At 44.1% G+C, this 493757-nt stretch overlaps 6 protein-coding genes, 6 long non-coding RNA genes and 1 pseudogene across 25 annotated transcripts; 6 read left to right on the top strand and 7 right to left on the bottom strand.

Moving 5' to 3' along the window:
- Positions 1-47229: 47229 nt before the first annotated feature.
- LOC311431158 lies at positions 47230-61183 on the bottom strand. Its single transcript, XR_014689290.1, has 4 exons — positions 60148-61183; positions 59732-59799; positions 48585-48687; positions 47230-47643 (listed from the first exon to the last, which is right to left on the bottom strand). It is a non-coding gene; the product is annotated as an uncharacterized lncRNA (long non-coding RNA).
- LOC311431208 lies at positions 51746-54619 on the bottom strand. Its single transcript, XR_014689310.1, has 3 exons — positions 54444-54619; positions 53612-54366; positions 51746-52741 (listed from the first exon to the last, which is right to left on the bottom strand). It is a non-coding gene; the product is annotated as an uncharacterized lncRNA (long non-coding RNA).
- A 2212-nt stretch (positions 61184-63395) lies between the features above and the next one.
- LOC311429706 lies at positions 63396-64840 on the bottom strand. The gene is made up of 3 exons (XR_014688358.1): positions 64723-64840; positions 63662-63730; positions 63396-63512 (listed from the first exon to the last, which is right to left on the bottom strand). It is a non-coding gene; the product is annotated as an uncharacterized lncRNA (long non-coding RNA).
- Positions 64841-92780: 27940 nt separating this feature from the next.
- On the bottom strand, positions 92781-98429 carry ALG10 (ALG10 alpha-1,2-glucosyltransferase). The gene is made up of 3 exons (XM_084510373.1): positions 98183-98429; positions 97527-97724; positions 92781-94944 (listed from the first exon to the last, which is right to left on the bottom strand). Exons 1-3 carry the CDS (start codon positions 98345-98347, stop codon positions 93889-93891), a joined length of 1419 nt encoding a protein of 472 aa, XP_084366499.1. The 5' UTR covers positions 98348-98429; the 3' UTR covers positions 92781-93888.
- On the top strand, positions 98421-101931 carry TPRKB (TP53RK binding protein). The gene is made up of 4 exons (XM_084510377.1): positions 98421-98809; positions 99482-99604; positions 99897-100073; positions 100498-101931. The coding sequence occupies exons 1-4, from the start codon at positions 98645-98647 to the stop codon at positions 100579-100581; spliced, it is 549 nt and encodes a 182-aa protein (XP_084366503.1). The 5' UTR covers positions 98421-98644; the 3' UTR covers positions 100582-101931.
- Positions 101932-106361: 4430 nt separating this feature from the next.
- LOC311432172 lies at positions 106362-108911 on the bottom strand. The gene is made up of 2 exons (XR_014689866.1): positions 108514-108911; positions 106362-107189 (listed from the first exon to the last, which is right to left on the bottom strand). It is a non-coding gene; the product is annotated as an uncharacterized lncRNA (long non-coding RNA).
- A 3251-nt stretch (positions 108912-112162) lies between these two features.
- GTSE1 (G2 and S-phase expressed 1) lies at positions 112163-123704 on the top strand. 4 transcript variants are annotated; one of them, XM_084510333.1, is made up of 12 exons: positions 112163-112215; positions 113347-113430; positions 114142-114205; positions 114287-114902; positions 116094-116255; positions 117279-117411; positions 118575-118952; positions 119143-119215; positions 119615-119860; positions 120890-121064; positions 122185-122325; positions 123305-123704. In XM_084510333.1, the coding sequence occupies exons 2-12, from the start codon at positions 113352-113354 to the stop codon at positions 123386-123388; spliced, it is 2151 nt and encodes a 716-aa protein (XP_084366459.1). In that variant the 5' UTR covers positions 112163-112215; positions 113347-113351; the 3' UTR covers positions 123389-123704. The 4 variants fall into 4 exon arrangements, with proteins under 4 accessions (XP_084366459.1, XP_084366461.1, XP_084366460.1 ...); XM_084510334.1 differs by lacking the exon at positions 112163-112215 and adding an exon at positions 112371-112533; XM_084510332.1 differs by lacking the exon at positions 112163-112215 and adding an exon at positions 113090-113263.
- Positions 123705-125363: 1659 nt separating this feature from the next.
- Positions 125364-137763, top strand: TRMU (tRNA mitochondrial 2-thiouridylase). Its single transcript, XM_084510326.1, has 11 exons — positions 125364-125489; positions 125814-125979; positions 127806-127912; positions 128387-128509; positions 130373-130545; positions 131750-131803; positions 132275-132341; positions 132839-132939; positions 134397-134541; positions 134805-134887; positions 135992-137763. The coding sequence occupies exons 1-11, from the start codon at positions 125399-125401 to the stop codon at positions 136136-136138; spliced, it is 1257 nt and encodes a 418-aa protein (XP_084366452.1). The 5' UTR covers positions 125364-125398; the 3' UTR covers positions 136139-137763.
- Positions 137764-147417: 9654 nt separating this feature from the next.
- On the bottom strand, positions 147418-308427 carry CELSR1 (cadherin EGF LAG seven-pass G-type receptor 1). 5 transcript variants are annotated; one of them, XM_084506384.1, is made up of 35 exons: positions 304950-308427; positions 241233-241871; positions 221510-221732; positions 216663-216778; positions 213230-213318; positions 194659-194816; positions 193407-193570; positions 191979-192104; positions 190235-190401; positions 189580-189765; positions 189167-189280; positions 188627-188801; positions 187699-187840; positions 185815-185935; positions 184405-184588; positions 183503-183604; positions 181646-181740; positions 180652-180861; positions 177859-178042; positions 175472-175615; positions 174110-174311; positions 173614-173781; positions 170977-171103; positions 170417-170617; positions 165608-165782; positions 160807-160919; positions 159410-159489; positions 157968-158094; positions 155958-156083; positions 154278-154414; positions 153669-153772; positions 152684-152851; positions 151731-151973; positions 151174-151438; positions 147418-149535 (listed from the first exon to the last, which is right to left on the bottom strand). In XM_084506384.1, the coding sequence occupies exons 1-35, from the start codon at positions 308137-308139 to the stop codon at positions 149511-149513; spliced, it is 8790 nt and encodes a 2929-aa protein (XP_084362510.1). In that variant the 5' UTR covers positions 308140-308427; the 3' UTR covers positions 147418-149510. The 5 variants fall into 5 exon arrangements, with proteins under 5 accessions (XP_084362510.1, XP_084362512.1, XP_084362514.1 ...); XM_084506386.1 differs by having other exon boundaries at positions 147418-149502; XM_084506388.1 differs by having other exon boundaries at positions 151731-151931.
- Positions 308428-308775: 348 nt separating this feature from the next.
- Positions 308776-315044, top strand: LOC311430006. Its single transcript, XR_014688495.1, has 3 exons — positions 308776-309127; positions 311166-311213; positions 312610-315044. It is a non-coding gene; the product is annotated as an uncharacterized lncRNA (long non-coding RNA).
- Positions 315045-329576: 14532 nt separating this feature from the next.
- LOC311423456 (histone H2B 5 pseudogene) lies at positions 329577-347271 on the bottom strand (annotated as a pseudogene). 2 transcript variants are annotated; one of them, XR_014698874.1, is made up of 2 exons: positions 347172-347271; positions 329577-333689 (listed from the first exon to the last, which is right to left on the bottom strand). The product of XR_014698874.1 is annotated as a histone H2B 5 pseudogene (transcript). The 2 variants fall into 2 exon arrangements; XR_014698875.1 differs by lacking the exon at positions 347172-347271 and adding an exon at positions 345787-345938.
- Positions 346113-424305, top strand: GRAMD4 (GRAM domain containing 4). Of its 5 annotated transcripts, none has more exons than XM_084497367.1 (20): positions 346113-346269; positions 370162-370372; positions 378139-378259; positions 392585-392705; positions 400749-400810; positions 402965-403097; positions 403610-403635; positions 405651-405742; positions 407044-407135; positions 408496-408544; positions 409366-409437; positions 410915-410958; positions 411074-411183; positions 412430-412584; positions 414873-414908; positions 416301-416448; positions 416921-417014; positions 418104-418188; positions 419734-419802; positions 420829-424305. In XM_084497367.1, the coding sequence occupies exons 1-20, from the start codon at positions 346241-346243 to the stop codon at positions 420928-420930; spliced, it is 1851 nt and encodes a 616-aa protein (XP_084353493.1). In that variant the 5' UTR covers positions 346113-346240; the 3' UTR covers positions 420931-424305. The 5 variants fall into 5 exon arrangements, with proteins under 5 accessions (XP_084353493.1, XP_084353495.1, XP_084353497.1 ...); XM_084497371.1 differs by lacking the exon at positions 346113-346269 and adding an exon at positions 353330-353432; XM_084497368.1 differs by lacking the exon at positions 346113-346269 and adding an exon at positions 365194-365343.
- A 42963-nt stretch (positions 424306-467268) lies between these two features.
- On the top strand, positions 467269-469749 carry LOC311420538. The gene is made up of 3 exons (XR_014684360.1): positions 467269-467335; positions 467654-467811; positions 468758-469749. It is a non-coding gene; the product is annotated as an uncharacterized lncRNA (long non-coding RNA).
- The last annotated feature ends 24008 nt before the right edge of the window (positions 469750-493757 follow it).

Here is a 493757-nt window from a genome sequence, read left to right as displayed (position 1 = left end):
AGTAAATCTAGAGAAAACTGAAATGCTAGATGTCTCTTTTTCCTTCATTCATCACAGAAGAGGAATAATCATTGAATTAAGTGGCCAATTCCTCTCTCCATCCTTCCCCCCAAAAAGTTATCTAGACCTAGGTTTTCAGCTACCAATAAAAACGTGTTAAAAATGCATACTTTTGAAATGATTGTCCTGAAAAGCAATATAATAAGCTTCAGGATAAAAGAAAGAAACAGCTGCCATGTAATTGTATTAAAGCTTTTAAATTACATTTTAAAGGCAAAGAGGGAGATAATGGCTTCATTTGAAGGGCTATGAAATACTACAAAATTGGTTAGGCTGTGTTCAGAAAAATGCTAGCAGGCTTTCATCGTCCAACAGGAAAAATGTATTCATTGGTCTTCCCTAGGGACCGGACTTGCTTTTGGTACTGTTTGGTCGTTGCCACTGATGATGTGATATGTAAAAGGGTTTTATTAAATTAGCAGGTTATATCAACTGGAGATGATTCAAACACTTTCAAATACGGGCTTAAAACTCAAACATATGTTTGTGAATTAGAAAAAATACCTGTAAGAGAAGCAAATTCAGTGAGTTCAGATAAGAGTACTTAAGTAGCACCCAACTGCAGTATTTTCTGGCTATGTAGCAATTCTGCAGAGAAGCGTCTGAGTTTTATCCTGGTTTGGGCTGGGATAGAGTTATTTTTCTTCATAATACCTGGTATGGTGCTGTGTTTTGGGTTTAGGATGAAGATAATGTCATTAACACCGATGTTTTCATTGTTACTGGACAGTGCTTAGACTGAGTCAGGGACTTTTGGCTGCTTGTGCTGCCCTGCCAGCGAGGGGGCTGGGGATGTGCAGGGAGCTGGGAGGGGACAGAACCAGGACAGCCGGCCCAGACTGGCCAAAGGGATGTGCCATGCCACGTGGTGTCATTCCAGGCAATAAACTGGGGGCTGCTGTTGCTCGGAGATCGTCTGGACATTGGTTGGCTGGTGTTGAGTAACTGTGCTGTTGTTTTTAATCCTTGTTTTATTTTTCTTCTCCCTTTCTTATTAAAATGCCCTTATCTCAACCCACCAGTTCTTGCACTTTTACCTTTTTTCAGTTCTCTGCCCCATCTCGCTTGAGGGAGACTAAGCAAGGGGCTGCATGACAGGCGATGGTGGATGGCAGAACAGACACTGGGCAGGAGATGTGGTGGGACATCCTGAGTATAGACTGCCTGAAATAATCCTTTCACCATTCTCAAAATATTGAGGCCTCAATTAGCCTACCGGGTCCAAGTTTTGAGACTTCAAATAAGACGTGGATCAGTTTGAAGAAGTCAGAGAGGGCTGTCGGAGTGAGCTAGGCACATGGCCAGGGAAGGTTTGAGTGTGGCTGGCCTCCCTGCCAGAGCTGGGCTGTAATATTTTTTGTTGTTGTTGATCGCAGTAAACTTCCACAGCAAGGGTCAGCGTGAGGCCACAACTTGCCCTACTGATGTGGGAGAGCAGATGGACGTAAGCATGGCAGAAATATTTTCAGGAAGGACTGGCCATGACCATTTAGACCGTTAGGTTGTTGCCTGATACTGCTCATTTCTCACATGAAGTATGCTCTTACTTCTTTCAGAATGCTTCATGGCAATACTACGTTTTTTTTTCTTCCACCACTCCATGACAGATGATTGTTTCTTTGCCACTCCTTTGATATGGCATGATTTCATGTTTATTCCAAGCCAGCCTTTTGCATTGATGCCCATTGCTGTTGGAGTGGTGTCTTGCCTCACCTGGCTGGCGGTGACTGCTGTATCAAGTTGGCCCTCTACACAAAGGGAATAGATGTTTCTGAGCACGTGCTTACTGCCAAACACTAAACATTAATAAATTTCATCACTGGGATTTGTATTTGGTGATTTTTTTTAGCAAAGGCATTGAACCAACTGAGCATTCATATAAATACACCATGGACAGAAGGCGTACAAATGCTGTGAGATACCTGCCCTGCACCTATGGTGCCACCACTGTGACTTCCACGGGTGGCAGTACAACCTTCTGCAGCCACCGCCAGCTGTGGCCATGCACTGAGTAATTTCATCACGTCTGTATTGGTCTGTTCCTGAGGGAGCAAAAATCCTACCAGCCTGGAGAGGAACATGATTGTCCTATTAACAGGGTGGACGTGTGTGTCCCCTTGCCACAGGCTGTTATCCGTGGTTTGGTTTCCTTTGGGCTGCTCGGGAAATCAGAGAAATAGGCTGCGTGTGCAAAGTGATTAGCAATGAAGGCTGTGTCTTAACTGAGTGGGCCATCAGGATGCAATCACCAGAGAAAGGGAAGGCGCTGGGAAGCGAATTGGCTGGCTTCTGTGAGCACAGAAGTTCTGGGCAACTTCTCTGTGGAGAATAATGGAGTAAATAATCCCCTCACGATGTCATTAAATACTTCCACTGGCAAAAAGCCCCCAAAAGTATGGACTCAAGAACACAGCCTTGACTGATTACTTTCTGTGAGCAGGGGGGAATAGAAAATACCAATAGGCTGTCAAACCTGGAGGAAAGAAGGGAGTTCTGTAGGAGTCTCTCACGTCTATTGCTGGTAAATATTGTCATTAATGCTATTAACAAGGGATTAAAGGCTACATTTATAAAACCAATGAATGTGTCAGCTCACCAGGGCTGCAGGCTGGGAGGCTTGATTAGAATTCAAAAATGTTTCTGATAAATGAGAGGGAAGGTCAGGAATCAGTAAGATAAACTGCTGTGAAAAAGAAGTGGAAAGTGCTGCATTCAAGAGAGGAATAAATAAACACAAATGAAATGAAAAATACCTGGATAAGCAGCAACACTGGAGTTAATAATCTGCAGATTACAGCTGTGCTCCAAACAGAATATGAATCAAATTGAGATACCTAAAAAGCAACGATCACTCTGGAAGATGTTAACAGCAGTAGTGGCTGCATGAGATGGAGATGATTATTGCTCACCACCGAGCAGTGCTGAGCCTGGCACTGGGTCTGGACCACGCTTTAAGGAAGATATGGACAACTTTGAAAGAGTCCAGAAGAGAAGAAGAGCAGGTGTTTTTTAATTATTGAGGAAAAAAATAAAAGTGGTTGGTTATGTTTTGTATGCAAATGACCAGGGGATCCATGCTAACTCTGTGTGCAAAGAGGTGCTGTAATGAGCTGTCCTCAGAGGTCAAAGTGATGGCAACTGAAGTTATCATTTTTGGCAGCAAGGAGGGCTTCTACAGGATGATGGACAAAACTTCCTAACTAACTGCAGGGCACTGTCTAGTATATCTCAGGGACTCTGGGTAATCTGTGTCTTAGAAATTGTTCAGAACAGGCTGGACAGCCATTAGGGATGGCCTCCCTCTGAGCAGGGAAATAGTACATGAAGTAGTTAAACATCCTCCTGATGTCCTGCTTGTCAGCCCTGCAGATGCAGCAGCCATATGAAGAGAGCGCAAAGAGCAATACGGCTGGAGAGGAGGCAGAGGACTGGAGTGAGGCATGTACTCAGCGGCTAATTATGATTTCCTTTACTAAATTGGTCTCTTCAACTGGAAAAGAGCAAGGGAAAGAGCATCGTCTACCACAAAGTACTCAAGCACCCAGTGTGGTATGGTCATGGAAAAGGGCAAATGGCACCTTGGAGCAGCTCGGGGAGGGCAGCTTGGGTAGGTGGGTAGGAAGGCAGCAGGCGAACGATGGAGGGCTCTGGTGAGATGTCACCCAAAATGTGTATGCTTGTATGTGTACCCAGTCACCCATTTTAGAAGAGATTGATTCAGGTGGGCCGGTGAAGAGGATATTCCCCTCTGACAGACAGGTCTCTGTGTGTGTGACCAAAGGCCGAGAGCAAAGCTCTTTGCTTCGATGACGGTGAACATCAGGGGAAGGGTGGATGTGCCATGTGAGCTGGTGCCAAAGCACAGCGAGATGGAAGTCTCTGTGTGCAGATCCCAGGTTTCTAAGCAGGACTGCAACTAGATGCTGCAACAGCAGTGCCTGTAGCTTGATTGAGGGAGAAACTTAATGTGTGTATGACAGAGGTGACAGCACGTTGCTGCTTGCAACATCTGGGAACTGAATTCCCCGCTGTTCCAGGTGGCAGGCAGACATGGAGGGGGACAACCGACCTCTTTGGCCTGTGTCAGAGAAAAAAGGAATCAGAGTACTTGGTCAAATGAGTTGATTCCTACTTCTCATCTCCGCAGACCTCATTGCCTCGAGGGGCCTTGAGGTGTGTGAGGAGCGTGGCCATCATGGTGCTCTGCGGCCTTCTCCTTGGGCCTTCTCCTTCAGCCCTTGGCCAGGCCTGCTCCTCTAGCAAGGGCGTCTCCAGAGGGGATGGAAGAACAGGAGGCAGCAAGGGACCCTCTAAAGCTCCCCTCCTCAAACCTCATAGCCCCCTCCCCTGCTCCAGGGACCTTCTGTTTTTCAGAGAAGAGCAGAGAGCCTCAGAAATGTGCTTGAAGTGAGGAGAACCTGTGTCCTGTGTGGCCTCCAGCATGGTGCTGGCTACTCATCATCTACTATAAAAGCTGCTGGAAAGCCAGGTCATGAACCGGGCACCAAAATCTCTGCGTGCTTCAGATGGTAATGTCAGCATCCCACGTTTCCCACTGATAAATTGGTAGAGTCAATTTTACTGATGCTCTCAGGCAGCTGTGGTTACCTGTCATTGAACAAAGGAACATCACACGTTACTGTGACTGATGCGTAATAGCTCGGGAGCTGGAAATTATATTTTAAGCATGTGGGCTGGTGGGGAAAAAAAAGAAATCAACAGAAATATTTCCTACAATTCCTTTACAGGGAGGGACATCGGATATGGAGTTACATCCTCGGGATTCATAACACCAGGCGATACTGAAACACTATTTCTTCAGTAACAAGATATTTTCCTCACATCTCGAACTCACTCATCAGTAACAGAGGATTAAGGCTCATGATAAAAGAATTGAAGCAGCACTTGAGAGATATTGGAATAAAGCCATAATTGGACTAACATTATCAGGTGCCTTTAAATCTGTGCTTTGCTTGTTCGTCATGCAAAGCTTCAAAGATAAATGCCTTTTTGGTGTAGAGGGAGAAACATTTTATGGTGCGAGTGGTTTGTTAATAATACCGTCCCCCACTGGCCTTCTTTGGAGCTAATGGTTTGCTCCTCCAGTTGGAGTTGCAGACATCCTTTTGTTGCAACCGTGACAAATATTTGACAAAAGAAACCCCACTGGCTTTAAAACTGAGTCATCCTCATTTTCTGCTATCTGGGCCTCCTCTAAAGCTGTCACCTTTCTGTAACTTAGACCTGTACAAATCTCCTGTGCAAATGTCACTTTGGCAGCCCTTTAAAAAGCTTAGAACAAAATTCCATTTTTTTTTAGCATTTTACTCAGCAGAATTCGCAGTGTGGAGAAATTACACCTGCTAATGAAATTAGCTATTTACCCCTCACTAAATTCCCTTCGGCGTGAGAATAGGCGTTGCAGCAGATAAAGCCTTAAAAAAAAAATAAAAACCCAAGTCAATTGCAGACAGACTGCAATTGCTTCTGAAGTTATTTTTCTCATCTTGATAAGCCTCTTGGAGGAATACAAATGGGAAGAAGGTGATGCCATTGTGAGTGAGGAAAACCACTGAATCGCAGCATTTCATTACTGGAGAGAGGCTGTCAGCTGCACTGCAACATTTCCCACTGCCCTGGAAGAATTAGCGAGAAAAGAGAGACACGTTTCATGCACACCCACAGCATTAGCGAGGTTCTTTCTGGCACTGCTAGATATTTAACAGCACAGGGAGATTTCAAATGCTCGCTGATGCATGCACTGTGTCATTATCAATAGATGTGTCTATTACTTGTCATTCCAAGGAAGTATCAGGTTTCCAAAAACTCTTCCTAACAACGGCAAAATAAGCTGAATGGTGCTGAGTTTGAAACCTGTTAGACTGAAATAGGAACAAGAGGATATTTAAGGTATTGCTGCGCTCCGTGGGCAGATGCTCCCTTCCTCTCGCAGTAAATGCACCCTGGGCATCATGCACCGGTGTGGCTCTGCTTTGGGAAGGGAAGGACAGCACTCAGGTCTGAGAATATTCACGTGAGTATTGCAGCAAATGAGGTAACTGCTAACTGTTTAGGACTATTTCCTATTGGGAGAATGCCATGCTGAAGCAGTGAGGTCATCAGTGGATCAAGAAAGCTTTAGGAAGCGAGGGGCAAATACCCACCATTACAAGCAAACACATGCTACCACTAAATATGACACTCACTGATTTATTTTTTAATTTAGGGTGAGAACTAAATGAGAGAGACTGGCTGTGATTACCAGAGAACGAGATATTCATCCAGGTTTGTAAAGGGAAAGGATGGAGCAAGAAGGGAAGCATGATTCCCAGAGCACCCAGGACACCAGAGCTGGCACCCTGCAGCACCATCTGCCCTGGCATTGCTGGGGACCTCCCTGGGGAGCAGTGACAAGTGCAGGCTGTAACGGGAAGGCCCACACAGCACCTGAGCAGAAGGCAGTGAGGGCTGCTGCTGAACTGACCCCAGTAACACCTGGAGCCACCCAGGGAGAGCAGGCTGGTGCAGGTCTGAGTTTAGGATATCGTTGCCAACAGCTCTTTGGTTTCACATTGTCTGCAGAAACGAAAATTACTGCCAGAGTAATGGAAGGCAGAGGAAAATGCTACTGAAGTGCAGCGTACATGGGTATTTTGTGAGGAAGCTTCAAACACGTGGGGGTTAGGGGGAAGGTGACACCAGCTGAATGCAAACTGAATGTAGATTCAGGAGGAAAATGCAAAGAAGCAAAGAGTTGTCCTTGGGCACTGCTCCCGCAGCAATAGCGTATTTGCAAAACATCTAGATGAGAACACACTGCTCAGGGCAGCACAGAAGGCACTTTCTTCATTTTGCCATGAGGGCTGCAGGTAAACCTACCTACGAAATACGAAAGCGGGTGCCTGTGCAGGTGAAACTTCCAGGGCCAAAGGCAGCACTGCACTGCACGAACCCGGTATTTCAAGGTGGAGACATGGGATTGCCCCTGCCCTTGGTGAAGCCCCAGGAGGAAGAGACCTTGGAGAAATGAGGGGACCAAAGCCATTGCAGCTTGTACTGGGGGTTGGTTCAATAGCTCCTTCTCTCTTGTGTGTGTGGTTTGCTTGGTTGGTGGGTTTTGTTAGTTTGTTTGCTTTATAGTGACTGAGCCGTTATGTAAAAATTCTGTCTTATGGACAACATGTTTTGAGATGTAATGGCCTTCCTTACCCAAAGCAGCCAGTTGTACCTAAAGTCAGACCCAGCAGGAGCTTGAGTAGCACAGCTGTCCAGAGCCACAAAAGGGAAGCACTATTTTGAGGAAAACATGTCTTTTCTCCATTATTTCCACTATTTCCACCCAGCAGGGCCAGAGTGGCTGACTCAAAGGGTGCATGGATGCTGCAGAGAGCCCCCAGCCAGGCGACAGGGACAGGTCTTGCCCCAGCAGTGGCTGCAGACAGCCCTGGAGGGGCAGGTGGTGACCTCCAAGCTTTGGGGGCTAAAGCTCCTCATAGGAGTGGTCTCCAACACCCCTGGTCCCAGGCGCTGCCTCCCAGGAGCCAGCAGCTTGCACCAGAGCAAAAGAGCATGTGAGATGAGCTGGAGTACTGAGTGAGTCAGGTGTTAATCTGTTTCTGCTTCACGCCTGCATAATTGCAGACAAAACTTCAGTTAAACCCATGCAGAACCTGAATTTCAGGCTGCCCACAGAGGCTGTGGGGTCTCCTCCTTGGGGATCTTCAGAAGCCGCCTGGACGTGGTCCTGGGCAGCCTGCTCTGGGTGTCCCTGCTTGGGCAGGGGTTGGAGCAGCTGGCACCAGAGGGCCCTGCCAGCCTCAGCTTTCTGCCTCTGGGAATAAAATGAGGGCAGATTCAGAACCTTGATGGTCTTTGAAAAGTCACCTGTCCCACAAGGAAGCCACTATTTTCCCTGCTAGGTGGGAGCAACCAGGAGGCGATGCAGTAATGCATCATGCCATGCCAAAGGGTGGTGATGAGCCCGCTGGTGGGCTCGCACCTGATGCTCCCCCAGCATCAGGACAGGCTGTCTGAGGACACAGGCCTCGGCAGAGCGGGGTTTCAGCAGCTCCGAGGGCGGCAGCATCCCAACATAAAATTTTCCCTTCGCCTCCTCACTGCTCATTTTCCCTTTGCTCCGGAATCACTCCTTTCAGATTCATTTATTAAAAGGAGGAAATGGGTGGGCCCGGCTGGCTTTGTAGCAAAGGTCTGTGCGAAAAGATGATACAGGCATGTCTGGAAAAAAAACTTTTCTTCTGTCTTTTATCCTTGGGGGGCTGCTCCATGCCTGGACACCACTGACAAGCCCTCTAGGCTCATGACACTTGGCCAAAGCTGCCTCTGCCCTGAGCCACGTAAGCCCCCGGGAGCGGGAAGGAATAAGGAGGTGAATAAGGAGCCAAAAATACACGGGTGATTCACGCTCCTCAGGAGCATCAGCTCGTCCCTGAGTGACACCCAGTATGACAGCTGGGTCACGAGTGCCACCCCACACAGCCGCATCTCAAAGCCTGATGTTAAAGGTTTTGTGGTGGACCCTCCGAGCAGAGGGTGCAGGAATGGGGTCACACCATGGAGTGACACCAAGAGTTGTCTACCACCGGTGCTTCATGGCCAGGGCCTCCACCCTGCCCTGCCCTGAGCCAGCCCCCACTTGCTTCCCCTGGCCAAAAAGGGGAACCAGCAGATGCTACGAGCTGAGAAAGCCATGTCCTGTGGTGTTTCTAGCCTGCTGCCCCTGGCTTTGCTGGTGGGACGTGCAGCCAGGCAAGTCCTCAGCCAGGTGTAGGCCCCTTCCCGCGGCCCTAATTGGGTGAAGCACTTATAGCCATCTGGTTCTGGCTAATAGGTCTGCAATCCGCAGAGATCTGAAAGGACCGCTTAATTCCAGGAAACCTTTTCGTCCTTTGATGTGAAACACTCCAGATTTGTCAGACGCCAAGGCTGCTGTCCTAGCACAGCAGGCCCTTGGAACAGCAGATTCGCTCCCCCCACAGCCAGCAGAGCTTTCTTGAGGCAGGTGGCAGCTTGGCATCTCTGCTGGCCAGCTCAGGGAGACACAGGCAGCTCCACACACCTCCAGCAGCCACAGCAGCATCGGCACCACAGATACTCCTGCCCCACTTGCTCATTACCATGGCATTGAGACATTTCTATGAGGGAAAAAAAAAAGGGGGGGGGGGCCTGGTCTGGAACTGACATAATTTTCTGCTGGGTGTCTCACATCTGGATGGGAAATGCTGAGTTATGTTTCTTCAGAGCACAGCAGAAAAGCAGACAGGCTTCGGGGGCTGCCTAAAGCTCTGCCAGGCTCTCACAGACATGAACTTGGGATCCGGGAAGAAAAGAGTGGGGAGAAAGGCTGGAGGTAGCACACAGCAAGCGACGGGGCCTCAGAGCTGTGCAGCCCAGCAAGGAGCCCCAGGGCATTTTGGAAGCAGCAGCAGCAGCAGCATTCAGTCCCTGTGACAGGAGGCTCTGCCTGGAGCCTCCACCAATGTCTGGCTGTCGCTGGAGGACCCAGGAGCAATTTCACACAGGGCTCTGGCCTCCAAGGAGCCTCTCCAAGGGAGTCACTAGGGATTAAGTTCAACAGAAACACTGGATCTCTGTGACGCTCATGAAAATCCCCTCTCACAGTACCACAGAAGGGTTGAGGTCAACCTCCTTTCAGTGGTTTGTGGGGACAGGACAAGGGGCAATGGCCACAAAATGGAGCCCAGGAAGTTCCGCACCAACATGTGAAAGAACTTCTTCACGGTGAGGGTGACGGAGCACTGGGACAGGCTGCCCAAGGAAGTTGTGGGGTCTCCTCTGGAGATATTCAAGGCCCATCTGGATGCCTACCTGGGCAACCTGCTCTAGGGAACCTGCTTTGGTGGGGGGTTGGACCCAATGATCTCTGGAGGTCCCTTCCAACCCTACAGTTCTGTGATTCTGTGATATGTCCAGGTGGCTTTTGAGCATCTCCAATGATTTCAGAGTTTGGGCAGGTGCCTGGTCAGAGGGGGACAAGGGTCGCAGGGATGTGGGGTGGGTGCTCCTGTGTAGAGGAACCAACACAGCACCACAAGAGCAGCTTAAAGGGGTTCCCTCAGGGGAGCCTGCAAAGGCATTAGTGCCTAATTCTGCGAAGTGACAGGGAAAGAAATAGAGCACAGCGCCAGCTCCCCAAAGGGATAACAATGCCACGGAGAGCTGTGAGGAGAATATTAAAGTGAGAAAACTGATGAATTGTTGCTGACCTAAAAGCAGTGGTGGGAAAGCCACTGTAAAATTGGATCCTTCTCGTGGTGTCCGGCCAGGGACATGCTCCTGCTGCACGGGCAGGAGACAGCCCAGCTGAGAAGCAGATGGCTTGGGAAGACCAAGGAGCTCTTCAAGGAGATTTTAATACCAATTTAACCATATCTTTCCTATTTTCTCTCTTTTGACATAGTAATTAATGTTTTGCTGAAATCAATACTAGTCTCAAAGAAGTCTCAGTGTATTAATGACATATAGTTTATATATTAGTCTATAAAAGCAAACAGTGATAAGCTGCTTTAATAAGTGCATTTTCAGTTGTCCAAGGTTCAGCAAGTCAGCAGTTGGCATTTATCACATTGATCATGTCAGTGCCACTTATCTTTTATAACCAGATCTGAAAGGAAGATTGTGTGCAAGACATTTCCCCTGGCAGCATTGCTTGCTCCTGCCTAGGAGGGAAAAGGCTGTGCTGCTCTTGTGCAACAAGTTTAGGCATTTTCTTAATTAAGAATAAATCAAAAAAAAAAAAAAAAAAAAATCCTTCTTTCATGTGATTAAGTAGATAATATAAATACAGACTACCCTTAAGCACTATCACTGATGAAACATTTGGATGCTGAACAAACAGGCCAAAGAAAAAAAATAGTGTATAAAAGAAAGACTTATCTACTAAGTAGCCAAAAAACTATCATTGGTGGGGAAGAATGCACAAGGAAAAACAGAGACGGAAGGGGAAAACTCATCTTTTCCACAAACAGCATCTGATGCAAGGGTGAGGGGGCTGGGTGCAGGTGGCTGGGGCTGAGGACAGGCCTCCGGCGCTGTGAGCTCTGCACCACGCAAGCCCTTGGTGGGGTGAGGGATTTTCTTCATCACTAATTTCCCCCTAAGTGTAGTGTGAGCTTGTGTTGCGTGCTGTGGGGTTTCCAGCTCACTGGAGAGATGTGTTAAACCCTACAAACCAAAGTTCTCTGTTGTATCGATCCACCTGAGGCATTTTCATTCACCCAGAAGTGCTAAATGGACTCGGGTGCACCGACAAGGCCTTTGCCCTGTTCCTGGCAGTGTTGTTTCATTTCCCAGCTCTGGTTCCCATCCCTGCCCAGCCTTTGGATCCTGCTGTTCTGTTTTTAAGACGCACAGGCTGTGACAGATGCTCCAGACTCCCTCAGCCGCCATCCCGATGCGGACGGCAGTAACTGCAGCACCGAGCGGCGGGGGATGGAGGGGATGGATCCCAGCCCGTGACAGCACTGCCATGAATCACACAGGACAGTGATGGATCCAAGAGCAGCCACCCCAGTGGCCCAGCCAGAGGGGTGCAGATCAAAGCCTTCAGCATCCACAGACACGTGCCCAGGTGGAGACAAGGCTCAGCTCGCGTCTAGCTGGATGCAAAGCAGCATCCCGTGCTTCCAGGGGCTGGGATAACAGCATTAGTTTTCTTTTCAATTACTAAGTGTATATTTTTGTTCTTTTAATGACTGTGCTTAAACAGGAAAAGCCTTAGAGGGTGTGGGATAACTGAGCAGATATAAACCCAAGCCAACGATTTTTCCTTAATTTCTTCTACAGCATGTCTTCAAGGACATTAGCCAGAACAGATCAGTTGGGAAAACTTTATTTGTCACCTGGGCAACAGCTAACGTCCCCCAAAGAAAACACTGTCTTGTTCCCCTCTGGATATTATGTCTCTTAATTAGTGTAATCTATTTAATCTGCTCTGTTTGATCTTCTTCTGCCCATGGAGGCTGAGAAGCATCTGCTCTTAAACTTGGACTTGTCACTGTCTCCTCTCTCTTGCGCTTAAATACTTCAGAGCCTTTCTGTTAACAAGTGGTTATGCCTACATCAAAGGCACAGAGATGCAGCGTGTAACATCCAGTTCCCTTGTGTCTTGAAATTCCTCTTCACTCGGGAGAAGCAGTGGTGTAAGAGCTGCTGCCATTCCCACCTGGCTCTGTGCCTTCGTGGCCCACCTCTCCCCGGCACACAAAACCCACTTCATGAGAGACGTCTCTGCATGAAACAGTCTGCCTTGTCCATACAACTTCCAGTGCTGCTAAAAAAGTTGTTAAAAGAAACTAAATGTCTTTTGAGTGCCTTTCACCCTTCGTGTTCCCTTCACTTCTTGTACACGTCCCTCTCGTGCTTCACCTGCCTGCCATGACCTATGTCAGCTCGCGGCTCTGCTGCCTCTTCCCTCCTCTCTCACCTTTATCTGTTCATCTGCAGTAAGAACATCCTTGTTCTGAGGTTAGATCTCTCTTTTTAGGGCTGCTTATGTGGGTTGAAAGTATTTCAACCAGAGGAGACAGCCTGGATGGCCTCAGAGGCTCTCAGGCCGTGCGTGGAAGTGGGCTGGCAGCACAGAGCAGTGCAGGTGGTGCAGACACAACTGGAGCTCTGCTCTGCACCAGTGCCCCCCGACCACAACCCTCTACATCAGGGTCCCTCCTCCAGGCCAGCCCAAACCCCGAGTGTTTTGCCTAAAGGAGGGAGGATTTCCCCTGAAGAGAGAGGGTATTTCCCTCAGAATTATGATGTGTTCCCAATGAGGGTGGCCCTGGGATTCCCATTGGAAAAATGACTGGGATATTTCATAGCTCCAGCATACTCCTCATCCCCAGAATAGTTTTTGTCTGTGGAGATGGATATCTGTATGGGGACCATGGCTGCTCACACAGGTTTCTCTCCTGTGCTGGCTGTGTTACAGCCCTAGCAGCCAAGGTCCCATCTGTGCCACACCACCCCTGGTGTTTTGCCCCCCCAGGAGGGGAGGCAGGTTTAGGATGGAGCCGTGGGGTCCAAGACCACACTACCACATCACCTGCACATGCCATAGCAGCAGCATCGGCCTCTTCCAGACTGGGGAAAGATCTTCTTCCATGCTTCTTCCATGCTCTTGAGAAAATCTGCTTGCCTGGCAGTGGCTAAGGAAGCAGGGGGTTGATAGTGGAGATTGTTCCGTGTTTATCAGCCAAAAACAAGGACCCCTAAAGGCATACATTCGTGCCACTGCAGTTATCTCCCTCCCCTAGCCAGCTTTTCAGCAGGGATCTGGACCTGCTGAAGGCACGCCTGGCACCACCACGACATGAATGAGGGCTGGGCTGGAGGTGGCTCTGAGATAAGGACATGATTTCCCAAAGCAAGCTCCAGCTGCACTTGTTCAGGGCAAAATGCAGGGCTGATCAATGCCTGTTTGTATGCAGCTGGGCAAGCTGAGTGATCTCCGTGCTGCAGTGTGTCTCAGTGTCTGTACATCATGCCTGTACAGCACGGACCTCAGCCAGCTCTTGGTTTCTTTTGCTCCCTGTCACAGGACGTAGGCCAAGCAGTGGGCAAGCTGAGCACTGCGGTGGGATCAGCTGGCTGGACACAGAGACCAGATGCAAATCCACTGCCTGTCTTCTCTGCTTCTGTAACCATACTAACACTGTATATTTCATCTAGTGAATCCCACAGTTAGAAATTTGTTATTGCTTTTTCCAGTATATATGGCAAAATTCACACGTGGTACTGTGTACACTTTGGAGTTTCAACTGGGATGAAAAATACATCAAGTCAGCAAACCTGGGGTGCAAAAAGGTTGAAAAATATAAATCCTTGTCCACCCAGACAATGGAGATGGGACACAGCAGATGCATTGGGTCCAGATGCACCTTGCTGCCTTCTTCATTGGGTTTTGTGGGCAATCCTGCATCACCGGAGTGAGCAGGATTATTTGTAATGCTTTTGAGACTGAATTTCAGAGGCATTGCTTCTCTGTTCTTCTAAATCCTGAATACTTGCAAACAAGTATCCGAGCGCTTGCGAGAAGGTTGCAGAGGTGTTAGTTGCATTATTTATTTAGAAAGTGACTTTGGGAAAAAAAAAAAAAATGAGAAGAAAGGGAACTGCTCTAGCAGTAACCCTTGAAACATTTCAACTGTCTTGCTTAGGCTTTGTTGTTTCTTTTTTTTTTTTTTTTTTTTTTAATGTTATAAAAATGGCCTTTTGTTCTTTCGCCTTTCTGTTCCCTCCCTGTCAGGTTTACTCAGATTACAAGTCAAAACAAGCCTTTTTCTTCTATTCCACAGCGTGGATTTACTGTCAGAGAAGAATAGGCCTTTCCCTCTGTTATAAATATCATAATAGACAACAGACAGCTGGTAATAAACCATGTTCCATTTCCAGTGAATTACTGGAGTGGCGAGAGCTCATAGATCTGTCTGGAGAGCAAGGAGTCAGCCAGGAGTGAAAAGGTTTCAAGTGCGACACCTCACTTGGCTGCGCTGGGCTCGGCCACCACCGTATATTTCTGGTGACAGCCGGTTCTTGGCTCATTTGCTGAGCCTCGTGGGCCAGCCCAGGTTCCACCACACAGGTTTTAATCTCACTGAATGCTGGGAAGGACTTGGAAGTTATTTATTTTTCACCACTCAGCAGATGCTTTGCTCCATTTTGCTGTTTGGAGGATGCTTTTGCTGCCGTGCAGCAGCACGAGCCCTCCCCACCAACACCTCAGCTGGAGCATGGTGCATTTTCTTGTCTTCCTTCCACCCCTGGTATCATCTGCCAGGAGCCACTGTAAGAGATGTTAATGCAGGCTCTCCAGGCTCCCACAGATCTGCTCCTTTGGCTTGAGGAGGAGCCCTTTGGTGGAGGACATGCGAAATGCCCATCTGACGGACCTGGTACAGGCTCATGTGTCTTCTCCTGCAAAGCACCTTCCCTGCCAGAGACACTGCCAAGCAAACATTTCCTCAAGGGCATGGAAGAGAGTTTGGGAACACATCATTTCCTTGAAGCTGTGAAAAACCTGGGCTAGAAACAGCCTCAGGAGGCCACCAGGGCTGTGACCCTGTGCCTTTGCTGCAGCTGTTCCCAGCAGAGGTTTGTCTGACCTGTCAGGAATAACTGAGTGTTAGTTAAAGTCCAGGTCTGCTCCATGTAGTTTCTTTCAAACTGTGGGCAGAGAAGGGCACCAGGCTCGGGCTGTGTCCTCTCCAGCTAGCACCACGGCTGGCACATTTCGCTGTGTGTCTCCAACTTCTTCAGCAGGAGCACATCAAACGCCAGGTGAGCTCTCTGGGGATGCTGGCAAACACCTATACTGAGCAGGTGGGGGGCTCCTGGGCCAGCACTGCCCGAGTTTGGCCACACACACAGCAAGCAGGAAGGCACATCCATTAGCATCTGGCCTTGCAGACCAACCTTTAATCAATTTAAGGGCCAGAAGATAAAGTATTTCATGCCTCTGGAGAGGGACACCTGATCTTCAGTGTATGCAGAATATATTCCATTGTCCCAACCCATCCATTTTACTTATCAATTACCCTGCTGAAAGTCTTTATTTTCCTGCTACCTTAAAGTTACCAGGGATTATCTTCCAGTCACTGCAGCCCCACTTTAATGCCATTGTATGAATGGATAGTACCTGCCTTCTAGATTATTGGACCTCAGTCCTCCCCCTGGATCTCAAAGCTTTGCCCAAATACAATTTGTTCTCATTAGCAACACCTTGGGACTGCCAAGTGAAGGGACCGAGAAGGCTGGAGCTGTTAGGCTTTAGCTAAGACAAAGAAGGGAGACGCAATGGTAGGCACAAACCAGTAAATGCTAGAGGGAAGATAAATCAGGTGCTTCTCTGAGTCTTTTCCCCAAAGAGCAGGGTGATACAGTGAAGGAGCGCAATGCAACCCCTGTGTAAATTAAAACTGATGAAAGAAAATAGGCCTTGCTGGCTAGATAATAAATCTTCACAGCTCTCTGTTCCCAATGTGCTATCAAGACTTTGTCTGCAACCAGGAGCCCCACTGTCCCAGCAGGGTGGCCCCTGCCAGTCCCCTCCCTGCTGCAGGATGTCCCCAATGAGCCATCAAACCCCACGGGCTGCCAATGGCACTGCGCATGGGGCTCCTTTAATCTTGGATTTTCTTCTGCAGGCTGCAAGATTTGGTCCTGGATCCTGTCAGGCTCCGAGTACGGCACTAAATGATCTATTCCAGTCCTACCTCCGTGCCACAAGTCAACTGTGAAGACAATTTTCGTGCTTGCGGTCAGCCGTGGACAGGGCGGCTTTTCCTTCATCTCTCAAGTCTGTCTTTAATTACTGATGGAATCTATTTTGATTCTCTCTTCTGTGATCCCAAGGCCTTGAAAATTTCTTTCCAGTTGTCATGGGTCGAGGAGCACAGACCACTTCCTCTGAGTGATGACTGCTAAGCCATTTTCTAAAGAGCTTGCATCACATACCGTGTACTTTGTTCTCTCCCTCAGCTTCCCATCCCATCATGTCCCACTATTCTCACCAGCAGCCCCACATCCAGGGAGAAAAACCCCACAGCTGCTAGAGAACCACAGGTCCTGCCCTTACCTAATGTCCTTCTGGACAAATCTGAAAGCCAGCAAACAGTGGAAGGCAACAAAAGTATAGGGCAGAGCTTGTGCGAGCAGGATAATCCGCTGTACTGAGACACTGCCTCTTTAAAGAGAAGTCTTTCGCTGGGATGTTCAGAGCATGAACACTTTTAAAAGATCATTAATACCATTCTTAGTGTTCATTAGGCTCCAACTCCCAGAGGAGGTGAAGCCTGCTTCTGCTCCTGCTTAAGCAGCCTCAATTTTCAGGGCAATCGACAAGTTTTGCAGACCCCGCACCCCTCCAAAGATCGATTTCTTTGATCGCGAAGCCATTTGCATGTCTGAAGCATAGGAGAAATCAATGACTGCTAATAACAGGAGCAAGGGGCCACTTCTGGACTCTGTGGCAGGAGACAGGCTGCAAATTAGCACAACTATGCCAAAATTATCCATTTACAAGGCCTCTAAATATTGACAGGTTTTCATCTCCTCTCATTTCATCTGAGTCTATTTGCTATATCAAGAGGGTATGGTTCATTTTTGATCAATTTTGTTTGTTCTTTTCCTGAGGAAGCTTATCTTGTAAGTCATACAATACTTCTGAAGACAGGGAAAAAATACACATAGAGGCAGGTGTTGGAACTGAAGCCAGCTGCAGAGGAATCAAAGGATTCATCTGCCTTAATATTAGATGTCTGCAGTACAAATATCTATAGATGATCCCATCACCCCGCACTCCTTTCTAGTGAAAAGCGAGAGATGGGCTCTTGCAGGGTGCGACTTAGCTGGACTATTTTAGGCGACTTCGTTAGGATGAAATGAATGTTCACACAAGCTGTGCCTGCTTCTCTCTGCTGACTCTGAAGGAAGTCCAGCTCAGATGTGGGTATTTGCGCATGCAGACTGGTGGCCCGCTGACACCTCGGGGACTTTCATCCCTGTGGAGGCAGCCAGCACCCTCCGCTTTCATCACAACTTTTAGTGCAGATGCAGCCACTCTTAAAACTCACCAGCCTGATAATGCAGGATGGAGGAGGCTCAAAGCTTCCCCAGGGGTGCATGGGGACGCAGGCTGTGCTGCAGGGACAAGGGCCCAGGAAAAATCGGGATGCTGCCTGTGCCTGCAGTGCTGGACCCCCTCCTAGTGCTGCCCAGCGGGCTCTATCCCTGCCTGCACGCACTGCTGGTCCCAGGCACTGTGGGAAGCTGGAGGCAAGAGGCATGGAAAACAAAGTCAACCACTTTTAAATAGTTTAACCCAAGACTTCTGCCACTCCCAATTGTTCAAATACCATTTTCTTTTCATATTAGCAACTCATTCACTCTCCAGTCTTGCAGTAAAATATGACTTGCATGATCTGATTATACGTGCACACGCCTTAAGAGTACACACACGCCTTGTGAAAATCAATTACAAAATCTCCAAAGGACAATGAAGGACTAAAAATAACAAAAACAGCAGGAAGCATTGTACCCTTGTGGGTGACATTAAAAAAAAAAGATGCTGACTTGATAATGAAGCAGCAGTGGTATGGTTTCTTTCCCTTCCAGGCCATCTTTAAAGATGATTTAGTTGTGTTTAATCAATTGAAATTGAGTGAAGTCACAAATTTAAGCAAGAAAATATGTTGTGTTGAAGACCTTAATAGGGGATAATTATTTAATACAGGAGGCAGAAGTTTGCAATATTCCTTCAGTAAATCTCCTTTCAGTATATGGCTGCCTCTACAACTTTTCCTTGTGAGCTTTGTTTCGCTCATATGTTACTTTTACTTACCCATTTATTTATTTATTTGTTTGTTTTTTTAACACTTCGGTAATAGTTTTCAGCCCCCAGAAGCTCTGTTTTTCAATCGGCACATCTCTGTGGAAAATACTGTGATTTTCTCTGCTGCAGATGGGTCCCAGGGACAGAGAGCTGCTGAGGGGCATTCACATTTCTGGGGCAGGACAATGTTCCTCTGCCTTCCCCCTCTTCATCCACCAAGGAAAATAACCGATCTCCAGCCTTGATCGCATAAAGGCATGACTTATGTCATTACAAAGCACAAACCCTAAAATCTGCTGAACAAATTGTATCATTCAACTACAATACAGCCGTAAGTAAAGGGCCTATGAACATGTTAATAGACTTAAAAGCATTGCGAGGCAATTTGACATATTTTCAGGGGAAACCAGCAGTGTTAACACATAAGCATCAGAGAAGATAAGGTAAGATATTTTGCCATGGTTACAAATACAAGGACAATAAATATGTCTGATCCTTTTCCAAGAACACAGGAGAAAAATAACTGGCAAGGTGCCTGCTTGTAAAAGCAATTTCATTGTATAAAGGGGCCTGCAAAAAAGAGTCCTGACTAGTACACTGCCAGGCAGGAAGAAGGAGAAACCATTTCTGTATGTTAGAGGCATGGAAAGCATAACCAGAAATAAAATAATACTTCCTTTTGAACTTTTCAAAAGTGGGACCAGACTAATAAAACCGATAAACTAATAAAACCCTCTCTGGTTTCAGCACCTGGCATGCCAGACAGCATCTTTTCTTCTTGCTGATAGCCAGGAGGGGCTCTGAGGATGCGAGGATTAAGTAGATAAAGCAGTCAAGGGAATTTTTCCCTCTGACCTCCAATCTGTGTTTTGTATCACTGGCAAATTCCTTTGCCACCACCCAGGAGCAGCTTCACTGTCATTGTGGCCTGGAAATTGTAACTTTGGTCACCTCGCTCCCTCCAGGTCAGGAGGCAGGCTGCTGGGAGCACGTTTCTCCCAAGGAGCCAGCGGGACTTCTCTGAAGAGGCTGGATTTAATTCCCATCAAGAGATGCTTACAACAAGGCTATCTGTAGAGGCAGGTCAGGCAGGTCCTTTGCAGTTTCTCTATGCTACGTGGTGAGATTAGTGTAACTGTGTCACGTCAAGCTGGCACACTTACTAGCATAGAGCCCCACACACGCAGCTCTCGAACCTATAGATAGCCCTTGCCCCACATGCTGTTTTCAGTCACCTGCCCTCAGTTCAAGCCCAAAAGTGCCTATTTCCTGCACATTCCCTGATCCCTCTGAAGTAATGGCTGTAATTCTCCCTGAGGCATTCAATCTGATCTGCCCCAGCACATTAGGGACAGTTTAATACACTTAGCATCCAGGAAGGAGCACGACAGCCTCTCCAACCCTCTCAGCTCAGCTTTTGCCACACAGCTGTACTTATCATTTAGTACCCTACAAGTTGGACACCTCCCCAGGCTTTTGGACACCCCTAGCTGGTGCTTCCAGCTGTCTGCGGACTCTGGGGGACAATGCTATGTTTTTCAGAATACTCCACGTTTCCTTTGCAGACAAAAAGCTCTACAAGCACCATTATTCTTATGCAAAACATGTGGGAAGAGATTTCCCCAGCCACTTATGACAGCTGTGTGAATGACACCCATTTTTATCAAGGGAGAAAAAAAGAATAATGAATTTTGTCTTCAGATTCCCCAGTCAAGCACTATGGGACAGGCACAGCTAACAGGTACTGTAGGCCCTCTTAGATGTGGTAGTTAAAGTAACTCAAAATAGCACCTGTGATGGGTATAGATCATGGTGGCCTCTAGATCTGAACAGGATCCTGCCAACAGGTGTGTGTATTGGGTTTACGTGGGGAGGGTTTTGTCACAGGGGGCTGCAGGGGTGGCCTCTGTGAGAAGAGCCCAGCAGCTGCCTCATGTCAGATAAGGGCCAGTTTCAGCCAACTCCAAAGGGACCCACTGGCCGGAGCTAAGCCAGTGAATGATATTGGTTGTACCTCAGTAAGGGCAGATACACGAAAGGAGAGAAAAAAAAATGCTGCACAAAAACAGTTGGGAGAGAGAGGAGTGAGAAGCAGCCCTGTAGCCCCCCAGGTGAGTGCAGCAGCAGGGCAGGAGGTGCTCCAGGCAGGCAGCAGCAGTTCCCCTGTGGCCTGTGGAGAGGCCCCTGGTGGAGCAGGCTGTCCCCCTGCAGCCCATGGGTCCCACATGGAGCAGATCTCCACGCTGCAGCCCCCCCAGGGGTGGAGGAGCCCCCGGTGGAGCAGGTGGATGTGGCCTGGAGGAGGCTGCGGCCCATGGAGAGCCTCCGCAGGAGCAGGCCCCAGGCTGGAGCTCCATGTTTTGTTGTTTTTCAGTTTCTCGCTGCTCTAGCTTGTTAGTAACAGGTAATAAATTACATTAATATCCCTATGCTGAGTCTGCTTTGCCTGTGATGATAACTGTTGAGTGATTTCCCTGTCCTTATCTCAACCCTCAAGCTCTTTTCATCATGTTTTCTGCCCCTTTCCCTTTGAGGAAGGGGAGTGAGGGAGCGGTTGTAGGGGAACTCAGCTGCCCAGCTGAGCAAAATCATGACAAAGTCATACTTCCCCACTGCAAAGGCAGAAAATAGATGGGTTTCTAAGAAGTCCTGCCCTTAACAATTCTGTGCTGTGCAGGTGACCAAGCACTGGCACAGGCTGCCCCGAGAGGTGGTGGATAGTCTCTGTCCTTGGAGACTTTCAGAAGCTGCCTGGACATGGTCCTGGGCAGCCTGCTCTGGGTGTCCCTGCTTGGGCAGGGGTGGGAGCAGCTGGCTCCAGAGGGCCCTGCCAGCCTCAGCAGTTCTGTGATTCTGTGCATCTTTCCTTTTAACTTGAGCAGCTGATTCCCATCAGGGGTATTGGGAAGCCCTTCCCCAGCAGCACTGGTTACAGAGGGCAGTGTAGAGAATGAACCCCAAATCCCAATTCTGCATTCAGTTGCCACAAATATATATATATATATTCTAGACATATTAAAATGGTGGGTTACAATTTTTTTTATATATTAGTTTCCCATCGACAAATCTCCTAGCTTGCACAGCAAACCTGGGGTGAGGTTCATCATCTGACTTGTGACAAGGAGGACAGTCCCGGGGTTTTTTGACTAAGTGCCAGATACCAGTGTAGGTGGGAACGTGAACCTCAGTTGCTTGTGTGCACTCATTTGTGGTCATAAATAATGCAGCACCTGGAAGCAGTTCAGAAGAGTGCTGCAGAGGGGTAGCCTCTGTATCACCTGCTCAGTGCCAGAGACACAGCGACAGTGGGAGGGTGCTCAGAGCAGCTGGGATGAGAACCACTGCAATTCCTCTGCGAGTGAAAGCGCACGTCCTTGCTGGTCCTGCTTCTTTCCTGTTATCCACAGATCTTAAATATGTCGCATATCTGACCCCTTTTACATATGCATCTCTCCCAGCAATAATTCCCCAACATTGAGTGCGAGATTGTGTTTTCTGAGGTCAAGAGAAGCAAGGTAGTAATTACAGAGATAATTGCTTTTAATGCATTTTTCACCTACAGAGCCCCATTAAAATGTTCTTTGCAGAAGAACAGAAAGGAACAATGTTTTAATGTTAGACAAAGAAAGGTTTACAAGAAACACTTTCTTTCTCCTTTATTATATCCAAGTTCCTTGACAGCGATCATGAATTAATTTTCACACAGCAAAGACATTTATTGTGGAGCAGGCTCTGCTAGCTGCATCTGAATAAAGAAACTTGGAAAGCACTGACAGTATTGATAATAATTAAAATCAGCTGAAGGACACTGATCAGTACTCCCTAGCCAGGGTTAAATTACTCATGTGTCTTTTAAAAATCTGCTAGAAAGAAAAGGACAATGCATTAAGACCTGTTGGAGCAGGAAGCATGTAAACCATATTTTCCTCCATCCTTACACTGATGGTGTTTGACAACGATCTGAATTAATCCCTGTGTGTCCTGCAACACCTTCTGGCTCAGTGTCGCTTACTTTCACACTGAACTGCTCATCTTTTACTTGTCCCGTTTAGCATCTCAAGGAACAAAACTGCTCAGGCCACCTGCAAATAAGATCCCCTTTGTCCCCAGATAAGAGCAGAAGGGAAGCTGCTCCTCCTGCTCCTGCTTGAGCAGGCGGTGGGAGAGCCATGGGTGGCTGCCGTGGTCGAGACCAGGATATGAACATCCCCGGGGCACCTGTGGGTGGTGGTGCAGAGGGACTGCCAACAGGGAACTGGCCCCTTTGAAGTCACTCTCACATCAGCTGGCAAAGAGATCAAACAGCTGCCACCAGCCCCGACTGATGTCTTGGGAATAAAACCTCCATGGGGGAAGTGCCTGGGGCTGAATTTGGGTTATCACAGGCAGGGGAAGCATCTTGGTGGGTCCAAGCCCATTCCCACACTTGCTGACAAGCTGGGGCATGCAGCGGGGGTGATGCTGGTGCAATCCATTGCCACCACCCGTCCCTCCTGGCAATGGCCCCACATCCCCAGCAGCCTCCCCATGCAGCACACTACTGCTGGCTTCTCCTCCGCTTGGTCCTTCTCAGCCCTACAGCCTTCTCTGCAGGACTGCCACCTACCCAGGATCATCCCCCATCCATCTGTGCAGTTGACCAGATCTACCCAGACACAGGACTTCCCTTTTGTTGAATTGATTTTAATGTTTCAGGTCAATTCACAGTCTGCACAGATAACACCATAACACCTTCTTTTGGTGTGTTTGTAGCTCTTCCACCTCTGTACAGTTTTGAAAATCTAATGTACAAACTGTCTAGTCACCCAAGCCATGGGTGAAAATGCTGATGGGTCCCCAGTCCCAGTGTGAACCCCCCAAAAAGGCAGCTGATCTGTGTTTTCCTTTGGGCAGTGACCCACTGACAGTCTCTGACCTGCACAACAGACCAGTGCTCACCCTCTACGCTTTCCTAGGAATTATCTGTCTAGCTTGCTAACAAGAATCTCATGTGAGATGGCATCAAAACTTTATTATAATCTAGCTGTGTGTCATACGCTGCTAATTACCCTGTCACAGAAGCAGATTAGATTGCCTTGACGTTATTAGCATATGACAAATCTACAGTGGCTATTACTTGTATATTTGTTATTTCTGAAGTGCTTGCAAATAGGATGTTTATTTGTTCCAGTACTTCTTCTGGGAATCAGAATTAAGCTGAATGATGTGCATTTACCAGAGCCCCCTTCTGCCTCTCTTTAGAGAAAAATACAATTTTCTTTTATGGAGTTTCTTGGTTCCTCAGTTCTCCTACTCTAAAATTGCTCAGCCAGCTTTCAAAGTGTCCTTGGAGAGCATCCAACTTTCAAATTTCATCAGGCTCCAACAATTTCAAAATATTTTAAGTATTGCTGTTCTTTCTAACATATTTCAATTTCCTGTACTTTCCTTTTAGCCTGAGTTTGCACCATTTCCCCTCTGTTTGATCACTACAGATGTCTCAGTGAAAACTGAGTCAAAAAAGACATTCTGCAGTTCAGCCTCCTCAGTATCATTTGCCATTATCTTTTCTTCCACAGTGAGTAGTGGACCGATGTGTCTTCTGATTTATCTCTTTCCATTAATGCCTCCATAGACTGCATTTTTTGCCATCCTTTATTTCTTTTTTTTTCACTTGAATTTGATTTTCTCCCTCCAGCGCATGCTGTCCTTTGATATTCATCCTCACTCACTTGACCTCATGACCATTTTCTCTGTACTCCTTTCTGTATGAGCTCACTGAGGAGCTGGAATTTAGCCAGACTGGTCTCTTGCTGCAATCTCCAGCCTGCCTACCTGCTGATAGTTTCCAGCTCTATCAAAACATCATCCTTTACAAGGAACGGACAATTGTACGGAGCTATTTATTCTTTTAAATTATTTTCCAACTATTTTCTACTACATCTCTTTTGTTACTGAAATCTGTTTCTTGAAGCCCATTGACTTAATTCTGTTTTGTTTCATTTTGTTCTCCCGCTTTTTCCTAAGAGATCTTAACTGTACCATTTTTGGTCTCTGTCACTTACATTATCCTCATTTCATTTTCTTCTGCAAGCTCATGTCACTCTTTGATCATCATCCTTAATTATTTGACCTAATGCCCAGTCTTTGTGCTTCATTCTTGTATCAGAGATTGTCAGCGCTCCAACAGCAGCTGGATGCGTGCCCCACTACCCTCAACTTGGGGATGGCCCAAGGGAAGGTTATGTTTGCTCTCACAGTGCTGCCCTCAGAGGTCTGCCCTCCATTTGGGGGATATTTGAGGGAAAGGTATCCAGATGAGCAGGACCAAAAGACACTGAGAACCGTTTGCTTCTGAAGGGCAGCTGTGGGCCAGAAGTGATGCCTCAGGGCATCTCTCACAGCACCGGTTGTCTGAGTTTGAGCCCTTCCAATCTCTTGTCATCATCAGCTGCAAATAATTTCCATAGGAATTAACAGAAGAACATCATAGCAAGACTCCTTGGACTTTTGCCTTGTTCCAGATCATAAGACCATGACAGACATTTCAATATAAAAACCCTTGAAAATGCACAGGAGAAATCTGCCGTATTGAATCATTACAGCTATCTGCGTGGCTAGAGGCCAGGCAGACTGCAGACTGAAAATAAAACCAGGTTAGGGCATGTTTGAAAACCTCCATTTGATATCCTGATGTCCAGCATAATTCGTTTGATGGCAGAAGTGTCTCTGTAGTGATAGGTCTACCTGGTGTCCTCTATACAATGCATGTGTAGAAGGCATCACAAGGCAACACTGCTTCACAGCTAGCACACCTCTGTCTGCTTCGGCTTACATTGTGTGTGGAGAACAGGATAAAACAGAGACTTCATGGTCTATCCTGTAGTAGTTAGCATCAGCCTGTCAGCTGTACTCTGAGGATGCCTTAAGAGCGCTAGGAGGGAGGTGGCAACGCAGTAAGCAGCTAAAGTCAGCCGTGAAAACAGACATATTAATTTGAATCCTAAAAAGAGAAGCTAAAAATTGTCAAAGGACCCGACCCATTAGCTGACCTCCCACATGTATCTTGGCTGTATGTGGTGGTTCATAATGCACTTTCTCTTCTTGACATTTCACTGACACAGCAGGAGCCAAATTAAAAGTTAACCTACCTGCACAAGAGATATATTCAGGTAATTAGTGGTAGCAGCTGCAGCTTTAACTTCTACTGACATTAAAAAAAAAAAGGAAAAGGTGAGGTAGTAGCTGTAGACTGTGTCCAAGAGCTGCACCTCCCTGCAGCAGTGCACAACAGTTTTAGCAATCCAACCCTAGGGGGGTTTAGATAAACCCTAGGGGATGACACAGCCAGAGCCCTCCATGGAGTAACCCCACCTCCACGCTGGCAGCAGCACACCAGCCCTGTGGGGGCCCTGCTGTCTCCAGCAGAAGAGGCTGGGGAAGCACCATCCATGGACATCCATGGAGGTTCTCAAGATTCAGATAGATGACAAGATGACCATGTCTTGCTTGAATTCTTGAGGCCGGGCCAATCACCTCCAGAAGTCCTTTCCATCCCGCATGCTTGTGAAGCTCCAAAGCCAGTTTCCCACCCTCACCAAGCCAAAACAAGACTGGGATCCAAGCAGAGAGATGGTCCAGGTAGCTCCTTCCCTCAGGAAATAGTAGCAGGTACTGGAGGGGAACTGGGCTGCCAAGTACTCAGAGAGGGGATGTGTTTGCCTTTTGGGGTTAAATCATACTTCCAAAACTGGAGTGAGGCTGTGGTGCTTCCTACCCCTCCATGCACAATCTTGCTTGTTTAAGCAAGAAATTGAAAGTTTGAAAATTCTGAAATGTAATGTTCACCAATGATGTGTGATTTTGTAGTTGAGGTTTCTGGAGATTAACTTTTTTGAGATGGTCCCCTACAAATGGAGCGTGGTCTGAGCTGTCACTGACCAGAGCTTAGCAGAGAGGTGATACGTGCAGGTAATGTGGTTCGAGCAAGGGCAGGATTGCACCCAGACACTGAGAAACATCTCTGGGAAGTCAAGGCCTTTCTAATCACCTTCCAAAGACATTCCTCATCTGCCACGGACAATTTGATCCCAGCCCTTTTCCATTCCTTAAACCAATTCCTGTTCGAATTGGCAGGCGGCAGACAGAACCATTGTTTGGAAGAGTGCTGTCATTAACTCACTGAATATTAAATGGCATCAAAGCTCTGTAGATAAAATTATTTCAAGGACTAATTACTACCAACCCTTCTGGCTTTAATTCTAGACCTGAAATATTGCGGTGTTAATAAAATAGGATTCATAGTACATGAGACATGTGAGAGAAAATTCAATTTGTAATGATAATTTGAAACATTTTAATAGGATTTCACCAGCAATATGAAGATTGGCAGTTTAATAATTTGTGGAAGCGAAGAAGAAAAGCTCTGACAACATATACAGGGCCTTACTGAAACACCCAGAAGACAGAACAAAAAAACACTAGAGATCCTGGTGCAGAATAAGCCAAATATCTGGTAAATTCCTGATCTGCGTTTCCAGAGAGACATGTTCCCACACCAGCACTGCAGCTCTGGCTGCAAGAGCTCAGTGCCTGAAGCTGATGGGGAAACGAATTTTAAGCTTAAACTGTCCAAATTCTGTTTACCAAAACCTTAACAATACCTTCAGTTGTGCCATCTTTGCAGCAGACGTTTTAAGCTGGTGTTTTGAGGAGCAGCTTCAGGGCTGGACTGAAAACCTTACAGCAGATGGGAAGGAGATCTCCATAAGGACACCCTTGGTTCAACAAAAAACATCACAGTAACAACCTGGGCTTGCAAGAGCAGTGCCTTGGAGAGCCTTTAGTGTAAGAAGAAACTTTAAAAACTGCATGTGAGGAATAAACCATGCCCTGCTGCTTTATCCTGCCCTCCCAGAAGTCCTGTGTGTCCCCCTGGCTGGCTGCAGGCTACTCACAGAGTGCTTGTGCTCTCAGGAGGGATCCTTCGTGGTTCCCTTCCACTTGTAGATAGAAAGAGGGAAGAGGATTTCTTCTCCATTTAGCCAAATCAGGACACTGTCTGCAGAGCAAAGAGGTGTGAGCACCAGCTCTGCCCTGCCAGCCGGGCACTCGAGCTGGACAGCAGGGGATGGTGGCACCCGGGGCATCAGCAGCAGCAGGAGCATCTTTAACATGACCCTAGGCACCAGTGGTCACCCAGCTCCTGCTAACCCATATTTTCTGTTCTCAACCATGGATGGACAAGGGGAGGCCAGAAAGAGAGCACAACCCGATTTTGTGCCGTACGTACCATTAAAAGGTCACAGCAGCTTTTTGTCCGTATGGTGTCAAAAGACACAGATGAAAGGGACAGGTTGGATCTGTCAGAGATTGAGCAGAAGTACATGGCATGCCTCTGCTGCTGTAAAAGGATATTATTTTGTCAGAGCAGAAGCAGGCATTTGAATAAACCCCCCAACTCTCCTGCTGTACTTTGCCAATCAAAGGGATGACAATACCGTGTGAGGGAGAACGTGGCTCAGGCAGTGATACAGGCTTTTAGGAAAGAAAAGGAAAGAAATCACTGAAAATAAAATTGCTAGGAAGTTAAGCGAGAAGTTTGATGGGGAGACAGACTCCATGCTGCTCCTCTGGTCCCTGTGGGCTTGGTAAATTTGCTGGGAGGGAGAAGGTTTCATCTGTCTGTTTAGACATTTTCTAAAAGTGACTGTAACAAAATTATAGTCTTGCAGAAATGCATCCACCACCTTTCAGTTCTGGCTTTTCAAACCACATGACATGAAAGACACTTGGCTTAATTTATGCAAAACACCCAGCGTGAAGGTATATGTTGGTACCGAAAAGTATCCTTACATAGGAAACTGTATTTTCTGATTAGTTTCTCAGATATCATTGATGTTAATTAAGAGCACATGTGCAGCTGGAGGACAAGAAACACCAAAAAGAAGTGCCCATTTTTGAGAACCAGGAGGAAAGACTTTGCTGTGTATCGGGCTTAGCTGGGGTGTGCCAGGATGCTCGTGCTGAGCACATATTCGCACCCCACCAGTTATGGGATCAGATTAGGAGCTTTGTGTCTGCAGCCGACAATAACTCAGCAGCAGGTCTGTGAGAGCCACCATCCCCATCAGACACCCGGATACGTCCCCTCTGTTCGAGGAGGGGTGGAAAGCAGGCGGGCACCCCGCAGAGGGCTGCCGAGACTCGGTGTTTGCACCAGAGGCTTTGAGAAGGATGGGGCTGTGATTTCTGTTGTAAACCTAATCAGATAGCAAAATAAAAGCAGGGAATCAGCATAATTAATTCAAATCCATGCCTGGCACACAGGTTCTCTGTATGAGCCATCTTTCAAGTCAGCATAAATTGAAGGTTAAGCTGGCCTGCCCTGTTGTAATCAAAGCAACCCATGGGCGGCTTAATTTTAATTACAGCTCCTGGGGACCGTTTAGGTGCTACTCTGGATGCTGCCGAGGCTTTATAAAGAAGATTATTAAAGTTGTCAGTCACAGATCATGAAAGTTCATAAGCGCAGAAAGAATGGGTTGGTACCGGTTTGTCCCCAAGCAGAGCGCAGGGAGGATTAAATAAAAAGCAATGTAAATAGCCATCTCGGATCTGGAAGGCATTTTACACTTCTTCTCCCTGAAAGTTGCTACATCAATGCAAGTGATTATTCCTGATTTGACTGAATGAAGGAGAAGAATGCTTGGAAATGAGGCACTAAAAATATTGTGTTTCAGATGGGGAGGTTAAATGGCAAGAGTAGGTTTTCCTTCACTCGTGTGGCCCCATCACCATGCAAAGCCAGCAAACGTAATGGCAGGGGCTACCCTGGGGGGTGTGGGCTGCCCTCTTCACAACTTAGACACCAGAAATGAAAGCTGGGCATCTCTTAGGAGCTAGTCACTTAAATTCTCCCTACTATCAGTGAGAAAGAAGGGAGAGGAGCTCAGCGCATCTATTTGTTAGCTGCTCAGCTGCCTCTGGGTGGTCAGCTGGTGCCCAGCTGGGATGAAGGAGGGCCCTAGGTAAGCAAATTAAGAAGACACCTGAACCGTAGGGGAATAAACATCTACTGAGCCCTGCCCATGTCTTGGGATCCCCAGCAACTGGCAGAGGAATCTCCTGTTGGGGATAGGAGTGGGGCAGGGGAGTCCTGCCCTGTCCCTGTGCCCAGCCCTGCACGGTGGGATGGGGACTTCCCTTTCCCAGCCCCATCAAAGCCTGTTCAGAGGAAAACCCAAGACTGCTGCATTGTTGCTGGAGGGAAATATTTCTATAGGAGCAAGGGCATTAACACACAACTGAGGGCTGCAAGATTTGCCCCTCCGTACAGCCTGAAATCAGTTATTGGTGGCAAACAGGAATCTGATAATGTATATAACATGCAGTACGTATGAAGAGCTGTACACACACGAGAAGGAAAATGGCTAATGTTTGTGATTCTTAAGAAAGATGATTGCCTGGTGCTCTCGTTTGACATTTCAGTGTTTTTGCAAAGCCCTCCGAAGGGAGGAGGCTGTTTATTCTTTGTGCCTCAAGGAGAGGTGAGGAACATTTTTCAGATACTTTCTGCTCACTGGGTTTCCTCACGAATTTCAGACACTCAATAATTTCAGGTTAATAGGAAGCAATAACTCAGAGCCCAAGTCATTCCTCTTGCAAATGCTAATGTTAATCTATAAATAAAACATACATTGTAAAGCAACAACTCCTGCGTGGCGGTGGGTAGCAGCCAGCCTGCTCTTAAATCTTCAGAGCTGGAGTTTTATGCAGCATGAAACCCTTGGGGGGTGATTGGCATGGCAAGAGTGCCCATGGTGTTTGCCAAACACCCCGACCCCTTATCCAGGCAACTATTATGGCCAAGGTGGGTAGAGGAGGTGGAAAGAGATTCCCAAAGGTGTTTTCCTCCACTTCCCCAGTGTCAGCTGGGTCCTCTTTTGGTGCCCAATACATGGATGTCCTGGTGGAAAGAGTGTGCACTGGTGGTGGGCGAGGACAGGGGCACTGCCAGCAGAAGGGAGAGATGAGGATTTTCACATTTTTCCTAGTGTTGAGCAGTAGAGGCACTCAGACACCAGCTTGTAAAGCAGCTTGGGGCTGGTCTCTTACCTTTTCAGGTCAGCTTTAAAAGATTCACCAAAAGCAAGGAAAATGTAGGTAGCAAAATGTAAGGCCCATGATAAATTGATGAGAACCAGTTCTGAGAAGGAGCAAAGTGATAAATGTTTAAAGAATACACAGACATTATTAAATGAAGCTTGCTTTTTTTTTTTTTTTTTTGCTTTTTTTTTTTCTTTAACCACAAAACAGAAATTTGCATTACTGCCTTTCCTCTACTGGCCGCAGAGATGGTGGGGAATGAAATAAGCAGTTTCAGCTCCAACAGCAGATCATAGCTTTCACGTACTACTACTGAGGAGAAAATAGCATCCGAGAGCTTTAGCTGCTCAGAGCGTGAGTCACCCTTACATAAGCATCTTCGCTGGTACAGAAAAGCTAAGAGCTGGCTTTGGACCTGAGCATCGCACCATGGGTGGACATAGCCCTATTAATAAAATATTCATAAAATATTTGGAGCGATTTTGACACACAGCACTCCAGAAGCCATTAGGTTACTGTTGTTGAGTGATGAAACAGCCCTTTGGGAGCAGTTTCCTGGTGGGAGATGTCTGGGGGTGCAGATGGCATGGAAATGTTGTGGGGTGGAGGTTTCCCATTGAAAAGTGAGGGCCAGGGCTGTCTTCCCATCCCAGAAACTGCAAAGAGGAACCCAGGAGCTGCAGGCAGAGCTCACCCTGGCACCAGTGATGAGTCCAGGTCCTGCTGCCTGCTCCCTGCCCTCAGGGTTTCCCCTTGTGGGCTTCAGGAAATTGCTCAGAGAGAGGAAAGGCTCCCAGCCAGGAGGGCAGAGAGGGAGGTGGAAAACCTCCCAGCGAAGCAGGAACCGAGAACATCCAAAGGGAAATTACTGTCTTCATGCAACACTGCTCGTCTCCGTGCTCATTTTATTGCTTTATGGAAACATCTGTCAGGCAATAAGCCTTGATTTTCATGTTGGCAGTGCTGCAGGAGGAAGGTGGAGCTTTATCACTTGGAGACCTAGGCTCTGCTCTCCTCAGCTTTTGGCATAACTTTCAAGCAGCTTGGGGCAGGGATTGCCTGTGTTGTGTCTTCCCCAGCAGGGACCCATTCCATGCCTCCGCTGTTAGGAGCTATGATAATGAAAAGAATTAATAACAATAATAAAATGACATGTCTTTCCCTCCATGGCTGGCTCCGTAGGTTCGCCATTAACCTTTCAGAAAGCACAGCAAGCAGCCAGCAGCCAGAGACACGGAAAGCCGAGCACGGTGGGCACATCCCCGCTCCCGTGCTCCCACTTCAAGCAGCGATCAAGGGGGCTATATTTTAGGAGCACCATTATATCCTTCATGGGAAATTACCGAGATTTCAATTTGGAAATGAAATCATCACCTACGGCCTCAGTAGTTAGCAGGAGGGACCTTCAGTGCTGAGACAACGTTGCTTAAAAGCACAGCATTTAGTAGTTATTTGAGTACAGTCGTAGTGCATTAACTGTATTGTATATTTATTAATTAAGCTGGGAGACGTGATAACTGGATAATTGGAGGCCTTGGTTCCAAAATCATTTGGGCAACACCTCTATGATACAAGGTTCACCTGTGAGCCCAGCTCTGGAGCTTAGCGCTGTCAGTGGTGTTCCTACAGTGATTTATGTCACTTGGCTGCTCACATGGAGATGTTTTCTGTCGTGTCGCAGTCCCTCCTCACCTGCCAGTGACACACTAGTGCTGTCAGTCACCTTCAGGACGTCACAGGAGGGCATCAGAGAACCAGCAATAAAGCAAGTGCCTCAGTGGTGGGGACGGAGCGGGGCTGGGCGCGGGGATGAACACAGAGAGGAAGCATGGCAGGGTACATCTAAATTAAGAAACGCACTGACACGGAGGCTGACTCATTCATGTGACAGTGAAACAGCCTCCAGCCCATACCCTGCCTGGGGCCTGCAGTGGTGAGCGTCATGTGGTGATTTGTCACCTCTTGCCGAGGTCTGCAGGGGTGGGCCTGGTCACCACTGGGGCCAGAAAGCCCCAGAGTTGCAGGCAGCATCAGAGTCAGCAGCAACCACAGAATCACAGAAACACAACCATTTGGGTTGGGAGAGACCTTAAAGACCATCCAATTCCACCCCCCTGCCATGGGCAGGGACACCTCCCACCAGCCCAGGTTGCCCAAGGCCCCATCCAGCCTGGCCTTGGACACCTCCTAGGATGGGTCAGTGCAGGGTCCCGGCTCACCCAGGGGTGACTGACAGGCCGTGTCACTGGATAATTCATTGCAAGCAAATGGGGCCAAGTTCAGCTGTGGAGCACTTTCTCCCTGTCACCTGCGCTTTGTGCTCTATAATTTGAATAGGGAAAGTAATGCTCAGCTCATTTTTCTCCCACCTACTTTGGAGCTTCAGAGCATGCATGTTCTGCAGCAGCTGCTGCTCTCCATCCTTCTGAGGAGGGCACGGTGACTTTCCTGGGGCAGAGAGCCATGTGTAACAACTTGTAAAAAGTTAAAAATACAACCAAAACATAAGATGTTTTCTTGTTAAAGTTAGTAGTTAGCCCCATCTGATGAACAGAAGTGTTCACTAGACCTTTTGACCGTGCCAACTCATTTGGTACACTTGTAACACTTTAATGCAGATAAAATATATTTAGCATTGGATAATATGCATCACTTCTGCAGGGAAAAAAGCCCTTTGGGAAGCAGGTAAGATCGCTCATAGGGCAGGTGTGTGTGCCTGCCCTGACCTAGGGAAGGGGAACAGGCACAGTTCTCATGCACCAGGTATGGCCCATCCACCAGAGATGTGTGCTGCCGCTGATACCTGCTTCAGCACTTTTAAAAGGCTGCTGGACAGTTGCAAATATCCTAAGAACAGCTATAAAACTGGTATATTAAACTGGCATATTAAGTTCAATTAAAAAAAAAAAATCTAATGTAAGGTTAAGGATGAACACGTTCATCTTAGTCTATTTAGACTTGAGGACTTCTCCATAATGCCTGGCAGGTGGTGTCAAAGAGACAAAGCTTCATCCAAATCCCTGGAGAAGCCAAGGTAGTCCTGAGATGGGACAGCACTGGTGCCTGCTCCCAAAAGAGCCTTCAAACCATGAGTGTTGGGGCACAAGAGAAATTCTCCCTAGCTCGCCAAAACCAATGAGTGGAGTGGAAGGGCCAAGGAGCAGTGACATCCCCGGAGCACTCTGATCAGTCACCTTTCTGTGGGTACCTTGTTCCTGGCCTCAGCATCAGAAATTTCCACTGAAAATATTGCCACAGCCTCAGGCAAGACACCATGTGTAAACCTTGAGGTGAAAATAATTAGCCACTGGAAACATGTACCTAGGAATACAGCAACATCTCCTGTCAGCAGAGATCTTTAAATCAAAATTACCTGCCTGGAAGACATTTTATAGTGCAGTGAGGGACACAGAGTGGATGCAGGAATGATTTGGTGGAGCCCCACGTCTGCATGTGAAGAGGGTTGCTCATGGTAATGATGGTCCCTTGTGGCCCTGAAGGATGCGATTTCTTCAGGACCAAGTGCTAAAAATCAAGCAACATGACATGAATAGTGCTGGAGGGAAGGAACTAAGTTTGGTGTCTGACAAGCTCATGGTGTGTTACTTCCCCTGTCTGCTATGCCAGAGTCAGATCAGCCTTCAAAAAGGGGGCAGTGAACCTCTCAGTCCAACAGTGCAGGTGACAGAGTGGTTGAGATGCCTGAGAGCTTTCAAGGCTTCCAAAAGTCTCAGAAGAGAAACTTTGCAGATGAAAATTGTTGTGTGTGCAATAACTTTATTCTCAAAGCTATTTCAATGACAAGAAAAATAATTTCATTCGACGACAGATGTTAAAAGTTATTTAGCATCTGAAGAGGCAGTGAAACTCTTTGTGTTACATTTTAAGAATTAAATATTTTAGGTGCCTGAAATCCTGCAGATTCACTAGTCCACTCTCAAGAGGAGAGCCAAAGCAAGCAAGCCATCAGATGAGTCTGAGCCTGATGTTTAAGGACACACAGGGTGCAAGCTGTGTTATCCAATGGACTAACTAGGACTGTCAGAAAGGGAATAAAATCACTGCAGAAGGAAAGTTACAGTGTGGCTCCCAAACAAAAGGGAGAGCAGGCAGCACAAGCGCTGATGTTCACCTAACAAAAACTGAGGACAGAACCAAGGCTGAACACACGGCCAGGTCCAGAAGCAGCAAATATGGCAACGATCATGGTAAGACCCAAAAGTACTCAGCACGGGGGATGAATTCTTATCTTTGCAATCATAGCAATTCACTTTACTGGAGGGTGACACTCCTACCGTTGGAAAAAAAGTAAGACACAAAGATAACAGCAGGACAAAGCTCTCACGAGGAGCATTATCTCAATAAAGTTGCAAAGCAATGTTCAGCAAGAGATTGGTTTGTGACACAGGAAATAAATGAACTAATATTGTGTTTCAAAACAGATACTGGAAATGAGGACGATGTAATCATAGCAAACACATATAAAAACAATTAGTGACAGCCTGATGTTAAGGCAGAAAATTCAGCTTGCTTAATACAGTGGGCACATCAGAAGTTGATCTACCAGAGTGATATTAGCATGTAGGTATAAAAACCATTACTTCTGAGTGGGATTTTAAATAGCAGGAGAATTCTTCTGTGCTCTGGGGTCGAGAACAGCCTACAAATGATGATACACAAATGGGTATATCTTCTGAGTAGAAGGCAAAAGGCGTTCTTACAAAATGAATTAAGTTACTTAATGAGCTGAGATACATTAGGGAGATAGCACATCACATTGATATTAATCCCATGAAAATACACATCATGTGAAATCCCATAGCGTTGAGAGAGAAAATAAAAAGCAGAGCTGGATGGTAAACTTAGTTGTTACTGAGCAACTTTTGCTAAGCAATATGCTCACTGAAATAAAACCAAATATATTCTGATGTGAGAGGTTTGTATGTGAGCAGTGCCCCAGAAGGACAGCCGTGCCTGGCTTCAAAAATCCAGTAATTCTGACCTTAAGGCAAAGGTTATGCAAAGTGGAGCATCTTCAATTCCCTGCTCAGAAGGCAGATGTCTGGGATTGTCCCAGCACTCGGCACGGCTGCCACAGCCCCGTCTGCGAGGTCCTAGAGGGAAAGGGGAGAAGCAGGAGGTGATCTGGTGACTCAAGCCCTGCATAAAATGTTGGCACATTTCAGGGAAACATTTTTGATCTGGAAGAATAATCCCAGACAGATGACCAGAAGAAAAAAAAAAAAAAAAGAAGAAGAAAGAAGGGGGAAAAAAAAAAAAAAAAAAGAAAAGAAAAAAAAAAAAAGAAGAAAGAAAAAAAGCAGATACACATAAATATAATATTTTAGAATTGACAACAATGTTTCACACGATGTAATTCTGGGCTAGGTACCTTCTGCCACACTACAGAGCACAGAAGCAGAGGTGCACTGTGCAGGCTCACCCTCCCTGGATGTTGGTAAGAAGTCACGATTCTAAGCATGGCTAAGAATGAAGGTTTCAAAACTCAAACCCTCATAAAGTGCTGAAAAGCAGAACATCCTGGCATCCAAGCAACCTCACTCCAAGAGGTGCTCCTTGGCTTGGCCTCCATCAGTGGATGGCCTGATGGTGATTAGCTACAGAGCAGGAAGAATAATTTTGTGCACTGATGGCACTGAATAGAATTGTGTCAACTAAAAATTAGGTTAACTGACTTCACAGTCATCCCTCCTGTCCCTAAATTTATAATGCTGTTGCATCCAATTCACAAATCCATTAAATCCCTCTTCCCTTGACCATTGACTATAGCAGAAACCAGTGGGACGTGCTGCTGTTTTGGCCTTTAAAGCCCAGCGATAACACGGTCGCTGTGCAGCACACAGTAAATCACTGCCCATAGCACTGCAGGGTCAGAAATGTGGAGCCCATGGCTTGAGAGCATTTTGTCTTTTAGGTGCACGTCAGGGCTTCACAGAGCATCGCCAAACAGGCTGGCAGAAAAATGAGCGCAATGCATAGCTCGGTTTGAGGAAAAAGTCCACACGATGAGTCACCCTTTTTGTCATTCTGAGTCATGTCTCGTGACGGAGTGCAGAGAGAAAAGCCACTCTGGGCTTCATGTTGTGTCACCAAAAAAAAGGACCTGATCTTGTAAAAAGTGTGCTCAGCTGTGCCCTGGAGCAGACGGGCCTTCCTCTTCACTTGTAGGGTGAGCGAGAGAGAGCCCTCCACTGATCCTCTTCACCTCCCCTGTCTTTTCCACGCAGGACTGACATCCCTTTGTAAAGCTTTTGCAATGCATTAAGGAGCAAACTCCACAGAATTTCATCACACATCTTCTCAACTGCATTACCTGTAATTCTTCAGCAGCTTTTTAGTGGTGTTTTGTTTGGTTTTGGTTCTGGTTTTGCTTTTTTCACCATAGCCTCACCATCTTGTCCAGCTTCTGGGTCTTGTCTATCTTTTTATCAGAATGATGCATTTAGGCTTTTCTCACTTCTGCAGGATGAAATGTTTTGCTAGGCAAACTGAATCATGGAGGGACTCAGAATGGTGCTCTGTGGTAGAAGATTAGTACTATGAAATCTCTTATTAAAATTAGTATCTGTATACACGTATTTCTGTGGGGATGCTTGAATTAAAATGTGTGAATTTCTGCTTACAAGAAGAAAATATTAGTCTTTTGAAGAAATGACACAAAAATAATCCCCCTTTTATCATAATAAATCCTCTCATATTGGTACTGTTTTCATTCCAAATTATAAGTGGAGAATCAATGCTCAAACATTCCTGAATTTATTTTTTTTATGCTGACCAGGACACACTGTTTTGATTCTGGTTTATCATATTGAATAAGTCATATTCGGGGATCTCATACTCCTCTCACTCCCCTTTGGCCCTGGCATGTTACAGGTTTAGCTCTCTCTTGTCCCATTTCAGTTTCTTCCAGTTGCTGGGACACTGCAGTGGGAGGGGAATGAATCAAGAATATTTCAGGTTAAATGATCAAAGGATTTTATTTTCCACTAGAATATTACGGAGAAAAAAAAAAATCATCTGGAAAATGTCAGTTTCAGTGAAACACTTTCAAACATCTTCTCTATTACAGCACTTAATTTCTACATTTTGCTTAAGATTTATTTTTTTTTATATTCATTAACTGTAACTCTTGATGGAAACACATCACAGAAACCAAGAGCTGTGCAGTGCTTTCCAGCATCTCACGCACAGGGAGAAGAGCAGGCTTGTGCCGGCTCCTGCCCGTCTCCTCTGGCATCCGTGCCAGCTCAATCTGCAGGATCGTGGCATTTTTCATACTCAGTTATCCCCACTGTTTGACATTTTTGTCCCTTCCTCAACTGCTCTGCCATCACGTTAATTAACAGTTAAGACATTAGCACTGCCTACATTTTCATGACAGCCCCCAGGGCTGGAAGCAATTAGTTCAATACAAAACTACTACAAATATCACCAAGTGAAGGGAGAGACAGACCAGCTCTAAGACAGGAAATAATAATGCCAAGTAAGTTTCATCCTTCCTCCTTTCCAATGGTGTTGACAAATTTGTTTTTATGTGCACTTTTTCTTTTCTTCCAAATAATGATCTTCCTGAGGGAACACTACTGATTTAAGTTTCATATTCTGCTTCAATTCATATTCAATTCATATTTTTATATCCTGCTTCATATTCATATTTGCAAGAACAAGAACTTCAAGTCAGCCTTCTCAGCTTTTCCTTCTGAGCCTTGGCAAACAAATGATTTTATTTCCAGAAGTGCTGAGCACCCAGTGCTCCAGCTGAAGTCAGCAAAAGATATGAGATGCTTTACAGCTCTGAAAACCACATCATTTATTTACTGACATCTTAAAGATTTAAGAGAGAAAGTTAGTTTCCCGTTTCTTCTTGACCTTAAATGATAGAGCTGCAAAACTCTTTGGAGCTTGTTCTATTGGTGATTCTCTGTAGTTCTGAAAAGTTCTCCAAATACTTGAGCACAAAGGGAACCTCCCTGAACTCACTGCTCAACGCCATTTCTGAACATGCTTTTGCAACTTCTTCAGCTGCTGCATTTGGCTGAGGACTGCTCTGATGCTCTTACCTGCTTCCCCTGAGCATCCCCTTGCTCTGGAGACCTGGAGGATTCCTTTATGCCGTGGACATTAGAGTCAGAGTCACAGAATGGTTTGGGTTGGAAGGAACCTTAAAGTCCATCTCATTCCAACCCCCTGCCATGGGCAGGGACACCTCCCACCAAACCAGGTTGCCCAAAGCCCCATCCAGCCTGGCCTTGAGCACCTCCAGGGATGGGGCATCCACAGCTTCTCTGGGCAGCCTGTGCCAGGGCCTCACATTCATCTTGTTCCTAGAAATTCAAGGGAAAACACCTTATTTGCCTGCAAGTTTTAGCTTCCCAAAGAACCATTTGCATCCTTCACTGTTGCCAAGTAGAGAACTAAAATCTTAGCTTCCTGAATGGCACATTGGTATGAAAGATATGCTGTGGCTTTTTGGCCTCTGTTTGCATTTGTGCAGCACATGCAGGACTTCCTCCTCCCTCTGCAGATGAGCTTCTTTCATCTGCCCTCGTGTTCCTGATCTGCCACCAGTATTTTTCCCAGCTCCCCGTTTGCCCAGCAGTGCCATGGTGTGGATGAAGGGGATGGAGCTGCCATGGGTGGACCCTGCAGCCACGCTGGCAGCACAGGGCAGCAGCTCAGCCCCTCCCTTAGTGTATGAGTTTCTCTTCCCTTGGGTTCAAGTCCTAGCTAGGAGGAGAGAGACAGGAAAAAGTGCCATTTGGGAAAGCACACAAAAGAAGATAGCCTTCAGGATGCCTGGGTGGCTTCAGGGCTTGCCTCGCGCCCGGGCGTTCAGGTATCAGGAGTCCTGTGCTGGGCATTTCTCATTAGGACAAGAAAATGTCATGTTTCAGTCTGTCACTGAGGAAGCTGTGCCTCACTGGGAACATGAAAACTGAGAAGGGGAGAGACACTCGTGGTTACAGCACACCGCAGAGCATCACTGTGGGGCTGCCTCCCCTGCTGACGAGGCTCGAAAGGGAGGTGCGTGGTATGTAATCCTAGAGCTGGGGAGGTTGTTATCTTGTCAATGATGATTAAAAATTGGATTCCAGCAAAAGTTTGGTTATGTTGCATGGTACTTATCTTGGGAACTAAGATAGGGGTGGACTGAACCTCCAAATTTCATTTAAAGCATGAATAAATTTTCTAGACTTCTGTTGCACCAGAGGCTTGTTATGCACGCGCTTCAGTCTTTCATTCCTCCAGTGCTTCTTAACCCTACATATACATCCAAATAAAATGGGTAAAACACAGTTAAATCCATAACACTGAGTTGTGGCAGTGTTTAAGACAGTAAGGTAAGAAAAAGAAAAGGGGATATTTTTGTCTTTCCCATTGCTGCAATCACCAACCCTTTCATTTAACAGATTTCTTAGCACCTTGTGCTAAGAGGGGGAACAAGGAGATGAAGAATCTGAGTGACAGAAAAGAGGACTCGAGTACCCACAGCATCCTGCATTTTACCTCCAAAGCCCTCCCCTATCTCTGCAGCAGCACAAATGTACTAAACTGGGCAGGTGGCGAGATGGAAATCTGAATGCTCCGGCACAGTGGAAGTGAGAAAATGCAGGAAAAACATCCGTGGCCTCTCTTCAAGTCTCTCTAGAGCTCATAGAATCCATGACCAAGGTGATCCATGCCCAAACTCAGTAACTGAGATGCCATGTCACAGCACCAGCCATCTCCTGTGAGAGCAGCCACCAGTAATACCTACTCAGCCCCTAAGACATCACTGGGTTTAAAGCCAGACCGTGAATCAGATGAGCCTAACTGTTGCTAAAGTACAAAAATTGGGTAGAAGAGCTCACCAGGGAGGGTTTTGCTGTTTATGTCTTTTCATTCTGATTTTTGGAACCATGCCTGTCAATATTTCCTGGCTCCCACTGAGACCACCGGCTGCACTCACTCTTTACAAAAGGTCTTTTGCAAAAATAGTTTTGTCATTTTAATCCAAAATGCCACTTGCTGATACTTCCTTCAGACCTAGAATCTGCTAGTTTAAGGGAAGCACCGCACTGCCTTGGATGCAAGCACTGACATTTCAGGGGTGAGATTCTGCCTTCACCATCCTGAGGAGTCAACTGTGCCTCTCTGGGCAGCACTCCCAGCACCAGCTTCCAAAGAGACTCTTTGTCCTGCAGACCCCACCGTCATCTGCCACGCTTCCATCCCCCAAACCAAGAGCCCGTGATGGCCACGGCATCACTCCCACCACCGCTATCCCCTCTGCAGCTCAGCCACATGCCCTATGAGCGGTGTGTGGGTGATGGACAGGGCTTTGTGCACACCTTAAGGGAAACCCACACACGAAGGGCAGATGGAGAGGTCAGGATCCTGGTCACAACCACACAGCTGGTCTGGAGCACTGAGGCTTCCCCCAGGGCAACCACAGGAACACACAAAACGCTGTGCTTTGGAAGTGGCCAAACCTGCCCAGCACTAGGGGCATCACCTCTGCCCGCTTACCTGCCTGATACGGAGTGCAAAAAATGGTTTGAACTGATTCCTCAGCTCCCTTACCTTCAGTTTCTGTCCTTCGTGTTCCTACTTTGTAGAAACAACAGCATCAGCTTATTTTTCCTCGTGGCCAAGTTTCTTCCAAGCCTGATGGGCATAATAAGCATGAGAACATATTTATCTGGTGCTGGAATCACAGCTTATGTGCTGTTGGATGTTCTCTTATGTTGCAAATTGCTTTATTTGGTACAACTGTCTGGGGCCTGGTGTTATTTCAGGCACACTGGAGATTTATATCCAGACTTCTGAAGGCACAGGCTTTACTTATTTTAGTAGGAGTTATTAATATTAAGAACATTGGTGTGTGACCTGAAGGTGAAACAGCTAAGAAATTATGGTCCTTTTCTGGCTCTTGGTCTGGACCAGCCTCCAATTACTCCCTAGCATATGATTAACATACTGATTGTTATTATCATCACCATGGCTATTACTGTTCAAGATCCCTCTATATAGTGTGGAATTTAACCACTATAGGATAAGAAATAAGATATTTTTTTTCCTACAGTTTTTACAACATCTGGCCAGATGAAAGGTCAGCATCACCTCCCTCTGAAAACCTGCCAGCTGGCTTTGGATTTCCACAGGTACCACAAGCATCGAGCATCCCACAGAATACATCTTTGACTACCCATCTACCACAGTGTTTTCCCTGTAACTGTGCATCATAACCCCTATGGGGGAGAAATAACAGAAAGATCCAGAGGATGCTATATTACAGATCAGCAAGAAAAGGAGAAGCAACAGTTCGGGAAAAATGTACTAACTCGTGGTTTTACATTTACAGACCTTAACTGCTGGCAAGAGCTCAGCTGCAAGAAGTCAATGTGCAAGCAGCAGTGGCCGCCCATCCTTGCCCTGCCTTCCTGGAGAGGTGATGCTGCCACACATCCAAAGGCACAGAATAATTAGACCCTACCAAGTACTGGGGGAACGTCCTGGGGCAGCCAGCCAAAGTACTAATTTGTAATCCTCTACTTGACTGAAGAATAGCTAAGCAAAGTAAGGACCCATGTTTACTAATGTTTAATGATATAAATGGTTCCTCCATGCAGTAGACCTCTGCTTTATTAAAGCACTCATTCTTTCTCACTCGGTCATTTGTATATTTTGATGTTTCTTTCATTTTACCAGCCATTTCACTGTCCATAAAGAAATATAGCATTTGTTCAGCAAATGAGTTATTCCAGTTTTGTTGCTGATTATTGTTTTGCAACAAAACCAGAGGCTCCCCTAGCAATATTTTTCAAGCAAATATTTTTCTCACTGACAGAGCTAGAAAATCTGGAGGGTCTGAAGCCAAAGAAATATATGTAAAGTTAATTTCAGCACAATTTTAGCTGTTCCACTGCACACCTTGAGCAGCTGTCTCCCAGCAGTGGCGTGAGGCAGCACGGCACAATGCAGACCGCTGCCTCGGTGGCGATTTCATTACATGGGGCTGGAGAGCAGAAAGGAAAGCAGAGCTCGCAGTTTACAAATGCAATTGGTTTTTGCCGATCAATAATGACTTCCTTTGGAGTCAAAACCTTTTCCCTGCAAAATAAAGTAAGGAGCCAGCTCATTTATATTGGTGTATTTATTAATATAAATTAATGTATTTATGTTGATGCAGGATATTGTGCTCCTCCATGTAACAGGGGATGGACTGTTTTGTGTACTGCTAGTACTATAGTTTCTGCACTTTAAAACTTCTTCAGAGGCCTCTCTGAAAAAGTCCTCCAATATCCTAAGGAGCAAAGCAAATCCCTAGGGAGCAGAAGCCTTAAAAAGCCTGACCCAGGGGTCTTCAAAGCAGTTTAAACCAGTCTGATAAGGGAACTGGAATTAAATCATTGGTTATGGCAGAAATGGTGTCCCACTGGGAATCCTCCAAACCATCCCCAATTTCTGGGGCAGACCCCATGCTTTCTGCTAGGGATGTCCTGAGCTCCTGAGAAGTTGCCATGGGACATCTTGAGACCTCTTGAGACCCCTTGAGACCAGGCAGTTTCATCATTTTCTAAAACACCTTTTCACAACAGTATTTGAGATCTTGTATGGGCACACCACTTATTGACATCTGTGTGTTGTGATATATTCTGACAAGACATGGTACTTAGTTTGCCATGTAAACAAGATTTGGCTTACAGGAGCCAACGTTATGCCAAGGAAGATGTGTGGCACCCAGCTAAGATAACATGAAAGGTAAATGAAAATACATTGCACCATTTGGGTTTTGACTTCTGGGTCTCTGCTATGAATTTGGGTCCATCTCCTTGTTTTGCCTCAAAGTAGCTTATAGTAAAGGTGCTAGCTGGCATAAAGGTGGCATGGTGGTATGGCTGGGAGAGGAGCATCCACTGACCTCAGTCCTTACAGTGATAGCAGCCAGGTGAGCAAAAGGGATTCCAAGAAACCTTGGTTGTGATCCACATCCCCCACACTGTGTAAAGAGAAAGGGATAAAACAATAATTTTTATCCTGTTTGCATGTAAAATTCTGAAAATATTTAACTGTTAAAGTTGTGATCTGCTTGCCCACACAAAGGTAATCACACCGTGTAAGAGGCATATGCTGCCTCGGCACACACAGTCAACCGAAGAAGAAATAAATTGATCCATTTCGGTGGGGAAGAGGGAGAGCATATGTCACTCTTCAAATTAAGAAAACATTGTATTATTTATTAAGGTCAAACTCAAGATTCCTGATTCCTGAGCAGAGTAGCTGCTTGTAATCTGTCAGCACAAAAATGAATCTTTTAAAATTAATTACAGTGAAAGCAAGCCATTTGTTTAAAAAGTCAACATGTTTCTAATGGCAAAATGTCCTGAAGTGGTTGGAAATCTGTTAGCATTTTCATTCTTGTAATTACATTTTGAGATGACTGGAAGAAGAAGAAAAAAAATGTTTTTCAACAGCTTTATGCCCAGAACAGAGGCAAATTTCTGAGAAAATTGGAATTCCCAGTCCAGAGAAACACATAGTAATATTTGCTCTCAACTTACTAAAAGCTGACAGCAAGCTGTGCATTCCTGTTTTAATTTGTCTTGATTAAGCATTTAGTACAGAGTCACGGGTCAGATACTGTAGGCTGCTTTCTTTGTTGTTCAGTATCAGACTTCTCTTTCAAATGCATCTTGACAAGTTCCCTTCAGCTTGTGGGATATATTTAGCACACAGATTTATTTTTAGGAACACCATTTATACTCCCACAGAAATAGGCACTGGTCCTTTGGTATCAAATTCTTACTTTGGGGGTTTGGGATGGAAAAGACAGGAAAATTACAAATATTTATATAACTCCTAGGTTTTAGGAAACCTCTTGCTAGCATTTTTGCATAAGAGGAAATCTGTTTTCCACAGCACAATGTACAAGAAGCCCTCGAGGCACATATCTCTGGTAATATGCACTACTGAGCATATGAGCTGCTTGTAATGTTTTCACTAAGGGTGGGTATTGCTAGTGGCCATCTGAATGACATATTTCCCCTAATACAGACTAGGCATAGCCATGGATTTTAATCAAGTGCTCAATGTTACCTTTCTCAAAACTGTGGTTTGTAAGGGATAAATCTTCTTACTCTGAACTGAAATATCAACGAACAGATGCAGTATGACTTCTGGACGCGGGGACTCCCCCCCTGAGCCCACCTCTGAACACTCAGCATCACACACCTGAATCCTGGTGGTGCTTTTTGACCAAGGGATGGCTACCACAAGGAGCAGCACCACTAATAGTGGGGGATAAAAAACATGCCACTGCTGGACCTGCACGAACAGAGCTGGTCCCACACAGCTGAGCTTTCTGTGCTGAGCCTTGGGCAGCCCTACAACTATTGCTCCAGGGCAGCCCTGTCCCCTTTTGTTTGCACTGCACGGCTCTGTTGCACCCTTCAGAGAGCAAGGCGAGGTGGCCTACACATTGTAAGCTGCTTGTTCACTTATCCTCCCTCCAGAAGAGAAGCATGAACTGTGAAATAATGTTTCAGTTTAAGTCGTTGGTTTGGTTTGTTGGGCTGTTTATTTTTCATTTGCTTGTTGATGGTATTCATTATTGCTGTTGTTATTTGCATATGTTCTACACTTATCCTAAGAGAGGGACGGGTCTAAGAAGCGTGCCCTGAATTGATAATGGCAAGCAATGTGATCAGCATTGTATTTTCCACTTTCCAGCAGTCTCTGAAAAATTGTATTTAGTTCCGCGATAAGCTTTATCCTCCCTACACAGAGCAGGATTGTCTAAATGACTGATTTTTTAGGTCAGTATTGGAAACTTAACACTAAAAAAAAAAAAAAAAGTTCAAGGCAACTACAGATTGAAATCTTTCAAAGTTTGCATCACATCTAGAAAGTTTGTTCCAGGCTGGCTTGGGAATTTGTGACTGATTTAAATTTGCTAAGAAATTCCTGAGAAAAGAAGGCAGCTTGTCAGGAAGAGCAGAGCCCAGATCTTATTCCTTGAGCTGCTGGCAGTGACATCTTCGCAGTGGAGGAGCAGGTCCAGGAGCATGCCTCCCTGCTGGCTGGGTACATACAGGGGTGACAGCCCCCTCCTGGGCTACGGGGCTCCCAGGGCAGGGTTTGGGGTAGGAGAGGTGCCTGAGCACTTCCCTTACCTCAATGCTGCAACCCCAGTGCTCAGCTGGTGGTGTGGCCACCATCGCGTGTTCCGGCTGATGTGCCTTCAGCATAACCTGTGGAGACACAGATCAATGGGAACGGGATGGAGGCACAGCACCTGCCAGGCCATGCCCCACGCACAGGACTCTGTCTGGCAACACCACACTTTGCAGTGCATGCTGGCATGAGCAGGCCTTGGCCACAGGTCATGTTGCAGGAGAAGACTGGCAAAAATCTTCATCCTGATGTAAAACCAGGAATCAGCCAGAGTAGGTGCACCCATGCAGGAGCGAGGGAGGGAAGGTGCTGAGCCTGCCTGTGCATTGAGGCCAGGAGAAGCTCAGCAGGACTTGGCCAGGAGAGCTCTAAGCATGGTGAGGCTGACCTAGCTGGTTATAAGGCATCACAGAACGATTTGCTCAGCTAGGACCATTCTCATATTTCTCCCCATCCTCCAGCACACTAATGACCCTTCCCAGCTTTCTGCTATTTTGAAAGTTGAATGAATGTGGTTCTTGGTTTATCCTCCAAGTCATCAACAAAAATATTGAGTCACACAGAGTCCAGGGGAGGTGGCTGTGGGAATCACAACTGCTGCATCCTCACTGGCAGCACAGTTCTGAGCAGCAGCTCCCAGCTCAGGGTCCCACAGACAGCTCGGCCCCCACTGGGTGGCTGTTCAGAAACTTATCCTGAACCAAAACCCTTCTGAAACTTCGGTCTATACCTCCTTCCATGTGGCCTATCATATTGGCATGAATGAAAATGACCTTTGTTAAAACACATTCCTGTTAAATCTGTGCTAGCTGCTACTAGTTTCGATATTGGCTGGTTTTTTTACCAATGGTTCAGTTATTTTTTCCCCAGAACAACAAATTCACCCTGTTCCCCACTGTAAAGATAAACTGGCTCCTAACCTAACCCATCCTCCCCAGTTTTCAGTGATAAGCCTCTAATTGCTCTCAGATTGCTTCATCTGATTTTCAAAATTCCCTGTAGAATTTTATTAGCTCCAGAGAATTCAGGTGGAAAAAAATGTAACTTACCGATTTGTGCTCTCAACTGGTTTTCTTTCTCCTAACCCGATTCATACCCATTCTCAATGACCCTGCCAGGGAATGCTGAAGCAAAAAGAAAAAAAAAATACTTCAGTCTGCTCAATATCATTTATAAATAGCTTTTCTTCCCTCTGAGCAGAAGACCAAATCCTCCTTTTATAATCCTCTCACTACTAATCTAAATTTAGACTATTTTCTTGTTACCTTTCGTGTCCCTTGCTGGCTGTATGACATTTTATGCATGGGCTTTCTAATTTCATCCTTATATATGCTTGTGCTATTCTTGTGTGCAGCTCCCTAGACATGTGACCTAATATCAATTGCTGTATACTTTCAATATGCCGTCTATATGAGATCACAGAAAAGCTTACTATTGAATCTCATTGTCTTTATGATGCTTTCTATTTCTCATCCCATTTTTTTATTAAGTAGATTTTTCCATCTCCCTGATTAGTATACACATACTCACATTAAGTCTTTGCTAAAATATGGGCCAAGATAGATTTAATAGTCATCTGAGCAGAGTACAAACTGTTTACACAAAGGTAAATATGCTAACAAGGTCATCAGAGTGGTAAATATGAACATCTGCTAAAAAAGTGAGTAATTGAGAGAACATTTCCAAGGATTATGCAGTGCCTGTATGATAAGGATGGGATATGAGCATGTAGATATGAGGGCACTTCAGGTACAAACTACAGGATAATTTGAGAGAGAAAGGAATTATGTTACTTGTTTCATTCAATGTGTAATAAGGCGGTGAAAAGCTTCATAAATTTGTATGGATCATGGAGACAATATTTTGTGGAGATACTGACATCCAAATGATGTTTGCATGGCATCTGCGTGGTTCTTGGTCATCTTGATGGCTCTGTGGCATTGCAGTAAGATCTGGAAGTACAAGGACAGCATCACATGTAGCCATGTATATTACGGCCCCCAAATGTGCAATGTGTCAATTAAACAATCAAACTGGTTTCAAATGAAGACGTCAATGCCTCCCATCCATTCCTCAGTGTGCCAACAGCTCCAATGCTAGCACCAAGCCTTCTCCCACTGCCTCCTCCCATGAGCTTGGTGAGAACAGCTCCTCGTGTCCTGGTTAACAAACCCTGCTGTGGCCCTCATCTGTTCACACCCACGGCAGAACATCTCCACTCCCAGAAGAAGGTGCAGAAGAAAACGTGAAGGAGGAATAAACTCATCTTCTTTAGCCTTAGTCCTGTAGTTCTAACTACTAGTTATAGTCATTAGTTGCAACTGCTATACATATATGTATAATATAAATTTTATATTTATATATATATATAAATTGTATATATTACATATGAATATATATGTAACATATATTTATATGTATGCACCTCCTATGTCTGGTTATGCTCTGCAAACTCATTCCCCACATACAGTAGAGTGAAGCAAGGTGCCAGGCTGAGGACAGGACACCACACCAGGATCTAGATATATTGAAATTGACATTGGTCAAATTCATTAATAAGTTATGATCCCCCAGCTAATGGAAAAATAATCAAAATGTTTGATTCATCTTCGTTCACCAGTTGGATAAATCCACAACAGAAAAAATGGTCGTCTATACTTCATATATGAGCCATTCACTGCACCACCTAAAATCAGCAAAGTGATTAATTTATTGTCATTTTCTCAGGTAACTGAAATGCATTATTCTGTTACTTTGCTGTAAGCAAAATAAAGCTTTAAAAATCCCACGTCCCCTTATCCATTATTATGCCTTGTCACCATTAAATTGTACTCAATAAAAGGGGCTAAGCAGGATAATATTGATGCTTCCTACTATGCTGAAGTTATCTGACCTTCGGTTCAGCTCAGCAGAAAGAAATCTTGGAAGGAAAGCTCCTTGAGACTATTAACTGTATTCATTATTCAGCTCACTTCCATTACTCCCTAAGTGAAGACCTAAAGTAACAGAAAGAAATGCAGAATAAGAGTACTGAGAAGTTTCTGTCTGGCTTTTTAATGGTATCCTGTCATTATGAATCTGCTCATTTAATTAGATGGTGGCTTACTGGCTCAGTGGGTTTTATGTGTTATGTTCCATTACATTTTTAAGGATTTCCCATGCCATCTAGCAGTAGATACAGATAATAAGATCTCCCTCTCTCTCTCTCTCTCTCTCTTTTTTTAGCATTTAAAATTATCTTCAAATATTCTTAAAACATCTTAGGAACAAGAACATGGGTTAAAATTCAAATTTATGTCCATATCTTTCTTTTAAGTAGACACAACTTCTGTTTATTTAAAGAGAAAAGGCATTATGTGCGTAATAGAATTCAGAGATTATAGAGGATGTGAAAAGGTTTGTATAGAGGTTTGTCTCAAAACTTACAGAATAGAGTAGAAAACAGGACATCATCTTTGCAACCATCTTTGAAACTGTCTAAAACAGATGAAAATACTAACAAGTCTATCATCTACTACATCATACAGAGCTTTTCTGTAAGATCAGTAAGTGAAACTGTGATGCCTTTAACGCTGTTGCCAATCAGATACAAACCAATCAATGGCCATGCTTCACTGCATTCCCCTGTAAAACTGGCATGTGTTTCATCCTCACACAGGATTTTAGGCTTCTGTCTCCTATTAGGGCAAAGTCTTTTGTCTTACAAACCCAGATGACTAGGAACCTGGTCGCACACTGTCCAACACAACTCAAACACAAGAGTATATCATCTCCATAGTCTCATTCTCTAGGAATTCAGCTTCTTCAGTCTGAGACACTAAATCTTAGGCAGAACCATAATCCCCAAAATCCATTGTGTCCAGTTTACCTAAGAAGAAGGGATACGAAGGAAATAGTCCTGTGCTTAGTATTAGACCAATATTTATTGCAAAATTTATACAACTCTCAAAAAGACAAGCAGATGGATTGTCTAAAGTAAAGAATAATACCAGGTGATTAATTAAAAAGTCAATTAAATTCAATGGAAGATGTCCTTTGGAAAGCCACTTCTATTCCAGCAACTCACGATGTATTTAATCTATTTACTTCCATCCAGACTTGCACCTCCACTGATCTCTTTCGCGAGAGTCAAGCAGGTTGTGTGGTTTAGAGAGACAGGTTTTGGTGTGTGGTATAGAATCTTTGGTTTACAACAGAAAAAGTACATTCGTAGACCAAGACCAAGAACCAGGAAATTCAAATAAAGCACGCAGTGTCAGCTGGCCACACAGCCACTTTTCTAGCCTTTCCAAGACTGGCTCAACCACAGGCATTTGAGCATTTCCAGATTCCTGGAAAACCTGTTATTCTTATTAAATGCCTCTCTACCAAAACATCTCCTCCCTGGAGTCACAAGCACACTTATTGCCTTTGCTCATTTATCCTGAAGCACTGACAAGGCGTAGGAGTGCAGTTTTATATTCATTGATAGAAAGAATATGCATTTTCCCAGCTTTTAATTTGAAAATATTTCAGCCAAAATTAAGGTTAAGATTGGTATTAACCTTAATCATCTAACAGATTTTCCCTGATTTTTTGTGTCAGTCTTAAGGCTCAGCATTATGGCTTCAATATTTGAATCCAGCTCGACGAATTTGGACCTCAAATTTCAGAGGGCTTGCAGTGTCCACAACTGTTGTGAGAAAGGTTGGATTTACAAGCTGGGGACAAATTAAAAATGCAAGACAATAAACTGGAAAAAAAAAATCCAGAAAAATAAACGAAGTCTGTATTGGGTGCTAGGAGACTTGCCAGGATGTTTTGAATTTGTGGAAGAGACTCGTTGTATCATTCTGTATCTTCTCTACTTATCCCTTCTGTCCTGCACAGTCTCTTAGGATTTTATCAGACTGTCATGAATTTAGGTAAATTTGCACCTGCTGCAGCCATGTGCATCCTTACACAGCCACACTTCCCTTCACCTAGGTGGAAATAGCCATGGGATGGACGAACAGTGCCTGGGTAACAGCCCTGCAGAGAAGGGTCCAGGGTTGTAGTGAATCACAGTGAGCATGAGCCAGTCGTGCTGAGCCCAGGCCAAAATGGCAAACACCCTGTGGGGATGGACAGATGACGTGGCCTGCAAGGTTGAAGCAGGACAGGCAGTCACAAACTTTCCTTGAAGAAGAGCTGTTTGGGGTTGATATTGGGATACCTTCCCAACACTAAGGAGAGCGAAGCACTAGGTCAGACTGCCTGGGGAAGAGACACATTCTTCATCAGTGAATAGCAGAGCTGGAAGATGTCTTGCAAAGCCAGCAAACCTCCATTCAATGGTAATTGCTGCCAAATTCCAAACAGCTGACAACATAATGACACAGCACCTTCTTCTCCCCTGATAATCTGATTTTCAGCCAGAATGTGACCTGGCATCTGAATTTCCAGAGCAGGCACTCCTCTTCTGGAGGGAAGGAGCACAGCCTCAAACGGAGAGCAGGCTGCTGGGTGTTTACAGGCTGCCAGCTGTGCCACAGTTTGGGGCAGATACAAAATTAAACTTGCTGCTATTCTGGCTGGAAACAGAAGGAAGAAGGTTTAGACAATCTGTTATTGAAAGAAGATTGTGTGAAAATAACCACTGAAAAAAAAAATATATGTGTAAGGTGAGTCTGAGTGATATGTATAAAATTTAACAATTTAACACGGTGATTAGATATATTCTTATATAATATGCATATTATTACAAGGCACTTATTTTTTGCATTAAATGTTATATGCCAGTTGGAACTTCACAGAAAAACTATCAGATATTTATGTTATTTTAAATTGAATAAAGGATAGTATCTGTCACCAAGATGGTATTTCTTGTACAGCTTTGGGAAGTTGCACAGATGAAAAACAGCAGTTAAAATTACATATATATATATATATATATGTACTATATAGACCAAGAGAGAGAAATACAAAAGGGAACTATGTGTCCCTTTGATAAATCAGAATTCACAATGAGACTCCGAAGAAAACATTAAAGCAAGGCTTGGATTCTCAGTTCACTTCTCCCCATTTTTTCCACCAGCAGCGTGGGAGCTGGGGCTATCACTTTTCTATACAGTCCCAGAGTTACATAGTCATTACTGGAGCTGACATTTGCTCTCCTTCCATCCAATTCCTTAAGATTATGAACGTCAAACAAAAAGTCGGCAGTACACGGATGATCCTTGACCTTCGCTCATGTTCCCATGGAGCAGGCTCCTTTTTCAGCAGCTCCAGCCCCTGCTTCCTTCTGTGAGTCACCCAGCAAAGAAACACTTGTGTTACTAAAGTTATCTTTCAGATCACACCGCGATGATCGTTTCTGTGGCATATTGTTTGCTCCTCTCTGCTTCTAATTATCTCCTGGAATAGCTGTGTCTGAGGTGCGGCATCTGATTGCTTGACACTCAAATAATTAAAACACTTTTGGTTTGGGGAGAATTGGTGAGAAATGACTGAGATCAATTTATTCTCATGGATTTGCAAAATTCACATACTGACTTCACATTGCTAGGGATCAAACCTGCTCCCGCTTGAGCGAACAGGGATTTCGGTGTGTTCATTCCCCGCATTGCTGATATTGCTTTGATAGGACCGGGAGGCTGAAATGCAACTGGGAATGAGTTATGGGTGTGCTTTTTGTTCAAATGATCCATGCAGATGCCTGAGTAAACAAACACATCTCAATAGGAGCCTTGTTTCAGTGGTTAGTTTGGGCTGTCCATCAGTTGTCTCAGGAGATCATAGACAGTTCAGCAAGATTAAAGGTCCAGTCGAGCCCTTAAAAGCATCAGTATTTTCTGAGCCCACCCTGCAACACATTTTAATTTTTAATTTTGATTTTTTTTCTGTGCTTAGTCACACAGTCTGAATGGCACAGGGTCAGCCTAGTCCAAAGCTTTCTGAACACGCATCGGACTGGGATTTGTTTACTTACCCATAAAGTTATCACAGAAAATACCTTACTGTTTTTGAAACAATTTGCACAGTACACCATGTATTTCACTGTATACCCCACTAAAAAAGCAGTCTTTAAAGCTGTCAGGGGAATCAGTAGTGAACAGAACCAAATGATTTGATCCCTGAATTTCCCCCCATCTCATTGGTAGCCATTTGCAAGCAGGGCTGATGCACAACATGATGGAAGAGGCATGTACCCAGCTCCTACATGCTGAGACCACCTTGGGTCTTTCTTGCTTTTTGTTCTAAGTGTAATAACAAAAATAAAGCATTCAAACAAGAAATATACGGGCTTTTATTTAGGAAAACAGAAGAGATAACTCAAAGTGAGGTGTAAGTACCACTGAAAATACCCTCCCAGAGGAGACCGGAGCCAGTGCTGAATGTGGCCACTCACGCCAAATATTAGAGTATGAATTATAGGCGACCTGTGATCCATGAAAGTTCACCTGGAGAGTCTTTATGTAACTCCTTTGTGTGTCACACCAGTATGAGGTCAGCAGGACTTGTAGTTGAACCAGAAGAAAAGGAAGGAGTGTAGCATCAGATGCCTGACATGTTGCTGGTGGAATCAAGTGGCCTTGAGACGAGCAGAGGAGTACTGAGTGATGGGGAACCACTGATGGCAGCAGGACACACCAATACCAACACCTTGTCCCTCAGGAAGCAGCTTTCTGTGAAAAGATGGGGCAGATGTATGGGATATGCAGAACATTCCCCAGCTGAATAACCAAGTATCTCCCAGGTGCTTGGTGCTGCTGACCCTCCTGCTGGGATTTACCTTTTTGTTCTGCTTATGGAGTCCCAGGCAGGCTGACATACCTGTGATCTTTTCCTAATAACCAGCAGGAAATGATGATACTTTTAGATTTTTTTGGATACTTTTACATACTTTTACATTTTTCTTCAGCTCAGGGTGAGGTTCTGGGAGTTATTTTTCACTTTTACATTTTATATTGGTATAGAAACGCTTTCCCTTTGCAATCACATCTTCCAAGGACCAGCTGTTGCCTGGAGGGCTGAGAGAAAGAAGAGAGAGTAAAATTTTTAAATCCCAGAAAGCAGGCTTGTAAGCAGCCAAATCAGTGGCACATATTTTCCTACAAATACAAAACCTCAATTCCCTAAACTTCTTCCTTCAATAACCTCTGCTCCTCCCTTTGTCCTCTATGACATTCCCACTTGGCAGGACACATCACATGTTGTGGTAGATCCAAAACGAAGCGGGTGCTATGGCCTGGCAGCCTGCATGTGCTGCTTGGTTGGCTAGGAGCCAACAAGCTATCAGTAATAAGGTTTTCTGTGCTCTTTTCTTGGTTAAAGTCACAGCCTAACGTCAAAGAGGGACCAAAAAAATGCCTACAGGTGAGGCACACTGCACCTCGTGTTCATCTAGGAGAGCTTGGATGCTGTAGACCAGGGAGCATTGGCACTGTCCATGGATGGAAACCAAACTGAGGGTTGCTGGCAACAAAATCATGGACCTCAGTAACTCGGTGATGCACACATATTTAAGGTGTGGATTTCTGGATTTCCATGAAACATATAATAGCATAGCATCAAAATAATAAATTAGTTAAATAAAATAATCACTAAGTGAAAAGACAATTAACTGCAGTAATACACAGGGTCTTTCTCCCTCCTGGATGTTCGTCAGTGCAGAGCCCTTTCAAATCATTTGCACAGTAGGTCAGCTTGTCTCCCTACAAAGAAAGAAAAAATAATAATTAAAAAAAAAAAAAAATGCTTGCAGTATGAAGTGAAGGGCACAGTGACTCACGTTGTACCACAGTGGAAGCAAATTCCAGAGCCGCGGGCCTTTCATCAAGAGCTGGGACCTTCCAGGTGAACAAGGTAGCCTCGTTTCAGATGCAGCAGCTCCTCTTCATTTGCTGCTTGTTGAAAGAAAACATTCCATTTTCCTGATCATTTACTAGGCCAACTCCACTCCAGGCAATGCCTGGGCATGTTTTTTTGTATGGGGGCAGTGGGGCATGGTAGGAAATGGTTTACAGGTGGTTCTATTTACCTCTGCAACTCAAGCTCTGAGATCACAAATAAATCTTTCTCCAGTGAACATAAGCGGCTATTTCAGAGTCATTTTCTGCTGTATGCCTCACAGTGTAGCAGGCAGGTCATTTTTCAATTTGTTTAGATTCAGTTGGCAGTGCTAAATGAAATGTGGTTGATGATTTCAGCCTCCCTTTTGGGTGGCGTTCCAAAACCCTGCAATGAGATGCAATGGGTAGTCCAAGTGCAAAGGAACTGCCGTGATTAAGGCAGCATATTGACTGAATTTCCCATTACCCTTCAGGCAGGTAAAAACGAGCATGTACATGGTACAGACTGTAGAAAAGCTCAGGCTTTGGCACTTGCGCTGTGTTTGTCTGGCTGTCTGCTGTAATAGTCTCTTGGCTTTTGTGGAACAAATATTTTCCCAATTTGTCATTTTCTCCCATGAGCTGTGAACACATGCAAAATTAAGATAAACATCAGAGGGCAAAGCAAATTCTCTTTGCATGCTGCAGCACAACGTAGACTAAAAACCATATAGCTCCCAGCCTCAGAGGAGCTTCTGTTTGTGCAGCACTGACCATGGTTCACTTCACCCTACACCAAAAAACCTGCAGGCTCTGGCTAACACCCCGACTGCCACATGGCGTGAGCTGTCACCTGCTGAAAGATCCACTTCTGGCATCAGCATTTCCAGTGGGATCTGTATTGTTCCTCGCTTCTCTGTACAGATATGTGTAACAAGTCAGCCAATCTATCAAAGGTCCCTGCAGCCGAGCAGCAAAACACTTTACTAACAACTCTGTGTTTGTTTCAGGATACCGTAGCACGTCTTCATGCTGGTGGGAGCTCAGCTGGCTCCTTGGTAGACCAGGATGGTGGTTGTTCTCCTGTCCCCAGGATGATCACAGCCCCTACATCCCTCCTGAGCACTGGGATCTCCCTTCCCAGGATGCACTACCTGGATTATAGCTGTCTTTCAAAGTCTCTTTTTTAATTTTTATTTATTTATTTTTATGATACTCCTGGGCTACTCATCTGGGCTGTCCCCTTGGAGCAATTTACTCTGATGCAATGTTCAGCAGATGTCCCACTACCTCTTCGGTCCTAGATTTTTACCCATTTTTCCTACTAAATTTTCCCTTTCTCAGCACAGAGACACATCACTGATCTTGCCCCCTCCCGATGTTTTCTATACCAAGAAAATGAGAAGGCATTTGCCTTTTTCTCAGTCCCAGATCTCTCCCTATGGTGCTCCCTTGCCCCATCTCCCACGATGGCAGAGGACAGAAATATTTAGTCCAGCTGTATCTTCTGCACAGGTTCTTACTTTGGTTATTCTCATTGCAGTATTCAGTCACCTTCCAGAAATACACAAAGCAAAGTGACTGGCACCTGTCACATCTTTGCACTTTCCTCTTCTCCCCTAGGGAAGAAGTGTGAGCAAAGGAGTATCTTGGCTTTGAGCCTGTATATTTTAAGCTTGTTTTTCATAAAACAGGGCATATGCGTGTCATTTCCCCACCCCAGAGACTACCAGACCATCTGCTCACTTTCAATCTAACTTGACAGGGGGACGGTGGTCTTGAAGACAAGGTGTTATGGTGAAGGCGAGGCAGAAGAGAGACGGGTCCCATCAGCAGGAGAACCTGCAGCAGCGTCTCATCCCTGTTCAGATGTCTAAGAGGATGGGTCCTTGGCTCCAGAGCACCAGTTCTTTGGAAAGAAGGCTTTGTAGGTTTCCCCACTGAAGTCTGTGGCAGCCCTCTTTCAGCCCTTGAAAGAGGAGCATGCTATTCCTAGGCATTGCTACAGAGCTGGACATTGACACTGAATGTGAGAGAAGTGGTACAGCTGAGACTCATGCCGTGAGTGTGAATCTTCAGAAGAAGGCACCGTGTGTAAATCGATTTCTTTCAAAACACTGCCCTATGCCTACTGCTACTGCCACCTCCATCCCACTCAGATCTCAGAGAAGGAGGATCAGATTGCATTGGAGAGCCATCTCTCAAGACTTAAGCAACCCACTTAAGTGACTCAAGACCTTCAAGCCTTTCTCCACAACCCTAAGAAACAGAAACACATTGCTGAAAGTAAAGCTGAGGCATGGAGCTCGTCACAGAGCTCATTCAGAAATGCACCCAGTCCTGGGTGGCTACTTGAAATAATGGGATTTGCCACACTGTGTGCACTGTTTCAGGGGTGCCCTCAAAGCAGAAGTGCTGCAGAGGTAACTGGGTGTCTCTGTCAGCGCAGGACACAATCCTGGGACATCTTTCTCACACTGCATTTTTGGCTGCCAAACCACAGACCAGGAGCATCGCTAAGAGGACCATCAGCCAAGGTAGCCCTCTTATCAGCCAGAGGTGTTCTTACAGCAGGTGGAGGTTGCATGAGTGGGGCCGGAGAGTGACGTCTCACCTTGCTTAGCCCTGGTGTAAAGCAGCTATGTCTCCTTTCCCCAGCCTGGGCTGGTTGCAGAAGACCTGCAGAACTTAGCCAAATGTTTTCTCTCGAATCTGTTCTCCATTCCAAGCATGACTTCTGTCAGGAAGGATTAATGAAGCATTTCATTTATGAAATGGGAGCATTTGGCTGCAGTGAACTCATCTGGTTGTTTACTGTTTTCTTTTATGAACATTTGTTTTTGACAAATGTTTCTGTTTTAATCTGTACCTTTGCTATAATCTCTTCCTTTACCCAGACATTTTTCAAAGTTAACAGCATTAATAATCATTTGTATACCACATGCTGAACAAAAACACCTGCCCACAAACACTATTTACTTAATTTGCTTAAGCCAGTATTTATTTACCTGGCATCCAGCTAAAAGGGATAGCAGACAGCTTTCTAGCTTAATACTGTGTTGGTAAAAAGTATTGTCTTTAGAATTGTACATAACACAATCATCAGCAGAGAAAAGCAGCTCTCTTAAATTATTCTGAGCCTCTGAATACCTTATCTCACACTTGACCATTTATTTTCTGATTTTTTGACTTTTTTTGTTTGTTTGTTTGTTTGTAGTGAAAGCAGAGAGAGGGAAAAAAAAAAAAAAAAAAAGAATCTTTAAAACTTTTACCAGATTTTAAAGAACACTTAAAATGTGTTTGGTTTTTCTTCTGATCTTCTTAAAAGCTATTGAGAAAATATGAAAGTTAATTTATTGGATACAGAGGACTGTGAATACTTGCCTGTGTCTGATTTAAACAGGTACAGCTTGTACTGCTTATGCAAGCAGACTAAGAGAGGGCTTGAGATGACAACTGATTAGTCACCTTTGTACCCCCCATTTGTTACTTGTTTTGATTTAGGCTTTCATTTTTCTTTCACTGTCTTTCAAAACAGATGATTTTAGGAGCTTCAGATATTTGAAATAATTGTCTGGTGTCCACTCCAAATGGACATTTCTCAAGGAAGCAAAGTATTCTTTGCCACATGGATGTGTTGGTCCTGAATGTTTTATTAAATATAATAATAATGTGAGATATGTTCATCTGATTCATGTCAATATAGAACAATGCTAGGGCCGCATGGTATGATGAATGTGACCTTCTGTCTTACATGCCCTTGTATAACCACAAGTCTAAGAAAAACAGAGTGGTTAATGTATATAATTCTTGTATCCTGCAAAGGAATGTTTTAGCAATTCGTGTCAATAGAGAGCTTTGAAGGGAAATGTATTTGTAGGCTTTTCCTAGAAGTCTCTGATATCTGGGGGGTTTCAGAATAACTGCTAACTATTATGACTATTGCATGGGACACTGTGCAAGTCTCTGGCCAGGAGATTAAGGAGACTGGGAGAGCTGAAGAATAACTAAAAGACAAAGCTTGTAGGGGACGTTGCACAAGTCTCTGACATACAGCCAAGTTGGACAAAGGAGAACGACAAGAGGGAGGAAGACTATGAGCCTTCAGCACGAGAGACCCCCAGAGGGACTACCAGAGAGTGATACGCATGCTCCAGTAGGAGGGTTTGGATTCCGGAAACTAATTATAATAACCCTGGTTTTTTAGAAGTAGTAAAGAATATGTATCAGCCTAGGAGCATAAAAATCAGCTGCTTGATGTAACTGGTGTGCGTCTTGGTGGAGCAGAGACTCCTGGCACACCCAGCGCTGTTTGCTTACCTCTATTCCTTTAATAAATTGTAAACTTTGATTATAGTCCTATTTTCAAGACTGAGCCATTTATTACAATAATAATAATCCTACAAAAATAGGTAGGAGATATATAAAAATGAAAATAAAGGTGGGTGTCTGTACTGTACAGCCAAGGTGAGGTTCTGGGAGAAGATAAGGTCCTAGATGTGAGATGCAGTAGGACGCCACCTGTATTATTTGGAAACATCTGGCAACATCTTGCTCGGCTGCAAAACACCATTTGTCTCTGAAGTTCTGATTGTTTCTGGCCCCTGCCTTCAAGACTGTTTATGCATTTTCTATTTCACATTAAAAACAAGGCAGCTACTAACTGAGGAACCAAGAGTGAAGCTCAGGTCTCCTCCCTCCCATTGAGGTCTGCAGTTGATGAGGGTGAAGTTTTACTCCTCATCTTCTCCCATTGCACTTCATATTGCTGGACATATAACTGGCCCTTCTGAGACTTTCAGGTCACTGCAGTTTTCCCTTTGGAGTTGTGTCATAAGCAGAGCATAGACAGGGAGCCTGACTTCATCTCTCTGAATTACCTTGCTGTGCATAGTTTCACACAGAGGCTTAGTGGACAGCACAAAAATATTGCAATTCATATGCAGGGAAAAAGGCCTCTGTAATAGAATGTGTTTTGACTATGTGTCTCATGCGGTTTGCCTCTCAGCAGCAATGTAGAAAGCACTTACTCTTCTTTCTTTTCCATAATATGAAGGTGCCTAAAGCTTTCAAGTGAAAATCAGAGCTGCTCTGAACTGGTCATCACAGAAATAGCCAAAAGACCAGTCTTACCAGAAGGACCTGGGCAGCACAAGGATGGAGCATGAGAGGGAGACAAGACAGGGGAAACATCAAAAAGAATTAATTAAAAAAAAAAAAAAAAAAGGGACAAGAGAAAGTTTCTTACCTTTTGTATGAGAAGAGGGGGAGGACAGGTCCAGCAAAGTCACGTTGTGAGCCATGCACACATATTGCCTGTCAAAGAGTTGGAGCTGAACAGAAGCAGGGAATGGATTCAATCCACCCTCAAATTTGTCACCTGTTTCCACAGCATGAGAATCCTTTTTATGTCAAATAGTAAATTCATCAAAACATCCTAACTCTTTTTTTTTCTTTTTTTTTTTTTTTTTTCATATGGGACTTGGTATAGCCAGACTAAACCCTTAAAAAATAACCGTTTTGTTTCTTTTTGTTTGCTCCAATATATTCTAAATTTCATTAGAGCATGACATTCCCACTCCAGCGATGACCCAAGGTTTCAAAAAACCCTTAAGAGATTCAGTCCTCCAAAAACAAACATTGTTTCTGATGGGGTTAACTCACTATTTGCACAGTTCTGGACCCGAATCCTGCTGACAGCTCCTGAACACAGGTGATACTGGCTGGCATCTGCCAGATGAAAACTTTCCATAATGGTCTGATTCACTCACACTGACAGTTTCATGCTTGAAATTCCAGTGTTAAAGATTATTTTAATTGGCTTATGTTTTCCCACCATCTATTGCCTCAGACCAGAACTGCCCTTGTCTAAGAGTGAACTTCTGAAATATTTGTTCTCTGAACCCTTTTTATGCAAATATCCTTCCATTTTAAATTAAAATTTGTTTCAAGGGGAGATTAGGACACTGTTTTAGAAATGCGTTGGTTTGTTTTAACAAACTGTGCCATCTGGCGAGGTAATATGTCCCTGTCATTGTGCTTTTAGCTTTATTGCATTAAAAACTTTCCCAGTATCAATGACTGAGTTTGTGTTGTGTATTAATCTGTGCGTATTAATTAATTGCCAAGCTTTAAACATACATCTTCGTATGATGGCAATTATTTCTGTAGATCCTAAATGTGGATTTGAATGAATGGATTGATAATGAGTTACTTCACACTGACATTGAGTGGTGTCTCTTCAGTCAACACGCACCAGCCCAGCTGCCATAAGCCGCAACCAGCTCAGCACTGGCACAGCAGCGAGGCCCCACTTGCAGTGCTGTTTCCAGCTCTGGGGATGGTAGTGTGGGTCCAGAGGGGGGCCATGAGGATGATCAGAGGGCTGGAGCTCCTCTCCTGTGAAGAAAGATTGAGAGAGCTGGGGTTGTTCAGCCTGGAGAAGAGAAGGCTGCAGGGAGACCTTACAGCGGCCTTCCAGTGCCTAAAGGGGGCCTGCAGGAAAGCTGGGGAGGGACTCCTTGTCAGGGGGTGTGGTGATAGGACAAAGGGGAATGGCTTTAAACTAAAGGAGGGGAGATTTAGATTAGACACGTGGAAGAAATTCTTCACTCTGAGGGTGGTAAAGCCCTGGCACAGGCTGCCCAGAGAAGCTGTGGATGCCCCATCCCTGGAGGTGCTCAAGGCCAGGCTGGATGGGGCTTTGGGCAACCTGGTCTGGTGGGAGGTGTCCCAGCCCATGGCAGGGGGTTGGAATTAGAAGGTCTGAAATGTCTCTTTAATGTCCCTTCCAACGCAAACTCACAGAATCCTTGTATATGTCAAGGTCCAGCCATTCATTTCACACAGCTGCATTGCTTGTTGGGTTGAGAAACACAACAAACTTCTCCATGTAGGCACCCCTGCAGCTCCCACCATTCCTGCAAATCCCCCCCCATTGTGGCTCCTGCCATGGCCAGGACTGCTCAGCAGGCATTAAGACAAATTGGCTGTTGTCTTCAGACACAAGACAGCTGGTACCTTGCAAAACCACACTCCCTGCTTTGTTGTTTTTCCCTCAATGTGATTTGTGTGCAACTGGAGATATTCAGGCTGAGATAATTTCCCCAGCTGGCTGACGTGCTGCGGGCAGGTCCCTGCGCGGCAGGCTAGGGGGCAGCGCAGAGGTGGCTAATGAGGGTTTAACCAAAGGATGCTTTGCTGGTTTTGAAGGCCTCTCACAGCTGACAGTTCTCCTCCCGTTTGGCTTCAGCCACAAGGCAGGCAGGAGGGTTTAAAGCCCTGTTAGAAGTGACAGAAACGTGCTCAGCTGGAGGGATGAGGCTCTCGGAAAGCCGTGACTCAGCCAGCCCCTGGCACGCAACTGCCTCGCGCACACAACGCTCCCTTCCGCCGTGCGCTTAGCCAGCCTCATTAAAGCCCAACATAAAACTAAAATCATTCATCATCCGTGATTAAATTAGTGCCCCCATAAAACTTTAATATGTTCTCTGAAAATTAGCCACATTCAGAAAGCGCTCTCCTAAATATTTCATCAAAAGCTTCCCACCACAGAGGCTGTGCGGCACATTTTTTTTTTTTATTTACAAGGACAATGTTTGAGTTTAATTGCAGTGTTTAAAGACAATGCGAGTTCTCCTCTGAATTGCCCATTGCACTGCTGCTCGGGGCCCGCAGCCCACCCCTGCCTTCCGACGGCTGAGCACAGCTTCTGTACAGAATGTGCCTCATTGTGTTCCAAAACATACATCATTTCTTATGCAAAGATTCATAATTTGGGGAAGTTATTTTAAGTAGGCCGAACAAGAAACTATGGGAGCAGCGTGGGGAAGGATGATTAAATGCATTTGTGCATTGCACAATGCCGTTGTTGAGGCACATCAGGCAGTCACTCAGCTTGCAGCATAGACTATGTAGGAGGACATAATTCCTCTCTGTGTGTCGTAATGACTGGGATTCGTGGTTTAAAGCCAGGGTAGGGTCTGCGGTGCAGCTCAATGCAGACAGAAGCATAAAGTCTTCATTAGTGCAGGAGTACGATTGTTATCATTAGTGCTATTTGTTAAGCATTAATTATATTCTAGGCTTAATACAAGCCATGAAATCACAGCTCCTGCTCTGAACTGTTTACAGACCTGGCGGTCTCTGCAGCATCAGGTGGTGGGGTCCTGGCTGGCAGGGGCCCTCCACGCTCCTGCTGTGGGGTTTGCCCTGCTTGGTGCTTGTGGCTGAGCCCCATGCCTGCCATGCCTTGTGTGAGGGAGAAGTTGCTTCTTCAGCAGAAACTTGGTAAGAGACAGGAGAGATTTGGAGCTGGGGCTTTCATGTGCTGCATAAATACCATCAGAAGCAAATTCATGGGCAATTTTAGAATGAGGGTGTCAGTTTTCTTATCAAATTGTAGAGGGCCCTCAATTCATCCCCATGAGGAAGGGAAATTGCAGTATTATTAATTTGCAGTAATTAGGGAGGACTCCGGTAAAGCAAACCTTGATGTGCTTTTACTGTAACTGCCGATAAACCAAGAAACAGAGCAGAGAATATGTAGGGGAGGGCGTAGGAACAATGTTGTAGAGCTCTTTGTTAAGCTGGTAACAGCATCCATCACTGGGTTTTATCAACCAGGATATTCCCCAGGGTGTTGCGTTACGTTCCAGCCCTCTTAAGAGCTAGTTATTCCTTCAGGAATGACTTTGAAATCTCAAACACTTTCACACTTTTTCTTGCCTAAAATTATTTTTAAAAAGGGCTCCCTTCCTGGGAAAAAAAAAAAATGCTGTCTCCTGAAAGCTTCACTATTTGTTATGCTCAGGAAAATACAAGTGCTTTCTGATTCATTTTTTCTCTGGGGAACTCATTTACAGAACTCGATAATGAGAGAAACTTTTTAATCTTTTAATATAAATAGGATTCTTTTATTAATATAAATAGATGGCAGGTTTTAATGTATATAAATAGACGTGCTCAAGACACCAGTGAATCCTTCAGCAGACATCACTACTGTCAGCTTTACAGGAGGGACAGGCTCTCTGTTAAAGGCAAAACCATATTAGCATTCATGACACACACAGCACTTGCATTTTTAGGTGAGGGGAATGTGTGCCACATCCCAGGTTGTTGCCTAGGCTTGGCAGGGGGATGAAAAAGCCATTCACAGTCTCTGTTTTCTAATTCTTACCAAAATGTTCTCAGGTTGCCAGTTTCTCCTCTCACCATCAGAAGAGGTTTCAGACAAGATGTACCACATCTAAGAGGAGGGAGAAACCACACGCTGTTTTATGGGTGACAAATCTTGGCTGATCCTTCAGATGAGGGTTGACCCAGAGGATTTGTGTTTACCCAGGACAAATTCCAGCCCCAGCCTCAGCCATGGGCCATGTGCACATGTTCAGAGCCCAGTGCCCCACTGCAAGCAATGGGTTTGCCATGCTGCAGGACCCCCAGCAGCCCTGGCTCCATTCCCATGTGCCCATCACTGAACATTGCATAGTGGTATTGACAGATAACTGGCATAAAAGCAGGCTGGGAAAGTAACCCCAAACCTCCTTCCAGTGTCATTCCAGACCCAGTGGCCACCTTGGAGGAACAGGGAAATATGTGCCCACAAGCAGAAAGTTTTCGGAAAGCTCTATATATTCACAGTGGTGGTGCGCTGCTGGGTGTTGGTGAGTGATGAGACACAGGTTCAAAGAGTATAGAAACATCACAACATGCTCTTGCAGAAAAAGAATTGCTTTTGGGTGGTATTGTGTAAAAAGAGCATGGTAGCAATAACTCTGAGAAGGAAGAAAGCATTAGGGAGCTGACAAAACAGGCTGTAGGGACCCATAACTCAGGGAGCAGAACATACTTTCCATCAGAAGGAAGAGGATTTGTGAAGTGCTGATAGCACTGCTTAGAGACAAGGTGCTGGAGAGAGGCAGTGGCTCCAGATTTTCCTTGTTGCTCCAGCTGTTACCGTTTGGGCACCAGCAATAAAAAGAACAAAATTAATAGTGCAAAATGCTGTAAAATAGGTCATCCAGATTCTGAATATTCTGCAATGGAAAATGTTGAACGAGGAGCAGTTCCTCATCATCATAAAACTTGCTAACCCAGAGGCAGTAGGAATGAATGATCTTGCAACAAGAATGGCCACATCTTTGAAGTTACATAAACACAGCAGATAGGAGCTTAGACCACAAAAGATCATCATGCATGACAGTAAGGAAAAATGTTTCTGGTAAGCCAACAACTTACCATTTCTGTGAATAACTGATGAGCTTCAGCCAGTGATCACCAGGTGCTGACAGCTGACCTGCAAGCAGCCAACAGCCCAGCCATCATGCAGACCAGGCTGCAGGTGAGGAAACCTCCACACAGGAGGCTGGAGCCTCAAGACTTGATCAACACACCTCCTTCAGGCAGGTGCTTCTTTTGTATAATTTCAACAATACAGAAAGAAAATTATGATCATTACTTAGGGTGAAATAACTGATAAAATACTCTGACAAGTATTCTTACTCCATATATCTTCATCGAAATCTTGTTTAGATCTTGTGTGTTTTGAAGGCATCAACAGCTAGCATGGATCTTATTCACATCCTAGATAAACTGGGAGACTGCATGCTTTGTTCAGTTCCTGAAGAAACAGGCAATGCCCTTTTCTTCTAACAGTTAAAATGAGCCTCACTACATGACGTTTTCCTGCCAGGAAAGATTCACTCCTACATCAACTAGTCTTATCTGGGGAAACATTAATGGAAAAGTGAAAAAAGATTTTCTGCATCATGTGAATGGAACTATCCATCAGGCTGCTCTCATTGAATCACAGGAAGGTGACTGAGCATCTACCATGTGAAGGAGAACAGTCTGGTGTGGATTTACTGTATTTAAACACCAAACTAAATTCCCACAGGATTAGGTTTAATCTTCTCAGAGACCTTGGAGACCTGCCTGCAGTTTGGTCCCCTTACAAAAAAAATCTGCACCCAAGGAGATGTTGCAAATCAGTCATTGCAGATGGTAGCAATACAAGAGTTCTCAAAACACTGAGAGGGAGTTGGCCAGCCTAAACCAACACAGTGATTTATTGCTGTTATCCAGGCTCCCACTCCTTGCCCCACAGAATCACAGAATCATCTAGGTTGGAAGAGACCTCCAAGATCACCAAGTCCAACCTCTGACCTAACACTGACAAGTTCTCCACTAAACCGTATCACTAAGCTCTACATCTAAACGTCTTTTAAAGACCTCCAGGGATCAGCCATGTCCTTCATCCTTCTCCTCTGCACTGACATTTGCATGGCTAGAGATGAACCCCACCATAAACCTGCTAGATCCGAGACACGGATGAGCCCCATGCACCAGCTCAACTGCCTGAGCAAGGGAAGGGCCACATTTCTAGGGCCAAGGTGTAGGACAACAAAAGGATGTTGTAGCCTTGCCCAAGAGCTATCAAATAGATGATGAAGGAGCATCATCACCATCCTAACTGTGCTGTAGAGCTCCACAAGGTTGCTTATGAGGCCCTTCATGCATTAACATGAAAAGCATGACTTCAGTGGCAATGGGATAATTATGCTGCCAAGTGTCCTATCACCGCTTGCTGCAAGAAGTGTTTAAGTATTTCAGCAATGTTTGTGACAACATCTGCCAGGCACAATTCAACTCAATCCCCTTTAATGATTCATTTCCATGAATTGTACATCTATTTTAAGTGCACTGCAGTTACTTCAGAGAGAATAGTAATGAAAACTTAACGTTTTGGGTGTCTTACACTGACATGGTAATCACAAGATGCAGACCATTGCAGTCAAACCAGGCTAAGTGCCTTACCAGAGCTCTAATGTTCTTTCTTGGAAAATGATCCAGATTATTTATGGCATAATTAAGGGAAGAATACATATTTGTAATTCTTCATTTGCAGGAAGGATCTCTTTTTGATTAGTAAATATGTAAAGCTTAAATGCTATTATGTAAAAATACACCAGGCAAACGGTGTCATCATTAAGCATGTAATTACAAATCTGTAATTATAGAAAAATTTATGTAGGCAAAGTTTAGAGATAAAGACATCTTCAGAAAAAAAAAAAAAACTCATCACTGCTGAGGGGCACAAACAGTTGAATTGGGTCCCAAGCACTGCATGCCCATCAGGAGCTGGGGATGGCACGGGGCACACCAGTGTGGTTCACCTCCCCGTGACAGCCACCCTCTGAACTTCTTGGTGGAAACTGGCTGTGAAGTAGGTCTAAAACAGAAGGAGAAAGAGGATTGTCTGCTTGGAGAGTTTGCCTTGCAGATTGTGTAGTGATTTACGTCCTGCATTGGGCAAACAAAATTGGTGAAAACTGCATCTTCTCCAGGCAGGTCACATTTCAGAGTAATTCTGCCCTCCTTCTAGAGCCATAAATCATCACAAGGCATACAAAACAGTAGAAAAACAATCTCTGGCTGTTTCATTTAAATTCTCAGGGTCACATTTTTTCCTTGCTAAGGTCGGTGTTGAAGGTGAGCTGCAGAGCGTGGGACAGGCAGTTGGGATAGAAATGTCAGGTGCCAGACCGTCCATCACTGTACCACACTGAAATGCTTCTCCTCCCCCTTTTACTGCATACTGTTTGGTACTTGTTTAGTGTATGCTACTAGTATAGCTGTATAATAACCTGCTTAAGCCATTTTGACCTGAAAATTGGACTTCAGACACTTTTTGGAAAAATAACCTTTAAATGCTGAAACCTAGACATAAGAGGATTACCAAATAAAAGGCACTGGCTGCTCTGCCAAGCCTTCCAGAGGTTTCTGACACTCCTTTTTTACATTTTGTCCATCCAGTCCCGCTATTCACAAGGCAGCAGGGATGAAAACCATAAATAAAGCCCACAGTGCGTGATCTGCATCTTTAGCTGGAAGCTATGACACAAAGGATCACTCCAACTTCTCTGGATAATATCGCAGAGCGCCATGCACGTGACTAGTGGTAACAAATGTGCACACTCCCCTCATTTCGCAGAGCACACAATTTATGTGAGTGTTCATGCAGCATTGTGAAGGATCAATTTCTATGCAAACTTTGTCAGCTTGTAACGGGGCTCCTCCAATTAGTGTAGGTAGTGAATATTTGTTCTTGTGTCGCAAGTGTTCAGTCCAGATATAAACCTTTCAAGGAACTATTGAGAATAAATTCTCATTTGCTCTCTGCTTTTCAAGGCTTCTCTAGCAAAGCTGCTCTGATTCCTGCAGGTACTGAAGAATATAGCCCAATAAAACTAAAAAAAAAAAAAAAAAAAAAAAAAAAAAACACAGCAGAAATGTCACTCTGAGGGAAAGGTCTGAAGCATGCCTGAGGATGCGTGGTCTCGGCAATGAGCACTCAGAGATGTTCATTTGTAGGCCAGTTTCTTGTAAAACCTTGCCCGTTGCTTTTATACACATAATATAAGATGCTTCCCAAGCAGTGGGCATTAGACCAAATGTCCAATAAATATTTAAATTGGTGTCAAGCAACCTCTCCAAAGAGCTGGCTGGAGCAGCAGCTGCTGTGGAAGCAGATGCATCAGCTCAACCAAAAGGAGCTGCAGAGCAGAGGACAGCCAGGGGAGCCACGGGCTCGATCAGCATCAGACCTCCCCCAGCAGAGGCTGCAAATGAACTGCAATAAATTTCCACCACCTTCCCGTGTCTCTCCCCAAGGAGAAATTTGTAGCACTGCAGCTTAGATGGAGTTACAGAATCACAGAATCACAGAGAGCTGAGGCTGGCGGGACCCTCTGGAGGCCGGCTGCTCCACCCCTGCCCAAGCAGGGACACCCAGAGCAGGCTGCCCAGGACCACGTCCAGGCAACTTCTGAAGGTCTACAAGGAGGAGACCCCACAGCCTCTGTGGGCAGCCTGTGCCAGTGCTCAGTCACCCACACAGTGCAGAAGTGCTCCTGGTGGTCAGACAGAGCCTCCTGTGTCCCAGGTTGTGCCCACCACCTCTTCTCCCAGCAACGGGCACCACTGAAATGAGGCTGGCTTTGACTTCATCACATCCTCCCTTCAAGTATTTACATACATTGATGAGATATCCCCTTAGCCTTGTCTTCTCCAGACTAAAAAGCACCAACAGTCTTAGCCTTTTCTCATCAGAGAGATCCCAGTCCCTTCATCACCTTTGTGGCCCTACGCTGGACTTTTTCCAGTGTGTCCATGTTGCCCGTACTGGGTTTTCTGTCTTGTACTCAAGTGTTTCTGCACATCTATGCTAGCAAGGCTTTCACCCACATCACCTGTTCTTCTGCCAGCCAAAATGTGCATCATCCACCATTCCTGAGTGCACAATGAATTGCTCCCAGCACCTCCAGTGGGGAACTTCTGGTGCACAGCATGAGGCCCAGTGGTCCCAGCTACCTTCTACAACTCCCTGGTGTCTTGCTGCAGCTGGGGATGAGCATTACTTCATCATCTGAAATGCCAAGCAAATACATTTTAATTTGATTCAGAGTTGATCATAATATTGATTAAAGCTGGAAGATAGCCTGTGCTTTTCTGTGCATGCAGGCAAGACATATTTGAATGAAGAGGAGCCATTTACAGCTACCCAAGGGAGAATAATTCTAGCTATAAATGATGTTTGCCAAAATACATTACCTAGCATTATAGACAGAGGGTATAAATTAATATCATGATTACCTTTTTTAAATCTGCTAAGTTATCCAGGGCTTGCAGTGCGGATTCCTTTATGCTCAGTCTGTGTAAATGAGCTGAAAGATATATAGCCTTTGCCCAAGTCCTTATAGCTGAGCAATGTCCCTGAAGTCTAGTCCCAGTGTATGCCTTTAGCAGGTGTTTGTTTTTTTTTTTTTTAAATATTTTTTTCATTCTAGGGCTATATTTAGGAGCATGTAAGAAACAGAGCTGAATTTTCTTGCTCTCATTTTAAGTGAGAACAAATCTGGTGTAGCTGCTATTGATGTATATTGATACAAGGCTCTGGAAATGATGGGTGGATGAGAGGAGATGGGTTTCTCCCACATAATTAACAAGCAAAACAAACACATTCTCAGTGCTGATCTTATGGGAACAACAAATTTCCTCTGACATTGCAGCTATAAATTCTATAAATTCTGAAGTTGTTTTTTTTTTTCATCAGAAGTTTAAGGAAACTGAGAAAAGTTTAAGTTTATTATACCCTACCAGATGGTTAAAAGCTCTGTGTGCAGGAGCACCATATATTAGAAGTTATCCACTCTTTCAGGGGAGAAATAATGTCAGAGTTGAAGCTATCAGTCACCACTTACCTGTTTTATCAACTAGCAGCCAGACTTGGACTTCATCAACACTGGGACTGATCCTGACAAGCTCAGTTTGACTGTAGGTAAGCTAATATTACGGGAGGAAATGTGAGTACCAAATCAGTCTCAGAATGCAGGTTCTTCTGGGTGTATTTAGCCTGGCTGACAAATATCTGGGGCTGGGAAGAGAGGGGATTGTCAATGACATTTACAAGCATGAGGTGGGCTTCATCTCACCCCATTCAAGCTTCTGAAGCTGTGAGGACACATCTCTATTGCTAAATAAAAGCAGGTCTGATTCCTGCCTCTGCAGCCAGGTGATTGTCTCAATTCATTTGTGTGAGGGCAGGATCTTCTAGGGCCATGTCAGCTCCACGGGACCCCAAGACTTGAGTCTCTGCTGGACTCGGTGTGATGCACCTGTAGACCTAAAATGTCATTGTTCTTGTGTGTGTGTTCCTTTTCAGTTCAAAGGCTCTGAAATGACATGAGGGCTGTGCTGCTGCCTGCCGTGCTTGTGTTGTTACATCCCAGTTGTATCAATGCATGTTGCATGCTGTGGGGATGCTGTGAGACATATGCAGGGTACTCGAGGTCACAATTTCTGCACAGATAACACTGGCAAAGAGAGGAAGGTAGAGGGAGTCAGACCTGATTCTTTTCCTGGAGGGAATTATCCAGCAACCATGGCTACGTTTTCCAGGAAAGGGCTGGCAGGGATGGCCCAAGGCAGAGCCAGAGAACGAGCCAGCAGGTCAAGGAACGTTCTTAATAGTTTTTAAGTTTGTGATTCCTTTTAGAGTTGTAAAATAATCAAATACGTATGTGTAAAGATACATGTTTGTACTTTATCTATCTATATATATGTATACATAAGTACTGTGTCTATTATCCTAGATAAGTAGGTATCTAAGTAAGCAATAATAAAGCATATTGTAGGATACCCAACTGGCAAGCATGGGAGCTACCAAAATATCTGGAAGTCTTCCAGATTATGCTAATTTATACAAAAGAAAAAGCAGCTCCATACATTCAAAGAAAAAACAGATTTTCTTACTATTTTTTGAGCACTGACAGTGTGCTCATCTCTGAAAACCTTATCTCCAAGCATCTTACCAGTGAAGGACTGTAATCAGATCCTGATCCGCTATATGAGAATTGAGTCACAGGGCTAAGCAGTAGTTAGACATCACCCTTAAAATGTGAATATTATTATTAATTTTAATATAAAGACTGCTATGCATCATTATTTCTTGCTTTCTGTGTTTATTGTTTAATATTCACCTGTTCATCACAGCTTTTTTCTCTGATGCAATATTTTTGAACAGTAAATAACACTTCAAAATGTGTGCACATTTCTGAAATAAAATAAGAAAATAGTGTATTTGAACAGATTTCATTTTGCTTTAAATCTGCAGAATCCTTCAACACGGTCTTTTTCCAGGTCAGCCTGGGGTACGCCTTCTGTTCATTTTGGTTTATTAATTAGTCTCCTATGCTCTTCTGGAAATCAGGATACACAGTTGTCTGATTTTGATGTAAGACAAAGCCTGAAAAAAAATGATATTTCCTTAGTTCGTTTCTCTTCATTTAAATTAAATGTAATTTAAATAGCATCTGAAATAAAGGTATGCAACTGGCTGGGTGTAGGTCATGATTCATATGCCTTTCATAAACAGCAGGGAAATAATAGCTATTCTGACTGCTATTGCATATATTTTTGGCTTCAGAAACCCATCTACCATGTCAGTTAATAGTCACTATTTGAGCCAAAAATAACTGTCACTTTTTCATTTTTAATTACTGCATCTGTTATCCTATTTAATCTTGGCATAATAACACAATAGGACATTGCCAAAAATAATGCCACAAATTATTTCCAGGCTCACGAAGAAACCACCGGTGGATTTGCATAGCAAGAAGGCAGACCCACAGAAAGGGTTGCAGCAGTAAACACTGCTTTTTCGGGTGCAGAAATGTTCCTAGTTAACAACCAGGTGCTTCTCTAACTGAATATGCCTTGGTGGCATCTCTGACTTGTGGCACTCACCAGGGATGCTCTGGTCCATGAGAGGAGGTGGGATGGGAGCTGATGATGTGCCCAAGCAGTACGTGGTACTAGAGCCACAGTGCTGTCTCCCTCCACTAACTAAAGTCATTAATGACACCCATGGGATCGCCCAGTCCTCTCCAGGCTCTCCAGCAGGAATTGGTTCCATTTTGGGTCCCTTTTGATCATGCTGTGTTGAGTGGATGTGGAGATGGGCTAGAAAAGTGGGGGGATGCAGGTGATGCTGAGAGTCCAACCTGGCCCCTGGGACCGGTCACTAGTGGAGTCCCCCAGGGCTCAGTACTGGGGCCAGTTCTCTTTAATATCTTTATTTGTTTTAATGGAATAATTTTAGCATAGGGCTAGAGTGGAGAGAGAATTCATAACCAAAATGGGCGGTTAAGCTGGTTTCTCTGATTTCTCTACAAAGCTGCTATTGATGTTCTTTCTATTCAAGGAAAGTTAAGGAAACCTTTTCTTTTGGTCTCCAGTGTATGAAGATGTAGCAGTGTACATGTGAAGTCTAGTGGCTGTCTTCCCCAGCAAATTGAAATGTATTTTGACAAAGCAACTAGCAAAAGCACTGTAAAATTTTCTAAGTATGGTTTAGGTTATCAGTAGTTGCTGGGTCCTGCTTGGATTATTATTGTCATTTTAAATGAAAATATCTGTAGAATGATTTATGACACTTACGTTTTGTTTTCATCTGCCTTGGGAGTTTTGGAAGTTAATAAAATCAACCTGCATATCTCAGTAATTTTGTTTACAGAAAGCTAGTCTTTAAATTCAGATTTTTTGCTTAATATTGTAAGATTACTGTCTTCAATTGCTCAATTAGCCATTCTAAGCATTTTCTTTTTGCTGGAAACTTCAAATAAGTTAACAGATTTATCTGCACATATCAAGTATATAAGATACAGTGTTTATTTTCCCTCCTTTTAGGATAATAACGTCTGTGGGGAATGCTGGAAGCTGTTTTTTAAGATGTTGCAGAGCAGAAGCAGTGAGAGGGGAGAAAGCAAAGCATTGAGAACACAGAAAGAGAGAGAAAGAGACTGAGCTTTATTCAAATAATTGGCTCCCGGTGGCAAAAAAAAAAAAAAAAAAAAAAAAAAAAAAAAAATCAGAACCCCATTGCTGACAATTTAGAGGTAAAAGCTTTGAGAGAGTTGTGCCTTCATTTAATCTCAATGTCAGTCCCTGCATGCTGAAGCCAGCTGAATTACACAGCCATATCCTTCACACGAGCAGCACAGCTGTATCTTTTGCTGAGTAGTGAGCTGTAACAGGTTGATGTTGTGTTTGAATGGGCGGCTCTAAGGTGGCAACATCACAAGAAGATAAAACATCCGCTAGCAGCCAAGACTAGTAGGTCTGACCCAATCGTGCTTTTATAAATATTCTCCAGAAATTCTGGGCTTGATTTACAGTGATTTGAAAGCTGCGTTTTCTAGTCATCAAATGAAATTATCAGAAGGAAACTACTTCAGATAAATACATCACTTGAAATGCTGATGAGTGCATTTCTGGCATTTAGGGAGCATTTCAATCAGCAATAACAACATACCCCTTTTGGGTATATTACAGGACAGATTACGAAACTCCTCTAGCATGCCATACCAAGAAGATAACTAATATAAACTGGATCATCTTTGAGGGTGCCAGCAATAATGTTATGGACTGGAGATTAACCATGAAAAACATATTCAGTAAATGCTAGAAACTGTGCTTGTCTCATGAGAGAGAATATCTTAGGAAAAAAAAAAAAAAAGAGGATGTATTATGGAAACAAGATGAAAATGATGTTCTTTTAAGTTAAAGTGATTGCCTGCTGCATTGTACAGTACATGACTGGAAATCCTTTTCATAAATTCATCCATTTTGATTAGACAGTGTTTCCAGACTTTGGAGAGCTGTATGTGTTTGACCTCATGGCTACACCTAATGGGATCACGGTGAGTGCACCCAAGCACCCATGTGTATAAATACCATACACATTGTCACTCCTGCTCCCCTGGTCTCCCGCTTCATCTTCATTCAGAATCCCATCCTCAACCAACATCATGTGAATGCGGTATGGACCTGTGCATACACAAACTTCTCCCAGTTTTCATTTCTAAGATTTTTTTTCACCTACTTCAGGCTTTCAGAAAATCTTACAAAGCATTTCTCGGGTACTGCGTCTTGTTCTTAGCAGTAAGGACAAGGTTTGACTAACCTGAGCAGTGTGGGGGTTAGTTCTGAGAGAAGCTCTGGAGGTCCTGCCTCAGCCCCAGGAGAGATGGTTTGCTCTGTCCTCCTGGGGCCAGGAGAAGATCAACCTTTGCAGTTAAGCCAGAGTCCTCCTTGGGACTTGTGTCCCTTGTCATGCTGGCCATGGGGTCATCTGGTTCTGCAGAGCTGCTCTGTAGACCTCATCCTGGCCCGGTTGAGAGCTAGGGCAGTTGTGCAGTTCATTTAGCAAACCAGGAGTTTCCCTCATTTCCTTCCTCGGGCTGGGTACCAGCACCCTACAGCATTGCTGGGATGGAGGCTGGTCTGAAATGGGGCCCTGGGCCCTGGGCAAGGCCCAGGGCAGGTGGGCAGGGACATGAGTGCCCTCAGGGCCCTGCCATAGCCAGAGGCCTGCCTGTCATCACGGGGTGATAAAAACAGGGCTATAGAAAACATGATCTGCTGTCTTTACCACGGAATAAGCAATACTTTCTCTTACATTCAGGACATGATAAATACAGAGAATTATGGAGCATTTTGCCATGATGCTACCTGACTACCTCTGTGATTTTTTTCTCTAGGTGATCCCTTTTTAAGTTACTACATTTCACTGAGACATCTTCACAATTCTGTTCTTGCCTAAATCTGCTCTTTGTCGTGTCCTGCTGCTTCCTTTCTTCCTCCTTGGTTGGACTGTCTGATCCATTACCCTAACAGCTCAAATCACAGGCTGCTTTGTAGCATCTGAGTTGAGAGCATTCCTGCTCACAGAAAAAAAGTCTTTGCTGGGCTTTATCCATCCCTGGAAGCTGTTATTCTTTTCTTCTTTGCTTGCCCGTCTATTGAAGAAAGATTTTTCATCTGTTGCTTTCCTAGAGCTACATAACGGTTACTAATCCTAATCCATTTCCTACACGGAAAAATGCAGGAAAGTAATAAGACTTTTAAAGCTGCTTCTGAAGCCTTTGAGGGGTCATCAGAGACCCCTCAAAAATTAAAAATTACACACACACAAACAAAAGCCAACTAACAGTCTGAGGAATAAGGAGGCAATGATTTTCTTTCCATAAAATATTTAAAGAAATTCTTCTGTACTCAAAAGCTCAAAAGACTCTTAACATGCTAAATTTCTGTTGTAACCTTATCAAGGACCTACAGCATAAATGTTCTGATTACTTATAGGCTGGTATTTATTTTCTGGGAGCAAATTCAAACTTGCTAGGAAATTTTTTATGAAATTGCAAAAAAGTTCCCCATATTACAAGGTACAACAGCACCAGTAAAAATCCATTTACTATTGCTGTTAATATAAAATAGTTGAAATGGTGGTGTTATGAGGTACAGGTGTAGCTAAGCTCTACTACAAAGAGAATTAAATTGGGTTTTAGAAGCAGCCAGACTAGAGGGCCCATGCCTAGATGACTTCATTCAAGTCCCAAGACACGTCTTCCTGGTCATTTGGTCATCACATGTTTTAACAAAAGGATTCTGATAGAGTTTAGGTAGAGCAGAAAGAAATTAAAAGCAATAAAAGGAAAGGAGGCAAGGCAATACAAGACTGCCAATCAAAACATTGATCCCTGTCCATACAAGTGTATCAATATGAGTCAACTTTTTGATTTTTCAAGCCAGTGGGTCAAATCAAGTTAAATTATTCCATCTTGTTGCATGTTCCAGAACTGAATACAAAGGCAATTTTAAGATTTCTTGGACAGATCCAGTGGACAGGTTTTCAATTTGTTTTAGCACAAGGCACTTGCTATAAGGCTTATTAAACTTTTGCATTCTGTACAAACTTGCTTAAAGGAACTCCTTTCTTCTGTAGAAACATGTTTGTAGTCTTGGAAATAAAGGTCCATCAGTTTGTATGAAAAGTACTTGCACAACCAATGTTCAGACAGTCTTGGAACTAGTACAGTGCAGGATATGACAACTTTGGAAGTCAGTTTTGAGTCACTAAGAGCCCCATGTGTCCTAACCACCTGTGACTCTTTGGGTAGCAAATTCACTGTAGGGAGCAGATTACAGGAACCAAAGTGACCCTTTAGTTCTCAGCTATGCCCCAAGGCAGCCAGATATTTGTACACATTCACACCACGAGCAGCTGCTCAGGGGAGCACACAGAGTGCAGCACACTCAGGTTTTGCAGGGTGAAACACCTGCACTGCATCAGAAAGGTGAGGGGGCAGCATCTCCGTGTGCTCCGCAAGCTTTCTGCAACTTCAGGATGCTGTGCTCAGCTCCGAAAGTAAATTTTAGACAGATCTGGTAAACTTGAAACCTGTCAGTGACAGATGGCTTTCTTTCAGGACAAAAGAGCCAGCTCCCAGGACTCAAAGCCACCAAAGCAGCCTGGTCAAATACAGAGGGATCTGCTTTAAAGCATTTGTGGTAGGAGAAGCTCTTAGGAGGAGACGCTAAGCAAGTACAAAGGAAATATGAAGGGATGGAAGGAGTACGTATTTCTGTCACACAAAGCACAGTTTGTCTCTTACAAAAGTCTTCGGTTATTTGTAATAAGAGATTAAACCTATGTTTAAGAAGTGATTTCTAAATTGATGGCTCTACAATCCTTCTCCTGCTGCATGTACATAAACAATACCGAGTACCAACATTAGCAGGAATAAGTTTGTTTCCCTGGTCTTCTCAGTAGAAGATCTTCACTGGAATAGTAATGAATGTCCCATTAGCCTCTTCAGCCTTCCCTTCCCCCTGTTACCTTGAAATCTGATGTCCCCCTTCAATTTGTTTGTGTTTTACGGGACGACATGTAGCCTTTGACTCTAACCCAAAGAGATGCATTTCACTACAGATCAAAGGAAGGCTGGTTTCAGAGGGCTTATTTTAGATTCACGACCACAGGCTTAACTAAGGCAAAGCAAGAGCAGGAGGCTATAGCCTGCCTTGTGGTGGGTATCTCATCCAGGGTGCTCAGCTGAGCGTGGAGATCAGGCTACGTGTACCACCGCTGGCATGAAGGCAGCCAGAAAACAGCAGATGTTCACCATGACCCAGACAGACTGGCTTAAAAATGACATATCCATGTACTCAAACATGCATTCCCGAGGTCTGGAATTTGCTGTAGGCCACTTAGATATGGCTGACGAGGTTCCTGGCCAGAGCTGATCTCATTTCTCAGGTTTGCAGAAGAGGGAACCATTCCCAAATGCAGGCTGCCCTGCAAGATCTGTTTATTTCCTCTTTTCCATCCAAATCCTGCAGTAAAACACCACTTTTAACCTTTGTAATAATCCAGAAGCACAGTCACTGACTTGAGTGTCCTGGACTTCCCAAGGAGGGTCTGCTCTTTCACTGGTGACCATGCTGGAGCCCACCAAGACCAGCTTTCCATCTCCTTCCATGGTTTGGGAGCCTCAGGACAGACAGCATGGAGCCCCTCTTTTCTGTGCTCTACACTCACACAAGGTGTTAACTCATTTTCCTAAATGAGGGATAAATATGCGAGTGGGTGTTCTTTCTGACCTATTTCTCCTGTCAGTTTACTGTTTGTCACCATATTTTCAAGGCAGTGCCTGGGGTCGTGGCTGCGTTATCCCTGCTTGAGCCGACGGAGAGCACGAGGCAGCCTTTGGAAATGCAGCAGCTCAAGTGCCAACATCAACACAGACTGATTTCATTAAGCTGCATAAGCTGTCTGATGCTATTTAAAGCTCTCTTCAGCAAGACCTATGGACAACGGGCATGCTTGTGAAGGGAGGTTATTTAAAAATACACCAACTTTTTTTCACCTGGCAGCATACCCTGCCTTGCCATCCAAGGAAAGCTCCTGCATCGCTCTCCAGCAAGGAACAAGGTGTCTGTCCCCACAGGGCAATGCCAACACTGTCCTCATAGTGCTCGGATGAAGGCCAGGAGGGACCCTGAGTCCTGGCAGAGCCTTTTGGCACATCTCCCCAAGTCCTTTTTCTTTCCCAGTCCAAACCTTGCAGGGAGCACTGCTGGGGTGATGGGTCGCACCTCCTGCAGCCTGAGGGGCAACCAAGGTGCTCAGCAGCTGAATTCTCATTAGCAATGAATTAAAATGAAAGGCAAACCCTTATGGCCAAGATTAGGAAACTGAAATACAAATTTCAGGTCTCTGTGGTACAGCTTTCTACCTTACTCATGCATCTTCCTCAAAGCCGAGTCTGTTTTTCTCCGTTTCATGCTGTTAAAAATAGCTCTGAGAATGTGGCTTTTAAGTGCTATAGAGATGATGACACGATACAATACAGGGCACTTTTTTCACTGTTTTGTAGCTGATTAAAATAGATCGAAAGTGCTACTTACTATAATATTAATCTCCTACACAAAGACTATTTATCCCTCCTCCCCCAAAGTAAATTGCAGGCTTCGTTACTAAAATAGTGAATCAATTTGTAGACATGCCCGAGTCATTGATAACTTTGCAATCTTCTAACCCAGCTAGGATTATTTAGGGTATATTTTGGCTCCCAATTACCAGAAAGCATTTATATATGAGTTCATATTCCTTGCAAGTCTTCACTATTTTATATCAAGAATAGAATTATCCAAGCCCTCCTCTGGGATCCTGATGCTACAGGCAAATTCTTCATTATTTTGGGGAAGGTGTGCTCTGTAGAAAGAGAATGCCCCATCAAAGTTTTAGCATGCATTATAGTAAAGAGAAGTTATGGTTTTAAAGGAGAAATAAAAATGAAAATCCAATTATTTTTTAATTCTAGAATATGGAGTTTCTTGTTGCACTGTGATTGGTACTAGATTTATGGGTCAAGTAAGAATTTACAATAAAGTAGATAAATTAGAATTAAATACGTTTTGGGCCAGATACTGCAATATCCTGTGAACCCTTACAGGCTAGCAATCAACAAATTGATTGTGATGGATGCTGGTAACATTAACGGGGAAACGTTATGACTGTTGATCACCAAGTGTGTCATCATCAGCTTCAATTACAATAATTTGTCTCTAGTCAGGTAGATCAAAATCTGAGTGATTTTCGCTATGAAAAATGCACATGCCTTCAACTAACTGTTAAAGACATCCTAATTAAATCCGCGTGGCTCAAATCAGACTACATTGTTTTGGTTTAAATCTCAGGGGATCAGAAGGCTCTTTCTCCCTGAGCTAAATCACAGCAGTTATTTATGAGAGACTGATGCACTGATATAGAGAACTGCTTCTGATCCATTACTAGGTCTAAAATATCAGAGGAAGAACTAAACACAAGGACAAAGGATGAAGTTAAATTTTCCTTTAAGATGAATGTCTTTTGGAAATTTTGGCTTTTTGGAAACTAGTTAAGTCATCAGCTATTACCTCTGCCTGGATTCTGACCACAAGAACATGACAGACTTATTTTCTTTGCATCTTGTTTAATTAACGTGCCTTCAGAGGAGCAGTGGCAGTGGCAGCACGGCCCACCCCTGACACTCACTGAATTCCAATCAGCATCTTCTGTCCTCCTGCAGACAGCCTTTATTTGACAAGCTCTTTCTGGCTGACTAATGCGCCTTGGGTCATGCTCATGGTTAGCATAGATACTTGTAGAGCAGATATGACTTATTACAACATGTGCCACTTGTAATGAAAATCTCATACTCTCTAGGAGAGGGGAAAAAAAAAAAAAAAAAAAAAAGAAACAAGCAACAGCTTTATAAAGGAATGTCTTTTGAGCTGTTATGTTTAGGCAACACCTAATTCCACGCATACCAGCATTTTATTTTCATTCAGACAAAAAATAATTACTTTTGGAAGCAGGATTGCTTTGTGTTAGAGAAATGCTGTTTTAAAATGCATTACGTTTCTAGAAATGCCAGGGATTAAAGAGAAATACAGCACCATTTGCAATGAACTGGAAAACTAACATGAAAGAGGCAGTGCTAAGGCCTCTGCTTTTTCCTTATTATCAGTGTTGTACAGTAATAGGTGAGGTGAAGAGCGAAAAATGTCAGTGTTTGAATCAGGAGCGCCCAGAGCTGTGGCTTTCATCAGTAGGTCACCTACTTGCTCTCAAGTTTTAAATCATCAGCAATTATTTTAAAGTTTCCATGAGGGAAAATTGTCCCAGATAATCACAGAACAGGAAAACTTTACATTTGCTAACACTGCACTATACAGTTTTGTGTGTTTCTTGGACTCACTTTGACATCAGATTTATGTCATCACTGCACAGCTATTACAAGGACAATTGGAAGAGCATCCTCTTTCTCCCGGGTTAATACTAGGCTAAATAAAACCTTGAGCTGCACAGTAAGTCGTGCACCAGTGAGCATAAGCAGAGGCATGGCCACTTCTCCCCCCATCCAGCGACACCGATTGCCATGTCTCTGTGCTGCTTTTCAGGCAGAAGCACGTGTGTTTGTGCTTTGCTGTGTGAGGGTATAAACCTGGCGTGCCTGAGATGCTCCCGACTGGCTGCCTGTGTGCGGTGAGGCTGATCTGCACACAGGACTGAGTTCACTTGGAAATCCTACCCAAGTTTTTCAAATCCTCTAACACTATGTGAGCGAGACTTTCAGCTGGAGAAAGAGGATGTTCCTAGGAAAACAAAGGCATGTGCTCTGTCTCCATATCCATCTGGGCTCCTGCACAGCATCAAAACCTTCCAAAAACGTTTGATTTTCTCTCCTGTGCAATGATTTGTGAGGTGCACGGAGATAATAGGTAGCTACAGCCACCCACAGAGCAGGTGCAGGGGTAGCTCCAGCACCTCCATGGAGAAGATGTGTGCTTTTAACAGTGTGCAGCCAATGTGCTCTGAGAGCTGCACTTCAGGGGCTACTGCAGCATTTTTAGGTGATCACTGCAAGTCTGTGCCAGAGCTTATAACCGCAGTGAGTTTTTAACAGGGAAAGATAGGGAAACAAGTGCTATAGGAAAGGAGGAGCGCGGGAGGGAGCAGGATGTGCTTCTCTTCTCAGGCTGCCACCAGCAGCCCCAGCAACATCTGGTTCAAACCACAGTGCTGCCAGTTTCCCAAGCAGCTAGTGCTCCTTTTCCTTCCCTTTTTCTTGTAAATATTCAGGGGCTTATGAGCTCTGGTTACCGCTGTATCACCCCTGGTGTTTCTAATTGCTACAACAGTCGCTCACCCTGCAGCAGGTTGTTGTGGGTTGGGGCTGGGGCTGGGGCTCCTCCCTTGGCTGCAGGATACTTGTCAGATGCTCTGACATTCACAGCAACAGCACCAACTTCATTACCTATCATTGCCTTTTGAACTCATGTTTGGCCTTGTTATACATCTGTTTGTCTCTTGGTGCAAGGACTTTCATCCCCGTGGTTATTTATATAGTACATTTTATATATATCTTCATTACAGTGTTAGTAAGAATATTCATTGCCCATTTTAACTATCATTTCAGCAAGTCCAAATCCAAGCCTTGAAGGTGTTGTCCTTTTAGTAATGTCCATTAGGCATTTTTATGTATTTTTTAACTTTTTATAGACATTCCTTTAACAAACCTGAATGCTGTGGGCTCTCATTCATGACTTTAAGAAGTACTTTAACTTCTAACAGTCAAATCCTGGTTTACTGTCTGCCATTACTACAACAGGCATGTCATCCTAGTAAATACAAATTTCATTCTTGAAAGTCCTCATTTACCAGAGTATTTTCTAGCAATGTTATTTCTGAAAAGTAACGATCTGGTATAACTCTACTTCTCTGTTAAAAAAAAAATAAATATAAATATAAAAATAAATCCATGTTAGCTTTGTGTCTGATATATCTGGAATTCCCACCAGAGGCTATATTCCTTTTCAGTAGCTTCATTTGCCTACAGATATGGCATAAAGCTTGATTGAACCTTTCCAGTCATGTCCTGCACCTGTTACCATTCCCAGCTGCTGCAAAGCCCTGTTATAAGCCCCAGTCATTTATGACCCCAGCCAGTGGCTTCTTTGCTGGTTTTGCCCCAGTTCCAGTAGCAGATTTTGCTATTCACCATCGCTTAGCTATGATGGCATAAAATGCCAAAATAGATCAGAAGAAATAGCTACTATAAAAATGCCAAATGGCAGTTTCCCCTGAACCAGGGTGAGGAGAGAGCAAGCTTATAATGAGAAAAGCCAAAATCTGGGCTCAGCTGGTGGGAGGTCAGCTCTCCAGGAAACACAGAAAGTATTGCAATGGGTGTGTGGACTTCTTGCACACTATCACAGCACCCCTGCTCACTCCTGTGAAGGACCTCTTCAGATGGCAGGAAATAACCTTATTAGAAGTTTGGAAACTCAAAGATCTGTTAACAGCCAACACTACTTAACACCCTGGTTTCTCTTCATTTACCCATTATTTTTTTTTAATTGTCCAGAAGCATTATTTTTATGTATATGTATCATTTGCAAATTATTTTTTTAAGGGGACCAACAAAGAGAAGGTTTTATAGGAGCAGCAGAGATTAGAGGATATTGACTCCTGCCGTCCAAGAGGAGAATAATACCAGTCTGTGCCTTGTGAGAGGAGCCAAAACATGAAGGTCAGCTTTTACAACCCCACTATTTCCAAACAAAGTCTCTTTTATCATTAGTGATAAAAGATAAGTCTTCAGTCTAATGTTTTTCCTTCAGTGAGGATTTTTTTTAATCCACAAAGGAAGAAAACTATACAATATATTTCCTTTAAAAAGCACTAGTTATAAGTCTTTGTTGGGTTATATGTATCCTAAACAGATTTTAAATATTGCAAATTAAAAATAAATAAAAAAGGAATGAGAGAACAACACAGTTCTACCTAATTAACTCTTATCTTCACTTTATACTAAAACATTTTTTTGCCATAAGATAAAGGAAAAAATAAAAAGTAACACAAAATTGGAAAAAATATCCTTCTCCAGTAAGAGGAAAGACAACGAGACTAGTTTGCCACATATCACAGATGAAATACAAAAAGAAGAAAGCAACTAGAAATGAAAGAAAACAAGTCATTTCCAAATGCCACTTATCCTCTAACAGCAGCTGCACTCATGCATTTTGAAGAACATCAAACTATAATGGGCCACCGAGAGAATCTGTCTCACCAGAAAAAAATAAAAAAAAAAAATAAAAAAGTAAGATTTTCTAATCTTTTACAGGGATACATGTGCATGGAGAGCAATGAAAAGTGAATTTTATTCTGTAGGCATATTTCTAGTGAAGAAATATCCTTTTGTGCATTATCTCATTCTGTCTCGACTACCTCCGGTGGGACACTGCACAGAACAAAAAGGAACACCACTGAAAAAGTGTTACAAGGTCATCTGGCATACTTCAGTTTTCCACATCCATGGATATTTCCATATCCATGCCACTTTTAGCAAAACTACATTTAGTGAATCTCTGAGTCTGAGAGATTAAGAACACCTGACAGAAATTGTCCTTTCCTTTAATTTTGAGCCACAGGATTTCTGGAACTTGAATCATAATAATTCAGTGCTTGCGACTGGCAGGTATGTATTTGTGTCTTTGAAGTCATCTTCCAGCAGTGGTTTAGTGACACAGTTTACACTAGCTCCAGTCCGAGTTAAACCATTAGCAAGTTCTGAAAACACTGAAATGCAGCCCCTGGATCTTGGGTTGCTCAAGAGCTACACATCTCCAGGACGAGTAGGTTGGGACACCACAGCACCTCAGACGAGGAAGCCTAAGGGCTAACAAGTTGCTGGTAATTTTGGGGCTGTCTGTAACACTTGTTGAGGGTGGAGCAATGCAATCTGCTGAGCTCGGCCACTTTGTAGCTGCCATTTTAGGACTAAGGAGAAAGGGCTTTCAGCTCCTCCCAGCTAAAATGGCACAATCATCTGGAGAGGCCTGTGAAAATCAAGACCAGCAAAGCCTCCCTCTGCAAATTTTGCTTCTGACAGCTAGGCAGGATCATCACGCACTCCTTTCCCCAGGCAAATCTTTTCCTATCGAGGTGCCATCCCACCACGCTGATGATAAGTACAGCCTACGTTCAGATTTCTTGAAGTCCTTGCCAGAAGGAGCTCTGGATTCTGTTTTTCAGTAGCAAAAATGATGGTAGGGGATGGCCTCAGGTTGCCAGGTGGTCAGTATGAAGTCAGTATGACTGCAGATGGCCTGTGGCATGTGCTTATGTGAAGAAGAGAAAGTTGCACCAAAGGAGGAACAGTCAAGCAGCTGCAGGAGGTGTAGGGGCTAAGATGTGGAGAGACAGGGCAAGAGATGGGGATCTCCAGAAGAGGGGGATTTAGGAATATGAAAGAGAATTGAGAGCTTGAGGAATTTGTGCCATGGAAGCCAGCAATAGGAGGCCTGGGGAGCTCTGCTTAAGGTGATAAAAAATGCAGGAATTTGCTCAGTTGCTGAAGGTGGATGGCAGGAATGATGGGTCCTTGGGTCAGGCAAAGATAGGCCTGAGGTGGGAAAAAGAGGGATGGCCTATGACGGGAGGAATGGGTTCATCCTGCAGAGGGATGAAACTGGATGCTGAGGGGCCAGGGTTGCCATTACCACAGAATATATTCCTGGCCCAAACTCTCTGCAGACACATACACGATTATTTTCATCTTTCTTCTCTTCCATGGGACCACCAGGCACAGCCCTCACTTTATTCTCTTATTTGTTAACAAAATACAGAAGTCCTAATGACGGTTCAAAGAAAAAGATCAGATTTGTTAAGGTATTTAGGTCCACATAAATGGTGATGAGCACCTGCACTATGAGGTCCTACTTTTTTAGATTCAATCCACATCTGTTTTCTACCTTATCAGAGCTGACGATAGAAAAACTGTTTCAAAAAAAAAAAAAAAAAAAAAAAAAAAAGTCTTTTCAGCTTATTTCCCTATATATTATGATTGTTTTAAATATTAAATGGTACCTTGCATAAAAAAAAAGCAGTCACTGCTGTGAGTTTTACTTCATTTTTTTGTATCATTTCGTATTTTACTAAATAGACCAAATCCAAAAATCTTCCAAGGTCTTCATGACTGCTTTTTCAGTTTGTAAGACTGAGAGTATGTGGCTGAAGTGTTTGAAGAAGGCATTATTATTTCTTTAGTGTGCAAGTTCCTGTTGATTTAGATCCTCCAGATAGTGTCCTTGGAGAATGCGGTATTGAAATGAAAATAGATCCATCTCATGAAGTTGTACTTACAACAATTTCAATTAACTTAGTGTGTGAGTAATGGAAAAGAGAGTTAGATTGTAATTATCTTCCTCAACTCTGCCTCAGAAGTATATGTTCAAAGCACCCAAAAAAATTGTCAATATCCATACACTTTCAGAGTAACATTAAAGGTTAAATCTGATTCCCAATTATTCTGCTTACTTTATGTTAGATGTAATGAGAAAATAAAGTATTGAATGTAGGCTGTCAACAAGTGCCACTGCCTGCGTTTTGATTACAGCGTATAGGTCCGTTTCTAACTCTGGCATTAACATTGCAGCAGCACTGCAAAGGCAGTAGGGATCTTTCTCAATGTTCCTTGTAACTTTGAATAACTACCTCGGTGTCATGTAATTAAACATCTTACCACAGATGCTGATGCTATAGACTGCAAGTTCCTAGCTGTTAAAAATGTGTGCAGAACCACTCGCTCACTTATGTATACTCTCCTTTACCTTTACCTTAGTTAAAAAGACCCCCAAATCAGGTGTTCATCTAAGAGCTAATAAAGCCAAATACTGCAAAAAGGATCCTACAAAAAGAAAAAACAAAAAGGGCTGAAGAGCATTTACCCTGAGATCCATCACAGCAAAAACTACCAGAAATCTTTTAGTGCTGCTTACAGAAAGAGAGGTGTTGACTACCAGCTGATTTTGACATGCTATTTTTTTCCCCGAGTAACTGCAGACTATCAAGATTTTATAGCTGACTTTAAAGCTTTTTTTTGTTTGTTTGCTTACTCTCTGGCAAAATGATGGGCAAGAAAATTCAAGAGCATCAAGTCCTCTATTATGTATGACTTAAATAGCAAGTTGGAATCTTTGCAAGTGTTTAACATCTTTGACTCAGATTCAGTCACAAACAACTTACGTTAACTGATCTGTACCATAATTGTATGCCAAGGTTTATAGAAGCCTTAATTGCTGGCAAGATTGACATTTATTTTACAGAAAGGCTCCCTATTCACAAAGTTTTAATTATAAAGCTAGGATTTGAAAACGCAAGAGGAATGTGCCCACGAGTTTTGGTGGCAGAGTTAATTTGGTTTTAGAAATCAAAGGTTTCTTGCCAAGTTAAAATGAATAAAACAAAGCCATAAACCCTCAAGTGGACTGGCTTCATGGTTAAAGAGTAGTTAGAGCCCCATCAGGGCAATTGCAATTTGACTTAATCAAGCTAAGGAAAAGGAAAGGTGGTCTTCCAGAGCCACCCAATCATCTGGATACCTCTACTTCACACTGGACAGGAAACAAAAAATGATATGCTCAAATTCCACAAAGAAATCATATCTTGAGGCAAATATAAGAAGCTTCTCAATACAACAGCAAGCTACTCAAGGTAGCCCTGGCTCTACAGACCAAGACAGCAGACGGTCTACCCAATTTACCTCCCTAAGCATTTAAGGAGTTCTAGGGGAGGGGAAACAGCCAAATCATTAGCTGCTTGGCCAAACCTCACATGCTGTTCCCCTTTCTCTAGCCACAGCAAAGCAGTTGTTATGGGACTTGTTAGCAAGTCTAAGTTGTATTTTCTGGTATTTTTCCATTACCATGACCTTAGAAGTCCAAAAGCAATGCTTCACCTACAAGATAATGGGCACGCTGTTCAAACTAAGGGTATACATACAAGGTGCCATGGAGCTTGCCTTGCCTAAGTAGAGCAAGCTGTATGTATGCCTAGGTTGATGATACTGCTTCTATACAAAACAGAACAAAACAAAACAAAACCAAGAAAATAAAAATGAAGAAAATAGAAGAACAGAAGAGGTCAAAAGTGTTGTTCTGACATCAATTCTGGTGACCATATTTGTTCACATGTTGGGAAGAAAAAAAAAAAAAAAAGAAAAAAAACCACACAAAGCCAGAGGAAGAACTATCTGGAAGGAAAGAGTCCTCATGGTTTTGTGGGTCAGTAGGTTAAGACATTGGTGGGTTGTGATCTGCATGTAGCAGCATAAATGGAAGCGAGCATATCCAGAGGTACAAGAGGAAAATGGGGAGATCTATCTGTCTGCACACAGATGTAGCATAAAGCCAATAACCAGAGGAAAAAAGCTTTTTTTTTTTTTCCTAGTAAAAGTTATTATATCTTTGAAAAAGCTTGTCAAAGGGCATAGCGAATTCATCACTACTTGATGGCATTAAATAGAGTGTGTTTTCAGAAGATGTGCTCCATTTCAGCCACAAGATATTAAACTCTACAGGACTCATAATTTGGAAGCTAATTCCCTCTCAGTGGAAGTTGCTGGATGAAGTTCGATGGCCTACTGCCATGCATCAGCTGGATTGGGTCATTACAACGCTGCCTCCTCCGCCGCCCCCTCCAAAATTTAAGCAGCGTATATTGTACAAGCAGCAAAGGAGGGAGGTGGGAAATTAATAGTATTTATCTTGGAGGCAAACTTAAAGCTCCCTCCAGACATCAGAGAGCCCCAAAATCCCAAACATTATTTCTTCTTAATTCTTTAGGAAAGTGCAAGTTTTTCTTTTGGCTTTTAAGCAATGAGCTATCACTCTTCCCCATTTCAGAAAAGAATGCAGAAAATGTTTCCATCTTAGTGATAATTAACTGAACAAAACTCACTGTTGTTGAAGCAAATCTGTACCAGTATATTTTTAGCACAGACACATCCAACTCCATGCTGATTATAGTAATAATCAGCAAATAAATTCCTTTTCCTTTGACAGGCTGCTGGTTCTTCTGTAGGAGGGGAACTGGACAGGGCAAGTTATTCCCCAACTTTTCTTGAGACTTTAAAAACAAGCTAACATTTCACACTGAGCTGAAAGTTTCCACGTTTAGCCAGCAGAGTGGCTATCGGGGAAATCAGCTCAAACCTTGGTCCTTCTGGCCTAACTGCTGGCTGTGGGGGCCTCCCCAGCTCACAATACACTGCCAAAACACACCGGGCTCTGGAAAGTAGGTGCCAGCAGCAGGTAGCTTTGGCAAGACGCCTGACAGATGAATTCCTACCTTCATAGCTATCTCAGTTGACCACTGCCATAAAATCATCTCCTTGGTAATGAGAAGCATACAGTGTTTTTTTAACAGTGCACAAGTGCACAGAGTAAGGAATCCTATCTGAAACAAAGAAAATGTTAGATAAAAGGCAGCCAGGCTGCTCCTGGCCAGCACTACCGTTCTGAAGTGCCTCCTCCCACCCAGCACCAATGCTGTGGCATTTGCTCAGCACTGACCCAGAGGGCAAAATGCTCTCTCTGAAATCAGTAATATTCCTGGGCGTCTCTCCTTTGTTCTTTTCGAGCTTGTCATTTAGATTCCAATTCAACCAGGCAGTGTTTTGTTTGAGATTCGACGGGAACCCAGGAAAATGCAGCACGAGTTACGTGTCTGAAATGTGCAGGTCTGAAGCAGTGCCCTAAAATTAGAGACTCTTGTCAGCGATAATCACCATAAACATTCCTTTTGCGCTGTGCAGGCACAAGATTATTTCTATGACAATACTTCTAGGACAGTTGATACGAAAACATGGAAACGTAATCTCGTTAGAGAAGATCTGAAGGTAGCTAAGGACACAAACTTCTGCAATTACATCTTTGAGAAGATATAGTGCTACCACTAATACCAATTCATACTGATTCCAGTCAAATGCACTGTGTATTAATCTACATCTGCGTAGATCCAGGAAATAAAGCACATGCAAAGACTGTTTTCAAAGTTTATTTTTTTAAGATATGAGATTTTTTTGCTTTATAAATACAGCAGAGTATCTGGACAACAAATGATCTGAAAACAAAAGCAACCCCTTCCCCACTACTGACACAGGGGTGCAATTCAAGTAGGCTCACATTTCTTGAAAACCTTAAAGTTATAGATCCACATCTACGTAGCAGAAACATCGTTTGATAAACCAATTAATTGCCAGGTTTACCAAGACCGTTCTACCAGTGATCAGGCAAGCTCCAGCAACAGGCAGCCTCTCCTTCATGTGGAGAAGACATTTTCCCTCGGGCATGGCAAACCCCTCTCCCACACCACCACACGCTTAACCAAGCTACAGAGCACTGCTCAGTGCAGCAGTGCCCCAGTGCATCCCATCCATGTCTGCTGCTGGTCGTGTTGCAACAACAATTGGCTGTAGCAATCCTTTCCCTTTTGCTTCCTGCTCCTGAAATTCCAACTTTCCCCGGAGCTAAGGAACAGCATGAGGTCCTGAGCACACTCTGAGATTAAGCACAAAGCCCAGTGACAAAAACTCACAAATTAAGGACATTTTAGCTACAGGTTGCCAGCTAGGTTAGCATTTCTGTCTCATGGACAGATTCCTTTTGTCTGCAAAACGATGTTTGCTAGTAAAAAACAGTTCTCTGGATTCATCTAAAGCATACTTTTAAGAGTTTTGTTTGTTTGTTTGTTTGTTTCCTATAAAAGACATCTCAGCTGACGTACAAATGTCACTGACTCAAAAATAAAAGGTGTATACAAACCAACAAGGAAAGCAAAGCTTTTTTAAGGAAAGAAAAAAAAAAAAAAACAGGGCAGTGAATAGAAACACAGAATTTGAGGTAATTGGAAGCAGATATTTTCATGGACTCTGGCTACAGACTTTTTCATTACACAAAAAGCAGATGATGCATATAAAATGCTGTGTGTCAGCTACTACAGGGCTAACAGACATTTGAACATTTGTATTTTGTATGCGCATCATCTAACAAAAAGAGCGAATACTTCAGAAAATCACCATGTGTCAGTCTCAAAAGTATAATTACTTTGCTTTCCTCAGTTTGTCCTCCAATGTATTTTTCTTATTTTAAATGGCAATTAATGGACCATATGAAGGAAATAACAATCTGTGAAAGTCCGTAATAAAATAGCAGAAGGAAATCTAACTTTCTAAGCAACTGTAGTGTTTAAAGTATTGACATCATGTCAAGAATAAGCTTTCAAATCTCATTTTTGTTATCTAAGACCTGACATGAAAACTTGATAAACAAAAATATCAAATAAAAATATCAAATACATTTTAAAGATGAGCAAAACCAGTGCTTCTTCTAAAACTTATCATACACTCTAAATTGATAATTAAAAACATGAACGTTTTAGCTAAACCAGTTACTGAAACAAGCACTCAGCCATGACAGAACTCGAAGTTTTCTAATTCTCAGGAAATAGCCAAGCTAAGAAACCTGATGCTGTGATTTCAAGCAGCATTGCATTAAGCAGTTGGTCACCCCAACAGGATGGCACAAGGCTGCCACCTTGTGAAAAAATGCAAACCAGCATTGAGAGAGCAAAAATCAACAGTCTTGTCTCTAGGCTATAGAAGACTTTTTCCTACAGTATTTTAACAGAAGTAATCCTTCTGGTTTACCTACTTGCAATCAAAGTAACAGGTAAAAAAAAATCTTTCAGCATGCACATATTGCTTTTGGTGTAAAATTCATACTAATTTTGAACACAAACATGTTGTCAAAGGACTTTAGAGGAACAAAACCAATATAGAATACTCACAAATAACAGAAAATACAGGTTACTGTTTACAAACAATCTACCTACCTTCCCAAATAACCACCTATATGTAACTTCAAAAGTTTTCCATTACTTTCCTTGTGTTTTTCACCTCAAAACAATTCAGCCACACTGTGGCTGTTCAGTTCTCTGCTTGGGTTCTTCTGAGAATGATTGAAAAATCGCCTTCTTTCTGTCTCAGGAAAACTGAACCTGAGCCTTTATTTTTCAATGGCAATTATAAAATTGTTAGCTGCATTTTCTTTTAATCTCAGACATTACATTTCAACGAATTACTGCAGCTTTTTTCTCTAAATGGATAGCTGATTAATAAAATTTACAGTGATAATTGTTTTAATGCTGTTGGAAGTAATTTCATTGCCAATTTACACCAGCGCAGGAATTAACCAGAAGTAATTCCTCCTGAAGCTAGAAGACCATGGCAACAAAACCAGGATAAACACAGCCCTTTCTGCATGTCTCTGCACCGAATGGGTCATGCATTACAAACAGCCACAATGGAAATATTGCAGAAGCAAAATACTAAGATGAATTTTCCAAGAGATGCTCCAAGATTATCCAAGTACGTTAAACGAATTCTTATATCTAGATTTTAAAACTGCCACTGCTACTGATACTTCTGAAATGTCTAGGAAACACTTTCTTTGTGATTAATCATAATGTAATTACAACCATCTTGATTTATGAAACTGAATCAGACTAATACCTGTAAAGTCCCTCTGGCTCATCAGCAAAAGTGAAAATACAGCTTTACTCCAAAAACAAATTTCTTCTTTCATGTTTTAATAATTCATGGATTTTCATATTTCTTATTATAACTTGTAACTTATTTCAACTCAGCTTGATTTAACTTTGCAAAAAACATTGAGAAGAATTGTACAGTTACATTAAAATATACAAGTACATTGGTGAATCCCATTATAAAATATTATGCTGTCTTACAACGTTCTTAAAAAACAAACTAATAAAACAGCTCACAGAAACCTCTCTCTATATAATTTTTCCAGTATCTTTTAACATGGTCATTAGTCATTATCATGGTCATTTGTGGGTCTTTTACATTCACTTTTGTTTTTGAAATAAATGTTTAGTTGCATTAAATAGCATTTATCTAAACTAATTTCTTTTCACTGGAAACATGGCTGCTATCTCAGTTGAGGGTAAGTTTGAAGCATAAGCACTCTCATCATTAACAGATGATTACAGGCATTCAAATACCAACATGGATAGACATCATGGACAAAATAAAACAGCCGTGCCCTATAGAAGTACAGGAATGTTTTCATTTTGTTGAGGAAATGAACAACAGCTCCTCTATATAAGCCAAAAAAATCAAAGAGATCTTGAAGACAGGTCAAAGTAGTGTCCAGGGCCCCATCACTTCCCACGTTACCCTTCCAACTCATTCAGTACCACAAGTTGAGGACACAAATGCAGTTGCACTGAAACATGCATATATGCTCTTTACCTTGTTTACATTTTTGTAATGTTATAGAAAAGCAAAACTGGATGCAGAAGGCATGCAAGACTTCCCCCCAAACCCATCATAATAAAATCACTGCACAGCATCCTGGCTTCTGCAAGAACCATGCTGGATGCTTGAAAAGCAAGCCAATTCAGGCTTCTCTTGGCCTGTCAGCTTGATACAAAGCCAAACAGGGAGTGATGGAAAATTGCTTTCCCTATTGTACGCACGTTGTCAGCAAATTACCATACTGGCAACAGGGCAAAAAGAAAGCAGTGACCTGGCAAATGTTTCAAATGCAATATAAATAAACCTACTCATTGAGTAGCTTTAAGGTTTCCTTAGAAGAAACAGGGTTGCAAAGACAGTGGACAGGAGAATCTGAGCCAAGCACACTCTTCATGGTGTTAGTACAGAGAAGGGCTCAGAGCCAGAACATTGATCTGTATACTATAAAGAAAACACAAAATAACAGCACTGCTGCGAGTACTGACCTTTCGAAGCGCAATTCCATTTCAGAGTGACTGGAGTGGCAATAAGATAATATGTTTGCATAGATGTGACTGCAGTATTTTCATTACAGGGCAAGAAAGACCTTAGAGATGTTAAACAGTATGTGAAGCTTTGCATCTCCCCAGCACATAATTTAGTTATATTTATAAAACTGTTCAACTGTTAACTTGAGGTGATCAAATATTTTTTAGTCTAATTAAAGACATTTACTGACAGGAACCATTACAGTACTCAAACTTCTTTTATTCTGAAGATAATGTGCTAGATGCTTTAAAAAAATCACATACATTGTATTTTACCTTTGTAAAACAAAATATATACTCCCTTGTTCCATTAGATTTGTACATATAAGAAAAACATTTAAAAGAACAATTCAGTAATGCCATTAGTGCTTATTTAAGATTGCACGGCAAAGATCTTAGAAACACCGAGTTCAACTTGGGAGTGTACTCATATCCTACACTTCAATACAAATCTGCAAGCACAGAACTTCAGGACATAAAAGCCTTATTATTTGGAAGGGTATTCATTATACCGCATTCCACTGTGTAACGACACATTTCAGTCTGACACACATAAATTGCTCCCCTTCTAATAGGCCACATTATCAACTGCAATTTATCTTTTGTTGTACAATAACATTTATTCCCCCAACGAAGGTAGATGCATACATCTTCCACTGTATTTTCTAAATATCAGTTGGAAGTAAAATTTTCCAAATGTCCTAATCATTAAAGAGCCTACATTCTGTTTGCAAAACTAATGTAAGCATTTATTGACAAAAAAACTCATGAAAATTCAGTGGGACGTAGGTGTTTTTGCAAACATTATACTTTAGCAGTGTTTCATACCTTGACCTTTAGCAGCCGTAGATGGAAGCGGCCTGTTCCAGTGAGTAAACATGCACCCAGAAGTAACAAGGAGGTTAAACACTTAGGTACTCTGTTTTAAAGAGAAGCCTCTGAAACATCAACTGTCATATCTTCAAGTACATTACAGAATATATTATAATGTGAAATGACTGTAAACATCCCCCATATTTCACATTAATTACTGGAAAGTGTTCTCAAATTTCCTCTCCTACTGAATTTGTTAATTCCAGGAGCTCAGAAATTCAATATTTATAATACCTTCACTTTACGAGATACCAGACCTCACATTCAGTTCCAAGAACATAAGCAACTTCCTTCCTTCCCCAATCCCCACTGGGGCATAAATGTTCATACATAATGCAAAACACAGTACTTCATTCCAGAGTGCACAGCCTTGAAATGGTACTGGCTTTTCCTCAAGGTATGAAGGTTAAAAAAAAATAAATAAAAATAAAAAGTCACCACATAAACCTCTGGACTTCCACGCTATTTGGCCATTGAAATGTTTTGTTTAGAAAAAGAAAAAAAGCTACCACGTTCACAGCAATATAAAAAGCCAACTCAAGGAGTTGTCTGGAAAGAGAGGGAAATGGAATATTGAGCCTGTATACTAAGAATGGTAAAATAAAGTAACGAAATTCTAGCAGCTTTTGAGGAACGGTGACTGCTAATAAGCACACAAAATACATTAAGGTCCAGAATACTGGTTTTGTTTTTAGGGTATCAAAAAAACTCCAGCCAGCAAATATATAGGCTGGAACTAATGCATATTTAACAAGTTCGTGCCTTTGGAAGATTTTTCTCCAGACATAGAACGTGTAATGTCTGTTATCTGCTAGTAAATACTTATGAACGTAGGTAAATTTCCAAACCAGGAATAAAGAGATGATGGTGATTAAGCCGTATTGCACAGGGTGTTTCCGCAACGACAGAAGGAATTTGCTGATTTTAGTAGGGGTCAGTAAGTGAGGGAAGGAAAAAAAGACAGTAAAGGACAGAAAATAGAACAGCTGAGGAAAGTGCAGACAGGCTTCGTGGCTACTTCTGTCACCAACAACTATCCCACCATTGACGAAGACAAAAACAAAGAACGCAGTGACTAATATGATATACGGCCAAGTTAAAGCAACAAGCGTAACTAAGTTTTTAGGTGATGTAAGATATTCAATAAGAAACTTCAATACTCTGATCAGATCTGGAAACGATCCTTTCATGGCAGAGATCTTTTCATCTTTCTTTTTCAGTAACTCTGTCTTCCAGGCTTCATTCAGCTTCTCTGCAACAACATTTCCAGCACAAAAAACTGTCCACACAATATTTGTCTGGCGAAACATGAAGCCACAAAATCCGAGCAGAGCTGAAGCTTTATGGTTACCATAAAGGCACATTAAATATGCAAAGAGAGTAAAAAATACTGATCCCGGGTCCGTATAATAAAGGAATGTAAAAAAATAAAGGGTGGGAAATATTGCAAGAGTCAATGCAGACAAAATTCTCTGGAAACCAGACACAGCCTAGAGAAAAAGCAGAAAAATGTGATTAGTAACATCCAATAAATTTATATATTATTTGTGAGAATTCAATTACCACAATATAGCATCTCTAATGCTCTTTGATTCCATTGCTGCACGAGCACACACGCTAGTTTTGTTAAGCTCCTGCTATGTTAATATAGAGTGCTGGATGATACAATGGTAAAAGACAAACGAGAACATGGCACGTTATTGCTGGTGAGATAAAATATGGCGAAGAAAATGCACCAACTCCTTTCATAAGTCAAGTGTTCACAGATTTGTGGTATCAAAATTATTATGGGAGTATAACTGCTCCCATACCTAGGATAAAAGAACTGTAACAGACAAAATAAAGAGGGAAAAAAAATCAGTTCTTCACCAGGTTCTGTTTGTGAGACAGCAGAACACATCATTCTGTGCTTTTACTATTGCATCTTTTGAGGCCAGCACACGAAACAGTCAGTTCAAGTTTCTAATCTTTGGTGCAGCTTTTGTTTTTTATTTTCATTATAATCCACAAATTAAAAAAAAAAAAAAAGAAACTTTAAAGAAGGTAGGAGATCATACAGTTAAAAACTCCTCCCAAGTATGCCACTCACTACATGACATGATGCAACTCACAGTGTTAAAAAATGCTGCGTGTTCCTGAAGGATGTAGTCTGAGATGAAACAGACGGTCACCACCAAACAGAAAGGAGAATACAGAAAACGCTCAGAGCTCAAAGAAGTGGCAACAACACAAGCACATTTTCTCACACTTATACTACTATCAAGAAACTTTTTGTTTGCTTATATTTATATTCCCACTTCCAAACATAAACTTATTTGTACCAAAAAAAGAAACAATGTATTGAATTTGACCTAATTCTGTGTCTTATCCTGTGCTTAAGCATGAAGAGTTTTCTGTATGATAACACATCAGAGGAAGTTTTCTTTACAGTAGTGGAATCCTTGAATTAACAGAGAGCAAGAAAAAACGTTCTTATGGTTAAAAGAGAAACAAAAGAACTTTCACTAAGGCAAAAGGTTTTGAATAGTCCATTAACCACTGTAACAATTTACCTACAAGAGTGGTAGATACTCCATCATTTTAAAAATACAATAGTCTTCTATCCAAGTTGGAATGTTATGTTCTGGATGGGTGGATAGCTACACAGGTAAAAAATTGGCTGGATCAGTGTACCTAAAGATTACAAGAATATTGCAGAGATCTGTACTAGTATCTGTCCTGTTTAACATTAACATTTGTTGATGATCTGAAACAACAGAGTACAACTTCATCACGTTTGTAGGTGATGCTGACCTATGGGGACTTGAGCAGTATGCTCAAGGGAAGGGCTGCCACCCAGAGTGACCTGCATGGGCCAGAGGAAGGGTGCAACAGAAATCTTATGAAATTCAACAAGGGCCTATAGTAAATGCCAATATCTGGGAAAGCAAACCCCCTACAATGATACAACCTGAGCATGGATGGAGTAGCTGAGGATCTCTGGAAATTGACCTGGGGTTCTCAGCAGGCAGCAAGGTGAACATGAGCTAGAAGGATGCACTGGCAGCAAAGGAATAGCAACAACCTCTTGAGCTGCTTTAACAATAGGGTAGCAGCAGATCAAGGAAAGTGACTATCCCTTTTTACTCCGTATTTGTCAAGCTGCATTTAGCATACTGTGTCCAGTTTCGTGCTCCACGATACAAAAAAGCCATCACTAAACTGGAAGAAGTTTAAGGCTACCTACAAGCAAAGGGCTACCAGGAGAGACAAGGGCTGAAGCACCTGGCCTGGGAGGAGAGGCTGAGAGGGCTGGCCTTGTTCAGCCTGGAAAACAGATGGATTTGGGGTGTCTGAACAGCAGCCTACCAGTACCTATCGGGAAGGTAAGATAAAGCGAGGTAAATGGAGCCAGGATCCTCAAATGGTGCATGGTGGGAGAACAAGAGACAACAGGTATAAACTGAAATGAGATGTTCAGACTGGATGTAAAAATAAATAAATAAATAAATAAATGAAAACCCCCACACACACTCCTTTTCCACCACAAGGACAGTCAGGCAGTGGAACACGTTGCCCAGTGCGGTTGTGCAGTCACTCTCCATCCTTGGAGATTTTTCCAGTCCCCACCCTGAGCAACCTGGTCTGATCTCAGGGCTTGCCTGCTTTGTGCTAGAGACCTCATGAGATCCCTTCTAATTTGGATTATTCTCCAGTTCTAAATATTGACATCAAAAGTGGTATATCTCTAAAGAACACATTTTGGTTCACACACAGCTTACAGGGCTGCATTCAGGATTCGGTGGTTAAAAGTTTTGTGGAGAATCTTAACCAACTAGATGAGTTAGTATCTAATAATTTTATATGTGCATTTCAATGGGACTACTTATAGGTATGCGTAACGCCGAAGTTTTAGAGGATCACACCCTGACAGAGAAAAAATACTACGTTTTTAAAAGAAAAGGAACGACAAAAGTGGTAGGAGTACCTGCAGTTATTTAAAACTGACAGTAGTTCATATATGCAGTGAAGTAAACACACAGTCAAGAAGTTGTTTGTACTAGTGCATAAAATAACCCAACTTTGACCGTACCTTATTTTTCTGGTGGATCTTTAGGAGCAGTAAATAGAGCAGGTAGAAGTTGCCAGCACTGAAGAGGAGGTTGATAAAGCGGAGCATTCCCGTGGAGCACACGATGGGGCCCGTCCACCCAAAGAGCCAGGCCACAGGTTTCACCACGCCGACCGACAGCAGGTACAGACCCGGCAGGGTCGTGATCATGGGGTCCCACTGGAGGACGGGGACAAGCAGAGAGGGGGGTCAAAGATGTGTGACAGAGACCTGAGACGTGCAGCAGGGTTAGGATATGCAATGCCAATCCCCGCTCTGTTTCATCGTGTGGGTCAGGGAGTTATTATGGTTGGAGAAGCCCTCAAAGCCCACCTGGTCCAACCACCCCCTGCCACCAATGCCAGCACTACCCCATGTCCCCAAGCACCACGTCCAACCTCTCCTTGAACACCCCCAGGGACGGTGACTCCACCACCTCCCTGGGCAACCCGTCCCGATGTCTGAGCACTGTTTCTGAGCAGAAAATGCCGTTTTGTTGGACTTGAGGCGTTCTTAGCCCGAGATCTCCTTCTGGGTTGACCTCGCGTCCCACCGCCCTCGCTCGCCCCACCCGCGGCAACAAGCGGGCAGGGCTCGGGGAGCAGCCGAGCCCGGGGGAGAGGAGGGAGCCGGGGCACCTGCAGGAAGCTGCCATGGCAGTAAGCTTGTGCCTGGGGGACGTGGAAGACCTCGTCCATGTAGGGCTCCCGCAGGCGGCGGTTGAACGCCGCGAAGAGCAGGGAGGAGACGAGGAAGGCGCCGCTCATGGCGGCGGAGAAGCCGTACGCCTCCACGCCCTCCATGCTGCCGGCCGGGGAGGGCAGGACGGACAGGGGGAAGGAAGAATGGACGGAGGAAGAGGAGGAGAAAGAGGAGGAGGAAAAGGAGGAGCCAGGCGCAGGCTCCCGCTGCTGTGCAGGAAGGAGCGAGGGGTGCTGCAGGCGGATCGGGGGTTTTTAGGGGTGCCGCAGCCGGTTTTTCCCCCTTCACCAGCACCCCTAGGCGGGTGCATGCAGCGAGGGCTCTGTTTGCTGTGAGAAAAGGGCGAAAGGGTCCCACAGCCCTGCGGGCAGCAGCCCCCCGGCCGCCCAGCCTCGGGCATGGAGGCGCCCCGTGAGGCGGGGCTGGAGCTGCAGCAGGAGCTGGAGCTCTTCCCCGGCCGCAGCGTCGCCCTCCTCCTCTTCACCGGCGTGCAAAACGCGGCCGCCCTGCGGAGGAAAGCCATGGAGGGGGCCGTGGAAGGAGCGCTCCTCAACCCCGCCATGGTGAGGGGGGCCCGGTGCTAGCGGGGGGCGGTGCGGAGGGGCCGCCGGGCGCCCCCCTGCAGGCGCCATGGCGGGGCCGCCACGGGGCCGCTGCCCCCGCGGGGCCCTTCAGCGTCGTGCGAGGGTTTCTGTGTAAAACATGCTGCCAGGGAAGGATGAGAGGCATAAAAAGGTGTCTTCTTGGTTCCCGTGGCATCTGATTTCCTGGAGTTATTTAAATGTAGCGCCACCTGCGGAATGTATTATGAGCTGTGCGCTGCTCTTGTCAAAAATCAGTGGTGTGCGGAGCCTTAGTGCTCGTGTAAACTCCTAACTACTTGCTGAACCGATTGTTTGTTGTCACTAGAATTAGCAAAGCAGTAGTCATGAAGGAAAACAAGATTTGAATCTGTCAACTTACCCATAGGAGATTTATTAACGCGATTATTTTTCATAAGATTCCAGTAATCTGACTGAGAGTGTAATCATTGTTTTTACATCAAGCATTGCCCCTCTCAGTAAGCCATCCCATTCGCTTTGGAAGAACAAGAATTTTTAAAAACATAAAGTACACTTAATTGCTCACTCTTAAAATTACAGACTCAAGCCATCGAAGTTATTTGGTCAGGTGTTTTTTTTCAGAGTTCAGAATATTATGTTGAATTTCTGTTTAATTTATGTCATATTTTACAGATCATAGATCCTTTTCAAGTTCTTGTGGCAGCCAACAAAGCAGTTCATCTACAAACGATAGGTAAAATGAAGACCAGATCTCTCAACGCAGAAATTATTTTCAGCCTTTCACCAAACAACAATGTAAGATTTACTGATCAAATATCATTTTTGCCAAAAAAGCTTGCTAATAGCCCTGCAGCCAGACTAAATACAGGTATCCACCTAACAGTTTACCTGGCATACTAATAAAAGTTACTGTTATTTTTATTAACACTAATATGCTGTTATTTCTTGTAAACTCATCAGAATTCCATTATCATAAAATGTTTGTTAATTTATACTTCGGGTTTATTTGATCCAGTAGCTGAAAAGATTGTTTAGATGTAGTGAGAAAATGACTTGCAGTATTTTGATCAGTTCCATCTTTTCTTAGATTTCAGATGCATTTAAAAAGTTTGGCATTTCAGACAGCGACACAGCAGTACTCATTGTTCTGGTTGTAGACAGAGAAAAACCTCTAAATCTGGAGGATATAGCATCTCATGTAGAAGGCCAACAGGTTGCTCTAGATGAACTTTCCCAACTGACAGACACTGCCAAAGTTAAAAAGGTATGTAAACAAAAGAGGTGACTGGGGTAGAGAAAAGAAATAAATTACATAATTGTCTATTTATATGCTTCAATTTACATAATTCACATAGGGTTTGTTTTTCTTTAGTAAGACTGAAAACTTGTTTTACATGCAACTTTTTCTTATAATGCTTTTTTACTCTGGAAAAAAAGTTGTAGTCCTAATGGTCTGATATCACAAATTTTAAGTTATCAAATTCTTAATGTTGTCAGAAAATTGAAACATAAAAAATGAATTCCAGATTCATTTTGATTTTCTAGGGGGAAGTCTTTGTGTGTGTGTACTTTTTTTAAATGTATGCAATGGACTTTTCTTCCTGCCACAGCTTTCATGTTTTTCTTTCTTTTTTTTTTTTTTTTGTTTGTTTTTTTTTGTTTGTTTGTTTGTTTTTGTTTTCCTGCAGATGTACAAGATTACTCCACAGGAAGAAAAAATGGGCACCTTATTAGACAGTATTGTTTGCAGAATGTCAACAAAAGATGTTTAGCAAAAATGTGGAAATAAATTTATTTTGAAGGAAAAAGTGGACTTCTGAAGGTGTAAAAACACTTTGCAACTCTGTATCTCAAGACAGTATGGTGTAGTACTGAGTTGTTGGTTACATCTGAGCTTTAACTGAGTCAGCTTGGATGTGGGGGTTATCCGGGCTGTATTCTAAGCACAGAGATTAGTTTGGCTGTGCTAAGCAGAATTTGCCATTGACAAATTGTCCATTTTCCTAATGATAAAATATGACTTTTGCCAGAACCTTAAGCTGATCATAAACAGAAAGTTTGGAAATTTGTACTTACTTTTTTTTTTTTTCAGCAAATGTTCTGTTATCCCTCCACAGGTTTCAGATATTTTTTATCAACCCTACCTTGATTTGATACCTGAATTTGATGGACAATATCATTTTAATGATACTACTTCCAGATTTTTCTGTCTCTGTAGTGTGAAGTATTGCTGATGGCCTAGGAAAATGGAAAGTTTCTATAAACTGTCTTCAGTACTGTCTTTCTACTAATGGGACAGTCATTGTCCAGCATTTGGGAAAAGGAATGGGGGTGCATCATGGCACCCAGCAATGTGTGCAGAGGTGCAATGTGGAGCAGGGGTTTCAGTGATGTGCTGAGGAATGATTAAGGTCAGTATGGATGGTGTTAGCACCAGACAATCTGATGTCATCGGATGCAGTGTAGTGCTGAAATACTGCTGTATTGCTGAGTTATTTTAGTGTTAGGTTTAAAGGATAATGAGAGCTTCTTTTACTGTATAACACCAAGCGGCAGTGCTGACATCTGAAAGCTTGGTTCCAGGTACAGAATTCACAGAGAAGTTTGCACCGTAGATTTACTCACTTTACATTGTGGATATAATTTACGTGGCATTCCAAAAGAATTGTTGAAATAATTTTGCTTGGCAGAACCACTGTTAGGAAGGAGCATCAAAGGCAGCTAAAGAGAATGCTGATTTCCAGCAGTCACCAGGTCTGAGTGCCCTGAGTATCATTTGATCACAGGCACCCTGATTAAGACAAATGACTGTCCTAATTAGGTAGCAGTCTTTAGTTTACTGTTATGCTTTATTGTTTTTCTGGGACATGTATAAAACTGTATATTTCTCTGCATTTTTTTCCCGATGTTCTGAGTTGTTAGGTTTTTTGTACTGTAGCCCTGTGATGGAAGCATTCTTAGGACATTATTATGGGTTCAAATCCTTCTTCTGGATTGTTGCAATTAGAGATCTTAAAGAATTGATTAGAGGTCCTTTGCAGCCATTTTTTCTAGGATATAGCCAATACTTAGCAAATGCTAAGGGAATGGCAAGGTTTATCAAAATAAAATATTCAAGAGAAGTGGGTGTGCTGATTTCTTGATATGAAAATGGTTTTACAGAATGTGTTATCCTTTCTAAAGGAAATGTGAGGCATTATTAAGAGATGGAGCTTAGGCAAGGCTTGAGTCTTCCTGACATAAAATGTGAGTTACATCAGCATGGCAGAATGACTGTGGAAAATAAAAGACTTGTTTTTATTTTATGACAGTCCAGTTGGTACATGGAGTATGTCATCAGATTTGCTGGCTCCACTGCTGACATCGGTTTGAGTAGTTTAGAATAACAGCAGACAGGTATGCTTAAACCACAGCCTTTTTTGAACATGTGTAAATCATCAGTCTGGTCTGGTTAATATAAAAGAAATATTAATGAAAAGATCACTGTGTAATAACCGATACACACATTCCAAACGTGGGTTCTCAGTTTTTAATTCTAGTGAGGTTACTTCATTGGTGTAGAACCCATAAGTAGTTTGTTACTGTTGTCATGTATTCCGAGTTAGATTATGAAAGTGATTTACTGTGGGAGCTGTTTTCCTGGGTGGATTTACAGGGAATGATTTCAAGAGCTGTAGACTCCATAACATTCGGTCAGAGAGGTGATTTGGATCTGTTGACAGAGAGGGACTGTGCCATCACCCTACTTGACCACATTTTTCCCCTACCCATGACTGCGTTATCAACTTATTTACAAAAATAAAAACAGTAATAAATGTAGATTCTGTTGACCCTGCAAATTTCTGTTTGTCTTTCTGAATACATTAAATATTAGTGAGTTTATTCCTATAATTTAACTGTTAGTCAACTACCCCTTCTATCCAGCAAGGCAAAAGTTTGAGAAAAAATATTTAACACTTTGTAACTTACAGTATTGATGCATCCAAGCCAGCCTAGATACATTTAACAGCTTAAGATACTATTTGATGGTACAGGTAAGCCAGTCTAAGAGTCCACTCTTGCTGGAAGGCCGTGGTCTGATTTCCCCTTTGATTCACGTTCTCACAATTTTCCTCGTTTGTCCCAGCATGCGTTGGACTAGCTACGTCAAGTCAATTTGCAGAACAGTAATCCAAAAAAGAAGTGGGTTGCTTTCTGCCACATTAACGTGCCAAGTCAGGAGAGCCAGCATGGGAGCAGTGAAAGGGTACGTCTAGAGAGAAAGAACACCCCAGCTGTCCCAACATTTCCACGGCTGTTCCCAGTACTGCCTTAGCCATCAAGTGCGACTCTGCTTCTTTGTCAAAAAACGTGGCTAGCCACTGGGGCAAAAGTGAGCCACCAGTTACCGTGTTCTCTCTCAGGGTGGTGCCATTTATTCTGCTAGTAATCTTTAATATGACTTCTTTGTTCCATTTCACAGAATCACAGAAAGGCTGAGGTTGGCAGGGCCCTCTGGAGGCCAGCTGCTCTAACCCCTGCCCAAGCAGGGACACCCAGAGAAGCCTGTCCAGGACCATGTCCAGATGGCTTTTAAGTATCTCCAGGAAGGGAGACTCCACAGCCTCTCTGGGCAGTTGAATTTCATTTATTAGGAAACTTAATTCAGTACAGTCTTTCACACACAAAGAAATCTTACAAGTACACCTGTCCTACCTCTGAAAAGTACAGTACTAGATTGCTTTCAGAGTCCTCAGTATAACTGAGAGTACTTTTCCACAAAGCTCAATGATGAAGTCTGAGATATGATTATGGAGGAATCTGAAAGAGACGTCTTGTGATCAACATCAGTGCAGCAAGTGATTATTCCCCACTCTCCTGCTGCATTGCAATCCTTAGCTAAGGAGAGTGGGGAAAAATCATGAACACAATCTTTTTATAAGGAGGCTGTGAAAGGTACATTCTGCTTTCTCAACTTCATGGTGACCCCTGCTCCCCTTTTTTTTGGTGGTATCTCAAATTCCAGATACCTTTATGTATTCTTCAAGAAAATAGAGATTTTTTTTAATGAAGATGAAAATTTGGTGGTTTTCAAACCATTGAACTTTCTGCTATGTCCTCTGAACTTTCATGTTTTCTTCTCCTCTATCATAAGGTGAGAGAGAGGAAACAACCATTTTCAATACCCTATTTGGGTCTCCAGTGCTTCACAGGCAGGAATATATCTGCAGTATTTACAAAATCAGTGAATAAATCCTAACCTCTGATGTGCAGCCAATTGCTCTAGCCTTGTGTGTGTGGTGTGCAGCCAAATCTTCCAGCTCTGTTAGTGTGTGTGTGTGGTGGTGGTTCTTTTTGTTTGTGCCGCCCTTTCACTATTAGGCCTGTACATGACATGGATTGAACAAAACCAGCAGCCTGTGCTTCTAAAAGTCAATGACTAAAACCTCCTGTTGAACTCACTTTCCTGATTAAATGCTTTGCAATACACGAGTTTCTTGGAGGGGGACTATGTAGCAGAATACACAAAGCTGTATTTTACAATGAGTTTATAGTTCTTGCTAAAGCCAGCAAATCATTACTGTTTGAGTTAAAGATGATGCCAAGCTTTCAGCCTAGGCAGATCTGAGACACGACACATCTGAACTACTGGCCAGTCCATCATGTAACAGGTGTATATAACCACCTCTGGGCACGTGGTGGATATATACTTCAGGAAAACCTCATGCTCTCATGGCTGAGGCAGTCGTCCTCCCCTCAGGGGGCTGCAGACAGCCTTCACCTGTGGGATGGTGAAGGATCAGAAGTATACCCACCACATGGCTGGAGAAATGTACGTTTTGGCATAAGATGTGAGAGGTTCTTGAAGGAAAAAATCTGATGACAGATTCTTCAAGGAAAGAGAGAAGCAGAGAGTAGGCTGCCTGCACATCCAACCAATTCCACCTGATTGTGCTCTGGCCATATCCAAAAGCAACTGTGAAGAACATAGCACATAAAACATAGCATAGAACATAGATTACTTTTTCTCCAGTCCAGTTTATGAGCTGCAGCCTGTGCACCTCTGAACTATGTGTTTAATACCAACGAAATGTGTGTTTCTTAAAGCTGTGTATGTAGCTTATGATTCTGTACATCAGGTTCTTAGAACAAGCAGCCAATCTGATGTACAAAATCTTAAGCAAAGGAAAAAAGTGCTTCAGCCCTTGGTTAAGAGTTCAGCAAGTTAATTCCCTTCACCTTTGAGTGTGCCTGCTCCTTCTCTGTTCAGTGGCTTCCTCTCTTGTCATCCTAAGCCTCAATTGCCTGGTTTTACTTCCCGAGCCCTTCACGGTTTACATCTGTCTCCTCAAGCATAAGCTTGTTCTCTTGCTTAGTTATGTTTTCAAAGCAGCAGCGTCAGGCCTCCTTCTGTGCCTACTTAAGCCAGGGGAAACTCTCTTCATCACTTTCAAAATAGGTGATTACAGAGGACCACTCCTTGACCTCTTGTCATAACCATCTCTCTCTCTCTCCTATAAAAGCTGTGATGATGGTAAACGTCCAGAGTGCTGAGCCCGGCGCCCATCTCACAGCCCTAGTAGCCTGTTTGTTTTCACACTGTTGTCAGGACATATAAATCCTTCTGTCTCCTCTTGTACTTAAAAGGTACATTAACAAGGGAAGGGACGGTGCTTGTGCTCTCACTTGTAATATTAATTCATCATCCGTGCTTTATGACTGGACCCGTGTGTTCTATGGCAATGTATTTAATACACCAAGCATCTGTTTTCTTATTCCCATGTGTGCTGCTCTTCAGGCAGCATTATCAAAGCTCAGCTCTCATCACAAACCACGAAGAGATGCTGCCTTACCCAGGGTGTTTACCTGGGGCTGCAGGAGCACTGATTCCACACTGGCCTGCTTACAGCCGACTTGGGTCTCTGCTCGGGGCTGCACTGAGCTTTGTGAATACTCCTTGGGGTGACTCATGTAGGCCTTCTCAGAAACATCTTTGTTTCCATACCCCTCCTGGTTATGCATAGATAGCAGAATAAAGTACATTGTGCTTACAGGAATTGTGTGAATACAGTGGTAGCTTAATCTCAATTTCCAATATCCTCTTTTTACACATCCAACAATCACAAACCCTATTGGCTCTAGTAGCACACTCAGAGCTCACATTGAGTTGTTGTCTGCTATAACAGCCAAAGCTTTGGGTGGTTTTTGTTTGTTTCCTTTGTATTGCTACTTCCTAGGACAGAATCCTCTGTCCTTTAATATGACTTAAGCATTCTCCAGACAAGCGTACCATCTGCCCAGATTCCAAGGAGGAATGCAGCTACTACTTAATTAAAAACATGTATCTATCCCTAAATATTAAAGATGTCTTGCAGTTCTTTAGTTATTGGAATATTATTTGTTAGTTTAGGCAATGCTGAAATCTAGAAACTAAGCTAAGTTTGAGCTCCAAAGGATCAGACTCTGTTCCCAACAGCCGCTGCCCTTCAGAGCTGCCAATCAACCTGAGCTCATCAGGGCTAGGTTACCATGCAAAGCTGAAGACTGAGCCACATGGTCCTGCAACAAAGGATGCTTAGAAATACAGTTTATTTCATGGGTTCATTCCTGAGGTTACACCAGAAGTTGAACGCATGCAGATGCAAGCCCCGTCATCCATATAAACTCCCTTCAGCAACTGAGATGAGAAAATGATTTGTTCAGAAGTCCTTTGTCTGCAGGATAGCTGTTTTTATTGATTGATTAATTAATCTATGTTGTTGTGGCAAGGCAGATAGTTGCCTGTTCATAAAGCATGTTTTACCATGGATTTGGACAGGTAATCTTAGCAGAGGTAGAGACTGGACAACGTAAGATTAGAAAATGGAAAACTGCTTTGATATACAAAACACTGACAGATAAAAATACATGTATTAGTTGAACTCTTCTTCCCAAGAGTGTATTATGCTTAGAATGTTTCATATACATGCAAAAGGTACTACAAACAAGTTTATATGTTATATACAAACAGTTATGTTATTCACAACGTTATGTTCTGTACATTGCCTATTAAATCGCTTCACAGCTTCAGTTCCACAAGTAGCAGTAGTCTAAGCAGTTTCAAGTACACCGTAATAGGCAGGGACCATTCTTTGTGTACCTCCTGGGTACAAATAATCAATACAAGTATTTTTTTTAATATTTGACTAAGAAAGCGTACTGCTACTACTATATGTATGAATCCTTCCTTGTCCAGGCTCCCCAGATTGCCATCAGAAGGACCATGACGATCACTGTGTAAAGCGTAAGGACTGTAGCAAGCTCATCTCCACGCTGTCGCTTGAACCCAGAGGTACTGTGCCAGTTCTCATGTGTGTTGGCATTGTTTCTCTGTCTGTTGTGAGCACGGAGCGAATGTATCCTACCACCAAAAAAAAAAAAAAAAAAAAAAAAAAAAAAAAAAAAGATAAAAACAAAACCGATTCTGTTTATTAACAGTTCAATAGTGTTTATAACGAGTCCAGAGTGTGTGTTGAATCACAGGCTAGATTTGGGAAAGAGCTCTTCAAAGTGGATGGGGCTAATAAAGGAATTTCCATAATTGGAAACGCAGAACATTTACTGGCCGTTTGGTATATCTCTCCCACTGACACGCAGAGAGATTGGACACAGGCTTCTGAGAGGATGCACAGTGCTCTTATTCTCTGCTGTTGATACAGGTCAGTTTTATGAGAAAAAACACACCCTTATGTTTGGCAATATTATGCAAGTGGCACGGTGAAAAAGAAAACAAACAAACAAACAAAAAACACAACAATTTCTAAAGCTTTAATCCATGGGAATAAGCACAGCATATACTGTGAGAGTTTCCCATTCCGCTCTGATGATGGGTTTTTAGAAGGGATTTTCTCTCTCTGCTTTTTAGAAGGGATTACCCCCAGTGATCAATGTCACCGTATTCTTTAGCCAGCGATACCAGTCAGGAGCAAATACACAAACAGTATCTCCAGTGTTCTCTGAAGTAACATTTTATTCTCTCTGATTCGGATTCTACATTGCTTTGCCACCTTTCCCAAATGGTTTGAAAGTGGAAGTGCTAGTCTAGAGTAAGTGACCTCCAGCTATTGTTATCTCATCTGAAAAATTGCCTGTTAAGCTCCAGTGAATCTGCTTTCTATTTATTTATTTATTTATTTATTTATTTTTAGAGAGAAAAATGTTAAATGCCCGCAGTTCCTCTTAAATGGAACGCCAAAGGGAGATCAATCAGCCTGTGACTTTGCTGTATCTTAGGAAGGGGTCTGAGGAGTATTAGACGCATTACAGCTCTGGTTCATGCATTTTTCTGCTGTCATTATCACAAAAGAGTAGGAGTTACCAAGAAAAATGTTATGGCAGATACAGCCTATAAATAAAGAGCTTTAAATACAAACTATATTTAGATACCTATGCACTCTTGGAAGAGAGCTGTAAGAACAGAAAGAATGAAAAATGAGGAAGTGCAATCTGCAAAGGTAATTCATCAATAAAAGAGAAGTTCTGCAGCTGAGATTTTACAGGAATTTGTTTTAGAATAAGAAATGCACATTTATCAATGGTATAAGGACAAGGGCTACCTTCTGTGTAATCAAAAACTAGGTAACATAGATCATGATTATCTGGCAGCATTATGTTAAGACTGCGAGGTGAATGTTGTCAATATTTTGCTTTCCCATTTCTACCTGCCTGAGGTGAATGCAGCTTACCTCCTGCAAGCATTCATGGTATCGTAGTGATTGTGTTCCCAATGAATCGGATTTCTTCTCGCAGAGAGGAAGAAGTAGTCCTTGTTTATCCTCTTCTCTCCTTTCACAAAAGAGGAAAATCTTCACTCTACCAGCAAAAAGAATCTTTCTTCTGAGCGCACCAATTTGACCAACGCTGGTCTGGGAGTGCCTGATATGTGTCCATCAAAGCTCTCAAATTGCTGGTCTTCTAAAGCTAATTTTGACACAATTCTTCAAGAAATTCCCTGGAGCAGCTCACCAGGCAAGTGATGAGTAATCCCAATGACTGACTTCTAGCTGCTGGGATCCCTTCTTATAAACAGTGGCTAGCTGCTAACATGCTGCCAGATTCATAGCAACAGAAGTAACGCACAGATGGAGGGTGCTGCTGGTGAAACATGCAGGATGAGCTGTAACTCAGAACTTTCTATTAGATCACAGGCTATTTTTGCGTAAAACTTAGTTCCTTTCTATAATTGTAATTGGGTTTAACTTGCCTAGAGTGAAATTTCAAGCTACCACCACTTAGATGTACTCTAATATTCAAACATTTTTATGAAAAATATGAATCTTCTTTAATAATTTGTTGATTTTTATAAGACAATCATATTCTGTAAGCAGTCAATAGCCAGTATATCAGCACGAAACAAAATATTTGGGCATTTAGGATTAATAAATAAATCACATACATCCTATTCTTCCCTGCTCACCAGAAACCATCATTGACAAGAGACTGTGCTAATAGAAAAGTTCTCCCAAAAATTGTGTATTGCATCATTAGCTGGGTTTATGATGGTTTAAACATAATAAGTCAAACAGACCAGCAAGCATTTGTAGGGCTCATTAATAGAGGGGATTTAAATTTGTAGTTTGGAGAAACAGCCAAAAGCCTTTCTTTCCCAAAAGAAAATCTGAACATCATGCATCATCTTTAAAATGCCACACAAATAAAATAACCTTACTACTTATTTAAATGTTACTATAACTTTATTGTCACATTTAATTGCTGTTGACTTAAGACAATTCCAAACTTGTACTTCTGGTACGTGTGTAAAGGTTTTTGCCGTTCTCTCCCATGGCGTTTTTGTATAAATCATATTTGATTCCTTTAGTTTTACTAAAATCATTACCAATGCCCAAATATCTCTTGGGATATCACTTACACTCTAGAAAGTCTGTTAGATAAAATTTAAAATACAAAATAAATGTTCAAGTTTACAGAATTAAATGCTTTAAATCTTGAGACTGAGCTTGTTTACTCATGCTCTCATCTGTCTTAAAACTCTATTCCGTGAATACCATTTGTAAAAAAGGGCTATTTTGTTCTCATCAAGACTGTACCGGTTTAATAGAAACTGCTTGGAGTCTCCATTTCCTCTAAATTAAGGCATTCCACCTATAAAGGCAGTACATCAGTGTGCACTTCTACAGGCGTGCATGTGCCCTTTACATCTAACAGCTATGTGAGGAGCAACACAGTGTCCCTGTAACCAGTGGAGTTACTGAAGATATCATATTTTTCATTATTGAGAATATTTTAAGCATAGAATAACAGAAATATTACAGTGACTTCAAGGTAGAAATGTAGACATCAGTAAAAAATTATAGGCTTCCACTGATTTTAATCAGTTATAGCTTTTACAGATCTTGTTCTGAGGATATAGACAGTTACAACTTCTGGATTCTGCAAAAAGAGCTGGATGCCTGTATGCTTAAACAATATATGCACAGGGGTAGATGCCACAATAAAAGCTGTACGTTATTTTTTTTCTGTATATTTTTAGTTTTCATCATTGTTTTTTGTTTTTGTTTTTTTTTTTGTTTTGTTTTGTTTTGTTTTGTTTTTCCTACTTTAGTCCTAAGATCTATACCACTTACTGCCTACTTGTCCCTTTCTCCATTAGTTTCATCTCATTTTTCTGCTTCTTTTTGATCATTTCACTTTTTGACTGAACTAAGCAAAAATAAGTAGGTGGAAGCCTAATGTTAGAAGTGTGAGATTGATGATTTTTGAACATGCAATAAACTTTTGAGATCTCCCAAATTTTCTTCTTCTTCTCTCTCTCTCTGTCTCTATCTCTCTCTGTCTCTTTCCCATCCGGTATCATAATTTTCTGTGGGGAGTATTATCCTTTATAGTGCACATGGCCCAGTTTTGTTAATACAGGCATGGATGCTTGCTCATTTTTACTGAAAAATAATCATTATTGAGCTGTTGGTGAAACATTCTCTAGGCTAAAGCAATGCAAGAGAAGAAAGGTAAAAGCATAGAATTGAAATGGTTACATCAGTAATAGTAATTCAGGGACCCATGAGAAAAACACAAAAGGGAGCAGCTATAAAATCCTGAGAGAAAAAGCCAGAAGTTGAAAGATAGCAATTCTTAATTAGCAAAGATTTGTCCTTTTTACAAGCAACAAAACCAGACAATTCCCACCTCACTGACAAGCGCCTGCCAGGAGAGACTCAGGTACTTTTGCTGGGTGATGGGGAGAGAGGGAGAGATGGAGGGACGTGAGCATGTTAATTTTCAGCCTGGTAGCCTATTAGTCCCATTCATTTACTGTTGATAAGACAAGAAATAGGACATTTGTAATAACACTCAAGTTGCATATATACTGCTTTGAAGTCTCCATCAACAGTGAAAGACACCAGAATTGGTGGCCAGATAGAGATAGAGTTACACAATATTTTCTTTGCCTATATGAAAATCTGCAGGTCATGATTAATTATTGTCATTCAGCTCCTAAATTCCAATCCAATGATTTAGATAGTCATACTCGAACGCTCAGAAAAGAATACACCACTTGACTTTTATTTCTGAAACAATGTAAACTCATGTATATCTTAGGAGACAACCCTGAGCGCTGTGTACCACAGGATTATATGTCAAGAGGTAATGGGCACAACACAGGGCGTGCTGCCTGAACATCAGGAAGCACTTCTTTATCATGTGGGTGACTGAGCACTGGCACAGGTTGCCCTGAGACGTGGTGTATAGTCTCTGTCCTTGGAGACCTTCAGAAGCTGCCTGGACGTGGTCCTGGGCAGCCTGCTCTGGGTGTCCCTGCTTGGGCAGGGCTTGGAGCAGCTGGCTCCAGAGGGCCCTGCCAGCCTCAGCCATGCTGCGATTTGGTTAGAACTGTTGAAAAGCGGCATTGTCCTGGTGTTTCTTAGTGGCATTATTCTAAATCTACCGCATTGATCAGACAGCCCATTTCAGCTGGCGCTGACAGGGATTGACATCCAGGAACGTCACCGCTCCTTGTAACCTCCCTGCACGGGATTTTTCCCTTGTGTGCATGCTGCCGGGGTCAGGCAGGTGAACAAGAAGCGGGGATGACATTTCGAGCCCCTGAACTTGAGGGGTGTCAAGTGTTGAGGGGCGGCCAGGTGTGTGCGCCCAAGTGGAGCAGGAGGAGCCACCGCCTTGGGCATGTGCGCCACAGCAGCCCCCGGTGACCCTGTGACTCTCCAGGGGAGCCATCCTAATTGCAGGTGACTAATGGCGTGTGTTTAATTTGTTAAAAACTGGCCGCTGTGGGAGCCGCCGGGGTCCCGCGGCCAACTACAACCCCCACAATGCCCCGAGGCGAAGCCGTATCGTTCGAACGGGCCAATGAGGGCGCGCGGGGGGCGTCACGTGAGGGGGCCGCCATTTCAAACGGCAGCCCCGCGGAGGTGAGGCGGCTGAGGGGGGACGGGTGGGCGCCGTGTGGGGAAGGGCCCGCTGAGGGTGGCTGGGCTTTATTATTATTATTATTTTAAATATATATTCCGGCTGATTTATTTTTAATTTAGAGCTGTGGAAGGTGCTCGTAGCCTTGGGGGCGGTGGGGTTCTGGTACAGGGCTCTAGGAGCGTTGCCCACCTCAGTTGTGTGAGTCTAGCTGTAGAGGTTCGAAGTTCTTAAGGAATTTCGTTTAAGGAATTAAGGAATTTCATGAGTCTTAGGCATCGCTGCCATGTTTGAAGGCTTTTTATAAAGGTTGCAGAACCGTATGTATCTATATGGTCTATATCTATCCACATGTATTCATATGGATATATATCTATATGTTTAAACGTGTGTATATATATATAATCAGATAATTCAATACTTCATTTCAAAAGAGTGTGGTGAGATCTTTCTTGTAAGCCATGTTTATGTGGCTGTCACTCACCATTACATATAGGATTGTGTGATGGTTTTACCCAGCTGAGCTCTGCCACTCTCACCCCTCAAAGGGAAAAGGGGAGAAAATCTGATGGAAGGGGCTCCACAGGCCGCAGGGAAGCTTCAGATGAAGCTTAAGAAACTTCATGGTGGAGTTGGACTCAATGATCCTTATGGGTCCCTTCCAACTTGGGATATTCCATGATTCTATGATTCTGCTCTGGCACCTGGAGCACCTCCTGCCCTCCTTCTGCACTGACCTTGGTGTCTGCAGGGCTGTTCCTCACTCCTCTCTCCCAGCAGCTGTTGCGTAGCAGTTTTTTTTTTTTTTTTTTTTTTTTTTTCCCCTGCTGTTAAATCTGCCCTCACAGAGGCACAACCATCATCACTTACTGGCTCTGCTCTGGCCAGCAGTGGGCCCCTTTGGAGCTGGCTGGAACTGGCCTGTATCTGACATGGGGCAGCTGCTGAGCACGTCTCACAGAGGCCACTCCTGCAACCCCCCTGCTATCAAAACCTTGCTACGTAAACCCAATACAGGATCTTCAAACAGAATGTTCACCTCCTTACTAAGTTGGTGATAACAAAAAAAAAAAATCTGTGACCTAATTGTTGCTTTTAAAACCCAACTGCATAGGTAATTCTTTGTTTTTTAGACGTTATGGAGGAAGGAAAGGAAACGGTATCACGTCACTCAAGTTGTGTGATTGAAGAAAAACTGGGTATTTGCATGAGCGATGGTAGGTGGAAGAGATAATGGGATATTTTCTAGCTATTCCTCATTAAAAATTAAGACAGTTCAGATTGTTAGACCTCTTGTAATTGCTTAGCATCTTGTTCTGTGTACTTCTTTTCTTCGTTACCGGTTTCAGGCTTAAATGTCCTCAAGATGTTGTGGAACTCTGGTTTTTAGAGTATGCAGTGATGTGGGTGACACGAGGTCATCAACTTTTCTCCTATATATCCAGTCTGAGTTCTTCTCTTTTCCTTATCTGCCTGCTGCTGATTCAATTAGTATTCAGTGTATATATTAGTTAACAGGAAAACTTCTTCTCATTGCCTCGTCTTAATGTTATGTAGCGGTCTCAACTGGAAGAGAACTGACTGACTGGATGTCTGGCTTGTCATCTAGCTTTTGATTATGTATTCTCAATTTTCTTGATTGGGGGCTGCTGATAACCCTTTCCCACAGTCAGATCCCATGCGCCTGGTATGGATGCTTAGAAGTTACTGTCTAGATCTTTCATGATGTTTGGGAATCTGTCACAATTATGATCATATTTGCAGCTGTACCTTTAAAATAATAAAAAACATGTTCAAAGAAGTTACATAAACCTGACAACTAAAATGTCCTTTGCCATCTGACATTGGCTTCACAGAGTTACAAAAACACAATGTAGTAATTTTTATTGAAAATCTACACAGACAGAATTCTAATGAAGTTGTTGTAGTTTCAGACATTCCTCTTCTGACTGATGAGAAGTTTGATTTTGACCTTTCACTCTCTCCTGCGAGGTATGTTAAGTGCATACAGGTAAATAAACCTTTTAACACATACATAACATAAGCTCTTGATTGATTTATTTTTCTTTATAGTGGAAATGAAGATGAAGTTTTTGTTGGACCTTTGGGACACAAAGAAAAATGTATTGCTGTCAGTATTGAAGCAAAAAAATGCACTGAAAGGAGTGAACCTGCTTCTGATGAGAAACTCATGTGGAGCCCACTGACAGGAGAGAAATTTGTGCAAATTTTCAAAGAAGCTCACTTGTTAGCTCTGCAAATAGAAAGAGGAAGTAAGACTGAACAGGATAAAATAAGCCAGGCAGAAGAACAGGAAAAGCAGACTATAGAAAAATTTGTTGAGGACTCAAAATCAAAGCTAAAAATACTGAGAAATGAAAATATAGAGCAAAGTCCCAGGGCTGTTAAGAGGGAGACGTACTGCGTGTGGGATAGCCCAGCATCAAATCTGCCGCCTGTTTTTCAGAAGGGATCAGATAAACTTTTGTCAGGTAACGAAACGTACGTTCTTCATACTCCTTCAGACAGAAGCCCCGTCAAAATTCATTTATCTCCTGCAAAAATCACTGGCACCCCTCTGACCCAAGAACAGAAAACTAAAGAAGAAAATAAGAAAGCAGCTGGCAAACTGCCAATGGCTAAACCTTCAGCTACTCTTGGAAAGAGCATTATGTTGACTGTAGAAAAGGTAAAGACATATCTGGGTAATGATGTTTTCCTTAAACATGCCCTTTTTTACAGGAACACTTAAACTGCCTATGAGGTTTTTATTTTTATAAGTTAACTTTAATCTTCTGGGGTTTTTCTACTTCTTAAAATCCTCAGACAGGAAATTTGCATGTTCAAAAGGAAAGTGGGCAGGTAGTATAGTTCAGAAGCCAGCTAGTATACCTATTATGGTGATGTAGAGTAACTGCTGGCAAACTTCTTTTCCATTGTATTCTGTTTTGGGGAATACCTTTATTCCTGGCTTCTGTTTAAATGCTGTTGTTTGGTGGTTTGTTTCTGCTTGTAAAATTACTGTCTGTTCTTCGCAACTTACTGTGCAAAAATGGCTTACCTCCTCGTCAAGGGAGCTAAGGAAAAATGCAAATTATTTTGATATGACAGGATTTTTTTTAGTTCTGGATCTTGTCCATATCTCTTCTCCAATTGTGGGAAGGACTGATGAGTGGTATAAGATTTAGCTTGTGGCTATGGGACAAACTGAAAATAGAATCCTAGGAAAAATTATCAGAATTGTAAGGGAACAGGTGTTTGCTAGTGACCTTGTGCATACAAATCCCAGTCTAGTATACCTTCTGGATTTTAATGCTCTGTGTTTTATGACTTAGGTTCCATTATGTAATCCAGATTTTACTGAAAATGGGAAATTTCCATCACCTATAAAAATGGAAGATTTTTTTTTTCAGGTGCTTTAAGAAAAAGCACAGACTTAATGCTTTAAGTAGCCAAATTTTACACTATTGCCAGCCTAAATAGGCACTTCAGATAATGTGATCTACTATTATAGTCTCATCCTTTGCAAGTTTAGAGTAAAGCAGAAGAGTACGCATTAAATGGAGATCTTAGAGGTGTAAAAAACAGCCATTACAGCATACAGGTAAACATGATTACATGAAGTGTGTTGATGACAGTTGCAGAACTGTCATTTGGTTGATTTCTAATCTGTTCAAGGCTGTTCTAATAACTTACCAAATATACTTGCTAGTCTAAGATAAACTATATTAGCCTAAAGACTAAGTAAGGGCTTGACTGGATTCAACGGTTGTTTTATTGTCTATTGTCTTGGTTTCTTAACAAAACAGCCTGAGCAAAAACTTTATATCGGTTTCTAGAAACACTTGCGGCTTTTAAAATGTTGTGTTGAAATTTGCAGCCCAAACAAGGAAAACCTAGTACTTCTGCAAAAAGAGATGTGACCAGCATGGGATCATCTGAAGATCTAACTTCTGATAAATCAAGTGCTGCTTCAGATGTCTTTGAGTCTTCGTTCAGTTCCTCAGTGCAAGGCAAAAAAGTCCTTCCTGCACCAAGTAAGGTAATGGCAAGCATTCTTAATATGAAATTTGTCTTTCTGATGCTCCTGTAAGATGAGAAAACTGAATCTAGCTTGCTTTCTTATTTAAACCTGTATTTCTGCATGTGATGGGTTCAAGGAAAGGTAGCTCCTATGCTGTAATTGTCATCTTGACTGTGTCTTCTATGTCAATAACACAATGAACATACTTGAGAGCAACTAAAATGCATTGGAGTAGTAAGCACTGCCTTTGTTTTTAAAGCATGAGCTGCGGATAAGGGATTGGCAGTTTGCTGTAAGCAGCAGTGTGTAGTACTACCTGAAAAGGCTGCCGTAACTTCCTAGAAGGAAGGAAACCTATAGCTGTCATTTCATTTGCAGCTGTAGACATCTGCTTAGCCCTGGGTGCCACTACTCTGCTGCTTTACAGTTCTTCCAGTATGGTGCTGCAGTTTCCTTGAGGATGGTGTGGGTGGTGTAGAAAGGTAGAAGGAAGAAGGCATGAGATGTGTAGCAGAAGACAGATCAGTGGAACTTGGTGTTGGGTTTGGCTCGTGTGCACTTGTGGGGACTGGTTGCCATCTAGTTGGCCTTTCTGTAAGTGGCAGTAGCTTGCTTGCTTCTAAGTAGATGGCAGTGTATTTAACAGAAGGTATTTGTTCACCCTCACATGACAGCATAGCCCTATGGTCCTGAAAAATTACTCAGTGTTGTGGCATCTACTTAATTAAAATAATGCAGAGAAGTTTGTAGGAGTCCTGTATAATATTTACAAGAGGATAAGTAAGATACAGAAAGTCCTTTTAAGTCTACACTTAGGTTTCTGGCAGAAATAGAAATCATGTTCCTAAATCTTGTATTCCAGTTCTATATAACGACCCAGTTATAATGAACTGTTTCCACGAAAATTCACTTTTTAAATTGTAATTTGAGGAAAGAATTTTTCCAATGGTCACTAGCAAATTACTGTAATGCCCAGCAGAAGCATAGCAGAGTAATGTGTTGAATAATCTTTCTGCTCACAAATGATATCTTCTGATTCAGCCTGATCTCAAGAAAACACATCTGAAACTTCCTGGTGTTGCCAGTCGACTCCCATGGAAAACTAGTTCCTCGTCATCTTTGTCAGTTTCCAGCCTGAACTCAAGTTTGCCCATTTCTCCCATAGGAAAGAATGGTAAATGCTCTTACTACAGAAATCAATTCTGAAGTAGATAAGTGTCTCTTGGCCTGTGGGTTTGAATGTTTTTAATGGTGTCTAGTACATCCAAGCAGTAAGAAATGTTTTGAGTGGAGAATAATATTTTTTAGGCTACCCAAATAAATCCCTGTGGACTAAAGATAAAATTTTAAGCTTCTATTGCTGGTGATAAATAGATTCAGGTATGCATGATACCTGCATGTGAGTGACACAGCTAGAAAGTAAGCAATGCCTCAGGAAACCAGCTTTTGTTGTGTGCTATCTTTTATTATAGCCAAGCGTGTGAGCTTCTGAATGTTGTAAGCTTATCCAACTTTGAATTTAAAAAAGAAAACAACCAATACAAAACACCTGGAACTACAGAAGTGAGATGGAAAGCCTAGTTCCAGGTACTGAGTTTCTGTAAGACTAATAAAAATTCAAGCAGATTGAAAAGACTCTGGAGATAATCCTCTTGGTTGTATTCAGTTTTTTATTCCTTACTGTAGTAAGGATATTAATTTGACCCTTACAGTAAGCCTCAGAGGATCAAGAAAAAAGTCTCCTAAAAGCACTGACAGATGTCACCACACTTCTTGTAGATGTAGCAATATGCCAAATTACAGCAAATTTTTATCATGTACTTTTTCTGGACAGACTATAAGGTATCAGTAGAAGTTAAGCCTTGGTAAGAATTTTTATGAGAGGAAGTATATAGTCAAGATTCATCCTAGTCTGTAAGTTACTTTCTGTAGAAGAAGTAAGAACCATGCTGAAAACTGAAAAAGCACCTATGGGGTAGTTCAGGTTGTGCTGTTAATCAGCATAACTTAAAGCATTAACCACTAAATGTCTGTTTAAGGGAATGATCCCAACTCTGCAGAGCAAAAATGCTGAAAATGTAACTTGGATCTGCTAGCTGTTTTGGCGTTCTTTGAAGAGTATTATTTGACTTAATTGCAGTAATTCGGGTAGTTGGTGAGAAGAGTTTCCAAAGCAAACAACACTGAGTGTTCAGGGAGTAAGTTTTCAACAGTTGTATATTTTGTCTTTAAACCTGAGTTGTTTGAATATAAATTGCTGTTTTCCTGTGTGAGCTTAATCATTTTGATTAGCCAAAAACTTGTTATTTCTGAATCATTGCTTGTTGTCTATTTCAGGAAAATCAAGCACATCTTCAAAAGCTAGCGTGAGTGGCTCTAAACTTTCAACTGGTACAAATAGGCTGGCCCTGGTCAGACCTACTAGGGTGTCATCTCTGCAGTCTGTCAGTACTGAGAGATCCAGCAAGCAAGAAAGATCAGCTAGTACTCCCAAACAATCTAGTGCTGTAAGCCTGGCTAAACCTTCAGCTTCTGCAATGTCATCTGATACTGTAGGCAGTGGAATTCAGAGGATGAGCTCTCTTCCCAATCTGCGTAAGCTATGCCAACAAAGTAAGGATGGAAGTGCAATAAAAGGAAGCCTGTTTCAGAAGCCCAAGTCTAGAGTTCTGTCTGTTCTTCCAAGTCAAAATAAGGGTCCAGTGAAAGCTGGAGGTAAGCATATGCTTTACATGGCCTGTCTTCTACTGACTTGGCTGTTAAATGTTCCTTTGATTGCTTGTTGTTCATTTCACCATACTTCTATCTACCTCTTGGTAGAAACAGGTATTTAAATCGAAAGGTATCCGTAGCTATAAAAAACAATATGAATGTGAATAGCAATTAACAAAGTGTTTCTTTTTAGATACAACACCAAACAAGTTGGCACCAAAAGTTGCACCATCTCTTGGATTAACGTTTTGTGGCACAATTGGAAGGTAGGTCCAGGTTGAATGTACCAAAGTATACTTAGAATGCAACATGGACAGTTGTTGCAACAATCTTTAAAAGTTCTAACTACTTTGAAAGAAACTTCCTCTAGCCCCTTAAGACCCTCCAGGTTAGGCTGTGTTAATGGTTATAGGAACCAATTTCAAAATTAAAAAAACACTACAACCAAAGCACTTGAGAAAGAGGGTCACTTTTGTAGGGCTAAACTAGAGTTGTTCATGGAAGGATTGTGAAGTCCCTATAGTAATGTAGTTATTGACTTCACAATATTGCCATTCTTTTATTGAACAAAGGCTAATTGATTTCTATTGTCTGGTTTAAAAAAAAATTTTTTTTGAATAAAACTGTTTCTAGGAGCTTTTGGTTAGCATGTGTTCCTTTCTTAGTGCCATGGCAGTCAGCACTCCCGTGAAAGCTTCAGAAGATGGGATATTTCAGAATTCTGGTGTTCGTGAGAGGTCCGTCTCCATGACTCCTGCCAGTCTGAAACAGTCTGCCTTACCCACACCTGTCCGTCGTATCTCGGGATTTCCAGCAGCGACTCCTAGAACTGCACCAAGAATGGCATCTTCTCCATGTGTTGCATCTATTCAAAGCTCTAGCTTTTCTACCAAGAAGACGCATACAAATGGGTAAGGAACACCACCACCATCCCCCCAAAACTAAGTATTGTAGGCAAACTGCCTCTGAATAAAGTTTAATGACTTCCAGGCTTCAGGGTTCTCAGCTAAATGTGAGAATATAGCACTTGAGCATTTAGATGCTGTATAGGACAAGTGTGTGTGTGTGTATCTTGTGATTAGTAAAATACTGTCAGCCTTCAGATAAACCAACATTAAAGAACTATAGGAATTACTTGTATTTCTTGAGCTAGTGGGCAACTTAAAACTTGTGTCTGATGCTTTGACTGAAAACCAGATTTTTAGCTGGTGTTTTTTTTTTGCTATTGTCTTTTGTTGAAGAGAATTAAGTAGATAAAATTAATTTTGCCCCATGCTGTCGCTAATGGTTCTGTAAAATTCCTTGGAAGCATCAGTCAAAAGGTCAAGGATTTAGTTGACAGCTTCAGTTTGAGATTTCCATTGATGTAATGGCTTGTACAAAGGGGGAATCCTATGCAGGTAGTTAGCAACAGCAGGTTTTCTGTGAGGAGAATGTTATTGCCGCCTTATTAACTCAGCATCTTCTCACAAGTGCCATATATACACTTGCAGGCTTGCTTCAGGTTTGGTGGTGGTGAACACTAAGAGATCAGGCATCATTCCTACTTTGTCATGTTACTTAAGCTAAACGTCCCAAATAGTCTTTTTCTCTCAACGAAACAAAATTTCTGTAATCTTCAAGATTACAATTCCTTACAAAAACCGATGTGTGAAACAGACAGCGTGTATATGTCAATTTAAGATTAAAGTCTTCACCATCCTAGCTCACTTCTTTGCTATAGGCTATAAATTTATTGCAGCACAAGATATTTTGTGTTTTTCAATTAACTAGCATGCTTTTGGATCAAAATATGGGAAGCTGTATAGCCATTAAAACTTGGGGTGAAGAAAAAGAGAAAATGAAGTTAGAGTGCTGCAGCTTTTCTGGAACAGTTTGACTTTATCTGTCTTTCATATTTCCTGCTGAGTAAAGAACTCAGCCCATGTTCTTCTCCCTAGTTCTAAACAGGTGAAGGATGCACAAATATCTTCCTCAGAAGATGATATATCTCCTCCACCCGTGCTGCCTCTTATGCTTGACTTCTCACCAGAAAAACCTGCAACAGAAATAGAAGAAAAATCAAAAGAGGCTGAAGTACAAAATCAGCTGGCTGAAGAGAAACAAACTAAGGAGGTAAGAAATGAGAATCCGTTTTTCTACAGAACTAAAACTGCTTGAAAATAAATTAATTCAAGCCAAGGGATAAGTAGGAAAAAACACTTCAGTACACACCATTAAAAATGGGTTAGCTTGAAGTGTGCACCCTCTAGTGCCTACTTCTAGTACTGAACATTTAGGTTTATACACTGTTTAATCCTGTGTCAAAGCCAAGTCGTCACATACTTGCAGGTTGCAGTGCTTATCTAGAAGTTTAATTCTACAAAGTCTTTGGATTCGGTTAGGGAAGCAGTGTCACAGGGTGGCTCCTAACACAAAGCTCAAGCTTTTTAGAGGAAAAAAATGCACTGAAGTAGAGAAATACAGTTGCTTAGCAGCAATGCAAATCTACATACAATGCTTAAGGATTAAACCCCAAAGTTCATGTAGCAATAAACTTAGTTAACTGTCACCTACTTAGTCCAGCAAATGCTGTGTTATCCCCACTGTCAGTAAAATTAATCTGACTTCATGTTGAAAGCTGGCACTCAACAGGTATTAAGGAAAAAATCTTTCAGATGTACCAGTTCAGACCTATTAACCTGTCAAAATGTGGCTATAGGTTTCCAAGTATTCAGGCGTAGAATAAAAGCTGTAGATGAATTACATGTTATTGTGTCAGTTTCTTACTGCATTAGCTTGACCTACTGACAGACTTGTATCTGTTACAGAATTACTTAGTACATGGATAGAGAAGCTAAGCCAGACAAAATGTAACAAAGTCTGGAGCTCTTCAGATTTTGTTTAAATATTTTAATTGGCTAAGTAACATTGTGCAACTGTAGTCAAGTCTTAAATATTTTTATTACTCTTATGTTCTAAATTTGACTTAATTTACAAGGAAAAAAAATGTTTTATGTTCCAGATTTCTTTTGCTTTGCCTTACTGTAACTTCCCTATTTGTGGTGCTAGCCATTGGCAGAACAAAAGCTGAGTTTTCGTAATGTGTGCAAACAATCCTGCAAGAAAAATACCCAAACTTTAAACTAAACCTGTCCTGTGATTATTATAGCTGTGTAAACCAAATTGACTGTATAAGTGCTTATGAAGGAAGCATGGAAAACAGAAGAAAACCTTGAACTATTTTTTTTTTCAGGTGTTACTGATAGATATTGAAGTAGATAAATCTCCCCCAGAAGCTTTGGAATGTGAAAGTAGACCTCTGATTGATCTTTCCAATACACCTGAGTTCAATAAGATTATTCCCCTAAAGCCTACTTTCTCAGGGCAGGTAAAGGTAAGTTGTATTCATGTCCTCTGGAGAAAAAAATAACAAACTGGTGCAGATATGCTAGCAGAAAAACGTCAGGTGGCTGCATATGCTTGTCTGCAGAGCAGCTCTACAGTAGTGTAGGAATTAATACCAGCTCAATATGTTCAGTATGATGCCGGATGTTAATCTGCTCTTCAGTAAAGAACATAATGTTTAAAATCTATGTGCACTGAACTAGAGCTGAGTGAACAGTTTGCAAATAAGAAAGAGGAGGAGGCTGGAGAAGAGCCTAATGCTTAAAGTATTTGTTAAAGAATGAAACTGTTCCTGAAGCAGGAAGTGAATTCTGTCTTCAGTAGAGTAGGCATGGTGACTACAAGTCTGTCTCTCCTGTGTAACTCCTCTCCTAAACCCCTCCTCATCTGGAAGATGTGTTGGAACCCAGTCTAAATTTGACAAGAATTTCTTGGCTTTTTTTTTTGTACAAAAGTGGCTTGAAGGTGCATTCCTCCAGATGCTTTCAGATGAATGGTGGTAACTATGAGGATGTAGCCTCTGACATTAGATGTACTTGAGATCAATTTAATATCAGGCACTTTAAAACTTCAAAGCATCCTCAAAAGAGGATCACAGAAGTCTGACTTCATATGATGTTTGGGGCTATGTTTAGAGGAGTTCAGAAATGCTCTGCCCTGCCTGGATGATAGTGTCACTTGAATATGCATAGTAGTGAAACCTAAAAGCATTTTAGGTTTTTAAAGGTAAGCATGGGGGAATATCTACCTTGTAAGAAGCTTTGAGAAGCTTGTGCTTGTCTAAGAATGAGCTAGATCTTTTTTTTTTTAAAAAAAATACTAATCTGAACCTTAATGCTTGAGCACAGTGCTTGTATCTGTACTTTGGATACTAATAGGAATTCTAAACGAAAATTTAGAATGTTAATAGAGACTAGCTCTTTGTACGTTATTAGTGGTGTTAAACTTTATCGTTTATTTTCTTTCAGTTAATTGATTTGAGTTCTCCTCTTATCACTCTGAGTCCTGATGTAAACAAAGAAAATCTGGATTCCCCTCTGCTGAAGTTCTGAACTTGGACTGCAATGAAGAGTTCCTAGTATCTGTGATTTTTAAAGTCTTAGGTGCTACTCTTCACTCACACAGCTTTATGAAGATGAATGATGAAATGGTGTAGCAATAGAATTCTAACAGTCCTTATACAGTAAAACTCAATCTGACATGGTATATCCATGAGGAAAACCTTAACAGCGTATTTAAACTTAAGTCAGGGATAGTCTCTGTATTGGAAGCCTGCCTTTTTTAAAGTTTCCTACTAGTTGTCCTTTGCCTCTATTTCCTATGTGCAATGAAGATGTAATTTAAAAATAAATCGGTTTAACTAACAAACTTTTGTACAAAATAGGAACCTTTTATTACAGGATTTGGTCAGACTATTTTAGCATTTCACTAAAATCTTAAAATGCAGGTGAAACTAGTGGATTTCAGTTTTTAATGCAAAACTATTGCAAGTCAGGAAATAAATTCTTTACTGTTGAATTAGTGGAATATACTAATGTTATTAGCTGAATGGTTGTATGATTCAAAGAAGAAAGCAACAGCATGTTATTGCCAGATGGCTTGGTCTTGACATTTGAAGACTTAAATTTCTCCCTTTCAAACAGCAAAAAAAAATAGAGTTTGCAACACTTTCATGATATGTGGAAACTTTAAATACAGAGAGGTGAGTGGAAATGAAAATGTATGCAATAGTAGCATAACTGTTGAAGTGAGATACCTGTTTTGGAGACCAGAAGCTTCTGCTGTGCATATATTAGCTTAGTATGTCAATGTATAAAAGGTAATCAGCTTCTGGAAATATTCTACCCATGGATAACTTTGAGACCAACGGTCTAAATAGGAGAAAGTGTTTAGGGAAGTTTGGTAAACACTCATGTTGAACAAGGCTGCTTTAGCTGGAGGTACTTTACTTTTTACCTTTCCTGTGGTTGCTGCAGTGTCAGACTTGTGAACCAAGACTTTGGCAAGGTTGTGAAGACATTCTGAGTCAGAGGGAACAACCATGCCACCTCCTCCTACTAAGTGTGACCCACAGTCATGTAGAATGTGTATACTTTTTTTTTTGGTTGTTCCTGCTTTCCCTCTGCAAAAAATGAGATGGATGACCAAGGCATTTATTAAACTTTCACTTATGAGTCAGTGCTGCTCAGTTAAAGCAATACTCAAACCATGTCTTTATATAACCTTTAAGCAGGGACCAGAAATCAGTTCTTTGTACAGTTCCAAATGAAAACAAAGAGAGAGACTTGAAAAACAAAAACAACCACCAAGGAACTGCCACACACACTCTTTCTCACCTTATTGGTGTATTCATGATTTTCTTTCAAATCAGGTTATGCCCTATTTCAGAAACAGTGACAATCAACTGTTACGGTCATGCACCACAACTGTGCTTAACTGACACCTAACAATAACTATTTTACTGGCAATTCTCAGTGGGCTGTGTCAGCTGCACTGCAAGGTCCTAAAGCAGGCATCTGGATAGCTGAATAGTTTTGGGATTCCCTGAGAGCTGAAGGAGAGCTAGGCATGTAGATATATCCATCCCACTTGCCCAAACTTCACAGTGATTAGTCCAGAATGGGGGTGGGCTGCCCTGACCTGCAGACCTGCAGCCTGTGGCACAGCTCCTGGCTCATTAAATAGTGACGAACGTGAAGCAGTCGATCCTAGACATTAATATTTTCACCGGGTGTAACCGGGGCTTGGTTTGTCCGGTACAACTGGAGTCCTGCTGCCGGTGAGCAGCTGGCAGGGGTGGCTCCCACTGACTGCGTAGGGGGTCAAGGGCAGCAAATTCAGGCAACCTCCTCTAACTTTCACACCTTAATTACCTTAATAACACCTCCTCCACCCACCTCAGATAACCCCCGGTGCCCAAAAAACCTCCCCGGGCTCGCCAGCAGCGGCCAAGCCCCACTCCCCTCACGCCAATCCCGCCCCCGGGGCCATGGCGGCGGAAGGGGCGGGCGGCGGGGAGGAAGGGGCGGTGGAGCCGGGCCGGGCCGATCGTGGCCGTGGCGATGCTGAGGGCGGCGGGGGGTCGCCATGTCGCCTGCGCCGTGTCCGGCGGGGTGGACAGCGCCGTGGCAGCGCTGCTGCTGAGGCGCCGAGGTGCGAGAGGGCGGCCGGGGCCCCGCCGGGTCCCCCCGGGGCTGAGGGGGAGAGCGGGAGGCAGGGCGGGGGGAGCCGGAGCGACTCCGCGTTGTGTGGTGTCACCGTGAGGGGTTTCATAAACGGCTGATCTGGGTGCCAGCCATCGCTCTGCCCTCAGCAAAAATAATATGTAGTAGCACTGCTGCGGAACTCCTGACAGGCTGCATGCGTAATGCGGGGTTTCTCACGTATGAAGGACGCGGTTGCCTTGAAAAACACAATTTGAAAGCCCACCCCATAAGAGTTTGAGTTTATCAGTCACTCCCTGCCTTCCCTTGGTAGGCTACCAAGTGACGGGCGTCTTCATGAAGAACTGGGACCCTCTGGATGAGCAGGGAGCTTGCTCCGTCGACAGAGACTGTGAAGATGCTTACCGGGTCTGCCAGAAGCTCGACATCCCTTTCCACCAGGTTTCCTACGTGAAGGAGTACTGGAACGAAGTGTTCAGGTAGAAACCCACTGAAACAGGTGGTCTTTCGGAAATAGATGAACGTAGTGCCCTGTTCCTGTGAAAAGTGAGGATGGCAAAGGCAGCTTATTGCGGTGTTATTGGTGCTAAAAGGAAGTACTGATGCTCCTTAAACGCAGAATTGTGTCCTCGTTCATGTTTAACATCACATGAATGAGAGAAATACTGGTTTTAATGTACTCATTAATTTTGAAATTAATAGGTTTATCCACAGTTATTACAAATGTGTAGTAATTCCATTGTTGCAGCTCATTTCTTTTTCCTATGTACTGGCCCAACCTTATCGTAAGCTTGAGGAAAAATTATGTTATGGGATGCTATTACCCTTGTTTGTTTTATGTAATTTATGCAGTGCATTGTACATTATATTAATATATACTGAATCCAGTTTACCACAGAGCAATCATGACTTAGCCTTATTAAAATTTCTGACAAATTTGAAGTTGTTCTTTAAAGTGGATGTTCAAATTTGCTCTTCCTATGGCTTTGTTCCACTGTAATGGAAGAAAGTTACGCATGGAGAAAGCAGAAAGATTTTATTGGAAGGGAGAAAAAGGGAAATATTGGTGTAACAACCAAGTTTCTCTTCTACTTACTCAACATAAGTTCATCTTCATCCTTCTTTAAGTAGTGCTGTTGTTACCTTGTCTTAGAAGAAACTAAGGAGTAACCTGGTTGTTCTATTTCTGTGCCACATTGCAGTGGCATCAAGTTAAGCACAAAACTTTTACAGTCAGTGAAGAAAATGGTCCTGATCTGGGAAAGCTCACTCTATTTTCCTTCTTGGTGCGACAGAATGAATGAATGGTATCAAAACTCATGTGGGGTGCAGGATGGCTGTAAATGATGAATCAAAGATCACAGAAGATCAGCTTTCCTTTTTTGCTTCTCATCATTTATTAGTACAGCATTTTGGTTTGTTCCAGAAGCCTTTTTTCCTTACTGTCATCGTTGAGCTTGAATTTGTTCCCTGAAGTTTCTCTTTAAAGGATTATTCAGTAAAAAATACCTTTTATCAAGAGAGGTATCAGGTGTTGTCTTTCCCATGGTTTGTACAGAGTCTGTTCTATGTCTTTGCATCAGAGAGATTCAGCAGGTCTTTTAAATACAGGTAAAGATGGTTTACCACGCTCTGCCCTTCATCCCTCTTGACTTGAGTGACCACCAAGGGCAAGCAAAATAAAGCAAACATTGGGCCTTCTGCTCTGTGCATCACTGTATGCTAGTTTAATTTTATTAGTAATTAAATGTTTTCAAGCAAACAACGCTAAGCAGTTTAGTTGCATGAAAGTGTAAAAACTAGAACTCGGCTATGAGAAACTGTACTTATTTTTTGAGGTGGGGGGAAGCAGGAAAAATGTCTATGAAAGTTAAGGCAAGGTCCCATGGCTGCTTATCATATGCTCTTACAGATTAAGCTAGTGTCCTTGCAGATGAAACACAATATCTTCTGGTGCATGCTGCACTGCTATGCTGCTTTGAAAAATTGATTAAGCTTGTTTAATTCTGAAAAGTACTTTGTAAGGGATGAGTAGGATGTGCACAGTGCATAGCCATGTCTCCCCCGAGTAATGGTAGTTTAATAAATCAGCTGTACAGTACAAGATTGTGAGTTAGATTTTGACCATGCCCTCAGTCTGTAGCGTTGTTTTTTATAGGTTAAAAGCTAATGGATATTTTATCTCTTGCATAAAATGCTTCATATGACTGGGTCTCAAGTTTTCATGTTTAGCAGATCTTCCAGTCTTGGAGAGTATTATGTGATGTTAATAATGTTAATATACGCGTGACTCTTTATTTTACAGTGACTTCTTAAAAGAATATGAATTGGGAAGGACGCCTAATCCTGATATTGTGTGTAACAAGCATATAAAATTCAACTACTTTCTTCACTATGCTATGGATAACCTAGGTAAGGCTTTTTGAAGTGTGTCAGTACACAGCGTATGTGGGGGATGTGCTAAGATGGTAGCAGCTTTTGGAAAGGTGGGGAAAAACAGGAATTCACTTGTATGCATAAATTGTGCATCTCTGTAGCAGTATTTCAATATTTGCAAAGTATTTGGGATTGAATTTACTATTATATATGTAGGAATAGGTTTAAATCAGGGATGCATATTGACCTGAGCATTAAATTTTACATTCTTAGGTGTTCCTTAAAGTACAAAAACACAAGTTTCAACATGCTGATGAACAGTTCATGTTGATTAAATAGCAGGACTGTGATGCCTGTCAGTATAAGACTTCTTAGTATTAGACTTAGGCTTCTTCCTTCATTGTTTTCTGCTTTTTTCCTAGATGTTTGTAGCCCTGCTTTACGCTGTGAATTTCAAATATGTGCCTTTGTGAGCTTTTGTTTATGTTTTGCCTTTTTTTTCCTTGCTAGGAGCTGATGCAATTGCTACTGGGCATTACGCTAGGACCTCACTGGAGGATGAGGAAGTTTTTAAACAGAAATATACTAAAAGACCACAAGGGCTTTTCCGAAACCGGTTTGAAGTTAGAAATAGTAAGTGGTTTTATATTTCATCCCAGGTATCAAAGAGAAATTTAAACTATATTTTGTGTCACATAATGGGGGAAGTGAGCAACTTCACATGTGCTGATTACTGTTTAAACCCCAGCCTCTAGAAGGCTGATTGGGCAAAAACAGGAGATTTGCCTCACTGAGAATTATACTGACCAGTCAAGTGTTATGTTTGCTAATCCAGGTGCAGAGGGGTAAGAATAAGCATTTCAGGAGTAATCAGCATTCTGGAGGAGCTGTAACATGGATTAAGGAGACAGGGCTATCTTCCACACCCTGGAGAAGTATTTCAGGAAATCTTTGTCAAGTTTTTCAGTGACTTGTGTAAAAATTACTCGATGTGTTTCTTCTATTTTCATGAATGCTTTCTTTGGCTATTCAGTATATAGCATAGATAAACCTTATCGTGGGGATATGCTTAGGTAGTATCTTCAGATTTAAGACCTTTGAAACATTAAAATTAATAACATTGTTTTATACGGTAATTGGACTCTGTATTATTTTACTGGGGGGAAAAAAGAATCTTTCATTCAGTGCCTTCTCCATTCTCCTGTAGAAGCCAGATTTTCCCAGGCAGATTAAGGTTCTGCCTACGCTGAAATTGGAAGGTACAAGTGCAGCACGTGTAGATGTTTTTAAGGCTGCAATTCCCAGCTCAGCAAAGGTACTAACAGCAGCAGCAGGTTTTGCTCTTCACTTTAATAGGCTGCCTGTGGCTGTACATAATCAGAAGTTGATACCTGCACCGCAGTGGTTCTGTTGTTACCAGTACCTGAGCCAGCTTGATTAATGCTGTTCTGGGTCTGACTCTGCATGGAACTATTGCGGTTTGGATGGCAATGTGGGCATCTCCCAAACAGCTCTGCTGTGGGCCGTAAGGCAGGAAAATAACTCAGCTGAAGCTCTGATGAAGCGCATAGCACACCCAAAGGGAAAGAAACCTGCAGACTACCTCTCTTGCAAACCTGCCACAGTGATGTTTGTATATTACAGCTTCTTGACTTCCGTTCCTTTGTTCTGGACTTAAGGGGCTTTATATGTTTCGTTGTTTTGGATTTTATTTCTGGGAAGTTGAAACAGCTCCAGTGGGACCAATGGTCTGTCCTTGTGGCAGCCTGATTCAGTTGTAATATCTTGTAATATTCTAAGCAGGCTTCCTGCCCTGTTACTGAGAATTTGTAACAGTTGTGACTGAGCTACTGGCCTGTAGTAAGTGTTCACTTGAGCTGAGAAATGCATCAGTAGAGTTTGTACCTCCCCAGAGGTATGAGCTCTTAAAGAAAGTGAACAGAACATGACTGAAAAACTGCACTGAATTTATTTCATCTGGGTTATCAGGAGGCTTCATTTACTGTTCCCTTTTTATATGAAAGAAGGAAGTCAAACTCCTCTCCTTAGATCATCTATTGGAAATAGCTGTGATGGCTGTTCAAATCACTGAGTTATAGCAGTGTGATTTCTGTGCAAAAAATTGATTTATTTTAAGAACAGGATGCTCTAGCATGTTTCAATATTCATTCTCCCTTTCACATGAAACATGAAAGCTGTTTTCATCTTCCATACTGTTGATGTCCTTGCAAGAGAAACTTGCAGTAGTGTAATAGATCAGGCAGTGTAAGGCTTTCAGATTCTGCGTTGTACAAGATCAGAATGTTTCTGTATCTTTTCAGGAGTGAGGAAATGCTCAAACATTTTCAATTAGATTTTGAAAATCCTGAACAATGCTGTCTCTCACATGTATTTGAAAATAATAAAAATTAGTGTTGATTACTGAATGAAATGCTAAAGGAAGTTGAGATATTAAAGGCAGTTACTGAATTGTTTTTTGTGTTTTGTGCTTTGCAGCTGTAAAACTTCTTCAAGGAGCTGACCTCTTTAAAGACCAGACCTTCTTTCTAAGTCAGGTCTCCCAGGATGCTTTGAGGAAAACCATTTTTCCTTTAGGGGATTTAACAAAAAGCTTCGTAAAGAAGATAGCATCGGAACATGGCCTTCATCATGTGCTAAAGAAAAAAGAGGCATGGTAACACTTAAACTCTTTTGATTTGTATTTCTCTCTGAAATGGACTTTTCTGAATTTCCTGAACCTTAATCTCTGAGAAATCAGCTGTTTAAGCAAACAATAATAGAATAGGTTGGGAAGCAGTTTTATAGTTGTCTGCCTGCTTAAAAGTACTTTTATGAGCTTGCGGTTAGTTCTGTGTTTTAGCTAGCAGATAATTTGTGTGCCATTGTGTCTGAGAAGAGCTAAGGTGGGAGTGAGTGTGAGAGGAAGCTGTAAGCCTTAAAGAAAGTGTTCTCTGTTACAGCAGGTGAGAAGCCTTGATGTTTATTTCCTGTAGCTTTCAAGGGCTTCTGCACTAGAAGTGTTTCTGAATATGCCTTCACAGAGACTGGGTCATACTGTTCTTCAGTCACTTTGTCTAAATAAATAAATAAATAAATAAATCTGTTTCCCTGGCTAAGAGCTTACACTTCATGATTTGATCCTAACAAACATAATGCAGGCAGCAATTGTAGGTTGATATGGTCTTGACTGCTCAAAATGTTCATATTTCTCCACGTAAATGGTTATCTGAAGAATGTAGGCAGTAACTGAAAGGAAAATCTGTTTGTTTACAGAATCACAGAATCACAGAATTTCTAGGTTGGAAGAGACCTCAGGATCATCGAGTCCAACCTCTACCTAACGCTAACAATCCCCACTAAACCATATCCCTAAGCTCTACGTCTAAACGTCTTTTAAAGACTTCCAGGGATGGTGACTCCACCACTTCCCTGGGCAGCCTGTTCCAATGCCACACAACCCTTTCGGTAAAGAAGTTCTTCCTAACATCTAACCTAAAACTCCCCTGGCGCAGTTGACTTTGGTGACTAGCTGACTTTGGTATTTCAGACAATTCTTATTTAAGTTTTACTTCAAGACATAGACTGAGTCTACATAATTTGTCAGTTTTGTATGTTATCTGAAAGAGACTTATGTTTATAATATATCTACGACGTAGTCACCAATGTTTTAACCTATGCCTTTACTGAACAAGTTCTAAATATTATTTCTCTTCTGTGCTCGTGGCTCTCACTGATACTGTATAGGAGTTGTTTACATATGTTGGAGAAGATGTTGTGGGTTTGTTCTTTTTATGAGATTACATAAGTGATATGCGTTACTTCCAGTGTTTTTCTCTGCTTTTCTATGGATTCAGTACCGCATTTCCTTTTCAGAGTATGGGAGTTTGTTTCATTGGTGAAAGAAACTTCAAGAAATTCCTTCTTGAGGTGAGTAACATTAAACCTACGGCAATGTCTGTGTTCTGTTCTGGTTCTGTCTACAGAAGAATCTCTGCCAGCTGGTGGCTGGCACTTTGTAGCATCTCCCTTGGCAGTCCCAAGCCTACCAGAAGCTAACACTAGCAGCCTGTATGAGGAAGCTCGCCCCTGCCCCTCCACCTGTGCATAGCTGCTAGGCTCTGACATGCGACTGGGATACGAGAGGGGCAAATGGTTGAAACCTGCTGTTCCCTGCCATAGATGAGGATGGGGGGAGTGAAGCACAGAATTAGTGCTGATAGAGACTGCCCCTCCTGCTTTTCTCCCTCAGGCAGCTTGAGGGAAGAAGCAGCAAGCTGCTTGAACGGTGCTTGCTTGTTGAACAGCTGTTTTCCAACTCCAAGAGAGCTCAATGACAGAACTTGAATCACATTTTGTTTGGAGATCATCTTGTGACTTAAATCTCTTCCTATTTGGTAGTATTTAGAACCTCGACCAGGGAACTTTGTTTCCATTGAGGATAAGAAGGTGCTGGGAACACACAAAGGTAATTGGCTAACCCACCTTGATAACTGCTGTTAGAGAAATATTGCTTACATTTAGGAGAACAAAGTTTTTGTGAAATTCCAAAGATTTATTCTAGTTTGATTTCTCTAATAATCATGGAAAACTTGCTCTGTACAGCATGTACAACCTTGAAACCCCTAGTAAGGGGAAATACTAAGACTGAAAGATAGCAAAACCACAAGTTGAAACTGAAATAGAGAAATGTTTGTCTTTTGTAAGAGTACCACAATAGAAATGGATTAGTTTGAAATCGTGTGCTTCAGGTACAGATAGAAACTTTCAGGTAGATGTTGTCTTAACTTGTGATTGGCACACTTCTCTAAAGCACTTGGTTCTTTATTCTTTGCTTAGTGGTAAAGCTTTGGCTTTTAATATATTAAAAAAAAAAAAAAGCTTTGTTCTGAATACATTTTAAATTATTTTTTGAAAGTAAAAGATTAAAAGATGCTAGCAACCCTCCATTTTCCTGTTTTTTAGGTTGGTTCCTCTACACAATAGGCCAGAGGGCTGGGCTAACAAATGTGAAGGATGCTTGGTTTGTTGTAGATAAAGATGTCAGCACTGGAGATATCTTTGTGGTGAGTTAATTAACACTGGTGTTGTGAATGCCTCATGCAAGCATTTCATGACTCCTGCTGTACGGAATGTGATCTGAGTTTGGGCAGAATTCCTGGCTCTGCTACTGGGGGAAACAAGTGCCAGCTAGCGCCGCATCTGCGGGTTTCAAACACCTTGTCCAGACTGGCTGCTGGTGAGTGGAAGATTGCCTTAGATGTTGGCAGCAAGCTTTTTCCAGTTAAATGGCAAACACCGGAAAAACTCAACCAGCCTACTGAGCTCTCATTTTTTACTCCAAAAATAAGAGTTTTCTGTAATAATTGTGACACAGTACATAAAATGTGTATTGTCTTGGTTCACTATGTTTTGCTATTTTGTTTTTTGGGTAAAGGAGGTAGCAGACAATAATAAAGTTTTATCATTTTGAAAACTGAGGCAGAATATAATATTGTGAATCATTGGCGTTTTAATGACTAATCATAGGAGATGATTGGAGCTCTGCACCTCACCAGCTTCGTTAATGTTTCCTGCTGTTCTTAAAGTTGTGATTTTGATACTGACATGATTATAATGAGGTGTGTTGCTACTTGCAGACTTGCCTGAGGGGGAAAAAAATTGTAATCAAAACAGAGGTGAGAGGAAGCAGACAGGACCACTAAGAATTTAAGGCTGTGTGTGTGCAACACCTTCCCAACAAAGGAGTGACTGGGGCTTGGCAGGCCACCCTTTATACAGACTTTGATTTCGTTCAGTAATGATGTACAAAATATGAGATTTACCCTTGTTTTCACACAGTGCTTCTCCCTGCTTTTTCCCATTGTGAGAAACGACTCGAAGGTTTTAAATTCTGCTTTTCTACAAGGCACATCCTCTTGATTTCAGTGAAGATGTCTGACTTGCATCTTCAATTTTATTTCTCATATGACAGCAGTAGGTTTTGGAGGGTAAAAAAAAAAAAAAAAGTATGAGGGATTGCATTTATAATGTTCTTTCCTCAGTTCTAAGGACAGTCCCTGTCCAGAAGTGGGATACTGAAGATTTGATTTGTAGCGTAGCCTATATTATAAACATATACTGTCTTGTGTATTTTTTCTGCCAAATGAAAGAGCTTCTTCATTATATTGCAGCACTAGAAATACACTTTTTGCTTCTAGAACGAAAGGAAGAGTGTTACAAATCAACAAGGGATCTGAACTCAGCCTGAAGAAGGCAGAAATAGGACTGGAGAAAAAAATATAAGTGACATAGCTCTTGAGATGTAGAGGACTGACAAATAATTCAGGCTTGCTTTAGCATATTATTTCATTAAAGGCTTCCACCTGGAAGCTGGTAAATGCTAATAAATTCTTGATTTTGTACTCATTTTGCCTTTATTTTGTTGTAGCTTGATGCTGCTTCTATATTTCATGCTTTACTTCACAGCAGTCCTAGGCTCTTTGGCAAAAACATCACCACTGAGTGAACGTTGTATTTGCAGGCACCATCAACAAATCACCCTGCTCTGTACAGAGACCTGTTGCGGACAAATCGAGTGCACTGGATAGCAGAGGAACCTCCCGCAGAGCTCGTTAGGGATAAAATGATGGAATGTCATTTCAGGTTTCAGCACCAGATGGCACTGGGTAATCAAACCTTGTTCTGTTTTTCTTGTGGCTTTTTTTATTTTTTTAATTCATTTTTTTTAATCTAGTATTGTGTTCAGTGTAGTTTTGCAGAAACAGCTGAAATGTTTGGTTTGCCTTTCTGTTTCTGTAGTAGCTTTATCAAACAATTCTGTGTGGTGGTGTGTTGACTTAGATCTGTTTAACCTGGTGATGAAAGTTGGTTTTGTTTTAATGTGAACATAAGGATTAACTGGCAGGTGTTTGGCCATTTTCTGCTCCAGTGCCTTGTGTGCTGACTCTGAACCAAGATGGGAGTGTGTGGGTGACACTGGTGAAGCCAACAAGAGCTCTCACACCTGGGCAGGTGAGTTATTAAAGTGACTTTCTTTCCATTTTGGGGTGTTAAAATAGAGTAACTAGTAAAACAGAGAAGTGTTTTTAATAGCTGGAGCAAAATAGGTGATTTATTTGCATGTGAGAGCAGTTAGTTTTATTTTGGTTATTCATCCACTACTTTACAAGATGTTTGTTTCCAGCTTAAGGTAATTTTAGAAGTATACGAAAAGATTTTGGATAATCAGTTTTATATGCAGAAATGGTATCTGTTGTCCTCAAGAAATAGATTTTAGAAGTCGTTAGGTTGTGTCATGTGGGTTTAGTGTTCAAATTTGTTTAGTGAGGGTCTGTGTTCAGCAAACCTCGTTTTCCAGGGTGGGTTATGTGCAGTGATGCCTCTCAGCACCACTGATAGAAGGGTATGCTCCGTCCCATTATGAATTAAAGGTTTTCAAACATCCCCTGCATGCCCCAAAACTGGGCCTCTGTGGGATACATCCTGAGGCCAATTGTCTGAGGGCTGTTTGTAACAGAGAGGGACGAAGTAAGAGAAGCGAGCTGAGCTGTGAAGACTCCTGCCAGAACGGATGGTAGGTTTGAGAAACCCCTGAGTGCCTGGAGCCTGTAACTGTTTTTTTTTCCTCCGAGGGACAGGCCGGGAGGTCTGTGCTCCTCCTCTCCTGCACAAACCTGCACATGAGTCCCAGCTGCTTCCTCCAGGTGGATTGCCTCAGTAGTCCTTAACAGCAGGCTACCTTGGTCCCCTCCTTTTTTGAGAAGTGCCGTGGTAGCCTGGGCAGAGTTGTCAAAGGAAAGTCCAGTGAAAATGCAGGTGAATTTATGTGTGTCATCTCCCCTGGGAAAGGAAGCTTTTTGGAACAAAACATTCCACCACAGTAACTGAAGAGTTTTCAGATAATCTTGCAGAAGTTCATGAGGGAATTCCTACTAACATACTGACATTTAGACTCTTGTGAGTCGGCAATTCCTGTACATTTTTCTTTTTTTTTTTTTTTTTTTTCTTGAGATTTGGCTAGAACAAACATAAATGCATACAGTCACTGTCCAGCAGGCATTGCACAGCCTGCAGTTGCAGAAGCTGAAAAATACTTTCCCTGTGTTCATCTCCTAGTTTGCTGTGTTCTACAAGGGCGATGAATGCCTCGGCAGTGGGAAGATCCTAAGGCTGGGCCCATCGGTGTTCACCCTGCAACAGGGCAAAAACCGAGAGGAGGGTGCAAAGAAGGAAGACATTGATACAGTAGAACCTGCAACATAGCGTCTGCGTTTGCTTATTGAAGGACTTTGAAAAAAATGCTGCCTGAGAATGAGAAAAACAATAATAAAAATATTTTTATTGATCTGTATGTTCTGAAGGTCAGTTGACTATCTAGTCCCAGCTCTTGACTGTTAGCACTGAAGAGGCTTAAAACAAAAGCTTTGGTACAATGTTATTGAACTGGGTGGTGATATTTATGTTAATACATATCAAGGAATATCTTAAAGTTGTTTGGTAATAGTAGTTGCAAATACAAGAATTTTAATATAAAAAGAATCATGGCTGAAATTGCGAACTTATATTTTATGTATAAGTGAGATATTTTTTTTCTTGAAGATACCTGGTTTCTAGGTAAAGTCTGTGGGTTTTACAGTAAATGTGTGCTCATGCATTGAACTCTGGGAAGGGAATGAATGATGCGTAAGTCCAGTATTTTGCCTGAAGACTGAGCAACAGATATTTATTTTTAATCTGATATAGTTTTATAAAGAATGTTCTAGATTCTTAAACTGTACTAAGTAATGTTTTAAAACATTTGCTATTCAGAAATAGAGATCTAGGAGCTTTAAAACAGTCTTAATATTTATTTTTTTCACATGATTGACTAATTTTCTGTTAACGACTGAGAGCAGAGGCTGTTTTCTGTCCTGGAAGAGAGAATATGTTGTTGTGCTTCAGAAAAATGCAATTTCGTATGCATTTCTTTATTATATAGCTAACTTAATATAGATCAGATAATAATTCAATCTTTGATTGTGCCAGGTGTCAAAATGGAGTGGTTATTAGGAAGAACCAAATACCTCTGTCCAAATTATGCACAGGACTGAGTGTATATCGCAAACACCCTACACTTTCAATAAAACTTCATTATAGCAAGTCAACAAAAATAAATTCCTATATTTCCACACAGTAGTAGAAGGTAACTCATTAAAGTGCATCTATGCAGGAGCAAGATTTATTAAATGGGTGTAGAATTTTGAAATTGCATCCAATTTGGCCAGTAGGAAAGCTCTAACATGAATAGATCTCTTCAGTAGATTTGAAAGCTTGGGTTACAAATCACCTCCTGTCCTTTTCTGGTGTTTTATTTTTTTCTAAGAATTCCTTTTAGTCCTTCTTGTGAGAAAAGTTACAAGTAATCACTTTTCTCCAAAGTGTGGAAATAAAAGTGGGCAAAGACATTTTTCTGTGTTCAGCTGCTAACCTGGCAAAGTTAAACACACAATTCAGTTCAGGGAGCATTGTGGGGGGAAGAAGAAAACAGGACTGTTAAAATTTTTGATATTTGTTTGACAACAAAAGATCTGTTTGAGAGCAGGAAAAAGCCATCCTTTTTCACTGGTGCTGAAATCGATCTAATTTAAGTCTGTGTTCAGAGTGCCTGGCCATGTGCAGGCTGACAGTAAAGACTGTTGATGCTTCATGTCAGCTCTTGACTTGTGTTAGGGTAGTCATGTTACGGGTCTTGGTCATGATTGTGTTTTCCCAGTATTCCCCTCATCTTTCCTGAATTTTTTCTTCGCAAAATGCGTCATTAATTGCTAATGTGTTAATGCTCTGTGTTTTCCTCATCTGAATTTTCCAGTCAATGTCCCCATTAAAATCTTCGGAGATGTTTTGTGTAATACTGGTGTGGTTTTCATTGTTACTTCCTCTTACATCACTCACAGGTGTGTTTGTTACTTGATACATCCCTGGTAGAGATAGCTTTGGCTTTAACTGTGAGTACAAGAAAAAGGACACAGATATTTCCGTGTCTTCAAAATTCACTTTCTTTAAAATTCACAGGACTGCAGAAGTTAGAAGGGACCTCTGGAGAACATGTAGTCCAACTCCTCTACTCAAAGCAGGGGCAGCTAGAGCTGATTGCTTAGGACCATATCGTCAGGTTTTGAGTATCTCCAAGGATGGAGACTCCACAAACCTTCATTGATAAGATCCCTCTAACCCTTCCTTTCTAAAGGCTGGGTAGTCACAGCTTCTTGATGTCTGACAGATGCTCCAATCCCCCCTCATCGGCTCTTCCGTATCTGTGTCAGAAAGTTATCATCAACACTCCAGAGACCTCCTGGTGCCTTAGTGCTGTCCCTCCAGCAACTATCGGGGTGGTTGAAGTCCACTATGGGGAGCAGGGCCTGTAAACACGAGACTTCTTCCAGTTGGCTGAAGAAGGCCTCACCTAGTTCTTCCTGATTATGCAGTCTGTAGCAGACATGCACAGCAACGTCACCCTTGTAGGTCAGGCCCCTAATCCTAATACATAACCCCGAGGTAGCTCCCTGCCCACCCCCAGGCAGAGCTCCACGCCTTCCTGCTGCTCTGTAACGTCCTAGGAGGCAAGCACAGCAAAAAAACACTGAGGTGTGTTCGCTTGGCTAAGGCACAGTTGATGCAGAAGTCACGAGTGCGTTCAACATCTGTGTGAGGACTTCAGCAGTTCTGGCAGGGAGATCCCACTTCTGCTCATGGCAGGAGAGTTTCCCAGAGCTTCTTGTAGTGCAGCTACATTAGGGGGGAGGTGTGCTTCCCTGCTTTTCTTTAAACATTCTTAAAACTGGATACAGCAGCAATCCAGGATGGCCAGTGTAGAAAAGTAAGTAGAAATTCGTTGTTTAAAGAATGGAGGCTGCAGTTTCGGTGCAGTTTAGCCCTCGTGCCCTGGTGATGAGCAAAGAGCTTTGACACAGTAAAGCAGCTGCTGATACTGCTCACAGTGAATCTCACTGTACCTCTGAGAGAAATAAATCAGCAGGCATCTGTGAAATTCACATTGCATGGGGTGTTTTACAACAGGTTGCACACTTTGAGCAACATGAGGTTGCATGTTTAAAGCTCAGCGTTTCCAAATAGCTTGCACTGTTTGAAGGGGACAGTACCATTTCTCTTTCCTTCCCACACATTTCTCCCAGGTAAGGATCTTGACTGCTCCTTGCTCCTCTCCCACGTAGGCTCTCTGGCGCAGTGAATTTTATTTTCTGAGGCACATTTCTAACACTGAACCTAGGCTGTGATACAGAAGCTGACTGCATTTGTGCAGAGAGGGGTGGTTTCAGTGCTAGCAGGCAGCGCCGAGATGAGGATTCAGTGGCCTGAATCCTGCCCAGCCCTGAGGCCTGCAACCCGGCCAGGCCTGTTGTGAAATGGTGGTGAAAATGGTGAAGAAACAGCTGTAACACACCTTGGCAGCACCAAGGAAAGAGTTCAGTGCTTGAGGGCTTGGCCACCACGATGGCAGTGCCTGTGGGGCAGCCGGGCCTGGTGCTGAGCCACCACGGTCTCCTCAATGGCAGCCCCTGTGGGGCAGCCGGCCTGGTGCTGATGCTGTCTCTCACAGGAAACCTTTGTCAAGGCTGGAACTTGGCTTGGTTTAGATCAAATTTGATAGGAACGGGCTGGCTGGCATGTGAATTTTCATTTTGCTCTCCTGTGGAAGTCCTCAAGTAGATCACCTTCAAGTTGTCATTAGGCTTTTTAGGTCTTGAAATACTTGGCTTCAGCGGCTTAACTGAGTGGCTATTTTAAAAGGACTTTTCCCTTCCAGAGCAGAGAAAAGGATAACAAGATTTGGGTCGCGGAACTGAAAAACCATGACTTATTCCAGCTAACTGAATAGAAATTGCTCTTGTACCCCGTGAGCATGTTTAAAACCCGTGTTGCTGAGTGTATAATGTCTGAAAACTTGCACCCCGAGTGCAGTCTTTTTTCTAAAAGTGTTTGTGTTAAAGCTGGCTTCATGGCTCTCCTGGCTTTCCTCCTTCTCCAGTCAAGGGACACTGTGGCGGCACCCCCGCCTGTGGCTGGCCCTGCAGAGCTGCAGGACGGGGATGTTCCCACAGGCATTACAATCAAGAGTCTCCTCTAACTTTTTTCACCTGAGCAGCTTTTTAGAAAGGTGAGGCATCTCTCAGGAGTTGTGAAGGGCTTAATTCACACTGCAGCAGCTCAGTATTTGGGGTCTGGCCATAAAAGCACTGGCTCCTGGTGTTCAAATGAGCTTGTAGGGGTGGAAGCAGCTTTCATCTCTCTGCTTCAAAATTAAATTAGCTGGAAACCACCACAGGGAACAAAGCTAAAATTTTATTTTTATAAAGCTTTTTTTTTTTTTTTTTTTCCCTTTTTGGGATAGATCTATCTTTTCAGCATATTTGTAACAACAAAAAAAATAACAGCTTTGGATCTGGTGTCAACATTTGGATTTGTACATCTATATTGAGATTCATCCCTTGTGGACAGAGCTGAGCTCTCCTTGGGATCTGGAGCGTAGTAACAGGGCACAAGGCAATAGTTTAGACTAAAAGGGGAGATTTAGATGAGATGTTAGGAGGAAATTCTTCACTCAGAGGGTGGGGAGGCCCTGGCACAGGCTGCCCAGAGAAGCTGTGGATGCCCCATCCCTGGAGGTGTCCAAAGCCAGGCTGGACGGGGCTTTGGGCAACCTGGTCTGGTGGGAGGTGTCCCTGCCCATGGCAGGGGGTTGCAGTTAGATGACCTTTAAGGTTCCTTCCACCCCAAAGCATTCTGTGATTCTATGTTGCAGCCACCTCACTGCAGCAGGTGAGGGGAAGGACCACTGTGAAGATTCACATGGGTTTCAGGGTCCTGCCCTTTCAGATTTAAGCATACAACCTCCTCCTCCTCCACCTTTATTTCCAAAACTGTATTTTCACATCCCTTTTCATTTGCCCCAACAAACAAACCCATTTTCAGCTTGGACACTCCAGCACAGGAAGGTGCAGTGAAGGACTGTGCTGCCACTTTCCTATGTGGGAAGTCTTTGGGTTCTGTAGCAAGGGACAGCAGAATAAGCTACAAAGGCCTCTCTGTGTTACCAAACAGCCTCTGGGGCAGGCAAATCTGTAAAGCAGGCCATGGCAAGCGTGCAGCACCATCTGCTCTGCAGGGATGCCTTCCTCAGGCTGGATCCCCTTTAAAGGATGGAACTGCTACCAGGAGATGGAGCCTTTCCATCTCCCACCTGCTGGTCCTGATGCTGATGAGCATTTCTTCAGCTTCTCCAGAGGTCTGGTGAGCTGGAGACCAGGGAATCACTTCTGAATGAAGGAGGCTGTTCAAGGGAAGGGGGCTTATAAGAAAAGCTGGTGTGGAGGGAGGCTAAGGTGTGTGAGCTTGGAGGTTTGGGGCCAGCTGATAGCTCCGTCAGTCAGTACGAGCATGGGTGGAAGAAGTCAGGTTGAAACTGCAGATTTTTCTGAATTTTTCTGAATGCAGGTTTTTCTGAACCCAGCCTTAGGTGCTGGGTTCCTTAACTAAAGCCAGATTGTTCAATTTCTCCAAGCAAAGCAGATCAGACAGCCCTGGATACTCCCAAACCCTCTGCACCACCACTGCAATACCACCAGAAAACTAAACCTCAAGCCCAACCAGTTATATAAATGAAAAAGTTAGGCTACGTGCCCATAACGAAGCAGGTTTTCCAGTTTTTAGATTTTGCTGAGCCAGCCATTTCTGTGCATTAAAACCTTTTCTGATTTTAACAGAATTTGGCCAGGACAGCAGTGAGAGGTTCATCTAAATCCTCTGGGAGAGGGAACGAAGCTGCCCACGTGGTCCTCTCCCCTGCGGTAGGTGCAGGGAAGGTCCCTGTCTCTGTCTCCCAGTCTGTTGCATGCTCCAGGGCTGATGCATGCCAGCACAGCAGGGAAATCCTGGGCTGGCCGCTGCTCACTGCAACACACGAGGGTTTCAGCAAGAGATGTAAGGGTTGAACCATCCCTGTAACATTTCATTTCTTATTTCAAGCAGTTCAGGGAGATTTCCATCTGGAAATGAGTTAGTAGCACAGATCTCTGACCACCCGCACGCCTTGAAGGATGAGTCCCCAGTCCTGCTGCAGCTCCTGCCCGATGGCAATGCTCAGCCACCCTGGTGCAGGTTTGTGCTGCTGGGTGAGGAGCTATATAAAATTGTAAACATCAAAGAAGGGTGGATTATAAATGCAAAAAAAAAAGACAGCAACGTGCCATAACTAGATATGATGAGGCATCTGGTGGATTTAAGTTTGGTGCTGGATTAAAGGTAGATTTTATTTTAATCTAGTTACTTAAGGTGGAAGGTTTTTTTTTTCCTGCACACACATTTATCTATCGCTCCTCCCTAGGAGTACATAAGGACTCTGCAGGTCGTGTCATGCCAGCCAGCTCCATGGCAGAGGAACTCAGCGAATTTGCTGTGTGCAGTGAAAACATGCAATTCATTTATTTCGAGGCTGAAAGGTTTGGCAATAAAGACATGGCTTTAAAACTGGAGATCAATTTTTTATTACACAGAAACAAACAAAGAAAAAATAGACATATATAGAGAGATAAATGTTGCAAAAATGATAGAATAAGAATAGCCTACACTGGTTTAAAATACTAAAGGAGGTGATTTTATGGTAAAAGATTTTAACACTGAACAAGTTTTGCACCTAGCTTTTACAGGAGGAGATAACAGAAGAAAAATCTCTGTGAACTGGTTTGCAGCTGGGTGTTAAACTGTATTTAGGTAACATGGCCATTTCATGGAGCAGAGACCAGCCACGCTTGGTGTGTGTTGTCTGCACTCAAGGCTAACACCTGTGTTTGAAATGCAGAAAAGAGAATGCGCTCCTTAGAGGGGATGTTTGGAGAGGTGAGGGCTTTAAGGTAGTTCTGTGCCAGTTTGCTCCTTATTTTTCCTGAACCTTTCTATCCGCAACCTCTCCACCCCAAAATGTGTTCCCTGTGCAGCTGGAAGGGAAGGAGTTAACCATCCAAGGTTTCTTATTTGGTTTGTCCAGTGAATTGAAATGCATAATAAAATTTTTGGATTTTTCTCCAAGTGAAGGTGTGTTGTGCAAGGATGATTTACTGCTTCGCCTGGAAAACTGTCCGCTTCGCTTGCTCTCCAGCACAGCTGGGGCTGCCTCCTACCAGATTTGGTGGGATGTTCCTCACCTGAAGGGAATGAATTCAGGTAAGAGGGATATTTATTTCCTTTAAAGCCAGGTATTCTTCACCCGCTTTGAACATGCAGGCCTTTCAGGAGCTGCTTTTATAACGAATGAAGTTACTGCCCTAGGTTCCTTTTATAAAAAAAAAAAAAAAAAAGAAATCTGATGAGCAGGCTCTAGAAGTGCAGCTGTTCTGATTGAAGAGCATTCTCATCTCTGTACCTTCAGGGTGCTTGCTCCATCAGAGCTATTTTATGATGGGTGGCTTACCATGTGCTGTCAACGTGTTCTTCCTTCTTTTTCTTTCCGAGTAATCACGCCATGGCAGAATCTGCCTGACTTTCTATTGCAGACCTCTTGGGCAGATTTGTACCTCGCCCACTAGTGCTGAAGGTTTTGCTGCTTCTGAGCGATTTTATGGGAACCCCTCCTTGCTGGTGTGCTGGCTGGTTGAGAATAACGTAGGGCATCGCGCACACCTAACCTCTGCATTTCTCTCACCCTTTTATTCCTGATGCAGGGGATGCTCTTCCAAGCTCCACCAGGGCAGTTGCAGCACCCTCAGCTGTGGTCCGTGTGCATCCCTCACCCTGCATGGCCCTGGAGTCACTCCCAGGCTATAAATCCTTTCACTGCATTAAAAAAATAAAAGTTTATATGTGCACAGAACTTCACATGCTCATTATTTTTTTGAGTCTGTTGATATCTAACAAAAGGATTCTTTTAAAAACTAAGTTCTTTACTTGGGAAGTGCTATAGCCTTAAAACATAAACAAGATTATTAAAGACATACATATGAAGAGTTGCTGTTAAATGACCGAAAGCAAGAGGTTTTCCTACATGCTAGCCAAAGAGGCTGGCATTTTTGCAAGCTGTTATATTTGTAGGGGGAAAAAAAATGACAAAACAACCCTATAAGAAATTAATTCTGGAAACAACCCAGCTGGACACACAGCAACTATTTTAATGAAAGAGAGTGGCAGCACCTGGAAAGCTCCAGCTTTGAGTTCATTTCTGTTTCCCGAGTGGATCTGACTTAAAATATTGGCTTTGCACAGGTCCAGATGGGCTCCTGAAGCTGTAGCCTGTGTGGATGGGAGGAGGGGTCCCACTTTTCTGTCTTTTCATTTCTTTTCCTTGCCCTGGCAGCCTTTCAGGGCTTGCCGCAGAGGATTTGCTCTCGGGTGGGTTTCCACCCCGATTTCCAGCAGCCCATCGGTGGCACTGGGTTTTCCCAGCTGGGCTCCCTGCTGAGCACCCAAATGGAGGTGGCTGGGCCCAGCTCTACCTGTGCCACATCTCCTGGCTCAGCTCCAGGCCTTGGCTGCCTTCACCAGCTCACACAGGCACCAGGCACCCTTCAGGTACAGAAAATATGCTCAGAATACATCAGAATTGTGGCCAGCAGGGCGAGGGAGGGGATTGTCCTCTCTGCTCTGCTCTCCTGAGACCCCACCTGGAGCCCTGTGCTCAGCTCTGGGGCCTCCAGCACAAGAAGGACATGGATGGATTGGAACAAGTCCAGAGGAGGGCCATGGGGATGCTCAGAGGGCTGGAGCACCTCTCCTGTGAAGAGAGGCTGAGGGAGTTGGGGTTGTTCAGCATGGAGAAGGCTCTGGGGAGACCTTACAGCGGCCTGCCAGTGCCTAAAGGGGGCCTGCGGGAAAGCTGAGGAGGGACTCTTTGTCAGGGGTGTACGGATAGGACAAGGGGGAATGGCTTTAAACTAAAAAAGGGCAGACTTAGATTAGGTGTTTGGAAGAAATTCTTCACTGTGAGGGTGGTGAGGCCCTGGCACAGGCTGCCCAGAGAAGCTGTGGGTGCCCCATCCCTGGAGGTGCTCAAGGCCAGGCTGGATGGGGCTTTGGGCAGCCTGGGCTGGTGGGAGGTGTCCCTGCCCATGGCAGGGAGGTGGAATTGGATGATCTTTAAGGTCCCATCCATCCCAAACCATTCTGTGATTTGAAGTAATATTTGGGTATGAGGAGCAGATACCCCAGGTGACTCCAGGCCCCACCAGAGGACCTGCAGCAGCTGCTGGCTCTGGCCAAGAGGACAGACACAGGCCTGGCACAGAGCCCCAGAGGGGCCCTAGGGACACTTAGAAATACTTTGTATTTCCAAGCCACTAATGAGTTAACGTGGGCTCTGCAACACACATCAGACTAATCTAATTTTCTTCTTTCCTGCGGTGCCTGGCGTGTTGGATAAAGGAGCAGCAGCAGATGGGACACGTCTTCAAGGAAAGTCTTTGATACTGCCCGGCACCATGTTCCCTCACACCAAACACAGGCAGTGAGGGCCGATGTTATTCGATATGAGGTAGGTGCAAAATTCTCTGGGCAAGAGGGGATGTTTTACAAGATCCCTCTTGGGCTTGGTTTTATGTGGTATTTTCATTCACGGGCTGGAAGATGAAATGGAAGGTAGCCTGTAAAATCTGCAGATGTTGCCAAAGGACTCCAGGCATCCTCACAGACAGGATTAAGATTCAAAACGAGTATGAGAAAATGGAGAATGGATCCAAAATCAAGAGGCTGAAATGGAAAATGAGAACAGTGCGAATTGCTTCTTACGGGGAGGGAAGGCGAACTGCCTAAGTGCAAACTGGGCCATAAAGGCGAGGCAGGAGAACATCATTAGGGCCGCGGGGCCCAAATGCATCCTGGCCTGGCCCTGGCTCTGCTGGCTATTGGCAGATATATTGGGATTGTCATTTAGGACTTTTAAGAACGTGTTAGACAAATCCACATGTGCATTTGATTCTGGATTGTTGGAGGGGGCTGAGCTATGTCAGCTCTTAGGTTACTTCAGCCTTATCGTGCCATGTTGCTGTCACTGGTGCATCTTCCAGACTCTTTCTTCCTGCACTTAGGGCAAATCTATTTTTTTGGCTGTTGGTAGGCCCGTCTCTTGCATTTTGTGGGCAGCTCTGATCTCTTTTGTCTCCCTTCTATCTCAAAAAAGGATGCTTTAGACCTGGGAAGAGATGGAAGAAGGGCAAGAAGGAAGGCTGAACACGAGTTAAGACCATTTCCTTGCTGCTTGTGACTGAATCAGGCAAGCCATTGTGCACCAGAAGTCTGCATGGGTCCAAAAGCAGTAAGACAAATTATTGAGAGCTTCAGTGCTGCAACTTGCTGGGGGCTCGGCCCCTGCTGGGGACTGTGGACCCTGCGGGGCCACCTCACTGTGTAACAGCGCTGTGATATTCCTCTTTTCCTAAACATCTGCTGTTAGTTGGTACTGGAGACAGGACCCTGGGCTGTCTCATACCAGTCCTGCTGATGTGAAAGCCTGGGTCTTTTGTAATGTTCTTCTGCAGAAAAGTGGGCTTTGTGTAAATGAGACCAAACAAGTCCACCAAAAGTCAACTTGTATAATAAAATCTAAAAACGGTTTCCCTTTGGGCTAATTGCTTGGGTTTGTTTAGTGGTTTGCAAATCAAAGCTCCCCATCTTTGATTTTGCCCCTAAATCATTCCAGTAACCAGTCTTTCGCCTCCTGACCTCACACGCTGCCAGGTTATTGCCTAATGTTTAGGAACACTTACAAAAAAGCTGGATGATATTGGGAAATACTTTATTTCCAGAACGCTGGCAGACGCTTGCAGGTCCCTGCTGTGCCTTTAACGAAGAAGACCTGCACAACAGCCTAAAAAGTACAGCATGAGCAGCATGAGCAAGACCCTGGCTTAGTGCTAGCTGGGCTAAGAAAGCCAAGAACGGAGCCAACGAAGTCAGAAAATGTTCTTCTCATCGCAGGCTTTCATTGGCTCCCCTACCCTGACCAAACTCAGGGTCTGCCATATCATGGGATGTTTGCAAGCAGATTTTTCCCCTCCATGGAAAATGGGTGAACAGGAAGCCGAGGTTTGGATTGCATGGATGTCAACGCACCGGTGTCCTGGGGTTTCATCAGTGCAAATTTTGCAGGAACAAGGAATATGCTTGGTAAAAGAACAAAAAACAAACCCCAAAGAAAACAGAAGCCCCCAAACCCAGCCTTCCTCCCAAACTAAGACTCAGCCTCATGGTGAACTTAGAGCATCTGCGAAAGAGGACTACAAAGGCTTTTCCAGAACCATGTGCTTAATGCCTGTCTGACCCAGAGCAGAGCCTTCTGTGGTGCTTCAGGAAGGATGGGACAGAGGCTCTGCTCCTCGCAGCCCAAACCTGATGCCTGGTGCACATCAGGGGCACCTGATTGTAAAGGAGTGGTGGGGGTGAAGCTTTCAGCCTCTGCTTCCTTGGGAAGATCAATGGGTACCAGCCCATCTCCCCTCCTGCTACTTTGTAAATCCCTAAAAATGCCCCTTGGGCCCTCAGCATCCATTCGGCACTGAAAATAAACTCCAGAAGTTCAAAAAAAAAAATCTTAATTTATTGTAAATTCTCCTTTCATCTGTGCTGCAATTCCAGTGTTCTGCACATTAATAAATACACATTTGTTAAAAAAAAAAAAAAAAAAAAAAACAAAACCAAAAAACCTCCAGTGTCTAATCTGCCATAAAGCTTTAAAAAAGTCATAAAAATAGGTTTTAATTTTTTTTGTCATTAACACAACTGACCCTCCTTTACTGCAACAATTCTGATCAAAATAAGAACTACCTACATCTCACTGGGACAAAATATACATACACAGATGTGAAAACAACTAGCAGGGGTTATACACAACGCCTGAGCACACAGCCAAGTGTCAGGCACCTAAAACATTCAGAACTTTTTTGTCAGCCAGAAAATTTCACACAGCATGTTGCAGAATTTGTACAGGACCAGTACCCTTCCTCCCCCTCCCTTCCCAAAGACATTCCTAAATGCATTTAAAGGTGCATAGGGATGCGACAAAACCCAGATTGCTCTATACTTGCCTTTAGTTTAGTTTTGTTTTTCTTGATCTCCTGCATTCTATTTAGGGTGATTTTCTGTACCTTCCCTTTCACATATGCACTCATACATGAGCTGGTATTTTCCCAAAGGGCTGCTCTGGAGCGCGGGGAGCTCCTGAGAGCCCTGGTGGTCACGGCCGTACCATTGAACGTGAAACCTGAACCCTTCCATGTGCTTTTGGACACACCAGGAAGGCCAGGGATTTCTCAGAGAGCTGGGAAATGAAGCCTGGCCATCCTTCCAGCCTCGTGTTTCTGCTTTGATTAGCAACGTGCTGACTCCAGAGGGAGAGAAAGCAGCAGTAAACTAAAATGCCTGCTCCTCGTGCAGAACCTGGGAGGAGGACCCTCTTCTCAGGAGGCTGTTTTGTCCCTGAGCCAGACCAGCAGTGTCCGAGAAACCCACTCCACAGCTACACCACTTGTTTTCCTCTTCTTGCTGTGGGAAATATTGGTTTAACTTCTTCCACGCAAGGACTGTGTTGAAATCTTAAGACTAAGACACAACTTATTTTTAGCCCTGAAGTTCAGTTTCTGAACATTTCAATGCACTTGAGAGAAGAGGCCAAAACACCAAAAAAAAATTAAAAAAAAAAACATTTTTTTTCTTTAGTTTTAGAAGAGGTTACGAAAAAACATACTGTGTCCTTAAAGTCTTCCAAAATCTGTCAACAAAGCTTATAAATTATGTTCCTGGATTTAGAAATAATCTTTACCATCTTATTTTGAAAACTGCATTGCATCTGAAGGTGGTTTCCATGCAAAGTTACTTTAAATGCCAGTTACTTTATCAAATGCCAAATTCAAGTAAGATTGTGCAATGTTTATATAAAAAATATCAAAAACTCTTTTAATTGATTTCCTATTATCAAATTGAGAAGATCAGTATAAATGTAAAATATACAAAGGAACTTTTTCTTTAGCATCACCATACAAAATATATAAAAGTATCTACACTTTATATATATATATATATATAAAGGATTTTTATTTTTATTTTCTGAAGACGATGTGTTCATGGGGGTTTGGAGAGAGATGCTGGCATAGAAACTAAAGGACACTTGTTGGGATATTCCTCCCCAGAGCCCAGCACGCCGAATGGTTCACGCTGTAGCTGGAGAAAAGTTCGCGAGAGGCATCTCCTGGTGCTTGCCTTGAGGCGGACGGGTTGTCTTCCTGTAGGTCCACTGCAGTAGCTTGTTTTTTTCTCCCCAGCAGCTGAGCAGCTCCTGCAGCACTGTCCACACTGCAAGAAGGAACTCAATCCTTTCTAGGAATCCTTGTGGGAATCCTTGGGGCCATTTCCATGCTTTTTGGCACAGGTTCGCGTCACGTGTGGCATGATCACAGAGCGGCCCCATCACGGGCAGCTGGGCACCGTGCCTCCACTGCGAGCAGCCAGGAGTCTGCCAGAGCATGAAACCACGCGGGAGTCAGAGCCACCTTCGTCCTCCTGGCTGTGCGGAGACGCTGGAGAAATCCGAGGCGGCCAGGCAGTGACCCTGCGGTGAGGAGTCCAGAGCTCGCAGCAGCGCTCATGGTTTCCTGATGGTTCAAATTGAAGTTTCGTTACTGCCTCTGTTAGTGGGAAGAAGCAATCATGCAGGCTTGGGGTTAGACAGGCACAGGCAAACAACTCTGCCCCAATCTACCTCATCCCTTTTCGTAAGGGCTCGTGCTCTGTGAAATGACCAAACATCCGCAGGGGATGCTGCCCTTGAGGAGCGTTATTTACAGGCGGTACCCAAGAGATGCACTATTTAGAGAGAACTTTACTGAGTGCTTGTGTTTGGCTAACGCTTAGGTGAAGATGTGAGGTTCACATGAAACCTTGCAAGCTGTTAGAAGCCTGGTCTTTCAGGCAGGTTCATGCATTCTGCTGTCAAACAGTTTTACCGTATGCAAAAGGTGCAGAGAACAGAAGAGTTGTTTAGGACACCAAGCTGGCTCGCTTTTCCCCAGTACAGAACCTATTACCTGGTGGCAGCAAGCAGTTATTGCTTGTTAAAGACACCTCTGTTTCCTGGCTAACCAGGAGATATTCAACAGCCAGTCCCCAGCAATCCAAATTTTTGTAGCGAGCTGAAAATGGTCTGCACACCCTAGAACAGCAATGGGTGTCTAAAGCCTGATGGTAGAGTTAAAGATGGGTGAGAAATTTTCTCTGTGTTTGGAGAAGGAGTGAGCCTATTATTTGTACTAATAAAGGGAAGACTGTGTGTGTAAAATGTTTACACAGATTTACTTAAGGCCGTCCTCGCTTTGAATGTGAAAACTGCGATGAGTAATGAGGTTTCTGAGGACACCCGTTGGTTGGAAGCTTGCTCAGCCTTTCGTTGGTGTTTGATTTCATTTGGAACAGCAAATACTCACTCTGTGCAGTGGGTGGGAATCACACACCTGCTAATTTAGGGTTAGTGGCTCGACACGACACTTCTCTCTGCAGCCACTGGATCTCACACCCAGGTAACACCCCCCCCTGCTTGGCTGGATCTCCCCATGTCCCCCCCAGGCTCACCCCACAAAATGCTGAGCTTCCTCCAGGTCCTGCTCACTCGTGTCTTGCCCCTGCCTGCCTTCCTCCAGCTGCCTGCTGGAAACCCACTGCACCTCTTGCTGGACACGCACTGAGAAATGCTGCTCTGTGTTTGCCCTGCTCTGATCCTCCTCCTAGGGTGCCTGCTCCTGGCCACGTTATCATTAATTGCACCCCATTAGTGACAGATCCCTAATGGCCCCAAACACCCTCCTTGCTACAAAATGGGAGAATTGGTGAAAAAGAGGGGAAAAGAATGCTCCATTGGTCCAAGGCGTGTGAAGGTGAGAGGCTGGGAGCACAGAGGTGGAAGCAAGAGGCAGCCCTGAGCAAAGCACCCCTGAGCAAACCCCACACCAAGGAGCTGGGGCAGAGCTACGTTCCTCATGCCACTGTGCCAGTAACAATCCAGTTTGCAAGTTCAGAGCACACCAAGGTGACTGGTGACAGGTTTCTATCATGGCACCTTGCCTGTGATATCTGTTTTTGGCCTTCTTGTCAGTAAAACACTGTGGTGTGGGGACGTGGTGTGGGCAAACAATCAGCAAGGCCACTGGTGAAGGACTCCAGTGCAGTCCCCAGGTAAAATCCTTGGTCATGTGGGATTTTGGGGCTGGAAGGTGGACGGAGAGACCAGACCCACGGGAGCTCTGCCAGGGCATCCTACTCGTGGTACTTACTCTGAGTCTGAGGTCTCAGCATGTCCCGTTCCCACATGGACGTTCATGGCCATGCCGTTGAGCTGGTCTCGAGACTGCTCCCTCCGAGCGTTTTTTACTGTCACCCCCGAGTCCGAAGGAGAGCGGACCCCATCGTTGGTCCCCAGGGAAGTAGTCCTGGATGAGATCGTGGTCTGGTTATAATCCGACAGCTTTTCCCGCAGGCGATTCTTCATATTCTTGTCCATAAGAGGGGGAGGGTAGGTGACTTTGTTCTTTAAGATGCCTTTTAGAGAAGAGAGGGAAGAATCAGAATTTTGAAACTTATCAGTAAATTCATTTACCAAGCTGAGCACATGCAAAAAGTGACATTTTATAGTTCTTAATCAGAATTCCGCTTTGCCACTTTATTTTGAAACCAAAAGATTAGACTTCACCAGCTGCCTACTGGCTTTAGTTCGTTACACAGGTTGAAGCCATTTGGAGATTGCTCTTTCCCCGTGCAGCTGCTGCATTAACTGATGCTCATTAACGCCCCAGCCCCCCAGTGTGCTGTGACGTGGTGCTGGCCACCTTACCTTTCCTCTGCTCTGGCTGCTGGTTATTCTGGTGGGACAGGGGCCTGTTCTCCTTCTGCTGCCCTTCGTTCTCTTTGTCCTGCGGCGCTTCGTTGTTGTGGTTCATCTGGTTTTCCCTGTGGAGCTCCACGTTGACCTTGGTCTCCACTTTGAGTTTCTGCTTGCCGCTGGGGTCCTCGCTGTCGCTGGCCGTTATGCACTCTGTGGGCCAATAGGGTTTCACATGATTGGGAAGGGTATCGACTGCAATGCAAAAAAACACTAGCTCGAAAACCACTGTTTGATAGGTTTTCTCAACCACTGCCCAGCCTGTCTCATCTCCTGCAGCTGGGGAGTGGCTGTGTGCCACACCAGAGCAATGCTTCCGATGATCTTCGCTGGACTACGCTACTCTGGGGTGCAGCAAACCCCCCAAAACATTTTTGTCAGGATGAGAGGGTGTCCCTGCGAGGCTGCTGGCAATCTGAGAGGTGTGAGACCAATCTGCCCTCCCAGCTGTCCAGGGATGGCAATCCCTCGGGCTCCCTGGGGATGGTGGTTTTTTAGGGATGAGGGCACCTGAGGAACTTTGTGCTGTGTCTGTGCAGAGCACACAGCTCGGACACCCCCTTACCCCTTTGTCTAAGCTAACTAACCTTCCGAAGACAAACTGCACCTAGGAATGGCCATACCCTGCCACACAGCGCTGGTACTGGTGGCCAGTGCTTTGGTTCCGCGATCTCTCCTGACCCTGCTGAATCCACAAGCATCTGCTGCATGAAGAGAGGCAGGTATTTCTTCCTCCTGCCTTCAAAAGAAGCAGCAAAATAACCCTTCTTCCTTCATGTGAGATTTTGCTGGCTGTGTAACACCATTTCCAAACGTTGTATGCTAGCCTGATAAATTCGTTCCACCTACTCTAAAGCTATTTTAAATAAGATACACCCATTGCTGTTCCCTCCCACCAGGAGTACCTTTAGGTGTGCTGTGGAGAGGGCCACGCTCATTATTTTTGGAAGTGGATGTGTTCCACTTTTTCTCCGGCTCAAGCCCATCTTCCTCGCTGTCTGATGAATGGGAGGAGGCGTAGGAGCTGCTGTGTTCGTCGAGGGACAGCTCACTGTCAGAGTCCGAATCATGCTCTACAGACATGGAAAGGGGAAATAGAGCAATGAGAGGGTGAGCAGGAGCTGGACACGTCCGTCTGATTGCATGAACACAAAGACAAGGCAGGCGTCTGGTTTAGGGCATGCCAGGGAAGAGCACTTCCAGCCACAGGTGTTCTCAGGATTAACTCACAAGGACTGTGGCATCCACCTAAGGAATTATGGAAGCACACTGCTCTGCTCAGCTAATGGGCAGGACCCTTTTTTTCTTCAAGGGGGCTGCAGAACAGAATGGGGATGCTTTTTTCACTAGTCAATACACAGAACAGCAGCTCCACAGCATCTCAGCCAACACAACACGCAGGCAGAGGTACCTAAAAATATCAGGAAATCTGCAAATGCACTCTTAAACACTGCTACAAGGCAACAAAATTTAATATCAAGACCCCAAATGAAAGGAAACCAGCCAAGAGACAGTTCTCATTTTCTTGTACAAAACACATAGCTGTAAAAGAGGATATTGCCTCAAGGTCTCAAACATGAAAAGATGTCCAATTAAAAATCAAGAGCAGCAGCGCATAATTCGTGAGAAAGAAGAGGGACGCCAGAAACCATCAACAGTTGTGACAGCTGTCAGCTTAAAACTGAGCCATCACAAGAAGCAGAAAGATCATTCCATTCCAGAATTCCCTGGTAAGGCAACCACTGCACAGCTCGTTATGCCAACAGCACAAGGGGAACGAGGCACACCGAGTCGAAGTAACTGCTCCTCCTCTTACAGAAGCCTTTGAAAAAAGTGCTGAGAAGGATAAAGGTTCACAACTGGGTCAAAGCATTTTAAAGAAATTCTTACCGTTGGATTTAGAAGGATTCCTATGAAAAATGGAGGAATCCGCTTCAGTCTGACCAGCCCTTGCTTGACTTGAGGATCCACTGAGCTTATGAGCAGCATCATCCCTTAGAGAATAAAAACGGGACAACTTTCTTGGTCACTTCACTGTTCTAACAACAAGGCAGACATGCAGATGAGATTCTTCTGGTCACAGACAGCTGCAGCACATGCTAATTAACCTGCGCTTAACTGATTTTCAGAGTAGGTACTTTCACAGCAAGACAGGTTATGTCTGCCTTTGGAGACATGAATTGCACCCTGAAAAAGCCTGATGTTAATAAGCTAAGTCCCACTCCTTGAGACACATCTGTATTTTACCAGGCAAGCAGCACAGCCCAAATAGTTAACAAAATAGCCACGTTAACCACTGCACTAGTGGAAGTCCCCACTGAAGATGCATGCAAAAGAAAACACACAAAAGTAAATGACAGTCACAAGAAGCAGAACGGTTACAACATAAAACAAGATGCACTTGAACCAAAACATTTCTGTTTGGCTTTTTCTTTTCCACAAGAGGAATGAAAAGGGAAAGGCAAGCACCTGAAAGCCATGCACCTGCCACCTGATTACCTGAGAATATAAGCAAGGTAGCTATTGTGGCTCTTGGCTGACCTGACGGTGCTTTCTAGGGAGACAGTGGATTCTCCAAGGGTCGTGCGATACATATTTGGCTCTTCTATGTACGTGTTGTTACAGTTCAGAGATCGCTGAAGGAGAAAAAGACACAAAGGAGTAGTGAATGACAAGAAGAACTTGTTTAAGCAGCATAATGCAGTGGATTCCTAACCTTCCCAGGCAGACCTCTCTGTTCAGCAGGGCACACTAACAGGGACAGAGGGCAATGCACAGCACTGATGCAGAAGCTTGAGCCTGAGATCTGTAATTGATTTTCTTTCTTCAGAAATTTTGTTCAAAAGACTCAGACCACCCTTCCTTACATCTTCTCTCCTACAATTGATGTAACCAACTGTAGAGTGTCATGCCTGAGAAATGGAGTTGGTGATGGTCTCCTTCAGCTTATTGCTTCTGGTGGCCGGCTGGGCACTGGGCACTGTGTGCCTTTATGGCAGAAAGATTTGAAACGTGACTTGAGACTCTGCTATGAGCCATTGAGGACATTGGAGAGAAAGCCTGCTAATTTTTGCATTGTTTAACTCGAGTCCACATGTCTCATTAACATTACTGCAAGCAGATGGGTAATCAGATCAAAGCAAGATTTTTTTTTATCTTTTTAGTGTTTTTCACCAGGGTCTGTGGGCAGAGACCTGGTTATTCAGCGCAGTGCTCTGAATGCCCATGACTTGTGAAACCCAGGCTCACAGGCCCTGCTCATCAAAGGAGTGTCGGTGCCTCACTTCCACTGAAACCAACTGCTTAAAAACCATTGCAGAACTAGGCCTTAATACCTCTTCCTCAATTTCCCACCTGATAATAAAATCTAAGTATGAAGGACTTAACATTTCCTTGTTAAAATAGATTTAAGCAATGTCTGTGTTGTAAACCAGATGAGCAAAGGCTTGTTCTCTGTTTTGAGAGTAAATTGCAGTGCATAGCACAACTCTAGTCTGCATTACTGAACTTTTTTTTCCTCCCCAAAACAAGATTGCCAAATCCACGTTGCCTCTTTGGAAACATTCCTTGGCCCACGCTGGCCTCTCTCATCCCCAGCCATCCCTATACTCTGGGAGATTAGCTGCAAGCTGGCACAGCCAGAACCATGTCAGGGGATGCACTCACAGTTAAATCTCATGGACAGCTGCAGGCCAGGGCTCAAGCCCATGATCTGATCCTATTTACTGGTGTAGATGCCACCAGGTTTGCAATAAAGTTGGAGGGGTAACCAATTACTTCAATTTACAAGTTTCAGACTGTCCATCATATAAGTCAACAGGACTATAACCAGAACAGTGCAAGGACCAAGGTGGTTCAGCACACCCCATATACACTTTCTGTCTTTGAATTTTGCAAGAATAAAAAATAATCAATTCCTACTGAAAGTCCACGTTACCCATCAAAAGCCTCAAAGGAACCAAGTGGTTTTTGATGCCAAGGAAAAAAAAATCCCTCTCAGATGTTTTAATTGAAGCAGTAATCAAAACTTTTGAGAGAAGCCATCAGTAATCTTTGTAAAAGTCACTTAAATAAATCAGACAATTTGCTTAGTTATGGACAAGCCACCTGCAAGTGCATTTTTGGTAACTTCTACCAGCATGAAGGAAGTTTTTTTCCTTTTTTTTTTTTTTTCCTTACAGTTAATAATGTAGCTCTTGTGGCAGTGGAATCATCTGGAAGAGGTTTCTTGCCAGTTAAAGTGTTCTTCAAATGCTTCCTGACTTCTTTGTTAAACACGCAGTGGAAGAAGAAAATGAACAGCCCCTGGATCATTTCAGAGAAAGGAAGAACAAATATAAATGATTCAATACTACCAAACTGCAGATACAAATAGGTATTAGAGCACAGTCGTTTTGAACCAACCCCTGAATTCTAGGTCACAGTCAGTGATTTCAATAGCAATAACTATTTCCTGCCTTTGACTGAAATAGCATTGACTGATCTCCTAGGGCTTCTTCAATATTTGCTTCCAAGTTTAAATGTGCATCAAGGGCCTTGGAAAATATATACAATGATGTATTCCTCCAGGATTTACAGAGCAGAGCTCATGGTAGGTCTCACTCTGCCCCATAGTTTGGGAAGAAACATTCTTCTCAATATGTCCAGTGAGGACCTCAGTGTCCCACTGATGGACATTCCAGGGAGTTTCAGGGCTGTACATGCATTAAGATTTTAGAGCTTTTAACACTGATGATGAGACAAAATCAATAGCAACACATCAAAAATGAAAACCTCTGGCAATGGGGAACTTCTGTGGTAGGTGTCCTTATTGCTGTTGCTAAGAGAACCTGAGAAAGCTTTGTAAGACATGGAGAGGTACTGGTGGCACAGAGGTCCCAACTTTTGTCCCCATGTTCATCCATTCAGCAATATCTCAAGGAGGGAAAACTGCCCAAATCCCCAGGACTGGGCAGCTATTGGCCCACCAGGAACACCCAACGATAACTTTCTTTGGGGGTGGGGGACATGCACGTGTATGTTTTCAGATGTATTTGCTCTGAAGGAATTCATGCAGCTGCCAAATGGTTATCAATTCTGGTAGGAGATACAGTTTATAGAAGCCAATCACTCATGAAGTTGCAGCTGTACCAACATCACACGATGCCTGCATTTCATGACTTCAGCCAAAGCAATTGACTTAGAGTAACTTTAAACTTCAAGTTCACTTTCTAAACATTCAATCAAATGCAATCTTAGTTGGCATTAGCACTTGGGGATTATTCATTAATAAAACTCACATAAATGTCTCTTTAAGTTCAAAGAAGGTAATGACGTGAAACGCCACATACCACGGTGCCTCTCTGGGCAAATTTGGAGAATTCCAGCTGCTGGCTTTCCTCCCTCTCATTGGGTTTATATTTAATTTAATTTTATCCTAGGCTTGTGGAAGCCTGGTTTTACAGCCTAAGTGGGTATCTTTATTTCAGTTGCAGTGGCAAAATATCCTTCCTCCAGGCTGGTCCATCTGATGTGCTTCCAGGGCATGGACAGGCATGGGAGAAGACCTACCAGGCTTCTTTTCCTTCTTGGTTGCCATTTGTGGCTGTTGTGCTGCAACCAACAGGAATGGCCTGCTAGCAGCAGCTGTTTGAATATTGCAGGCACTTGCCAGGACAGTTTCTGCCATCCTTGGTCACTTTCAAGTCGTGACTACATGACTTTGTGTCTACTTCCATGCCAGGTCTCCTACAAAAACTGTTCTGCATCTGTAGTCAACAACTGTGCTCACCGGGACAAGTGATCCAGTAAATCCTTAATACGAGTTGAGTTTGGAGATCATTATTTGACTCATTTTCTTAAACAGTAACTTCCTTTGTGGAAGCAACAGGATGACTGTTAACTGTAAGCATGCAGAAGACAGTAGCAAAGATTTTCCCTCTGGGAAGACAGAGGTATAATTGCCTACTGTTATTTGTCTGTCACAGGTTACAATATTAGAGCACTTATCTTAGAATGACTGAAAGTGAGAGATGAAATTACTGAAAGCAATGACTTTGATGAAAAGAACCCTCCCTTTGAGAAAAGAGACCAAAAATTGTACTTAACATCTTAACAACATCTCAGTTACCAAGTTAGCCAATGTTTATCCGTTTTGGGGGCACAGCAGTGCACTCAGTGAGGTTTGCCGCTGGCAAAATGCTAACTTACCTGCAGGCAGCTGAAGATGGCAAAGAGATAGTGAAACGTCATGACATCGCTGTTCACTGCCATCAGCCCCAGCAGCCACGTGGCGCTGATGAGCAGCAGGAGCAGGAATGCCGTCCGCAGCACGGAGCTGTAAAGCACACAAGGGGGTTGCAGCATGAGAGGAGACATGAGGAAAGCCCAGCTTCCCAACAGGGGTGGGACCACGTGGAAGTTCAAGTGCCCTTTCCTCCCTGAGAGCACACACAGACATGGTGAGGAGCACGCCTACAATTTGGGATCTAGAAGGGCCCTTTGGGCAGTGCCCACCAGCCCCCTGTTCCCAACTCCCTCCTTATGCTACTCAGTGACTCTGAACATTCGGGTGATAAAAAAGGTGATTTCTTTTCAAGTCTGCTTCCAAGGTTTCCTTCAAACAAACACGGCTGTTTGCCAAGCCCTACGGTTCAGCCTTGTTGACTGTGAGGAAGAGATGTGTGGGGTGAATGGTCAGGTCCATCTCATTTCTGCTTGTTGAGTCCACCTTCACATTCTTTCTCCATGTTACAGCCCACGGCTCTGGATTGAGAGCACTCAGGGGAGTATTTGTTTGCCGAAAAGCATTATTTCCACAGGCAATTGCAAAGGTTGGTCACAATTCCAGTGGCAAAAGTTTTGTGTTATGAGTAAAATAGCTGCTATTAAGTAGCAATTACACTCCATTTGTTTAGGAACGTTTAAAAAAGAAACTGAAAAAAAATCACCTGACAGCCGATGCTGAGTAAATAGCTTGAAGAAGCCTTTTGTAATCTCATTCAGCTACCTGTTTGGAAACAGGGGCTGTCTTGCCACTAGCTAATCGCATTATAGCTCACATGTAAATTCTGAGCTTTGGGCAAAATCAGAGTTAATGGGAACAGGCTGCCAGGACAGCCTGGAAAGGCGGCAGGTTTCGGCTTGTGGGCTTTCTGCTCATCCCACGGGGAGCAGGCTGAGGGTGGAGGCTGGTCCTCACCACAGGAGCCTCAGTGCGTCCCTGCCTGACACAGCTGGTCATCCTGGCGTTCATCAGGGAGAGCTTTCTGAGCCATGGGTGGCCACAGGGAGACCCAGAATTATACCTACCAGGAAATGCCAGGGTTGAGGTTAAGGGACAGTGTAGTAGGGAGTATGATGAAAGACCTGGAAGACTGTAATGACACCACACAGAGACTGATCCTTTCTCTCTTCCCTCTCTTCTCCTGCCTACACTTGTCAGCAGTGCATAGCACTGTGGTGGTTTTACACCAAGGGTACCCAGGGATAGGTGCTGGTAAAGAAACTCCAATCGCCTCTGCCAATGCAGACCGGCTCCTTCTCCAAATATCTTACTTATTCCAACCCTGATGCCTGCTTTTGAGCAATTCTGTCCCTTTGTTATTCTTGACCAGATTTATTTTTCTACAGGTTTTTGAACGCCAACTTACATGACTCCAGTTTTTTCAAATGAACGTTGCCTTCGTCTGCACGATGCTTTCATTGCTAGTATGAAGATGACAGTGTTTATCTGGAAGGGAAATTGAAATAACAGCATGGGTTCTTTCTCTTATTTTGTCAGAGCTCAGTTTTCAATGACAATAGAATTTTTATCTTAACATGGTTTGTGGTGCTAAGAATATTTTTCCTTTAATTTACATGTCTCTTCCAGTTCCAAAATTCATCCTGTTTCAAGCCCACATCAGTCAAGAATGTCCTGGGACTCAGCCTGGATGAAACACAGCAGTAAGATTGCTTGAAGGCTTGAATGAAACAAAACCTCAAGAATAAACTCAAGAATGGCTGTTCCTGTCCAGACCAGAGTCCACTCGCCCAGCATCTTGTTTCAGCTGGGGCCAAAGCAGAATATAAGAATTTAATAACAGGGTTTGGTGATAATTCCTCAGAAAGCCCCTCCAGCCTCTGCTGATTTCCAGAGGTGGGATATACTCGGTGGGATGTTTGTACTTAATCACTCATTATGAATAGTGATGCTGTGAGTTTGTTCAGTCACTCACTTCCTGAAACCACACAGAGCTCCACCATTGCTGTCATCTGGTTTCTGGGAGTTTCTAACTCACCTCCCTGTGGAGTGATCCTGTTTGCTCTGAACCTGCCACCTCCTGCTACTATTTGTGTTAGAAAAGGCAAAGCTGGCTCCTCAGTTACATTTTCCAGACTACTACACTATTACAGACTTCTCCCTGTCCCCTTCTCTGCAGCCTTCTTCTCTTAAGGCTGAAGGTTCTGGTCCACTTAGATGCTCCTCCAGCAGGGGCTGTCCCCTGTCTCTGATAACTCACAACCCCAATCCACACTGCTTCCAGGTCTACTTCATACTTTTTCTGTTGAGGAGACCAGAACTGCACTTGGTATACAAGATACAGTCACATGCATATTTATCTTCTGGTGATCTGTTACTGAGAGAAGTTTTGAGGGAGACAAACTCCAGCCAATTCTTTAGAGTTCCTGACTTACGACTTACTTAATATTTCTTTAGGACCTCTGGATGAAGTGACTTGTTACAGCTCATTCTATTGACTTGTTTTATAAGCTCCCTGACCAACAATTCAAATATGGAACAAGGCAAATGTGAAAAAATAAGCATCTTTCTAGCCACAGAGATATCTATCAACAATCTTTGCACTGGCAAGCAGCCCTCTAATTTCCAAGAGCTTAGTTTAGCTCCTATCTTATTTCTTTAAGCAGAAGATGCAAACTTGAGCATGTTGGCTTCAAACGTAAAGAATACTGCTGCTTTGGGTTGTGACTACTGGTTGACAAAACATAAAGGAAGAGGTAGTAGTAAGGAACAGACAGTTCAGGATGCCAACTGTACCATACTTACAACTACAACGATTACGATGGGTCCCGCAAAACTCCAGATCAGGGTGTCATGAACAGACAACCAGCAGAAATCAGGGTTCCCATAGCCTTGTGGATCCAGACCAACGGCAAGCCCTGGGTCACAAGATGGGGAAAAAGGACATCAGAAATGCGCTGGTGAGATCTTTTATACAAGCAGGCACAGCAGTAACATTTTGAAATCACTGTCCAACAAACAGAAGGATAGTGGCAAGATGTGTTCAGTAGGACAGTCTGGGAAGTCAAAGTCAAGACAAGCATCGAAATAAAACTTTTGTAAACCAAAACCTTTACACTGGTCATCCCATACCAAATGACACATCCCACATCAGATGAGTTTTGCCTATCAGAATAAAGCTCAGCTACATAAAAACTGCAGTAAATGCAGGTCCCAAGTTAATTCTGTTCCAGCACAATTTTATAGTCATATTCACACAGAGCGATGAAGCCTTCAGGGTGAATGACAAGCAGAGGAATTTCAATAAGCCTGTGCAGTAGAATGACATGAATCATAACCGAGGAGATGTCTATACTACAAAAAAAAGTGCATTCTTAACTGCTGTGAGCTTACTGTCACTAAAATAACACCAGAGACAAAGGAACTTGGGAACTCACGGGATTTAACTGCTTGAGCTCAGGAGCGGAGGCTGAGACTCCCTCTGAGCCAGGTGAGTGCTCACCTCACCTTGCTTTCAGCACTGCTTGAAATGGAGTTTGGTGATGCCCCCAAGGCAATTGAGTTAAGAACACACCTTTTATTGTTTTGTTTTTCAAAGCCTGGATATTTCCTGGGGATTCTCAGTCCAACCTCCACCTACTGGTTTGCTGTGCCCTCTGATTTTGTGACCTACACCTTGTGCCCATATGGCAACAGGCCAGGATTTCTGCCTTTGACTGCAAAATACTGCAGAGTTCCTCCTTCTTCAAGAGGCAGAAATTGATCCCTGTGAAGCCTTTGGCCAATGCCATATGGTAAATGGCTGCAGCACGTTGTTTGGGCACTGGGGCACCTACTGAGCTGAGCGTATGCCCTGCCTCAAGCAGGCGTCCAAGGTTCACGGCAGTGCCCTTCTCCATAAAGAGGATTCATGCGTATTAATAAACACCTTTTGGAACTGAAGCCTGTGTACTTTGACAAAAAGACACCAAAAAAAAAAAAAAAGGGAGAGGTAGTGGTGTTTCACCCTCTCTGCATAAAACTGGCCCACAGCCAGTACTCACATCTGGTACGGGCCCATGGTCTATGAAAATTAAACTGGCTCTTTGGCAAAGCGGTGGATATCGGATCTGTTTTCTCTGAAGTGTGGAATGAGATGGGCTGGTCTCTCCCTCTGCTCCCATTGGCCCTTCCACCACTGCCTTCAGCAGTTGCCATCCAGAAAGAATTAGCCATAAATGATTAAGGGACCATAAAGTATTTTATACCGATGTAATTCTATAGACACAGGCTGTTTCCCAGGACTTGATTTCCCCATTAGTGGGACTTAAACTACGGTTCGACCAAACATCTGGCTCGGAGAGTAACTGGCACACTGCAACATTTTTTCACTCCCCAAATCCGACCCTAAAGTTCTCCATTAAGCAAATAGGGCAAATTTCGGTCTTCAGGTAGGCGGTTCAGATTTTACTGGACTCAACAATATGTGAAATAACACTTCACCCAAAGGCAGAATTAAGCCAATGGCAATTTAATATAAAGAACCATTCTGGCACACTGATTAAATGCTCCAGGCTTTAAGGACTAGACCGAGTGTGCAGGCTGCACGACAGCTCACTGGTGCTCACGGGAACCAGGGCTGAGCCCAGCAGCCTGTGGGGACCAGCACCTATTCCAGCAGCATGCCAGGAGCACACCGTGGGGGCATGCTTTGACTCTTCTGAGCTCCTGCAGGCTCTGCAGCAACTGCACATCAGCCTTGCCTTTTTCCTGATTCATCACCTTGCTTAGTATTTATAGCAAATTTGGAAAATGCCATTATTTGGGGTATACTGATGTTAGGGTGACATAAGAACCTGTTTTAACATGAGCACACCCCATGGCAAGCAGTTACTGCATGTATATGCCAACTAGTTAGCGTGTTGCCACGAAGAGGGGTCTTGCTCAGTGCCAAATCCAGCCCTTTGCTTCTGAGGCAAGGAAGTCATAAAATCCCTTTCCTAGATGGATCAAGCTACATCTTAAAATGAGCCAGCTTAAAGCGAATTTAATTTGCTTTAAGCAAATTCCACTATTGCTCCCCGTGGAGGAATATTCCAGATCCTTACGCTTTTCATGGCTGTAAGCCTTCTCTCAACTCCATCCTACATTTATTCGCAGCAATTTGCTTTTGTATGGTGTGATTAAATGGGGGTCTTCACCACTGGAGTATTCTCTAGGTAAACATTTTGCTAAGATTTTTTCTTCCCGAAGTTCAAGGTTCCTGTTTTTAAGCAGCCTGGTCCCATCGCAGACCCCTTAGACTACATCCCAGTCTGAAGTGAATGTCATTTTGAGCATGGAAAATAGGAAAAAAATGAACAAAACAGGGTAAATCAACTGCTACTATCAGTTCATTTTTTTTCAGGAGAGCTGTAATAGAGATATATAGGGCTAAGTATCTTTTAAATAAAATTATAAAGCCATTTGGATGCCCAAGACTAAAATTCTTTCCCATATCTAGACTTTTCCATTATTGAGAAATATACACAATCCTTCTTTCATAAAAAAAATAAATTAAAGAAATCATGTTTGAGATGCGTATTAAAGAAGTTGGAACCTTCTTATTCTTTAGATATTAAACTTTAAAATGTATAAAAGAAGCTTATTTGAAATACATACAGTAACAAAGCTATCCAGGGGCAAGAAATACCACATTGTGCTTTTTATGATGAAAGATTTTTCTCTTCAGGTGATTTCTAAACCTGGAAGGGCAAGCTAATGGCTTAGCTTTCTTCACTCTTCATTCAACAAAATCCTCTGACTTTCTCAGTAACAGAGACCTGACATTTTATTTAAGTGAACTGTCAATCAGTAGATTCAGAGTTCATGGTACAGGAGACAAACTGGAACCACAATTCATAATGTATGCATGATTTTAATACTGAAAAACAGTTCCATATTACAGAGAACAATATCTGATTAGAAAAATGTAAAAATGGGTAATATTGTAATATTCATGTTGCATAATACTGCTGTTGAGAAAGTCCCAATTCATTTAAAATTCGGGAGAAACCAAACGTGAAATAGAAAATCCTTCAGATGAAACAACTGAAGAGTTATGTGTTCTGAAATGCAAATTGTTTACTTCCTTTAAAAATATTACTTCTTTTCTACCCGAAATGATGCTGCCAATTATCTCATGACACTTAATATTCCTGAGTGCATTGCAGTAGTCTTGTGGGTACTGATAACAGTTACGCAGGTCTGAAATGCTAGAGAAAACAAAGACAATTTCTATCTGAACTGTCAGGAGTATGTCCAGAGTGGCAGAGCCTTCTGAGCTGCATCTTCTGGTGTGTCCTGGATAAACTGATATAATTGGAAAATATTTATGCACAACTTGATATGGAAAAACTTACCACCTCTCCAGAAAGGACACCCTTTCTCACCTATGCTATGTTTTTGTATTACTCTTCCTTATGTCAAACAGAAAAAAACAAAACAAAACAAAACAAAACAAAAAAAAAACAACAAAACTCATGTAATTGCAGAAGTCTAACTTGTTCCATAATATTTTTGCAAGCGTACATGATTGATAGCTATTTATTTGATCTGAGAGACATCTAAATCTCTGTCATTGCTGACGGTATGTTGTTATCTGCAAAAATAAAAGCAACTGGGTAAAAGTTAACTGTCTGCCTATGATTTGATTTCCCATATGGCAACAGATACATGCTGAAATAGCTGAAGCAAAAAACCCCACTCCAACTGTTCTGCGAAGCACGCTTCCCAAGGAGCTGTCTGCCTGCATTAACGCAGCACCATGTGCTTGGGTATCACTGGAAATGTCTGACTGCAAAAATAGCCACGGCGAGGGCGGAGATAGATGTGCTCCTGTGGATCACCCTGGAACAGTTTAAAAGATTACTGCCTCCAGCTTTTCATTACTTTTCCACAACTGAAAGTTATTGCCTTTGTATCTGAAATGATGTAAAAGGCTGCTTGAGTATTCCCAGCTCATTTTCATGCCAAGTAAAACAGAGCTGCTGAAAACCCCTTCAGGGAGCGTTTACTGTTGGTCAGGGGTTCTGCAGTGGGAATGTCCAGGGAGGGGAATACAATGTCCTGTGGGAGCATCACTTCTGAAGCCGCTGGAGCTACCTCTCCTGGGACTGTGTGTCCATATCCTGGGGCTAACAGCACAGGGAAGGAAAACTTACAAAGACTACAAGCAAAGTTGTTAAAATAAAAACACTCTTGTTCCCAAGCAATGTTAACAATTCCTGTTTTAATCTGGGTGCAATTATGTTTGTAAAACCCTCAGTATCATTTCAGCTGGCACTACAGACATTTGGTGTGCAGATCTGCCAAATTCAGGCTGACTTTCTGCTAATTGTGACTTGGTGATGCCCTCATGCAGGAAAGCACTCAAGTAACAGCAGTAGTGGAGTGCATCCATAGCTGGATGGGGTAACTTTTATGGTTTAGTGGAGGACTTGTGTGTGGTAGGTCAGAGGTTGGACTAGGTGATCTTGGAGATCTCTTCCAACCAAGATGGTTCTGTGATTCTGTCAACTTTCCTGTATCTGGCCAGCGGAGATGACAGGGAAAGCAAACAAAGCAGTGTGTGGGCAGCTGAGGGTACCTGTTATAATGGCAGGAATGCCCCAGCCAACGACGTAGTAGAATCGCATGTGCCCAAAGTTGATGTTCCTCACTTCTGTCAGCATCCGGTAGATGTGGAGCTGCTCCACGAACATCCATGCAAAGGTGCTCATGTAGAAGTAATGCAGGAGGATGGCAATCACCGTGCACACAAACTGCAGAAGGGAAAGGGCATGGAAATTAAAATTGCTCTTCTGAATCATGCAGCCTGGTGAGTCACCAGCCCCCAAGAGCAGATAAAAAAACGTGTAATAAAAAGGTTTTGGCAGAAAGAACATACTACCGTTAATTTACGTTTCTGTCATTTCTTCAGAGTTTCAGAAAAGCTGTTCATATTGTGAAAGCCATATATTTTTATATTGTTACGTGGCCTGTTCTGAGTCTGGCTTGGCTTTACCCTATTGGTTCAATGTGCTGTCGGTTGCTGCCCTTGCCCTTGCCCTCCAGGTTCTGTGCTTAATTTCTCTGTGCATATTTGCTGCCCAGGTGACAATTTTGGCTCTTCTGACTGAATTCCTTCTGCTCACAGGCAGGACAGGGCTGGCAGAGCTCCCGGCTCTTTCTCCTGATGTGGAGCAGGAGGTGAGGATGCCGCTATGGAGGCTGCAGACCCTCTGCCCTACCTCATGCACAACTCCCTCATGTGTAACACCACTCCAGCAAATTCTGCAACAGCGTGTTTAACTGCATCAGCTAACCCAGCCTCACTGCAAAGGCAACAAATTGCTCCTGAGAACTGTCATCCACATCTCTATACTGACTTGGTGTCACCTGTTTCCACATCAAGGGCCAGACTATAGGTTTTCTGTTACTTTTCCAGTGAGAGAGCTATTTCTCCAAGGAATTGTGCTTAATTTGGTACAATTTTGTTTTGTTTTAAATTAGACAATGTGTTGTGCTTGATATTAGTAAAGAAAAGTACATGGAAACTCTGCTTTTTTTTGGCAAAGGTAGACAGGAGGTGAGAGAGAGAGCTTAGATTTTCAGTTCAGGACCTCCTTGCCCTAAAAAAACTTAATTTCTGGGGAGAGAAACTGATGCAGTTTCAGACCAGGAAGAGTGAGCATGCTGAACGTGAGCAATAGAAATTTTCTTACTAGTTAAATGAAATGTCTCTCACAAATAGGCAGAATTTGATGTGATCTTACGTGTTACTTGCCATGGCAGTAACTCAGGAATGAGCACTGACAGAAATGATATGAAAAGGAGACAGTGAAGTTGCATTAATATGAACATAAATAGGTAGGCATGAGACTGTTTGGCCATGCTATTATTATTCTCAAAGCTGGAATAAAAATGAACAAGAAGGGTGATGATTTTCATTTGGAAAGGGATAGCAAGATAAAGGTCTGTTTCATTTACAGTCTACAGGAAGTCTTTAAAAAAACTTGAGAAGCAAAGGCATGGACACATCCACAGGCTAAAGCAGTGGCTATCGCAATGACATCGTGACAGTCCCAGGTCAGGATTTGATTTTTATGCCACACCAGCAGTACAATGAGGACCACTCAGCTCTGCCAGCTGGAGAGCTGCAAAAATTAAGGACCTGCTGAAGCCAAAGGAACTGGGTCCTCAAAAGGAACTGGGTCCTAAGAGAAACAGCAACAGTGGGCAAACTGGCAGCTGAAGTCAACTTTGTGGCCAAATGGACACCCTGAACCATCTGATTTTCACAGATTTGCATTTTGGCAATATCTGCCAACCAAGTTTTTCTCCCAACTAAATAGTTTGATAGCTGAAAATAGGAATGACCACAAGATTCCTACAGATGAGATAAAATCTATTCATTAACCTCCTTTCAAAAACAAAGCAAAGGATTCTGCCAAGGATCTGTTGATAATCTTGAATTAAGACCACTTTGAGAAACCACACAATTTTTGTTTCAAAGTATTTTACATAGTGTTTTTGATTTCAGTGTTCCTTTTTAGCATTACTTTTGGTGTTACTTGTGTTCTTCCATGCCATAACACTCAAAACCTTAATCCATGCTTCTCTGTTAAATTTTACTGAATAAGGGAATCATATAAAGATCGCCAGCTTTCTGAATTCACTCACTGTATCAGCTTTATTCCAACATCAAGTGTAAAAGTGTAGCTCACCAAACAGAAGACCTTTCCTCCCTCTGTGTAAGCAGGGCTTTTGTTATTTCTACCTGCACATGTATATGAGTAGGCTGTTGCCCTGAACATTACCTTTTTCAGGTAATGGCAAAAGAGACAAAAAAAAAAAAAAAAAAAAAAAGAAATCACTTTCTATCAATAGTCCAGGGAAAGATTAAAACCTCACCCAGAAATGTGACTGTTAATTTACAGAAACCCATAAAAGCCAGGCTGGATGCCAAGTAGCACAGCATTATTTGTGCTCCAGCATTCTTTCCCTCTTTATGTTCATCAGTGCATGACTCGTTAGACAACTCTCATTCCATACAGACAGATGAATAATTGTCTCAAGTAGACATGGTTTATGGCCCTTCTAACTTCTCAAATTGACTAGGTAGGCTGTAAGGAGCGGCTTTTTGCTCTATGAAATATATTCTGCAACTTAAAAGAACTTTATAAGTGGGTTAAGGGTTTGGGGCATTTCGCTAAGTCCTGGTAACAGCATAGGACAGGATCACACCAGGAGCCCTGAAACATGAAAATGTTCTCAGAAGAGAACAACCTCACAAAGTACAACCATCAGTAGTTGTGGTACTGCTGAAGTGAACTGTTTTGCTGTTCATAAGCATTTGCTTGGTACTTCATGCTATTAGAAAAGGAATCTGGAAATGAGCAGCCATCACTTACTACCTGACTTTTGGTAAGATGCTTCAGGGATGTGGGCTTGTCCCCCTGCTCCATGGTATTCATGTCAAAGAACTGAAAGTATATAAACTTCCTGTAGTGAAAGGCAATGAAAAATGGGTGTTGTGCTCAAGAAGGCATGGGAAAGGTCAAGTTACACAGAGTGCCGTGGATCAATTGGCAAGGTGAGTTCGTTTGAGCAAGTTATTTTAAGATGCAAACTCATATATTATGAAACAAAGACAATGCAGGTCAAACATGATATGAGACCATATCCCAAGGGGCAGGTCATTGCAAAAAACCTGACTGTAATAGCAGCTAAGGGACTGGAGTTCCTGGTGCAGGTAAATATCTGAATACGGGACTGAAAGCAGCACTGTGAGCTGAAAAGTTTTGTCCAGTTTAGTGCTGACAATCTTCCAAAAGGTAAAGTGGAGGAAAAAAGCCCAGAAAAAAAAGGCATGAAAGAAAAAAAAAAACTGAAGAAATTAAGCAGCTCACTTTTACTTAGTTTTCCAAATGAAATACTGTTGATTAGAGGCTTCTTGGGAAGACAGTTTTTATAACAGAGGTCTTTCAAATCCATTATGAAAAGGTCTTGACAGCATCCAGGTATTGGAAGCTGAAATTAGACAAAATCCGGCAGAATCTTTAACTGGGATGAGACACTCTGGCACCTTAAACTAACAGAAGTAAGGAACTCTGCCATCCCATCAAATCTCTAAGTCAAGATACTTTCTAAAATATATGTTACAACGCACATGAATATCAGAATCCAGGGTGATATTTTAGGCTTAAGTTACACAGAAAGTGAGACTACATGGTTAGGCATATTGGTGTCATTACCATAACAGTACTGAAACTCATGGAGTGTAGGCATTTTCTCCCATTTCTGTTGCTTGGACAATGTGGAATCAGCAGGGTTCATTTATTTTTTTATGTGTGTTTTCATCTTAAGATTGTGCTTCCCTTTCAAGATTTAGATTAAAACATGTACAGTAAAGGACTTCTAGAAGATACATATTCTGTAGGGTGTTCAGATGATCCCTATGCTGATATTTTGCATATTTTTCATATCTGTAAAAACAAACTTGTATAATTTCACATGCTCTTTCTTGCATCTCATCTCCTGTATGTCTGCTGATTGTTTGGTAAAGGAGCCTGAGAAGCTTGGAAGTTCTGGAACCCTTGCCTGCTTGTCTCCTACCAATCTGCATGGCAATGATGACTTTTGAGATGTCTACTCCTAAGAATTAAGAGCAATACTACATATAAGACTACATAACTAAGATAGCAATGAGGTCCTAGGTAAAGAACACACTTCGTGTGTGCTGTATATCTCATATTCCGTTCATTCATGGCTTGTGTTTCTTGACTTGCACAATGCTGGAGGTGTCTGCACTAAGCTTTGGCAAAAGGTATGATGAGCTGAAGCCAACGGTCACTGTGGCTGGAAATCACAAAACAAGGTGACAGGTTTCCTATTGATTCTTGGATGTAGCAAGCTGTCCCCTGCCTGGCAAGTGGCTTCTCCAGCATGGCCATGATGGGTGTGAGACATGCATACAAACACCTGCACAGCAGTGCCTCACTGACAACCTACCAGGAGCCAACACCAGAAGCTGTTTGGGCTTGTGGGGTACCTGCTGCAGGAGAAATTGGAGAGCCTTCTACTGGACAGACAAAGCAAGACAGAAAGCATTCTGATGGAAAGGAAGGAAGAAATCGGTATTCAGGGTTCATTTCCTGGGATAAGCCTTCAACAGGGCTGCTGTCATGTTTTTCCTCTGAAAACAGCCCATAGATCTATATCCTGGCATTGCTATTTATCACACAAAATACAAAAGAAGATAATCAAACTGTGATGTTTTTCAAAAGACTGTTTAAGCCAAGCAGAAGTAAAAAAGAAGAGAAAGTGAAACAGATGGGAGCAGATAAAAGTCACAATATGAGCCCCTAATTAAAGCTTGACAACACTCTAGCAAAAAGGATGAAGTAACTCTTACCGGGTTATCAGTCTGGTTGATTCCAATGAGAAAGACAAGCTCGGAGAAGAAAAGGGCAGCCACCAGGTTTTTGTGGATGCTGTGCAAGTTGGAGCGCAGCGTGCGGATCAGGACCAGCAGGATGAAGGTGATCAGCAAAGCCACCAGCGAGATGGAAACGGTTGTGTAAGTGACAATCTTCAGGGGAAGCACCTCCCCATTCTGCAGACAGACAGATTGACACAGCCTCTGTGAGTTTTTCCTTTCTTTTCCTCCAATCAACTCTATGTGCTTTCATTACTACTGAGTCAATCTAGAGATCTGCTTTAGGACCAAGAGGAGTGGGTCATGCCATCTCTTGAGTCACTCAACATTTTGAGAGTGTATGAGCCGTACCCAGAGGGAGCAGGGTTAAGCAAGAATCCCAGTGAATTTGAGGCTGGATTGCCCATGTTGAGGCTGCCTTGAGATGCTGAAAACCTGACGGTGTTTATGTCCTTGTTCATGCCATTGTAATGCTAGATGTACCTAATAAGCCCTTGAAGACTAAAGGCCTTGAAAATCAGGCTGGGATCACCCACCTCTCGTTTTGAAATGTCCATCAGGACGGCAAAGCTGGTCAGGTGGCTGCACTGGCACGCAATATGGCTCTGGTTTCTGGAAAACAGCTCGCATCCCCGGGAGGACCAGGCACCTGTTCCGCCAATCCTGGGGGGAAAAAAGGCATTTCTGGGAGCCATCCTCTGCTCTCGCCCGTGCCTCCTGCTGCGATTACTCTCCAAGACAGTTCTTGCTCCACTACCAGAGAGGAATGTAAGTACCAAGACAGAAATATTTGTAGCTGTCACCTGCTTGAAAATGTCATCAACTTAAAAAACCTTGAATTGATGTATTTTCTGATGTGACACCTGACTTTGCCTGCCAGCCTTTGTGTTTTTGTAACCTTCTGGTTTGAGTTTAAAATAATCTTTTGAAAAATTCACTTTTGTGTCAGTGACCACACAAGCAAGATGAGGAAGCAACTGCACAGAGCAAACTGACCATAACAGGGTGCTGCCACCTCTATGAGGTAAAAAATACCCAAAACACAGACATATTTTTCAGTCATCTCTATTTCCCTAGACTTAGACATTGCTTGTAAAGCTCTTACGTGAAATACATTTCTGCAGAAATATGATTTTGTCATGAAGTTTCTCTAGAAAGAAGACAAGAAGTTAAAAACAATAAATAATATTTTGTATCTAGAAATCTCTTGTATTAACATAATGGAGGAACTGCTCCCTTAAAAATTCTTTCCTTTTCAGCCTTGTGTAACTCCAGTGATGGCAGAAATGATTTTGTATCAATGTTAATTATTCTATTCTGAGGTTAATGAGTAATAAAAACAATGTTGTAGTTACTGAAGGAGTTTTTCTCTTTCAGATATATCACAGTGATCTTCTCCATTCAGGAATAAAACACTTGTAAAACAGCTTTAATATCACTTTCTCTTGAAAAGTACTCACTTTAAAAAAAAAAAAAAAAAAAAAAAAAAGCTCTTTTATTATGTTTAAAAGCTGCTTTATAATTGTGGCTGTAAGAAATCACAGACAACAATGCCACTGAAGTTGCCAGCAAATAGCAAATGGATGAATCATGTTTGAGCTAATGAGTTCTTCAAGCCTATACGATGTTTAAAAATTTATGAAAAAGGACTTGCCATTCCCTCATAATTGGCAGAATCATCTATACCTACAAGCAAATAGCACATCAAGAAATTGCTTATCTAACCTTTGTCCTGATATCATCTCAGACTACTTTACATGCAGGCAAGTGGAGTAGTTTATTATTGCTAAGATAATAGATTTCTGTTGCCTCTTCAATCCTTTTAATGATATAATCTTCTTAAGCGTTTGACTAGGAGGCAAACATTTCCTAGGCTAGTGTGCTCTTTTATTTCCAGCACAGGATATTGCCTTTTAGTGAAATTTTCCATAGGTTTACTAGAGTTTTGGGGTCATTAGGACGTGAGTAACAGCTCTTCCTCCTAGCATGGGCTGATAATATCATCTTCTCACTATATACCTGGTTTTATGATTATATATGTAACATTTAAAATATTAAATCTTTACTTGCAGAACATGTAGCCACCTCTGGACACACTTTCTTTTGTTTTATCCACACTCCTGAAATATCTCCAACAGGACTATGCTGCTTCCACAATCCCATAAACTCAACAAAACACTCATGAGAATATACAATTCTTCACATTTTGTAGATCTTCAAGAACTATATGTCTGTATTTTTAACTTTACTAAGTACAAGAGACCTAAATGAACTATTTTTGAATATTTCATCTCCTCACTCACACTTCCTTCCTAGAGTCAAACACCCTCTGCTTATGTTTGCTGTCCTGTATCAAAACTGCTTTCTAACAACAGCAAGAGGTCTAAGGTCCCAAAGAAGGTATTTTCTTCCAGTTTTCACTAATATAAATAAAAACAAATACTTAATGGATGATGGAAGGAAAGGTAAGTTGCTTATCAGTGTCACTTTCTTTGGGTTGACTTTTGATTCAAAAATGATCTTTCAGATTTATAACCTTTAATCTTATCATTTTATCTGCAAAGCCTCAGTTCCTTTTACCAATGTGAAGGCTCATTTGTTTGTTTGTTTGTTTTAATATTTTTTGCACTGGCCCCAGCTGAGGCATCAAGGGTGAGTGCCTGTTTGCCTTGCACTCTGTCCATAGTCACTAGGGTGTGATAGAAGATGCAGCCTATATACAAGCTGAATCATCTTCTGGAGATGACCTCTTAAGAGGAGGGCACGGGGCAGTTAGAGTCCTGACTTAAGAACCTCAGCTAAGTCATGAATCCAGGCACTGGAGCTAGACCACAATGAAGCTAGGTACAAATTCGTGGGCAAAAAGAGTGAGCAAACATATGAAGATTGTGAGATTTATTATTGCTGGGTGAAAACAAACCCTAGAAAGACATGATGGCACTGCGTCTGTTAGAAACCACATGGCCAGCCATTTCTTTGAAGAGTTATGGTGATTATTTTTATTTTTCTCAGGTTGATGGGAAGGGAGTACTTGGCTCCATTCCACCAGGAACTAGTTGCCACTTGAATAAACTAAGTGAAAAAGGTTTTCCTCCAGAATTATCCTCCTAGCCAGGACTTCTCTGCTACCGAGACAGTTGCCTTGCACAGCCTTAGAGAAAGCAGAGACATACGTGATGGAGTGATTCCAGAAGACACAGACAGGCTTCGTTCTCTCCTCCGTTTCCAGCATGGCATACTCCACTATGATGGGCTTTTCCACCAGATTGGGAGGAAGCTCCCTGTCACTGTGAATGGCTGTGCTCACTACGGGTGTATTGATAATAGGGCGGTTTGGTAATCTGCAGAAGGAGAAAAAAATCACAAAAATGAGCTAAACGTTAAGATGCAAAGCACAGATTTGGTAGGTTCTGTAAATAAAAGATTTCCAGTTGCTTCAGCTCAGACAGAGAGGTAGTTGCACCATCAGCCTTTCACATAGCTGTGTTTCCAAGGCCTGTTGGCTCTACTGTTGCAGTTGGGCTCCTACAAGGTGCCAGAGGAGGACAAGAGACAGCACTGCAGTGAGAACTGCAGCACAGATGACATTTGGTTCATATAAAAGCAGCTCTGACTTCTCTGCATGCTCAGAGAAAGGCTGGACAATTCACAAAAAGGTTTAAAGCTCACCTCAAGCTCCTTCGGTCGGGATCATAATTTTCTGGCAGGAGATGTCCTAGGGACCGGTAGATAATGACCATGGCAACAGTATGATGGCTTGAGTCATCTGGGTGTCGCTTCCTTCTCTTTGCAAATGTGCTCTCAGGGCTTAGTGCATCACTGTTCACCTTGGAGGATAATTTTTGATTTGAAGGCTTCATTGTAGGTACTGCTATGGAATTAACACAAATATTAAATTCCTTCCACACAACATCAAAGCTATCACTGAAACTGGTAATTTTGCTTTGCAAAGATTCAGAAATATTTCCATTGTTATAATGCTAAGTTTACAGCGCTGAGCATGCTCCTAATGTCACATTCTGTATTTTAATAACATTTTAACACATTTCATGGTTATAAAACTAAATCAAATATCCATTGAACCGTGAATAAGCATTTTGCCTGACTACAAAATAAGCCATTTCTAAGCTAGAAGATCTGTAAGTACATAAATAATCTGTGCATGATTTAGGGAGAACACTGAAACAACATCCATGTCATTATATTGCACATATTTATGACAGAACTAATGATAGTTACAAATACAATAGGTCACACAGGATTGCTGTGTGCTAATTCTTTTGTATAGTGAGCATCCAGTTTTGGCAAGAATCTCTTAAAATTCACATTCCTTTTTTTGTTACAGAAAGGATACTCCATGCAAGCAGGTGCCTCATTTCTGAGGAAGAAGACATACAGATGTACAAGTTTACTCATTATCGTGTGTTATTTGCAAAAATGTTATTATTTCCCAATTCCAAGGATATTCAGCCACGGTACTTGTATAATTACTGCAGAATTACTCTCTATTGTCCCTTGTCCAAGATGCTGTGGTTTCCTCTCAACCATCTCCAGGTACTTCAGACGCATGGCAGGTACCCCATGGACTCCACAACGTGCCCCCCGTCCCCCTGCCCTACTCAGGACCTTTTTATTCACTTTCAGGCTGCGACAGCACAGCTCTGCTCCCAGCTGGGGATCCCCCACCTCCCACGCCCCCTCCTTCCATCTCTGCAGGGACCAGGGAAGGTGGCCGCGGGGGGAACGTCTTGGTGGGAACGGAGGCAGCGCATTTCTCTTGCCTCGACACGGCGGTTCGAGGGGCCGCCAGCGGGACCCGACAGACGAGTACAGCCAGTCACGCAGCCCCCCGCGCTCCCCTCGCTGCCAGCAGGCAAAATGCCTCAGAGGTATGCACAGCTGCTCCGGCCCTAAATAATGTTCGCTTGTGCAGGCAATCGCCCCGCTCTCACCCCTGTTCCACCACGACCAACCACGTGTCCTTGGGAGCTGGTCAAAGTTGCCACCCGAATGTCAGCAGAAGGATTTTACCTTTCCGGTCTGAAGGTCTGAACAGCGTATCTGGGAAGATAACAGATGATTCCAGATCTTTTGGATAATCTTCCTTAATCTCATGAAATCGTGGTATTCTAGCTCCCGTAAAATTAGACTTGTCAAAGATGTCAACAGCAATAACTGAAGGAAAAAAAAAAAAAAGTTTGACATAAAACTCACTTTAATTCTTTCAAATGTAATATTGCAACAAAACGGAACATGACTGAAGGGGTAAAATATCTCCACAACACAGAGAAGGGATTTAAAACCCGCAATATAGAGTCAAATCTCTCTCAATTAATGCTTTGAATGACAACTAAAAGTCTGTGTGTCACCATTGATAAATTTATAAAATCACTAATTTATATGGATTGTGTAGGCAAAGAAAAGGCATGTACAGCCCAGTACTGCAAACATTGGAAATAAAAGTGGTATGTTCCAATATCAGACTTGCTTCTGCGAGGAAGGCCAGATCTGCTGCTTCAGGAATATACTTTTTCTACATCTGCTTATCTGATTTTGCAGTTTAAAGAAAACAGCCTGGATTTTACCTGCGAATACTCCTTAGTCCTCCAGCTCCCTTTCCTCTACGCTAACAGTTATTCTCTGGCTCACCTCATCAGCTCTGGCTGCTGTCTAACTGCCAAAATATTTAAATGCGGCTGAGTTGGCTTGAACTTTCCCATTTATGAAAAGTCACCGAGTGCCAATTTAGATGTTATAATAAAAGTGAGAAGCTGGAAGTCCTGGGGGTAACCCTACACCAATAGCTGTGATCCATAGCAAGTTCCTATATGAAGAAATATCCAAGTTAAGATCTGCAAATTCCCATTCCTTTCCTAGTCCCTAAATAACTCCCAGATGAGCCATTAGGAAACTCCATTAACACCAAGTTCACCTGGAAAAACTGTTCAAACGAAAACAGAACCCTTTCAGTGCAGGGTTGCCTCATCCCTCCCAAGCTCATGACTTTTTACACAGGAAGAGCTGGTCAAAGAAATCAGGGTTTACAACCTGCAAGAAATTCTGGGGTTTGTTTTCATCTCAGTTCAGTTAAAACACTGAACACATGTTTTTCTGAATGTGAAGATAAAACCATTTTGATTCCGATACTCCTAAATGAAAAGGAAATCTTTTGCTTTGGTTTATCAAAGAGAATCAAAGTATTTGAATTTGGCTCAGTTCAACAACAATCCTTCTCCCCTGGAGTCGATGCAGGACTTTATCATAAACTTTGTAGTTTGACTGCCTCATGCCTCTGCTTTCCTCTGGAAGCTGGGATACGCTGACTCCCATGCTGAGCTCTGCCCATGTGTGGACACAAAGCCCTCAGGCCAAGGTTTGTAGGCAAAGGTGAATTTGCTTCCTATATCAACTGGTGTAGTTGGGAAAATCAGGCAAGCTTTTGCTCTTTCTTCAGGACTGAAAACACAAGCTGAGGTTGATAATAATTCAGACCACCTGTGAAAGAAAAACAGAACTGCAGAGCCATGGAAATGCTGCTTGGGAGTGACCTCTGAAGGTCATCCAGCCCAGTCTCTTAGAGCAGAGCTGTCACCAACACCCAACCAGCTCAGACTGTTGGTGCCTGGGGAGAAAATGGAATAGAGAGGGAACAGGAGAAGGGGAAAGAGGCAGACCAGGCTGTGATTGCTGTGTTTCACTTGCAGATGTACTGTGGGGACATCTGTGAAGTATGTTACAGCCCTGAAAGTGCAGGTACTGCTATTAGGGGAGGCATTTACTGTGATCGGTAGGGAAAGAGTCTTGGTATGTCTGATGTTTACTTCTCAGTTGAGACCCATTGAGGATTTATTGGACCCCAAGGATCTTGCTCTGGTGATGGGTTTTGCAAGGCTAGGAGGGGTGTTTGAAAGCTTGGATGGATGATTCTGAGAAAATATCTTTCAGCACAGGAACTTCTACAGAACATGAGTTTGTGGATAGGTTTCAGGTTGGTAATGTGGTATATGATCAATAGCAGATTTTCATTTGTTTGTTTTTGCAGAGTAGTAATTCTTCAGGAGGTGGTGTGATGATTCTTAGAAACACATGACCCAGTACGTTCAACTGTAGCAGGTGGTCTCAAAAGGCATCACCTTTACTTACAAACTTTGTCCACCCTATCGTCTGGAAACCATTGTGCCAGGCAGAGTAGTGGCACAGCCCAAATGGAAAGCAGATGAGACATCTCCCAGAAAGCCCCCACGGCAACTGAGAGGTATGGATCAAGGCTCAATTGACTTGAAACGAATGCACTGATTAAATCAGAAAGTTCAACGTTTTTGTTTCTCAGTGGGTACTATTAAAAATAGTTAGTACTTCTGTCTAGAACACTTTTAAAGCACTAATACAAAACAGGCATTTTCAACACAGATACTTACTCATGTTAGTAGCAACGATGACAAAAGGTCTCATGTAGGTTTTCTTCATGTTCTGGGCCACGTTGTTGAAATAATCCTCGTAGTGTCTCAGCAGGTGAGCTGTGCCACCCTCTGTTCGCTGAATGTGTTCCCACTGCTCCTTATTGCTGGGATCCAGTAGGGCACTGCCCACTTTGATAATGTTCTGAGAAGCAAAGGACAAACGTAAATTATGAGGCAAACAAAGCACTGGATTCTGAGTAAGGAATATTGAAAATGATTGGCATTACTGCCCCAGGCGAGTGTATAATGAAATATTTTAATGTAGGCACATTTTTCTTGCTCTTGACCATGTCCAAGTGGCTTCTAAAGATCTCCATGGAGGAGACCCCACAGCCTCTCTGGGCAGCCTGTGCCATGCTCAGTCACCCACACAGCACAGAAGTGCTCCTGGTGTTTATACGGAACCTCCTGTGTTCCACATTGTGCCGATTGTCTCAGAGAGATGAGAGACAAGAAAAGCAGAGTGCTTGGTATGTACACTACAGAACTCACCTAGGGAATTGAAAATAATGGGATGTTAAAACCAAAAAAAAAAAAAAAAAAAAGCCACTGATAGAAGTACTGTTTCCTCTTCTATTGTTTTCTAATTTATTGACTGGATTCTTGGATAATTATGTGAATTTCCATGAAGAATAACAAAAGCAAATATTAACTTGCATTTACACATAAGACAAATTATGTTGTTCTCCCCCTGTATTTACATTTCTCCCCCATGTTTATGTTTCTTACAAACGTGTTTAATAAGGAGGTCCTAGATGAGGACCTGCAGCTTCTGCTCTTTGTTACGAGAATATTCAAAGGAAGCCTAAAGAAGAATGGAAGAACAAGACAACAAGAACCCCCAAAATAGTGTTAAGTGGCTTAAATGGGAAAGGTACAGGGTTTAAATGGGAAAGGAGCAGTATTTAATCTTGGTATACACATGGACTACATTGTTGTGTTAAAATCCAATTCCTAACTAAGGTAAAATTAATTAATTGTCATCAATAAATGATGATAGAATTAATCACCTCAAGCTCTACAGTAGCAGAGGTAAGTATCTGGATGTACATAACCCTTCATTTAGAAGCAGACAGGGAAAGTGCTGTATTCCCTAAGTATTCCCTGAAGCTGCAAGCTTGTATTTTGGATAAAAAAGGCTGCCTTTATCTAGGATGAGAAGCTCTACATGGTTCCCCAGGAACAAGGAGACACATGCTGTACTTGGTACCAGGCCTCCTCACCGCTTGTGAATGTTATTTATGTTTTTTGGATCTGTTATATTTTTCAGGCTTCTTCCAAAGACTATTAAAAAAAATCCTTTTTCTCATGAGCATTACTGATTAGTTTTCAAATTCTTGACCTACCCTAAAAATATTTAGGGAGTTTTTGAAAACATCATCCGTATGCATTTTAGTGCCAAGTGCAGAGAATAATAAATTAAAGCAGCCTCCTTTTTTACTTTTGTTCTTATTTTTTCTTAAGAAAGCATGTTAAAAACTCAGTTCCTTCTCAAGATCTGAATAGGGGAGTTCATTCACCCCGGAGCCAACAGTTTGTCAGCAAACAGTCTCCTTATGGAAGGAAACATGGAATCTCTTTAAACCTGGTTTATCTAAGATGATAAATGTTTTCGAAGTTCTTCATTATCTGTTGACTGCACAGCCCAAGACACCAAGGGATTTTCTTAGCCATGTTCCCATCTACTCCCACCTCACGGGGAGGTGGCGCAGCTCCTTGGCTTCCTGGTGCATCCTGGTTCTGCACAAGGTCTCCGAGTTCACCCTAACATCTGCCAGAGCTGGCTGGTTCCACTGGAGCCCCTGGAGTGGTGAGCTAGGTGTAGCACGCCTTTGGAGGGAGCCAGACCACCTCTGGCTGGCGCGAAGGCTGGTCTTAGCCTAAGGAGGGTTGCTCCAGCATCCCTATGCTGGCACAATTCCAGCTTGGGCTCTGTATTGTGCCACGGTTGGGATCTTGGGAGCAGCATTGCCAAATGTGGGCAGCAATATCCCGTACTGCATGCGGGATTGAGGGGAGCTCTGCCAGGCTGAGCACGGGACATCTCACCTGGTCACAGAAAAAACACAACTTCCTCCATGTCTGACATTTTTCCACCACAACAACAGGTTCCCCCTGTCAAAGAGGGTGCTACAGCTTGTTCTCTACACCTCACCAGGTCTTTGGTAATAACTGGGTCTTTCATGAAGGTACTGACTAGCAGAAGCCTTCTGGCATGCATTTCCAGTATTTGCATGTGCCTGTATCACTTAAAATTTCAATATAGTTTGGAGTCTCTTTCAGCATACCAACTGCTTAACAGATATGATTCGAGTGTTTCCAAAGTTGAATTGTAAAAAAACTTCAGAGTCAGTAGCTGGCTCAGATTTCACTACATATTTAAATGAAAATGATCAAATTAGGCAGGTTTTCCAACAAAATTAAATACAGTAGACAAAACCAGGAATATCCAGGAATAGTACATCAACTTGATTATTTTTTAATTTGAGGAATTTTACTTTTGGATGTTAATATGATGCAATTTATTGTAACAGTGCTTTCTACACATGATGTGCTTTCTTCACACATGATGCATAACCAACTTCCCACTCTAAATTGAGAAGACTGACTCATTTGTGAGACAGGTTAGAGCAATTACATAACATTCACTCCTTCTTGGTCCAAGACAAATTCAATTATCAATTTTGAATTCTCACACAGCTTTTCAGGGGAACTGTAAAGGCTCAGCACAGCAGATAGTATCTCTCTTACCTCATTGAATTCCACATCCCTCGTGGCCGCCAGGTCAAACCCTTGCTGCTGGCTCTCATACTTTAGGACCCGGATCATCATCTGGTAAGCTGTCCTCACATCATTGCCATACAAGCTGTGGGTGTATTTGGTGGCGTTCTGCAACACTCTCACAATCCGTATGGTTTTGTCTCCATCCAGCTTGGTCTCATTGCGGTGTAACTTCTCATTCTGAACCAGAGACAAGAATGAAGGAAAAAAAAAAACAACAATGTGTGATTTATGTATGTATGTATTTATTTATTTACACTCTAGTTACAGAGACATTCGTCATTTAGGGAACTTCGACACAAAAGTGTCATCTGATCCAAATGGTGCTTGTCTTGAGGAAGGGTTGGTAGGGCAGCTCAATGGAAAATGTAACTCAAGAGCCAGAAAAGCACAAAGGTCCAGATGGGAAATGAGAGGGTCAAGGATTTGGTCAAAGGATGGAGTTCAGGGACTTCAAACTGGAGTCTTACAGATGATCATTTATAAAATAAAGACAGAAACTATAGGATGTCTTATGAAGTGTAAATATTAAAAACATGTTTATTAGTGCTGAGAAAAATTAAGCAACAGGAGAGCAACTAGAAACAAGGTAAAACAAGAAAATAAAGAAATGTCTTTAAATTTAAGGAAAAATTACAATGGATCACCGGAAAAAAAATGATCATTGTGCTGGATTATTATCTATGTAAATCAACGCTGTCCATATGAAGTCAATGACAACATGAAAATTCATATCAAATAGGGATTTGGACTACAGTGTCAATACTCACTGGATGCTACAGTGCACACCTCAAAATATGGTTATGAGGTTATCAAGAATAAATATATCCTTTCTAGACTTAACTGGATTGGAGAAACTGTAGATTTCATAGTGTTCTGGGTGTGTTCATTATATGCAAACACTGCTGGGTCCTGACAGGCTGGTCAGACTCTGGAGGACTAAACACAAGAAAACACAGCTTACCATGATTTTAAGATCCACAAAAGTGTTGGTGGTACAGTTGAAAAGCTCAGGAGGCAGCCAGCCTTTCTCAATGTTACAGTGGCGAACGGCATTTCCTGAAGGAGACAATGCATGAATAGTAAATAACATCCTGAATTGCTCTGGATAAACCTTCATAGATTTCTATTTTCAGATTTCTTAGCGATATACACATACTTCCCTTCCCAAACTGGCATTCCTTCCTGAGAAAAGTTAAAAGTTAGACAAGCTTCAGATCCACCCAACCACTCTCAGCCACCCTGCCCCAATGTTCTGTAACAAATTCACCAATTTATTTATATCAAACATGAGAATGACTGTGCATTTCCTAAATATTTATGAAAACATAACCCTGCTCAGATTTCTGCGCAATAGCCTGTATAGGAAGACCACCCCAATAAATGCTATTTTCATGTCAAAACATGCTGGTGCCTTCACACACAGCGCGCAGTAGACACTTCAGCCAACACAAATAATTTCCTTTTGCCACTTGTGAGTGGTTTGTGAGCGGCCTGCTGTTTAACCTACTATATTTTACTATTTGTCAAATCATTTTAAAAGGTGATTCTTGGCTGTGAATCCTTCAAAACGAATCACAAGTTATCAAATTCAAAACTAACATTGTGCTAGTTAACTTTGGATACACATTGCATGTGTCTAAGCAATGTAATTACTACTATCTAAATAACAGAACTGTAACTGATAGAACAATATCTAACTATATTAATTCTTTTCCATGAATACACATTCAAGCCTCAAATTCCTAATTGAATATTCATTATTATAAAGCTGACTTTCTTTGAATTCACTGTAAAACATATTCTGTAAAATTCACTTAAAATGTGCATCCTAAGAGCATCCCTGACTGCTATTTGCTAGAAGAGACACTGGCGTCAACCACAGGAACAGTGCGCATTTAGTGAGAAAGCTTATTTTAATTCAACTTTAAGGTGTTTAGCAATGCAAATACTGTCTAATTAAAAAAAAAAAAAAAGTGTGGGGAGAATTTTACATCTTAAAATCTTCAGAAGTGGAACTTGGGTGACCATGACTGTTCTGAACTTCTGCATCCTCCCAAGTAATAATTGGAAAAGTTACACAGTCATTGTAATTCATTGAACCTGAAGAGTGCAGGTAAGAGTTCCTGGGTCTAGAAATTAGACAGAATTTTGTTTCTGACAGAAGAGCCTTAGGAAAAGATTGTGAACACTTGTTTTCAAAAATCTGCTTTGGTTTTCTGTAAGATAAATGTTTTCAGGGACATGCATGAAAAAACAGATTGCTATTCATTCACAGTACAAAATGACACAGCTCATATGCTCGGTAAAATACGTCTTTCAGGCATGTGAATTATGGTTTGCAGAAAAGATATCTGGCAGAAATACGCAAGTTCTGCTGTACCTCTTAGCACTGCTAGCCTGCAATGCCAATAAAGTGATCACCATGCAAACATTTTTCATCATTTTATCTTTGCCCAGAGGAGCTGTGTTGCTGGAGATGATGTGTAAGTCACTAGAAACTAAAAGTTACATTGGTAAGAAGTGTTTGAACAACAGTAACCAGAATATTGGACTGTGCTTTTCTGAAAATACGGATACAGAATTTCTGTTCTTTGTGTGTGTTTACCTGCTGCACTTTCGTATTTATATTTTGGATATTTCAAATGTATTTTAACAGTTCTTGAGTTTCAGCTAAAGTTTTGTCCTTGTGACATGCATAAGCTATGTGGTAATCTCTAGACTCAATGAATTAACACCATTCCCTATGCACACATTTTTTGCTGTTCCCCCTGTGCCCACATGTAGATAAAGCAGTTAATGTTTTACCCAGGGAACTTACCCACTGATCCCTTAGGACACGGCACGGCAGCTGGCTGGCCAAACTTGGTCTGTGGCCACCAAATACCAGCCTCGAAAGCTTTGGGACACCCATTATAAATTACTGAAAGCAGAAGAAGAAATGATGCAATTTTTTGAGAAATTAAAATCACAGAGGAACAACTAGAAGGTATTCCAGATTGCCAAAGGGACCTTCCAACTGTTTCCAAGCCCCAATAGGATGCTTGCTCTTTGCAGCGCCTCCCAACCTTTAGCCCATCACCTGCTCCTGGTTCAGCAGCACAGTTGGACAGGTACAGGCATAGGAGACCTCAGGGTGATTATGGGGCTCTGCATCTTGGTTCTGCATCTCTCTGCCTGATCCTTTATTGTGGGAACACATTTCCCCATCATTTCACCCACACGCTGCGGTGAGATGACTGCTGCAGCAGCTTTGTGCTGATTGCAGGTGGAGGGTGGGCGGGTGAGAGGACAGGCAGGACAGGCAAGGCAGGGAAGAAAGGCAGCTGGAGTGTGGCACAGGACGTGAGGGCTCTCACCCACCCCGTCAGCTGTGGCACAGCCACATTATTCTGTACTGGTAGATGAAGTCAGGCTTCTTGCAAAATTAGGATTAGGGTGTTTTGCTGTTTCCCTCTAAGCTAGCTATATTTCCACTTGATGGAAATATGAATTATTTTTTCCTTTTTTTCCCCAGCCCCTGTGAGTCATACTGGCACAAATTTAGGAGAAGGGGTGCAGATTTAGGCTACTGCACCCCTATTGCCCTGCTAGAGCCACCCCACTGGCCTCACAGGCACCCCAGCAGGCAGCAGCACACCCAGCACTGCGCTCCCCACATCTCCCCACTGCCCTCAGCTCCAATCCTGCAGCCCCAGCCCGGCACTGCTGGACGGGGTGTACCTTCACAGCCCTTCAGGGTGACTTCGGCAAAGGGGTTGTCGCAGCGGTTGCACTGCCGCCCTATGACTCCGGGTTTGCAGGGACACTGCCCCGTCTCCATGTCGCAGGTGCGCGTGTGGGAGCCCGAGGGGAAGCAGTCGCAGGGATAGCAGGTGTCGCTGCTCTGTGGCCGGTAGTAATTCGCCTAGAGAAGCAGAAAAGGACAGACGACGAGGTATTTTACTTGTATCCCAAATATAAGCATTTGCTCGTGTTTCTGAAATGCTGGTCTAGCAGCACGTGCTTCATAAAAGGGCTCATTGAGCCGAGCACAGGATAATGATGGTGTTGCAATTAACAGAAAACATAACGTTTGACCATTCTTTCTGCTAGCCCATAGTTATCTCACTGTGTTGGGCAGACTGAGCACAGCAGGGGTTGCTGGGCTGCCCAGACCCAGGGCACAGGCTGCTGATTGCAGTGGGGGCACAGGGCCCACATCTCTCATTATGTACTTGCTGCCTGTGCCCAGCGACAACATTCTTGAAGGATCTGCAGTTTTCTCTGCTTTGCAGTTCGACTCCTGCCTAGCATGGAGAAGCCAGGAAGAAAACTTCTTGCGCTGTCCATTTATGTCGCATGTACAGGGCAGGGAGAAATCAATGATCGTGTATTCAAATTGCATCTGCAACTGCTTTTGATCTGCGGAGTTACACGATTACACGAGACAATGGTGCTGGCACCCCGCTGACTCGATTTAACGCAACAGTTGCTGTGTGTCCTGCTGGCATTTAGGAAAGAAGTGCTGGGCCAGATTCGCTGCTGCTGGTTCAAATAGGCAGGACTTCTCCGAGGTCATGCAAATCTATTGTAAAACCTATTGTGGACAGCCCATTGTAAAACCTCCAGGAGGGAGGCGCCTCCCTTCCCCACTCTCTGCTCCGTCCCCATATGTCTGCAAAAAGCCTTGAGAGAGCAGTCCCTGAGGAAAGCGTTCAACCTCTTATTTTATTCAACTCTTCCAAGCTGCGAGGTCTTTGCTGACCTGCTGCAGACGACAGCTTCATCCAGCCAGCCCAAGCTGCTGCCCGGAGATCGCTTGCTTGTGACACAAAACCCACCACCAGCATTCCTCTCCGCCCAGGTCTGATCTCCCCCAGTAAATCAGGCTGCACTTCAGAGAGAGATCAGAGCCAGGCTTTCCTTCTCTCCGTTTTGCTTTACAAAGGCAAATAAGATAAGGGCTGCACAGTATGATTTGGTGAAGGGCAGTGCCAGCAAAATGTTTTAGGTAAACATTAACTGTGGTGTGCACATATAGGATACAAAGCACAGCTCTGTATACTTTGTCTGGGTTGCTGCAGTTATTAGTGATGTAGTTACTTTTTAAGCTAAAGAATTTTTTACTTCAGACTGCTGCTTTTTGCTTACCTTGCAGTGGCATTCCCCATTGGTCTTATTGCAATCAGGATCAAACCCTTTACTCGTCTCACAATTACACGGGCCGCAGATAGGATTTCCCCACCAGCCTCTGGGACAAGGCAAGTCAATCCTATAAAAGAAAATCACATCCAGAGAAAGTTCTTTTAAGATTCCTCTTAAAAGGTGGGAAAAAAGAGCTTTGGGCCAAATCTGCACTCAACTCCACCAGCTTATAGGGTGCAACGTACCTCACTGCAGCAGCCAACACTTTATATATGTGTGCGTGTGTGTGTTCACTGTAATAATAAAGATAAAGAATATCAGTTCTACAAAAGCCTAGCGGGAATACTTCTCTAAAAGGTTTCAGGACCGGCTCATCTTTTTAAGGGGTATACATCTATAAGAGCAAACTGTTCCTTCCTCTAGGAGAGGGTGATGGCACCCACGTTGCCTCCTGGAAGCAGTCCCTGGTCCCAGCAGCCCCATGGCTGGGCGCTGATGGGGTCAGCACTGGCTGGGGCAGGCTGGACAGCCCATGCCAGGCTGTGCTAACCCTCCAGCATCCCATGCCCTGTCCCTAACTTACCCATCACCACCAGCACAACCTCAGGCTGTGTTTCCCCAATGCTTTACATCTACGTGAGGGCTGCTGTCTGGTTCTGTCCCCTCCCTATGCATTCCTGCCCCATGGTGCAGGAAAAAGCAGGTACAGCAAGCCAGAGGCTGGGCATCAACCCAAAAGCTGAAACATATCCCTTGGTTTTGCTGGTTCTTTTTCTCCAGAATAAACTTCTGAGCAGGTTTGTCCCACAGCCACTGCTGCCAAGGATGCCCTGGGGTGGGATGAGGTAGTGATCAAGGGAGCCTGATGGCTGGAAGTGCATCAAGATGTAGCCTGAAGGATGATGCTGCCGAGGCTGCCCTCAGCAATAATGCAGAAAGGAATCCCTTCCCTGCTGTTCACCTACAGGGAGAAAAGCTGCTTGCTGTCTGTTCCAAAGACCACACTGAATTTTGTTTATGGTAATTGCTTGCCTTGTACTTCTATGCTTTATAATACAGGAAAAAAATCAGCAATGCTTCACTTGACATGAAATCAGCAGATAATGACAAGGGACTACTTCTCTTTGTTGCTAATCCAGAGGAGTAACAGACAAATCTGGCAACAGCAATGTCAGTGTTTGCAAGCCCACACAACAAAAGGCGGAGGAAGAAGCTTGCAGTTTTCAAAGGGAAGGAAACAACATCACATGAGCTATTCCTAAATGTGTAGACAAATGCCCTCAAATGAATGATGTGCATTCATTTGCACATCATGAATGGCCCACATTAGAGCAAATCAAAATGCCATCTTGGGGATAGGGCTGGTTGCTGAATGCTTATCTGAGACCAGGAAGCTGCTGATGAGGGAATCTGCACGTTTCCACCACACAGAGACAGGGCACAGACCTCCTAGGCTGTCCAGAAGACATGGATTTTTGCCAGCCCAGGGTCCAGACCCAATCTCCAAAGCCATTTTATGTGGCCAGGCCACTAAGTGGGTGCATTGATCTCTGAGTGTGTTGGGGCAGCTGAAGGGGAAGCTCAGAGCCAGCTTTGGCCAAGCCTACCAAAAGGTACAGGTTAGAGGCCATGCTGTGTAATGCAGCACAATTAGCCTAGCCCCTGAACTGCTTGTGAAGGAAAGTGGCCCCTGAGTGTATGGAAGTTTGTCTGGTATCTGGGAAGAGAGCTTGGGAGCACAGAAGGACAGGGGGCCTGCAAATACCATCTACTAGGAACATGTGAAGTAGAACAGGAAAGCTAACTGAAGCATAAAAGAAATTGATGGACTGCTCCCTTAGGAGGAGAGGCAGCTGGGAGGATCAAGGAACCAAAGAATAATTCTCCTACTTGCTCTCGCAGTACTGCCCGTAGTAGCTCTGTCCACATTCGCAGGTGTAGCCATGGGATGAGCTAGGTTTGTGCACACACGTGGAGACATGCTCACATGGGTTCAGGTTACATACATCAACACAGTCTCTTCCAAAGTACCCTGGGGAGACAAGGTCATAAAATTACAGCAACCATTGTAATTTACGATTTGCATGTCTCTAAACGACCATCTATTTTATGCTCATACACTAATAACACATCTTCAATAATCAGTAGATTCTCCCTGAGATACTGTCAGAAGAAGGTACTCTTTTCCCTCTCAGCCAAAAATATAGTGGGCTGTTCTTTTCGACAGCCTGTTAACATGCTTCAGGCACCCTTGTGTCTCTGGTTCCCAATTTTATATTCAGGGCATGTGTTACAAATAGTTTTGTATTCTCTCCCTGCACGTACGGGAGGTGACTGTGCTGGGTGCTGACAGCATGTGCTGGCTACATGCACCAAAACAGAGAAAACATTCAAAGTATCTCGATTAGGATGCAGGCTGTGAGACTGACATCCAACAGCAGAAAATGCTGGGAAAGAAAAAGGGAGAAAAGAAAAAGAAAAGAGAAGAGAAAGAAAAAGAAAACAGAAGAAAAGAAGAAAAGGGGAAGTGCACAGAAAGAGCCCTTTGGACCAGAAACTGTCTTTCTGTTTGGTTGACACATTTCCTAGAACAAATGATCCTTAGCCCGTGACTGTAGTTGCAAGGGTGGTACAGTAGGGCAAAGAAGGATTGGATGCTGATTGGAAGAAGAAGCACTAGATGAGCACCACCACCAGCAGCAGGAGGCTTGCAAAGTGCTTGCAAAACATCCTGCCACAGTGGCTGCTTCTCTTCTGATGAGCTCAGGGAGATGGGCTCCAGCTCCTGTCTGAGTGCATGGGGCGGTCAGTGGGTTACCTGGGTCACACACACAGGAGTAGCTGTCCCAGTCGTCGCTGCAGTAGCTGTGCTGGGGACACGGGTTGGAGTCGCAGGGGTTATCCACTTCACAGCCCTCCTTCACGTTGATCTTGATAGCCTGTTTCATGTTGAGTGTGGCTATATTTGTAGACGTCTCTCCCATTCTTACTCCCTGGTGACAAAAGACAATTATTTTTAATTTAGAGTCCTCATTCTGGATACAGTACGATGTGTTTCACTACTTCCATTAATCCTTGAGGCTGCATTTTACAGAAACATCACCTGATCAGTCAAAACCAGATTTTTTTCAAATGCTTGTCTCTGATTAAATCAAATAAGCAAAAGAAAAGGGATGTTGCTGTGTGAGAGCAGATTTGTACCTGGGAAAGTGGGCAGACTTTACTATTTTGATTCTAAGGTATTTTGATGGAGGAAACAGAAATATTTGGGGAAGGATTAAAAAAGAAAAAATATGCATTTTCATATGGGTATTTTCTTAGAAGATCAACATTTGCCTCTATTATTCTCATTTCCTACCTGCATACAGCCATAAAACCCCTGCTGAACAGAGATTTGGTCACCAGAGACACCTCCCACAATGATGCTTTTCATTTTTAGTCCGGGTAGTTGATTTCCAATTTGCACAGTGCTCTGTTGAGGAAAAGGACAGTTGATTAGCAGCACTATCATCCTCTGCAACACAGACAGCTACTTTCTCTAGTGATGGGGTCAAGCAGTAGCCGACTGTACATCACGGAAAAAAATATTGAAGAAGTGAGGAGCTTGGATATCTGCATTTGTTCACAAGATGTATTATCATTAGGTTTAATATATAACTTCTTTAGGCACTAGTCACTGCAGAACATTTCTCAGAGCATAAGTATTTGTCTACAGTCTCCTTAAAAAATATTTCTGTAGTGCTTAGTGGCAAAGTTATAATGCTGCCGTACCTGGTACATCCCATAGTCCAAGGACATGACGGCCAGGTACTTGATGTCTTTTCCATCTTTAGCACTCTTTAACTCGATTAATAAATGATGCCATTCCCCATCACTGACTCGTGTCTGGGTCATCTTCAAACTAGCAACCTGGCTCAGGCCACTGTACACTTCAAACTGCACATAGTTGTTCAGTATCTGTTGGGAAAAAAAATCATGTCTATTCTTTGTGACATGGTTAGATTTAGTGGGACAGAAGACAAAATAAAAAACATTTCCTTAGAAAACCCCAAAGGAAAAGAATACAATAAAAAAAAAAAAAAAAAAAAAAAAAAAAAAAAAAAAAAGAGAATACTTGCAATAACTCCTTGTATAATTTCAGACATTCAGTTTCAAACTTACCCTACTGGGGGGTGAGGGAGAAGACAACAGAGACATTCTTTTCATTTGTATTAATGCACACTACTAACTTTGTTTAGGAAACCTTAAACCACAGAATTTCAAGTTTAGAATGATCAAAAGTAGAAGGCTGAAGAAATCATTTGTATTTACTGATGTGCCTTTAGCAGAGTGGATGAAGCTGTGTAGTTCATGTGGCCGTATCCACTGATAGGGATGGGGGAGAATCTCTTAATACTTTTCTAAGCATAAAAGGCCACATTTCTACCTGGATGTTGATCTTGGATGCAGCTCCAGCATTTGCTTGCATTAACATGCCATTGACTTTCCGGGTTCTGAACATCAGCCCAATGTACCACGGCACAGAGATGGTAATGTCAAGGTCGCTCCAAATGATGATGCTCTCTCCACTGAAACGCTGAGGAGAAGGCATTACTGTAAAACAAAAAAACATGACAGAAACACTTTATATCCTTCAGGACAGAGGTTAAGAGTAGAAATAACGTGGTATCACGGTGGTGGCACGAGGCAGCACCTCCACACTGCTACTGCATTATAGAGGTGAGAGACGTTCCTAGAAAGGCAAGCTTTGGGATCTCTGCTGATAGATTTCTGCTGGTGAGTGGGTGGACAAAGCAGGAAACGCGAGGCCAAAACTTGCTGCAGATGCTTTCAACATATCCTTGATTACCTGCTTCTAATTAACAGATTAAACGCAGAGGAAAAGGCTCTGAGGCAACAGGAAATATAAATTAATTATAAATAAGCCGGGGCCAAATTATTCAGCTGTCTCAGCTATGTGGTCTTTTTGCAGGGAGAAAGCTCGTGAGGAGTCACCAGAGCCGTCTGCCTTAGACATCTCGAGCCGATAGCTGAAGTGTTGCCCTGATGTCTAACCCTGCATGAGCATGTGGTGGCTTTGGTGTGGGATCTGCAGCCAGGCAGCTCCTGAGTGATGTCCTCGCTTCCAGCAATGGTGCAGCAGCTTTTTCCAAGTGGAAGCTGGCCCCTTCACCCAGGGATAGGTGCAGGAAGCCTCAAGGAACACCTGCTCAGGCTTCCACAAACACTAGCAGGGGCATGGGGTGGGACAACTAAAGCATGGCCTGGTCTTGAAATCCACAGAGCAATTTAAAAGTTATCCATTGTACATAGACCACAGAGTCACAGAGGGGGGGCAGGGCACACCTTCCCCTGCTTCTAAAACAGAAATCTCTGTCCCCCAGAGCTTTGGCCTCTGGCATCCCCCCACCTCCGGCCCTTCCCCATGCCTGGGACTGAGGGGCTGCAGGTGCCAGTGCCCCCAGATGGGACCTGATCAGCCCTGCCACCTCAGGGAGGGGGACACGTGCTTCAGAGCATCCTCCTGCCACCAGCAAGGCAGTGATGCAGCAATGCGAGCTGTCTGCTCAGGGCTTGTCACTTTGAAGTGCTGCCTGTGTATCTACATAGACATTAAGAGACTCCTACATTTTAAAGGTCAACAGAGAGGGGGACCTTGGAAACACGCTGCCAACACACACCACACACACACACACACGCAATGTGTTCAATCAAAGAAAAACCCAGCAAAACTGAAAGTGCTGGTGCTCAGCAGAGGCTGCCTTCTTGCCAAGGAAGTGGTGATTAAAAATGCACATTCAACCCCGGTCTGAGTCAAAGCCTAATAAAATCAGCAGGATTCTTTCCAGTGATTTAAGGGGGCTTAGGATCAGGCATTTTTACTATAAACAAATTACTAAATACTGCCAAGTTCTGTGGAACTCCTTTGGTCTCGTAAATAAATCAATGAAAGCTGCTGTTACTCATGACAGTAAGTCGGCTATCATATTTACTCTAGAGGTGATCTCACGATCATTTCAAATAGATGAGAGGTGATTTTTAGTCTCAGTTGCAATCTTCTGTTACCTATCCCTTAAACATCACAGCGGGACATACATGCTCTGGGATGTCAATGGCTGGTAACGAGACGTGCACAGATGACTTCACACCAAGGGGCCCCTGCGTCCTACCTTGCTCGCAGTTTTTGCCCCCGTACCGTATGGGGCACTCGCAGATGTAGGTGTTCCACTTGTTGACACACGTGCCTCCGTTCTGGCACCAGTTGGCTTCGCAATAGTTCCTCTGTGCTGCACAGCCTGGAAGTCAGGAAAACGGTCACTTTGCGTGGCTTTAGCAAAAAAAAAGGGCTCTGGATAACTGACTGTGTCTGAGTTTCTTTGCAAAAAGCAGACACAAACACTACAGTATTTTATTTTTTTTTTTTAATATACTTGAAGTCAGTGAAGCAAAATGTGGATGGCAAATGTTTTCATGAGCTGGGCAAGTGTCACATTCATAAAGACAAATCTATCAATGGCAATTCAATACAGTCACCAAGCTGTAAATCTCTGGGTGGTAAGAGAAAATTTGGGGCACATATCTGGCAGCCACTGCTGCAGACAGCCAGATAGACCAGCGCTGTGACTCAGCAGCGTGGTTCTCAGTGTACTGTCATGTAACCAAGGAACCAACGTGTAGTGTTACGCAGAGTAGTAACACTATTGTAGGTCAATGTTTTAAACCATGTGGGAACATGCTTTGAAATGAGGAAAAGAAATCCATCCTAAAGAAAACATTTCTTTTATCATGCCCTTCCTGATGTGTATTTCCACAAGATAAAAACTTGTGTTTAATTAACATTAGAGATGTGAATGTTAAAAAAATGCTCCAAAACAAAATTGTAAATTTAAGCTTATGCCACCACTTCCTTCTTAATCCATGATCTGTGCCAAGATCATACATATAAGAACCAAAATTTAGGTCTTACATGGAGCTTCAGCAGGGTGGGAGGAAAGGACTTGCCATTCTTCTGCGTAAGAGACATTTCTATGTTGATGGAGCACTTTGTATATGAGCTAACCCTCATCATTGATCCAGGGACTAGAAACCAAACCAGAAACTCCAACAGGCTGCTGCATGAAGCAGGCTTCGGATTTGAAGGACTGCAAAATTTGTCTTACAGGATAACCTTAATTTATGAAAAAAATCATTACATACTTTGCCTTTTTCATGAACTAATCCCATTGGCTTTCAGAGCAAAGTAACATTGAAAAGGTAATTTAAAAAAAAAGAAAAAAAAAAAAGCCTAAGAGGAGGAGTAAATTCCCTGTGCAAATTCCTGGGTGAAACTCATAATGATGCAGAAGGTTTAAACAAGCCCAGTTCTTTTCTGCATGGCACTTAATCCTTTAAGTGTGCACCTTGCCACAGGCTACCGTGTGTGTCCTTGGCACAGGCACTGACCGCACCCTGATCAAACAAACGAGGTGTGTTGAGCAGGTCTGGCTGCAGCTATGCCAGCGAGGGGGCCCCTTGAAATGCTGAAATGCTTTTTTTTATATACAGCTATGGCAGAGAGTTTTCTACTGCTGATTTTTTAGGTTTTTGGTTGTTCATACCTGGCAGCGTCCCATTATTGGCGATGTAGCTGGCCATGTCGATCGGCTTGCTGTCAATAGAGAGGTTCCTCATGCAGCCGATAAACTGTCTATTGTGCACTGGGAAATCTTCTGGCAAGTTTGGGACCCCGCCAAGCAAAAGAGGGCCAGTCAGGTCCAAAGATCTGAAGAAACAAAGAAATAGTCACTATTTCCTGCACACAATTTGTTTGTTTTTCTTCCTTATCCTACTGTTTCCATAAGCACATCGGAGATGTTGAGTTTACTCGTGTTGCCACACAACTCCCTCTGCTACATCAGTGCTTTCAGAGCTCATAATCAAGTGACTTTCTGGTAAAACAGCTGATCTCAGTGTGCAGAAACACCATAATCTGTAATTTAGGAGTTGATGGATCCATACAAAATTCAATGACCTGTCTCTGTGGCTTATAGATGGCTTACAGTCTGCAACAAAAGGGTTGAGGTGCTGTAGTTTTTAATACAGTGACTTCATTACTCTACAGTGCCAGCCCTTTTTAAATCTTCTGAAGATCTTAGTCTTCATAACATTTGGTGGAAGTAGGTTCTGCTGATCGACTCCATGCTGTATGAAAAGTTTATCATTTGGTCAGTTTGAATTAGCCTTAATTTTTATGATGTGCCCTCCTCTTGGGATTTTAGAACAGCACATGCCTATCAATGGCCTTTCTGCTATCAGTCATTATTTTATACGCCTACCGTGTTGCTTGCTATCCATCTCCTCTTTAAACTCAACAGTAATAATCTTTTTTGGTCTTTCCTCATGGGAAAGCTTTTTCTTTTTTCTTTTTTTTTTTTTTTTTTTTAACACTAAATGATTTTTTCCATGCCCTTTGAAGATAGGACTGTTAACTTAAATTATGTAAGTAATAAGCTCTTCAGCAGTCCCCTTCCTAATAACTTGTAACATTTTATTTGCCCTGCTCTCTAAATGTTCATACTGAGTAGATAGTGTTGGGATGCCATCTGCAATGTTTTCCAGTTCTTTTTGTTGCATTTTACAAGCAATTTAGGCACATGTCTGTATCTATGTGAAATTGTGCATTCCACCCAGTGTGACAACACTTGCAGTAGCCTCCACCAAATTTCATTTGCTGAACTAAAACTTGTAATTTTTTCTTGTTAAGTTGTATCCCTTTTTCTAACTTAATTTGTTTGGCAGTTAACCTAGTATTGTTGACTCTCCCCTGGAAGAAGAGAACGACTGGAAAACACAGATAGAGGAAATCCTTACTTCTTTGAGCCAGTCTGAGTCCCCTGGGCAGCACAGGTGTAGTTCCCAATGAGACTCCCGAAGCGCACGGCCACCGCTGTGTCACAGTCATCCACGGTCACCACTGCCACCTTCTCCCCCGAAGGCCCGTGGGGAATTCCTAAACGCCCAATGTTGGGCTTCAAAGAGTAAATGGCACATGTCACACAACACTGTATACACACAGGATTTAAACGCTGGTTCAGCCAGCTCAACAACATCTTCCTCTCAAAAAGGGACTCAAATAGGATGTGTAAATGAAGTAGCAGAAGCTAAGTTGACCTATGAAACTGAGGCAAGAAAATAAACCAACAGATGGATGACTTTATAGGGTTCATACACGCCCCAGCTGATACACAGCATGGTCAGAAGTGGCCTCAGTCTTTGCCACTGCTGAACCACTTTGGTGATTGCAACAGAAAGGGATGCCTATGGGACCGAGAATCCAGACCCAATCACCTCCACCACAAGCACATCCTTCATCTCTGGTACGTGTCCCTTAATTTCCCAGTGGAGGGGCACAAGCTTTACCCCAGCGTGGCTGACGGGAGAGCACATCTGCTACACAGAAGCTCAACAGCTGCCACCTCTCTGGTGGAGGGATGCACCACTATGGTTAAAAAAGGGACCACGTATACATGTCAGCGTAATAGCCTTGGTGAAGACATAAGAAATTGTATAAGGAAATTCTTTTTCCTGTTTAGTGTTTGTAGAGAGCTGCAGAGTCCTAATCGACCACTGGTACTGGATCTCTGAGGATGTTTTAGGCGAAAGAGAAGCAATGAGCTGAACTTCCCTGGCTTTGCTGCTGCTCCTCTATGGGCAAAGGGACACCTCACAGGAGGGAATTCACGAAGATCTGACCCAAACGTGTAGCATAACTGAAAGCCAAGAGATATTTTTATAATGTGTTGATCAACAAGGCTTGTAACCATATGAAAATGGAAGATGGCTGGGCGTTACACCCTAGTTTGCTGTACACTTTAAAACAAATATAGCTCAATTGTGTACCAAAATCCCTATTATTATTAAATAAAATTTCTAGAGCAAACAGGGAAGCAGCATGGGGATAAAAGCCTATTCTTACTGCTTCAGTTGTACAGACATAAATTTATTAAAATACTTAAAATCGTATCACCATATGTAAAGAGATACAGATTAATTTTTAAGGGTAATTATCCTAATGTATAAAAAAAATTAAAAGGATATTTCCTGGTGTCGATTCCAGTTAGAAAGTATTTTCCATTTCCTCTACCTAACGTGAACACACAGTCTGGCCGTTATACAGTATAAGGTTTTGACCTCTCCTAATTGATATTAAGGCAGATTTTATTTTTCCAATACTCCATTTGTTGCTGCCTAGCTTGGAAAGACAGGAAGCAGACACAGTTGCACTGCTGAAAATATTGTATGCAATGATGGAAATGTTAGAGAGCAGCTTTTCAAAGCAAATGAAAAAATACTTAAAAAATAAACTAGCCGACGGGCAAACTTTCCCTTCCAAAATTAAAATGTTTACATTCTGGGTGCTACTTCTATTCATTCGGAGGAATGATTTGATTAACATTCATGTTCTCTTGCTTCACTGAAATAATCTATTGTTTCTTACATGGGAGCCCTGACAAAGGGAGGGTATTTATTCTCGCAGCAGGGGGGATCTGCCCAACGTTAATCAAGACTGCAACCTGATGAGACTCATCAGTTTGCAGCTGCTCCTTCACAGTCAAGTAGTTGCAGTGGCAAATGGAGTTTTTTGTTTTTTTTTTTTTTTTCTACTTTTATTTAACATCGAAATTGCAAGGCTTTTCTCTAGATGTTGACTGGTAACTGCAGTGCGGGCCTCTGGCATCTGATGACCACACAGAACCACAAGATGAAGCAAAGTAAATGGATTATTCAAGTGGACAAAAACAAACCTGCATGCAGTTCAAACTCTTAGTTCAAACGTCTCTTCCAACCTAGAAATTCTGTGATTCTGTGATTCTGTGATAATTTTCTGACCACATTAAAATACTCATTTGATAGAAAAGGCTAGAAATTCAAGAATATGTTGCTGGGAAAGGAAAGAGATTCTCTGAGTGATTTCATGTGAGCTGGATTTCTTTTTTTCTTTTCTGTGTCACAAGTACTACACCACTCATCTTTTCAGCCCCTAGCTTAGGGAATACTTTATAACTGAAGTAATGTGAACAAAAATAAAAAGCTGGAATGGAGGGAGCCTAAATTAGGAGTTCATGCAGAACTGAATCATGAAACTGATTTTATTCATTTAATATTTTGATTAATAATATTATTATTTTTTTGGTAACTGAAAGGGCATTTAGAGTATCATGCATTATTAAAAAAAAAAGATTCACTTTATATATCTGAGTCCTAGAAAGAGAATTAATCACACAATATGAAACTTGGGATCCAATGACAAGAATTTCTACTGTAAGCTTAGAGATTGTCAGCCAAAAATGATGAAAAGTATGGAAGAATTAACCGTATTAGCCATGGCTACAAAACAATTACGAAGCATGGTGTGATTAAAATGTAAAATTGGCAATGCAATAGCGGGTTGTTGCAAGGATGGGTATTAGGCAAATTTTATGACAATGAATAGCATAAATGTTGTGGACAAATTTGAGTTCATTTATTAAAAATAACTTCAAACCAGAGCAGATGCACAAAAGTACAGCCAAGGCAATGTAGAGCTTACCTTATCAATCAGACTAAAAAGTTTCAGCATGTTTAGGCTAGCAAGGTAAAAGGCTGAGGAAGGGTTTTGGAACTGAGAAGACTATCACTGCAATGGACACATTACAAGAACAATTGGGTAGAAGATGCCTGTGAGTTACATAGGCTGGAAATCACAAGGTGATGCCCAGCCATCAGAAGGGTCATCTTTGGGAAAGTAGCAGGGGCAAAAATGATAAAAAAGAACTTAATTTATTGGTGGTTATAGGAGCTGCTGTTAGCAGAGAACTGACCTATGTTCTTAAGAAAATAAATCTAAGTAATTAATACTTGGAAAATGCACTAGAAAGTGAATTCCCAACACTAAATGACAGTACAAACATCTACATTTCAGGCACGAGCTTTGCTTCTGTGCAATACAACTGGAGCAAGACTGATCCCTAACAGTAGGAACAGCTAACACAAACCAGCATTAATTCACACTATTATTTTCTGGAAATATGTTCAAGGAATTAAAAGCCAGACTTTCATCTGGGTACTTAGCAGTCCTTTCTGCCTGTCAGACTCATCTCCTGAAGCACCATGCTACCAAAAAGGCAAGTTTCATTAGCTGTGCCAATTCTGCACTCATGAGTAAATGTTCAGTGTGGTGTACAGGAATTTACCAGCATGACCCCCATTAATGGCAATGCAAGTCATGTAACTAAGTTCCTGCTCATGGAGCTGAAAATTTACCTTGCGCTGCCTACCCCTAAAGACTGCCTTTTAATTTAGCGCTTGTCCAGAAAGAGGTTGGGATTCAGACTTCAAAGACCACATGCTGTAAAAGCGAGTAGCAAGCAGAGGAACCAAACAGTGCCAGAGAGCGCACTGGGTCTCATTTAAACAAACTATGAAAGAAATGTACTCCTCCTAGACTGGGGGGGGGAATATTCTGAGTGTTGCAGAATTTTATCACCATCATGTATGTAATGATTCTTCAAACATTCAGTGTATAGAATCATAGAATCACAGAATATCCTTGTGGGAAGGGGCAGAGAGTCCAACTCCTGGGCCCGCATGTGTCCAAGACCGTTGTCCTAATGTTTCTTGAACTCCATCAGGCTCGGTGCCATGTCCACTGCCCTGGGGAGCCTGTCCCAATGCCTGACCATCCTCTGGGTGCAGACCCTTTCCCTAACACTCAGCCTGACCCTCCCCTGTCCCAGCTCCATGCTGTTCCCTCAGGTCCTGTCGCTGTCCCCAGAGAGCAGAGCTCAGCGCCTGCCCCTCCGCTCCCCTCGTGAGGGAGCTGCAGGCCACCACGAGGCCTCCCCTCAGCCTGCTCTGCTCTGGGCTGAGCAAACCCAGGGACTTCAGCTGCTCCTCATGCATCTTGCTCTCTAGGCCCATCTGTATGCATAGCCAGGGCATCCCATATTAAAATCTGCTGCACTGACATCTATGCTTGCTTGTCAGAACTACATACAGAGTCTTTTGTCAAAGTGAAAGAAGCAGGGCCCTGACACATGAAGGAAGCCCCTATATTTCTCTTTTTCTTTAAAACAAGATGAATGATATTTATGTTTCTCAAATAATGGCAATAAGTATAAAAAATAGTAAATAGTGACATGAAACTTAAGTTGATCTCTCCAAGTTTGCAGGAAGGAGATTAGAAGTTTTGATCTATGGGTGGATAATCTCAGATTTCAGGTCTAATGCATGGCATTCTCCCTGGCCCAGACAAAGTCACAGGAATGGCAGTGTCCCAGGAGGGCTTGAAAACCGCAGCATCCTTCCCAACCAGAGCAGAACTAATACTGAGATGTCCCACACATCTACTGTCCTCAGTGGTGACCTGGAGGGACGACCTTCTCAAGCTGCGAAGGTGATACAAGTCCCTTGGCAGCCGACATGGCCACAGGCCACCTGGGTGATTTCCTGTGGTCTCGGTGGTGGAGCGAGAGAACGCCACCCCAAAGATATTTCACTAGAGATGCCAAATCTGATTTTAGTGAAACCCAAGGACGGAACAATGAACTGTTTTGACTTTCCCCCACAATTTCAACAGAAAGAAACACGTGGAGATTCTCACAGGTGCATGTTAAATGCTGGGAAGCTTCATCTGTGAACTTGCTTTGTATAAATGGAGACTGGAGAGAGGAGAGAAGGTCATCAAAACACATCTGTTTATAGTTTGCATATCTACTGCACAAATCTACTCCCATTCCACTTAAAATATCACAGAGATATTCTGATGCATCTCAGTTTCATTTAGATCCTCTGTTATGTTAAAGTAAATATTTAAACTGCTGGAACCCACAGAGTTACTTATTAAGGATACAGATGATCTAATAATGCATAGGGAATGGAAAAGACATACAGATTAATGGATAATGGAAGCCTTTTCTTATATACTTAACTATCTTATTTTTACATTAGAAATAATAGTTTCCAAAGTCATAATGCAAAATGTTGGAGAGGTTTAAGCAAACAGTCGATTTATTTTTAATTAAGCCAGACTAGATGCTGTAGATGTAAAAATATTACAAAGTGCAAATGTTTGTTTAGTTAATCGGCTGCAGCAATGAGGATTAGGTGTCTGGATCTCACCCCATATTAGTTAATCCGCAAGATACCAGGGCTTTTCCAAGGGTCTCACAAATGTCTACTCCATCAGGAACATCTTCCAAATTCCTAGTTCCAGTCTCATATTAAAAAAAAAAAGTCATTTGATTTTTTGCAGGGATGGGAAGAGGGATACTCTTGCATTTTTGTCACCTACAGGAGAGTGTTCCAACTTCACGGATATTTCCTGTACTCAGACTCAAAGCTGTGCTCTTCAGTCCGAGCCTCGGCCACGATTACTTCCGTCTGCTTCAGCCACCCCATTGAGACTATTGAAGGAGCTGACAGCAGAGGAGAGGACTCAGTAGCAATCTGTAAATGTGGCCAAGAATTTGAGAACACAATGGGAACTCTCGAAAGCGAGACCCCATTGATCTAGCAATGCTTGGCATCAGGAGACTTGTTTTTCTCAGAGGACAGATATGTCCCCATGCTGTAAGCACTGCCCTTCCTCAGCTCACTGTACACATAAAAAAAAAATCTGTTTTAGAAAGCTGGTCTTTTATCCAAATGCTTTGTGTGCCATGGCTTAATATGCAGAGCTTGCCTTGTTTGTCTTTAAATAAGTCCAAATCTGTAAAAAGAAAAGCCATCCTGAAGTCAGTGCCAGCCTTTTAGTGTTTCCAAGAGTTTGCTTACTGGACAATAAGTTACCCTTCTGTTTTTGTTAATCAGTAGCTAATGATTTATTGACTGTTAGGAGTGGTTAAAGGTTAAAAAGAATCTGTTTCCTAGCTATTTTTAATACAAAACAACACTCCTCTGCATTGCTAACGTGCCAGTTCAGCCCCCAAAACCCCGTGGTGCTCAGTGCAGAGCACCTCACCCTCACACCCTCTGGGGCTCTTTTCTTCCCAGCTCCTCCAGCTAGGGCGATAATGGGGGAAAATGGAGCCAGTGCAGGAGGGATGCTGCTGTCGGGGTCTGTCCCCCCTCGCTGGCTCCCTGGAGCTCATTAGGCAGCCTGCCAGCCCCCCCAGCTCCTTCATTAACCCCCCGGCCCCTGCTCCACTATCCAGCGCCTGTAAGGGAGCGAAGCTCTCTGATTCCCAGGCGATGCCGTGCTGCTTCAGTGGTCAAAAAGCTCATTAACCGCCTGCCGCCATGGCCTGCCTGGGCCAGCGGCCTGAGTCCAGCCCCCACAAGGACGATAAATAAATAAACAAGGAGGAAAAAAACCAAATGCATCAGCCAGCAGCAGGCAATGCAGGGAGGAGAGGCTAGGAAATGCCACAGGAGCTTAGTGCCGGGATGTGAACTTTTCTGATCAGTCGGGAAACTCCAAATTAGGCTAGATTAAGAGACACCATTAATGTTAATCTCTGCCTTTTTTCGAGTTTCCCCCTAGAGATTTCCAAAGCAACTTTAAAATTAGCTGGTGTGAAGAACAGAAAATCTCTTACACACATCCACTGGATCCCTCCTGATTAGTCACCAGGGAAAAGCGGGCTGCATCATTTCACATAAAACCCTTCTTCCTTTGATGTATGTATCCCCTTTACTCCCTGAATATTTTAATGGCATTTCTTTATACAAACTTGGCTCGAGCCTGTAGAGAAACATGAGAGCCTGTGACAGTGAAAAGGAAAACCCCAAAGCTTCCCATCAGTGAGTCAAAAATGCAAATCCTGAAAAGCCACCAGACCAGTTCCTTTTCCTAGACAAACTCCCTGCAACACCGCAGGGTTGCAGGGAGTCCGGATCCAGGCTGGGCAACAAAGCCGAGCGAGTTTTGCTACTGATTTGTTATCTCCTGCCTGGCTGCATCCAGAAGCTAAGCTTTCGACACAGCCAGGAGATGTGGCACGTGGCAGCAGTGGTGCCCAACGAGCTGCTGCTCTCCTGGTGGTACAGCAGGGACGGGGAGCAGCCTTCCCATCCCACCAGGAGTGTCCCACCATGTGGAAATGGCATGGTGCTTCATGACAAAGCTGTGAAAAGCCACGGGTACCTGCACACGGCATCCAGCAGTGCACCTTTAGTCCACGGTGTAACCTTCACAAAGAGCATACAGCTCCTGCCAGGGGCAAGCTCTTGGATTTGACTCTTTTTGGCCATGTCAGCTATAGTGCTGATGGGAAGAAGGAGACTTCCCTGCCTGAAAGGGAAATTTTATTCCCTATTTGTATTATTAGATGCTCCTCAGCTCTTTGATGCTGAATCAGCGAGGCAGCAAGAAGGACTTGTTTTGGCTGCCAGGAGACCTTGCCCACCCCTCTGACAACATCCAGCTTGCCGCGTGGAGGACACCAAGCACACTGTTGCTCTGCTGCAGGACCCCTTGTCTGCCCTCCATGGCCCTTTCCTCCTCCCTGGGCTGCCCCTGTGGCTGTGCTCCTTTTCTCTGCCCCCTCCTGCCCTCTGAACCCTTTTTCTGCCTTTTTTTGCTTCCTCCCTCCCTTCCACATGCTATTCTTTTGCATGCTCTCCTCTCCCACTTCAGCAAACCCTTCATCATTCCCCACTTGTCCCTATGCCAGAACACTACTCCCAAACATTTTTGGCTTTATATAGATACAGCATTTTTTATATCTTAATTTTGCATCCAGGACACAAATGTTATTGCTCTCAGAGTGCAGGAAACACCTAGAAATAATAGCACGACATACCAGCCAACTCCTTCTCCTTAACCTAGTCCCTGGGGACACCTTGCCAAGTGTGCTGAAGCTCGGTGTGGGTGATGGGGACACAGCTGGGTCCATCCCAGGGGTCCCACACTGCTGCATGGGCTGCCCCCAGCTCTTGGCGAGGGTCTCCCAGACCCCTGAATGCCCAGGTAATTGCAAAGCCCTGCTTCCCCTCCTTCCACAGACAGAAGCAAAATACCTGAAAAGTTCCCCATGAATCAGCGAGTTACTGTAGATTTAGTGTGTGATTAAAGGGAGATAGCAGTGCACTTCAAAGCCCTTGCACCAAATTCCTGAGGTGCCATTTCAATGACTCTGCTAGAAGCAGCGTGCCATGCTAAATCGGCGATTCACCCCCACCAAAAGAGAAGAGAGGGTGAAAACACTCCTTTGCCACAATAAAAGGCACAGGGCATTTTCTGAAAGAACTGCATACTTGCTCTGAAATGGAAGAGCACAAAACGGTGTTTGGGGACGGGAAATGGTTGTAAATGCAGGTGGAACTCTACTGGCAGGAGCACAAACCTGTCAAACCTGAAGGAAATGATGCAGTGCCACAGCGCCAGTGAAACCAGAACCAAGTGCCCCCACCGCTGGATGTCACTTGGTACCCCTGCCACATGTCCCCTGTCCCCAGCTGGCTTTGCAGGAGAGCTCAGCTCGCCAGCCTGCACAGCAAGCTTTTCAGCACACTCTTCAAGACCTGATGATTAAAGACCCTTCAGGCTGTGCCACCCTCCCACCTCCTCAGTTTTCGGAGGAGCTGAAAATCACCGTTTGGGGAGGTGCCCCTGAACCTCTGAGTTGTGTGGTGTGGAGGTGGCAGGCAGCTTGAGCTAAGCAGGCTGACGGAGGGCTGCCTGCTACCAGCTCCCATGGGTCCAGAAAGCCCAAAGCCCTGGGTGAAGCCTCACAGCCGAGACCCAGCCAGGAGAATGGACCCAGGCCTTGAGCTCTGCTTGGTTGTGGCTTGCAGGCCTGGTCCATGATGCCAATCCTCTGCGTGAAGACCCTGGGGAGCGCTTCTGAAAAAGTCCTTTTTATATGCAAATTGCTGCTAAAACAGGTATTTTCAGGTGTTGTGTGCAAATTCCGCAGCAATAACACTTCAAAAAGCAGACAGGGGAGAAAAAGACGGGAAAGCCTTCGGTACTGGCCTGGTGTGCTGCTTCCCTAGCAGTGCAGGGGACTCCTCCGAGCTGTTACAGATAGCTGAGTGATCCGGGGCTGGGGAGCAGGACACGCTCTGCATCTCAATGACCTCCGAGTGACTTTCACTGCTTTACACTTTCATTTCCTGAGACACAGATTTAGAGGCCTGTTATTTGTTATTTTGTGTCAAGACAATGGAATGTCGCTCTGCAGCCAAGCCCCGGTTTCCTTTCTCAGGTATTAATCACTTTTCACTTACCCTTTACCAGAAAAAAATAAAAAATAAATAAAAAATCAACAAAAACAATTACTACTAACCGAAATCTGAACGAATAAATATCCTGTTCTGCAAGGGCAGATGGGATACCCCCTGTTATATCCCCCAAAACCTTCAAAGGCTCTGCATCCACGTCAGAGCAGGACCAAAAAAAAGCAAATATCAGCCAGGCGGCCCTGTGGTGATTTTTAGGAAGTGTTGGGTGTGTAGGAAAGGTTGCCACCAGCCAGCCCAAGTCCTGCTGAGGGAGCGTTAGGTGCACGTGGAGGAGCACAAGGCCAGCACAACCCTACAGGGACGTTTCTCCTGCCTTCCCGGCTCTTGCCTTTCCCACCTGCAGCACTGCAGGTGGAGCTCTGGATGGGTTTGCACAGAATTTTATGGATGAAAGGGACTAATTTGATTAGCTTCTCGTGCTTTTGGCTTCTACAACCACAGAACCGGTGAGTCCTGCCTCAACAACGTGGCTTCACCTGAGCTAAAATATTCCCCGAGAAAGGGAAATGCTGACTCCATTTAATGACTTCAAAGGCTGGTAAAACCGCCAGAACTTGGGCAGATAACCCTGCGGATTATATTCCTTCACCGTTAATGACATTGTGTGGTATTTCTGATCAGAATTTGTCAAAGGCTTTAGTTTCTCTATATCAAATTTATGATCTCATCCAGACTAGGACTTCCGTTGATGATCCTCAGGATTTGGGTGGGAGATGATGAGTTGGGCCTCAGCAAGGATGGGAGGCTCGAAATCTTCAGCCAGGATGCCAGGAAATGACTCAGAAACTGAACTATTTCTGCAGAGATTACCTTTTCACATGGCAATTTAAAAGTTGGGTTTTGAGCACGTAGGAAACGACATGTTTTGCATTCAGACATTGGGAACATTTTATGTGTTTGACTGGAACAGCATTTTGAACTTTAAATGTAAAATCTTGGCATGCACTCAGCAACGGGAAATCTAATTTCTTTCCCTTCCTCTAGATGCTTGTAATTTTAATTGCTACAATTTTATTTATTTTTTTTCAAACAGCCGTGCCCACTAGCATCAAAATACATAATGGTATAAAGATAAATGCAAGATAAATAACACAAGTGCATAGAGACAAATTCCTCTCATTAACAGGTCATACCCCATAACATGCAGGTGCCTCCAGCACTAGCTACTGTCATGCTTCATAAGCATACAACTCTGTCCACCAAAAGGCACAAAAATCCACTGATGCAGTAACTTTGATTCTTTTAAGAAAGTTGTCAAAAAATTATCATGATGGGATCTGACTACAATATTGGTAAATCTGTAAAAACTTCTTTACCTCTTAAGTTGGAAAGTAAATTAAACACGCATGCCCCTCAGTACACTGTTAAAAATTCTGGCCCTGGATAGCAAAGCAAGTGATTTTTTCAGTGAAATTGCTTTTCTTCCTTGTATAACAGAAGAAACTCCTTTCTCTTTGAAAAGGAGGCCCCATCCTTTTCCAGGTAACCACAGACAAATCGCTGCCAAGACCAGAGGTAACGACTCGGCTACAGTCCCATTCCCAGTGCCCTACAAACTGCCCCATACCTAAGCCATGCAAGAACTTCTGACCCCATGAAAACTCTGGAGAAGGAAGGCATCCAGCACAAAGCGATGATCTCTTAGTTTCTTAGAGATGTTATAGATTTAGCTTTGGAAATGCAGATTTGAAAAAAAAAAAAACCTTCTGGAAAAAAAAATGCCCAGAGAAGTGGTTTGTCCCTAGCTGAATGACTTTTCTAGTGTTCGTAGCACCCCTCCCCGTCCCCACCCCCCAGTATTTGCTTAATATTGCGATTAATGCTCTGCATTTTTCTCCTCCAGGCAATGCCAAGAACTGCGAGGGCAGGGCCGAGCTGACCACGGCTGCTGCAGGCACAGCGAGTCACTCTGAGCCAGCAGAAGTCAAACTCTGATCAACAGTGGCATTATCATAACCTTCAACAACCGCTTTGTTTATTTAGAAAATCTCTCTCAATCCTTCAACAAATTAGTTTGGAAGCCACCGGGAGGATTAACTTCAGAAATTCTCCCTCAGATCGGAATTATGTCTGCTCAGATGTCACGAGTGATAGACATTTACATAAGCCGTATCCAATCTTTATTGCAAATTACATTTCCAATCATTTGACTTGTGTTGGGATCTGTCTCTTCCAAGAGAGCTCCAAAAAAATGACAGAGGGAAGGGAGGGGAAGCCTCAGCAGGTGCTCCCCAGCACAAGCTGTAATACCCAATACCTACCGAAGAATTTCCTTCTCAGGTGCTTCTTCTGACTGTTCAAACGATACTGGGTGACATCCTGGATCCTTTTGGGGCAAAATCTTTCACCCAGGGTCCAATGACTAAACGTTATGCCTAGCTGGTGGCAGCTCCGTGGCTTTTGTCCAAGGAGCTGGTAATCTCTATTCAGCTGCAGGCATGTGCCTGCCTCGTAAATCACCGGGGCTGCTGGCAGCCTCGCTGGCTGGAGGGGAAACCAAGGGCTGGGCAAGCAATGCCTTCGAGCCCAACGGGGACAGGGGACAGGCAGTGGTGGGGACACAAGGAAGGCTGTGCTGAGCCCCTGTGCCATCCCTAGCCCATGGCAGGGGGTTGGCACTAGGTGATCTTTGAGGTCCCTTCCAACCCAAGCTGTTCTGCAACTCTAATTCAGCCTGTGTTGAAGAAATGGAGTAGAAGTGGAGCCTTGCCCAAACACTGCTGCTAGCCCTGCTGCACAGAGCTCCCATGCAACTTTCTTCTTTAACCCCAACTCATTCTCTAAAGAATCAAGTGAAGCCCTGACCTGGCTTGTGGCTGCCTTTTTCTTCCTGATTTTACCTTCTTGCCCCTGTCCTTCTACTTCATCCCGAGTCCCAAGCAAGTGCAGACAGGATTTGTTCCTCTGCCCAGAGGCCCCCCACCTCCACCACCGATGCTGACGCTCCATGGTGCGTGCGACTCGTGGGCACAGACCCCAGATCACTCATTCTGCTGATGCTGTGTCGCAGCCGTACAGGCACAGTTAAATCACCACTCGGGATCAGCCAGGCTGGCCAAGCATGACATGAGAGCTGCAACATGCACCCAAGGTGCGGAAAATCAATTACAGCATGGGTCTTGGCACTGCAGCGGAGGGGATTTTGGCACCAGGAACCAGCCTTCAGTTGAGGGATAGGTGCAAGCTCTCCAGGAAGGAAAGGCACTGGCAAATTCTAGCCCTGGAGTGGGCTGAGAGCTAAATCTCTGCAGCATGAGCTCAGTCATCGGCAGCGCTCAAGCTCCAGCTTGCCCCAGCTGAAGGCCAGCTAACTCCATCGCGCACCACAGGCAGGAGGTTTTTGAAAGCATGTGCAGCTCTGATTTAGAGCAGCTCACGCACTGCGCTTTGAATTCACGGCACGCTGAAGATCAGCCCGGAGCAGCTCTCGTTTCTTTCAAGTTTATCTCCAGCTGAAGAATTTGCCTGTTTTCTCCGGAGGCTGTCTCCAGGCGAGGCGCAGGTCTGGGCTCTGCCGGCTGGGAGCACACAGCGGTGGAAAGCAGCAGGTCCCTGCTACCTGTAACCGCTGCGAAAGGGGGGGTACTCCCCAGGCAGTCAAGGATCTGAATTAACAGCCTCAGTGCTCCCCAGCAGCCTCAGGGAATGCAAGGAAGGAGTTAAAAAAAGGCACCTTGCTATCTGTTGGCACAGGTGAGAAGAAACCTTGGTCCAGTTATGTAAAAAACATGATGTTTGTCCCCAGTATCTCCTTGCAAGGAGGTGGAGGCTTGAGTGACCAGTACAGCCAGGACTCCAAAATGCCTGGCACCTCTGGGCTGTGGAGGAGCATCTCACACATGCTGCCCCATCTCAGTCCCATATCTCAGTGTTTCTTCTGTGAGTCACTCCGTGAGTCATCTAGGGATTTGTTATCCCCTCCTCCACAACTGCTACTGCACATCGGCCACCCTGTGATAGCTTGTTTCTCTCTGCCCTGCTCAGGTTTTCCGTCATTTAGGTAAAATTTTCCTGTGCTCCTTTAAACAGGAGCAGAAGGAGCTTCTGCCTACAGAAGAGTAACGTCCTTAAGCGACTTTGATGTCATGTATATGTAAGTAATATATGAGATACACAGTACATAAATATACATGTACATGCCCTCTATAATTAAAGGAACATGTCCATACGTAAAACATTTTTATCTTGTGCCAAATGATGAATTCTACCCTGAGGTGATGAGTCAGGTAAAACATTAACATAAATTTGATGGAGTATCTTAAATTCTGAACAAAATTGTGTTTCTATCAGAAGTTTGGGAGAACAGCTTGAAGTTTTCACTTAATTAAAAACATCACCCACTACCCAGGCTGAAGAGAACCCCCCAGACCGGGCACATCCTACATTGATACGTGTCCCTGGTGCTGTATGTGCAGTGAACAGCAGCTCCTTGCTGTGATATCACTGATACTGAGCATCGCTACCATCAAACGTCCCGGTGGTTTTGGTCATATTCCAAACTGACAAATGCCAGCATCATCAAACCTATTGACTGTCGTTCACCCCAATAGGCTCAGGAGAGCCACAGGACTGAATAAAGATCAAACTCTCTCTCTTTCTCTCTCTGATGTGCTCTCCACTGATAGGAATCAGGCCACCAAGGCAAAGAGAGCAGCTCGTTTCACTGCTGCCCCTTACACCAGTTGTCCTGTGAGCAAGCAGCAAGTTACTTCTATTTCTCATCAATGTTTTGTTTGTCAGGTTCATAATCTTCCCCTTTCTCCCACCTTTCCTTCCAAACTAACAACAATATCCCATTTCTTCTTATTTTCTTGTAGATATATCTACCTCTCAAGAAAGCAGGTCGTGCAGGTCACCCTTAATTCCATGCCACCCGTTGATTTTACTGGCTGCAGGATCAGGATCCCAGAAGTTAACGTGTTTTAGCTAACAGACGTGGTGAATGGCTGTCCTCCCTGCCTTCCCCCCAGCTGTCAGCAAACAGCTATAATTGCAGAAACCACCACTAACAGGTAAACTGATACCTTGCTACTGGGGAGCTGACAAGACTTTTAATATAGAACTGAAACTAGAGAACAGTTATAAAACACTCCTTTAGCTCTTATAGCTACTAATTCTTTCCCCTTGGTGTTTTGCCTCCCAGAAACCCAATACAGAGCCAACACTTACTTAGTGAGACATCTATTTGACTCCCTTAGGCATTTCCACTGAAACCAAGTGTGGCAACGGGAAGCATCCATTTCCATCACTGTACGCTGCATGAAACAACGCTGCTTCCTGTCTTCTTCTGATATAGCCTGGTTTGTTTCTGCAGTGTGTCACAGTGCCTGCACATGCTTGTTTTTTGGGAGAAAGCACCAAGTACTTGGTCTGGTACAGAACTGCTTTGCTGCTTCTCCGCAAACACCACCATGAGTGGATGGGGTTGGATGAGAAATTGCAGTGGGCATTGCCTACTGGTCAGAGATCAAAGAATCATAGAATGGCTTGGGTTGGAAGGGACCTTAAACATCACCTAATTCAACCCCACCACCACAGGCAGGGATGCCACCCACTAGATTAGATTAGTCAAAGCCCCATCCAGCCTGGCCTCGAGCACCTCCAGGGATGGGGCATCCACAGCTTCTCTGAGCAGCCTGTGCCAGGGCCTCACCACCCTCAGAGTGAAGAATTTCCTCCTAATGTCTAGTCCAAATCTCCCCTCTTTTAGATTAAGACCATTTCCCCTTGTCCTATCATTATTTACCTGAGTAAAAAGTCCTTCTCCATCTTTTTCATAAGACCCTTTTAAGTATTGAAAGGCCAGAAGGAGATTTCCCTGGAGCCTTCTCTTCTTCAGGTTGAACATCTTTAGCTCTCTCAGCATGTCTTCACAGGAGAGATCAGCCCTCTGATCATCTTCGTGTCCCTCCTCTGGACCCCTTCTAACAGCCCCACATCCTTCTTGTGCTGGAGGTCCCAGACCTGGATGCAGGGCTCCAGGTGGGGCCTCATGAGGGCAGGATAAAAGGGGACACTCACCTCCCTCACCCTGATGGTCACACATCTTTTAATGCAGCCCAGGACGCAGTTGGCCTTCTGGGCTGCAGGCACACACTGCTGGCTCATGTCAAGTCTTTCGACCACCAGAGCCCCCAAGTCCTTCTCTGCAGGGCTGCTCTGTGGAGCAATGCCCGTGACCGGCTGCAGTGGGCCTACCTCTGTTTTTTCTGACTTGCACTCTGTATTCAAAAGGGCATCTAGCCACAAGAGAGACTTGCTGCAAGAATAACATTTATTTGTGTGAAGAAGGGCAGGCACAGACTGTCAGTGACAGGTCTGAGAGGGGTCTTGACTGACCTTTTCTTACTGAGTCCAAAACATTTGTCCCTCAGGGGTAGGAGTCCCATACAATGAGGAGTTAATTATAAAACAACATTTTTTAGAGAGCTCTTAAGGTATCTTTAATTTTACCAAGCACACTTCTGAGTTGAGCAGAGAAAATAATCTGCAGCAGTCACTTCTACACTTACTCCATGTTTAATTATCTTTATTACCAAGCTGACCCTGCAGCAAGGCACCAGCTCCAGGGTGGCAGCATCATGTTGCAGGACCGCGGGCTGTGCTAAGGAAATAGCTGCTGCAGAGGTTTCCTGCCAGGGTTACCCCCTGCGTCCAAGTCACCCCCTCCTGGAATCCAAATTTCAGTGACACTCAGCAAAATATCATCCACAGAGCTGCAGATGCCAAAAACCATTCAAACTTTGCTCGTATCCAGCCGCAACCAACTCAGGTTTCAAGAACAGCTTTCAGAGCTGTGAAAACTCATCTATAAAAATTTGCTTTGGACTGAAGTGATCCATATTATGTGTCAAAGCCTGTTAGCCCCTCTCCTCAAAAACTTCAGATGAAAAATTAACCTCAGCTGTGAAGAAACCTAATACTGCTTCTGAGAAGTGCAGCAGTATCCGGAAGCTCCACACAAGGCTGGGCACCTTTTTTTATATTACATGTATAAATGCAGAAAGAGGGAAATAACCTGAACGGTTTCTAGCTTTAAAGAAGTTTAACAGGAAAAAGGAACTGAGGTAGAAGGATGAAGCTAAGAGTACTGCTGCTCGGGGTGGCTGTGCTGTGCCTCAGCAGGGGAAAGGGGCAGAAGCAGCAATGGAACGAGGATCTGCCACTGTGCAGTAGGATTTTGGGAACAGTGGAAGGATGCATCACCTCCAAAACAATAAGAGAGCAGGACACGGTGCAACCCGTGTCCTGCCCCTGCCAGCCTGCAAGCTGTGTGTAATTTAAGCCAAGTCATGAGTTTTGGGCCCTCTCAAACATGTCTTAGCTACATCAAGTTTAGACGCAGCATCCCATTTAACTTGGCACAACACAACCCCCTAAATTATCTCTGCCTTCAGCCTCCTCGCAGGGATTTTTCTTCCAAGTTGGTTAAAACACGAAGTAGCCAGGGAACTGCTCTGCAAACAACTAGCAGCTGGCACCAAGGACACCAAGCCCCACAGGGCTGCCTCCGCTGCATCTTTCACCACTGGTGTGGAAAGGTGGTGAGATCAGTGGTGGTTCTCCCCCTGCTCTCCCTTTCTCCCCTGAATTTCCCCTTGTGCAATGGGGACCGATTCATTCTCCTTGAAAGAGGAAGAATTCGTTCTCCTTGGGCTGAGGAAGAAAATGATGACAGGGCGTCCGTGTTAACGCCAGGAAAACACCATTCCCTGCACCGCTAGCACAGCTCACCTACCAGTCCGGCTGAAAATGAGGCAGGGGGTTATTTTTAACACCCGTGTCAGTTCTCTTTGCCTTTTAAAGAGTATCCCAGGCCCCTTATCTGCTTGACAGCGTGCCAGCAAGCTGCTCCAGTGGCCGTGCTGCAGCCATCACCTCCTTGCCCCCTGGGGAGCCCGAGAGCTGGAGCATCTCTCCACCAACTCTGCAAGTGCTGTTTGCTCTTCATTAAGGAAAATGCAGGGAATGGGAATGCATTTTGCACTCTGTAAGAAAGGCCTCGTGGTGTCCACAGATGCAAGCACGGTGACACACCAAGCTTCACTTCTCTGTGTCTCAGACAGTACAGAGCTAAAAGTATATTGGTTTTAAGCAAAATATATATATATATTTATTTCCTCAGTAAAATATCCTTCAGCTAGGAGACCCTTTGGACCAGGAGTCCAAATAAAACTGTAATCCTTGCATTCAATCTGCCGTACAAACTGTGATGAAAGGATGCAGCAGTGGGAAATCAAGAACTTGCTGATCATATTAATCCTTCATCTTCCATTCAGCTTCCCACATTAGTATCCTGTTTCCTTTTTAACAGCCAACAATGCTGCTCTATTTCCTTATGTAATCCCTCATAGTGCTATCACAGCAGACTTAAAAGCAGCGCTCCTTGGGAACTAAACAAATTCTCTAATTTTTGCTATAGATGACAAGCTTTGACATCTCTCTGCACACAGTGACACTGCACACCCTAAAAGCCTGCACTTTGCTCTTCCTGAAGTGGCTGGTTTGCACAAATCCCCATCCAGTCAAACCAAACCTACGTGTGACAGCTTCCAAGAGAGCAGATGTGTGACCGGGTCCTCTGGGGACTGCACCTCTGAGTGCCCTGATGGCATGGAGCAATGCTTGCTGCTTTTCTCTTGTACATCTTCTCACAGAGCAGACAAAATTGATGTAGTAAAACAGCTCCTGATTACTGAAAAGTGTCAAACATTTCACAACCAAATTTTTCAAACCACATAAGCTGGCACTAACTAAACAGGTTATTTTATGCAAGAAAAGAGAGTTATATGGAGAAATTTTGTTTTGCCTCAGAAAATTCTGTGTCAGTGGCTTGTAGTTACTGTGCTGAAGGCTCCTGCACTGTACAATTCTTCAGAAACATCCAAGTCAGTGCATCAGTCATTTTAGATACATTGACACTTGAAAGGGTTTGAAGAAATGAAAACTAAAGGAGTTGCAGGTACCTGGAGGTATGCCTGGTGGTATTTCTGGGGAGGACACACTAGGTCAGATTTTGCCTTCTTGAGACAATGCTCAAAAGCCCTCAAAAGGATTTTTTGATCCAGGCAAGGTGAGTGAGACCAGCACCATTTTTGCAGAGCTGGTTAAATAAATAAAACTCGGGCCAACTGCATACATCAGTAGAGCCCAATGACCCATGCCTCTATTACTTTACAAATCATAGGGGCATCGCCGACGTGATTTCTCTTACCTTGTTGTAGTACTGCACCTGGACCGAGTGCCACCGACCATCACTGACCCCTCCAGGAACGAATGGTGCCACTGTCGTGGTTGTCTCCCCTGCAAGGACAGGTAGAAGAAAAAAATCAGTCAGTGCAACTGCAAGCTCCACTTCACCCTAGACTGCAACATGGAGTGACCCGCATCAGGCACAGGATGTGGTGGTCTTAACTCGTCATGGAGGAATTCGTGTTTTTGTCTCGTGAGGAGGCAACTTATCACTACAAGAAGGACACTGAGGTGCTCGAGAGAGTCCAGAGAAGGGCAACGAAGCTGGTGAGGGGTCTGGAGAACAAGTCCTACGAGGAGTGGCTGAGGGAGCCGGGATTGTTCAGCCTGGAGAAGAGGAGGCTCAGGGGCGACCTTATCGCTCTCTACAGGTACCTTAAAGGAAGCTGTAGCGAGGTGGGGGTTGGTCTGTTCTCCCACGTGCCTGGTGACAGGACGAGGGGGAATGGGCTAAAGTTGCACCAGGGGAGCTTTAGGTTGGATGTTAGGAAGAACTTCTTTACTGAAAGGGTTGTGAGGCATTGGAACAAGCTGCCCAGGGAAGTGGTGGAGTCACCATCCCTGCAGGTCTTTAAAAGACATTTAGATGTAGAGCTTAGGGATATGGTGTAGTGGAGGACTTGTTAGTGTTAGGTCAGAGGTTGGACTCAGTGATCTTGAGGTCTCTTCCAACCTAGATGATTCTGTGATTCTGTAAAATCCTCAGTTTCATGGAAATAGTTTGGTGCACAAACACAGAAATAGTTTCTGACCTGTTCTGGTGAACTGTGTTACTTTCTGTTAGGCTTTTGCAGAGTGCTGAAGCATCGGGTAGATACAGCCACAGCTGCAACAGCGCTGCAACAGCCAACAGGAGTTTTTCTACATGTCTGACAAAAGCAGCATGTTGGAGTTTTTAAATATGAGGAGTATCACGCTGGGATATTTGTCAGGGAGGGAAGCCTGCTTCTAGGCAGCGGGGAGGAATTGAAATGCGACTGTGCTCCCTATTAGACAGGTACGTGTATTAAACATGTGGACAGGAACTTTAGGTCTTGGCAAAATTTTACTAGTAATTTATGAAATTATTGGCGGCCTTTCAGTATTTAAATTAGAAAGCGAGTTCTTCACATTGCAATTGTAAAGCAGAAGCCTTCAAATCAGGCCTGAATCAGCACAAGCAGCTCAGTAACCAGGCATATCTGTGCCGAGGTAGCAACAAAATAAACATTCGTGTTGAAAGGACATAAAAGGCCTGGCACGGAGAGCAGATTGCTAGGCTTTGTCTTTTTTTTTTTTTTTCCTTTCTTTTTCTTTTTTTAAAAAACAGTTGGAAAATTCAACATCATAAACCACAGGAAAATAACTCTCTTCCATAAGCCAACATTATTGCTGCGCTTAAAACATACTCTTTATTTACAACTAATGCTTTATCCTGCGTGAAGCATTATTCCTATGTCCTCTGCTTTCCTTTAGCTCTTGTCTTATATAATTCTGTTAATTAAAAACCACAGATTTCAGTTTAACACATTGCTGAGATTTTTTTTTTTATATAATTTACTGATAAAAAAAATATGCGGTTAAAAATATTTTTGTTATTCAGTTAGAAAGCTTCCCCAAAAGGAAGCTCCTGGGTCTCCAGTCCTTTTGCTTTGCTTTCTGTGAAAAAGTTGTTGCGACAAGTAGAGCAGTCAGATCGGATGTCCAAAAATTGCATTGTTCGTTAAATGCCACTTAAAACTATAAAACATAAACCATTCCCCTTCCAAAGAAAATACCATTTGTAACGTGCAGGACCAGACCTGCTCTCAGGTGCAGTAGTGCAAATCTAAATTTAGTTTCCTGTATTTTAAAGGAGTTCCTCCACATTTAAATGCATATAAGTGCAAGTAGATTTTTTTTCCCCCCTCATTCATCCTCAGGGTGCCTGCCTAGTGATTTGGTTCAAGTTTAGACAGGTGGAGCACAGAAAGCAAATCTCTCCACCGGCAGCATGCTACTTCATTACACTAATCCATTCAAAAGCCTACGTCAAAATCTAATTTGTGCATCTTCTGGTTAATAAAGGAGAAACGAAAGCAGAGTATCTTTAACCCAAAGGGCCCAAATATGCACTTATGCATCACTGGTAAATCAGTGGGGTCACATGGGATTTCCTGTGGGGTCTGATGGCCATGGGCTCTGGTTCTTGGGCTCTACCTCCATGCTTCCTTGACTGTACAACAAGAACATGTAGGGACAACAGCCCTTCCCAGTTATTTGTTTCTGTCCCAATGGAAAACATCCCCTAAACCTGTGCCAACTAGAGGTTGCTTGCCCTAATGAGATTTAGCAAAGCTACCGAAGTCTCCACACCGAACTCCCAACTGGGCTAATGCAGGAATGCGAGAGGTTTACCAAGAGCATCAGCAATCCTGCTGTAGTCTGGAGGATCATTTCTGGTGGCTTCAATGTGCTTCAGCTGCATGCTTCAGAAGCTGACAGCTTCTTGTGCTACCCCTACTGTGGAAACTAGCGTTGCTGGTCATGATTTCTTGATGGAACTAGTTTATTGGCTTTGTTTGTTTTTAAACCCAGAAAACATCCCTTTGTTAAGGCTGGATGAGGAAGAGCTCGTTGTAATTGTGCATTCATCAGGAGAAAGGTTGTCACTGCCAGGACTGATTTTCTGGAGCAAACCTCTCCCCTGGGAGAAGGCCACAGTGACAGTGACATGGTCCGTCCTGAGTATCATTTATTGGCCTTCCACTCTCCCTGCTCCTGGAAGCACTAAAAGATGCCAAGTTTGTCCTTAAGCAGAAAGAAAGAAAATGCCAAAGCCTCCAGTCTGTGTCTTCTAGCCCACCCTGGCAATGAGAGGGCAGCTTTGTTCTCATAAATACACTGTGGCTTGCATGAAGGAGAGCTGCTGTCAGAGGGCATCAGCGGATTCCAGCGATGCATTGCTTGTCATGAGGCAATAAAGAACAGCAGGCATTTTTCTTTTGTCTGTTAGCTTGTCCTTTGGCTCAAGTGTGTTTTTTAGACAAGTTATGCACCTAGTTTTACTGATAGTGTAGTTTAAAAGCGCATAAACACACAAGATTTATCACAGCATCATAAAATGAAGATTCATTTACACAAACATTGGCTGTCAGACTAGTGCCAATCTTTTATAGTCCTCATAAACTCTGGGTTTTATAACTGGTACGTTGACAAGCTCCTGCCTATGACAGCGAGTGTTACTACCACAAACTGCTACAATCTGGATTATTTTGCAAAACCCTCCATCAGTTATAAACCGTACAACGTCAGCCAGTTACTCAATTAATGAGGCAGCAAATAGCTGTATAAAGACATGGAAGCACATTTCCAACCAGACTGAGACGATCTCAGGACCCAAAGTAGAAGTGGGTGACACTGGGGTGACAGCTCACCTGCAGAGAACGTGAGCTGTATCTGCTCCTCGATGATCTCCAGTGCAATGAAGTCGTGCTTCTCGTTGAAACGCCCATTGTAGAGGAGGAGGGCATTCCTTTCCCTGGTGGCGAACCTGGAACACAGAGACCAGTAGTCAGGTAACGCTCCCAGAAATGCAAGACTTTGACTCCTTCTTTAGACAGAAAATTATACAATTAATTAAGAGAGAGGTCAAATACTTTATTTCACAACCAACAGAGGCAGCATGATGGAAATTAGGGGAATCTCTGCAGAGATCTGCTGTGGATGCTGGCCCTAACGAAAGGTAAAATGATGCAGAGACACAACTCAGAGTGAGTATCTGACTCTGCCCAAACAGTAGCAGTTATTACGCTTTGCAGGGTTGGAAAGCCAGAAAGCATTTTGACATCAAAGGCAGGGTACTTGCTGCCTGCTTACTGTCTACTTGCTGCATGCTACAAGGAGAGTCATAAACTGATCAAAAAGAACTGCTGGGGAGGCAAGGGGAAAAGAAAGATAAGAGGCATTTTAATAATGCCGTGCAGATAATCAGGGTTCCTCAATCAACAGATAAGTCACTTGGAGGGAGGAAAATAAACACTTTAATGAGTCCAGCTCCAATGGGTGGTTTTTTGTTCCTATTTTTCTTGTGTTTCCAATATGGGATGTATCACACCTTTCCTGCAAAAATAGAGGCAAATCCACTTTCAGAAAAGCCTGCTTTTTGGTCAGCACAGAACATTTTTTGACAATTTCTGTGTGTTCTGTGCATTTTATAATTTTGAATTGAATCCTGTTATCTTTGGGGATTTACAGACAGCTCTCATCTATTTACAAAAGCAAAAATTTGTGACACATCAGATAAACACTTTCACGAAGATTAATATATAAAGGGGGAAAGACAGGGAAACCATGGGAGTTTCTTGTGTTTCCAAATGGCAGCGTAGTTTGATTTTGTATTTTGAACTTCAGGAAATATGCCTGATTTAAATTAACCCACTTTTCCCACAAATGAATCAACTGCTGAGCACAGCCAGTGAAAACTGCTTTCCGCAGACAGAAGAAATTACTCTTGTGCGTGTCAAGAAATATCTGCTAGCAAGGCTGTCATGCAGTGCAACAAAAACTGCATTCAGAGATTATGAAAAAACATCGAGATCTGGTATTTGAAGTAAATTTTTTCAAGACCAAAGAACATTTTTAAACAAAAATTGATTGTCAGACATATGTATGCAGTGGATCACACAGAGTGGAGATCTGTCAGAACTACGGGCCTGAATTTCGGCTACATGGAAATAGGAATTTTTTGGTCTATAAAATGTATTATTTTGAAGGAGGAGAATTAATTGGTCTGGTTCAAAACATACAAGTCAAATTCTTGAAATTTCCAATAAAGTAAAAATTGAAAAGAATATGCATTATATTCAATCAAAATATTATATTACCATTTTGGCTACTTTTAACCATTTAAAATACATATATTTATTTCTAAATATATTTAACAATATAAAATAATACTTAAAGAAGTAAAAGTTAAACTAAATGAATTAAGACAATACAGCTGAAATATTTCAATAGTATCAAAATACTGATTTAGATTTTACTTTTCACAGTCAAGTCTTTCATCCAAAGCAGTAAATCCCTGTAAAACATTTCACAAGAACTGCATTTTTCAGTGGATATCTGCTTCATCAAAGCTGTTTTGATCAGATCTAACTGGAATATGTCTATATGCAAAAGAAATGGGAAATGTATGAGTAATGCTTCCTTAGTGGGCAGAAAGAGTTATTTTAACCAGCAATAACAGGATCTTTACTTCTGTTTGAAAATATTTTGTTGGATATGCTTACAACTGTCTGCCATCATTTTAACTTGAAAAAGGCAAAGTATCTTTCTACTTCTCTACCTGTTAACTGCGTGTGTATTCAGTTCCACTCTTTGCCACTAGCCCAAGGCACCTTTTGCATCGTGCTATTAACTCAGCGCTGCTGCTTTTGAACTTGCTGAGGTGTCACCAGCCGGGGAATAAAAATATTTTTTTTTTAGTAGAAGGGATCTTTTTAAACTCAGGACATAGGAAATGAAAGACAAACTTTCTGGAAGGGTTTTGAATAAATGGTGAGAAAACATCTCCACTGACTGTGTCTCAGAGTGAAGAAGGAGTAGCAGCTGCTGGGAGGAGGCAGGGAAGAGGTACAGTGCTGGGAGCAGAAAGACATGCCTGGTCAGTACCCGACATAACCGCATGACACAGCAAACAGGAAAAGTGTTTGGGGTAAATGTGCTCACGTGTTTTTGCTCTTCTACCCCTTTCATTAGGAATATTGTGGCATTTATCCTGCTAGCAGCACCACATGCTATATAAAATCCATGTGCCCCAAACCATTTTTGCACTGGAGGTGTTCGCTGCTCTGCTAAGCTCGTAACAATTATATGGACTTCAAAGAAAGAGCAACATATATTAGTTATGGTACTGGAGTACACAAACATGCTGCTTTTTGTCAGGAGCAGGTTGCGAGTCTCTGGAGGCTGAAGGAAGCTGGACACCCTGTCATATGAAGAATACTCCCGAATCACAAAATATGAAGTGGCAAATTCTTTGCCTAATCAAACCACTGATTCTTGCTTATCCTCATGTTTTCCACCTGCACTGAAGGATAATAAAAGCCAGAGAAATAACAAGTGTGAAAAAAGTGAACTGCAGGTATGAAAAGCTAAATGTGTCCCCATCCTGGACAGCGTGGGATGAAGCCCTGGATGACCAAGGCTTTTTATAATCACACTGCCTGGACTGTGCAGTGTTTAGCTCGGGACTAAATATGCCATCTTGGTTTAAAGACGGTGAAGAAATCCCAGTGCAAGCACTGCCATGTGAAGGCAGCTCGCCGTTTCTCAATAACCCCCACGCAGAGAATTTGAGTCACTTTAACTTGAAGCACCCTACACATCAAAGATCTCTTCCCGAAAGCCTGAAAAATGACACCATGTGGCTGCGGGGACAATCCAAGGGTAGTGCAGGTAATTTATGCTGGCAGCCAGCCTAGACCGCTCCTTTGTTTGCACTTACTGTGGGTCTGACAAGTCCAACGGAGCCTTTTGCTTCTCAGCTTTTCCCGGTGCTTAGATCTAAACCGAACTTCTCAGGCGAAATTCGTCCCTGCCTTGGCTTGCAAGCAAACCGTGTCTGCACATCCTGATTTAACCAAAATTTCAAGAGTCCATAACATTTCTGGCCAGAAATTGCCCATCCCCTGCCAGGTGTAAAACACCAAACAGCTGCTGGTTAAAGGATGGGACAGGTGCCTGATTTTGCCTGTCCTGAGCACTTTCTCTAGACGGACACACAAACATGTCTGTTGTTCTACCGACCAACAAACCCCTGACCTTGCCCTCCGGGGTGAGGGCTAACACGTTTTGTGCTATTTGCTCAAAGTCAGCCCTGAGGGACAACCAAAGGTCAATCCTGACCAGATAAGCCATGGGAAAGCTGCAAGCCTGCACCCTCTCCAGAGGAAACACCAGTGTCCATCCGGAGCTCTGACTCCACGGAGGATAAGCCCTATGCATGGCCTGAGCAAAGAAGTCTTCTCCAGAACATTTTTTTTTAAACCTTGGGAAGTTTGAAGGGGGGAAGGAGAGCCCTGTTGCACACAGTGTGGCTGCCACCATCACTCCCCTCACCCCAGAGCTCCTCGATTGTCCCTATGGGAAAAGTGACAGATATTCCCAGAAAAATCTGTCCAAAGAGGATCTGTCAGGGCAGACAGGACAGGTATGAGGCTGCTCACACCTGGGAGCCAAGATGGGACCAGAAGCAGCAGGAGCTGGTCATGAAGGCCAGATGGAGCGAGGTGCGGAGTTGGGACAGTCAGGGTTGTCCCAGGCGTGAGGCTGGGAACCAGAAGAGAGCAAGGACCTGAGGAGCACCAGGCTGCGCTCAGCCATGGCCTGACCAGACCTCGTCCTCTCACAGGCTGGTAAACAGGGGAGGGGAAGAATGCTCCCAAATAAGCAGCATGGATTCTCTGGGTCTGCAGCTGACCTGAGGGTCATGAGACCCAAAATGCCTCCTAGAAAAATGCCTGACATGCTCTAGAGGAGGCAAACCCAGCACCCGCCCTCATACCTCTCAGAACAAGGGCTGCTGAGACGTGGCCAGAGGTTGTGGCCCGGCAACACCCCATGGCCTGGGAAGGCTCCGGGGTCCCCCCTCCCCACATTGCACAACCCACTGAGAGCACTGAAGCAGAGGAAGGTCAGGAGGACACAGGCAGCCCAGCTCCCTCCCTGAGAACCAGCACAGTCCCAAAACCAAGCAGGCAGGGACTGGACCCTCAGTAGGACACACTGCTCTGGTGGTGTCTCCTGAGCTGTGGTATCAGCTGCTGTCCAGATACCATCACTGCTGCTGGTCCCCCCCAAACCTGTGAGGGTTGAGAGGAGTCCTCTCAGCTGTGTGCAGCACCTGGCAGCTCTTCACCAAGAAAGGACTATGCATACCCAAAATCTCCAAAGAAGAGGAGGTGAATAAACTGATTATTTTCAGTAAGGAAGTTTTTAGTAAAGGTCTGTAGTAAAAGAGGCTGTTAGCATCTCAACAGCATCCTCAGCAGGGCGGAATGATTTCAAGTAAGACAATTTTGCCCCACTTGAAGGAATCAATGCCATAAATCCCTCATGGTGACCTCTACACACAGATAATTTGTTGAATGTAATGAAATTTAATGAATATGCCCCAAGCTGGAGCAGAGAAGCCACCAGACCCAGACATGTGCCACGACCCTTCCATATGGGGACAAACAGGGAGGCCAGGGACTTACAAACAGGGAGACCAGGGACTTACATGAGGGAGACGGTGAAGTGGAAGCGCTGCCGCAGCCCCTTGAAGGTGATGAAGGACTGTGGGGGGAAGCTCCTGGTGGTCATCTCGCAGTAGGGCCGCTCGTATTCTCCCGGGGGGCACTCGCACTTGAACCCCCCGATCAGCAGGTTGACGCAGGTTCCTCCGTTCTTACACACCCCTGGGGCGCAGCGGCCGGAGCGGGAATTCACCTCGCAGTACTCCCCTGGAAGGGCAGAAGGAGACATCAGGGAAGGCAATATCCCACCCAAGCAGCAAGATGCAGGAGACGTCGGGACCCCAGTGCTTGTGGGACCCCCAACGCTAGAACTTCAGCTGCTTTCCAACATCTGTACTCAGCCCCATCTGCAACCGAGGCACAAATCCGCAGTTGCAAGGGACAAAGGATGCTGCATTGTCTTTCAAGTCTGAATTCTCAGGGTGGTTGAGAATATAATCCTCTTCCAAATATTTGGCAGTGTTGGCCCTAGTTTTCAGATTCCTTGGCCGCTTTCACAGCTGGTGATAAATATAAAGCTGGTGATAGATAGATCTGTATGGGAGAAGGTAGCACTACCATTTAAAAACTTGCACACTCCCTCTCAGCCGAAATATGCGTAAATTGTTCCAGCATTTCACTGCGGGTAGGAAATTGTGTAAACAGATAAGTGTTTGCACTTCAGCTCGGCTGGAATTCGGCTTTGCTGCCCATGTCAGCGGCAGGGTGCGGCAGAGCCTGTGACAACGCTTGCAAAGCATTTATAGAAAGAATGAGCAGGGTGCCGATGACATATGTATTGCTTCCATATTTCCAGCACATCCTGCAGGTGACAGTGATTTTCTGAACAGTTCAGCGATGGGCACATTAATCTATGCAGAATTTAAGGATTATGTGTACCACTTGCTGTAGCTGTTCCCCCCCCCTCAAATGTTTCATCTTGTTTCTATTCAGAAGTCTGTATTAAGATGAACACATCTTAATGAACACATCTTAATACTGAAAAATCAGGTATCTTACATTGTATGTACACTATAATCTTTCTGGCATTTTCCCTAAATCTGAATGTGGATTGTAGTTTAAAAAAAAAAAAATCAATTTGCAATACATGGTTCGTAATGTACAGAGGACATTTAAAAAATCTGCTGTGGTTGGGACAAAAGCAGTTGCTCAATTAATCATTGTACAGAAATGTGGCCCTCTGTGTGAGTTAATTAGTTAACATTTATGCTTTGGCATGTGTCTTCCTAAGGTAACTGTGTGATGCTCTATTGCGTGTTCAGGTCCTGCCTGTAAAGCTGTTCACAGAAATTGGAGATGACTTGTAGAGATGAATTTTACTCGGTAAGTACAGTCTGACAACTAAACGCTACAGAGCACCAGTACCCAAGCCAGCCAGCCGAAGGAACACATTCCCATCAGTTTGATGTTTGCATGATGACTCGCTACAAGATTATACAATTCATTAATTCAAACACAGTTAAAATCGTGCAAACACATTCCTGGAGGAAAACAAAAGCAGCAGGAACTGTGGGCAGCGACTCACAAACGAAGGCAAATTAAAACAGCAAGTTGTGCTGCAGCAGCTGCTCCCCCAGGTTCCCACGCCAGCCCCAGCCGTGGTGGAGCCGGGTGGGAGCTGCTCCGGGAGCATCGCCTTGATCTAGACCTGGGGCTGCACCTTTTTTCGGTGCCAGGCTGTCAGCTGCAGTGGTTTGCAGCCGTTTTGCATGGTTTGGTAGCACCCTGGGGACAAGGCGAGGGAACAGCACTGCTGCATTTCTCCTCGCACATCAGCATCACGCGCCTTTCATGCCAGTTCAACGTGCGCTGGTGAAATGCTTGAGCAAGCTCAACAGTGCTGTGATCATTTATTGAGGGAAATGTATGCCATCCGGGTAGGTTCAGGTCCGGTGGCCTGCAGAGGACTGACCTCTGCTCCCTGTCCCTGCTCCCATGACCAACAGAGTCACCAGACACCGTCTAAGACAAGCGTGGTTGCAGGCATCTCCTTGCAGACAGGATACAGGGCTTTCCAGTATGATTTAGAAGGACATCATACAAGGCACAAGGGACTGAAACAAATATCGCTATAATAATAATTCTCACAGTTGACGAATTAAAAAATAAATCTTTCCCACCATCCTAGAGGGTGTGCAAGCCCTAACTTCTGAAGCAATAAACCATGTAGCCGAGGGTTCAACTTCAAGCCTGTGCTTAGAGCTTTTCTGATTCACGACTGATGTTCTCATATTCTCTTTTTAACATTAAGATGAAATGCTGTGAAAAACACTTGATAAATATCTCCCCGTTTCCATTTATTAACTGTGAGTATCAGGTTAGGCAAGATTATGTGAAGACACCTTCCTTAAAAGTTTAATGAGGAACTCAGCAAGATTAAAATGCTCTGCAATGTGTTTCTTCTGAAAGAATGTTTATATCATCTGAGACAGAAAATGCCCTCAGTGTATTGAATATGCCAAAAATGCTCACACAGGCATCACATGCACAATGAGGACATTACAGAAAGTGCTTTTTGATGATGCGTGGCATTAGCAAAGTCAATCTGCCCTTAAACCAAGAATTGCACAAATCTTTGATACCAAAACTCTCCAAAAATTGGAAAAACAGAATTTCTGCATAAAGGCAAAATACAGGTTTATCCCTTTAAAAAAAGTACTAGGATATTTTATGAACTAACTCTCCAGCTTGAAGTGGAATCTAATCTTCCAGGCTTTCTGAAAACAGAATGATATATTTGGCAACAGCAAATAATGGGCAGACCTGAACACACAGGGAGAAAAAAAAAAAAACAAAACCCAAGCAAAAAGGAGAAATTCCTCTCACTGCAGCATGCTCTGGAAATGCCATGGCAATACAGAGGGGCAATATAAAAGCCTAAGGTGGAAGTCACTGCAGGCCCTGTATTAACTCTATGATGTAACAAGAACCAATAGGCCATTTGTCTGGGTACCTACACAGACACAAAACTAAGAGAAAAGAAAGCTCATAGAAAAGATCTATTTAATTATGTTTATTATTGCTTTTCATTATGATGCTTAAAGAAGCAGTTTAAAAAAAAACAGTAGTTAAACTTTAAATATGATCCTTTGCCCTATATTCATTCAGCTGTAGCATCATTGATGTCCCAGTTCCTAAAATTATTCTGAATTCTCATTAGTCTGTAATGTAAATGAGAACTGAATTTGAGGCGCATTCTTTGATGCTGAATTTTCATATTTTGTGTATATTTACTGAAATATACTGAAACAGCATTTTTGCAATCTCTACAGTAGCTCCAAGGCTCCCCATGCTTTAAGGTGCCAAGTCTATCAGGAAACTTGACAAATCCTTTTTTCTATTTTTCCAGAAGTACAGAACAGTGCCTGGGCTTATTTAGAAACACGGCCATGGTGGCTTTATTACGTAGCCACCTGAGCAAGCACTTATTTGAAGCACTGCTTTGATCAGGAGCACCCAATCCATTTTGGCAACACAACACCCCCTTCGTGCAGCTCTGCAGCTTGTCACTCCCAAGGGCGGCCACCTCACCCCAGCCACATCTCCATCCCAAAGCACTGTCCTACGGGAGTGCTGAGGCCTGCAAAACATGCAAAAATTGAAGTGAATCCTGCGTGTACTTGAAGGAAGAGCTGGTTGCTGGCTGACGTGCAGAAGCCGAAGTTGGAAGCCCCTAAGGGAAGAACTCATGAAGGAGCCAGAACGGAAGGGATCTCCATCAGGCACAGCACCCGCATTCAGGATGAAGAATGAGGAGCCTGTGTGCCCGCTCCAGCTGAAGGTCAGAGGGCTGAGCCTGCAGAGGAGCCGGCATGGTTGGAGGCGATGTCTCACAGTCCGGTGGGAAAAAATAGTACAGAGAGGAAGGCGAGCTGCTGCAGGGGGCTGCAGGGGCTCAGGTGAGAAGAGCACAGCCCAGAAGGCCACCACAGGCAGCCTGGGGATGGTTTGTGAAGCTGGAGATGTCGACGAGGCTCACCCTGCTGCCCAGGCTGCCCTCCGCACCTCACCATGTTTCCTTTGTTAATATAATTTCATTTTTTTCCACGTTGGCCAACTTTGTAGAAATCACCTAAAAACTACTTATACATCACAACTCGGTGAAATCCACACAGGAAACATCAAGCTTAGTCCCTCCAGCTGCTAAATCCAGAGCATGTGCTGTCAGATAACACGGGCCGTGTCTGCCGGTTATCTGCTGGGCATATTCTTGGGCTGTGAAAAGCTGCTGGACCAAGCCCGCATGTGGTTTACTGTTACAGAATAGTGGCTGATCTTATATTCTCTCCATTAATATTGATGACTCTTAAAGATACACATCCTGTGGCTTTTACATGGCCCTTTATGTCGTGTTTCCCAGTTTTAAAGCACTTGAGATTACGATAGCTGTACTTTTGACACTGATTCCTCCTCTAAATCGTACTGCCTTTCATATGCCTCTTCTTCAGTTTTAGGATTAACTTTACAAAGATGTTAATCATAACATTTCTCACAGGAATTATATGTAAGTGAGGGCACCATGGTATCAGGCATAATACAACAAGAACAGGCAAAGAAAAGATTGGCTAGAAAATGGCTTCATTTGGTTCCCCTCTGACACATCGTCCAAATAAAGTAATGGAATAGTTTGATGAATGAGCAATAAATGATGATAAACAAGTGGAAAGAAATAAAAGTAAGCTACTTCAAATATGAAATCATAATCTTATAAATGCAAATACGTTGTGAGCTGAACATTATGCACACCAACAGCACACTTGCATGCATCGGAGTCGTCTTTCCAGAAACCCGCCTGTGGTTTTGTTGGTGAGTTGCTTGATGACCTTACAATGACAGACAGTGCATAATGTTGCGAAACTTGCTGGAAACAATGTGATGGCATTGGAATAAAGACAGAGTTATTCTACTCTTCAGTTTACTGCAATACCCCTGTTTAAGACTAAACCTCAAAACTTTGTACAATTCTCTGATGGTCTTCAGGTGGTACACTACGTTAAATATATATATTTACATGCAGACCTGCACTGATGTTCTTGTTTCTTTTTCTTTTGCAGGTTCCCCAGACACGTATTAATTTTTCACTCAGTGTCTGTAATTGTTTGACTTGAATTGTTTCTTCTCTCCTTTCCTCCCTCCTGCCATTTGCTCTAGATACATACTAATCTCTTTCTCCACACTTGTAGTTGCTTCATCTGAATGGGAAGCACTTTGAGAAGCTGACTTAAGCAGCCAGCCTAAAATGACATACTTTAAAGTGGAAAGGAGAAACCACAAGAAATAGGGCAACTGAATTCTTCAAGAAATCCCCGTTGACCCATTGCCCTAATAAAGAAACAACCATAGTTAAAAGATTATTTGGTATCTTGCACATTAGGGGAAAATCAGTCCTCCTCTTCCTCTAAGTAAATAAAACACTACCTATTCCCCAAATATCTGATATCTGATTTTAAAATTTCCTTTGCAGTGGATGCACTGGATGGCAGAGATGCAAGATGACTCTTGGAGGAGAGATAGATGTGGTGGAGTGGCTGAAGCCAGGTCCATGGCCTCCCCTGTCACCTGTGAAAGCAAGACATGGCTTCCTCCCAATATGCCTCCTTTTTGTCCCACACTGCAGGACTCCCATTTATAGACCCATTGTCTTTACAAAATAATGCAGAATCAGCATGGAAATCTGTACTGGGATGAGATAAACAGGGTGGGATTCAACGCCCCCACTCTGGGGACAGTTTCACTGCTGTTTAGGCTGAGCAGAGTTACCACAGTCCTCTTTCCTCAATACAATGTACTTTCCTGCCCCTCCTTTGTACTCATGTAATCCTGAAGCAGGCTGATTTGCAGAGCTAATATGGCAAAACCCCACTGAGACTGACTTTTCTAATGTAGGGTTAATGATCTTCTGATTAGGCCCCTCCTAGGATCGATGGGATGAATAGCACAGCAGGCACAAAAGAAGGAGGCAGGAACATGCACCCAGTAATAAGAACGAAGGAATGGCCTTAGAAAGGTTTAACTGTTATGGAAATACTGCTTTAAGTTATTTTATACAGCTCACGACTGGGTGTAGTGGCTTACAGTTGACTTGGGTGAACTGGATCAACACCTACAGCAGACACCCACCTCCCTTCACAGACTGTGCAAGCACATACTGCAGGAAAATTGACTCCTGACACACCTCCAATGTAGGCACAAGTCAAGTAATGAAAATAAATAGGGGAAATATGCCCATAAAGAGAAATTAATGGCTTTGGTGACTCTGTGGGGTGTGAGTCTATTCCCAGAATCAAACGGGAGAAATCAGCCTTACTGTCCAGCACAGTCCATTTGCAAATGAAACATTAAACAAACAAACAAACCCAGAAAAATGCTCTGTTGGTTTTATGGGAGAAGTCAGAGGGCAGTTACCCAAAGTTACCAAGCCATTCTGAATGAAGAAGTAGGATCAAAGAGAAATTGGAAGCCACCTGTGCATTGGTGACCGTGATTCATTAGGGGATGACTACATTCATGAACCACTTTACACAAACAACATAGAAGCACTACTTGAAGAGCAGAGGCAAATTTGGGCTCCCTTAAAAATCAGTGGCCAAAGCCCTGCTGCCACTTCAATGCCAGAAGCGCTCATTAGACTTAATACTGACATTGGTGTTTGTTGCTTTGGGAGGTTCCTCCATTATCCAGCTACTAAATGTTCAAATTAGAAAACACGCTTTGGTGTTTCCTTTCACATGTTAATGTAGGTTTTTGGATTTAGAATCGACCTAGGAAAATTAAAATCAGTCCCAACCTCCGTACAGGGATAAACATCAGCTTAATGTCCAGGGGTCTCCCTCCTCCCCCTTACTTTCTGCTCCCTTTGCTGCTTTCTGAACTATAGAGGCAGATCATGAGAAACATTGTAAAGTACAATAATACACGCATAAACCTACACAACCATACACCACATACAGATGTGTGCCTGTGCGTGCACACAAACACACTGTTTGGGACTAAATCCCACTGACTCACGACAGCTGGCCTTTGTAATTTAAGATGCTACCTGTTCCAGGCTTAAGAAGGTATATTTGCAAGAAAGTAACCTGAATTTAAAGCACTAAAATAACAATAAAAACACTCCTCTCACAACCTATATATTTATAGCTTGCCAAGTAGCTCTCTGAGGTGATAGACAGAAAACGATCCTATAATGCTACTCAGAAAATTGCTGTTTTATCTCTGGATATGGTTTAATTTCTCTTGTGGGCACAAGCCCTAAGCTCTGAGCTGGTGGGAAGAGATGGCACAGAGCTAGCAGGGCTCTTCCAACTGTGTAGCACTGCTCTCCTCCATCACCACCCTGCTCCCCTCTCTGGGCCTTTTTCCATGAAGCTCCCCCCCCAGCATTCCTAACAAGTCACAAATCAGATTCCTAAATATCATAGGACTGGGTTAAAGGTCGTGTGATCTTTGATCATGAGATGCTCAAAAATAATGAACACGGGATGTTTTTTTATTTACTTTTATCTGCCCCTGAATCTATGGATGGCATCTGCTGGCTCCAAGGCATGTGAGAGCTCTTGGTGGTCAATTCCAGCCTGAAACACACATCAGAAAATGGCTGCTCCGAGGTTTCTCACAATTCCCACTCCCATCCCAAGGGGAAACTGCTACTCATCCTCTTCCCCATCCCTTCCCACTTCTTCTTCCCACAGGGGTCCTTGAAGTTGGCCACTGCACCCCGGCTGCCCCACGACCCTGAGATCTCCTGGGAGGAGGCCCACAACAGGAAACTCCCGTGGTCAAATGGGCAAGGGAAAAGCCAGAGCCCCATCCCACCTGCTGATCCTTGGGAAGGACCCTTCCCCTACAGTGCTAAAGTAGCACCACACCGTATTTTACAAAAACAAGAGCAGGGGAAGCTTAGGTCCCTTTCTCTCGAACTTTTTCAGACCATGCACTGCACATGGTGACGTGGCGCTGAGCTTCTAGTCATTCCAAAACCAGGCCCGTGCCCATGTGCAAAGCACCAACCTCAACAAAGACGTGCCTCTTTTCCTTACCTCTTCCTCTCCCTGATGATAAAACAAGGCAAAATAGAAGACACCCTGCAGGGGTGGATGGATGGATGGATGAATGGATGGATGGATGGATGGATGGATGGATGGATGGATGGATGGATGGATGGATGGATGGATGGATGGATGATTTGGGATTTGGGGGCTTTGCATTTCAATGAAAAAGAATAATTGAAAAAAAAAGGAACAACGCTAAGGAGGATTAGTGATATTTGGGGCACATCTGTTGGAGAAATTAATTAATCTGTTGATTTCAGGAACAATGAGCATGTTCTCAAGATGCTGTGTGCTCTATTTGTATGGTCACTGCACCTTGTACCTCCCACGTAACTTCCATCAGTGTTGACAGGAACAGAGTACAGGCAAAAGTCATAACTGAGTCTTGGGACTTCACAACTCAGGCATTAGCATCAGTACTCCCTGAAAAGCCCCTCTGGGTTGTGGAGAACTCTTCAGGCCACGTCTATCACCCAGGACTACGTACAACACAAAATTACAGAAGAGGAAAAGGAAGCACACAGAAATTTCCAGTTCTTGTTGAGTTCTGTGGCAAGTATATGTTATACAACTTATCATAATGCAAATTGCACTGATTTGGGGTAAGATATGGTGATGAAGCACTGCCTTTAAAAGGCCTTGGCTTTATCTCTGGATATATTTAGTAAGGAAAAAATTTGACTGTAGATGTTCAAGATAAAACCCTAATTAGCTTATGTCATTGTGTCTGCAATTTGCATCATCTCTTACCCGGAATAAACCTCGTGGAACAGACCTTCCTAAAAATCCTGCTTTCCTGCCATTCTGTTAAAACCAATGGGAAACCCGGAGGTGTAAGAACAAGACACTCCTCCACACAGCACAGGTAACTCATTTGCAGAGGAATATTCCTCCCTCCATTTATTTTTAAGAGAAACATTCTTCTCTACCTTTACTACATATACTCCCGATGTCATTTGTTTCTCTCTACTCTCTGTGCCACGTGGTTTATCTCTAACTGAGGAAGGGCACGTAGAGGGGTCCCAAGGGGTCCAAAGGCTGGAGCAGCCCCTGCAGCTCACAGGACGCGCTCCCTTAGGGACAGGTTTTGCAGCCTGGTCCTTATTTGCATCCATGTGCACCTGCATGCTCTGCAGCATGGGAACCAGCTGCCATACCTGGTTCTCACATCCTTCCATGGGCAGCCGGCGTAAGAAGGAAAAAGGTCACTCGTGACCTCAGCATGCAACTGCTCCAATGACAAAAAAGATTATTTCAGTAAAGTAGCAATTTTTATTGGGCACTGAATGCCACCATGGGCACCGAATGCCACCATGGGCACTGTAACTGCCCCAGGATGGTGTTTCACAGGCCACTTCAGACCCACACAGTGCTTTTCAGAATATATTAAGCTATTTACCTGACTGAGGAATGAAAGCAAGGCACGGTGGCTGTGCTGTGTGTGTGCAGTAATGACTTTTATCAGCAGGAACTCGGAGTCGGAAAACTAGACATGCTTTCAGGCACAACCCAACTTCCTGCCCACTTTCAGCCTGTTTTTTTTCCCTAAACTGCTTTCCATGGAGGAGGACACCAAAGGGCTGCAACTCCCAATTCCCAAATTGCAGGAAAACAGCTCTACAAACCTACAATAAAGGGATATTAGTGAGATTTCGCATTTTGTGTTTTCCACAAGCCTGAAATTTTTACAGAAAAATCTCCCTCTTGCATCTTCTGTGTAATCCAACACTCTGGTAAAAATGATGGCATCGGGGAAACAAGCAGACCTCAAACAAACTCATGCCCCTTAACGTCCTAGGTGGTCACAAAGCTTTGGTGGAATGAAGCATAATGGCCAATTAGTGAGAATACTCGAGGAGAAGCCATCAAATATTAATAAAGCAGCTGAAAAACATGCTTAAAGTAAATCTATTATTGTAATTACATCTTGGGAGGCTGGCATTTCAGAGCTTTGTATTTTCATTTTACAGGAGAAGTGTTAGGTTAACAGAAAGTTATGCTGGGAAGCACAATACAGCTGTCATTACTGCAGACCGTGAGTTCAGAGGTTTTCCTTCATGGGGTATTTAGAACCAGCAAAAGCAAGCTGATGCTCATCAAATTCCCATTGTTATGCATTTAAGGGAAATTTTGGAGAAAAAAAAAAATAAATAAAGCTCCTTTACTTCCCAAATACAAAGGATTAGGGTTAAAAAATAATCTCATAATCTTATGTTTTAATAATCCAAAAAATATCTCTGATATGGGTCAGTAAAAACAAACTGAAAACAAAGCAGCTTAATCAGGGAAGCTGATGTTTTCTTACTGACTCTTGTAAAAAACACCGTGAAGTTACACATCCTGCACTGAAAACCTTGAAATTGGTGTCTTTTTTAAAACAGTAGCTTTAAAAAATTTTAAACAGACTAATTGATAACAAAAGCAGCCAGCTTCCAGAGTGTAATCCTTCCTAAAACCGTTAATAGATTGAAGTTCAGCCTTTTTGTACAATAGTTTCACTTTGAAATCACTTTAAATGATTACCTAGTCTTGATAGAGTTAATATAGTTTACTGTGTCACCTAGATTGTGTTTAATTATTAATAAAAGACACTACTCATCATAATAATGTTTCTTAAAATGAGCACATTGGTGTGCTGACCTCTTACAGGCCGGTTGCCCTAGCTACTCAAAGTATGTTTTTTAATTATTATATTGAAAATGTCTCTTACACGGTTAGCTAAAGAGAATTTGAGAGCCCAAAGTAATGTATCTTTACCTCGATTTTTAGAATCAAAGAGAAAATTCAGGCTGATGACTGCCCTGAAAGCTGGGCTGACCAGGGCAGGGTACAGTACCAGGTCCCCAGCGGGAGCAGGGGCTGCGGTGCAGGCAGTGAACCGTGATGCTCTAAACAAAAGAGCATTTGCACCAACAATGAGGCTGCGGTTCCCACCACGCTCTGCACAACTGTATTGCGGAGTCGTAATTATCTTGATGTTCAAGGCCAAGTGCCTCAGCCTGGTGCCCAACTGTCGAAACTTTCAGTCATCGTAGCACAAAGGAGCGGCACACAAGGAGCCGCACTTTTTTTCCCCTCCCTAACAGGACATCAACCTGAGACCCTCCTCTCTGCACACAACCATCCTTCCTGCTGGCCCTGCGATCGCTTTCCTGTTGTTGAGCTACTGATGAAAAGAGAAACGACTAACCCCGGAATTACAAATGTTTTTCACAATTCAGTCTTTTGTTCAGTTCTGTTTCCCAGTTATGTACTCACAGCCAGGAGAAAAGGAGGCCCATTACCTTGTTCCTTGGAAGTTACATTTCTTTTTATGTGTATATTGTTTCGGAAGATCTAAAATATTTAATTCCAACCTTCCTGGAACTCGATTTTTTAGCCTTCATCTCTGCTATGAGAATTGTGAGGGGGTTTCCAGAACATGAAGTATGCTGGAAAAAACACTAGCTCGTGATGATTTTATCTTCCCCACAGCTAACAGAAAGGCAAGTGCTTTTTTTGTTGTTGTTGGATTTTGCTTTTTCCCCCTTTTTTTCCTCTTCTCTTCTTTTTTTTTTTTTCCTATTTGGTTTATTTTCAGTGAGCAACAACCCATCGAGACACCTAGCAGTGGTAATAAAACACTTACAGGGTAGTCTAATGCATGGGCTACTCTGACACTTAGCAAGTACGTGTTTTGATGTATTAGAATTAATTTGTGTGGCTTGCATACATTTTAAAATTTCATCCAGCTAGCTTGTCTTGACACACACACACAGAAAAAATAAAACGATGAGAAAAAACCCTGAATCATATGTTACACATGGCTCGACTTGGCTAAATTAATGAAAGCACAATCATAAACGATGGTCACGGAGAAATTTGCAGCAGTTTAATAAAATGCTATTTAAAATATTTTAATTAAAATTCACTTAGCGTGTGTAGTTTCTCTCAGATCAATGTTCTTCAATGGAAATACACATTCACAATGAAGGTAGTGTATGTGGGAACTTAGCTGCGTCACTAAGGAGGGTTTTTACATGTACCTGTAAAATTATAATATCAAATAGCTCCACTTTGTGTAATTACTTTCCACCTTCCCCTTTTTTTTTAGTTACACCAGTGAAGATAAGCAAATGCATTGCAACAAAGGTTTTCAAAAAGCCTGGGAGAATTGTGACTCCCATTTAGGTGTGGTAGCAGAAATCCCATTAATATAGAATCAGGAGTAAAAGTCAAAAGCAAGTACGAGCCCCCCAAAATGATGAAAATTCATGGAGCAAGACATTCAAAAAGACAAATACATACAACTGGTTAAATGCATTAAGACAGAGTATTCATGTATGCTAGAAACAAGAAAATCCTGAATTTTTAGAGAATCGCAATTTGTTATTAATTGGAATGGCAATAGGTATCAGAGGTGCTCAACCTGTATTTCTCTTCTATTGAAAAAAAAAAAAGATAGGGTCACATTCATAGGACATATTCCTGCCGAGGGCAGGGAAGGAGAGGCCAGGTGCCAAAGCCAAGCAGGTAGCAATGCCAGGTCAGCAGCCTGCCTACTCATGTAACCGTGAGCACGCCAGTAAGAACCTACCCTGTCCCCAAATCACAGTATAACACACGTCAATGGCATTAATAATGGGCAGGCGTAAAAATGTAATCATAAGCATGGAATCCTCCAACAAGTTATTTCCCACATCCTTCAGACACTGATTTTTAGCTATATGCTACTTGACATTGTCAACAACTGGAAGGAAAGCCTACGATCATCAGTGATAAATTCTGCAGGTGACTGATAATGAGAGCAGGGAAATGAAGGGAAGACCAGGCCAGCTACTCAACCATCTTAAGGAAAAGCAGAACAATGCAAGAGAAAACCCAAATGATGAGCTGTAGTCACTAGGCAGGATTTTCTAGACCCTAGAAATTTTGGACCCTGTAATTTTTCAAGACCTTAGACACTTTTGACCCTATAATTCATAATTGTTTTGGAGATGTATGACTAAAGTAGCTTCTGAAGGCAGGGCTAAGTGATTGTACTGGTGAGGGACCTGTTGCTTTCTTTTACAAAGCACCCTTCATGCACCTCGTCAGACCGCTGTAAAACTAATTGAAAAGACCAAACAAAGCAGTAAGTCCATAGCTAGGTTTCCAGATGACAGCGAAGGGCTTTGATCAGCGCAAGAATTTCCACGGGCAAGGAGGAGAAGACACGAGGCTCCAGAAGAGGCACTCAGACCACCGGCAAATGCAAGACTTCAGCTGAACCAAAAACCATTCGTGGGCAGCAGCTGGGGTGGATGTAAGGGAGGGTTGGTGCACGTCTGGGAAGGCTTTCAGGCTTCAAACAGTAGCTAGTTGATACACATCAGGATGAGGGTAATGTGATAAAACTCTTTTCCGGGCTCTCGGAGAAGGCACAGCAGATTGATGTTAGGGCTGCAGGCCATTTACACAGTTTGAGAAGTGTCAACAAATACACCACAGTAATCCAATTAGAGCAGGCTTTCTGCATCCTGACAAGTGAGCATAGGTTGAAGATTAGTTGAAGGAAACATCCGTCAGGGAAAAATCCCGCTACAGGAGAGGGGGACCTCTGCAGGGATTCCTGTCATAATCTGATGCAAACTCCAGGCTCCAGATGTTCATCTCCTGAGATTCAGCAACATTTAGAGAAAAACAGTCGACAGGAGTGTGACAAAGTTTAAAAGTTTAATAAACTTCAGCTTTTGACTCTATTCTATAAAAAATATAGCCTTACTCTGTATTAATTATTTCAGTTGCCTTATGGAGCAGTATTTCCATGGTCATGCTATCAGCCTCAGGTCCCGCTGAGCACCAGGAAGTTCCAGCCCAGCCACGAAGCTGTTGTGTGCTGGCCCCATCCCTGCACGCCCTAACAGTGAGCAGCACTGCAAAAACAGGCAAGGACACATCTTAACGTGCAGGGGCACAAAAGATCTCTGCAGGAGAGTGTGTGAGAGCGCGTCAGGAAAGAAATCCCTTTCACAGGGCTCTCCTCCAGTTTTCCAGCCACCAGCAGCCCAGGCATGGCTCACAGGAGCTGCCCTTGCTGCTCGGGATTTTGGCACCAACTGCTTTTATGGGACCTAGAAGATGCTGCGCCATGGTTCCCACCCCTTGGAGTAGGGGGACAGCATTACTTTTTCTTAAAGGGGTGCCTCATGGCCTTCATCTCTTCAGAATAACTTTTTTGGAGTCCAAAGCAATCCTTGGATGAAAAGTGCTTTGTACGGATACGGCTTGTAACGAACTGAAGTCATAGTTCCTTGACCACATGTATACCCAAAGGCAAGAATTTTGCCTGCTGATACCTCTTCATCTGAATATCCCAAGCCAGTACTTATTTTCAGAAATCCATGATGCAAAATGGGCATCACAGTAAAAAGAGAGAGAAGAAAGTAACTTGCACAATCGACTGCTGTGCTCTTCAAATGCAGCGTGCACTGTGTAATACTCAATGGAAGACTTATTATCCATGGCTAATTGCAAAGAATAGGTTGTATAAGTTCCTCCTCATATGTTTAGATATTAAGTCAGCTCATGAGACAACATCTGTGGTTCATTGCTCTGTGGCATGGGTAAATGCAATGGTCATATGGGGAAACTTCAAAGCACTGCGAGACAGATTTATGAGACGCTACGTCTCACAGTACATAGCTGAGTGGCAAAGATCATAAAAAGAGGAAAAGATAGGCTTTTGCAGCTCTTGCACCAGTCCTGCTCTGAGAAATGTTTGGAGGAGCTCTGCCTCTGTACTGCTCACAGAGCCCTCACCAGCTGGCCAAGCGCCGTGAGCTGCTGGGGCTTGGAGAGGTGCCGGTCTGTGCCCGGCTGCTGCCAGCAGCAGGGATGGAGCTTGCCATGTCCACATCAGCTCAGATGTCCGCTCATTCAGTAAAGGCAGAAGAGGGTTTTCCTTACACAAATTCCATGTGGATGAAACAGAGGAAGTTGAAGAAGTGGTGGGAAAACTGTGCAGAGAACAAAACTAAGGAGTGGTAATCCTAAGGAAGGATCCTGTACATGTACGTTCCTTTACCAGGAAACCAGGACTAAGGGACACTGTTTAGGTAGCACCAGTACAAAATAGTGTAGTAACTTCCTTTCATTCAGTTTAATACTTGAATGAGGTATCCTTCAGAGAGATGATCCATAAAGCTGACCCGTACTGTGGACGAGGCCCCTACATTCATGGAAGTGTTTGGGAATAACACAATTCCTTATGCAGTGTTTTGTGCTCAGGACAAACTTGGTCACAGGTGTCTGAAAGTGCTGGCAAATCCCCACGGCCCTGGGATGATAAACTTTCAGCCTTGCCATTGAAAATTTCCTAAAATATGAAGATATGCTGTACAAGACTTTGCTGTTACACACCTATGGGTACAGGGCTCTAGCAGAGCTGCAGAAGTGTAACCGAGACTGGAATTTCAGACACTCTCGCCCAAGATAAAATGCTCATTACAGCTACCCTGGCTGCCAGATTTCTGTACTTGAAAGCTGAAATTCTTCCAAATAAATCTCTCTGGCCTGAAAAATGAGAAACTAGTATCAGACCAAGCAATGAAATTACTATCTGAAGGATGAATATGAGTTAAGAAACCAGAGAACCAGATCTTCATGTTTGCTTTTACTGCTAGATGTTGTTTGAAAGAGCCAAACCCTGAGAACTTGCTGAGCACCATGAATAGGGCCTTCTGGCATGACTCTGCAAAACCAGCTACAATTACCTCCTAGTGGCACACACATAGAGAACTCACTGCGGTGAAGTTAGATGGCACGATTTCTCACATTAATATGGTATCACAAAAATAAATGAGGACTAAAAAAAAATATAACACGTAAAGGATCTCTAATTGCTGTATTTGATTACTACAAGATTTATGACCACTTAAGATTTCTCCCCTCTCTGAAGTGAAATCCAAGGAGAGATGCTGAGGATATGGGAAGTTCTCTGGCAATATCTTTTTTCCCCAGAAATTGTTCCTTGCTAGGGGAGAAATAGCAAAGGAGGCTGAAAGAATGCACTGTGCTACGGAGAACTGTGGGAACATCAACTCTCTTCCTTATCTCAGGATTATTTTTTTTTTTTCCCTTTGGATTGCTTTTGTTCTGTGTGGTTCAGTTTTACTTTGGGGGACTGGGACAGCAGAGGAGAATGCCGGTGGCTGCTGCTGAGCAGAAGGACCGCAGGCACCGAGCTGCCATGGGAGCTGATGGCAGGGCAGGAGATACACCCAAAGAGGTGTCCACAGCTATATGGCCTATAGGAGGCTCAACTGTTCCTGCAGCACTCAAAGATACACAGAACGTAGCTGGAAAAAAAAGAAACAGGTTTTCCACAGTGTCTGAGTTCATTCAGTCTGTTTGCTTAACTTAAATTACGTCCTTTAAGCCTGTAGTCATGCACACAGCTCCCTGCTGTCAATAGCACCATTGTCAGCCTGCACTGTTGTTCACTACTGTGCACGAGTTTCTATACAAAGAACAGAATTTAAAGCAGTTGCTGTTTTGAAAAACATGATTAAAAATATATGTCCTTGTTCCCTCACCTCCTTCCATCACAGGAAGTGAAGCTGATTCCAGCTCACCGAAAACTAGCCAGCGTTCAGGTTTCAAAAATATCTTATAAGAGCTCAGTTTACCTTTGTGCACGTAACAGAAGACTCCTGAAGACAGAGGAACTTTCATCATGTATAAATGACTAACAATTACTTCAAAACAAATGGAGGGCTTCAAAGCAGGGTGGAAAAATGGGGGGAAATTCCATCTGATTATGATAGGACATAATTATCTGCCACAGGAAATAAATGCTATATTTTTAACAGGTGACCAGTCAGATAGATTCAGTACAGGGTTATGATTGTGTAGTGATTTATCATCGAGTTTCAGTGTATGTTAGCAGAAAGATGATAGATCTTAGCATTTTCTTGCAATTATTTTTCGACATAGGCTCTTAATTGGGAAATTGAAACATGAGAGCTGCCAGAGCAGGCTGCATTTCATTGACAATTACCATTCATATTTCATCTTTTACAATTATTTCAGAGATTCATAAGTACTTCGTATTGATATGTTACTACTCTGAGTTTATCCCATGGAAACATGTCTGTAATGCCAGCATCTCCCAGTATTCAGCCTTAGCAATGCTCTGTCCATGCCATCAGCCACTGTTTTGCTTTTCCCATTCACAGTTGCTGCATTATGAGTCAATACACACTGCTGTTCTTGAAACAAACCTGTGCTGCTTAAATGTTAGATAGATATAAAATCTGTATTGTTGCAAACAATAAATATTTATATACAAGCAGCAAATGCAATATTATGATTAATAGATCATAAACCCAATTTACAAATCGATATTAACTTATTTTAAAAAAGGTCAAAAATTGTAGGCAAAATAATGCAGTTCTTAAAGGAGATCATGGACAAAATTCAACAATGGATCAAGTACTTTGTAAACTATTTTTGGTAATAGATTGCTTGTTGATAACATTTTCCACCTCGTTCTGTAAAAGGGGTGAAAAACAACCATCTAATGACCACCATATGTGGCCAAGTGTGTCAGGTCTGATGGAAAAAACATTGTCATGCAACACTGAGCCTAAAGGCACTAATGTAACATAAACCAACCACAGAGTGGATACTAAATGTCTACTGCATTCATTCGGCAATAAAACAGATATAGTCAATAATATTTGTATCAATTTACAGGATAAGGAATTCCAGAGCCCTCTTGAACACAGGGCAAACTGTCACTCCAAAAAATAAAGTTTCACTGAGGCATGGTTAACTCTGAAGCCTAAAGTTGGCATGCCTATGAGCAGTGCACATTCCTTAATTTCTGATCACTTCAATATCCTGGCAGGACAGTTAATTTTTAACTCAAGAAATATGTACTGAAAACACAGTTACAGATCAAATCTTTCTTTGTGCATGAATATTATGCTGCTGAATATATGAATATTCATATTATATGAATAATATACGTACAGGGACTGTTCTGACTACAGAATTAATTATTAAGTATGTTCATGAATTATTAATATAAAATTATCCTCTTTCATTTTTAAGCATATTTAGTCTTTTTATTCTGAAAATAGCAAAAGACCCTCAAAATTTGATAGGAGAATGGCATGTTTCTATCATTCTATGTCATTCCAAAACTTTCCAAGACCTTTACTCATGGATGAATTAAGTCTATTTATATGCATACCATTTTCAATGAAACTTGCTATTTCTAAGCATTCCTAATCATATATAGTATTACATAAACATGTTAAACTAAATGAACTGGTTATAAAATGTATTGTGTGATGCCAAGTGTTTTCCATATCATGCATCAACTGTATGCACAGAAAATGGACTTCATAATGCATTTCACTGTATAAGTCACACGCAAAAAGCCTCCCAGGAACAATCATTCCTCAGCAAAGACCAGAATCCCAGCCATCACAGACAGATTCAGGGTTTCAATGGTCAGGCAAAAAAATTGTCTCCAGCACCTTATGAAGATTCTGTTGCCCTGAGCCCCTCTCATCTCAGGGAGCATCTCCTGCCCCTGTGCTGGGGAAAGCCCAGTTCCCTTACTGATGCCATGTCCCTGCTGGCTGCTGGCTCCTTTCACCACTGCATTTTTAATTACAGTCCTGAGCCAACAGCCATGTAAAGTGAAGGAAAACCCTTCCGCCTAGAAGGCTGGATGCAGCCCTGTAGGCATACACATCATGTTATTTTTTTATATGAAGACTTAAATAATTTATGTTTTCAATTTTTTATAACTTCAGCACTGAGAGGCCGCCTTGGGAGCAGTCCCCTCTGCTTTACACCTCATTTGTGGGGGTCACAGCAGATGTTGACAAGCTGTCAGCATCAGTTACAGCCAGGCAGCACCTCAGCGCAGGATGCTCACATGCACGTGCAGCTTCAAACACTCAAATAATCCCACTGCCTTTACTGAAGCACCAGAAAACATTCGGCTGGTGTTCCTCCCTAACATCTCAAGAATGTTTGAGAAGCAGCACTTTGATCTTCACTAGCTTTCAAGATCATGATGCGGCAAAGTGTGTTCCTCAACAGGCTGCTGGATATGGGCCTGGAAGAGGCTTTCTGGAGTCCACCTGGATGCTTACAAACTGGAGCTGCCTCGCAGTGCTTCCCATAAATGTATATTGTGGCAGTTTCTGGTCACCGTGAGCCACCCTCATGCTCTGCTCTTGTCCCAAGGGTTGGTGACCTTACTGAGGCTGCCCACCCACACCATGCCCTGGTGGGCACTGCTGAGGTGCCAGGAAGGAGTTAATATGCAAAACCATGGGACAGGGCCCACCTTTTTCCTTCCAAGTATTTGGTAAAAGAAATACGATTGCACAAAGTGGGTAGAAATTCACATGAGGGAGATCATTTCAGTAGCTGTTGGTCCCCCTGGCACGGCCTGGAGCAAGGCACGGCTCCTGTCACGGCATGTCCCTGAGGATATCGGCCTTACCCCAAGTGATGTGTGGCACTCAGAAGCCTTCCCCCTCCCAGAAGGCACCACCAGGAGTTTTTCTCCCTTTGACTAAGAATGTCAGCAATTCCAGCTTGATACAGAGCTGGCCTGGTTGACGGGCTAACATATAAATCATGGGTCAAAGATAAGATAAACACATACCAGTGTAGTCCTCGTAGCACTCACAAGTGTAGCCCCCTTCTCGGCTCCGACACAGCCCGTTGCTCCCACAGGGGTTGGAGTAGCAGAGGTCGATCTCCGTCTCGCAGTAGTCACCGGTGAAGCCGGGCGGGCAGCGGCACCGCAGCCCGTTGATGGGATGGATGGGGCGGAACAGGACCGTGTTGGAGCTGATGAACGGGGCCGAGCTGTCGAACTTGAGCACGGAGACGCACTTCATGTAGTTCTCGCAGGGCTCCCGCAAGCAGATGTTGTCATCAAAGGGCAGCACCCTCTGCGTGGAGATCAGGGTCAGCAGGGTCCTGTTGAGGTAGATCTGCTCCTGAAGGTCCTCGGAGGGGAAGAACTTGTTTCGGATGCCACCAGGGAGCAGAGCTGAGAAGGTCACATTCAGGATGTTGGAGCTGACGTCCGTGTCGTTTTGGATGTTGAACACAAAGATGCCATCCTTGGCGGTGGACAGCACTGTTGCCACCCCCTCCACGAAGAGGGACAGGAGGGGAGAAAGGAACCTCTCCTGGGACATGTTCTCCAGCCGCACCGTGATGCTGTTGGTGAGCATGTCGTCGGTGATGATGGTGACGCGCAGGGTGCAAACTGCTGTCACGCTGTGGACACCATCTGAAGGGAAAAGAGAAAGATTACAGCAGTGTCAGAGACCAGGCTTCAACCTATGGGCAAGGATGTCCCTGCAGTCTCCTAGAAATTAAATGGACCTGTGAGGCATTTCAGGGCACCAGAATTTGAGTAGGAAATGCATCCTTCTGCAGTGATTACCAATGCCTTTACTCAATAAAAATAAATAATAAAAATAAACAGACAATTTTTCTTAAGGATTGCAACTCAAATATCTCAAACAGCACACCCAGAGTACATCCCAGGCAAACAAATGGCGAGGGCTAGGGAGCAAACAGACAGCCTGACAGCCCTGGGATGACCAAGGGGGCTCTCCTGATAGCAACTGAAGGGATCTTAAATACAAGTCACGGCTAGTCTACAGCCGGTGCTGGGAAGCTGTTGCTTTTCACAGCACACCACCAAAATTATCTTCTCCAGGCACAGTCTCAGGCTTAAGGAGCCAGAACTATGCACAGACAGAGAGTTGTTACCAGAGCTTTAGATAAAAGCCACCTACGGAAATATTCACATTTAAACATCTGAATTCATTCATTCTACACACCTTCTTCAGAAAATGTTATGAAACTTAGAAAAAAAAAGTCAGTAATGAAAAGCAGACATTTAAAAACTCTTCAATTTAACCTTTATTTAAAGCATTTCTAGTACAGCTGTGGATGTTTTGCAATAAAACCCATAAATATGTGCATAGTAATAATACCTGACACTGGACTGAGAGATGTCACTGTAAAATCTTAATATACCCCAGGCTTACTGTAGTGTTATGAATGTACATTCTTTCTTTACAAAACATAATTATGATGATACAGTTAATGCTATAATTAATCCAAATTCAATGTGAGCATGGATTGGAAATTGCATCATCACCAAAATCAAACCACTTAGTCTGATTCTGTCTCCTTGCTAACATTAAGGACTCATTAAGAAAATACAGATCACATTACAGAAAATATGATTAGTATTACAGTAGCATCAAGAGATCCCAGGAGAGATTGAGACAGTTCTGATAAGAAATGTTCCCTCTCAAAGATCTTACAGAGCAAATAAACAACTAAATATGGGTGTGAGTTCATCTCATGAGGGATGAACTGGCTTGAGTGGCCACTATCCAGCCCACAGGGGTGTTAACAACAGAATCCAGCTCTCCTAGGTCCCAGCCTAGTCCCATAGACTTGGCCCAAAGCATCCCTGAAATAACAGTTTCACAAGTGACCTGCTATTGCATGTGTTTCAGTCAAACCATAATGCATGTGTGGAAATGGATTTTGCATTAATATATAATCACAGCAAAAACTGCATTTGAATCAATCTAAAACCAGTGTGAGATTAAAATTCTAACAGCACGGATTGCCAAAGGTCATCTTCCCAAGGACTGTTATCTGAAAGTGTAAGTTTATGATCCATTATGGTCTCTTCTAAAAGGTCTTCCAAGAACAGAAAAAACAGAATGGCTCTTTTCCCATTCACAGTTATCGCTGCACCCCAAGTGCTCTTTTTTCAAAAATAAATGTAGTGTTAATTGCTTATATTATATTAATAAATATATTGTTAATTATTGCATAATTAACCAAATGGCTTTCAACTCCATCCTCCTGATCAGGACATCTGTAAAAGCTCAGCTGTTGACTTTTTTTTTTTCACACTGAAGCAGCTTTAAGGCAAACAGAAAATTCTTCTCTCCTGTGTGTTACTTTACTACTGCCTAGCTAAAAGCAAACACTAAGAAGAGGTCATTATTGGGGGTGATCTTTTTGATGTGCCCATCATAGCTGCTCACGTGCCAGCTTTTGCTTTCTCCCAGAGATCCTTACCAACTCTTCCTTGGACTCACTCTAGAAACATTTCTGCTTCCACAAAGACCCAAAGACACTGAATGCAACCTTTAAGAAACATCAGTAGCCAAAATTGTCATGTATAACCACCTCTTCTGGGGTAGTCTGTGGATGTCTGGACAACAGCTAGTACAGGATGCATTTTATTTTCATAAACGACAGCCTCTGACTAGTTTACCCACTTCTGTCAACTGCACAGCTCGTTCCACTGAAAGAACAGAAGCAGAATAAACTATTCACATTTTTTTCCTAAAGCAATTGACATTTGATTGCCTGTCCCATAGGGTCCCTGAACTATTTTGCTATTTGTTGCACAATACCCTACAGAAGTGCTCTCATACCAGTGAGGAATGAGAATAGTGGACAATGGGTCCTTTTTTTTAAGAAAACACTATGATCTATAGTCCATGGTATGTATAGTAAGAAGACAAAATACTATCCACTGTCTGACAACACACTAGAGTCTACAAACTGTCATAATCAATATAAACTGTCACAATATACAAGAGCTTCCCAGCATTCACAACAGCTATTCTGACACAGTTAATAAATCACTGGAAAAAGCCCTGTGTCAGATACCACACAGCCTTGTTGTTCTGAAGGCAGCACAAAAGAAAATCGGGCACAGACATATAGCGATGGATTTTGCAAAATTAAGTTATGTTTCAAAAGCAAATTTGGCTTTGTTCAGCCCCATTGCAGAGCATTAAAATAAAAGAGAGTAGAAAGGAGCCAGGCATGTGTGCCATGGGCAACAAAAGACCGGCATGGCTATACAGCCTGCTGGACAAGCAGCTCTTTCATATCCCCAGTGGGTTTGAGAGCAGAATCACTGGATTTGATCATTCTATTCATTCAGAAATTCATGGAAAGCTGAAACAATCTGTGGTTTTATGTGACCAAATTAGTATCTATTCTACTTTGAACAGGCAACATTCCCTTTGAGGGTCTGAAGCAAGTGCAACGAAGGAAGTGAAAATGTTGCCTTGTCCTTATCAGGAATTGAGTAAGTCTGACATACATGACAATATATGTGTTTTGAGCCTCTCAGATGAAATACTCCAAGAAAGTTTTAGAAGTTTACTGCCAGAAAATGGAGAAAAATAGTATTAGAAAGTATTATTTTATGGAGCAGTAATACTTCATGTCCTTTCACTGTCTGACATGCCTACCATATGCAGCTACCCGACACACAAGCACAACCAATCTGTTATTCTGCTAAAAAGGCTCTAACACAGCCTGATTTTTCAAAGGTCTGAGGATGCAGCTATAAAAAGCCTGCATCGTGTTTTGGCAGGTGCAAGATGGCTTCAGTCAGGGGTGTGAAACAACCTTCAAGGGATGCTACACAGGAGAAACGCTGGACACACTTTCCTCCTTGGAGCAGACCTAGGCACAGATGAACACGTCCGTGTGTGCAAGGCCTGGCTGTCACTGCTTCTCACAGCCATCATCTGCCTGGCTTCAACAAATGGGCTGGGTGCAGGAGTGTTTCTGAAGGAGCTCTGCAAACATGAGCCACGCTGGCAGATGAGATGTGTGGGCATCCTGCTAAGAGTGTCTTGAGTGGCCTGTGTGCATCTTAGCAGCCCAAGCCACTGGAAGGATGGATCAAGAAGAAAAATAGGGCTCCAAACATCGTTTTGTGGGATTGGCTCCTAAAACCTCTGTCACAGTGGCTTTTGTTGCTCTGTCCCGGAGTTTCTCTTATGTACATTGTGATAACAGCACTTATGTGTAAATTGTGGAGCATGGGATGCAGATGTTGAAATGCTGAGACACTGGGGTAATGAAGGCAACAAAAATACCCTAAAAAAATCATAAAATATTCTTTCAAAAGGTGTCACAAGTAAGTTTATCAAAAGCAAGGAGGAAAAAAATAAGGGGAAAAAAAAAAGTCTATTAATGTTTCACACTACTGTGAATGGACCAATATCTGTATTCTGGACATCCGGGTAATTGTAGAGGAAAGAGGCGTTCATTACAAACACAGTTCATGCACACTGAACTTATAGCCAGGCAATAATGTTCTACATATACTTTCTGCAAAAGACATCTCCAGAAGGTGGAAATCAAAGTAGACGTATTTTGTGTCATTGTCATTGCTGAATATGCTCCTTAAAAAAAAAAAAAGAGCAACTAATCTTTACACTCCATCAAACTAAAGAAAAGATTTAATACAACTATTATTGACACATTACAAACAAAAGAGAATACAGTAAAAGCTGACAAAAGCACAAACCTCTCTAAAATACAGTAATAACTGAGAATTTATTAAATAGCCATTGTTTCATGATTACCTTTCCTTTACAACAAACCCAATCAAATTTGAGACCTTAATCTCAGCTTTCTATCTTCTGGCAGTCCATAAACCAAAGAATTTTATTATCTAGAAATGTAAACACAGCAATGTTTAACTGAAACACGTATTTGGCAATGGCAGCACCTGGCCAGAAAGGATCTTTTTGTTTGTTTTTGAAGTTGGCAGAAATAAAACAATTAACACTTTTTTTTTTTTTTTTTTGGCTTATTATATACAAGGGTCTTAGGGATAATTATCAAAGCTGTATATTTTATATAAATATTTTAGCATCAGAACGTTTTTTCATAGATATCCCAACCCACATCTATTCTAATCCTGCTTTATAATGTATCTGGAAATAGCAGATGCCAGAGTTTACAACACAGCCATGCAAACTCCTTGGCCAGAGAACAGAATAAGGACACTCCATAGGTTCACATAAACCTCTTGCTTTTCCCAGCTCGTAGGAATCAGGCATATCCATAGGCAGCAGACGTCATTTGGTAACATGCCTTTGAATGATCAGACTTCCATCCCTCACTGCTTGCAGCCGTGTCTTTACATATGGGAGCAGGCTACACTGTGCAGAGCTGCAATCCTCTGCAGGTCAGCAGAGAAGAAACAGATGGGTGGCAGTGGCTGCCAAAGAGAAAAGCCACAGTGGCAGTGAAATCTGCAAAAGGCCTCATTTTTTTTCACCTCTTTGCTTAACAAGTTCAGTTTGCTTAACAAGTTCAGTTCAGCCTTGAATTAATGTTGAAGATGCCATAGTTTTAGTGTCATCTCCACTGCTTGGGTGGCAGCAGCATGTAAGTAGCAGCAGCTCATAGCAGTGGAGACAGCAGGCAATATTTGGCTGCCTGAGCAGAGCTGGAACCTAAAACACGGGTTTCACTCAGCTGCCTGCTGAGCAAACAGCAGTAAAACCCAGCAGACATCCATAAAAGTGACATGAGCAGTCCTGCACTAAGTGTTGGTTGTTTGTTGCCTCGCAAAGTCTGCAGTGCAAAGCCCCTGCCTTGCATATGTGCTTGCACACCATGGAAAAAGGTTTAAAATACATAAGATATTAGTGTATTAAAATTATCCCTTCCAAACCACTGCTGTATGCACTACAAAGCCATTCTATGATCAGACAAACTATAAGACAAACCCTTTAAAACATTGTCTACATTATGGAGAATTTCAGGGGCTTACAGCACAGAGAAAGCATCCTAAAAGGAAGTAAACTGCACAGAAAATGGAGGATGGGAACCTAAGCAAGATTCTATGCCAAAACAGGAGAAAAACTACCACAAAAGTAAAAGGAAAATAGGCAAAACTGTGAATTTAATTTTGGTCTTAGTTGTCCAAAAGGGCAGGACAAAGGTCCAAGGGCAACCATCCCTGAACATCCCCAAGCAGTCCTTGTTATGTAATAGAAATAGATGAAAATAAAAATTTCTCTTTTGCTAAAGGAAAGCAAATGTTGTGATAACTAAATGTTGTGATAACAAAAAAGGGGACAAAACAAAAAAGGGGACAAACTGAAGTCTTTGAGAAATACTCTCCATCACCTCGTTTTGGTGTAAACACATCTTGTATAACACCCTATCATTTCTTAGACAGGCAGTAATGGATCATGTTAAAGCTTCCTGCTCTGGGATCAGAAACGCTGCTGATGACCAATTCCTTCTTTACACCACATTGAATGAAATGACACAGGAATGATTCCCCTTGGCCACGGGAATTATGGCTTTTGTCCCTCCCTTCATTTCAGACTGCTGGTATCACATTTGCACGCTTAGGACCACTGACTGCCAAAGCAAGTTGTGGACTTTGGAAAGAATATATGAAAATAATTATCTATTATTCACACTACGTCAAATGTTTACATTAGAAACACTGGCCTGAAGAACATCAAGGCTGAGGCCTGCTCCAAAGCCCATTACGTCAACAGGAAGATTCCCATTGACTCCAGCAGGCTTTGCTCCTGGCCAAAATTGAGCCGGCGGCCTAATTCTGTGTGCGCCCCTGCCAGCAGCCCATCGTGCTAGTGCAGAGCTTCCCTCCTGACCTGGCAGCCCCAGACATGAACCACAGTCTGTCAGGAAAGGGTAGTGGTTTAAAACCAAGACGTCGAGAGCAGAAATGAAAACATGAGGGGTGAGCAGGGCGAATGTGCAGACGGGAGCATACAGCCACTGTGGTTTATGTGCCACACGTAGCAGAGGTGAAAGCTGTGGCTGACCACACTGTGAACACTTTAGACAGAGTACAACAGTCCAAATCCAGATTGTGGCTATGCCATGTCATGTCCTGCCACCATAGCAGTGTTGGCTACAGACACACTTGTGGAGTGATGTCAGGGTCGGTGCAAGCAGAGGATCCTGACAAGCGTGTCCAGGCACAGAAAGCGTCTGGTTTCTCCCACATGCTGCCGAAGAGCTTTCAGGGAAAGCCACCTCTCACACCCCACAAGCTGCAGATGTTCTTGAAAACCCTTAAAATTAAGCTTTCATGTACTTATTTTTGCTTTCATGTAGTTGCTTGTGCAAGATGAGTCATCTCTTCATCCTGACAGAGACGGGTACCTGTGACACCTGGGGGATGGTGGAGCAGTGGGTCCCAAGGCAGCTCTCACCCACTGGTCCCCCTGGCAGCAACAACAGCAGTACGAGCTCAGTCAGACAGCTATGGAAAGGCAAGCTGTGGGAGGAGAAACTGCAGAAAGCAACCATGAATTCCTGGTGTGTTAAAAAAAAATATAATAATAATATTGACATCATTATCTTTAATTCAGCCTGTGCTATTCAGGCTTATTTACTTTGTACACAATATTGAAAAAAAAAAAACAACAACGTATTTCAGTTTGCTGCCTGAACAATCGCATAGGGGATTAAGAACAAATCGATGCCAACTGGATTGCTCAACGCCACACAAGGTTGCCATTAACTCCTCTGAAACCAGCACCTGCGAGCTGCGAGTTTTGAAACACGAATTGGGTTGGTCATAGCAGGGAGTGTTTCCAGAGGGTGGGAAGTAAGGCACGTTGGATATGCTGGCAGGAATAAGCACCGTTGATTCTGACTGTGGTGAGGCTGAAAATATACCCAGCTTTCCTCAATATTTCCTTCCAGCATTGCTGCTTGCTCTCAGAGACCTGCTGCCCATAGGGTACAGTCGCGGTAAGGAGAGAGGTGTGGGCAGGGAAGCCAGCAGGGATGCACAGCCACAGGGCAGGCGGGGGAAACAAGTCCCCATCCTGAGCACAGGCTGGATGAGGGAAGGACACTGTGTAGGAAGGCAGCATGAGCACACTCACTGCCATCTCCTTCCAGACCATTTTCCTGACCAGGAGATTTTCCAGCTTGCCAAAATGTAAAGCCATTTTCCTTCCTGGGCTCTGCTCATCTCCCTGCACCTAAGCTGTCTTTCCCTACTAGCAAGGACTGGCAAGACTGCTCTACCTGGCCACGTTTGACAGCAGGGCTGTGCCAGCTCCCTGCACACCATCACCCTGCTGTCCCCAGCCCTGTCCCCAGCCCTTGGAGGGGGACAGCCCAGGATCCCACCCCAATGCCTCTCCCCCTCTCATGCAGCCTTTGGACTGCAGCTGGAGGGCCTGGTTCCCACTTCATGCTAATGCCCATGGAGACTGCACATATCACAGCACCCATCAGACCTGTCTGGATGAAAAATCCCACTGGAGATGGCTGTACCTGATAGAGACACGGAGCGACTTGCTGGGGGCTCCACCGCCTTGCACAGGGCTTGATCTCGCTTCATACATAACCAAAACTATTGCCTAATTACCGTGATGATTTCCAAGCCTCTCAGAACTTTAAAGAGAGAAGGTTTTAATATCTTTTGCATTTTCATTCTGATTGAATGCATAGCTAAATATCCACAGCTAAAAGGCAAGAACTGGTTTCCCAGCCCATCACCTGGGTCCGCATCCCGCACCTCATCGCAGCGGTGGCTGCAGCAGCAGGGACAGCACAGGAGATGTGCCTGTCCCTGTCCCCTGGTCCCCCAGTCTTACAGAGGACTCAGACAGGCTTCTTAAGAACCATGAAAGCACCCAACAAACTGTAAACTTCAGAAGAGAAAGTGCCCATTTGGGGTATCCCACTGTGCTGCCCACAGAGCTAACCAATGGCTGCTCACAAAATGCTTCATTCTCTTCCCTGCAAACGTTTTCACTCATCTGGCCTGATGACAGCAAGAACTTCCCCAGGGCTTGATAGATTAAAACAATTTTTGGGATGGGAAGACTTGGGGTGGGGGTCTGGGAGGTTCAAAACTAGGGGCAGCAATAAGGAAATAGCTTCTCTGCCTCGGTGTTCACACAGAAACTGAGTATTAGTGGCCTCAAAGGCCTCCTTTCAAAACAGTGTCAGCAACACAAAATCCATCACATTTATTTTTCCGAACGTCTCTATATTCCCACGTGTCATTTGCCTTGGGATACGCTTTGCTCTTTACTCCTACGAGGTCCACAGCTCACAGTGAAAACCCAGGGATGCTTCCCGCTGGCCTGAGTTCAGATTTGCTATCTCGACTCAAAAACAAAGGAGGGAACACTGACAAAAGGCAACGGCCCCTTTTTCCTGATGTCACTTCTGTTTACAGCTCAGCTTTCAAAACAGTTGCATATCAGCTGTAAGAGCCACTGATATGCTGGGCAATGCACAGCCTTGCCCACGTCCCTGAAGCAGAAAAACACAAGAAAAATTCAGCTGTGACAGCTCAGCGGGCTGCTCACTGTGTTCGTGATCTGCAGGAGCACAGCGTGGGAAACTCGGAGGGTTCCTAGGCATGTGTGCACTTTTTCCAGCTTTCTCTAGTTGCAGTCATCACAAGACCACTTGTAAATCAGTGCAGGATCAAAACAGGGGGCATCCATCTAGGGGAGGACAAGGGGAGGCTTCTTTTAGCAATAATGGCTATGCATCACCTTCCACACACGCCAGGCATGGCAAAGGTTGCTCAGCTGCTCCTTCTGCTTGAACACGCTTCTCCCAAGGAGGGACCCAGACAAGCAGAGTTACCCCCTCATGCCCTCCCTGTGCCACCTCAATTCACATCGAAGCTCTAAATGCTGATGGGAGCAATGACTGGGGCATGGATGTCCCACCTGTAACAGGCATGCCTGAAGTGAAAGGTTTCAGAGCCTTTATCACTCCCTTTTGTCTTTCTCTCAAGTTCAATTAATGTTTAAGAGTTTTGTTTTGTTTTGTTTTGCTTTGCTTTTTTTTTTAATAAGAAGCAGATGAAAATCCAGAGGAGTGATGGGGAGCAGCCACCCCACAAATGAGCAGTGAGTAGTGTACTCAAGGTCCCTCCACTGGGATCCAACATAAAATACAACCATTTTCCATGTACTGAGGAATTCAGACTTTCAGTTAGCTCACCTCCATTAGAAATCCCCAGAATGAAAATAGTTTTGTCAACAAGATACCACCCTTTCCCCAGTTTTTGGTGTTGAAGGGAATAGGTATTCTTTACCCTTACTGTTATTTTCAACTGACCGGATTTGCTTATCTATTTTTTTTTAACAGAGGCCTCCTAAATTAAACAGAATAAGAAGCAAATAAGCAAAAGGAAACTTAAGCCAATAAGAAACTGCAATAAGATTTCTTTTGTATCATCTGAATAAAATAAATAGATAAATAGAACAAATAGAAGATAAAATAGGCAAAAACCTTTAAGGAACTTTTGTAGTTTTGGAAAAGACCGACCAGACACTGGCAATATTTATAGAAGAAATCCCACGTATTTTGTTCAGATTCTGTGTTTATAGGCAACACACACTATTTAAAAAAATATATGATTCGAAACCAAAAAATAACTTTGATTAGTTAACCAGCTACGTGTCACTGGCCACTGGCAATGAGATCATCGTGGTTTTGGCCGCATGGTCAATCGCAAAGGTTATTCTTGGATCCTGGCCATTAAAACTGGTATGCTGGACACTAATCAAAAAGGACAAAGCCCTCGTTTCCTGTTTCTGCAGTCTTGAACCTGGAGCGGGTGTTTTTCTCCTGTGGTTTGCTCTGCAAGACTCGCACAAAGAGGAAAGCGGCCCCACGGACCAAGTCAGAAGAATGCCAGAGCCTACCTCTTATCGCCGTGCGTCATCTTGGAAAGCCGAGGCAAAGAAATGGCACGTCAAGTTCTGACAGATTCGGATGGGTAACATCAGTGACTCTGAGCCACTGCTGAAGAGCAGAAACTACACTGATCTTCGGAAACGATACCGCAATCTCAAATGCCTATCTAATTATTCCCATTCAGCCGAGCTGTAGAAATGGATTTATAACTGCATGATTCACTTCGGCAGGAATCAGATAAAATTTTCTGCCAGACAGTTTGTAAGACACAGACCTTGAGTGAAGCATATTTTGCATTCTAGGACTAACATAAGGTGACCCAACAATTTCTATACATAGAAGGTTACCTTTAAAATAATTCACTTCAGTGAGTAAGAGAGGAAAATGCTGGAGCTCTCAATGCATCCTTGGTCTTCCACAGCATCAGCAGAGCAGCACCAGGAGCACTGTATTTTGTAATATTTCTAATTTTTCAAAATAAGCCTGCTGACATCTGAGGTGAGTACCTAAACCAGATAAATCCTCACAGCATTCACTGCTTGAAGCTTCTCGAATGTCTCACAGGTGGACCCTTGGGAAAGGGAAGCACAGATTTAAGATTTACGTGGAAAAAAGGAAATACTTCTTTTTGGACTTGACAGCTGGTGACAGGGAGAAAGGAAAAGCAGCTGCAACACGGGTCAGGAGAGGTTTATAATGCTGCTAACTGAGTGTACAAGCAGTGCAGGCAGCAGTGGCACAGCATGGGGCAACGTGCTTTGAAAGGCCAGCAAAATTCCCATAAATACCGCTGGGAAGGGAGCGGGCTGTGGCATGCTGCAGGTCAGGGGCAGCACAGGCAGGTGATGCCTGGCTGTCACCCAACACAGCTCCACGATTTGTCACGTGGGTGTTATCCTCTGCATCAAACAAGGACAGACCAAGATGCACACAAAGGTCTCCCAACAGCTGGCCAAAATTGGCTGGTGGAGGAAAAACATTTCTACCCAAAATTTGTCAACACTGGGTCACCAAAACCAGTACCAGAAACACAGCTATTTCAGTGAATCTTTCATTGGGAATGACTTAGGTAATTTCTGCTGCCCCATAAATATATATTTAGTCTATATATCTATATCTAACTCAAAATCCTGTGCTGCTAAGGATGATCAGGTAGAGTCTCTGCTCTTGACCTCCAGCTCAGGTGTCCCCCATCACAGCTGACTCCCACAACTGCCAACAAGAGGCTGAAGAGGCTCATCTTGCGATACCCCTCGAGAGCAGAGTCTTGCCCTAGAGAAGCTGGCTTTTGCTCCTCTTTTCCCCTTTCTGCCATCCCAGCCAAAACAAGCTGCTGCATTGGCACCTACAAGATGGTGGGAGGAGAATCAGACAGCTTACACAAGTGATCTGTGCTCAGCAGGGAAGGGGAAACAAACTTCCATAGTCTGTTTTGGGTGAGTGGGAAAGCCTGTGGGATTGGGCTGTGTTCAGCCAGACCCTAGCCTTGATCACCTCTAACTTAGTTTAATTTCATTACAGTAAAATGTGAGAAAATTTAAAGGGCTTCTGCAGTTGCCAAGCATATCTCCTACCTCAGTTTCATTAAAACAAAACAAAACAAAAAAAACAAAGCCAAAAACCAACTCAACACTTTCTAATTAAGCATGGATATTTCCATACTTTTTTTTTTTTTTAATTTCACAGCAGGAAAATTTAAATAAATATTCAAGCTCAAAATAAAATATTCTAGTGCCCCCAAAAGCTACCAATGTTTTTTCCCCTCTTTCTCTTAGACCTGTTTGGCCAAGAAGACATTTCAGTTCCCTCCTATGGAAATCAAACTCCACGTTTGTGCTCCAGGACTGCTGCTGGCTCTGTGTTTCGTGGTTAAACTCTTCTGCATTCATCTCTGAAACAGGCTCCCGTGAGCAAGAAGCTGGGCTGCCATGCCAGGCTCCCATGCTGGGCATGTACTCTTTAAAAAAAAAAAAAAAAAAAAAGCCTAAGCTCTGTAAAATGACCTCTCCTGGCTCTCTGAGTAGGCTGATGACATCTCCTGCACTATTGTTCCTACAGCCGTAACCTGAGGCTTCAGAAAATGCCGTAACCTCGGTGGTTAAAGTTAAGTCAGTATCCCCACAGAGGAAATGTTTTCCCAGCCTGTACATTAAACTATATTTTTCCTTACATCCACACTTGTAACAACTCTTTTTTTTTTTTTTTTTTTTTTGAACATGTCCAAGGCCAATAGAAAGGATACTGCAATTTATTAACAGCTAATGCCATTCAGCATCTGCTGCATTCTGCCATCTGGGACATGCAGGACACTTTGCAAACAGTGGGAGCCCAGGGGCTTCGTAGGTCTGTGAGTGTGCCCCTGCTCCACAAATGCTTTCATTTTCCCTTTAATTAATGACATTTCCATAATGACTTTAAAAGTACTGATCTCACTCGGTGCAGGCCGTGGTGATTCAGAACCAGTTTGTCAGTGGTGGGATTTGTAGAGAAGCTTCCCAACAGCAATCCCATGTTACCAGCAGAAAATCAATGAATCAGTAAGAAATAATGGACAACAATGAGGTCGTGTAGGCACGAAATGCACAACTACGAAGACTTAGGACTCTAAAATACACTTGGTGCTTCCCTGAGAGCACTCATGAGGACAGCTGCCACCCCAAGGAGGAGGTCAGAGGGATGGCCCCGCTGATCCTTCACCTCCCACAAGGTGGTAACACCCATGGGTGACTGGAGGTACGCTGGGTGTGCACACACGTACCACGAGCCAGAATCCGGCCAAAGCACTTTAAAAAGACTGAACTGCTTGAGATATTAAGGCCTGAGAGCCCACCTCTTAATACGCCATTGCTCTAATTTCTCTTCTTAAAGCATTTGCAGCAGTAATCAGAGGTGATTGCTCAGCTCCGTCCTGCACCTCTAATTAAAGTCTGTCTCTGAAAGCCCTGTCTAGAGGCTAATCCCTCTCTACTCAGTTGCTAGGTTTTCAAAGCAGGGCAGGGAGACAGATGCATGTTTTGGGAGGTGAACGGGGCCGGTCTGGTGTCCCAAGCTGTGACAAAACATCTCCTGATACTGAAGCCAACCAATTCACATGCAAATTGTCAGCGGTTAGTAGGGAAGTGGGGCAGAGACGCACAAGCAGGGCAAAAACAATGAATTGATATGTGAAAATGCATCGTTCAAGGGTAACTGCACATTATTTGAGTTCCACACTGATGGTTTGGGCTCAGGTCCTGTCCAGTCCTTGTCTGGCACAAGTGCTTCTGGTGGAGCAGATGCAGAGACCTGTGGAGCTTGCAAAGAAAATGGGCACCAAAGGTGCTGTAGGAAATCCTACCTACAAGATCTCAAAAGAGATGGGAAAGAAGGGAGAACTGGCACACCAACAAGGGCAAATTTAGTTCTCAAAGTGGTTGTGTAGTGGCTCACATGGTCCTCGTGAGCTAAGGAGCTGTGTTGGAGAGCTCGTGCTTCAATATTGACACAGTGCTCTGCTAATATGACAGAGGTCAACCTCCTGGCATCAGAATTCCCCTGTGTTTCATCTCTCCTCTATCTGCCCCTTCCTCCACCTCTCAGAGTCCCATAGTCCTCCTTTCTATTCCCCCTATATATTTCTCTCTCCTGCAACACCTACAGGAATCTGCCTTCCTGTAATGACAGCTGAGACCAGGCTCAGTTGTTTTTATGTCTCTTCCACTGATGCTTTTTTCACACATTAATGTGGCTGAGAAAGTGTCCCACCTATAAACATACATGTAAATGTACTTTGGAGGTCCTTTTCCACCAGGTAGGGCCACCTGGAGCAGGTTGCTCAGGACCACATCCAGAATGAGCTGGACAGACATTTACCACGTTTTTCCTTCAGCCCCAGGAGAGGAATTTCTGTTTTGTTTGTACATCTTTGCTTTGGGTCTCAGCAGGCTTCTAACATACAATAAAATAACAGTAACACAGCAGAGGAGTCTCTGCAGAAAAGGATTTGTGGCCCCAGTGCATGTGCTTATGGAGAATTTACTTCATGGCTTAAGGATGGCTCAGGCTGGCTGGGCTGCAGCTCCTCCAGGAGCTGCTGCATGGAAAAGAACAGAAAACTCTCCAAGCATACAGTTAGGATGAAAACACAAGACATTGAGGGGAGACAAAGAGGTAAAAGAAGTGACCATGATCAGCAACTTCTTCGTAAAGAGCCAGACCTGTGGCAGCACGGGCTGTGACACAGAAAATGGGGTATCATTGTGGGAGCCAGGATGGGATTAATACGATAAAACAATGGAAGGGAAACAACCTCAGCAATACAGAGCAATTTTTTGAGTCATTATCTCCAGGTGAAAACCAATGGGATGAGCAGAAGGCAAGCCAACACCTAGCAGGACCGGGCTAGAAGGGGAAGCCCTTTCCGTGATGGTGCTGGTCCATCCAGCGGCCTCAGGATGCTGGGGGGCTGCCGAAAGGGACTTGCAGGGCAGAGCTCACGGGGGCATTCTGCGATGAAAGGTCAGTGCTGAGATTAGACAGCCTTAAGCAAAGAGGGTGCTAACCTCCCCGGGTTCGCAGCTGACAGTTCAGAAGAGCTTCAAGATAAGTGGGGAAAAATGAGAGGGGCAGCGCTGCCTGGGCTCAGAGGTCTCACCACTGGCTCCAGCATAAAACTGAAGAAAAATTAATTACTTTTCTTACTGCCTAACTGTATACATCACACTTCTCAACTGCAATACACATGACGTGAAGCTAAGGTGCACATCATGTGCTGATGGCTTTTGTTTTTTTTTCCTCCATCGCTGGCAGCCCTGCAGCATGAAAACATCTTCCTAACACACACACACACAAGTCTCAGGTCTGTGTAATATGGGTTTTCTGCAAGCCTGGGAGAACGGCTGAATATGTGACTCTGCAAATCCAACACTGCTGGCCCTTCTCATGGCTTAAAAAATCCTACAAGTTGTAAGGAAAACAGGAAAATGTAAGCGCTCAGTGGCAGCGAAGTTAATGTACACACACACAATGCAGAGGGTATGGGAAACAAGCAAGCTCTGGTAAAAACGTTAATAAATCATGCAATTTGTGACCTAGGCAACATCACTAAACAAAGAACAATGGTTCTTGGGCTGGCAACGGGGAAGGAGAATACAAAAAGAGGCGGTGGGGTGATGCAATGTTAGAAGTACAGACGTTGCTAGCAGAAAAAATTCTCTAACACGAAGAGCAGGGAGGTGAAACATTAAGGGAGTGAATGCATGGGATGAAAAACCAAAACAACTTTAAGTCAGAACTCACAGAGATCACAGCACAATACAAACCTGCTTAGCATTTTGCACTATGCAGGGGGATAGGGAATTTTAAGACACTACGTATTTTCACATGTGGTAGCAAAAATATCTTTATTTTCTGCTAGCAGAGCTGTAAAACTGCTGCGATACAGAAACGGCAGCATCTCGTGACAAAAGAAGAGGCTTGAGAGGTTCTTACAAGTGAAAACAAGAATAGCTGGCAATGCCACACCAGGTATTTTAGTACAAGTAATCATGGGCTAGTAACGAACACAGCAGTCAGCACTTTTAGGAGTGATTTGCAAAATACAAACGAATCTGTACTTCCAGTGACACTGCTATCTTCATGACTCAAACGTGATGCAAGCTGATTTAACCTACAAGTGTCACTGGCTGCAATTTCCTTACATAAAACAGGTCAACAGTTGGACGTGATGATCTGAGAGGTCTTTTCCAACCCAAACGATCCTCTGATTCTCTGATTTTAATGTTCCATGATGAAAGCTGGAGGTTTTACAAGTGTTCTTATTTGAGTTAAAGAAGCAACTTCATGTCTGCCTGGCCCTGAGAGATGACCACAACACTGAGCTTGCATCTGCTGCGTGTGAAAACGTGACTGCCAGCACCACACCTACCTACTCGGAGCTGTCGCCTCGTCTAGCTTCATTTCTCTCTCTGGCTGCTGGCCGCGGAGCAGCGTGTGGGCTTGGCTCTGGGCGCTAAATGAAGTCATTCTGAGAATGCACATTCAAAATTTCCAATCAGGACAGCACACCGAGGGCAGGTTTCATGTGCCCTGGGAAGGGAGACGGCTTTTCCCTCCAGCTAGCAACAGAGATTTAAGCTCCTGTGTTTATTATATTCTGGCTGGCTACAGAAATACATATGCCTGTATTCAGCCTGGTGACAAAGAGAATTAGAGGCACCAAATTATGCTTGCAGATTTTAGAGCTAGGAAATAGTTGGTTTCAGTTCACGATATCTTTGTTACACGAAGTGAGTGAATCACATAGCTGAGTCCAGAAACACCAGGTGCTCTGGTTAATCTAGTTAATATGTTGATTAAAGTGAAATAATAGAGATGATTTTGAAAAGAATAATGAATATTTTTTTGTGATTCCCCTCTGTAAAGTCACCTCTGGAGCCACCTGATCACATTTGTAGACCCCACGCTGCATCGTCCCAGTAAAGTCTCTTTTCAAGCTCTGCCCACTGAGAGTATCCCAGCACCTTGCAGTCAGCTGGCGGCATCTTTTCCCAAAAAACAAACCCCAAACAGCAAAAATCTCAATCAGGCTTCACACATCAAGCCTACACCAGCTCTGCCTTCCACAGCTGGCAGCACCCGATGGAGGCATCACCTCGGCTGCTGGCCTCACCTAGGCCACCACGCTCAGTAGCCTGCTCTTCTTGACGCTACCGAAAAAATGACAAATGTTGGCTTACGAGCTGGGAATTGCTTAAAGGGTGCTCCTCCTCCTCCTTGCAGGGTGAAGAGCTGAAAGGTGATGTGCGTGAGAGTCCCTTTGATAAGAGGCCAAGAACTGACACTAACAAGATAATCGGACCTTCAAACCAGCCATGCACATCTGGGCTGGCTATCTGCTGCTTCCATCTGACAGGGGAATAATCCTATTAATATGAGTCTTTGACACCAGCTTGAGTGCCACGGCAAAAGGCAAAGACTACAAGCACTTAACTTGGCTTCCCTCTGACTTGTTGGTGTCCCAGACGCCGACTCATGAAGCAGGGGGTGGAGGGTTTTGCACCGAGCCTTTTTCTCGTGGATAGGTTCAATCTCAGCTCGGTCCCTCCAGGACATTTTGCATTAAAACTTCACCTACAGAAGTTATGAGGAAATACAACAGCCTCTCAGACACAACTGTGGGACTTCATATGGACCTTGCTAAAAGCTGAGCCCTGCACACCACCCCAATGGGGCTGTGCCCACACCACATGGTGTAGGACTGCCCTCTAGACCCTGCATGATGTGAGGTGCTACAGCCGGGTGAGGATGGCACCCGAGGGCACAACACAATGCCTCCTGCACAGGGCTGTGTACAGCAACACGAGCACCCACCCAGGCCTCTCACTATCAGCAGACACCACAAAACTTGCCACAATTTCTTTGTCAAAGTCTTGGGGTCTTGCCATGCTGGTGGCACCGGCTCGCACGCTGGGCTTTGTGGGAGCATTGGCTCATTTCATAACCATGAAGAAAAAAAGATGTTATTGTTCTTAGAAGATCTCCACAAGATGCAATTTCCATCCCACTTTGCTGTGTCCTTGCCTCCTTACCAATGGGTTTGGACCACAACTTTGCAGCCCAACACTGCCAGTTTTAGAGAAGCTCATCTTCAGCTTGTCTAACCCTTGTTTTCCTTCTCACAGAGCCAGCTAACCGTACCTCTGAACACACAAGACAATGAGAGAAAAACTGAATCCAGATGAGTCTTCAGGTCTTTCAACTGTTTTCCTGATCTGGCTTTCCCTGCCTCCCCCACCTTTGTTTTTTTCTCACCAGTCTGGTGTGGGTAATGAAGAGTGAATATGCATGTTGCCTCTAGCAAGAGTTTTTTTAGTTCACATCAGCTGCCTCTGACTGGAGTTGATGACATCTGGTACAAGAATGGGATGCAACCCACAGCAGACTGAAAGAAGAGAAACCCGAGGGCTAATTTACCAGGCTCTTCAAGAAGAGGCCATTCCCTGACCGCTCGCTGCCTGCAACACCCAGGTTGCTTTGACCTACCGCTGCTCTCCTGCAAAGAGCAAGACCGTACGTGTACCTACAGCCCTTAGAGAGGCTGCTTGAGAGGCTGAGATGCTGTCTGAGCTTTTGGAGACAACCAGAGGTCTCCTCACAAAGCTGGAGAAGGGGACTGTCCTGCAGGACACCCTGCTGCAGCTCCTGGGAAAGCCGAGCGTTCGGGTGAAACCCAGCTCCATTAAAAAAAAAACAACACAGCAATTAAAGTCCCACAGCTCTCAGTACAAGAAAATCAACTACCGCACCACTTGAAATGTAGCACATGTACATACATGAAAATACGAAAACGGAGCTTCAAAAGATATGCTGGGGAGGAAAGGAGGAGCTCGGGAGGCTGAGCGCTGCCCAGAAAAGAAGCCTACAGCAGTTTTTGTCTCAATGCCTCTGCCAATTGCCTTTCATAAACAATGTTTGGGAGAAAAAGCCTCCATAAATGTCAACAATTGCAGTTTATTACAAGATCCATGACCTATTTGTAAACTGACTCAATTTCTTAATTATATTCACCTTCAGATGGTAAGAACCATACAAAAAATTGGTATCTTTTGTGGAGCTCTAAGTGAGCAAATTACTGGCTTCCTGAGCCTTCCCAACCTTTCAGCGACTCCTGGCACAACTTCATTCACGGAAGAGCATGGAAAAATAACACGTTTGTGAGAAAGAATTCGTGCAGCCTCTTATTCCCATCTTGGTTCAAACCAGAGCAAACAGCTGGGCTCGGGGAAAGCTCAAGCGCCCACAATGTGCCTCCCGACAGCGCCGAAGAGGGAGAAAATTCGGAGGGCTAACTTGTAGGGACTAGCACTTGGAAGGTCTCAGCAACCTTTCTAAAACATGCTGCGAGACACACATTGATCTGTCTACACTAGACTAACACACACGGTAGCTCAGGGGTCGGCAGTCGTTCAAGGCTGGCACGCCAGATGCTGTTTTGCCTACTTGGATTAGAGACTGAATTTGCCAAGAGAAACAAAGCGAGCTCTTGGAGAAGCTGCTTCCAGAAGAGGTAACATGCAGCAGAGCCCTCGGTCAGTGATCAGTAGCATCAAGATCTAGGCAAGACAGTGGCACACTGCTGTGGACAGACTTAATTTATCATTGCCCCCCATTTGTTTTTCTTCATTTAGTGAATTTCAAGTGTTATTTTACAGGACAAAGAGAATTAACATGGTTAAACTGCAAATGTTGGTCAGGGAAAGACTTCTTAAAAACAAAGTTAAATAATTAAAACTTAAAGACCAGCCTTTTGGCACTGAATTAAAGTTCAGCTTACATGTTCAAGGATAATAAATTGAATAAAATAATGCATTAATGGAACACAGAACACCAGTGGGACATCTTTCCCTGCTTAACGCCTGATTCATTTCATGCTCCAGCCTATTTGGCTGATCATAACTCTACCACTTATCACACCACATAACAAAGAATTAAGAATAGAAAATGAAACACCTTGCTTTTTTTTTTTATTGTTATTATTTTATTTTTGTCTAATCTGGAGTATGCAGTTAGTTGTTATTAGGAGGCACAGCCCATTCCTAAACTACCCTTGCTTGCCTCTAACAGTCCCGTTTGGGCTCCTTGACTCCTTTACACTCAAGCACTGGACTTTGCTGAAATGTCCCACGCTCAGCAGGCTGCTGAGCACTGAGCCAGCTAACACTCATTGAAGCCCCTCTATGTAAGTTTGCAGAAGCAATGCCCAGGATTTTTTGTGCCACCTGACTTCTCTGAGCACAGACGTGCAACCCTACCAGCAAACGCTACATTGAAAACCCTACGTTTTCCAAAGGGCACTGAAGAGTCTCCCCATGCTATGTTGCAGACCACTGTTGCAGACCACTGCAGCTCACGTTGGTGCAGAGCTCAGATCCAATTTGCCCAGAAGAATTTGAAGAGTAAGAGTTTCAAAAGCAAAGCTAGGCATATCAAAAAAAATAAAAGGAAACAACTCAAAAATCATTAAAATGTCTTGTATCCTACTGCATGGTTTAAAAAATGTTGGAGGATTCCCACCTTAAATTCCTTCCCAGTTCAATTTACAGCTGATTTTATACATTCAGATCTTCTCAAGTGATTTTTTTTCCCTAGGAAGGTACTTCCCTCCTCCCAAAAAGTGCATTAAAAATTTGGTTGTGAAAGGTTTACAAGATTCTTTTTTTTTAATGTGATGGAAATCTCATTATCTGCACTCCAGCCTCTCAGCATTTTAAGACTTGTTGCAACCTGTTTGTGGTGCATCCCTGGTTGCTTGGGAAGCAGCAGCTTACACGTACCAAATACACGGCTGGTGACTAAACAGCACACAACGGCTATCTGCAGGGCACTAGTGAGGTACAGCAGGCCTCCGTTTCCAGAAACTAATTCCCATGTCAGAAATCTGTGCTGAGGAGCTCTCAGGGGAGCCAAGTGGTGTTAACCTCTTCTAAAACCCATCTGCACCGGTTTGGGAGGGTGATGGTGTGCAGCCTGGTGCCCCAAAGCTCCCCCACGACCCTCAGCCCTACAGAGCTCATGGAATGACCTGGGATGGGTTTGCAGACAGCCAGGACCCTCACCTCGATCAGGAACAGGGTAGCTTTTCCTTTTCTCTGCTCTATACAAGGAAAATGGTCTTTCCAGTAAAGCCTTTGTTTATGAAGGGTGGAGACATTTGTTTTTACAGTCCTTACACAGACTATTTGTAAAACACATCTTTCTTGCGCTGTGTTGTGTAAACAGAGAGAAAAGATTTGCCTATCACTATTTGACTTTAGCTGTTAACAAGTAACCCACCTCTACTAAGCCTTTCGTAAAAGAAGGGATAAAAATACCCTATTACTATCCAAACAATCACAAGATTATTATTTGAGCAGTTCTGTTCTACTAAGCTTGTGTTCACGCATGTGAGAGGCCTCACAGAGAACATGAGGGACCACAGGTTTCGGATGAAATGCCATTATTTTCAAAAACCAATTTATTATGCAGAATTTTAGCCCAAATCAGAGCAGTGGCAAAGTGCTGACCTCACAGCAATTACACAGAAATGCTGAAGGATGACACAAGTGGCAGCCAGCAAGCTGCCAGCCAGCAGTGCCTATTTTAAAAAAGATTTTTGTGTATGCATGTGCAAAAAGTGGTGGTACATTTCAGGGCCCAGTATGTAACACCCGAGGCAGTGCTATTTGCTGCGGGGCTGTGCAATACCTCAGATTTGTCACCACGTGCCATTCAAGAAACTAAATGTACTTAAACAGAAGCAGAGAGGTCTTTCTAAATCTGCAGGTAAAGGACAATTTTATCATCAATTTTTGAGTTGTAAGATCCTTTAAGATTGAAAACATGCTGGTCTGATGTACTTTTCCAGGGAAATGCTGCCCAGCAAGGGAGCACAAAGAGCAGCTACACACCATGCTGCAATGCATGATGAATGTAAAAAAAAACACCCAAAACCATCCAGACCTGGCTGGAGAAAAGCTGGTGAGCTTGCAGTGAGACAGAAGCCAGACCTTTTTTATCTGTATATTTGAAGTCGGGTGGAAGCTACTACATCCGTCCTCCTTGCACCCAAAGATGCCAACATGAGGCAATTCCATCGATTTGATGCGTTTCACACAATTTTTACTGAAGAGAGAAGTTGGCACCACTGACTTCCAACATAAAGCTGACTCAGCTTGGTGAGCCTCAACCCAGAGCTGAAACCCTAACACAAGTGCCTCGGGAACAGGAGAATGAGCCGGAACACCCAGCCCAGCAAGACCCATCTCAAAAGTGCTTTTAGAGTTGAAACCTGGATTTGCATGTGTGGCAGCCCACCTGGGCTGGCATCCCGCGAGGGCTGTGCCGCTGGTTCTCAGCCCTGCACAGGCTGCTGAATTCGGGTTTCATCTCTTCCCTTTTGGCAATTCGCATTGAAGTTTATGTAGAATAAAAAGAAGGGGAAAAACCTACGGTGTCATTAATATTTACATCAACTGGTTTTATCTAATCTCATCTTTTTCTTGTCCATGCAGGGCAAACGCATGAAATATCTCACGCTCCCTAGCAGCCACTACACAGCCAGCACTTGGTGACCATGACGTGCTCTCTAGCCCCGTATTATCCCTATTACAAAACTGCCCTGCCTTTCAAATGAGGAAAATACAGTCCTTGTCAAGATGTCTTTAATCGACTGCAATATTTGCTGTTTGAAGTGGTAAAACAGAGCAGCAATGCTCCTGCAGCTATCCTGTATAAAAGCTGGAGGCGAATGCACTCGTGTCATAGCAGCACACAGCCAAAATGGAAGAACATGCACTGGTTCCCCACCACAAACACTGCAGACACAAATGCACATCATAAACAAAAACTAAATCCTAATCAGTCTGACTGACAGCAGTTGCACCCTGAAAGCCCCCAGTAGCTTCCATTTAATGCCCACTGATTTCCATCAGCAAAATCTGAGCTAAGTCTTACAACATCTAAATCAAGTTTAGGATTTTTCAGCATGATGGAAATGTATAAATGACCAGAATGAGGTCCCCTGTGACTGACTGACTTTGTGGATACTGTTTAAGGTGCAGTCATTTAGATGCATACGTGACACCTGCAGCATCTGCACTGCCGGTGCTCCCAGATTTCAGCTGCAGGAACCTCTCTCAAGGGAAAAAGAAAGGATAGTTCAGTCTTTTTGTTTTTTCTTCCTCACTGAAACTTGATAATGGCAATCCCAGTGGCTGCCAAAATACAGAGGCTATTTCCATGATCTGCGTTTGTCTCCATTGGTCTGGGGGTGAACGCTGCCAAGCACACTTCACAGAGGCCACGTAACAAAGACCACGGAATAACACTGGAATGTTTCCTTAAAATACAACCTGCATAATGTGTTTGATTTTTTACTATCCAAATACTAACTGTAATGTAACTGAAAGACCAATTATTTTCAATTAATTTGATACTAGAGAAACTCCTGGAAAAAAAAAAAAAAAAAAGAAGACAATGAACTAAGAATTGATTAGCAAATGAAAAGAAGAAAGTTTGGATACTATTGTTTGGCATAAAGAGAGAAATACAGTGATGTGAATGAGTTTAAATTTGTATTAATTTGCATAATAGCTTAGGTGCATTAAGTTGTTTCTTCACCGAGTTTCATTATAATGTATTTTAAATCTGTAATGACACCGTAATGGAAAAAGTGATTGTCAAGATCAAGATCAGAACGAGAAGAAGAATTCAAACTGGCATGATATCAACAAAGGTATTAATCCAGCTCCCAACAATAGGGCTCCTGGCATTAGCTGGAGTGGAAGCAGATCTGAGCCCAAGTATCTGCACTTTGGGACTTTGCACAACTTCTCTTTAGCTGCCAGCTTCAGCACTGACACCGTCCCACGCACTGACTGCCTCCCCTGTGAATCCCCTTTTTCAAAGGAAAGTATCTGTGTGCTTTATTTGTGGGTCTGAATTCAGGAGAGGAGCTAAAACATCAAAAGCGCTAGCCAAATGTTGTTCTCATGTTCCCAGACGCCAACATGAAGTAATCCCAGTGATTTTGATGAGGTTTATCCTATTCTGACTGAGAACAGATGCACGTGTGTATGTATATGGCAAACAGACAAACACCTTTACCTTGTTTAGAGTATTAAAGCTGGAGTTTTTAAAATAGAATGCACATTTCTGATATCCTGATTTTTTTCTTTTACTCAACTCCTTCTTTTCAAGGAGTTCTCACTTTCAGGTTTGAACGTGAACCACTTGCAGCTGCAGAATATGATAAATTTTCATTTATAGGAATATTTTTGTGTATTTTTTATTTAAAGAAGTATTTTTCTTCACCACTTTACATCTTGTCCAAATGCTATGAAGTATTTATAACAGTACTAGGCAATTTCTCACAGGTGGAGAACCCTCAAAACTCTTTTTACAGAATTGGAAGCTGCATTGCCCTATACAAGCCCAACATATGGTTATACATTACATGAACCCATACACACATATGCATTCGGGATAAATGCATAGTTTGACAGCCATTAACCCTCGTGTCCTTCACGTGCCAGGAAGCACAAGGGCTTTCAGCCCATCACGTGTTATTCCCACCCTATTTCCCCTTTCCATGTATTCCACCTCTTAATAAAGCTGTGAGCCCCATGAAAAGAAACCTCTAGGCTTTCAGCAGAGGTTTGGGGCACAAGATAGTTCTCACCGAAGAGGGCTGGGATGCTCAGAAGAGGCAAACCTCTGGGATTAAGTGAGCGTATCAAACACCAGCAGCTTCCTACAAGCGATAACCTTTTCCTCTCCCTCCCACTTCCCCCAGTTCTCACCCTTCCCTCCTTTACAGCGGTGGGCTGCTTTGCTTCACAGCCAGCTCCCGACTCTGCCTGGGGTTCCTGTTTGAATGAAGTCAGGATTAGAAGGAAAATTAACTTTATTTCTTTTGGATTATAAACCCCTAGGCCCTGGGACCACAGCTTCTGGAGACAGTGCATCACAACCTTTTCCCACTGGGGCCAGGTTGCTGTTTCCTCTCCTGATCACCAAGCAACGAAGGTTTTCCCTATGTTATTCAATCCCACTTTTGTGAACCAGAACAAAATACGCTGCTTCATTTCTTTTAAAGAGGCTTTATCATGACCCAGAGCTGGAAACACTTTATGTATGTGTTCGTACAAAGTACTCCATCACAAGCTTCAAAAGACCATCACCCAGAAAGCTGTGTACGTAAAAACAGACATGTCTCCCCAGCAATGTTATCTTTAAAGCCAAAGCAGCAGCCGTGCGAGTTACTGTCATGGTTCAGGCCTGAAGGACTCAAAGCAAAGCTTTCATCCTCCCAGGCAGCTCCTCCTCTGACGTGGTGCTCAAGCAAAGGGGCGAGCGGGGCTGTTTTATGCCACCACTGCATGGAAGTGTCCAGCGACTGCCAAAGCAAGAGGAAAAGCCCCTAGCAGGCAACACAGGATACAAGGACAGCAAATCTAAGAACTGTACGTTTCAATGAGGTTAACCATCTATAATTATTTCTGTATTTTTTCCTTGCTCATATTTCTTTCTTTCTGTTCAAACAAAGAAGCAACTTCCATAAATATCTTTAGTGAATCTGCCTTAGTGCTTGTTTTAAATTAGTCTAATTATCAAATTTCTCCTTAGGCAAAATTTTTACACAGTTAACATGGATATCTAAGGGTTTGACATATGTACTTTTATACAGGTAAAAATCTGTTTTACTATCTGGACAAAACTGCTGGGAAGAGAAAGGAGACTTGTCCAAGAAACCTAGAAGTGTGATGACTTTATAGATAATTGTTACTGAATTCATAAGCAAATTAAAACAATTTACTGCCTATCTGACTTGTTAATACTTTCTGAAAGAGACAGAGGTTGAGATAGCGCTTGACATATTCAGTTCATAACTACTCTGTTTAAATTAGCCAATTTCTACAGAACGGGAGATGAAGTGCAATAAAAAAAAAAGGACTCAAGGGTAAGGTCTCTGCTATATGTAACTCAGAAACCAAAGGTTAAATGTCCAGGAGCTGCTTTTGAATCTAATAAAGTGGGAATCTCAGTAAAGTAAGCTGATTTCTTTCTCCCCATCACAGAAAGGGAGTTCTTCATTCATCACGGCAGCACGTCAACGAGCCCAAATCGTAGCTTGGAGAAGACCATTGTTATCGACACAAAGATAAAGACCTCCCGGGCCGAACAAAGTAATCAGCATTTTGAGATTAAGTCTCCACAGTTTTAATATTTTTCCTGGATTCAAAATCGTCTTTTAATACTTTTTCTCATTCTTGCACTGTCAAAATTAACACATAACTACAGAATGTCCTTGGTTTTAAACAAGACTGCAGCTCTCCAGCAGGCAAAGCTGTCACTATCCCTATTTAGGGCTTAAACAGTCCCATGTAAAATAACTTTCTGGGCTCACACTGCCTGTAGTTGTTTAAGGCCCTCTGTCCCCTTTCTGCTAGAACAATGATAAATCATTCTACGTTAGCTCACGCCTTTCTGCCTGATCACTTCCCAAAGCTAAGAATGCGTGGAATTGCTTTCCCCAAAAACACCCAACAATGCCAAGAATGCGCTCCTGCCTCAAGGTTTCTAAAAGCGGCACAAAAAGAGAAAAAGGGAGCTAACATTTCAAGGGAGAGACAGTCAATGAGCGGTGACCAAAGGGGACAGTTACATCACCCCGGAGAGGGATGTGCTGCACTGACTGTACAACACGTGTCACTTGTGGGCTTTTAAACATCTACCCATCTCAGTGGGCAGTACAGAAAGCTCATAAACCCCGTTATCGAATGTGAAACAAACCCTTTCCCCTTCATCTTTTACTGCAGCACCCACCCGGCCCAGAAGCCAGGAGCTGCTTTCCCTCTGCCAGCCCTGCTGCTGGCAGGGCGCCGTGCTCAGCCAGCGCCGCCCTCGGTTTCACTCATCGGCTCCGGGTGAAAACACTTAGTCATCAGAACAGCAAAATATAATTAATGAAAGAGATCTCTATTAATAACCGAGAGCAGTACGTTGCACATAATTAAGCACTTTTCATAACCGGGCGTATTATGCCGCTCAAATGATTTTTATTTTACTAGGTGAAAGTTTTAAAGGGGAATTTACAGATTCGTTCTTTGTTTAACTTCGCAGAGGTTCCTGCTGCAAAGAGGAGCATACTTTCTCTTTCTATTATCTCCTGCTTTTCAATATTTCAACACTACCTGACACGGATTCCTCACTCAATACTTTGGAGAGTGCAAAAGGAATGAAATAAGATCTTTTTTTTTTTTTCCTCCTGTGTGGGAACAAGAATCACGTGAGGTCTTTCTGTGCCACAGGGCCTGACAATCACACTGTGCAGGAGGTGGGGCAGATTTGGTGCCTACCATATCCCAGCAACCTTGCAAGCTGCAAGCAGAAACAAAGCGGGAGGCAGGACTGTGCCTGGCTGCTGCTCTGCACCGGTGCCTTGGTCATCAGTGCTGTCGGCTGACCTGTGGGATCTGAACAATCACATTTTAAAGCCTAAACACAGCTACTTTGGTGCCTGGATATGTTCATTTAACAGTCTGGAACCCCCTTTGTCTCTCTGCATGGCCGTAAGCAGGGGAGGAAGAGTAGGGAGCTGTTGGAGGATTTCCAGTGATGCCCAACCCCACAGCAGCTCAAATGGAAGCATATCCCAGGTTCTAACCCAGACCCTGGCCCAAGCTGAAAATATCACCCAAGCTTAGGTGAGGAACTTCTCTCTGGGGGAAGGAAAAGGATGAGAGGGGAGATGCTTAAGCAAAAGCACAGCCTGTCACTGCATGTGCATCCCACCACACCTGCAGCTCAGGCAGACAGTCGTCTGAGCAGATGTTTTATGGTTAATTACGAGCACATTTTTTCTCTGCGTTTCACCAAAGGTTAACACCCCAATGAAAATCCTACCCCAAAAGGCAGAGCTGCTACAGGCACCTATGGGCCGCAATACGACAGATAACTATTTGCCAAGATAAAGTCAGAGAAATTAAACAAAATTATTGGGCTGGTATTTTATAAATAAACAGACCCTAGGTTATGCGCTTCCCTAGCCGCACAAAAAGTTCAGACGACGGACAAACCAACACATTGTGCAACCCTCGGGATCTGGGATTTGGGAAGCAAAGGTGATTTTAATGCTGGTTAGCTAATGGCTCTCCCTGCCCGGCACGTACGCGAGCTCTGTCACAGAACTTCCAGGCACCCTTCCCGGCCACAGCACCTGCTCCAGCATGAGCTGCAACACAGATGAGTGGAGAAGAGAAGGCAGCCAAAAGAGGCAACCTGGCTGGTCTGTGAACCAGCAAATGAAGAGAGGAGGCAGATCCCAGTTCCTTGCCTCCTGATGCCTGCATGTTTGCCATTGGAAGAGGTTTTGTCCCATCTCGTTGGCTAATGCTGCTGCACTGAACCTTCCCGGTGCACCAGATGAGTTCCTTTCACAGAAGCAAAGCACGTGTGATTTGCCTTTATTTATTTATTTATTCAGGAGAAGACACTTCCTTCTTAGGCAAAAACCTCCATCCTCCAATCTTCCCTTGTCCCATCTCTCCCAGTTTGCTTTCCAGGCTCTGCAGGAGCAGGTCCCAAGGCCTCCTGTGCCCCTGGCTTCCAAATTCAAGGTGTTGGCCCCTGAGAAGAGTCACTGACCGTGTCAGGAGAGGGCTCAGCTGGGAACCCAGCGTGACAGCTTCACGGTGACAAATGACAGGCAGAGAGATCTGCAGGGCAGCAGAACGCCTCTCAAAAAAACCCGCTATGACACTCATAAAAATACAATTAAGAAAAACTATTAAGAAAGCCATTTGACCAAGGAGTGCATTTATCTTTATGTCAGTCCGACGAGGATAAACTCTGTGGCATGTAATTCCCTCCTCTGAGCTACCTGCAAACATAACCTATTGAGGCAAGTTTGGCTGGGAGAGACACTTGCCGCTCCCTCTGAAGGAAAATCTGATGAAAGGTGATTAGTGTGTTGTGTGTAAATAGACCTGAGAGGCGAATTTTGCTCATAAAGCATCTCCTGTTGAAAAATACTCAGTGAGGAGCCCCACCAGTAGGGAGACGTGAGGTGTCCTCGCAGGCTCCGCTGCTTTCCCTCACAGGGCTCTCCCATCACAAACCTCTTCAGATCCCAACAAGCTCAACTGTGGCACACGCAGCAGACTTTATTTACAGCACAGGATTTAGGCTGGTTCGTTTATTGGTGTTAATTTCGAGCTGGCATTAGCTCCCTTTATTCCCACTCAGCGGCATCTACCCGCTGAAGCAGTTGCACCGAGGTCCACGGGTTTTATCATGAGAACGCGACCAACACCAGAGTTGCTCGACTGGTCCCTCCGAGCTCGGCAAACCGATCTTTATCTTGCTCTCAGCCAAGTCAAAGGAAAAATTCCCATCACTGCGAACAGTGCAGGCTCCAGCCCGCACCGCGCTCCTTCCACACCGCAGCTGACTTTTCCCATCCCGTTTTTACGGGCAGTTCCCAACACCCTCAGCTTTGAGACAGAAAACAGCTTTATCTAGCCTTAAAATAAAATACAGGCTACAGAAAGGTCAATATTTCTTTTCAGGCTAACGAGAATCTTCCACCAGGAAATTAAACCCCACGTTCACTCCTGGTGTGCACGGACGCAGTCATGGCAATTGCCATATGACTGCTCCTGGAAGAAAGCGTTGCTTAACACAAACACGGCACAATTACGCCCTAGGTCTCTATTAAAACACAGCACAACTGTCAGAGCAGGGCTTTTTCATAACAACGTGATCTTAAAATGAAATTGCAGTGGGTTGAGAAATCTTGTATTAAAGCCATTAGGCATTGGCTCATTAGGGTGGTTTAGGTTTTTTCACGCAAGCTCTCAATATCACCCAGGCTGGAGACTTTTTTTACAAGGGATCACACTAGCAGTAATACCCAGGAACAACAGGCAGAGATAATGATGCCAAATCCTCTTTTTTTTTGAGAGAGAGGGCTTAAGCTGGACCCTTAACATTAGCTTAACACCATTTCCCCCATCCTCTCTTCTTTTTTTTTTTTTTTTTTTTTATTTAGCCTAAAATGCTCCAAGTGATCTAAAGGACCTCATTCCCTGCCCCACCATCCCCCATGGGGAGATACACAGACAGCAAAGCTGCAAAGGTCCCCAGGGACACCACAACACCCAGGCACTGCAGCACTTGTAGGTATCTGCCCTCGTGAAGCTGGTTCCACCTTTTGTGCTCGGTCATGGTCACGTAATGCAGTGGTGGCTGCAAAGCAGCAGATGGCTGGGGAAATGAGCAGCCTGGGTTAAAAGGCTTTGTGGTGTCCCTGCTGCTGTTCTCCTCGTGTGTTGCTCCAGCATGGCGTGCTCAAACCTGATGAAGTGCCCTGACCTCGTGTTAAACGGTGTTTGTCATAAGGGGACGCGCTCTTGCCGTCGGGCCCACCTAAACCACCTAATTCCACCCATTTCAGCAAAGCTGGCCTGGTGTACACTGAGTCTGATGGCTAACAAGCAACGTCTCAACAGCCCAAATCCAGACTTAATGAATCCAGAACCTGACTCTGAAGATGTTTCTGATGGTATCAATAAAGGAGAAAGAAGAAAGGCCTGAGGCGCTTCCATGCTAATGTAGGAATATTAGCTCTCCCTGTTTGCCGCCCAAGAGACTTCATTTACAAAAGTATTTGAATGTTTATGATGCTTTTTCCAACCCCATGCATTCAAATGTCAGGCATTAAACCTCCAGAAGAACAAAGAAGTTCAGGCAAATAATAATAAATATTGGTATCTTACTATTTACATTATAAAATTAAGCCATTAAATGGCAGCGGGGGCTGGGCAACTTCTGAAGCTTCTGTAGAAAAAGCATGTTTCTTAAAGAGGGAAAAAAAGCTTTTATTGTGAAATAGCAGAGCTCCAGGTGCAAGGGCATTAAGCAGTGTGACTGCCAGCAAGTTTCACACCAGAGAAAAGTGATAATGCTGTCTTCGTGCCATCCCACTTGGTACCAGAGGAGCGAGGACACACCTGCAGTCCCTGACGCCCAACTTGAGATGTGCCAGGGCAAATCTTTTCTTCTAGAAACCTGAGCACTGGTTTTACCAAGAAAGGGCAGGAAAATGCTACGAATTTACAGATACCAAATGATTTCATAATAAGAAACTTCCATACCTAGAATGAAAGAAGGTTTTAACCACTAGCAAAGCTGCCACGTTTAAGGAAAGGAAGAAGGACTTGCTGAAAGGCCAACAACTCAGGTACTTCTGTGAATTTGCTGGCTTGGTGAAATCTGACTGACTAACTCAGCAAGTCAAAAGTCCTTACGTGTGAGTCAGGACCTGCTTCACAAACTGATTTTTTAAGGCTGTTAATGCACTCATTACATCCCCAAAGCCCTACTAAACCACTCGCACTGCAGTTTGGGCCAAATTTGAGAACAAGGCAACATGTTTGTTTCTCTTACTAACACTGTAGTTTATCGCATTGTCTTAAGGAGTTTTATGGAGTTTTAAATTTCTTTTAAGAGAAATACTTACAGTATTGGCACATTCATGTATATAGGTATACAGAGACCATTTATACAGAAAAATGCATAAAGGAAATGCAAGCCTGAACTCTGGTTAAATTTGGGCAAAACCACTATCTTGCATCCCATGAAAACAGACTGATCTAGAGCTACAGACAGCACGACGAACTCTCCTGTGACCTACAGCTACAGGCCTTTGGCTTCTGTATTTAGGTGCACATGAGGACCCTTCTCCTAGATCAACATCCACATCCAATGGGAAAGAGAGATGATCCACCAGGGTTTATCGGGAACCCAGTTAGCAAGAGCTACGTTGTCACTAACAAAGTCAGCAGAAGCCCAAGAAGGAAGTTTAGGAGAGTATTCATGATCTGAATTCATGGGAAGGGGTTTTGTTTTGTTTTAACTGCAGTGAACTGGTGCATGCCACCAAGCCGGAGGTAAATGACAGTGAAGAAAAGGCATTCATATTTTCTGTAAGGTCAGCTCCCAGGGCTCAGGAAGGAAAACTCCACTGACCTCAGCAAATTTGCAAGAGGATTATAGAAGTCCTTCATCTTCTCGGTACTGTGCCTTGGATAACTGAAGGGAACTATTTGAGTCACAACAAAAAGCACAGCCTACTTTCCATAGTGAAAACAACCCCAAGTAGGTATTTTAGGCAAGATACTACTCTTGACGTTGCAAATAATTGAAGAAAAAATACAGAACTAATCTGCCGATAAAGTCTTTGCATCATTTCCAAAGCAGAAGTGCCACACAAGAGAAAGAAGATCCACCCAAGCTGGGGTTGCTACATATCTCCTGCTTACAATGTAAATGCCATCAGTGCATGTTTTAAAAAGCAATTACACCCTGAGGAAGAATTTTGCCTATAAATATTTGTTTCCTTTTTTTTTCCATATAGCCAATAACTGGAAACATCACTCGAAGTGTAGGTACCAAGAGCAGCCAGTGTCTCTCATCTTTCCAACAACCCGTGAGGCAGGTACAAAATCAAATAAAGAGGCAAAACAATTCTCCTGAGGAAGTCTTTGATTCCCCTGTCCCCCCTAAAGAGTTTATATAAATATTAAATAACACTAGCAGGACCTCGAATACCTTTCCACCAATAAATCACAACACAGAACAGAACCTGGGAACTTCCACAATAATAACAGTCAGCAAAATAATTTGGCTTTTTTTTTTTTTTTTTCAAAGTAAAAAGGACATTTTGGAAATTAAAAGCTTGAGATGGAAAAGGCCGAGTGCTCCCTGCACCAGCAGCCTTTGTGGGAGAGGCTGGTGCCCTCCGGAACGACATAACGAATTATCTGCTTTATATGTGTACGTGCACCATGTCTGGGTCATTATTACTCATCCTTGCAACTGTTTGAGCATTGGTGAAGGCAAAAGTTGGAGACAGGGCCAAGCACAAGGTGCTTATATGCGCGTGAGGGCCTTAATGAAGCTGCCAGACAACACAGAAAAGATCAGCAGATGTTCCTGACGGCCTCACAACAATGGTTAATCCGACCCGCAGACAAATGCACGAGACATGAAAACCTCGCAGAATCACTGTGCAAGTGACCTCAGCTTTTAGGTGTACAAATCACCACAAGGGTACGGCTTGTGTTGCAGTAACAGCTCCAAGCAGAACAAACTCAACAGAACAAAAAGGTTACAAAACCCCTACAAAACCCGTATGAACAGGAGACAAGCAACAGGGGTTGGACTGCTCACCAAAAATCACCCGCCCTCCTCAAAATGAATTAAAAACAGCAAAAAGCAATTTGCTGAAATAAACTCTGGCACCCTGTGGGAAAGGAAGCCAAACAGTAGATCCGATCTGGCAACCTTCTTCCTACCCAGGCAGGTACACTGAAGTTAATGAAATTGCTCAAGGAAGAGAGGCCAGCTCACGCAGGTAAGAATTCGCAGTGTCAGTGCCCAGAGAGGTGTTTGCAAGGGACAGACAGCGTTTCTAGATTTGGAAAGGATTATAATAAACCTTCTGTGTCTATGTGCTCTACAGCGATTTGACTTGTTTATTCCAGAAAAAAATTGTTTTACTGCTTGCAACCAAATTATGTGTGTTCTAGTATTTCAGGTAGGAACAGCCGAGGCTATCATCACCAGTCACGTCAAATCTTGCTGAGTATCCCTGCAAAATTTATCCTCATTAGCACTGCTCTGAATCGTCTAATTGCAACGGAGCCTGTTTGCCAACAGTTTCCAGAAGTAATTTATTCTGAGAGTCAGCATCACAGGCCCACTGTCTGCGATGATGTGTGATGGCAGCACTGGCTGCAAGCAGTCGGTGTCTGCCTGGGAGCCGAGTTCCACCAAAAAGTGAAATTCAATGAGTATTTAACTCATAGCAGAAGGAGCAGTCAGACATAACTCAGCAAGTTTCTAACAGGTTTAAGGTATTATTTTTTTTTGCAAAGATAAAAGGTTTTTGATAGGATGGATTTTCCTAATGCAGGCAAAGCTACTTACATGAGTGTGATATTGCAGAGTATCTGCTATTTTAATTTTGATGATACAAAACTTGGATACTTTGGATGATTTTTGAATTAAACTAATGAATAATATAAACTCATATGCAACAGTTAACACTTATAAGCAAATATCTTATCCTAGTCCATACTGATGTGACACTACAGGAACTAGAAACAACACACCGCCAGGATGACAGTGACAGATTTCACTGTGACGTGAGCAAATATGAAGGGATGCATTTTATATCTAAAATAACTAAGATGTGCTATATGATGTGAGGTAACCAAAATGCACTGCCAGAGGATCAGAGACAGGCTGCTTACGAAAATAAAAGCCTGATGGGCTTCTTGGCTGTACTAAAAAGAATCACAGAATCATTAAGGTGGGAGAAGCCCTCCCAGATCACCTGGTCCAACCACCCCCCACCACCAATGCCAACAATAACCCATGTCCCCAAGCACTACGTCCAACCTCTCCTTGAACACCCCCAGGGACGGTGACTCCACCACCTCCCTGGGCAACCCGTCCCAGTGCCTGACTGCTCTTTCTGAGCAGAAATGGCTCCTCATTGCCAGCCTGAACCCCTGGTGATGCCATAGCTGTCTTGCTACCTCCATACGGGGCTGTGTCCCCGCAGCCATACACAGTCCCAGCCCACCCCACCACTGTGCCCCCTTTACCCACATGTCTGGCTGAGGACATCTTTCCATCACTCCAATTTTAAATGCATTGGGCAGGCCAGGGCTTATTAACTGTTGCCATTGACTGCACAAGTGCTGGCATACATGTATCTTCCATGTGAGTTTTGAAAGCAAAAAATGTGATGCCTTGCTGCTGATTTGGGCGTCACAGAATCACAGAATGGCTACTTGATGGCTCAAGCAGGGACACCCAGAGCAGGCTGCCCAGGACCACATCCAGGCGGCCTCTGAAGATCTCCAAGGAGGGAGATCCACAGCCTCTCTGGGTGACCTGTGGCAGTGCTTGGTACTTGCAAATCCTTACAAAAGGATTCAACAGGAAAATGAAAAAAAAAAACGATAACAGGAGGAGGTTCTCTATTTGTGAATTAATTCTGAAAACTCCTGGAGGTTGGTAACAGATACGTGTGGTCTGTGGATACAAACTCCTATGAAAAATAAAATTGTTAATGTAACAAGGGATGTAAGATGAGCCACAATGGGAAATGAAGTGATATTATCATGGCTCCAGCACCCAGACACTGAGTTTGGATCATGGAAAAATCCATCCCTGGATTTCTTAATGGGACTGCACAGGCCAGCCCTGAGCCCCTGCTCTGCAAACCTGCTCCACTGCGGCACTCGCTGTGTTAATGGAGCTGGGCCTGACAGGTGATACCCTGGGGCAGGTATCAGCTGGCTACCACTGCTGAAAGGCTCATTAAAACGTTCTTGTTGTGAGCAGAGAAGCACAAATTTTGAGTGACCTTACAGCTCTGCAAACAGCCGGTGACAAAGCCCCGGCCAGCCCAGCCCTTGTATCGGTGTTACAGAAAACGAGCTCAACAAGAGCACAGCTGTAAATATCCTCATCTGGACACTCGAAACTTTTACATTTGCCATTGTTTCTCTAGCTGCAAAGCAGAGAGAGAGGCTTTCAGGCAGAACAAGCCCCCGTGCCCCCCGCCCCGTCTCAGATAACTTTTTTCAGCCCAGCTTTGCCTTCTCCGGGAGCTGTGGGAATGCCGCGGCGGCGCTGGGCACGGCCAAAGATCACATTTACAGGCGGGGTGCGATGCTGCCCGTAACCACAGAAACCCAAAGGCTCTGGTTTATGAGTAACCTCCAGGACAATATCCCCCCCTGCAAGCCAGGTGGGGGCCTAGGGGCTGCGGGATGAGACCAGCCATCAAGCAAAGCCTGAGCCTGGGGACACCGGCAGCTCGTGGCAGTCATCATGATGGGCTTCTCCAAACGCCTTCACTGTCCTCCTGTCCTAGTGAGTGTCTGTAGCATTTTCTCCCCTGGGAAATCAAATGCAAGTGTAACTTCAGCTGCAAAAATCCAGGTGTTGACTGCTCTTAACTTTAGGTATCAAGGAGAAAGTGAGCAGACAAAAAATGTTTGCAACATTTTGACTGCAATTAACCTGTAGGAGCTGCTTTGCAAAGTGTAACTCTGAGTCCACCATGTCATGCTGCATTAAAAATCTACCATCAGATGTATTTCCACTAGCCCAGGAATATTTCTTAAGCATGTAAAATCAGCTGCTGGTCTGAAACGAAAAGCTTTTCTAGGAAAATACTAATGCAGTGGGTGCCGCAGTGTCCCAAGAGCAACAGAAGGTGAGTGCAGATGCCTGCAGAAAGGAGAAAGCCTGCCTTGTGCTACCAAAGCTCTTGCAAGCTGTGATCCTCTGATGAATTTTTGTCACCTGATGGGACCCCCTGGACTCACACACACCTCACGTGAGGCTAAGCCAGACACCCACACAAGTACGGAGAACTGGGAACCTCGGGGTCGAGCTCATGTCCAGGCTAACATGGTGGCACACACACGTCCAGTGCAATAGGATCAGATCCATGGGGTAAGGAAGGAAGAGCTGACAACCTCTCAGTATTCATTTCAGGGGTTTCTCCCCTGGCCCTCTCCCCAGGACTGGCTGGCAGTGGTTAGTGTGCATCCCCTGGATTGATTTCTCCTGGAAGGCGCCTGGCTCACGGCTCCCAGACTGCTCCAGGATGCCCATCAAAGTGGAGAAAGTGGGAACAATCAGCAGGTTTCCTTCAAAAGCACACTCATAATTCAGACTAAGATGATAAAATGGATGTGCCCACTCCAAACCAGATTTAAACTCCACTGCGGCTTTGTCAATTCCCAGGAAACCCTGGTGCAATATAAAAAATAGGCCCCGTTTCTCACCCAAAAGGATTTTCCCATGCCCGCTGATGCTGAAGTCACTATTTTAGACCTGATGAACTTTCATGCAGGGGATGAAAGTAAAATAAATGGCTCACAGGTCCTGCTCCTTTCAAGTCGATTGCAGAAGTCCCTTTGACTTCAGAGAGAACAATAAGAACAATAATAGGTTCTCATTAGGCCCCCTTCCCAGCAGGGCTTTGGGTACTTCCAGAAATAACAAGATCTTCCCAAAGGTCTATTCTTTGTCTCTTCCTTTAATCCCCAAGGGACTGGAATTTGGGGTTAATTTTGTTGCGGGAGCAGGCATAGAAATCCAGTGCAGCTTGCATCAACACCTCTCACTCTGCTATCATCTCCGAATGTCTCAGGATTAGACCTTTCTTTTTGGGCAGTCAGGTAAAAAAAAAAAAAAAAAAGAAAAAAAAAAAGAAGTGGGTTTCTAACAGATGGCTCTGGGCTAGCCATGAGTTTAGTTTTGATCTAATTAATATTCCATGCATGTGCATGTGTTATGAAAGAATTTAAAGCAAGTGTATGGAAAAAAACCCAAGTACCGAAGGATATAATTGCCAGGAGGCTTCCACAACCTCACCCCGTCCCCTATGCGTATTTTATTCCTAGCTTAATTCTCTTCCAAACTTTTCCTAGATTATCCAGCATATGTATAGATTTCACTTGACTTTATAGTGAAGTTGCTAATCTTTTGGTAAGCAGAAATATAATGCAGATATAACAGTGATTCAAATGATTTATTACATCTGTATACAAAAATACTGATTAAATGCTATATTGCCAAATAAAAGTGATTTGTTTGTATTCCCAACTCTCTCTTTTGGCATTTGCACATGCAGACACACCGGTCATACGTGGCATCAGCCTGCCTGGGAGGTAACAGCCACGTCCCAACCTTTATTAGCTCTGCTCAGTCAAAAGACCAAACGTAGCAAGGAAAGATTTCCCAGGCTGTGCTTTTCAAGCCTGCTCAGAGCTCTTTCAGGGCCAGGTTTGAGTGTCTTCTTCGGATCTTTCCCTGTTAATCTGGGGAGCCAAGCTGTGATCCTGGTTCAGCCCGAAAAACACCGAGCCTTGCAATAGCAAGAAATTGGAACTTAATTCCCATTGAGGCGTTTCTTGTAGAAAGTAATTAAAATAAGCATTGATACACAAACAGCACTCCAGAGGACTATTGTTTTACAAGTGACAGAAATCTGCATTTTGACAATGCCATAGGCTCTTCAATTTAAAGGGTCCCTTCCTTAAAAAAGGGACTACAAAGGTGCATCTTGCAGCCTACTTTTCCTGAGGAATGTCTATGAGGAGGTTTCAATCACTATGACAACCTCTTTTTAATGCCAATGCTTTTCTAGTCCAGACAACTCTTTCCTGAGAAAGGGCATGTTTCAAGGCTCTGCCAAAACTGTGGTTAAAAGCGGTACTGACAAGAAGATAATCTATGAGGTTACCGTTTTGGCAAACACCGGCTTTCTAAAAGAACTGGGAATTTTGCATTATTGCCGGCCAGAAGGTTGCTGCTGTAAAGGGAAAAAACAATAGAGTGAATAAGTAAAAAAAAAATAAATAAAAAATCTGTCATAAGCCCCGTGTATTTAAAGCACAGGCATCCTGGGTTCTAATGTTTTTGGCATCTGCGGTGCCGGCAGCCCTATAAAGATGCATTGCAGAGGGACAGATAAGGAGAACATGAGGCGCCCTCTCCAAATCTGCATTTTGTTTCAATCCACAACAAACAACCTCCAGCATTTGCCGGAATATTTATGTGCTGAGTCTCTGCTACATCTCCATCAGAGAACAAGAAATCAAGAAGGACGCGAACATTTCTCATGGCTCGTGTATTTACAGCACACATCTGGTCCTCTGTTGCCACTGCCCTCTAGAATAAGCAAATAAAGGTTTTCCCTTTCACCAGTCCTTCGATGCTGTTCTGCAGGAATTACCTCATGGGGAATATGATAAAAGAAACTCTTCAATATTCACAGTGCAGTCCCAGCCCCTGTCAATTTAGGGGCACATCAGCCCGGCCTTGTATGGGCTTCGCATTCCTACGAGCTGGCTGCAGCCATGTGGCCCCGTGGTTTTCCTGTTCAATGAGGGTTCACACACACTCAGGTTCCAGCAAACGTGTGCTCACTTTCTGCTCTGCTTTCTGACCTGTTACTACTTCCACAGGCAAATAAATTAACAGAGGGGGAGGATATAGGCACGGCCACAGGAGCTTGCAGTACATCCATGGCAAATTCCAGAGTACAAAGCGAGGATTTTGGAGCCCCCAGCCTCTACGAGCACTCTTGCTACCCACAGCCTGCTGCTCGGGTGGATGATGGGCACGGCAAGCAGCAGGCAGAGAATGTTTTTGCAACCGTAGCCGGCACAAAAGCCCTTGCAGCTGTTGCTCTCGCATCTGAGGTATGGGAAAAGCCACAGTTGCACTCCACCAACTGCTCGCGTTGGCGGCTGGTGGCAGCAGCAGCGTCCCAGGAACTGTTTGCTTCTGCTGCAGTCATGTTCCTCATGCATGTGGGCATGCCCCAAATGCAGGGATTTCTGTTAGACAGTAACAAGCCAGTGCTTTACAACATACAACAGCTATAAGAAAGGAGGTGATTTTATTTAAGAAGTGCCTGGGTAGAATATATGACTGCATTAAAAGCCGGGGTAGCCCCGCTGTACATGCTGAGAGTACAACTCAACTGTATTGAGCCTTGTCCTCTGGAAGCAGCACTTGTGTTGTAAGAAAAAGAGATGTTACAAACACAAAACCAGCAAATAAAGGGGCTGGAAAAACACCTTTGCTTCTGGAAGAATCCACGTGAAGCTGAATACCTGCATCTGTGACTCCCACTAGGATCTGTTACTTCAGAAAGCTGTCGACACGGTCGAACTAACGAGATATTGTCTCATGTTAGTGCTATTACTGACAAGATCAGAAGTAGGGTGGATCTCTCCGTATTTTGACCTCAGAAGTAGTTGCAGTGACATACTGGGATATGGCCATGTGCACACACACAAGTGAGCATGAGCAATGTTGTAATACCAGGATATTTATACACCTTGGAGTGAGTACACAGCATCCCAAATAACTGGTAGCACTTGTATTTCTGCCATGCAATCATCAGGGAAAAAAGGAAAAAAAAAAAAGAAAAAAGAAAAAAAAAAAACACTAAGCTCCTAAGTATTCAGCCCGGGGATCTGAGGAATTTTTCCACAAAACATTTATGAATGGCTGTCCATCTGGGTGAAGAAAATCAGCTCTGTCAGAAAAATGAGATCAGCAGAGGGAAAGGCAGCCAGTTCCCAGTCACGACAGCCAGCCCAGGCTGCGTGTCCGCAGCTCTCCAGCCCACGCAGAAAGGGCTCTGCGGTGCAGACCTCAAGGAGGGGACAAGACACAGGACACAGGGCTGGCGATGGTGCTCCGTGCTCAGTTACCAGTGTGCCAGATTCCTTTCCCGAAACGCATCCTCTTGTTCCGGGGGCAGCAGGGCCAGCAGAGCTATGTGAGCATACATTTAGCCCTGGGCTATCTATAGTTTCTGCACACAGATGATACTGTCTCTCAGCTGAGAAGAAGGCTGGTCCTCGTCTAGCCGTCCAGGACGGATGCTGGTCTGGCTGGGAGGAGGCTGACCAGTGACAAACTCACGTGTACGACAAATTCAGCTGAGGCACAGGCGCAGGAAGCCAGGCAGAGCCCAACAGGTCTGCTGGCAGCGCTGGGAAAACATCAGCCTGGAGGCAACACAGCCCAGGCTACAGCTGGAGACACAGGCCCATCAGTTTAGGAAAGAGGTGCACATGCAAGAGAAGCCCAGTGAAAGGTCGACAGGCACAAACACGTGAACTAGTCTAGACCAGGAAATTAGAAAGGAGCAGTTTTCACTGGCATAGTGCTGCTGACCAGGTTGTTTGGGCACAGTGTGTTCATATTTGGAGACTCATGTCAGGATACCCTACCCACAGAGTGAGTACAGGTGCAGCACAACAGGTTTCAACATCCCCCAGGTTCCTGGAAGGTGAGCTTGGCCTCTCCAGGAGCTGACGGTGAGGAAAGGCTCCTGGTTCTGCTGATATCACTGCTTCCTCTGTCTCCAGGGTTTTGGCAACCTGGACAAATTCCTTCTGAAATGATCTTAGATCCAGATATTGCAGATATTGGCATCGAGGACATCACTTCTGCAGTGAAGGATGATGAAGGAGCTTTAAGCAGCAATATAAGCAAGAGGGTAGGGTGTCCAGACCCCAGCTGCAGATCAATTTGATAAGAACGGCGTGGCCACAGTCACTGAATGGGAGAAAAACCTCATTCACCAATGCAACAGATGCCATCTTGGGCCGTCCAGCTCCACAAGAAATGCAGTGGTGATACACATGAGATCATCTAGAGCAACATGGACTGTTCAGAAGAGGAACGTGCAGAGGAGAGGGCATCTCTCAGCACCAGTCAGGAGGGAACTGGTGGCCACAGTGGCCTGTTCTTCAGGCCTCAACCACATGGGAGGCCTTCAGATGTCTCCATCAAAGCTTTTCCTTGCATAAGGAAAGATGTGGAGCCTCATTTGGACTGTCAAGAGTCCACAATATTGCTCTATGCCAATGATACCCCAACCTGGCAGTGCCCAACCTCAGCAGAGATGCCTAGTTTAACGCTGATGACCCAGGTGTCAGCTGTATGGAGGGGCTAGCCAAAAGAAGAAATTTTATGATTCAGGTAAAGATGGAGATAGCCCACAGGACTTTTAGTAAGAGGTCTGCAGTAAGAGCTTTGCAGTCAGCTTCCAGTAAACCTGGGAACCCCAAGAACCACAAGCTGCCATGTTCCCTCCTACCCAGATGAGGGAATCAAGGGAGCTTCGTGGCCACTTTGCCCTGCATCTCTCTCACCAGCCAACTAAAGAGAGGCACAAGACCCTAACAAAAAACAGTTGTTAGAAGTTCAATCTCCCATGACAGGTGCCTTGCAGGTGTCACCTGAAGGTCTGTGACACGACCACCACCCCCTGCTCAGTGACCTCCCTGCTCACTCCTGCCCTGTCCTCCAGAGGACCTCCCCTCCAGCTATCCTGTAGCAGGGCCCCTTGTGAACGAGCTTCCTGCATACTGAGCAGTCCCTGCTGTAATAAAGAGGCTGTTGAAGCCACAAAAAGCTCCTGAGTATTTCTAGGTCACGCTAACAACCGCACTAACAGATCCTGCAGATCACCTGAAGGTGCTCATACACCTTTTGTCTCAAAGCTGGTGGGAGAATTACTGTTAGCTTCAGTGGGGGCAGGCAGGCAGAGTCTGGAAATGGCTTATTTTGGGGAGACACCAAAAGGGGTTTTAGCACCACAGGTGCTGCCCTGCGGGAGGGCAGCTAGGCCCTGCAGCACAGCGCTGGAGCTGCTCGGCCCAGACAAAAGGGACTCTGTGAGCCCTGCCTGAGGTGGCCAGGGGCTGACAAAAGGCCACTGGCAGTCCCCTGGCACGGTCTCGAGCAATCTGAACTCTCGGCAGCTTTTTGAGTAACACAGTGCACTTCAAGCTGACACAGGCAGGAACTTTGCAGTAATCCCCATGTTAGCTCTTGGGCTGGGTTAATAATTCCCTGCTCAATCATCTGTGGCCGCGGCACCACCAGTACAATCCCAGTTAAGTCCCACCTATTAAAAAGAGGAGTTAAAAACTTACACACAAGACTTTAAGAAAATTAAATGAAGCAAATGCTCTATCATTTGTGCATGCACAGAAGTGCAGAGCTGTTGGTTGCTTTTTTTTTCTCATTTTATTACAATGATTTGTAATCCAAAATGGGATCAATACCAAAGCCCTACAGTTGACAAACAGAACAGGAACAGCAAATACTTCCTTTCTGATGTCCTCTGAGCAACATTGCTGGAGATTTTCTCATTTTCACTTTCCATCTTTTATAAAAAAGAGACAAATTCAAACCTAACACCTAAAATCAAAACGCATCCAATGCTGTGGGCCCTGAGAAAAGCTCTGAGATCCCATTTAGGGACGAGGTGTTCTCCAGCAGGCTGGTGACAGGGCCCCTGTGCAAAGCCTCTCCTTCACCACCATCAGGCTCCCAAAGCTCCTTGTACTTTCTAGATAATATTATCTGTGCTGGTTTGTTTATTTTTTTTTAATTGTTGTTGTTTTTTTTTTTTTTTTTTTTTGTCTTTTTTCTAAAGCCTTCAAAAATCTTCTTTCCTGAACGAACTTTGGCTTCGTAAAGAAATTCAGCATGTTCTGATACTGGTGGACAGATGTCTTGTAAAAAACAAACAGATATGTACACCCGCCCCAATTTTTCCATCATAAAGGGCTCACAAGGGGTCTGAAAAATTGGGCAGCTTTACCTGTCATACCTCAAAGCCAAGTGCCAGCCAGGAACACAGCATTAACAGTTCAGACGCACACCGGGATTTTCCTTAGTGATTCAAAGGCAATCCATGGAGCAATTAAAGTTCCAATCCAAATAGCAATTAAAATCGGGTTCAGATGCACTCACAATTCATGTGGTTATTGCAGCAGAAGTGCCCAGATACATAAACAAACAAATAACCCGACAAGGGGGGTGGAATATTTAGCTGGAGTCGATGCTCCCTGCCGTTGGTGTGGTGGCTCGGCTCTGCAGGTGGGATGCGCAGATACTGGGTTAAGGTGGGAAGAGCCCCTCAAGTCCTGGGCATCTCCCACCTCCCCCTCCTCCTGGGCATTTCTATAACCAGCAATTCCTAGGGGACAGGACGACGTGGAATCAAAAGTCAAGTGGGGACAAAAGCAGGAGAAGCAAATGTCTTAATTTCAACAAGAAACCCACTGCAGGTCCTGGCTGCCCTGCATCACCTGCAGCAGGAGAGCAAACCCTGCGAGGCACAGCTCTCCCGTGCTTGTGCTGGCAACCCACCAGCTTGGAGGCTGCCAACAAATACAAATAGAAATGTAAAAATACATTTGCTGCACCTGGTTCTTTATTCTCCTCTGAAATATATGACTAATCTCTCCTCCAACACGAGAGGGGAGGCGATATAGTGTGTATTTGTGTATTGAACTGGGTATTAACTGTATCCAAAACAGCCCGGTCAGGGGGATGAGCAAAGAGAATAACAAAATCTGGATGGGGCACCCTGCCGCCTTCCAGCCAGCAGCAGATACCCAGGGAGGGCTGCTTCTTTGGCCAAGGCTTTGCAGATTTTGTGGAGAAGGGTTTTTAAAGAATGATGTAAGCATAGCAAACATTTTGCATAAAAAATGCAGCTCAAAGCACCTGAGAACAATGCAGGCAGTTAACAGCCCTGTAATTTGTGCCTTCCCTGAATATGGTTTGGGCATAAATACACTAAGTTAGAGCGGGATGCTTTCATTTGCACCCTCCTGGGCAAGTCAGGCACATCTGCAGAAGCTGTCAAGGCCGTCTTCACAGCAGGGCACAAGACCAGGAGCACTCCCTCCAGGGTGGTCAGGCAGACAACCAAGGGGGGGTATGACAAGGAAATTTAAAATTACAAGAAGGGGAGCGGAGAACAAGTAATCTCTGTTCCTCACAGTGTACGAGCTAAAGATCGCCCAGTGAAATTATCAGGCAACGCGTTTTCATGGAAACAAAACACTTTCTGCAAGCGTGTGAGTCTAAACTGTGGGGACTCTGATGAGGCATTGGGCAAAGCAGAAATCTCAGAGAGGAATTAAATAAACTCAGAGATGAGCAGGCTGTAGAGCCCCAAAAGCCTTAAACATCTGCCTGCCAGCAGCTGGGACAGAGCAATAGAGGAAGGACCAGCCTGTACTTGTCCTGTTTCTCATACTCTCCCTACTATTTGTTACTAGGCAGAGCTAGAGCAGGGATATTAGCTCAGACACCCCTCTGGCCTCGTATAATTTAGCAGCGATGCTTGTGGTAGCAAATTAAGCAAGATCAGGATATAGGCACAGTGCGCGATCACCTGCAGCAGTGTCAGTGCTGGACCTGGAGCGTTTTTGGCAGGTTTTGGCAGCGCCCTGCCAGGCTGCCTCGCTCCCCAGGGACAGATCCTGGCCAGGCTGGGACAGGGCTGAGCAGGGGGAGCAGCACCAGCACAGCCAGGCTCTGCCATTTCTCCTCCGGGGCACGCCAGCATCCCTGCCTTGCTTAATGAGCTTCTGTAAACATCAGCAAGGGCAGGTCTTTTATACCATTAAATTACTTAAACATGCAAAACAGTGGTTAAAATCATCCAGGCTATTTTCTGCTATCTGTACTGCAAGTGGGCTCATTGATCTCGCACATCAATAGACGGGCCACTTAGGCTAATTGGAGGGTATACCTTAATTACCTACGCATGATGCTGAATCAGGAAGGCAGTTGAGCTAAATCCTGGCCCCTGTGCAGCCCTCTGTCCCTAAAATTAGCTGTGCCAGATCCTCTTTGCCTGATTACCTGCCTCTCCTCCAGACTCATTTCTCCTGGAAGAGCAGGAAGAAGTCAAGTTTACTTTTTGACTAACAAACTCATCCCAAAAGGGATGTAACTCCCAGAAACTGCAACTCCTTCACAAAGCAGGATATGCATAAAAACTTCTCTGGGGAGCACCAGCTTTTCCAGGGGGCTGCTCTGGGGCATGTTATATTCAGGAAGACGTTTTGTCTGGGTGATGAGGCTGCTCCTGTCTGGGAGAAGCCCTGGTGCAGTGATGGGTGGGAGCGAGCTCCAGGCTCCTACTCAGATGCCCACGGACTCGCAGGACCATGGGGCTGGCTCTGCCTCATCTAGAAATCAAATGAAATTCTCCTTGCTGGGCTTCTCAGCTGGGTCTACCTTTTATTTTACCTCTTACACAAGGTTTCCCGAGCTGGAGAAAGAGCATTGCTGGCTGGATTTCTCTTCTCTGACCAACCCATACTAAGGGACGGGATAATCCTAATGCCCGTGCTCTGCCTCCACCTCATTCCCGTGAGTCCATTAGGATGAAGGCTGTGGCTGTACACAACAAGAGAGGTGGAGAGCTCAGTGTGTGGTAAATATCTTTAATGCAAGGACTCTGGGGAGCAGAGTAAGAGGGAGGGTGGTTTGAAGTCAAAACACAGCTCAAGAGACATGAAAGCAGCTTTCCTCTTTGTGCTACACAAACCTGTCTCGAGGTAAACAGTTGCCACGCTTTCTAAACCAAAAATGATTAACAATTACGGACGGCTTAACCTCGTGATACCTATTGTGCAAAGTCCTCCGTGGATGTTTGGAAACAAACAAATTATTTGGGCTTTTTTTGTCATCTTTGATGATGGAGAAAGCACAAAGGGAACCCCAGGTGCACGGGCTTAACTTCATCCTTGGTGGTTGCCTTGGAGTAAGAGGAATTTCCCCACCTGGAGCCCCTTGGGAATTCAGTGTTGGCCAAGCAGAGCCACCTTTTGATCCGATGATGGTTGAAACAGAGTTTACTTGTTTTCTCCCACACCTCTGAAGAGCAGCAAACCAAAGGAAGGTAACGATTTCATGACAGTGACAGCCACTTCCAGCATTTCACACACATAAAGCAATTAACAGGAACCTGGTTCTGGTGAGTCACCCTCTTTGCTTTGACTCATCTCCATCACCACTCGTCACATGCGAGTGGCACGGGACAGACCCCGCATGGCTGATGCTGTCTCGTGAAGGCAGTTACAGCAAGCTGCTCCTCAGGCATCCTGCCTGCTCCTTCGTACCTGGGTGCAGCTTCCACCCACACACGGGCACATCCTGCACGCCAGGTTTGTCCCCATCCTGGTTTATTTCATCCTCCACCTTTCCTAAAAACACTTATTCCCTGCCGTGTGCTTCAGACGAGACAAAGTAGGGGGAAAATAGGACAGGGCTCAAGGTAGCTCTAGATAAGATGACGCCTCAACCACCAGCAGCCTTCCTGGAGCCTCTCCGTTCCCTTTTCTAGCAACAAGCCTACTGGTGGAGCTGCACCAGTCTTTGCAAAGATAGAAACTTCTCTTTTTTGAAGCGTAGCCAGAATTATGAGCACAATCCTCTGAAGCCGGAAAGGTTTCCTGAAGTGTGAGAGAGGCCACGGACCAGCCTTTTATATTCTCCCTCTTTGTTCAGATCAGGAATTTGCAATCCAAATCCCAGCCACACCAGGGCAGGCAGTGAGCCCAGCCACTGTGAGTAAGAAGCATCTTAAAGAGTTCACGAGGCTGCTTGCCAAGGAGCTGCTGTGAGACAAGGTGAGCGCAGCTTAAAAAGAACTGCATGCACATAATGCCATTAAGATAGCAAATAAGAAACCTGTCCTGCAATGCACAGGAATGTGATAGTTACCTACTGCTCCCCTACAGCTGCAAAGAGTCCTTGAAATATTAACAGGGTTATCAGCATGCACTTATCAGTTACAGTAGTGCCTAGATAACTCAGAGGACCGAGCCAGAGCATATAACACATCCACTTTCTCAATGCAAAATCCTTATTATCATGAAATTTACCTTTTTAAGCCAGCATTTGTTAAAACTCTTATTAACAAAACCAGAAAGGCAGCAACCTACGGGGAATGAAGAACTAAATTAATTCAGCTGTTTGTTTCTGCATTCATTTGTAACAATATTTTCTTGGACTCTGGGTGTTTCCAAGATACGTGCTTTTAAACATGCTCACCAATTCTCCTGTGGTTTTGCAGTTAGCAATACAGGTGCATTTCACACCACAAAACCCGTGGTAGGTTCAAGCTGTAGGCAGAACTTTGTGCAGATGAAACCCGGGAGTTTTGTACCCACAGAAGAGCTGTGAGTGCTGACACACTCACCTACATGGGCTAGGTGCTAACCACTGTGCAAAGAGCACTGGAAGAAACTCTCCCCAAGTCCAAGTCAATGTGTCCATAAGCCAAAAGGACTTTCTAGAGACTTTCTTCCTTCCAGAAGAGACAAAAACCCAAACGTGGCCAAACATACATAATCTCCTGTAATAAGAAGTAGCAGAGAACCCACCAAGCTGAGGGCAAAACCTAAGCCCACCTAGTTGCTGCCTCCTCCTTCACGCCAGCCCTGGCAGCCATCCAACCATGTGCTGTACTCTTCTGGCACAAAGGAATAAAAATTTGATTTAAAAAAATAAAATAAAAAAGGAAAAAAAAATGGTTTTTAGACATTGGTTGTGCATGCATGGCAGCCAGCCCTTAGGTTATCTTGGTCCCATCTCTTGCACTGCACTGGTACTCATCTGATACTTCTTCAAACTGTTTTTTTCCACTGTCAGAGGGTTTTTTGGTTAGTTGGTTGGTTCATTTTAATTAGTACTTTGTTTTTTTATCAACTTTCACCCCCTTTTGCCACTGTGCTACTGCCTCTGATACTCCCTTGACACACCAAGATATTTCTTCTTGCTAAGTCAGAAGTCTGGCTTCTTTTCTTTTTCTTCTTCTTCTTCTTTTTTTTTTTTCTTTTTTCATTTTTTCTTTCTTTCCTTTTTCTCCTTTTTTTTTTTTTTTTTCTAATGGTGGACTGCCTTTTCAGCAACGTGGTGCGTGGCAACAGCTCAGCACAAGGTCACCCAGGTACTGGGAAGGGTAGGACTGCCGCAGCCAGAAGCAAGATTCGCTCAGATTTGCTGCAACTTGCAGCCTGTGACATTTGTGAGCAACTTCCAGACCCATTAATTTACCTGCTGAACCACACTGCCTTGTGGATTCTTTATCTTCTTTTGATACCAAGTTTAGGAAAAGACAGCAATGCTGCTATCAACAGACAACAGCTCACACAAGCTAAGGCAGTTCAAAGGGCTAATGCATTTGCAATTTGTTAATGTGTGTGTTTAATTTCTGCAGCAAAAAGAGAATGGGAAGGAATTTTCCCATCAATGAGTTCAATTTGCTATTCAAGGAAGCTTCTCAAGGAAGTGTGTTCTATATACATAATATTAATCATCAACTATCAAGCGTTCCTTAATTTATCAAGCTTCATCTTAATCCCAGCTACGTTTCTTTGGATCCCTTCACAGAGAGGTTGCTCCACAAATCTGCTTCCCTAAAGGTTTCAAACTGCCTACTAACATCCCACCTAAATTTACTCAGAGTTTTTCTTTACTCAGACTTTTTCTTTACTTTAAACTCCCATGCTCTTAGCTTTACTTTCCATAAGTAATTCAGAGACGTAGGCAGAGCAATCAGAGTCTTCCTTGGCTTTTATTCTGCAAAACGAAAGACACAATCTTCTGCCATGAACTGTACCTCCAGTGAAACCAAATCTCTCTTCCCCAACTTGTCCTCTTCACAGCATACATTAACTTTTCTAGAATGGGAACTAGCAGAACAGTACAGACATGAGACATCAGCGATGCCTGGTACGACAGCATGTACTACTTCACTTGCTTTAATAAAACCAGTCCATGTAACAAACCCCTGAAGCTGAAGACCCACGAATGCAGCTGTCCTGTTATTTCCTTCTTCCTCAACCAACTCAGACACACAGACAGGGGTTGAACAAGAAGAGTAAGTTACCTAACCAGTGTAATTTCAGAAAACTGAATAATTTTCCATGCCAGTATGGGATAATCCCTGATTATTCTCCCTTTCCTCATTTTGAATGCACAGCATTAAAAGAAAGATCGCGATTCCCTCAGCATTTTCTATATGCAGTGGCTCAGAAGCAGGGGTAAGAGGCTCATTCAGCCCAACCACGAGGGACCACCAGCAGTCCATCCCACAGGTCGCTTCTAGGGAGATGTTTGCCAAATGGTAATCTTGTTCTTTTCCACATTCTCCTAGTCTTAAAATTAAAGGAGTGCATGTGCCCACAGTGCAGACCTTTGCTGGTGGAGCCACATCTCTGTCTGGGAGGTGGTCTCCGTGTTCCTGGTGGGACCATGGCTTCAGAGGAGGGTGATGTATCTGGCAGGGATTAATCCTAAGGAAGAAACACTTAGAATACTACTTAATTAGGAGGAGGGCTATGTCTCCAAAGACAGAGCATATCATACCCACGTAGCAATGTATTACTTTTTAAAAAATGTTAGCATTGCCTCTACATAAGTGGCAACACACTGAGATGCAAAAGGTGCTGAAATGCCATCACACAGAGGCTAATATGTTCCAAGAGATTTCACGACTCATAAATTATCGAAGAGAAAATTAAATGCTACGAAATCCCTCTGAACAGAAATGAAAAATGAATTAAGGCATCTAACAAGGAACAGAAGCAGTGGCAATTTGTTAGTGTGGGATTATTAACTATTGTGCTTTCTAAAATTGAAACAGCACCCTGAAGCTCTAATGGACTGGCGTCTCACTCGAGCAGCAACAGCTCCTGGCTGCAAACTGGTGCCCCTCTGCCTCTCCCACCGCTCCCTGAGGATGGAGTGAGTGCCACATGGCAAAAACTCCTGCATCCCATGACTGACCCTAGAGGCATCAGGAAGAAGGCACAGGCTGCCCAGAGAAGCTGTGGATGCCCCATCCCTGGAGATGTTCAAGGCCAGGCTGGATGTGGCTTTGGGCACCCTGGTCTGGTGGGAGATATCCCTGCCCTGGCAGGGGCTTAGAATTGAGTCATCCTTAATGACCTTTCCAACCCAAACCATGCTGTGATTCCACAACCCAGCCAGCTTGCTGCTGACTGCCAGAAGTGGGAAGTGTGGAAGGATCACGCTTGTTAAAACCAAGTCAGAGCCTTACTTTCAGTAATCACTGCACAGTAAAATGGAAAAGTACTGCAGAGAGGAAAAAGCACTGGAAAGGTGAGTAAGGACATGTGGCCCTAAAATCATCAGGCTGAGCTCTCTGCTGAATAAACGGAGGGAAGCAGTGACCTCAACAGAGCCCTACCTGGTGAATGAGAAAAGAATATGCCTTCCCAGGTATTGGGCAACATCATGTAATAGGAGTAATGTGGCACAAAAACCAACACTAGGTATTTCACAACTGCAGAAATCTCAGGCTGATTTCTTTGAAATTCAGTTTCATCACCTGAATAAAATTTAATTAGTCTTTTCTTATCATTAGCCATGTATATAACTTCTTTGAAATACCTTAAAACATACAATATGCCAACCTTATGCAGTGCTAACCCAGCAAAATGTCATCCTACATGATCAGTTTGGGATGTACAGAGCATGAGTTAAGTTGTTTACCTCAAGGGACAGTTTTCAATCTGAGTAGCACCAGCAACCAGGCCTGGGGGAAAGCTTTCCAATCAGCCAAAGTCATCACTTTACTTTCCCTTTAGGCCTTGAAAGAGCAACAGGATCCTGTGACAGCTCAAGGGTGATCAAGAAGACAACAGCAGAAAGGAGGGAGTAACCAGCACCACTTCCAAGCAGGCAAAACTGCTTCTTCTGGAGGATTTCCCGCAGAAAACAAAGGTATTGATGCTAGACTGCCACCCATGCTCTGAAGAATTTGGATAATTTTATCTAATCATCTCAGCACCTCATTTCAGAGCAGCCTGATGCATGTTCCCGCGCCAGGGAATGAATCAGCCATCTCGGCTTAAGAAATTCCCGACGATCTGGCAAAGGGACGTATTTTAAAAGCAATTGTAGAAAAGTTTGTAAAATTCACTCATCTAAAACAAGCTCACTGCATGCAATACAAAAAAAAAGTCCTCATTTCTCATTCCTCACCTGAGTTTATTGCTATTAATTGGTCATATCCATCAATGCTGCTGGTAGTAAATAGCAATTTCATAGTCTAAAGCCTTTTAAAGCTGAATGAAGTCCCAGGCACTGCTGTTAGCTGAGCTGTAAGGGAGACGAAGCATGAAGGCATCAGCTGCATGTGGCAGCAAAACCTCGATGGTACCACCACCACTTTATAGGTAATGTTAGTATTGTTAAGTATTAATCAAATTTAAAAGCTAACAATGTAAGGTAGCCTTGCATGTAGAAGCTGTAAGTTACCCTATCTTACCTAACTTTGCAAAAACACACAGAAATTTGCCCACATCACTTCAACTCTTAACAAATCCTTTTCCAAGGAGCCTGCAAAGCCCACCAGAATGAACCAGCAGGTTTGGTGATCTCAAGAACTGGAGTTAAAATGGGATTTAAACTCACAGGCAATTATCTGCCAGATGGGGAGCTCATCATGTAGAGCACACACTGCTAAATTATCCTGTGTCAATACAGGGAGGCCAGCATCAGAAATACACCCCACGGGAAGGGAAAATAAGCAAACCAAGGGGTTAGCTCGACCAAGACATCGCTGCCAGGAGATCTTTACTGCATGTGTCATGACAATGTCGGCTAGCTGTAGCGTCAGTGAGCACATTGCGGGAACAGCCACAGGATCCCAGCAACAAGCAGGAACACGTTGGTAATTACCAGCAAGTCTATCATCACAGCAAACTGCAGTGAGAAAGAGAATTAAACGGTAGGTGAGGATGCCTCCAACTCTGGATGTTTAGCAGCGTTATTTAAGTCTGATCACACGAACCCTTCTGTAACTGGCCCTTTCATTAGTCAACGTGGGGGCTTCTCCACATAAAAGCAAGCCAGAGGAAGCGTTTTTTAAAGTACATCTACAAATAGTGAAAGCCAGAAAGCAAGCAAATCAGCCCTGATCGATAGGAGAGCACTCCCTGCAGAGCCCTGGGGTTCCTGTTTCTGCCACCTTTGAGTTCCCAGGTGGGAAGATCCAAGTCCCTGGCTACAGCCAGCGCTGACCTAGTCCTGATATGGCCTGAACATCTCATGCTCCAGCATTTATGGCAGCTAAAACAGACCCCAGCAGCTTCAGGTCAGGGCCAGGCTGCCTACACTGGGGCTCTGCTGAAGCGGAGGTGCCCAGACACAGGCCGTGAGCCAGGAAGCCTCGCCGGCGCGCGGCAAGTGTCAGCATGAGCCCAGAGCTTATGGCACTAACCCAAGAGATGGGAAATGTGAGGCCCACAGCTGCTTCTCTATCTTATTTGGTTCCTCTTTAATGCACAGCACAGTAAGAACTCTGAGATCAAGGCCTGGAGCCCGGCCCATCTGTGCCCTCGCTAAGTGTCCCGATCGCTGTGCTGAGTGAAGAGCCCGGGCTGCAGCGGGATGGTATTTCAAGTGCTCCCACTTTATAGGACACTTGACTGCCTAAATCAGGATACTGCTCCAGAGAGCGGACACCTAGCAGTGAGGCACCGTGGCATGTAATAGCTAGATATGTAAGTTTTCTCCTGGATCTGAGCTGCGAAAGGTGCCAAGCGCCTCTTCCCAGCCGCGCTGAGAGAAGTTCGGCCACGCAGCCACGCCTGGTGCTGTCTGCAGGCTGGCAGTCACACGCTGCCAGAACAAACAATGGTCTGGTTAATGTGTGACAACTTTTACAGGATTTCAGCTAAATTCAGACAGCTATATAGAAACAGACAATACAGCTGGGGTGTTAAAAGGCCCGCTTTGGAATGACACCCAGCAGGATGAAAGCTGGAAGCACGTGAGTAATGAGGGGCTGGGTCTCATGGAAAACACAAAAGTGCCATGACATGAATTCAATCAAATACACTCAATGACTGGCTAATATCAGTTTTGAATAAGGTCAAGGACTGTGACCTGGAGCTCACACTGACGAGGCCACAGCTGGGGTGCTGTGCCCAGTCCTGGGCAAGTACAGACAGTACAAGACAGACGTGTACACAGGTGAGAGTCCAGCAAAGAGACATGATGAAGGGACTGAAGTACCTCTCCTATGAGCAGAGGCTGAGAGAGCTGGGACTTTTCAGTCTAGAGAAGAGGAGGGGACCTCATCAATGTAAATAAATGCCTGAAGATGCAAAAGAAGATGCAAAGAGGACAGGGCCAGGCTCTCTTCAGAGCACAGCTTGGGAGACAGGAGGTGCTGCCTGAACACCAGGAGTACTTCTGTGCTGTGTGGGTGACAGAGCACTGGCACAGGTGGCCCAGCAAGGCTGTGTATCTGCTTCCTTGGAGACCTTCAGAAGCTGCCTGGACATGGTCCTGGGCAGCCTGCTCTGGGTGTCCCTGCTTGGGCAGGGCTTGGAGCAGCTGGCTCCAGAGGGCCCTGCCAGCCTCAGCCTTTCTGTGATTCTGCCCCGAAAGAAAAGAGTGAACCCAACAAACCAAGCAACTTTTTGAACCCACGGTACATGCTTCAGTGGCCCAGCAGCTACTGAGAATCACCTTGATTATATTTGCTCCTTTACCAACATTCATTCTTCTGAAGACTTCTAAACCTAACTGTCCCTTGGGATTTAGCAGCAAAGACAGACTACTAGATGCTGGTCAACATGCCTGTGAAACTAAATTTGATGACATAGTCAGGGTCCAGATGGTTTTGCTTCTCCCTGAAACTGGATATAAACCGCAGACTCCACACTAGGAAAGAGATGCAGTGTTGACAAAGGTTGTTAACAATGGCCTTTCCTTCTCTCTCCCTCAAAAAGTGTTGAAATATTTTGACCAGATGTGTCATTTCCAAAAGTGCTAGAGATCTGATGGAATGTAGCATCCATCACACATTTGGCAATGGTGTTGAAAACAGATTACTTTTCTTTGTATTTGATAAGCATAACGTGTCTATGTTTATTATGTGGTCCCCTGAGGATGTATTACAGGTTTACCATTTCATTTATTTGCTTTTTCTGTACTTGGCAAGTGTAAATAGTAGAATAAATACGAAGGCAGTTACAGCTTAGCAGCATTAATGGCTTGTTGAAACAAAGTCCCAAAGTCTTCCTTTCTCTACAGCAAATCCTACTTTTCTGTCCAATTGCTTTTTTTTTTTTTTTTTTTCCCAAGTGCAAAGATCACCTTTCTGAAGTATTACAGAGTTTTAGTTCTTTGTTGAATGCCAAATTCCCATAAAAGCATATTTTTCCTCTTCGTACACTTGAACACCTGAAAACATTTAAAGTATATCCTAACATTACTCATGGCGAAACATTTTCCTGCTTGCAAGTTATAGCCTCCCCCCATTCTTTCTATCTAGTCTGCTAAGCCTGTAAATACGGGTAGTTTGCTGTAACAGAAATAAGTACAGTCATCACTACAAAAGAAAACTAACCCTTCCTTCCTGGCACGTACAGTCAGGGTGGGTTCACCCTGCTGGGCTTTGGCCAAATAACAACAAGGCAATTAGCCCAAGTCACTCACCTGTGTTCCCTCTTTAATCAGGGGGGTGAGGTGAGCACCTCCAGCCCACAGCCCTCCTGCCTAGCGACTAATCGTGGGTGGGACCTACATGTTTTACCTTATTTCTCTCGGGGGTGGTGCCACGTGACATAAATCTGACCATCAGAAACAAACTGTGCCTTTGATTATGCTATTTCAGTCCAACAAAATCAACAAGTTGCAATGAAATCTAAACCTAAGGCTATGCATCCATGCCTTATAAACAATTGTGTGAGACTAATCCTCACCAAACAAACAAGAAATCACTGAATGATGGATTTCAAAATTTTCCATGAAGATTACATCCTGCCCCTGTTTGGAAACTTGTGTTACATCTATAAATAGTTCTGTGTTTTTCAACACTGGAAAAAGAGCTGCACTGGGGGAAAAAGCAGTAAAACTGTCACTTGTCACAGGAACGCAAAGTGGCAAAACTGAATTTAATCAGGTCTTAGACATTCTTTCTTTCAAGTGGACAACTACTGTGAACAAGGCTTTGAAGAACTGAGCCCCTTGTCAACTTGTTCTGTACTATGCTTTAAGCAATCTTTTGGCAAAATGGTCTTTAAGAAAGGAGCAGAAAACAAAAAAGCCAATTACTCATAAAGGACAGAATTGGCATAATTGTTTCTTAAATGTCAAAGTAGATGTCAGAGTAGTTTGAGTACTATTTTGCCTAAAAACATTACCATTCCCCTAGAAACTGGGACAGAATCATTATAACATGAACAATTGCCAAAAAGGCTCATAAGATCTGATCTGAGTATCTTCGGCTCTTTTAACCCTTCTACATTTCCTAGTGGCTCTCCATTGATATTTTTGGAAGTACAAGTCTATATGCCAAAGGAAGCCAAGAGAGTTGCCCAAATCCTGTAAGTTAGGCAATACCGACTTAAGCACAGAAATTGCATTATCTCAAGCACTCAAATGAAGCAAGTCTGACCCCACCAACTGGCTCTCAAAATCCTGAGGGCTTTTCGAAGTGAAGGAGACGGGATGGAGAGTGTATAGATCGCGTGTTATGACTGACATTTGATCCTCCCCTGTCTCATCTTCTATGCATGAGCGTCACAGCTAGAGTTGCCTCTTAAATATTGAACAGGTATTTGTAGCACGTAGGTTTAGAAGAGGTCTCTGCTTCACATTTGCTCGTTTCCTGTCCAGAAAATGAAATCCAATGGGGGGTCCAATGAAATTGCCTTGCTTGTACCGAGGCCCTGCTATAGTGCAGTCACTGCGGTCTATACCCCAAATAACCAGATGCACGTGAGCTCAGATATACCTATGTATGCAGCAGATACACATCTGGCTGCACTGTAAACACAGCATGGGTGCTGCGTGCTTTCCTACCCAGAAGGGCAGCGAGTGTCCTACCTACCCTCTCTAAAGCCCAGCATTGCATTTCTCAGTCATGTCTTGTCTGACGCGTCACTGTGAATGGAGGTGTCTGAGAAAATCCATTCAGCTCAAAGATGGGAGTTTTAAGATATTGGGAATATGTGCTGCAGGAAAACAGACCACTCAATGAGCAAGTGTAAAATTATACACTTTATCAGCAGCCAGCTACTTCCTCGGGTTAGGATGTTGGAGATAATAAAGTATAAAATGCCACTGCTTCACATCACCTGCTTTCCTCATGACTACTTCTACTGCATGCTTGCTATCATCCTAACATCCAAACCTAGAAAACCGTTCCTTTATTCTAAACAAAAGGTTCTTTTGTCATTACCCTTTACTACAATTCAATATTTATTCTGTATGGGACCCTTGGCAGTCGGCTTCACAACCTCTGCCTAAAACAATTCTGAACCGCAGAGAAACGTGGGACCAGAACAGAACACATAGGGATTACTCCCAATCCCCAGGTGTAAATCACTTGAAGAAAAAGCATTTCATTAACTTCTCAGAAGGAAGAAAATCACAAGTGAATACAGCAAGGAAACCAATTCATGAACAAACCCTGAAGCTTAAAAAGCAATCCAGAAATAATAATAATAATAAAATTACAAATCCAATTTAAAATGGTTATTATCACTATCTCCTCATTTGCAAATAACTTGAAAATAGGGGAAAATAAGTTTTCCAGGTAGTATTTCTCTAATTTTCATTGGGGTCTCCTCAACATACGGCCAGGTTTAGGCTAAGTTGCCTGTCCCCAGCAGCTGTCCCTGGCACCCCTGCATCTCCATCAACCAGTTTCCCATCTGTAGAAAAGACATGTGTTATCCTACTTTATATACACATTTTTTTGTGTGTCAATTTTCAGGGACAGCAGCAATGCTGCTACATGCCAAATTCTGAGTTTGGTCCACAGACACAGGTGTTTTCTGGTTTGGGTACAGCAGTTTCCAAAGGAGGAGATAAGTGATGTGTTTTCATTGATTTTTTGTCGTGTTTTTCTCTTCAGGAACTGATTGCAACCCCTGGTATTTACAGTTCGAAGTTTCACTGTGTGGCATGAGGTTAAGAAGTGCCATCTGTATGTGCTTCAACCACTGAGATACACCAAGGTAGAAACATCTTTTTAAACACTGTGTAACCAAAAAATGGGTGTGTAGAGCACACACAAACAGGGAGAAACAAACATTTTTAGAGAGAGCTACTTTTATAGTAGCTTTTTAGCTAGTTTTATAGTAGCTTTTTCTGAAAGAAGCTGATGGACAAAACTGTCTGAGGTAAAACATCTCATTTACTTCCCAAGGTATGGTGTGGTAAACATTTCTTTTTTATAACTGGAGATCACTATTTTAGCAAAGAAATTGCTTATTTACTTTAGCTGCAGATAACTTGCTATTTATTTACATGCAGAAAACACCTTTTATCTCAGTAAAAAGTTTATTTTCTCAGTCAGACTTCTATTAAATATTTTTGCGCCCGTAGCCATAGACGCTTTCCTGTCTCTGGAAACAAAAATACACCACTCCTATGAAATCCAGGAACGAGGTGGAAGGAAACACATACGAAAGCAACGAGGCAGCAGCAGCAGCAGCTTTTTATCAGCTGGACCAGATCATACAGGGGAGGAGGGCAAGTCTCCCACCCGTGACTTCTTTTACACGGGGGCAAGGAAGGCCTCAGGTAGCCGCAGCAGCCTGGTAGCTCCCCGACTTTAAAAGGATGGTCTTTATTTTGGATTCACTTTTTTAGGAACACAAACGTAAGTGTTCAAAAGCACTGTGTAAAGGCTGCTAGCCATTATTTCCCATTTTATACACAAAGCAATGACCATGGGCAGCAAACACACAGCCCAGGGTTTCACGGCCTGCTGCTTTCGCAGTGAGGCCACTTGTTGCTTCCTCCCTGGCCTTTGCAGGCCCCTGGCTGCCCTTTTTCCTTCCCTTGCCCTCATGCTGGATGCACACATGCAATGCAAGCACAGGCAGGGCTGCACAAGCTCCCCAGGAACAGCCAAGTGCAAAATCCCTGTTCTGTCAGGAAATGTGCTCTGTAGGAAAGCCGCACCTCCACTAACCGAGGGGAAGGTGCAGGGAAAAGCAGGGAGGGAGCATCCTCTCATTTCTATAATCCCGTAATTGTATAACCCGCAGGGTTTGCATCAAAGCTGTGTTTTAGGTGACATGAATTTACTTCCTTGGTGGATAGGGGAGGCCACAGAGGGTAGTTTGGGTGCCAATCCCTCCTCGATGATACCTAAAAGCGGTCTGGCTCCTCTGCATCCTGGTAGCATCTACCTGCTGACCACCAGAAGCATCTAATGTAGCAGAAGTGCATCAGAGCTGCTTTCTCTGCCCATCTGCACCCCAAAAACAGCCTCAGCAACCCCGTATACCCTCATCCAGAGGTGCTGGAGGCACAGCCTCCCTGAACATGGAGACAGGAGATCAGCACGCAGCTTGATGCTCCCAGCCCATATCCAGGGGCAGGGGCATTTTGGGGAGTGGGGCAGGGGAGTGCCAGCTCACACACACAAATAACCCCCCATGCCACATATCTCAGGCACAACCATGGTCTTGAGTTTGTCCCAAGGGTTAAACCCAAGTGTTATGTCTCCTGTTACATTTGTATGGGGAAGGCACAGAGCTGGAGATCCAGGAGCATTAGCATAATGGCTTTTAAATTACAATAATAATGAAGATCCTTTACCAGCACAGGAGTTAAAAATAACAGAAGTTTATCGCACCAGGCAGGAGCTCTATCTTGATTTGTATTTGCTGATAGTCAATAATGTCACTGAATGCCAGTGGAGATTTAAAGTCAAAGAAATGTAAAGGCAATAGTTTAGCTTGCATGGCCCCCCAAATGCTTGGGTATCTACCCCATGCTAGGGAAACCAGCCCATGTGAAAGCACAGAACTGAAGATCACTGCCTTCCAAAAATTACATGTTATATGACATTATTTTACATTTCTCTGGAGCATCCCAAAGCTCTAGCATACACTCAGGTTGACTTGTGCCTGCTCTGTTCCTCGAGGAGGGTGCACACACTTCTATTACGGTGCCTGGGTGAACTGTCACTAATGATGAGCAGGGCTGCTTGTGGCAGTAGCCACAGGTGCAGGCAGAGTGTGCAATGTGACACCCAAGCAAACTCGTGCAGCATCTGTGCACAGCTGAGGCCAGCACCAAGCTGCACAAGCAGGGACCACAGCACAACACTTAACACAGGCCAACATCATGAGACTGGAGCAACATTCAACCAAAGAAGAAAAATCCCAAAGGAAACAGAATCAATTTGGCATTACTGTAAGCATCACTGTGGAATAAAAGTAACCTTTTCTAACAATCCTGTCAATTCAAGTTAGATATTTATTAATAACACTAAAAAGTCACAGACTGACCTATGCATACCAGAACCCCAGAGTAAAATTCTGCCCCCCTGGAAGGCAAGGGCAGGATTTCAGCAGGGTCCAAGTAGTTAACAGAAACCTAATGATGATATGTGCAGGCATGGCAATATGAGGCCAAGCTCTGCCTTCCTGCAGGAAAGCCTGGAAGGTATGAGGGAAACAGGAGAATGTGTCCTTCTAAGTGACCCCAAGCCTGCGCTGCGAGTACCAGCTCCCAGGGCAAAGGGTAGCTAAAAGGAGGGGGCTCTGAGGGATACATTACTAACCCTGTTCACCCCTCGCCAGGTGAAAAAAAAATCCACTGGGTGGAAAAGACCTTTTTTTTTTCCTCCTTATTTATTTATTTATTTATATTTTTCTTTCTTTCCCCAGCAGTACTTGGGGGCTGTGTGAAAGGCTGGTGAGCGTAGGTGCCCACGCAAGGCGGCAGCAGCAGCCAGGAGCGGAGGTGGGCAGCGGGAGGCAGCTGGTGCAGGATGCTTGGGGCCAGTGTGGGATTTCCCTCGGGAGCTGCCATAGCCTGGCCCTGTGCACTCAACCCGGAGACAGAGCTGGGGCACTTGGGGCATGCCTGGAGCGCATCTGGATGAGCTTCATCCCAAAGCGGGCTGGTCCGCTCACTGCACGCGACAGGCACAGAAACCAGAGAGACTCGCTTCAAAAAAGCCTGACTTCAAAAGCTCCCGCTCGGGATCCAGCATGCAAATACCCACACGCCCACGGGAGCCCCACCATCCACATTCCTCCTTCCTCTCCTCGGCTCTGCCTCTGACGGGCTGTGGGGGCACGGCCCTGCAGGACTCACGACCTCAGCGTGGGTCTACACATGTAGGGCCTACACACTTAGGGCCTACACACGTAGGGCCTGCCAAGGGCAGCCCACGGCCCCACGCAGTGCTGAAGGTGTTTACTTTAGGTGAAGTTTTAAAAACTGCCACTCTCAAGTTTTTTTTAGACGAATCCTCTCAGTTTTCTTGTTTTTTTTTTTTTTTTTTTTTTTTTTTTTTTTTTTTTTTTGTGACTTTTCAAGTTTTGTTTATATGCATGAGAACAAAATTACCATTCTTACTCAAACAATTCCCAAATCAAACCCAAGGATACTGGGCTTAGCTACATATCAAAGCCTCACAGTGATTGAATTGGATGGCACGGCTCCTCACCAGCCTCACGCACACTCACATGCCTCATCAGCACAACGCAGCTCTAGGTGGAAACCAGATTTTTACAGCAGCACTGTCACTTCCGACTCGTATATAGATCAAATTCCCCAAGTTCATAAAGAGCGCAAATTCCTCCCTGACCTGCACAGCAGCTGCGTGCAGGGCAGGACTTTGTGTTTGTCTGGGTTGAGAGGTTAATGGCTACTGCATAGACACGTTTTTCAGTTAACTTGCAGGTCATTTTAGCAGATGATTTGCAGGTATTTTGCAATGCTTATAGATAACCAGGTGGAGCTCTGTCTGAGCTTTTTTTTTTTTTTTTTTTTTTTTTTTTTTTTTTCTTCTTTTTTTCTTTTTTTTTTTTTTTGACTGTATCAGATAAACCAGAGAAAGCAAGCAGGTGAAAGTTTCCTGGATACAATCACAAACTGCAAGACTCCGCCCTTCTAGTTTCCAAACAGCCAGCTTCTCGAAACAAATACCACAGGGAGCTCAGTGCTTGTCGGAATTACTACAGACTCCTACTCATGAAAAGCCTTATTTCAGTTATCTCAGGACATGCAGCAGACAGACAGATCAACATCGCAGAAGAGCTGCAAAGTTCAGACCTTCACCCAACATGAGAACGATGCAAAGCTCCAAGCATTATAAAACCAGAGGTCTCCAGTCCTTCATGTCCCTACCTGAGACTTCATGCACCTAAACTGCAGTCAGACTGTTCCTATAATCTATTTTTCTGTCCTGAATACTCTCTTCAGTCTAACAAAATGACTTCTCCAAGCTCCTTGCTCCAAGTCAAGTTCTTATCTTCTGCTATTAGCTCAAGAGCTACTGGTTTGGGCAGACAATGACCACGCAGCCACCTGAGCATTAATCCAAATGTTTTTTTAAGGCCACAAGCCAGTTGCTTGTTTTTTCTGCAAGTCCTCACAGGACACAAAAACGGCATTTATGAGCTAACTTACCACCTCAGCTGCCCCCCAGCATTTTGTAAGAAATAGGAGTCGCTTGTCAGGTGACGCACCCCCACAAATTCAATCAGTGCAGTTAATATCACTTTCATTTTCCTGAAGCAAAAAGGAACACAAGCCTGCAAACACAACAGAGAGCACGGCTCTGTCCCCTGAGGCCCCGCCGCACTTAATGACTACTTACAGTAACAAGCACTGCCAGGATTACGCCACAGTTTGGTATTTTTTTAATACAATCCTCCAAAAAAGAAGCATCTCCCAAAGTGTCGTTCTATGTGCCTAGTACTTGCAGCTATTTTATGCAAAAACGAGTACAAATATTAGCTTTAGGGTTGCACGGGGAGGCAGCGAGGAATGTATCTGGTTATAACGTTTGAAAGTCAACAGAAGTATGGGATCAGGTCCACTGTAAACTTTATAGAGTGGCACCTGCAGAGGAAATTACTCATAGCATGATTGATGCCACAATTAGAGGCATAAAAAGTAATTCCATGATAAACAAGCGACAGAGCAGAAAAAGAATATCCTAAGAGCGTATGCATGCTCACATAAAAGCACATATTGAACAGTCTACCTAACAGAAGAACGAGTTTTCACTGACACACACAAGTTCTCCAAGGCAGAAAATCACACAATACTCATCCCTCTTCGCCCCCACAACACTGGGATCTCTCAGTGCTGATTTTGGTGCTGTTGGGCCATTATCTGCCCTTCGCTCCGAGGCAGCAATCCCAGAGCAATGAGCCAAGTTACACAACTATTTCACAGCCTCATAGCTTCAAGAGTCACCGTGTCCCACAGCGGCACGGGCCAGCAGCACTCTGCTGGTCAAACCAGCACGGCCCCACTGGCCTCACATCTACCCAGGCCATGCCATCAGGGACTTGAGCCAAAACCTAAGGATTGACCAGCCAAACCTCCCAGTGTGCAGATGAGAATATCAACTGGCCTATGTCTTGTTAAAAAAGCATAGATACAAAATCTCACCCTTTTTTTAAAAACAAAAGAGAATAGAAGGGTGAGAGGAGCTGGTTCTCCAAAGCCATCACGTCTTACCAGTCGTAGGCTTAACCCCAAGCACTACAGATACATGCGCATTCCCTGCATCTTTACAAGTTAGGTTAGTTACTCCCTTTATGCAACCACATCAGAAAAGCTTTAGCCAAAGTACCACCTAAACCGAGGGAATATATACCCCCCACATGTATTATTTACCCTCGTGATCCACATTTACCAAACAACTTCAATGCACCACTTCAATGCACAGCACATGGGCTCGATACATTTTTGTGGTTCCTCTCCAAGAACTTCACAGATAAATTGCTGCCTCAGGAAACTGAAAGCTGCACGTTAAACTGCTAGTAGCTGATTTCTGCCCATGCCCCCACGCTGGTCCAATGATCAGACACTTTATGAACCTCGAACGCTTGCTTACCTGAGACCGACACTTTCATGAGGGCTTCCAGGGGCCTATTGTTGTCCAGATCTCGACTGAGTTTGAGTTCCCCAGTGGCAGAGTCCAAAAGGAGCAAGTTTAATTCGTTGCCTTGCACAAAGGTGTAGGCCAGGCTGTCAGACACATCGGGATCATGAGCAGGGATCTTGCCAATCACGCCAGAGGGGAAGCTGTTGGACTTGTTGGTCACGTAGTTGTTGAAGAGGATCTGGAAGTCCTGCAGCACCGGCGGGTTATCGTTCTGATCCAGGAGGCGGATGTGCACGGTCGCCCGGCTCACAAGAGGGGCCGAGGTGGCCTGCACAACAATCACGTACTCTGTCCGGCTCTCGTAATCCAGGTCCATCAGGGCCGTGAGGTCTCCATTCAGCAAGTCTAGCTGGAAGACCTCGGGGATGTTGCCCTCTACTATCTGGTACATGATCTGTGCGTTGGTCCCCTCATCAGGGTCAGCTGCGCTGATTCGTGCCACAATAGAGCCCACGGGGCTGTTTTCCTCCACAAAAATGTCAAATTCATCCTTCTCAAAGACAGGAGGGTTGTCGTTAATGTCCAGCACAGTCACCTGGATATCCACAGAGGCTTTCAGGGGTGGGCTGCCCCTGTCTACAGCAAAGGCCCGCAGGCTGTAGACAGCCACATTCTCACGGTCCAGCTTGCGTAGTGTGCGTATCACGCCAGAAGTGGGTTCGATGTAGAAGTCTCCATCTCCATCATCACCGCCCTGGAACGTGTAGAGGAGACGGCCGTTGAGGCCCGAGTCACGGTCAGTGGCCGAGAGCTGCAGGACGCTGGTGGAGAGAGGCACGTCCTCGAAAACTGAGCCCTGGTAGCGGTCGCGCAGGAAGCGGGGCGCGTTGTCATTAGCATCCAGGATGAGGATCTCGACGTAGGTGGTGTCCGATTTCTGGGGGATGCCGTTGTCATGGGCTGTAATGGCCAACGTGTAGGAGGCTTGGTCCTCATAGTCCAACTCCATCAGGGTGGTGATGGTGCCGGTGTCGGGGTCGATGCGGAACTGGGGGATGTTATCATCCAAAATGTAAGTGATTCTCGCGTTCTCCCCCGTGTCTTCGTCGGTGGCACTGATGGTGACGATCGAGGTGCCAATGGGCTTGTCCTCACTGACGCTCACCGTGTAGTGGGAGCTCTGGAAGACCGGGCGGTGCGTGTTGGCATCCGTGACATTGATGAAGACCTGGACGGTGTCAAAGCGAGTGCCGTCAGAGGCAGTGACTGTGAGCACGTACTGCCGTTCCTGCTTGTAATCCAGGGGCAAGGCCAGCGTGATCAGGCCCCCTCCGCTCTGACTGGTGATGGCAAAACGGTTCCTCGTGTTGCCACTGGTGATCTGGTAAGTCACGACACTGTTCACGTCCCTGTCCACTGCCGTCAGGGTCAGGACGCTGCTGCCCACAGCTGCGTCCTCGTTCAGCCTGAGGTGGTACACCTTCTCGGTGAAGGTGGGGTTGTTGTCGTTCACATCCAGGACGGTGATGGACACGCTGGCCGAGGAGGTCATGACCGGCACGCCGTGGTCCCTGGCCTCCACCCCAAAGTGATAGTTCTCCACAGTTTCTCGGTCCAGCTCTGCGGCCACCGTGATCCACCCCGTGCTGTTGTTGATCTGGAAAGGGAACCCCGAGTCACCCGCCGCAGGGGCACCCCCAGCAGGCGGTGCCATCTCTATGAGTTTGTACTCCAGGCGCGCGTTCTCCCCAGAGTCCGCATCCACGGCCTGGATGTGCAGCACCGAGTAGCCCAGGGGAACGTTCTCCAGCACCGTGGCCTGGAAAGGAGTGCTGACAAAGATGGGGGCATTGTCGTTCACGTCCACGACCTGCACCGACACCATGCCACTGGAGTTGATTAAAGGAGGCCTGCCCCCGTCCTGGGCTTTGATCCGGAGCGTGTACTCCCTAATAGTCTCATAATCCAGAGGGTTGATCAGGTCGATGGCACCGGAGAAGGAGTGGATGTAGAACTGACCTTTGAGGTTGCCGCTCACGATGCTGTAGTGCACCTGGGCGTTGCTGCCCCGGTCCCGATCCGTGGCCTGCACCTGCAGTATCTGGCTGTTGACCGGGGCATCCTCTTGCACCTGGACCAGGTAGCGCTTCTCGCTGAACTGGGGGTAGTTGTCGTTCTCGTCCTCGACCGTGATGTGCACCATGGCCGTGGCGCTGCGCGGTCCTGGATCCTTGCCCTGGTCGTTAGCTTCCACCACCAGGTGATACTCAGAGACCTCCTCGCGGTCCACCGGGGCTCGGGTCCTCACAACGCCCGAGCGTGGGTCGATCTCAAAGACCCCATCGCCCGCTCCCGGCTCCAGCAGGCGGTACAGCATGTTGGCGTTGGCCGGGGCGTCGCCGTCGGTGGCGCGGATGGTCAGCACCTCGTAACCCACCTCCAGGTTCTCCCGGATGCTCTCCCGGTACTCGGGCTGCTCAAACACCGGCTCGTGGTCATTGGTGTCGCTGACGGTCACCGTCAGGTAGGTGGTGGCCGAGCGGCGGCGCGGGGAGCCGTGATCGGAGGCGGTCACCTTCAGCACGTGGGTGTCCTTCGTCTCCCGGTCGAGGCTGCGGGCGGTGACCACGCTGCCCGTCTGGGCGTCGATGGAGAAGTAATCGTTGGAGCGCTCGTCGAAAAGCGCCTCCATGGAGTACGCCAGCCTGCCTGCTTCCCCTTCATCGGGGTCCTGGGCCCTCAGCACGATGACGGCCGTGCCGGCGGGCTCGTTCTCGGGGATGGACACCTGGTAGCTGGGCAGCTGGAACTGCGGCGGGCTGTTGGGGCTCCTCGCCCGCCGCGCTCCCCGCCGCCCCCAGCTCTCCGCACCGCTCCGGGGTGGCGGGGGGCAGCCTGCCGAGACCCCCCCGGCTCCGGGGGGCTCGGGGACCCCCCGCCGCCGGGCTCGCCGCGGGCAGAGCCCCCCACCTCGGGGCTCGGCGGGGCCGGGGGCTCGGCGCAGCGCGGTGCCCGCAGCCCTCAGGTGCCCGGCGGGCGGCAGCGCGGGGGGCTCGGGGGCGCGGCGCCCCGCAGCCCCCGGGGGCAGGTGGAGGAGCGGGGCGGTGCGGGGCGGCCGCAGCTCCCCGCCGCCCGCCGGGGCCAGGGCGCAGAGCAGAGCGGCCCAGGACACGCAGGAGGCGGCGGACAGCCGCGGCATCTCCGGGGCTCAGGAGGCAGAGACGGCGGGCAGGGGGCTGCCGCACAATCCATCCACCCGCCGGGCTGCCCAGCCGCCCTCATCCATCAGCCCCGGCCGCCGCCGCCGCCGCCTCCTCCCGGGCTCCTCGGACGCCCCGTCCCGGTGCCGGTCCCCGTCCCGGTGCCCGTCCCCGTCCGCGGGCGGCGGGTTGGAGAGCTCCAACTTTTCCACCTTCAACTTTGAAGTGAGTTCAAAATGGCTCCTCTCCTCCTCCTCCTCCTCCTCCTCCTCCCGCTGCTGCTCCCGAGAGGGCGATTAGCATAAACCTGCTGCTCGTCTCCTTCTCCAAAAAAAAAAAAAAAAAATTAAATACCGAAGCACTCCCCCCTCTTTCTCCTCCTCCTCCTCTTCTTCCTCCTCCTCCTCCTCCTCCTCCTAGGGCGCAGCGCCCCCTCGGCGGGGCCGCCCCACGGACGGCTCGGTCCCGCGTGGTCCCTGCGGCCACCCCGTCCCCTTCCCGTCCCTGTCCCCGTCCCTGTCCCTTTCCCCGTCCCCGTCCCGTCCCCACAGCTCCGCGGCGGCGCGGGGGCTGCCCGGGGCGGGGATTCCCGACGGCCCCGCCCGGCCCCTCCCGGGTGGGGGCCGGGGGCCGGATCCTGCCCCCGGGGGCTCCCGCCCCGCTCAGCTCGGCGCCGGGCTCCGTGCCCCGGCCGGGCTCGGCACGGCTCGGCTCCGGGGGCAGGAGGAGGGAGAAGGTGCCCAGGGTGGCCGCGGAGCGAGCGGCTGGCTTCCCCGTGCGGCAGCCACCTGTCGCCTCGGGTTTGGCGTTTCAACCGAAATTAAAGGGATTGAAAAATAACTAAACGCAAATAAAATATATAGAGTGAAAGAAAAGAAACGTGGGATCGCTTTGCAGAGCGAGGGTAACTCCGGTTCCCCCCCAGCCGGAGCTGCGCTGTGCGCTCCCCGCCTTTCCCGGGGCTGCCGCTTTGCTGGAGAGCAGCAGGTAGGACCCGGAGCCTTCAACTAAAGATTTCTTTGGGGCGACTGCAAATAACGCACGAGCTGCAAAGTTAGGCAGTTTGCGAGCAGAAGCAAAGCCAAAGCCCAACGTTTCGCTGTTGCCCCGGTGAGCGCGGTGTCGCTCCTCTCTCTGACTTTCCGACGGGCACTTTCCGTCGCTGTGATTGCGCTATCCCCGGTGGGTTTGCAATGTTCCCGTTGGGTTTGCAGCATCCCCGTTGGGTTTGCAGCGTCCCCGTTGGGTTTGCAGCGTCCCCGTTGGGTTTGCAGCGTCCCCGTTGGGTTTGCAGCGTCCCCGTTGGGTTTGCAGTGTCCCCGTTGGGTTTGCAGTGCTCCCCTGTGGACGCCCGGCCCCATCCCCGCGGCTGCGGCGTCCCCTGCTGGGGGCGGCCAGAAGCGCGCAGGTTGCGCGCCCGCGCTGCCAACCGCAGCAGATGGAGCAGGGAGCTGGGAGAAAGGAAAAAAAACGGGCCACAAATGCCAAAAAATGCCAGCAATACCAAAAAAGTGATGGCTCAGTTACAGAGAAAGCCAGCAAGAGGCAAGCGAGAAGACACCGAAGGTGCCACACCGCATTTCTGCGATGTGCTCTGCCCCGTGTAGGCACGACAGCAACTTTTAGGGCAAGTTGTTGCTCTTCGGATTAGGCTTTTCGAGATTAGGCTGTTCGGCACTCATGAGAAAGCTGTGTAAATTTAAAAAAAAAAAAAAAAAAAAAAAAAAAAAAGAGAGATTCTTTCAACTGCTTTTTATCCCCGGAACTGCATTATTTCAAGGAGGAGGGAAAAAATGGATTATTGCCAATATGTCTGTCAGGAAATAAAAAAAAGCTTTATAAATTGCAGTTTTGGAAGGTGTTTAGCTGATTCAGCTTTACTCCATCAGATTTTTTTAAATGGAATTTAGAAGCTTAGTTGCCTTTTCTGATCCTCTGATGAAAACAGTAGTTCATGAAAAGGAAGAGGAAGAAAATAGGTTCAAAAGGAATTAAAAATAACTTCCCCATTATCACATTTGAGTGCATGTAGTGGTGCCTTTTATACTCACAAAAATCAAACAACTCATGCTGTACTTGATTTAATTCATATCAACATTAACTTGGCATCTGGATAAAAAACACCCTGGTGTTAAGTCTATGTTTTTCTCTCTTCATGCAATACTGAATGCCCACATCTTGAAGATTTTTTTTTTTTTTTTTTTTTTTTTTTTTTTTGTGTTACAACACAATCCTTCTCTACAGGTTTTTTAATGTGAGTTCCAAGTACTTGTTTCAGGAGTTTTTATTAGGTTAAACAGATCCACAAGAAAAGAATGTTTAAACTTTTTTCTTCCCATTTTATTGCAGCAAGAGGCAACATCCAAGAGTCTGGAAAGGGAAGATATTGTAAAAGCATTTGTATGAAACTAATTATGAACATAATTACACAAAATCCTCTGTTCTGCTCCTTTTGTGTTACTTGCCTGCTTCTTTCTTGGAGCCACTTGCCGAGCAGTTAATTTTCTCTTGTTTATCTGACGTTTCACTGTTTTCTCATTAATTACACAATTCCTATTGTTCCGAAGCCCTTTCACGCATTCTACCACTTGTCATATAATCGTGCTGTAAAAATGTATTTCAAATGCTAAGCAGTAAATACAGTATTCAAATGCAAGGTCGACTCGTTGCCCTGGTGAAAGGAGTGGCTTATTTAACACATGGCAACTCAAATCTTTTCAGAAAATGGTGAAATGTCCCTGCCTGTCCCAATACTGCTCTGTTAAAACTGGGGTCATCGCTTGGGCAGGGGTCAGGCCTGGACCCATTCCTTTTTGCTGCTCTTTCTGTGGGGTCTTGCTTCCAGAGGGTCGGAGACGGTAACGGTGAAAGCCAACCACTGGTAAAGGAAACTCAAGGTGGGGATGAAAATCAGAATTATGTTTCATGTTTTGGCTGGCAGGTTTTCAGCAAAGGCTGATCCTTCAAAGAAAATTAGATACTCCCTTTGGGTCTCATTCCTGGTATTAACTGTCCTTTTCTATAGAAGGAATCACACCGACATCAAGACGATGGGAGACTTCCATAAAAATATGTAAGTGGGCGAGGTTTTGCCTGACCCTTTGTTTTCTTGGTACCAACTGATGACATGTTCATTTCACGGTTCAAAAAATGCTCTGTTTCAACTTGCCTGGGAGTGGAGTATTTCAAGCTTCTTTCCAAAGTGAATTTAAAACAAAACTGAGATGCTAAAAAAGAAAAGAGATTAATATATATATATATATATATATATATATATATATATATATCACTGTTACCCAGATCCATTCAGTGCTCAGCGCAACAAAAAATAAATTAAACTTCAAGAGATTTTCTTAAAACTTGAGGTTTAAAAGAGCAGGGAAAAGACCCTGTGAGTAGTGGGGAGAATTGCTCGTTGTTTTAAGTTCTGCTGTGAGATCTCCAGACCAAAGGAAGAGGAATGTGGAGCTGGAGTTGCCTGTGTCTGGGTCTGACAACAGTTTTTAAGGCTGATTCAGCATATCATCCATCTTTGTGAGGGAAATTGTTCTCTCGTTGCAAGAAAAAGGAGCTTTTCTCATCTCAGCCCATTAGAACATCAAGAGAATGCTTAAAAATTCATGTACATTAATTCTGTGTTACAAACAGTTCACTTTTTTTAAGAATAAGAGGGGTGAAAACCTTCCTGTCATGGGAATTTTCAAGTGTATTGCAAACAGGTAATGTGTGGCGTGCCCCCCAGCACTCAGTGGTTTTATCTGCCTAATTTTTGCTTGGGGAGGGGCTGCACATATGAAAAATTATCCTCAGGTTTAGGCATCCGTGCAACACAAACTATATCTTGTACAGGATCTACATGTACATAACGTTAAACATAAATTTATACCTGTAACTTGTATTTATAACTGCATTTACTCACTTCGCAAATGCCCTGGTGATCTATTCCTGCTAAAGTAACGCTCTGAGAAAATAATGTTAGAAACCACAACAGCCAGTCATAAAGAAGCCTTTAACCACACTTTATTCATCAACTTTCCAATTTTCCAACACCTGTAGAGAAAATACAAGCTTTATGCCATACGTGAGGAGTGCATAAAGCTAAGTTCTGTAGGGGAACATTATCATCTCGGATACAACTAACAACACATTAGACGTGCAAACAAAGTGTGCCTGAATAACAAATAACTTGCTAGCTTTTAGGCCACCTGTTGGTGGGTCCTGATATCTCCTGCCCTGGACGTTTAGTTTGGCAATGAGGAGCCATTTCTGCTCAGAAAGAGCAGTCAGGCACTGGGACGGGTTGCCCAGGGAGGTGGTGGAGTCACCGTCCCTGGGGGTGTTCAAGGAGAGGTTGGACGTGGTGCTTGGGGACATGGGTTAGTGGTGGCACTGGTGGTAGGGGGTGGTTGGACCAGGTGATCTGGGAGGGCTTCTCCACATTAATGGTTCTGTGATTCTTTGTTTTCCAGGATCTCACACCAGCACAGATTGGCCTGCTGGGATCCCAGATGAAGTCTAACAAAAAAGAGAGAAGCAAACTGGGACGTGACACCTGTGCTGCTCCCCATGTGCCCATGGCAGCCAGAATCCAGTCCTGGGGAGGATGCAGGTGCCCTCCTAACACCACGTGGCGTGTGTTAGGAGGGCACCTACTGCCCTTAACATCCCCACCACGCGTGGTTGGGAGCCCCAGCCTGATGCTGACCGGCTCCTCCACAGCTGGGGCACCACGTGAAAGTCTCCTCCTGCCCGAAGCCCCAGCAAGAGACTGGGACCCAGTGCGGTGTGTCAAACTGGTCTGAGCACCAGGGCTGATTGGCAGGAAGAGTGGTTACCTGTGGCATCACTCCAGTGGGTTCATGCTGGATAAAGCCAGCATTTTAGACAATTGCTCTAATCGCTAGGAAGAAGCACGACAAAAGTTGGTGTATGGATGGGCATTTGGACCTCTAACTCCCATGGGAAGCTGTTCCCTTTCCAGTCCAAGGAGTCTCATATGAGCAAAAGTTATTACTTCTTTCACCTTTCGTCTGAGTTTATTTCGAGAACTGAAGAATTAGTTGGAGCTCCGTGAGATGAAATCTGAACCTTCACCTATTGCAGGAACCACACAGGTTTGGAAAGGTTTCAGAAAACACTTCTGTTGCTAACAGTAATTATTCTTAAAGTCAAGAGCAGATTCCAAAATGCTGGGATCCTTCTTGCAGCAACAATGTTCAAGGCTTCTTGGCTGTGTGTAGCTTCTATTGTGTAGCGAGAGGAGAAACAATTTGGAGCTGTTAGGCAGGGAGTTTGCTTTAGCCTATCACATTGCTGCTTCTTTTAAAATCCTCTGTGGAGATAGCAGTGATTCGGTGTTGTAACTTGTTTATTTCCTTAGACTTAATACCATCCATTTATAATTTACCCTAAGGAGCTCAGCTCCACCCTTCTCAAATACTGTAGCCTGTGAATTTCCTCACTCCAAATAGGTTTGGTATTCTTTCCCCTCACTTACATTAGCTAAAGGTTGAACTAGTTAAAACATGCAAACAGACAAATACACCAATAGAAGAGCAAATCTCATGCCCAGAAGTTGCACGGCAGCTAAGAGCAAATAAAGTCTGAGTGTGGCTCGACTCTGATTTATGGGAAGACTGAGGTGGTGAGGAGGCGAATGCATCGTAAATGCAGTCCTAAAAACACTCTGTAACAGCAGAGTATGCCAAAACTGATGCTCCAGTTTAAATAAGAGATGTGGAAAGCCCTGATTTATAGATTTGTATGATGTTCTTACCTCAGAACCATAGGATCATTCAGGTTGGAAAAGACCTTCAAAGTCACCAAGTCCAACCATCAGCCTGACCTACAGAGACCCATCACTAAACCATGTCCCTCAGTGCCACATCCATGTGTCTCTCAAATACCTCCAGGGATGGGGACTCCACCCCTTCTCTGGGCAGAGTCTCGTGCTGTGCAACCAGGTCCAAAATCAGCTCTGGTGGCTTTGCCCAAGAGGCTCAGATGAGTTTGCTGAGGGAGCAGTCCCTTCTCCCTAAATGAAGGAGCAGCACGACAGATGTGCTTGCTTTGCCAGCTCCTGATATGTAATCGGGGGATTAAGGGACTAGTTAATAAGAAAAGAGTGTGGAAGACAGACATATTTACCTGGGCTAAGAGACAGGACTGGAACAGGTGGGAGTCCAACACTGCCTTGCAGAAATTGTGTTCTTGTGGCACAGGAGCATCAGGAGCAATGAGGTGACATGTAAGAGGGAAACTAGACTGAATATTAGGGTCCCAGTTCTGGTACAGAGGGGTTTCTGTCTGTGAAGCAGCCTCCCAAAGGAAAGAGAAGAAGTACTGCACAGGACTGCACAACGTATTTGTGATGTAGGGTGTGTTCCGCTTTTACATAGGGTATGGATATTGAGTTTGGATACTCTCAGTTTCTCCTCTAATAATTCCTAAAGCTCTATTTACCCTTTTGGCACACATTTGATACCAAAATGCTGTTTTCCAGAGATTTGAATGTCTCCAAAATCTTTTTTTTTTTTTTTTTTTTTTTTTTTTTTTTTCTGGCTATAGCATTGCATTAGTAATATGTATTATTATGGAGCTAACATTAGGATTTTCCCATCATTTGCCACAACTTTGTGCTTCTCGGTGCAGCATCACCTGCCATTAGGTTGCCCGTTCACTCAGCGCTGCAAGATGTGTTGTCACCCCTCCAGAAGCTGGTTAGATTTGATAGCATCAGATTCATCCATCCCGGGTATTTCTGTGCCATCCACACACCCTCCTGTGCAAATCTTTCCCAGAAAAGGGGACCACTGCTCTGCAGCAGAGCCCCCTGCTGCCTTTTCCCGTGAGCTCTCCGTGCCCTGACTGCACTCAGACACAGAAGCCTTTACACAGAGAAATAATAAAAAAAAAAAAAAAAAAAAAAAAAAAAAAAAAAAAAAAAATCTTGCAAGTCTTTATTAAAAAACGTATCTAAAGAATGTCTGGTGGAGAAGCATGAAGGCAGAGTGAAAGCCAAGGCACCTTCAAATGGGTCTGAACTGCTGCTTTCCAGAAATTCAATTACATTCAAAGACAAAGTGTTTCGGGCTTTTATGGGAAGAAGCACACAGCTGTAATGAAACACTTTCAGGCAGGGGATTAGTCGCACTGCTGGAAAAATAAAATCATGGACCGAAATGCTTAACAAGAGGATATGAAGTCAGCGTGGCAGGTTGCTCATACAACAGCAGTGGCTGAGACCTTGCGGCTGTCTCAGCAAAACACTGGGAGTGTGACGTAGGTGTCCAGCACCTCTCCTAATCGCCCTGTTTCTGCACAAGGCATTACGGCTCTCACTGTTTCCTTCCCTCTCTCAGTGTTATTTCACACCCAGGGTTTGATGGAAAGGGACTGTCTTGATTTCTAGTCCTGGCCTAGAAGCTCACCTTGTACCACAATCACTTTTTCATCTTTTTTTCCAAGAGGCCTAGAAACAGCCTTACTTTTTTTCCTCCTAGATGCATTTGGCCATGTATTTCTGCATGTTCAGCATCTCGCCTGTAGCCTGACACCTTTGCATGTGAAAAAATATAAAGTGTTTGAAAAGCCAGCATGAAAAATTGCTTTACAAAGCATCAGCAGAGCAGACCCCTGGAGCCCACCTGCTCCAACCCCTGTCCAAGCAGGGCCACCTGGAGCAGGCTGCCCAGGCCCATCTCCAGGCAGTCCTTCAGCCTCTTCCAGCAGTCTTTATCCATCTCAGGCTCGGCACGTATCTGCAGATCACGTCTCTGGCTGCTGGATTTCTTCAGCAATCACTCAGTATCGTTTCATAAAGGAGAGGAAGAACATTCGCACTCCTAATGAATGTAGTTGTCATCACTTGTCAGTTTCGCGCACTGAGGTCTCAGTTAGGTAGGGTAATTATCATTATATTTATATATAGGTAATTATAATCTGGGAAACTTTCCAAATTCTTCTTTTAAATGAGATTGGTCAAGCCCCTTTGCAGAGACTGGAGCCCCTCTGCGCCAGCATCCTGTGGCTGCGTGGAGGCAAGGAGATGGGCTTTCTTCCTCAGGCACCACCACAGGTCATGGCTTCTTCTCCTGGCACCCCCCAAAACACCCTTATCTTCAGACATTTTGGCCTTGAAGCTGTAATCAGGGAAGAGGACAAGAAGAGTCACAGTTTACATAGGCTGGGGATTGGGAACTGAGCTTCCAGGCTTGTTCTCCATCCCTCCTGCTGCTGGCAAGCTGTTTTCCCACACTGGCACACGCAGCCCCCACACCCCTCAAGAAGATAGTAATCCCAAAAGACAATTTCTTATGGTGAGCTTTGTCTTCAAATCCCACCAAAGTGTTCCCCACCTGCTGCTCCAGACCTGACCTATGGATATAAATGCTGTCTTGATGGTTTGTCTGACTTCAGGGGAACAAAATACATTTTCAGGTGCAAGACCTCCCCCGAGAACATTTCTAAAAAATCCCTCTGGGGCATTCAGCATCGTCCAGCTGCTGTATCTACAATTAGCAGCACCTTCTGCCATGGCACTTCAGGGAAACACAAGGCACCCTCTGCTTCTGCATGCCATGGGTGAAGAGCAGAGATGCCCAGCACCAGGCCTGCTGCTCGTGCAGGGAGCATCGCCACGACACCACAAAGTGCTCATTGCAATTTCCACCCACGGTGCCAAAAAATAAAATGTTTTTTGAGCTACGAGGAGGCTGGAATTTAAGAAGAGATTGGACTGTGAACTTAGGCACATGGTCTGAACTTTTGGGTAGACCTGTGTGGTGTCAAGAGTTGGACTTGATGATCCTTAAGGGTCCCTTCCAACTCAGGATATTCTATGATTCTATGATTCTATGATTCTATGGAAGACTTGCGACTAAAAATATTCCCACAGCTGCCACTGTCAGTGTTGAAAAAGGTTGTTCTGAAACTTTTAGCAGGCAAAACATGCTGTCAGCGCCAGCAGGGGCAGAGAAGGGTCCTGGGCTGTTCATGGGGCACAGTGTGGAGATGCTGGGTTTCTCATGGGTTGAAGCTGCTGAGCATTAATGGGTTGTTTTTTTTTTGGGGGGGAAAGGGAGGCATTCTGGCTTTTTGTTTGGAAAAAGGAATTCTCCTACTCACCCTCCACTTTCTCACCCATCATCTCACCCTAGGGATGCCAGAGCATTTGTACATGATGTAGCTGGTGGGAGCATATTGCCCTGTACCTGTGTTTTATTCTAAAACAAGAATTTTTCCCTGTACTAATCCATGGTCCCCATCTGCTGTACTGTGATTCTGCTGCACTGTGGTACTGTGTGGTATGTTCACCCCTAAGGCAGCATTTTTCTAAAATACAAAAGAGAAATACAATTCTAAAATACGAAAGGTCAGCCTTGCTCATGCACTAGTTAGGAGCTTGGTGGCTATTAGAGTACATTAAATGTAACCTCTGGTCTCAGGTGAGATCTGCAGCATCTCCTCCTTGTCCCATGCAGTGGAGGAATGTGTTTGTTGGTCAGGTTTTCTGCTTGGTATTTTGTAGAGTGTTTCTTTGCCTGATGTCCAGTGGTGACGTGTCCTTCTGGTGAGCAGAAGGAGGGTCAAGGTCGAGGGAGGAGACCCTTCGCCTCTCCTGAGCCCTGCTGAGGCCACACCTGCAGAGCTGTGCCCAGCTGTGGGCTCCCCAGATGGTCAGCCTCCCCTCTCTTCTGGCCACCTGAAACCAGGACATATTGAGATACGGTGCTGCAGTCAGAACTGGCTGCTAACTGGTAAATGGCAATAATGTCACAGCTTGGCAGGCTCATTACCCGGTATGGAGCTTATGGGGATGGCTGTCAGCAGTCTGGCCGTGCCAAGCCAGCTCTCCTCCTGTGACACCCATCCAGTGCTCCTGGAGGTGCCAGAAAGCTGCCCGGTGCCTCTGCTGTCCCTGCTCCTCATCACAGATGTGTCCATCCCTGGAACGGATACAGAGATCTCCTGTGGATGGTGGGGTGATCTGAGAGACGTGGCTCCTAACCTATCATTTTTCTGTGATTTTCCCTCTCTCTGGGAGTTTGAATCTGGCACTGGAACTGCTTTGGGGCACGAGCTTGCGGCCACACACCGCTGATCAGAAGCAGCTGGCACGTCAAAGCACAGGCAATCCTCACCTGCAGTGTTTATTTAGATTGCTAAATTATCCCTTGACAGTTGTGCTAAGTGAGATACGCAGGGATGCAATAATCACAGCTGACAGGCTGTCTGCTGGCAGGTCTGAGCCCAGCTCCCTTGCGCCACTTGGATTGCCACCGTGTTACTCCTATCACTGCCACTGGGAGAGCTCATCCGTCACCCATCAGTGTATCAGAAAGCCATACAGAGTTGTCCTCCTGCTCTGAGAGCTGCCAGAGGCTGGCCATACAGCACCCTGCCCATGGTGGGTGCTCAGCATCCCTCTGGCCGGGCCTGCCGAGCACCCACACACACCACAGGCCACAATTGGGGTCTGGTGCTGTGGGAGCACTGCCCACCCCAAAACATGGTCTGACTGAAGGGTGCTGGTGGATGAGAGCTTCTGGTGGGGTAGTGCCCATGAGTGGTGGGTGGATAGGAGCTTCTGGTGGGTCAGTGCCCGTGAGTGGCATTGGCCTTGCCCCTGTAGACAAACAGCTCCTGCTGAGGTTTCAGGTACAGTACAGCGTGATGTGCACTCCAGCAAAAGCTTCACAGCCTTTGGGGTCTTTTTTAAATGTAGAAAGTACAAAGAAGAAGCAGACCAAAGGGCCAGCTTGCTCATTCCCCTGTTTCTGACTGTGGGCAGTTTGCAAGTCCTGCAGGAAGAGCACAAGAAGAGGACAGGCCCATACTGGTGCTTCCAGAAGGTTCTGTCGGACTGCAGTGACTCATGGTTCAAAGATCTCCTAACCAGAAATGATGCCTGTGTTTTTAATAGCACCAAAATGATTTTTTCCCCTCTATCTTTTTCATTCACAAATTTGTCTGATTGCTTTCTGAACTGTGTAAACTTCATCATCCTGCTGCAAGCTGTTACGATCAGTGCCCTCTGATCCCTTTCTTCACAGTGCTCAGAACATCACGAGTCCTCCTCAAAAACTGTTTTCAGGGTTCATGGTTGTGATTTTGTGTGTGTGTGTGTGTTTCTAATATATTTGCCATGGGATGAGGGTCCAGAACTGCATATGGTATTTTGATTTGTAGTATGTTATATCAGGTGGTATCCCTGCATGCTGGAAGGTAGAACCGTGCTTTCTAATGGGTTTCACTTAAATTTATCAGCACTTCATCTGAAAATTTCATCTGCCATTTTACTGTCCTGTTTCTGGCTATGCTGAGACCCTTTTGTAACTTCAGAAGTAATTTTCATCCTGATTACTTTGGACAGCTTCGTGCACTTGGCCGATTTTGGCTGTAGCCCCCGAAGGCTTACTATTCATCTTCTTTTGCAGGATTTTTTAAAATCAGTTGGTCAGAGCAGCTGTAGTAGGACTCCAGCTGGGATTTCCCTTCCCTGCAAACACTGCCTGCCTATTCCCTTTTCTGTTTCCTATTTTTTGCCAATGGCTTGCTCACATTTAGGCACCCCCTTGTAATCCATGGCAGCTTCTTTACAAGCTGTTGAAGGAGCTTGCCCAACGCCTTTTGAAAATCGAGGTGACTGCATATCCATAGATATGTGAGTCATGACTGCTCCGTACTGACTCTGCACTATAAATATATCATATGTATTCACATATCCACAACACAAATCCTATACATTTTTTTTTTCCAACAGACTGTGGAATGGGCAAAAGTGAGTCCAGAGATAGCCGTAGCTTAGTGTGGGTTTCATGTTTCTATATATTTTCTTCTGTTGTATTTTCTTCTGATATATTTTCTTACTGCAGAATTCCCACCAAAGGATAAAAAAAAAAAAAAAAAAAAAAAAAAGAAAAAGGAACCATGCATTTCGTCTTCCAGCCACTAGGTAGAGGCAAAAGCCACTGCAAAATACTCACCCAGGAGATAATGTAACAGTATTTCCAAAAAAGCCGCTCTATTTGACATCAAATGAAAGCTTCTGGCCAATCTGTCTTCACGGTTCTTAAAATAGGTCTGGCCAAATTCGAATATAAAAATTAATTTTGAATCTCATTAGTTCTGTAGTCAATTATTTAATTAGAAAGCAGTTGCAGACAATCTGTATGAAGAGCACTCTAATTATGCCTTCCTACCCAGTGCATGAAAAATTAATCGTGGTAGGGTTGTTCCACCTTTTAAGACAATGATAAAAGCAGTGGGGTGTTAGCCATCTCAAAGAGCATTCAGTGGAGCATTGTAGAAGGAGGCTTTTCTTTTTCATAGAAAAACTTAATAATTTGCCTATTAAGGGTTCTCAGAATCAGTCTTTTGAAATCTGGCTGTGTGAGAAGAGTCATAAAAAAAAAAAAAAAAGACAAATATTAGCAGAAAAGCTCAAAGGTATTAAATACAGAATATGCGGTACATGTGAATTACTGTATGAAATACAGTATCTATATTCTGGTCATGGTCTTTCAAGGGGTTTGCAGGGGCTGCTTATAAGGAGGAGAAACATTTTTAAAAGCCTAAATTGTTTGACTACCGAGGACAAAATTTAGACAAATCTCTATGCATATACTCTATGCAGGAACAGCACCAATCCTGACTTTCAAAGTCTTAAATCTATTCTTGATCTAATGCATCACCTGTAACTATTATTATTTGCATTGCAGCAGTCCAACAGAGCCCTTGGTGTGGATGAGGACTCCAGTACTCTGCAGGCTCTGCTATGAACTCAACGAGACTGTCCATAGTCCATGTCTGTCTTGGAAAGAGCAGGGTGGTAGATGTTCGGCTAGTAGCTCTCCCCAAAGATTCTTCCCCTCCCAAAAGCAAGCAAAACAAAACCAAAAACTTTTGAATGTACTTCTGTGTAGAGGTGGTTGGAAGCCTTGAAAGTCTACTAAAACTGCAGCCAAAGTACATCGGCATTTCAATTTACTGAAACTGGTGGATATTTAAATTTGTTTCAGATGTCATCACAGGAGATTGAACTTAGAAGAACTGTATGGAGAAGAATGAAGCAATATTCCTGCTGGTCTCCTGAAATATATCTGAGGACTAGAATCTGATTTATGCAGACTGATTTCCCTGCCTCCCTTTACAGCTCTGCTGGGGCTCGGAGGAAGCCACTTGGCCGGCTGCTGATGGTGAGGGAGGTTTTTGCTTTCAGCTGCTGCCATGGTGCCCAGGGAGGACAAACTTGCCTGCTCTTAGCACAAGTGTGTGCAGAACTTTGATGGTCCTGGAGGAGATGGGGAGTTACTGTGAAGTGTTCACCTCACCTGATTTATTTACTGTTTTTCAAACTACAGTGGGATAGATTTTGGCTATAAGTGCCATGAAACCTGAAAAGGAGGGTTGAAACTTCTTTTTATTTATTTACTTTTGCCTGATTGGTAAATGGGGAAAAGCCAGAGAAGAGCTCTGAGAGCCAGCAGTGAGTCAGCAATGCCAGGAGGGTGTGTTGGGAATACGGGGTTTCAGCTCCTTGCCTTTCCCAGCCTGTCTCCGAAGAGCAGCCTTCTGTAATCTTAGTTGTGATTGAATATTTAACTGTGTGAAAATGGTAGCCCGCACCTAATAATATCCCCTTGATGAGGACACTGCTTCAGACCTAGGATAGTGGTGCAGGCCAAGGCTTGGGTGAAGATCTGGGGCCCAGCAGCCATGTGAATGGAGCAGTTCCTGACCTTTCTTGTAATGAAAACATGATGGGCAGAAGGACAGGGCGTTATTCTGCAGATCCAAGCACGGCTTTTCCTTCTCCTGGTGGAGTTTCACAGCAGACAGCAGCTACAGCCCCCTTCCCTCCTCTCTGCCTGACTTTTGAGTGACTCACCCAAGCCCCACAGCATCCCAAAATGCTTCAGTGACCAGAAACACCAAATTACTTCCCTGCTTCACCTGAGCCATGAGGTATTCACCTTCTAAAAGGCAAACGAACATGAATGATGGCGATGTCCTAGGTGTGCCCAACTTCCTTGCCAGTACATAGAAATAAAGTGCGTGCTCTCACATTACAAGGCTGTGAAGTCCAGCCCCAAAATTCAGCGTGGATTTCACCTGTGTCAGCTTCTGTTTGCTCTAAGAGCAGGTGGTGTTGAAGCTGTCAGAGTGACAGGGGAGGAAAGCTGGAGCGACCTGGGCTGTCCTCCCTTTAGTGTCAGGAGGCTTGATGAAGACCTAAAATAACCCCCCACCTGCCTGTATCTCTGCACAGGTTTGTCAGCATCAAGGCGTTTTTAAGACATCTGCAAAGGGGAGAAATGGAGCTCCCACCTTTAAGGTGACTGTGCTGAGTGAAACCAGCGCCTGCCCTGCAGCTGGATAAAATCTGTCCTGCCTGGAAACATTTCATGCTCTACTTCATTTCCCCCCCTCAGGTGGCTTTGCCTTTCTCACGGTGGGATTTAGAAATGAGTGCTGTGTTTTCCTTTTTGCAAGAAGGCTTCCTGCAGGGAAGCAAGGCACTCCTGTGTGGTATGCGATTGATGAAGAGCAGAGCCGTGGGCATCGTCTTCTCCAGAGGCTCTCCGCTGCCAGGAGACTACACCTGGGGTGTAGTTTACTTCGTCCCAGTGAAGGTCAGCAGGCTTACACCACCAAAATTCCTTCTTACCACATGGGCCATACAGGCAAAGTGGAGTAAGGCCAAGTGAAGTGTCTCCAGAGGAGCTGGGTTCCTGCAGCTGCCAGCGTGTGTCAGGGCTGCAGCCTCCTCTGTTATGGGGCCAGGATGAGTACCTGTGCTTTGAGGGGCTTTGAGACAGATAAAAATCTCATTGCTTGAAGTTAAATCTGCTTCTGGGGGCAAACAGATTGTTAGGGAAGAAATGGTTGAAGACACCTGCAGTGGGGAGCAGAAGTAAATGAGAAGGTTAAGAGACACATTGCAGGAAAGATTTTGAACCTGACACCCAGCACTTGGCTGGAAAAGCTGGAAAGATGTGGGGGGCAAGGTAGGACGTAAGCAGATGTTGTCAGATGTGGTTTTATGCTGACAAAGCAGGCTGCAACCAGGGGTGTCATGTGCATGTCTACCAAGCAGTGGAGACTTGTTTCCTGCTAGCTGGATTCTGCTGCTGTTGCAGGATCATATAGGAACATAACATATAGGAACAGAGGTCATGGAAAACACTCTGCAGAGCCAGTTTTGCTTAGAAAACTGCTGTCTTCTGTGCAGAGCAGAGCAGCTATCGTGCATAAATCCTGACCATGCATATCACCTACAAATGGCCGCACATGGTGGTGCCACAGCAGCCTCTCACCACAAGCCCCGTGCTCATGCTGCACCTCACCAACAGGGCACCACCGGGACTGCTGAAGAAGGAACAGATTGCAAAGTGTCTGTAAGCAGGCCAGGTCTGTGGAGCCAGGGACAGGCATTTGTCTTCTGGGTCCCTGGTGTCCAGCAGTGTGCCGCAGAGCCCTCCTGAGCGCTTCTCCTTGCTCTTCTGCCAGCCTGTCCTTGCACTGGTGGGTGAGCGCTCTGGCACAGAAACTGTTTTCTTTGCTGTAGAGACCTGCTCTCGTTTGAATTATTTTAGCACCGCAGAAATAAAAATAAAATAATTGGGATGGGTGACATTCTTCTCGGTTTTATTTCATCACTGACACAAGTTGGCTGCATTTCAACGATCTGATTTATACCGAATAGCTCCCTGCTGTACCCACAGCTTATCTTTATCTGCAAGAATGAAAATAACCGTCAGCAGCAGGCTTAGGGCAGCTCGTGTAGCAGCTGCTGGAAGTAGCTCTCTGTGTGTGTTGTCCTTCAGGGTCAGGGCTTTGGATCGGATTCCAGGTGAGGGTATTTGCTGTGCCCAAGGCTTTTTTCTCTGTGGCTGCCCTAGTGACTCAGCTCGTCAGCATGGCCTGGGCACTGTCTCAGTTCAGGGTCCAAAGCCCAGATGAGATCGCAGCCATTTCTGCGAGGACCAGGTACTGCCATCTTCGGTTTTGTGACTCATCACCTCATGGGGGATGCTTAGCTGGCTGACTTGAAGGAGAGATCAGAGTCTAGGCAGATGAAAAATGATTTTTTCCACCTTGCTAAAAATAAGTTGGATTCTTAGTGAAATCCCACTTAATTATAACCCAAGGAGCTAATCAGGATCTTACACCAGGGCTTCCTGAGTACAGCTGCTGGGCCTCTAACAAATACTGCACAGGATGTGCAGTATTATCCACGCCATAACGTGGATAATACGCCATAACGCAGTATGGCGTGGATAATACTGCACATCCACATCTTAAATCTCAGTTGGGAGTGCTCGGTCACAGAGCTAGGAAGGTGCTAGTAAAGAATAAAAGTGGTCCTGCACAGTGAAACACAACCTGACACGTCCTGTGCCATGAAATCCCACAAGTGATCAAGGATGTCAGCTCAGCCACATGTCTTCTGATAAATCTTTCATAATTCCCTGGCAAACCTCATACCTTGCTGACTCTAGGGGGCTGGGAGGACTGTCTGATATTGCAGCTACCTCTCCTGGGTCAGTCCTCATCTGACAAGTGCAGGAACGCCACATAACCGGGATGTGGAGTGGACGCTGTTCTCGGTGTTAAGGTAGCACCAAGGGATTCCCTTTTAAACTGCCTGCAGGGACGGGCAAAAGACCTTCTGTAAAGGTTAATAATAACAACAACAACAGATGCTGCTATTACTAGTGCTTGGATCTTCAGACCTAGCTAAGGACAGGTCTGCTGTCTTGAATCCAGAATGAGAAGTGGGGTTTGGATTTCCACCTGTGTGCAGGCACTTAGCTGTGCTAGAGATGTGTGCGAGATTGAAGTGACACCTCATTTCCAAGGAGTCCTCCTCCTCTCCCAGACTGACCCCTTGTATAAAAATATTAGAAGGGACATGGAAGTCCTCCTGATGCTGAGCCTGGAGGTGAAAGCAACCACAGGGGAATGGACTTCTGCTCCAGGTCACTTGTACCTTTTTCATTAAGCATATAAGGGAAACGGTATTTAGGTATTGATCTGCTATTTCTTACTTTGGAAATGCTTCTTCTTTCATATATTTTCCCTATTTTATTTTTTTTTTTTCCAAACAGTGTCACAACATCAGCAGGAAGGGTAGCTTGGGATACCCTGGCCTGGGGTCAGGAAGTGGATGGCTACAGCCAGCAGTTCATGTGCTCCTCCTAATCACTGGTGGTTTTGTTTCAAGCCCCCTTTCTCTCTCCTGTAAACAGAGGAAGGAAAGAAATCAAGGTTTTTGTTTTCTGAGCTATAGGATTAGGAGAGCAGGGGCTCAGTCCTCTTGCTTTTCCTAAAACAACTTGCTAGAGACACCACAGGCATATATATCAGTCCAGCGTTGTTCAACCTTGCATAGGCACAGAAGCTTTGGCATACTTGTGCCTGGAAGCAAAGCTGTAGGTGCTTTTGTATACCAGATTTTTTCAGGTCATCTCCAGATGACCCCAGTGTTGCCCCCTCAGGCCTTGGCAGGTGTGTGGCTGGGTGTCAAAGTTGGCCACAGCCAGAATGGGTCCTGGGATCCTGAGGAAAAAGTGACAAATGTGATCCAAACGGTAAATTGCAAAATAAAATAAAATAAAATAAAATAAAATAAAATAAAATAAAATAAATTGAGTATTGCTTTCTGAACAGTCCAAACTAACTATTCATTTGTGTGACGGGGGCAGGTATGGCATGAATTTCTGTTCAGCCTCTACCTGGTGTAGGATCCCGGCCAGGTGTGGGGAAGCTGCAGGGGATCCTGAGGATGCTGCAAACCACGCTGTGGCTGATGGGGTGGGACAGGATCTCTTCCTGCTGCTCCCTTGCAACTAGTTAACTCTGCCATAAAGCAGAGAGCTCCCGTTGCTTGCAAACTTGCATGTATTTAGCCTTTTGTCATTAAAATTCTCCTTGCCATACACACTCCTAATCCCTTTAAAATACAGCCGAGCCCTCGGTTGCTGTGATACCCTGTGGCATGGGGGACCCTGTGTTCCTTCTTCACGGGGTGCAGCTGCTTGTGGGGAACTGTCCCTGCTGCTGTTATCCATCATCCCACATGAAAACGTGGAGTAACCCAAGTGGTGATTCGCTTCTGCTGGCTCTGAAAGAGAAATTGGTGCTGGCGGTGTCCTGTGAGGCCTAGTGTCTGCACATAAGGGTTATTAACACCAGGAATGGCAGGCGTGCGAGGAGCAGTGGATTCGGGGGGCTGTAAGGGTTTTTGTCCGCTTGTATTGAAAGCCTGAGCAGAGGCGTGATGAGGAGAGGGGCGAGCTGCCCACTGCTAAGCCATAAAGGCTTCTTTGTGTGAATCAGCCAGGCTAAGAAGAGCTCGGGCTGTCCCCTGCTAACAGGCTGCTGACGGGCCCCACGGTGACCGCTTTTATTAGCCCTGGGGCTGCAAAAGTGGATGGGGGGACCTGAATTTGAATTTCCTTCTTTTTATTTCCCACGGCTGAATTTTCCACATAAAGCTGCAGCTGGTTCACCCTAGATTTGGGCCCAAGGGTTGCAGCAGGCCTCAGGGTGAGCCCATGCAGATGTGGGTGGGATGTTGTGAGAAGGAAGGTGAAGGTGCTGCAGCTCCCAAATCTGCACCTGGATGTTACTCTTTGCTGCCTGAAGGACAGGAGGAAGAAGCTGTGGGACGGGCGTTGGTCCCAACAAAGCAACCTCTTGCCAAAAGCACCTGTCTGCCTCTCGACCTGCTCAGCCCGTCCCTGCTGCAGCCCCCCAGCTTCCCACTTTGCCAGCACTAAAAAAACACTTCCTGCAAAGACCAGGTTTATTGAGATGGAGCTGCTCAATAGCCTGCTTTCATCGCTGCCCGTGAGACCAGGCTTGCTTGGAACCCTTGGATGCTGCACCACTCCACAGAGGCAAAAATCCTATAAAAGGCAGGAGGTAAACGGCAACTGCAGCCTCTTATTTCCTTCATTTTAGTTAAACTGCATGTGATGCTCTTATGTTCCCTTCTTCTGTTGATCACCAACCTAAGGGGAACCCAGGAAACATGACTGAGGACATCACAGCACCGTCCCTCATCCTCAAAAATCAACCCATAGATGGAAACCTGTCCCCTGGCGTGTGTGTGATGGACAGACGGCTTGGATACACCAATCTCACGTGGGTACAAGAATATGAGCATGAGGGAGTCATGGTGATCAACCCAGCTTTGGACATACCTTCTGTGTCCTTCTCTTGCTGGCAGTGGCTTTGCTCTGCCTCCTGTGTGTGCTGGCATCTTGTGGGCTCCTCATCGGGGTCCCAGCAGTGCCTGCAACCCTTACAGCATTCACTCACAGTCTCCTGTTCCTTCTGGAGCCTCACACCCATCCATTGCCACTCTTTCTCCATGCTTAACAATCTTCTCTTTTCTATTACAGCTCTCTAGAAGACAGCTAAATCTGGAAGAAAATTTTTCTGAATGAATTTTGTAAGAGCTTCTGTAGAAGATTTTAGGGGAGGATTAGTCTTACGGACATTAAAAAGCAGGAAATTGTGTATATATTTATATATATATTTTAAAACAACTGTATCAAGAAAACGAGAAATGTTTGAGAACAGTTTTCCTTTATATGAGAAAGCAGAAGCTCCTCTCTCTTTCTCACACCATCTGTGTTTATTAACTCTATTTTAGAAACAAAACATCTCTTACATCTTTCTTGCAAGCCAGCCTCACTCAATCCACATAACCATCGAGGCAAGCAAAGGAACAATGTAGAAAGGAAAGAGAAAAGGCTTTCTTTTATGCTCTCTTCTTAGGCCTCTTCTTCAGAGGCCTAGGAGAACTGCTTGAAACTCTCGACAGTTCATGAGGAGTCAAGACAGGCATTACCTGAGTTTATGTAGATGTCCTTTGGTCCATCCAACCCAACATCTTGTTTCCAGCAGTGACCATGAGTGAATAGGCAAGAAAGATTGAAGGAATAGTGCAGAATAATGTAATAACTACCTATTTAATCATTTTAAACATAATTTATATGTGTTTAGTACCTCTCAGTGAATTTCTCTTCCACTAATTTGTCCTTGAACCAAATTTGACCTCCAAAATCCTTTGGCAAAGGGCTCAAGAGGTAAAGTGCCCATTTCATCAAGTTTTCTCCTTTTCACTTGTTTTAAACCTGGTTCCCTCAGTTTCTTTTGATGTTCCTGAGCATCTGGTTCTGCCAACAGCCTTAGCCATGAGGCACCCGTGTTCAGCTTACGGTCTTGGAATAACCAGGTCATAATAACTGAATAATAACGGAGTAACCAAGACAAAATGTTGGCTCCCTTCTCCCAGCATCCTGAGGGAGCACAGCCACAGGTTTTGCTCTAGCTGTTGTAACCTGGTCTGGGTTTTCCCAAGGCCCAGGTGTCAGCTCTGTTATGAAAGCACCTTGTGGGTGCTGCTCTGCAAAGGGCTATCAATGTGGGAATCAGCAGTTAACAGTATTTTTTTTTCTCTGGAAGGAAATACTCCAGGTTCAGATCAGTTAATTACAAGGCGTGTTTTCTCCAAGTGCTGCTTTTCCCAAATTATCTTAAACTGATGACTCTGTCTTTAGAGAAACTTGAAACCTCTTTACCTCTGATTTCTCTTATACAGCACCTCTGAAGTCTGAGTTTGTGTCTCCAGCACATGGCATTGGCAAAGCACACACATTTCCCACTGCAGTGAGTGCATTACCATGCTGATGTCCAGCCGATAGATAAGCTTTTCACTTGAGAGTACTTACGGATAATTCTTTAAAAGGAAGCTCTTTCTCTTCCTGGGGTTTTCAGACACTACATCTTATTCCATATCTGCTGCTTGTAAGCTTCTCATGGTCCAAAGAAAGATGTTTCTGGCAGCAGGGATCACTAAGTCAGATAAAGAGAAATTCTGAAGGTGCATGAAACACTTCTCTAACCTCGCAGTGCTTCTGTCTGTGCAAGGGGAAGGTGTTGTCCCTTGGGATTTATAGGACAGGTGCCGGGCAGTGCACACCACAGGCAAGGACCGGCTGCGTGCAGCAAGGAGAGGTGGGTTTGATGCAGCCTGTACTGGGGACAGGGTGGCTGGTGGCAGCACACTGAATGTGCTCCACACTGTGACACCAGCAGCTGTCCCCTCCCTGGGACACAGCTCATGGCAGACACAGAGGATCATACATATGCACAGCTGACTGTGTCACATCTCTGCTTGGTGCCAGAGGTGGTTGTGGGAGGTCAAGCTGCTTTTTTGCCACCCTTCTCCTCACCCCTAGGTGAAAATGGATGAACCAGCAGCAGAGCGAGCTGGATCAGCTCTGCCCTGGGCAGGTTGCATTCTGGGACTGCTTGGGTTCCCTGAGCCCGAGACACTGAAGGAAATACGATGGAGAGTGAGAAACGCTGGGCTGGGGGGCCCCGTGATGTGGCAGAAGCAAAGAGGCCTGAGAGCTGTGTCTCACCTGACTTCCATCAGGTCTGCATTTATGTTTTATTCATACACTTAACAGAAAACAGAATTAGCTGTAACATATGCCCTAAAACAATGGTGATATAACATAGGTTGTACAGTATGTAACACGTATTCTCGGAAAAGATCTGTGCACGCAAGCCCACAAGATACCATGCACGGCTAGCAAGCAGGAGAGATTGCCCCCCGGCACTAGTCAGAGGGCACTCCCCCGGATCCTGGTAGCAAGTGAGTTTTATTGTTCATTTCACAGTCTTTCTTTCCCTGTAAACAATTTGCTCTGGATGTAAACTGTCAGAGGGCGTGCTGACGGGGAGAAGGCTCAGGGCTGTGCACAAGCCATGCCAAGCTTGGCGTGGTGTGGTGGGGCGCGGGGACACGGGGCTGCCTGGCACTTGTCAGGGGCACTTGTCCTCTGCCTGCTGCTACTCGTGTTCTCCCCGTGCTTAACTCAAAACCTACCTGGCCTGAGTGGGAGGAAACCCCCAGACCGAGCACGCAGCCACTCAGCTCTTCTGCGGGCTTAGACCTGCTGTGGCGGGTGGGCTTTAGGGAAGCAGGTTGGAAAACCACGAGTAGATCTATCGGAAAAATTTCTCTCCGAAATTGTACATGAAAACAAGTAACTTAGTGCAATGACCTCCATTAACATGGGGTTAGTCTCAATGCAGTGTTATTCTTCTGCCGTTTCCTTTTCTAACTTTCAATCTGCAGCTGATTTGTTTAATTTATTTATTGGCAAGACACGGGAATGTCCCAGAAACGCTTCTGGAGCTGCAGTTGGAATAAGGTGGGGTCAGGAGGGCTTGGTGTATTATCTTCATTGTTCAACTTTTGTATCAGTTCCAGAACTGGAAAGATGTATTTTGAAAAAGCACCGACCCTGAAGTATGAACCCCCTTCCCTGCAGAACCCCTCCTTGCCAAGGATCTGTGGAATAGGCCACACCTCAGCTTAATAAATTGAAAATTGACACTATGATCTTTGAATTTTTAGAACATTTACTATTGTCTCTACTTTTAAGGCTCAAACCAAGCCCATCCCAGTCAAAATAATTCCCATCAAAGTGATCTGTGAGCCTGCACAGATTGCAAGAGCCGCAGATTTCCTTTTTTCATGTGTCCTTTAACACTAAGGCCATTGATTTCACAAGTGCTTTTGAGGCAGTCCTAGCTGATGCCTTTCCTGAACCAGCCCCTCCCTTGTCTGGCACAAGTGTCCATGGGACAAATCAGACCAGACACCAGAACTGGGTTAAAATGAAGCTTGCAAGAGGGAAAAAAAAGAAAAAAAAAAGAAAAAAAAAAAAAGGTTCATTTATTTATTTTAACCTGGATAGGTTCCTCAATCCTCTTCTCCATGTTGTCAGGGGCAAGTAAAAAAAGTGGTATGAAGGGAGAGTGAAGAGCAAATTATGGGTGAAAGGACAGCCTAACCTCTAAATGGATGGAGATGATCAGCCTCGCTCACCTGGCTTCAACACAAACGCCCTCCTTAAGCCTTCAAGTATCTCTGCGGCCTTAAATCTCCACTTCTCCCCTCCCTGGAACAGCCTCCAGAAACGAAGAGTGGCAACTGTGGCACAGCACAGGGAGGAGAATGGGAGCAGCACTGTGACTAGGAGCGGGACAGGGCCGTGGCGTGCACACATTGCTGGAACTGAACAGCTCCTGCACTGAGGTGCAGCCCTGGAAGGGGTGGTTTGTGACTCACAGCTCCTAGGGACCAGAGGAGAAAGCTTCAGTGCTGCCAAGCAGTGCTTTGCTTCATGTGTTCCCCTTCTGCATCCTCTGCTTTCTGGTTTCTGGTGTGAATGACAGTGGCTCAGCAGTGCACGTGTGACAGTGCAGGAACATTTTCATCTTTGGTATCTGATTTTGACTTTTTAACTGAAAATAAATAAATAAATAAAAAGGAAGTGAAGTGCTAGGCTGTCCCTTTCAAAGCACGATGGCCCAATGGTTCAGACTGATGGCAGATTGCTGCTACTACATCCAGATGGTGCTGCTGGGAGATGCTTCTTGTGGGTGCCACCACCTTGAGACCTGGCTTTTGCTCTTTCTGAAGGATATCACTGGTGACTCCTGCTGCAATTACTGTATGAAATGTGGCTGAATGCAGAATTCTGCATCTCCAAAAGCAACGTGAATTTGTCAAGGGTCGCCATCACTCTCAAAGGGTAAGATGGAGGCCAAAGTAGGAAAAAAGGAGAGGTGCATGACAAGGGTGTTATCTGGGGGTAGGAATTTATCACATGACTAAAAATGGTGCCTTGGATTTTGGAGAGACCCTTCACTTAGTTCTGGAAGCTGTGTCTTTGCTGCCCTTTTTATTTACAGAACAAGTTGCAAAAAGCAGTTGTTATTTTAAAGACGTGAATATTTTTGATCTGAAGTGCTACAGCCCACCGGAGATTTTGATATATTTTTTTTAAAATGTTGGCTAATTTTGTATTTTGAGTAGGAAGCTTCAGCTTCACACCACTTCTACACATGCTCTTGCTCTGCTATCCAGCAGTCCCTGCATGCTAAACTTGTAACCGAGACGTTCCTCCACTGATCTCTATGGCTTTTATTGGGGTTTTCTTATTGCTCACCTTACTGTGGACTTTGAGGAGGGGAATATCTGAATTAGCTCAAAAGGATTTAACCCATAAAACACCACTGGGATGCAGTGATATTTTACATGTCCCTACATACCCACCCAGCCCCAGCTTTTGCTTTGCTTGCTAGCAGATGAGTGCAGCAGGGAAGGCAGGAGCAGGGCGAGCTGCCCGCAGTGAGCGTCCCCCCTCGGACACCACCCCGCTGTGCCCACCCTCACAGCGAACAGGAGTGCACAGGCAGAAAAAGTCTCCAAAAAAGCAGCAGCATTGGTGTCTTGCACACTGACATAGGTCATAGAGGAGGCAAAGCAGCAGCGGGAGGAGGTGGTCCCACACTCCCCTTGCCCATCCGTATGCTTTGGCACAAGCTGGGAGGCAGCCGGTGGCTCCAGCATCCTGGTGGGCAAGGACACGTGTGCCTGCACCACCAGCCTGCTCATCCCTCCTCCGTAAGGGGTGAGGAGGAGCAGCAGCGAGTGTTGTGACCACAGCACTTGGAAAGAGGCCTCACACACCGCTGCCGAGCAGAGATCTCTGCTGGATCCGCATGGATTTCAGTCTGAGGACTGTGGCTGTGGCTGTCGGTGCCACCTCTGCCCGCACAGGAGGGCTGTGGACTACAGGCTGGGGCTGGGCTACTAGAGGGGATGCAAGTGCCGACTCCCTGGTGCCCATTTCGGATGACTGTAAGAAAGCAGCCAGGAAGACTTCAGAGAGAGTATCTCTGGAGTGGGCAGCCTCCCCTGCCGGTGCCACACATGCATGGTTTCCAAGCATGGAGGAGAATCTGGATATAGTGCAGCCAGTCCTTCAGATGGGATGTGAAAGCAGAGGCCTCCTCCACCAGCATCGCCTGAGGTGCAGCGTGCAGAACCCATAGCACGTCCCGAAGCCCCGATGAAAATGAGCCAACACCCAGCTCGCCGTCTCCTCTTCCACTCGACAGCTCCCAGCGCCCATCCCAAGCCTGTACATTGCCGCGGAGAAGACCTGTGACATTCACCCGGGTCGTAGCTGCCTCCCTGCGCCTGCGCCGAGGGTTCGGTGCTCAACGGTCCCGTCGGAGGGGCAGCGTCCGGCTACTTGGAGCTCGTGTACTTGGTGACAGCCTTGGTGCCCTCAGAGACGGCGTGCTTGGCCAGCTCCCCCGGCAGCAGCAGGCGCACGGCCGTCTGGATCTCCCGCGAGGTGATGGTGGAGCGCTTGTTGTAGTGCGCCAGGCGCGACGCCTCGCCGGCGATACGCTCGAAGATGTCGTTGACGAAGGAGTTCATGATGCCCATGGCCTTGGAGGAGATGCCGGTGTCGGGGTGGACCTGCTTCAGCACCTTGTAGACGTAGATGGAGTAGCTCTCCTTCCTGCTCTTGTGCCGCTTCTTGTCGCCCTTCTTCTGGGTCTTCGTCACGGCTTTCTTGGAGCCCTTTTTGGGGGCAGAAGTGGACTTGGCTGGCTCTGGCATCCTGGGGGCTCTCTCCTCTGGCCCTCAGAGCTGCTTGGAAAGAACAACAACAACAACAAAAAAGGTTTGTTTTCATTCTTTTGCAGGATAATTCTACTGAAAGATGGGAGAGGCTGAGTCAGTGGCACCTCTGGATCTGAGACGAATGCCCTGTGACCCTGTGCAAGCATTTTTGTGCTGCCGCCAAGGACCATGCTGCTTTGTGCATGTTTTTGTGCTGTGCTCTGTCTAAATCCCCATGACGCTGGCCTTGTCAACAGCACTGAACCCAAACCCAGTTGGCATCTAACCAATAAATATGGGCTGGGGGTGGACATGTGTCTGAGAGGAACATTCAAGCTCCGGGGAAAACATTAACTGCAGCACGGATTAAGTTAAGCCTTTCTGGAACGGGCTGGAGACACTTGGATGATATCACTGCAGCCACCTTCAGATGAAAATGTTCAGAAGTGTTTTATACAGTAACTACAAACCCCAATAGCTCCTTCTTTTTTTCTGCACGTGCACAAAGGTTTACTCTGAGAGTGCCCATACTGCTATTGGTTTATACCATGCATTACAGTGCAATATAAAAAGAAGATTTAAGCCAGCGGGCTGCAGTGCTGGAATCTCTCAGCATTAATGTTAGCTAGCAAAAATACCACGGAGTAGAAAAGCTCAGAGGAGGTGGCAGGAATCACCCTACAGAGAAGCAGGAATGGGGACAGGAAGAAAAAATTGAAGTGCTTTAGGGCCACATGTCGACTGAGACAAGCTACGTGGACTGAAATTATTTGGTGTTTGGTGCTTTCTGCTTTTGGGGGAGCAGGCCTCTGCTGGTCAGCTGGTGCCAGAAATGCCAGATCCCCTCTCTGACTTTTAATTCATTGTGCCTCAACTTGCAGGGCCCTGACCTTTAGCTGACTGCTGTTGTGGAGAAGTGCAGCAACACAAAGGCAGTCTGTAAAAAGGTCATAAAAGGGGCTGCCTCCTCCTTGCTGCAAATTTACATGCTACGTGGGCCAAGGGAACCGCGATGTTGCAGCCTGGTCTGCTGATACAAATGGCTTTGTGTTGGAGTGCTCCCTTGGAAGACAAGTCCCCTCCAGGCTTTGCTGGAGGATTAGCTTCCAGCATCGCTCTGGGGCTTGGGCTTTCACTGCTCTGCAGCCTCCTGCCTCCTGCCAGGGCTGTGCCCCCCTCGGGGCTGACCTACGAGTTGTAGTCGGATGGCTGAGAGAAGAAAAAGGAGCTTCGGGGCAGACGGCACCTGAGGAAATCACAGAATGGTTTGGGTTGGAAGGGACCCTAAAGACCACCCAGTTCCGACCCCCTGCCATGGGCAGGGACACCTCCTGGGCTGCTCACATGGGTAGAAGTAAACAGGAGAGAGAAAGCTGGGATGCTCTGCAGGCCGAGGGGGATCAATGTGCCCACAGCTCAGTGGGTACCAGCCTCGTCTTTCCAAACCCTGTCAGATCAATGTCTAACCTTTTCCTTAAACCCTCCAAAGACATCACTTTCACCAACCTATTTGCTTGGCTCTGCCACCCTTCTTGATTCTTTCAGGGTGTTTTTTCCCAGTGGAGGGATTTGGAAGGGTAAGCTCTGGATTGCCCCAAAAGTACAGGAGGTGCCTCAAAGCTCTGCATTTCCTCCTGTGGTGACACCAGAATTTGTCTTCCCTTCTTCCTCTACTTGGGAAGCAACACTGGGAAAATAAATCCCCTACTGTTTGTGTTTGCAGACCTGAAGCATTGGAAAGGCATTTTTCCAAGACAAGAAATAATCGCGCGCTTGCTTCTTTTTCTCCGGAGCTAATTCCCTGGCTGACAAACACCGCAACTGAAAAATGGGAACGGCTGCTTCTTGGGCTTTTTAAAAAGGACGTGCTTCCAAAATACCCATCAACCATTAAGTGGACAGCAAGGCAACTTCTAAAGAAGGAATGCAGCACATAAAAGGCACGGGGGTGACTTCATTTGTCTCCAGAAAAGGTTACGCTTAGCGGACAGCTCTGCCCGTTCATCTCGCTGGAGCCCTTGGGTAGCACAGCCAGGGTCTCGCTCCTCTCCCATGTATGGCTGCAAGGATGCTGAAGTTCAGCAATTAGCACAAAAGCTTCAATGTCATTGCTTCTCTGCACCTATTTCTTTGCAGCACACAGTTTAACAGCTAAATAATACCTCCTTTGGGGACCGGCTGCCTGCCTTCCAGTCTGTGGGAGAAAAAAGAAGCAGTTGCGTTTCTTCTGGCAGCAGCTGACCCTGCCAGAGCTGGACCAGACAATCTCCAGAAGTGCCTCCAGCCTCAGCCACTCGTTCTGTGGCTGCTGGAAACCGAAGGACCTTTAATCTAGAACAGGCTTCATGAGCTGTGTTCCCCAGATGGACATCTCGCATGGGATACTGCAGCTCGAGATGCCTACAAGCACCCCTAATGAGGGCTCTCCAGGTCCAGGCCCCCCTGGGACACTGGGTATGGCCATGCAAGAGCAGACAGTTGGAAGGACCAAGGTGAGGTTTTCTCAGACTCTTGAGGAAAGCCTTTGGGCACATTTTTCCTTTTCAGCCACTTTTAATGCTGTGAGGCAATCAGTTATCAGTGAACACAACAAAATCAGCCACAGCATTTCTCCCAGCCTGTCCTAAGCTGTAAGCAGCAGCCCGCCTGCTGCCAGAAACCGGAGCAGCAAGGGATGACAGATACATCTTCCCTCGAGTTGACACCCCTTTCCTCAGCATCATTAAAAGCAAAATGAGCTGAAAACATATTCAAAGATACAAATCACTGCAGTTTCTCGGATCTGAAATGGAAGAGTCCTGCTGAGAAATCCCACGTGAGGCCTGCTGCTGCCTTCGTTTTTCCTAGGCCTGATATATGATAGCTAGGCAGGTGGAGAAGCACCTTCAGCATTTTTTGATGTATTTTTTGCTATTTTTGGGGCTTGCTGCTGAGTCTGGCAAACCTGTGCAGGGATGACAAGGGACATTGTCTGGCCTTTGGGACCTCTCTTCATGCAGAGGTGGAAATGACACTGGGATTTTTCTTTCTTTTTCCCTCTTAAAAGCTGTCCTCAGCTCTGTGACATCCACTGTAAATCCTTGTGCCCACTGCGCTGCTCCCTTGTTGTATCTTACTAATCAGCCGTAGAGGTTACAATTCTCTAATTGGCACTTTGTTCTGAGGATTATCATCCCTTTCCTTAGTTTCTCCTGTGATACAAAATAAAGAAAACCTGGCTTTGATCCTCCAGGCCTAGAAACCTACAGTGAAATTCGCTGCTGCTGTTTGTTTTAGTCTCGAACACAAGGAAGGGCAACAAATCACTGAATGTTTCTGCAGGAAATAGGAGGCTTTGTAACGGCTTCATCTGCTCAGAAATGCCAGTAAAAGCACAGACAGAAGATCTGTTAAATACAGTTTACAAATTACCAGATGTCAGCAGACAACTGGTGCTGGAACAGCGCATTTCTGCAAACCCTCCCCTTTTACCTCGCACCCACCTCAGCTGTTAAACGAGCAGTCCCTGATCCAACAGGTGCCCTTACGCAGCAAGGAGAGAAAAATATCAGGAAAACTGAGAACTGAGGCAGCTATTTCATGGTTTTTTGGTCGCAAGCCTTGCCTCGGCAGCAGAGCAGATCAGGAGTGTGATGAGTCACAGCGAGCCACCGGTGCTGCTTCCTCGTGTGCCACTCATCTGTGGGATGGGAAAGGGTTTTTCTGCTGGCGTGTTGTCTGGCATGTGATGATGAGGTAGTGTTTGCTTTCCTCTGAAGGGATGAGGAAAGTCGTTTTCTAGGATAAGGTAAAGTAAGCTGAATCGGCTGATTTCTTCTAAAGGTGGAGGGGCAGAGGTCGGTGTCAGGACGCCAGGTAATTCCCTATCAGTAACAGTGCCCAATCCTGCATACTCTGCTCTATTTTATTCGATTGCTCCTCTAAAGTTATCATTTAAAAGGCTAAATTTTAACTTAGGAGACACACATGCAATTATTCTTGTGAAGACATTCATGCTTACCATGAAAATACATTAGCTCAGCAGACGCCCCTGCCCCTCCCCATACAAAGCAAGGCTCCAACTCAGCGCCACACACAGGCACCCTGTGCTCCAAGTGACCTACAGCTTTAGCATAAATGCAGGCAGAACTGAGCACAGAGATGCCCAAGCATCCTAACTGACTGCTCCTCATCACTGCTTGTGGCAACACGTTATTTGGGATTTTGGTCCCGGACACTCCTTCTAGTAATCTTTTCTTTGCTGTTCTTTGCAGGCATTTCTGCTTACAACTCCAGCAAACACATTTCTGAACACCAGCAAGAGCTGCAATTTCTTATGTTACCTCCGCCAAAGATGCAAATACTTCTCAGGGCTCTGGGAGCATTCACCAGAGATGCTTATGCACAAAGGAAGGAGCAGAACCACAGATCAGAGCTATCTGCAAGGAACATACGCTGCATTTTTAAAGAAAAGAAAATCTTATTCATGAGCCCAGCAGAGACACAGTACTGCAAGGGGAATGACTGTCAGAAGGCTAAACATTGCTGGTTTTATTCTGATTAGGTGCCTGGGGTCAGTGGGGGTTTAACCTGGGCCTGAAACGACAAGTATGGTGTTTAGAGATGCTCAGCACCAACAGCCAGCACTGATTTCCTCTGGAATCCAGGAGGCTCAGTGCTTAGAAAAATCAGACTCCATGTTTTGTCAGGGTTTTGTTAGAGCAAATAAATACCTGAGTGCTTAAAAAAGCTACTTGACTTTTATCAGCTCTTCATAGGATGACTTGTAAGCTACCTCCTTTGGAATCTCTCTGATCTGCACACTTGACTAACAGGACCTAATAAAAGAGAGTATATCCAGTACTGAAATCTGCTACAATTATCCTCCCATCAGCTTTCCCACAAAGTTTTAAGAGATGTACATTATCACAGCCATCCTCTGTACTCTCAGTACTAAAACCATCCAACAGAGAACACAACCAGGCTCTCTCCCTGGGGGCTTATCAGCAAGTCAAAACCTTAACACAACATAAACTTCAACACGAGCTTCCTCTCCGAGTTCCACAGTTACCAGGATTTGCTTCTTTTGCCACAAATCCCTTCCTTAAGCAGCAGCTTTCTTTATATCCCACTGCGACTGATCTGGACCTGCCCCTGTGTCATCAGAGCAATGCAGCGAAACTGCTCTGAGTACACAAGGGTCTGCAAACCCCATACCTGCAGATGATCTCAACCTGAACTAGAGCAATCCTGCTCTGCAGAAGAAAGCAAGGCATTGCATCAGCTCAGCTACCTGACAGCATCACCAGTTGTACAAATCTTGTGATTTTCCATGTGCAGATGACTGAAAATGGTGTAAAACAAAACTCAGAGGTGGCTGGGTTCTGTAAGGCTAGCCACCTGTTACCCATCAGGAGGGTTACTTTCTCCACGATGCCCTATGCTACTGAAAATGCGAACTGTAGATTCCAAAAAAAAGGCTCTATGCCTAATAAAAAATGAAAATTGCTTCATTTTCGGCCATGATTAGGTCATGTTTTTCTGGAAAAACTGAAGACCATATACTCACCAAGTCTCCTGTATCTAAGTAACTCCTTCTACAGTGGAGCCATGGTCTCTGAAGGAGCTATAGCAATAAGGCTGAAGAATTGCCTTTAAGTAAACTATTCTTATAACTTTGATGGGGTAATGGAGAGTTACCAAAATCCGAGACTATTTTCATTGGTGCTGAAAATGGCATCCATTACAAATGTGCTAACTTAGCACATTTGGCCAAAAATACGACAAGTTACAGCCCATCACCTGCAGGCCATAAGGGGAGCGTGGGTGGCAGAGAGAGAATAAGAAAGCCCAGGAGATGTGAGCTGAGACAGGAGCTATGTGGGAACCGACGCAGACGTATGTGGCACCTCTTCCTCCTACGAGCCCCATTCCTGGCTTTTAGGAGGTTTCTGTGACCTTCTCGATCTGCTACAGCTTTGCATAGCAAAAAGAAACAAGAGCAGAGATCAAACCCCAAAATGTTTCCTGTGGCCAGACCACGCTGATTGGGAATCGTACGTGTGGATATAAAACCAGGGGGAAGAGAGCTACATTCTGAAATTAAACTAAAGATCAGACCAAGGTGATGAGGGTTTTAAGAGCGATATGATGGGCACATCACAACACCAACCTCCTTTGGCATGGGTGAGACAAGCCTAGCAAAAATGTTAACAGCCTTTGTGCCCCGTTTATAGGTCTGTGCTCAGGGGAACTGGGCAGTGAGCATCACAAACTCTCCCCCACGCTGATAGCAGTTTTACTGTGAAATGAAGACGTGTGCCTGCAGGGAAACAGAGACCAGCGTCCTTCCCCAGACCTCACACCGTGCAGCAGGAGAACCAGGAATACAGCCCAGGGCTGCCGGCACCTTGCTCTGCTGCAGCCAGCAGCTCACACTGCCACAGCCGGAGCCGTCCAAGGGCTAGAGGTCATCTTCCAGGCATGGCAGCAGGGGAGCACGAGCCTCTTCTAGGGCACGAGACAAGAGAAGCACAGCCTGTGAAGTGCAGCAGAGCTGGCTGCTCTCAGCGACACAGCAGGGGGAAAGCTCAGGATGCAAGAATTATTTAAGGTGAAGGCAAACTCTGCCACAAGAACTGACAATAGGTCATAAATAGATTTGCATTGGAGGTGGGAAGTAGGAAGCTCACACCCTTTACCTGGAAGTGGAAGGGAGATGGAGAGAGAAGAGGAGAGAGATGAGGAAACCTGTATCTTCCATAAAAACTGATTTTTTTTTTGAAAACATTTCTAGGACATAGCTCTGGCAATACCAAGTAGCTGCTCTGCATTAACCAGATGATCCCATTCTGTTCCATATTGCTGTGCTACTGAAGAGTGGTTATTAACAGGTAAAGAGGCCCTCCACATTACCTTGCTCTTTATTATTTTCTTTATTGTTCCTTCCTTCCTTCTCTCACACCCATTTTAAGTGCCAGGAGCTTCAAAGCCCCAGGAGGTCCCCAGGAGGTTTGCAGCCACTCGGTCCCATTCAACACATGGCGTTTGTACAGGGACTAGCACTCTGCTTTGCCTTTTGAACAGCCCTGGGGCTGGAAAACTTGCAGATCTCCAGAAACATTGGAAAAAAAGTGTCGCAGGCCAGATTTGCTCATGCCCAAATTGGACCACACCATACAACCTGCGTGTGAGTAGTGTTTTAGTGGTGTTTTAATTCAGCTCTAACGCAGTGGTCAGTATTATCAAGTAGAGTCAGCGTGCTAGGCACTACAAGCTGGAAAAGGTGGACTTCTCCCAAAGAAATCAAAGCCTAATTAGGGATACATCACTATTTGTGTCAAGTAAGAATGCAAAGAGCTTCCTGCTGAAGTGGCAACCACTAGTGAAGAAAACAGGGGCTGGTGGGCAAAGTGATCGCCCCAGATGCCAGCGGTCCTGGCTGGTAAGCAGTAATTAGCATAACTCGATGAAGACTTGCATTTCAAAACACAAAGGGGCTTTCAAAGGCAGCAGGTTTAAAATGTCACATTATCTGTACCATGCTGTTATTTTTAACCAGCCCTGGTTCCATCCTCCTACGCTCGTTTTCTTCCTGAGGCTTCCACACCTTTAGTTTCCCCACGGCTGTGGTTTCCCAAGCTGATTCTTCCTCCAGTGAACTGCTCGCCCTCTGCTCTTCCTCCTCGCCACTGGTGCCCCTCCGAGCATCGCATTACTGCCTTGGTTTCAAGAACTACACCTTTATGGGGGACTCCTGAGCCCTTGGGTTCTGCCCCAGTTATTAAGCAGGCACAATCAATAAGGAAAATGATCGGAGCTGGGTTGAGGACCCACCGTGCATGAGAGGATAGAAGAGGGGAATTAATTTTGGTGTAGGAGAAGGGAGGTGTGGAGGACAGGAAAGGGGAGACAGATACAACGTTCCTACCTTCAGAACACAGCTCTGTATCTGCAGTGCATTTTAAGCCTTACACACATCAAGAATGGAAATAATCTGTGTTTTTACTGGGGTGATCAGAGGGCTCAGTGCCGATGGGATGCTCTCGTGTTGCCTGCCCCAGGATGCTCACTGCCTCCTGTCTTGCAGCGCCCCACTCGATGCCCAACCATTTTCCCGGTTCCATAGAGGCCAAGGTGCCAATTCTCCCTCTCTGCTGATATTTTAGCAACATCCTCGCCCTTCCTTCATCCACGTTTGTCAACTGTTCACTTCTTTTGGTATTTCTGTTCCTTCATCAGGCATCCTGCCTGACCTTGTGGCACACGAACAAGGAGACTCTTTTTATCTCCTTGCTTTTTCTGGCCCTTCACACTAAGAGTTTTCTTAATGCATCGAAATCCAGAGTGGTCCCAACTGTTCCTTCTTCTCTGTCCTTCCTGTATCTCATTTCAGCAACTTCTTTTGTAAAAATGTCACTTGCCTTTCTGCTCAAGCTTCTTCTCACCTTCTAGGCTAATTCACATCCTCTTTGTAATGCTAAACAATCCTGCTGAAGGTGCATTTTCAGTTCTCCCTCCCCTTTCTTCCACTGCCTCCTGCACAGACCGTATTCATTGTACTGCCACCTTTGCAGCTTGTTCTTATTGCTATCTATATGCCTTCTTCCCTGCAGTACTGTCTGCTGGCAAAGATCAGTCTCCTACACATAATTGCTTTCCTCACAAGTGAGAGGACTATATAGGTTATACAAATGGGTTATATGGAAAGATTTTGTGCCCAAAAGCATGTCCATTTTTCCAACTCTGGCAGTTGATATAATACAAACATCACCTTCACTCTCCAAACAAAAATCCTTCATCATCATGGCTACAACACCACAGCTTCTTCCTCCTGCTGGGATTACCCTGGGGAAGGACCTGCCACTGACATATCTGAACTCTCCACGTCTCGTATCAAAGTCAAGTCCTCTGCAAGTGGAAACTCTCTGTTCCCTGACCCTGGAGTCAACCCAATAAATTGCCATTTTTAACAATTAGCCCACAAAAACTTGCTGCGATGGACCACCAATGTATTCTCACTTAACTCAGAAAAGAAAAAAACCCTACAACTGTTCTACAAGAAGCTTTCGGGATGGTTCAAAAGATAAATGATCAGCCCCAACAGCTCGTATCTTCAGGAGGGTCGGTGCAATAATATGACAAGCATGGTGATTAACTCTCACCACAAAGGGAAATGTTGAGTTGAGGTAGGTGGCATATAAAATCCCCCACTCTCTTTATGAGTCAGGTAAGCTGCCAGAAGGCGGAGGTGGGATCCGTGGGATGGAGCTGTGTTCGTTCCAGCCAGCTAATGTTATGCTTTTTGAAAGAGAAAAAAAAATGGTTTAATTAATAAATCAGTTTTGCCAAAATTAAGAGACCTATTTCAAGAGCAACATCTAACGCTTGCCCTTGATCCCCAGGATGCTGTCTGCAGTGAAAGTCAAGGAGAAATATTGTTAAACAACTCCACCCCCCCACCACCTGAGGTTCAAATAGCATTTTTGGGTAATGCATCTCTTCTTCTGTCTCCCACCCAACGCCTATGATCCTGCAGTCACATTGCCCTCCTCTCTCCCTGGCTCCAGAAGAAAGGGAAGCTGGCGAGCCAAGATCCCAGTCTCACCGCCCCGCACAGAGCCCTTTCCAGGGGCAGAGCTCAGCCCTGGTGAGGAAAAAAAGCACTTCCTTCCCAAAATAGCTGCACAAAATTGGATTAATACATGCATAGAATGAGATGATTAGGGAAAAAAAAAAAAAAAAAAAAAAAAGAAAAGCATCTTTTGGTCTTATTTTGGGTCAGTCCAGGTTTCAAAGATAAATTTGAATTGACAGCAGCATCCCTTATTTAATATTATAGATTTTTCATTACTGAAACCAGATTTAGAAACGTGAAGAAAATTCCATTAGTTCCTCGGGCTCCTGCTTACAGCTCAGCCCGAACAAGCTGCCTTCCCAGGTTCACTTCTGAATTCAGGAACATTTCCCACGTCATTAATAATTCTTCAGTCCAGCTGATAACGTGTATTTGAGGAAGGGCAAAGAGCAGAGGGTTTCAGCCCTGGGAGAGAGATGCAATAGGCTGGGACTATCGGCATGAGTCATTTCTTTGTTTCGGATGGAGAATGGAAGATCTGGAGTGGAGCACACATACATATCTGTAGGCATCTCTGTATGTAAATGGCAGTTCAGAGAAGGGACAATGAACAAAAGAACAGCGTGGGGGAAAAATGTAAAGAGGAAGACAAAGTAAGGGCTGAAGAGAGATTTCAGGGAGAAGAGAGCAAGATAAGGTATTGAAAACAGGCCGGAGGAGGAAAAAAAAAGATGGGGGGAAGGATACATGAAATGGGACAAAAAGGAGAGAAAAGGCATGGGTGGACAAAAAGCAGAGAGAAGGGGGAAGGTAGAATAACCAGTAGGATGTTTGGCAAGACAGAAATATTGTATGATAAATAAGACGTAGGGAAGAGAGACATGGAGGGTCGCAGTAAGAAAGACAGGCCTGGCACAGCTGAGATGAGAAATGAGCAGCTGGAGGAAAAATCACCGCCCAGAAGAGCGCTTCTGGAGCCGCAGGGAAGAGGTGAGGCTGCCCCAGAGTCACGCCCTGGGAAGCGAAAGGCAAAACCAAGGTGAAAGGTAAAACCAAGGAGAGAAACGACAAGGCCCGGGAGAAGACAAACGGTACCATGCTGCTGGGTTGTGGCCTTTTGCCTAAAATAGGAACCACGAAGGTCACTGAAATTCCCACTTCGATCTCACATTTGGAACTTGAAGAAATTTCTTTCTTCCCCTGCAATCCTTCTTCATTCCCTATGTTGGATTAAATTAATGAATGTACACCCCGCAGTTACACCTCCCTGTCAGGGAATAAAGCCCTAGACACCATTAAGCCCGAAGCAGACCTTGCTCTCTGGCTCCCTTTGCGTCTAGAGGCTTCGGCAGAAATATTCCAGCAGACGAATCGAGGTTTCCTGCAGCTCCACAATCACCATGTAGGAGCTGGGTATCATTAGCAGCTTGAGGAAAGAAATAGGAAGTCAAGAAGGGCGTGCGCTCAGGGAAAAGGCTTGTTTTGCTTTCATAATTAGCAAATCTTGCCAGTACAAAGGGAAAAATTGCTGCTGGTACCCAAACCGTCACTCCTTTGCACCACAAATAATAGGAACAAAAGAGGAGGGTGTGGGAAGCACATTCATATCATCAAATTCCTCCTGTGATTAGCATGGGTTCAGTGTAATCACAACCTCACCGGGAAAAGAGCACGCTATGACAAAAACGCTGTGCAGGCTATGGAGTAAAACCCCGGGAAGATCAAACAGTGCTCTCGGGGCAGCAGCAGCCTGAGACACCAGGGCTTTATTAGTAGTAACAGCAGCAACATATGGGGATGAATGAAACCGTGTTTGTAAATGCGACAGGCGATCGCACCCCCTCTCTTGGCGGTCGCTTTTTCCCGATCTGACTCAGCCTCCCCACGGATCCACTCCCCCATCCCTCGATTCATAAATTCTCCATCTCGGGGAAAGTTACGGAGGCACCGCACGAGCACAGGGTGTGAGATGATGCGAGACGGGCGAAGGGCGCTCAGTGCCAGCGCCCTGCACCCAGCAAAACCCGCAGTGCAAACGCACCGAGCTCTCAGCCCTTTGCTGCCTGCAGGGGGGCACCCTACAGGACACGGGGGCTCGCTCCTTTCTGCTGGAGGCATGCAGTGAGGCCGAGCCAAACCCCTTACACAACTGCGTGATGCTGCGCGGTGACGGCTCCGCATTCCCTGCGTCTTGGGACACAGGCGATGTGATATGTGAGGAGGGATGGTGAATGAGAAGGGCTCCTCACAGCTCCTTGCTGGCGGTGGAAGGGGAGCGGGGTGAATGGGAAGACAGCGGTGATGCAGGAGAAGTGGTGCATGCTGAGCAGGGCTGGACACCCTGCAGTGCTGTGGGCACTCAGGAGGGCTGTACACCCAGCAGGGCTGTACACCCAGCAGGGATATACACCCAGCACTGATGCACACCCAGCAGGGCTGTGCCCCTCACTGCCTCCTCCACATCTCCCAGCCGTTCCCAGCACACCCCCTGGACCCCACGGACCCCATGCGGGCTGTGTCTCCGGGTCCATCCCATGCCACCCCCAGCCCCGCCGCCCCCCGCAGCACCTTGCCTGCCGGCCGGCCGCTCTCCTCCGCTGAGCCAGCTCCGGGGACGAGCCTCCAGCACCGGCCGGCCTCGTAGGGGCGGTGTTGGTGGCGGCGGGGCCGGCTCTGCGGCGGGGCCGGTGCTGCGGGCCGGGGCCGGGGCCGGGGCCGGGGCCGGGCTCGCCGCCCCTTGCGGCCGCCCCTGGGCCGGGCTGAGCGCCCCGCCCGCCCCCGCCCGCCCCCGCCTCCTCTGCGGGCTCCCGCCGCGGCCCCGGCGAGCGGCGGCTGCGCGGGGAGCTGGGCACGGAGGAGGAGGAGGAGGAGGAGGAGGAGGAAGAAAGAGGAAGAGGAGGAGGAGGAGGAGGAGGAGGACGGGCACCTGCTGCCGCCCGGGCAGGGCCGGGGGCTGAGCGGGCGCACCCAGCCAGGGGGGCGCCCAGCGGCTCTGCGGGCCTGGGCTCGGCGGGGAGCGTGGATGAGAGTTTGCTCCGATTTCCGAGCCGGGTGAGAGCCGCGGGGCGGAGCGGAGCGGAGCGGGGAGAGGCGGCTGCAGCTCGGCCGGGCGCCTCCTGCCCGCAGCCGGCTCCGTGGCTTTTGTTCCCGGCCCCCGAGCACGCAGCAAACGCAGCCCCCGTGGGGGGGGGCTTGGGCTTGGGGTCGTTGGGGTGGGCGTGATGCTGGCTTGGGGTGGGGGTGAATGCGTGGGGGTGACCCCATCGGACCTCGCTCGGCCACCCCGCTGCCTGCTTGTGCCTGTCGGAGGCGTTGCGAGCCCGCCTGGCCGTAGGGCAGTAGCCACACGCTCGCCCCAAGTAGCCAGCGAGGTACGGGAGCAGTGCGGTGGGAGAGCCTGGGGTAAGGCTGGTTTCTGGAGCAAGCTGCCAGCCCTTCAGGAGGGCCCTATAGCTCTGTGCATCCAGCCCAGGCCTCCTGCCCGCTTCCCTGGGTTGTTGCAGGGCTTTGAGGCACCTACAGGGCAAGTCGGGGGAATAGCAGCCTTTTTTGCCCCATTTCCCTGCCGTGCTTCGTTATCACGGTTTTGGGGTGGGTGGCTGTGTTAGGCTTGTACGAACGTGGCATAAATGCTGGGCTGGTGCTTGGGCTTTGCGTTCCCAATAATGGTTTAGATAGGGTGGGGAGGGGAAATATTTAACAAGAGGGGATCCCAGTGCTCCACGTTACCCGACCGCATCGTGCCTTAATTTTTACTGTGCGACGAGTAGTGTTGTCCCTCAGAATTAGGGATGTGAGCTGCCTTAAACCTTTTTTATTTTTATTTTTTTCAATGTCATATCTAGTCATTCAGAAGGGAGGGCTTGTTTAGTCCTTGCCTGTTGTCTTCTGTAGCTGCTACTGGATCTTTAACCTGCCGGTTGCGGGATGGATAAAATAGGAGATTAACTCACCGTGTGGGGCTATCAGATGGCACAGAAATCCCCCAAAGTCCGAGCGAGGTCCCACCGTTTCTCCTGCGGTGGCCTCAAGCTTGCTGGGCTCATTTCTCCACCCTAACACGGGTGGCTTGGGGCTGCGATGCCCGGCTGGAGCCGGGACGAGGCGCTCGGTGCGTCCAGCTCCGCCGCTCACCTCTCGGACGTGGTCCTGCTCAGCGGCAGGTAGGACCAACCTGGGTGGCGTTGGGCCGATGGGTTTGTGTTTAATTTGAGCTGCCGAGCCCCATTCTTCCCAGCGGGTTGGGGGGTGCCAGCTGCAGGGGTTGGGGTGCCGCTGTGGGGTGAGTGCAGCTGTGGCTCCCCTTGGGGCCGGGTGAAGGTGGCACCCAGGCTCTCGCCGCTGTCCTCGCCCGCGCCAGCCTGCCCGCCGTGGCGGCTTCGCTGAGGCCTGGTGACGTAAATGCCTGTGGGGGAGGGAGGAATTAAGGGCAGCAGCTGGGAAAAGCCTCTCCTGGCTCCTCAGGGAAACCCGGTTTCGGAGGAGAAAGCCCTGCTGGGGGGGGGACGCGCAGGGGGCTGGGGCAGCCCTGGCTAGGTGTGAGCTCCCCGCGACATTCAGCCTCTTGGCTGAGCAGGGGCAGCTCCTGGGCACTGCCCCTTCCCCTCCTCCCGGTGTGTGATGCTCAGGGCTTGTGGACACCGACCATAAGTTCCTCGTGAGAGTGTGTGTGTGTGATATCGGATGGCAGGCTTTGGATGTTGGTGGAGAATAGCAGGCTTGGGGGGAGAAAATGGATTTGGTTTTGGTAAGGAAGCTTCTGCAGTGTTTAAAAAATGATTGGTGTTGCTGTTAGGTTGATAAACCTCTGGAATAGGAAACGCTGTGCATAATGCTCCGTATGTGTGCGGTGTCTTCGGCATCATTTGGCGCTTCAGCACTCACTCTTCAATACAGAGACTCCAAAACTAAGAAGGAGCATTAACCATTTAACCTCCAAAACGACGACAGATCTGCTGGAAAATTAACAGTGACCCCATCTCACGGCACGTGATCATGGAAAAATCACCATTTCGTTTTGAATCAGTCACCGCAATTCTGGAAAATATGAGGCGGTGTTTTGTGTGGCAGATGGTTCCTTTAAAAGATCTGTGGTGCTTGTCTTTTTATTTAAGACGTAACAGATCACATTTTGTGATGTTTTCTTTCTTACAGGTATGGAAAATAAATACTGTTTAGCAATGCCTGAGGACCTTGCTGATTTTTTTTTTTAATTATTTTTTAATTTTTGGTTGCAGCTAAGTAGCTATTCAGTGGCTGCTCCAGATCTCTTTCTCCTTCACCTCACCCCAGTATTTGTCAGGCTTATCAGTGTTACTCCAGAGTTTCCAAAGCTCTGGCTATTACCAGAAGACCCCAGTACTAGGTGCAGAAAATCTGCCATCCTGAATTCCAGGCCCTCTTGTCCAAACCTGGCTGTGCCTGGCCCAGATAATGTTTATAACTTCCTAGCTTTATTCTGCAATACTGGTTCCTTTTCTTCCCTACATGGATTTATTTTTCTGGGTTAAATGCTGCCTGCACGGCAGGATCTGTACTGCATAAGCAGAGATGCGTTCCTCTAATGCGTTGTTTTCATGACACAGGGTTTGAGTGCAGGAAAAGCTTCTGACAGTCTTGCTCCATCAGGGCCTTTCAAAAGAGATTCTCTTGCTGCCACCATCGAGGCCTTGCACGTTTGTGAGCTGATCTATGAAATAGTCGTGCATGGTGATACAGCCGTTAAACCTAGCTTTTGGGTGGTGATGTTGGGATTTATGCGTTTTGATCTCTAAAGTCTCTGAAAAATGCAAGTTTTCTCTTTTCATCTCATGGTTGTTGTCAGTCGTATGGATGTGGGGGGGCGAAGCAAAGATGCTGAGCCTCCTCCTGGGAGGTCAGAATTTATTAAACCAGTAAGATTTCAGTGGTGATCTTACCTTAAAACTGAAATGAGTTAGTGCTGCTTTTTGGTATGACATAAGGAAATGAAGTAAGAAGTCTTTGAAGGCACTTCAGGCTTCATAAATATTAACAATCTCTGCAGTCTTCGCAGAGAGGAAGGGCTAGGTTTTTTCTTTGTCTTAATGGTACAGTTTCCCTTGCACAGTAGATCTTCTTGCCTTGGCTAAAGAGTAGCGTTCAAATGCAAATCAAAAGTACCTTATCTGTGGTTAGTAATATGTACGTTATTTGTGACTATCTTGTTCTTTTCCCCCTCCACCCTTTAACACTTTCTCCTATTTTACACTCTGGTAGTTGTAGATTTAATTCCTGATTTAGGAGACCAGATCCTCAGAGATGCTTATATGACTGAAGATGCAGCTCTTTGCTTCTGAGAGCAGTGGAAGGTAAAGACTCCTAACTTCTTCAGGTGCATTGGAAAATTTCTTTCTATTTGCATCCTGGGTCGCCACGTGTCTTCAGTTCTTACCCGTGTTAATGAGGAGGAAACCCGCTGGGTATGTTGGATAGCGGTATTTTTTAAACATGCTTTGAGAATGCCTGCAGTTGTCTGGTTTACTTTTAGTTTGACAACTGTGTCTCCACCTGAATGGAAACTGCAGTTCAGTTGAGAGGCAGCTTCTTACAAATCCTGAGTTATTGCAGCGAGTTCTTTGCGAGTGCCTGCTGAGAACGTGTTGCCTGTCCTAGGTAAATATGCTATCAAGAGTGCATCAGGCTTGGAGTAGAGCTTGTTCCAGCTGTCTCAGGGACTGATGCAAACTAGTCTTTATTTCCTTGCATGTCATAAAAAAATAAGTGACTTTTAAAGTCAATTTTGAGCGTGCGTTTTTTCTCTTCTCTGGATGCAGGTCCTAGAGGTCACTGCTAAGTCCCTGGTGATGCAGCTTTCTGAGTGCTGCTGCCCTTCCGCAGGAGCTGACGTCTCCAGTTTAAAATAATAATAAAAAAAAAAACAACAGACGCTTCAGCCCTCTTTTCCTGATCCCGTTGATGCAGACGTTGGTACATCTTTTGACCTGTGATTAAGGGATTTATGACTCGGTTTGCGGGATGCACATGCCTAGGAATTGTCATCATTAGACGCTGAGTCACATGGGTATGTGTTCCTCGGGTTGTGTGCATATGGGCTTCTGTATAAAACTTAACACCTTCCAGTTCTGGGTGAGCGCTCGCTTATGGTTGTGTGGGCACATCTTTGCTGGGTGCTGCTCTGGCTCTGCAGCAGCCACCCCACGCTGTGTTTTAGTCCATCAGGGCTCACCTGGCTGTTAGTGGATACTTGCTATTGAGTCTCCCTTTTATTGAGTCTCCCTTTTGGCATGCCCGAAGGTGAACATCTGTCTTATAAAGTAAACACGGTGAAGTTCAGACATTTTTTCTGCCACATCTGTTTTGTACGCTCACATGGGTAGCTGTAGTCAGTGTTGAATGTAACATTTAGAAACAGGGATTTTATTTTTGGGTCAGTGCTTCAGGTGAGGGGTAAATCTGTTAGTGGAGTATTGACAGCCAAGTAACGCTACTCATAAATGGGAGGGAGAGAGGGGAATAAGAAAAGGAATGAAGTGTGAAATACCACTCCATCCATGGGATTCTCATCAAACCCTGTGGGAGGGGACACTCTTGTTTCTTGAGTGTCCCCTCATTTATATCTATATGGAGTTGACTAAGCTGTTTTTTGAAGATCTTAAATCACAGAATTATGGCTTGTTTTGGAAGGGACCTTAAAGTCCACCCAGTTCCACCCCCCTGCCATGGGCAGGGACACCTCCCACCAGCCCAGGTTGCCCAAAGCCCCATCCAGCCTGGCCTTGAGCACCTCCAGGGATGGGGCAGCCACAGCTTCTCTGGGCAGCCTGTGCCAGGGTCTCACCACCCTCAGAGTAAAGAATTTCTTCCTTAAGGGACACGACAAAATAATGTGGAAAAAGTAGTCAGCAGTTCTCTGTGTCCAAACGCAATGGTTAACAGATGCATTTTAGATTTCCAAAGTAGTCCCCTGAAAATAACGACATAATATGAGAGGTCTGTACTTATCTTAATTAAAGAGAACAAAGCCATGCATTCTATGGTGGCCTGATGCATACAATTAGTGCCTGAGTTCAATTAGTTTCCAGCTGCTATAACCATGCTATCAGAGCTCTTGGTAGGACTGTCAGGGATTTTTATTAGTATCTGGCATTACTAATGCTTGGCATTTTTGCCGTCCTGTACAAGCCAGTTGTTCTTTCAATATTCATTTCAGGTATAAGGTTACTTATAGGGAGAACACTTGAAATTCACTGGTTTGGAAACCAACCAAGTCTCAGTGGCTGAAAGTTAATCTCTGAGCTTTCAGTGAAGGATCCCCGAATGTCTTCAGATGCTTAAAGCAGCGTTTATTTCATAACTTGAAGTTTATCGTTAGCTTAACTTTTGTAAAGAGGAGTCTTCACATTAAAAATGCGAATGTGAAAGGGAGCTGCTTAAAATAGCATGAGCAAGTGTTTTAGCTCTGGAGCCATCTTCAGGGGGAAAAAAAAAGTCTTCCCGTCTCACACTGCTGATTTTACTACCTGAAATCCCACGCTCAGGAAATGGTTTGTGTGTTTCTGTTCCCCTTTCTCTGAATTTCATCTGTGTTCTCAGGTGTGCACCGTAGCTGCGTTTTTAAACAACCTCCTGGGCTTCTCAAGGTTAAAGGCACTTTGTCATTGCTGGGGCAGTGTGGCAGTGCTGTACAGGGGCATGTGGATTTATAACTGTCTGCAGTGTTTAAGGAGTATCACAGCCGTAGGGATGGGGAAATGCAGAGCCTCTGGAGAAGGAGTTCTTGAAATGTTCTTTGAAGGCCGTGCATAGCCCGTGCTGCTGAAAAGGATTTCTGTGTTCCCATTTGCTTTTGGTAGAGCCAGCTGATGTCTGTAGCTGTACAGCTTTGAGGTCGGTCCCTCCGAGTTGTGTGAGGACCGATGTGGGAGTCAAAACCCTGCAATTTACTCCAGATCTTTGGAGCCTTATGGTCCTGTGCTTCAGGCGTAAGCTGCTCTTCCAGACATCGCTGCAAAAGTAGGACCCAGCACAGGTTTTGTGCCAGGGACAAGGTGCTGCCAGGAGCTTGTGATTTTTTGCTTTCTGCATTGCATGGAGAGGGTGGTGTGCCCAGCTTAGGCTCCGCGGGTCTGAGCAGCAGGGAAGAGACCGGTCTGTAAATACCTTTAAAATCCTGCTCTGGGGCTGTTGGGCCTGGGCTCTGAGCATTTAGGAAAAGATGCAGTTATCACAACAAGATGCTGTGTTGCAGCAGGAAAAAAACAGCATGTTCAACACCAGAAGATGAAATGTTATTTACCTTCAGTGTGACGGTCCTTGCTCTTAAGTAGTCCTTGATGAATACAGCTGTGACTACCTGATTTAAAACCAAGATGCAAGGCGATTTGTAATCCAAGATCCTATCTTGGGGATACGCTCACTTTTTTGGGTTCAGGGCTTTCTTCACCTTTCTTCTTCCTCACCTTTTCCCTCCTGGAATGAGGAATAATGCTTAGGGAGCTGTCTGCGTGTCCCATCCGTGAAGCTCCTGGCTGCTTCCCAGTGCTGCCCGGAGCCAAGGAGCGCGATTTCAGCCAGCAGCCATCCTGTTTGTGTGGGACAAAGGTGGCTGTGAAGCTCTGAGCTTGAGAGCAGCAATACATCCTAAGCATCCCTGTGTGACCGCGGCTAGGACAACTTCAGACTGTGCTCATCAGGTAATAATACTAACAAACAGCTCCTTAGAGGGCCAAGTCTTGCATCATCTTGCAAAGATACTGTCATTGGTTGGGGTAGGAATAAGCGAAGCATTAAACCACTCCAGTTTGATTAACTTTGTAGTATTTTGCACTTCTTTTATCCAAGATCTTCAAACTCCTCTCAGAGGCTAATCTATAAAGGAACCTAAAAGATACTGCAGGATATCTGAGATCCCTTTTTGTACAAAAATGAAGCGTAGCTTGCTTTTGTGTAAAATGCTGCTTGGTCTCAACACTCCGTGCAAAAACTGTGATCACGCAATGAGGACTGTCCTTTCCAGTAAGCAGAGCAACGGACTGGACATGCTGATCCTTTAAGAGATCTGCCAGCTGCTACAGGATGCTGTACTCCCAAGTCTTGCTTGAGCTGTAGGAGTTTCCTGGAAACTTGCAGTAATTAAAACTAACGTCAGGAGCTTACAAAACACTGCAGAAGTGAAGGCTGTGGTCTCCTTCGGATCATCTGGAGCTAGCCCTGTTTTGTTTCAGAGAAACGTTGTGAGTATAAAGCTTTTAAAAGGGTCTCTGCCTACTATATAGGTTTTTCGCTTTCCCTTCTCAGAGTTCCTTATGGGTGTGAAGAAATTATACACATTCAACAGCTCTTATTTTTACTTCTAGTTATGTGAAATAACTTGCCTAAGTAGGATAGTTCTGATTTCCCCAGAAAGCTCTGTATTAGAAATCATTTTTACAACAAAACTGTTTTTTTTTTTTTCTAAAGCTACTTCTGCTTTTTTTTTTTCCTGTTCTATCTAGTAGCAATCTTCTAGTTTTTGAGGGATCTGCTAACAATGATTGCATTTAATGCTGGATTACTTATCCCCTTACAAAAATGCTTAGGAAAAAAAAAGTCACAAATACCATTTCTTGGAATATTTTGTAGGAAGAACACAGAACTTGCATTGCTTAGGAGTTTGAATTTGACCAGCGAAGCTCTCTGGCACTTGGCAGTCCTCTCGTAAAGCAGAACAGAGACAACATATGCTTTCTGAGGGAGGAACAGTGCCCAGTATTTCCAGATTGGTTTTCCTGGTGGTGTGTGAGCCTGAATGTGCAGTATCTGCTTTGGTTTTCACTTAGATAAAAACAGTTGGAGAAGATGGAAGCTATTTATAAGTACCTTCCTATTTTTTGTTAATGCTTTGTAATTGCATAAATATTTTTTTTTCTTTATAGATAAGCTTTAAGCATTAAGCTATTATCTGTGACTCATTACTGTAGAATCTGCTGTTGGTGAGTTTTTATTGTCTTTGTTAAATCATGGAAAATCTTTCCATGCAGTTTATGTTTCTTTTTGTCTGAAGCAAATTACATCTGTTTATCTTACCCGCTGGTGGCTTTGTTCTCAGCTGGCTAGAAGCTCATGCTATCCGAGAGCTACAGCAGACCTCACGCATGGCACAAAAATTTCATGTGTGTACTTAGCTGGTGAACAGTTGTGTTAGATGGTTTTTTGGAAACACTATGTGGACTTGGGCAAAAAAGTGTCTGTTTGTTTTATAGGTGGTGATTTGCTTTTCCACTTTCTCCTCCCTTTTCAAAAGCTTCAGCTAAACAAAGTGTTGGTAGTTAAACAGACTGATGTTTCATAGGGCTTCTTTTTTTAAAGTCCGTGATATAATGAATTGTATAAATGCCAAAGTTGTTATGAAGTTAATAGTGTGTTATTGTAAATGTCAGAAGAAAAGTAGGTAAAGACAGATCTGCTGGGAATGCTAAGAAGGGGCTGGACCCCGAAGATGACTGGCTAACCACAGCTTGCTTGTTATCTGAAACAGGAGATGAGGAACCGTATTTAGGAAGTATAAGCATTGCTGGTGCTTCTGAACCATGGAGGAAATACCAGACGCCAACGCTTGAAGTAGATTATCTGCTACTGCCATACGTATTTTCTTACTTACGAATTGATCATCATTTGAATAAACTTCCTTTTGTTTTCATACGAAGATTAACCAGCAGATTCAACTCTTAAACTAAAAGGATTTTTGCCAAATACAGTGACAAGAGGAATGTGAGCATTGTAACTGGGGCACAGGGAACAGCAAAGCACTCTCCCTGGCAAGGTGACATGGAAAGCTCGTCTTGTACTCAGCCAGCTAAAGAAAAACCCTATGTTTAAGGGGATTCAGTGCCATGTGGTTCAGTAGTACTATCATTCCTGAGGGAAGACAGCTTCTTGTGTGCCCCCATGGGATCTTACATGCATCCTTGTGTAGGGATGCCAGTATGGACTGACCTCTTCTGTAGCCTTGTCAAAGTATATGCCCAATCTTTTCTCCAAAAGCTTGCTTTTTTCATTTTATTTTATTTTTGATATATAAACTCATGTGACCTTTTAGTCAAAGGTCATAGGGCTAATTACAACACAGATTGGGCCCAGCTTTCACATGTTATTGTTTGACTTGATTCTCAGGTACCCAGAAGACTTTCCACTTGCTGGCCCTGAAGGTACTTTTCAAGACCAGACAAACTTTCTTACGTGTCTTCTGGGTGGTGTGGATACCTCTTCTGAAGGACAATCTGTAGCAGGGCATGTTTTTTCTTCTACTTTTATAATGCAGCACTTGAAGGCCTGATGCCTCTGCTTTGCCACAGGCCATCAGAGTTGAGTACAGCAGTAAAACCCCAGAACAGTCCTTGATTAAAACTGCTCTTTAGCTTTTGAAGGTTTTATACTATCCAATAAACTGAAAGGTTTGGCAGGCATAAGATATGAACTGTTTTTTTGCTATGTATTTATATATTTTTTAATCCTGATGGCTTTCAGTCCCTGTTTCTTGTCTCCTCCATCCTGTGACTTAGGCCTTGCTGAAGACGGGCTCTTATTTACAGCCGTCCAAGTCCCTGTTCAAGGTTAGTCAGCCTGTCTAGATCTTGCAGGTGGGCGAAAACCCCAGATACCTATAATGAAGAAATCAAAAGTTGTCATCTTTCTCTCTTATCCTCCTTCCGCTATTCCCCTTCCAGCAAATTTGGTGCTCCAAAGTTGGGTTTTGGACAAAGACATGGGCCTCCTGGAATTTCTAATGTAGTCAAGAATTATATATGTATTTTTTTCATATTATATATTATATATCCAAATCAGAGATAAGGGAGAGTTCACTAGTAGTTTGATCTTGTCATGCAGTCTTCAGCATATTCAATGTAAAAAAGCTTGAGCTCCATTTCCGTGACTTTGGGAGACTGTATCTGTTAAAACATTTGTACAGTGTAAACAAAAGCCTTGCTACCCCCAGATCAGAATTTGAGTGTGACCGATAATTAAGTTTTTAGAATTTCTCTGGAAAAGTGAATCCATGGTTTAATTTTTAAAATCCTCAGTTTTAAATATGTGACTGTTAATGAAATAACCAGCACTAAGACAGAGCTGGAAGGAGTCTTTATTAGGACTTTTGACCTGAAAAATAAAGTATTTTTTAGAAGAAGAGATTCTGAGAGGAATTCTTTGTCTTTCTGATAAAGAAGGGTGGCACCTCTACAAAAATCTCTCCTTGTGAGGCTTTGAAATGTGTGCAACTCAAATGATTTTATTGTGGCTTGTGTGTGCAGGGAACAACTCTTCTTGCCTCTTCCTTTACCCGCACCCAACCATGACTGTTCAGAAAGATAAATCATCTGTATATGGCTTTTTTCTTCAACAACTTGGGCCTTTTTTACCTTTATCATTACTGACTGAATTGTCATCATGGCATAAACACACCTGTCAGCTCAAGCAATGTAATTCTGGCCCTCGTCCCAGTCTTAGAGGCAGACGTATAAATGCCATCCTTTATCTGCCTTTTAAATTGCTCGTCTGATTGAAATGATGACTGAATTAGTCCTATTCACATTCCTTCTACCTTGGTTTCTTTACTTCATTACTAAACTATCCATTGTGCTTTTTTTGAGTCAATTTAGTTCTATTTCAGGTCTGAAGCTGCCGTGATGTGCCAGGTTACTGCTTACTGTCATGCGATTTGTATTGCTTTAGCAACCTGATTGGGTTGCTGGTGTGTTTGTGACAGGGAAATATTATGTTTTGAAACAGAGCATGCAGGTAGTGTGCTAGGCCCGCCTGCGTGTGCAGGCTTGGTTAAGAAACTCTCTGAGGAGCTGATCCATGAAGTGCTAACAGCGCTGGCTTCATGGGTTACTTCATGTCTGGGATCAAAAAAAGCAGACTGGCAGAGCTTGTTTCTGCCTCTTCCTTGTGTCCAGTACATTTTGTGTTGAGATGCAGTTGAAATACTGCTAATATGGCTGTATCAAGAGAGGAACTGGCTTCTCTGGGGAGAAATGCCACTTAGCACAAAATTACCCTTCAGTGGTGCTGCCAACAGTAGGTTCCCCCTCAGTAGGGGAATAGAGCTCGATACGTTGATGTGCCCTGATTTATTTAAAGACCTGCTCCAAGATAACTTGTTCCAGTTGTTTCAGCAGCTTCAAAAATGTAGTTGATAACTCTGTATAATTTTTATTTTGCCACTGGAAACATCTGCTGTTACGAGGCAGTAGGATATAACAAGTGCCATTAAAATGTTAATTTCCTACCAATGCAGCCAAATTAATGAGAACTGGACTAGTTTATGGTAATAGCTTCAGCTGGCCAGTTAGTTGTTAGGAGGAGGCTTTGTACCTTTCTTACAGATTTATGTAATGCATCATTTCTGTGTTTCGTTGAAGTTGTGCAATTTTTTGTTCAGTTTTCCTCAACTCTGTGCATGCTTTAAGGAGGCTTGAAAATTTAAAAGGAGTCTATTCAGACTTGTTTCTTACGTGGTTGCCTGAAGAATAATTGTCATAAGCTCTTTGAAAGCCGGGTAAAAAAGCTGAAGGCTGTTACATTAAATACTAGAAACTGCTACGGTTTTACATTTTTGATCTCAAAGTTGTATACAAAATTCCTTGAACTAAAGGTCTAGTCACAGAACTTTTGGAGAGGTTCTTCAGTCTTTGCTGGAAACTGACCTGGACCTGACTGAGCGATGAGACCATGGGAAACAAGCACTGGTTGCAGAGCGCTTTTTTGAGGTGGTTTCAGGATTTTGGCAATGCCTCAGGCCTGACTGTGAAAACTGGTTGTTGTCCCAGAGTCTGCAGTACCTGGAGTGGAGTTTGAGTGTCACGGTAGAGTGACACGGAAGAAAAAAAGCAGGGGGAAGAAAAGGTTTTGCTGCTGAGTACCCCCCCTAAAGAAGGTGACTCAGGAGACTGTAGGTCTTAATTCATTGCCTTGTGATGGCCAATAGTTCAACATATTTTTGAGGGTTTGGCAAAGTCTTAGAGTTGCCTCCTTGTGGAATACAGCTGTGTATTTTCATCTTTCCCCTCCTCTTCTGCACTGGTCACGTATGTAGTTACGTATGCCAGCCTGCCGAAGGTGGACAACTGAGCTGAGCTGTGTGTGTCTGCAGTGGGTGGTGATTGCTGACGGGTGTTTGTTTGTGTCATTGAGTGTTTTGAGTGATGAGGTATTTTAATTTTTGTTTGCAAAATGCCAAATTGATGGATTTGGTTTTGTGAACTAATAAAATTTGGGAGAAAAGACAAGAATGTGTGGGAAACTTTACTGGAGTCATTTATTTATTTATTTATTATCCTCTCCTCTGTATTTCCTTACAAGTATCTGGCTTGCTTGCTCTGTCATTCTTTGTGAGGTTATTGCACTTCCCAGCACAGGCTTGTGTTGTCATTATATATCTAAAATTGTTAATGGGGCAGGGAACAATCTCTGCGGGGCCTAATGTTTACATTTCTCTGCCAGCTGGTTATTTAACAAGTCACAACTGTCAGCATGTGTGCATTTCTGGTGTCTGTCTTCTGCTGAGAGCAGTTAGTGGTATCACCAAAATTGGCTTTTTAATTTTTTTTAACCACAGTTGATACCATGTGCAGAGAGTTTGGGGAAGGAAGGTAAAGACAAAACGCAGGATACATGTATCTCTTGGGAGAATCAGATCCAAGGGCAAAGATTCCCACTGAATTTTGCTGTGCAAAGAATGTTAAAATAAACATGTGAACTGAAAGGTGTGCAGTTAAGCTAGAATACCCAGGCGGTTTACTGAGAGAGTTAATGTACAGGGTAATGGGCACTTATATTCCTTGTGGCTCCTCTACTTTCTCATCGGGTTGGATGCTCTGTTACCTGCTGTGTCTATACAGGTTTGTAACAACCTAAAGCAAAAGCTTTTTTTTTTTTTTTTTTTTTTTTTAATTTAGGAATGCTAATCTAAGTAGTGTGGGGACAAGAACAGATATTCTGCATACCGAAGGAATGATTTGGTTGGAAATTTGAGGGAACGGAGGCTTGTCCCTGTAACAGAGATTAGCTTGAACAGCAGAGTTTTCCAAACTGAAGCCTGCAATTTCATTGTTTTTAGAGAAGTGTGTTAAGTAGCCAGATTATTTAAACAATTAATTGCAGTCCAGAAATCAGAACTGTCTTTTGGGTGCTCTGATTCAGTTCTGGTTATAGCCAATGTGCCAACAGTGCAAATGGATTTACTTGGAGAATGATGCAGTGAAGAAATGGAAAAGAGGTCCATGACACCTAGAGGACAAGTACGGTGCTTTCCTGTGTAACAACTTTCTCTGTTATTTCCAAACTTTGTCACGTGGAGTAAATATTCCTCTAATCTCTTCCCAAGCTGTGTGATAAGGAAGGAGGTTTTTTTCCAGAGTGGGCAAGTTCTGCCCAGAGGAGCTGCTGTGTACTTTTCCATTGGTTTGGTGGGATTTTGATCTTGAATGTTGTACTCTGTGATAAGATTTGAAGAAATAGTTTACATTGCTCCTCTGAGCTGCTGGATAGCACAGACTGCCAAAAATTAAGTTGCTGTCTGAAGGAAGATTTACTGTATGAAACTTGCTGCTTATTCCTTCAGTTAGTGTACTTGGATAAATCCCTCTTAGATATGTTGTGCAGCACAGCATTTTCACATGGTGCCCTTTCACATATCTGTGTAGGTTTTTCCACAATGCTTCGTGTCCCTTCATTTAGAAGTTGACATAATGAGGAATTACAACGCTGTGTACTTAACTAATCTATGCAGTGATTTATTTTTTCCAGCCCCCTTCCTTCTATGCCTGTAGCATCAACTGCAGGAGCGTTTTCAGATTTCTGTTGGAAGGAGAAGGAAGGAAGAAGGAACAGAATAAGATGTGGCACTGTTTCTTACATAGAAATATGTGGGATTTGGGGATTATACACATAATTTATAAGCTCAAGGCCTGTATATAGGAGGGAAAATTAAGATTTTTAATTGTACTGTGGTTATAGTTGACATGTGCTAGCTTGTGTGTAATTCATTTCTTATGTACCAGAAATGTTGAACATTGTTACTTATGAGAGGAAATTCATCATTGATTTCTGTAGTTGGCACATCTCAAACACTTGTTAATTTTTGACATATTTTATTTTTGTATTAGAGATATTTCAGAGGCTTAATAATTTTTTCAGATTGCAGTAGAATAGCTCAAGTTGGCAGAAGTTATGCAGTACTATACTCAGAATCACCACATCCTTGAAGCCTTTTTGTGAAAATTCATACCTAGATGGATTAATGATATGTGTAACTTCGGTTACTCACAAAACTGTTAATGTTGGTTTCTGCTGAATTCACTCTAAATTGTGCAAAGCCCCTCAAAGTAAACTGTCTTGCTTTACTCTGTATGATGGCCCTTAGCCACCTTGTCAGTGGGGTACCCATAATAACTGAATGATTTGGGGTTATGAACTTTGATTGATTTGTGAACAAAAAGGTAGGAGAGTTCATTTTATCATTGTATATCTAGCATAGCAATTATGTATCTGTAGTCTTTTGTGTGATAGGTCAGTAACTCATTTTGTGTGGTTTTGACCTGAGAGGAAATAAAATACTTAGGTAGCTTGGCACTGTGGCGCGTGTGAAGATGTGCAAGGTGTTGTAAGGGCTACGACAGGCTTCTGTTTGAGCAGTGACTTGCATGCTCTCAGCTGTGCTGAGCTGAAGAGCACTGTGTTAGCCAGACTTCAGTCATTTGCAGTGAGCTGTGTCCTGCTGCAAATGTATACATGTAGCTCTTAGCACTCTCTCTCTCTCTTTTTTTTTTTAAAGAATAGCAAAGCACAATATTTATTGGAAAATAAAAAACTGCACTTCAGATTTTATGCTTTTGGTCTCTTTCTGAAGATTACTGGGTGAGCTACGAGCAATCACCCAGAGCAGATGAAGCTCTTGCCTGCTGCTGAGAGACTGCTCCAAGAGGTCCAAAACTGTTCTTCATACCTCTTGGCAGGCTGTTGTCAAAATGCCTTTCTCTAAGCCTGGATTATGGTTCATTTTTCATGGTGTGTTTAGTTACTGTACTCCTCTAATTTATCTGTATTTATCATTAAAAGATGATGACTGTGTGGTTCAGATCGTGGAAATATGTGGTCAGTGTTGAACAGGTATAGCTGCACTAGTCTCAGTAACTTGTACTTTGTTTACTCGAAGTGATAGAATGAAAATTCTTCCTCAGTGCTAACAGGACTTTCACTTTTTAAACAGTGTAGTGATCACATTTCATAATAAACTTGTTAGCCTGAATAAGATGTTCCATGCCAGTATGTGTACTTCCAACTTCAAATGTTTATTTTAAAGCAGAGTATAAAAGGCCAACTTTATTCCGAGTGTTATGTCAAGCTAGTCTTTGTGTATTTCCTTTAGAAGAGTGGAAACGGAGATGCACGCCGTGAAAACCTAACCTTAGCCCATGTTAGATGTCCCCCCAGTCCCCTGGTCCCTTTGCTTTTATGGGCAGAACTTGGGCCCTGGCTTTGTACTTGGCTGGAGCTGGGCTGGAGCTGGGCCAGAGCCGGGCTGGCTGGGCCTTGTCATCCAGGAGGCTCTTGCTGAGCTGGTGATGTTCTCGTCTTCCCATCCTGACCAGCAAGCAAAAAGCAGTCAGAGAGAGGAAGCGAAAAATGCATTTTGCCCATGTAATGCTGTGACAGGCTTCCCCTCTGTCCTTCAGAGGGGCTGAAGCTCTGGCGTAGGCCTGACTTCTGAAACGTGCCTTATAGCAGCCTCATAAACATTGTCTTCAGGGTGAGGTTTCACAGCTGTTTAACTTGATTTAGGTGCAGGTGGCTGCTGTACCGGGATACTTTCTCCCTCAGCCCATGACCAGAAACCTTTTCTGTGAGGGAGGCACGCCAGCTCCAACGCTGTGTACAACCACGAGTGAGCCTGAATGGCTGTCTGCTCTGATTAAACCGACCCTGCCAGAAAACAAACACAAATTAGTTGGATCAGCAGTGAATTGATAAACCGCATGAGTGGTCAAGTGACAGAAAGGCTGTGGCATAAGTGACGAGGGTTGCTCCCTTCGGTGCCAGCCTGCGATTGAGCTGGCTTCAGGCTCCAGCATGCCTGACCAGGAGGCGCTGAGGGGAGAGCGGTGGGAGCTGGTGACCGGGATGGAAGTGTTTCACCTGGAGGAGGAGAAGCTTTTACTCCTGTCACTATGTGCTACCTATTTGGACCATTATTTGCCGTGTTCGAGGGGCAGAGGAGATAAAAACACAAATGCTGAGAGGCTGCCTGTTGACTTGTGGTTTGAATCTGTGGGCTTCTCCTGTCAGTCACTTGAGCTTGTCTGCAGGCAAAGTGGTTTTCTTGCAGGGTATTTGTGGTGGTGCTTTTTAGATGGAATAGTAAATGTTTCACTTTTTCACACGAGGTAAAAATGAGCTTTATCTTCCTGGTTTGGGAGTTGGAATTTCCACTTTATCAATGTACAGAGGAATTGATTTAACGTACCTTGTTAGTACTATGTCTCATGATGAATGAGCAGCACAGGTGTGTAGGGCGTCAATGTAATGAGGAAGGGATGTGATTTTGGCAGTGCATTTTTTTCCAACTGGGACATTAAGTGAGGGATTAAGTACAAAGTACACCTACCACAGCTGCTTAGTTGCAATTGTCCCTGCTCTGGGTTTCTTCACATGGGTGTGTGACCTGTACAGGTATGTGTGTATGGTTTTGTTGTGTTCTTTTTGATGTCCCCTCTGTGCCTCCCACAACTTCCCAGTGGAAATCAAGTCCAGGCCCACAAATTTCAAGTGGCCTTGGGGACTGTCCCTAGCAGTGGGAGTAGCAGCCCCACCTTCCATGGAGGGGCACTGGAGGTGCCTCCTTTGGTTTGTTTCAGAGCTCATCCCCAGGTTACTGAAGGATTAAGACCAATAGGTTGCACAGGTCCAAACCTTTGCAGTGATTGCTTGGGTCATTTTGGGACCCTTCAGCTTGAGATGTTTGCCGAATATGCCTGAAGAACTCTGTGGCAGGGGCAGGACCAGAAGTAAGTCCTACAGCCGCGTTCTGCCACCTTTATTGTGCGGCCGTGTCCTGTGACACCCCGCTTCCCCCAGCCCTTCTGCCTGCACCAGCCAGGACAAAAATCTTGAAGACAAATCACTTTCATTGTACGGCACTGGTCCATCGCCTAGGCAGCTTCATGTCAGGTGCTGAGTGACACGGTAGTCTCTTTTGGAAAAAAATAGATTTCAGCATAATGCATATTCATGAAGCTGAATTATGGTTGCTGTGACAACCTCACCACTGGCAATCAAGATCAGTGTTTTAAACTTCTGTCTCCAGTGTCTGGGTTTCTACCACAGTGGATGTTACACATACTATTATTTTTTTTCCTCCCTTAGTGGACAATTTAAATTGTTTTAGAGCTGTTAATTAATAGCTGCATGTAACTAAGCTTGTAACACGTCCAAGCACAGCTTCCTGCTCGTTTCCAACTGGTGTTAATCGAGTGCTGTGGAAGTGGGGCGCTTTGTGGTTGGATTTTCTTTGTTCGTTTTTCTTTATACTTGCAGGAAAAACAAAGCTGAAATAGTAAGCATAATATTTCCCCATGCCTTAGGTAGCCTGACTGATAACATAATCTCTCACGCCAAAAAATGCAACAAGATCCATCCCTGTACAAGTTCAGTGTTTTAAGGACTCCTGACCCCGAAAGGATTAGGTGCTTTTTGTCGGTGTTACTCAGAAGCAGTAAATAGTTCATGCTGTATGCTCAGTCCATCATGTCATAACCCTGGGGCCAGAGTAACATAGTTTGAGGAAGACTTTAGCAGACTGTGACACGAAGGCAGTGACTAATTTCAGGATGAGCTTGTGGTGGGTTGAGCGTGGGGAGAGCTTAGCTCCAAAGGTCGGGTCTTGCCTGTTTGTTGATGTCAGAAATCGAGGGCACTTGTGCAACCTTTCTGACATTTGGAAGGTGTTTGTAGGCTGCTCTTGGCTGGTCTGACTGCATGTTTGGCCCAAAGAATTGCAGTTTCTTTGTTTCCAACAGGTATGAAGCACATGGCCTTCTTCCTAACCACTGATGGCAGGCAAGAGGCGTTCTTTTCGGAAACCGACTGTGCCCTTAAAGCTTTTCTTTCCAAGGCTCTCGATTGGTTTGTGGGTGGGGGTGTTGAAGGAGGGGAACCGGACTGCCCAGCCGCGGCAGCGCTTGGGTTTTGTGGAAATGATGACAACATTATGTACAGAGAACTTAATGTATTGCTCAGTCTGGGCTGAGCTGAGGTGGTGTGCTCTGGGGACACAGCACAATTTGGGACAGGGCTGTGTTGGGAGAAGGTTGCGTCCCTTCTTCCCTGCGCTTCAGCATCTTCCTGAGTTGAGCTTAATGCAGTTTTCTTGAAAGATACCAACTTTATCTGTGCAAAACCACTTCCTGTTGTTCAAGAGAAGAAGCAGTGAATAAGGTTTGGTTTTCTGAATAGATCTGAGCCTTCTGGAGAGCAAAGTGGGAAAACTGTGTGCACAGGGGAAAGAGAAACTGAGCAGACAAGGATCTCACAGTGCAGTCAGTTGATCTTTCTCTGGTTAAAGTTTTTGAAATATTAATAAGTACAAAATGTTCAGACAATGGCTTGAGATGAGATTCTGCCCATTAAAAAGGGGGAAACTAATGTCGAGAGGGAACCTTTTACACAAAACACTGTACAGAGCTGGTCTGCGAACTTGTTGTAGGCTTTGGTATTTTACCAAGGGTTCCAGTTTTAGTTAGGCATGTCCTGAAGAAAACACAACGAGCTTTGTTTGCAGTACTTTAAGTATCAGCTGGTACATTCATACCATCCACGTATCTCTCTGTTCCTGCTTTCCTGTCAAGATAATACACCGGAGCACTTCGGTGAAGGAGTAATGAATACCTCATGTAAGCCTGATACTTTCCACTCCCTCCGTTTGCATGTCCCTCCCTCATGATAAGACTGAAACATCCTGGTGTTGACACTTGCCTGTGTTTGTTCACACGCACACAGTCGTGCTCTTGCTGAGTCCCAGCACTCTTACCTTTCACTTCTGTAGAAAGACATTTTGAGATTCAAAGGAGGATGTGAAGGAAAATGAGGTGTGAAGATGAGAAACCAGCGGTATGTTAGATTTATTTTGATTTTATTTATGTCTTCAGCTTTCTGAAATGCTGTTTTTCTAGCAAAAGGAGCACAGGTGCTTCAGTTGCTTTGCTGTGTCAGTTTGCTATGGCCTTTGGACTTTATATTAAAGTTCATCCATAATGTTCTAGCATTGTGTGTGTGGGGGGGTTTTTTGTTTGTTTGTTTGTTTGTTTTTCCCAGGCTCCCAATGAATGCTTGCTGAGGAGATGCTGTTTGACTTTGTGTAGTGGCTCTGCATTTTGTTAACAGATGAGGAAAACGAATCTCAGGGCTGCGAAGCAGAGCCCTTCCCCTGACAAAAGTGCACATTAAACTTTAGCTGTTGAATCTCTGCAAGGTCTGCGAGACCTCGTACCCTGATTCAGCATGTTCATGTGTCAAAGACTGGATGTGAAGAGAAAACTGAAACCTCTAAGCAAGTTTTTTGGTGCTCATGCTGAGGGATGAGTCTTCCACAATCATGCAAGAGCAGATCGTGTTAGTCTCTTGCAGGGCAGCAAGGGATGCTGGTGTTAACTCGGGACCTGCCAAAAATCTGGCAGTTTGTGGGGGGAGCGGTGCTATGAAGGGGTGAGGGCATTTTTCATAGGAGCAAACCCTGTAACTGATACCCCTTGGACTGTGCTGGGCAGGCTGGCTCTGGGCATTCCCCAGCAGCTGGTTACCTCCTTTCTGAAGCCTCTCTGCAATTGCAAGCAGGGAAGCTGCTCCAAATCTCCTTGCAATTTTTATGTGGAAATTTGGGGAACCCCGAATTTTTCTCCTTATCAGAAGTGGGAATGTGTGCATATGTTGTTTTTGGGGTTGGAGTCACGGTATGTTAGTTCAAATGAATGTCTCATGGTTATTTTGGGGTTAATTGAGGTCCCAAAAAATGTTGTTTCTTCTCCGGCCCTCTGTAAAAGGGGTTAAAAGCTGTAAAAGCAGCTGGGTATTAATGTCAATTAAAGAAACCTTTAGAGATATTTTACTGTTATTTGTTTGTTTTTCAAATGTGAAAAGTGCAGATCTTTTTCACTTATCACGCCCTCCCTATGTACGTAAGCTGTTACGAGATGATTTGGGACTTCGGGATAATTTTACCAGGCTGGTATTTAATTTTGCTGATTTGACCTCTGCCACTGCAACGAGAGAAATAAAAGCCACCTTCTTAAAAAAAGCCGGGTGCCTGAACAGCCTTGCTTGCAAGCACGTTAATGTAAGATATCCCGACGATATTATGGCAGGGGGTCTGGGAGTATTAATAGATCTGGCTGAGGTGCAACAAAGTTGGACCTAAATCAGTCCTGCACAGTCAGCGTCTGCCTTGTTGCACTCTGTGCTTTGCGTGGCAGAGCTGGACGTGGAAAAGATCGCTCATTGCTTGCATTAATAGCATGGCCTTTGTGTGCAGAAATGATCTTGACTGGGGAGAAGGGATTTGCTTTTCTTTTCCTCAAATCAATAATTTACGAGGGTGATAGCAGGCTTATTTGTCATTTTTTTTGTAGTATGCTAGTGAGAGCAACTGTTGTCACTTATATGACTGTTAGGAGGTGAGAGTGTGTTCACAGTGCACGGAGTTAAAATAGTTGTGTTTCTTTCTGTTGGTAGTTAGCTCAAAAGAAGAAGGAGACGTGGGCCTTCGTTCTTGCTCATAGCTCTTCAAGTACAAAGCTGCATGCCAGGCTTGGTGATGCTAGTAGGGGATCTAACAGCCCGAAACCTAGAGCTGAACTAGCTGGGGCCGGGATGTGGCTGGGTAGTTGGGAGAGGGGAAGGGGCTCAGTAGCTGTGGTGTGGAGCAGGTGTTTTGGTGTTTAGTTACTGTGTTTTACAAGAAATGTAATTACAGGTCAGAATCTGGCCTTTTGTCTTACTAAAGACTCATTTGCTTCCTCAAGCTTAGCTAGGTTTCATCCAAGTCACTTGGAATACAAAATCTCTGAGAAGCTTTTTTTCTAGTGAACATGAAAGTGTTGAAATGTTGCTCTATTTATTGATCTTTGTCTTAAAAAATAAAAAAGTTGCTCGTTGGAAGAATAGGATGCTGGCATAAAAAGCCTGTCTTGGAGTGCGTGCTTGGATTGCGGCCAAGTAATGAGCTTCCATAGGAGCTTGTTGGCAAGCTTAGGTTTTTGCTTGGGATCATCTAATGTAGGTAAGTAATCTGTAAGCCTGGTATGCTCGGACAAGTTTCAGACAAAATATTAATGTTTTAAATTATAACCGAGCAGGTATTTCTATATAACAGCTTCTTGTACTTAAAATACTTCGAAAAATCCCTAGGAACGTGATTCTTTACTATTTCCTTTTTTAATGGTCAGCCTGATCAAAAATATTTTAGGAAATACTGACACTGATGGACCAGGGAGGTGATCGTCTCCCTGTGCTCAGCTCTGGTGAGGCCGCACCTCGAGCACTACGTTCAGCTTTGGGCCCCTCAGCACCAGAAGGACATGGAGGCCCTGGAGTGTGTCCAGAGCAGGGTTACAAAGCTGGTGAAGGGCCTGGAGCACAAGGCCTGTGAAGAGAGACTTAGGGCACTGGGGGTGTTTGGTCTGGAGCAGAGGAGGCTCAGGGCAGACCTTACTGCTCTCTGCAGCTACCTGAAAGGAAGCTGTGGGGAGCTGGGGGTCGGCCTCTTCTCACAGGGAACTGGTGACAGGACCAGAGGGAATGGCCTCAAGTTGTGCCAGGGGAGGTTCAGGCTGGCAACGAGGAGCCATTTCTGCTCAGAAAGAGCAGTCAGGCACTGGGACGGGTTGCCCAGGGAGGTGGTGGAGTCACCATCCCTGGGGGTGTTCAAGGAGAGGTTGGACGTGGTGCTTGGGGACATGGGTTAGTGGTGGCATTGGTGGTGGGGGGTGGTTGGGCCAGATGATCTTGAAGGGCTTTTCCAACCTTAACTTAACACGATCACTACCCCATCCGTATTATTTCTGCCTGTAGCCGTGCCGTTTGAAAGTGCTGTTGTGGCTGGGCAGCAGAGGGGCTTGGTTTAGAACTGCCTTGGTGTGGGTCTGACCTGCGTCCTAGGTAACACTGGCTGATCGCAGATGGAGATCTCTGAGATGGGAAGGAGCGTGGCAGTCTGTGCCAGTGCTTATCAGAGGTTTAAACTGCCCTGATAGCATTTGTTCTCGAGTCGCTATTAATAGCAGGGCCCACAGATATCTCTGGATGTGATAGCTGACAACTTTCCTCATCATATAGGCAATGAATGAGCAGAAGTGTTTCTATTTTAAACTCAGCTTTGACAAGTAATAGAACTTCAAAGAAAAGCAGTTCGTAGAAAATAACCTTGGGGAGAGTTACCACAAGAGGCTGAAGAGGAAGAATAAACACACGGCTGCAACCTGAAGGATCTCCGATAAAGGACGAGGCTGGTTTTTCTGAGCCAGCTGTGCTCAGGGGGATTTGTATGAGCTTCAAACCTCTGTGTTTAAGCTAAGGGTGCTAATAAACCTTGGCAGAGTGCAAACTGAGGCAGGTCATGGAGGGCAACCTGGACTATGGGGAAAGAGGATGGGAGGATGGTAATGGCAACAAGAGCATCAATGCAGATTTTTACCTAGCACAAGTTCTTTGAGGAGAGTATTAGAGCATCCCCTGTGTGGAGGTTTCTGAGCTGAAGACCAGAATTTGCACCAAAAAAAAAAAAAAAGTCTGTGGCTAGCTTGCAATAAACTGCCAGTGCTAGTTTTCTGAAGTGGCAGGATCAAAGACCTAACTTTTTATTTTTTATTTAAGTTGGAGCTTGTGACCTTTTGTACATGGTGTGATAGGTGTACAGCATTGAATCGGGCTGCTTCAGGGGGTCCAGTTTAAATCATAAGTGATGCAGTGCAGTATTTTAGAAAGCTACGATTACAATAAGTTTACATATGTTAATTCAGATTTCTTATATAATCTTTTTAAAATATATATATATATTAGTGGGGTTTCTGAATTATAATGTCAGTTTAAGTTTAAGTATTGCTTCTGTCAATGTGTGGTCCCCAGAAGTGAGATGTTCTGGGCACTTGCTGTTCCCCCAGATGGGGTAGCATCTGCATGATCTGCACAAACACTGGCTGAACTGATGCACTTAACAGTAAAGTTTCGCTTACGCTAGCTTTTAAACAATTTGGAAACATCACTAATAAAGCGATTCTCCTTTGTATCTCAAAGGGAGCAGTCAAAATCTAGAAAAGCTCCTTCTCTGGGTGTGCAAGATTGTCAGCAGTGCTAATTTAAAGGATTTTGGCTGTGCAGGTGAATATGGATTATGTCAATTTATCAATCTGTAATTCTTCATGGGAGCTCTTCAATAAATCATCGTTACCTTCTTTTCTTTAGTTTGAAGTAGGGGGGTGATATGGTAGCCTTGCCACTCTTTTTCTCCATATTTTTCAGGGAATTTAGGGATAAGTTGTGATGCTTAGTGGATTTTCATGCCTTTGATTAGAAATGTCAGCAAGCTGAAGAATGTGGACTTAACTGAAGTTTTTTTTTGTTTAAAGTAAGCTGTTAAGAACAGACTTTTTAATCTTTGTTTGGGGTGCAGGTTGTGAGCTTGCATCCATCCTGTCTTTAAAAATAGCCCTGAGAAAGAGGCCATGATAGTGGAGGAAGGTGGTAAATTGCCAACTAATGAAAACCAAACCACACGTCTGTTAAACGTGTCTTGTAAAAAGATATGCTGCAAATTGTTTCTCCTCCAGGGGCAAGAAGACACTTGAAAAAACAGTTAGAGGTAGCTGGTGATCAGAATGTGTTTTTTAGGCTTGTTGCAAGCTTTCTAAAGTACTTCTGATGTTTTGTTTCTCGCAGAGACTCCAACCGTCATGTTAAGGTAAAGCAGAAAAGTGCAGTGCTGAACATGCTAAAGAAGTTGGACAAAATAAGGTTCAGAGGTCACAAGAGAGATGAGTTCCTTGATTTAGCAGAGTCTCCAAATGCTTCTGACACTGAATGTGGAGATGAAATTCCGGTGAAAATACCTCGAACATCAACCCGAGACAATGAAGAGCTGAGAGACCCTGTAAGTATTGGGTGTTTAAATATCATTTTATGTTATATTGTTACCACATAGAAAAAAATAACAGAAGTTTGTAATTCCTTGCCCCTGTATTTTGGATTTAACAGTTGAAGATGTGTGGATTAGGAATAAAGCTATTTGAGTAGGCTTCCATTTTATGGAAAGATCATTTCTTAATATTAGGGTTCCCTCTTTCTGCTATTGCTTTTAGATGTAGGTTGAAGGGTTTGGTGTACTTTTGGAGGGTTTGATAACCATGGATGTGCTTCTGAATGGTGTCAAGTTTTATTTGTTGTGTTCAAACACTAACAAATAGATACGAAGGAAAGACTTCTGGATGCTTTTCAGCCTGAGAGACTCAGACCTGCTCAGATGCCACTGACCAGAGCTGTAGGTGTACGGTTTCTGATGGCGTCACTTAGAGGGTCATGCTGCCTCGCTCCGTGCTGTGATGTTGTGTCCAGAGACGCTGCCCTGTCACAGTGCTGGCTGAACCCTCTGCAAGACTCCTCAGTTATGACAACTTTTTGGCATGTGGAAGCAGAAGCATCCCAGTAGAACTGTCATTTTTAAACAGTGAATGCTTCAGGAGAAGCTGAATATTGGTTTAAGAAAAGAAATAAAAAATCCTCCTTCTAACTTCTGAAATGGCTGTGGGTTCCTGAGCCAGGACTCGTGGGTACAATCTAAATTACAGCTTGGTAATTTAACTGTTGAAGCTGGAATTTGTAGCTCTCTGGGAGCTCACCATGCAGTTTTTGTCCCCACGTGTGCTCGGTCCAGCTGCTGGCTGAACGCTCACATTTCCAGCAGCACAGGGCACGCTCACTGCTTGGAGGAGTTAAACTGAAAGCTTTCAAAGTGTTTAAGGCTGAGCATTTCCTTTGGGGTTGGCAGCTTGTGTCCTTCTCAGTGGCTATTAGTTTTCTACTGTTTGTTTTTAACTAAAGTTTTCTTATATAGCATCATGTACAAACGCTTATATGGAGCTGTTTTGCCAGATTTTTCCTACGATCACGGAACAAACAAGTGGATAATGACAGAGCGTTTTCTGCCACAAAAAGTCTATTGTATTCATATCCTCAAGCTCCTCACGCAAGGAAGGTCTTTTTGAATGCCTTTCCTTCGCTTTTATTGTGCTGAAGACATCTGTCACTTGTTAATATGTATGGATTGTATATGCTGAGTGTACTCTCTCTGCCCGTCCAATGTGGTATTTTCCGAGTTAGTTTTAGGTAAATACTGGCTTATTTTCATTAAATTTAGGCATTATATTAACGTGGGGAGAGCAGGGAATGTATCCAGTCAGGACAATGTGGATGGCAGCATTAGGAAAGACCTGAATTAAAGCCCAGGTAGTATTTTCCGTGTCTCTTTAGGAGGACAGTAGATGCAAGGTGGTATGGCCCAAGGAATCATGTACTAAACCTACATTTTTGGCTAGTGATAGAGCCTCACAGCTGTGGTCGTTGTGGTCTCTACTTTCTCAGCACACAGAGCTGAACAATTGGAGAAAACAATCTGAAGAGACCCGTGTTGCTCTCTGGCTGATTAAGCAGGCTGTCCTGATCTATCTCTGTGGGATACAGCTGAGCACAGTTATTTAAAAACAGAGGGATAGGGGAGGGGAAAGCAGGAACAGTATCAAACTTGTTATTTTGCCCTGCTCATGGAGTTAGTGAGTTCCAAAGCCAGTGTGATGCTGGACCTGGGTAAGAGCAGCAGCTGTGCTACAAACACTGGCTAAACAAGCAAACGTGTATGAGGAAAGAGATCTGGAGTATAAGGGATAGGTTTCACACGGGAAGTTTGGGGGATTAGCACTTGGCTCTGGCAGGCATCTGTCTGTCCCCCAAGTGCTGCTGCCCATCCGTAAAATGAAGGGTGAAGAAATAATCCTCTGTGCTGCAGAAGTGATCGAAGCAACAAAATTAATTCTTGTATATTTAAGTCAATATTAAGGCAGTGTCTGAGACTGGGTGTACAGAGGGATCCTTAATTATTTCTGTTTCCTACTGCCATCAGATTCTTGAGTTCTGCCTGAATTATTTTTAATTCAGTGACTAAAACTCAAACCTTAAATTGCTTATACAGGGTTGTTGTCTTTCACAGGCTTTGAAAGCAGCACGGCATTATACTGTGATTATGCTGTCTGGGAGAGGGGCCATGAAAAGACCCAGTTGTGTTGATTTCTCCCTGCTGAATACTTCAGGGAGTTGTTCAAAGCATGCAGAAGTCAGTGCAAGTCTCGTGCATAAATGGAAGCTAGGCCATATGTCTTTTCATATACGTGCGAGCCGGTGCTGTACTTTCACTTCTCTTGCTTCACTGTTTCTCTGAAAATCTGCGTTCAGAACTGGTGGGCTTAGGAGAGCAAGATTAGTGGCTTAGAGAAGAGCACAGGCGTGCACAATTTGAGTCCCAGTCCTCTTATCTGCATCTTCAGTACCCTGATGTCATTGACTCCTCTGTCAGCCATTCTCTTGTCAAAGGCTTCATCTCTGCCCCCTCTACTTTTTTTTTTTTTTTTTTAATTTTCAGTCTGGTGTATTAATCGTTACAGAGCCATTAAAGGAAGATCTTGGTCTATTAGAACAGTGCAGCACAGTCACACGAATGAAAGGCCCTTCTGTGCCGTGCCTCAGGGGTACAGAGGGCGCGTTAGAAATGTGCAGATTAGCTGCCTCTTCTTTATGGATGTGTCTGAACTCATCAAGCATATGCAAAAAGTTGCCACAAGTGGAGGTTTTAGAGGAAAATGCCTTGTCGTAAAAGCTTGTAGCTGCAGAGATCTGTCTGCAAAGAAAAGCATCCTCTGGGATATAGCTCCAGGGACTTGGGTGAGAGTTCAGGCACAAGCCACAAACACAGCAGTGGGAGCTAGACCCAGCACTTCACATCTTACAGAAGTAGCACGTGCAGAATTTCCGTCCTCTGAACAGACAGAAAGGATGCTCAGATAAGGGAATCTTACTCTCTGTCTTACAACTGTGAGCTTTACCTAGGTAGTTCTAGAATAAGCATCCAAACGGGTGTTTGGGTAAAGCAGCAGCTCCATAAGAACAGCTGGTTGCTGCTAGGAGAGCCCTGGAGTTTGAAGATTTGTTATTTCTCTTTGAATTCTGTTCTGAGGCTCTGTTCAAAATGTGTTTTGCCCTTAATTTGAGCTAGCTTGCTCTCAACTACAGGCTGTCCATTTCCTTGTGTGGGTACTTCTCCTGTCTCTTATTTAAGTGCCCTTACTACCTGCTATTTCTGGGATAACAGATAATTTCTAGGGTTTCAGTGGGTACCTGGATACTGTGATCAAATCATAGCCCAGACAGCTGTCTTGGTTAATAAGTTAACTCTTTCCTAAGCATCTTTCAGGTCAGCAGCTTCCCAGATTTTTCCTTCTTCCCACTTTAGCAGTAGATTTTTGTAGATGTTGGGCCTTCAGCACCATGTGCAGCTGTTATTTTGGCATTGTTTTGTCAAAACACCACTATCAAAGGAATAAGTGGAGTGGGAAACCTGGTCCATTCCAGCTTCCTTGTAGTGAATGTATTAGCATTGGTCATGTTGTGATGTTGGAAGTTAACATAAGTTGTGAATTATGTGAATAATTCACATTGCTCGATTAATGAAAGTCCCATGAATTCAGTGCTGTCACAGTTTTCTATTCTGTAGGTGTAACATGGGCTCCTTTCTGTTAATCCCAGTTCTTGGATTTGGCAGCACCTAAAAAAGCTTTAAAACACTGCAAATGTTCAGGGAGTGGGGCTGTACCCTGAAAATCCCAGCCCTTCCTCGTATTTGCCAGCTCTGGCTTGCCTTGCCTCTTCTGGAGCTGTCTCATCGTTTCGTGCTATAGATGAATTTCTGTCCTGTTAAAGTGAAAAGTGTTCCATTTTTATAAGGAGGAGAAAACACCCGGTACTGCGTGCAGCGAACTTGCTGCAGTGGAGGATCACGTCCCCCTGGGCAAAAGGGAGAAAGAACAAATTTGTGTTTCAGCCCAGGGAGGTTCTGCACCAAACTTGCAGCGAGAATTACAAATTGAAGCTCTCTTGTACCTGGCATATTGTGCTGAAAGCAGTCTAATCTACTTAGGCAAGTTCCCTGGCAGTGCACTAGGATTAAATGTGAATTATTATGGCACAGAAAACATTAATTTAATTGCTGTTCCAGTACAGATTGGCTTTTCCTGAAACACAACAATTGAAAACTCAAACGCTTTTGTATCGGTTGCCTCATTTACAACGATATGAAAATACAGAGAATGATGCAAACATTACGGTTAGGATATTAAAAGTCTCTAAACCGGGCTAACACTAGATTTGTCTTTTTTTCTTTTAAAATTTATGCAAAATATGGCAGTGCTCTGGGAGCTACCCAGTAGGGGTGTGCTTCACAGAATAGCTATGAAGGAATAACAGTTCACACAGATGCTTTCTTGTTCCTGAGCAGTCTGGCTGGGTGTCTCTCCTTTCCTTACACCAGGTACACGGTGAACCCCTCTTAATGAGAAGACTCCACGTGCAATGTCAGAATGAGAAACCCAGGGCATTGAATTTCGTAGCATGTGGATATACAAGGAAAGTAATCCAGGAGTTGAACGCACTGTGGGCCCTCTTCATGTAACGTGAGGGTTTTCCTGGGGGAGAGGAGTCAAGGGGAGGATGTTATGACTGAGCTGGAGTCTCCCTAGGTCCAGCAACCATTGCCTTGGACAAATTGCATCTAAAATGCCCCTCCTGTGCTGCACCAGCTTTTGCTTCGTTTGGGAATTGCTCCTTTCTTCTAGCAGGTTAATTGCAAACCTGGAAATGAGACTGACATCTTGTTAGGTAGTCCTAGAGAAAAATCATCTCTCTCCGAAAGGGTCGGACAGTTGCATTTCCATGTAATGCTGAAACGTGCCGCCCTGCAGACGGGGCAGACAGATCCGTATTTGCTCTGTGGAGAAGTTACTCAGAGCCTCGCTCCAGGCGCGTGGTGAGGGTGCTCTCGGAGCTCAGTGCACAAAGCAAAACGCCAGGGCTGGCAGGATGGAGGGGGACGTGCGTGGGGAAGGCAAAGGTCCAGAGGTGCCGTCACAAAAAGCCCAGACTGGTGATGGCTGTAAAAATGCATCTGTGGGTCGATGAGGTGCGGTTTTTCAGATCCGGAGCTGTGTGTGGCTTGGAGCAGGAACTCAGAGCTCTGACAGCGGGTTGCAGGCACGCTGTCGTCACCAGAAATCTGCCTTTAACCCCTCTGACTGCAGCTCTTCCTGCCCGACTCCGTGGCATTTTGCTGTCCTCCCAGGCGCTGTGAAGCCCTCTTCGCTAAATAATAGTGACTGCCAACATTTTGAGGGGGCTCTGGTGTCAGATACTGCCCAAGCTGGGAAGGCAGAAGGGGGTGGGAAAGCAGAAATCTGTGGAAGGCTTGAAGGCTTTTACTGAGTCATGCAGAAGCACGAAAGGGCACCTGTACGGTGAAGTTTAGTTAACCCAATCCAAGTCTGCACTATCCTACAAAGGCAGTAGAAGAAAGCAACGTTATTACCCAGTTAACACTGGCATTACAGGGACATTTTTGTTAACCCATGAGTGGAGGCAGTTATGCCTGCTCCATGCAGAGGTGGGGAGTTTTTTACTGCAGGGGCAGGCGGCTGACCTCGGGTGAATGTGACAGCCTCCTTTCTTATCTTTCTATCCCATTAACGCCTCTTGACAGAGCAAGGTGTGTTGGTGTGGAGAGAAACGTGTGACAGAGGAACCATCTACTTAAATATCTCCCATATCCCTCCCTTGTAAATGCTCGGTTTTCTGAGCACTGCTAGATTGTATTCGTTAGTACCTCGTGGTGTCACTGATTTTGGAAAGAGGGCTCTGTTTGCCACCAAACTTGTCTTGCTGTAAATCTTCCTATTCTGGTTAAACCATTTCATTATTAGAAAGCAATTGTCTGATCTTGCTCCTAGCATTCTCCGCAAGCAGCCCTAGGTTTTAACTTGTCTTGTTATTTTTTCCTTAACTTAGAGGGTCAGTGTGAACATTTTGGGTTAGTTTAATTACACGTACCTGCTGATTTGTAACCCATTAACTAATGTCAGAGTTCTTGGGTCTAACGCTTTAGCAGATGTACACGTCTGTAGACTTTCCAAGTGAACCCTTTTTACCCTTATCATCATGTTCCCAGTGTTTTGTGCACTTTTTGCCTTTTCCTGCTTCCTAAAAGGTTCAGCTGAGGAATCTGGGGCTCTAATTAGGTTTAGCATCATGGAAGAATCAGACAGGACGAGGGGGAATGGGCTAAAGTTGCGCCAGGGGAGGTTTAGGTTGGATATTAGGAAGAACTTCTTTACAGAAAGGGTTGTGAGGCATTGGAATGGGCTGCCCAGGGAAGTGGTTGAGTCACCATCCCTGGAGGGCTTTAAAAGATGTTTAGATGTAGAGCTCAGTGACAGGGCTTAGTGGAGGACTGGTTAGTGTCAGGTCAGAGGCTGGACTCGGTGACCTTCCAGGTCTCTTCCAACCTAGATGGTTCTGTGGTTCTGTGATTCTCCTCGCTGGATTTCTGAAATGCAGCCCATCTCAGAGTGAAATAACTCTGTGCATCTTCCCCGAAACCTAGAAAATGTATTTTAATTAACTTTCTTGTAAATTAGCTGAGTTTATGTAAGGATGTAATTAAACTGTCGTGGTTAAATGTATGTAACCAACTGCGGAGAGCAGTCCAGTCTCTGTATGTCTTCAGAGATAAACAGGGGGTGGGGAAATGCTTAAGATAAATATATTTTTGTCTTAAAATCCTTTTCAGGATGTGGGTTCCTGTAATCTAGTGCTTCAGCTTGGGGGGTAAGCTGTTGGAGAAGCTCCTGTAATCCTCACTGATGGATTTAGGGCCGGGGGAACCACACACGGGGCCTGAGCCTGCACTGGCGAGGAGGTGCCCTCACCCACCCCTTCCCCTGCCTTTTGAAAATGCTCACTTTAGGAGAAATGGGCAGCATCACCTGCCTTCTGCTGCGTGGGCTCATTTTTTTTTTCCTCTCTGGCTTTGTGGAGGTGGCAGTTGTCACTGCTGTTCTTCTGAACTGATCACGTTGCTCTTTAATTCTTGTGCTGGGCACTATTTCCAGCGCTGGGGGGGCTGTTGGTGACAGCAGTAAAGCTGGCAGGTCACAGTCTCCTGACTTCCCCCTCTTGTGGTCCTCCTGGAAGGTCCTTTGGGCACCAACCACATCCCTCAGCAGTAAGCAGGCAGTGCTGGAGGAGGGGGACTGGGCCCCTGCTTGCAGAGAGGCTGCAGTCTGCACAGTTACACATTGCATAAATGTTATTGCAGAATACAGCATGTGCTCCCTAATAACTCTGTGAGTATCTAGAAAACTATTTCTCCTGCTAGCTTCACCATATTATGTGTAAGGTGTGTTGCATTCACCCTTCACTGAATGGGAAGAGGAGAGGAATATTATAAATACACCTTTTTAAACCAGGTGAAGAAAAGATACATGATGATGCAGCAGAACTGGTAAGGGGGCCAAAAAAAGTCTGTTTTCTCTAACTCCCTGAGGTTACATAAGTGCCATCTGTAAATCTGCATGGGAGAGATGCTGTGCACTGCATTAGTTTCCACTCATTTTGGTAGTTTGACACCGAATAAGAGGCATGCTGACTTGTTGATACTTGCATGTTTCTCCCATGGCCGTCTGTTTACTGCCCCAGAAGTAAGTTGATATATTTAAACGACCCAAAAATGTGCCTCTGAGCTGTCACTGTGTTCTGCCTGTCTTATAGGCTGGTCCAGGGACCATCATCATGGCTTCAGGAGTCCAGGATTTTAACAGAACGGAGTCTGACAGACTGAATGAGATCAAAGGTCACCTGGAAATAGCCTTACTGGAAAAACACTTTTTGCGTAAGTATAAAATTAATGTTCCGTGGAAATGAGTGGCTTAGGCCTGCTGGAAAAAAAAAAAAAAAAAAGCTTGGTGTATTGGTGTAGGTTCTCCAAAGCTGCAAAAGCAGGCATTGGAATTTCGTGATGTGTTGATGCGTGGATAATGCGTGGGCAGACACTTCTGTAGGAAGAACTCAGCATTCCCAAGGTTACCAGGTCATTTAAATATTTTTTTCCTCATTGCATTCCTCTCAGCATACATCACGGCATGACAAAAGCTGCTTATGTGGAGTCTCACTGTTGGCAGCTTCAGGTTATCTTAGAATTAACTCAGCATTATTGGTGATTGCAGTAGGTGTGCTTTGTCTAGTCATAGCTGCAAGAGATAAGACTTCTGAAGGGACAACCAATGCACTCCCTTGTAAGCTGTTTAGACAATTAAAGTAGCATAAAACACATTTCTTTAGTAATGTATGGAATATTGGTAAGTATTTCTGGTATTAAAATAAATAAATAAAACAAAAGTATTTGTAGACTTTGTGTTACGTGTTTGGTTGTATATGTATGTGTATGAATGCGTGTGTGTATATCGTTGTATATATGATAAAGTTCTCATGCACAGGTAGAGGCACCTTTTGGGGTTTTGGGGACTTTTGGGATTATATTTCAACAAATCCGACTTTGGTAGTTAAAACAACAACAAAAAAAGGAAGATGAGCATTCCTTTAAGTTGATGGAAGCAGAGATCTCTAAGTAGAAATCTTGCTCAATTGCTTCCCCAGATGGTGACTTTAATGGATAATTTTTGAACTTCAGATTAGGAAGGCTGTTTCTGTGGGCTCAAGGCTTGTTAAATGTTTTCTGAAGGTAGAAATGACAAGGTTATAGATTCTATTCAATAACTAGATTATAATCTCACAATAATTTAAGACTTCTAGTTTACCTTCAGCATGTTCTCAAGGACTTGGAATTAATTTTCTGTGACTTGTTTATCCTTTGACAATATTTCTTTGATGTTTTATTCCCCTGAGTGCGAGAGGGAGGTGTGATAAAGAAAGCTGGACAAGAATTTATAGTGAGCTGATACCAGTTTCCACTGATACCTGCAAGAGATATCATGATTGGTGTATCAATCAAAAACTGAAAGCTCGGAATTGGCTTGTTGCTTTCATGATTTATTTCAGTTCTCATTTGTCTGTGCAGTGCAAAGTTACCTCATACTTCCTATGTTCCTGAAGATGTATTGCTTAAGCTGCTGTTAACAAATTGTTCTTTAAACTATATGGGACCTGTCTGATTTCTTAATGTAATCTGGTGTGCAAGAGAAATGGTGGGACTGCCCAGAACGGATTTCTGGTTTGAAGTAGGATCTACATATTGCTACTAAACCATTGTACGGTCACCAAACACTTCCATAGCTGGCGAATCCATTTGCAATCTTTAGTTTGTGGTTACAGTGACTGTGTAGGGCACACGGTTTTGCGAAACTCTTCAGGTTCATGCTGTAGTCTGAAAACCTTCTGATCAACCACTTCAACATTTCTAGCTGAATGCTTTCCTTTTGCAGAGATGTTTATAACAACCGCCAAGGTAATGAAGCTCACTGTTTCATGTGGACTTCCATCAGATGTTTGGAGGTTCAGGCCAACGGGGGTAGTTCTGGTGGCAGTCAGTCTCCCTCCAGCCCTTAGTGCTGGGTCAAGAGCTCTTCACTGAAACCTTAAATTTGCTTTAGCTGCACTTAGTCTTGTCCTGGCAAATTGGTTGCAGCTCTGTACAGAAAAACAAGACAGAATGGTCAGCTGGTCGAGGGATAACCACAGTAAAGCGCATTTCTTACTCCTACCCCTCTCAAAATTTTGGGCTGAAATGCATAACTGGTGTTTGCCAGTTGGAATGAAGTAGGAGCTGACTTTTTTTGGGTATGGTTCCTGTATTCGTTAATCTCTTCCTTCTTTTCTATGAGGTTAGTGTGTTTTCTTTTGGGTACTAGAAATGCTTCATCATATTTTTTTCTTCCCAAAACTGAACTGACAGTGAGCAGAAAAACATTCTTGAAATGTGCAGTTTGTTTGCTTTAATTTGCCCTTGGAAGGAAGCCTGCTTCTTTTCTAATCATGCTGCTTCAATAGAAGTTTTTTTAAGAAAGCGATTAACTCAGCCATATTTGCATACTACTACTATATTTTTAATACGGAACACCTTGAGGACACTTTTCTAGAACTATATTTTTACCTAAACAGTTTGACATTTCCTCATATTCCATTTCCACCCGTTAGGTATATTCTTCACTGCACAGGATGTGTATTGTGCACAGTACAGCTCCAGCTTGGTATTATGGCATAGTTGCAAGTGTCTGGCTCAGGGAGAAGCAAGCTGCTGGTCTGCTCTAAACTCCATTCACTCATAAAAAGGTACAAGTAAAAAGTGCAGGTTGGCTCAGAAATGTTTTCAGTGAAACACATCCAGTCCTAGCTGGAGCCTCTAAAAGCCAGAGAGGAAATCTAAAGAAAATACTCGGCACACACACGCACACTTGTCTAAATGGAGGATGTCTTCATCTAAGATGCCAGATGAATCCCTTCCTTAATGGCAATATAAAAATCCAGGGAGGTGGAGCAGGAGAGGATTATTTATTAATTTATTAGCATGTTGCATTGCTGTAAATGCAAGCAAAATGTGGCTGGAAACGTGAGGATTTTAATCTCCGGGCTGACAAGCGGATGAGGCACGAGGAGGAAGGGATCTTAGATAATGACATCTTAAACAAGGGAAGGATCATCTTGATGCTTGCAGGCAAAAGGGCTGAAGTTGCTTTTCCTGTCTGTGCAGGAATGTTCTCAGTCTGTCTGTTAATCCAGCGGGGCCTTCTGAGCCTTGTTCCAGGAATGATGACAGCAGGCGTTTTGGGGCGAGCGAGGCTGCAGCGTGGAGCGGATGACTCAGTGATTCATTCCTGCAGAACAATGCCAAAATGCCTGCTGAATGAAAAGAGCAAAAAGCTTCGTCTGCTGGAAACACCAATGGAAGTGGGAGAAAAAAAACTGATTTGGGGCTGCCACCATCATAATTATACATTTGTAAAGGGCTGTGTGTTACTACAGCTGTGTTTTGGTGCCTACCAACGCTACCTGGGTGCTTGCTGAGGGTCAGGTTTGGTCTATAGTATATATGTATATACAGTAAATATAATATATATATATAGTATTATGGTCTATATTTATTCTCTTGAGCCATACATCACTTAATACAGACGAACAAATGGTTGAACACCTCTTATGATGTACGGCACGCTATGACAGATAACTTGTAGTGCTTCCATTTCAAAACCTGGCTGTATCTAAACAAGAAATGACAGCTCTCTTGCTGCTCTTGCATTTGGAAGACAAAACGATGGGCGGTATCTTTATGTTTGCACCTCACTGAGGGAAATCCTCTGCTTTTCTTCTGCTGCTGTCTGTGCCTGGTTACGGAGGGCAGTTCTGCAGCTGGTACCAGCACTGTGGTCCCGGTGCTAGAGGCATGTTTTGTGGGCCTGCATGCATCCTATGGCTCCTACTGTTACCTAATTCTCACTCAGGGATGCTCAAACCTTTTGCAATGCTAATCTTAGCAGCTCAGGGAAGAGGAGGTGGCAGCAAGCAAGCGTAAACAACCCAGGTGGCTTAGGGAAGAGGGTGAGTCAGGAACCAATAAACTGCAGAAGCCCTGCATGAGGATGAAAGGCTTGGGGAGGAAATAAAATCCTCTCCCACGAGGGTTTTGCATTCCTCTCTGTTCCACAGGCTGGGGCAGGAGTCCCTCGGGACATAAAACAAACAAACAAACGAATCCTACTGGGTTTGGTTATGATTTTCATAACAGTGTTAAAAAACTGCATTAAAAATGCTTCTTTCCTATTAAAATTCCTGCTGAACTTCCCTCCCTTCCCTTCACTCTTGATTCTCACATGCCTTTTTAAACCATGTATATTTAGTATTAGTTACTGCTAACGGTTATTTTCTCTGACTTCTGCTGTTTTGGTGTAAGTGACCCAGGGATGGTTTTTAAGAAGAACAAATTAGCAGAATGGAAGGAGAGCTCCAGAAACTCACGTGTGGTCTTCAGGCAGATCTGGGATGTTAGAAAGTGGCCAGCTTAGGGGCGGTGTGTGTGGTACTGGTGAGTGACCAGCAAATAAACTCCACTAAGAAGTCCTGCTCTGCACAGAAATGCTGATGGCTCCTGGAACAGCCATAATAATTGTATGCAACAAACACATTTGACTGTAAAATGAAGTCAGAGTCCTGTTACAGACTGTGTCAGTGTGCCCTTGGTGTGACTGCTCCTGATGTGAGAGTCAAATACCTGCTGCAGCAGCAGAGCTGGATAAGGGCAGAGGAACAGTTTCAGTGCATCGTTTCTGCTGTCCTCTTACTGACTCAGCAGCCTACAGTCACCTTTGGTTCACAAATCTAGGAGTAGACTGAAAGCTGATAATGCAGCACGGGCTTCTGAAGCTGGTGCTAGCGAACACCGAGGGTGTATCGCATGCTCTGCACCTTCCCCTAAGCCTTGTCTCTTTCAGCTTCACACCCTGGGCTCCCAGGTGCTGATAGGGGTGTTCCTGGGAGATCTGCACGTGTCCCTCGAGCCTGTGAAGTTTCTCTGGTGAGATCTGTAGTTTGCATACGAGGACTTGTGGGGAATCTTCCTGAACTTTTTCCCTGGGCACTCACGTCTTTTTCCTTGTTGCTTCTGTGAGCCCGGGCTCTGCAGCAGAGCTGTCTGCCCACCAGAGCTGCTCTCACTTTCTTCTGTATTAAAAAAAAAAAAAAAAAAAAAAAGCAATGTTCAGATGATTTTCTAGGACTGGCTTCTTGTAAATCTGTGGAAGGTTTCTTAAGAGGTGTCAGAAAGCTTTTGCTTATACCCAGAGATGCTTGCATAACTCACCATGTGTGTTGAGTTCATGTCTAACATTTCCTGGAGAAAAAAAGCCCTCCAAAACTCTGGCTTCTTTTTCCTACAAACGTTGTCGGAAGAAGAAATTGTGAGCAGGCTGGGCCACAAGTCTGGGGCTTTAGAGACTTCAGTGCAGACTCAGGAGGATTCAGGCCTCCATTTCTTGTCTGTAAGGACTGTGTCTAGCAGGTAGAGGATCTTGCTTGCTCTCAGCTTGGCTTCGAAAGCCCAGGCTCCCTAAGCTCAGGGGAAGGAAGGGATGTGAGAGCAGCCCAGCACCGGCAGCAGGATGGAGTCCTGGGCTAGCCCTGTTCCAGGGCCACCTTGTGCAACCTCCCCGCGTCACTGCCCCACACGTGCTTATAGAAGATGCAGGAAGGTGACAGAGCCTGGAGGGCCCAACCCAGGAGGATCACACACTGCCTTTGTGGGGCCCATTAATCACCGTGCTGACACAGGTGGGTTGTTTCTGCTTCCGAAACTTGTTCCTGCACTGGCTCTTACAGGTGCCACCTACACATTGCATCACGTAGGCACAGCGTGCTCCTTCCTCCTGCTGTTTTTGGGTTCCTGGCTTGGCTTTGTGAATTGCAGGGCTAGAGTTGGTTGCAAGCTCAGACAGGGGCAGCACTGCTGTGCCTGCCCCTTTTGTATAACCAGGCCAAAGATTTTGGGAGCTCCGTGCAGAACCTGCCCTTCCCTGCTCGGCTTAGTAACACAAAAGTCTTGGAAGAGTCTGCTGCTATTTCTGAGCCAGGCGTTGAAATGTTTATAGCCTGTTTCGCTGCTTCTGCCAAAAACAAGGAGTGAAAACAGTTCCTGCACCAGCGACAACATTTTTCACAGCTCCCTTCATTTTAGATGGATCCGCAACTCTGGTGACATTTTTATTTTCTGAAATTTCTGAAAATCCGTAGAGCAGCAGTAGTTCTCATGACTTTTCAGCTGACAAAAGTGTATCTAGCAATAGAGAGCTTCACACTTCGTGTTTTGAGAGGGGAGTCTGTCTCAGTAAGCTGTTGATTTTTAAGGTAGCTGGCATATTTTCAGGAAACTTTTAAAAGTTGAAATCCATAATAAAGGTGAAATGATCCTGTCTCTTCTTTGTCTATAATAACATAATGGTGCTCTATTGAAAACACTGCATGTAAATGTAAAGTAACTAATCACTTGTTAGCATAATTACTCAGTACATGCCGTAGTAATGACAACCGAGTTCTTTCTAACCTCACCCACTCGAAGTGGGATGCAAGAGGAATGGTGAGGGAGTAGGCTGGACCGGTTTGCACAGGAGAAGATCTTGTCAGATAAGAAGCCCTTTTAGAATTAGGCTTCCTGATCACGTGAAACAGGGATGCTTTACATAAAACTCTGCTGTCGAGGTGAGGAATGTTGTACAGTTGAGCAGCAGGCTGATAGTTCAGGCTCTGCCCCCCTGCTGCTGCTTCTGCATCAGCGTTGGCTTATTTCCTACCAGCGCAGAGGGAGGCCGTGCTGCTCCCCGTCTGAGCTCCTGGAGGCATGTGCTAAGAGACTCCATAACTGGTCCCCAAAAGCTATGCTCATTGCAAGTACTGGAGCAGGAACTCTGCCTTTGGAAAAGCAGAGGCACAACAGAATGACAGGAAAACAAACAAACAAAAAAAATAGAAAGGAGAAAGGAGGATTGCTTATCTGCCAAACTTGTGTTAGGTTTTCTTAAAGAGAATTAGCATCACTATTTCTGAAAGTGATGGGTCACTTTGGTTTGATGTGTGCAGGTACACCAGACTGAGCTGGAGAAAGGTTATGGTGAAAATGTCTGTCTGTGCTTCTTTTTTCTTAATCTGTGACTATTTCATTTCTCCACACTACCAAAATGCCTGTATAAAATGCAGTAGGAAGGAGAAGAGGATATGCACTAGATAGATGTAGTTCATCTTTAATGCATCCTGTCTGCTTTTCTGGCTTTGCGTAGCAGCTGTATTCCCATTAGAAAATCTTTTCCCCTCTCTTTCTGTGTGAAGGAATCTTGCAAGCAAACGAGATCTGACCACAAAGGAAAAGCATTGAGTTGACAAAGCAAGATATTTTCAAAAGGAATAAGATGAAGCTATGCCTTTAGTCTTCCAGCTTTGCTGACTCTTTTTTTCCCTTTATCTTATTAGCGTTTGAATATCCTACTTTTTGTCCCCATGCATTGGTTGGTTGGATTAAAAAATATATATATTCAATTCTCTGTATCATTATTTTCTTCTATGCTTCACAGATAATGTAGTTGAGCAAAGATCAGCTGCAGATAAAATACTTCAGGGTAAGTCTTTTAGAACAATATGAAAAGAAGTTTCTGAGGCAGGAGGAATGAGAGATCTTGAAAAGCAGTCGAATGTGTGGCGAATGCATTTTGATCCTTGTACAGTAGTAGATCGTGCAAGGTGGGGATTTTTGGTTGGTTGGTTTTTGCATTTACTGGTGATTTGACGTTATCCATATGAGGGTTTCTTTGCTCACCTGCAACTCCTCAACGCTGAATAAGTAAGACAAAACGAAACTTCACTTTTGCTGTGGAGGTTTTTGTTGTAACACCAACTGCTGAAGGTTGCATAGGTGAATCTGAGCCCTGAAATGGCTTTTCTTGGCCTAAATAATGCTTCCACTGACACCTTAAACTGTGCTTTTAGAGGAAACTGTAGTTGCAACTTACCGGGAGTAGGTTTTGTATAGTGCTCTTTCTGATGCTGTAATGTTGGCTGCACTTCCACTCCTCCTCAGAAGAGCGGTGGCACCCCTGGCAGAGGGATTCCCTCAACTTGCAGGTAGGTGAGGATGGGAAGAGACTGCTGCAAATCTCTCTTCTCGTGCCCGTGGAAGGGCACCTCTTCCTCACCATCGTCAAACCAGGATGCTGGGCTAAGCAGCTCTTCAATTTCAGTCGATACAGCTGCTTAAATGTGCAGCTTGTATGACAGGATCTGCTTAATATTGCTTTACGAAATATTTGTGGCAAGATAAATAAGGAAAAAATAGCCATCATCTCTGTGCCTGAGTTGCCATAAAGAAGACTCTGAGTTAGCCAAAGTCTGAGAGTTTCTCCTTCAGTTTAACAGAACGTAAACCCCCTTCCTCCTACTTATATACAATTAAATGGCGTTATATGGTATTAGTCCTCATACATCATAACTACCAAAACAAATTTGGAGGAAGCACTTGGCAAAAGAGGGATCAGTGATGCTGAAACTCATAACTATATCTTACTAAGTTCAGCTGTGTCTTTTTCTGAATTAAAGGGAATGGAAAAATAAAGATAAATCTAAAGGAGGAGATAGGTTGGCTTTAGCCTGTTAGTGTGCAGAGATAACAGTGAAAATAGTAATAATAATAATAATAAAGAAAAAAGACTGTGGGACTTAAAAGTCAGAATAATTTGGATTTCCACCTTTACCGGACACTATTCTTAGCTGCAAAAAATGGCATGAAGAACTCTTCTTGTGCTTTAAATGCAGTCAGCTTACGGTATTGTACTGAATCATCGTGCTTATAGTACCTGACATTTTTATAGTAGGAAGGAATTTGTAAAGCTGTGATAACACCACATGCTGCATCTTCCACCCTATTCCCACTGTTGCTGCTCTGTCTGCTGAGATGACTTTCCAGACCACTCCTTGTCCGTCTTCTTGGAGAAGATCCGTGAAGAACATGAAGGCTGGTATCTGTTTTGCAAGTGACCGCCTAAGCCCCCAAGACAAAGGAAAGATTAGATGGTAATCCTGGCCTCTTGGGCTTGAGAGGAGAGGTGTTTTGGTTCTTCCTCCTTAGAATGCTAAGGGTGGTCCCCTAAGCAGGTGAGCTTCATGCTTCCCGCGTAGAAGTCTAAGCTTGAAAGGGCATGAACTTAATTAAGAGGTGGCTTAAAGAAGAAAAAAGTGCTGATAAAGAGGAGCTGCTGGAACAGAGGTCTAGGTAAGCCCTTTTCAAGCATCTCTCATGTGAAGTAGAAAAATGTCTTGTGAAGTCTGGTATCAAAGGCTAATGTGTTATTTGGAGTCTCTGTGGGTCTCAAGTCACTAGTGGAAAGTACTTAATGTCCTTATGGGGGAGGAGAGGCAAAAATTCAAAGAACAGGTCGTAAATAGTACACAATTAAGCTATATCCAGTTATAGCTGTGAATTGTGGACTTGCCTGCAGAAATGAATTACAAAATAACTATAAACGGAAAAAAGAGGTTATTGAATTATTTCTTTTTGATGGGTCCTTCCTCCATCACCACTGCTGGGCAGACAGCAGGCAGCGTTCTTTGGATGTGTCTTTGCTTTATGACACATGGTGAAACATTTCCATGTGTGTCACAGCACTGTTCTTTGCTGCAGTTTAGGATAAAGAATAAAAGCTTTTCAATATTTATGGAGATAAAAAATATATCTATTTCCAGACTTCTAACATTTTGTCTGTAATGTTGTACAGTTGGCTTACTTGGGACAAACTTAATAGTGGCTTTGCATAGGAGTAGGGAGTCTGGCAAGGGGAGAAACTTCATGTGTTGGAGGTAACTCTGGCTCCATCAGCACTGCTGATGAGATCCAGTTTGATGGTGTGTGGTTGGGACTTGGTGTGTTCAGTACCGATCAGACAACATCCTTGAACTCTAGCAATGTGCAGAGTGTTACAGGAAGATTTGCCATAATTAACATACACGTAGAAGAGTTATTTCTTTCTTACTAAGTACTGGTATTTCTCTATGTAAATATGACAGGATACATGTACGATTTTTGGCATTCGTAGTTTTTAACTTGGTCTCCTTTGATTTAACAGTGAACTGATTTGGTAGCTGTACACAGCAGTTTACCGCCTGATCTCTAGGCTCTGCTCCGGAAGAAATTTTTTGTCACTCTGTCCTACGGGAGGATTTTGCACCATACCTGTAGGCCTACAAGGGAATGCTATTATGTAAAGTAGCTACTAGGAGACTCCCTAATCCCCCTCCAATCCCCATATTAAGGGAGACATCCGCTTTACTGCACATGCAGTATTGAATTAGGAACCTACTGCGTCATGCCTTCCAAGGCTATCGTAGCATCTTTCTTTTCTGTATACCACTCAGATTTTGTTTGGTCTCTCTGAACTAAATATTTTAGTATTTGAGCTTTTCAGCAAAACATTTCTTACAACAAGCTTGTGTATTCTGAGGAGCAAAATGAAATTTTTCAGTTGTTCTAGGAGCTGATGGCATACAATTCAATGATTACTGCATAGTGGTAAAACACCAAGTAGCTTGTCTTTGAACAGCTAGGTGATAGCAACTAAACTTTTTGAGTTGTTAAATCTTTAAATGTAGATGACCAAATCCTTAGAATGCAGGTGTGACAGTGGTGTGGTAACTAATAGAGGATAAAATGCTGTAGAAAAACTGGAAAAAAAAAATTAAAATAAAAAATATATACAGGTAACTTGTGAGATACATTGCTAATGATGGTCTTTCCCACAAGGTCAACTTTACTAGGGTTTGCACTACAATAAGATACAGGTTAATGTAGCTTAAACACTATTGTTGCCTAGTCTTACAGACTTCCAAATCTGATTTTTGCAAGTGCCGTAGCATTCAGGTATTTCCCTGCTTTTTCTATACAAGTTGACTTTGTTTAGAGAGGATTTACAGCGTTTTTGCAGGATCACACCTTCATGTCTAGTTAAGCCATGCACTAAGCCTCTTGTAATGTTTCTTGTCCAGCATGAGATAGGGAGCTGTGACTGACGGGCCTGAGAGGGAAATTACAGAAGCTGATTACTCTTGGACCTGAAGCTTGACCTTTTATGTTTACCCTGCCTGTCTGAAGACGAAATGCAAGGAGCACATTTTTCTCATTGTCAAGGAGGATACACACCTGTAAAGCTCAATACATAAGGCACTGTGTTAAGACTTCCGTGGTGAAACGTTCTTGTGGGTTCTTCCAGAGAAGTGTCTTTTTGTTTTGTAAATTTAGTTCAGTTTAGCCACACTGTAGATTATTTTAGGGGAGTGAGCAAGGAAGGACAGTAGTGGGTTTTTGTTTTGTTTTGTTTTGTTTCCCTCTCCTTTGTGGTTTCTGTTGCTTAGGAAACTTAGAGTATTTAACTAACCAGGCACGGAGGCTTTATGATGCCAGACCCACGCTGCTGCCAATGTAGCAACAATGCTGCCTTAAAGAGTGGGAAAGGCCAAAACTGGGATGGGTTTAAATTGCAAAGTCTTGTACTTGGGTGTTAGAGAATGCCATGCAAAGCAAAGCTCTGATGAGTCCCAGTGATCGGGTGCTGTATTTTTTGTTTTCTTTTACAGGAGTTCAACCTTGTTCGTTGTGCACCCTTTATCTCTTCCTCTTTGCGTAAAGCAATTCTGTATCTCTTGCTCTTCTCGTCCTAGTGTTTGAGTCTCTGGATTTTGTTTTTAATAGAATGAGATGTAGTGTAATCAGAACAACCGGTATTAAGGAAGCTGGAAGATCTGTGCAGACTTCCAAGGGCACTGAGGTTAATTTACACTACTTGTGGCTTTCTTATGTACATATAACGCATATTCATTTCCTCTTTTTTACTTTTTTAAAAGTGCTTAACAAAGAGGTTTTTCTTTCCTTTAATGGTCTGAGAAGATAACATCCCTTTTGGAACTTTGTGATACCATCGTGATAGATTTCAATTGCAACAGATGTTTCCCCTCAGCTGCTGCATGCTCTGTTATGCAACAAGGCAAGCTCTTGAAAGTGCAGGGTAGGCTAATCATAAACACAGTTTTCTTGCTGGAATTCAAATTGCTTGTAGACACGTAATTAGGAACAGCTCAGTGTGTAGGTGTGCCCTTCTGTCCGCATCTGTCTGTTTATTTACAGGAGATGATGATACCTGCTGCAACAGTCCAAGTTCCCTTCTGTACCATGCTGTAACATATGTCTTGGAAATAAATTTCAGTTTTAGTTGTGTGGTAAAATAAAACTAAACACAAAAATAAATAAAGTTGTGTGGTAAAATACAACTACCTTGCTGGGCAGTTGGGCAGCTGAACTCCCCTGCAACTGCTCTCTTACTCCTCTTCCTCAAAGGAAAAGGGGGAGAAAATACAATGAAAGGGGCTCAAGGGCTGAGATAAGGACAGGGAGATCACTCAACAAATTATCTTTTCCCTCCTCCCACTGAGTGGCAATGGGGAATGGGGGCTGTGGTCAGTCCCTAACACTTTGTCTCTGCTGCTCCTTTGCAGTCCCTCTCTGCCCCTGCTCCCTGTGGGGTCCCTCCCATGGATGCCGTCCTTCCCGAACTGAGCCTGTGGGGGCTGCCCACAGGCAGCAGCTCTTCAAGAACTGCTCCCACACGGCACCATACCACAGGGTCCATCTCCCAGGAGCAAACTGCTCCAGCACGGGTCCCCCACGGGCGGCAGCTCCCCCCAGACCCCTGCTCCTTTGTGGGCTCCTCTCCATGGGCCGCAGCCTCCTCCAGGCCACATCCACCTGCTTCATTCAGGGCTCCTCCACCCATGGGGGGCTGCAGTGTGGAGATCTGCTCCATGTGGGACCCATGGGCTGCAGGGGGACAGCCTGCTCCACCAGGGGCCTCTCCACAGGCTGCAGGGGAACTGCTGCTGCCTGCCTGGAGCACCTCCTGTCCTCCTGCTGCACTCACCTGGGGGGCTGCAGGGCTGCTTCTCACTCCTCGTTCTCCCAGCTGCTGTTGCACAGTGTTTTTTATTTTTTCTTTCTTAAATCTGCTCTCCCAGAGGCCCAACCAGTGTTGGTCACTGTCTCAGCTCTGGCCAGTGGCAGGTCCCTTTTGGAGCTGCCTGGAGCTGGCTCTGATCTGACATGGGGCAGCTGCTGGGCTCTACTCACAGAGGCCACCCTAGCAGGCCTCTGCTACCAAGCCCTTTCCATGTAAACCCAATACAAATTGCTAGAGGATAAGGTGGCTTCTGTGTTCCAACTCTCCTTTCTAGGGTCATTAGTGATGAGATGATAGCAAACTCTTTTCAGTTTAATGGCATTCAACCTGTAGCCTCACAGTGTAACACATCACATCATGTTGTCCTCTCAATTCATCTATCTTCTTCCTTTTCTTCTAATTCTGTGCTCTAAAGCCCTTAGTGCCGCAGGAATACAGATAATCTACCGCTGCCTAGCTTGCACAGCAGATAAAACAGTCTGAGATACTGCACTAAGGCCTCCTGCAGGGAGGGGAGAGAGTTTATCACATCTTCTGAGTATTTGTAGTAGGATTTCTGACCTTCTCAAGACACGTAGTGATTGAAGAGAGAGAGATTCAACCATCAAAATTATCAGATTATTTAAGATTTATGAGACAATCTATAAAAAGAAACAGAAGAGGTTGCTGTAGGGTAGAACATAATATATGGATCATGTAAAACAATGTAAAGCTTGAACTACTGTCTGTGGTGACAGTAGAATTAGCAAGTATTTTCTGTTGTTCTACTGTTTACTGGCAAAATTGAGCTAAAAAAAAGAGCCCAGAGAACACAAAATAGAGTAATTTTGTCATTAAAAAAAAAAAAAAGTAAAAAACAAAAGAGATTCCCAATCTTCTTTTTGTCATCTCTTGAATGCTTATGTGGGTAAAATGATCACCAATAGCGAGCCTGTTGTGTGGCTCTGGGCTAAAGTAAAGTCACAAACTAGAATACTGTCAATGACAAAAAACAAAGCTAATTAGCTACAAAAAGCCTTATGCATGGTTGATAATGTGCTCATGAAAGGAAACATCTGTATATATATGTGTATATATATATATACATATGTATGTTTATATGTACATGCATACATAAGTTACTCCTTGGAAGTTAGTAGGGCAGACTAACTTCGTAAAAAGATAGAAATCTGAACTTAGCTCTCCATCTCATAACCCATTCTTAAAACTATGATGTACTCAGGTTCTTAACAGGCCCATCTGACGTGTATAAAAATATGAGAGTGCCAGGAGTTGATGGACAGAGGGTTGCATAGCATTGTATGACTGTATGAGAGTATGTATGTTTTTTTTTCCTGCCCAAACATATTGGGGGTGTGGGGGAGAGACACAACATACTTGGCAATAAACAGCCTTTCCTGATGATTATTTCTTTGGGGAATTAAGGGTATGTGAAGTTGTATTTAAATAAAGGTAGCTTACAGGAACTTATTTTTGATGCATCTATAAAAGAAAACTTTAAAGTTGTTTTTCTTCTTGTTTTACCAATTCAAATTTAACATTTTGTACACGATACAACTGTGTGCTTTTTGTGAAGTCTTTCTAACTCTTGATTACCTTTTTTTTTATGGTGAACATATTCACTGTAACACAAATGGAAAAAACAAGCAAACAAAAAAATACCTAATTTGTCATAATTAGGCTTTAATTTTCTTTGATATAACTGAATCTTCTTCTTATCCCCTAATTAATAGAGGAGGAACTCAGGAAGCTGAGAGAAGAAACAAACGCTGAAACATTAAGGCAAGAGCTGGAAAAGGAACGACAGAGGAGACTAGAACTAGAACAAAAAGTCAATGAAGTACTTAAAGCAAGGTAAGAGAAATGTCTTCACTCTATAGCTAAAAGCCACTTGAGGTCTCAGACTCTCTTAATGAGGAGTTTTGATGAAAACATCCATTTCCAGCCTGGGCTCTCTTCAAATAAATGAGTAACTCTCACAGAGAGAAGCTGTCTGTGCTTTCATGTGAAAGTACATCTTGTACATGCAGGTACTTCCATATTACTTGACCATACATACTGCCATAGCTACAGAGGTGTCCTGACAGCTATCTGGTTGGGATATTCTTCATATCGCTGGATCTTACGTACCTGGGGATATAAGTGTGCAATGTGTGCTGCTGAGTGCCAGAGCCTGTGCCACGACACTGCGTATGCTTTGCCTCCTCAAGCATTGTCATCTCCAGACTGCTCAGTCTGTATTACTCCTCTTCTAGCAGGACATCTCAATACCACACCACAGACCTAAATGTGTGGGAGTGGCTGAACTGTAAGCCTTCCTTGCCACTGCATTGGCAAGTGGATATGTGCCTCCCCATAATCCAATAAAACCCAAAACCCTTCAACGTTGAGGATATCCTCTGTGGTGCTGCTAAGCCATTGTGTTTGATGATGTCTCTCCTTACAGTATGGACTTTAGATCTTAGACTCACAGCAGCTGCTTGGTGGCCTTGTTGGTCTAAACCCACTTGCGTACGTAGTTGCCTACATTATCTTCCTCAGCAGTAGCTAAGGTTACTTGGCTGAGCAGTAGGAGTTGTGGTTCAGCGTCAACTACTGTCAACACTAAATAGTGCAGGCTGATTTAGTAATCATATGCAGTAAGCACTGTCAGTTATTTAGAGGTGATGAGCAAGAAAAAAAAAAGGGTAGAACTATTTGCTTGGATATGAGGTTTCTGAATGTTATACAAAGTCTTCCCAGCGTGCTACTTACTTCTGTACGCATTCGGAGCATAAAAATGCTTTTCCTGGTTAGGTCAGCAGTCCATATCCCTTGGTATTCTGTTGCAAGGACAGGGGAGCTGTTTATGGGGAACACGTGAGCCCAGTTGCTTTCAGTGATCTGTTTATCTCCTACTTCTCTAGCATCCATGAACACTGCGTGAGGGGTATTTGAAGGTATATCATTGCCTTTTCACTTGGGACTCTGTTTGCAGACTTGTTATCCAGGGATTTGTTTAGTCCCCTTTTTAACATGCCAGTGCTGTCTACCACAGGAAGCTAAGGAGGCGATACCTTACAGAAGTTGTTGATTACAAAAAAGCAGTTGTATGGTGTTTAATTGTTTGTTTTTAAACAGATTTCCTAGTGGTTTCAAGACATACCCTAGAGTTACAGAATTGGGAGATTTGGTGAACAACTGTTCAGCATTCAGCTTAAGTACCACCTTTGATCTCTTACTCTTCTCCTCTGCAGACTAGAGAGTTCCAGCTTTTCTGGTGTCTTCTTAAGAGTACTCTCTATTCCTTTCATCGCTTCAGTTATCATTCTTCAACTCCTGTGTCTTAAGATGAAGAGACTGAGTTCACGTAGTATTCAAAGTGTGGGTTCACCAAGGCTTTATATAGCAGTTTAATTAGGCCTCCCCTCTTATTCTCAGAACCCAGGACAGTGTTAGACTTTTTTGTCTGATGTATTTTGTCTGACTATATTGACAGTCTTCCAAAATCGCTGGTTCCATGGAAGGTTGGTCCATGTGCAGTCCTGACCTGAGCTGCCAAGTTGTGTGCTTAGAGGGGGCTCTGCAAGGTCCTTACAGAGAAGTTGTTCCCAAGCCAGGCTGTGATCTTGCACTTGGAAGGCGATCTGCATAGCTCTGTTTTCTGGGGATTTTTTTCTGACATTTTACAGTTGCTCTTAGAGCTGGAAAGTGTAAGTGTATTTTTATCTCCTGTGCTGGTTGGTCTGCCTGCATGCTCATGTAATTTCCAGTTTGTGTCTAGACTGATGTTCTTTTGTTTGAGTCGACTACCGGGGGCAGAGGAAAAGGGACAAACTTGGTCCTGTTCCCACACTGAGAATATCTGCTTGCTCTGTAGCAGCAGTACAAAGCAATGACAAAGAATGGTCCTTTCTTCTCTTGGTGTATAAAACTGGTGCTTCAGGACTCCTTCTTGTCTCTGACTTGCTCCCTTGAAGGTGTTTGAGATGCAAGTTCCACCATCCCTGGAGGTCTTTAAAAGACGTTTAGATGTAGAGCTTAGCGATATGGTTTAGTGGAGGACTGTTAGTGTTAGGTCAGAGGTTGGACTCGATGATCTTGAGGTCTCTTCCAACCTAGAAATTCTGTGATTCTGTGGTTCTGTGCTTGTAGCTGAGCACAGTATAGGTTGTACCATCAGCTCTGGCCCTTAGGCTTTCTCCTGAAAGCAGGTACACCTGGGTTCTAGGTCATAGCCATCACAGAGGGAGGAAAATGATCCCATCATTGCTGAGAGTCCCGGAGAAGGATGAGGACTTCCTCTGCAAGAAGGTACCCAAATTGCAGCCTGCTGAGTCCCTCTTTACGAGGAGTAGTGAGGACGGTCCAGGGTCTGATATGGCCCACTGTGGCTTGTGAGTATGTGTGTTTTACTGAGAAAAGAGTTTGGTCTTTGTTTATCAAACCTTTAGGCTTTCTTTTATCTCTTTCAGTGTTTCTTCTTCAAGTGTTAACATCTGTGTCCTGTTGGGTCAGATAGATAACCATAATCAGAGCAAATCTCGTGCAGGCATACCACTATTAAACTAAGGTGGCATGACCTGCCCTCTCCAGTGCTGTATTCCCATTTAGATATCCTAAGGATGGCATTAGCCCTTTTAGCTTGAGTTGCACTTGAAGATTACATTCAGCCAGTTATCCATTTTATCCAAGTCTTTTTTTGACCAGTCTTGCTAATATTCTAACCTTTTTCAGACAGGCAGGTATATATAACAAAAATAAATAAATTCAAAGAGTTTTCCAGTTTATACTCAGAAGACAACTCAGGTTGCCTAGGCTTCTTCATAAATTGTGCTCTGTTGTGTGAAATTATTTATCACTGCTTTTTATCTGTTTGCACTTTGCTGTAGGCATTTTGAAATAGTTCTGTTAGCACTACAGGCAAGGTGTTGGTTGACACAATCATGTATGTAATAGGCCAAACTTATATTTACTAGAAACTTAATTTTATTAAGCAACTTGACCCCAGAAAGTCATTTACTCTGCTGAAGTCAACAAAGCCAAATTTGCCCTGTGTCTCAGGTAATTTTTCGTATAATCTTTAAATAGATATGCATATAAAAATGTTTGCATGTATTCTGTTTTTGCTTACAGCATTGAACTGCTAATGAAAAGCAAAGCATGTCGTAGTGTAAAAAATAAATTATTTTAATTGTTGCAGTTTTCAGAAGTATTTGTGAAGTAGATCGATACATGTAGCTATATAAATAGACACTGCAAAATGTTCAGCAAGGAGAAAACAATGAATTAACAGTGTAGATTGTTTCTGTGTGTGTGCAGAACATGGGCTTACTTCATTGAAGTCTTTGCAGGGAGGAGTGGAAGAAAAGGATGCCTAGTGGGTTTGTTTGTCATGGTGTTCATTGTCTGTACGTCTGAGCATTCAAAAACGTGCCCTCAGTTAAAGTTTTCCATAGACGCTTTGGGACAGCCCAGCATTTGGTACAACAGCTGAAGCTGATGACATTTTGTTAGTGGAACAATGCATAAATAATTTGGAATAGTCTGTGTGAGTAATGCTTGTTTAGTGTAAATTGTAGGCTGCTGTTGCCTTATTTTACAAATTTTGAGCCAGCTCCATCACGCAGTTTGGAAAAAAAAAAAAAAAAAAAAAAAAAGTATTGTAATAACACCTACCAACATGCTGTGGCTGGTACAAACCTTTTAGTAGTATCATTGTGAGCTATTTTTAAGGAAGAATAGACAGTGCTCCTGCACAAGCCGCTCTTTCTTCTGTACCACTTATTTTTGTTGCCTCTTCCTGGCCTTTTGCTAAAAGGCATCATCTTCCACACACGCAGTGCTTTGGGTATAGCTGACTTTGTCACTTGAGAAGATGCTTCAGATGGCAGTGGAGATTCCTCTGGAGCCTGGAGACACTCCCTGCTGGAAGGATACCTGTCAGCCTGGGACTCCGCACAGGTAGAAAGAAGCTGAGTCCTGGGTCAAAAGTTTGGTTGCCGTGCTGCCCTGGGATTGCTAACATACTTGATTGCTGACAAACCCAGTTGGCTGAACTGTGTGTGTCTTTATTTTTAACTTAGCAGCCTGTCACCAGATCTGCTTGTGAAGTACCTCCTGTCAAGAGTACTTTTTTTTTTTTTTTTTTTTAACCTCTGGCCACAAACATTTAGATCTTGTACAGCTTTGGGCTGATGACATTTCTTCTGAAAGCCTGTCTTTTGTTTCTGACACTACAAGTGCAGGACAATAGCCATGTAAAATGTGGGAATATCTGTGAGGACGACAAAAGCTTCTGATGTGTTTGGTTTATTTTAATGGGAAGGAGATGAAAAATGTTAAAATATTTCAACTCAGTTTTGTGACTACTCCTCAGGTTAAGGAGCCATGTGTACCTGAGTGAGTTGTGTTTAAACTAGGTTGAGAAAATACTTCCTTCATGTTTTATTTTTACATTTCTGAGGTTGGAATGTGCTCGTCTTGCAAATGTGTATGCGTCCGTGTTACTCTGAGCAGTAACAGTTACACAGATAAAACAGACTTGACTGGCTTCCACAAAAGCTGTCTGAAGAATGATGATGGGTTGCTTGGGAGCTCAGTACTTGGAGCTGGTCTGTAGGAAAATTGCTCTGAACATGGCTGAGAACAGCTCAATAGCTGTTGTGCGATGGACAAGGTCTTCATGTAACTGTTGGAGAGATTCTTTTGGTTCACATACTGTTCAGCTCACAGCTGTAGTCAAGGCTAAAGATGCACTAACCCAAAATATTTAGTGAAGATAAACGGCCAGCAGTTCAGTGTCAAGGCTGTCTTAACTTTTGGGTCATATTTGCACCTACAAAAATAACATTTGGGCATCGTTCTGGATGTTTCTGTGGGGCAGCATTGAGTGGGAGCCTCATTGATGTGTACTTGTCATTTTTGAACGTTATACTTGTACCAGTCATGAATAGCTCTAACATTTTGAGCCAGCAGTGTGCCCTAGTGGTAAAGAAGGCCAACGGGATCCTGGCGTGCATTAAAAGGAGCGTGGCCAGCAGGTCAAGGGAGGTGATCCTCCCCCTCTGCTCTGCCCTGGTCAGGCCTCACCTGGAGTACTGTGTCCAGTTCTGGGCTCCCTGGTATAAGAGAGACAGGGATCTCCTGGAAAGAGTCCAGCAGAGGGCCACAAAGATGATACGGGGCCTGGAGCATCTCCCCTATGAGGAAAGGCTGAGAGACCTGGGTCTGTTCAGCCTTGAGAAGAGAAGACTGAGAGGGGGTCTTATTAATGTTTATAAACACCTTAAGTGTAGGAGACAGAGGGATTTGGCCAACCTCTTTTCAGTGGTTTGTGGGGACAGGACAAGAGGCAATGGCCACAAAATAGAGCCCAGGAAGTTCCGCACCAACATGCGAAAGAACTTCTTCACGGTGAGGGTGACGGAGCACTGGGACAGGCTGCCCAGGGAGGTTGTGGAGTCTCCTTCTCTGGAGCTATTCAAGGCCCGTCTGGATGCCTACCTGGGCAGCCTGCTGTAGGGAACCTGCTTTGGCAGGGGGGCTGGACCTGATGATCTCTGGAGGTCCCTTCCAACCCCTACAGTTCTGTAATCCTGTGATTCTGGGGATGGCTTGTGTTTTCTAGCCTCCTAACTGATCTTTGGCATGAAGAGTGGTTCAGAAACTATAGGAATGATAATTCCTACCCTCTGTCAAAGGTCTTCCAGTAGTGGCTGATTTGACCTGGTTTTAGGATTGTGCAAGCCTAAAGAATGAATTTGGAGCTTCCTGGCCCAGATCTGTCTGAGGTGGCTAATTATAACCTGATTCACAGGTGCAGTAATGAGCTATCATTAACCTGATGATTCGTAAAGGTCAGATTCTTCGTGGGGAAAGAGTAACAGGCAGATGGTGGGTAAGACATTGCCAAACAAACAAACAAACAAACAAAAAACAACACCATGAGTGGCCAAGGCCAAACCTTCACGTGCCACTGAGGGAGCCCAGTCAGGCTGGTATTCATGACTGTTTTTGGCTGAGATTTTTCTTGATTTTTTTCCAAGAAACGTAGGGAGTAATGACGCTGAGCTGCTTCTGAAAATACACCCCAGCGTGTGAAAGGAAGGCCCAGCCTGAAGGCTCTGACGGGTGGTGGCTGTGGGATCCCATCTTGGCTCTGTCACCAGAGCCGTTCAGGTGTGACATCCCCTCAGCGTGCTTGCACAACGGGAGCAGGTCGAGTAACTGCCTCCTGCCTGTGAATGACTACATCCTCGCTGCCAAAACGTGTCTTTAATGAGAGACGGTGGCAGTGACAGATTGTGACTAAAAATGTCCCACCTGTATGGTGTAACCGTTTGATGTGCTGGAAGGAGTGTGATCCAGGAAGACAAGCCACTGCTGTATAGCAGTCTGTGCAAAGTTGACGGCAGAGAAGCCCAAATGAAAGTTTAGTTAGAAAAAAAATTAACTAATAGAATTCAGGTGGCTTTTGAAAAGATTCAAGAGTTGCTGCAAATACAGGAGCAACGTGGAAAAATCCTGCAGGGGAGTTGAAAACAGGTGAAAAGCAGAAGCCATTGAAGTTGGCTACTCACCCTGATAGTTGTCCAAGTATAGCTATAAATCAATAAATTATTTCTAAATGCTCCTTTTAGAAATAAACAGGAATGTGGAAAGTTCATTAAATATGGGGAGTGCTAAGGGAAGAAGGGAGGCAATTAGTCCTGTGTTTTTTCCATCTTACTCATTCAGAGTGCACGAATTCAGAGTGGCCTTTTCCATACACAGACAGTACTGTGAGATCTTTTCCTCGTGTACTTCGTGGAGGAACAGAGAGATGCCTATAAATCTACTTATATATTCTGTAATCTGCCCAGTGCAGTGGGATCCCTCCTCCTGCTCTCCATTTGCTGACCTGCATCCCACTTGGTTCCCTTCCTGAGGACTGAAAGATGAAGGGAATATTTGAAAGCACCTACATGGTCTGCTATATAAGTGATATTGAAATTATGCAATGAGCATGTTTTTAAGTTCAAGTAGTAAACTTTTCCATCATACAACTGTGTCAAGTAAAGCTTGCTGCAGCTGGTGTTGTCAAAGCTACTGCTTCATTAGAGAAATCTTGCTGTAGCATATCTTCATGGATGGCTCAAGGCTTTTGGACTGATGCCTGAAGTGTTATCAAGCCACTTTAGCAGTTGGAGGCTATGGATACTGCAAATGTAATTTGAAGCCTTGCACATGTGCAGAATGGCCAAGGCATTCGTATTTTCCATGATCTGCTTACTTGTAATAAATGTGAGTATTGTTCTTAACCTGTTTGAAAGATGTGACCAGTGGTGCCTGGTTCTTGCCATGTATTTTTATCACATTGTTGTCTCTGTTTTTCACAACATTATTTAAATTCTGCATTTTAAAAAAGATATTTTCATCTTGGGTTGGTATCTTTGCACTTCAAGAGCTTACGACATAACATTTGAACATAATTCTTGACATCTGTTCTTCTCACTGTGAAGATGAGTGGTGTTGATTGCAATAACGGTGGCAGAATTCAGGGTTCATGAATTAAGCTGATTTTATTTTAGCTCTGTGGTTATCAGCTTGCAATATGGAATCCCTTTTCATTTATTACTGTGGGAAAAGTCAGGGCTCTGAAGAGTTTTCCTGGCAGGCATTGCAATGAATCTACGATGCAAAACCAGAAGTAATGCAAGAAAATTGATACTAAAATATTCAGTAGCTGGAAGATCAGGCTGAGCTGTTGGTGACACAAAATGGCTAAAACGCACTTTGCCTTACACGATGGTCTTTCTCTGGATCCTAAGTACAGTGTACAGTGAATATTTTGAATCCTGAAATAGGGCGCACACTTGGTTTTCTCTTAAAATTCTGAACTTGTAGCATTTCACATTGTTTCTGTTTTCTTTGTAGAGCTGAAGAGGTGCCTGCAACACAGCAAGCTGCAAAGCCACAGACACAAGCCAATGGAACAGGTAATCTTGGTCAAATATGTACGAGCAGTTTGATGCAGTCAGATCTTTTTTTTTCCACCTCTTTCTTTTGAAGCTGTTCCAGAAAATCAAATGTTGCAGAAGAACTTGCTGGGTCCTGAAGGAGACTTCTGAAGAAGCCAAGTATGAAAGAGCATTTGAGCAGTTTCTTACCTCTGTATATGATTCTGCTTTTACTCTTTGTTGATGATTTTGTATGCCTGAGCAAGGAAACTATTTTATACTACAAGCCCTTCAGGAATGTAATGAACTGTTGTTGTCTGACTTAATTATTCTTGCACACCTAGCTGATCCTCAACTAATCAGAACACAGCTGTAATATATAGGAAAGATGTCTTGTTTCATTCTCAACTGCAAAACCTCTTTTATGCCATTAATGGTAGTACTTCTCTTTTCTAAAAGAAAGGACATTCTGTAGAGGGAATAAGCTTAAGTGAATTACTAATTTCATTTTCATTTCTCAAGCTGCTGCTCATTATAAATAGAATAATATCTGAAAAAAACTAAGGTAACAGGCAGGTTCTCAATCTTTCAGAGCACTTGAGTTTTCTTCCCACACCTCTTGATTAAGAGTACTGTGAGAAATCTCTCAATAATTTTCTCAGACGGGGTCTTCTGTGAAGCTAATTTATTTGCAGTTGCAATGGCAGGCGTCCTGCAAGCAGGAGCACACAGCAAAAGTATATCATAACCTTATATTCCCTATTACCTGACACCCAATTCCTCACCTTTTTCCTCATTGGTTGAGTACTACAGGTTCACAATCTACTTGACGCTTTTACTATTCCACATACATACAATTTTATTTGATGAATCTTTCATTTCTCCTTTCCCCCCCTTTTTTTCCTTCTTCTCTTGTGACTAGAGGGCCTGTTATTTTTGTTTTTACTGTATTCGCACTGCTCGTCTTGCTTTTCTTAGCCACCCTCCTTATTTTGGAACAGTGGAGTCTTCCACTGTCCCCTTACCTGCTTAACATTCCCCATTGTTGTGACTACACAGTCACTCTTTGAATATAAAAGGTTAGTGGAATTTTCTACTGCAAAAACACAACTTTTTTTTTCTTTTTTACAATACCAGTTAGACTTTTAAATCTCTGGATTAAATGAAGTGTTTGAAATCGTTCCTCCTGTACTTCTGTAATGTCAGTTCTGTCTTTCTTTGTGAACTACAGCTTGTCATTTGTACCTGTCATGCTGTATGCTCAAAATTTTGTTCTCTGCACTACCTCAAGTGTTATTAGCATTTTATTTCAAATGTAAGCTTTTTCTCAGCTGTGAACTGGTATTGAAGTCCTTGGTTTTCTTAGTTCACTGTCACACATTAACGTATATTTTAATCCTGTTTTCTGAGGCCTGGTTGTTTTTTCTTATGTTTTTGTATGCTTTTTCTTACCCTTTCTGTATGCTTAGAAAGGGTAGTTTTGGCAGCCGTAGTTGGCTGATCAGTCTTTCATGCCTCTGATTAATCACGTGTTAATTTTATGGAGTTCTGTACTAAGAGAGGTCCTGGAATAGTTGTGACCCATCTCTTTACACTGCTTTACTGACCTTCTTTTCCAAAGAACAGTCTGTCTGTTGCTGCTGGAAAGTGATTTTCCAAGTTAGAGGCAACACCAGATGTTTGGCTTGCTCTCCCCTGCACTGCTTTGCCGTGGCAGTAAGGTGATTGTCCTGTTCTCTGCTCAGGAGGGTTTTGCTTTACACTTACTTTTCTCTAGAAAACCCTTCAGCACAATAGGAGTGCTGAAAATTAGGGCAGTCTTTTGTTTACGGGAACACAGGAAAAAGTTTTTTTAGCATTTGCTAAAAAAACTCATTTGTCTGGAGTGTTTAAGTAATTCCTGTACTTCTGTAATGAGATGCTCCCTCCCATGTGTTGTACTTACAGCAAAGCTCCTGCTGGAAGCAGGAATCACCTTTAGTCATCTTTTACAAGAATGGTATAATCACTCTGTCTGTGAAATGGCAGAAATAGATTGCATAGTGAATTTCCATGAAAAGTGTTAGTGAAGGACAGAAACGCTGTTACTAAAATAGCATAAATAGCTGTGAAAAGTAGCATATGGGAACAGATGCAGGTTTTGTGTGATGTTTTCATGTAATATCCTGATACATGGTGCTTCTTTTTTTGTAGATAAGCGTAGTCATACAGTGTGTTCAAGACTCCAAAAGTGGTTTTGTGACAAATTTGGGGAGTATGTTGAGGACTTCAGATTTCAGCCAGAGGAAAATACAGTGGAAACAGAGGAGCCACTTAGTGCTAGAAGGTAAATCTCTAACATGATTGTAAGAAATTGTTGGCTTCTTTACAAGTTGCTGCTGCTTTTTTTTTTTTTTTTTCTTTTAAGAACACAACACAATCTTTTATGTGGTTTGAGCAAGTGTTTCTATAAAAAGTAATGAAACTGAAGATACTGAGCTGTCTCAAATGGTTTGTCAATACCTTGGCTGAAACATGAAATTTGAAGTCTGTCTGTGGTCTAAGGTAGAATAGAAGTTATTATTTGGCAGATTCTGTCACGTACTTCTCAAAAAGTGTGGCCGAGGGCTTAGTTAGGCAGGAGAGCTTTTATGTTTCAGTTTTTGGCTTGATGCAAGATAGTCTATACTACTCACTAGAAACACTTCACAGCAGGCAAGAATGAAGCTCTATACACAAACATTTAAGTTATAATTGTGAGCAATTTTTCAGAGACCCAATATGTATCAACTGCATTTTAATATAACTCACTAGTAGTCTATTTAACAAGTTAATTTTATTTTACTTTATTTTTTTCAGGTTGACTGAAAATATGAGAAGATTAAGTAAGTACTTAAAAATATTTTATTTTCTGCAAGTAAAAGTAATTCTTGGTAACCCTGTTGGGAAGACTGCTCTGTGCAAAATCTGATGTTCAGAAATATTTCTGCCAGTTCATAAGCAGAAATGATTCTGAAAACCTCAATTATTGAGTACAAATCCTGAAATCCTGATTTTTTTTTTTTTTACAAAGTAACTTAGAGGAGCAGTGGTAGGACCTTACTCTGTAATTCAAGATGAAAGGTATCTCAGAACAAAAAAAGTAGTGCTAATTAAAATGTGTAAGCATGTAATGAGTGAGAGCAGGCTATTTCTCCAGTGGCAAAAGTCATTGCCCATAAGCTACGTCTGAGCTGCTTGTAGTTTGCTTGCTAAGCTTTTAGCTCAAGGGGAGGGGTTGGACCATGCAGACCCTGAGCGTGGCTTGCATTTCTTTCTCATGGAGAGCTGATAACTTATTTTGGAAAGTGGAGGATGGGTGACGGCAAGTTAAACAAAGTAGTTTAACCTTCCGTGCAGCAGAGAATTGCTAGCTTGAAAAAAAAAAGGCTAATTTATGTCCTGAGGTTTTAAAGTATTGTAGGGAGGAGGCAAATGCAGGTCTTTAATCTCTGTAATTTCAGTTTTGTTCTCTTCAGAATGAGCACCAGTATTAGAATAATTTCCTTTGGGAGAATATTAGTGACTTGTTCTCTGTGGTGGATGCGCATTGCCATTAGGGATAGCTTTAAAAAACAAACACTGAGTTTAAGCTTTGAGTGGTTCTTAACTACCAGCAGGTGAGCCACAAAATCTACATCCCTGCTGTCCGCCAGTGCCTGACTGCCACCCAGGCCTCTCAAGGCCTTTCTGTCACCAGTGGCTCCAAGCGCTGACCTTCCCTGCAGGTTTGGTGTTGGTAGGGCAGAGCAGATGGGAAGAACTGCTGGGAGCAGGGCTCAAGTCAGTGGCCTCCTCTGGTGCCTTGAGCCTGCCCCTTCCACTTGCTTCATCCGCTGCTTTGTTTGTGTCACTGATGCTCAAGGAAGTCTCGCTGTTTAATCGCTTCCCATCGGGAATACATCAAGGCTAGCTGCATTTCAAGTCAAACAAACCAGGACAGCAAGTGGCAGGCTCTCCTGAGGAAAGCCTTTCAAAGTTGTGAGCTGTACTGCAAACAAGGCTGGGTACTCCTTAGGCCCCCCCTGCAAGGGGAGTCTTCGCTCTTCTCAGCAGGAAAGGCAAAAGTCAGCGTTTGCTAGTAGAGTAAGCAAAGGTCGTCTTGCAAAAGCCCCTTCCTATTTTCCTGTGTTCCTAGCTAAGTAGTAAAAGAGGATGTAGGAATAGAAAGTGTAAAGGACAAGTCTTTTTTAGGGAGCTCTTGCTGTTGCTGGCTGGTGGTGTGCATCAGCCTGTGGGAGCAGTGCCTCTCCCTGCACAGATCTGTCACCCAGCAAGAGCAAAGGTCTGCAGAGGTGAGAGACAAACGCTCTCAGGCAGAAAACTCCTCTGTCTCCCGGCTTAGTAAGCAGCAAAGTGCTAGCAGTTTGACTGCAGCAGAAGTGTAGCCAAGAGATGTCTAGCCTGGTTTGGAGCTGGCTTTTTGGGGGTAGCAATGAATGGCTTCTTGGTGGCTGGGAGTCCCGTCAGGCTAATTTACCTTGCTTTACAGTAGGACAGGCTGACCTGTGCTGAGTTCTTTGTGGGCAGTATGAACAGAGCTCAGAACAGACTTCTGGTGGCATCCAAGTTAACTTTTGTAAAGATAGTGCTATGCTTGATTTTTCTTATTTATTTATTTGGTCTGTATTTAACAGTCTAGACATAACCTTTGTCTTGATGAAGACACTTAAAGTTTTGGAAATGTATTACTTAACTAATTGTTCAGTTACATTGATGGGTCTCTTAAGTTTTCATTTTCCTTAATTTGGATAAGCCTTTTTATATTTACATTCATATTTTCTGTTTCGTTTACCATTTATAAGTGATTTAACACCACAGCTAATTCTAACAATTGTGCTTTTTTCTCCATTCTATTTAGAGAGAGGTGCCAAACCCGTTACTAATTTTGTGAAGAATCTTTCTGCCTTATCAGACTGGTATTCTATCTACACTTCTGCTATTGCCTTTATTGTAAGTTATTCTATTCCTCCGGGAGTGGTAAGAACTTTTAAAATGTATTGTTTACTGAAATTCATTGAAACTACCATATCTGAGTGGGGGTGTGCTACAGTTAGGTCAAATCAAACAGTGGAATGACATTTAACACAAAATGCCATGTAGTTGACACTTTAATTTATATTTCAAAGCCATTTCAGTTGTGTATTCTGCTTTGTTTTGTAACCATTAAAGTAACTTAGAACAATCGGGTCATTGTTCTCATGTTCCTTGCTTCCTGTCTCCCTGTCCTATAAATTGATGGTTTCTTCTGCATCTGCAAAACCTCTCCTTTTCTAGAGCTGAAATGCTGATAGAGGCTGTATTTGATAGGAAGGATATTTACCAGCAGTGCTCTTTTCCATTGATTAGGATCATCGTTAGTGATGAGAGACAAAGTGTCTTGATTTGAGCATCGCTTAATGTGCCAACAGGAGGTCTGTGAGCTAAATTTAAGTATTCCCAAGAACTAAATTTAAGTATTCCCACAGGGCTATGTAAGGAAGTTTGCATACTGCTGTGATATAACTATTTAGTGGAGTTTCAATTTGTTATTTTTTTTCTTCTACTTGTGAATTAAATGATCTAAATTCTTTTGGTCACGATATAGACACAATACTTAGATGTCAAAGAAAACTATTAGCAGTAGTTGTAGCTAACTTTGTCAGGATGAGCCTCTTAATGAAAAGGAGCGTGACATTTTCACCAAAGTGATCCACCCCTGTAAGTTACAGAGCCTTATTGGATGCTACTTTGCACCGCACAGTTGAAAGAATATTGAGAAGGGGCCTGTCCCACCATTGTTAGGTTGGTAAAGAATTTGGGATTTAATTGACCTGAAGTAATGCAGTGAGTTTGTCCTGTTGCCCTGTAAGGGTATAATTGTCATAACTCCTGCTCTTCTACTGTGCCGTTACTTCACTGCCTTAGATGAGGTTCGACCCTATTGTGCTCATGTGGCAGATTCACAGACTTGAAGGTTCACTCTTTTTTTCTACACCACCATTTGACTGCAGCCTTGGAAATACTCAGTCTCTCAAGCGGCTGAGAACTATTTAAGGGTTATCTCTGGAGATTTGGTTCAGTCTTACAGTTTTAACTTAACATTCATGAATGCGGCGCTGTTGTCAGTCATGGGGTGGCTAAAATCCATTAATGTTCATGATCTGAGTTGCATGATGCTGTACACAATGGTACAGTGGGAAACAGTCTATGACTCACTGTACCCAAGTTTGTAATCCACATCTCTCTTTTTCTTTCTTTGTCTTACTCTGCAGATTTACATGAATGCTGTATGGCATGGCTGGGCCATTCCTATGTTCTTATTTTTAGCAATTTTGAGGTTGTCCCTAAATTACCTCATAGCCAGGTATTTACTTATATACTAGATCATTCTCCTGTAATGCTTTGCTTAAAATCTGTTTTATTATTATTATCATTGACTCATAACCTATTATCTTTCCTAATGTTGTGAATTCAGCTTAACAAGGTAAAATTCAAACTGATTTCATCACTCAGTTCCATAATTTTTGACTACACTAAGGAATTATTTTTATTTTCTGTGACTTAGAATCATAAAATCATAGAAGCATTAAGGTTGGAAAAGCCCTCCGAGATCACCTGGTCCAACCACCCCCTACCACAAATGCCACCACTAACCCGTGTCCCCAAGCACCACGTCCAACCTCTCCTTGAACACCCCCAGGGATGGTGACCCCACCACCTCCCTGGGCAACCTGTCCCGATGTCTGAGCACTGTTTCTGAGCAGAAATGGCTCCTAATTTGACTTGGGTCATCATAAATGATGCTATGTGCTATCAGACAAATCCCTCAACACTTAAAATTTCTAAAATAAAACTACTCTCCAGTATTCAGAGTATCATAGACCCATAGAATGGCTTGGGTTGGAAGGGACCTCAAGGGTCATCTAGTTCCAACCCCCCTGTCATGGGCAGGGAAGCCACCCACTAGACCAGGTTGCTCAGGGCCTCATCTAAGCTGGTCTTAGAACACCTCCAGGGATGGGGCATCCACAACCTCTCTGGGCAACAGGAGTAGTTGGAGAATATCACATATTGAAACTTGCTGATTACTCCTAGAGAGAATTTTCGCCTAGGCAGTTATGTCATTTTCAGGAGCTGATGACACACTTTATCCAAAGAATCTTCAATTTGTAAATTCAGTCTCTATTAAAATTTTTGATTTCTTAAATGTGTATACATATATATATATATATATATACATTTTATGCTGAGAGGCTCTTTTAAAAAGCTATTATAGGCTTATGGTATTTCCCCCTTAAAATTGGGGTGAGGACCTTTTAGTGTGCATATTGTTAACTCATTTTCTGATTTCCTAATTGGCACTTACTATCTGACACTCCATGCTTTGAAAATTAATAGGAGCAAATAAACTCCTGAATGAGTTGATACAATTTTGTTCACATAAAATATCCTCTGTGCATGCAGTTCACTTCTGTTGTAAAATTGGTGTACCTGATTCTACGTACCTGATTCTACCTAATACCATTTAAAAATAAATACATTTAAAGCTGTTTGTGGTTGAGTGCTTGTGCTTTTATTATGTGGTGGTTCGTTTGATGTTTGGATTTTTTTTTAAACCATAAGAGTTTATTGCAGAAAACTGCTTTTTAACCTCTTGCAAACAATCCATGTTGGCAGGTGGAGAAGAAATACTTGCTATCTTTAACTATTTCCGTAACTTCTAGGGGTTGGAGAATACAGTGGAGCATTGTGCCTGAAGTTTCTGAACCTGTGGTAAGTCTTTGATCAGTGTGTTCTGTATGCCTGTGTTAAAAGCTGCACCTTCAAAATCTTCCTGTGTGTTTGTGTGGCTAGTTGAGACAAGAAAGAGTAATAAGGTATACATAAAGACACTACAACTTTTCTTTCTCTTGCAATTTAGAAACATTTACTAACAGCACTCTTATGTTTGAGTGCTTCACCATAACATCTCTGCACTTGAATTGCATTTCTGGAATAAATGTTAATCTAAAACTTGGACATGTTAGATCCCGTGGGATCTTCAAGAAGTCTTGCAGTCTCCTTTGTAACATTTTGAAGGTATCACTTACATACCCTGCTATAAGCAGGGAGTTGGACTAGATGACCTACTGTGGTCCCTTCCAACCTGAATTGCCATCTGGCCTTGCTTCCAGGATAATGTTACTTTTAAAAGGGCAATATTAGATTATTTAAAAAAAATAAAAAATAAGAGCTGTAAAACTTCTACAGAAATAACATTTCTATGCTAGATCAGAAATAAGTCAGTTAAGGTCTGTGGTGTAGACTGAAAGCCATTGTAACTGCATTGCATCAAAGACTTACTGTGTCTTTCACAGTGTCATATTACTATATTTGCATATGTCACGGAGGAAAAGCATTCATAGCTAAAGATAACCATCAGTATGACATAATCAGTAGGTTTAAAACAATGGGAGAAACTTGGTAGATTTAAAGATTGTTTAAAGTGAGACTATTGTTGCCAAGAATGTGGAGGGGTCACGTTCTCATGAGTTTTGTAAAATACCAGCTTCTTCTGAGTTGGAAATTAATCAATCGTCTCTTTCTTGCCCAAGGAACCCCCGAAAGAGGACCTGACGGTGTCTGAAAAGTTTCAGCTTGTCCTAGATGTGGCTCAGAAGGCTCAGGTATTGTGCTACTCTCACACCTCTCCTGCTGCTTCCCTAAAACATGGAGGCTCATTCATTCTGAAGTGGTCAAAGCACTTTGTTACACACTGTGTGAAAACAAACACTTAAACAACACTTTTCTTGCATGGGGATCTTCACTTTCAAGCAATAGGACATCAGCAAGAATGTAGATCAGGTGGTAAATCTTACCAGTATGCTGGAGCATGGATTCATATCACAAATCTGCTAGTGACAAAACTGATTTAAGAGACCATAGTCTTTCAAGATTTAATCTGAAGGCTGCTGCTAGTTTAGTTCAACAGTTTGGACTGCATCTCTGGAAAAGTCTGTTTTCTAGACACCACCACCTGCCTAACCCTGAAATCTACTATTTACATGGCAAAGAGTGAGGGAAGGTTTTCTCCCAGCGAAATCATTTTGGTGAGCTACACTTGTAGCCCCGTGACTCGACCGTCTAGTTGAACCTTGTGCCTTGCCATGAGCCTTGTGCCATGTCTAACAATGTGCTGCTGCTCAAAGTAGCTTACTTTTCTGTTGCCAACTGTGTAGTCTTGTCTCCTTCCTTCTACTGGCTGTGGTACGTGCCTGACCCCTTGTTCATGGAGTTGACATAAAATTGATCTGACAGAAAATGAAACCAAGCTCTTGGTCAAGTGGGGGGCAAGTGACTGAGAGCAGGGAAGGAGCTTACCGTGGCAGTGAGCCATTGCTAGCCTCAGGTAGGAGTGTGGTGAGCCAGCAGCATGGTCTCCTGCTTCAATAATCGTCCCATTGGTAGCAGCAGAACCAATTTGTTGGTTCCTTTTGTCTGGGCAATAAGCAACTGGGCTTCTCCTGTGTTTATATGACTACCTTCGGAAGTTTATTGGGAAGATGAAATTTACAGGTGCTGTGACAGCAAGGATCAGTTAGGGAAGGTTGCTGAGTAACACTGTTAATACAGAGCTGTTGTCTGCAATACAGGAATTACATGGAATCTAATAACTTCAAGAGTGTATTATAAAAACCTCATTGTGGTAGGTTTCAATAAAAACAACAAACTAACAGACCAACATTTCATAAACTTAGTAACTGCTTCCTGAAAAGTCAGTGCTCAGAGTGTTTCAACAAACTTCCCATTTTGTTACCAAATGACAGAAGCTCTTAACTTTCAAATTCTGACAACTTAATTTAAAAATTTTACAGTGATGTAAACACCTTGCAGTCACACCACTGAGACTGAATAACTTCTTCCTTTCACTTCTAATAAACATGAGTTACAGAACAAGGTGTTAAATGAGATGGAAGTCATTGAATATTACTGTTCTGTGTTGTATTTACTCACCTACAAAGTATATAAATAGCTAAAAGTTATTGCAAAAATCACTTTCAGGGATTGCTTGTTCTGTAAGATAACTGTTGATTTCTATTACGTGGACAAAACCCCACCAAAATAACACGGGACTTGGATTTAATTCTCTTGCTTTTTATGCAGAACCTTTTTGGAAAGATGGCAGACATACTGGAAAAAATTAAAAAGTAAGTTATCTGACGTGAGTCTTTTTACCCTCTTAAAACAAGACTTGACCGATGTCTGGAAAGCATGGGAATACAGTTTTGATTTTTTTTTCTTTGTTTGTTTGTGTATTTTCAGCTTGTTCATGTGGGTCCAACCAGAAATAACACAGAAGCTCTACATTGCTCTATGGGCGGCTTTTATTGCATCCTGCTTTTTGCCCTACAGGATTATTGGTCTTGCAATGGGTAAACACAATAAATAATTGACCTATTAAAGTCTAGACTTAATGCTTTTAAAATAGAGCATGATCTTCAGGGGGAGAATTTTCGAGTATAAGAAAGAAAACCCTGCATTAATAAATAATGCAGTGTTTTAAAGTATCTTCATTGTGCTTGGCATCATTTGTTGTGTTCATTTTGAAGACCATCTCTGAATACATAATAGAAAAAGTAATGCATTTGCTCCTTGAAGTGGGAAAGTTTCTGATGAGCTTTTAGCAGAGGTCTTCAGATTGCCAGCTATAAGGCTTCCAGGAAGTCCTATATTTGGGGTTATTTTTGCTCTCTCTTCCTTGTAAATGAAATACATGGGACCACACAGAAGGCACAAGGATAGTAGGGCTGGAAAAAAAGTGAAAGATGTTGGTAGGACTACGTGTAGAACTTGGAGGATAGGCTGGAAAAAGCAGACTGCTGTGGGTAAAGTTTCAGATACTTCCACTTTCAGCTGGGAATTGGGAAAAGACAGCTCCCTCTACAGCACAATACTTACATCTATAAGATATAAGGCCATGTTCTGTGAACCAAGAATTATTATTTTTTATTTTTCTCTACTCACTGAAGTTATGAGATGGTCAAATGAGTATTAGCTTCAGTGGCACTGAACTTCAAGCTTCAAATTTAAACATATACATAGATTTGCTTGATATAGCTATTGAATTATGAGTGTGAGGAATTATTTTGTTACTGTGACTCTTAGGAGATCTGAATTGCATTCACTTAAGTTTTAAGAAATTTCAAAGCCTTTTTAATCTGTCAGAATGCAAGGAAATATCTTCCGCAAGATAAGGCCTACTGGACTGGAAGATACAGTTTAATGCAGTACGTGAGAGCCCTCTGTTGCCATTTAAATTCTTGCAAGGAACTGCAGCGTATAATGCTCTGGCATGTTTCCTGTTTTGGAAGTATATTATGTTTTCAGGATGTTTCTGTTAATAAGCAACGTATGCTTGGATCATTTCAGTGCTCTTCCGCGTAGTAAGAAGCTACGTGTTTAAAATCTGGGGGAGAGAGGCATCTGGGGAGGGGATGAAAAGGAGTAGCTTCCTGCCTTTGTAAGAGGACTCCAAATAGAACCTAGAGAGTGGTTTAACACCGTAAATGAAGATAACTAAAGAATTTGGTTTCCTTCATGAACTCTTTAAAACACGGTCAAAACTGGGATGTTCTTAATGCCCTTACAACATGCATACTACAGTGACCTTTTTTTCAGGCCTCTATGCCGGAATCAAGTTTTTCCTTATTGATTTCATCTTCAAACGATGCCCCAGACTAAGAGCTAAGTATGATACTCCTTATATCATCTGGACAAGCCTCCCAACAGATCCGCAGCTCAAAGAACGATCTAATGCTACAGTGTCGAGACGGGTAAGGATAATAAGTCATCTTGTCTCTTTGTTCCCAACATCTGAAAATCAGATACCTATCTCCCTTCCCCCTTTCCCCAGTGACTAGAGCACATTAAAGGGAAGGTTAATTAAACCGTAATGGTCAGTGTTAGTTCTATTTTTATAATTACTTCCAAGATTCACAGAGTTTGCATCTAGAATTTGTTTCTTGTAAGAAATGAATTTATTATCAAAATGTGGATATATTTATACACATACACACAAATAATGCAAATCATAGGAAGCTAAATGCACAAAAATGATGCTGTCCATACTCATATCAATTTCTGTAACATACATTGTGTGATTTTTGTTGTCAAAATTTAGTCTTGTGTAGCTTTTCTCTATTCCCAGATATTTTTTTTAGTGGAGATTCAGCTGCTTGTGTGGATTGAAGAACATTTAAAAATAAAATTAAAAAAAAAAAAAAAAGAAAGATTGATTGTACGTAGCTTACTGATGGGATAAGTATTGATAGAATTAGTAAAGCAGTTCACATATTTAGGTATTATGCCTTAAGGTTATTCGTATTAGATGACAAGTAAGTGTAGTGGTGACAAATAACTTTTCACCGTGTTGGTACTCATAACAGTAATTTTTTCTTTTGTTAAAGTCTCATAGACTTTATTTTAATCCCATTTTAGTGTTTGCTTAATGCCTCTTATTACAATATGCAATTGCATTCATGGGGTTTCTGAGTTCTTTCATAAACTCCCTGACTATAATGTGAAGCACTTAGCAATAATTCAGCCTGAGAACACATCTGGGGAGCAAAATGGATAAACGCATGAACCCTTGGTTAACCTGTCAAGAAGAAGACAAAATTTCATGTCTGGGGGAAATTTAGCAGTAGGTGGCAAAATGGTAACAGCAGTGTGACTTGAGTATTTGAGAAGGAAGTAGAAGAGAAGGAAAATCTCTGACTGAAAGGGACTCTTTTGTTTGTATTTTCTAAGGGGTGAGAGAGATGAGTGAGTGGTTAGACAGAGCTGTAGGTTCTGTCAGCTGCAGTCAGACTATTTCAGTTGCTTGTAGAAGGTTGACTTAAAACTTTCTTACCATTCTGTTATCATTGCAGGTTATCACTCGCTGTGATGATTGTGTAATTTGTTTTAGGGATGGAAAGGCTCTGAACTGCTGAAGTTGAATCTGTCATCCAGAGACGACAGTAATTGTCCTTCTTGGACCTTCCTTAACAACTTAAGTTTTGACAAGGAGACCAGGGTTTTGAGACTGACTTGACAGGGTTGGCTTTTCTCCCTGGAAAGGACATGCAGGACTGCATTATCTGCTTCAAAATGTCTTTGAAAGCATTATCTTTTTCTTTGTATCTCTCCTTTTTTCTATTATTATTTTATAAAAGGTAAAAGCCAAATGGGTTTTCCTTTTTTCCTTTTTGACCCCCGTACAAAAGGCAAAGCCTGGAAGCATGCACAGCTTATGTGCATTTGCTTTGGCTTATTATCCTTAAATAGTGTACACGACACTGTAAAATTAGACACCGTGCATTACCTGTACCACCCTGACCAAGTGTCCTTTGAGAAAAATCCTGACACCAGTGTCTGATTGGTAAATATTGTACGTCAAAAGCTGAGGACAGGTCAAGTGGAAGCAGCAAGGAATCCTGTTTGCCTGCTTCCAGGTCGTTAGGCAGGCAGGACTCCTCTGGCATTACAAATTCAATGACTTCCAGTTATATTTAAGGCTTATTAATATATTGGATTTGATGCTTTGCTTTTAGGAATGGATCATGGTTTGTCTCTAGCCTGCGTGGTTATAGCTAAATAGTTACTTGTTTTAATGGAAACACTTGCCTGTTTTAGGAAGGACTCAAAGTAAGGGCAGAGCTGTTCACATCTCCAGCCTCAGGATGGGGTATGATACTGAAGCTTAACCACCTTTTTATTTTTCGCCTCTTATCTAATGGTTAGGTAGGAAGCCGTGCAGCAGAGGGCAGGAATAATCTTTATTCCAGAGCAAAACACGTTATCTCTTTTGTCCTGACCTTCTGTGTGTCTTGGGCTGTGGAGCTTCACCTGGTTACGTGTGTATGGAGCCAAATAACTCGTCCAAGAGAGCCTACCAAAAATTCATCTGATCTTTACTCCCACACAAAGAATTGGGGAAGCTTTCCTTGGTTCCAGGGGCTGGTTCCAGGGGCTTACTCACTGCTAAGGGCAGAGCAGAAGGGCAGTCACTGAAGCAATAGTACAGTTATTGTCAACTATTTTCTTTCAATCTCAACTTTCTTTATTCTTTTCCCTTGAGGCATCGTTGTATTACGGTTACCCTAAAAGCTGGATGGTAAATACCCTCTGTTGTGCATAACTGTTTTGTCAGTCTGATTTTATACTCAGCGATTGCAGTGCACACTTCTCATTTGCTTTATATTTCTTTTGTTAGAGCTAAATCCTGTGAAGTGTTGAGTGCTGCCAACTTACGCTCAAAAAGTGGCTGAGGCTAGCTACCCTCCAACAGCACTGGGCTGCGCAGGAGAAGGGCTTAGTCCCGAGCTTGCATGTTGTCAGTTTGCCAGTTGTTTAACTGCATGTGTGCAGTAGGACTAAGAACAGAGCTGGTACTGCTTTCATGACAAAAGCCAGCCTTGAGAACTGTGTGCTGTGCTACCAAGGTGAAAAAAGCAAATGGAGGCAAGCTTTCTGAAGGAAACTGCCTTCAGTCCTTCCAGAAACAAGGCCTTTTTTTAGGGCAGTCCCAGAGGTTCAGGAGCCCTGTTTAAAGGTAGATTTTACTGAAGGACTTCAGTATTAAGAACTCCATGCTCCTTTTTTCCTTTTTTTTTTTTTTTTTCCTCAAGGATGCTGACAACCATTTCAGTTTTATTTCACATGTCTACGCTCAAAAGTCAGTGGAACTTCAAAGCAAAGCAAAGATCAATGACTCTAACACAACCTGAATAAATTGAACTGGTGTGCTCTAACCACTGCTAACTCTCATTTTTAATTGCATTCATTGTATGTAGTCTTTTGGTATGTGAGCAAGATCTTGCAGCTTCACTCAGTTCATGTTTTATTCTATGTATTATACTGTTAAATAGACTTCACTTTTTTCTTTTGTCACTGTCACATTTGTGTTGTTTGTTTCTTTTCCTGCTAGCTGTCAGGGCATGAAAAGGTATGGATCGTAGCGTGGAAAACTTCCTTTCAATTTCAGCATTTGTATTCATAATGAGCTTGTGCAGTTTGGCGTGCCTTTTTCTTTGTTTGCTCTTTTTTCTTTATAAACTTATTTTGTGCAAAAATATCTTGTGCTTGGCCTGTCTCTTGAAGACAAGCTAAGTACTGATAATATATTAGCTATTACTAGTTCCATTAGGGTAGTAATTTGGAGTTGTGTGCAGTGACTTAGCTGTATCTAATCAGATTACCATTTCTCTACAGTAAAGGGTATTTTTAGGGCAGGAATGTGCAGTGCCATGTGCTTTCATCCCCGCAAAGGGTGCCTGTCAAAGCAGAGCACTTTGAAAGGTTGTCTTCAGATAGCACGTTACAGCCTGTGGTAAAGTAGTAGTAGAATTCAGTAGTCCAAAGTCAACTTCAGTGAAGTTAATGAAAATTCTTGTCTTACAGTCTATTTGTTTGCTTGTTTTTCAAGGTAGAATAGTTAGTCATGTTTTTAAGAGAAAGGCTTCTCTGATAAATCTAAAATTATGTTTTTTGTTTTTTTTTTTTGCAGCTTCAGACAGCAGCATCCAGAAGTTATGTGGGCTCAAATGCCCCAACCGGAATAAACAAAGATGAAGACACGAGTCGCTTCCATACCACCAAGAGGGGCAATTTCCATGAAGTTTTTAACTTGTCAGAAAACGAGCGTCCTTTAGCAGGTATTGCAATGGGAAGGCTACGTTACTGGAATCTGTTCCAAAAAGCTGCGGATAATTTCAAGTTTGATTCAGTGCAATGTACAAATATAAGCCTGTAATTAACAAATGCCTGGTTTCAATTAAGATGAATGGAGGTGATCTCCTTCATTCTTTATCCTTACAATTCTCTGTGAGAATCCACAGCCTGTCATGCTTTTTGTGGTAGTGCAAATGTTAAAGTAAAAATCGTGTATGTGTGGTGTTTTTTTTTTCTGATTTATTATTTTTTATTTTTATTATTATTATTTTTACCAGTGTAAAACAGACATTACAGTGTCTATAAGCACCTTGTTTAGGCTTTGCTTTGTAAATACTTCTGATTTGGGGTATGTAAAGTTTCATTTTCAGTGTTTTCTGCTTCTTTATAAAGTAATTGCTAGGGATAATATCTGTTTTTCTCTTTCTTAAAGTAAGATTTACTTTTTTTTTTTAGTGTGTGAAAATGGCTGGCGCTGCTGCTTGATTAATAGAGATAGGAAGATGCCTACAGACTACATCAGGAATGGAATTCTTTATGTCACAGAAAAGTGAGTCATTGCATCTGACACATTTCTTAGGAGGGAAATGCAACAGACGTTAAAAAATTGAATCTGAAAGCAGTCCTTTGACAATATTTTGAAACAACACTGCTGATAAGTGGGTATCAAGTGCCTTTTTGTGGTGCTTTAAAACCTCAAGAAAGCACTGTAGGAGAGGGAGAACTAAATCTGGGTTGTGGCAAAGCTTAACAAACATGTTTTTGTCTTGGAAAGGCTTGCATGGGAATGGAGAACAGCTCTATGTAGTTAGTTGTTAGTAGCTGCAGTCCTTGATATGGATATCATACTTACTGTATGTATATTAAAAAAGAAACTAAACACTAATTGTATTTTGAGAGTTGTGATTAATGGTTATTTATCAAATACTCTGGTTCATTTCTTTAAAGCAAACTGAATGTATAGCTTCCTTGAAGCAATGTGCAACAACAGCAAAAAAAAAAAAAAAATTCAAGCCTTGGTTTCAAAACTAGTATTTATGTTTGTTTTTAATTCTTACTTTCTCTTTTCCCCCTCCCCTGTGCTGAAATAGATATCATGACTACTGTTTGGCTCTTGCACTGAAATTCCTTTGGAGTGTAATGAATGGAAGTAAAGCTAATCTGTATGCAATGTCACCTAATGATAGAGGGCGTTTAGAATCTCTAGCATTTAGAAATCTGAGCTTTTGTCTGCATCACAATGATATGTAACTAACACATTATTTTCCATTAATCTTCTAGCAAAGTAAAATATTTATAAGCCTTCTGAGATCTAGTATTTTAACTCTGTAAGGCTCTACTGTTTTCTTGTATCTTTAAAATACCTATTGGGCTCAGAAATTCAATGCAGTAATCTAAAAATAATATATTTTTTTGTGTATGCATACTGTTTGTTTTGAGTTTCCAAACACATTAGTTTCTAGAATTTACAAATGTTTGTTCTTGGAAGCTGTAACTGAATTGCATGTTGTTTGCCTCTTTTTGTGTAAAGCTGATTTCAACCTGTGAGATTTCAAACTTCAGAAGTGACAGGAAGGATACTGTGAGCTTCGTTTTAGAATACTGTATCAAAATGACCATTTTCTTTCCTTGTTTTCAGTTACTTGTGTTTTGAAAGCTCCAAATCTGGCTCATCTAAAAGAAATAAGGTTATAAAGCTAACGGATATAACGGATATTCAGAAGGTATGGCTGCTTTGTGTTGCAAGTAGGGGAGAAAGCTGGGTTTCTGTTCAACTAGTTTTTCTTTGGTTTTCTGTGGTGTTTTTTATTGTTTGTTTGATGCTGTAAAAAAAAATATTGATTTTTATAACTAAGACATAATTCTTTGATCAAAGAATATTTTCCAGAACTGTTTGGTTAGCCGGTTAGACTGACCATACGCAAACTCACTATGAGCATAAAAGTTTATGAAATTCTTACACTCTTGATTTATTTTAAAATTAAAGTTGTACTGTTTCTTAATTCCTGTATTGACCAGAATTGTGTAGGCTTTAAGAAGATTTCGTGTTAGCAGTAATTGTGTAATGTTAACTTAAATTTGTGTGTCGATGTGGGTAGACGCAACATCTTAAATGTAGGTGCCTCAGAGGGAAGAGGGATTATTTCAACCATTGGAGTAACATTACTGGATCGGAGCTTTGTCTTGGTGGCATCCCATCACTAAAAGAGGGGAAAAGTGGATGGTCAGAAGCATGGCAAGTCAGGTGTGAGCCTCTGGTTGAGTTTTATCAGCCCGCTGTTACCAGAGGCTTTAGTCCACACCTAGCATCGTGCTATATGGAGGTATTTGTTAACCTCTCTGTAATTATCTAACACAAGAAGGCCAACACCAGTGCTTTCTACTGCATCCCGTGGCCATGAGTGCAGTCGTTTATATTATGTTGTTCAGAGAAGTAATTTGGTCTGGTGTGTGCTGTTTAGGTACCTCCAGATTTTCAAATGACTTTCTTCCATTTATGTCACATCTATAAATGAGACAACTTGAGCTCAGATTGAACATTCTCATTGGAATTAATAATTCATAGTGATGCATTTTAATCATACTTGAAGCAGTGAGGGCTTGTTGTTTAGTAGCATGCTGCGAATGTTCCTTTGTATCTGTGTAGCTTCTTAATGAAGATGAGACAGAGATCATGCAGCCAAGCATAAAAACATATTGTGCCTTGCTTCATTTGTGGATGGGTAAAAACATGCCACGCTCAGGCTCCTTCCATATTTAGGATATTCTCTAGTTCTGCCAACTGTATTTCATCTTAGCTTTAGAGGTTTTCTTCAAAAAGCCCAGCTGTACATACCCTGTTGGTCTATCGAGTTTTGAAAAGAAGCTTTTTCTGGTCTCTTTCCTGCTTCTTTAAACAGTAGATGAATATTAGTTCCAGGGAAACCTTTAGATAATACACACTTCCACACTTTTTCTTGCCTGTTTATGCATGTATATTTACATGTATGTGCATGTATATGTATAATATATATATTATGTATATATACACACAGAGACATATATGTGGCAGAAAGGGAAGGGGCACAAGCAAAGTTGGCTGCACAAGCAGTGCTGTGCCCATGGACACCAGGGGCAGAGGGGAGTGCTTGGCCTGCTCATATTTTTACTGCAGGTCTGTTAGTTGTGGTGGGAGGGTCTGCCATTGGTGGGTTGCATGACCTCTCAACACCTTTGGCAGTTGTTCAGTAGATATGAGCTATCTTTTGATCTGTGCTTGGTCTTTTCAGTATAAAGTGCTCTCTGTTCTCCCGGGATCAGGGATGGGTATTGCTGTATCAACACCATCTACACAAAAAGTAAGTAGCTGGCTATATCTTTATGTCTGGTTATATCTATATGGCTGTGTTTGACTTCATGCTCTTTTTGTTGTCTTTCTCTTGGCCAGCACCAGCAAAAAGGCTCTTTTATTTTTTTCCCCACTCATGCTAGTGTTTGTCTCCTTTATTTCATTTGTGTGCATATCAGCATGTCTGATTTCAGAATTTGAATGAATTAAACATTCAGCTTGTTTTACTGCATCTGGACTATTTTACTGCAACGCTTCAGAAAGATTCGCTTCTGCCTTTCTGCTCCTTTATTTCATTACCTTCTTTGAGAGCATAGGGGGTGGTCCGCAGTGGAAACAGTCTGAAGCTCAAAGTTGATGGCTTGACAGTATCTTTGTGTGTGCTGCGTGGCAGGTTTGGGGGTAGAAGGGCCTGACCCTCAGGATTCAGTTTTCCTGTTTCGACCTTATTGTGCTAAAGATTTAAACATCTCTAAGCCTCAAATACCTTTGGGACAAATGAAGCTTTTCTTAACATGTTACTGTACCTTGTTTTAAACTAACCACTTATAAATAGCTTTTCTTTAAGTCATATGAGGGTTGTACCAGGCTTTCTGCTCACTTTTTTAATACTGAGAAGTACTTAATAAAGAGGTTGAAAATGCTAATCTACCTAAATAAATATTTTATGAGCTGAAGCTAAGAGGCACTGATAAAGAGTCTTAGAAACCTTTAACAAAGGCAGAGGTCAATCAGGGAAACTTCATGCACTGAGCGGATGACAGAGTTAAAATATTCTCTATTGCTAGTACTCCGTGCAGATGCACTTTATGCCATGGTTGTTTTAGGAAGAGGCTGGTGAAGTGAAAATATTAGAAACTCTGGTGTGCATCCAAGGATTTAATAGAGAAAAGGATTCTTACTTTATGAATGCACTTTGAATATAGTTCATCTCCTACTGCTAATGATCTGGCCAAAAGTATACCTGAAAGAAGACTTCTTTTTTCCAAACTGACATGATATTTTTTCTGATTTTTTCCTTTCCCCTGTCATCCAGCCGTTGGTGTTTGGTGCCATGGTACACCGAGATGAAGCTTTTGAGACGATTTTCAACCAGTATGTGAAAATAACGTCTGCATCATCCAACAGTGAGAGCTAGTATCTTATCATAGAAGACCTAAAGGAAACTTTCTTATTTTACAACTTGGTAGTGAAAAAAAATGAACATCCTCATCTATTTTGCAATAATTTTTCTTGTCTGGTGGTTTATATTCTATCTGTTACATAAATCAAGTGTATTTTATATATGCCTTCATGTTTGTTTTTAAGGTTTTTGTAAAAAACAAACAAAAAAACACAAAAAACAAAATGAAACAAGACGGTGAAAGTGCTATCATCACTATTAGCCTTGCACATTAAGCACTTTTAATGTTTATTTACTGACATTAAAAGCTGGGAAGACACTTGGAGAACTGACGAAATAATGGACTGAAACAGGTTGATCCCTTTAACTCCACTGATGTCACTAGGGATACATTTGTCCCATTATCTCATTTATTTTTTTCCCCAAGACATGAGAATGACAACTCTAGTAGCCTGAAGTCTGTTTCTTCAGCTCTGAGTTTTTAATTGGGTTCTACATTAAAACTGGTAGCAACACCAAGGAAGTATTATCATCGTAGTATTTCTGTATTTGTAAATGCACTTAAAATAACTCCTCCTTGCTAATTCTTGCATTGCAGAAGGATATTTTACTGGTTGGGTTAGGTTCAGATTTTCCTGCATACAGAGGTTTAAATTGTTTGTACAGTGAATTGGAGGAAAAAGTTTGTAACTATATCTTCCTTTCCGAATGAACCAAAGTAAGAGGAAGGAAGGCAGGCAGATACTTTTTATAAAAGACGGCATCAAAATGTTGTTCCTAAAATGTTAGGCATCGTATATTTGTATTTCTGTAGATACTTGTCACAGAAGGGCTCAACTATTGTACATGTTGTATGTACAAGGTGTTTGTATGTTAATGCATAAAAGACTTGCAGGCTTTTTGTGTTGGGGGAGGCGGGAATAATTAAACTAAACTGAGACATGACTCTTTTAATTTAGCTTTTCTCTTGAGTTCCCTTATAATAACACTATAATATAGCAACTGAAAGCACTATTTCCTTTTCAGAACATAATTTGAGGGGCACTGGAATGTTGCTGTGTTTCCCCGAGCAAAATTAAATTTTAGTTACAATTAAACCCAATGGCCAGGTAAAACAGGAAGGCTGGGCTCCTTATCTAAACTCTCTCAGGCCTTTCTAGCAGCAAAGCACATATTTGACCTTCGTCTTTAATACAGAAAGCTTTTATATTGTATACAATAGCACCCTTCTGAGAGGTTTAGAATTATATTTGCATTTTTCTTAAAGCACAGTAGGAGTTACTCTATGCCTTCCCGTTTGTCTTCTCTTTTGCTATGTCCTTTGAGTTGCTAGTGTGGATGTCTCCAGACATCATATGAAGGTCCCCCCAAAAAAGTAATTTTGCAGATGCAGATTCTTACCTAAAAAATGGGACTTTGTTCTATGTTTTGTTTTGTTTTGTTTTTAATCGGGGATTTTTCTTTCTTTGTGGGGAAAGGGGTAAAATGAATGACAGGCAGGGGAGCCAAGCACCAAAGGGTCTTTAACTCTTAGCACAATTTTTACTTCAAGCCTCTCAACAAATGCAGCAGTACTGAAGAAGGTGGCAGTCAAACTGCGCAAACCTATTTCAGTCTGGCCATGACGAGGTATGATAGAAGAACTTGATGTGAACTTGACATGAAGAAATACTGTTGAACGCTGTGAGTTGGTTGGGTGTTGTAAAGGAAAACACTGACTGCAGTAAAACTCCATTCCCTGAGTGGAACTGTGAGCACGAGCTGGGGAGAATCCACCAGAAGGGGAAGGATGCAATTTTTGAGCTCACTGGGTAGAGCACCTTTATGTGACCAGAAAAAGGGGGGCATTTCTGATACCTCCTTAGGTATGGTGTACATCAGGACCTGAAAGCTTAACATACAAGTGAAGTTGGCTGAGAAATGCATTTTGCCACCATCTAATGTGGGTGTAGCTTGACAGTTTGTGTCTTCTTCACTTTACATATGCAGGTTTTTTGTTTAAAAAAAAAACTTAAAGTTTTTCTTCAAACCCGCTTTGAAGTCAATTAATCTTTTTTTGTAACTGCTGTGTATTACCATTTGACCTTCCTTTCTAGAAGCTTCCTTGAATAGTAAGTGTGGCTAATAGGCATTAAAATCGCTTAATGTTATATAAATCTTAACCAGATTCATTCATTTTGTCTTAAGGAAAAATCACTTGAGTGTGTTTCAAGCTATTGTTTTTTTTCCCGAGGAAACAGAAAACTATATTTTTTACAGAGAGCATGCTCTTTTTCTTATTTTTGTATCATTTTTTCAAGTGTAATTTATATCTTCACTCTGATCATAGCAGCAGTTTCAGTAGGAAATCAGTTGACTGGCACTTACTACTCCCCCCACACGTCCCCCCTCGCTGTTTGACCCTAGCATACAGGGTTGTCCTAGATCCTGGTTCCCAAAGGAGCCGTAGGTCCTGCGCTTGTGGTGCCAGGACAATTAACCACGCCTAGGCTTCAGAGAGGGAGAAAAGAAATAATTATCCTTTTCCCAGCCTGAAATGCCTCATGCACAATATGCTCTTTTTTTTGGTCTGAGCAAGGAAACTAGAAACTTGTTAGGAACTTTAATAATCTAATTTGAAATTAATCCACGCTTTAACAGTGTGAATTTAAAACCGGACTCCTCTTAAAGCAGTAAACCTAGTGCAAACTGCAATGCAACATCTTTTCATTCTAACGTATAGAAAAAAGACTGGATTTTTTTTAAAGGAATTGTAATATAACTGTCAGACATCTGTGTACATATTTGACAAGTTTCACTTCCATTAGGTTGTCCAGGTTACTGCTATGGAATTGCTCGTGTGTTACCAAACATCAGAGCTGGTAGCAAGTCCCCTCGGTGTGTTTACTCACGAGTGCTCCTCTGCCCGCTCTTCTGCTACATCCTCACGGGCTTGGAGGGGATGGACAGTGAGTAAATATGTACTTGACTTGTACAATTACACTCCAGTTAACCTTAAATTCCACTTGTCCTACCGAGCTTTGCAGTGTAGCCTGCTGTGCTTCATCAGCAGGCTGGGTAGCATCACTTAATGTAAAGTGTTACTTTCTAATAGCAGAAGATGATGTTCTTGTCTTTCTGTTTGCTGTTAATATTTGCAGTTCTGTTGGTGTGTGTGGTTCACTGCTGGATCATTCAGGTGTAATTGGGTTTAGCTTTTTTCAGTCGAATTGCATTGGTTAGTTTGAGTCCCTTTTACAGGACAAAAAAAAAAGGGAGATGAAAACTGACTGCTTTAATTATTTATTGATGACCATTTAAATTCAAAAGGCAAAAAAAAAATAAAGCTGAAATATGAAATCATGCCTTTCCGTACACTGTAGCTTTTGTGAGGCAAGATTGAGAGAAACAAGCTATTTATAAGTAGCAACACCACACAGGAAGCCAGCAGCAAAACCCTCCTATTGTTCCTGCAGACAAAGAAAAACACAATTTTACCCAATCTTGAAGAGATGAAAGGATGTACTTTTTTTTGGCTACTTAAACTTGTATTAAAAACACTGGTAGTTTTTATTGAATTCTGTACATTTTGGCAGATGTTTAATTTCTACTACTAATCATTGAGATATAATGGATGTTAAAATTTTTATGTCTGAAGTTCGAGTCTATATTTTGAAGTTGTAAATAACTCATTATCAGTGTAACTTTTGTTTGCCAAAAGACTTATACTGTACGAAGAATTGAAATAATGAAATAATTTGCCCTGTACATTTTTTAAGAAAATCTTGTTTGTTTAAAAAGTCTTGTATAAATTATAATTTTTATTTAAATAAACATAAAAATGCTTTGTGCTAATACTTTTTACAAACTTTAATGAGTCGTACAGCAAAACTAGACCTGATTTCTTGGAATGAGGTGAGCTGCTTTTGGCATATTCACAGCCACCTCAAGCCCATCACTGGGGGGAATTGGGTGGGCTTTGCTTTAGAAGCTTCACTGCTTTTGAAGCTCAAGGACCCTGCTTTAACCTGAAGTAGTCATGTTGGTGTATTGCAGAGCACAGTAATGTTTTTGTCTTCTGTGCCATTTAGTGTGTTAGGAAGAGCACAAATGGATACCTGTAAAAGCTCTTTCATGAAACACAGTAATAGCTGAAGACTGTGCTACAGGTAGGCACTGGAGGTAAGAACAAAACCCTTCTCTGCCCCCAAAGGTATGCAGGAGAGAAGCTTCTGACATCCGAACAGGGCTGCTCTTTGTCTTGCAGAACATGTAGTGGCCCGGTCCATCTGTCTTACAAATACATACCGAGCTGCTGAGCCTTTGGCTGTGCTTCTGTGAAATCTGTAACCTTGTTGGGATAAATGGTAGGGCTTCTTTCTCCACGCTGTGTGCAACAGGAGCTGGCTTTCACTGGGTACACAGCCCTTTGTCTTTGGTTAGGAATATGATACCAGGACTAAGCTTCCTGGTCATCTAATCCCGATGTATTTGTTTGTCCCTACAATGCTCCTCTGTATGTTTTGCTCCGTTGACAGAGCTCAGTCCATGGCAGACCCTGCAGTCATGAATGCATGCTGCTTCATTTCTTTCTATATTTAGCTTTCTCACGATGGCAGCTATGCATCTGGCGATACAGTAGTGCTTTCAAGCTCGTATTTTAAATGCTTGTGCATTCTCACCATACTTAACTTCCCCCTCATACTTCTGTTAATGCATTTTTTATTAAATATTTGTACAAGATAGCTGCATCTATAGCAGTGCTCACGTAGATTGGACTCAAGCATGCCTGCAGCCTTGTGGAAAGAGTCTCTGGAGCCTGGACATCTGATTTTGGCTGTAGACCACGTGGGACTTGGGGAAGGGGGTGGTCTTCCTGAAAATTGCACTTGTTTTCTCAACCTTGCTAAGTAGGGGAATTTAGTAAGCTAAACATTCTGCCTACAACTTATCGGCTCCTCTCAGCTTCAAATATTTTTCCTGCATTATGAGCAAAAAGGTCTAAAAGATGTGTTTCCTGTGTTAGAGAAGTTGGGGTGTTTGTAAAAGAACAAACAGTCTCTTGAAGCATCAGTATCCTTCTGGAGCTGTTGCCACTCTAAAATGTAAGTGGGCTTGATGCAGTGCCACAAGGACATGGTTGTGAATGTGTCTGATATTATATTTAACCTGAACTGTGTCTGATCATTCGGCATTGTATGGGAAGCAGAGAGAAGATGATGGGAAGATAGAGACCTGTTTCCATGTTCAAATACCTGCTGTTCACTGTACCTTGTGAGTGTAACACCTATTTCAGATGTGAATTAGGTGAAATCTCCATTTTTGTGTCCTGTACTGAAGCTCCATCTTTGCCACTTTGAATGGAAAATGGCTAAATGTGGGGAAGGATTTCCTTCAGTCTTCCTTGTGCTTTTATTCCAGTTAACAAGCAACTTTGCATATTCTCTAGCTTCTCCCTTATGTTTCACCCTCCCCTAATTTCATGTGTATTTCTTTGTGCTTCTATCTTGCTCCTTCTCGTGCAGATACAAACCTTCCTCCAAAACCCCTTGACCCATTTAGCCTGCTGCATCCCTTTCTTTACCCTCTGCTCTCTGTTTTATCTCTGGATGATCACATGTAAATGGGTAAGATCTCACTAGCCATTTGCATGCTTGGACCAGAAATTTGTCTTCATCCCCACTTCATTTAGTAATTAATGGCAATTAGTGGCTGGTTTCTACCTTACAGTCTAGCTGCAGGTTCAAGGTGAATTATGTCCAAGAGGAGTCACTCTCTCTTTTTTCATTCCTAAACTTCCCAAATTTTTGTTTTGCTTTCTCTCTACATAATCAGGTTTTGAATTGAGAGCTTTCCAGTGTTTTTTTTTTTCTGATGTGTCCTCAGCATGGTTCCAATTTTCTTCCTCCCTATGTTTAGGTCCTGATTGTTCAGACATTGACTAGCTATGTCCCGATGAGCACATCACACGTTGACTAAAGCTGCCTCCATGTTTTACATCTTCCATTTTGTGTAAATAGAAACCAAACTGTTCTGTACTGCTTTGGGTCACTCTGCGCCTTCCATTTCTCAAGCTGACGTGTCAGGTCTTTGCATGGCTGAAGGAAGAGGATGTCTCTTGAAGCGTGCACTCCTCAGACTGGACAATCTCTTCTCAACAAACCATTTTCTTACTGGTTCAGGCTTACACCGAGCAAAATCGGTGTCTGCAGAGGAATAAACGTAGTACTAGGTACATGCCACAGAAAGGTATTTGGGAAGGATTGTTCCAGCCTAAGCTGGTATTTGCTCAGCTGCCTCCGTGCTGTTCTCTTGAGCACAGGGCATCAGGTTTTGATCTCTCAGCTAAGTCGGGAAGAACTTCTGTAAATCCTCTCCCTGTTTTTCTTAGGCTAGGTAAGTATTTAGGAGGAACTGCTGCTGGTATAAAGTCTGTAAACCAAACAGATATATTAAGTGTTATTTATTCGTTTTGAAAAGTCATCTCTGACCAGAAATGTCATTAGCCACTGAAAAATGTTAACCAATCACACATGAATAAAGAGTGAGAGTCACACGAGCTGTTTCTAAACCCCCCGATCCCTGAAAATATCACACAAGTCCATAAATCCACAGAAATGGGATCTGTCTGAGAGGCATTTGGGGCTGGGGAAAAATGATCAAATCTTTTAGAAGGTGTTTGGGAAAAGCTGGGGGTGGGGTTCCAGAGTGTGAACTAACAACACCATACATTGAGTGTTTCCTTATGGGGTATATGTTTTATGATGGTAACATTTACCATTATCCTTGGGGGGATGGAGTGTGTTAATGAAGGCATTTCCTGTATTTGGATGGATTTTTCTTGCAAAACCCCATGTTTTGCATGCTTGCAGGAAACATGCTGAGATGATACTGGTTAGTGGACATGCTCTGGGAAAAGTGAAGGTACACAGGGCATTGTCAGTGCTCATCTGGCAGGGGAGATGCCTTAGAAAACTGCCTTCCTGCTCCTGGACAGAGCTCTACCTGTGTGTTGACTCCTACGAGCTTTCCCAGATCTGAAACCCAACTGCATGGCTCATGGAGCAGTGGTGGCTGTGTCTGCATTCACGTCCATCTGCAACGACTCTGGGCGCTTTCCAAGGAAAGCACAGCAGAAGGGAATTAACCCTGGACTCGCTCTGAGTGCTGCAGGCCTGAACTGATGTCTGCTGGAAGGGAGGACAGATGGGAGGCTGGGGACAGGCAGCGTTGAGTCCAAAACTGGGCTTGTGATGGCTGTGGCTCCATCCCCCCGACGCCATCTGGGGCTGAGCAGGGTTCAGGAGGGCTCTAGGAAAGGGGGGAGATGCTCTCTTCATACAACTATAAATATGTTGAGACTCTACTTTTAAATATACTGAAATCTGTTTAAGGGGTGTCTATATGGAGGATGGGGATTTATTGTCCTAACACAGTAGTTCTCAAAATATGACCATCGTGGTCTTCGTGCAAGGTCACTACACGGCAAATACCAGCTACGTTTTGTGGCTTTTTGGGGTGGAGAGAAAATCAAATGTGAGCTCAGCAAGCAACCTGAAAGCAACTTAGAGCTCTCCTAGCTTTTGCTTAAAACTTATTCCTACTGTTTGAGTAGTTGTTTTATTATTTTACATTCCTGAGCAGGCGGACAGCTCGGTGAAGACTTCCTGAGCACCGTACAGCTTTCTCTTTACTTGTGGATGGCAGCAGCCCTTTAATGCCTGCTTCTCCCAGGTGTGCCAGGCTCTGGGTCCAACTGTAAATATTTTCTTCAAATACTTTAAAGTAGCTATGGTTTCAAGCCAAACTAAGAGCTTGCTGTCTCCTGCCACCTGCCTTATGCCAGCAGAAGGGCTCATCAGACTTTCCTAGAATGGCAGAGCCCAGCAGAGGACCTCGGAGTGGTGAGAAGAGCACTGCACATCTCCCTTCCAAGCCAGTAGCTGCCCTTGAAACCCCAGCCCCAGGTAAGCTGTGGGGGATTGTAACAACCCTGATATACAGAGCTGGCTCTGTGTCCCCCTTCCAGTTTTGCAAAGTCCATCAGATTCCAGATGTAACCTTTAAAAACAAATTAAATATAAACTTTAAAGTGCTAGCCCTGAGTTTATAGTATCAAAGAACAAAGCAAAGAACCAGGGAACTAAAGCTAACTTCTGGGTGCACGAGTTAACTTGGCACAAAACCTGATCACCCAAATATTTGCAGAGTTGCGTGCTGTTGTCAGCGCTACGTTTAATCTGCTGCCTCCAAGCAGTGACTTTTCCCCTGCTCCTCTCAAAACCCCAGAGCTGGCAAAAAGAAGCGAGGAGGGGGATGGCAGTTGCCCATCCAGGATTTTTTTGGGCCATTGCAGTCGGAGCAGGGAAAGTCATAGGGCATCTGTGTCTTTACTGAACGCGTTCCTGCAGGCATGTCACTGTGCGCACTAATGAACAAGCCCCAAATGTACCCGTCAGTGCACAGCAGATGTGTTCGTATGAATTTAGTTCACGCTTTCCCGGTCCTTGTATTTTTTCTGGCAGAAATGGGTTCATCTCACTTCTTGCAGCTCCCCCAGGGAAGCAAAACCCTCTCCCTGCTTTCTCATATGACCAGTGCTCTTCTCCTTAAGGAAGGCTTGGGAAGACCCGTACTCCATCCAGCTTCAGAGGAGCGGGTCTGGATTGGTATAAAATGCAAAGAAATCCAGGATTAGATTGTCAGCCTGCACAAAAAGAGAATTATGGGTGAAATCTTTGCAAAAAGTTTTGTTTCTGACTTGAAAGCTGGGTGCAGGAGTGGCATGGATGGTATGGGCAGACCCCAGAACCGCAGGCTGCCGGGGCCAAGGCTTAGGCTTCCCAGGCCCCTATCTTCATTCAGCAGTGTCCTTTCAGCAATCTCATTAGGTTGCTTGTAACCAGGTCAGCTGATGAACCAAGCACCTGGCACAACCAGAGGGCACATCACGAGCTGTGCAGTTGGGTACTGCAGCGCTGGGAGACGTGGTGGGACTGCTGCTTTCTGGCAAGGGCTGCACGAGGCTGGGCCTCTGGCTGGAGGTGCCTGCACCGTGCTCCAAACATCTTAGCAGGGAGGTGGGAGGGAGCAGCTCATGTTCCCCCCAGCACTGCACGTGGTGGGAACAAGGTGCTGCTCCTCTCCAGCTTGGCAGAACCAGGCCAGGTCCAGGCCTCCAGGCCAGGTCCAAGTTGTGGCTTTATCCAGGGCCGCCCCTGGTCATGGCTTATGGTGATCAGCTGAAGCAGCCAGGCCTTGCACCTCCTGCACCCAGGTCAGAGCTGTCCCCAAGCCACCAGCGGGTGAGCAGCGGTGGAAGAGGCTCTGCTCTTCTGTCCTATGGCTATGGCCTGACACGTTTCAGCAGAAAGAAAAAAAAAAACACTCTTCTAACTGTATAAGCTTTTCACTTAGCAGAGCAGAGATGCTTAGGCTGATGTCCATAAATACCTGAAGGGAGGGTGCAAAGGAGATGGAGCCAGGCTCTTTTCAGTGGTGCCCAGTGCCAGGAGAAGAGGTAATGGGCACAGCGTGGGACACAGGAGGTGCTGCCTGAACAACAGGAGCACTTCTGTGCTGTGTGGGTGACCGAGCACTGGCACAGGCTGCCCACAGAGGCTGTGGGGTCTCTTCTTTGGGGATCTTCAGAGGCCACCTGGACGTGGTCCTGGGCAGCCATCCCTGCCCAGACTCGGAGGTCCAGGGAACACAAGGGTCCTGTGTTGTGCTGTAGCTGAAGTCTTCAGCACCTGGAGCACAGCTCAGCTGTGAGATCTCTGGTCTGTTTGTTTTATTTGTTTGTTTTTGTCTTGTTTCGGTTGTTATTTTTGTTTTACACAGTGTTATTTCATATGAGTTCTCATCTGGTGCATCCTGCTGCATTCTGCTCGTGGTGAAGGCAGCTTGCGTTCCCGCAGACCCTGGGCACAGCCAGGTAAGACCTTAAGCCAAGTCTGTCTGCTGGTGTTTAATAATGAAGGAAAGAAACGTGGAGAAAGCGTACTGCTGTAGATCCGCTCATCAGCAGTTTCTACACGTTCGTCAGCAGTGAGGTGAAAACAGCATCTGGCTACAGAGCAGCGTGCAGGGCTCGGAAAGGTCTCTGTGCCCACCAGAGCAGCAGCATCTGGATGAGATCATTTGATCTGGCGGTAGCTGGAAGAAGGTCTCAGTGTCACAGTCCTGTGTCTGGTTTAACCCCGGGCTGCCCAACCTGGTGTAGGCCCCGCACGTCCCCCTTTGGCGTGCTGCAGGCCCAGTGGTGCAGGAACCCGTTGTCCATGTGCCCCATCACTGGAAGTGGTCACAGCCAGGTCGGACGGGGCTAAGCCGTGCCTGCATACAGGCAAATATCTTCCTTGTACCTGCCGTCTGCCGTGGCTATTTAGTGCTGACTGAACAGAGCAACTGCTGGCAGGCACTCTGGGGACAAAAAGCTCTGCTTTTTGGGAAGCCTCTAGGCCTGGCACCATGTGCTGGTGATGGGCTCATGGCAGAGGAACTTCCCAGCAGCACGAACCTCAGCCACAGCTTGCTCAGTTGTCACAGGAGGAGTTTTTATCCAGAGAGGTCAAAAGGGGTATGAACAGCTATGATTCATTCTTTATGTATATCTTCAAAACCAAAAATGATAAAAAAACAAACAAACAAACAAACAAAACCAAACCAAAACAAAAAACAGTTTTATTATGTCTATCTGAATCAGCTTCTTCCTGTGACCTATCAAGTCTTCCAGAAACAGAGAAGGATAGGAAAGAGACAACAGATAAACAACAGTAGTTATTTTAATGTTTCATTTTTTGGTAAACATACAGAAACCTTATGAGCCAAGCAGTAGCATGGCCCTCTGTCTCCTCTCCTTTTTTTCTCCCTCTCCTCTCCTCCTAAAATGAAGATGTAAAACTGTGAGGAGTACGATGGCAGGTCATTTTAAGGGTCTGTGAGTATTTAGCAGTAGAAGGAGGAAGAGGATCTATAAAAAAAAAAAGCAACAACAACAAAAAAACAAACACCTTAAATCAGAGGTACAGCAAGACACTGCCATCATCTTCCATACCCCAGTTATCTACTTTCCGAAGTGGAGCATTGCCTTTCTGCTACCTGGATGTGTTATTTACCCCAGTGCATGCTCCAGATCCTTAGTGACATATTAATTCTTACTTGTCTCTTTATGCCCTTTAAACTTTGCTTCAATAAATACGAAGTGCATACCTGGGGATATTCATTGCTTTCATGAGAACGCTTGTATTTTCTTCTTGTTTCTTTCTGGTCTGCTATCAGGTTCAAAATCAAAAGAAACCCAGGTTTCATTAAAAAGACATAAAAAAAATATCGCATTTCCTTTTAAGATGCCAAATTCTCTTGATAGTAGTCCTTCTGACTGCTGTTTTGTTGCTATGGTGATTACTAGCCCATTTAAGCCACTTTAAAATGGTAATGATGAGTAAGAAAAAGGGACTCATAACAACGTCATTAGCATAGCTATTTTTGTGTGTTTCATGAGATTAGGAAATGGTCAAAGTTGGTGAATAATAGATTGGAAAAAAAATTGAAAATTGATTTATTTTCAATTTTTTGCAGACCACTAATGCTCTAATGGAAAACAGATCAGATGCAGGCTGCTATCAGACGCATCAGTTCAGAGCTCTGCAATGATAAAGCTAACAGACATTTATGATCTCTGATGGAAGCACAAGCTACCTTGAACTAATTAAAATACCTTCAGAGACATCTGACATCGCTGGCGTGACATCAGACTTACTCTGTGAGAAACCTGGCCCCACTGCTGTGCTATCAGGAAGGAAAACCTCAGACGGTGTTAAATTAGCTCCCAAAGTTTGGGGGATGATCAGCTTCTAGGCCATGGCCCTAGAGCTGAGTGGCAGGACTCTGTGCCATCGCCACCAGCACTTCAGCTGGAGCACTACAGAGGTGATGCCCTGCTTGTGGAGTAGCTCTGAATTAGGAGGCTGGTTGGGAGAATCAGGAGGGCTGAAGGAGAGCTCAGCTTCAGGGCTTGGAAGGGGAACAGGCATGGAGGAGACCACAGGCACTCACAGTAGGACACTTCTCTGCCTGTCATGATGTACGTCTTTGCTAGGGGACTTAAATGAATGAAAGACATGAATAATGCTGGCATGAGAAGTGCCTGATGAGGGTCATGTGGAGGAAGGCAAGGAGGACAAGGAGAAGGCTGGGACAGAAACAGATGTACCTTCAAACAGCACTGGTGGGGGAAGGTGGGTCTGTCCTTACAAACCTGTGTTTCTTTTGGTCTTTTGGTGAGTGCTTCAAAATGTAGTAACATATTTATCCCTTTAATGGGTAAATTAAATGTATTTGTTATCAGTAAAAATCATTGTATGGGCAGTTATGGCTGATGCCAGCAGGAGGTGTGATGCCCTCGGGGTCTAGAAGGATGCTCCCCCCTGCTGACAGGACAGAGGATAAGGATGCTGTAACAGTGAGAAGTGACTGCTGTAGGCAGGGGATGGGATAGCCATTGCCCCTTGGCCATCAGCAAGAAGGACATGAAAACAGGTCTGACTCCAGGGATGAGTGCACCCTGCAGCTCCATTTCCCTACAAATTGTGTCTACAATAAATTCATCCTCACTGAGCTAATACATCAGGGAATGAGCTCCAAAATCTCTTGCTTTATGGAATATGTATTACATAAAAGAGTTTCTTAGTGACTAAATCTCAAGTTTCAGATACCAGACTGCCACTCTTTCCTTACTTTGCCTCATGATAGCAGCATTGCTATATATTAAATTAAAGGAGCTTGTCAAAAAATGCTTTTATGGATTTCAGGTTCACTTTCCACAGTGCTAAGAGCACTAGTGTCCTCCTCCTCAGTGCTACAGAAAGAAGTTAACATCACTGCAAACCTCACAGACTGTTCGCTTTGAAGAAGGGAAGCCAAGATATGCTAAAAATGCTGGACCTAAAAAATCCAAGCAGGTACGCTGTTGTCTGTGCTGGCTGCAAGCCCTCAGTCCCCATGATCAGGGTCACAGAGATGCCCCCCAGTGCTGCACAGAAGAGCTGGAGCTGCCATTTGGAGCATGATGACCAGGGATGTGGTGGCAAGCTTGCAGGGAGGAGGTAGATCTGGATGAGCTGTTCGCTTTGTAGTCAATGACAGATGTACAAATGATCATGCCTGTTGCAGGCTGAAATCATCGCTGCTTGCACTGACAAAGATAAAATCACTCCGTGATCCCACTTGGAAAAGTGGAGGAAATGCAGGACCTTTCATGTGTTTTCCTACATGCCAAAGTGGGATGCAAGAACCTCATTTTAATTCAAAGGCTGCACAGCTTGATATTTTCCTTTATCTCTTCCATGCATATGGGGCTTCTATGCGACCAGCAAAGCGAGAAAAACAATATCAAAATTAAAAAGAGAGCAATAATATTTTTGGCTTGCTGAAATTTCATCATACACTTCATCACAGAAGTGATGGAGTGGAGATAGACTCAGCTTGTCACTTTGGATGCAGGCAGAGGGAAAGGTAAATGAAAAGACTAAGAATGAAGGTGTTGGGTCACTATCTGTAATAACACATCTAATTCTGTTGTTATTCCATCTCCAGACTGATCTGGGGAATTTGTTGAACTGTGAATTTCTGTACACATATAAAGTTCACGCCTCAGTGCACAGCACTGATTGCTCATCAGAGGCCTGTGAACGAAGGCAGCGACTGCAGAAATTCGGTTTTCTTGTAATGAGCTTGTCTAAAAGAAAGAAGAAAAAGGATTAAAGTCAGTAATAAATCATGTGTGTTTTATTTTCTATTATAATCTTTCTTGCAAACATCTTAGCTTTCCCTCTTAAGAGTTCAGTACAAATGATTATGTATTTTAAACATAGCACCTCCTTTAAACATAGCAAACATTCTCTTTGTTACAGACGTAGAATAATCAAGGGAACAAACCTAAAACCCCGAATGCTTGCTTGTTGCTTGTGGTATTTCAGTGAAGAAAGCCTTCCTGTTACCAAATTAAATGGATTCCTCCTCTGTTTCTTTCACTAACAGCTGAACAAGTCAGCAAGACTGAGAAAAATCGCTATTGAGTCTCCTCTTTAGTAATTGATCAGGGTAGAGCAAACTTCATTGCAAGCCGGTGAAGGCAGCAGTGAGGAGCACTGTGTTTGCAGGGGGTCTGTGAGCTGCAGCACCATGATAAGTGTGAAATGTGGCTCTTTATCTAGTAGGGAAATTCAGCACAGCAAAAAGGGACTTTTAAACAAATGAGCCATTTGGAAACCGTTTGCACAAATAGGGTGAGCCTGGGAGTGTGCCTTAGAGCAGTGGCAAGGATGAGAGCTTGACAAGAAGAGTTTTCTGTTCCTCTGCAATTGTCTTCAAGGATATCAGAACTTCATTCATTTTTTTTTTTTCTCCTTATTGCAGTGTTTATTGAGGACAGCTGAATCCTGGTCAGCTCTGCAAATAGCAGCTTTCCATCTGCTTGTGAACCAGCCTTTAGAGCAAGCGATGGTCTTTCTCAGAAGGTTCGCAGCAAACAATCCTTTCAAACAGAATTAAGCTCTGTGGGTTTTGGTGCCATTTCTTTGAAATCACCCCCGTGTAATCTCTGGTGAGTGTTACTGCATTTCCACAAGGTGGCCAGCTGCACTGCTCCATCGTGGCTCCCTTTCTGCAGAGAAAGTGCTGAGAGACCGGCTTACTCCTCTCTTCCCTTCAACTGGTGGTAGGAATAAATTTTGTTTCCACCACCTCAGAAGTGCTTCTGTTTCTGTTTTTCATTATAATTGTGTCCTGGTAGTAAAATCCTGCAAAACACATCTTGCAAAACAACTCTGTAAAACACATCTTGTTAAGGTAATATTTTATATCCCGGGCATCATTTGGTACTTGTGTTAGCCATGTTTATCTCTAAGGGTGCTATCAGTGAAGGTCAGGGTCCCCAGACTGGCTGCTCTTCAGAACTGCTTGTCTCCTTAGACTGCAAGGTCAAGTAGTTTTTTTTTTTTCTTTTCATTTTCTTTTTTTATTTCTTTTTTTTTTTTTTTTTGATTGCTCGCACAAGCCAGTTCCTACCACAGGTATAGCCCACTTTTAATTAAGCCTCTAAGCTACTGCAGATTGTTTATTTTCCACAGCCAAGCAGAAATTAGGTTTTTCATCCCAGGGGAAAAACAGGTTCTTCAGCATTTGTTGTTTTGTCCTAAAGCAGGCTGAAATATTCACGTGAGCATAAACATGGGGAATGAAGCATTCAAAGCCAGTACCTAATGCGGAACCAGGTAGAAGTTTGTGCTATAAGCCGTGATCTATAGCACGGATGTATCCCTGATGCTGCAGTCCGTGGGGGTGTGCATTGATGTCCTCTCTGCTCCAATTGTCTCCTGTGGCATTAGTCTTCAGGCTTTGCTGCCTCACAGCCAAAAACCCCGAGGAAGGAATGCCAATTAGGCACAACCTACTTTCCTTTCCCTCATTTGCTTCCGTGGGACCTTGTCAGCCCCTTGAGCACACATGCGGCATCTGAAAGGCTGAGGCTCAGAGGGTCGTCTCTTCAGTGGGATTACATCTCCCATTATTTACCCACAGTCATAATAAATTTTAAAAAATTTGATAGAAATCTCCGATGGGCTTTATAAACTTATTTAGTAGTGGCTTCAAATTTCCAGCTTTAAAAAAGAGGCTCATGGAAGCCCCCACATTCCTACAGGGACCTGTACTATGTTCTCTCTGTTGCCTTCAACATCCCTTTTGACTCCTGGATTGCTCTCATATTAGATAGGATCCAATTAATATTTTTAGGTTTTGCAGGATTTCTTCCTAATCAAGCACTATGATATTATTAAAGAAAGCTCTGAGTACAATTAATGTTCTTCATGCCCAAGGTCAAAACAAGTTTTCTTTCCCTTTTTCTTTGTTTTAGTACACAGACCTGCAGCATCTATGGAGCATCCAGTGAATCACTGCCAACACTCATTTCAGATCCAGAAGAATAAAAAACAGAGAGGGATTAACCTGATTCAAAGCATTTCTAAAAGTACAAACCAAGAAGAATTAAAAATCTGGATAAGATGAGAAGGAGCTCCTGCAGAAATTCAATGTAATGCCTTGAAGGAAAGGACACCAGTGACATAATGCCATTATCAAATGGCAAATGCAAATACTTTCAGGTTAGCAGAAAAAGAAGAGAGTTCTTCAGAGACTGTAGGAGAAGTAGCTAAACATGGGAACAGGCAGGTTAGATAGCATGGCAAACTGACCAGCATGAATATCAGACTAGGCCGTGGTGAAATACTGAGCAGGGGCACCAGTAGTGCAGCCTTCTGGGAACAGGTGAAATGAAACTTTCGGAATGATGTCGTATAAAATGGTCTTGTAAAGATGTCAGCAATCAGAAAAGGCTAAGTGCTCTCTCGGAACAGTTTTACAGGCATTTGTGGAAAAAATAAACCTATTTTTCTCCTGCTACTTCAAAAGCAAACCCATTTTCTGTGGCTCAGCTGTGATTTCAGCATTTAGTGTGTTACATGTTCTTTTAGTGTTTTTAAATATTCTTAAACAATCGGTTTTCCATTTAGAGCTGTGGACAGAGCAATAACAAAGCTCATTCAGATATCACCTCTTCTGTTTAGGACAATCTGGGGCCAGACTAGAGCTAAGGGCATACGTGGGGCCGGGTGGCTGCACAAGCTGCTGGTGGATCCTGCCATAGGATTGGATTTAAGAAAAGGAAGACAAGCAGCCTTCTTCCCAATCTCATGAAATGCCATTTCTTTTATGTCTCTGTGCTATTTTTTTAAGCCGTGGGAGAGGGAATTAAAACATATCCATTGAGGTGTTTTGTTGTTGTTATTTTCTTGCTCAGGATTGAAGACTACAGTGGTTAGCTGGAACAGGATAGGAGTTTATTAATTTGAAATGACATTTGCCCCACATCTTTCTTGTTTTCCTCCACAGAAAACTTTAACATTTTCTGAAGGCTTTTTATTCTTTGAGAAATAAAGATGATAGTCCTCCAGCTCCTAGCCTTCACGAGCAAGTAAAAGAAATTAATCCGATGAAAGCTTTGTAAGAGAGCATCTAAAACAACCCTCTTTCTCCCAGGGTTCAGGTCTCTTACGCAGGTTCTCTGCAAAGCCCTTTCTGAGGTCTTTGTGCTTTCGGTGTTTTGTTTTAGGTAAGTGTGGAAGTCCTCAGGACAGTTTTTTTGGTTTTGTTCTTGTGAAAATGGATCTGCATTTCCCTGCCGTCACCATTAAGGCATTTGAAGGATGTAAAAGCCATCTGGAATTGGAATCAATTAAAAACAAATTGAATCAGATTAAATTCTCTTTGATTCACCACTCTGAAAGAAGCACAAAATTAGAAACAATGATAAAGGAGGAAGAACATTTTTTTTAAAGGTTCAGTTGAAATCCTCTAAACCACGGAGATTAATTGAGGCAAAGATTTTTAATTAACATGATTTTTTAAAGAAAATAAAACTCAGTAGTGAAAAATGTAATATTGGATCATGGTATTCATCAGTTCCTCAGACTACTGCTTATGTGGGACAATGACTGAGGTAGGAGCACAGAAGGTGTTTTTGGGACCAGGTATTCCCTTCTTTGGGATGTCCCAGAATTTTCTTCTATCTCACCTGGACACACACCAGTTTCTAGTAACCCATAAAACCTTTGTTTGTCCTTTATTAACCAGCTCAGTGGTCTGGAGTATGGATATCACAGCAGTGGATGTGTTAAAAGAGGCAAAGGTTATATGTTCATCTGACTACATGCTTAATCTTAATCTGAATATTGACCACTGTGTGGTTATTCATATACTTGTGTATGTGCTTGAACATTTTAGTATATTGGAAGTTAAATTATGTGATATTTATGAACGTTATTATGAGTTGCTGTGCCATTAGAGCTTCATTATCTTAATGGAACTTGAAAAACAGTTAGCTCATTAACATAAACTGGCTATGATTTCGACTAGGGTTGGTATACAATATTTTCCTGCACTATACAATAATTTGTTGCAGGCTGGAGGTGTCTCCGGAGACCATCTACTCCCACCCTTGCTCAGAGCAGGATCAGCTGCAACAGGTTGCTCAAGACCATGTCCAGTCAGGTTTGGAGTACCTCCAAGGATGGAGAGCCCACAAACTCCCTAAGCAATGAGTTCCAGGGTCTGACCTTCCTCACACTCCCAAAAAAAAAAAAAAAAAAAAAAAAAGTTCAAGTGCTGTATTATACAAGTTTAGGTTTTCTTAAATCAGCACTTGATGACAAAATAGACTTAAATTTAAAAATACAAATATATATTTTTCCTTTATCACCAGAATGTATTACGTTGTTGTGATAGGGAAAATGCCACTAGGTGGCATAGGTGAACTCCAAAGGTAGTAAGAAGATGGCCGGATATATATAAAGCCCTTCTAGCGTCTCCCACACCCCAGAATCAAGGAGTACTTGCCAAACTTCAAGAATGTGGTTTGAGTTGGCCAGGATCGGGGTTCAGCTTGACCTCCCAGCTCACAGCCCTAGGCGTCTCATTGTCTATCTCCTCATGAGAGCTGAAGAAACATTTTTGGCCCTTCTGAAGCCCCAGTTTATTCCTCGCACAACTCAGCCACCCAGGCTTAGACAAGAGAGCAGAACGTGAGATTTCTGTTATTATTTTTGTTTTTATTTAGCAAAATGGACTGCTCATTATGAACCCCACCCAAAATTTCATGAAGATAGGAGTAATTTGGGCTCTTTAAAATTAAAATCTCTACTGCTTTAGCTTTGTTAGACATTGTACAAACATGTAAAAATCTTAGGAAGTGTGTTTTTTTTTGACAAAAATTAATTAAAAAAAAACAACATTCAGGTAAGATGGATGCTTTTCATATACTGAGCTCTATCTTTCAGCAAAGCAGAAGCACCCCATTCTCTGAAAGACATGAGCGAATATTTGCAGGTTATGAAACACAGAAGCAAATCCTGAGTCAGAAATTAAAAAAAAAATAATAATAATAAGAAATAAGGATTAACATCTTCAAACCAAAGCAAAGCATTATTTAAAGTGCTCATCATGAGATGTCTTCCCTGCAACACCTGTACGGCAGCAGTTCCAATTCGCGTCCCATTTTCATGAAGCTGTCGGCTCAGTGAAGCACTGCATCACCCCAAAACGCTGCCAGCAGCAGGGCAAGGCGCAGCCCTTATTGCTGGAAAATACCTGGAGCACTTTTTCTGCAAATGAGGTCAGCGAATTCGTTAGGAGCCGAATTGCCTTGCTGTGGGTTAGCCCTGAGCGGTGGATGTAGGAGCAATATCTCCCCAGAAGCACTGGATGGCAGTAGATGCACAACAAACCCGCCTCAGACAAAGGCAATCAAATATAGCAAGGCAAAGAGAAGCTGAAAACTTCAACTGCTTCAATGATCAGTTCTTTACAAATGGCTATTATATAATATAATAAGTAACTGTAGTTTTACTTATTCATTAGAGAGTTTTGTGCATGAGTACAATCCATCTGCTTTAAATGGCTTGAGAGTGAAATTAGCTGTCTCAGATGTTATGGGAGTTGCTGAATATCAGTAAGGAGGAAAAACCTTTCTGTTTTCAGGAATACTGCAAGGCGGATGAACTAAAGATTTTCCTTTGAAAATTTAAATAACTGAATATATTTTCTTATTTGCTGAGGTTTTGCAGATTGATTGCTTTTCTGTATGCATAGGCAAATGAGTGCAGAGCAGTCTTTCTGTCAAACTTGATATTGCTTTTTCTTTGAGATTCAGTCGGACTGATAAAAGTAACAGCACTGCCAAATGCTGCACTGTAAGGCGTTTCGTTTGATAACACACGACTCTCTGTTAAAAAAAAAGAAACACCACCAGCATTTCTGTACACAAGGCAACACAACCCCCTATCCAAAGGCTTCAGAAATCTGCTAATGGGCAGATTTCAGAAAGTAATTAAATTTAGGAGCCAGCATCCCAGTGAAATCCCAAGATTTCACAAAGTGCCTGCTCCTGGCCCACTTCTCTTGGGCTTTTGCTGCTGGGGTGCAAATATCCCCCAGAGGGGCCAGTTGCATATGGCACGGGGGGTGGGGGAGATGCTAAAGGGCAGCCCCTCAGAGCTATCTGATGGCACAGCAGTCTGGGCTTGCTCGAATAATATGGCTTTTAATGCTGTGCTGAGCTTAGAGATAGAAATGTGTACGCAGGAACAAAAATGCAGGTAGCAGTGATGGGGCTCGGGACTGTATTTCAGCAAGCAATGGCCAAGAAATGGTTTCACAGTGGATAGCTGAGTGCTTATGGCTCCCAGTCTGACCGAGTGGCTGAAGCACTACAGCAATCCTTGGCTGCAAAGGAAGAAACTACTGATGAGAGGTGGGAAGAGAAATTATCACTCTGTGAGGCATTAGCAAGAACATTACTGGAACAAACTGACCGCTTCTTGGATCCCCAGTTTAAGGAGCATGCTGATAAATTGGAAAGGATTCAGAGAAGTGCTGCAAGAATGATTTGAAGTCTGGAAAAGCTTAGAGAACGCCAAGAATTCAATATAATTTATCCAGAAGAAGCTTAAGTGCCTTCATCATGGCCTGTAAGTCCCTGCCCAGGGAAAAGGCTTCTGAAGTTTCTGAGCCGCTTTAATACCACCGAGACAGGCTGAGGCCATGGGCAGAGGAAGGCTGGAGATCCAGGCTGGAGGACAAGGACTTTTTCAAAGCACTTGTGCATTATCTATGAAGAGCTCAGGCTCAGCCGTGCTGGGACAGCCGTAATCAAAAAAAATGAGCATTCTGCGGATGAGATGCTCCTGTGTTACAGCACTGGGTATCTAGATGAGCAACTTAAGTCAACAGTTGTTTTAGATTTATTCAAGCATAAATATGAGCAGATTTTTGTCTGCCCTTCACCAGACAAACTGTAATGTTCCTAATTTTTCACAGCAATATTAAAACAGAGAGAACTACGCTGCCATAAAATGGATTGTGTAGTACTCAGAAACAACATAATGTAGACAACAAGGTCCTTAGGATAAACAGATATTTTTGTTGCAAATGCAAGAGAACTCTTTTTATATAAAGAAAAGCAGAGATACATCAGATAAAAGCCTCAGTACATAGCTAGATAACAGACCATATTCAATAAGTTTTCTAAACATCTTGTTCTGTCTGTCAGATCTAATGATGACTAGTGACTAGACACCTCAACAAAATGCTGCTTTGCTATTTATTTCTCATTTGTTCTCCTGAGAAATCTCAAAACATTTCCAATTTGATTTAAGGAAGTTTCCCGAAGTCAATTGAACATGCTATAGAAAACAGTTCACTTTCATGGTCAATATGCAGTCTATAAAGAACAATAAGGAGAAAGTAATTTAATTTTGATGAAGCTAACCTTGTATATTTATGCTCTACTTGAATTTTAATCCCCCTGTCACCTGCTCTGAAACTTGTTTTGTGTTGAATCCTTTTGTCACATCCAGATCTTCACCAAGACAGGATATAAACTTCTCTCCCGGGGAGGTCGGGGCCCCAGAGGCACACAGGGGACGAGCACACAGACGCAGATGGTGGTGGAGCACTGTGTGATGAGACTTCTGCTTCCAGCCCATCCTGTCCCATGCTCTCAGAAGTGGCTGTCCTGTTTAAGCCTTTCCCTGGCTGCATCTGAAATCATCTTCGGGTAATTTACCTATTTGTGCCAAAGAGAATGGGACAGTGAATCACTTTGTACTTCACTTTCTACTTCAATGCCAGAGTCCCTCAAGCACAACTACTATGCTGACAGCAGCGACCTTCCAGATAACCCTCAAATTCATCCCCAACCTCTGGACTGCAAACGCACATGTCTGCTCACTGGTGTTCAGAAGGGATGCCTGTGAACCTCAGTTGCTATTATGGCTATTTATGGGAAGGAGAAGCAAGAAAACAAAGAGTCTGTGCTCAGCCTGGTAATATGGATTGAGAGGAGGTATGCTCACTGCAAATACACATTGAGGGAACAGGCCTCAGGGAGGTTTGGTCTGTGGGACAGCGTAGTTGTGGGATATAAGGGGGACTTGAAAAAACACGGGCTGGAAATTACAAGAAGGATCCCGATCTATTAGAAGAATCAGATCCATCAGGGAGAACCCCACCACCTCGTGCCTCTTGCTGGCATGCCCTGCTTGTCTGGATTGATCCCTGCCTTCCCAAAGTCCTGTGCCAAAGAGCAGCTCTGCTGCTTTTCTGCTTTCCTAGCACACACCCTGTTTTTTCATGGAGAGGATAAGAAATCTCCAGGTTGTGGTTTTTCAAACATATTGTGGGTAGAGTTAAAAAAAGACACCCAAGCAATAGTTTTACAATGAATTTCAGGCCTGCAGTACTTGGCTGATGGTTTGTTGCCAGACTAAACTTTTTTTTTTTTTTTTTTTTTTTTTGGTTTCTAACATCATTAAGTGCTACAATTTCATGATTTAACACTGGGAAATTTGTATGCGAGGACAAGCCAGCTCTGTGCTTTAATGATACTTATGTATATGGAATTTTAATGAAGATTGCCTTTGGTGGGCCATTCGTCTAATCAAGAATATGTAAGATGCTTCATTTTCTGTGGAGTCTGGAGAGCGGTAAGAGATAGGCATTTGTCCCAACACCACGCAATCGACAGCGTGGCATTTCACACCTGTGACTGGGCAGGGGAAATGGGGACAGACCTGTACAGCTGTGTCCCAACCCGGGGTACTCTGTGATTCTATGGCCTGTGGAAGCTGCTGTGATCTGAGCACTGGGAAAGGCTGGTGGAACTTACATCTGAGGGGACCAAAGGATGCTGAGCCACAAAGACTTTGGGCTAAAGTTTCCTGCCTTGTGCTGGAGGCAGGCAGCCAGCTTGGGGCAGAGCTGGTGCCTCAGTGGAGCTCCAGCTTCAGGGACCCCATCCTGGGTGGTAGACAGGGCTGTGGGGTGAGGGTGCTGGCAGCAGAGAGTCCTTTCCATGGATGCCAAGTGCCCTGCAGCAGCTGTGTTAGCTCCCTGCCGGACCAGAGCCCCTCCGTGGCTCCTTGACTCTTTTGTTCCTGGTCTGATTTTTCTCCCCAAACTCCTAAAACTACCCCCTGCCACCACCACGGTACTTCTGCACTTGGCGATGCTGTTTCCGCGTTTCAGCCTGCAGATTTTAAAACACTGTGGGCCTTTATTTCTGGAGAGATGACAGACTCCTGTGCCTCCAGGTCTCCCTCCCAAACAGCACACCCGATGTGTTACTGGCAAGCTGCTGCCCGCACATTCATGTCAGGGCTGTAGTGAGGCTGCCTACACCTTTGCAGCGACACGCTGTTTATTTTCCCCCCAGGTGCACAATGCACTTTGTTGTTAATATTTATGAGTTTTCCCAGTCCTAAGAGAGCTTCAGAGACATTCATCTGAGAGAGCTCCTTCAGCTACAAGTAGCTGAAACCACTCCCAGGTCACCTTCCCGCATCCCTCAGCGCTCCCTCTGTGTTTCAAGTTCTGTAAGAGCTGTGTGGGGGATGTGAAAGGAGAAACATTGGCAACAGGCACTTCCTTGGCTTGAATAATATGTTTTCCTCATGTTTTCTGGCAGTTAGTGGAGGGCTGAGGTATCAATATACATATATAAACTCCTCCTATTAGATTACTTTGTGATTCCCAAATCCCATGGCTTTATCCTTCAGGTTGCTGAGCACCCTCCCGACCCAGGAGCCCCAAAACCTCCCCGCAGGCTGTAGGGTGGGTGCTGACTGCCACGCTGGTATGGCAGTGATTGTGCTGCAGAAAAGCTGGAGCTTTTCAGGCAGGCAGACAAGCAAATTTGCTGCCTCGACATCGTTCCTCTGCTGTAGCAGGCTGCTCCTTGTTGGGTGTGCGTGGGGCTCGGTGCCGGAGGAGTTAACAGCAGCGGCCCTGGGCTGGTGGCAGAGGGCTGGAAAGCACGCTCTTTAGCATAACAGTGCCTTGCCCCCTGAGCAGCACTGCGAGATCAATCATATTTCTGTTTTAAATTCACTTCCTTGCCTCAACAATATGCAATGCTTCCATCTCCATGGAAATCCTGGTGTTGTGCAGGGCTCACAGCACACAAGGCAGAAGCACAGAAGACGCATTTTTCCCCATGTAAAGAGCAGGCCCAAATTCTCCAGCAGCTGCGAGGGGCTCCCTGCTGCCATTTACTCATTCAATACGGCTGCTCCACTTTAAATATTTTTAAACACCAGAAACTATTGGGCTTTCCAGCATTCTGCTGTCTTGAAACACAAGGACCTTGCAGCAGACTCCAGGTTGGTATAAAAGACCTGCAGAGAGGATCAAAACTCACTGCTTGCCCTTTCACTGGGATGGTTTGCAGACCCCACAAGTGCAAAAGCAACTAAAGGAGGAGGGCTCAGGCTTGCATCATGAGAGCATCCTTTCTTCCTAAGGTAGAAAAGATCAACTAACTTACTAATTTTCCCCTATGTATATGTCTTTTTTAAAAAAAAAAAAAACATTTGTGTACCACAAACTTACAAAAAAAAAAAAAAAAAAGTGCAATACACACCGGGAGGTCTCTTAGCACAGTGATTTATTTATTTATTTATTTATTGCACCACCAGGAGGTAGAGGACCAGCTCTTCAGGCTGCTCATCTCAAAAAGCTGCTGCAGCTCTGGGAAGAAGCCCTGGTCTGCACAGAGCCATCTCCCCGCACTGCTGATCTCCAGGTCCCTGGCCCCAACTTGTGCCCACCCAAGCAGAGCTGATCCCATCCCGGGAGGCTGTGCAGGTACGCAGGGGTAGATGGTGGTGAGAAGAAACCCCGAGTATTTTGTACACACTGGGGGTGAGCGGTGGGGAAGCCAGTGTGATGCTGGTGGCCGGGCTGCTCTCTGTCTCTGTCGGGATGTGAGCTTGGCTATGGCTCTTCTCCTTTTGGGAGAATGTGGAGAGCGACAGTAATGTCTTTTTGTGGAAATGCTTTGAAATGTACAGATAAAAAGCCTCTACACAGAGGCTAAGTACCGTTATTGTTACTTCTATTCACACAGCACAGGCTTGAAGCACTCTCCTGCTTCTGCTCTCATTTTTAGCACAAATAGGAAGAAAAAAAATATAGATCTGAAAGGATGGCCAACCTAGAGTGAGCTGCCTTACATGAGATTAAAGTTGTTTGAATGAGGTGATGTTTTCCAATCGCCTACTGAAGCTCCCACTGGCATCAGCTGTGGTTTGGCTCCCATCTCGTGTGCTCATCTGATGACTCCTCACCTGCAGCGCTGGCAGGTTCTGCCCTTGCAGGTTGTGGAGGAGAGCGCTCCTCCCTCTCCTTAAGCTGTTGGTTTGAGAGGTTTCTTCTGAAGCAGAGTTTGTGACCCAGTCAGGCTGAGATGTTGGATCAGAAGCAGATGTTTGTTATGTTGGTGTAAAGCTAAAGGAGCAGCTTGGAGTTTTGTGGAGTTGTATGGGATGGAGACGTCAAACAGGCAAGAAACCCCAGTCACTGGGGTTTGTTGCAGTTGGTCATACCAACATAGATTTATATTTTGTTGTAAATTTATATACATTTTAATGTATTTAACTACATTTTAATAAGGACCCTGAACAGGAAACACCTACACAGCAATCCTTTTATTCCAGGATGGAAAGGTTTTCAAACAGCTTCCCCATCCACAGCTGTAGCGTTGTGCCAGCGCCTTCACAGCAAGTCTCTGTGCCATGCTGTCATGAGGAAGGATGGCATTTCCTAGAAAAGGCCAGGCCTGTAGAACAGGCCAGGAGAAAAATGGGCCAGAGCAGGGTGATCAGTGGTAACGAGGCAGGAGGATGCTTGTCTTGCATTGCCTGGTTTCCCAGAAAAGGCTGCAGTGAAACCTAGATGGGGAGAAGAAAGAACAGACCTTTCAAAACTGACAGGCAAATACAAGCTAATGCTTATTGAGAAAAGCTGATTATATGAGGATGAATATGGTATCAGGTATAACAAGGAATTATTGGGTTTATTTTAAGCTGATTTATTTTAAAATAATTTCTGAGCTCCCGAGGAACTGCATAAACATTTTTCATAGTATTTTGGAGCAAAAAAAAAAAAAAAAAGAGTATTTTGGAGCAAAAGCTTTTCTAATAGAGCTTAAAATTTGTCTCTAGACCATACTGACTTTGTCTATGGGCTGGGCTGCTTACACACTTTGGCTTTTCTGAAAAGCCCAGCTCAAATTGGAACTACTTAACGTAGTTACTCTCAAAATAAATGCCTGCGTGACATTTTAACTCTTTTCAGTTGGACTCACACAGTAACTCTGGACGAGTTGATTCTATCTGCCTCGAGAAAGAAATCACCAAGTTCCTCTCACCTGACTCTGGATGTCCACAATGTCTGCATCTGAGCCAGCCTAGGCGATTCTCCTGATTGCAAGGGACACACAGATGTCTGATGTACCCCAAACATCACCCTGAAGGTGACCCTGCTGAGGTCAGGACAGACAGGGAGATTGTCCCTGCTGTTACCCTGTAGACAGTGACTCCAGCTGATGGAGAACATGGCTTCTGTGAAATGGCCTGCCCTGCTAAGAGGGACAATCCCACCGGGAGGTGTGGGCTCTGTGGTCAGGCTGGGTCAAGCAACCCATCAGACAGAGCCTGGCCTGAGCTTTATAGGAGGCACTGAGCTCCAGAAATCCCACCCAAGGCTGTTTCTTGATGTCTCAAGGATGTCTCAAGGATGTCTCTTGGTCTCCTGAGCTGTTTCCCTGGTTCTGAAGTACAAAATGCCCCAGCTGTAAAGTAGAAAATGCCTGTGAAGCATGCAGGCTAGCTTTACATTTTGAAAAGTTTGGGATTCCTAAAGAGAAGCTGCTCCTGTGACTTCTACCACTATAAGTCCCAAGGTTATTACAAATGCAGAAATTAACACCCTTGTCTTTATAGCCTGTGAAAAACCTGATGGAGTTATTTTTATAAATGAGTTGCATATTTTTATGGGCTTAACCTTTTATCCTGAAACTTCTCATAACTGTTTTATTAATGCTCAAGAGATCTGAAGTACAGATTGCTCAGCTTAAATAGTGGAGGAAATTTAAATTACAGTTAAGACTTGGCAGGAAAACTAACCTGAGCCACAGCTGCTGCTTGGAACGAGTGGCTGGCGGGTTAGGTCACCTGCCACTGACCATCTGCCTGGAAAATGTAGACTTTGTACATTGATACGTACTTCGTGTTTTCCAGTGACGGAGATTTTGTAGCTAGACGGTAACCCTTGACTTCAATATTAATTGAGATGTGTTGTTTTTTATTCCCATTAAATGCCTTCTCTCATTTTGAAACTTTACACCACTCCCGTAGTAAAGCCCATTTAGTCTGAAACGAGGATGTGGAATTACTGCTGTGTCCCTGGGTCCTCAGCAAGGGCACTGTGCAAGCCCTTGTTCCCCTGGAGCTGAGCAGGGCATGGTGGCCCAGCTCTGTGCCAGGCTAAATTTTGGCACAGCCAAAAGCTGATATCACCTTGGAGGGGAAACTTCCTCCATTACAAATTACAGTACCGAGAAAGTGAGTTAAATCAGAGACATGAAATTATTAAATTTGAGTTGACCTCTAACTTATAGGCTTTCACCTGATTCTTCAAATGCTGTGTTAAGGTAATAATTGGTAATTGTCTTAAGAATGCCATGAAGGTTCACCTTATTCTCATTCTCAAGAAAAGAAGATGAGGACTTTGGGAAAAAATTAAAGCCCTGACCATCTCAAAAAGGACAGGAAGAAGGGTAAAGCCTGCTTCTGAATCTTGGGCAAGGGAGAAGAGGCAGAGAGCAGCATTGTGTCTCAGAGGAACGTGGCACGTGCAGCGGCAAGGGACAGGGAGCCCTCACACTTGGGGATCGGAAGAGGAGACCAATCAGTTCCTCTTCCTCTGTAGATTGAGAAAAAGTGCACAGGGGGTGGACTGAGCCCAGGAGGAAAGGTTGAACAGAGATCCCTAAGCCAAAGATCCCTAAGGAAACGAGAAGCAAGGCTTTCAGAAGATGTAAATGAGAGGGTCGTGGTGTGAAAGCAAAAGATGACTTTTCTTTCCTTCCTTGGGTGTATATAGAACTTTGCTGAGCATTTTTCCAAGCTCACAGGATTCATATGTCAGCAAAGGCAAATAGCATGTGTTAACTCTACCTCAGGTCTGGACCAGATGGTGCTCACTAAGGCTATCACTGGCATTGTGGTCAGGTGAAGAAGGAACTGCATAAATGGATTTCTTGGCTCATTTTACTAAGCTCAGGTGAGAGGCTTGTGTGAGCTAAATTCACAAGTTAAGATCTGTAGAGTCATCTGGGGACATTTGGCTTAATCCTGTAATCAAAGTAGGGCCATCTCTGAAGTTAGCTTCAACTTCAAAGCTAGATCATATTGCTCAAGGTCATGTCATGAGCTACATAGCATACACCAAAGCTACACAACTCAGGGAAGCATGCAAAAGCAGGTATTGAAAGATTAGGTTTTCCTTCTGCCATTGGAGTCTCTGAGGAGGGCTAGTATCAACAACCTGAGCAATTTACAGTTTGTTGAACTAGAAATGCCATCACCTGGATCACAATTAGGTTTACATTGGAGTCTGTGAAATCCAAGGCTAGAAACCTAGTATGGTACCGAGTCCTGCAGTATGCAGCCTTGGAGTGAGTTTGGTGCCTTCGGTATCATGCACGCTACAGTTCTTCACATAATGAATGTGGGATTCCTGTGCCAGAAATGCTTGTGCCATTGCTGTGTCCTGCAAGGCCTGTTTGATAAGAGGAGCAGCATTCACTGGGATGACTGATTTGCTTTAGGGTTGGTTGCATTTCCTCATTTGTAAGGGTATGAGATTTATAGGTCAGGATTTAGGAATTGGGCTGAATTTTTATTTATTTATTTATTTATATTTTTTATTTTTTGAGATCACTGCACATCTACGGAGCTTAGAAATCATTCTGATCTATTGGCCTCATTTCGTAGCAGCCTTCTTTCCTGCCTGCAGTCACTGCAGGCTCTCAGTCAGGCTAAAGGAAGCACTTCTTCCTTGTCCTTAAACAGTGGCATCTGTCCCACCACTGTTAGCTGCCACATCAGTCTGGCATGTTTAGTTGTCTCCTTCTCCTTCAAAGATAGATCTTTGTGATCTATCACAAAGTTTAACCATTCGGTGTAGTTAAACTCAAGGCCATAACGAAATAAAATGCTGAATTGTCCACTGGAGCATATCCAAGCCCAAATCCACCACATATTTTGGAAGGCAGGGGAGAAAAACTAAATTATTCAACACATGAGGTCCCCACTCATAGCCTAAATCAAATGACTAGCCTTCAATGACTAGCTAATGAACTAGGACTTAATCATAGCCCACCAACATATAGCAGCACAACTGATTAATTCCACCACTTGCCACGTTACAACAAGTGAGGTCATTTTTCTCCCCTCCAAATCCAGTAGATGTTAATTCTAGCACATAGCCTTCCCCTTAGCCTGGATGGTCTCCCCAAAAGCCTGCTCAGAAAGCCTTCTTGTCCATCTCCTTGGGCCCTCAGTTGATTAAAACTGGCATGGCTGAGGGCTCGGTGTGGAGGCAGATACAGACACCAGGCTGGGAGGTGCAGCTCTTGGCCAGAGGACCAGGCCTCGAAAAGCAGGAAGGGTGGGCCAACAAGAAACTCATGAATTTTAGAATGAACAAGGCCTGCACCTGGGATGAAATAGCCCCATGAAATTCTGCAGGTGGGCAACTGAGCAGGCAGCAGCTCTTCCAAAAAGGACCTGGGGTTGCTTGTGGACATTAAATTGTGCCAATGCTGTACCCTTGCAGCCGGGCAGAGCAGCTGCATCCTGGGATGCTCCAGTGAGGATGCAACCAGCACCCCTCTGCTTGGCACTTGTGAGGCCTCTCCTGCCTTCTGCACCCACTTTTGGACATATCTGCTACAAGGAAGAGATCACCAAGATGGACAGAGTCCAGTGGAGAGCCACTAGGATAGTTAGGAAGCTCAAGCAACAATTAGGAAGAGCTGAGGAGGTTTGGTTAGCCGTGAGAAGGCTAAGAGGGATGTTATTGCTGTCTCCTGCTACATCATGGGATGGGGTGGTGATAGAGATGACAAATGCAAACCCTAAACAAAGATGCAGAATGAAAGGACAAGAAGCAACTGTCATGGGCTGCAACAAGGGAAACACCAACTGGACATCAGCATATTTTTCAAGGAGAATGCAATTGGGAAACCTGCTCTGCTTCGAAGCTAGCCCTGCTTTGAGGAGGAGGTAAGACCAGAGGCCCCTGGAGGGACAGCCTTTCTTATCAGAGCTGTTCTGCAATTATCTGGTTCTTCCTTTTCACTCCTCAGACTTAATTCCCAGCAATAACCTGTACGACAGGGACCTGTCAGGTCTGGGAAATTAATCATTTATTGTTTATCTGCATTGTATTCTGCCAAATCCTCCATGCTAGAATCAAGACAGATGCCTGCAGGGTTGAATTACTTGTATTTTATTGAGCAAAGTTATTGTTTATGACATTACAGCTAAGACAGAGATGGAGTGGGATAAAGAACGTGCTTTCAGATCTTGTGGCCTGCAGGGCCATATTTATTACCATATCACTGGCTATATCTATATCAGTATATGTGCTAGGATACGTGATTGGCTATTTTTTTTTTTTGTTTTTAACAAAGGCCCTCGTAGGGCATTGGCCTGAGCTGGCTGGCTCAGACGGCGCCAGGACACAGTTTGGGGCATAACAGTCTGAAGGAAAGAGCCAAGTCTTCTTTTAAGAGGTAGGGTGAAGGCTTGTGCCTATGTGCAATGTTCTGGTCTGGGATAGATCACTGGACTGTGATACAGAAAAAGTTTGGGTTTGAGGTTATCTCTTGGGAAAACCATTTGTGAAAGAGCTGGGGTAATGTCCTGAGGTGCTGAAGAATCAGAGTGAGGGCTGGTTCCCCTGGGACACAGCTTATCGCAGGTTGTGTGTCTGGATTAAAGCTAAAGTCTGCTTAAAAAAACAGGAATTAAGAGCCTGAAGAGGGTTGAGTGCTGGCTGCCCTGTGACACTCCTTTGGGGTAGCAAGGGCTGTTGTGAATTTCTGGTGCATTAGGTATTGTTATACTAGGTTTTCTAGCTGAAACCACCGCTCCTGTGGACACGGGACTTCACCCTAGCCTTTGAAGGCTTGAAACATAAATCTAGCTCTCAAGTCCCTTCCTCATGCTGACATATTAATGCTAAAAAACCCTGAAAACTCTCAGAAAAAAAAAAAAAAAAAAAAAAAAAAAAAAAAAAAAAAAAAGGACACGGTTTGGATTTGGATCAAGGTTCCAGGCTACATGGGGGCAAGCGTGAAATGTTCAAATGAGGGATGAAAGCTGTATTCTGGTAAATGATAAGCTAAATTTCTTCCTGGAATCATCCGTGTTTAATTCTGGGGGCACAGAGGTGTTGCTGGGCAGGGTTTAAAGCTAGAATTGGGGTTGAGGGCTAGAAGTAGAAGCAGTTATTTACAGAATGTTACAGGAGTGATAAAGTTAGAATGAAGCTTGATTCTCTGAAGAACAACTGGGTTATAGTTTGGTGATAATTAATTAATAAGTTTTGGGTTAGTGCTAGGCTTGAGGTGAGGGCAAAGAGGTTGTGCTACCTGTTGGATTCTGTGAAATCCCAAGGAAGTAAAAGAGGATGTTGTGGATGTGGGTGAAGAAATGGTTGTACCTCTTCCTAGACTGGGTGAGGATTTGGTTATGGCAGAGCAGAGAAGTTAGATCAGTACTGGATTTTGCAATATCTGCTGCCATAGGGTAAGTATACATAAAACAAAAACAGATAAATAAGCAAAGTGGAGAGTTGGCAGGAAGGTTTCAGTACAGAAAGTGTCCAGGCAAGGGCTGCAAAGCACAGAGCAGCAGGGAGCCTGTCCAGGTGCTCTCTGTGTCCAGCGCTGGCTTCTTGCTCTAGCTTTGTCTGCTGTCAGAATGTAAGATCCAACTAGTAAGGCAATGCACTTTCCTAGTCAAAGTTTCCAGTTCAAAAACAACTGGTATACTTTTGAAAATGGTCCAGATTTAAAGGGACTGACCTTTTTTTCTCTGAGCATTGGGCAGTATATTCACATTGCATGGAAGTGTCCATATACAACTTTGATAAAAGGATGAAATGGAAGCCTTCATAGAGTACCCACTGTAATTTTCCTGACCACAGAGGGCAATGTTTAATATTCATGCTTTGGATGTATTAAAAGATAAAATATGAATCAAATAGCGTGACTGGAAGCTGGTTTCTTTCAGAAGAAAGTAGAAGTTGAAACTTTTATGCATCTGCACATCAAAGCGTTATTACTAGCTAAGGTTTCTTTTTATAATTTAAGCCCATATCTGAATTGAATTTCAATGGGTTGGTTGTGCAGCGTATTCCAATCTCCATATCAGTCAAATTTGATGAACACCCCAAAGCTCAGTGGCTGAGAAAGAGAGAAGAAAAAGCCTGCCTAGGAACATCAAATGGGAGTGCAGGCCTGATATCTTTTGTCAGTAGAAAGATTGTTTTAATACCCTGTCGGTCACAGTAATAACCTTAAACAAATAGATCACTTGTATTTACTTTGTAATATCAGTGCTTTTACAAGATTGACTACCTAGTGGGATTGTCTGTACAAATTTCACAGTTGTCCCCAGGCAGCTCTGTGAAGAGGACACTTTAACTCCATATGCCACAGAAAGATGCCTTCAGTGACGCTCCATGAATTAATCATATCCCCAGGGGCTATGGGAGGACAGTCGTAGGAAAACCCTGCTGGAACAACTGGGAGAGCTCCAATGAGCTGTCTCAGCACCTGGCTGCTCTGTGCGGTGGGGAGCAGTTGTATTGAATAAAGCAGGGTGAGCAGATAGAGCTGAACCTCAAGGAGCTGCCGGGGCAAGAGATGGAGGCGAGCTGAGACCACACAATTTACATTACAGACCTGCATGGGCTCCCCACCACCTGAGGCCAGGGGGTTAGAAGAAAGAAAAGGCAGTAAACATTTGTCTAGCAGATTACTCTTTTCCCCTAATCCCCAACACTGCTCTTGTGTTACAAAAAGACTTTAAGGACAAGCTGTGCATGCTCCTTTCTTGCTCTTAAAATTGCTAAGTGGCGAGCTGGAGGTTTTGATGAACAAGTGACTTTTTTCTTACTGGTTATCTATTACTTCTCAGCTTCTAGGATCATACCCTCCACCCTGAGGCCATGCCCAGCCATTCCCAAGAAACACAGTGCTAGTCCAGCCTGTGCATCCCAGGGATGGGGGGTTAACCGCCTGCAGTGAAAAGGTAAAATGATCACCGAGACCGCCTATATTTTCTATTCTTGTTATTTACAGCAGGCTGTGCCAGTTCTGGCTCAATTTTCTTTCATCTTTTCTGGGCAACAGAAGTTTTCCTTTTAGATGAACATAAATAAAAACCTCTCAGAGTAATGATGCTTGCATGGAGGGTATGCTAACCTACAGGAGTGTGAAGTAGGTTTACATTCAGAGAACAACATATGCATCAGGATTATTCACCCTCCCTCCCTCCATGTGAAACCTTTTCCTCTTCTGTTTCCATTTGTGTGAGGTACCAGTTCATTACTGTCAGACATTTAAAATGCATCCAGTGCAAGTTAATGCATCAGCTTTTTTCTAAATGCTTTTCAATTGGTCTGTTTCTACTGTATTTTAAACCTGTTTTTCCCTGTCAAGACTGATCTTGCTAGATGAATATGAGCACAGCTTTGGTTTTGTATTTCACTGCACCTGGTTCTGAATTCACAGGGTCTAATTCACCTCTCCAACCCTGCCAAGGGACACCCAGGAGACCACTGGAGGAAATCCTGATTTATAGCTATAAAGTAGGAAATCAGATCACTGGTTAAAGCTTTAGACATGCCAGGAACAAATCATCCGACCACACAGACACAAGAATGGCTAGAAATGTAAAGCAAATCTAGAAAGTTCCAAAGGACACTGTGTCCTAAACACATTTCTTTCTGCCAGTCAATATGAAGGGAGACTTGGTGTGACCAGCTTGGATGTAGCCCTCTACCATCTCCAATTTGATGAAATTCATTTCCCATCTTCTCTTTCCCCCAAATTGTCACTGTTGCCATTCATCTACGTGCTGGATATTCTTGCTTTTTCTGGATCTCAGGGATGAAAACCAGACTCCAACATCCCCAGCGTGTAACACTGTCACATCAGAGAGTCATAGAGTCATAAAACCATTAAGGCTGGAAAAGCCCTCCAAGATCACCTGGTCCAACCACCCCCTACCACCAATGCCACCACTAACCCATGTCCCCAAGCACCACAGCTGATGGCAGGGCCAGATCCATAAACACCTCAGGCCCTATTAGTTGCTGAGAGAACCTATACATTAACTGAAAGTATTCTGCACTGTCCAACTGCTCCGACAGAACCAGAGGACTCTTTTTTTCCAAGCTGCACTGTAAGAATCTATGTTCTTTGTGATTTCATGAGAGCCTGGGTGCCCTGAGGCTTTGGTTAATCTGACTTCTTACTCCTCATGCTCTCTATGGCATTTCTGTCTCCTTTCCTTTTTGCACAGAACAGTGGTTTTGTATTTCTGTTGAACTTGAGCAGGCTTTGGACTGGGCAGGTACAGGTACACACGATCAATTTTACTTCTGCTGTGAGTAAAAATCTTAAACTGTTTAGTCAACACATGTCTCCTCCAGAGAAATGCCTCATTGCCTGGCTGTTTCATTTTGAAGCCTTGTAGCCATGAAATCTGTTGGGAGAACACAAACACTTGTGATTACCTGACAGCTCTAGGAAATGGCACGGAGACAAGGTTTGTCTTTGAGATAAAAGTGCTGATTGCAGGTGGAGGCTGCAGGCAGATCTTTGAAACTTCTGCCTGGCCTTTGGGCTCTCAAGAGCATCAAAGGCAGGGATACCCTGCCGGCCGGCCTCCATGAGCAACAGCAGCTTGCTGCTGCTCTTCTGCACAGCGCTGAGTAATGGGTTTGTTAAACTAAATAGGGTTGAGGGTGTCTGTAAGCTTGATGCCATTACTTTTGCCTGATGTAAGTGAGATGCCATTATTCTGTAATGTAATCACTCTGTTACACAGACCTTCCCAGTAATTCCGAGAGCCCTTGCTATTGCACAGGCTGTGCACGCCCCTTCCGAGGAGCAGGTCCTGAGCCAGGGACGTGCAGTCTAAATAATATACAGGGGAGTGTGGAGAGGAGCACGTGGGGAATTTTTATGTAGGGAAATCAAACAGTTTGCACCACACTGAGCAGAAAGCCTGTCTGAAGGAGTCGGATTTTCAAGTGCTAACCATGAATCCCTCCTCAGAATGGTGGCGTGACAAGCTGCATTTGTATCTGCCTGATCTGAAGCACGGCTCACTGCATCTACAGCGAGCACTGTCAGATGCCACTTTAGAGACGGGAGCCCCAAGAAGTGCTGCTTCCTGGGGCTTTGGTCACTGATTCATCAAATACTCCTTAGAGAAAGTTGGGAAGACCAAACTTATAAAATCCACCAATTCCTTCTTTCTCCCTCATCCCTGGCTGTCTCTGAATGTGTTAGTCCTCCTTGCAAGGGCTTTCTGAGCCAGGACAGGGGGTGAAGTCTGTGTTTCCCAGCCACAGACCACACATCTTCAGTACTGCTCACTCTCCTTTGCACAGGGGAGGCCTTGCACTTCCTTACACCCTGGTCCTCCCTTTCTGATTCTTTTTTTTACATATTCTTTTTGCCCATCACAGGCTCTGAGCTGTCTGTTAGCGGACTACCAAGGGCCCTATGCACTTTGCCTTTTCTTTCTCTCTCTCCTCTCTTTTTTTTTTTTTCTTTTTTTTTTTTTTTTTTTTTTTTTTTTCCTGCAAATAACTTTCAGCATTAGAGCTGATGTGCCTCATCAGCTACAAATCCTGCCAAGGAATCTTTGTTCCTGTGACTGTGCTCCAGCATCATTCGTGCCACAGGCAAGTGGGGAGAGGATGCAAACGTGCAGGTATACAAGCAAATCCTGGGAGCTCTCATCTGCAGTGTAACGGTGAGATAATTGAAAATCCTTGGTGGTTATGCTTTTGTTGGTCTTGCTTTTACAGAATGACCTACGTGAACTGTAGTGAGACCCAGGCAGAAAGCCAAGGGCAGAAGCTTGTGTCCGTCATGCAGAGCCTGGTCAAGGCAGTCATGGCTTTCTGGCTCTCTTTGCATTCCTGCCTGCTGCAGATCTCTGCTGGACCAGCATCCCACTTTTCTTCCAATTACATATAATCACAAGGAGGCTTCCGAGGTGTGAAAATCAGGACTGAACAAAGCAAACCAACTGCTGAACTGCCCTTAGCCCACTGCATGCTGCTGGGGAGGCAGCCCTATGCTGTGCTTATTCTGAGGTCAGTTCATTTCAATTTGTGCCTAAATCTCCTGATAGCACAGCACCAAGCAGTGAAGCTAGACCAAAGAGCACCAGTAGTCCAAATTATTATTAAAAAAGAGCAAAGAAAAATGGATTTATAGACTCATTTGGATTTCAGACCTAATCTAGGTAGCGCTCTGCTTTACACTCAACTATTCTGGAAAATATCCTCGTGAGATTTTGAACAGGAAAGTCAGAGATTCTACAAAACGGATTGCGTGCTCGAGATTTCTACCACTTCTGGGCAAAAATCCCATGAGGGTTGTTATTCTTGTGAATTTTCATCTGCATCTGAACAAGAAAGTATGTTCTTGAAGCTTTAAATCTCTCGGTCAGATCCACAGCAGAGTAGAAGTTCAATTCTGACACTTCATAAAGTCTGAAAAACAAAGTGGGATGAACTGTGAGAGTTTTTTTTTCCCTTTGTCACACCCTCAGTATCACCTACCAGTGGCCTCTGGGGGGGGGTCAGCACTCAGCTCTGCTGCCTGGCGCACAGGGACAGCTCTGCATATGCTGCAGTGCCCCATGGACAAGCAAGAGACTGGGCTGGCAGTGGAGATGGCCAAGGTGGCCACAGACTGAAATTCTGTGGTAATCTAAGGGAAAAACAAACAAACAAACAAGCAAACAAACAAAACCCAGTATTTTCATCTGGTTCTATAGAAAGAGAAAGGGGAAAAAATGCCATCTTATATGTACTCTGTTAGAAGCGTTAAGGTACATTGGGTACCGAGGCTGACAGGTTTTTGGTTGCCACCACCTTCTCCAGCCTTCCTGGGAGCGAGAGGGGTGCTACACGAGGGAGATGGGGAATGTGTGGGACCCTGGTGTGGGCCATGCCCCTGCTGCCAGGCCCCTACCAGCTGAGCAGAGCTGGGGGGCAGCAGCAGGTCCCGTGCATGAGTCAGGGATGGGGTTGAAGTCAGGCACACCTACAGGGGCCAAAGTGGGCCCAAGGTAGTGCAAGTGTATTCCTGAGAGGTGTAGGGGCCTAAATCAACAGGAGGATGTGCAAAACCTCCCCCACAACAACGTGTGAGGAGATTCTGACACCACAAGACCCCAGCTGTTTGGTTTTTTTTTGATGGTAAGACCATGCAAAGAGCACTAGGGCCATGTGGAAGGTCTTGAGCTGTGGGCAAAGCCCCATGGATACATGTTGGCATCCAATTGGTGTCCCCAGCTCCTGCTCCATGCCCTGGGCAGCTCTGTTGGTGTTTCTGGCCATGGTTGTGACCTGGCAGACTAGGTACTCATGTTTTGTCCCCCTGGGGCAGTCCGTTCAAGATGCATCTGCAACTGGCAACTCTTGCCAAACCCATGTTAAGATGTGGGCACATTACATTATAGCATAATGCTCAGGCAGACACAAATGGGTCCACATCTCCCAGGTGCCACGTGGATGGGGATTTAGGCACAGCCCCGGTCCCCAGTCCCAGACTAGGAGCTGCTGCTCTCCTCTCTCTTGCTGCCATCCAAGGTGATTGGCCCATGATTGAAAGGGTTTTTTGCAACCTGCTTAGATAACAGAAATTTCAGAGTACTGATACATTAAGAAAACAGGCATAGTTTGCATTTGGTTTTCATAAGGAGGTTGGATACGACCTGAGGTATGCAAATGCATTCTGATGCAGAGAAAAAGATTTCAGGACTGTGGAGGTGGAAGAGTTGGCAAATTGCACAGCATTATGGAATAATACTCCATTTTAGTGCAAATTGAGGAACAACAGCTGTTACAGCATGTCAGTATTTGGGGAGGTTAATTCTCAGAGCAGAGGAATAGAAAGCATTGCTGTCACGTACACAGAAAGGAAAGGAAGAGAGCGCAGCAACAAACAGGTGAAAAAGACTCGTGTTGTTATCCATAGGAGAATACGAACACTAACTCCTCATTTAATCCTTGCAGAACTATTTAAAATATTAAAAATACTGGATCTCAGAGGGGATCTAGAATCGTTACAGAAGGTGAGTTAAATTATAAAATGAACGTTTGAGGGTTTGGGACTTATTTGCAGGAGTAAGGTAAGTATTTCTTTTTTTTTCACAATTCTTTTTCTCTTTTATATTTTTTTTTCCTTGGGAAAAAAATGCACACCACATACTCTTCTTACCAGCGTTTGTGTTCTTCAAACCCAGACGGTGAACCCCAGCCTCACCCCCAGCCTCACCCCTGCCCTCTGGCAGACACTTACCTGCCCCCTGCCCCAGCTGCTGCTGACGGCTCAGGCACAGAATCTCACAGATCCTCTCTTAGCCTTAATCTTCTTCCCTCCCTTTCCTCCTAAAGTATAACCAATGGTTTGATTTTCCGTCCTCCTAGAGCTGGTAGTTGTATCCCCTGCTTCTTGACCCCATTTTCTCATATTCTGTTCTCTAAACTCAATGAAGGAATTGTGTCTTCTCTTCTAACTGCACCCTTGGTCCCCCTATTCCTTCCTCTGCCTTCGGCAACTGTTCTTCTGGGACTGGAAAGACTCCACTTGTCTGGTTTTATTTATGCATGGTCACGTTTACAAAATGTAGGCCTATCATCAAATCTTAGTATCACAGTATCACAAAATAGTTTGGGTTGGAAGGGACCTTAAAGATGACCCAGTCCCACCCCCCTGCCATGGGCAGGGACACCTCCCACCAGCCCAGGCTGCCCAAAGCCCCATCCAGCCTGGCCTTGAGCACCTCCAGGGATGGGGCACCCACAGCTTCTCTGGGCAGCCTGTGCCAGTGCTGCACCACCCTCATGGTAGAGTTTTTTCCTGATGTCTAATCTAAATCTACCCTCTTTTACTTTTAAACTGTTACCTCTTGTCCTGTCACTACACTCCCTGATAAAGAGTCTCTCCCCAGCTTTCATCAAAGGCCCCCTATAAGCACTGAAAGGCTGCTATAAGGTCTCCCTGGAGCCTTCTGTTCTCTGGACTAATTAACCCCACCTCTCTCATCTTGTCTTTGTAGGAGGTGTGCTCCAGCCCTCTGATCATCCTCATGGCCCTCCTCTGGACCTGCTCTAACAGGTCTATGTCCTTCTTGTGCTGGGGGCCCCAGGGCTGAATGCAGGGCTCCTGGTGGGTCTCACAAGAGCAGAGAAAATGAGGACAATCACCTCCCTCGCCCTGCTGGCCATGATTCTTTTGATGCAGCCCAGGACACAGCTGGCTTTCTGGGCTGCAAGTGCACACTGCTGGACCATGTTCACTTTTTCATCCACTGTTTCCCAATGACAATCTGACACTAATCTCAAAGTGAAGCCTGGGTAACTAGCTCTCAGAGACCCTGCTCAAGCACGTTAACTATAGTGGAACGTTTTAGCAGCAGAAACATTTGTCTTGGACATCAAGTTGGAGTCAGTTTTCCTGCATAAACATTAGTACCATTTGAGATGCCTGGTCTGCCTGCTAGTCCAGGAGCATATGGCCTTCTGCAGGCTCTGGAGGATCATTTGAACACCCTGGAGCATCTGACTCCACATCCACTAAGCTTAGGGAAGTTAGGGAGATCCACAGCTAGGGGAGACAAGACCCCAGGAGATGAAACCCCAGAATAGGCAATGGAGGTTGGGATTTAGGTGTCCGTGTGAAGAGAAGGCCATCTGAGATGCTCTACATGTATCTGAGATGATCTTACCAGGTTGGCATTAACCAGCCACTGTTTAATGCCAACTGTGACTGTGCCCTTCTGGTGTGGCCACAGCAGTTGAACAAGCAAACTCTGTAGCATCTCAGGTATCATTAGGTGCCTCTGTTCAGGCAAATGAATCCAATAAGCCGAGCCTTGGGAGTAAATTGTCCTCACAGTTACTGAAAGTATTTAAGCATAGCCACTCCCTTCATTCTAGATGTCCCAAGATACATGAGACCCTGGCTAGGGCTGGTGGATATGGCAGCAGGCCTGTCAGATCCCTGCTGGCATGCAGCAAGATTCCTACAGCATCTTGAACAGTACTTGGTGTCCGTGCAACTGAATCGCCCTGGATGTGACCTTGGTGGAGTGAGCTGAATCGCTCTCTGTGCTCTGCTGGCTCTATTGACCAGGCTCCCCCAGGGTGTAACATAAACTTATACATCCAGCCGAAATGGTGGCACCTTGATTTAGCCTGGAGCTGCATCCTATCCTTACAGCTGACAGTCGCAGCGTAGCCCCGTGGCTTTCTGTGGAGCATTTAGCACACTTCAGGAGTTTAAAGTCTTAATAATGATGTCAAAGCAATAATACAAGTGTAATAATGCCATTATTTTTATTCTAATTTTCTAATCATGAAGTCCTATTGGTTGTTCTACTTCTATGGCTCTGTAGTAAACAAAAGATGAGGTTCATTTGCTCTCCAGAGCTTATCTGTAATTACATTATATTTATTTAAATAGCATTTACATTATATATGTATATAAAAATGACACATTGCCCCCATTAAGAAATAAAAACTATCCACTAGTAGAGGTAGGAAGTAGAAGATGCGGGATACAACCTCTGTGGAGCAGTGAAAGCTCAGGGTCTTTTATGGAACAAAATCAATTTGTTTTCTCTTTCTCGTGGTGCCTTCAGACGTGCAGAGGAATCCTGCCTAATACCACATTACCCAGCCTTGGCTGTCTCAGCCTCCCTGCTCTGGGCTGCTCTGCGCTTCGCTGGCTTTGCTTTTGCTAAGACCTGGCCAGCAGCACTCCTTGGCTGGGATACACGAGCAGAAACACCTCTGAAAACGGAGAGCCTGGCTCTGCCGTCCTCATGGTTAGTCCGACAGGAGTCGCTCCTGTAGGAGGACCAACTGAAATATTGTTTCTCCAATTTAGTCTCTGCCAGCTCTTATTTTTCATGTTCTATCTGTGCTATAACTTAGTTGATGCAGCAGGTGCTTTTTAAATAAAGGGAGAGAGAGATTGCTTTCCTGTTTATTTCGTGTTTGATAACTTCGAGGTGGATACATTCTGCCTATGCCATCCTTAATAGAAACAGGATTTGTGAGATCTGTTGTAATATCACCGGAGCAGGTGTTAAAGAAAAGTTGGTCCTTCAGGCAGCCTTAACCCTTTGCTCATCCAGCAAGGCTGATCTTTACATACGTGGTCACCCGAGGGCTCTCAATTCTCACCATAAACCCAAGCAACTGATCAAATGGCAGGACATTCTTCTCTTCCTTCAAACTCTGGGGTTGGGGTGGTAAGTTATCTTTTAAAGAAACATTGGCAGCCCTCCAAAAATGCCAGTAATTTGCATCTGGCTGAGCTACAGCTGGAGCAATTAGCCGTTCATGTTCCTCACTGTTTTACTTGTGGTTGTGGATTGGGTTATTTTTACCTGGCTGTGAAATTTTGGAGTTTATTGCTATGCAGCAAACCTGTGTGACCTGGCACAGGAGAGCTGATGAAGGACAAAATCAAGTTTGACTGTTTCAAAGAACAAAACTTTAGCACAAGTAAAGAACAACTTCCAGCAGTGCTAGCAGCTTGAAGATCTGAGTCTGTTCATTCAATTCAGCTGGAGAGCTCAAGCATCTGATACTCCCCTATAGCTGGCCAAAGCCCGAGTTTGAGCTTTGTGGCAAATTTTGATTTTTAGTGAGATTTTAAAGACCCAGTTGCAGCAAACCTCTCCAGCTGAAGAGCTGATGGAGACGGTGTTTGAGGTAGGAGGGGGCAGAGAATGGTTAAGTGGATGCAGGAAGGGCAAAATGCATTGACAGAAAAGCTGAACGTGGAAGAGCTGATACTGAGGGATGGTGAATATGGGCAGCAGGGGACAAATGGACCAGGCAGAGCAGGAGCCACAGAGAAAAGTCAGCAGGAGAAGCGTGGACAAAAGTGGAGGAGGCTGAAGTGGTGTTTGTGAAGCAAGGAATGATTTGGACATGGGATGAAGAAGGTGAGCAGGAAATTGATAGGAATAGATGGAAAGCAAAAAGATGAAATTGTAGCTACATTTCAAAATGTTTCTCTCAGTTTCTCAGTGGCTCCAGGAGAATCAGGAGATGTCTCAACACATGCAGCACCAGCCACACTTCTGAGCTAGCAGACACCGGGGCAGATGACAGACCACTGGCAGGACATACCTCTGCTCAGCACAGCATCTTTCAGGGTGTTTGTCCAGGTGCCAGTAATTCCATCTCCACCAACACCCTACACTGCAGTCTCATCAGTCTCACTGCCAGGTTTATGCTTGTGCAATATACAACAACCCCCAAAACATCAACATCTCCATTTCAAGCACGTGGTGGCAGAAACATGGGTCTAGCCAAAAGAAAAGTGGAATGTTTGATTTACTAAAAAGGCCTAACAACTCCTCGTGTTTTAGAGAGGCAGTGCAGAGATGGCTGTCTGGTTTATTTTATTTCACCTGTTAGCTTTCTCCAACATTGATATGCTGCAAATTGTTTTCCATCTTTCCCTCGCAGACTGGGGAGTAGGAAGGTGTTTTTTCCTTTTCCTTAAAACCACGTTTTCATATTGAGCTTCAAGGGCTGTATTTTAAACTAAAGAGGAGCACCAGCACAGTTTTCATTAATAAAATATCACTGTGCATGGTATATAGGTTGCTACTGGCAAGGAGAGAAATGACTAAGCAGGATATATGCTTTTATTTTTTATATGCTTATTCTAAAATTGACCTGACAGTTTCTAGCTATTCCTTGGTGACGGATTTCAAACTATTCAAAAAGATAATTTTCAGCTCTTGCATTTCACTTTGGAACTTCATGCACAGATTCTTCCACAATGTTTAGCGTGTCAAAGGCTGTCTAACAGCACAGAGCCTTGCTTGTAAAACACGTGCACACAGAAATGTAACAAGATTGTGTTTTGGCAATAAGCTTAAATCTCAAAGAAATGTTCCACTACCGTGATTAATTAAAGACAACTCAAGTGTTACCTTCAGCCTGAACTGGTACATCGTTAAGCAGCCTAATTAATACTAGGACATACTGAAACAAGAGAGGTATTTGGGATTTTCAGTTACTAAGGGAAACCTAAGTGCTGTCTGTTAAATGCTTTGGCCTCCTTTTCTTGTAGAAAATGTGCTTTGTAACTTCCCCATATGCTCCTGCTGTTCTCTTCCTGATGGATGTTGCTATGGAAGCAAACTGGGGGGGAAAAAGAAATCAAACAGCTAATAATGTTTCTGCAAATGATTGCACAGGTGGAGCTGAAAAGTACAGATGACATAAGTTAGTTAGGCAGTGGATGTGAGCTGCAGCAACTATTTGAGGCCAGGCATCAAACCACTCACATTTCCCTTTCCTTCTGCTTTACATCTATTTATTGAAATCTCAGATCTCTGCAGGCTGTTGAGGTTTGTTTTGCCTCTTATTGAGTAAATTTATTCAGAAAGTTTCAGAGATGTTCTTATCCACTGGCTAAAACAGAGGTTTAGGAGATGGAGAAGAGCAGGGCTGGGTACACAGCTCACGTGGCAGGACAGTCTTGGAGAATGCAGGTGCCTTGAGGCTTTGGGATAATGAACTTCTGTCTTCTATTCAAATTAAAAGAGACATCCTCTGGTTCTGTGTGGAAACTGTATATTATTCTAGCAGTAGGAAGGATACACATACTGGATGTTGGAGAGATGATCATGCAATGTGACTTTCTTCTTCTGTGCTGGCTTTGATGCAAAGTACACCCCACAAGTGTGTGAGGGTGTGGGGATACACTACTGAGAGGTCCATATAGAGTCTACTTAAGTACTAAACATGAGGATAGAGAGATCCAAGGAGCAAAAGCAATACAGCTTGTGGACAGGGTCTCTACAGACTCTTGGCTAAGGCAGTGTGGCTGGAAGCGTGTCTCCAGGGCACGGAATAGGTAGCTACTCTATTTATTGCTTGCTTGCTTTTCAATCATGTTGGCTGCCACTCTCCCTGACTCTGTGACTCTGAACTTTTCTCCAGCTTTTCAGAGTCTTAGATAAACTCATACATATGGATTTTCTTCAAGATGGTTTTTGCTGCTTAGCCCTGTGTCCAGGCATCCATCCCTCTCTGCTAGCAGCTTACAGCCCATGGCTTCTTCCTCAGAAAAACTTCAGACGTGTTTTAAAGTGCAGCAGGACCACCTGAATGGTCTGGGACAGTCAGGTGGCTGCAGCCCTCCTCATCGAGCACAGGGTATGAGCCAGCTCCCCAGAAGGATGCCTGAGTCCATCCTGCACCATGAGAAAGGACACAGAATTCATCATCAGGGCACAGTTAACCATAGAGCATCTGTCCCTTTTACCATCTTTTTAAGGTTTTCCAGGTGTTGCAAACCAAAAAAACATGGTGTATCAGTGAAAGCAGAATGGTATCAGTGTGTGTGTGTGTGTGTTTGTGTGTGTTGGGTGCTGGAGTCCTCCCTCCTGGAAGGGGTCTGTGCTGAGCACCCTCACTGCATTCAGCTTTTCACTGACAATACTGACAAACAGGGGCTGGAGCCTGGGGGACTTGCATGCCAAATCAGAGCCCCACGTCTGCCTAATTTTAAGAAACAACCTTTTCCTGCCAAATCCTCTTGTGAAACTGTCAAGGAAAATTATATAGCCCACCACAACGTTACAGTGCAAGCATTTTAACCACTTGTAATCAGGAGATGGCATTCAATTGGAAGAAGGTCAATTCATCTGCTCAGTCTCTGACTACATTAGGGCTAAGTGCCTGGCTGTCTCCTTCACAGCCTGAATGCTACCACATGCACAGGGATGAAGTAAAACAGGGATAAAAAGATGTGGGGTTGCATTAAAACCCCATACGTACCTAGAACATACAGGAGCACAAGCATAAATGAAGGTGCAAAAGTGAGGCCTGTGACACCAATCACACGTGTCTTGGCACAAAATTTGGCCAGTCAACTGGGGAGTGGGTCATGAATCACCAGAGCCAGGCAGCCTTACTTGTATTAACTCACAACCAAGTGACAAAGTTATGGGGAGAGGCCGGATCCCAGCTGGGAAGTCCATGCAGCTCTTGCTCTGCGAAGGAGCATGCCCAGGTGCATGTGCAAGTGTTTCTCCTGGTGTGTCTCTATTTACGTACTCTGTATGGGTACACAGACATAAATACACAGCTGTCTGCTTCTAATGTTGCATTAAAACCAAGGTTCCCGGCTGTGGGGGGCTACAAACCAGGCTGTCCTGGTCCTTGATACCAGGCAGCCCTGACCTCACTGTGAAGAGGCCTGGCCTGGCCTACTCCTTCCTCTAGCACTGGTCCTGTGGGGGAGGAACTGCGTGCCCCTCTTTTGTCCTCCCAAAGGAAAACTTCCCAGACACTTCCTTAGGTTATTTCACCCTTCTCAGCCCAGCCGTGTGTGTGTTCCTGAGAGGAGGGCCAGCACGTTGCTTGTAGCCGAAGCCACTTGGTATTCAGGGGAAGTTCAGAGTTAGTGAGGCGCCTCTAGAGCAGCTGCAAAGGGCCTAATATAAATATGAAGAGCTGCCGAGATCCATGATTGCACCTGGCTGTCCTGCTGCTTTACAGCCACTGCAAATTAATTCTTTCTGCATGTGAATGACTAAGTCAAGTCACTTAAACCAGTGGCCTCTTGCGGTCCTCTTAGGAAAAGAAATAGATGATCTGTGCTGCAGGGACCTAATCCTGTGCCAAGGGAGTCATCAGCTACTCTGCTGTTACCTTTAATGGGTGTCAGAGTGAGCCACGGAAGAAATTTCAGTTTAAAGTTCAGCTTCTGTGTAGCCCTTGATAAGGTCCAGTTACTGTCCTCTGGATCTGCATTCCTGGGAGAGCTCCAGGCACAGGAGAGCAGAAGAAAAACAACTATATATTTTACTATTGACTTCATTGACTGCAGCTGGGATGTCAGGAAAAATAATAAAAAGGACATAACCTGTTCAGGGAGGGACATCACTCAAAATGGGAAAAGCTGCTTGAGAAGCTGCTACTGAATGTCTGGCATAGCAGAGCCCTGCAGACTGCACCACGTTCAGGGGCCTGGAAGGTCCCACCACAGGTGCTGTGCTTGCTCCTATGAGGCACCACCAGCTGTAGAAACCCCCTGCCATCGTGCGATGAAAATTGCATGCTGTGCTGCATGGTAGTAATGCAGAAGTCACCCTCTTTTACTTTCTGGAAGGTCTGATTTATAAACACATATATCCGAAGCACTGCAGAGGGCTTGTGCAGCATGGCTGTGTTTGTGGAGTAGTATATCTAATTCTTGCAATATTTGCAGAGGTATCAAATCCTAACTTTTTATTTCAGTGTGAGGAAGAGAAATATATTCTTTCTGGACCGGAGACATCATTACCAGGGTTAATACTGTGAGAGAGAAGTGTCCCGGGTGTGGTTCTCTCCTGTGCTATGTTGTTGGATGCTGGGGCTGCTCCCCCAGCCCTTCTAAGATGCTTGTGTGAGCACATCCACGAAGTGTACTAAGTGCGTTGTCTTCCAGGTCTGCTGGCATACATTGCTGAGCCTTCAAATATATCTTTAGAGAAGATCAGTGGCAGACAGCAAAGGGAGAGTTGAGAAAGTGAAATTTGTTGTTAGACTGCTCCACTGAGGTCTGAGGTGCTATGAGCCAGGACTCAAAATCAGCTCTGCTCTCAGGTACGTTTCACTGACCTCACATGAAAGCTGCAGCAAGTAGTATATGGTTCTTTCTACGTGACCCGTGAGGACCCAGGTACTCATACTGGCTGTGAAGGAGTGTGCCAACCTGGGCATAATAACTTTTCCAGAGCTCCCCATGGCTTGGCTGAAAAGAAGGCTGTAAGGAGCTGCAAAAGCAGGAAAATAAAGCAAGAGAGTCTGACAGCAATCAAACCAGGAGAGGCAGTGAGATGTATTTGGTTCCTGTCCAGGATGTTTGGGAGGGAAAATTCCTGAAAATCCTGGGCTCTTGCATGTGAGGTCTCCCAGGCAGAAGGGGCATGGGTTGCACATTCAGACTGAGGAACCCAGCAGAGAGAATCAGGGACTGCCAGCATAAGTGGTGACATTCACTTGGACAGGAGGTCTCCATGTGATGTGATGGGGCATCCCTGCTCAGCAGCTGCTGGCAGAGCTGGTGTGTATTTAGAAATTGATTCAGCGGCCACATGCATCTACAAGGGGTAAGCTCAGCTGGTCTCTAGGCTCTGCAGCCTACATCGGCCAGAGGATCCATGCAGTTGCCTGCAGAAAGCCCTCTGGTGCTGTCTGAAGTGCCCGGCTGGTAGCGGCCACTTCAGAAGAGCACAGGTCACCCAGCTTTCCCACAGCAGGCATCCTGGCTCTGCATGGTGCCCCAGGCACCCTAGGGTGCTTCACGGTGCACTAGACCCTTAAGTACAGACAAAGGAAGCCTGTGATGCCCCTGACTCATTTTTTAAGACTTCTCATGGGTCCTAACACCTCATTAAGTGACTCTATAATGTCCCTGGACAACCTGTTTCAATGCTCAGCTGTCCTTACAGTTAGAAAATTTTCTTAATATCGAACCCAGAACTTCTTTGCTCCAAACTGAACTTATTAATTCTTCCCAGACTTGATAACCTGATTACTTCTTTCTCAGAGCTTTTCTCATATTGGAAACGCATCTGCTCTCTTTCTGGACTGTCAACATTTGCATCTCTATATGGGACTTGGCTACAGGAGGAGGAGCAACGAGTGTTTTCCTTTTGTCCCTATAGTCAGGATTTTCTGTTTAAGATGTAATGCTCTGGCATGGTTCAATTCTGCTTGATACGACGGAGCCTGGAAGCTGGAATCTCCCACTTCCCAGGGGACAAGAATAATGTGCCAACTACAGCCATCACCTGCTCTTTGTGTCCTGTCCAGAGGAGGACTGGAAGACTGGGTGGAAGTCCTTCAGATCTCACATCCTCAGCAGTAGGGGTAGAGTTAAGTGCCCTACATCTCCCTCTGGAGTAGCTTTTCCCCCTATAGAAGCAAAGGGGAAACAAAGAAGTGACTAATTCCAACCCTCCTGTGTCTCAAATGGCCTTAAATAGTCTGCAACCTTCTGCACCCAGAGCTGGAGTTTACAGCACAAGGTGGCAATGCCTGTGTTGGCTTCTGGAATCCATCAGAGTGGATCTCACCTGAAGGAAATTAAAATGAAATCGAATGCTACCAGTAAATTTGTTGCTATGTTTATCCAAGTGTTATGAACCTGGTCCAGCACACAGCGCTACACACGCATGCTTGTTTGTTTTTAATGCCTGTAGCAATCGTCTTTCTGCTTGACACAAGTTTCCTTTATTTGCAAAAATAAAAATGCTATTATTACCAGCCATAAAATTATTCAGTCCTTTTATACATAGACATAGTAGCTGAAGTGCTCCACTGATTTTCAAGGATGCAATCAAGGACTTTGTGTGCAAACAGTGCGTAAATATGTACTTTTGTTGCTCAGATGTAGTTTGTCTGTCAAATCTGTGGCCACTGTGAATTTGCTGTCCTTGCACATGTGGCCTCAGCAAAAGCTTTTCTGGAATCACTGGCAGTAACAAATTCCATGCTCTGTCTTCCATATGAATGAACAATTTCTTTATCATCTCTTCATCTCTTCAAATGGAATTGCGTAAAAACCAGGCACTGGTGAACTTTGCTGCCACATCAAGAAAACTCAAAATATTTAAAGAAAACCCCTATAATTTTCAAAGAGGAACCATCCTTGTTTTTCAGCCCCTTCATCAAACTCTGCCATCTGTTTAGCAGGAGTTTTCGTGCGTTGGTTAATAGTCACGTTAGGGTACAATGCCGAGAGATTGTTAGGTTAAATAGTAGGATGTGTACCAGTGCATCAATGGAACACCCCAACTCTACACATTTACAATCTTCTTCCTGGTACCAGTTTAGCTGTAGGAAAGTGTTAACCGGGCTTCATGTTCCTGGCAAGGATAGAGCATTGTATATCACACTGCACATGGCACAGCATAAAAAGGTATTCTGTCGGGGGTCTGCACTTGTATTCCCATTTGCATTACTGGAATCTTGACAATAACAGGCTGAGGAACTGGACCTTGCTGGGATTTTTCAGATATGGCATATCACTGAGGAGCCTTCTTTTTTCTCTACTGTGTTATTTATTGACAGGAAATTTCCTATTGTTAGCAGTATTTTCTTTTTCAGCTATTTCTACATCATGGAGATAAGCGGTTGAATGTTTTTTCCTGACTTCTGGCTGGGATGACAACACTACTGCTCCATTTAAATGTGATGTTCATTTTGTATGACTGGAGAGAGATAAAAAAAGTCCCAAGTTAAGGAATGATAAATGGCCATGTCACAGGGATGAAATACAACCTTTTAGAGCTAATTAATTCATTAGCTTATCCCAAGCCCCCAAATGACTTTAATAATTGCAGACTAATTGCTACTGATTGGGACAAAGAGGTGAGATGTGTTCTTGGAAGAACTGAGTGGCAAAACTTTTTGTACTTGGGTAGCTGTCCCTCAGTATTCTTGCTCAGAAGGCAGTGCTTGTCAAAACAAGCAAACAAAATGATAACAACAACAGCAAACAAGCAAAGAACTTCCAAGTTGTAAAAATAAGATTTTTTCTTGAGTTTGCTTATGACCTGACCTGTTAGCTCCGGCTCCTCTCACTCTTCCAGGTACTGAGATGAATTCAACACACGTGGCATTTGTATAATATTTCCTGCTGAATAACTGTGCAGTCAGGCATGTTGTTGAAGCTTCCACATCTCTTTAGTAAGCCATTCACTGCCTGTAAAGAGCAGGGTGTGTTCACCCAGATGTGCAAGTCATGCCTTGTGGACCGCATTTCTTTGTGCTTGGTGGGCGCTGGGATCACCCATGCCCCACGGAGCTGCAGCTTGCTGGGTGACCTCCAGCACCTTCCTGCCTCGTCCAGAGGAGCAAGTTTTGGGACTTTGTGCTCATTTGCTGCCTTTGAAGAGCAGGGAGGAAAAGTCTGACATCCTACTGGAAGAAACTCAGCATATTCGATCTCAGTAACCAAAAGGTGCAGTTTGGCAGCCAGAGCTAAGGCAGGCTTTGTGCTATTTGCAGGCTGCTCTTGGAGGGAGGGGGCAAAGGCTAAGCAGGGTTAAGGTTAATGTAGATGGCTCTGGTGGGTGCCAGTTCACCCCTTCCCAAGTACAGGTTTGTGCCTGACCTGTCCTGGTGATACCTGTGTGCTTTCAGAGCTTATTCTGTCAGCAAACACTTCCGAGTCTGCCTTTCCCTGCGTATTTCACCCACGTAGCTATTGCAAAGCCTTGCTCCTTGCATTTCTCCTTTCTTCCCCTGTATGGGGAATTCCCGTGTAGTCTGGACCTCTCCATGAAGCCATGTTTTATACTTTACATGAGTGAATATTCAGCAGCCATGCAACAGTCACATTTGCGCCCAAATTTGACTTGATTTAACACTCAATTCATCTTCATAAAAGAAAGTTTATGGTAGTGCTTTTCAGTTTGGCATCTAATCACAAGAGAGGTGCTTAAATCTCTCAGGAACAGCCATGTCCAAAGACACTAATTTTAGAAAATGAAAAACCTTAAAACAGAGGGTGGGCATTTACCCCCAGCAAGCTTAAGTATCCAGCCTTGGTTTTGAAGCTCATCTGGGTCGGTTTATACACATCATAGAAGTGACTGATGCGTGTGTTAACAGAGAGCCGTGTTCAAGCTGCCTTCCAGCAGTGCTGGGGCTGAGAACTGCAGTGCATTTTAATCCAGGAGTGCGGTGAGGGATAGGGACTGCTGCCCCACCGTGACTCCCTGCATGCGCAGTGATGCTGTTGATGCCTGAGCCACGTTTTGGGCTGAACGTGTTCAAATTGGGTGAAGTGTGAACACATGGATGCTGGTTGAGATGCTACAAGGATTTGGGGTTTTTCGCAGCTGCAGATACAAAACAAGGAAGCCATAACTCCCAGGCGCGGTTGGCAGATGGGCCGTTATTCTTTACAAATTGCTGCTCATCCAGGCTCAATGCTAACTTTGTGCTCTGCTTTGATTCGTTATTTCTTTCTCATTACTGTGTGTGCTTAAATAAGATCCCAATTCCAGAAAGTTCATTTGTATGGTGTTTATATGGCAAAGACATCTTTCTCTTTCTTTTGTGAGCCTGTGTTCTGGTTTTGATTTAGTATATCGGGTCTCTTTAGTGCCAAGAAAACACTCTGCTTCTCTCTGGCTGATAAATTCTGATGATTGCTCTCGTTCTGTTTTCTTATGTGAGGAGACATTTTAATATTGCCTTCTCATCCATCAAACCTCTTCTCCATCTCAGGGACTCAGGCAACTATCTGTTTGGGCAGTGATTTCTTGTAAGTGTCATTTTCTAAAGGTGAAGTCCTCCTGGCCAGCACTTTTAATAATATTTTAATGGCAGAGGGCTTGCAGAGACATTGTGTAATCAAAAAGATGTCTTTACACAGCCTCCCAAGGGCTTTGCCACAGTTCGACTCAGCCTGCTCTCTCCCTCCCTCATCTAGCAATCACAGGGAGGGATGAAATGGTGTTCACTTCAAGCTCCATGTTTGTCAAGCTCAGAGTCTGCTACTCAGTAAAGTGGGAAACAGCTCCTGGAACCTGTGAGAAGAGATGCGGGTGTACACCCATAACCACCAAAAGGGTTTAATTTCTTACGAGCCTGCAATAAATAGCTGTTTGTCCTCCTGTCCTGCGAACTATAAGGTTGCAGTTGCTTTCTGCTGGCAAGAATCAAAGATCTTGCTTCCATCGGCAGGTCTTTGGTATGCAGCAGCAGCCACGCAGGCAGAGGCAGCAGAGCTGCACGGGGCCACCTCGTTAGGTGAGCAGTTAGCAAGCTCTGCCTGCACGGCCTCCAGAGACCCGTGCACCAGACGCTGCTGTCCTTAATAAACACGGGAGGAATAACGAGGGCAGAGACAACCAGAAATGTGCTTCGGTACAGTTTGTTTCAGCATCCTCTTTTTTTTTTTTTTTAATTTTTTTTTTTGGGTCAGGCTCCATTTTAAGCACTCTGAGCAAAGCATCTTTTCTGAGCATTTTGATTATTTTCAAGCAGCATATTTTGTCCAGCAGCCAGAGCCGGTGCTGGCTGTTGGCCAGGCATTGAAGAGTATATATTTGGTGGGTAACCAGTCCTTAAACAGTACTGAAGGAAGACGACCTGGAAACAACTCCATCTCGGCACATACTGTGGAGGCCAGTGCTGGAGGAAGGCTACTAGCCACTTCCGAGGCATTTTGTCAAGGCAGGACAGAAGACATTGCTGGGTGAAGAGGTGTAGCTGGGCAGTGTGTCCCTCCTTCCTTGCCACTTCACAAATCACTGGTGAGGGTTAATGTGACAAATGTTCTTGAAATATTTTGCTGAGGAATTCTTTTTGGGACTCCTTTCCAGCCCCACTGCAAAGGAGGCTCTAGACTTTCTCTTAACCCTATCCCTAATCTTAACCCTAAAATTACCATGTTTTCTCCAGTTATTACTCAAATATTGCTTACCACCACCATCTCTGCAGCCTCCACTTGACTTTTGCATCCTCATCCCAGCCCCACTGCCATGGGAGCACTGGGCTTGCTTTCATTCCACCCTGACTCCAAACATGGGATGGAAAGTTCTCCTAGGCTTGCATTAGACAAACAAAGAAACAGACAAAGAAACAAACAAAAGAACAAAACATACCCAAAAAAAAAAAAAAAAACCAACAAAAAAACCCCTCATTATTTTCCTCTAGGGACAGGGCTAGCTTTAATGGTACAGAAGGGTTAGGATTAGAGGTAGGAGTTAGGGTGTGGGTTAGGGCTGATAAAAAGGGAAAGCTCTTGCTTTGCCCAGGGATCTGCAGCTTTTGGAACAGTTCCCAGTGGCATCTTCACTCCTGAGATCCCTGAGGAAACCCCTTTCTAGTCTGCTCTGAGGAGATGGTTATTTCATAGCAAAGCGAGGTGGTGCATTCCCATACAAAATAGCTGGTTGCCTTCCAAGTAGGGATGAAGCAGAGACAGATTTATAATACCTCCTTATAAGACCTCATCTGAATGTTGGTCAATTCACCTTAAACCATTTTTCTTCCTACATAGCCCCAGGCTTACAGAGCTGCAGAAGAGACCCTGGCCGGGAGCTTGCTCACAGCAGCACAAGGTCCATGGAGCATCTCTCTGCCCCCTGGCTCTGCGGGGTGGCTTTGTGTGTTATTTTGCTAGAACAAAATAGGTCTGGTGTGGTTATACTGGCCCAAATGCTTACATGAATAATAATTCAAACACAGCAGCGACTGAGATGCCTATGAAGTAGCATCTTTGGCTGCCTAAGTCTTTCAGGAACAAAAATTTCTCTTATTGTATAAAGCCCTTCTCTGAGAAAACTGCAAATGGAAATGTGGGGAGCGTATTAGCAAGATCACAACAGGCTCCCTCTCTTCCCCTGCAGATGTTGCAGAAAGGAAATCTGAGTAGAGAGAGCTAGATTTTGTAAAATCAGCTCTGAGTGGTCTCATCTACCTTCCCTTATCTTCGTGCCACCCTTTTTTCCCTTCTGCATGGAGAACAAATGCACAGCCCTGATTACAGGATGGTGAATCGCTGTAGGTGGTGTTGGAAAGGCAGCTCTTTGGTATTTTGGTGGGCCAGCAGACTCAGGCTGGATGTCACAAACAGGGCCCCTTGTTTTATTTCCCTGTTGTTTCCACAGTACCACCCAGAAGCTCTTTGGTAAATTGCCACTGTGATTTTTCCACTTACTTCACAGTTTTTTAATACTTCAGTTCTGAAGTACCATAAAATCTAGATTAATAGTATAATGGGGATTTGGAGAACTGCAACATACGAGCAGTAGGAGTCCATGAAGCACAATTATAATACTGAGCTAATCAGCGCTGCATTCAGTTGACTAAATTCTCACCTTTTAAATGAGAGTAAAAAAAAAAACCACAAAACCTCCACACGAGAAAAATCAAGAATGAAGCAAACACAGGGAAATATCAAGGCACGTTCATTTATTTCAGTGGGTGACGTGTCAGGGGTGTCCCATTGATTAAAGTGAATACTGTTACTGTGTTGTGCTATTATTGATTCCCAGTTTGTGCCAGTTTAAAGGCATGGGTAGGTAACCACAGCTCCCATGGCAGGGAGTTTCCAGGGGACACGAGCAGAATTTAGGAGGGATGTGGAAGAAAGGATGCATGGGAGCTAGTGGGGCAGCGGTGGTGCTGGGAGAGGAGGTGCTGGAGGCTGACACCCCCAGCACTCTGCATCTCTGCAGGCAAAACATGTTGCTTTCAGACCTGCTTCATCACACTGATGTCTTCATGCAGGGTACAAATGATGGGCACCTTGCATTTCCAAAGGTCTTCTTTAAAGGTTTTTGGTTTTCTGTCACAGGTTCCCTCAACCTACTACATGGGTACATGCTCACAGCTGCATGTCGGATAGCTCAGGTGAGTCTTGGCTGATTTCAATTTATTTTTTTTTCTAAATTACATTTAAAAGGAAAACATTGGCCTCCTCAACCTGTTCTTCACAGCTTTTCTCCCATTTCATGTTAAATTCTGTGTCAAAACAACGTGACTCCCAGAAAGTGCTCTTCATCTTTTCGCTCTTCTAGACGTGGGCTGTACTCAGGGCACAATGATGTGGAGTGACCCTAATGAACTTTCACCTCCTGTAATGCAGGAGATTTAACCCTGTTAGGCAGCAGTTTTCACCTGCTGGTGGTGGCCAGGCCAAGCACGCTGAATGCTCCTGTGCTGGTTGTGCCCCAGCGCCAGCCCCTGCCCCAGCTCTGCTGCCCTTGACCTTTTGGGACCTCATTGGCACTGGCTCAGCATGCAGGTGATTGTATATTTGTGTCTGAGACCCAAGAAATGCAAGTAGCCCTCATAGTTTTTGATCATCAGTGCTGTCTGCCCATGAAACAGTTCTCAGGAATATGCCCTGAGCCTCCATTTCAGCAGTTTCTGAGCTCTGGTACCACAGGGCTCTGTTAAAAACAACTAAGAAAGGCTGGATTATCCTTCACTGAGTGAAGCACATCAAGAGGAAATAAAAAATGAGATCTTGATTTCATCCAAAGAACCTGTCATGATTTATTTGCTATTGTTTGAATCTCCATTAAAAAGCTCGCTGCGACTTTGCTGATTTCTTTCCATTCTGGTTGTCTCATCATCTGTGGGTGTTTGAGGCCCCGCTTGTTACATCTGAATTTGAAAGATATGTAGCCACCCAGAGCCTGGCAGCACGCAAACATTAACTTCCTCTGCCCGACTTATTTCTGCCGGTCCTTTGAGGAAGATGAAAACTGATGAATCGACTTCAGAGACTTCCTGGATCGCACAAACCCCATCCTTCTTGTTGCCCAAGTAAAGCAACAAGCCCTGCTAATGAACCCATCGGAGGGCTGTGCCTGCCGCTCTGTGACAACCGCATCCAGAGCCGCTGTGAACTCCAGAGCAGCGATTTCTAATTTGGGAAGTCTCAGATTTATGTAGCTATTTTCTTGTTTTAAACGAAGGAGTCAATACGCATTCGCAGTTTGACCCCCATTAAAAGCCAAAGTGACGCCGCGTTTCACCAGGAGAATGCTAATGCTATCAAATTTTCAGCTCTCCTGCTTTATTTTCAGCATGTCGTGTCCCTTCATATTTAGCATGTGCTGAGGGACTGCTGCAATTCAATTACTGCCTGTCACTGTTATTTACGTTGATTTATAGATCATCCATTTTGACAAGTTCATCGCGAAGCTTTAATACGGCTTAATAGCTTTATTGTTTATTAATGGCAATGCACGGGTCCAATTTCCATCCTGCAGCCCTGCATCCAGCACTGGTCCCTTCAGTGGGGTAGGGGAGGGATGGCGGTGCCAGGCTGCCCCTCGAATTAAGGAGCACCCTAAAGGGTTTCCTTCTGCAAGAGGAAGAAAGCAGTGCCCTCAGCAGGGATTTAGGAAAAGAGGAGGTTTGTTTAGCAGCCACCTGCCATGAGGACCAGCAGGATGGGTTGTGTCAACGGGATTTTGGTGCTGGGCACCACTGAGCACAGGGATCACTGCACGCCCTGAAAAGGATGAAGGTTAGCACCGCAACTGGTTAACATATCTGACCAGAATAATACAACCAAGGCTATTATGGAGAACACAGAGGTGAAAAGCCTATGTGCATCATGGGGCTTTTTATGGCAAAGCTATGTGGAGTTTTATAATGAGGCCAGAGTTCACCGGCAATTATTGCCTAGGAGAGTTTTCATGGACGGCTATATTTCTGTCCTTTCTTGCCAGCTGGCTGTTTGAGATATCAATGGACCACAGAAAAAAATTCTCCTCAAAAGCAGGAGTCCGCAGGCTTCCTGGGTCAGGAATATTTCAATGGGACAATGCCACAGAAAAAAAATGTCCTGAACAGTAAAATAATGCGTTGTATATTTTAGGCAGGAGCTGTTGCACACCAGTAGGATAAATGCTGAACAGCAGTACATTTCTGAGTATTGTCTGTCTAAAAATACCCAGGCCTAATTTTTCCCGTGAAGCTTTAGCTGTTCTTTTGTGCCCAGTTTTGTGTGTTTTCCTGGCACTACCGAGAGCTGCCCCATGCGGCACTGAGCACCATGCTTCAGTTTTTTAGGATGGTTTGCAATCCCAGGATGGCTGTGGGAGAAAGCTGCTTTTTCATGGAGGTACAGAGCCAAGCTGGGAAAACGGGAGGTGCAAATTCCTTCCCCCAAAACAGCTCTGTCCCCTCCATGCAGCCTTGCTCTCTCCCGTGGGCTGCTGACAACAGTGGAGGAGGGCTCCTTGTTCTCAAGACCCTTCCAGAAAGGCTCCCCCTTCCCGATAGCTCACTCGGCACCTTCAGAGGAATAGAATTATGTGTTCATTTCTGTTTTGGTCGGCTGCATTTCCCCAGGAGCATTAGTTCATATATTCCTCTTGCCTTGACTGAAATGATGAGAAATGGATAGCACTTACACTCTGTCTTTCTCTCCCTCTCTCTCTCACACACACAAACACACGCGTATACATATTTAAAGAGACATCTTCAAACTTAAGTTATAGCCCTGGATAAACAACTGAAGGGTGTTTTTTCCTTCTTTTTCTTCTTCTTCTTCTTCTTTTTTTTTTTTTTTTTTTCTTCCCTCAAATTCAGTTTTCTAAGTGAATTCAGCAGGAGTTGCCACTCCTGATGATAAGATGTGACCTGTTTTAATCACTGCTGTCCACTGTCAGGTATGTCAGGAAACTTAGCTTCAGGTGCATAATGGCAAATTATTATAGAGATAGAATCATTTTAAGTTTCTAGACAGTGGGAGCATTCCCAGAATCCATTACTGCCTGATTAAATTACCCAGATTTCTGTGTGTGAAGGTTTTGTACAGCAGCATGTAATCCACGAGAGTAACTAATCATATCATATTGATTTAGATGCTGCTAGAATGGGAAATCTAATTGTAATACTGTGAAAGCTTCTTGGGGAATCTGTACTAATGATTGCATTTGTAATCCCATTTGCAGGTGAAAGTTCTGCAACGCAGCCGTGAGATGAATAGCAATGATGCTGTTTTGGACAGAGCGCTGCAAAACCAGGCTGCGAAAGATGAGACTGGCAGAGGTTACCCTGATAGCTGTGCCACGAGTTTCTGTCCTCCTGATTTCCTCCATTGATGCTTTCTGTAACTCATATGGGAAAGAAATGGGAGCAGGAGGTGTGTATGAACATGGAAAAGGCAGCAGGGTTCAGCCTCCAGCTCTGCTAAACTTCCAGCGACCACCGCTGTGCTCTGATCTCTGCGTTGGCTTTGCCAGGACACTGCTCTGCTCTCTCTCTTCTTTGCATCTGAGGACAATGACATCTGGAAAGGGAATTTTCATGGAAATAAAATGCTCACCTGCTTTTCATTCAGATTCTTTGTTGTTGTTTTGTTCTTTCAATACAAATTTCTACAGTGCTTCTTTTGTGTTCAGTGATTGCCAGCCACTTGATCTCCCTTGACCTTTCATGTCTGCACCCTCACAATATAATTTTTTTACTTTCTTTCTGGTATATTTGAGCTATTAACATCTGAATTATATGAACTGCTTTTTATCTTTCCTCTTTGTGGTACTACAGCAGAGCTGTATAAATATAAAACCATAATGCGATGAATTGTTCAGCTCACCTACTGTCACGGGAATTTTTTGTGGTAGTTGGTTTTCACTTTTCTGACCTGTTTATAAAGAAATATAAAACAATCCTATCGAGCTGACCCTTGCATCTCCTGCCTGCTGGAGAGCCTGTGGGTGAGATGACACAGATGGCTGGGAGCTCTGGTTTGGACTCTGAATTAACACCTGGTTTTGAAGGATCGTGGAGGAGATGCCCTCATCCTTCCCCTGTGAGCTCAGCCTAACTGATGCCAGAGTGACTTTCTGAGCCCTTGTGCCCTCTCCTGCTCGCTCTGCAACCACATGAGCTGCAGATAACTCACAGGGAGCTGGAAGGGCCACGTCTGCTGCAGGAGGGCAGTTTGACACTGCTTTCCTTCCCAGCCCAAAGATGGCCTCAAGGGAAGAAGAAGACCACAAGTTTAACAGGTGTCCTTACAGCTGGTGCTCTGCCAGTCATGCTGTGCAGTAGGGCTGTGGCAGGGGGTGCTGCCCCTGCTACCTTTACCACCTCTCTTGTGGCCATTCAGTGCCTCCCAGTTTGCTCCTTCAGCCTGAGCTTGGGGTGAGCGGGTGCAAGGCTGGATAAAACGGGTGTTGAACTCATTTATTATTTCTCTTGCAGTGTGTTTTTGTGCACAGCTTTGGCATAGCTCAATGCCACTCATGACAGAAATAGCCTGAACAACATAAGAGACATCAGAAAACACCGAGAGTTTAAAATCCCCCCCTGGATAGTTCCTAGTCATGAACAAACACCAACATCATGTTGGGAAGATCAACAAAACTGAAAATTAATTAACCACAGTGTAAATAGCCTTTAGAATATTCAGTGATGTGGAAGAAAGCATTTTGCTTGAAAGTTTAATGGACAGTTCTTATCCTGTCTACTAGGTGTCATTAAAACCCATCGGTGTTTACACAAGGTAGACTTCTCCACGTTTTAGATAACATTTGAATTTGGGATGAACTACAGTTTGGCTCCTTGACAAGTCAGCAAAAGTCTGAATGTCTTGGGAAGACATGGTGTAGGTGGTTAGTTGTGGTAGCAGAGGTTCCCACTGGCTGCAGATTTTGTTCCTGGTCTGTAACCAGGGTGAGCTCCTGAGGCAGGTGGGACCCCTGGGGAGCAGCTCTTGGGACGAGGTGGACAGAAGGGAGCCAGTAAGCAAACAAACCTGGTTCATGCGCTGTCATCCTGTGCTCAAGGACCACTGTAAAAGTGTCACTAAAACAAATTGCATTAAAAATATAGACAGATTTTCTGCATCGCTGAGTTCCTCCCGGGGAACCATCCAGCAGTGCCCCAGTTATCTGCTGCTGCCTGACAATGGGCAATAATAAGAAGAGCATTTAATGAGGTAATTTAAGTTAAACCGCATTTAATACTAGATCATCAGATCCTGCCTTACTGTGAAATTACAGCCACATTTCCACCATTATATGAAATATACTTTCCAACAGTCTCAGATTTCACTGACAGAGATTTCCTTGAGGTCTGAAAAATGCAGAGCAGATACAGAAATGCTTTAATGAATGCAGTCTCCTCTATTCTATTGTATTACTTCCTCCTCTTTCTCTGGGCTGAGAAAAATCAGTAGTGAGACTGGGAGTCTCTAAGAGATGCTGCCATCCATCTCGCCACATCAGCTTCTCTTGAGATTGCTCCGTGTCTATCAACGTCTAACTGGGCTGAGCTTTCAGCTCGTATGCTCCCACCATTTCCATCACCTCCTTGTCAGCCAGCAGACCTGCAATCTGCTTTATCCTCTTTCTGGTTCGATTTTTACATTTCCCAGTCCTTGGCCCGCAGTGTTGTCTCAGTAGGAGTTTGGGGATTGTTTCCCAGCGTGTCTCTGAGCTGAGCTGTGCTCTGTAGAGAGGTCACTCGGCAGTGCTCGGGTCAGATGCTGCACAAGCACAACCACGGAGCTCGCAGCGTCCTGTGCTGGGCTGTGCTAACAAGAGGCACTGCAGCATTTGCCCCTGCTAACTTCATTGCACAAAGGGGTCCATTTATATATAAGCTGAGTAGATTTACCTGTGTGGACTTCCCCCCACAAAGCAGGGCCTGTGACTTCTGCTGGTAGCTGCCTGGCTTCAGCCAGAGCCAGAGCATACCTTGCAGAGCTGCAGTATGTTCGTATTTCCTTACAAACCACACACCGTTGTAGCAGTTCCTAGCCTATAAATAGGACATTTTTGATTCACACCACGATAATGGCTGAAAATAATGGGGTTTAAGGGCAAACAAATATTTCTACATATACACATGTTTAAGTTGTTAGTAAATACTGTAAGTATAAGATCAAAGGGAGCACTGAATAAACGGCCCCAGCAGGCAGGCTCTTTCAATTGCCCACAAGACCAGAATTCACAGCCCGCCCATGCTGGCATTTCCAAAGCTGTTACCGTTTCTTTCTTTCGCTGCCCACTCTGTGCCAGCAGCAGGTTCAAACTGAAGGAGTGCTCCTGCCCTCTCTTCATTGCAAAGCTGCTAGAAGACTAAGAGCAAGGCCAGAAGCTCTCAATCAGGAGGATGATTTGGGAGGGATATGTGTGTGATGGGATGGATGGCATCTTCCAGAGCAAGTGCCTGGAAGATTGCCTGCTCTGCAAAGACAACCCTTCCCACCATTTTCTCTGGAGTTCCTGCTGCAATACTTCTCAGGCAATCAGGAATACTCCCCTTTTGTGCCAATTTAGCATTTATTTATTTATTTCAGAAAAGAGAGGTAGCTTTTGTTGTGTTACGTGCTTCCCTGTAATTAATCGGTATCACCAGTATATGCCTTCTTGTGCTACATTTCTGTTTCACGGTGTGTTCAGGTTTTATATCTCAGTCAACGTATTACCTTCCCTGCAAAAGAATTATTTCTATAATCAGATTAGTGTTGAATTTATCCTGAGTCTGAAGTACAGCTTTACTCGCTTTATTATTCAGTTTGCTATAAATGTTGGGAATAAATTCCAAGAGAGTGAATCAAGCAATTTCTTTTTTACTACCCTTATACATATTTCTACTTATTCACCATGTACCTTTACCAGACCAGCCCCAGTTGTTCAGAGCAGACCAAAAATGATGTGTTGCAAGGCTGCAGGACCTTTCTGGATGCTGAGATAGCAGCTTTAAACAATTTTCCAGGCAACAAATTCCTCAAGTTTCTGTGAGCTTTCTTCTGAGGTAAGAGCTGGAAGGGCTTGGACATTTTTTCACACTCAAATTGCTTATCTGTCCTGAAGAGAGGTTATGACAATCAGCATCTTACAGATTACTATAAAGGCTGATTATAGTGGCCTTCAAATACCTAAAGGGGGGCTGCAGGAAAGCTGGGGAGAGACTCTTTGTCAGGGAGTGAAGTGATAAGGGAAGGGGGAATGGCTTTAAACTGAAAGGAGATAGGTGTAGATTAAATATTAGGAAGAAATCCTTTACTCCGAGGGTGGCGAGGCCCTGGCACAGGCTGCCCAGAGAAGCTGTGGATGCCCCATCCATGGAGGTGTTCAAGACCAGGCTGGATGGGGCTTTGGGCAACCTGGTTTGGTGGGAGGTGTCCCTGCCCATGGCAGGGGGCTTGAACTGGATGGTCTTTAAAGTCCCTTCCAACCCAAACCATTCTGCAATTCTGTGTTTCTCTTATTCTGCCTTTCTAGGATTATACTGTGTTGGTGACAATGCTGACAACGCACCTACTGTGTAACTAGCAACACTGATGTGTTCCCACACTTCACACACTAACCCAATTCAACTCACAACTTTTTCAGTATGAACTTTTCATGGTAGGAGCATGCTGAAAAGTATCCAGGTTAGATGGACGGTGCCTGTGTTCTGCAAATGGCACTCGCTGTGAGTGGTATTATCCCTTGTAAGGTTAAAGGTAGGTGGTGTTTCTAGGGCTAGTATGCTGGATGTGAAATATCAATATGAGCATGATGTGAGTATGAATTGACAAGATGCATGAACAATGACATAATTACTACAAATCCTGAGACTTCTTTATTTAAAAAAAATTAAGAGGATCATTTCTTGACTGTTAGTCAAGAGTTAATAAAAGTGAAGCCTGAAGTTTTCAAGTTATTAATTTTTCATTCAGGAATGGGCTTCTCTGAATTCAATTATCCAGATATAGAAGTGCTTCCCAATATTTGATGGCATCTCCTTTGAAGTAGAAAAGATGGTGTGCACATGACTGTGCCCTAATTAGAAATGGAAGGCTTTGCATGTTATGCCAAGGTTCGCCATTGCAGAATGTGCCAGGGTCAGGAGCCTTGTCCCTGCAGGACAAGGTCCAGTGTCCCCGCTCCCCAGGCTGCACAGAGGAGCACAAGGGACTGGCATCAGGGTGAATCAACAGCACAACCCAGAGCGTGGCCAATTCCCAGGAAAATGCTTCCTACCAGCAACCGAGTACAAGCCCGATTAGCCTTCCTGCTTCTTGCACCTAGATCAGCACTTGAAGGCAATGGATGATAGCTGGCTGTAAAGAGCAGAGGCTGATTTTGTTGCGGACAAGCTTAGCAATCTGTTTAGGAGTACAGAGACTATGAATGCTAGGGGAAGATTATCTTGATGATAAGCTATTAAACTTTCATGTGTACTTAATCAACGTATGAGTTTTGATAGAAGTATATGAAACCAATGCCTTCAGTATTAATTTCTTTTCTTACAGTTACAATTTTTAAGGTCTGGCAAACTCATTTTTATATAAACTTCCATCAAAAGCAATAGTCAGGCTTTCAATATATTACTTTTTCTTTGGTATTCACCAGACCTTGAACTAGTTAATCAATATTTCTGAGATACTAAGAAAAATGTACTTCATACTCTATTTCCTCATGCTCTCTAGCAGCCACTTAGACATTACACTGGAATTGAAATAACCCTTCTCACACAGAGAAATGTGCTGAGAATAGCAGGGAATCCTACGGGGAATACAGTTCCTCAGAAAATAACCAAGAGGTTGTTTGCTGTCCAAAAAATACCACCACGTTGACTTGGTATCTCACCCTGACTACTGATGCACTGAATGGCAGTGGATATCTTTGAAGATATCCATCGCGGTCAGTTATAACCAGGAAAGCACTCCTGGAATTCATTCTTTCTATCCAAGCTCCTTTGAGAGCAACCTTGAATCTGAAATCCATGCAGACACTTCTCAGCTCTGGGTCACCCCCAAGGAGCTGTGGCCGCATTTAGGATGCTGCCAGACAGGTACCTGCAGCAGCACTACATGGCCTCTCCCTCCCAGCTCCTGTGGTGTGCCACCACTGCTGGGGGAGGTTTAGATATCATTGCCCCAGCAACATGGAAGTACTATTGTATAAAAAATATCTTCCCAGCATTTCTCACTGTCTGGCTTAGTGTTCAGTGTCTCGAGGGATGAAGCTGCTAGTGCTCTCTCTGGGAGTCCCTCTGGGAGATGTACAATCAAATCAGAGCTCAGTGCTAGGAAGCTCTCCTTCAGCCTCCCTCAGCTTCCCTATCCATAATGCCGTTCTCATTAATTCCACTCTTAATAATATCTGTATGTATAAATAATTCCACTCTCTACTCTGTTTTCACAACCACTGGGGGTTTACAGAGACTGAAGGAAGTAATATATGCATTGAGAATATTGCAAAATGGCTAAAAACGCACTACTTAGAAACATCACATTATACTAACATAAAGCAGGGCTCCCTGCTCACCCAGGTGGGCTCAGTCCTGATTCTCTTACAGAGTCAGAAAGCCCAGCATGGATGGAAATACATGTACATTTTTTATGTGTATGGTAGGGTATACTTCAGTCTTCCATTAAGACAGATGCTGTTATTGAGCGATCCAAGACAGACTTACATCCCCTTTGTGTGGGGGAGCTCTGAACTGCTATTAGTAAATAAAAATAGCTAAATAGTCTGTCTTTGATTTACCCATTCAATAATGTACCAGGAAAAAATCCAGGGTTACATGTGCCTTCTGCTCTTCAAGGAAACAACCAGGAGCAACCCAAATCTACTGACTGGCTTAGGACATTACATTTGGCCATCCTTGGCTAGTAAAGAGTCATGGGCATCAGCACTGGTAGACAGTAAATTTGCTCTGCAAGGTTGTGTCCGGGAAGCAAATGTTCTTGGTCTGACTTTCCCGGTGCCTGTTTTATAAGGTCTTTACAGTGAAGTTGAATTACTAGTAAAAATAACATCTTTTCCCTCCCATCTGAATATCTCAAAGCTGTTAAACTCACACGGACACTTAGCATCGTATGTCAACAATACTGTCACTTCTAGTTCAGAAATGGTGAAACTGGGGCTCAGAGGAGCCACTCAAAATCTGCCCTACGTCATGAATAAAATAGATCCAAAACATCGAAGTAAGAACTGAGTTTTTCTCAAGAGCAACCCCTCTCATCAGACAGATGAGAGACCACGTTAAATTCCTGTCATTTAGTGGCTTTGTTGGCAAAACTCTTCATAAGAGTTGAGAGGCCCAGAGAGTGATGGCTGGAACCTGGAAAACCTGGTGTGATTCCACAGTGATGATAACAGCCCTGACAGAGGATGATGAGCAGGGAATTCTTCCTTCTCTATCTGCATTGTGTGGGCACCATGGACATTTCCCATGGCCGGGGAACAGGGATTAGGGAGTTTCCAGCCAGCAGCAGCTCCTGCCAAACTGCTGGTCTCACAGGCCCCAGGCCCCACGGTGCTGGGGAAGGTGCTGGGGAAGGCTGGTCACACACAGGTGGTGGCACCCAGGTCACATCTGTCCCACAGGCAGATGTTCCTGATGGCTCTGTTTGTTTCAGGGGGTTATTTCTGGTTTTCTCCCTGTGGAAGAGGACAGGGCTGACAGCCATGACACACAGTTTCTTCCTCAGGCTACTCCTCCAGAGCTGCTTTTTTCAGCTGCAATCTCAAGTCATTTTAAATAACTCCCCAGCAGCTCTATCTCACAGTAATGTGATTAGGGCACTGACTTCTCTGACCATATTGCTTCATATTGCATTTCAGATGGTAAATGCATTCCTCCTCTCAGGGCCACCTCTTCCAACTGCCCCAGGGCTGAAGGCTTTCATGGCAGCACATGGATTCATCACCATGCCCCTCTGGCAATGGCTGCACTTGTACTCACCCTCTGTTCTACCACTAACTAAAGGGATCCTTGAAGATTTGCACAAAAGTAGCTCCCCTGACACCCTGAACCTCTGGTTTTGCTGAGTTTTGGGGCTGTGGTGGAGGAGATGTTGTGCAGTGGGGCTGGACTTTGCGCAGGCTGTGGACATGGCAGGGACAGGCCACCACAGCAGCCACATCAGGCATCTGATGATGGGATGAGTACAGAGCAGAGACCCCAATTAAGCAACATGCTGTTTCCCACTACATGCAGTACTTTTAAAGACCACTAAATGTCTCTTCTTAGCAGCTCCTGTGCTCTTTCCTCGTTTAGTACCTATGGCACTGGCAGGTTAAAGTCATGTACATTTTAAAGGTAGCTTTACACAAATCTCCAGGAGAGTCACTGGAGCCTCTTGCCCTTCGAGGAGGATTGACTGGGTTTCTTTCTGCAGAGTGTTAGCCCTTAAACTGATGCTTGTGGAGCTGAGAAGATTTTGCTCTGGGCCAGGATTAGTGGGGGAAAATGTCATCTGCCCTGGAGAGCCCCTATTTCACTCCTCCTTCAGTACACATGGTTAAGTAATGAAGGCAAACCCTTCTACAAAAATAAATGCTAGAGAAATGAGATTCCTAAAGACAATTGTAGTTTAACCACATCTTCACTTGAAGCAGTTTATATGTCCTTTAGGAAAACCAGTAAGCAGTGTGATGTGACTGAAGGAACCATCTAGTGATGTCTTGGGCAGCCACACGGCTTGCTGAGGTCAGTGTTCCTGTGAACAGAAATTGTTCCATTTAACAATTACTATCATACTCTATTAATTAGATTATGCTTAAAATATGCAGCTCTGTGCATATTAAAGTAATAGTTCTAATACTGGTATACAGATCATTAATTTTTCCAGTGGTCTTCCTCTTCATTGACTATTAAGAGCACTACTATGCAGAGGCAAGTTAGGCTTCTGGGCTTTATATATGCTGCAATATGACATATTTAGTATCAGCCAAGTTTTGCTGAGATCGTAGGATGCTGATAACGAACTGAATAGTACTTCAGCTCTTCAGGACAGCCTGTGTAGTTTATCTGCCTAAAAGATAAAGAAGGTTTACTCTCTTCTTCATATATAACTCTTATGACAATGTGTCAAGTGTAGATTTTATGGGAGAAAGCTGTCTTTTGAGATTCACTCCCATATATAATTTTTACACAGGTTTATGTTTAGTGGCACTTACTACTCAATAAGATAGAGTGGTACTGTTTACCATGAGATTAAGTTGTGTGAAAGCTTGGCAGTACAAATACTGCATTTGCTGTTATGCTGGTGTCAACCTGTGAAGTGCATCCAATACTCAGATGCTACAGGCCTGTCCTATCCTTTGATCAATTATTTCTAATGGAAAGGGGAAATCAGTTCATGAAAAACGTATAATTATAGAATGATTCAGGTTGGGAGGGACCTCTGGAGATCTCTGGTCTCAAAGAGGGGCAAGCATCAAAAGAGGGCAGACTGCTCCTGGTCCAGCCCACAGTTTTGAATGTCTCTGTGAATGGATACTCCAAACCAATTTGGACATACTGGTCTGGTTTGTGGCCATTCTCACTGTATGTTTCTTTTCCCTTGTGTCAGTCTGGCATTTCCATTTCTGCAGCCTGTGAGAGTAAACCATACATCTCTGAGAAGAGTTTGGACTTTTTCTCCTCTGTGGTACTGGAAGACAATACCTCCATTTCAGGCATTTCAGGCAATTCCTTCATTTCATCCTTTCCTGCAGAGCTGCTTCCCGCTTACTGCGGCTGCTTCCTTTTATCCCAGATGCAGGACTTAGTGCTAGTCCATGCTAAGCTTCGTGAGTTTCCTGTTGTTTCATTCTTCCAGCCTTTAAAGACCTCTCTGAATGTCCCCTCTCTCCTCCTACTTGCCCTCCTGCCCATAATTCAGTATCACCTTGCTGAGTATCACTGTCCTCATACCACCTAAGCCAGGCAATGCAGCAGAGGCAATCAGGCTGGTCAGAACCATTTAACTTTCTTCCTTCTCCTTTCTCAGTCTTTCAGCACACAGAAAATCTTTGCAGGAATCACATAACCTTCCAGAGAGCATGGGAGATGCGGTGCTCCCTTCTCCAGAGGGAAAAATATGCAGAGAGGCAAATCTCTGCCATGTTCCCCTAAAGACTTTCAGGAGGTGAAGATTTTTCACCAAAGTGAAGAAACTGAAGCCAAGTCGAGTACATAAGTTCTCCTAGAGAATGAGCACACAGGTGTAACACAGACTTTGCCACCCCAAATGCTGATATTTTTATAAAAGAAATATTTTATTCAAACCAAGCTTTGATTTAACTTCATGGAGACAGCTCTGTCCAGAGAAGCACTCTTAGCTGAGAGTAACAGTGTCAGCTGCCAAATCCTAATGTCTCCATGCACCAAGGACAAGGAATATTCTTATTACTCCTGTCACCATTATTTACATATTTGTGTTATCATCACACTCACAGACCAGGGTTCCCAATGCAGGACACTGCAGAAAGACTAAGATAAAAGGATGGCTCCTTCCCTACAGCACTCGCATCCTAAGCTGCTATTTTGTTTTCTGCCAAGTGACTGCCAGGTGCAGCTCTGTGTGTGTGTGAGAAGCCTGAGCTTTTTTTTTTTTTTTTTTTTTTTTTTTTTTTTTTTTTTTTTTTTATGAACAGAATTCACAAGATTTACTGCAGTAAAGAGGTTTATTTTATAGCTAACGAGTGAGAGGGAAAGCTGCCTCAGCATGATTAATTGTGGAGTACCGCAGCCCCAGAAACCTGGACAAGGGGAGAGGGATGCAGCATCCCTTACTTTGCTGCACTAATCTGGACCACTTTTCTTTTAGCAATGGGGGGCTTGCAAAAGTCCAGACCTTCCAGCTCTGTTCTGCATAAATGTCTGAGCAGGATTTATCAGTTGCTCACCTTATTCATATTCGCCTTTTTCTCTTATCTCTGAGGATAATGCAAAATGCTTTTGCCTGGAGTGCTCATCAGGCTTTATTAATGCACTTATGAGCTGTGGTGTTCTAAGTTGTGGAAGAGGTGAAGAAATGTCCAACTTTTAATTCATATTGTCAATGGTTAGGGTAAGGTCAGGTATAAGCTCAGGCCTTATCTCCATGGGAGATAAGCACCTACGAAAGACAAAGTTAAACACAACACACTAGAGAAAGCAATGACAGCAAGTCTTGAGAAACAGAGAGCACCGACTTTTCAGAAAGATGGTGGTGTTGTATAATGATCACAGCTACCAATAAGTGCAAGAAACAGAGAATGCTACATGGATAGATAACTCTGGGGCAAATAAACCAGCATAAGGTAGCAAGGATAAAGCAGAGTTTTGTTAGGATCTGGTAAGCTAGACAGGGAGGAGACATAACGTTCTCATCCTCTCTTCCAGGTCTCTGTCTCTGTAGGATTGTCCCCTGCAAAATAACCTTTCTGCTGTCTTCAAATTAGAAGTTGAGTAGAAAGAAACTGGATATCAGAATGGAGGCTTTTACCAAAAAATGCCTTTGGCCAAACTGATGCAGTGGAGGGACCCACCTTGAAAAAAAGATCCTTCCTTTAAAGGATTGTTTGGTTCAATAGAGGGGAATGGCACAAACTAGAAGAGCAACCTTGACTTCCTGAGATTCCTCTTTACTAATATTTATAATTTGAGGGCTGCAGCTCACATCTGATATACGAGTATCTGCTCTCCCATCAGGTTACAAAGCTTCCACTTCCTATTAAGTAACACCGCATTTGCCTGAATCTCCTGAAATCCCAACACAATCCAGGCTGTGCAGCTCTCTCCAGCAGACCACCCTGGTAGGGATGTGCCTTTGACAGCCTGCTGTCAGAAGGATTTCCCTGCAGGCAAATTCTCTTTTTAAAATTCCTGACAGATATGTCTTTTGAAAGCTTTCATTCTATAAGCATCTTTCATTTGCTCCTATACTGAAACCTCCTGAAAACTGGATTACCTTCCCCTGGATGCTTCTGATGGGTGTTCTTGTACCCCAAAAAGACATGTAGGATTTCTGGTCTGATTAATGGAGTAATTTAAATGCAGTAGACATCTGGTAAACACGTCTGAAGATCTTCAGTATGTGACATCTTGAAATAGATGGAGTAGACTCTACAGCATTAATTAGGAATTATGTACATGTCCAAAAATATGTAAATAAAATACAGCAAGCTAAGAATGCTAGAGATCACAAAGACTGAAGGTTCTCAGCAATGCCTAATTAAAGACACTGCCAGTGTAACTAATTAATGAATCTTCTTTTTCAAGATGATCCTTTTAATTGACAGGGTTCTAAAATATGACTTTTTTTTTCTTTCATATTCATTGGGCATCAGGCACCTAAAAGCCCTCTCCAGTTAAAGAATGAAACAACTGAAACAGGGCTTTGGGGTCCTGCCAGCCTGGAGAGCAAGCAGTTATCCACCACCTTTATGGAAGCTGGTCTAAAATCAGTACAGCTGTTGCCTGAAAACTCAAAATGGGGTAACTTCTGTCCTAAGCAGAAGCTCTCAGGAAGCTGAAAGTATTTTCTTTTCTATGTTCCTGGGAATTTGAATTTAAACAAATGAATCTAATATAAGCAAAGAGATATTGAAGTGTCCCTGCTTGAGCAGGGCTTGGACCAGATGGCCTCCAGAGGGCCCTGCCAACCCCACCATTCTGTGATTCTGTGAACATCTAAAGGCTGGAGAAAATATACTTGTAAACAAAGTCAGAAATACATCAAAGTACAGTAGTGCTTTTAAGTGGGAGCCACCACTGTGCCTGAATGGATGCTTTGTTTCCTAAATAAATGACCTACCAAGGGTGGCTGTAGGGACCCTCTGTTAAGACGCAGAAATTATTAGCCATGATTAATGGAACACAAATTAGTCTGAAGGTCCAGAAGAGGGACCATGAAGCTCACCAAGCATGAAGAATGTATCAGTGGAGGAAATGTCTTCAAGAGGGCAAGTGGGGTTTGTTTCTCTTGAGGTTTTATAAATGGTGATCCTTGCCCATCCATGGTCTTGGTGGATGAACAAACACGTAAATATATCTGTTTTTATGAGGGACACACATCTTCCTTTTAATATATGGACAGGAAAGATGCAGAAGTCTCTTGCATGTTCCCAAGCTGTCCATTGACTGGTGTCCATTGCCACAGAGGTGGGATTGAAGGGGGAGGTGTTACCAGGGCACAGGGACATAATAGATTAAGCCAAAGTACTGCAAGGACTTTTGTTACTGGAAGCTGTTTGGAGGCTCTTTTAGAGGGAAAATACAGTTTATTCCTTTTCTTTTGATCTTTATTTTGAGCAGGGAAAGAGAGAGATGATGTCCTACATTTGTTTATTATATTCAAGTGCTAGTGCTAAGATTTGCATTCAGCATCCCTGTGCGAGAGCTTGTAAAGTAGGTTTGTTGAAAGCCTCTGTAGCTTTGCCAGTAAGTGGTGCTAGCTGCACAGTTTTGCAGCCCTTCCATGCAAATTAATGTTAAGGCTACAGCCGTTCCCATTTTAAAGGGTTATGTTGTTTGATGAAAATATGCAAATATAAACTGTTTGAACAACACAACTTGGGAAATCATCCTCTGATCATTTTAGGGCTGTGATAGGCACGTTTGACTGAACAGTGCTTGATTCTTTGGTCATTTTTACCACCACTGTTCATGGCATGTGTGCTGGCTCTGTACATGAAGGGCATTTTTATCAGTATTTACCTGCCTGGTGCAGATATTTGCTGAGCAAGCACGGATTGCTTCTATATACACATATGCACATGCACCCTGGTGCTGCCTACATACCCACACTGAGCGCTGCAGTGCTGGGACCTGCTGCAGTTCCGAATTCACGTGTGGATGCCCTGTTACTATGGGGATTGGCTCCTCGGAGCTGTGTGACAGCGAAATCACAGGCGTGCACCCGCTGGGCATGGGAGGGTTAAAAGGCAGAGAGTCCTGGGGGAGGAAGGGGGACATATTACTGCTCAAAAACATGCTAAGTGGACATATATTCACCTGCATGCTTGAGCAACTCCAAAATAGGGAGAAATATTAATCCCATCACCTGAGTAGCACTTATCAGCAGAGGATTCACTTAAGAAGATTTTCTACCTTGGCTTCTCAAAGTAGGGTGAGGCTGCACCAGCACCTGCGTGAAGCTCAGGGGAATTTGATAGCGACAAGACATAAAAATGGAGGCTCAGCTCCAGGAGAGCCGTAGGAGAATGCAGCTGTACTGTTGTTGTCCTCACGGGTATTTGCACACGGTGCTTCCAGTGCCCATGTGAGGATAAGCACAGGGGCCTGATTTGGCTTGGGATATTTTAAGGAAATGAGGGGCAAGGACTACATGGGGTGCTCTCCCTGCGTGCTTTGAGGCAAGATAAATGCCCGTTTATTTCAGCAGGTTTCTCACCACAGTGAGAGGGGGAGCAGTGGTGGGACCCTCTGTGTCTGGCTCCTCAGGATGGCTGGGTTGTAGCTCTTCCTGACAGAAGAAGGAAGCCACTGTGGGCACAAGAGCCACTTGAGTTTTATATCAGCAAATTTTGCACCTGGATTTCCTACTTCCCTTGTTTTTGTGCTACATTTTGGGGTTCTCCACAGCCTGCTCCGTACCTCTGGGTTCAACCCCACAAGAGGATAGGTAGAGCTAGAACCTGGTTTCCAGCACCACCATGTAAGCGTGGTGCTCTGCTGTGACAGCAGCCTCAGTGTTGATGAGCTGGGCTACAAATTGGATGTTAGAAGGTCGTAGAGCTTCAGGTTTCTTATGAGGTGAAAGTATTTTCATGGGGTAGTGGCTGATGAAAAGACCTAGGGCAGAAACTACCAGGGGCAGGGGAGTTTCTGAACAGTGCTGGGGGGAGAGCTTTGGGAAGGAGCTTTCCTGTCCCACACTGTCTGTGTTTCAAGTCCCATAAATTTTGATTTCCATTGCAGGGAAGGAGAAAAAAAAAAAAAAAAGTGAGTGTGTCTGTGGGGAGCAGTCTCCAGGGGTTGTCTGTACAAGGCTGATTTCTGGAAAGGTGAGGGAGGAGTCATCACAGCAGGAGGGAATTTTTAATTAGAGCTACGCTTGCCCACAGAGAGTTGCTTGCAGGGAGCAGGTGGAATAGGCTTTTAAACACTGCAATTGAACTGCCTTAATCAGAACAGCTGGCAAATCTCTGGAGGATGGGATGGTGCTTTTGAACATGAGGGAAGGATTTCTCTTTTTTTTTTGCTGCTGCTTTCCCTGGCCACTAAAGCTGAGAGGCAGCCATCCTTGAGGCTGGCATGCAGGTGCTGTGTGGGCTGGGGTGAGAAAAAGGGGCAACTACTCAACAACGGCAAAAACTTGAAAGGTTGCCCAAGGAGAA

This window comes from Aythya ferina (assembly GCF_964211825.1).
Source record: "Aythya ferina genome assembly, chromosome: 1".
Taxonomy (NCBI): domain Eukaryota; kingdom Metazoa; phylum Chordata; class Aves; order Anseriformes; family Anatidae; genus Aythya; species Aythya ferina.
This window is presented reverse-complemented; position numbering and strand designations above follow the sequence as displayed.

Coding starts and splice junctions, on each gene's coding strand:
- ALG10 (XM_084510373.1), bottom strand. CDS start 98,347: ATGGAGGGCGTGGAGGCGTACGGCTTCTCCGCCGCCATGAGCGGCGCC. Junction 97,725..98,182: donor GCCATGGCAGCTTCCTGCAG/GTGCCCCGGCTC, acceptor CCCGTCCTCCAG/TGGGACCCCATGATCACGAC. Junction 94,945..97,526: donor AGATCCACCAGAAAAATAAG/GTACGGTCAAAG, acceptor CTTTTTCTCTAG/GCTGTGTCTGGTTTCCAGAG.
- TPRKB (XM_084510377.1), top strand. CDS start 98,645: ATGGAGGCGCCCCGTGAGGCGGGGCTGGAGCTGCAGCAGGAGCTGGAG. Junction 99,605..99,896: donor GCCTTTCACCAAACAACAAT/GTAAGATTTACT, acceptor ATCTTTTCTTAG/ATTTCAGATGCATTTAAAAA. Junction 100,074..100,497: donor ACACTGCCAAAGTTAAAAAG/GTATGTAAACAA, acceptor GTTTTCCTGCAG/ATGTACAAGATTACTCCACA.
- GTSE1 (XM_084510332.1), top strand. CDS start 113,146: ATGGGGCAGCTGCTGAGCACGTCTCACAGAGGCCACTCCTGCAACCCC. Junction 113,264..113,346: donor AATGTTCACCTCCTTACTAA/GTTGGTGATAAC, acceptor TTTGTTTTTTAG/ACGTTATGGAGGAAGGAAAG. Junction 122,326..123,304: donor CTTTCTCAGGGCAGGTAAAG/GTAAGTTGTATT, acceptor ATTTTCTTTCAG/TTAATTGATTTGAGTTCTCC.
- TRMU (XM_084510326.1), top strand. CDS start 125,399: ATGCTGAGGGCGGCGGGGGGTCGCCATGTCGCCTGCGCCGTGTCCGGC. Junction 128,510..130,372: donor CCGGTTTGAAGTTAGAAATA/GTAAGTGGTTTT, acceptor TGTGCTTTGCAG/CTGTAAAACTTCTTCAAGGA. Junction 131,804..132,274: donor TCAAGAAATTCCTTCTTGAG/GTGAGTAACATT, acceptor CCTATTTGGTAG/TATTTAGAACCTCGACCAGG.
- CELSR1 (XM_084506384.1), bottom strand. CDS start 308,139: ATGCCGCGGCTGTCCGCCGCCTCCTGCGTGTCCTGGGCCGCTCTGCTC. Junction 216,779..221,509: donor CACTTCACCGTCTCCCTCAT/GTAAGTCCCTGG, acceptor TCTGTGTTCCAG/GTTCGCCACCAGGGAAAGGA. Junction 187,841..188,626: donor CTCCTGTGTGTGTGACCCAG/GTAACCCACTGA, acceptor TTGTCTCCCCAG/GGTACTTTGGAAGAGACTGT.
- GRAMD4 (XM_084497367.1), top strand. CDS start 346,241: ATGAGAGTTTGCTCCGATTTCCGAGCCGG. Junction 378,260..392,584: donor ACTGGAAAAACACTTTTTGC/GTAAGTATAAAA, acceptor CCTAATTAATAG/AGGAGGAACTCAGGAAGCTG. Junction 410,959..411,073: donor ATACTGGAAAAAATTAAAAA/GTAAGTTATCTG, acceptor GTGTATTTTCAG/CTTGTTCATGTGGGTCCAAC.